Genomic DNA, 527,500 nt, shown 5'->3' with positions numbered 1-527,500 from the left:
CATCTCAGAGACAATTTTATCAAAGAGGTAATTTATGAATATTAGGAATAATAACGGCCCAACACGGAATATTCAATACGTTTGATGATTGTAAAATGTCTCTCCAACATCCCTGCAAGAAAAACATAAAATTTTACTACTTTTTTAAAGAGATATACATTAAGTTGTTATTCTTGCAATAATAATAATAATAATAATAGAGAGGGGAGGTGTGATTATAACCTCCCTTTATCTTTACTTTAGAGTGAAATATTTTCTTTCGCTTTTTCTTTGCTTTCTTGCTACTTATCTCTATTACTCTCGGTTCACATCAATCTGTGCATAATCTTCAAGTTTTTAACAACAACATTACAATTTAAAAAAGAATGAGTTGCCTATGTTATTAGCCACCACCAACAACAGCGGCCAAGATGCAAGATATATACATACATATATATATATATACATACATATATATATATATACATATATATATATATATATATATATATATATATGCACTAATATTGCGCAATATATTTTTATCAGGTTATTGACATAATCTGGCTGTTAGGATTTCTGCGTTGTTTTTCTTTTTGTTTTAATAACTAAAAAAAATCCCCACAATACACGACCATTTTCAATGTATATTGTCTTTTTTTTAGATATCATCTTATAATTGAAACTTGTGAAAGAGCTGCATTTTCTGTCCTTAGCTCTATGTGAATAAATTAATATACAGTGATATGCAAGCGTACATGTAGAAATTTTTTTTTCGAAATACAAGAATTTAAAATTGGTCTTTGGAATCTTTTAGATGATCTTTTATAATTTGCATTATTCGGATTAAGGATTGTACCTTCATTCACCAGAAGATTGTCACTTAAAATTAATTATCAATAAGGCGCACCTGAAGAACATTATGGTTACATTGGCTGAAATGTAAGAATAACATAAGTAGTCCGAAATTGAAATAATACAACTATGTAAACGTTTTGGGGGGGGAGGGGGGTAAATTTTTCTCTTTCTGCAAGTCAGAAAATAAAAAATGAATATTATGTGACGTTTACATATGTAAATATATTTACATATTGTTAGGGTGAGCCAGCTAACCCAATGAAGATGTTGTGCTTAATGGATGCGATAATTGACAGAGTGTAGTTTCTGGCAGAAGTCTAGAACAGTAAAACCCCTGAATGCCAGAGCAGCTGGCATTTGTAGAGTGGCACCTACCCCTCCTGGCATGTTTAGCCAATCAGGCGCCTCAAAATAGAACAATCCACCATCCCTGACTAATTGTAGGCTGGTCCAATGGCAATTAGCATACCACTAATTGCTACTGAATAAATATGTTGAAATTAGTTAAATGGTCCATAATGGTGGAGAGGGAAGGTAAGCACATTCTTGATTCTACAATATATAGATATATATGTGTGTGTGTATATATATATCACTAGTTATTATACTCAGCCAGATGTATTTATTTCACACTCATAGTATTTTATTCATATCTTTATGTAGTATGTCTTATGCACGTTTGGTCAAATAGCGGAAATTCACTGAACAACTCATCAGAGACAGATATATGTTCCTCAGAAAAAAACAGTTGGAGAGTTTTCATACCTTGGAATAAAACAAATATGGTGAAATAAAGTGTTGATAAAGGAAATGGAGATTCTCTTCGACTGTTTTTTTTTTTTGTTTTTTTTTTCTTCTCGAGGAACACATGTCTCTGATGACTTGTTTGAATTTATGCTATTTAATGAAATATGTGTAAGACATAAATAAAATGCCATGCGCATGAAATAAATACATCTTCTGGTTTTGGAATATTAAATAGCGATATATATATATATATATATATATATATATATATATATATATATATATATGCTCTGAAAGTGAAACTTCATTTTTATTGAGCTTGATTAATTATGATAATTTGAAAATCTTACTGAATATATACTTTAAAATTATATTTAAAGAAATCTTAAGTAATATATATATTAAGGGGATTAGAACAACAGTCTGAAGAGCAGAGCATATTTTAATGTATTAGTAAATTCATTAATACAATTAAAATAAAAGAAAGCAGTGTTCGTTGTAATGTAGATATATAATAAGCTCGATAGGCATAGATATCCTAGAGCTATTTTAATATTGAGTAAAATGATTCATAATTTATAATTAAAATTAAAAATCGGTTTCATAAGGAAGAACAAACAAAATTAATAAATTGTACGATCGTTTTGGAAACAATGTTTTTATTGAGATAGACAATAAGTCTTGGACAATAAATTTATCGTTATTTAAGGTTTTACAAAGGAGTCACCACTCATCAAGGCCTGGAGGTCACTCGAGGATGAGGGTTAATGAGTGTACAGTAGTCAATGGGAAAATGTAGTAATCGTTAGTGGTGGGAATTGGGTAAAATGGATTACTTAAGGGGACGGCTCATCAAGTATTTATTTATGTTGGACTTGAAGACAACAACCATATTGTAGTCAGTAGGAAAATAGGAAAACGGAACAAGGCTTGGAGATGATAGGACATATATGAATTATTAATAAATATTTTTAGATTCATGTAATCATGTTTCGTGGTTTTCTTTTACACTCATTAGTATGGAATTATGTAACTATATCATCCATCGCACAATTCAAACCCTTGGATCCAAATATTATCAACTTCGGTTTTGTAACCATTTAGCTAGCGCACTGTTCATGCTCTGATGCATAAACACAAGTAATATGATTCTAAAGAAAGTTCTGATCTCCAAAGAGAGAGAACTTTGCAACATGGCTAATTCATGAATCATCAACTTATCTCTTGAAAGGGTTCAATCTTATAGAAGCTTAATATTACTATATGTGTGTATATATATATATATATATATATATAGAGAGAGAGAGAGAGAGAGGGAGAGAGTATTTATTTTTTGAATGTGAGATGATATATGATTATTTCTACAACCAAACAATGCCGCAACACACATAAAACGTGGAAGCTGCAAACCAGAAGTTCTAAACGTGAGTTTCAGAAGAAGAGAAGTTCTAAACTTGGATTCATCAGTAGAACATATCCAAACTTAAATACAGCTAGAAAATCAGACTCAGTTGTATTCAAGTTAAGTACCCTGACATATGAGCCACATACAAGAAAGTTGATTCTAGGACTTAAGTCTGCAAATTTCATGGTTTTTGTAAGCTGCAGTATTGTTTGGTTGTGGAAATAAATATATATAATATATGTTTAGAGCTTAAAATATGTATATACTGTTTTAACAAAAACCAAGACTTCAAAGAATGGGTTGATAGCAACAAAAAGTGTATTTCATTTAGTTACAATTGTTTCAAGACCATTTGGACACATTCAAACATTATGGTCGTTTGAAAATTTTCACAAGAACAGCCTTTCTTCAGACTTATTGAATAAAAAACACTTTAACAATAAAACATATATATATATACACACACACACAAACCATGGAATTTGCAAACTGGAAGTCCTAGAGTCGACTTTCTTGTATGTGTCTCAGATGTCTGTCTGAGAAATGGTCTCTATCAAACTACAGTCACTTTTTGATCCACATATTTGAAACTTGATATATAGGGGATTTAAACCTGAGGAACAAATTTGATTTGATTTTTAGTCTGTAAAAATGAGTTTTGATTCTAGCTAATAATGCCAAAGTCATATTATGAAAATAATTTTTTTTTAACTTTTGAAATCACTTCAATATAATCAAGCAATAGAATAACAAATATGAAAGCTGCATGAATTAAAATATTATATTTAAGCATGATTTATGACTGGGCCATGCCAGAGGGCCACTTCTATATATTGGGTACAATATAATAATATATAGAGAATTAGCTCTATAATAATGAGTATGAAATCTGCATAAATTAAGCTATATTTAAGCACAATGATTTTTATCCTCGGCCTCTCAAATCGAGATTTGACTATTCCTATAATGATTCGACCCCTGTTGATTTTACAGTGGGAGTTTAGTTTTGTGCAGTTCTAGGAGGGCTATCCTCTCAGGCTTTGCCTTCTCTCCGTGAGAAAGTGTTAGTTTATTGTTAATCGCCTGAGGCAGCCTTACCAGGGAATGCCAACGGGGCTGCCCAGGCACTTTTTGCAAGTCATAGTGTCCCTCCTCGGGGTGGGGAGCTGACTTCTCAATTCCACTTTTTTGCAGTCGGAGAGAACTAAGCAACCCTATTTAAGCATATTTTACAATCCGGCAACTCCAGGCGGCCTGCTAGTATATATATATATATATATATATATATATATATATATATATATATATATATATATAAGCGAGATAAGACACTGATAGAATTCAGATGAAAATCCTGATAGATATTACTTGAAGTAATACTTTCAAGGAGATCCTAGCCAAAAAGGAAAAGCTCAATATTTAAGAATAGAGCAATATATAAATTTAGTGGTTTAGTAAATTAATATAACCCCTTCTATATATTCCTTTATCAAGCAATAAATTTCTGAATCGAATATATGCCTCTATATGTTGTTATTTTAGAATTTAAAATTAAACCACTAAATATATATATATATATATATATATATATATATAGTTTATGTTTTTATCGTTCATTAAATTTGAATCTTTTTAATAGATCATAACATTCTCCCTCTCACTTGTTTATTCTTTGAAACAGTCTAGATATTGAAGGTCAACTGTAAAGTATGCAAAAAAATGCAATGAAATAATAAATTTTAAATTTGTAAATAGGTTATGATATTATCATTCTTTTCTTTTCTATCCCTCATCAAGGATTAATGACTAGCAGTTCGCGTATAATCCCCTAAAAAAAAAGCCCATGTTAAGTGTGACCTCCATCATATAAGTAAAAAACAAAATAGTGTAGGTGTGTGACTCTTCAATCTGCCATTCATTCACAATGCTGCAGGTAATTTCTTTTGTATCTCATGTCTTTTTCTCTGTTTTTGATTTTTTTTCTTCCCCTCCTCCCTATTGTTTTCTTGGGTCGTCTCGTTTATTACCAGAGCATCTTTGAAAAGAGATAAACTGCTCATTTTCGAGCTGAACTCTCTAGATGATCGTCCTCGCTAATGGCGTCTCTTCTCTCTCCTCCCTTTCAGCATAAAGTGTGTTTCCGTGATACCCTGAGCACCTTATATGACTACCCGTCGGAGGAAGTGATGTTGGAGGAGTACTTGGAGGAGCATCCTGAAGAGAGGCAATTGCTGCTGGACAGTCATGGCTTCGCAGAAGGGAATGCTGAATCCACAGATGACGGATCTGAATCCGACGATACCAGTCCTAACCTTAATGACGGAATGATAAATAACATGGCTCTCTCTTCATCGGGTATGGAAGACCTTTTCATTTTTCGGTTTTAAAAAAAATGACTATTTTCGTTTCAGATTTTTTTTAAATTCTTGTTTGTTACTTTTATGATCTCATTTTATTTTGTGTCTTGAAGGTTGATTTTATTTTATTTTTATGTAAAGATTTTATTTGGAAAAAAAATTAATCTAAACTGTTTTTAAATAAAAGATTCTTGTTTTTTTTTTCTTTTTTTTCTGTTGATTTAGCCATTTTTAATACAGATTCTCCAAACGACATGGGGTCCTGGATATGACCTTAAACTATATCTGATGGTGAAGCCCCAGCTTGCAGGCTTTGGGGAGTGTGGAGCCACCCTTTAATTACCATTGCTCCCAGGTCCACTCTGACCCAGACTGGTAGTACCTGTTAGGGTCCCAACTATGGGTTAAATAGAAACCGACTTAAAAAAAAAATATATATATATATATATATACTCTATTAAAAAATTGTTCTTCAAAATCACTGGATTCTGCATTAAATAACCTGAAAAGGGTTGATATGCCGTAAAACAAAAACAACCAACCAAACGACAAGGCTATAAATTTGTAAAACATTTAAATCCTTACTTTTTATATTCTTATTGATTAGTTTTTGCCTATAGTCGGAGGTAAGAAATTGGCTAAAAAAAATGACTCTGGAGTTATTAAAAACCAAAAATAAATTTTTTAAAATCCTACAAAACTGCTGACTCTAAGCTTCGACTTCCTACCTCTAAAATCAACTCCTAATTACTTTCTTTTTCATTTATTTAACCCACCCCTCCAATCTCTGCCTATAATAATTATAAAAATACATTTTTAAAGAAATCTCAATTTTTTTTTTTAATTCATTTTATTTTCATCATTTTCAGGTCCCTATTTACTTGCCTCCCTATGTGAGAAAAAATAGTCGCAAAGTCAGTTTTTAATGTAAGGAAACTCCAGTTCCCTAAAAGGGCGCACTTTTGTTTGGAATGGAGAAAATATGATGAATTGTGTTCTTTCTTCTGAGCAATTATACAATAAGCAGTGCTATTATATATTATAGATGTTAAAAAATTGTTTGGCGTCCCTATTTATAGGACTGTGGGACCTAATGGGCTAAGAAAGTTATTTCACCATTTTCAAAATGGTGGACACTTCTTGTTTACACTTACTGGTGCATTATGGTCAAATAGTTTTTCTTACACAAAAAATATTTTTACTTTTTTTTTTTACTTTTTTAACAAATTTTTTTAATGTTTGAAGGAATTATTTTTGTTCCAATCCAGAGTACCCTTTTCAGAATATCAAAATTGGTAATTTTATTTTAAAAAATCAAAAAAATCTACTAGTTAAGTTAAATCACCTTCTTTATTGGGTATTAGCTAGTACCAAATTAAATTTACCAATATCAGAAACTAAAAAGTTTTACATGAAAAACAAACTGCTTTAATACTGAAAGATATTTATATGGAAAAGAATATTTTTATACTAAAAATTCTGTCTTATTTCATTTTTTATCCAAATAATAAGTTGTTTTGAAATAGTAATATTTTTTAAAGATTCTCCTATCGTTAACCTTTATTTTTATTTATTTTTAAATATTATTAGGCATAACTTATAGTAATTTTTAACAGTAACATTTTTCTTTCTTTCAAGTTAGCGAAGAAATTCATTAATCTAACACAAATTTCCACCATCTTTAATAGTGTGATATTAAATTTGAGAACCTCTGCTTCTTATAAAATATATTCATTGAAAATTTTAAGTTTGGATAAATCTCTGAATTTTGGTGATTTAAAAAAAAAAAATATATATATATATATAAGCAGATCGATTAATCAAGAAAGAGTTTGTACCTGTCAAACCAACTCTTAAATAGAAGACTTAGATCCGATCTGTTGTTAAGGTCTCTGGAAAAATGGTTGGATCATTCTACTGCTCTAGAAAGTACCTGACTGCTGATGCAATCCTCTACATATATAAAATTCAGATATATCTCAAGATAGAGTACTACATCCACATCTTGAAAGATGCCACTCAGAGCATTCTTCGTTATCTAAACAGTTCAAAAGAAGTTAAACAGTGGGAGTGGGGGCGGGCTGACCTCTTCTGTTCTCCACAGCTCCTTTCTCATATAAAAGACGTTGCTAGTCTCTCTACTCTCTTTTTATTTACAAGATGCTCAATTTAGCTCCAGTTTCTGCTTTCTCCATGTAAGACATTCACAACAAGAACTCATTTTCTACAAAAAAAAATTCCTTTTCTTCCTTCGTGTATCTAATGTATTCAAATTTGGTCCATTCCATTATATATTCTCAATCTTCTCATAATATTATTCATCTTTCAACAATCATTTCACCTTATCAACCCTAATTCGTGAATAGCTCTTGGCCTTGATAAGTGGTGATTTATTAGTAAAAAAAAGAAAAAGAAAAAGGGTCTCTTCGTCACATAGATTCTATTCGTAATCGTGTTGCAGGGTTCCCAAAATATGCGAGTGTCCTAATTATTAAACAACCGTTCATTCGCTCTTTTTCTTTTTTTTTTTCTTTTTCCTTTTTTTTTTTTTTTTTTTTTTTTTTAGAGAAAAAAAACAAACTCTTCTTTACAAATGTTTTTCACATTGCTGACATTTTTAATCTACTGTTTGCTTTCATAATATAGTTATTTAATGTTTGTTTTTGTTTTTTTTTTTAATCTTTGCTTCTCCCTACCATGATGTAATGCAAAAGATGTCATTGTATAATGATTTATCATTCTGGTCCGTTATCATTTACAACAGCTTTTAGCTCGTACAAACTCTGTATGTTTTTAGATTTTAATGTCAAAAATACTCTTTATTACATGAAGTGTCTATTTTGAGACAAGTTTTTTGTCTCTATAGTAATATAATTATGAGATTTCACGTGTGTGTATGTGTGTTTGTGTGTTTCTTGTATCACTGTAATTTTGAGTATTATACATTAAATTATAGTTTGTTTGTTTGTGTGTGTGTGTGTTTTTTTTATTATTTACTATTAATCAATTTTTTATTCATTTAAAAAATTCCACATAACATAAAATTAAATTTTCAAATTCCGATCTAAAAAAAATAATTTAATTGCAAAATCAAGTCTATCAGAAGACTTTTTGGTTTCTTTGTAAACAAATCATCCATTTTTATTATTGGAAAAAAAAAAAAGAATGGATTACTTCATGATCCTTCAAAGTTTGAAAACAATTGATAACCTTTAAACTGTCGAATTAGCAAATTCTCCTGCCTTAAAAGAATTAAAATTTTGGAAGATCTTTACATCTGTTAAGGATTTGAACTGAATTACATCATGCGATCTCATTCAAAGTTTCTTTTTTTTTTTTTTTAATTATTTTTGTAATATGTACTTTCCTTATTTGATTGAACTATATAAATATTTGTACAACATCCCGCAGATGACTAAAGTTCCTCGAAAGCTTGAGAAATAAAAAGAAAATAAAGTTCAATCAAAAAAGGATATCAAGGTCGTTATTTACTTTCAATCTCAAAGAAAGAATTTTTTTTCTTTTTTTCTAAATTTTATATATTATTTTTCTAGGGTTAGGCTGATTAAGAAAATACCAAATTTGTAGGCCTTTGTTCTGTGTTTTTGAAAGTTCAACTGAATATACAAACACACAAACAACTTCCCTTTATTTTATTTATTTATTTTTTTTTACATGGGGGCCACCACTTATCAAGGCCCGCAGGCCACTCAGGGATAAGGGTTATTCCGTGTACAGTAATCAATGAGATAGTATTGTAGTAATCATTAGTATTGGAGATTTGATAGAGTGTCTTACTTAAGGGGGCGGTTTGTCAGGAATTTGTTTATGTTGGATTTGAAGACATCCAAGTTGTAGTCAGGTGGGAAACAGGCGAACGGAAGAGAGTTCCACAATGGTGCACTTCTGAGAAAGAAGCTCTGCTCATGGAATCTACGTTTGGATTTCGGCACAGATAAAGAGTGGGGAAAACTATTGACAGTAGTTTCAGCCAGACGGGTGTTTCTCGTGAAAGATTGGCGAGGATGGACGAGAGATTGGAGCTCAGACGAGCACTTGCCATGGAAATAACGATAAAACAAAGACAGGCTCGCAACGTCTCTTCTGTGGGAGAGAGGCTGCAGGGAAGAGAAAAGAGCATCCCCCACCAAACCACGAAGTCTATTTTGTACTCTGTCAAGGCAGGATAGGCTGTTTTTAGCAGCTCCTGCCCAGATGTGGCAGCAGTACTCCATCCTTGGACATACTTGGCTTTTATACAGATAGAGAATTGCATCAGTAGTGAGATATCTTTTGGAGCGGTAGAAGGATCCCACTATTTTCCCAGCAGCCCTGGCAACAGATTTGATGTACGAATTCCATTTCAGATCAGGAGTAAAGGTCAAACCCAGAAGCTTGTCAAAACATGGAGCCTCCCCAAGACGAGAGCCATCCATTTCAATTGATGCCAGATGGGGATCAGAGCGTTGATGATATAAAGATAGAAGCTTGATTTTGGATGCATTAAAAGTGATCAGCCACCTCTTCCCCCATTGTACCACGCGCTCAAGATCAGAGGAGAGAGAATTAGAGAGAACTTTGTCATTTACGGCCTTTGATGTGTTACCATAGATGGTCGTGTCATCAGAATAGATGTCAACGAATGATTTAAGTGTGTTTTTTGAGAGATCATTGATGTAGATTAGGAAGAGAGTTGGGCCCAGGATGGACCACTGAGGGACTCCAGCATTAATACTGTGAGCCTCTGATTTCTGCCCATCAACCACTATTCTTATGAATCTATCAGAGAGAAATGATTTAATGATTGAGAAAACATTTACAGTAATACCGTAGCTGGAAATCTTGTGAAGTAGGCACTTATGCCATACCTTATCGAAGGCCTTCGATATGTCAAGAGCAATTGCCCTGGAAAGGAAACCTTTGTCAAGAGATTCACTAATCCTATATGATATAACCGTTAGCACCTCTGCTGTAGATCATGCAGAGTGGAAACCATATTGCATGTCACTAAGAAGGTTGTTTCTGCTGAGGTGGTTGACTACTTCTTTATTTAATATGGATTCCAACAACTTATTCATGGCACACAGAAGACTTCTTGGTCTGTACTGAGAGGGAGATGACTTTTCACCTGAATTCCTAAATACAGGGCATATTGATGAGGTTTTCCAGGGTGTTGGAAAGCACTTCTCCTTAAGGCAATGCTTAAACAGTTTTGTATGGAGGCAAGTTCTGGTTGGAGCTTTTTCAGCACTATAATTGGAATGCCGTCAGGGCCAGTTGCTTTACTGGAATCAAGGTTCTTGATTAGCTTGGCGACCTCACGCACAGATATTTGTATGTTGCATAGCGTGTTGTCTGTTATAGGAGAAATACAGGGAGTTGATGGCCATTGTCGCATAGCGTAGAATTAGCTGCAAAGTTCTTGGCAAATAGTCTGGCCTTGTCTGATGCTGACGATATGACCTAAGGTCCATTGATGATAGTTGGGATAGAACGCATGCTTCTGTTCAAGATCCTGTTTGCTATTTGCCAGAACTGGTGGGGACCAAGCCGCTGCTCAGCTACTTTGGATTTAGCAGACTGAGCATATAGCTCTCTTGTGATTTTTTATTACTCTTTTACAGTGGTTGCTGGCAGTCCTGAAAGCAGCTTTAGTCTCAGTACATCTATTATGTTGGTAGCTATGGAAAAAGTGATTTCTGTGCGCGATGGCAGCAGCATATTCAGGGGAGAACCTAGGTTTTTGTTGTTTATCTCTCTCTCTCGAAATAAAATGAATGGGGTTGGCATACATCATGCATACAAAATAGTTTATTGTTTAAATATGAGTTAATCTTATTGCTATATAAAAAAAATTTTATTTAAAAAAAAAGATATATATAAAATAAAAATATATATATACATAATATTTCTAATAAAACTATATATAATATTTATAAAATTGACTTTCTCTGAAATTTTTGACAGAATGAGTATTCTAATATTAATTTTTTTTTTTTTTTTTTTAAATCTTATCTGATAGTAAAATGGTAAAATTTCTGAATTTCTACAGAAGTAAAATTGGATATTTTTGATACACATCTGGAGTCTGTGTGAAAAAGGAAAATGATAGTTTTGCTAATCAAAGAAGCTGTCATCTTACCAAACTGATTCAACAAATGGAATGAGATGATTTATTGAGTGAAGAAGATGAGCCAGCATTAGCACCACACTTTCCTGTTTGCAGATCACCCCTCCTTCCCAGTGTTTAAAAAAGATACTATTTTTATTTAAATGAAAGAAAAAGAACAATAAATCTCTCTCATGATGTAAGAGTAGTAGTAGACGAGTTCACTCCCCTGTTTGCTTTGTGAACTTTCTTTACACTGATTAGCAACGCTCTCTCCTCCATCCCATATTTCAATGGCTGTATCATTTTTTTCTAACTCTGCTGATGCTAAGCACCCTCTGGAGAGAGAGAAAAAAATAAATAAATAACAGCAAAAGATTGAAGCAACTCAAGGGGATTAAATGATGTTTTTGTCTTAATGTTAACCTCAATATGATCAGATATGTATTGATAATGTGTCATAGGCTGTTTGAGATTGTCTGCTTAAAACACAACTGATCAGTTGTTGACTGCTTATTTAAACATTAGCTGGAGCCATACAAATATGTAATCTATGTTTGGTGGAATTGGTGCAAATGTGGTAAATATGTTTTTGTCTTGTAATAAACCTAAAAACCTTATAATGAAATGTCAGATGCTGATGCTCTCACTGAATCTCTTTGTGGCTTTGGTGAAAGGCACTGATGAGGAGATGAATTACCATCAAAAAATAGGAAAATAGTGATAATTCCAAGGAGACTGTGAAATAATCGTATGCCAGACCATTGTTGACCGGAATTCTAAGAACACTAACAATAAATGTTGTAAGTCATGTATTTGTGTATCTCTATTCATTCTATACATACGTGTATATATATATATATATTTTTAATCGTTTTTAAATGTAAATAAATTTAATTAGTGTCCCCGTACGTTTGGCACATTTAATAAGTTCCCCATTAGAACTCTTTATTTTCGACACAATATTATTTTGTACACTATCGATTTTCTCCTGACGAGATGATAGCCGAAAGAGCTCTCGAGAAACTTCCGCCTATTACTTTTTTTAAAACTATATATAAATTCTGTACCTCTAAACATTTATTTAAATATATATAAGTGTCGTTCCAAAAGTAATGCATCCTATTTTTTAACTGAAAAAAAAAATGTTGAAGAACTACAAAGATGGGATTGATACTGTTAAAACAAGCGACTTTTGTGCTCCATAATTTATTTTTATACATAGTCACCACCATTCTCAGTGCACTTTTGCCAGCGATGGGATGGTGGCTGTGCATGGGTGTCTGGAGCTTGCTTTATCTCTCTGCCCCCACTCTGAAATAGACAAACCCATCTCCTAACTGTACTGACATTAGCTTTGTAAATTTTCAACCGGCGCCGATGAATCTTCCCATGATGGCTGAACAACAACCATTGAGCACCGTACTATATAACCTACCAGCCGAAACAAGAAAGACCGCTCGGCAAATAGAAAAGATAAAAACTCAGTTACACGACTGAGTTTGGTTTTTTTTACCAATTTTGCTGGTAATCTTTTCTATTTGCCGAGCGGTTTTTCTTGTTTCGACTGGTAAGTTATATAGTATGGCTCCCAATGGTTGTTGTTCAGCCATATTCTCTAGTTCTTTCCTCGGTACTTCCGATCATCCTCAGTTGTCGTTATGGATATATATATATATATATGTATATATATATGTATATATATATATATATATATATATATATATATATATATATATATATATATATATATATCCATCCACAGACATACTGTTTTGCTGTATCACAACTGTTCAATGCAGCCAGACAAGCATCTGCCTCAAATTGGGATCAAAACTCGATTGTCTAGATGACATTTGGCGCTTAATAACTCTTAGATGATTTGGTTGCTGCTAAGGTAGGTGAAACCACAATGATAAACATTGTCCAACCCCAGAAGCTCCATTTGTTTACACATTTATAAGGCAGTGGCAGGTAATTTCACTTACCAGTATGCTCAATCCATGAAAGGGTTTTACACACATTCAAACTCCATGGCATTTCATTATATGACATATCATGTATTTTTATCCTCGTATACAATTAGTAGGAAAACTAGTGCTACCAGATCAAGCCATCTGAAGATATTGACTTCTTGAGGCGAAATGCACCAAACATATTTCCTTTTGCAAAACTTATGTTCTGTAAAACCAAAAGCAAAAACAACAACCCACCTTTTCCCCATTTTCTATCTTCCCCATTTCCTGACTGGTTTCCTAACTAAAAATTTACCAAACATTAATACTGTGACCTTTTTCCTTTCACTTCACTCATATTCTGCAGTACAGGGAACAAAAATGATAAAATCCACTATAAAACAACTAAATCAAACCAAACACTACAAACTAGCAATTGAAGATTCAAAGAGCTTGAAGAATAAAACCCTTCTACAAAATAACTGGATCCAGCATGAATACTATTTCTAAAATAACTGGATTCAGCATTAAATAACCCAAAAAGGGTTGACATGCCGTAAAACAAAACAACCAAACCAAAACCCAACGTTGTATGGGATATAAAGAATGTGCTTAACCAATAACAAATACCATATCAATCTTTTTATTTATTTTTATTTTTTTTTACCTTTTATAATATACACTTTTTGGAGAGGAAATCAATAATGAACTCAACATTAATTGGGAGGGTATGCAACAAAAATGATGTTAATTGAAATAAATTTTGGGACATATATTATAGTCTATAACCCCTTAGAGACACATCCTGCAATTTCTTGAGAATCAAAGATTCAATAAGAAGCCCTGTACAATCTTACCCCTATCGCTGGACTTATTTTTAACAACTGTATCGTTTTGTTTTTCTTCTTTTCTTTTTTTTAATTTCTATAATTTTATAATTAAAAATCAAACAAAGTAAAATAAATTCCGTTTTTAATGCTGTTAAGTTTGAACAAAGATTTCTAGAATAATACTGTATCATCTTTGATTAAAGTGAAATATATTTATCCAACTAGCCTGTGTAATGTAGTTTCAGAATAAATATATATATATATATATATATATATATACACCTAGCCTCAAAAGGAAAAGGAAACAACAACAATTGCTCCTGACAATAATTAGATGCACCGATAGAAAGCGCTTAAGATAAAAATATGGCCGAACAACAACCTTTGAGCACCATTTTATATAATATGCCTGCCAAAATTAAAAAGACCGCTCGGCAAATCGAAAAGATATCCAGAAAGATTAGAAAAAGGAATAACCCTGTCGTGTTCAATCTGACATGTCTAAATAATGACTTGCTGCCAAAGTATTCAAATATGTATATCAGTGATTGGGCGAGTCCAATATTTTTCCTGTTTCTGATACAATTACAGATTCTGTACTAAATTTTTAAATTCCGATACAATTACCGATCCCGATTCTTATAAATCTCTAAATATTTCAGTTTAGAGTTGTTATTTTTTCCCCCAATTACTGTAAAAACACTTGACATTTTCTCAAACATAAATATGCACTTTTGTAGTATGGTCTATAGATATTAGTTTTACTGGTTGTTTAAAATCAATAAATATTTATTATTTTGTCATTACAACCAGCAGTGGGAGAATTTTTTTTAAACAAAATCAAATAAAAAAAAAAAAAATGACAATTAAAGGAATCGTTTTTGGCATTGGAAAAGAGGCACAAATTTTTCCGATTTTGATGCCTCAAAAAAGTTCCAATTTTTCCGATTCCTGATTCCGATTAACCGTCTTAACTCTAATATATATTTTCTTTAAAGATACCACATTAATAGGGATAGCCACACAAGTAGTTACTCATTTTCGGAAAAATTTTTCTTTTATTGGTAACCACATAGTGGTAACCACATTGCATACAATTGTTACAGTCCCTAGTGTTACCATGTTTATCAGATGATAATTTGCACAAACATAATTTGCATGATAATTTGCACATAAAAAAAAGACAATATTTTAAAAGTTTTCCAGCCTATGAGTAGGACCTTTCCAGTTATTACAGTTGGCATTCATTTTTTTTGGTCCCCCGACAAAAGGAAGGTGGACCTGTAAATTCACCCTTGATTGTTCATCCATTCATCTGTCCACACTATTCTAAATAAGTACATTTTTGAATTTTTGGAAATTTTGCACAAACATTAAGCATGATATGAGTAAAAAAGTAACAAAACAGATTTTCTGGGAAAACTCCAGTTGCCCCCCCCCCCTCGGGGTGCTTTTCAGGTTAAAATGGCTAAAATTGACACTTTTGTGCGTATTAAAATAAGATTGATGCCTTGGATTTGTATAAAACTTTCTGAAAAGTTGTAATTAACTGATTTCTATATAATTTTGTTTGTCTATACTTCACGATAACTCTTGGGTGTGCCCCAGGAGCTCTTTTAGGGCTAATAAAAACACTTCATTTTTGGGACTATTTTACCATATTTGTCCAAAGTTTTCTATTTAGCAGTTTTGCATGATGCTGAACTCAAATTTAAATATGTTAAGGCCTTGGGGACTTTTGGGGCTAAATGAGGAGGGGGTTGGGAGACAAATGATGGACTTAGTCGTTTCTTTTTTTGCATGGTGTAGAACTCAAATTTACACATGCTAAGGCCTAAAACCACAATTCGTTCATTTTCATCAGGATTTAACGTCCCCCTGGGGACTTTTGGAGCTAAATGGGGGGAGGGGTCAAATGCTGAACTTAGTCATTTTTTTATGCCTCGTTCATGGTGCATTCACGGGGGACCATGCATGCTTCACTTGTTTATTATCGAACTTGGTCACTAATCATTACTGAATTCAAGTGATTACGGCATTACAAGGTAAATATATTCAATCAAAAATGTAGATGAAGCTTGCTTAAAACTTTATATGTTGTTGATGAAAAAAAATGAATGCTGATTGTAATGACTGGGAAGGTCCTACTCCTGGGTTGGAAAACTTTTGGAATATTGTTTTTTTTTTTTTTTGTTTTTTTTTTTACTAATGCGCTGATGAAGCTCAAGTTTGTGCAAATGATAATTTGATGAACAATTATATTTTTATATATCAACATTGGGGACTGAAACAATTGTACACAATGTTGTAATCGATAAAAGAAAAAACTTTCTGCGTATCTATCCTTATTAACGTGGTATCTTTTAAAGAAAATATGGTACTTGTACAGTTTAATCAAGACATCAAAAAATGAAAATATCGAAAAAAAAAAAAAAATGGTTTTATTGTACATATCCGTTTTGGACTGAAGATCTCCGAAAAAAATTTCATTTAATTTGATCGAGTAGTTTTTATTTTGTTTTTTTTTTTTCACAGCAGAAAAACACATTTTTATGAGAGCATGTTGAAGTCAGCCATTATGGAAATTTTTAATGCGCCACGGGGAGATAACTCCATGTAAAGCGCCAACACTCCCTCCCCATCTTTATTACTAGCTATTCTTCCTAAAAATCGGACCTTTTGCTCAGTATCATAACAAATTATTATTATTTTTTTTTTTTTTTGCTGTAAAAAAAAACTACTTGATGAAATTAAGTGAATTTTTTTTTTTTTTTTTTTTTTTTGGAGAACTTTGTTCCATAACGAGTATGTACAATATAACCTTTTTTTCGATATTTTCATTTTTTAATGTCTTGATTGAACTGTACAAGTACCGAAAATATTTATTATAATAATAGTATTGCACAACTGAGCTATTTAAATGAGAACTTTGTTATTTATACATATGTAATCACTGCCCCATAGTTAAATTACATATTAGCTATATAGGGTTTGTATTACTGTACACATAGATTCGAAAAAGTTCTCAAAAAACAAATATATAACAAATAAATGATATCAAAGGCAAGATAAGTTACTTTTCTACTAAACTGGATATATTTTTTGTGTTTTTATTTAATGTAACATGCTTATTCAGCTCGAAAAACATGCAGTGTTTACCGATGTATTGGAAAATTCAAGATGGCGTCTGACTCTCTCTTTAACACGGTAAGTTTGGGAAAAAGTGTTATAAATAATAAATTAGACAAAATATTATTAAAACCCCACCGAATATATGTCAACTTATGTCACGGTAACATATATTGAGCGAATTTCTAACAGTATTTTGTCTAGTTTATTATTTATAACACCTTTTCCCGAATTTACCGTGTTAAAGAGAGAGTTGGGCGCCATTTTGAATTTTCCAATACATCGGTAAACACTGTATGCTTTTCGAGCTTAATAAACATGTTACATTGAATAGAAACATGAAAATTATATCCAGTTTGGTAGAAAAGTAACTTATCTTGCCTTTGATAACATTTATTTGTTATATATTTGTTTTTTGACAACTTTTTCGAATCTATGTGTACAGTAATACAAACCCTCTCTCTCTCTCTCTCTCTCTCATATATATATATATGTATATATATATATATATATATATATATATATATATATATATATATATAATGTGTGTGTGTTAGTTCCTGCTAGAAACAAGAAAGCTAAAAAAAAAAAAAACTAGAAAGAATCAGAATCAAAACATATAAACAGGAATTATCTACATTATTTATTATTATTTATGGCATACTCGCGTTGACACACCGGTTCCCGTCAGATCACCGAAGTTAAGCAACGTTGACCCTGGTTAGTACCAGATGGGTGACCATTTGGCAATTCTAGGCACTGTATGTGCTCTCTGCTTATCTCGGCATTTGTTTCCAGTCATCCTGTACATACACTTCACTTGCCACTAGTATTTAACAAATGTCGATTCAGGAGAGATGTGGTTGGAGATTGCACACCTTCTGCCACAAAAATTTCACATGCAGCCACCCCTTTGTGGGTATCCATAGTCTGTCAAAGACTGAAGAAGCCCCCTTATATTATTTAATAAAACACGCACACACGCACATATATATAGTCTGTTTATTATACAAAGATTATTACATACATGTTTCATGGGAATCCCAATTCAAGGCAAACACTTCACCAAACCAAAAAAGAATCAATGTTGAAATGGTTCATTTTTGGTTTGATGAAATGTTAGCCTTGTACATGCACATATGTAATAGATGTTTGTATAATAAACGGACTACATACCAACTTTTTTTTTTTTTTTTTACACGGTGGTCAGCACTTATCAAGGCCCGGAAGCCACTCGGGGATAAGGGTTAATTCCAAGTACAGTACGTTAGTGTGGAGATTTGATGAAGTGTTTACTTAAGGGGGCGGTTCATTAGGAATTGAAATAGGAAACGTTGGATTTGAAGACATCCAGGTTATAGTCAGGTGGGAAGCAGGCAGACGGAACAGAGTTCCACAGGCGTGCAGTTCTACGAAAGAAGCTTTGTTCATGGAATCCACATTTAGGCACAGATAAAGAGTGGGGAAAATTTTTCACAGTGGATTCAGCTAGACGGGTGTTTTTCGTGAAAGATTGGCGAGGGGGGACCAGAGATTGGCGTTCAGACGAGCACTTGCCATGGAAATAACGATAAAACAAGGATAGGCTCGCAACGTCTCTTCTGTGGGAGAGAGGTTGCAGGGTAGAGAAAAGGGCATCCCCCACTAAGCCACAAAGTTTATTTTATATTCTGTCAAGGCAGGATAGGCTGTTTTTAGAAGCTCCTGCCCAGATATGGCAGCAGTATTCCATCCTTGGACGTACTTGGCTTTTATATAGATAGAAAATTGCATCAGTAGTGAGATATCTTACATTTGTCTTACATTGAGCACTCTTTAATAATCACGAGAGTTTCATAGGACTTATATCTAAGAAAACAATCGATACAACCATCACACACACACACACACACACACACACACACACACACACTTTGCATCGTTCCAGTGGTTGATGGTCTCATTTCTCGGTCTTTCTATTCTTCTTGACCCTTCACAACCGTTTTGTGTGATACCAGTCAAAGCTGATGCACTACATATGTATGTGTGTTTTCTTGGAAGAGGATATTTGATTTCTGTCAGTTTGTCATTATTCCTATTTACAATGCTCCCCCACAGGACAGAGTTAGACACCAGGGTCGTTTTTTAATGTGGAGAAAAGGAACAAAAATAAAAATTGTCTCAGTCGTGAAGGATTTCTCCTCCACTGACAGGGAACAAGAAATTGAAGTGCAGCATCTGAAGAACAGATACTACACTTTAACCTTGTCCCGAAGGCCAAGTCTTATTTTGTCGTTATTATTGCCTTAATTTTTATCATTGAGCACTTTATTTTCACTATAAAAATATTTTCACTACTTGTGTGTATTAGTTGCTATATTTATAAAGGGAGTGTTCAGTATCTGATAGTGTATGTGTGTAGATTTAAGTTTTGAGACATCCAACTGCAAAAAAAAACAAAAAAAACATGAGTTACACACTATTCTTATTTACTTGTGCCCCTCCCCTGCTTCACAAGAGCAGAGTTGAACACAACATCGTTTTTGACTGTGGAGAAAATCCAGCTTCCCAAAAAGGGAAATTCTGGATTGGAACAAAAATTCAAATTCCCTCCGTTTAGAAGGATTTTTTCTTAAAAAAAGATGAAGTGTAGTATCAGAAAAAGTTATCACACACTGTTGAGTTTCAACAAACTTTATATATTCTTCATCCGGTTTTAGTGTTTAGGATGTTGCAAGGCGAGTATCCCGAACTCATGGATCGGCAACACCAGGCAACATCGTATATATAATATAATATAGTCATTCACATAAAGTTGTTTTGCTGTATTATGACCAGGCAACATCGTATATATAATATAATATAGTCATCCACATAAAGTTGTTTTGCTGTATTATGACCAGGCAACATCGTATATATAATATAATATAGTCATCCACAAAAAGTTGTTTTGCTGTATTATGACCCCTTAGTGTGGCACAATCACGTTGACACACCGGTTCTCGCCAAAGTTAAGCAATGTTGAGCCTGGCCAGTACCAGATGAGTGACCATTTGAGAAGGCAAGACGCTGTATGTACCACAAGGTAAAATACCAGGTTGAGAAACTGGCACGGTCTATTCTTCTCTCAAAGGTAGATGGAACTCTGTTAAGCCATGGTAGGCACCTCATCTAGTGATGGCGTTACGATAAAAAATACCCTTGATAGCCCTGGTGAAACATCAAGTATTCAGCTACCGACAAGATTTAAATTACACTGCAAACTCGTGTAATGAGTTTAATCTTGGCTACGGCCGCGCTGGATGATTGATGGAGTGTGGCTAAACATGATGAATGTTCAAAAACTGACCACTTGTACGTTAGTAAGTAATTTTTCCTTTATGTTTTCTCTCATCATGTTGAAAGTAATGCTTTGTAGTTTTGTTATGAATGGGGTTGTTGGCATATCATATCTGTTAATGTCTTGCAGAAAAAATTATGCTTGAAGATGTGTGCATATGTGTCTAGTTCATGAACGATGGAAAGTAGTGGAAGAAATAAGAATTACTCACAGTTGATTTGCCATAAATATTTTATTTACAACGGGTGCAGCACATAGAATGATACAAATTACATCTATCAGTCTTTGTTCAGTGTCAGTTATAACAGGCAGAAATAATATATCTCCATCTTCATTTATCTGGGTTCAAGGTCATCTCTTCATTGGAGCCTGTCAGCATTTGTCCATGCAAAATCTCACATAACAGAGGAATAAAGAGGCGAGGTAACTCCACCTGAAACAGGCAAGGAGTTAGCTCCCTTTTAATCATAGTTCTATCCTCCCCACAATTCCCATTATTGGTTACCAAGAGAACTCTTTTCTAATCAAGGCAAGTAATGTTTTACGCTAAGTAGAAACCATTATTTCTTTTACTAGTGGGCTCAAACCACAAGTCAAAGAACAAATGCAGTCATCCATAGACAGCTGTGTTGCTGTATTCTGGTTTCTCAGTATACACATAGGTCAATTCTTAACACAAAGAAAAAAGAAAACAATTACTGTCAAATTGAACAAAGAGGTGAATTAGAGATCAAGTGTACTTCTGCCTGGATAATGCATGTCTATTGGTTTCAATAAATGCGTGTGTGAATAACAATGAATCTGATTGACTGACTAGCAAATCTACTACTATGGGAATATATAATGACACAAAATAACATTGATACCATGCAATAGCCTGACAAGTCCTCATGAGGATGATATGCAGAAAATTCTGTGTAGCTTTTCAAATGTATATATATATATATATATATATATGCATGCATGCACAGTTTGGTGGAAAAAAAATTTAATTTTAAACTCAAGTTATAAACTTATTGTTTGAATCACATTCCAAAAAAAGATCATATTGTTGCGGATCTATTGAGAGACTCCAACAAAGTGACATGATTTCAAAATTGTTTTCATGAAAATAAATTGTAGAATGATAAAGAATGAAGCAAATAGTTTTAATAATTACTGTAATCTATAAAAATTGCATTACTCGTACAACTCCTCCTGAACATTAAAACAGCAAATTATCACCAGATCGCTTCTCCGCATACTACAACATGATCATCTTCAAATGCATGTCATAAACTCAGTGGCATAGCTAGACCTTTTGCCGCCTGGGGCGGTAGTAAAATTTGCCCCCCCCCCCCGGCATTTGGGTACCCGGAAAATTCCTCCGTGGAAAATTCGTCCATTTTTTTGCTAGGTAGGAAAACTGGTCCATTATTATTAAGTTAACATTTATTCTGTAGTTGCTTAATTTTCATACCTTGCGAAAATTAGTTCTACGGTATCTAATTTTCCTAAATTCAATTAAATTAAAATTAAAATATGAAAACTGATTTTTAATATTTTTATTCATTTGAGATTTTATGTTTTCCTTTTGTTTTAAGTAGATGGTGGGGGTTGCCTGGAGTGATTTTGTCCGATCCCCCAGCTAGCAATTGTAAAGTTTACAAGGAGTTATAAAAAGTATGCTACAAAAACAAACGTTTGATACTTTCAAAGTCTTAGCCTCATGAATTGGACAGTAATAAAATTAATGAATTCAAACTTTCGCATCTAATGTTATTTCCTCTTTGATGTCGGTGTATATACACCCAAATATCCAACTTTCTTTTCGCCCCTATTCGATAAAAATTTATATGAAAGTTCCCCTTTAAGTATGAATTTGTTAGCATTTTTCTCGATTTTCCCCTTTTACCATCTCAAAATGCCGCCCCCATGCCGCCCCCCCTTGACGCTCAGAAAATAGGGACACATTTTTTCTGATTCCGATACCCCCCCAAAATTCCAATTTTTTACAACCTTTTTGGTATAAAATTTCATATTTTTTGTTAGCTTTTGTTTATTTTTATTTATTTATTCTACTTTCTATTTTTACTCTCTCAAAATGCCGCCCCCTGACATATGCCGCTCGCAAAATAGGGACACCTTTTTGCGATTCCAATAACTACAAATGTTCCCATTTTTTACAACCTTTTCGATATAAAATTTCAGATTTTTTGTTAGCATTTTTTTCGATTTTCCCCTTTTACCATCTCAAAATGCCGCCCCCATGCCCCCCCCTGACGCTCAGAAAATAGGGACACATTTTTTCTGATTCCGATACCCCCCAAAATTCCGATTTTTTACAACCTTTTTGGTATAAAATTTCATATTTTTTGTTAGCTTTTGTTTATTTTTATTTATTTTTTCTACTTTCTATTTTTACCCTCTCAAAATGCCGCCCCTTCAGGTGTGCCGCCCGGGGTGGCCCGCCCCCCCCCTAGCTATGCCAGTGCATAAACTATCCTTATAAGTAATCAAATTTTGTTGGTTCTATTCATCATTTTCAATCCTCTCACAGTATTCGTCAGCATTCAACTAACAACCCACCAATCTAATTATCTTCTAGTGGCTTTTGGCCTTAAATAAAGTTTTTTGAAAAAAACATTTTTTTTTTTTTAATTTTTACACGAAAAATGCTTACCCTTGCATAATTTTCATTAAAATTATTTTATTTTAATGAAATTTTAATGCACAGAATAATTTCTGCATTTTGAACAAAGGGAAACATAGACAAAAAAAAAAGAAGAAAAATCTTGAGAAAATGAGTTTTCAGGCGACTGACGATTACTACACTGTTGTCCTGGTGATCTCCGTATCCTCATTAACCCTTATCCTTCGGGCCTTGATAAGTGGTTACTCCTTTGTGTAAGAAAAAAAAAACAAAAAAAACTTGTAATTATTTTTCTACTCGAATATTTTTCATAATTTTTACTAATTTCAACAGGACGTATAAGTACGTAATAATGTTTTCACCTGAAATGCATTATTTTAATTTTTCAACTTCTCACTTATACTACACAAGCACCAAATGTATCTTTGCAAATGTATGGATTTATCTTTATTGCTTCCAAGTATGGGCAAAATAATAGAGTAGACTACACTATCAAGCATGGTTAGGGCAATTAATTTAGAAAGAAAACTTCTTGTGACTCTGTAGATCTCTAACATGTTGAATACTCTGCACCTGTGCAGTAATCATTTGTCTGGTGAAAGAGTGGGTCATACCTCCACAATGCATAATCTAATATATAAAAGGCAAAATGTGTGTGAAAACAACTCTAAACCTATATACTCAACAAATTTTTGATCTACAGACTTGAAATTTGGTATATAGGGTAATCAGACATGTGGAAACTTTTTAATCAGTTTTCATCCGGAAAAAAGGGCAGTTAAGGGGTCAAAATTAAAAAATTGGTACTTGGGAGCCATCAGATTTTTATCTTTTTGCCAACTGTTTCACGACTGTACATGCGTGACTCGTTTACATGACAACTTTATTATGTTAAGAATAAGTAGGTATGAAAACGCTTCTTAAAAATCTTGGCAAACTGACCCAATGGTTATCATACTTGACTCACTATCAATAAGTTTTGGTTTCGATCTCAGCTCGAGTATTTTTTTTTTTTTTACTTACACTTAGGAAAAACATAATATTAGCAGTTTCTTCTGTTTTTTTTTTTTTTTTTTTTTTTTACTTCATTCAAGAAATTTAATGTTATGTTTAATATGGGCAATGCCAGATACATCTGCTTGTACATTATAATCATATTCATCTACTTCTTATTTCTTATTTGTGCTGGGAACTCATTTTAGTTACCAGTTGTTTTGTACCATTTAGGGATACATCTTTGACACTCGGTCTGACAGCAGCTTTGTTGCTGCCAAGCTGAGATATCATTCAGTTTTAGAAGGTCAACCTTCCCAAGCTTTACCTTCTCTCTGAGAAGGGATTAGCTTATTGCTAATTGCCTGAGGCGTCCCTACTGGGAAATGCTGATGTGGTTGCTTGAGCATTTTTTTGTAAACTTAATCTAGTGCGCTGGCTTTAGAACCCCACCCCTACCTGATATTGTCTCCAACCTCCTGCAGAAGAGCTAAATAATACTTATTTGTTGAGGCAACCAGAGAATAGATGCAAATGTGTTTATGAACGAATACACTAAAGTGGTTGAAGCGATCCTTGACACGATGAGGTGGAATTCATCCACAAGCTGGTGACCTTGATTGCATCCGCTGGCTGGAGGCGGTTAACTAAAAATAGTGATTAAAACTGTAAAGGCAAATATAGCACTTATAGTTGGTCCCCCTATTTTTTGGTATTCAGCGCTGGAACCAGGAATGGTTGAAATGCAGACCCCCTTGACATGGGATGAGGTGAACTCATTTTGAACCGGTTCAACCTACTCCAGATGAATGCCATTACAAGTTATAAGTTGAAGCCTAGATATCTATCTATATATCTATAAAAGTGAAAGTGTCTGTCTGTCTGTGTATCTGTGTATCTACATTTCCCTATGCAATAACTCTGTCAATTTTAAGTCTACAGACTCGAAATTTGATATATAGGGTACTGAGATTTGGGAAAATCGATGTGATCAGTTTTCGGCCAGAAATTTGGTGATTAAGGGGGCAAAGTTCAACAATTTGACCTTTGAGAACTCTACCAAACTCCTCCGACAATTTTCGGTCTAAACACTTGAAATTTTAGATATAGGTTCATTGAACATGGATCTAACTTAATAACTGAATTTGAGCCCAAAACAATAAATTTTAAGGGGGTCATAATAGGGGTCAAAGTTAAAAAAATTGACCACTTTTTTTTTTTTGCTCAGCATACATCTCCAAATACCCGGGCAACGCCAGGCACCCATGCTAGTATATGTATATATATATATATATATATATATATATATATATATATATATATATATATATTCACTTTTCTTATTATTTTATTTGTTTTATTTTTGTTTTAGCTGGGGATGGGGTATCCTACTGGATGCCAGATTAGCCAGCTTTTTCACACATTCCAACCCAATGATCTTTTAAAAATTCTAACCATCCCTTTAAGTGCAATTGTTTGTACCTCTCTTGCGAGTATGTTTGCCAGGTTTCTTTTTCGTGAGTGCGGTGGTTCTTATAATTACTGGAATGATGAAGATCTTAAGATTCCGGTTTCTTTCTATCATCTGTGTATTCTAAGTTGGCAGAATCCCGTTGACACACCGGTTCTCATTAGATCACCAAAGTGAAGTGATGTTGAACTTGGCCAGTGCTAAAATGAGTGAATATTTGGTAAGTTCAAGTGCTGTATGTGCTCTGAGGTGATCTAGTTAAGCAACATTGAGCTTGGACAGTACTAGATGGGTGACCATTTGACAATACCAGGCACTGCATGTAGGAGAATATTAACACTTCTGGCAGTTCCTGCATCCCATTTGGCCTTCAGCTGTCTCAATTCTGTTCTACCACTGGATCAGGCTGGTTGGGCCAAAAGAGTGAGGTTGGTTCTGTGCAAACCAGCTTCACTTTAAACAAACTCATAGTGGGTGTCATTCATCATCATCTTGAGGATGATTAGACGATCTTTGTTGTTCCAACAGACAAATTCTTCATAACCCCTTGACACACAAATGCAAACAGATTTTGGTACTTTACATGCAGGCCAAACCCACTAATTAGTTTAGTATATATAAATATCATATATATATATATATATATATATATTTATATATATATATATATATTAATTTTATTTATACAAACATTAATGGCTACATATGTGCATACATGTTTCTGTAATCACCCACGTCGGGGGATTACGTCTTCAGGCCAAGAACCACCTTCAAAAGCCTTTTTGAAGGTGGTTCTTGGCCTGAAGACGTAATCCCCCGACGTGGGTGATTACAGAAACATGTATGCACATATGTAGCCATTAATGTTTGTATAAATAAAATTAATATACCTGCTCTGTTCACTCATTGAGCACTATTTTGGTAGACACGTGTTGTTTCATTGGATTTACTTCTAGGAAACTAAACTCTACTGGCTATATATATATATATATATATATATATATATATATATATATATATATTTATAAAAGGTGTCCAAAAAGTCACTGAAAGGTTTGGAACTTAAATAGATTCATTTTTGATGATATCTTTCTGTAATTTTAACACAATCTGATTCAGACATAAGGAAATTAAAAAAATAAATAAATGCAAAATTCAAACAATTCTTATTTATGAAAAACAATGTCTTTTAAATCTTGCCCATTTTCAGCTTCGCATATTTGTGCTCTCATTTAATCCCTTATTTTGTTCTGCAAGCTGACCGACCTCGGAATGTCAGACCTCAAACCCTGATAGAATCGAAGGAAAACATCAGGAACGAAATAAGGGAGTTAAATTGCAATCCAGAGATTCTGCAAATAAATATGAATAATGTTTTGGAAAGCGCACAAATATGCGAAGCTGAAAATGAGCAACATTTAAAAGACATTATTTTTCATAAATAAGAATTTGTTTTAATTTTGCATTTATTTATTTTTTTTTTTAATTTCCCAATGTCTTAGTCAGATTGTGTGAAAATTATGGAAAGATTTTATCAAAAATAAAGAATCTATTCAAGTTCAAAACTCTTCAATGACTTTTTGGACACTTTATGCATATATATATAACTACTTAATTTACTCACATAAAATTAATATACGAAAGTATAGATTTATGCGTAAACTTTAAGTATTTACTTCAAAAGTGCTCAATACGTAGGTAGAGCTAGTTAGTAATTTATAAAATATATATGGCGATTAAGCTACACTGAATATTCCGCGTTTCATCCACTCTAGGACTCTAGAATCTAGAAACGCCGAATATTCAGTGTAGCTTAATCGCCATATATATTTTATAAATTACTATATATATATATTTTATAAATTACTATATATATATATATATATATATATATATATATGTGTGTGCTTAAATAAAAAAAACTTTATTATCATAATGTTTTCTTTGCAATGAACTTACAACACAAAAATTATTCAATCAAATATTTAACTGAATATGATCATTTGGATTAATCAGATATCTATTCTCATTTTCTATCTTTATTCTCACAATGTTTTCGATGATTAAATCCCTGACCTTCCTCGGGTGTATCTTGTCAAACTCGGGAATTTATACCAATTTCAAACTGAATCTTTTATTTTACCCATGAGGGTAGACTTTTTTTTTTTTTTTTTTTGTTCCATTAGCCATGACCAGGTAGAAGTCTTAAGTACTTTTTTAAATTTTATTCTTAATTATTATAATCTGTAGTGAGAATTGAACATTCAACCTCCATTGGACTCGCTCATATCTGATTGCACTTAACAACCTTTACCCATTGCATGACGTGTCGATGTGGACGAAACTTTGTGAGAATAACACCCAAGATGAGAATAGTAATCAGAATAATTCAAAACAATGCAATTTATCAATCCTCATCTAAAAAATTCCGAAACAGAATTTTATCTGTTGCAGTAATTTATAAAATCAATTTTTCAAGAAATACACAAAAAGAACATGATGAATAATTGTGTGTGTGTGTGTGTGTGTGTGTGTGTGTGTGTGTGTGTGTGTGTGTGTGTGTGTGTGCGCGCGCGCGCGCGTGTGAAAATGAAATCCAGTCTTTGAAATAAATAAAATATTCATGATGTTTGCTGAAGTCGTCAATATTCTCACTTTGGAAATCTTTATTTTATCACAACGTATTGAATTGTTTTTTCAGAAATTTAACAAAAAAAAAAAAAAAAAATTGAATTCTATAACCAATAAATATTTTTTAACTTAGGTAATACAAGAGGTTCACCAAATTTGATAAAAGTTGATGGTGACTTTATCTATAATTTTGCTCCATTTTGAAAACATGACCGCAGCCCTTCCTCCTTTACCTTCATCTTTTATTATCTCCCTTGGTCAGGTTGCTGTGATCCTGACTGTGATGTAATCCATATTTGTTGGTTTTATTGCAGAGTTGGCTGAGCTAGAAAATCCTTGAAGTTCTCAGTAAGTTTCTACTGTCCCCAGTATCTCCTCATCCTCTTCATAGGTCATGCAAATACAAAGAGGAGTTCCTTCTAGCATGAATGGACAACATACTATATATCAATCAATTCTATTATTATTATTATTATTATTATTATTATTATTATTATTTCGGTTTTCTTTCAAATCTTTTTGAATTTCTTTTATAAATTTTTCAATCATTTTTATTTCTCAAGTTTTGTAAAAAGTAATAAAAAAAAAGTTTTTTGCAATTCTATTTTTTATTATTTTTCTATTTTTTTTTTTTATGCTTATAATCCCAAAATAAAAATGAAGATGGCAACCCTCTAAATCTATTTCCAATAAAAGTTTTAATTTTTAATTAGACCTGTTACGTTTATTTAAAGCCAGTTGTAGGTTGCCATTATTAACATCAGGTTTGTCATTTGAATTTTGCTCAATCTGACTTCAGAATTCTTTCTAAAGAATTCTTTTCAAAAGATAATGTCTCAAAAGACTTTGACATTTTGTGTGAAAAGAAGTTGTGAATATGGCTACATCTATTTTTTTTTCATTTTTTTTTTAAATCTATTTTTTCTTCATCGATGATATTCGTTTTAACTTTTTCTGTCTTTCTCTCTCATGTTGTCACATATCTTAATTTTGTTTGTCTTTTTGTGTGTATCTCTTTCTCTCTCTCTCTTTCTCTTTATATATATATATATATATATATATATATATATATATATATATCCCCGAAACAGTGTTTCATGGCAAACAATTGATGATCCCTTAAAAACTAAATTATTACTGGTACTATAGTGAAATTCGAGAGAGCAAGTTGACGCAGTGATTGCATGATTTACTGACTAAATAGTTTTCTAACGAATGATAAATTTTTTTTTTTTTATAGTTTTAAAGGTTAAAAGCTTCCAATACTATATATATATATATATATATATATATGCAGGATGTCTCAGTAAAATGTATACACTCTTTAAATGACCATAAAACCAACATTTATTATAATAAATAAAAGTTTCATACATCAAAATACTGTGAACAAATATACGAAACCAGCCAATTATCAAAAGTGCTCAAATTAGTGACCATTATGGTCCATGCACAGCTGACATCTACTAATTGAATCCAAAACATTCTTAATCAATTTGTGTGTCGGCACATTCTCTTTCAATGGCCGTTTTCAGCTCCTTGATTGTAGCTGGTTTTGTGGTGTAAACCTTGTGTTTAACATATCCTCATAAAAAAAACTAAAAAAAAAAAAAAAAGAAACTATGGCGGTACAAATCTGGTGAGCATGGAGGGTACTTGATGTTTCCTCTTCATTCTACCCATCCGTTTGGCAGGTGAACATCAAGATAAGCTCTTACGTCGCGATGATAGTTGTGAAGTGATCTATCATACTGGAAGAATCATTATTCCTAAATATATGGCATTAGCATATTGATGTAGCTAGTTGAGGTAATTTGCATTGTTTGCGGTGTCCTCACAAAATAAAGGTCCAATTAAACCAAATGCTGACAAACTACACAACACTGCAATCCCGGGAAGGCTTGCATTGTGTTCCACTGGCAAATGAGGATTGTCGGCTGCCCTGTAGATGCAATTGTGATGATTAGTTGAACCATTTAACTTGAATGTATTCTCATCACTCTAAACAATCTTGTTCGGGAATTGATTGTCTTCTGCTTTGTACTGCTCATAAAATTGAATTCTCCTGTCATAAGCACCTTCATTATGAGTGTGCACTAATTGAATGCGGCTTGAGTGCACTAGTTGAATGCAGCTTCTCCATTGGTTACCCTTCAAAATACGATGGACACTTGATTTCGGAACTGCTATTTTTTTAGCTGCTTGCCAAATAGATTTTCTAGGAGATTGGTGAAATCTGTCAATGACTCCTCTTGCTTTTGTGGGGCTGGTTGATAAAAATAACCTCCTCAGTGACATGCAATATGGTTTCCGTTCTGATAGATCTACAGTAGATGTGCTAACAGTTCTATCTCATAGGATTAGCGAATCTCATGGAGGTTTCCTTTCTAGGGCAATTGCTAATCATTCTTACCCCTACTTCCAACTTTTGAAAAAAAATTTTGTAGGCAACACAATATCTATTCTACATATTTATCTTCTTTTTTTTTTTTAACCATTCACCATTTTTTTCTTTCATAATTCCCCAAACATTTTTGTGCAACTTTTCTTTTCTTTTTTATTTTATACTTTTCTTTTTTATTTTAATTTTCTTTTTGTAAAAATTCAGTTACTTTTCTTTTACTTCCAATATTTCTTTCAGACGCTTTCTCCCCCCCTCTCTCTCTCTCTCTCTCTCTCTCTCTCAAAAAAAAAATAAAAATAAATTCTACCTTTTCATTCATCTAAAGGATAATCTATAAATTCACTTTCGTTCTGGAGTCTCACTAATTGCTCTGCTCTCTCTCCTTCTCTGTCTCTTTTTTCTCTCTCCCAAATTGTCTCCTTTCTTCAACTGTCAAGTCTTAGCCTCTTTCTCTTTGTCTCTTTTCAGCTGTTGGCTCTAAGAGATTCTCGACCAAGGAATGTTTGTTGCAAATGTTTTTGTTGTTTTTGTCATTAATGTTTGCATTGTCATTCAGTTTACCTCTTGACTTCTGATAATTACAATGTAATTTAACTTCATCACCAAACAATATTCTCTATTAAAATTGGCTTTATATATATATATATATATATATATATATATATATATATATATTAGTAATAGCTATTTTCATCTGGCAGGCAACTTAAAACAAAATAAGTCAGAAAAATTTTTAAATAGCAAAACTTTTTTAATTAAAATGAAAACGAAAATGTTTAAATGACATTGAAGAGTTCCACTTGAGGGAAACCACCTGAGAATTGCTTAAACATCAATAATTAAATATTTTTCTTTTGTCTTTGCACAAAGTTTACATCTTAAGGGCTTTTATAATTAAATCACAAATACTAATGTCAAAAAAAGTGTCTGACAATCTAAAACTTTTTCTGTAATTTATCTGATTCATTAAAAATTTATGAAACTAATTTATTTGAATAGAAATGCAATTTACTTATTGTCAGGGGTTTACTGTTCGTTTTGTCTCTGTCTGTCGTCAAGGATGAAACTATTTTTTTGCAATTGTTGTGGCTTTAGATTATCCATACTAATTGTCTTTCTTCAATGGCAAAACCTATTTCTTTTTGTTTGACTTGGCTAAATTAATAAACCTTTTTAATGTCTAACCCATAGAAAATCATTACATTTGTGTCTTTATATATATATTTTTTAATCTTTATTTGATTATTTAGTTTAATTTCTATCATGGTTTTTGTTCAACTGTAGTTAATTTTTATTTATTTTTTATTTTAGTCCATAGTTTTTTGGGTTTTTTTAGTTTTACCTCGAAAAATGTTGTTTTCCCCAGTTTTAAAAAATATATATAGAGAATTTTTATACAGTTTTTATTTTTTTCGTGGATGAGCCATTTTCAATTAATTAAGTTCAATTTAAATTTAATTATTTTTATCAATTTAATTTTACTGTAAATGCCATGAATTATCGGGCTTTTTTTTAACATAAATTTTTTTCCAGACATTTTGAGGAAGTTATTTTTTTTTTTCTATAAACTTATTGTAAGGTTGAAAATTCAAATGCTTCAATTCAAAATATTTATATATATAATATATTAATCTCAACTAAATAAAAAAAAGCTCAATACTGAAACAATAAGGAGTACAGCTTGTCATAAGGGGAAGAAAAGAAATTAAAATTGTAAATTAAAATTTGCAAGTAAATTTATTGTTCAATAGAATACTCCAAAAACAGTTTAAAAAAAAAAAACTCTTTATTTTACAGAGTTTCAAAGAATGTTAACCTTTCTCTTCAGAGGAAAGATAGAAATTAGCAAATTATTAGCATAGGAGAGCTAAACTTTGCTGGTTACAGTCTTAATTTCCTTTCTCTCTCATATATATATATATATATACATACTTCACTGATTGGTTTTAAGTTGTTGTTTTTTGTTTTTTTTTAGTTCAACTTTATGATAAGGACTTTTATCTTCATAATAAACATTTTAACTTTACACATGGTAAACCTATTGTTCAGCAGTTATTTTCCTACTGAACTGGCCTTTACTAAATTTGGCGCAGAGTTCCTTGTGTTTTTTTTTTTCTTTGTTCATTTTTACCAATTTGATAGGAGCCAAGTTCACAACGTTGACTCTTATTGTGTGTTGTTCATCAAAAAATGCTAGAGGAACTTTCTCTCTTGTATCAACCAAAGTAGCATGTAAAATCTTAATATTCATTATTGAATCCTGTATTGAATGGCTCTCGTTCGGAGTCGCCTTGTTTATTCATTTTCGTTTATTTTCTTTATGCATGTTCCTTAAAAGTTTTGGTCCTGTCCGTGATGTAATGCTAAACTACTTGTATCTATTTTTTACCAACGTAATCCGTGTTCAAGTCCTACTCCTTAAAACCGAGAAACCTGCATGGTATGATTACTCCACTGCCCCCCACCCCTGTATAAATCTGCCTTTTTCTTATTTTTAATAATTTTATATATGTTTGTATGGATGCCTTATAAAGTCCGACGTTTTCTATTTTTTATTTTTTTTAAACTTTGGTTCTTGTGAATGAAACTCAGCCATGTTATCACACTTTGTCATTGTCTATAATTCTGTTGCTGGTAGATTTTATGGTGTTTATTCAGATTGGCGCTTATGGCGGTAATTGAAAGTAAAGAAAATACAGAAAAGTTTGTATGATGCACGTACCAGTTATGGAATGAAGATGAAATATTCGAAAAATCACGTAATTTGATCAAGTAGTTTTTTGTTTGTTTTCTTATTCAAGAAAATCAAATTTTACTCTGTGTTAATATGCAAGGGGAAAAAGCAACGGCTAAAAAGGAATCAAAGGGCAGATAACCGACCTTCATTTCATTTTCTTTTCTTTTTTTTTTTTTTTTTTTTTTGAAAATGTCAGAAAGATAGCCAAAACGTAAAAATTAAAGCCAAACAATAATTTATTAACATAACATGTATTCTTTATTTTTTATTTTTGAAACTTGTTTAGTTTAATCAAGACATTAAAAAATGAAAATATTGAGAAAAAAAATTATATTGTACATACCCATTATGGAATTAAATTCTCATTTAAAAAAATTCACTTACTTCGATCAAGTAGGTTTTTTTTTTCTCGGAAGAAAATCAAATTTTAATGAGATCGCGCTCATATCCGTATTTCACGAAGGGGAGGGGGGTGCCAAGAGGGATAACCTCAATCATTAAAGTTTATCAAAATTTGACGAGATTATTTTGAAAAATGTGCAGAAAAAAATACCTAGATAAATATTTTAGTTTTTTTTTTTTTTTTTTCATTTATTTTACAGAGTTTATCTGTCCTTTGTTAATCTATTTTTCGTTTAAAGGCACCCCCCCCCTACTCATTCATGAAATAAGCAAAATGGTGGAATATGATTGATCTCATTAAAATTTGATTTTCCTCTGTAAAAAAGAAAATATACTTGATCAAATTAAGTGAAAATTTTTTATGAGAACTTTATTCCATAACGGGTACGTACAATATAATTTTTTTTTTTTTCAATATTTTCATTTTTTTAATGTCTTGATTAAACAAAACAAGTACCTTATTTATCAGAAAATAAAATTTTTCAAATAATGAAAACATTATTTTAGAAGGGTCATTTTATATAAGTTAAAAACAAAATTTGAAGAATATTAAAATGGCTTCGGCCTTAAATTATCGGTAACAAAAAATTTGTTTTTTCGAAAATAAAACAACCTACTTGATCAATTTTTTGTGACTTTTGAAATTGCCATCCTCATTCCATGACAAGTAGGTCCACGATAAAAGCTTTTCTTCATTTTGTTTACCACCATAAGTGCCAATCTGGATAAGCACCGATTTCTTTTTCTCTTCCTTTTCTCTAACACAAATGCTGGTTGATTCAAACTCACTTGTTTTGTTTACTATTATCCATGTACTATCCGCCATCTTTTTTTTTTTTTTTTTTAATAACTGTGTCTGGTAAGTGAATATAATTTCAATACAGATCTATCTCTGTTCTTTCTTTTCTGCACACACGCATCTGTATGCCTGTCTATCCATCTATCTTTTAACACAAATATTTCTAATAAATATACAATTTAAAAAAAAAATAATAATAATATCCTAATATTTCGTGAATAATTAAAATTCTCTCTTCAAAAATGTGTATTTTTATTTTCTGTTTCTAAATTTTTGAGACGAGGATTGATAATTCGTATTATTTGGATTATTTAGACTAATGTTCCCATCTTGAGTGTTATTCGCACGACGTTTTGGTCGATGTTGCCTTTGATCTGCTTTAGGTATATCTTGTCAAACTCTAGACTCTTCCTGTTGAATTCTGGAATCTGCACAGAATTTTTGAATGGAATCCTTTATTTAATCCGCAAGTGGTAACATGCTCTCATTTTGTCAGCCATGTCCAGGTAGAAATCCTAAGTAATTTAGAAAGGAAAGAACAGATCTCATGAACAAAGCTTGTTTCCTAGAACTACCTGCATCTGGAATGCTCTTCCATTGGCCTGCTTCCCAAACGATTACAATATGATAGCCTTCAAGTCCAATGTAAACAAATTCTTGTTGAAACGTCCTCTTAAATAATCCAAATTCTGCCCAATCTACACCATTAACGATTATTGAACTACAACCTTACATTCATTAACCTTTATCCTTGAGTGATCTTCATGCCTTGGTAAATGGTGACCCCCCTTGCAAAAAAAAGAAAAAAAACACAATCTGTATTTTTAGAGTGTTGCTTGCACTGAAGATTGAACCTTCAACCACTGGAACAAGCACATTTTACCGAACAGTTTATGGGTTTTTGATATGGGTTTCCAACGTCGACAAGATACACTTGAGGAAAGTCAGAGGTTACATCGACCACAATATTGTTTTTTTTTTTTGTTTTCTTTTTTCTTTTCTGTTTTGACATTTTTGCTGCTGGTCGCAAAATCTTATCACCACACTGATGCATATTAATCCTTATGAACACAGTATCAGCATATTAGAAAAATAATAAAAGAATACTTTTTTTTTTTTTTTTTTTTAGAATTTAAAAAGAATAACAATTACACAACGTTAAAAAAAATTATAATTACACAATATTAACAAAATTATAATTACACAATATTAAAAAAAAATTAGAATTACATAATATTAAAAAAATTAGAATTACATGATATTAAAAATTATAATTGCTCTATATTAAAAAATGATAATTGCACAAAAACTTTATCGTGTACCTACCTGTTAGGTTAAAAAAGTTTGTTCCCTAAAAATTACACAAATTGATCAAATATTTTTATTCTTATAAAATAAGATTTGATTAATAAACGATTTCTAGGCAGTATTATGTGATATTTAAGCATTGAATTATCTCCCTTGACTATTGACCTTAATGTAAGCAGAAAATGGCGAACAAGACATTTCGCCGTAAAAATATGTTTATTCTTGTTAAAAAATACTTTATGAATTTGCGTGATTTTTGGTGTACTGTCTTTTTTTAACCTAATGTGTAAGTACATGAACTTTTTTGTGCCATTTTTGTTTATTTTATTTTTACAAACAGTTTTTAAAAATCGAGGGGAAACTGGATAAGCACTGAAAATTGATTTGAAGAGAGAAAAGGATCATCTATGAAGATGTGATTTTATTCCTGAAAATTTAGACTATAATATTTTTTTAAAAAATTGTTATAAAACAAATAAAAATGATTTGGTATCGTAACAGCATTTATTTTCAAATTTAAACATGGCTTCTGAAAAAAAAAAAAAAGCATTCGTCATGAACATACAAATGTTATGTTATAAAAGGACTTTTAATTATTTTAAAGAATTTTGATTACTTCTATAGAAGGGGGCCATATCAACTCAAATGTTTCCGATTGCAATTTATGGAACAAAGCAGTTTACAATTTGAAAGCCCCCCCCCCCTCTCCAAAAAAGAAAAGAAAAATGTTAAAGAGGTAGATGACACTACAAGCATACAAATGCAAAACTAGATCATGTCATGGTTTAAAAAAAAATGATACCCAAAAAAGAATTAATAAAATATAGTTGGGAAAAAATTTCATTCAAAAAAAAAAAAAAAAGGTTGATTAACTTACTGAAATCATTAAACACATTCTTAACCCTTATCCTCGAATGGCCTCCGGGCCTTGATAAGTGGGGAATCCTTTGTAAAAAGAAAAAAAAGTTGATTAACTTACTGAAATCATTAAACACATTCTTAACCCTTATATTCGAGTGGCCTCCGGGCCTTGATAAGTGGGGAATCCTTTGTAAAAAAAAAAAAAAAAAAAAAAAAGAAAAAAAAAACATGAGGAAAGAAGGGTAATTGACTCTAACCTTAATTCAGGGACAAAACGGAAAAGTACTTTCATTTAATCTTAGTACTAACTGATTGTTTGGTGACGATGCAGCCATTTCCTGTCTGTTCCATAAATTGCGACCAAAAATTTTGTCTCCTTCCATAGAAGTACTGAATTCTGATGTGAAATATCACATTATATATTTAATCAACATCTAGACAATTATCGAATGTTACAGTTTAATCTGTCGTTGCCAGTGGTTAGCAAAGATCACAATGGACGGCATAGGACTTGCAAGATTTGGTTTTACGTGCATATGCTTGGTATTCCTAAATGGTCACCCGTCTAATATTGAGCAGGTTCAAAGACATTTAACTTTAGTTATCTTACAGGAACTAGTGTTCCTAACGTGATTGTAGTCACATATTACATCATATATTGAAGAAATACACTAGTACATATTTCTAAGAAACAAAGCCTACCTTGAAAAAATTCTCTTTCCATCACGGGGAAACAAATTTATGACACAAATCTCTCTTGCTGTGTGGTGCAAGCATGTTGGTGGACAGTCAGGGACTTGGACAGTTCACTGGTCGTTGGTCTTCAAAGGCGGACTTGCAATTGGTTATTCATATTACACAAGATTACTATGTAGAAGCCTTTCTGGCTGTGTTTCAAAATAAAACCTTTAGGTCTGTTATCCGAATTACTAACAAAATTGAAAAGGATTATACATTATAATGATTTTGTTGTGAAGTATTATGTTCAATAGACCTGTAAACCTTTATCAAAACCAGTAATGAAAATGAAGTTGAAATATGTTAACTTCAACAAGCTGCAAGACTGTCATCACTAGTGAGTGTAGATCACAACAAATGGTTCAGGACTGTTCACTACAGAACTACAAACATCGAATACATTTTTAGCACCGATTAAATTTATTATACATAAAAACTATCATAAAATTCTTTTTAAAAAATTTCCAAGACTTTATTTTAACATTCAACTTTCGTTTTTGATTTTCTGCCATTCAAGGGAATGTCTTGAGCCTGCTCTTGGCCTACCAAATTAGCACAACATCCGATGAAACTTCTTGATTTACTGAATATTAAAATTTTTCTTTGGAAAATAGTTAAAATAGTACGGCAACAAAGTGAATGTGTGCATGAACTTTTTAACTTTAAATCTAATAATATTCATATGTTGTCGAATGTTGAATTGTGGGCTTTTTGAAGAAATCACATAAAAAAAACGGCAACATTTGTTTGAATATTTATAGACTTTTAAGAAATTACTTTCATAGAAAATATGTTTAATAATTAGAAATCTTTGGGTTTTTTGTTTTGTTTTTTTGCTCCAAATGATGTTGCAAAAATTTTTTTTTTTTTTTATTTGTAGCATTTGAACACTTCTTTTTCTTCCACTTTTAAAAGAACTGTTTTCTGTTTTTGTTATTCGGTTTTCATTTTGTACTTTAGTCAACCGTTTAATTATTTTTCTCAGTTTTTGTTTCACAATGGCGTTCATTGATTAAAAACAAGTTTTCATTTGATATCATGCACACGCGCACATATATATATGTAATAAACCATAGTCCTGTGAATTCAAAACTGATTTTGATCATCTTATTATAAACCTAATTTAAAAATATAAATTGTGGAAATATGTAAGAACCTAAAAAGTAAATTAGAGAATCTTGAAAAAAATGTTTCTCTTACAAAATTTTTTTAAAAACCTTAATGAGCATAAAATATAAAAATAACCTTTCTTTTTCTTTTTAAATTTCTGTTTCATTCAATTTTTACCACAATGACAAAACCATTCTAAGCAAAACATGTTAGTGGATTAAATCTTGAATAATATGTCTTTTTATTCTTAGAACTTGTTAATTAAGCAAGAAGATATTTATATTTTATAAAAAATGAATTTATTAAATTATTAAATTTCTTAAGAGCATGAAATGTGAACAAAAACAAATAAAAATTATTGGAATACAGATTATAGGCCATTCATCAAGTATATTTTGCATACTAATATTATCAACATTAGTAGTTGATAAATATTTGGATACAAAGTAATCTGTTATAGATTTGGCCCAAGGTACTAACAACTTGGGTGGTTGCTTGATGCGCTACACATAAGTGGTGTACCTCTTTCCATGTTTTTTTTTTTTTTGATTAGCTTGTTTGAGGTATGAGTAACCATTGAGATTTATTTGCCTATCAACTTCACTAATTTTTTAGTCGCGTGCAAGCGACTCTATAAGTCACTCTGTCTGTCCATAGCACTTTTGTGCTCGGCCTTTTTGGTTAAGATCAAAGGTCTGTTGTTAATAGATGCTGTTCTTAGCTTTTTAAGCTTTTCTTGGCCTTTGGCCAAATCCCCCCCCTCTTCCCATCCCCCACCTGCCCTCGACACGAATGAATTATTGTATCATTTTTATTGTTATCTTTTTTTGTTTTTACACGTCAATAAAAAATGTTTTAAAAATTGGGAGTTAAGTAGGATGTCCCCCAGTATGAAAGGGTGAATGTGGTATTATGGTGAAAGATACTAGCTGGGAGAAACTTTTGATTTTGTTTAGTTCTGGAGTGACAAGGATGACCAACGACACCCACAATCCCCCCTTTTGAGTTGGCCATGTGTCTAAGATTTTTGTTCATTGTTGATTTTGACTGTATTTTTAACATGAATAAAAGATTTAATATCTCAAAGTGTAGTAGCTGTTCTTACTACATGCTGTACTTATGTTTGTAACTTTGTGATATAAAGTGGGGGATCACGTTTCTCTATTAATTTAATGTAAAATGATCACCCACTTTACAACCAGTCAGTCTCAAAGCCATTCAAGTCATTTTCAAAGGATTCCAGTTATTTTTTTAAGCATTCAAGTCATTCTTAAGGTCATTCAATTCATCCTTAATTTCATTAAAGTCATTCTAAGTCATTTACTTTTTATTTATTTAAGTCATTTCAGCCCATTTTTCAGTCATTTTAGTTTATCTTTAAGAATTTCATGTCAATCCTACATTCACGCATTCATTCATTACATGAGAGCATACGACTAATGGCTATCGGTCTTGTTTTGTTTCTTTTCACTTTTCTTTCTCTTTTTTAAATGACTTATTTATAACAAGAATTTCTTATTGCTCTTTTTATCCCATTTAACTTAAAGAATATATATATATATATATATATATATATAGATGGTTTTACACTATTAGAACAAAATTTCAGAAATCGTAATACTGAATTTCACATAAAAACAATGGTATCTACGTATTCCTCATATTTTTTAGATGATTATATCCAAAAATTATGAAAATCGATAAGGTAGAAAATTATTTATTAAAGAAAATTAAAAAAAGAATTTGAAGAAAACGATCAAAAGACACAAGAGAATTCAAAAGGAAAGTAATTATTTGTTCTGATTTAAACAAGATGGCTGGAATTTTTCACCTGCTAACAATTATTTTTTATTTTTTTATTTTTTAATAATTCAGTAATATTCAGGTAATTTCGACTGCATAATTTGGAAGCTACCATTGTAATTTATTAGAATTGACAAAAAATCAGTTGACACCATTTTTTTTTTTTATCATAAAACTCCATTTATCAACTACAAAATTTCGTCCCAATAGTGTAGAAGTGTCTATATATATATATATATATATATATATATATATATATATATATACACACATGCACACACATTTTATATATAAGCATTAATATGTTGCTACACATTCATGAGCATGTTTCGGTCAGCTAGTTACAAGTAAGTAGAGACCTTTTCAGCCGATATTGCTTATACAAAAGTTTAGTTTGTAATGAAAATTTTACAGAAGTTTACAAGCACAAAAAAGAACTTTTGTATAAGCAATATCTGAAAGCGTAAATCCATTTTTATTGAGCTTAACTAATTATGACAATTTAGAAAAACTTTATTGAATATATATAAGTATATATTTTTACAAACCTGTGTATGTATGTATATATATATATATATATATATATATATATATATATATAAAGAATAAATGACATTTAACTTTATTGAATATATACATTATAAGTATATATTTTTACAAACGTGTATGTATGTATATATATATATATATATATATATAATGAATAAATGACAAAAGTCTATATTCCAAATTTCATTATGTTGACCATCTTACAATTTATTCCTTTAATTCAGTTGACACTTACAATTCTAGACAGCATCTGTTTCGTAGCACAAAACCAATCACTTAATTATTATATCAATGAGTGAATCTATTTTGCCCTTAACTCATCAGAAGAAATAGCAACAATCAATCCATCAAAAGGAAATAAAATGCGTTTGGACATGATTAAAAAACTTCAAAACAGCGTAATGAAAGAAAACTATAAGGTATTTGCAACTTCTCTTCCAATTTTCAGATTTTTTTATGTCCAAATCCATTTTATTTCCTTTTGGTGTATTGATTGTTGAAACAGAAAATAATAATCCTTTGTAATAGTAATGTGAGGCATATCTGTGGGACTTCATCCTGTGACATTTGCAGGTCACATGATTTTTAATAGCTTGATCCCCGGTTTGCATAAGTCATGGATAAATCTGATTGGAGAACAAAAGAGACGATCATTGGTGAATTCTTGCACAGCATACGTCCCCAAAAGCCTTGCTTTTATACAAGGATACAAACTATTTGTAAGATAATGCTCAAGGCTTTTTTTTGTACATTGCTTTTAATGAATCTAGTATGATAGAGTTGTTGCCCTAATATACCTTAATCAAATATTCAATCTCTCTCTTCTCTAACTTTACACGTATAACAATGGAGCTACCCAACATGTTTTATTCTCTCTATCCCTAATTTTACTAAACAAAAAGCTATATAAAGTATGTTGACATTCAGAAACAAAATAATTTTCTGCTTGTATGTTTTTATTTCTTCTTCTTATCAATGATTTCGATAATGAAAGTTTTATTTGTGCATTTGCAAGGGCATTTCAGTTTTTGACAACTGAAGCTTTGCCAATTTTGTGTTGGATTATTTTATTGCATGATTATATTTATTTACACACTTGAATAACTAAACTAAATTACTAACCATACATTTCTGGATTTCTAAAAAAAAAAAAAAAAGAAAAAACGTTTTTTTTTTCTTTTCTATTTCTTTTTTATTTTCATGAAAGCCAGGCTTAACACGGCTGAACGTTTCTAACTCATTTTCACAAATCAATGTTTATTCTTTCAAATGAAGACTGGCAACATTTAGGTTATGAAATTTTACATATTATGTCGTGTGTATGTGAGTGTGTGGATGGTGGGAGGATTTTATGGACATACAATCTCAATCCTTATGAAATGCAAGTCTGCAAAGTGCAGGTGTAAAATGCAATCATTTTGCTGATATAAAAATGTTCAAGTAAAGATGATTAAATGAAAATAATTTTAAATAAATTACCATATTGTTTAAGTCATAATTTGAGGGGATATTTTGTAAGTTGGAACGAATGGTTTTTGCATAGATTGGTCCGCAATGCCAGGTATATTTTTGGTATTAGCTAATGATATCTTAATAATTATAAAACTCTGTAGTCCGTCTGGGCACTATTGCTTGCTTGATTGAATCTTGTTGGTTTTGGTTTTGATTCTAGCTGATGGAACCCAAGTCTTTTTTTTTTTACTTTTGAAATTAAGACTATATATTGCGTACAATATAATATGGAATAATCGATAGAGAATTGACTTGTTAATAATAAATACAAAGTCTGCATGAATTAAAATATATTTAAGCATATTTTACAACTGGGCGACCTGCTAGTTTAATTATAAATTTCAGGATAAATCAGTGGGTTTGATTTTCCAAATTGGAAGATAAATTCAATAAAATTACATAAACATGAATTTCCTTAACACACAGGAGACAATAGCTATATTTATATTAGAAAGAGTAACCAAATGTAACTACTATCGAAATTAAATAAATAAATAAATCGAACTAAGAGCAGATAACTCTAAAAACAATTTTACACCAAAAGATACTTGATCCTTTTACATATATATATATAGAGAGCAAGGGAGATAATTCTTAGCAATCTGACAGTCATTGATAACTTCAGCTAAGTTTTACACCTTTATTTTTTTGTTGAAAATTTACAGGATAATTATTTATTTAGTAAATACTGTGAACTTAATCGTATATTAGTGATAAAAATATACATTATTTTGATTAAGAAAAAATGTTTTTAATTATAAATTCTCATAACAATTAAACCTACTCCTCTTTATTTTATGCTTTGCTTGGTCATTGTTATTGGCGTTTTTTTATATTCGTTACGATGTTTACACATCGTCAGATTAAAAGCATTTATGAATACAAGCAGAATTATATTCTGAGGATAGAATTAATCAATAGGTTTAATAATGGTTATAATTCGATTTACTAGTATTGCAAAGTTTGTATCTCCAAAATGTGTTGTGCATACTGTATATATGCTCTGTGAGGTCAATATTAATAAGATATAGTTAAGTTTGCAAAACAAACAATTAGCAACAAAAATAAATAATAATAATATAAATAATAATAATATATATAATAATAATATAAAAAATAATATAAATAATAATATAAATAATAATAATTATAATATAAATAATAATAATAATATAAATAATAATAATAATATAAATAATAATATAAATAATAATAATAATAATAATATAAATAATAATAATAATATATATAATAATAAAATAAATAATAATAATATAAATAATGATAATATAAATAATAATAATAATATAAATAATAATATAAATAATAATAATATAAATAATAATAATAAAAATAATAATAATATAAATAATAATATAAATAATAATAATAATATAAATAATAATAATATAAATAATAATATAAATAATAATAATATATATAATAATAATATAAATAATAATAATATAAATAATGATAATATAAATAATGATAATATAAATAATAATAATATAAATAATAATAATATAAATAATAATAATATATATAATAATAATATAAATAATAATAATATAAATAATAGTAATATAAATAATAATATAAATAATGATAATATAAATAATAATATATATAATAATAAAATAAATAATAATAATATAATTAATAATAATATATATAATAATATAAATAATAATAATATAAATAATAATAATATAAATAATGATAATATAAATAATAATAATATAAATAATAATAATATAAATAATAATAATATAAATAATAATGGTATAAATAATGATATGAATAATAATAATATAAATAATAATAATATAAATAATAGTAATATAAATAATGATAATATAAATAATAATAATATAAATAATAATATAAATAATGATAATATAAATAAGTTATATAAATAATAATATAAATAATAATAATATAAATAATAATAATATAAATAATAATAATATAAATAATAATAATATAAATAATGATAATATAAATAATAATAATATAAATAATAATAATATAAATAATAATAATATAAATAATAATAATATAAATAATAATGATATAACTAATGATAATATAAATAATAATGATATAAATAATAATAATATAAATAATAATATAAATAATAATAATATGAATAATAATATGAATAATAATATAAATAATAATAATATAAATAATAATATAAATAATAATAATATGAATAATAATATGAATAATAATATAAATAATAATAATATAAATAATAATAATATATATAATAATATAAATAATAACAATATAAATAATAATATATATAATAATATAAATAATAATATGAATAATAATAATAATAATAATAAAAATAATAATAATATAAATAATAATATAAATAATAATAATAATATAAATAATAATAATAATAATATAAATAATAATAATAATATAAATAATAATGATATAAATAATAATAATATAAATAATAATAATATATATAATAATAAAATAAATAACAATAATATACATACTGATAATATAAATAATAGTAATATAAATAATAATAATATAAATAATAATAAAATATATAATAGTAATATAAATAATAATAATATAAATAATAATGATATAAATAATAATAATAATAATATAAATAATAATATATATATAATAATATAAATAATAATAATATATATAATAATATAAATAATAATAATATAAATAATAATATAAATAATAATAATATAAATAATAATATATATATTATAATATAAATAATAATAATATATATAATAATATAAATAATAATAATAATATAAATAATAATATAAATAATAATATATATAATAATATAAATAATAATAATATAAATAATAATATAAATAATAATAATATGAATAATAATAATATAAATAATAATATAAATAATAATAATATATATGATAATAAAATAAATAATAATAATATAAATAATAATAATATAAATAATAATATAAATAATAATATAAATAATAATAATATATATAATAATGATATAAATAATAATATATATAATAATGATATAAATAATAATAATATAAATAATAATATAAATAATAATATAAATAATAATAATATAAATAATAATAATATAATAATAATATAAATTATAATAATATAAATAATAATAATATAAATAATAATAATATAAATAATAGTAATATAAATAATAATAATATAAATAATAATATAAATAATGATAATATAAATAATGATAATATATATAATGATAATATAAATAATTATAATATAAATAATAATATAAATAATGATAATATAAATGATTATATAAATAATGATAATATAAATTATGATAATATATATAATGATTATATTTATAATAATAATAATATAAATAATAATAATATAAATAATGATATAAATAATAATAATATATATAATAATAATAATATAAATAATAATAATATAAATAATAATAATATAAATAATAATAATATAAATAATAATATAAATAATGATAATATAAATAATAGTTATATAAATAATAATATAAATAATAATAATATAAATAATAGTAATATAAATAATAATAATATAAATAATAATAATATAAATAATAGTAATATAAATAATAATAATATAAATAATAATAATAATATATATAATAATAAAATAAATAATAATAATATAAATAATGATAATATAAATAATAATAATATAAATAACAATAAAATATATAATAGTAATATAAATAATAATATAAATAATAATAATATAAATAATAATAATAATATAAATAATAAAATATATAATAGTAATATAAATAATGATAATATAAATAATAATATAAATAATAATAATATAAATAATTGTAATAAAAATCTATATAAATAAAACAGTAGGTGCATGTATGTGCTTGTGTAAATATTTAATCACTAAACTCTTAAATTACTAGTCACATAGAACTGAAGTTAATAGGACATAGTAATCCTACCCTAAGACTGTTTTTATAACTAAGCCTATGACAACAGCATATTCTTTTCCTTGTTTCGATTCTCAAGTATATATTCATTGATATCTTATGTGTTTTTATGTAGAGTGATGTGGTTCTCCGTTGATTAATTGTGTGTAACTGTGTCGGATATATACTCGGGAGTCAAAACAATGAAAAGAATATGCTGTTGTCATAGCCCTACTTATAATGAGTCAAATCTTTGTTTGGATGGATGAATAATGTGTACAGAAATATGCTGGCAAGTTGAAATGCAAAATGTTCATATCAACTTGCCGACATATTTCTGTTACTTTTGCGCATGCACAAATTCATTCATAGTTTGAAGTGGTTTAATTTTAAATCTTTCTTATCTTTCTGTCGATAGCTCAAATGGTAGGAAACGCAGCTGGAGTACTAAATATTTTGGTTTCGATTCTAGCTGATGGCACTGAATTCATTTATTTTGTTTGTTTTATTTTAACTTTTGAAATAAGTATTATCTATTAGGTATAATATAATATTCGAAAGAGAATTGGCTCTGTAATAATAAATGCAAAATCTGCATGAATTAAAATATATTTAAGTCTATTTTATGACCTGGCAAAGCCCCCCCCCCATTAGTAATAATAATAATAATAATAATATCTCTATCTTTTCTAATTTTTATTTCACTGAAGTTTATTTTTCCTTTTTTATTTCAAATACAAATATAATTTGGAATTTAAGCATAATGTCTAAATTATGAATTTTCAAATTTCAAAACTAAATTATAGTAAATTCATTAAGGAGAAATGTATTCTGATTTAAAAAAAAAAAAAAAAATTCATTTTTCTTGATAAAAAAATATTTGTTTCTCCCATGCAACCCCGCATAATGTGATACTTTTCTAATAAAGATCGATAATGTTTTATTTAAAGATTTAAATTTTTAAAATTATTTCCCATGACAGACTGAAAAATATCAATATTTTCACCATAAACTTGTGTGTATATCCAATCAAGGTCCTAAGATTATATACAAAAATATCTGGCCAAAACTCTACTATCTATCTATCTATCTATCTATCTATATATATATATATATATATATATATATATATATATATATATATATATATATATATATAATCAGGTTAAAGTATTCAAGAGTGATAACTAATGAATTTTACAAGGTTATTAAGAGTGCTCAATAAAAGAAGAGCAAGATATATTTTTATTCATATAAAAATGATTTACTTGATCGCGACACTGAACATGCTAATCTTTTGAACAAATGGTCGATTAAAACCAGAAGTCCTCATCAGGCTACTTAATAAATGGCTACTTTCCACAGAAGAAACCAGTCCTCAAATATATATCTGCAATCAATCACCCCTCCCCCCCCAACACACACACAAAAGGTTAAATCAAATTTTGTAGGGTGAAAAGATTTGGGTTTGGAATCTTTTCAACCAAACTCTCCTCCACCAAAAACCTAGATTTTTTTTCATTATTATTTATTTATTTATTTATTTATTTATTTATTTTAATAGATATTTGAAGTTGAATTCATAAATTTGATTTTCACAAATGGAAAAGGTTTTTTTTTTTTAATTTTTTTTCTCTTTTCTTTACGGTCCATTTAATGAAGCAAACATTGTTCTATGTCTTCATACTTTCTTATTCTTAACCATAATTTTTTTGTTGTTGTCTATAATTGTTCAACATACAACTTTCCTTCTATTGAATAACGTCACCCCATCATTTTATACTTATTTATCATTGGCTTCAGTGTCTCTGCTATTTTGTTCTATTGTCTCGTCTAACAAAAGGAATGACTATTCTCCACACTCACAAATATTCATGCCATGCACATTTCACTCTCTTGCATTGGGGCATGTTCGTTTTTTATCCCTTTTCTATTTATTTTTATATATATATATATATATATATATATATATATATATATATATATATATATATATATATATATATATATATATATATATATATTTATTTATTTATTTATTTATTTATTTATTTTTTTTTTTTTTTTTTTTTTTAATACTTCTCCCTGCGTAATTTCGCCATGAAATTCACCATGAAGTATCGTCAAAATTACCTCCCCTGAATTTTCTTTTAGAATTACTTCCCCTGATTTCTAACTCGTATCTAAGGGAGATAACTATGGGAAACTGAAGATGTTACTAAATTTTGACTTTTTGTTCTGAATAATTTATATTTCCACTTGATCTTTGAAAAGAGATTTCAGGATAACTAATGTCGGTTACGTTAAATAAACTTATTTTATGCTGACTTGTGTTTTCTGTTTAGTGGAAGTTTTGCCGGTGTATACCGAGGAAAAGTTCCCTTTTTTATTACCAATGTAATTTCAGTTTTATTTTAAAACTTTACATTAAAAAAAAAACAAAAAAAATAATCTTTACTTTTTCGGAATGATATTATTTTTAATAAAATCTTTTTTTTTTTTTTTTCAGAGTGATTTTATATTATAAAAATTATATATAAATATATTCTTTTGAAGTTTACATAAAAAATAGTTTTTACTTTTAAGTGTATTTTTATACATGTATATTGTAATAAAAATATATTTTTTAACTTAATTTTAAAAATTCTTCTGTATATTTATCAAATCAAAAAAATATTTTTTAATTACAAGATATATATACATATGGATGTTTTGAAGTGCAGGAAAGTTGGCAGCCAAAGAAACTGTAGATATAAGTGATTAGACAAAACAATGCAAAGTAAGATTTGGAGATGGTTCACCTGAAACTTGGAAAGCTAGTTTGTGAAAAAAAGAAATCGATAAATAAACCCTCGACGAGAGAAAATTAACGTTAAATGAGAGAGAGAGAGATAGAGAGAGAGAGAGAGAGAGAGACCTACTGTACCAAAGCAGCATTCACCCTGGGCAGGTTGAAACAGCTTCCCCTGAAGGTGGAAGTGTCAAGGGAATATTAAATCCACAAGCGGTCCCCAGTTGCATTATCTCTCCATTCGTGGAGATGACAATGTTTGGCTTTCGCATTTCTTGCAGGGAGGCGTCAGTATCCTCCTACATACAGCGCCTGGTATTCCCAAATGGTCACCCATCTGATACTGAATAGGCTTGCTTAACTTCAATAATCTAATTGGAACCCGTGTATAAATGTGATTATGCTATATATGATATTAGTAACGAATTTTTTCGACATTATTGTTCATCCTAATACATTATTAATAACTTTAATTTTTATAGGGATTGCAATTCGTTTAATTTATCAATTCTAAGAGTTTTATTTTTGTAAATTAACTCATCAGATATTTGCAAAAATATGCTAACTTCTGTTTACATATAATCAACCATTTAACCCGAACAGGTATATATATATATATATATATATATATATATATATATATATATATATATATATATATATTAGTTATAACCTATTTGGAATTTTAACATCAGGGGTTTCTTGGCGCTGTTTTACAATTTGTCATTGTTCTGAGGGAGACAACTCTCTTTTACTAAGAGATTCGTTCATGTTTTTCATCTCATAATTTTAGGACGCTAATCCTGCTGTCATTAAATTTACATGAGCGGTTTACAAAAACGTGTTTTCATGTTTTTCATTCCTTTTTTTTTTTTTTTTTTTTTTTTTTTGAAGGGGGAGTATTCAATTATAGAACATATAGTTTTTAACGGGTGCTTCTGCAGTTTAATTAACCGTTTTTCCATTAGTAACGTGCCGACATTAACAGCCAACGTAAACAGAATATTTGTGAAATATTAAACAGTTCTTCTGCTCAGTTAATGTCGGCACGTTACTTATGGATTTCATATTCCAAAAATCATATGGGTTTGGCTAGTAACTTTTCTATTTGGCTAGTAAACGAAAATATTTAGTTTTCAAAGGTCAACTAAAAATAAATTTATCTGCATTTCATTAATACTTAATTGAAAGATTGCCGAGGTTTCTTTTACATGCTTCAAATTGTTTCAGAGTAAATTCATAGATAAAAAAAAGTTTTTCTTAATTTTATTTATGTAAAATTCATGCTACAAATGGCTTCAGAATAGATTCATAAAAAGCAACCAAGATGAGAACAGTTGTCCAAGTAATCAGTCCTCGTCTCAAAAATTCAAAATAAATTTGTACAGTTTTTGAACTGATTTCTTCATCTTGGTTGTTGTTACCAGAACATTTCTATTTATTGCCCTCCGGTTTTCTTCAGGTGGGACGAACTCAAGATTTGAACATAATTCTTTACAGGATTCCTGAGGATACATTATTTGCATTCCATTTTTCAGGTCGTGTGAGATTATTTAAATCAACTTATTAAATCGTCTTGCAGCATTTTCTTAGGATTGAACTCGGAACCTAGAGATAACCTATACACTTTAACTGACAAAATACAGAGAAACAGTAAAACTTTTGTCTCTTAAAGTTCTGGAATACATCTTTCCTAAATTTAACTGATCCCAGGATTTATTAAGTTTGAAAATGTCCTTTTTTTCTTTTATTTTTCTTTTTTCTTATTTTTTTTTTTTTTTAAATTTCCATGAACTGAATAACCAATTTAAACTTTGAAATATAACACTTGTGTGAAGGTACAACATTTGGTTTTCAGTTGTGATATTTGGAGAGTGTATAGCAGGGGCAGAAAACTCTATTTTGTGGTATAAGTTTCTTGATTCAATCAACGTGTAACAAAAATTTTCTCAAAAAAAAAAAAAAAAAAAAAAACAGGCATTTAAAAATTTCAGAATTTTGGCTTTGTTACAAAAAACTTTTTAAATCTCTAATTTGTGTTAAAAAATAGTTTGTGTTATTATGATTTTCTTAAATCTTTTTAAAAAAAAAAAACAAAAAAAAAACATGCATTTATCGGGAGATTTTCGATTTGATCCTGAAATTGTATTTGTCTGTACCTGCTATGTACTCTCCAAATGTTCCAACTGAAAACCAAACCTTCGCACTAGTGCACAGTTGCCAAAATATTTCCGTAGAATTTTAAATAAATTGATTTATGATTGGAATAGTCGGTAAAAGTACAGAATAGTTTACAATTGATAATTTATAACCCCTACCCCCCTCTAAAAAAATAACACATAATTTATATCAAACACATTAGAATTAAATTCTCTACCTAAATAATCAAGTAATCAAGTCTTAACATAACATTTCGCACATTTTTCTATAAAATCTGTCTTAACACTCGATTTTTAATGGTTGCCAAGATATGTAAGAATGTTGACTTTGGCCGCCATTAAAAGTCGAGTGTCAAAAAATATAGTTAACGTGTGATAACTCATGGAAAAAGTCATGAAACCAACACATAATTTATATCAAACGCCTTAGAATGAAATTCCTTACCTTAATAGACAAGTTTTCACGTTTGTAACACTTATGTGACATCTTTTCTTCTATAAAATTTATTATCTTAACGTTCAACTTTTACTGACTGCCAAGATGTGTTGGTTGTGTCCGCCATTAAAAACTGAGTGTTGAAAGACAGATCTTATGAAAAAAAAAATGTTATGAACGTTAAAACTTGGAGAATTAGGTAGATAATTTCATTTTAAGGCGTTTGATATAAATCATGCATTTTTATTTGTTTTCTATGAGTTATCAAGTGTTAACTATTCTGTACCTTTACAAAAGAGTCTTTTATGAGAAATATTTAAATATTGAGATAAAAGTGGTAGGGGTGGATGGAGAGGTCTTTCAGTTTTTTTTTTTTGTTTTTTTTTTTTTTTGTTTTGTTTTTTTTGTTGAAACCGATTATTTATTTATTTATTTATTTGTTTTGGCATTTGTTTTTGTTTTTTTGCATTGATTGAAAAAATGTCAAACACATGTGGAATGATCATCAGCATTATTGCTACCGTCCTGTTACTGTTTGCAGCTTCTGTCTTTTTTTTTTACTTGTTTTGGAGATTTCATCTTCATTTATATGTCACTGATTTTTAGCAATTCATTTAAAGTTTTTAGCGTCTGTGCTTCACCACTGTGTTTATTTTATTTCATTAATTTTGTATATTTGTTTTATTTGTAATATTTTTTTTTTTTTAAATATCTTCCTTTATATAAATTGTATAAAAAATGTCCTCAAAGGACAAATTTTCCCGATTCCGATACAATTATCTGTTCTAAAGTTTTGATTCCAATACGGATTCTAAAATCTCTGTCACCTAAAAAGTAGAAATTCATTTTAGGGGCTGGGTGGGGGTAGCGGACACTTCTCATCTACTTTTAAATCTAGATTTCATTTTCGTTTTATTTTGATGTCTTTGTTTTTCATTTATGTATTTATTATATCTAAGATTTTGATAAACTTATGAGATTTTCATCTGTACTTTTTTTCATGTGTCATTTTTAACGTGCCATTTTTTCCTGTACAATTTTTTTCATAAATTCACTATTATGATCTATAGATTTTTATTTTACTAGTTTAAAATCAATAAATATTTACCATTTGATCATTAATACCAACAATAGATACATTTTAAACAACAAAAAAAAAAATTAATGAATTGTTTTTGAAATCTGAAATTAGGTTCAAATTTTTCTCATACATGAAAAAGTTTTGATTTTTTGATTTCCAATTCTGATTAATAATCCCAACATGTACCAAGGCCCTACTGACAAATTTATATTAACTTGACCTTTAAGAACTAAATATTTTCGTTTACTAACCAAATAGAAAAGTCACTAGCCAAACCTACATGAATTTTAGAATATGACATCTTTCTTCTGTGACAAGTATGTACACCATTTTTGTATTTTTTTTTTTTTAAATAATTGTAATTCTAAATGTGCACCGAATTTTATGCTGAAACTTGAAGGTATAAACATCCAAATTTTTTTCAGATGTTTTTTAAATGGTCTTTGTTAAGAAAAAATAAATTTTATTTAAATAATTAAACTTTGCTCGTTTCTAAAAAAAAAAAAAAATTTGAAAAGACATTTTATAACTTGGCAATGAATTTTGGAAGATTGTCGGTGAAAAGAAAAAAAATCACTGAAAGATGAGTGTTTTATTATTTCTAATTGCCACTTGAAATAATCACTCGCAAATGCAAGTGTTTTACTTGCAATGTAAAACTCTGAGCAAGAAAAAACACCTTGAAAATAAGTTCTAACTTTTGATTAGTATATAGATTCTTCAAAATGATAAAATCTGAAAATCTGATGCTTCAGATTTTCAGATTTTATAAAAAGAAAATTTAAGGAAAAGCAACAGGAAAAAAGATTCAATTTTTAGCAAGGATTTTAATTTTATGAGTTTAACATAAAATAGTCTGCTCACTTGATTTTTGTACTTCTGTTTAACCAAAAAATGCTGCCTACACATGTATGTCTGAAATTTTGAGCTGGGGGTTCATTTTAGATTAAAACTAGGCTGGGTGCTCGGCGTTGCCCGGGTTTTTGTTGGTGTATGTTGACCAAAAAAGAAAAAAAAAGTTGTAGTAGACAGGCAGGTTCGAACCCATGACGCGAAGGTGGAAAAGAAGAAAGTGGAGGTGTGTGTAAGGGTGTTGGTTGAGCAAAAAAGAAAAAAACAAGAAAATTGAAAAAAGAAAAAGTGGTAGTAGGTAGGCAGGCTCGAACCCGTACCGTGAAGGAGGAAAAGAATGTGAAAAAAAAAAGTGGCGCATTAGCTGTTGTGCCCATCGCCAAACCGGAAGTAACATAGGTTTAAATTAAAACTAGACAATCGAAAAGAGGCAATGACTTTCGAAAATATTGGCGAAAAAAGTGACCCATCCCTGTAGAAAAGTGCCCAGTTGGGGATGAAAGAATTAATGTTTTTGGCCAATTTTTTTTAATATTTGTCGTCCAAAGGTTCGAGCTTCAAAATGATACCAATCTCGTGAAAATATATGGCCTCTGTCGAAAGTTTTTGTGAGACATACATACATACACACATTTAAACAGATATGTGAGATTTATATTATAGACTAGCGAGGGGTACCTGGCGTTGCCCGGGTGTTTGGAGGTGTGTGTGGAAACTCTGAGGGTGGGGGGGTTAAAAAAAAAAAAGTAAGTATGAGCATCGAACCCGAACTGTTGAGGCAAAATTGTAAATTAAAGTGTGGAAAAAAAAAAAACGTGCGACGTTAACCATTGCCCCACTGCGAGATGCTAATGGAAACACATTTGAATTTATTTAATTACTTGGATTTGGCAGGTGCCTGAGTTAATGAGGTCAAGTTTGACTGCGGGATAGTATTTTCCCAAGATGTTATAGGAAAAAGACTAACCCACATGCGGCGAGCGACAAATGTTGAATATTTATCTTCCCGAAATCGAGCAAATTAAATAGACAGGCGAGCTTCGTTGTTAACTGTGAGATATTACGATTTATATGTGATATAAAAAGTTTTTAAAAGTTGTGAAACGAGCGACCGCTTCTCTGAAAAAAGCCTTTTGTAGACATACAGAAAAAACGAACACGCATACATACATGCATACATTTTCGCTTTTATATTTATAGACTAGCCTGGTTGCTCGGGTGAATGGAGGTGTGTGTTGAGCAAAAAAAACAAAAAAAAAAAAAAAGTGGTAGTAAGCAGGCAGGCTCAAACTCGTGCCGCGAAGGAGGAAAAGAATGTGGAAAAAAAACTCAATGTCTTTGCTGTTGCATCCATCACCAAACTGAAAGTAGCGAAGGTTTAAATTAAGGCTAGTCAATCAAAAAGAGGGGATGACTTTAAAAAAAAAAAAAAAAGCGACCCCTTCTAATAGAAAAGTGTGCAGTTGAGGGTGAAGGTATTAATGTATTCAGCTAATTTTTAGATATTTGTCATCCGAAGGGTCAGCTTCAAAACGATACCGATCTCATGAAAATCCGAAAGTTGTAGGCAGACATATATACAGACATACATTTAAACAGACAGGTGAGATTTATATTATAGATTAGATAGAAAACTGTCTCTAAGATTTGATCAGTAATTAAAGATAACTTTTTTTTTTAATAATTTGAGAATGTCTTGTCAAATCAATATAGCAATTCAAATAGTAAAAATAATCCAAAGAGAGTAATAAAGAAGTCTTCAAAGAAAATTAAACTCCAGGAAGATTGTTTTATATTAACATAAGTTATTGCTTTATAAAGTTTGATACTTAAATACTTGGAACAGTAATTATGAAATAATAAACATTTATTTCATAATTTTGTTGTCGACTCGGAACAAGTTTTTTTCATTTATTCATTTAATTATATGGACATTAATATTTTGGTAATTTTTATTAGTATTGGGACGATTAATCGAAAACGGGAATCGGAAAAATCGGAATTGGTAGTAGTAATAAATATTTATTGATTTTAAACTTTCAGTAAAGCTAAAAATCTATAGATTGCTTCTTCACACGTGTGTTTTCCATTTGGGAAAATATATGCACATTTTAGCATGTGTTTTTATGGTAATCGTGACAAAATAACTATATTTTATAGTTAAATATTTAGAGATTTATAAATAATCGGAATCTGGCGGAAAAATATTGGAATCGTCCCATCATTAGTTTTCATACAAATTTATCTTTCAAATGTGACCATAAAAGAAAATCTAAAAAGAAATCAATTTACCTTTTTTGCTTGCAATTTAAAAATAGATTGTAACTTGTTGAAAGTCAGCTCAGTTTTAATCTAAAGAAAGAAACATTTTGAACACAAATGTTGAACATTTGTTCAGTAAAAAAAAAACGACTTTTTGTTCTATTAAAAATGTTGGGGGCGATTAATCAGAATCGGGAATCGAAAAAATTGATAAATTTGGCAGTCTCGGAATCGGTATCAAAATCAAAAAAAATTGGTGCCTATTTTCTGATGCCAAATTGATTCTTTATTTGATTTTGTTTTAAGCAAAATCTTCCATTGCTAGTAATAATGATAAAATAATAAATATTTATTGATTTTAAAATATCAGTAAAACTAAAATCTATAAATCATCCTCCACAAGTGTAATTTGACGTTTAGGAAAATATCTGGAAAATAACAACTCTATAGTTAAATATTTAGAGATTATTAAAGAATCGGAATCAGTAATTGTATTGGAATCGGGAAAAATATTGGAATCGTCCTATCACTAATTAAAACCAAAACAATCATTAAAATAAAACAATAGTTAATTAATAAGATGTTCTTTTCAAAACCAATATGCAAATTTGTTAACCTTGCATGAATAATATTGCATATACATAATCAGCCTATAAAAATAATGGTGCATTTGTTGTGTAAAGATGAATTTAAAAGTGATATTATAATTTTAATTTTTTTTTTTTTTTTTTTTTTAAGATGTGGATTGGTTATTCATATTATTTGGATTCTTCGGGCTAATGTTCTCATCTTGATTGTTGTTTGCACAATGTTTTGGTCCATGTAACCTCCGACATTCTTTATGTGTATCTGGTCGAACTTGGCAATCTGCACAGAATTTCCAATGGAACGCGTTATTTAACGCACTCAAAATACAATCGAGAATTACTTCGGACTACTACCCGGTCATGGTTGATGGAACAAGAGCATGCTACCCTTCTGTGGATTAAATAAAGTGTTCCATTAAAAATTCTTTACAGATTCCCGAGTTCAACAGAAACATTTCCAAGTTCGACAAGATACACCTGAAGGTTGGAGGTTACTTCCATCGAAACATTGTAAAAATATGACTCAAGATGAGACCAATAGTCTGAAGAATATAAATACTTCAAATAAAATAGGGCGTTTTGACTTTTCTCTTAGTGCAAGAAATGGGCCCAACTTTCACATTTTAGATTCTATAGAAATTCCCTTAAAACTTGAATAAGTTGATTAAAAAAATAAGGGGAGGGGGCAAAATATTTGAAAAATGCCGTTCTTAATCGATAATAATCTAAAGGTTTAAATAAAGGAAATGGCAGAACTTAGTGGGGGTGGAGGGGCATATATATCTAACAGGAAAAGAAAAAAAAAAAAACATATTCAACAAGCAAATAGAATTTCAATTGTTTATTTATGGTTTCATTTTGTTTTTGTTTTTGTCAGGAGGTTTGTCCACCTACCGCTCAAAATATCAGATGGACTATGAATTTGGTATGCAACTTGAAGAGCATCAACCACCTCCACTACTTCCGGTTGAAGAGATAAACGAATCTGACCAGCTGATACCTGCCGATGAGAAAGAATTGAATTCTTGGTCTGAATCTTCGAGTTCAGACATATTATTTTAGCAAGATCCATCACAAAAAAAAAAAGAACATTCACGTTACAACTCCTCCAATAATTATCGATTTATTATTATCTACTCTAATTGTATTAGTACTTGTATTTTTTTTTTAATTCTGAATCGATTATTCATGATTCAAATTTTTTGTTTGTTTGTTTTACTATGCCTTTGATTATTTAAATTTTCAATTGATTTTGGTATCGCATTTTATGACCAATTTTTTGTGTGGTACTTGATCTTTTGATGAACTCCCAAGTCCTCAATGTCTTCTTGCTCTTTCTCTCTCTTTCTACTATCAAATATTGAATTGGGTGCTTGTGCAAAATGGTAGATTTTGAAACAAACGCATTTCAGATGAAAACATTATTACACACATGTCATGTCGTAATTAACTTAAATTATAAAAAATTACGAAAATAATTTTTTTTTTTCTGTAATTTTTGGAATTTATACAAATTATGACATGACGCATAAGTATGTAATGATGTTTCCATTTGAAATGTGTTTGTTTCAAAATTCACTGTTCTGCACAAGCACCTGGAATTGTTCAGCAAATTCGTAAGATTTTTTTTTTAACAATTTCTAATCTTTGACTTTGCTTTGTGCCATACAATTTTTGTGTGTATATTATGAAGTTTGTTTGGCATATATATTCTCTCTCTCTCTCTCTCTCTTTTATTTTTATATTCCCCCCACCGATTCTTCAAAATTGTACAAATCTCAAAGTAAACTAACAAAATTATGAATAGAAATTGAGCAATATATATATATATATATATATATATATATATATATATATTCTCTTTTTCCAACCATTCTGTATAAAAACTGAAAGAACTTATACAAGAGAGACATGTTATAAAGAAAAAAGAAATCTATCTTTTGACCTTATTTCCTTTCATATGGTCCTTCTCCTCCGGTGGTATCCGTTTTTTTTTTTTTCTGCATCCCAAAATTAGTTAAATCCTTTAGTCATCTGTGGAGCAATGGTACTACTGTTGTTGCAAATTTTTCTATTTCTACATCCTGTATAACCCCACAAAGTCGAGTGTATGTATGAATCAAGTATTAAAAAAAACAACAAAAAAACTTGATTATTTAAAAATTACTTTTTTTTTTTCATCAGCTGATTTTTATTGCAGATTCAATATTTCTGACGTAAACTCTACTTCTCAAATTAGCTTTGTATTCAGTTTTATTTTTCGTTTTTTTTGTTTTTTGTTTGTTTTTTTTTCGTGGATTTTGACACTGTTTTTGTTCAAGAACTTTGGGATATATTTCCCGTTGTCTACGGATGTTTCCAAATTTTTAACGTGTCTTATTTTAACCTCATTGCTGTCTATTTTTCTTTTTTTTTTCTCATAGATTAAGACACATAATATCTCCATCTGGCAAAATGAACATCAAATAAAAATTGTATTTTAAATTTTAAATTTGTTTGATTTTAAAATTTTGAAACAAATTGAAGAAGTCATCTTTAAAATTGTTATCGATATTTCTTTTTTACATTGAATGTGTTTTTTTGGGTTTAGAAATTTACAAAACTGTCCATTTTAGTTTACTTGATTAGCAGAGTGTAACCAAGTGAGGTGATCAACTATCACAAGCAACATTTTCCATATCAAAATACATTAATACTCATTCAATTTTGATAGTTAAAAAAAAAAAAAAACTATTTTTATTTTTCAGGTCTTCTGTTTTATTTTCATTTTTGATAAAATTGACCGAAGGCATCCAATGATCACATGACTCGTATTTATGTAAAATTAGAAATTATCCAAACTAACTGAAATGAAATAGATACATTATAATTTTCAGGCATGGTCAAGATTGCTGCAAGATGTTTTAATAATACTTTAAAAAAACAACATAAAATCATTCATATCACAATTTTCGGGCACTGTCAAGATTACCACCAAATGTTTTAATACTTTTTTCATCTTGAAATTTTAACTCGAAATGGTTCCTCATTTAATATTAAAAAAAAAAAAACAATATAAAACCATTCTTATCTGTATTCATTTTATTCAGTTTGGTAGTTGGTTTTTACAGAAACATGAGTCACGTGACCCACCGACGGCCATCGGATACCCTCAGTCAATTTTATCTTATTTTTTATTACTTAATGCATAGCTTTATTTAATGTATAATTTTAGCAATTATTATCATTTTTGTTTTTTCTTTAATTTTTGTTGACTAAATCACACTTATGCATATGGCAAAGACAGAACCAGTTTCAGTAATCCATAATTGAAAAAAAAAAAAATGTATAAAATTCACTAAACTCTTCCAAGAACGGGATTTCTTTGTTTCATTTATTTATTTCATCAACAATTGTAAATTGATTTTACTCTTCTCTACTCTCAATAACAATTTTTCTACCATTTAAACTTGAGTTAAAAAAACAAAAAGAAACAAAACGTTTTTATACATTTTATCTTTTTAAAACCGTAATAAGTCACTTTCTACCATTTTCCTGCACTTTTTTTTCGATATATCTTTAATGTGAAAACGAACTTAGAAAATTAGTTAAGCAACCATCTTTTCTCTGTTGAGCCTAATTCATGGCATATAACCTCCTCTTCCATCTCTTACGCTTTTAAAATTTCACATCCAACGTTGATCTAAGATTTTGTTCCAAATTCTTTACGATCGAATTAACTGTGTTTGACAAATCGATTCATTTTTTTTTTTTTTTAAATTCAAGAAGTATCAGACATTCTAACAGTTGAACTATATTAAGACGATTCTACTTCCAAATTCTGTACAGAAATTGCTGACAAATATTTTAAGGGATCAATTTTTTTTTTTTCCGTCTGACCTCTCTGACCCCAACCAAAAAAGTATTTGACAACTTTTTTTTTTTTTTTTTCTGATTTTGACTCTTGAGGGTTTTTATTTGTTTTTTGTTTTTGTTTTTCACATTTGTCTGTAAAGCTAATTTCCTTGCTTTCACTTGTCATCTGCTGCATCAAAACAAATGCAATTTTCCTCATTGTTGTATTGTCGCTTCACTTGCCCACGTGTACTGTTTCTCTTGAAGGCTTCTTTACAATAATCGTGGAAGAATTTGGTAATGATTATTCTGGTCAGTTTGACTTAACTCCTGCCACCCAACAACAACAAATACTTTTCTGTGAACCTTTGGAGTTTTAACTACAAATGAAACCAGCATTTCTTCTCTTGTGCTAAAATTCAATGTGGATTAAAAAGCTTTTAAGGAAGCAATAATAACAAATCTTTGCTCCCCCTCCCCTTCCTGCTTATTATGGCGATTGGAGTGGATTGTCTTTTTCACCCTGACACATGCTGCATATTTTATTAACATTGTTGAGCTTTTTTCTGTAAAATGCTTAAATTGGAAGAAAAAAAAAAAGACAAAAAGACAAATCATTTAAAAAAAAAATGTTTGGTATTGAATCTTTAAATAAACTTTAACAATTCTTTAGCTTAGACTCGTTTTTTTTTTTTTTTTTAAATCATATTGAACTGCTGAATTTATTTGAGTTCGCTTTTCAGTTATTCATTTCAATGTTGGATTTTTCATTTTATTTTTATTTATTTTTTTGTACGCATATTTATTTATTTCTTCGTATTGATCTGCACAAAAAACAAGTAAAAAAAAAAAGCAACAACTTGAAGCATGTACTTTTGTCGTATTTTTCTGAAATTTCTGAGACAAGAAATTTTAATCTGACAACATTTACTTTTGGACTTTTGTCATATTTTTGAATGCTGCAATGTTTCGGTCAGATCTCTTTTCGAAAATTTTGAAATGATTCAAAATTTCCAGTTATATGATACTTTCATAACTGACATTATGACATGACATTAGTCTGATTGTTAATTATATTTACTATTTCTGTACATATCTTTAAAAAAAAAAAAAGGTAAGAAACAAAATAAAATGCTTTCAACATTTTATTTTCCCATGAAATAACAACTCTTGCAGATCAGCCATTTTTTAAGTACTAAATGAAACCCACTTTTCTTGTACTAATGTTCATTTTATGTGCAAAATTAACTTATGCAAATTGATACGTATGCAGTATAAGAACCGTGCTATCGTCAGAATTGTCAAGACAGTATACAGAAAAGACCAGAAGGTGTCAAATAAAAGTTTATTTGGTGGGGGTGGGGTGGGGGGAGTCCACACAAATGCGGGACAATTTTTTCAGTGAAAAATATATTTCTATCAGTACGAAGCTAATTCAATGAAAAACTCATTGAAAAATGAAAACAATAATCTTGTATAGTTATTGGATAATTTTTACAAACTTTTAGAAAATTAAAATAAAGAGAAAAAAAACATTAATTCTAAAGTAAGTTGCGTGAATAAATATTTATTTTTTGAATAACAAACAACTGATAGCAAACAAAAAAAATTTTAATGATTTTTTTTTTCTTTTATGGTTTTTTATATTTTTGTTTAAATCTGGATAAATATTTAGATTTTTTATAATAAAACAATGATAGACAACAATTTTTTTTTATTATTATTAGGGTTAAGGCACTTAGCATTTAAGCACCTTCCAACATTTTCCATAAACCATCTGGACAATTTTGACAATTGCACAATTCTTAAACTGTATAAGTACCCCCAAATTATTCATTGAATTTAGAAATTCCTAGTGTTCTTTTTGTATTTTCTTTTTTTTCTTTATTATTTAGTATATATACACATATATATGTATATATTATCTGGTTAAATGTTGTACATATGATTTTGTTGATTTAAAAATAAATGGGAAGATTCCCTTATTCATAATAGAACCAAAATAATTTCCTCTTTGTCTTTACAATCAGAAGAGATTCATCCCATCAGATGAACATGGAATTTCCTAAAGAAAATCATGTCTTAAATTTTCCATCATTTCTCAATTCGATATTGTTGCTGTAAAGTTCTATTTTGTTCATTTAGTTTTTGACTCCTCAGCCTTTTTTTTTTTTTTGTCTCCTAATTATTTTTTTTTTTGCTTTCGCTTTTTTTATTGTTGATAAATTTTTAAGACCTTCAAGATTCACTCAATTAAAAAATAAAATTTTACATTTTTTCTTTTTTTTTTGAAAGGTAAAATTGCAAGAGTCTCTTACAACTCTTAAAATATGAAATCAAATTCAAAATAAAAATTTAGTTCATTTGAAAGAATGGATTTAAAATTCGAAAGGCAGAGAGATACTGCCTACTGGGAACCCTTAAAAGACAGTAATAAAAACCCAGAGCAAAAGACAATGTTTTCATAATTTGACAAAATTGTTTTTGTTTGTTTTTGTAAAAACATATATTATCATTAAATCTTACAAAATTGATGAAGAGAAACCAAATGTGTTTAAAATCGAATTTTTATTGACAGTAAAAAAAGCAATAAAAATTGGATTTTTGTTAAATTTTACAAACGAACGTGTTTCACTGCAAAAAAAAAAAAAACTGTCACCCTTAAAATAACTATTGAAATTTGAATCCAATTTCAAACTCATATTAGGAACTAACTTGAACTCCAACATTACCCAGGAACTAATGAGAATCCTGTGTTTCTACTCTCAACCTTGAACGATTATATTATCGTTTTTATCTTTAATTTAGAAATTAAAAATTAATATATCATAATTACTCTTGATGGATAGCCATCGCAAATGTTACCCTCCAATACTCCAAAAAACCATCTGGATGCAGAATTATTGTATTCTTGTATTCTTTATAAAATTTTACTTAAGAAAAGTTTGATCTTAGTACAGGGTGACCCCCAAAAAAACAGAGACATTCAATTGTTTTTCTGAGCATTTTACAGTCAATGGAGAAAAGGCCCAAGACCCTAGTGTTTTGATGTAATAAACTAGTTGTGATCAAAGTTTCATTTCATTCGGACAGAACACTAAGAAACGGGGCCTAATTAGAGTTGGAGCCCGTTTTTTGGGGTCACCCTAAATGTCTTTGTTTTTAATTGCATCCCTGGTATTATAGATTGTAGGAATTAATGATAGAACACTGATGACTCCAGATGGAATCAGAGGGAAATATGAATGCTTTCTTAAAATTCTGGAAAAAATGTAGTCCCTGTTAAAACTAATTTGAATTTTGGTGGAATTCCCCATATCTTTATAATTTACATGCCAGTGATGGAATGAAAAGATCATATTCTAAAAATCGTGTAAATTGATGAAGTAGTTTTATTTTTATATATAAAGAAAATTATTTCTAAACAATTTTAAGTGATTAATGGAAAATCGTAGGCATTACAAGGCTGATCTTGCGAATTTGAATTATTGAGTTATCTGTTTCTTCAAGATGGTAACACAAGACAGTTTCTTCTCGCTTACGCATAAAATTTGAATTTCTTAGTTAAAAACAAACTTTCTGTAACAGACAAACAAACAAAACTTTCTTTATATATATATATATATATATATATATATATATATATATATATATATATATATATATATACATGAGAGAGAGATAAAAAAAAACAAAAAAACAAGTTATATGTCCATCAACATTTCGTCTTCATTTTAAAACTGCTGGATGAATTTTTTTTTTTCTTCAATTTATTCATCCAGAAGAAGTCTTTGAATAAAGATGAAACATTGATGCAACTTGGTTTGTTCCTTTTTCATCTCTCTATCTCATTGAATACTGTTGCCATTATTCTCATCATATATATACTAAAATATAAGATCTATTCTGAATGATTCATTGTAAAGGATCTATTGAAAAGAAAAATGCTGTTTCACCCATCACAGGGCCCGGAAGGATGCGGGGGTTCATACCTTCTCTTACGATTGTTGAGTGAATAGTAAAGGCAAATAAATCTGATAAAATTTTAACTCTATCGTTAATGATATACAATGTAATAACACTGGCACACCAACTCTCGTTAGATCACTGAAGTTAAGCAAAGTTGAGCTTGGTCAGTACCAGCTGAGTGACTATTCAGGGATATGGTGCTGTATGTGAGAGGATGGTAATGCCTCCTTTCAAAAAAATAAATAAATAAAAAAAATAAATAAATAAAGTTACTGTCATCTTGAATATATATGTGACTGAGAACCGCTTCTAGATTTAATATTCGCTAGAGATTTCCTCTGTTGAAGGAAGCCGGCACCCCCACCCCTAATGTCACATGAGGTGCCCACGCACTTTAAAATTTTGGAGAAAAATATATCAGATTTTGCAAGTACCTAAATGTACTTAAAAGGAAAAACAAATTGATCACTCATACCAGCAAGTCTATTGAAGTATGTAATTAGAAAATTTTAACGTTACTAAATTGTAAATTTTTTTTTTTGTCTGACCTTTTTTCTTTGTTTTGTATTAGATGCGTTCGTTACATTTCAATGTTATATCCAAACATGATTGGATCCTTTGAAGAAGGCTGTAGGAAAAATAAAAAAAAGGAAAAAAAAAAAAACGGCCAAACACATACACAAGTTAAGTATAATTTACTACTTAACAACTATTCCCCCAAACAATCTATATATAAAAATCTATATATAAAAAATATAACACATTTCATGTTTGTATGTGTGTTATCACCTTTCACACATATCTTAACAATGAGATCATCCGATCAGCAAAGATGTCGATCTGTGATTAATTTGATGTCGTTAAAGCAAAAAATTCAGAGTTTACCCATTTTAAAATGAATTGTTCCAAAATCAAATTGTCGGCCCCAGTTAAATAAAAACAGTCTAATTTTAACTGCATTTTAAAAAATTAGATTCATGTTATTAGTTTGAAGAACATTAAGTTGACGATTAATTCTTATGGCAAGAAAAAAGAGAATATTTATTGTTTTAAAAAGAATTAAATTGTTACAATTTTGAACAAATTTTCCAAAAATAAACATTTCCATTTAAAAGCGAAATCCATCTTGTTTTGTTTTTTTTTGCTGCTGCTGCTGCAAAAAAACAAAAAACAAAACGCAATAAAATATTCCATTTTAATGTGTCTTTTTCATATCACACAGAATTGCATAATTTTATTTGTTAAAAAAGCAGTTCCATGTATTTGATCATCTTTTTTTTTAAAAAGAGACAAATTCGTTTCATTTCTTTAATGGATACTAGAAGATGTACCAGGCGTTGCCCGGCATCAAACATAATGTTGAATTCCTTTAAAAAACAAAATGAAAACAAAAATGGATGAAACTGAGACATGTGCATGCGAGTATTATGTTTTTTTTTTTTTTTCTAAACTGTTTACTTCTTGTAAGTAAAAAAAAAAATATACTCGAACTGAAATCGAAAACAAAACCTAAAAACAATGAGTCAAGTACGATAACCATTAGACCAGTTTGCCACGATCTTTAAAAAGTGTTTTCAAACCTTGTTAAACAGTTGACAAACATAAAAATCCGATGATCCCACTCAAGTATCAATTTTCCAATTTTTACCCCTTAGCAGCCCTTTTTTTTTTTTTTCAGATGAAAACCGATTAAAGTTTTCCACATGTCTGAATATCCTATATACCAAATTTCAAGTCTTTAGATAAAAAAATTCATTGAATATATAGGTTGAGAAGTGTCCTCACACACAAACATTCTCACTTTTATAGATATACTAGATTTAGCTGACAATCACAGTTGTTTATGGAAGAGAAAAGGTGATTTTCTTAATAGTATCAACCCTACCAGACATTTATTATTTCAAAAGGAATTTTATTAAGAATAAATTATACAGATTGATGTAGAAACTATTGTGGAATTTACACAGAGATTGTTAGTAAATGCTTATTGAAGAAATCTGATTGCATCATATTACTAATTTGCATAGCAGTAGTTATGCCGATAGATCGACCAATCAGAAACGACCTAATGGGAAGACCATATGTAGATGATTTTCAGATTCAAGGTATAAACTATTTGCTTGGCATGGGCTTATATCAGAATGGACTAGGCATTTACTTCTGTTTCACCACAGGAAGATCTGACACAAGATCAGAAAGTAGGGCAAGACAAGCAGCACTCCTAAAGGAGTTCTTTGGCCTTTTAAAAACTGCCTGGGTATTTCCCAGTAGAGGCGCATCAGGCAGTAAGCAATAAACTTATTTCACCCAAAAGACAGAAGGCAACAACCTGGGAGGGTGGACCTTCTAAGACTATCCTGAACCATGCCTCAGCCCAAGAGATGCAAGATTATTCCGTACTTAAAATAGCTGATTCTGTCAGACTGTGTCGAGGACGTATCTTTGACTTGTGTAAATATAACCTACTTGGACTGTGCCAGGTGGTTCTGTTTGGTCTCAGGAAGCCATCCTCACAGGCATTACCTCCTCCCAAAGGAGGAAGGGTTTATTGTTGATTATATGAAGTGTCTTTGCTGAAAAATGCCAATGGGATCGCTCATAGCAAGGTAAATTTCACATCCATACTGTGTTCCCTTTTTGAGGGAGCTGGATTTAAAGTAATATTTTTGTTATTTTCTGAATACAAAAAAAAAAAAAAAATTAAAAAAACTGGAGAAATCAAGGATGGCTATTCGATAAAAATTTATTTCAATTTGAAAATGCTGATTTCCAGAATTTAAAAAAAAAGTATTTATTTCAACATTTAAAAGATGCATTTTTCGATGCAACAATGAAATATTGTGACAATAATGTGATCGAAATGCATTTACAAACCAAAGCGTTGAGGTTTTTGATGAAATCATTAAACAAACATTGAACAACGCTAATCCATAATAAAATCCTGTTTTCTTAGTGATCAAAATTTGTTTAAGAATTTTTTTTTTTTTTTTTAGTTGATAATTTGTATTATTTGCACTACTGTTCTCGTCTCTAGATGTTAATCTTGCATTTCGGTCGATTCTCTTAAGATCACCAAAGTTAAGCAACGTTCAGTCTGGTCAGTACCAGATGAGTGATCAATTTGGGAATTCCAGGTGCTGTATGTAGGAAGACATCGACACTTCTCTGCAAGAAACCTAACATCGTCATCTCCCCTAATGAGGATATACATGCAATTGGGGAATGCTCCCATGGAATTTCCTCCTTTAGAGGAAGCCGATTAAACCTGCATATGGTTAGTGCCGTTTCCATTTTTTTCCATTTTTGTCGATGTAACCTATAACCTTCTTTAGTTGCATCTTGTCGAATTCAGGAATCTGTTCAGAATTTTTATTTATTATTTAGTTGGAGATTTAGTACAGAATTCTAAGTTCAACAAGATTCAGCAAGATGCGCTGAAAGAAGATAGAAAGTTAGATTAGCTGAAACGTTACGAGAATAAAATCCAGGATAAGAAGAGTATTTCGAATAATACTGATTATAACTTGTTACAACGTCAGATGCCGTGGATTATAAATTATTGTTTAATTCACATTTTAACAAATGAACGTCAGGTTAACATTATTAAAAAAAAAATGTATGGAACAGAATTATGCAATTCTATGTGATGTAAAAAAAGGCACATTAAAATGTAATTTTTAATTGCTTCATTGCGAAAAAAAAAAAAAAAGTAGAAACAAGATGGATTTCACTTTTAAATGCAACAATTAAGTTTTGGCAAATTTGTTTGTTTCTCTTGGCTTCATTATTTTTTTTTATTTTTATTTATTTTTTTAACTGTTTTTCCATCCCAAACAATGCACAGTGCTACTTGGACATAAGAAGCTACTATTAAGTCCCAAATCTGCAGGGACACAATGTAGGGAGTTGAGCAGCAAGATGTCTTCTCATATTACATTGCATGTCAATACAGTCAGAGAATCATGAAGGAATTCCAAAGTCTAGCAGTTTTGACAAAAAGAAACTATTAGAATAAAAAGCTTTTTGGAATTTAGGGATCTCTACAGTGTAGAGGTGGAACTTTGCTGTTTGTTGAGTTAGTCGGGTGGGGGGGGTATTTATGTTGAGGGAGTACAAGTGCTTCAGGTTCGATAGAGCACACTTCATTAAAATACTTGTAGAACAGGCATAGGAATATAGCTTTTTGGCGATGGGACAGGAGTTGAAGTTTGGTTATTGTACGGAATCTATTAGGTTGAAAACTTTTTTCTTTTTGTTTTTTTTTGTACCCTGGCTAAGAGTGACAGACTTGTGGCAGATGCATCAGCCCAGACATATGCGAATGGTGGTGTTGTGAAGATATAGGATACTCTCTGGAGTGCGTAATTTCTTTTAGCACAGTTAGATTGCTTGGATTTTCTGTCTCTTATATGTGTGCACATATATAGAGAAATAAAAAGGAACAAACCTAGTTATATGTTCATCAACGATTCGTCTTTATTTCAAGACTTCCAAAGGAAATATTGCTGATCACATAACTTGTTTTGTTCCTTTTATTTTATTTCTCTATTTTGTCGGAATACTATTTCCATTATTCTCATCACATATATGTGTGTGTGTGTGTGTGTGTGTGTTGGGGTGATTAATCAGAATCTGAAAAATTGTAACTTCTTGGGATAACTTTATTGGAAAAAAAAATGTCTAATTTCTGATTCCTAAAACGATTCTAAAATTTTTTTTTTTCAACTTAAGTTTTTATTCTTGGTACTAATTATAAACTGATAAATATTTATTGATTTTTTTTTTTTAACAACAACAAAAAAATTTATAGATCAGAATGACGAATTTAGGTAAAAATGGCACTAATGGATGAATAAGAAAAATGCCACAAGTAAAAAATAAAGATGTAAACCTCAAAATGAGTTTCTAAAATCTTGGATACAATATATCAACAAAAAACATTAAAAAGTTTGTCGAATGAAAAGGAAAATTATTTCTGCATTTAAATGTAGATGATAATTTTCTAAATTATCACCTAAAACATTTTACTTTGTATTTTCCTGGGTAATAACACGATTTTAGAACGGGGAATTTAGCACAGAATCGATAATTGTATTGGAATCTGGGGAAAATATTGCAATCGTCTCATCACTAATATAATTTATGTGTGTGTGTGTGTGTGTGTGTGTATATATATAGTTTTTTTATTTTGTTATTTTTTAGAGGTGGCGAACTTAATTTTAAATAAATCACAGAAAAATATTTTTATATAAAAATTTGTGGTTTATTCCAAAGATTAATTTTTTGCATTTGTAATTTAAATACAAATTTTCGGCATATTGCTCCAACAGCCCACATATATGGCGTTATCTAGAAGTCTAATTTTCACAAACTCTACACATTAAATTTAGCTCTGTTTCGGCAATAAAACGTTCAATGTTGTCTTTCAAGTGGTCTGTTGTGTCTGGTTTATCAACGTAGACATGGAACTTGACATATTCCCCCCCCCCCTCACACACACACAGAAAATAATCTAATGGGGTTAAATCACACAAACAGGGTGTACAATGGATAGGTCCATTTCATAAAATATCAATATCATCTTGATTAGGTCGATCAAGATCCTCTGACAGCAGCTTTAATTTTCATTTTTATGATGATTTATTTATTTTCTTTTTTGTTACTCTTTTTCATCTAAAACAAGGCATGTTGCTACTTGGATGTGAATGGCTACTACTGTGTGGGGAGTTGAGTAGGGAGATGTCTGTTCATATTACATTGAGACTTCTGCAGGTTAGTACAGTCAGGAAAGCAGAAAATAGGGAGGGAATTCCAAAGTCTAGCAGTCCAAGGGGAAAAAACTATTAGAGTAGTTTCCAACATCTAGAGACCTCAACAGTGAAGGGGTGGGATTTTGCTGCTTGTCAGGTTAGTCAAGAGTATGTACGTTGAGGGGACATATGTGCTATGAGTTCATCAGAGCACATTCCATTAAAGTACTTGTAAAAGAGACACAGGGATGCAACATTGCGGCGATGGGACAGAGGTTGGAGTTTGGTTGATAGTGCGGGACCCATTAGGTTGAAGGCTCTTTCCTGGACCGTGTCTAAGAGCGAGAAACTCGTGGTAGATGTATTAGTCCAGACATGGCAACAATACTTCATGCATGGGTGAATAGTGGCTTTGTAGAGATATAGGATACTCTCGGGTGTGAGCAATTTTCTATCACAGTCCAGCTAAAAGTAAAAAAATACAAAACAAAGATCCACAAAGTTGGTATTTTTTTTTTTTTATCAGTGTTACCCAGGATAAATGATATCTAAAATTATGAACAAAATTATTCATTCTCTGATGGTCAACTGGGGTGGGTGGGTGGTGGATTGGGTTTTGTCAAAGGTGGGGGTGGGTTTTCAGTGTTATTATGTACTAATTTGGAAAGAAAATGCAAACAAATTCCATGATGAATTTGTTATATAAAGGAGGGTTGTATGTATGTGTGTATGTCTAGCTAGAATAGAATGGTGTGGTCAAAGAAAAAAAAGAGGATTGGGGAGAGGGAGGGGCAAAACAAGGGAGGGGGTGGAGAAAGATAGAAATGTTACTTTTGCTCTGGGCAATGCTAGATAACCTTGCTAGTAAAATAATAGAAGGCAATTAGTGGTTGAGTCATTCAATGCTGATGATATGTGTGCTATTGACTGTATTGATTTGAAGGTGTGAAAATCATCTTTTCATTCTTTTGGATATATCTTTCAATGAAAACAACAAAACTTAAAACAAAATTGTATTCACTTAATTAAACCGAATTTCAATATCTCATCTAAGAATTTTTTTCTGGACTCTTCATAGAACGAGGAGTCTTTATGACCCCTTATTTCTCAGATCTTGCATGACACATGAATTTATTAAAGTTTTAGTACAAACCGAATTTCTCTAGTGCTAATGCTACTAGATCAGGCTGTCGGAAGATATTGGCTTCCTAACCAAAATAAGCACCAAACTCAGTCATGTTCTGCATAGTCAAAAACGAAAACAACACTTTTCTTTTACTAAGCAATCGAACCAAACATTGTGAATTTGAAGAGATAAAGAATTTGAAATATAAAAACTTTTTTTCAAAATTACTGCATTCAGCATTAAAGAACCCCAAAAAAGAGTTGATATGCCATAAAACAAAAAAGATTGATATGCTGTAAAAAAAAATTATTAATATGCCGTAAAACAAAAATGATATGCTGTAAAAAAAAAAAAAAAAAAAAAAAGATTGATATGGCGTAAAACCAAAACAACCAAACCCAAACTGATTTTCACTTCATTCTTCAAATCTCTCCGATGTTGTGAAGCTATGCTCACCAAATAACTGTTTCTTTTTCATACGGTGTTCTAACTGACCCTAGAGTCATCCTCTTTTAATCATCTTAAATACAAAGTAGTACCAGCAGAACTATTTATATATTTCAATTCAAAAGTGCAAACTGCCAAGGAATATGCAATAAATAAGTTGATAAGAGGGTGATGTAGTTTATGGTATAATCGCATTAATACCGCAAAGTTAAGCAACATTGAACCTGGTCAGTACCAACTGGGTGAACACTTGGAAATACCAGAAGCTAGGAGGACATCAATAACTCCCTGCAAAAATCAACATAGTCATCTCCTCTGACCATGAAATACATGCGACCGATGACGGCTTGTGAATTTGATATTTCCTATGAATGCTATTTCATTGTTTTCATCGATGTAGTTTGCTTGACGCTGTGTTTGTAATATTTTCTGAAAGGCTGTTAACAATGCGGAAAAATTCCTGGTTGTTAGGAGTGATTTAAAAGTAAGTCGGGGGGGGGGGGTTATAATGTAATTTTTTATCATACATTCTTTAGGAATTGTCATAAATGATTGTATTGGATTGATTAATCGAGAATTAAAAAGATCAGAACTCTTTGAGGTGATGATATCAGAACCGGAAAAAAATTTATGCCAAAAATGATTTTAAAATTTTTATTTTTTTTATTTGTGTCTTCCTATTTAAAACTTAATTTTCCATTTATTAATGATGAAATGATAAATATTTATTGATTTTTAAATTATCAGTTAAACTAAAATTCATAGAGATCGAACCCACAAGTGTATTTGTGCATTTGGGAAAATACATGTACATATTTCATACATTTTGCAGTAACAAGACAACCCCTTCTCACATACACACATAAAAGAAAACGACTCTATAATATTTATGTATTTGCGGACTATTATCCTTATCTATATAGTTGTTGTTTCACAACGTTTCAGCCTATCCCTCTGGCCTTCATCAGGTTGTTAATCGCAACAAGATAGAAATGCTGAATTTTCTACTGTATCTTCAGCAATTACTGCCTTCCATAGTTGTTGTCATATCACCACATTTGCCCAACTAATCCTCTGGCCGATTTTGGGTAGGATTGAAACTGCTATCTTCAAACAATACTCACCTTGAACTGTAGGGATTCAATGCCTCTATCCACTGAGCCACCCAAAAAAAATAAAAATAATAAACTCTATAATAATCGAAATATGGAATTTAGATTAGAATCGATAATTGTATCGGAATCTTTATTTTAGGATCTTCTTCCCAGCTCTGAAGGAACGGTTGGCACATTTGTTGTATTCAGAAACAAGGATTGAGAGTTTGTTAAAAAAAAAAGATGTTTTCACTGACTGCTGTAGGTTTAAATTTATCAAAATAATTTATAAATTTGTAGAATTTAATCGAAAAATAAAATTGTGAATTTGAGTTTCGTCTATAAAAATCTAATTGAATTTAATCATATTGAAAAATAATCTACAAATAGTTTTTATATTTTCTTTAAAATCTAACTAAATATTTTGGTGTGATTTTTAGGAACTACTAAACCAGGGGCGACAACTCTCATAATCATAATTATTTTAATTGTACTTATGGATTGTGGTTAGTTATTGGATTTTATGGTATGTCGACCATTATTGGGTCATTTTATGCTTAAACCATACATGTTTTGTGCATAATAGGTGTGTGTATATACAATATATATATATATATATATATATATATATATATATAGTCATTTGTTTTGTAGAAATATAGTTTGTTATAAATAAATAGATAGACCAAATACTCTGTAGACTGACTCAAAAGATGATTGCTCTACTATGATGAGAGAAGGATGATAATGGCTGTCCAAGATCAAGGCTTGATGACCAATACTTTTAAGATGAGTCGTCTCAGCCTTTTGGGTATGTGTAAGTGTAGTATCTGTTCTAATACTACACTTCATCATTTTTGTCCTTGGTCAGTGAAGGAGAAATCCTTCTAGATTAAAGCAATTTATTTTTTTGTTCCAATCCAGAGTTTTCTTTTTTTTAGGGGGTGGCTGGATTTTCTCCACTTTAAAAACCAACATTACGTCTAACTCTGCTTTTTGTGGGGAGGCAAGTAAATAGGAACCCAGAGATGTGATTTTAACTGATCGAACAATGTTGGGTCGGAAGGGACACAAGAGTACTGGTAAAGATGTGATATGACTCTACATTCACTACAAACTCCCAAATTGGAGCTTCACTATACAGTTTTGTATCATACCTAAGTAAGGTTAGGAAATAAAGTAAGCAAACAAAAATAATGTTAGAAAAGTCCGGGAAACGTGAACTCAGAGTGGTGAGGTAGGGTACTTCTTTTCCAAAAGTTTTATGCCCAGAAGATGTTTGATTTAACCGCGACAGGCACGACGACTCTGGATCAGAGTATACCAGAGAGTAATGGCAGCTAAGAAGTAAATCCCACACTTCCCAAAGTCACCAAATTAAGGGCCTCACCGCTGCATGCAATTTACAGTCAAGCAGCAAAATTCCACCTCTTCACTATAGATATGCCGGAAAGCCTTCTACTGTAATAGTTTCTTCCTCCCTGAACTGCTAAACTTTGGAACTCCCTCCATGTCTCCTGCTTTTCTGACTTTATTGACATGTAGAAATTTAAAACGTAATACAAACAAATATCTTCTCACTTCACAACTCCCTACTTAGTGTGCCCCTGTAGATATGGTCCCAAATAGTTGCCCCCTTACACCCAAGTTGCAATATGCCTTGATTGGGTTGAATACGAGTATAAAGAAAAAGATACCCAAGTTTTGTACTCATGGAAATATCACATTGGTAAGATATTACACAAAGTAACAGCGGTAATAGCAATAGTATGTATATATCAAGTCAAATTTGGAGGGAAGGGAAAAGTTCAACAAGTCATATAAAAAAATAGTTAAAAGATGTGTATGTCTATATATCGTCCGAATGTTTGTTCAATTTGACTTCCATCCTAGATATGATTAGATATCATAACTACCTCTAGTAGACTTTTCCACAGATAGGAGATGTCGCTTTTCTTCTAATAAGGCAAAAGCACCCATTTTACATCATATTGTCATTATGATACCTCAAGACCTGTTATTAACTTCTACATCAGAACAAAGCCCATGCAGACATCACAAGAAACTATTTCACCGCCAATTTCGATTGAATCAGGGGAGAGGTGCTTCCTCAATCAGGATCCCTGGACTTCAGAATAAACTTTCAAGAGAGGTAATAAATGCACCAACAACACAAGAATTCAAGGTGAATTTGGACAGGTGCTGAGCTACTATGTTCTCTTAAGTTTCAATTTCTACAATCATATCTACAGGATAATTGAAGTACAGTAGAACCCCCGAGATACGGCATTAAAAATTATTAACCAAAATACAGTACAGTATATAATACACATGTATATAATCAAATAGCATTATAAATAACACCGTAAAGGGTGGGGACAAATACTGTAACCAGTGTCCGTAAAAAAAAATGTGTTCCACATTGTAACCTGAAAAAAACGTATCCTAGGGCCACCGTATCGCACGGTTCTACTGTATGATTGTTTTATTTATTTTTTTTTTTTTCCAAATAAATTGAATACATTTTGCGGAGACCATATTTTGGTGCTAGAGTGAAAAATTCCTCAAAAGGCATATTTAAATTCCGGTTGATTTCTTTTCTGTCAGAATCGCATTCTTTGCTGCTCAAAGTAAGTGCAATGATCCAAAGATCAGTTTCCATGATGATTGTTTAAGATTTTACTTAATAAAATGGACTTATAATGCCTATAATTATAATATAATAATATAAAATTACTTGAGAAAATGGGTTTATAATGCCTATAATTATGTAAAATTGCTTAATAACATGAGCTTATTATGCCTATAAGTGAAGACGTTTATATTTCGTTAAAAATTTACATTTTTTTTTTTTCTTCCACGTTTTGCATGTTTTACACGAATTATCAATCGGAAAAAATGCATACAGCCTTATAGGAAATACAATGAGTTATTTCTTAGTCATTCTTGTTGGAAGTATGGGGAAAGCTTGATAGATGAAATGTCGAAAGTAATGACAGTAGGTTGCCTTCTCTAAGTAAACACTTGTTATACATTTGGGTCTAATGTCAGATCTGTAACGTCTTTCATTTTCGGTAATTCAGCTTATTCAATAGATACAGTTTCCCCTGTTCCCAATCGGGTTTTGAGTCCTCAAACTGTTTTGTAGTTTTTGCACATATACATATTTATCAGTCACCACTGGTCTCGACTTTTCGTAAGCTCCAACTTCTCGTGAGCCATTTTACAGATTAATTTTTAATTACACTATGGTCATTCAATATATATATATATATATATATATATATAAGTGACTGCATGTATGAAACGGTCTCTTTATCAATATTTGGTTTACAGACATAAAACTTGATATATAGGGGGGTTCAGGCGTGTGGAACAAATTCAATTTAGTTTTTAGCCAGTAAAAATAGCTGCTAAGAGGTAAAAATTGAAACTTGCCAGATGTAAGTCCTCTTCTATGCATGCACAAATATACATTTGTACATTAAACTGCATTAATTTTTAATGTCTTCATACGCATGTGGACTTAGCTCAGATGGTAGCAATAAATGTTGGAGAACTAAATATGTTGGTTTCGATTTTAGCTGATGGCACCCAAATTATTATTTTTTTTTTTGTTAACTTTCGAAATCACTATTATATATTGGGTACAATATAATAATCAATAGAGAATTTGACTCTATAAATAAGAAATATGAAATCTGTATAAATTAAAATATCATATTTAAGCATATTTTTATGACTGGGCAACGATGGGTGCATGTTAGTGTGTGTATATATATATATATATATATATATATATATATATATATATATATATCATATTTATTTTTAAACATTATGAATAAAACGACTAAAGAGGTTAGCTAACCAATTTCAAACCTCACTCAACAAAGTTAAATAGATGTATGGTTAAGATGTGTGTGTGTGTGTGTGTGTATATATATATATATACACACACACACACACATTCAAATCAAATATGACAGCATAAGAAGAGGTCTCTACATGTGCTTTGAATTCAATCGTTCCTTTGTTTATTGGGGGTAAAGTATCTATAAACACTGCAGTAGAAAAGTGTATTTTTATTCTTATGCTTTTGCGAATTTAAAGTGTCACCATATCCTTTTTATCAAAATTTTTATTCACCATATTCTTATTCGTTCCGAGATAAAAAAGATTTTTAAAAAGTAATAAATTTCCAACCATTTTCCAAGAAACATACATTCGTCTCTGATAAGTTGTTTGATGGGATTCTGCTAGAAATGTAAGACGTACTTCAAAAAAATATGAACAAATATTATGAAGGATGATTAAATACATCTTTTGGTTTTAGAATGATAGCTAATGATATATATATAAACTTCCTTTAATGTAAACGAATATAATAAAATGACAAAAATCATACTTACGGACAACATTAACTGTTAATGCATATGTATTTTGTTTACTTAAATTTTAACATTTCAAAAAATATTCTAAATCTCTTGTCAAGACAATTTTTTGTTAGGTCCATCTGATGATGCAAAAGCGATAACTCTGTAGAATAAAAACTTTTTTTAAGTATATAAATTTATTATAATCTACAAAGTTTCGTTTAAGAAAACTTTTCCCTTTCAGTATATTGCATATATATATATTACCATCTTCCAGTGTGTAGGTTCTGAGTGCCCTGTTTCTTTGAATCGAGTACTTGAAAGGAGGGCATCAAAGATTAAGCGTTTATTTAGCATTTCTATTCGCATCAGTTTACCTTGGCAGCTAGTTAGAACGCTGGTAATAAAGAGCACTATTGCAAGCTTATAATTTAAAAAAAAAAAAAGATGAATAATAATCATTTGTAAATTATGAGGAATAAATGTCAAGCTTTGTGACGTATTATAAATATTTTTCTATGCTATGACAGTAATAGATGTTTATAAAGTCCTGTAACATTTTTTTTTAATTATATGATACGTTTTTTGTTTGTTTTTTTTACATTTTCTTTTTTCTTCCTCCCTCTTTTTTTAAAATAAAAATTTCAACTATTATCGTCTTCAAGACGAAAATATACTTAAATTGCTGACAGTATTAATATTTACCTTTGAGCAGTATATATTTTCAATTGTTAATGTATATTTTGTTTTTGACTGAGATTTTTAAATGTATTTGGAAAGTAAAATTTCAGACATGTTCGAGATTGACCTGGTAGCGACGCAAGGGAGATAACTCTATTAAATATGGATTTTTATTTTTAGTACAATTCATTGTAATTGACAAAGTTTCAGTTAGAAAAATGAGTCAATATTGTTATTGAAATAAATACAAAAATTTCTGTGCTTCCAAAAATACCTGGATTCTTCAGGTTTTATCTACTCTCCCCACTGGCTTTCATCTTGCCGCTTTTTGGATTCCAAACTATTGTATATAAACTGGTCTCAAGTCTTCCTTCAAATAATTTCCATTGTATCCAGGAAAAAGGGAATTATTTATTTATTATGACTCTTTGGGTATATCTTATTTTAAGCAATAATCACATGACAACTTTTAATTTTTTAAAAATGTGCGCGCACACACACACACACACACACACACACATATTGCAATTTCAAATGTTTCATAAGATAAAGCACATAAAAAAATTGGCCTGGTAAATCCATTATGTTACAATTATTTCTGAATGCATTTGATTTATTAAGAATTTTCTTTTATAAAAATCGCTCCGGACAAGGCATGAAGCTATCTATATAAGCTGATAACAAAAAATAATAATACTTCAAGGTCAAAAACTAGTCAACAGTAAGTGTTAGATGAATTCTGAACTAGAAAGCAATAATTCTTTTTTGTCAAAAACATTGTTCATGGAATGTGAAGACTAAAGAACAAAATAATATTATTTCACTTCACATCAAATAACACTACAGTGTGCAGCTTCTTGCAATTATTTAAACTAATTTGCAAAACTGACAGAGTTCATCTTTGTGGTATTCATCATGAAATATTTACAGTCTCTTTTTTTTTTTTCTTATAAATTCATAAATGATAAAAGTGCAATCTAAAGTTTAGCAACCATAATAAACAACTAAAAGGCCATATGTCTTTATCAGGGTAAACAGTTTACTCACAGGTTTTAACATGTATCTAACCCTAAAATTATTTACTTGTAACTCCCAGGACTGCATGAATCCTAAAATACAAGAGTTAAAGTTCTCTCTATCTCTCTCACTCCCTCTCTCACCACAAAACCTCTCAAATTGGGTCTTCAAGTTGATTTAGAAGTTGTTGATAAAAGTTCTGAATTTTTTAGATGAGGGCTGATTGATTTTATTACTTATATCGATCGGACTATTGTTCTCATCTCGACTGTTATTTATGCAACGTTTTAATAGCATTTGGGAGCCTCTAATGATAGAAAAAAACAAACATTGTACACCCTTAAAATTTTGGTGATAAAAGGGAGATAATCCCCTATCAATCTTTATTAGAGTTGCCTCCCTTTGTCAACCAATTTTTTCACAAATTCGAAACTAAAACCATAAAACAGAGGTTAACTCACAGAATAAGAAAATATCTACTGATTTAGTAACTTTTTTTCTTTTCTTTTCCAAATAACAACCAATATGCCTGAAGATGGTTGAAAGACAATCCAACCGAAACGTTGCACAAATAACACTGAAGATGAGAACAATAGTTCGATCAGTACACGTAATCTAAACAGAAAGCAATAATTCTTTTTGTCATAAAAATTGCTCGTGGAATGTGAAGACTAGAGAACGAAATAAGGAAACGATGGTTATAAGACTGCGTATAATCAATTTTTTAATTTTCCATAAATTGCTAAATTTCAAATTCCAGGAAGCACCGAAAGGATTAATTGCTAATTGCGAATTACTGTACCTGATAACTTAATAAAATTTTGTCCCAACTCAAATACTGTATTAATGAAAAAATTTGAATGGGGTTGTTTTTCATAAAATTTGGTTACTGGTTTTTATCACTATAACAAGTATGTATTCCCGCAAATTAGAATTTTATTTAGTCTATTTAGTGTGGAGTGTAATTTCAAAAACACTGACAATCCATTTTCAGTATCACTTGAATTAACACATCTGGAAAATGGCTGCTTCATACCAGTATGTATGTATGTATGTATGTACATATAATATATATATATATATATATATATATATATATTATCAGACCAAAAATCATTATCAAGACTAAATCCAAGAACATTTTACTTGTGTGTGTATATATATATATATATATATATATATATATACACACACAAGTAAAATGTTCTTGGATTTAGTCTTGATAATGTAGGCTCTCTGAAAAGAGTCCCTGCTGAAACATGTATGCACATATGTAGCCAATAAGGTTTGTGTAAATAAATCTATATATATATAATTAGAAAATTATCCCTTACGATGTCAGATTAGCGTGTTTATAATGCAATGGAAGTAACTCTTCAAAAAATGAAAAACTATATTAAATTGATTGTTAAAAAAATTTTGTATTACAGTATTCTTTTTAACCATAACCAGGTCGAGGGTCACACTCGATCCAATGATGTAAGGTTTGTAAATGTATCTGGTGTGGTTTTCAGCTTTTATGGACACGTATATACACGACTTTCTTTTATATAATATTACATTGCTATTTAAATATTAGGACAAAAAGGGACTCTTTTACATAAAAAGTTGATCAGGAAAAAAAACCCTTGACGAATTTTATTACTGTTGACCTCTAAAGATTGATATTAGTAAAAAAAAAAAAATGTACCCATAATTTGTGCTGAAAAAGAATATATCAAATTGTAGGGTGTATCTTGCGTAGTTTCTGACTTTTATAGCTGTACATACAAGCACATAAACAAACAGACAACTGTCCTGTATTTCAGTGCTTCTCAACTTTTTTTCTGTCGTGACCCATTTTCAGCATCAAAAGAAACCTCAGACCCAAATAACCTCTAATAAAAATTTCGAGTAACATGGAAATATTTTTTATTAACATAAAAACATGTAGTAAAAATGCCAATGGCTAAACAAGTCTTTCTGTTCAAGGTTAATGGAGCTATACTACAGTGATTTCATAAATCTACATCCGTATAAAAAAAAAGACAGAATTTCAACCCTCATATATTTTCCATGGGCCCACTCTAGGTCTGAATGAAAGTTCAGACCTATTTTAAAAATGTTGAGAAATGCTGATTTATATGATAAATTATTCCAAATAAAATTACTTATCCTGCAAAATATGTCTTCACATTTGCATATCTGTATCTTCTGGGTTTTGCTTGCTTTGTTTTTTTTGTTTGTCTTTTTTTTTTTTTTTTTTTCAGTTTGTCCATTTGTTGAATTCAAAGCAGATGTGGAGACCCACTTCTTATGCTGCCATATTTGATTTCTATATCTCAACCAAAATCCACTTAATCGATTTAACTTTGTTGAATGAGATTAACTGATTAACTACAAAAGGTTTTTGCACGACACATATTTATTTGTTTTTGTAATTTTCAATCAAACTTTTACTGACAGTTTTCAGTGGATTCTTGCCAATATTTTCAGTCTGATGCAAAACTTCTTTTTCTATGTGAAATTCTTTGATTAAAAACTTGTTACTGATTTTCTTTTTCGTATTCAAAGAATGAAGACACATTCTCCCTCCTTATCCTTTCCGATGTAAAATTAAACTTGTTATTAATAATTATTGCTTTCCTTAATACCTGATCAGAAAAATTCAAAGAAAAAAAGGAGGTGGAGGAGGATGAGGCGGTTATGCAAGAGAAAATGGTTGCTTTGTCTCTTGTAAAATCTATTTTAGAAATTAGTTTTTATATTATGAACCAAATTAGGAATAAAAAGCCAGTGTCATTGAACTTATTTGAAATCAAATTTGCTTTTCCTTTAAAATAGCCAACTAAAATATGGTTCAGTCATTTTTTTTCTTCCATTTAAAAATGTTACTATTGTATTATAGATTTGTTGAATGATATACCCATTTTGATTCTTGATATGTCTGCACTTTGAATGAAATTCTTTATATTTTGTGATTGTTTGTGCACATATATGCATTATATATAATATATATATATACATACACACATACACACACACACACGTTTTATATATATATATATATATATATATATATATATATATATATATATATTAGTCATAAACTTAACAATTTAACATAATAAAAAAAGAAAACTAAAATTTGTTTGACTGATTTGAGAAAAAACATAGAAATAAAAATTATTTGTGCTAATACATATATGAATTGTATATAATATACGTGCACAAATATATATATATATATATATATATACATGCGCATGCACATTTACATATATATCCACACATATGCATTCATATTTATAGAGAAATAAAAAGGAACAAACTGAGTTATGTGTTCGTCAACGTTTCATCTTTATTTTGAGACTTCCTCTGGATGAAATAAAATAAATAAAGACGAAACGTTGACGAACACATAACTCGGTTTGTTCCTTTTTATTTCTCTATTTTTTTGGAATACTATTTCCATTGTTCTCATCATACATACATACATACATACATACATAGTTATAAAATTGACAATTCAACATAATGAAAAAAGGGAAAATTAAAAACTGTTTCATGACATTTTTTTTTTTTAGAAAAACATAGAAATAAAATTTTTTTTAAATATATGGAAAGAATGTTTTCAATTTTTTTTGCCGAAAACGAGTGATAGATATCAAAATTCAAAATATGTTTTGCGTGTTTGAAAGGAAATGATTGTTGTTTTTTTGTTTGTTTGTTTTTTTTTAATATCAATGTTTTTTGGGTTTTTTTACATTCATTCCCAACAAAACATTGGCAATTGATATTTAAAAAAAATGTATTTCATAGAAGTACTAAAAATTTTGAATTGTAATGATTTGCTTCTTCTTTTTTTTTTCGTAAAAAAATAATTAAAAATATTCTTTCTGAGTCATAGACTTACCACATATTTCAAATTTTAACTTCAATATTTGCTCTGAATTAGTCATCTTGAGAAAGTCTTTAAAAAATAAAGACTAAACGCTGATGAACATGTACACAATTTTCACTTTTTTTTTTTCTTACATATATGTGTGTGTGTGTGTGTATGCTTATATATATGTATATATAAGCATATATAGAATGTGTGTGTGTGTGTATATATATATATATATATATATATATATATGTACATACATACTTGTATAATATATGCATAATGTGTATATAAAAACATGTATAATGTGTGCATATATATACACGTGATGTGTATATATATATAAATATGTATAATGTGTGTGTATATTTATATATACATACATATATATGTATATAATGTGTATACATACATACGTGTGTGTGTGTATATATATATACGTGTGTGTATATATATATATATATATATATATATAGTAGCAAAAGTACCCGTCGTTAACTGGGTTCAAAAACAGCCTACAGAAAATGGATTCTGATTTATGAAAGTATGATAGGTTATGAAAAGGAAGGGTTGCAAAGAGATAGTTTCGAATTTTGGGGTATCAAAACCAAAGCAAAATATGATGAAAGTAAAAATAAAATAGATAAACCCCATAATTTATTATACCATACCTGTTCACACTGAAACACTTATCACAATATTCTGTGGATCTATATTAAAAAACCTTGTTAAACTTTGTGACATATTTCCATTCTATGGAGGTCAGGTGCAAACGAACACCCCATAATTTTATTATGCCATATTTCTTCAAACTGAAACATAATTATCAAAGTATACTTACGCAGATAGATATGAAAAGTTTTTATTAAAGTTTGTGCCTATTTCCATTCTATGGAGGCCAGGCGCGAACGCAGACCCCACAATTTTATTATACCATCCCTATTTAAGTTAAAACATACTTATCAAAGTATTATTATGTACATCTATATTAAAAACACTTGTAAACGTTTTTTTTTTTTTAATTTTTACATTTATTTCCATACTTTGTGGACCAGGCGCGAACGCAGACCCCACAATTTTAATGAACTGCCGTTCTGCCACATCAAACATACCCATTCCTGTGTCTCGATACATCTCCTATCATTATATGTAATCAGGTTTTTAAAATAGTTAACCATATAGGAGCCTATTCGTGACCAGATACACACACACACACACACACACACACACACACACACACACACACATTCAGCTTTATATTATAGATATAAACACGTGTGTATTATATAAAAATGTGTTTAAGGATAATGGGGCAGTTTATTGTGGATTCCACTTGGAGTGGTTGGGAGTTGTTCTATAGCCCTGGCAAAAGAAAAAAAAAAAATTAGGCTTGTATGTGACATTGTTGGTAAATGTGACACAGTTATTTCTTTATAGTCATCATTTCATAATGTATAAATAAAATGACAAGTTGTGAAAACCAGTGTTGCGGCTTTGTTCCTTGGGGAAGGATTAAATATCTCTTTTGTAAAACAATTGTATGTATATATGATATATATATATATTCTATTCCATTTCTATAATTATTTATTCCAGGTAGAGACGGATTTTAACAAAAGTTGAACACCGGCTTGACATTTTTTCTTTTTTTTTTTTTTTTAATTAAAAACAAGAAAAATATGCATTTTATTAAGAATTACATTTTTTTTATCTTTTCTAACAAACTAAAGATTTTTCCTTAAAATAATTGTAAAATTTATTTCATAATAGAATTCAACAAATTTAATAATAAAAAAAATGAAAGTCATAAGAACTATTTCAGTATCCTTGAGAACCCTGATTGGTCAGCAGAGAGATTTCTGAAAGCAACAAGGAAAGACGTCCCTGTCAACTGGACGGCCAAGTATTGACTATCTTCGTCAGAAGATAACTGCTGACAAACTTTCAAATTTTGTAACTTTTCTTTCTTCACTTGGACACTGTGCAGCTTTCTTCAAAATATACCGAAACTGTATTATTTGGAATATTCAGACGACTGTTCTCATCTTAATTGCCATTTTCCCAATGTTTCGGCTGATGTAACGCAAAATCTTCTTCAGCTATGCCTTGTTGATTTGGGAATCTTTTTTTATCGAACTTGAAATTCCATGCAGATTCCCGAGTTCGACAGAAAAAGTACCCGAGTTTGACAGAATACACTTGAAGATTAGAGATTACATCAAACAAAACATTGTGAAAATCATATCGTATGAATCCTAAGATTTGACTGATGGCATTGGTTTCCCCGATATTTTTCTCATCAAAATCTTTTCTAGAAAGACATCGGGGATTAGGGGAGTGACCAAGTGAAGGTTGCCAACATCAATAATGAAAGTAATTTTTGCAGAATGAACTGGATTCGAACTTGGGGTTGTCAGTCAGTGTCGTTAACTGCTAAACAAGCATCACGTCCCATTATGAAAATGATACTCAGGATGAGAACAGTAATCCGAAGAATTTAGATGATACAAATCTAGTTTTAAACTTTTCTTAATGGCTTGGTTTTCTCAAAAAGTAGCAAGACTTTCTTCGTGAGTTCATTCTAAGTATATTTTAAATCTTTTCGGGGAGGTACGTACTTTACAGTTTTTTTTTTTTTTTTTTTTTTTTGGCCGTGTTGTGCATTTCTACATTAACGTTTTCTTTCCAGCTTGTCATATTCTATCATCTCAGAAAAATATTGAATTTTACAGATAAAAATGTTATGTCCTGTGCAAAAAAACAGTGATTGGTATTCATGCTGCTAGGAAGTTTTCCGATGAAATTCACCTTGCCAAAATGCAGTCTTATCTAATAAAAACAGGACATAACCAATGGAGATTGTATTTCAGGCCAGGATGAAAGGAAAGCACCTGTTCAGTGTAGCATAGTGCATGTGATGAGTTACTCTTTTTGAACAAAAGAATGAAGAGTTATTGCCCTTGAGAAGAGCAGAGTCGGCCATGACAGTTTAAGAAATTAAACAAAATACGTCTCCATCACAGATTTTATATCACACATTCGGCGGCTTCTGCGAGGTACGTTCCAAAAGTAATGCCTCCTATTTTTATATTCTGCCCAAATGGATGAGAGGATTGCAAATTACATTGTTATGATGACTGAACATGCATTCGTGACCTGAAAGTTTCATCTCTCTGTTGCAGATATTGATGGTGTGAGACTAAGAAAGTAACCCCCTGTCATGGATAGGCGTCAGAAGCAGAGATGGGTCACTGAATTCCTCCATGCAGAAAAAAAACTTAACTGATCAACATTCACCGGCGCCTGTTGAACGTTTATGAAGCTGATGCAGTTGATGTCAGCACAGGAGATGGGTTCATTGATTTCAGAGTGGCGACAGAGATGTGAGTCACGAAGCACGCTCAGAACTTTTACATCACAAGAGGCTGGCAAAAGTTCATTAAGAATGGTGGTGACTATGTAGAAAAATAAATTCTGGAGCACAAAAGGTCACTCGTTTTAATGGCACAACTCCTGTCTTCATAGCTTTTCAACATTTTTAGTGTTTGAGTTAAAAAAATAGGAGGCCTTACTTTTGGAATGACCCATGTACATTACCATCTAATCTGTAAGTTGTTAAATGTGTTAAAGATTATATTTCGTTGATTATTTTTGAGTGGTTATCAAACTGATAACATGTACGATCAAGCGTAACAGATAGAATCGCAGATCTGCTGGTAACAGGCAAAATCAGCTAAATCAAGATGTGGAAGTGTAGCTGGCATGCTATATGGAAACCTGTTTCAACCACTGCAGCACATATTTCAACTTAACATCTCAGACAATGTATACACATCGCAAACAAAAGAGCAAATGGAAACTATTCATACTGTTAGGAAAATTATTTTAAATAAGAATTTTGTCACCAACTGTGACAATCAGGCTTTAGTAGGGAGTATTCCAATTCCTGCTGAACCTGTACAGGAAACAAATAGAAATTTTCAAAGCCGCAAAATATGGCTGCTGAGTAAGTTTAAGAAACTCTTAGCCAAGTAAATTATAGCACATACTGAAAGCAAGGATATATATATATATATATATATATATATATATATATATATATATATATTATACACACACAGGTTGTTTTTAAGGAAAACAAAATTCTGTGGATAACTAACTAAAACAAAATTTGAATAAAAAATAAATAAATAACAACAAACTAAACATCTTAAGAAGGTTTAAAGACTCCCTTTCTCACTCCCTATACCTTACTCAAGGAGCGTTCTAAAAACATCCGTTTCCCGTGAATCATCCTATATAGATATAGATATAGAGAGAGAGATAGATACTCAAATAAAGTACAATTAAATCGACACTTAATGTTGGTTTTTTGTCTTTTCTTTTGAAAGATAGTTTTTTTGAAGTTAGTTCTTCATTCTCAAAAATGTTGTTAATAGCGACGCCTTTTTAAAGTATTGTCTTTCCTTTAGAAAGAGTTTTGTTGACTTTCTTTGAAAGAAATTTTTTATATATTAACTTTAAAAAAAAAAAATACTTAATACAAGCGCAAAAGAAAGCTTTTAATTTTAACCAATAAAAAACGTCCTTTTAATTCATAAAAATTAACATAAGTGACAAATTGTTATTTTATTTTATTTATATTTGATAGTTTTCTTTTACTTTGCAAGTTATATTGAAGGAATATATTTATCTAAAAATACACAATTAATTGCTGATGCTACAACTACGGACAAAGGCAATCGATCATTGAAGATTGGAACAAGTCAAGAACTGTTACCATTGCCCTCTGCTCTAAGTCAAAAGAAACTAGAATAAAGCTACAGTGGACTTTGGGCTTACTGTATCTTGTAACTTAGGTGCCTCCGACCTCACACAACACAAAAGTTAGATGGTTCAGCATCTTTATAACATTAGTTGTTCCTATTTACTTGCCTCCCCATGAGGGCAGAGTTAGACACCAATGTTGGTTTTTAATGCCGGGGGAGGAACAAAAATAAAAATTGTGTAAGTCGCAAAGAATTTTTCCTTCATGAACTGAGAACAAAAAATTGAAGGGTAGCATCCGAACAGATACTACATTTTGATCTTGGCTCAAAGACTTAGATGCATTGTGAGGAAACATTAAATTGCTCAATTTTTTTTTAATGGAAATCGTTCCAAACAAGACATGAAACCATTTGATGTAAGTAGCTAAAAGGAATGAAAGATAACTATCAAAAAGACAGGAGATACCTATTGACCTTAGACTTGTAAAGACCACGGTTAGAGACAGGAGGAAAACAGTCAGATGGAAGAGAGTTCCACAAGCTTGCAGTTCTTGGAATTAAACTACTGGACTATAAAACTATTATAGTGACATATCAAAACAGTGAATTGATGGTGACCACTAGACCAACAAGTCAAATGAACTGGAACAAAGGAAGCAGAAAATAGATCAGACAATCCTGAACAACACATGCAATAATAGTATTTACAGAAAAGACTGAGACTAAACATGGCAAACTAGTGCATTGTTTCTATTTTTTACATCTGAACAATAACAACGCCTTGTAGTTTTATGATATGCTCCAAGGAACCATCAGTTCATTTACGTATAAAAAGTACATGGTATTTTATTCTTTATGGAAATTGCCCCAGACAAGGCGTGAAGCTACATAATGCAAGGAGCTAACAAGAAAGAAAGATAATCATCACAAAGATAGGAGATGCCTATTGACCTTAGTCTTGAAAAGACCAAGATTAAAATTTAGGAGGAAAACAGTCAGCAGAGTTTCACAGTTTAGAGAAAGAAGCAATTGGAATAGGAAGCTGTATTACAATAAGGTATCAAAATAAGCAATTGATGAAGACTACTAGACCAACGAATCAAATGAGCTGGAACAAAGGCAGCAGGGAGTAGATAAGACAATTCTGAAGAACACATGCCATAATAGTATTTATAGAAAAGACTGAGACTAGCATGGCAAACTGGTGCATCTAATTTTGGTGAATGTGTTTAATGATCGGTATCAGGGCTGTGTATTTCAGAGTTGGAGCAAATTCACTGCTTTAGGACTGCTTGGACTATTGACTCTACAGCAATTAAATGCGTCAGATTTTATTCATTAAAAACAAAACAAAAAAAAGTAATTTGCAGCATTGAAAAAAATTGTCCATCTTTCTTGAAAATTAAATTAGTGTACATATATGATTTCTCTCAGATGGCTAAAACTCGATTCACTGTTCTCTCCAATTCATTCTTTTTAATCGACACTATATCTCCTCATATACCAATTTACTAGCACATGTGCATAAAGAACCCATCTACAAAATTAAGTTTCTCTTTTCTTCATCTATTCCTCCCTGCTTCCATCACTTGACAGACCAAATGGAGGTGCGGTTGCTTACGTGAATAATATCCTTTTATTACAACATAACAAACCAGTAGAAAACAGAACAAAAAGAGGAAGACTAATTAAGATGCCGCTTAGATACAAAGAATAAATAAATGACGTTGCATATGGTCAAACAGAAGTTATCTCCCTTGCCCACTACTCTTCTTTTGAATGGACCGCAACCTACCACTTCCATACTAAACATACTAATATCAATCAGTCAATAAAATGTTCTTGTTCTAGACACACGTGTCCAGTTATTCACTCTGGTGCACATTATTAACATGTATATCTTTCACAAGTGAATACTGTAAAGAATGCAAAAGTACTTAATACGCTGTTTAAAAGGGCTAGTTGTAATGAAATAGAATCATACAGTGGAAAATAGATTTTATTGACGAACTCTTACATACTTTTTGTCCCAGAATTTCCCATCTGTGGAACACTGTTCCGCTGCCCTGCTTCTTGGTTGAATACAACATGTTAGCCTTCAAATCTAATATAAATAAGTTCTTGCTGAGCCGTCCCCATAAATAATCAAAATCTACCCAATTTACACCATTGTTGATTATTACACTATCACCTTACATTCATTAACCCTTATCCTCGAGCGGCCTTCGGGCCTTGATAAGTGGTAACTCCCAAGTAAAAAATAAATAAATAAATAAATAAGAATAAAAAAAAATAATCGTAAAGTAGTGCGTCACTTTTTTGCTTTTATATTTTAAAGAGCTCAGCAAGGGAGGGAACGTTTAACGGTCCAGGGGAGATAATTTAGATTATTCCACGCTTGGTTCAACTGAATATTAAACATTTTTTTTTTTTTTTTTTTTTTTTTACATGCAGGTCACCACTTATCAAGGCCCAAGGGTCACTCGGGGATAAGGGTTGTGTGTTGTGTGCAAGTTGTAATTTACATTGAACTGTATACCTTTAGATAAATTCTGATGGCAGAGAAAGAAATCACGACTGCCCAGCTTACAGTGTGGTGTGTGAGTGACAGTTATAGCAATCAATTGGGGCCAATACATGTACGATTGTACGAGTGCCTTAACAACATATGTTAAAAGTTAAAAAAAAACAAAAAAACATCTTATATTGCCTCTAGCATGAAAACAATTTTTCCTTGACTTTTTTTTTATTAAAGCTATAAAAAAAAAAAGCATCTTATACCGACTCTAGCATGAAAACAACTTTCCTTGACTTTTTTTTTTATTAAAACTATATAAAAAAAGCATATATAAAAAAAAGCATATATATAAAAAAAGCATATGCAAATTTTCCAAAAAGAATGCAGAATGCAAAAAAAAAGAAAAAAAAGAAAAAAAAAAGACAAGAAAACCAAGACCAACAAAAATAGAACTAACTACATTTGTTTCTACTACAATTATAAGTCGCATTCTAACATTTCAAAGATCTTTATTGATCATCTTTGTTAGATAAAAGAGCAATGGAAAGGAAAAGAGCGTTAGTAATAGAACAAACTCATGAGTATTGATGACAAAAGGGTTACAAAATTCTATTTGATGAGAACAGAATTCATGTATGTGCACCGTACACAAGTGTCTAGGTCAGGATCCCAGGATCCAGTGGTAGCCATGCTGGATTATATATCTCCTTGTCAAAGTCAAATCCACAGCCAAAGTCCCAGAGGGTCTGTTGCACCCCAAGTTGGGGGCTGGTTCAAGCCATGTGAAGTTGTTATCAGAGCTGTGTCCAGACCAAGGAAAGAGGAAGTAGCCGTAGTTAATCTCTTTTATGAACTCTGTCACATGCTCAACCCGCCTGGGAGATGGCCTTTGATTGGGTAAGCCAGAAAAGAAGTGGATACTTGCACCACTCAGCACTGAGCTTATAAACCAAAGGCAGGTTCAAACTTGTAAACCGCTCAGTGTCGCTGCTGCTGCTGTTGTGGTTTTCTGTAATCATTGCTGCTTCAATCCCATGTACCAATATGAGTACAAACACACACATGCACACCATAAAACAACAGAAACATTTTATCATCAATCATTTACAATAAATTGAAATGTTTTAAATCAATAGATTCCTACTATTTCCTTTGATTTATTTGCTGTCACAAAAATAAGATCAAACAAGCTGGTCAGATTGATTTAAGATCTCTTCACTACTGCAAGAACCTACGACACTGGACTGGCAATTTCGCACCAGAAAATTTGTTGAAAGCAAAATCACTTTGAAGGTCACCTTTTTAAGGGGTACCAATTTTGGCATAAGATTCTTAGGAAGAGCCGATTTTAGAGAGACATTCTTAGCAAAAACTGTTTTTATATTTTCATAGTCAAATGTTTGAGAACGAGAGAAATGTCCGATGATAAACGCACTTGAAATAAATTCATTAAAGATATATTTTATCAGGTTGTCAAAGTTCTTGGGGATTGTAATTTTTAAATTTAGATGGATATATCTCAGCTCAAACAAAAATTTATTGATCGAAATAAGCACCATCAGAATCAACACACTTTTGCCAATGCAAAATAAGTGTATTTATGCAAATAACACAAAAATCTTGTGTTCTGGTGGTGATGAAGTCGTTGAAGGCGTTTTTGATATCATTTAGGTATTTGAAACATTTTTCATGCAGAAAGTTGTTGAGATGCTTGAAAACGTGGTAGTCGTTTGGTGAGAGATATGGAGAGTATGAGGCAGAGTTTTGTAGCCTAATTCGTTCAATTTCTGCAGGGTTGATTTAGCAACATGTGGTCAGGTGTTGTTGTGGAGGAGAATTGGGCCTTTTCTGTTGACTAAAGCTGGGTGTTGTTGTCGAAGTTTCTGATACATTCCATTCATTTTTTTACAGTACTTTTTTGCCGTAATGATTTCGCCTGCATTAAAAAAAACTATGATGAATGAGACCAGCTGCAGACCACCAAACAGCATGATCTTCTTTTGGTGCAACTCTGGCTTTGGGAAATGTTGTGAGCTTTATTGGCGTCTAACCACTGAGCTGAGCATCGCAAGTTGTCATAAAGAACGCACTTTTCATTGCAAATCACAGCCCGGTTGAGAAACGGGTCATGCTTGTTCTGTAAAAGAAGGAAAGATGACATTCATAATAGCGTTTCTTTTGGTTGTCATTCAGTTTGTAAAACACCCATTTATCAAGTTTTTTTGTTTTTCCAATTTCTCTCAAATGGTTAGAAATCATCATATACATTACATCTAATTCAGAAGCAAGTTCTCAAACAGTTGTGCATGGATTGGCTTTGACTAATGCTCTTAACTGATCGATGTCAACATCCGATGACCGATCATTACGTTCATCATCTTAAAGACTCTCATCACAGCCACAAAATTGCTTAAACCACCATGCGTTCAGTAGTAGTTCCTGGGCCAAATGCTTTGTTGATATTGCATACTGTTTCAGCAGCTTTATGGCCTAGCTTGAATTGAAATAAGAAAATTCTGCGAATTTGCTTTTTTCCATCTTATATTCAACGTTACGTAGAGCGAAAAACGCTTTTTAAAACGATATATAAAGTAATGGTATTATAACAAAAACTTATTTGAAAATACATCATTTGAAATCAAAATTAAAAATTCCACAAGAACTTATTTGTCAACCTAATATAAAACAGACAGGTTATTATTTTTTCGGCTAGCACTGCCTGGCTCCAATAAGACTTCCTGGTTTGGATTGTTTATTTTCCACACATTGCAATAAATAAAACTGCAATAATTGGATTTTTTAAAAGAGATAGCCACTATTGTCCAAGTTGTCCTCTTTATTTTCTTGGCTTTTTAATTTTTGGCAACTCTGCTTTCTTGATGGCCAAATTGTAAACATTTAGGTATCACTGACCAGGTCTTATCATTGTGGTTTTATTTGTTTGATAAAGTTATCCGAAAGAAGATTGGATAAAATTAAGCAAATTTATTTGAATTTTGGTACTTGTCTGGATTGAGGATCTTTTAAAGCAACTCATTTCAGGTGAAAACATTATTACATACTTATGTGTCATGTCAAAATTAGTATAAATTCCAAAAAGTTACGAAAAATGATCCAGTAGAAAAATAAGACGCAATTCGAAATAACAACTTATCGTTTGAAGAGAGGTAACCCTATTTTACTAAAGTACTTGAAAGATTGTCTTTTTTTTAACACTTTGTTGGAATGTTTTGTTTAAGAAAAATTATATCATCGCATTTTTTGTTATTAATGAATTAATAAATTAATTAAATGAAGTAATTGGAAAAAAAAATTTTTTTCTTAGAATTCTTAGTAAAATAGTTTCCTACCCTTAGGATAATGAGTTGTTATTCCACATTTGTCACATATGCATTTATGCAATATGCCAATATAACAGGCTATTTGACCCCCAAAGAATGATCCTCTTTTTTTTACATTTTAGATATTATTTTTCCAGGTTTACACCGATTAAAAAATACTAACTTTATAGGGGTTTGTTGTGTATTTTAAAGTTTTAGCTGGACATGCAAACATACAAACACAGAGAACTGCCCTTTATATAATAGATGGTCTTATTGAAACCGCTTATCCTTATATAGCCAATTACAAGGTTTTCTCAGACACAGGTTCGGTTGACTTCTATTTCCTCCTACTTTGTTCAGCTTTGAAGAGGGGAGATTCATCCTTTTTTGTAAATGTGTTCAATCAAAAGATAACCTTGTTTTAACATGTAACACACACACACACACACACACACACACACACATATATAATCTTTATTTAAGCTGGGTATACATATATATATATGGCACACATTTGTACATAAATATATATATATACATGCAGATATATGTATACACATATATATAAACACACACACATATATGTATATATATATATACACACACATATGCATATATATACACACACATATATATATACACATATACACACCACACACACACACACACACACACACACACACACTTCAAGCCACAAACAACTCTGACCACTCAATATAGAATCAGAAATCCTATGTCCAGTCTTAGTCAAAATGGAAAATGACTCACACTACCCATTCTACTTTCCATATTCAACCTACCGCCTCTGTGAACCTCGGTGAATCATTTTCTCGTGTTGTTTTGTGTAATTTTTTTTTACTTTGAATTTTTTCCATTCTTTTATCAATCACTTCCCAATGTTTTGCAGGGTCCTAGAGCTCTAAGAGTAGCATTAGGGAGGTCCACAGTATCACAGCAATGCTGTTTTTTTTCTTCTTCTTTGAATTAGGAGCAAAAAACATGATGACACTCGACTTTGACTTAGAAACTTTAATTCTTGCATTGAAATTACTTTCGAAAATGCATTTTTTCTGGCAAAATTTTTGACTGGTATGTTTTAACTTCATTTTTGGTTTTAAATTCACTAAATTAGCGTTCTTGTGTGAAATAGAAATTCAGTTTATTTTGTGTGCAAAAAAATGTTTTGTCCAAGAAAAATGAAAAACCAATATGCCGAAATATGGACAAATGCCAAATGAAACAAGCAAGAAAATCCAATGCTCCTTCACCTCCAATTAGTTTTAATGCATCTAATTAAAAATGAAGTAAGAATAATCGTTTTACAAATTAAATGTTTAACGTTTTTTAAGTTATAATTTCTTGGTTCATAACTACATTATCAAACATTGAGATAGTACAAGCATAAACTCACCTGTTGATTTGTAATCTTGTCTGATACAAGAATGTGTGCTTGACTGATATAGAAATAACAGACTGGATAATTGATGCTGTTAGGGCTGGAGTAATTAACCTGTACAGCTCTTCAGAAATGCACACGCTTCATATTAAATGAGCTCCATTCATTTTAAATGTTTTAGGCTCTTTAAATAGCTCTTTGGGGTTTCCGTAGCTTGGATTCATAAGAGATTACATAGAGTACTAATTGTCGGAAATTATCAATGTTGATAGAGATTTTAACTGCTACTATGTTTTAATACTGTTAAAGTTGTCTCCCTTGGACTGTGTGAAAAGTTAGCTCCCTTTGTCTGTATATAAGATATTTTGTATAGGTGTACAATTTAGTCTTAGAATTGTAAATTTGAGTTACATAACTTCCTGTTCAGCTTGTATATAAGATTCTGATTACGTCTCTCTCTCTCTCTCTCTCTCTCTTTGCTTCAGAATTTAAATAAAAGCAGATGTGTCTCTTTGTGTCTGTGTTGAACGAAAACATGCTTACGTGTTAATTTCTTTTTGTTGACATCGATTGCCTTCTACAGTTTGAAACATTCAAAACAAACAAGGTATGTTTTATTAGATTCTTAACTTTCATAATTAACCATGACAAATATCTTTGCCACATGTCAACTTTTTTCATACATTAATCAGTGACATTTCTGAATTTTTTTAGATGAGGATTGGTTATTCGTATTATTTGGACTCATCTTGAATGTGATTTTCATGTTTGGGTCAATGTAACCTCCGAACTCAAGAATGCTTGTCAAAATTTGGCATGTTCTTGTTCCATCAGTCATGACTGGATAGAAGTCCTAAGTAATTTGCAATTGTATTTTTTTGGTCACCCACACTGAGAATTGAACCTTCAACCTTCGGGTGAATATCACTTTTTATAATTGATTTTTCCAAGTACTCTAACCACTGCACTACAGGTCCTTGCAGACAATTCTAGTACGAATTTTAGGAGCCTTAAACCTATTTTTATAATTACCACTAATTATTATTATTATATATTACTTGTATATCTTATCTATTATTTATAATTAGCAGTTCCCATTCATCAGTCATTACTGATTTACATTATTTATATACATTGATTTACATTACTGTTCTATCATTATAGAACAGCAGATTTTGTTAATTTCAAGCATGCACATGTGAAACTTTATATGCTTATATTTTCTACTTAATTTTGTAAGGTGGATCAGGGTAATTCCACTTGCTTTACATATAATGGGATATAACGCCTGTCAGGATTGCAGAATATTCCCTAACTTGAGTTGTCCATTTAATAGAGTTACTCCCCTTGAATAGCACTTCTTTTCCAGAAGGCATACTGGTGGGAAATTTGACTGCTTCCAGCTTGAAAACATCATCCGACTACATCCATCAAGTGAGTACACTTTTCACACATTTTATGATGATATTATAGTGAAGATGTTACTTCCTTAATCTGACACAGATAGTACTCATTATCCTTTTTTACTTCACTTTGAATACTTAATCTATTTGATGCCTGGTCAAGTCAACAGGTGGTCTTTATCATCTATGCCTTTTGGGGGAAATCCATTTCCCTAGTCTTTAAAAACCATCAAGGATTTTTTCATGAAGATATCCCCGATGACAGCAGACAAAAAGAAAAACAGTTGACAGGATGTATAAGAGTCTAACATCTGCTGAATGTAAAGGATGGCAAATGAAAAGCGAACAGCAGTCTAAAAAAAGCAAAACTTGAGCCAGCTAAAAAGGAGGGGAAAGAAAAGAGGACGAAATCGGGAGTGGAAATATCTGATGATGAGACCAAGCCAGAGTTCAATTGCACCAGAGTGATGAAAACTGGCAACCAAAACAGTCAACCTGAATTGGCAACAATGATAAAAATGAAACTTCCTCAGCAAGAAAGCAGAAAGGAAAGAGAAATGAAAAGAAAGCATATATTACCATCTCTGAGAATGATTCACAAATCAAAGACAGTGATGAGGGCGAGTCAAACCAGTCATCCCATATTGATGAAGAAGATGATGCTGAACAAACTCTACCAACCCAGTCAAGAAACTTCTTTGAAAACTTTTCAGTCTAACAATAGGCTAGGTTAGCTGGTTGTGGGATGTAGAGCTGTTCTTTTATCATGTTAGATGCCTTTGAAAAGACATTGTAGGCTAGTTATGTTACTTGTACTGTTGATGCTCAAAAGAGGCAAAGGGAATTGAAGGAACATGGGGGTGGAATTACCACTTTTTTTGTAAATCTTGAAATTGATTTAAAACGCATTTTTCACTGACCATTACATTATTTCAATTTTTTTTTTTAGTGGTTTTGCCCTATAAATGTGTATACTTTAACTTTTCTTTCAGTCAAAATTATTATTTTGCCTTTGGTAATCACTTTTTGTAAAGTAGGGTGTGAAATTAGCTCGGTTCATCTTATTTGCACAATATATCAGTAATGAACAGTTAAACCGAAATAAATTGGTTTGAACAATTCCAAACTATATTTACTTCAAAATAACCTTTAGCTTAGTATCTTTGGTCAAAATCTAAATTGAATACTTTAAGATTTAAATTTGATATTCAATTTAAAAAATATTTTATTGTTTGACTTTGGCATTAAATATTTGTCAAAAAACTTTTACATACTGCATTTGCATAGGAGGAAATGGACTGTCTATTCCTGAGAGACACCATCATCACCAACCAACCATTACTAAATTTTCATAAGACATTCCTTTCATTAAATCTGATTCAGGAACAAAAACACCTTGCTATCACAGCTAAATTGTACTTGATGAAAAAAAAAAAAAAAAATCCCCAACCCACTCTTTGATTTATATATTTCAATTTCAATGATTCCAAAAAAGTTTTTATGAAATCTTATACAATTAATGAAAGTAAATAAAACATTAAATAATTAAAAAAATATTTTTATTTTCAGCCAATTTTTTGTGCACATACAATTTTACAAATGTTCAAAGTTTTAATCCGATTCTAAAACAGAATCCTGCAATAAAGAACTTTCATCTTATTGTTATTTTTAAAATTGAAATCCTCTGAAAATGCAATTCTACAAACTTTATTTCCAATTTTCTTTTCTTTTTGCTGGGAATGAGGCATCCAACCAGATGCCGGACATTCAGCTACTATTAGAAATCTTTTTAGAATTCCAATTATCTCTTTAAATGCAATTGTTTAGATCTCACTTGCACTTAGTTTACCAAGTATATTCAGATAGTTTTAGAAATTCTTTTTCCTTAGCCTGGTGGCTTCTATGATTACTGGAACGATCGAGATCTTTCTAAGATTCCAGTTTATTTTCATGTAGTAGACCTTAATATTTAGTTATCTTCTCCTTGCCAGTTCTATTTAAGCCTGCATCATTAAGGACACTGACTTTAACTAAGGTTGCTACTTTCTTCCTCCTGTCCCATATTTCTGTTAGGTAAATATTTGGATTTTCAAAGTGTAATTCACCAAAAATGAATTTCCGCAAGCATTATAAAAATATGATTTCTTTCATTTTATTTTGGTTTTAGAAATCAAGTATTACTTTGTGCGGTTTTTAGAACTGCTTTTTAAACTTGTTTACCAAATACGTATCTAAGTTCTTTTTTTTTTTAGACTGCTTAAGTAACTCAACTGCCAATACCACAACCAGTTATTCATGGGGATTTTTACCCACTTTACATATAATGGGATATAACGACTGTCAGGATTGCTGCTTCATTCCTAGCTAGAGTTTTCCATTTAATAGAGTTACTCCCCTTGAATAACACTTCTTTTCCAGAAGGCACACTGGTGGGAAATTTGACTGCTTCAAGCTGGAAATGATCATTCAACTCCATCCATCAAGTGAGTACACTTTTCATAGAGTCAAGATTTTACTTTCTTAATCTGACATAGATTTTATTCATTTATTACCCTTTTTTACTTCACTTTGAAATATTTAATTTATTTGAAGCCTAGTCAACAGGTGGTCTTTATCATCTATGCCTTTTGGGGGAAATCCATTCCCTTAGGCCTCAAAAACCATTAAGTGCCCCGGAAGATAAGCAACGGCAGACAAAAAGAAAAAACAGTTGCCAGGATACATGGGGAGAGTTTAACGTCTGCGGAATGCAGAGGATGGCAAATGAAGAGGAAACAAGAGTCTAAAAAAAAGCAAAATTTGAGCCAGTTAAAAAGAGGGAGGTTAATTTCTTTTCACATTTGCAGCTCATTTTTTCTTCTCTGAATGTTCATGCAATTTTTTATAACTGTAATTATCACAGAAACTTTATACAAATATAATTCTCTATTCTGTATGAGTACGCATGTGGATATTGAGCAAGGTGTACTGTGAAAATGCAGATCAACTAACGGCACAAGAATATGATTCCTGGATGCTCATGTAATTTTTCCAAAACTGTAACAAGACTAGAAAGTGGATCTTCAGTTGACTTTTAGCAGCTTCATAACTATTTTTTTTTTATTTAAATCCTTTGAGATGAGGTTTCATAATTTGAGCATTCATTCTTTTTGTGGACTGTTATCATTTGGAGCCTGTGTAACATTGCAGTTACAAACAAACAAACAAAGGAAATAAATAAAACTTGAATCGCCATCTTTTCCTTTTTAACAAAAGCATTTATCACCATTACTCTCCTGCCTCGACACCATTTAAAAAGTTTCTCACTGTGATATGTTCATTTTCATCACGCACGCAATCCTCTTTCTTCCAACTGCATGCTGGTCACAGCCACCCATTTCATTTGACTTACCTCATCCATTTCCTTCCACATCAACTTTGTTTCTCCCTCGAGCATGTGGAGTCCTTTCTTGACCTTTTTCTTCTCACGCACACTTCCTAATTTGCATATGTGCATTTTTGGCTACTGCTGCTAATCTTTAAGCAAGCCAGCCATCCTCGCTGCTGCTGCTATTTTCCCATGCACTCATCTGCACTATGGTACAGTGGACAGATAATTCTCTATTCCACGTGAGTACGTATGTGAATATCAAGCTGAGTGTACTGTGAAAATGCAGATCCACAAACAGCACAAGAATATGGTTTTTCTCCTGTGTGTGTTCTCACATGGTTCTGTAGGGTTGAACTATTTGCGAACGAAGTTCCACAGACTGCACAAGAAAATGGTTTCTCACCAGTGTGTGTGCGCATGTGGATCTTGAGGTGCGCGTGCTGTGAGAAATTACTTCCACACACGTTGCACGAATATGGCTTCTCGCCTGTGTGGACGCGCATGTGCATCTTGAGATGGGCATGCTGGATGAACGCGGCACCGCAGATTGTGCAGGAATATGGCTTCTCCCCAGTGTGCCGCCGCATGTGTGTCGTCAGTGTAGAATTCAATGAGAACGCACTGCCACAGATGCTGCAAGTGTACGGCTTCTCCCCAGTGTGTGTGCGCATGTGTTTCTTCAAGATGCAGTCGTCTGCAAATGCACTTCCACAAACTTTGCAAGAATATGGCTTCTCCCTTGTGTGCACACGCATGTGGATCTTCAGCTGCGCACGCTGCACAAAGGCTGAACTGCAAACTTTACAAGAATATGGTTTCTCGCCGGTATGCGTTCTCATATGCGTTTTGAGATGACCATTCTGTATGAAGGCGGAACCACAGACTTTGCAAGAATATGGTTTCTCACCGCTGTGGATCCGCATGTGTGTCTTCAGGTGACCGTTCTGGCTAAATGCGGCGCCGCAAACTTTGCACGGATACGGTTTTATGCTTTTGTGACTTTTGTGCATGTGTGTTTCCAGTTGAGAGTTCTGAGAAAATGAAGATCCACAAAGTGTGCAAGAATGTAGTTCTTTGTTGTGAATGTCTTTTGTTAAAGAACATTCGTCAGATAATGTAGATTCACAGCCTTCACTGGAAAATGACGTCTCTTCAACAGTCTTCTTTTGCATGTCTTCATAAACAACTCTGAAAAAATAGTGACAAATTTGGTTTACACATCAGCTCAAGAGTTTTTATTCATTGTTTGTGGTACTTGAACATCATATCTTTCTATTAGAATTTGAATCTGTAAATAAAGAGATGATGTTAATAAAATACAAGAACTTCATATTATGAATCCACAATTTATGTTTCAGTAAATTAAATAATACTGTATCATTTACATTAAATCAGAATTACGACTTGTTCAGTCTCTTCAATCCTGCAAAGATTTACTTGCACATAATTGATCATCCTTATCACTGTTGAATTTCAGGATGGATCAAATATATTTCAGGTACACCAAAACAAAGCACTTATAAAAAGAAAAGATTTTAGTTGGCACCAGTTGTTTTCACTGCTGGTAACTCACACACACACATGGAACTTAGCAATTTAAAAGACTGAAAACTTTGTTTTTAATTAAAACTATTGTCTTGTTTTCTTTTTTTTATTTAATAATCAATAATTCCCCCCACTCTTTATCTGTGCCTAAACCTAAACGTAGATTCCATGAACAAAGCTTCTTTCTTAGAACTGCACGCCTGTGGAATTGTCTTCCGTTTTCCTGCTTTCCGGCTGACTACAATATGGTTGTCTTCAAGTCTAACGTAAATAAGTTCTTGATGAGCCGTTCTATATAAGTTATCAAATTTACCAAATTTTCATTACTAATGATTACTATATGGTCCAATGCCTACTGTACACTCTTTAACCCTTATCCTTGAGTGGCCTCTTGGCCTTGATAAGTGGTGATGCCTATGTAAAAAAGAAAAAAATGGTATATCAGAAACATTACATATTTTTTCTGTAAGCAAAATGTATAACAAGGTAATGCTTAACAAATGCATAATTTTATTTATAAAAAGTAGAAAACAAAATCACACATCCTCTGCCGATTTTTTTCTTGTAAAACTTTTTAATGAAAATTATACTGGATCAAATATAAATAGGAACACAATCTCTGCAATGTTTTTAATAGAAAAGTTTCTTTTATAGAAAACTAGCCTGGGAGCCCGGTGTTTGGAGATGTATGTTAAGCAAAAAAAAAAAAAAAAAAAAAAAAAAAATCAGAATTTTTCTAACTTTGACCCCTATTATGACTCCTTAACATTTGTTGTTTTCGATTCAAATCAAGTTATTAAGTTAGATCCATGTCCAAGGAACCTATATCTAAAATTTCAAGTGTTTAGACCCAAAATTGTCGTAGGAATTTGGTAGAGTTCTCAAAGGTCAAATCGTTGAACTTTGACCCCTTAACAGCCAAATTTCTTGCCGAAAACTGATTACGAAGATTTTCCCAAATCTCAATACACTATTTCGAGTCTGTAGACTGAAAAATGTACACAGACAGACACACAGACACTTTCACTTTTATATATATATAGATAAAAGTGTAAAAATTTGCAGTGCAGTACATTTTTGTAAGTGCATGTGAATGGCAGATGTGCACTTGTTAGATATTTTACAGAGGAATAAGTGGCTTAAAGTATCTCTGACTAGTCAGACCACCTAAAAAGATATTCCCTTTGTTTCGAATATAAATACATCATGAAACAAGTGAAAAATCCCATTGGGATCGTCTTTGTGAGAAAAAGATTATTTAGAGGCAGTCTTAGATGTTATCTTAAATAGATGTCTGGAGCAGCTAACCCTGGGCCAAACACAACTTGGGAATTTTTCTGTCAGACTCAGGAATCTGTAGAGAATTTCGAACAAAACCCTTTATTTGATCCACAGGGGTAGCATAATCTTGTTCTACATGATGACTGGGTAGAAGTTTTCAGTAATTTACAATTGTGTTTTGAGTGTCACCGTTCAACCCTCAGAAGAGTGTAACTTTATAGAGGAATTTTATCGTAAGAAAGATTTCAGAGTTCGACAAGATACACCTGAAGAAAGTTGGAGGTTACATCTACCAAAATGTGAAAAAAAAAAACACTCATGATAACAGTAATCTAAAAAATCCAAATAATATGAAAAATCAATTCTCATCTCAAAAAATCAGAAATGTAAAACCAGTTATTTTTATTAATATTTTCTGTTAAGTCTTTAATATCTTCAAATATTTAAAAGGACTTTATAACACTGCTGATCATTCATACTGAATCAAGAGGCCTTCATCAAAATTGCAAAGGTGTCTCTCCAGTTTAACCGTAATGTAATTGTTGTACGAAAATTATATTGTGTTTAAAATGTACAATGAATACTTCTTTCTTTCTTTTCTTGGTGCTTATGCACTTATGTTACCGTGCTATTTTTTAAAAATAGTATTTTCAAGCTAAATTCAAGTTTTGTGATATCTTTTTTGGTGGACGTTTAAGAAATTGACCTCCACCTCTAAATCGCACAATTTACACTTTTTGTTTCTTTTTTCACATTAATCTCATCGATTACAAAATTAACTTTCAGATTAAAAATAACAAATTTTGAAAAAAAAAATCTTATGACTTTTTTTCATCGGGGATCAGTTTTCAGTTATAACATTCTACTAAACTGAACACGTACTTTGTGACCATTACTGAGAAAAATATTGTGACTCTCTCTAAAAAAAAAAGGGGGTTAGGAAGGGAACTTTCTTAACCCCACTTTCACCCCTTCTCATTTAAAATTTATGGGTAAATGTTACCTTATGCTACAACAGAACAGCGACCACTCTAATTTGTTTTTATAGGGGTATTCAAGGTCGCTGACAATGAATCTGATAATCAAACCTGTCGCAAATTTACCGTTTGCATGGTATGAACCCCTGGACCCTGGGACTATTTTGCGCCATTTCACTGCCTTCGGTAGTGTTTTCTTACATGATATGCTCGCGTGCACACGTGCATAGTGAAGTGACTAATCACATTGTGGAGGAATCTTTAGCGTATATTTGAAAACTCAAAGTTAAAAAAAAAAATGTGGTTGCCACCACCATCCCCAATGTAAACAGAATTTTTGTGAAATGTTGAACACGGTATTCTACTCCGTAAATGTTGGCGCGTTACTTACGGAAAAATGGTTAATTAAATCGCAGAAGCACCTGTTAAATTATCCAAGTTCTATAACTGAATACCCCCCTCCAAAAAAGAACGAAAAACATAAAAACGTTTTTGTAAACCGCTCGTGAAAACTTTAGATCAATTAAAAAGCATTAAAAACTACGTAACACACACACACACACACAAAAAAAAAAAATGAACCACATTTTTTAAAACTTTCTTGTTATTTCAAATATCTGCTAAAGATTCCTCTGCGATGTGATAAGTCACTTCACTATGCGCGACGGAATAAGTCGCTTCCCTATAAGAAAACATTACTGAATGTGGTGAAATGGCGCAAAATAGTCCCAAGGTTCAGGAGTTCATGCCATGCAAACAGTAAATTTGCGATGGGTTTGATTGTCAGATTGTTGTCAGCGACGTCGAATACCTCTAAAAAGCCATTTTAGAGTGGTCGGTGTTCTGTTGTAGCGTAAGGTAGTATTTACCAATTTATGACTACAATTATTTAAAATAATTTAAACCAAGTTAATGCAAACTAAATAGAAATATTATTTGTATCAAATGCTAAAAGTTAGACCCATTGAATTGTCAGATCTTTTTACCCATTAAACTTTGGGTGCTAATACAGTACACTTACTGATCCGCGCTATTTTTTTTAATAGTATTTCCAAGTTCAATTAAAGTTTTATGATGTGTTTTTTTATTCAAGTGTAAGGTTAAAGTACAGAATAGGTATAAAACACCCTCCCCTTCCCATGTTAAGAATGGCTTTTTAAATAATAACTTTATTATTTCGGCACGGATCAATAAGTGCATGAGTACCAAACTTTGTATTTAATTTTGTTTGACTTCAATATTTTTGGAATTTTTTTCCGACGCTAAAATACGACATTACTGTGATATTCATTTACAGCATACACGAAAACCTGTAAGAGTCGTCATCAAGATAGAAAGAAAGTAAAAATATACCCTAACCCTTTTTCAAACGGGAATAATCACCGGTCACGTGAAAGTTACAATATTTTTCTCTGTGATATGGTCACAAAGTACGTGTTCAATTTAGCAGAACGTTATAGTTGGAAACTGATCACCGACGATAAAATAATACAAAATACTCTTTTTCAAACATTTTTTTTTTTTTTAATCTGAAAGCTAAATTTGTAATCGATGAGATAAACGTGAAAAAAAGAAAAAAAAATGTAAATTGTGGAATTTAGAGGTGGGGGTCAATTTCCTAAATGTCCGCCTTTTTTTCTTTTTTTACTTAATAGTAAATTGTTAGGTGAAAGTTTAGAATAATTACAAAACACCCTCCTCACGTTAAGAATGATTTTCTAAATAATAACGTTATTATTTTACCACGGTAACATAAGTGCATAAGTACGCTTATTTTATTTAAATCTAATATTTGATTTTCCATTTATTTGAAAAAAAAAAAAAAAGAAAAGAAAAAAAATAATACCGGTGCCTTCTTGTTTAAACGTTTATAATTTAAATACGTACAAGACCTACAAAATGTCAATAAAATTTTCCTAAAAAATATCATCTCTTCCTGAAAAAGAAAGGTATGTAAAGTAATCCAAACATTATACTCACTTTTTCTCTAAAGATAAACACCTGCTTTAAATAAATAATAATAAACAATGAGAAAACCCGACAGGTACAAATCAAAGTTAAAATTCAAGATGGCGTTCGGCAACGCAGCTTCGCAGAAAACTATTTTAATTTTATTTATTGCACTAATTTACTATTTTAATGGAGACCCAGCAAAAGAAAGGATTCTATTTTTAATGAGATGTATCTCAACGAAAAGCAGGTGACAACAAATCATTTTCAAGCACGTTAAGCAACAAAAAATAAAAATAAATAAAAACTATGACATTCTTAAAGTTTATCGATAAAATAAAATATTGAAGAGTTCGTCAAATCTCAGTAGACGATGAAATAAATTTTTGCATAAATATTTGATTTCCATAAGAAACCAAAAAATTAGAATTATCTACTATTTTTTATTTACTATTTTTTCGAGCTGATTTTAATCAGCTTTTTTCTTTTTTTTTTTTAACCCACATAAATAAATATGTTGCTTTACTCTTATTCACTGCGGTGTTTAAATCGGTGCTGCTCAATTATAGTCCCCAATATAAAAATATCCGAGATATTTAACACACACTTGTTTTCGTGCATGAAAACGTGTCATCAAAATCTCGACACATTTTAATAACAACAGGCAGTTTACAGGGTAATTGGGAAAATTTTCTGCTAAATGCAAGTTGAAACAGAAAGACAGTGCAAAGCTGAAAAGGTTCTTTATTTTTTTTTATTTTTATTTTTTTTTTTACAAGGTGGTCACCACTTATCAAGGCCAGAACAGAGTTCAACAGGCATGCAGTTCTAAGAAAGAAGCTTTGTTCATGGAATCTACGTTTTGATTGGGGCATAGATAAAGAGTGGAGAAAGTTTTTGACAGTGGTTTCAGCTAGACGGGTGTTTTTTGTAAAAGATTGGCGAGGGGCGACCAGAGATTGGAATTCAGACGAGCACCTGCCATGGAAATAACGATAAAACAAAGATAGGCTCGCAACGTCTCTTCTGTGGAAAAGAGGTTGCATGGAAGAGAAAAGGGCATCCCCCACTAAGCCATGAAGTCTATTTTGTACTCTGTCAAGGCAGGATAGGCTGTTTTTAGCAGCTCCTGCCCAGATATGGCAGCAGTATTCCATCCTTGGGCGTACTTGGCTTTTATATAGATAGAGAATTGCATCAGTAGTGAGATATCTTCTGGAGCGGTAGAAGGATCCCACCATCTTTCCAGCAACGTTGGCAACAAACTTGATGTATGTGTTCCATTTCAGATCAGGAGTGAAGGTCAAGCCCAGAAGCTTGTCAAAACATGGGGCTTCTCCTAGACGAGAGCCATCTATTTCAATTGATGCCAGATGGGGATCAGAGTGTTGATGATGTAAAGATAGAAGTTTGATTTTAGATGTATTAAAGGTAACCAGCCATGTCTTCCCCCACTGAACCACTCGTTCGAGATCAGAGAAGAGAGAATCAGAGAGAGCTTTGTCATTTACAGCCTTTGATGTGTTGCTGTAGATGGTCTTGGTTTTGGATGCATTAAAAGTAACCAGCCACCTCTTCTCCCACTCTACCACGCACTCAAGATCAGAGGAGAGAGAATTAGAGAGAACTTTGTCATTTACGACCTTTGATGTTTTACCATAGATGGTCGTGTCATCAGCATAGATGTCAACGAATGATTTAAGTATGTGTTTAGGGAGATCATTGATGTAGATCAGGAAGAGAGTTGGGCCCAGGATGCACCCTTGAGGGACTCCAGCATTAATACTGCAGGCCTCTGATTTTTGTCCATCAACCACTATTCTTATGAGTCTATCAGAGAGAAATGATTTAATGATAGAGAGAATATTTCCAGTTATACTGTAGCTAGAGATCTTGTGAAGTAGGCCTTTATGCCATACCTTGTCGAAGGCCTTGAATATGTCAAGAGCAATTGCCCTGGAAAGGAAGCCTTTGTCAAGAGATTCACTAATCCTATGAGATATAACCGTTAGCACATCTGCGGTAGATCTTGCAGAACGGAAACCATATTGCGTGTCACTAAGAAGGTTATTTCTGCTGAGGTGGTTGACTATTTCTCTATTTAATATGGATTCCAGCAACTTACTCATGACACACAGGAGACTTATTGGTCTGCACTGCGAAGGAGATGATATCATCTGAATTCTTATGAGGTTTTCCAGGGTGTTGGAAAGCACTTCTCCTTAAGGCATCATTTAAACAGTTTTGTAAGTATGGGAGCAAGTTCTGGTTGAAGCTTTTTTAACACTATAATTGGGATGCCGTCAGAGCCAGTAGCTTTACTGGAATCAAGGTTCTTGGTTAGCTTGGCGACCTCATGCACAGATATTTGTATGTTACCTAGCGTGTTCTGTGTTATAGGAGGAAGTATGGGGAGTTGATGGCCTTCGTCGCATAGGATAGAATTAGCTGCAAAGTTCTTGGCAAATAGTTTGGCCTTGTCTGAAGCTGAGGAGATGACCTCTGGTCCGTTGATAATCGTTGGGATAGAACGCACACTTCTGTTCAGGATCCTATTTGTTATTTGCCAAAACTGGTGGGTAGAAGTTATGGATAAACGCGTGGATGGTGTAATGTCTGAATAAGATATTAAATTTATTTCTAGTTACTAAAAAAAAAAGTACTTGACAATCTAAATAAAAAAACCTAATAAACAGCATTGATCTTTCTCAAGTTCTGCGTGTTTTTTGTTTTTACTTCCGGTTTATACTAACCGGTGAATGCCCTGTAAAAGGCCTTTTTTAAAAAAAACAAAAAAACAAAACAAACAAATGGCGCTTCTATATTATAATAACGAAAAAAAATATTGAATTTCAAGTGAAACAAATGGTGATTATACGTAACTATCAGGTCTCAAATAGTAACATATCCAAAAATCACGAAAGACAATAAGGTAAAAAAATAACTTCTACAGTTTATCGCTGAGAATGGAGACACCATTTTTTTTTCGGGCACCTGTTATTAGAATCAGAGGGAGAAATTAGTATTTTAAACTCTGACCGAAGTAGGAAATAAATAGCAAAAAAAAATAAACTAGATAGTAATTCCGGAAAGAACTATGAAAAAAAAAAGTAAATAAAGAAAGTGAAAGAGAACATATATCCGTAATTGTTTGATTGGAAATGTTTCGATTTAATTAATGAAAACGGAAAAACTTTTCATGAAACGTGTGTGTGTGTGTGTGTGTGTGTGTGTGTGTGTGTGTGTGTATTATTATTATTATTATTATTATTATTAACAACAGCAACAACAACAGCAGCAGCAGCAACAACAACAACAACAGCAGCAGCAGCAGCAACAACAACAACAACAACAACAACCGAAGAAGAAGAAGAAGAAGAAGAAGAAGAAGAAGAAGAAGAAGAAGAAGAAGAAAATGACATATTCATAATTGTTTAAACTGGGCGAGCGCAATTTGAAAACGAAACATTTATTGTATAAAAATGTAAATACATTTATTGAAAAGTCTGCGTAAAAAAATATAATTTTAATAAAACACTTTTTTTTTTGTTACTTATTTCCTACTTCGGTCATAGTTTAAAATACCGATTTTTCCCTCTGATTTTAATGACAGGTGCCCGAAAAAAACTAGCATCTCCATTTCCGGCAATAAATTGTAGAAGTACCAAAAATAATTATTAATGAAAAAGGAATTTGTAAAATTAAGTAAAATCATTATGTTATGCTTACTTAAAAAAGAGATAAGTTGACAGGGGAGTTAATTAAGTTCTATTACTTACGTCACGTAATGAATGTAATTCAAAATGTCGGACAAATTTTATTTGTCATTTAAATTTTATTAGGTGCCGAAATAATTGGGCCGAAAAAAAAATGTTTACAAGAAAAATCTGAAAAAAGTCTTTATAATGTACGTACCTGTCACTGCATGAAGATGTCATATTCCAAAAATTATGTAAATCAATCAAGTAGGTTTTTTTTAATTTAAAAAAATCAAATATTATCATATGTTTTAGCGAAGAATTGCTTCATGCCATCTTGTTTGAGACTGATACGCTAGTAACGACACCTGTCGGAAATATTGGATCAACCTCATCGTTTTCCGTATTTTTGGACATGTTACTATTTGTGACATGACAATTACATAGGTACCATTTGTTTTACTTGAAATTCAATATTTTTTCCTTATAATATAGAAGCACCAAACAAACAAACAAACTTGTCTGTTTTTAGGAATAGTTTTATTTTTACTAAAAATAATATATACTTAATTTGAAATGTAGGGTCTTCCAAACGATTGTGAAAAATGGAGCGCATGATCCCGTGCCGTCGGACTTGTGTTAGCTATACAAACTATGAAAAAGCAGAAGCGACTTTTTAACACCTTTGTTTATCTTCTTCAAACTGCAATTAATAATTAATCTTTGTTATAATTTTGTTAGGTTTTAAGATTTACTCAGTTTAACGATTAATAATATTATAAACATTTGTATATTAAATATGAAATACGGTTTTACTAAATATGTACGAGTGTTCATTTAGTTACTTACTGGCTTCTATACATTTGTTTGGTAAAAAGAGACAAACAAAATATGAGAGTGGTCTACAAAATGTTTAATATTTGTGCAATAATATTTTAAAATTGGTTTTAATGGCGATAAAATAGCTGACAAGAGCCATGTTTATATTAAAACTTAATATTTAAAAAAAAAATTTAAACACAATTAATTAAAAATCTAATTTTGAAATAATGGAATTTTAATGGTCTTAATCTTTTAAAAATTAATTAATTTTAGGAAGTTTCTTTTTCTTGGCAATTCAACTGATTATAGTTTAGTTAATAATGAAGACAACGAAAGGAAGTCCCATTTTAACATTTAATAAACAATTTTATTTGTCATTTTCATTAGCGGTGTTAGCAGAAGAGAGAAACGGGTTAGTAGATTGAAGTGTTCTTGCGTAAAGATAGATTTAATATCATGCCGGCTGGTTGAAGGAGAGAATAGGTCAGTTCCATTTATTTCCATCGTGAGTGTTATAGTTGCAATGATGATGATGACTACAATGATGATGATGATTATGATGATGATTGCGATGATGATGATAATGATTGCCATGATGATGATAATGATTGCCATGATGATGATGATTATAATGATGATGATGATTATGATGATGATGATTGCCATGATGATGATGATAATGATTGCCATGATGATTATGATGATCATGATGATTGCCATGATGATGATGATAATGATTGCCATGATGATGATCATCATCATGATGATTGCCATGATGATGATTATTATTATTATAATCATGATGATGATGATGACTGCCATGATCATTATGACGATGATAATTACGATGATAATAATTGCTATAATAATGTTGATGACTATGATCATAATTATTATCTTTACACGTGTTTATAGCTAGTAACTATCGGTACAAAGGAAGCTGGTTAAAGGGAGAAAGAAAAGGCAAAGGTATTCAGTGTGTTGACGTGTTGTCATGGGAGCGTGTGTGTGTGTGTGTGTGTGTGTGTGTGTGTGTGTGTGTGTGTGTGTGTGTGTGTGTGTGTCGGTGTATGTTCTTTAGCATGATAAAGAATGTTCGTTTGGGTACCGCATGTGGAAACAAATAGGAGTCTGAAGAGAGCCATTGTTAGCTTGTCGTACTAACTTTCGGCCTGGGGCCGAAGCCCCTTGGTGATGTGTGCTGCCAGCTGGGTTAGAATGAAAGAGAAAGAAAGTTTGTGATTTCGCCTTTTATGTACTCAGTCACATGATTGAGAGCTGTCTTGTGATTGGATAAGCCAGGAGGAAATGGATTTCAAATCTCGAATCCTGAGAATTAGCTCTGCCTGTGATGTAGCAAGTGTTGTCTTCTACGATAGTATATATTAATTAGAAAAAAACCTTATTAAAAAAACAACATAATAATATTCAATTTATCTCAATTTTTTAATTGAAACTTCAAGATAAGTTTTTGTTCAATACGTGTATTTAAATTTTTTAAAAATAAATTTTTTACTTATTTGAACTCTTATGTTCCAATAATAAATAGAAATATTGATAGATTTAAATATATTTTGTTCAAATTTCGAAAAAATTAATGGGGGTGGGGCACGTACCAAAAAAAAAAATTTATGGAAACTGCATTTTATATATAATTTCATTCTAAAATGGATAAGTATCGAAAATTTCATGAAAATCTGACCATTAGTTGATTTTTGCTAGATTTATTAAACACAGGTATGTTTTCACATTCGGAATGTTATTTTAAAGCGTCAATTATGTGAACACGATTTTTGTCTCGCAATTTCATTATTTTCCTACAATGAAAAAAGATTTTTTTAATTATTACTAGTTTATTTTGCCCTTCTTTTTTTAAATGGTACAAAAGTTATATTGATAATATTAATTTATAATAAAGTTACATCGTGTTACATATGGTGGGGGTGCTAATTCTGTGGTGAATTTTGGAGGTGCCTATTGAAGTATATTTTAAATAATGGTTTTGTTAATATAATAACAAAATAAAAATATGTATATTTACGTTGACACGTTTTTAAAAAACGGCTTTAGTTGTAATAAAATGTTATAATCATCATCATCATCATCATCATCATCATCATCATCATTATATTGTATGGATCCAAAGATTCTATTGTTGGCATTGGTTTCCCCGATATTTTTTAAATACAATCAGTATATATCTAAAACTCTTTTGATCGTGATAAGTTCAGTTGGGAATTAATTTTAGTCATTTGTTTGCTTACCGGGAGCATTCCTGTAATGACAACACTCTCCTGGGCCCCCAAAATCAACAGAGATTAGACCATTCCTGCAATGATCCTTGTTGGTTTTGTGGAGAGAGTTTAGTTCTGTGCAGTTCTAGTTCTTTGCCTTCTCTCTTTGAGAAAGGGTTGGTTTATTGCCAATTTCCTGAGATGCCCATATCGCCTCAGGAGCGTCGATTTCTCCAACCCTTGTGTCACAGTTTTTGCAGTGGGAGAGAACTAAACATCATTCCTGTAATGACCTGGTCCGTGTTAATTTTGCTGTAGGAGTTTAGTTCTGAGCAGTTCTAGGCAGTCCACCCTCCCAGGCTTTGACTTCTCTCTTAGTTTATTGCTGATCGCCTGAGGCACCCTTTCTGGGGAATGCCGATGGGGTTGCCCTGGCACTTTTTGTAAGTCAAAGTGCCTCACCTCGGAAAAGCTGACTTTTCAATCCTACTTTTCAACCTTGGTGTCACAGTTCTGGGAGAGAACTGTATACCTTTAACTCGGCTTCAGTGCAGGAAGTGACTTTGATGCACTCAATCAAGTTGTTCGAGCCCAACAGCTGAAGGGTCCCAGCAGCTGTACAGAAGTAGTTCGAATAGCCCTTTTAAGAACTAACAGCCTTTTTCAGGGCTACTTTCCACAAATTACTACCACAAACTACCTGTATGCAAATTACTATTACTACTACTACTGCCTGCCTGCTTTCTGAGACTATCCTCTACAACCAGCGAACTCTGATTTACTCCTGCAGCTTCCACCGCCTTCTGCAGTTACCTGCTTTCAGAGCTACCCACTGACATTTGGCTACCTGTTCAGGGTTCACCGAAGTCTAGCTACCCATTCCAGAACCTACTGATATCCAGCTACCCTGCCCCAGTGCCCTTTGATATCTAGCTACCTGATCCAGAGCCAGTTTCCAGTGAATATCACATGCTGTTTGTTAGAACCCCCACTGTACCTCACAGCAGCGGTTCTTCCAAAGTTCTATCCTCTTTTGACTGTGATTTTCTGAGAAACAAGTACATTTGCTGCTACCTCTGTCTTCAAGACAGCAAGACATGTGCAAGGATTCAAATCTGCAACTGTAGTACAGAAGATAAGGCTCATTATTTCTACAACTCAGCCAAAAAGGACTGTTATAAGTTTTAAGATAATTTCTCTCAAACACCAGACATGTTTTTTTTTTCTTTCTTCTCTTTCTTTTTTGAAATAAAAGCTTTATTAAATTTTTATCTGTGTTGTGCTTCTTTTTTGCTTGCGCAATATCTTTGTTACCACATATAATTGAAAAAATTCCAATAAAATAAAACTATATAGTTTGCTTATTTTAAAACTGGCGTTTTTTACAGAGTTCCCTGATGCCATTTCTATTGGACTCCACCAAGTGCCAAAAATTGATATCTTGACTATGAGAGACCTGATAGGGAGAGTAACGACTGAGGACCAAAGCCAGTGTATGGTCACAGCCATACATCCACCTTGGAATTTCTATGAAAAGCAGTCCTAGAACCGGTCTAATCTGCTACAGATGTGGTGGTAAAGGTCACATAGCGAGACACTGCCAAAGACATGGAACAGATTGCTACCAATGCATCAACTTTGGATACTGTTCTCCTCCATCAAGACGCACATGTAGCACTCTCAAACATTATTGTGATGACTATTGGAGGTGCATCCAATGCATGCTGGAGTGGTCACCATTTCCACAGATGAAAAGAATCCTGTCAGAACCAATGTTCTGATGTTGCATGGTAAACCATTGGAGTGTGATCCGTTGCTGGGGATCAATGCAATAAAGGCATTGGTAGGCATCACTGTTGGGCCTACACTTTCAGATTGGCAACAGGAAAGTCGCTTTGTGTGTGACTGTCTCTCTCAGTGAACTTAATCTTATCATCACATTACGCCATTGGAAGTGTAAAAGAAGTCCTATAACTGCACACAGGGAGAACTGTACAATGGCATATATTGGGTTACTGTGTAAACTTTCCCAGAATATGATCAGGACTTATGCATATGAGTAAACAAGGGTTTGCTCATACCATACCCAGAAGAAAGGTTAGGACCTTCCAAGAGAGTGATTCTGTTAACTGCCGTGATCCAGCATGTGACGGCTCCCTCCTCTCCAAAAATGTTAGGAATTTTTAAAAAAATAGTGAAAAAAGTATAACAAAAGAGGAAAGCAGTTGACCAGCAGAACAAAGGTTATAGGAGTGAGCTTAGTAGAAAGACAATGCAGAAGAAGTTGTTCACAAAGGCACACAAAAGGAAGCTGAAATAGGATTGATAATCAAGGTGGGATCAAGTAAAGATTAGATACCCCGTAGCAGACGACAAAGATAGGCGAACGAACCTTGACATTGCCGTTGGTTGTTTGTAAACACGTCAAATAAAAGCAGACATATTCGAATGTTCGCAAGCAAGATTTTTTTAAAAACATATTTACAAAACTTTTAAAGATTTAAAAGAAAAAATATATATTTACAAAACATTTTAAGGACTTCTAAGGATTAAAAAAAAATGAAACTTTTTTCTATTTACGCAAAACTTTTTAATGTAAGTAATAAAATGAACGTATTTAAACAAAATATATTTGAATAAATGAGTGTCTTTCTGAGTACGTTGTTTTTATATATTTACAGAACTTTTAATAAAACTATTAATAATAATAATAATAATAATAATATAAATAAATGGTAAATATTTAAGACGTGCCCCAGTATATTATAAATCCTCCAACCTCTCTATGTTAAGAACGGCTTTCAGAATAAACACCCCCCAACCTCAAAAGCCGTTCTTAACATGGGAAGGTTGGGAGGTGTTTATTCCGAAAGCCGTTCTTAACATGGGGTGGTTGGAGTGTTTATACTACGCTTGGGTAGGTCGTAAAATAATACCAAATAAATAAATAAACCGAGGTTATAACTGAGAATTTCGGATGATGTCAATTAAAAAATACATAATTTAAAAAAAAATTTAAATAAAATTATTATAATCAAATTTTTTAATGGCAGAAGCAAATATAAAATAACTGACTTGTTTGGATTTTTGCGACCAAGATTAATTTTTATGTACAGTGTGTATGTGTGTGTGTGTGTGTGTGTGTGTGTGTGTGTGTGTGTGTGTGTGTGTGTGTGTTTATCTTTCTTTAATACAATTCAATATTCATTTAAAGTGCGATGTATGTAAGTGATCAGTGGAGGAGAAATCATTCTAGACCGAAGCAATTTTTATACATAATAAAATCACAAGTATAAACAATCGAGATTTTAAAAAATATATTTTATTCACATATCTTTTATAACTTTTATTTTTATAAAGATGAAGTGTAGTATCACAAGATACAAATCTTTTTATAATTTTTATTTTTATTTTAAAAAACCAAAAAAAAAACTTGCTATTTGCTTACTTCTCCATTAAGACAAATTTGTAGTGGACTGGTGTATATATTATATATATTCCCCAGTCGTACAAAATAGGAAAAATGAATTGAATTGAGAAAGGAACGAACAAAGCGTTTATTGAAATAAACGAACTAGAATTTATTTCATGAAGAAACAAATGAAGGAAAAGAGTACAGAACGTGTTTAGTTTGGCGTGCATCTCTCGCTGTTAACTGGTGAGAAGGAAAGTCTATTGTTGTATAGAGAGAGAGAGAGAGAGAGAGAGAGAGAGAGAGAGAGAGAGAGAGAGAGAGAGAGAGAGAGTGAGAGAGAAAGTCAATCCAGTTTGGCGCGCGTCTCTCACTGTTAGCTGATGAGAGGGAAAGTCTATTGTTGTAGAGAGAGAGAGAGAGAGAGAGAGAGAGAGAAAGTGTGTAAGGTGTATATACTGTCTTTTGGCTCTTGCCCCACACATAGTAGCAGGGGATGTGAGGCGCGCGGGCGTGCGCCCCGAAACAAAGTGATTGGTCCGTCAACCGCCCAGGTCAGGAACCGAATCAAAAAGGAGGAAACAGCTCAGGTCTCTTGCTTTTGTAGTTGTTTCCAGTGGTCTTTTGCGCATATGTGGATTTCCTTTAAAGGAAGGTGACGTTGCCTATGTGTGCATATGTGTGCGTACATGTATGTACGTTAGTGTGTGTGTGTATGCACGTGAATGCGAGTGTATGTACGTGAACGTGAATATATGTACGTGTGTGTATGTGCGCACATATGTTTGTGTGCATGTATGTATATGACAAGAAACGTGGTTTGAAATGTGAACGCGTGTTTTGTGTGAGACTAGAAAAGCTTGCACAATACTCACCTTCCCAGGAAAAAAAAATATGCAGTGTATATATTTTTTTATATAAGTAATGTTTTGGGCAATTGACGTTTCATCCTGTTTTTTTGCTGTTGGTGTGGTTGTTTAAAAAAACGGAGTGTGTTCATAAAAAAAGATATTTACTTACGTGTGGAAAAGGCGTTTACTCTTTTTTTTTTAGGCTGACATTTTTTGTTTGTTTTTGTTTGTGCTAACGTGTGCAACGAGTTGCTTTGACAGTGAAGTGAATTGTTCGTTTGGAAGGAAAATTTTTGTTCGTGTTGACGTGGTGTGTGCAGTTGCCAGTGTCTTCGCAAGTGAGTCTGCGGTAGTGTGTACATTGTCTGTACGGGCGCTTGTTGCGCATTCGTTCATGTTGAACGGTGAGTTTCCAGTTGCCGGCTGTCAACGAAACTTCCAGTTGTGAGTTTATCAGTGTGCATCTGAACTCGTATTGTTGATTCAACTTCTTGCTATGTGTGGATAGGGATGTCCTGTTATTGTTACTTTTTTGTTGCCTCTGCTGTGTGGGAGAGAATGTGTATAGGCCCATGATATTTTGCTCCTCACGTTTGTTGCAGGGTAATGTCAGGAAACCGGGAAAAATGTTTGTCGAGCTCAATTTTTTTTTTTTTAATTCATTATGAAGTCGACAGCTCCGTGTTTATTTTTCTTTGCCAAGTCTGACGAGGGGTTTCGTCATTGTTGTTTGTCCGCTGCTGGAGAAATTCTCTTTTTCCTCGCCATCTGTATACCCAACATTGCTTGTGTTTAGTCAAATAACAGGGTGATGTACCGGTTGTCTGAAAAGGAAAAGAATTCTAGAAAAATGAGGTCCGGTAGCACGAAGAGGAAAAGGGGTTTCAATGCCATTGTTGCTTGTTGAGATTCATGACGGTAGTAGTTTACTTGTTGTTTTTCTTTGTTGAAAGGTTTTTTTTTTTTTTGTTTATCAAATAAAACGCGCGTCTCGCTCAAAACAATTCATTTAAAAAAAGTAAGGTCACCATGCGTGTCCGTTTCATGTCGGTCACTCGCCGGCTTGTTGCGGGACTTGTAGCATAGAATGAAATGCATGTTCATCTAACGTTCGGGTGTCACCAGTTTGTAGTGGTCTGGGGTATAGAAGAAAATGCGCGTTCATCTCATGTCCGGGTGTAGCGGACTGGTGTATATATTATATACATCCCCCAGTCATACAAAATAGGAAAAAATGAATTGAATTGAGAAGGGAACGAACAACGGTGGTCTTTTGCGCATGTGTGGATTTCCTTTAAAGGGAAGTGAGGTTGCCCATGTGTGCGTACATGTGTGTACGTTAGCGTGTGTGTGTATGCCCGTGAATGTGAGTGTATGTACGTGAATGTGAGTGTATGTACGTGTGTGTACGTGCGCATGTATGTTTGTGTGTGTGTATGTATATGACAAGAAATGTGGTTTGAAATGTGAACGCGTGTTTTGTGTGAGACTAGAAAAGCTCGTACAAATTAAGTGCAAGTAAGTTTAGCGTCCAAAAATTTCAGTTTCTAATGTTTTGCAATTAATATAGGTCATTCTTTTTCTTTTATTTTTATTATAATTATTATTAGTAGTATTATTAGTTTTATTAAAGTTCTGTAAATATATTTAAAAAACGCAATCAGAAAGACACTCATTTATTTGAATATATTTTGTTTGTTACATTTATGTTCATTTTGCTACTTACACAAAAAGTTTTGTGCAAATAGAAAAAAGTTTTTTTTTAATCCTCAAAAAGTTTTGTAAATATTTAATATTAAAGAAAATGTTTTGTAAATATATACTTTCTTTTAAATCTTTAAAAGTTTTGTAAATATATTTTTAAAAAATCTTGCTCGCGAACATTCGAATATGTCTGCTATTTGACCTGTTTACAAGTTTACAAACAACCAACGGCAATGTCAAGGTCGAACAACCGGGGTACCTTGAGTTGTTCGCCTATCTTTGTCGTCTGCTATCGGGTATCTAATCTTTACTTGATCCTCAAGGTGTAGCAGGCGATTAGGAGAAAAGATCGGACATACACATCAATATATCTAGAGTTTATGGAGTGACAGTGAATTTTTTGACAGTTTGCAACAGTTAGGGATACATTACGGACAGTCTTTAGTTTGTGACAAGTGAGGATAGTTTCCATTTTGTGACAGTTGAACGCAGTTTGTGGCCTGGACCAGATCAAGATAAGATAACATAAACTAACGAACATGACCTCAACAGAAGACGTATATGTGGACGTTACTACTTAGAGGGTTGTTTCTTGCAATGGTGTCACACACGCACTCAGAGCCCAACTGGCATGCATGGAATGTGTTGGAGTCATCTGTTTCTATTGAGTTTATGTTTTGAATTTTCTTTTTTTATAAAAGAGGCATCACTATCAAGGCTTGAAAGCCACTCAAGGATAAGGGTTAATCCGTGTACAGCAGTAACCTGGACAACAGCGTCATAATTGTTAGAGGTGGAAATTTGGTATAATTTTATTATTTAAGGGGGCGGCTCAACAAGAACTTGTTTACATTGGATTTGAAGACAACCATATTGTAGTCAGCTGGAAAGCAGGCCAACAGAACAGAGTTCCCCAGGCAGGCAGCTCTAGGAAAGAAGCTTTGGTTATGGAATTTGTATTAAATTTAGGCATAGATAGGGATTGGGAGAAATAGCTGATAGTGGTTGTAGCTAGATGAGTGTTTATGTGAAAGTTTGGCAAGAGGGGTGGGCCATAGATTGAAGCTCAGACAAGCATTTATCATAAAAATAACGATAGAGCAGTGACAATTGTTTTACTTTTTAAACTTATGAACTAGTTATGGGACGATTTCAATATTTTTGTAGATGCCAATGCAATTACCGGTTCCGTACTAAATTCCGGATTCTGATTTTAATTCTTTATAAATCTCTAAATATTTAACTATAAAGTTGTTATTTTTTATAAATCTCTAAATATTTAACTATAAAGTTGTCATTCTTTATAAATCTCTAAATATTTAACTATAAAGTTGTCATTCTTTATAAATCTCTAAATATTTAACTATAAAGTTGTCATTTTTTTATAAATCTCTAAATATTTAACTATAAAGTTGTTATTTTTTATAAATCTCTAAATATTTAACTATAAAGTTGTTATTTTTTATAAATCTCTAAATATTTAACTATAAAGTTGTCATTTTTTATAAATCTCTAAATATTTAACTATAAAGTTGTCATTTTTTATAAATCTCTAAATATTTAACTATAAAGTTGTCATTTTTTATAAATCTCTAAATATTTAACTATAAAGTTGTCATTTTTTATAAATCTCTAAATATTTAACTATAAAGTTGTTATTTTTTATAAATCTCTAAATATTTAACTATAAAGTTGTCATTTTTTATAAATCTCTAAATATTTAACTATAAAGTTGTTATTTTTTATAAATCTCTAAATATTTAACTATGAAGTTGTCATTTTTTATAAATCTCTAAATATTTAACTATAAAGTTGTTATTTTCTATAAATCTCTAAATATTTAACTATAAAGTTGTCATTTTTTATAAATCTCTAAATATTTAACTATAAAGTTGTCATTTTTTATAAATCTCTAAATATTTAACTATAAAGTTGTTATTTTTTATAAATCTCTAAATATTTAACTATAAAGTTGTCATTCTTTATAAATCTCTAAATATTAACTATAAAGTTGTTATTTTTTTATAAATCTCTAAATATTTAACTATAAAGTTGTCATTCTTTATAAATCTCTAAATATTTAACTATAAAGTTGTTATTTTTATAAATCTCTAAATATTTAACTTTAAAGTTGTCATTTTTTATAAATCTCTAAATATTTAACTATAAAGTTGTCATTTTTTATAAATCTCTAAATATTTAACTATAAAGTTGTCATTTTTTATAAATCTCTAAATATTTAACTATAAAGTTGTCATTTTTTATAAATCTCTAAATATTTAACTATAAAGTTGTCATTTTTTATAAATCTCTAAATATTTAACTATAAAGTTGTCATTTTTTATAAATCTCTAAATATTTAACTATAAAGTTGTCATTTTTTATAAATCTCTAAATATTTAACTATAAAGTTGTCATTTTTTATAAATCTCTAAATATTTAACTATGAAGTTGTCATTTATTATAAATTTCTAAATATTTAACTATAAAGTTGTCATTTTTTATAAATCTCTAAATATTTAACTATAAAGTTGTCATTTTTTATAAATCTCTAAATATTTAACTATAAAGTTGTCATTTTTTATAAATCTCTAAATATTTAACTATAAAGTTGTCATTTTTTATAAATCTCTAAATATTTAACTATAAAGTTGTCATTTTTTATAAATCTCTAAATATTTAACTATGAAGTTGTCATTTTTTATAAATCTCTAAATATTTAACTATAAAGTTGTCATTTTTTATAAATCTCTAAATATTTAACTATAAAGTTGTCATTTTTTATAAATCTCTAAATATTTAACTATAAAGTTGTCATTTTTTATAAATCTCTAAATATTTAACTATAAAGTTGTCATTTTTTATAAATCTCTAAATATTTAACTATGAAGTTGTCATTTATTATAAATTTCTAAATATTTAACTATAAAGTTGTCATTTTTTATAAATCTCTAAATATTTAACTATAAAGTTGTCATTTTTTATAAATCTCTAAATATTTAACTATAAAGTTGTCATTTTTTATAAATCTCTAAATATTTAACTATAAAGTTGTCATTTTTTATAAATCTCTAAATATTTAACTATAAAGTTGTTATTTTTTATAAATCTCTAAATATTTAACTATGAAGTTGTCATTTTTTATAAATCTCTAAATATTTAACTATAAAGTTGTTATTTTCTATAAATCTCTAAATATTTAACTATAAAGTTGTCATTTTTTATAAATCTCTAAATATTTAACTATAAAGTTTTCATTTTTTATAAATCTCTAAATATTTAACTATAAAGTTGTCATTTTTTATAAATCTCTAAATATTTAACTATAAAGTTGTCATTTTTTATAAATCTCTAAATATTTAACTATAAAGTTGTCATTTTTTATAAATCTCTAAATATTTAACTATAAAGTTGTCATTCTTTATAAATCTCTAAATATTTAACTAAACGAAAAAACATGGGAGGGATGATCTATAGATTTTAGTTTTAAATAAAATCAAATTAAAAAAAAAGAAGATAATTAAAGGAATCGGTTTTGGTATCGGAAAAGAGGCACACATTTTTCCAATGCCAATTCTGATATGCCCAAAAGATCCAGTTTTTCCGATTCCCGATTCTGATTCTAATTAATCGTCTCAACACTATTATGAACCATGCTTGCCTCCTTAGCAGTCACCAAGATGGAAGATGACACAACCAGAACTGAAAAAAGAGAAGATAAAACAAACACCACGGAAATTGAGTTGGGATTGGTGATTGTTGGCGAATGTGAGAGCATCTAGCGGCACACATGGGATATAGAAAAAGTGATGAAATGAACTTAACTATCATTGTTACATTGTTGAATGTATATATAACTAACATTTCAGCCCGGCGTTGCCCAGGTGTTTGGAGGTGTATGTTGATCAAAAAAAAAAAAAAAATGTAAAAGCGGTCAATTTTTTTTTAACTTTGACCCCTATTATGACCCTTTAATATTTATTGTTTTAGGCTCAAATCAAGTTATTAAGTTAGATCCATGTCCAAGGAACCTATATCTAAAATTTCAAGGAACCTATATCTAAAATTTCAATATTGTCGGAGGAGTTTGGTAGAGTTCTCCAAGGTCAAATCGTTAAACTTTGACCCCTTAACAGACAAATTTCTGGCCGATAACGGAGTACAAAGATTTTCCCAAATCTCAGTACCCTGTATATCAAATTTCGAGTTTGTAGACTTAAAATTGATAGAGTTATTGCGTAGGAAAACATCAAGTTTTATTTACAATTAAGCTTCGTGCTCATTGAGAAAGAGAGAGAGAGAGAAAGAGAGAGAGAGAGAGAGAGCGAGAGAGACATTAAGTTTGGTTGGTGTGTGGCTCGACAACAGAGAGGTATCGAAATGTCAATCATGCTCGCCACTATGTTTGCTCTCTTCTGTTTTCTGTTGTTCATTTTTCTCTTATATTGTTATAAATCGACATTCCTGGAATTGTAAACATCAAGATTCCATATTCTTCTTTTCTATTTTGCACTACCCAATTCATAACTTCTTACCTTGGAATGTAAACAGTTCTTTGTTTTCATGATAAGTACAATTCCGATCATTTTTATGGGACACAAGAATGTAGATCAAATCCATCTGGAATCTCTGCTTTTAAATGTGCGTCGCCACGTCTCTATATTCAACATCATGTAAACACATTCATGGTAAATGCAGATATTCATGCTTCTAAGATGCATGAATGACACCAAAAAGGGGCTAACATCTCTCTGCTGGAGCTTAGGGAGCATACCTTTAAGTAAGAGTCTATGAGACACTGTAGTCATACCAGACTATGGAGATTAATGGAAAAGGTACCGTTTGATACATCTGAAGTGAACGTGGCTTCCCTTATTATGGAAGCCATCATCAGTATAGTGTTATACTAGAAAGAAAACATTGACTACGCAACATTGACTTACAATAATGATATCCTTGTCAACGAAAATGTCTCATATCAGGAAACATTTGGCTTGATTTGAACTGGAATGTAATGACCTAGCATTGATGGTGTGGTGGGAGTGCAATGTCGTGCAATATTAGCTTGGAAACAGTTCTGCATGTTCCTGATATTATCACACAACAAATTGTATTCTCCTTGTATGGTAGGCTTGTTGAACACCTCCTGGTGAGTGAGTGTATAGCTTCATATGGCATGTGGAGAATTCAAAAGGAGACCTAGTTCGATCATGAAGAGCTGAGATGACAACGTGACAGACCACCTTCTCTGTGTGAGACTGTAAGGCAGACTGATACAGTTAGTGGGAACTGAATGTATGAATCAATGCCAGCTTGCTAGCAACTGGGATAGCATTGGGAATGTAGTAAGTGAAAAAATATTTGAAACGAGAGAAGAGACTGGTATACTGTTGATATAGGTTTTATTAACTAACAAAGAATACATGTGCTGTGGATCTCGTATAATTTTATAATTGCGGAATGGCTTCTTCCGGACAAGGGAAATAACTTATGGCTAGAGGTCTTTGAAAAAGGTAATGCTAGAGGAACAGGGGAACAAGGGTAATTTAAGACTATAACATGGAAGATATGGGATAGTGTTGGAGGAGGCTTGTTGGCTATGACTTGAGAACGATACACACCATATTAATTTAGCCAGACTGTATGTTTGTATCACTGGGTGTCAGACATTCTAATGAGAACAGTGCAAGTTCACATCAAGGCAGTCAGTGAAATGCTCATTAGGAGATGGTTATGAATATCCAAGGAGTTGGTAAAGGAGTATGAGCTCTTGGTGGACAGTATGAGCTCTTGGTTGCATTAATTCATAAAACATAGGCAACCAATTAACATGCATGACACAGCAGTGGTTCAATGCAATGAAGTAGAAAGGGGTTCCCGAGCCCCTGGTCAGTTCTTTATGTGTTACTGATCTGGACATGGCTTGAATCATGACCATTCACAAAAACTGTGGACATCCAGGAGTGAATCCACAAATTATTTAGCCAGAAGAGTTTGTTCAGCGATGGTGAAAGCAATAATTAAGTCTGCTATACGGACTTGCACGAAATGCCAATGAATATATCCAAAGCCAGTCCACAGGTAAAAGGAAAAAACTCAAGGTGAGCATCAACTGGCGGAGATTGGAGATGAAAATTACACATTACAATGCTTACCTTTTTAATACTCATAGATTGTGACTCATCCTAATTTTCTATATGGAGGGAGTTGGTATGGTAAAACTCAGCAAGTGTGATTCATCAATTGGAAGTGGAATTTTTGAGTGTGGCCCAATCTGTGAGCTACTCACACAGCAAAGAGTTCATGAAATTTGCAGATAAGTCTTCGCCAGGAGTGCTGTGAGTTAGTACTTCCTATAATGTAGGATAAACGCGTGTTATTGTTGGCTGGACACAATATTGAATATCCATTTGAGACAAGGGACATAACTAAATATATAGAAAAAAGCCACCAAGTTTGATAACTCCAACTTTAACAAGTGCTAACATACAATAAAACAAATTGTGACCAGGATGTACTGTTCTATATAAGAAGCTGTCTACTGGCACACCATGACCCCAAAAGATGATGATTAACCTTTGACCACATCAACTGATGTGAAACAACTATTATAAAATTCGGGTAAAAGGAGTTCACGTTGTGCCACTATCAACAGATTAATCCTTACCATGTTGAAGACTGAGTGTGGGTGAAGGCGCACTATAAAATTTGGCCAGACTGTGGTAACTGAAATAATCAGTCTACAGTGTGTCCTAGTAGATGGAAGTAGATGAAATAATCAGTGTCCTAGTAGATGGAAGTCCCTGATGTGTGAAAGACCTGCACTGCCCGCTACAGTGTCCTTTCATTGGAGGAAGATTCTGACAGCACAACATCTTCAATGAGCAACTCAGAGAGTATGATATGCAACAACAAAAACAGAAACTGAGTTAGACGATTTACCCAAGACACAAGTGGGAGCCTATGTCTCTAAAGAAGATCTGCTTTTGTAAAGGAATACCAAACACAAATGATCACTAATGGAATGCTGCCTTTGTGACCATGAGATCGTGGGGGAGCGGTGATAGAACGGAGAGACTGAGGAATAAGTGACCATTACTGCTGCAAGGAAACAGTGGTCGCACACAGATGCAAACCTGGAACCGTTTGATTTCAACACAAGGATAATGTTTATACAAAATAGATGCTGTTGGCACCAAAATTGCTGAATAAAAAGAGAGAGAGATTTTTTGTTCAAAGATCAATTTGTTTTTTGATGGCACACTGTCAGCATGTATCTTGAACGTGTAGAGTATAATTTGCATATGAGCAGATATTTTGAACAGTTGTCGGTTTAACTTGCAGTTTATTTTGCACTGTTGTTGGTGAAGGTGTTTAGTTCTCTCCCACTGCAAGAACTGTGACATCTGGGTCAGAAAGTGGGATTGAGAATTCAGTGCCCCCCCCCCGAAGAGCTTCACTCTGACCTGCAAAAAGTGCCTGGGCAGCCCCATCAGCAGTCCCCAATAAGGGCGGCGTCGCAGGCGATTAGCAATAAAATAACGCCTTCTCAAGGCATGGAGCTGATTTTATCAAATTGGTTTGGATTCATCTGCATCTGACTCTTGATTGCATTGACCTGCATGAGTTTGGTGTGCATCTGTTTTTTTGATTATGCAATGAAGGGTAATTAGTTTGAGCTGTTCTAACGATAATAGTCCTAGAACTACTATGTAAAACGTCTGACTTGTTGTATTTGCATCGCATGTTAATGCTCTATGACAAAATAAAGGTGGTTTACCTGGAGAGTTTAACCTTTGTCAAGAAACGTCCTGGGAATGGTAACCAATTTACGTTTGCTGGCAGTGAGTTAGCTGGTTGACAATTTAAGGCCCTGTTAGTGTTAACAAGCAGCATTGTTTTGGAAATCAAAGAGTGAAGGCATACCTGGAATTTGGGTGTGGCTTTTCACGGGGCTGTTTCTCCATTCTCTGAGGATAACGTCACAACACAAAAATGCAGGGGCACCACGAAATAGTGCCACACGACTATAACATTGTATCCAGGTGACATTATAAGCTACCAGTTCCTTGTCACTTGTTTATGAATCTAGGTTTGGAAAACCATCAATGTTTAGCTTCTCTTGGAAGATTCTACAAATATAGAAATTGATAATACATTTTTTTTAGTTCCTGTATGAATTTTTAATCGCAACCGGCGACCTCCAGTTCTATTTGGTAATTTTATGTTTGCATACACAAAAGCTTCATCTCTTCTGATTGATAGAGAATGTTTTGATGCGATTTAATGTTAAGCTTCTGAGTCGTTCCTCTAATCTTCTTTTGTCGTTTATTACATACGAAGGGGTGTTTAATGAGTAATGTCTCTGCCTCACTTCCAGTTATCTGATCTAGCTGAAATTTTGCATGTGTAATGATTGATACTTCTATGGGTTATGTGGTCATTACAACTCTCAACTAATTGCAGTTTCTGGTTTACAGGTGTTTGAACAAATTTAGCCGTGAAATGGAGCCTGATACATATTGTGTAATGATCCACTTTTGTATTTGAAAGGATATACACCAAAGGAGACTTTTGATGATAATAATACCCCGTCATATGATCTGATAAAACGATGACATTGTGAATTCAACATGGCTAGCAATCTATAGAGATAGTCCATAGACCAGGTTACCCCTCTTCTGTCACTGATAAGGTATCTGTCAGTCAAGTTGCCATTTTGGAAGATTGACGCATAATTATTCACAAAATATCTGGAGAGGTCTCGATTAGTATAGGGTTTGTAGAAACTATTATTCATAACTGTTTGCATATGGATAAGGTATCTGCCAGATGAATTCCCAGGTTGCTGACACCTTTTCTGAAGTGAGAACTTGTTGAGTGCTTGAGGATTAATTTGGAGATGTGCCAAGAAGATGAGTTGAAGTTTTTCAAAAGACTAATTACATAGGATGAAACCTGGATCGATCACTATGATCCATAGACTAAGGCCCAGTCAATGCAGTGGAAGCATTTGGACTCACCATCTCCAAAGAAAGCAAGGATGCAGCCTTCTGCTAAGGTCATGTTAACAGTCTTCTGGAACCAGGATGGAGTAGTGATGGCAAATTTCCTGGCAAAAGTTACCACAATTACAGGAGCACATAATTTACATAAGAAAGGGTTTACTTCCTTTTACGACTCTTTCCACATAAAATAACCCTCTTCTTGCACACCCCTACTATTCTAAGAGCCTGTTTGGGCAAGGCAATAGTTCTTAACCCTATTTGGTGGACTGAATGCAAAAAGCCCTTATTCTATCTCTTTCTGAATGCAAAATCGTAAAATCAACAATTAAGAAACCTTTCCTCCTTAATTTAAATGCAATTATCTTATTTTAAACATTCTGAGGGCCAGCTGTTTCTCTGACATAAAAGAACTTAATAGTTGGATTTCTAAAGCAGCAAACATAATCAGTTTTGCAAGGACTTTTCTTTATTATTGTTTAATTTCATAATTCAATACATATATTATCCTTATCTTAATCTTGGGTGTCTTCTGTATATATATTATTTTAATTGGAATTCGTTATTGAGATGAGTATTTGGCACAAACACAAAACTTTAGCCCTTCGGGGCCCGTGGCGCAGTTGATAGAGATGTTGAATCTCTACGGTTCCAGGTGAGAATTGTCTGAAAATAGTGGTTTCAATCCTACCCAAAGCTGGCCAGAGGCTTACTTGGCCAAAATATGGTGAGACGATAACAACTATGGATATCAGTCATTGCTGAGAATGCAGTTAGGAGATTTGGAGTTCCTATTCCGTCGCGGTTACCACCTGACAAAGGCCAGAGGAAATAGTTGGCTGAAACATTGTGAAACAATAACTAAGAAAGATAAGGATAATAGTTCGCAATAAATGAATTAACCCTTTAACTCTAATTTTTAAATGGCTTTTGGCCATGATGAGTAATGACTTATTGTTATATTAAAAAAACTTTTAACTTGTCAACAAAGTTCAGTTTCAGATTTAAGCCTGAGTGACTGAGAAAATACTATTTCGAATGAAAACATGACAGACTAACTGAGATGTTCAGATAGAAAAAATAGCTAAAAATTGAACAGACTTTTATTGAAACATTTGAAACAAAGTAGAAATTGTGTTGAATAATTTATGATGCAAATACTATGGAACAAAATTTGACAAAAATTTCTTGATCATTCCTTTTTGTGCTTTTATATATTGTTTATTAATCTTATTTTTGTTGTTACTTTACTTGGCCAAAAATGTGGTTAGACGACAACAACTATGGATGGCAGTAATTGCTGAGAATGCAGTTATGAGATTCAGAGTTTCTATCCATCGCGGTTACCACCTGACGAAGGCCAGAGGAATAGTTGGCTGAAAAGTCGTGAAACACCATCTAGGAAAGACGAGAATCGTAGTCCGCAATAAATAAATTAATATGTGTCGTCCGTACTTCTTTCTTTCAGCATTTTCCAACTTCAGCAAGTGAGAATTGAAGCACTCCCTTGCCAAAACATTTTGGATGCTTCATTTTTAAGGGAATTAAGAGAAACTATAAAAAGAAAGAAAAAAAGAAAGATTGAAAAAGGAATTCTCCTCCTGCAAATCAATGGTCCAGTCTACAATGTGCATGCTACCAAATCAGAAGCATGGGCGTGTGGCTATAAAATCCCCCTCCATCCTCCTTACTCTCCTGACATTATACCCCCTGCCTTTTGTTGGATATAGAAATGTGGCAATGCGCATTTGAAAGCAGAGGTGTGCACATATGCACATTCCAGATGTTATTTATCTACATTTTTGTGTCCCATAAAAATGGCCGGAATTGTACTTATCATGAAAACAAAGAACTGTTTACATTCCAAGGTCAGAAGTTATGAATTGCGCAATGCAAAATAGAAAAGAAGAATGAAGTATCTTGATGTTTACAATTCCAGGAATGTCGATTTATGACTATATAAAAGAAAAAAACTAACAACAGAAAACAGAACAAAAACAGCAGCAAATGTGATTGACATTTTGATACCTTTTTGTCGTCAAGCCACACGTCAACCAACCTCACACAACTAAAGTCTTTCTCTCTCTCTCTCTCTCTCTCTCTCTCTCTCTCTCTCTCTCTCTCTCTCTCTCTCTCTCTCTCTCTCTCTATTTGTCAATGAACAAAAAGCTTTATTGTAAATAAAACATACTTTGATAAATTCATCTCTGTGTTTATTTTGAGAATAGCGACAAAAAAACTGTCAGTGTGTATATATAATTTTAGCAAGCATTTGAAGTGCAGCTAGAAAATTATATACACATTCATTAACACAACACTTTCACCTTTCTAGTCATGAAGTTGTTTTTAAAAAAAAGAGTTTCCCAGACATACAGGCTTGGTTTCCAAAGTGACATAATGGTTGATTGTTGCAAGGTTATTTTGGGGGATGGCTACTACCTAACGAGACATGATGACGTATGTAAGTACCTCTACTGGTCCATCTATAAAAAATTAAACATCCAGTGTAACAGCAAGTCCTGGGAACATCAAACTAAAAGAACAGTTGGAAATGAATTATACACTATACATTACAACCATGTACTCACTACAGCCATCTACCTTAAAAATGCTGCTGTCAAACGTGACATAGTTATATGGAATAAGTCAGAGAGAGTGGCAACCTTGGTTGAAGTGAGTTTCCTCAATGATGGAGGTCTGAACAGAGCTGAAAGAAAAAAACAGACCAAATATCAAGGTCTCATGTATGATATGAAAAGAAACTGGAATCTTAAGGAGATATCAATCATACCAGTTATTATAGGTGCCACAAGGCTTATAAAGAAGAACCTGAAGTCCTACCTAACTAATATTCCTGGTGAACCAAGTGCAAAAGAGATTCAGACAATTGCACTTAAGTGAACAACGAGGATACTAAAAAGAGCTCTCGGTTGGTTTCAATAAAAAGCAGGGCAATGTTGGCAGCTGGTTTGGCTGCCCCATACACAGCATTACAATCTTCAAAGGAAGAAAATTAAAAAAAAAAAAAAATCGTCCCCAGAGCTGCATTAAACGATGGGAGAAATGGGTAACTCTCTGTAGATTTTATGTACAGAAAGACTAATAACTATATCGAGTTTTGTTGCTCTACTCCTATAAGATGTGAGTCAGGGGCATTACTTATTGAACGCCCCCTCGTACTGTTGTTCAGTGATTAGTTTTACTATTAGTGTTATAGTTTGATCCAAATGCTGGATAAACTTCACCATGAAAAAAATGGCTTTTACCACAATTGAAGGCATGAGCCAAAGAGCCCCATCATCACTATAAATTAGCAGTGCGTAGATGTAGTCCATCAATTCCAATATCTCGGGTCTACAGTTTAAGACAACCTATCTCTCGATGTAGAACTCAACAAGCGCATTGGAAAGGCATTCACCACTTTACAATTCGGGTGTGGGAAAATAAACATCTTACTCCACAAAAGTGAATGTTTACATGGCCTGTGTCATCGACACACTTCTGCACGGTAGCGAAGCATCCTGCCTTGACAGAGTTCAAAACAGACTTCGTAGCCTAGTAGGGGAATCCCTTTTCTCTTCCCTGCAACCTCTTTCTCACAGAAAAGACGTTGCAAGCCTGTCTCTGCTTTATCGTTATTTTCATGGCAAGTGCTCGTCTGAGCTCCAATCTATGGTCCCCCTCACCAAACTTTTACAAGAAACACTTGTCTAGCTGAAAACACTATCAATAATTTCCCTCACTCTTTACCTGTGCCTAAACCTAATTGTAGATTCCATGAACAAAGTTTCTTTCTTAGAACTGCACACCTATGGAACTCTCTTCCTTTCTCCTGCTTTCCAGCTGACTATAATATGGTCATCTTCAAGTTCAATGTAAACAAATTCTTGACGAGCCGTTCCCCTTAAGTAATCCAATTTACCAAATTTCCACTACCAACAATTATTACGACATTGTCCCATTGACCACTGTACGCTTATTAACCCTTATCCTCGAGGTGCCTCCTGGCCTTGATGAGTGGTGACACCTTTGGAAAAAAAAAAAAAAAAAAACTACAGCCACCAAGAAGGAACACTGAATGCATGAATTCTTGGAATTTCTTGGAGGGACAAAGTTACAAATAATGCGGTGTTCGCAAGGGCTGGTATCCCCCCCCCATGTTTATCCTTCTTTTCCAAAGATGTCTACGCTGGATAGACCATGCGCACCACATGGACAATGGGTGAATCCAAAAAGACATTTTCGACGGTGAACTCATTACTAGGAAAATTGGTTATTCTCACCTCTGCTATGTCAACATGTGCAAACACGACATGAACACATTTGATATTAACCCTATCAGCTGGAGGCTCAAAGCTAAAGTCCGCAACATCTGAAAAGAAACGGTAACCAAATGCCTGACCACTGAGAAATGGTCCATCACAGAACAGGCAGAGACCAAAAGACTATTCAAGAAGGTCAACAAAATTCAACAGACCATCAACACAACGCACTGATCTCCATCTGGAACGTCTGCAACCGACAATGTAGATCGAAGATAAGTTTATTCAGCCACAGAAGGCGGTGCTCAACCATTTCTAATGGCACAACCCAATAGTCTTCTACACTGACGGATGTCAACACCACCACAATTGAGACTATTATATGATTTCTTAGACAGTGTTGGTATTCTTATGATTTGAATGCTAGTGTTTCTGTCCTCATTATTGTTGTTCAGCATCAGACGCAGTTGTTTCAAGTGCACATTGGAAGCTTTATACGTTTTGCCAATACTAATATTTTCTTCCAGTGTTAATGTACTGTCTTAGTAACTTAGTAACTTAGTAACTCATTTTTGTAAAGTTGGAAAATATGTCCGTTTAGCTCGTTGCTAAGATCCACATGAAAAGCAAATGCCCCCCCACCCCACCCCATATGCCGTCCAGCTCGTGGCTAAGATCCACATGAAAAGCAAATGCCCCCACCCCCACCCCATATAGAGTTATCAGAGCAGAGGAGATCCTTCCCTGATTACTTCCTTTCTTCAGGGGAGATAACTCCATGGGTATTTCCTGTTATCAGAAGCAGATGATTCTTTCGTTTATACACTTTTAGAAGCGTGCAATGGAAGTGCTAGCAATAAGTTCAATTGTTCGTTATTGTTGGTAATTTTCTGTTAATAAACATCTTCTGCCTTGTTGACAAAATCATCTAGCGACTCCTCTGGTTCCTATCTACATAACTTTTTTCTAAAATTTTCTTTTGGTTCAAGCTTTTATTTACAGAGCAGGGGAAGGGAAAGGCCCAGAATGAATCATTGTGAAAAACGGTTGTTAAAGTGAAATAAATAATGTCCTGACGATGATGCGATAAATGGAAGATGTTTATTTAGAGTGTGAATGCGTGCGACTTGTCTTGAAGGGCAGTATTGAACTACCTATATCCCTTGCGCTTCCTGGCGGCCCTCCTCCAATACAAGGGGAGATCGTCAGTCTGTACTTGGGCAGGGTAAATAGGATGGGACATTAACACTTCCCCACTTTCCTTTCTGGTACTAAGGATGGACTTTTCAGAAGGCAGCATCAAAAAGTTATCTGCAGACAAAAGAAAAAAAAAAGGAATGATTGAACAAAATTGTATGACTCTACATTTTACAATTAGATTGATGATTCCTTGGGTTTAGATATGAATCCAAGAATTTTAAAGGAGGGGACTCCCTTTTTGGTTATCAGTGGGTATCCAAGATATCTCTGCAATTTCTCCCCTGTCAGCCATTTCTCTAAGAATTGCCATTTCAATTTGTAGTCTTTTATCAAGGATTTGTGTGGTAGAATGCACCGCATCATACTAACAGGAATTGTCTGTTTTGCATGTTATCTTGATATCTGTAGTGTTGTCTTCCAGTTGTAACAGGTCTAATATCAATTTTCTGTAATAAAGGCTTCAGTGAGATCAACCATGGCCAAAGTCTCTGCAGCAAGAGTGCTCTTGACTATTCTTTTGATGCGTTTAGATTGCCAGGCTATTGGCATATATTGGTTATTATTATCTACCAAAAGAATTATGTAGCCACCTTGTGATTCACCGTCAGTTAGGTTAGCAAAGAATGCATTGCTGTATGATTTGCAGCAATTTAGGATTTCCCAGATGTGGAATATAAATTTGAGATTTCTCCTTTTTGGCCTTTTTTTATGGGTCGATTAATTGTTTAATACAGTCCACATTTTCTTGTTTTAATATGGAATTTAAGGCACTAACGTCAAAACTGAGGTCAGATCTCGTTTGAGTGGCTAGCCAGTTAAGCTGACCTATTAGCTGCCTGGGCTTAGTGATCTCAATTGATCTTAGCTTATCTTCCGGCCTTCTTCCATTCTGCAGCGGAATGTGTCTGAGTTTCTTTGTACATTCATCTTGTTCAATATTGATGTTACTATTGGATTTTTTAATTTCTAATCCAATATATTGAAACCGAGCAACTTCTTCAGATTTTACTTTGAAAAGTTTCCAAAGCTCATTAACGACTTTGTTCTCAAAATTGTCTGACCCAGCAAAGCAGAAATCATCAACATGAGTGGCAATTATGCCTTGTAGCTTATTTTTAAAATGCCAAGTGAAAATAGTCTGGTCATATTTCGATGGTGTGGCCCCTATCTTTACCAGTTCTTCTCTAAGTGTTAGGTACCAGGATCGAAATGAATCAGTTAGACCATATACACATTTGGATAATTTCCAAATGTAACTAGGAGGTACATTGGCTTCTTTTGGCGGAAGAAGGTAAATGGGTCAATCTAACTGTTTGCTCTGTAAAAAAGCAGTTTTAATGTCCATGGATTTGCATATCCAACCACTTGCTGACACAATTCCTAAGATTGTCCTTAAACTTTCTTTGGAACATGTTGGTGAATCATTTCTAACATTGCAGGCATCTTTATCTTGAAATCCTTTGGCAACAAGTCTGGCCTTAAAGGTTCATTTGCCATCGTATACTTTGTTAGTGTAGACCCATCTTGTGCTTATCTTTGGTTGGCCCTGATCTAGCACTTGTGTGTAGACTTTATGTTCAGCCCAACTTTGGAGTTCTCTCTTCCTGGCTTTGTCATACTCGTCATTAGAGGAGTCAGTAATAAGATTTACTTCTGGAGCTTGTTCAGTGAGGGTTTGATCGTCATTATTGGTTTCCCATTCCAAGACCCCATTCTCAAAATCGAGCCAGAATGGATCACCTTCCTCCACACCAACGTTCATTAAATATTTATTTTTACCAGTGGCTTTACTAGCTCTACTGATCACATTCAATTTCCTCAATTCTTGGTCTTCATCATTGGTGAATTTGCATATTATAGTTTGGCCTGATTTAGGCAGTTGCACAGATTTGGTGATCATTTTTGGTAGTGTGTCACATACATTGGCTCCATTCTGTTCAGGATTATCAGCAGTTTCACTCCTGTCAGGCAGTGGCACAGATATGGTGATCAGTTTTGGTAGTGTATCACATATATTAGATCCATTCTGTTCCGGATTATCAGTAGTTTCACTCCCGTCATCTACTGGCATATAACCATTTGTTGTGTCATTATTTTGGCTCTGAGGTTTTATTTGTCCACTGGTGTCATGGTGCTCAGAGGTATTATGGTGTGTGTCAGGATATGAAATTAAGCGAGAAGGATGCACTCTAACATATGTGGCTTCATGTTTTACCAGTACTTGTTTATGTTCCCATCCTATGACAGCACCAGGACCAAACCATCTATCAGATTCATTTCTTTTAAAAAGGACAAGGTCACCATTTTTGTCTTGATCAGTTATGGTGGTCCTCACTTGATAACGAAGGGCTCGTTTCAATTTTTCAGAGGCTTCACACTCTATGAAACCTTTCCTTGCAGCATGCATTGCATTGAGGTTGTCAGCAACAATTTGACTAGTACTTACACCTTCTAGTGCAGGAAGTTGATCATTCAAAAGGAAAGGCAGGTTAGGAGTTGTACCAAAAACCAGCTGGTTAGGACTATAGCCATATGAATTGTGAAGTGCATTCTTGGCATTGACAGCCCATAATAGTGCAACTTCAAAATTACACTGAACGTCTTCTAATGTTTTCTTGACGATTTCTCCCAGAACACCATTGTGCTTTCCATTTAATCCATTACTCCAAGGAGATTGTGCGGCAGTGGTACGGACTACAATATTTAAGTTTCGAGCCATGTTTTGAGCCATATTCAAATTTGAGCCATGTCTCAGAAGAATTGATTGTCAAATTCTTTGCCATTATCAGTAAGAAACGCTCTTGGGGCACCAAAATATGCAATCCAGTATTTGAAGATAGCAGTAAGGATATCAGAGATTTCCTTATCTGTAAGCTGGACAGCAACGCTATATTTGTATGGTCAACCAAGTGTAGTCCTTTATGTCCATTAATTGCCTTTATGTCCATGGCTACAGTCTGGTTGAAATAAGTTCCTAAGGGAAATCCTACAACAGGTCGAGGTGCAGGATTTTTATACCTGATGCAGGTCTGACAAGTAAGAGGAAGTTTCCTTAAGATGTCCATAAATTCAGCGTCTTTTAAACCAGCACTTCTAACAAGATCACATAGATTTTGTGCACTGGGATAGCCAAATTATCGATGTAATTTGGTGGCAATTTTTAATTTTTCTTTTTTACTTTTTTTATTAATATTGTTTAGAAATAAAATATATCATAACTTACCCCAGTCCGGAAGAGGTCTGGATATAGGGATGGGATAGTGGCCAGAAGTGGTGCACACTTTTGCCAAACATTTCTGCTGTGCCATCGTTAAAATTGAAGTCATGTGCGCCCTTTTCATTACCATTTTGCTAAATAACAGAGGGACATCAGCATCAACAACATCACTTGTTATTTTAATATTCATTTTAGCAATGATACATGTTAGCAATGATACATGTTAGCAATGATACATGTTAGCAATGATACATGGTAGAGTTACCGTTTTTAGTGATTTTATTTTAATGCCATCACTGAATTTAAAAGACTTCGTAGGGAATTTCGTTTTTTGAGTCCTCAGGCAAAGTTTCAAGAAAACACTCCAGCCATTTCTTTCTGCATATGGTTGCACTCGCTCCTGAATCCAAGATGGCAAAATTTATTGTCTGACCAAGAAGCGTATTATCAACTTTCTCTTGGTTAAGCAACACTATATTGGCAATTACTTCACAGCTCTCATTTACATCATGGCGATTGTTTTTATACTCATTCAATAATACCATACTTTCTTGTGTATAGTAATTATTTTTAGAATATGTACCAGGTGAAACCAATGGTATCTACTCAATTGTCATAGATACCATTGGTTTCACCTGAAATTTAATATTTCAATTTTTGAATTTCACTACAATTGTAACGTGAAGAAGAACCCAGTTCTTTTTAAATTTTATTTTTGAAGAATTCTACTCAGAACAAGGGGAGATAAATGACTGTTCAAAACTTATAACTTTTAATGATTATGTAGTGACCAGCTAAATCAAGTTGCTCATCACATAAACAGAAGAATCTATATGGTCGCAATCTATTCATTTCAGGAACAATTTGATTTTGTCACTGGTCACCTATGCAAACCTGTTAGTGCGTAACAGATGTGGCTGTAATGTGTCACTTTTATACACAAATCCATGGAACTATATTTTTATCTCTTTGTGTATGAAGACAGTAAACAGGTTGGAATGTTCTAGAAACTCGATATAAAAGGCCTAGAAGGCCTAGTGCACCAAAATCAAAACAGTCTAGAGAGTGTTTCCGGAAAATACCATTGGTGCCGCCCGTGATTGTTGTTCTATCAGACTCTGTCTGAAGGTCATAAAGCCACACCAAAAACAAACAGTCCCAGCAACGATTCTGTGATCTCCAGACAGCTTTTTGCAGGTTGAATAGCCGCTGCTCGAAATTATCACCATGTGGACCTCATTTACATAAAAATCTGCACGAGTAAAACTGTCATAAAAAACTGTAAATGGACAAAATACTCGATCTTTTACTAACAAAGCTTACGCAAACAACAATGGATGAATATTTTATGCTCACAAACTTTTTTTCCCTTTTGTATTTTGCTTTTGTAAGTTTTTTTTACGTAAAATTATGCTGACTCATACCTTCCTCAATCTCAAAGGATTTCTTCAGTCGCTAAAAGCTTCCAGCAACAACTTCACAATTATGCAACATTCTTTTTTCACTTTGATGATGTTTGTTGGGATTTATTCTTGCTTAATCCTTCTTCCTTTCTTTTTCCTCCTCTTCTTTCTTTTTCTTTATTTCTTATGATGATGATGATTGTTGTATCATGTCACTGAATAGTACTTGCAGGTTGGTTTGGGAAGTTGCTGCTTGTTTTTTTAAGATTGCCGCATTTTCGTCAGTTAGAGATTCGGAGTCAAACGGTACAGACATGTAAACTTTGTCTCCATCAATAAAAACGTAAAAATTGGAACATTCTTAATGGGACTTTAAACCAGTTGATAATCAGGAAGTTGGAGAAACTCACCAAGTGTAGATGATGTTTTTATCCTGATGTTGTTACCCGATTATAAACTCGTTGAAGATGACTTGTCAGTAAAGGCATAAAAATCAGAAATGTCAGAAAAGACATAAAAATCCGAAATCTTCCAAATTGTTTATTATAAAGAAGAATCTCTTTCTGTGCGGATGCCAAAGGAAGATAAACTCCGCTGGACTGTGAAGTGAGATTCTGTTGTTGGAAAGAAGACAAATCTATGTGGAACTTTGAACGAACATTCGTGGTTATTTTTCGCCATCCACACAAACTTTAAGGATATATTTACCATTATGGAAAAAAAAAAAAAGATATGATAGTCAAAGGGAAATAACTGTGGTTGAACTATTTACGTGAACAAGTAAAAAAGATATAAATGGTCCACCTTTAAAAAATGTATCTCAGAAAGTGTGCCCTATCTATCTATCTATCTCTTTCCCCCTATCATGCACTCTCTCGCTTTTAGCAGTTATAGTCACGAGTGAACATTTTACAGCTTCTTTTATTATTATTATTATTATTATTATTATTATTATTATTTTTTGACCTTTTCTTTTTTTTTTTAATAAATTGTTTTGTATCATAAACTGTCGTTTCTTGCTTCCTTCTTGTTCTATTGTTGTATAATTTTAAAGACTTTAGTAACTATAACCCATGGATAACTGTTGTTTGGCATAGCGGCTAGTTATCCATACACTCAGCTAATTTATGCTTCATTGCTAGATTTCTGATATGTTTCCGAACTTTTGTTTTATAAAAATACACATCTCACTACATTATTAATGGATTCCAATCTTTTTAATTTCACGCATATGGGGAGATAGTGCATATTCAAGAAGGACTGTGACTTGCATATATTGCACACAAAAAAAAAAAAAAAATTATCCATTTCTGGTTAAACAAAAATTATTATTTCAAATGTTTGTACTTGTTCCAGAGTGGTTGCTATTTGCTGATGTTGCTAAATATCACCTTACGCTACAACAGAATACTGACCACTCTAATTTGTTTTGTTAGGGGTATTTGAGGTCGCTTACAACGAATCTGATAATCAAACCTGTCGTAAATTTACCGTTTGCATGGTATGAATCCCTGCGCCATTTCACCACCTTCAGTAGAGTTTTCTTACATGATGCGTTCGCGCGCAAACGGGCATAGTAAAGTGACTTATCACATTGCGTAGACATCTTTAAGCAGCCATTTGAAATAAAGTTTTTAAAAAAATATATGTGGTTCATTTTTTTTTTTTTTTGTCTTGCATAGTTTTAATGCATTGAGGAGGTGATGGGGGGGCGGGGGTGGTTTTGGAGTACGCACTGCAACTCCACCAGCATTTCAGCAACACCTATGGAACACTTGTTGGAATGCGCTGGAGCCATCATCAGAGATGAGGAGGACCTAAGGGAACCAGTTTTGCCGGCAATGCAGACAGCCCAGAATAGTACAGGGGAGACTCCTAGTCTAAGCCCCACGATCAAGGGGAGATGTTTCCACTGTCGGTGGGGTCATTTTTTCGAAATGTGGCGGTATTGGACACTTAGCCCCTAACTGTATGGTAAACATATCAGGGGACAGTTTATTAGCACCACTCTGTTCCCTGGACAAGATGTAAACGAAGCACAACCAACAATGGCTATATACATTAACCAAATATATATACATTAATATATTATACATTATATATACATTAACCAAATATATATACATTAATATATTATACATTATATATACATTAACCAAATATATATACATTAATATATTATACATTATATATACATTAATCAAATATATATACATTAATATATTATACATTATATATACATTAACCAAATATATATACATTAATATATTATACATTATATATACATTAACCAAATATATATACATTAATATATTATACATTATATATACATTAACCAAATATATATACATTAATATATTATACATTATATATACATTAACCAAATATACATACATTAATATATTATACATTATATATACATTAACCAAATATATATACATTAATATATTATACATTATATATACATTAACCAAATATATATACATTAATATATTATACATTATATATACATTAACCAAATATATATACATTAATATATTATACATTATATATACATTAACCAAATATATATACATTAATATATTATACATTATATATACATTAACCAAATATATATACATTAATATATTATGCATTATTAACCAAATATATATACATCATATATTATGCATCATTAACCAAATATATATACATTAATATATTATACATTATATATACATTAACCAAATATATATACATTAATATATTATACATTATATATACATTAACCAAATACCCTGCTCAGCTCTCCTGTACTCAAGCTGCTCAAATATCATAGTGAATGTCAGACTGTGTCAAACCTGGAACAAGAAATAACATCAAAATCACCACAATAGGCGGTGAGACACAAGCATGCTGTGGAGCTGGAACCATACAGATCCATACGAACTCTGGCGCTGATGCCAGGGGATCTGCTGGGTTTCGACTTATTGCTAGGATATAATGCTGTCAAGGTGCTGGGGGGAGTTGTCATTGAACAAGACAGAACCATGTGCTTTTTGGAAGCCCCAGTGTGTGCTGCGGTCCACAGTGATCGGCTTGATTTCAAAGTGGACTATGACCATCGACAGAAAGCCTGGACTGCATCATGGGAGTGGACTGAAGGAAGGGCACCAACCGAACAAGAATGGCATCGTGGAGTAGCCCATACCTGACGAGGCTCGTTATGAATACGAACAAGAGCTTGAGGCGTGGGTCTGAGATTGATGGTTGATCCCCTACCCGCACAAGTTTGGACGTCCCAAAGGTCTGATACCCTTAATGGCGGTAATCCAGCATAATAAGTCGAAAGTGAGACTAGTGCTGGACTCTTGTAAACTCAACAAGCATATTGAGGCTTACACTCTTGATACTAACATGTGCGCCAGCAAATTGAGTGAATGGCATCAGAAAGGCTCTAATGTGTCGATATTAGATTTGCGGAAGGCCTATTTGCAGGTGTGAATGGACGAGACGTGGCGATTCCAGACAGTGTTGTTCCGAAGTCAGAGGTATTGCTTGACACAACTTGGCTTTGGTCTGAATGTGGCACTGCAGATCATGAAGACTATTGTGAATGTGGTACTGTCCCAGGAAAAGACAATTGAGAACGCAACATCAGCCTATATTGACGATGTGTACATCAATGAAGATGTACAATCTGCATCACGTGTCAGAGAAAAATGAGCTCAGTTTGGCCTGAATTGCAAGAATCCTGAACATTTAAAAGATGGAGCACGCATATTGGAGTTGGATATCTGTGAGGAAGGAGGCCTCCTATAATGGAGGCATGGCAGTGAAGTTCTAGGCATCCCTGACGTTATTACACGGTGGACCGTTTTTTCCTTGTGTGGGAAACTTGTTGGTCACTTACCAGCCTGTGATTGGCTTGGTGCAGTTGTAGGTGTTATTAAACGCAGAGTGAATTTGGTGACCTCAAGTTGGGATGATCTACCTGATGATGCTCTCCTAACTCTAATGATAGCGGAAACTCTAGAGAGAGTGAATGAAAAGGACCCTGCTTGTGGGGAATGGTGTGTCGATGGTGATGACGTAAATGTGTGCGTTGACGCCAGTTCATTAGCGTTGTGAGTCTCATTAGAGCAAAGAGGAAACATGTTTGAGGACGCATGTTGGTTGCAACCCATAAGTGATGCTCAGCACATCAACCTGGCAGAGTTGGACGCTGTTATAAAAGGCATAAATCTGGCACTGCAATGGCAGTCGAAAAAATTGCACCTGTACACAGATTCTCTCTGTATCTACCACTTTCGGAATGTATCAAACACTTTCGGAATGAGCAAGAATCCGTACTAAGACGGCCAGCAAAATGTTGATCCGCTGAAGACTAGACACACTGAAGAGTCTAGTCTCTGAGTACGAGCTATCGGTGAGTGTAACACTGGTAGTATCACACTGTAATCGTGCTGACCAATTAACCCGTGTGCCTCACAAATGGTATGAAGCTGTGAAGATGGGCATGGAGCACACTGATCCTTTGCAGTTGCAATTGGCATGATGAGCCCATGTCAAATAAAGGAGAGTCATGTACAAAGTGGTATTAAGAGGACTCTGTATTTTGTGAGGTGTATTGACCCGACAGTGACACAAGCAGATGTCAGGCAGATTGTCAAGCACTGTGAGGCATGTCAGTCTGTTGATCCAGCATCAGAGCAGTGACAGAAAGAGCGATTGGTAGTTAAGGATGCACGGCAATGGGTGGCGATTTGCAGTGTGACAACAAATGACCCGGCCAGACTCAGCAAATGTTGTTCGCCAGTTATCGTCCATCTTTTCTAAGTGAGGTGTGCCGGAATAGGTCTTGACGGATAACGATGCCACTTTTTGCAGCCAACAATTCTGACAGTTGTTAGATGAATGGGGCACCTGACTATGATTGCGATGTGCTTATATGCTATCAGAGACTGGCATTGCTGACAGAAGCCATTGCAGCATTAAGAGAATTGCTGCCAGAAAGCAATGTACCATTACAGAGGCCACGTATTGGTATAACATCACGCCAAAGGATGGGAAGTTCCCTGCAACAGCACCTGCCAATGCCATACACAAATACCATGTCAGAGTAAAGGAAATTGAGACTACACAACCAATCGATGAGGAAACACACAACAGATATGGGATAGGGGATCCAGGCTGGGTGAGACCCCCAGGAAACCAGTGCACCACCAAGTTCAAACAAGGACGAATATGCAGATTATGGTGCTGTTGTGGTTGGTGGTCTGCATATAAGGACGGATATTTTTTTCTGGCGGAGGAGTCGAGACCTGCGTACTGTGAACAGTGCTTTGTGTCGTTAAACCTTTTTTTCTTTTTTGTTTTGCTCCAAATGCATCATGTAAGAAAAATACTACTGAAGGTGGTGAAATGGCGCAAAATAGTCCTAAGGTCCAGGGGTTCATACCATGCAAATGGTAAATTTGCGACGGGTTTGATTATCAGATTCGTTGCCAGTGACCTCGAATACCCCTAAACAACCAAATTAGAGTGGTCGGTGTTCTATTGTAGCATAAGGTAATATTTACCTTGATGTCTTTTTTCTCTTGAAAGGAGTTTCGACCTATGCTCTCGCCTTCGCCATGAATTCAGAGACCGGTCGATCTGCTTTCTCCCTACAATTATATTGATTTATCACGAAAATGTAATTATGTAAAACTTTGATTCTTTTTCAAGTCATACATTTTTATATAATTACTACTTTTATTCATTTCAGAATTTTCGGCGCTTTTACACTATTGAGACGAAATTTCAGAAATCATGATACTGAAGTTCACATTAAAACAATGGTATCTACATTTTCAACGTACTTTTAAGATGATTATATCAGAAAATTACGAAAATCGTTAAGGTAGAAAATTATTTATTGAAGAAAATAAAAATAGAATTTAATGAAAACGATGGTAAAACACAGGAGAGTTCACAAAGGAGGTAATTTTCTGTTTTGATTTACACAATATTGCGTGAATTTTCACCTGCTCACACGATTAATGTTGTTTTGTTTAATAAATCAGTAATATTCAGGTAAATTTCGACTGCATAATTTGGGAGCTACCATTGTAACTTATTAGAATTGACAAAAAAACAAAACAAAACAAAAAAAAAAAAACCCCAAAAAACAGAATCAGTTGAAACCATTTTATTTTAAATCTGAAAACCCCATTTATCGACTACAAAACTTCGTCCCAATTCTGTAGAAGCGCCGAATTTTCTTTTCTTAAATGTAGGTTTAAAAAATGTCATACATTTTCAAAATGTTTTAATAGTTATACATTTTCATATAAACACAAAAATGTCTGTTGTAATTTATTTTGAAATTCTAATTATTTTATAAAAGCCTAAAAAAATATTTGGGCACTTGTACAGTTTAATCAAGACATTCAAAAATGAAAATATCGAAAAAAGGTTATATTGTACGTATCCGTTTTGGACTGAAGATCTCCGGAAAAAAAAAATTCATTTAATTTGATCGAGTAGTTTTTTTGTTTTTTTTTACAGTGGAAAAACACGTTCTTATGAGAGCGCGTTGAAGTCAGCCATTATGAAATTTGCTGAACACGCAACGTGGAGATAACTCCATGTAAAGCAACGATGCTCCCTCCCCATCTTTATTTCTAGCTTTTCTTCCTAAAAATTGAACCTTTTGCTCGGTATTATAACAAATTGTTTTTTCGCTGTAAAAAACAAAAACAAAAAAGCAAAAAACTACTTGATGGAATTAAGTGAAATTTTTTTCCGGAGAATTTCGTTCCATAACGGATACGTGCAATATAACCTTTTTTTTTTTTTCAATATTTTCATTTTTTAATGTCTTGATTGAACTGTACAACAAGTACCAAATATTTTAATTCAATGCATGTTCAGATAATGCTTTATTTTGTGTTATTGTGTTAATAGAATGTTTATTTTGCTTTTATCAATAAGTTACGCGAAACTTTAAAAACTCGTTGAATTGTCTCCTCTTGTTCCCAATGGAATTCTTCAAGAATGTAAAAAAAAAAAAAAAAAAAAAAAAAGAATTGTCCTCCAAACCTAAACTGCACAAGTGTCCAATTAACAATTCAACGAACTTTTCACGCACATTTATTTCTAACCCATTAAACTCCAGGAAGTACACGGTACACCTGAGAAGATAAATTTCTTATGTCCCACTTCTACTTTCGAAAAAGCACTTCAATTTTGGTTAAAAAAAAAAAAAGAATTTAAATAACAAAAAGACTATATATATAGAAATAAGTTAAAGTACATGTTTGCTCCATTTCAATTAAAGGTGTCTTTTTTTCTTTCACCATTTATTAATTTAATTTAACTGACAAATCATAGAACCTATGAGTCTAAATACATAATTTGCCGGAGAAGAGACGGATGCAGTAGATCATTAAAAATCAGACGACACACCTATCGACACGTGTTTAACCACAGCGCGCAGTTAGACTCTCCACACGCACATTTTCGGACGCGATGGACACAGACAAAATCTCATTAAAAAAAATGGAAAAGTCAAATTAAAATAATTCAATTGTTTATATAAAAAAAAAAATATCGTTTTCTTGAATTTATGTTAATTTTAATTATTTCTACATTTCTTAGAAATTATTAAGCGATGTCGCGTGCGTGTGTATGTAGGGGGGGGGCGTTGCCATTTGAATTTTGTGGTTATTTTTATTAGTCACAATTTAAATGTTGGAAATGTTTTTTTTTCTTTTAAGGAAGTGCTTTTATTTGTTTATTTGTTTGTTTATTTAAATAATTAAAATTTGTAATAGGAAATGAAATTTAGAAATGCGGAATTTAGAAAAGGAGAAAAATAGCTTTAGCTGTTTAATTTTAATTGTAAATAAGAATTATGATTTTTTTTTAGGTACTTCAGTTTTCTTTAATAGAAAAGAGTTATAATGTTATTATTATTTTCAATAATAATAATAAAAATAATTTTTCTTCCTGTATTCAGTGCGGAGCTAGTGTTTCCTTTCCTAATGCCTTATTCCGTTTTCCGGGCCTGAAAAAGAAGCTAGAGACTATCCAAGATGGCGGGTCAAGAAGACTGGTGTATGTGTGTGCAGTGGCTCGTTCGCTGTCAGGTTTTACCCAAGGATCATAAGGCCAATTCAACACAAGCCCAGATTTTCGATTTGGCACAGGCCCTTCGAGACGGAGTTATAATATGTCACCTGCTGAACCAATTGAGCCCTGGCTGTCTGGACCTGAAGGATTTCAGCCAACGGCCCCAGATGTCACAGGTTAGTAGCAGCGGTAGTGTGTGTGTGTGTTTTTTTTATATCGTGGACACAAACTGGGGGATCGTTTTGCATGTAGAATTTAATTAAAAACAGATCACCCACTTTAAGACTGTCTAGCACCTAAGATTGGAGACAAGAGAGACATGGCTAGCAGTTTTTAACTTTGTCGTCTTTACTTTTATATATTTATGATATAATCTCTCTACTGACGTGACAGACTTTGCATCTGATTACTGGATATTCGAAGTAAAGCCTTTTTTTATTTTTTTTAAATGAAGAATAAATTTGCGCTACTTCATTCTTTTAAGAATGTGATTATGAGAGAGACGTACGTTTTCTTTTGTGAGTTTGTTTTGAGACAATTCAAATCTAATGTACAGACTTTTTTGTGGGTGGGTCTTTTCCTTGTCACCCCCCGGGGGGGGGGGTTCTCTTTTGGTTACAAGTTTTATTTAACAAAAAAAAAAAAAAAAACAAAAAAAAAAAACTATTAAGAGTAAATCTGTTACTCATTTTCTAGCATGAACGATGATTTTTAAAGATAAGTGTTTAATTTCCTTGCAGACCCTATCTTTAAACTAGTCTATCAAGGCGTGAACTAGATTTTTTTTTTTTTTTAGGGATCTTATTTTTGTCCTTCTTGACTTAACATCCAAACTAAAATCTGTAATTATACGATTCTAAATTTGTTTACGAATACTTATGCAGGGAAGTAACATTTTAAGTTTTAATAAAAACAAACTAGATTAAATAAAAATAAAATTGGTTATCTTTAAGTTTCGTCACCCGATGTTTACAAAGGTTTTGCACGAAGCTGTAGCTGTCATCTGCAAAATTGAACTTTTTTTTTAATTGTATTTTTAAAAATAAGCAAACGAACAAACAAAACAAAAAATCGGGTTATCAATTTTTTTTGTTCGTTCGGATATTTAAAAAAATACAAGTTGAAAACAAAATAAAAATCGTTTCATTTTACAGATGACAGCTTCGCGCAAAACCTTCATAAACATCGGGTGACGAAACTTGAAGATAATCTTAAAATTTAAACAAAAGATTTTTATACAGTGCAAAATCCACGACCACAGAAACGACTAAAAAGCGATATTAGGGAAACAAACAATTAAAGCCATGTGAAAGCTTAAAAAATGATAGTGAGTGATCATTTTTTAATATTCACCCCGTTTTTGTTTGTTTTTAATAAATGTAAAAATAATATTTAAAAAAAAAAGGGGGGAGAGAGCGTCCATCGCGATTTTTTTTTTAATTTTATTTTTTATTTTTAGAAATAACTCCCAAAAACTGCCAAAGTAAAGATGATATTTTAAAAAGATGGTCAAGTAAAAACATTTTAAAAGATCGAATGTGAAAGTGCAAAGTAATATTGAACACTTTTTATTCTTAACTAAATAAAAAAATAAAAATAAAATTTATATATATATATATATATATATATATATATATATATATATATATATATATAAAAAAAGATATAAAATGGTATATCCAATATAATTTTCAACTTTCGTATTCAACATTTTAAGATGAATTTAATTGCTCTTTTAATTAAAACATCGTTCTAAAAAAAAAGACTATGGCCATAGATTAATAAAATCGTAGTAATGTTTTGTTTAGATAAAATTAAGAATGCATTTATTATCTTCGATGCAGGAAGTAAAAAAAAAATTGTTGCTTTCTTGAAATTGTAAATTATTTAGAGAGTTTTAAAAAATAAGGAATCTTTCTTTTTTTCTTTTATTTTTTATTAAATTTTAAATCTTGACATTGTTTAAAAGATAAAAAAAAAAAAAAAAAAAAAGAACACCTTAAATATGGATCATCTTTGCTTTTTTAAATGAGCGATGGAGGTAAAAAATTTTTTTTTATTTTTGCGGTATCCTCAATCTGCGATTACAGGAAAATAATAATTTGGCATCTCTTAAAAAGAACTGTTTGATCACGTGACTTGTATTATTGTAAAAGGATCTGTGCTCAAAGCAGGAAAAATAGGTTTTATTTATTAAATTAACTGATAAAAAAAAAAAAAATTCTAAATATAAAATACGATGATATAAGGTTTTATGTGAGCTTTTACCTTTCTATAACACATTTTAATAACCCCCTCCTCATCAAAACCCCGAACTTGTTCCGTACACACCGTTGTTACACCAATGTATGAATGTATGTGTGTCTAATTGTGCGTGTGCATTAATTTTGCAGTCGTGAGCATATATATATATATATATATATATATGCAATGCACACACAGTATGTCGTGTACTTTTATATCTCGGTGATGATCTTTTTATTCGATTTGTAAATTAATTATTGTCATTCATTTCCTGCTTCGTTGCACCATCATCATCATCATCGTCGTTTTCATCATCGGACCAAGTCTTTTCACAGCATTGAATTTTTTTTTTTAATTTTCGGCATCTTATTAAAAATATGTATTTTTCCTCTTCAAAACAGCAGTTGTAGATAATGAGAATTCTTTGCTTTATTATTATTATTATTATTATTATTATTATTATTATTATTATAACTCAACGTTGCCCGGGAATCTATTTTTTTCTTTTAAATAATGGATCGCCGCTTATCAAGGCCAAAAATTACTCGGGGATAAAGAGATAAAATGATTGTCAGTTGACAGAGGGAGAACCTTACGAAAGGACCGGGAATTATTTCGGGGAAGAACCAAGTGTTTTTGTTTTTTCTCGATACTTATGCAGAATACGGGCCGTACTGCCTGCTGTGCCCGTGCTGTGTTTTTTTTTTTTTTTTTTTTTTTTAGTAATTTTTGATAAATTTTTAAGTCAAATTCAATTTTTACAAGATTTGTTTATAAAATTGTTAGGTGAAAGTACAGAATAGTTAAAAAAAAAAAAAAAAAAAAAATGCACTCTCCCATATTAAGAATGGATTTCTAAATGTTATTTCAACACGATTGGTATCCTGCATAAGTACCTTGTTTTTTTTTCTTTCTTTTGTTTTGCTTCAAAAATATTTTTTTTTTTTACCAAATTATTTTTTTTTTAATAGAATTTTAAAGTTACATTTAATTATTACGTTATCGTTATTAGTTGAATAAAAATATAAGTATTGTTAACGTAATGTTTTAATCCTTTTTAAAATGATTGAATAAAGAACATTCCAAAGCGTTAATACACAGAGATTTGCTAAGAATTTTAAATAATAATAATAATATTTTCTTGTCGTCGGAAGTTTAAATGCTTTCAAATTTCGAAGGGTCGCAAAATAATTGCTAATTGGAAAAAAAAAAAAAATGAAAATGTCTGACTTGTTTACGAAAGAAGTCGAAATGCATTGCGGTGAATTTAATTCCGTGATTAAATTATTTTTTAATATGATCTTTTAAAATGTTAATGCTTTACGCTATTATTTTTGCAGTGAATAAGCAGTAAATAATAAAATAAATGTAACCAAACCACGTAGGTAGCGCCAAGAAACACACGCAGAAAAACAAGAGAAAGTGATCACACAATTTTAATATAGAAATGACATTTATTTTGTCTCGAAAAAAAGACAGTTGTAGGGAATTATTTGCATCGTTGTTAAAGTTAATATTGACTAACTAGTCGCTGCTGAGCAGCGACGCTGCTCAAAGGCCACTCGAGGATGAGGGTGTCTTCCCGGCCTTGATGAGCAGTGACTGGACTGACTCGTTAGTCAATAATTATTTCATTGGTATGCAGAGAGAACGCACCGGGCTATTATTTTTAGATAGGAACTTCAAATTAAATCCATCTTACGGGGTCTTTTGTTGGGGCTTATGCATCTATGTTACTGTGCTATTTTTTTTTTTTTTTTTTTTAATAGTATTTCTGTGTCAAATTCAATTTGTATGTTATTTTTGTTTATTAAATTGTGAAGTAAAAGTACAGAATAGTTACTAAACACCCTTCCCATGTTAAGAATGGCTTTCTAAATGTTATTATTTCAGCGTCGAAACCGTTGCGGCGTTGCATAAGTATCCCTTTTTGTTTAAATTGTCAGGTCAAAGTACAGAATTAGTTAACAAAGCCCTCCCCCCTCTCCAGGTTAAAAATAAAATTCCTAACGTTATTATTTCAGCATGGTCCGTATTCTCCATAAGTACTACTAATAATAATGATGCAAATAATTATCAGTGTTGATTTAAAACCAACTTTGAAATTATTCGTTAGTATTAAATATACACTACTTAGTGTATTTAATACTAACCAATAATTTCACTTTCTAGCAAATTGTATGCTTAAAGTCTGGCTTTAGTTTAGACCTAAACAATTGTTTATTCAAAAAAAAAAAAAATATAGTTTGATATCTCGATTCATAACCCCCTCCCCTTTAACTAGATTCAACTGTTCAACAGATTTTTCTGATTGATTTCGTTTTTCCTTTTCCTCTCTTTGTAGGGATCGTTTTTCCTTCGTTGATCTTCGTAATAATATACGCAATTTTGATTGCTCGACGATCCCTTATTTAATAAAACATTTTTGATGCACCTCCTTTTTTTTCTGCACCACTATTTCTCATTCTATCCCCTGGATTCATTTTAGCACAGTAGTCCTTCATATATTGTCATTTCGACTGCATTTGCCTTCTCTACTCCCCTTATTTTCTCTTGACTGCTACTAACAATAGCCCCCCCCCCCAACAACAACAACTGTCGACTAATCTTCCAGGTTTCAAACGGTTTTATTATTGTTTTTTTTTCAGAATAAGTATTTTAAAAGAAATCTTAATATTACCGTTTTTAAAAATAAACATCTCCCAATTTATTAACTAAGATTAACGACGAACAGATTCTTTAAAAAAGTCTTAATTTAAAATGAGACTTCGCAGAGAGTAAAACATAAAATTCATGCACATTAAGGTACTTATGCAGAATACGGGCCGTGCTGAAATAATAAGATTATTGTTTAGAAACTCTTTAACATCGGAAGGAGAGGGTGTGTTTTTCTTTTCCTCCTTATGTTAAACTATCTTGTACTTTTTACTTAAAATTTAATTAATAAAGTATTTCATAAAAATTAAATCAACTTGAAAATCCTATCTAAAAAAAAAAAAAAAAAAAAAAAAAATGGCACGGTTCATATTCTGCATAAAAGTACACCCATTTATTTACAACTTTCTCAACCCGGCGTTAACCTGGAATCTTTTTTTTTTTTTTTTTTTTTACTTTCGTTTTTGTTTTGTTTCTCAAAATCTTATTACTATTTTTTATTTTTATAGTATTTTTAAAGTTAAAATTGGGTATTTTAAGGAATCTGTACTCAGAGGATTTTGGTATGGCATCAGTTCAGTGTATTGATTGACGGAGATTAAAACCTGTTTACCTCCTCAAATAAATAAATAATTAAAAAAAAAAGTGGCTTTCAAATCGTAAACTCTCTCAACAATTTCCAAAACTGACTTAGGAGTTATCCGTCAATACTTGAACTAAGAAAATTAAAATAATTTTTAGCGAGTTTACTACGAAATTGTATTGAACATAAGGCTGATCTTAGTCGTAAAATTGGATTTTCTTAAATAATAATAAAAAACTACTTGATCAAATTACGTGATTTTTGGAATATAACGTCTTCGTTCTGTAATGAGTATAATATATATATATATATATATATATATATATATATATATATTCTTTACTTTTAATTGCTACCATAAAGTGCCAATTTGAATAAACACTCAAAAAATAATCTATTAATAGTAAAAAGGTCAATTTGTAGATTAATATCAATTGCCCTCTTCCCCTCAAATTAGTTTTTACCTTTTGTTGAACACCATGAAAAACTTGGAAAGAAAAAACAAAGAAACAATTATTTTAAAATTAATAATGGGAGATCAGGTTAATATAAAATTATATCCGATTCCCGGTCCGCTCTAGCATTTAAGTGCAGTTAACCATATCTTTTTACCACTAACCCTAAGTTTGGGTGACACATTTGTAAATATACATGTAATCGTCTAAAAAAAGTAGACTACATTTCTGAAAAAAACTTTTTGTTTCCAAAAACGTGCACACCATTTAGCTCCTATAACAAAAATAAATAAATAAAATGTTGAAGAACTGCCATAAACACTAGACTGATATCGAGGGATATTTACGTTAAATTTATGTGACGCTGCTGCGGCTGCGCTGATCTTCCACTAAATTCTAAAATAATTTTTTTACTTTCCGTCAAGTTTTTCAATATTCACATGTAATCACCTAAAAAAAAAAGTAGAATTTTTTATTTACAAAAAAATTTTTTTTAGAATGGAGATAATTTTGCGGAAAGAATTTGTAGATTTGCAGAGATGAGAGACTAACACACAAACGAATAGTGTTCACACGATTTTATTAATATAAGACGAACATGAACAATCTAGCACAATATGTGTTCCATGGAGAAATAACAAATTTTGGGCAAATGTGTATTTCAGCGGCGTAAATTATTTGACAGACAAAAATTTATAAAAATTACTTTTATATAAAACATTATTAGACAAGGTTGAAATAAAACGCGAAAAAATTTAATTTTTATTATTTTTTCAACGTTTTTTATTAAACTAAATGTACAATAATCGAGACCGCCATCTTGTGAAAATTTGGCCTTTCTAAGGCTTCACAGATTTGCCTTTTTGAGGCCAAATTTGGCCTTTTTTACGCTCTTGCGTGAAACCCTGGTCGATGCAAGAGCGTAAAAAGGCCAAATTTGGCCTCAAAAAGGTTAATCTGGCAATCCTTAGAAAGGCCAAATTTTCAAAACAAGTTGGCGGCCTCGATTGTTGTACATTTAGTCTTATAAAAAATGTTGAAAAAATAATAAAAATTAAATTTTTTCGGGTTTTATTTCAGTCTTAGGGTCTAATAATGTGTTTTATATAAAAATAATTTTTTATAAATTTTTGTCTGTCAAATAATTTACACCGCTGAAATGCACATGTGCCTAATTTTGTCTTGTAAATTTTATGCTAAATCTTCGTTTTGTGTTTTTGGTTTTGTGATTTTCTCTCGTGTGTGTGTGTGTCCCCTCCTCAAGGATTGATACAAAAATAAAAATTGCCTCATTTATTTGGAGTCCCCCCCCCACCTTCAATTTCTCCCGAATGAAGACAAAACAGATTCTACGCTTTGATCCTATCCGAACATCAAGCCTGATCCCACATCAAGGTTAGAAACAGAGCTAACTCAGCTAGTCCGTTGGAGATTCAGTTCCTCTTCAAAAAAAAAGGGGGGGGGAGACTCTGGTCTGGCTGTAGAAATAGCCTTGTCCCTCTTCGTCAGCATTTTCTCACAAATGAGAACTCCTTACCCCGCCCCTCTCGCTCGAGAGTAAGCGGTAATGCCTAGGAGGATGTCTCCATTTAGATGCTTTGCTAGCAATGCCGACTATTTGCGTGATAAAATGAAACTGGAATTAAAAAGAAGAAATGAAAGGAACGTCATGACTGCTAAACTAATTGAAAGAATAAGAAATGATCGAATCGATTGTGTGCACTTGAGAGACAAAGACACGAGGAGCTAGAAATTAGTTTTCTCTTTTCTTTTGATTCAGCTATTTAGTTTCAGACAAAAAGCATTTAGTGTATCACTCTCGGAGGCATTTTTAATGTTTTTTGTTTAGCGTAACATTTTTGAAGTCGTCTCGTATTGTTTTCATTTCATCGACCCCACTCGCTACGTGTCGTTCACCTGTCAGCATAATGCAAATGGATGAATGATCACACGATGTATTACTTGCTTTAAGCTTTTTTTTTTTTTAATTTCGTACATTCTAACCGAGAGATCTTAATATTCTAGCCGTCTCTTCAAGTGCAAATGCTTGTATCTCTCTCGCACTTTGTTCACCGGGTATATTTGCCAGATCGTTTTCCCGCTCCAGTAGATATCTCACTGCTGATGAGTGATGCAATTCTCTCTCTATATAAAAGCCAAATCCGTCCAAGGATGGAATATTGTTGCCACATCTGGGCAGGAGATGCTAGAAGCAACTTATCCTGCCTTGAAAGAGTACACAATAGACTTCGTAGCTTAGTGGGGGATGCCCTTTTCACACGGAAGGGACGTTGTGAGCCTCTTTGTTTTATCGTTATTTCCATGGTAAGTGCTCGCCTGAGCTCCAATCTGTAGTCCGCCCCTCGCCAATCTTTCACAAAAAACACCCGTCTAGCTGAAACCACTGTCAATAATTCTCCATTTGCCTGTTTCCCAGCTGACTACAACTTGGTTGTCTTCAAGTCCAACATAAACAAATTCTTGATGAACCACCCCCTTAAGTAATCCAATCTACCAAATTTCCATTACTAATGATTATAATATTATCCAATTGATTACTGTACACTTGATAACCCTTATCCTCGAGTGGCCTCCAGGCCTTGATAACCCTTATCCTCGAGTGGCCTCCAGGCCTTGATAAGTGGTGACTCCTATGTAAAAAAAAAAAAAAAAAAAATGTTTTTGAAATTCTTTTATAGGAATCCGGTTGCTCTTATAATAGAATCCTGGAGAACTTAAGATTCCAGTTCCTTTTCATGTACATAAGACCTTAATATTTTATCTTTTTTCCTGTTCAACTCTTACTTTAATCCAGCATCATTGGGGACATTAGCGTCTACTAAGGTTACTTCTTTATCCTTCTTGTCTTCTATCACTGTCGGGTTTTAAAGCTACGTTTTCTAGGTATGTAGGTGTTGCATAGTCATAATGGTGATGTAAGACATTTCTAACTCTTCTCTTTTGTATATGTTTCTAAGACTTGCTGCATTCGATATTCAACTTTTTATAAATGGTCCATTGGAGATATTTATTTACACACTTTATTGTGTCATATTGTATAGTAGTAGTCCCCCCCCCCCAGCAGAACCTTACAGCTGGATGTCGGGTGGCTCACAATCTGTGTGGCAGAACCTGCATTGGTCATCAAGCCTTGATCTTGGGCTGCCATTATAATCCTCTCCTGATCAATAGAGCGATCCTGATTTTACCCAGTTTATTAAAGCCTTCCTTAGATACAGTACCGCCAAAAAGAAAGTTTGCACTTGTCATTTTTTCAAAAACCGCAAATTTAAGCTAAATTGATCGTAACTTTAAACAACCTATACCTCATTTGATTCTCCTTTTATTCCTCTACTAACGGGGGTACCCGGCATTGCCTGAGTGTGGAGAGGTGGTGTAGTAAGGAACCCCGGGGGAGGGGTGAAAACAACAGTAGGCTGCCCGGGTGGAAACGGGTGTTGAAAAAAAAAAGTATTAGTAGGCAGACAGGGTCGAACTCTTTATGCAAAGGAGGAAAAGGTGAAAAAAAAAAAAAATCTAACGTTGAGACGTCGAGCTTAAAAACGATACTGATTTTGTCATGTTCTAACGCATCTATCAGAAGTTTTTGCGAGACGTACAGACACACATTTTGTCTTTTATATAAGAGACTAGCAGGGCTACCCGGCGTTGCTCGGGACCGTATAAACAATGAAAAAACAAAAGCAGATATTGAACATATGTTTTATTCTTAGGGGAGAGGAATCTTTCATCTCAAGTTTTAGCGTTACAAACAAACATTTGTCTTTTATATATATAGATAATGACAGGTTTTTTGGGGGCCCCCCTCGAAGATAACTGATCAGTTGACCAACTTCTAGTGGTCCGTTTGGCGTGAAATTTCGATATTTGTCATCCGGGTGATGGGGCTTCGATATGATACCAAATTTGTCAAGTTTTGTTCCGTCTTTCAAAATTTTTAGCGTTACAAACAAACATACATACATACATACAGACGTTTGGCTTTTATATATATAGAAGATAATTTTACCTGTTCATATTTGACTTTTAATTCAAGTATCCTAGTGTTCACGTTAATGTAAAAAAATTAACTTCAAATCGAGAAGCTAAAAACAAACTGCAAAAATTATTTAAATGTAACTTTAGAACATTAATGCAACACAAATACAACAGAAACACAACTAGTTAATATTTAGTAGCATTTTGAGGCATTCTCTTTAATTAGTCTGTGACAATACTCCGGTGAAACAGCACCCCACTTTTCTTTAATTTTTGTCCAAAGTTCTTCCAAATTTGAAATTTTATCATTATGTAGCTCTTGCTTGAGATAATGCCATACATTTTTGATAGGATTGAGGTCTAGAGATTGTGGAGGCCAATCTAAACAAGGAATATCATGCTCTTCAAGGGACCTCTTGACCTGACCAGCTGTGTGAATGGGAGCATTATCCTGCATGAAGATGAGATTATCATCCAAATTCCGACCAAAGTAGGGTAGAAAATGCTTAGTCAACATATTAATGTACTTGGTCGAATTAATTTGACCTTGTAAGCGACCTATAGACATTGGCACTAATAATGGCCCACATGAAAGCTTCGTGCACTTAGGATAAAATGTTTTGTCCTTCCTTCGATGGACGTACTGCCTACCATCACTGCCTAGCCTGTTCCCCCCCCCCCCCGATTTATCGGAGAGGGGGGCCTATGTTTTCAGTGGCTTCCATGTGTCCATTAGTCCGGATGATTGCCAGATAACCGTCGATTAGTTTTTCCTGAAATTTTGCCACAAATTGTATTTCATTAAATAGCTGTGCACAGTAAAAAAAAATCTTTTTTGCAAAAATTCCTGTTGCGTCCACAGTGACTCAAGAGGTAAAAAATGACACGTTTTGCCCCATAACTTTTGATCCATCCATTGGATTTTTCTGAAACCTGGCCAAAATGTGGAGCCCAATTGTTTTTAATATAAATCCAGTATGAGTGACCCTGGCAAGATTCTGGTTCACATCCCCAAGGACTTTCGCTGCTAAAAACCCCTCTTTTGGTGGCTCTTTTTTCATATTTCTCGACAAAAACTTGATATGTGTGACTATATAGTGGTTTTTCATGGTGGTCAACTCAAATATACATGTGTTAAGGCTTGAAACTGCACTGTTATCTATTTACACTGAGATTTGGCATCCTCAGAGGCTCAAAAGATGTAAAAAATGACACTCTTTGCCCCATTGCGTTTGATCCATCCATTAGATTTTCCTGAAACTTGGCCAAAATGTGGAGGCCATTGTTCTTAATATAAATTCAGTATGGGTGACACTGGCAAAATTCTAGTTCGCATCCTCTGGGAATTTTAGGGCTAAAAAAACATGCCTTTTTGAAGCTTTTTTTTCATATTACTCAAAAACTTGATATGTATGTCTATATGGTGGTTTTGCATGGTACTGAATTCAAATATACATGTCTTGAGGCGTGAAACTGCACCGTTTGTTCATTTTCACTTGGATTCGGCATTCCCAGGAGCTCAAAAGGTGTTACAAATTCCTCCAAATTGCAAAAAATGACACTTTTTATTCCATAACTTATCCCATAGCCCCATCCATTAGATTTTTCTGAAACTTGGTGAAAATGTGAAGGCAACGTTGGCCCTTCACACTTCTTACATTCATCATTTCTTCAGTATTTTTTGTGGCGTCATCTCATATGCAGCACCATAGGGGGACCACACATGCGTAGCTTGTTGAACTTGCTTTTTGTTGCTAAAAATTACTTTCAACTAATATGAAGAGTAATAATTTTCATTGCATCTGACAAAGTCCAGCCTCGCAAATTAAATTCCTTGAATCTGTTAACTGTAGAAAGAGAGCACTTTTTAACAAGATTACACTGTTGGATTTGGGGAACCATTTCAAATCTGTTTCTGAGGCTATGGATCTTGATAACATTGTCTCCCCTGTAAGAAGTAACTCTAGGATGACCAGATTTAGGGGCATCACGAACACTGCCGGTGTTTTGGTGCTTTTGCACAGTCATTCGTACTGTTTTCTTATCTCATTTCAATTTGCGGTTGATTTCTCGATTAGATAAACCATAAAAGTGGAGATTAATGAGCTCCCGACTAAGAGACACAAAGTATATGGACTAAATGTTACGTTTTCTAACCTAGGAACAACAACAATTACGATTGGAAATGCTAAAAAGTAGATATTTTGTGATTAGAGATGCTAAAAGGGTGGATATTTTAAGCTGGTTTTAAGCTCATTTGTTGCTGCAGAGTTTCTTTTTGCCTTCTCGATTTGAAGGTATTTTTTAAAATTGATGTGAATGCCAGGATACTTCAATTAAAAGTCAAATATGAACTGGTAAACTTATAGAGGAATAAAAGGCAAATCAAATGAGGTATAGGTTGTTTAAACAGTTACATTCAATTTAACTTAAATTTGTGGTTTTGGAAAAAATGACAAGTGCGGACTTTCTTTTTGGCAGCACTGTGTATATATTCCTGAGTGAAGTCATAAAAAAAAAATGTTTGGCCCATTCATCAATTTTTAAAAAAATTTTTGCTATGTATTTTTGGCGACTCTTTCAAACTATTTTCGTGGCAGGCTTGTTCTGTGATTCTGTTCATTTGTAAGACACTTGTCCAAAATGTTTGGCCAGTGTCATGATGGAGGTTATTCTGCTGACTCTTGTTTCTTGATGTTTATGTACTATCATGAGGTTTGGATTCTGGGAGCTCGTCAGATATTGACCAATGCTCACAATAGTGACACGGTGTTAATCAATTTCTGAGAGACGCATACTTCCTGCTCTTCTGAGCAGATACAAAAACCAATGTCTGTCTAGGCTGTATATTATTTTGTACAGTGTCAACATTTTCCTCATTTTAGTGTCTAGTCTGTTTATGTCCTTTTGTGGCCAGTCAACAATGCCAAAACTGTATGTTATTGTAGGCATGGCTAGTTGGTTAATGGCAGTTACCTTGCTAGTGTATGCGTGTGATGGTTGAATTCAAATGTACTGCGTACACATATACACGTGTGTGTTGTAATCTCTCTCTTAAATTATGTAACTATTTCCTGCGTGTTTCTCACTTCTATGTCACTAACACATATATTAATTACTATTAATCTATTTCTTGAAATAATAAAAAAAAATGCAATAGCGTAAAGTATTAAAACAAACTGAAATGAAGTCCACCAGTATTGTAACAGAGCACGTATGGGCGTTTGTGAAAAAATCATCAGCAGCCAAAGGATAGCTGGCTAGCTTAGCAGCAGCCGTTAAAACAAGTATGCAAATTAGCAAGTGTGTGCAAGCTTGCATCACAAGAAAAGGAGAGAAAAATATACCACGTTGTTAAGGAGAGAAGCAAGTTGCGTGCAGGGGAAAATGATCGTGTGAATATGAGGGCGAGAAAGCACTGGCTAGCACCAATGTGAGATGGCAGGGACAGAGACTTATAAAAAAGCACGTGTGTGTGAGAAAGACTTTTGCAAGATAATGAAATGCGTTGTTTTAGAAGAACAATGAATAAATGTATTTCATTTGCATTTTTAAAAAAATGCTGAGTTACATTTTTAGTTGTTTCCTTTTTTATTTGTTTGTTTCTTTGCGACGGTACTAGACAACGTGTGGGTCCAAGAGGTTTGAAGTATGACGACACAGTTGAAAAGTAACGGCCCCGTTTATATAGTATGCATTTGGGTTTCTTTGTAAACAAATCAACCTTTTTTTATTTATTTATTTTAATAATAATAAAAAAAAAAAGAAATGAAAAATTCATGATCTTTTAAAATTTGGAAACCTTTATTTAAAACTTTCAAATAGGAAATAATTTGTGGTTTGAAATTTTTATAGCAAATCCTCATTTAATTTAAGATTGAACATTTTGTGAGAACTGTTTGTTTCCATTAATTTTTAGAAGTAGAGATTATGACAATATTGCTTTAACAACAAATCAGAATTTTAGTTGGTAATTTGCTTCAATGAATCCTCTAATCAAACGATCAATTTAACTTTCAAATTCCTATTAAAAAAATGTAATAATTTGATTAAAAACGTGCATAATAAACAACAAAACATGTTTTGCCTGGAGACCATTCTTCCAGACATTACCTCCTGTTTTGATGGGACTTGTAGTGTAGTATCTGTTTTGCTGTCATGAGACCATCTTTCTAGGCTTTACCTCCTTCATGGAGAGAGGGTAACGAACGTCAACTAGAAATTGTCACAATCAGCTGTTTTTTAAATTTTTTTTTATTTGGGGTCATCGCTTATCAAGGCCAGGAAGCCACTCTAGGATAAGGGTTAATAAGTGTTAGATGGTGAAACACCGTGATGATCAGTAATGGTGGAATTTTGCTAGGGTTTAATTATATGAGGACGGCTCAACAAGAACTTATTTACATTAGACTGTTGGGAATGTTTTACAAGGAGGGGTGAGGGCATGAAGCTCAGTCGAGCATCTACCATGAAATAACAATAGAACAGAAATAGGCTTGCAATGCATCTTCTGTGAGAAAGAGGATGTAAGGTGAAAAAGTCCTCGCTCAATTGATTTTGAAAAAGGTTTTGTACTCTGTCAAGGCAGGAAAGACTATTCTTAACTGCTCCTCCCCAGATGTGTCAATAGTACTATATCTTAGGATGTATTTGGCTCTTGTATAGGTAGAAGATTAGGCGCTTTTACACTATTGGGACGAAATTTCGGAAATCGTAATACTAAATTTCACATGAAAACAATGGTATCTACATATTCCTTGTGTGTTTTAAGATGATTATATTCCAAAATTACGAAAATCGATAAGATAGAAAATTATTTATTAAAGAAAATAAAAAACAGAATTTGATGAAAGGAGAGTTCCAAAGGGGAGGTAATTTTCTGTTTCGATTTAAACAAGATGGCGGCAATTTTCACCTGCTACCACAAAGTTTTATTTCTTTAATAAATCAGTAATATTTAGGTAATTCCGACTGCATAATTTGGAAGCTACTATTGTAACTTATTCGAATTGACCAAAAAATCAGTTGAAACCAGTGTTTTTTTTATCTGAAAACTCCATTTATCAACTACAAAATTTTATCCTAATAGTGTAGAAGCACCTAGGATTGCGTTGTGAGTGAGATACTTTCTGGAGCGGTAGAATATGTTCATTAGCAAACTTGCATTTTATATATATATACTAGCAGATTTACTCGGCTTTGCCCGGTATTAAATGTAACGTTAAATTCCTTTTAAAAAAAGTGAAGTAAAAAAAAAAAAATGGAAAGAAACTGAGACATGTGCATGTGAGTATCATGTTTTTTCTGAACAGTTCACTTCGTGCAAGTAAAAAAAAAAAAATAAATACTTGAGCTGAGATCGAAGACAAAACCTGAAGACAGTGAGTCAAGTACAATAACCATTAGGCCATCTTGTTTTTAAACCTACTTATTCTTCTTAATATAAGGAAGTCTTCATGTGAACAATTTGCGCATGCACAGTCGTGAAACAGTTGACAAATAGATAATAATCCGATGACCCCCCCCCCCCCAAGAAACAATTTTTTTTAATTTTGACCCCTTAGCAGTCACCCCCAAGACATAATTTTTTAATTTTGACCCCTTAGTCCCTTTTTTTCTGGATGATTAAAGTTTTCCGCATGTCTGAATACCCTATATGCCAAATTTCAAGTCTGTAGATCAAAAATTCGTTAACTATATAGGTTGAGAGTTGTCCTCACACACCACCAAGTATTTTTCTAACTTTTGAAATCATTAGATATTGGATACAATGTGATAATCAATGGAGAATCGGCTGTATAATAATAAATACAAAATCTTCATAGAGTAAAATACCATATTTGAGCGTATTTTAGGACCAGGCAACGCCGGGTGGCGTGCAAAAATATGCGACCTTACCACAGACTAGTTTTGCTAGTAAAAAAAAAAAAAAAAAAATGAAAATTTATTAGCATGCACAATTTTTAAACCGAACAAGATGGTTTTGGAATTCTTAATTCTGTTAAATATTGAAATAAAAAGCAATATAAAACGTAATAAAATACACAATAACTCTCATTAAAGTAACACATCAATCTTCTAAAGGAAAGTCGTGTGTGTATTTAACTGTCAGAAACTACACCAGATACATTTACAAACCTTACATTGTCAAAGTCCGTGTAACTCAACCGGTTATGGTAATAGAGTACGCAATACTGTTATATTTATAATCCTAGTAGAGGGGAAGGTTATCAGAAAACAAATTCAAGTTTATAAAAAGAAAATGCGGCTAGTTTAAAAATAACACTGAAACTAGGTCAGTCAGCTTTCTTTCTATTATATTGAACCAGTTGAAAAAGAGGGCAGGCGGGGGTATATACGCTTAAAAAGTCTTTTCGATTATGTATATCCTTTAGGTATGTTTATGTATTCGTATGTACAGGATTAACTCCTAAATTAACCGATCATTATTAATTTGGCAACACAGCTTCCAGCCATAAGGGTGCTTATTAAGATTGGCACTTTATGGGGATAAACAAAAATGAAGAAAAACTTTTATATACCTACTTGTCACAGAATGAAGCCTAAACTCACAAAAATTAAGTAGTTTTGTTTTTTCAAAAAAAAAAAAAAAAAAAAAAATTACCGTTTTTTTTCTCGATAAGTGAAAGCCGAAGCCATTTTAATATTCAAATTTTCTTTTTAATTTACATAAAATGACCCTTCTAAAATGTTTTCATTATTTAAAAATTTTATGTTCTGAAAAAACAAAAAACAAACAAAAAAAAAAACAAGTTATATTAATAAATTATTGTTTGGTTTTAATAAATTATTGTTTGGTTTTAAATCGTGCATTTCGATTGTCTTACCAACATTATATAAGAAAAAAAAGAAAATAATAAATTTGAAAAGAAACAATGTTGTCTTCCCTTGATTCCTTCATGGACGCTGCTTTTTCCCTCGCATTAACACGAATAAAATTTGAGTTTCTTAAAAAAAAAACAAAAACAAAAAAAAAACTTGTTCCAATTTTGTGATTTTTAAAAATATTAAAAAAAAAAAAAAAAAAAAAAAAAAAATTTTTTTATATTTCATTTTCGTTCCGTGACTGGTAGTGGTACGTACATCATACAGACTTTTCTGTATTTTCTTTACTTTTAATTGCCATCATAAGTGTCTCTGTCTTTCTAAATAAGCACCAGGGGTTCAAATACAGACTACGTTAAATTTAATCTAGTTTTATTCAAGGAAGTAAAAGAGTGTATGTGTTATTTCTCCGATTTTTGTGAAATTTTAATAGATAGGTCTATTAGACATGAAAGCCAAACTCTTTGTCAAGAACTTTGCAGCTAATTCTACCCTTTGCGACCAAGACCGCCAACCCCCAATATTTCCTCTTGTATCAGAAAACACGCTATGTGATATACGTATATCTGTACGTGATGTTGCCAAGCTAATCAAAAACCTTGATTCCAGTAAAGCAACTGGCCCTGATGGTATTCCAATTATAGTACTCAAAAAACTTCAACCTGAACTAGCGCCCATACTTACAAAACTGTTTAAACGTTGTCTTAAGGAGAATAGTTTCCCATCTCCCTGGAAAATCTCATCAGTATGCCCTGTATTTAAGAATTCAGGTGATCGCTCATCCCCCTCTCAGTACAGGCCAATAAGTCTCCTGTGCGTCATGAGTAAGTTGCTAGAATCTGTATTAAATACAGAAGTAATCAAACATCTCAACAAAAATAACCTTCTTAGTGACACTCAATATGGTTTCCGTTCTGCTAGATCTACAGCAGATGTCCTTACAGTTATATCGCATAGGATTAGCAAATCTCTCGACGGTGGCAATCTTTCTAGGGCAATTGCTCTTGACATATCTAAAGCCTTTGATAGGGTATGGCATAAAGGTTTACTTCATAAGATCGCTAGCTATGGTATAGCTGGAAAAGTCTTCTCAATTATTAAATCATTTCTTTCTGATAGGTTCATAAGAGTAGTAGTTGAGGGGCAAAAATCAGAAGCTCACAGTATTAATGCCGGTGTCCCTCAGGGATCCATCCTGGGCCCAACTCTTTTCCTGATCTACATTAATGATCTTCCAAATCATATCCTTACATCATTTGTAGACATTTATGCTGACGACACTACCATTTATGGTACCACATCTAAGACAGTAAACGAGCAAGTTCTCTCCAATTCTCTCTCCTCTGATCTTGAGCACGTAGTACAATGGGGAAAGGAGTGGCTGGTTACTTTTAATGCATCTAAAACCAAGCTTCTCTCTTTACATCATCAACATTCTAATCCACATTTGTCATCAATTGAAATGAATGGCTCTCGTCTTCAGGAGGCCTCAAGTTTTGACAAGCTTCTGGGCTTGACCATTACTCCTGATCTTAAATGGAACACGTATATCAAATCTGTTGCCAAGGCCGCTGGAAAAATGGTGGGATCTTTCTATCGATCCAGTAGATATCTCACTGCTGATGCTAAGAGCCAGGTGCGTCCAAGGATGGAATACTGTTGCCACATCTGGGCAGGAGCTGCTAGAAAGGACTTGTCCTGCCTTGATAGAGTTCAAAATAGACTTCGTAGCCTCGTAGGAGATGTCCTTTTCTCCTCCTTGCAACCTCTATCTCACAGAAGAGATGTTGCGAGTTTGTCTCTGATGTATCGTTATTTTCATGGAAAGTGTTCAACTGAGCTTCAATCTATGGTCCCCCCTCGCCAAACTTTCACAAGAAACACTCGTCTGGCTATAAACACTATCAATAATTTCCCCCACTCTTTATCTGTGCCTAAACCTAAACGTAGATTCCATGAACAAAGCTTCTTTCTTAGAACTGCACGCCTGTGGAATTGTCTTCCGTTTTCCTGCTTTCCGGCTGACTACAATATGGTTTTGTTCAAGTCTAAAGTAAATAAGTTCTTGATGAGCCGTTCCATATAAGTTATTAAATTTACCAAATTTTCATTACTAATGATTACTATATTGACCAACTTCTACTGTACACTCTTTAACCCTTATCCTTGAGTGGCCTCTGGGCCTTGATAATGTGGTGATGCCTTTGTAAAAAAAAAAAAAAAAAAAAAACTAACTATTCCGTAAATTTCAGTTCCTTTTGAGTATTTTAGGAAACATGATATGAGTCTCAGTATAACCTCAAATTTGAATATTCCAGTATATCGGATTTACATAGAATATCGTTAAATACTACTTAAGCAAGATTACCGACATTCAAGGTTTTAAGATCCCTTACGTTTATATCAAAATCATGTAATGGGTTTTGGTCAAATCAAAGTTAAAATAAGGATTCTAGACGTAAGGTTTAGTATTGTTATGACTTGATTCTTTTTTCATTTCCTAATGAGACATAAAAGTGGTGCAAAACTGTTTTGTTCGTGGAATGTTACCCGTTCTGGGACGGGTATTCTTTTAGTTTTAATATAAATACATTCTTGTAAAAAAATATAAACAAAAAGAAAGGTATCTCGATTTTTGCACAGGTCACATGTTGCAAATTCTTTTCAATTAATCATGTTCCAGAAACCTGTCTTGACAGAAACACTTTGCTTTTTAGTTAATGTAACTTTATTATTATTATTTTTATTCATTTATGGATTTATTTTTTTTAAAGAATTGTTTAAAAATGATAAATTAAGATGAAAGTTTGTAATATGATTACATAGGATATTAATTAGTCGGCGGTTCTTTTATTGTCATCCGAATAAAAACAGGTTTATTTATTTTCTTTCTTTCTTTCCCAGCAAAAATTTTCTGCTCTCTGAATTGATTTTTTTTTCTCTATTTTGTAGACAAGAGGAAATATGCATGGAATGTGCAACAGAAGTCCCCCCCCCCTCCCTTTCTGTTTGCCATTTGTTTGACACGACTTTCTCTAACTCTAATAAGAAAGTGTGGATAGACAAAAAAGATCTCCAAATATCCTATGCCCCCCCCCAATCCCTTAAGATAAAAAAAAACAAATTATTTAATTTATTCTGTATTTTGTGACCCAATTATTCATCTTCGCATTATGTTAGGATTTACCATCTTTCATTCTTATTCCAGTTTTCTTGGCTTCTACGTTCAAATTCAACTTAGCACGACTAAACAATGATTGCTAAAATTTGTATTAAGGTAGATTATCGCCCTCCGCTAATCCTTTCCTTGGCCTTTTTGATTCAGAGCAAATAAATAATTCAAAGTGTAGTATCTGTTTTGATTTTGCACTCCTAGACTGAGGCAATTTTTTTTTGTTTTTGTTCCAATCTTATACGTAAACTTGATAAATAAACATTGAATTATTTTTATTTATTTATTACTGGCTGTATATATTCAGTGTTATCCGGAAGTCTTTTTACTATTGGTTTTTGTTTTAATTCTGTGTTTTTAACGAAATTATTTTCCAATATGATGATTAAAAAAAAAAAAAAACTTACAAATTTTGGACCAAATTGTAATTCAAAATATAACTAATGTTGTTAAAGTTTTTAATTTCCATTTATAAAAAGATTAGATGTAAATAGGTAGCTTCCAAAACGTGCTGCTTGTTAGGATAAATATGCCGTTTTAAGCAAAAGCAACAGTTACTTATGTCGAAAGTAGTAATATATTTAAAAATTACAAAAATTCATCGAGTAGAAAATTATATTTAAAAGTAATATTTACGGAAAATTGGGGCAAATTGAATTTCCCCTAAACACCTTGAAGATTGCGAATACAGAGGATATACTTATCTTTAAGATAAGTATACCCTCTGTATAAGATATCTTCCTTTTCGCCAGTGTAATAGCAGACGTTTTGTTTTAGTCGATATAGACGTTTTCTTTTTTGCTAAAACACAATAGTTGTTCTACTCTATGAATTTTCGTAATTTTTGGATATATTAATATTTTCGACATGACAATTAAGTACGTACACTGTTGTTTTGGCTTAAAACCACATATTAAAAAAATCGATGTGTCGACTCTGCATTAAATTTTATAAATTATTTAAAAAAATATAATTTAAAAAATTTATATTTAATTTACGTTGTTGCATTTTTAATTTTGATAAATAAATAATCCAATGTGTATTGACATACACATTGGATTGCGGAAACGCGTATAGACAGGAGAAAACGGACAGTCACTATTTTATTAATAGAGAGATTAATCGACTATATATTAAAATCGGAAATAAAATAAGTGGAAACTAAAGCGAAATTAAAAAATATATATCATACACGCCGGGTAAATAGAGCCAGTAATAAAATGATGCATGAAATGGCGGAACTGCTATTCGTAGGGTACGTGTTGCTTGCAAAATGTCATCATGTGATTACGAGTTCTACAACTGTTTTGAATTGGTATAGTTGTTGTTTCGTGTTTATCTTTGGTTTGAATAAATATAGCAAATAAATATATAACCACAATTCCCTTCTAATCGTTTTTTTTCTTTATTGAATGGAAATGCGTTTTACTTTATTTCCTTAAGATTCAACTCTAGCACTAATTCTCATTTATTGATGCGTGCCATATTGCCGACTTTTTTGAGTTTACCTCATTTTCATATCATCGTCAAAAATGAATTATTTTGTGCTTTAAACATTGTGCTCTCTAAAACACATTTTTTCAGAGTTAAGATTTAAAGTCTACAAATAATATTCGTTTGTCAAATTGAAGAATTTTTTTTTTGGGGGGGGGAGTGGTGCTTCTATAGAAGAGGAGGACCCATATCAACTTGGATGTTTCTGGTTATGATTTTACGGAATAAACCGGAAATGACCGCAACAGTTTACGCTTTGAAAATCGCGGGGAAAAATTCGTGCAGTTGACGGAAAACGTCAACAGGTGCCGAAATATTGAGCCCTTTAAACCTAAAAAAAAAAAAAAAAAAAAAAAAAAAAAATCATAAAAAATGTTTGATGTCATTGGTTTATTATATAAAATATCTAAATGTTTATATTGATTTGAACAAAACAAAAAGAAAAAAATATATAAAAATATTTTACTAAAAAATTAGTTTATCAGCGTGGCCGGCGTTTGTGTAAACAAAACAAAGCAACTTTTGTTCGGCACCTTCCGGCGTTTTCCGTAAATCGCCCGGACGATTCAAAAACGATAGCACGGTAAACAGCGTAAGTACCAAAAACTGGGAGGAGCGAAAAAAACAAAAACAAAAAAAGACTACACCAAAGCATACGGATGTAAAAACGTTAGGTTATGGCTAAATAAAATTGTAGCCCCCCCCCAAAAAAAAAAATATTATAAAGTTACTGATTTAAAGAAAATTATTAATTAACTCTAACCTTAAACCAGGGAAAAAATGTAAAGGCAGTTTCTTTTAATGTTGATACTAATTGACTGTTTGGCGATGACTGCCATTTTCGATCTGTTCCGTGAATTACAATCGGAAGCACTCAGGTCGATATGGGTCCTCTTCTATAGAAGTACGTACCGGTTAATTTCTGTTCAGAATGTTAACGTGTGACAATTGTTTTATAATTTAAATTCTTTTTATATTATCCTCATTTTTGTTATATTTACGACGTTTCGGCCGATGTAACCACCGACGTCATTCAGGTGCCTTTTTTTTGTTGTCAATATTGGAATATTCTAGTCCAACTTATGAATCTTTGTTGAAAATAGAACCTTTATTTAAATCCTCGAAGGTAGATTGTTCTCATTCTGTCAGTCATAACCGGGTAGAATCGCCCGTGGTAAGGATTGAACCTTCAGCCCCAGAATTAGAATCGATTCTTAAATCCAAATTATCTATCCTCATCTAAATTCTGAAACCTAGTTTTTTAATTTAATAATATGAACTTGTGTATTAAAAATGTTTTAATATTTATAATTAGAATGAAATCGTGTTTAAGTGCCCCCCCCCTTTTTTTTTACTTGGCAAATATGTCTTTAAATGACAAGATTCACAAAATTTTAAAGTCTATAGGACAAGAATCGAGACTCGGCTATAAATTATAAATTCGCACCAATGAAAATGTTTCTTTAATAAAACAAAAAATTTTTTTTCTTTTTTTACACATATATATATTTTAATAATAATAAAAAAACGATTTAATTTTGGAATCTTAAGTAAGACGACTCCTGGTGTATTTGTGATATTATGGTGACTGAGAACTGTAGCTTGGATTAGCATAGCAAATCAAAGGTAGAGTGAAAAGGATGACCATAGCCCCCCCCCCCCCCCCAACCCGACTTTTTTTTATTGGCCTTGTTCCTAATGTTGTTTAGTAAAATAAAATAAATCAAATTCAATCTATTGGAGATATTTCAAGTAGAACGACCCTTCAAATAAATGTAATATTGTAATATGTCTAGTTACAAGTAGGCTAACAGAAAATGGCAAACGACCCCCCCCTTCATCATACTTTATAATCATTAGGGCTATGACAAGAGAATATTCTTTTCATTATTTTGACTCTCAAGTATATATCTGACAATCAGTTAATCAATTGAGAACCACATAACTCTATCTAAAAACATAAGATATATACTGGAGAGTCAAAATAATGAAAAGAATATTCTCTTGTCATAGCCCTAATAATCATATACTTTTGGGAAATAGATAATCCAAATTGTTTTGTTCTCATTTAGAAGAGAAACATTCCACCTATACAGACCCAATTTTTATTTTTGTTCCTAATATAGTGCCCCCCCCCCATTTTTTTCATATATTTTAATTAATTTCCTTTCGGCTATGAGCAAAGTGTAGTATTTGTTTTGTTACTACACTTACATTTTTTTTTCTGTTCTTGGTCAGTGAAGGAAACATCTTTGGACTGAGATAATTTTCATTTTTGTTTCAATCCATTTTGGGGGAGGTGTATATCCCCCACATTAAAAAGTGACCTTGTGCCTCTATTCTTGTGGCAAGGCAAGTAAATAGGGATTTACCTATTAAATAATATTTTTATTATTAAAACAATTATTTTAAATAGGATGCTTTTTATGATACACACACACACACACACATATATATATATATATATACTAGCATTTCAGCCTGGTGTTGCCCAGGTGGTTGGAGGTGTATGTTGAGCAAAAGAAAAGCAGTCAATTTTTTTTAACTTTGACCCCTATTATGACCCCCTTAACATTTATTGTTTTGGACTTAAATCAAGTTATTAAGTTAGATCCATGTCCAGGGAACCTATAATATCTAAAATTTCAAGTGTTTAGACCCAAAATTGTCCTAGGAGTTTGGTAGAGTTCTCAAAGGTCAAATTGTTGAACTTTGACCCCTTAACAGCCGAATTTCTGGCCGAAAATGGATTACAAAGATTTCCCCAAATCTCAGTACTCTGTATGTCAAATTTCGAGTCTGTAGACTGAGAATTGACAGTTATTGCGTTGGAAAATGTACACACACAGACACGTTCATATATATATATATATATATGTAGATTAGTAGAATAAGCACATACATATAGTCAATCAGTTAGACCAGTGGTTCTCAACCTTTTTTTACTCTTGGACCCCTTTTCCCTTTTTATCTTCGTGGACCCCTACAATCTTCTATTTTTCACTCATATAAATTTTGAGGTTTTAATAATCAAAGAAATATTATATAATTAAGCTTTATTTTTAAATGAAAACTAATTTAGTGCAAATAAAGTATTCTACAACAACTATAATAATTATGATAAGTTTTGTTATGTTTTGCCTGTGGACCCCCTAGGGTCCATGTGGATCCCGGTTGAGAACCTCTGAGTTAGAAAGATTGTGCTTCACCCTTTGAAGGAATTTTTCAGGCTAAACACAAACTTTTATGTGTAGCTTATTGAGAGTATGTATATTTTTATACTAGTAGTACTACTACTACTACTCGGCATTATTGAAGTAAATACTGAACCAAAAATAGAAAAACGGTAATACAGATATGTTTGTCTCTCACTCTCTCGCATTGAATATATTTCTAACTTGCTCCATTCATATTTTGCATGGTATCTGTCACTATCACTATCATTACTTTCTCTCTCTTTATTAATAGTTAAAGCTAATAAAACTAACTATAAAACTCAAGATTGGAATAATTCATTATAAAAAAAAAGGAAATATCATCACAAGTAACAATACTGTTTAACTTCAAGTGAGTGTATGTTACTAATTTGGGGAGTTTTTAAATTTAACCGACTTTGCAAACTCATTTTTCCTGATTCAAACGAAACAATCTTCTAACCCAATCTCAATGAATGACCCAACACATTGTGTTTGTATTATTTAACTTGTCCTGGGTATTCTAGTGTGGATGTATATATATATATATATATATATATATATATATAAAAAGGATGGAACGATTCCAGTATTTTTACCGATTCCGTATTAAATTCCCAATTCCTTCTAAATCTCTACATCTATAAAGTTATTTTTCACGATTACCGTAAAAACACACATTAAATGTGCAGATATTTTCTTAAATGTAAGGATACACTTATGAGGGATGATCCATTGATTTTTAGTTTTACTGAAAGGTTAAAATCAACAAATATTAACTATATTCGTATTACTATCAGCGGTAGAAACTTTTCTTTAAAGAAAATAAAAAAAAAAATGCCAATTAAAAGAATCGTTGTTGGCATTGGAAAATAGGCAAAAATTTTTCCAATACCCCCAAATTTCTGATTTACCCAATTCCTGATTCCGATTCCAATTAATCGACCCAACACTAATATATGTGTATGTATGTTAGAATACCTGTCCTTGTATGGGAAAAAATTGTTCCCCAAACAGAGCAATTTTGCAATATTATGTTCTTTTAAAGATGAAAATCAAGATAACATGACACTGAACCATATGTCTAGGATCTTTATTCTAATTTTAATTGAGATCCATTACATTTTGATTCTATAAGATGTCTAAAATTTAAGGCTTAATCTTAAGAAGTCGTAAGAGGAAATTGAAATTCAATGTGTCTTGCTCAATTGATATCTAACGACTTGGACTATGGAGCAAATTTAATGAAAATTCGATACATTTCAGTTATCAAATGGTAGGTTGCCCCTTGAAAATCCTTTAAAATCCTGCAAAGAAACCGAAATTTGAGACATAATTATTTCACAAAAATTAGAAGTATCTGAATTTTCACAAATGGCATCCAATCTCCATAATTTTTTTTTTTTTTTACTTCTTGCATAAAATTAAATATAATTGACATTACGATTCCTTACACCTAGTAGCTGTATTCCAAAATTCATATTATATGATGATATCTAGCTATATACATATATATATATATATTACAGAATATCAGAAAAGAGTCAGACATAAGCGACTAGATATTGGTCCCCTTTGTTTTGGATTTGAAACAGACAGTACCAATGTTTTTCTGATATTCAATAACACAAATAAATAAATATTACATTCTTTTGATATTTTCTTTATAATCAAGCACTTTGCTGGAGTTCTCTGCCATGAACCTTACACACACACACACACACACACACACACACACACACACACACACACACACACACACACACACACACACACACACACACACACACACACACACACACACACACACACACACACACACACACACACACACACACACACACACACACAGATATGTATATAAATAATGACTAACGGCAATCATCTCTTTGTTTCCTTGTTCCTTTTCTGTTTCTGTTGAGTACTAAATTCAACATAGTCTGGCATACTGGATAGTTTCCATCATCATGCCCTTTACTGATAATATATTGGATTTTCCGGTGGAAGAAACAAAAATCAATGAAATTGTAACGATTATTCAATTAAGAAAGGCTAAAATAGAATGATTTATTTTTATTTTGTACTCTTCTGTATGTTTTCAAAAATAAATCCGAATGCTTTTTATTGGAACGATCTAACCTATTTCAAATCAATTTTCTCTCCTTATAAAGTCCAACCTATAGTGTAACAAAATTGAATCTTGATTTTTTTTTCTTTTTTTTACTGTTTAAAATATGTGGTGAAAAATTAGGAATCTCTTCATTGATAAAATTGTGAAACAACTTCTCGTCTGTCTCCATATGTATTTCTTGATATAGAAAGCTTACGCATTTTTTTTCATCATTTACACTATTAATCGATTTTTATTTTTTCCTTTTTACCCCCCCCCCTTTTTTTTTCCTATTTTTTAAACCAAAGCATTTCAGGTGAAAACATTATGAAATTAGTATTATGAAAAATTATATAGCAGAAAAATGATTAAGAGTAAAAATAGAATTTATCGAATTATCAAGTTTTATTGTATGTTTTAATGTGAAAGAGTTGTGCAACCAATTCAGTGTGACAACAAGGGAGGTAACCCTTGACTTAAGGGTCGAGCATCTTTAAATATGTTGTTTTGGAATGTAATTGTTTTTGCTTTTTTATTTAAAATATTTCTGGCACCTTATCTACTGGATCATTTTTATAAAATTTTTGGAAGTTGTACTAATTTTGTCATGACCTATAAGTACATAATATTTTCACCGGAAATGCATTGGTTTAAAAGATCGCCAATATAAACAAGCATTGTGAAATCAAATGTAATGGCAAACATCCTTAAAAGTAAATTAAATTCATCATAATGCATTTTGGTTTCTTAAAACAAATTTTCCTCTTTTAATAATAAGAAAACCCGGGCAATGCCAGGTTGGTACAGTTTGTATCATAATAATGATTAAATAGATTGAATTATTGAATGTCAGAAAGTACCTCACCCCAGTTGCATTGCTCTACCTGTATATGAGTCAGGTACATTGTTGCAATATTTTTGCTATTATGTCTGGGGGCATAATTCCCCAAGATTGGAAGGTTCTATTTATAGACTCTGTTGATAGGACTTGACAGCTCTGCTCGCAACCAATCAGAAACTGGAATCACTCAATCAAACATGCTGGGTATTTTATAATTACTGCACATGATTTTTTCATATATGTCCAACATGAGAAGGAATTTACTTTCCGTCTGCAGACTTTTCCAATCCAACATTTGTACAGATCGACTACTCAACAGAAAACCCTATTCTTCATCTTCATCTTGCCTTTTACAATTCAAAGCTTCTCTGATTGGTGACTGTCATTTTGTTTGGAACAAAATGTTTTTTTCTTTTCTTCTGAAACCAAAAAATGGCTTTCAATTCAAAATACATAAAAAAAATAAAGTACTGTTGCCACATCCGGGGAGGTCTCACTCTGACCATCTTTTTCTGTCTTAACGTGGTGCAGAATCAACTTCGATAATCTAATAGCGCTCCTCTCTTTCTCATAAGAGAAATTGCTAGTTTCTCTCTCTATCATTATTTTCACACTAGGTGCTTCTTCAATCTCTAGAACATTCACAGCAAGAATTCGTGTAGATGCAACTGTTGTAAAGAATTTTCCTTTTTTTCTGTGTATATATATAAAACTAAAGCGAACTTTCATTAACAAAGTTTCTATCCAAGAACGTCCCTTCTGACTCCAACAGGATTGTTTTCAAGTATAATATTAACAAATTCTTGTCAAGACGGCCATTTAAATCAAATTCTAACCCTTTCACCCATTGTTTCCAATATTCTCAACATGTTGTTCATTGCCAACTGACAGTCTTGTTCTCAAATGGCCTTTGAACCTTGATATGCTGACTCTGTAGTAAAATTATATTTACACTTATGTTAAAGGAACTTTGTGTGTGAGTTCATTTACTATGGACTCTGAAACGGCTGGGCCATTTTTTTTTTTTTTTTTTTTTTTAAATTTTTTTAAAAAATTTCACACGGTACTTGATGTGCCTGAGAGTATTCTTACATAGGTTTTGTATTGGAATACGTCTGATGAGTATTGAAAATCAATAATAAAAAAAAAATCCGATTAAAGAAGGATGTCCGATTTTGACCAAAGTTAACACTTTTCTACAACCTAACATCACAAGTGCATTCGAGAAGTTTTATCACCACACTAGCAGGAATGCCCAGCCTATAAAATCAACTGTAGATTCTTTTATGCGTTTAGAATAAATGTTTCTGTTTAGAGCACAATTGAACCATGATACTTGACTTTTACATTTAAAACATGAAATGAAGCCATTATTTACAGGTAATGTTATAAAATCAACTAGATTCTCTACAATACAATATAGACTACAATGTATTGTGGACTAAGTCACTGCGGGGAAGCATGTGAAGCTTCCTCCCAGTACACTGCAGTGGCTGGGGGGGTGGGTCCTTACCTTGAGCTGTCAATCGGTTGATTTTATTAAAAAAATAAGTGATTATTTCACCAATTTCGATGACAAAAGTGTGGGAGAGTGGAACATTTGTCGATTCTCATTCAATTTCGAATGTCAGGTATCCCTGCTAGTATATATATATATATATATATATATATATATATATATATATATATATATTAGTGGTGGGACGATTAATCGGAATCGTTAATCGTAAGAATCGTGTATTTTGGGAGGTATCGGAATCGCATCGTTAAAAAATACCTTAATTTTCCGATTCCTTCATTACGATTCTTTTAGTCTGATGTTGAAAAAAAGAAAGAAATATCCTGATATTTCTAACCGCAAGAGAGAAATGTAGCATGTTATAAAAAGAAACCAAAGAAATTCATTACTAACAGGGCAATGCTTAGTGCCCCCTCCCTTACAAGATTCATTCATTCAGATCTATTGTAATCAAAACTACAAAAGAGTTAACTTGAAAAGAAGTATGCAGGGCTCTATATTGCGAGTAAAAATTAAAAAAAATACGCTTATCTTTTTGGTGACTGTTTTTTTTTTACTAACAAATCTTCTAATACTGAATGAAAATGCTTTTTCAACTTATATTTTCTTAAAATAAAACGAGCAAAGTCAAATTATTTAAACAGTAAAAGGTTTAATAGAACAATATACTTTTTTTTCTTTTTTTCAAAGAAGGCTTTTGAAAGAAATATCTCTGAAATGAAATTGATCACGTTGTATTATTTCGCAAAATTTTGAAATTTGGACCAAATGAAAATTCGTTGAATTTCTTGAAATCTTTTTTTAACTCTTTAGTCCACGACTTAGCAAAATTACCAACTAGTCACTCAGAGCAGTTTTATTAGTGAGGGTCGAAATCGCAGTGTCTTTTTTTTTTTTTTTGCCTAAGTCACCATCTAGGTGTCACCAATTTTTTTAACCCTCCTACACTTCAAAGAGTAAATACAATATATACAACTAAAAAAAAAATTTTTTAAAATGCTGATTCTATTTCATGAAAAATTCTTTTAATTAGAAATTAAAAGATAGCTGACTGACAGCAACAGGGGCACTGGTTAACTACTGAACCACGTGAAAAGGTGTGGGGGGGGGGAGAGGAAAAAAGGAAATTAAATGATGATAATAAATTATGATAATCGTCTTTGAAAGGCACTAAACTCCTAAAATTTACTTCTTTAAAGTTTAAGGCGGCTTTTCCCGGCGATTTTAAAGAACTCTCTCTCAAAAAAAAAAAAAAAAAAAAAAAAAAAAAAATTAATTTTTAAGGTTTGGGAAAGATATATTTATTATAACCGAATTCCTGTATGAAGACTGGATCTACTTTATTGGACGTTAATTTGTGAGATAAGTAATTTTTCAATGTTTAATATGTTTTTAAAGTTTCAATTATCAATTAAATTTTTTTAATTGCGTTTTATTTTCAATTTATTTTAAAAAAACAGGGTTTAAAATGTATTTTTCAAGGTAACAAGCTTCGAAAGAAGTCTAATAAAAAAAAAATCACTTAAGTTTTAATTTCGACAACCCTGAGAATTTAATTATTAAAATAATATTGAAATGTGACATTTTTTTTTTAACATTTCTATTAGTTCAATTAATTTTCTTTCAATAATTCATTTCACTCAACAAACTTCACCATTTTTTGTTTTGTTTTGTTTTGTTTTTCTTTTATCTTTTTCTGTAATTTTGGTAATTATTTTTGCTCAATTTTATCTAGTATTTCATTTGTTTTTATAGTGGTATCGTTTTTATATGTGTTCCTTTGATATACCCTATTTCAAAATTAGTTTGGCTAAACTTATTCTTCACGTTAGAAACAACGTGTAAAAGCAATGAAAAAGTAAGAAAAAACAATAGGTGTTAACTACATTTTGTGAATTATGCACGTTCATTTATAAATTATTAAATTAAATATTTATCTTTTTTTATATTTAATTAGTATATATTTTCTTTCTCTTCCGCAATATTTTTTTTATTTAATTCATTAAATCTGTTAATTATGAGGACCAAAATAATGAATTGTGTTAATTTATTCTCTAATTTTCTTGTTTTTGTTCTGTTATATAAATTCTATTTTATTTGTTTTTGCTCTGAAGGATTAATTCTATTTTCTTTGTTTTTTTTTCTGTATTCCAATTAAGTAAAATAAATTTTGCTAATTTTTCCGTTTAGTTTACTATATAATAATTTTATTTAAACCAAAACACGACTGTGTAGGCATAAAATATCTCTTCCAAAGTTAGAGAACATATTTGGGAACTACCCGACCATAAGCATAAAACTACCTGGTATATTTCAAAACAATAATTCCCTAGGAATCGGAATCGGACTTGGTATCGGAATCGTTAATCAATATTTTCCTGGAATCGGAATCGTATAAAAATTAGGAATCGTCCCAACACTAATATATATATATATATATATATATATATATATAATGTACTAAAGTGAAATTGCCTGTGTGTGTACATTTCCCTACCTAACTACTCTGTCGATTTTCAGTCTACAGACTCAAGATTTTACATAAGGGGTATTGAGATTTGGGAAAATCTTTTTAATCGGTTTTTGGCCAGAAATTTGGCTGTCAAGGGGTCAAAGTTCAACGTTTAACCTTTGAAAAAACTACTAAACTCCTCCGCCAATTTTAGATGTAGGTTCCTTGGACATGGATCAAACTTTTTAATTTGATTTGAGCCCAAAACAAATGTTAAGAGGTCAAAGTTTTAAAAAATTTGACCTGAAGTCGCTACCAAATTACTCAACCAAGTTTTGGTCTAAACATTTGAAATTTTACATAAAAGGTATTCATGCAGAAAGCTTTTTAATCAGTTTTTGGGCGAAAATTTGGTTGCCAAGAGGTCAAAGTTGAAAGAGTTGACCTTTGCAGACCCTACCAGACTCCTCTGCCAATTTTGGGTGTAAACACTTGAAAGTTTAGATGTATGTTACCTGGACAGGAGTCAAACTTTTTAATATATATACGTATGCACATAGTTATGAACAGTACATAAGGCCCGAGCAACGCCGGGCTGAATTGCTAGTAAACAGAGAGAGGAATGGACTGGAAAGAGGTGAAACAAGGATAGGGAAAAGAGAAGTGGAAAAACTTGGAAGGGAAAGACAGTTTGGGAGCGGTAGAGATATAGAAGTTTTAATATAAAGATGTTATGCACACTTTTTAATCTCTTTTATTTTGCTTCTATGATGTTGGGAAACACCGGGTAGCCATCGTAGTTGACTATAGTCATATATATATATATATATATAGCTGCCCCACCCCCAATATTTACAACCTATACAAGATCCCCATATATGTCTGTTGCTAGACATCACATCCTTATCTTGTTACCTAGCACCTTCCCTCTTCTGATGAGGCTTCAAAATGCCTGGCATAAAGAGCTTTCATAACCTCTACACACTGTATTGTATTCCCTTGTTTCAAATTGATCAATAAATCTATATACACCAGTATATATTTTTCTATTATCAATATATTTCCCTCTTGTATCTAAGCTCCACCTGCGTGTTAAGCTTTTTATTATATCGAAAAGTCTCCATTTAAAGAATCCTTATATATAGGGGGATCAAAGAAATATGTCTGTGTGTGTATACATGTATGCACACACACACACACACATATATATATAATCATTAGAAACTTTTGTTATAAATTTTATATTTTTTATGCATTGCAATTTAAAAGTGGTATTAAGAAATCTTTTGGCATACAGGTACTTATTGAGTTTTATTGATTATCAATAGGACTCCGTTTACCATAATCTATTAGTTTCTAAGAAACTTGGTCAGCACAACTAAGACTTGCCATCTTCCTTGAAATAGTTTGATAAAAACAAAACGAACTAGAGAAAATTCTGTTTTTTATTTATCGTCTGCTACAATTGCATTAACGTCTGCTGAGAAAGCATGTTTTTCAATATCTTTTAAAGTCAATGTTTTCTATGTTTTATCTATAGTGTTACTTTTAGAAGAAGAAAAAAAAAATGGCATATTTTGAGAATATTGTCTCCATTTTGAAAATTCTTGAGTAATCTATTTTGATTTGGTTCTTTAGAGATGAACACTTATTTGTTCTGGCATCTCTTATTTTAATCAATCTCATTTCGATTTTATGTAAACATCCACTTTTGCAGTAAGTGCATAGATTTTAGGTGCATTTCTGAATTTTTGAGATGAAGATTTAGTATTCATATCATTTGGATTCTTTAAACTACTGTTCTCATCTTGATTGTTATTTTCAGAACCTTTCGGTTGATGTTATAGTCAGGTGTGTCTTGTTGAATTCTGGAATCCTTCCGTCAAACTTAGGAATCTACATGGAATTTTGAACGGAAAACCTTAATTTAGTTTGAGCATGCTCTCATTCCATCAGCAATGGCTGGGTAGAAGTTCTAAGTAATTCACAATTTATTTTGAATGTCGCTCACACTAAGGATTGAACCATCAACTTACCGAAGAGTAACTTTTATAACTATGCTACGGGTTCTTACTGACAATTCTAGTATGAATTTTAAGAGCCTTAAGCCTATTTTGTACATGTAGAAAACAAAATTCCTTCCCTGGATTTATTTATCATTGCTCTCTTTGTTCCAGTTCGTTTGCTTCAGTGACCAAGTCATTTCAATCAATTCACTGTTTTATACCCCATTGTAATACAACTTCCTATTTCAGCAGCTTCTTTCCAAGAACTGCAAACTTATGGAACTCTCTTCCTGCTGACTGTTTTCCACTTACCTTGATCAATTCAAAACTAAGGCTAGGGATCTCCTGTCTTTGTGATAATTATATTTTGTTCTTGTTAGCTCCTTACATCATGGCTTCATACCTTGTCTGGAGCGATTTCCATAAAAAAACAAATGTGATACAGGGCTCTATATTGCGAGTGAAACAGTCACATTTGCGAGTGATTTTTCAAAGTGGCGACTAGAAATAATGAAACACTTGTCTTTTGGCGATTGTATTTCTTTCACTGACAATCTTCCAAAGCTCACTACTGAATGAAAAAATATCTTTTCAACTTTTTTTTTTTTTATATAAAACAAAGTTAAATTATTTAAACAATAAAAGTTTAATAGAACAATATACTTTTTTTTTAACGAAGGCTGTTTAAAAAAATATCTGAAGAAATTTGAATGTTTATATTTTCAAGTATCAACATAAAATTTGTTGCATATTCAGAATTACACTTATTAAAAAAAAAGCAGAAAATTTTTTATGATGTACATACTCGTCATAGAACTAAGATGTCATATTCTAAAAATCATGTGGGTTTGGCTAGTAACTTTTCTATTTTGCTAGTAAACGAAAATATTTAGTTGTCAAAGGTAACTAAAGATAAGTTTGTCCGTAGATCCCTGTAATAGCATCTATGGATTGCTATATATTGTTTGTCCGTAGATCCCTGTAATAGCATATATGGATTGCTATATATTGTTTGTCCGTAGATCCCTGTAATAGCATCTATGAATTGCTATATATTGTTTCAGCTGGTTTGATTTGTTAGTCATGTGGTCTCCATCAAATCCCTGTTTTAGTACTCTGTTGTAATACAGCTTCCTATTCCAGTAGCTTCTTTCTCACAGGCTTGTGGAACTCGCTTCCTGCTGTTTTCCTCCTATCTATCACCTTTGTCTTTTCAAGACTAAGCTCAATAGGCATCTCCTGTCTTTGTGATCATTATCTTTTGTTTTTGTTAGCTCTGTAAATCATGGTTTCATGCTTTGTCTGGAGCAAAAGAAAAAATTTAGAAAGAAACTATTTTTGTACTATTTATATAATTCTGATTGTTCCTCTCTTAGTTAGCACTAGCAGAGCTACTCAACATGGCCCAGGGCCATAAATAGATATTAAATAGTACCCCCCCCTCCAAATTCTCTTATTTTTATGTCAGGTATGAAAAAATAAAATGTAGATCTTCCACTCACTATTGGAAATGCCAAATAAAATTAAAGATGCCTCCAGAGCACTACTCCCACTCCCTTTCTTTTGTAGAGAAATAAGAATAGTTAAAAAATGACGAATAAAATCCAAAGTTAGCATTTTTCAATTTAAAAATAAAAATACTGGTTTATATCCTGGGCTGTATTTATACATAACATTAAAAAATCATGTTTAATTCTTGATAACATTAAATGATACAAATGATCGTTTTGTAATGTAGTCATTACATTTTAACATTGACCCACACATTGCATGCAGAGACAATCACAAAGGAACAAAAAAGGCTATTGACTCTGCTTTGTTTTTTAAATAAAAGGTGTTTATTTATGGTACTTTCCAAACACATTGCATCTTGTTTTAAAAGTCTCTTAGTTCACAATGTAGTTAACAAAACCCTGCCATGTCAAACATCTCTGCTTGTCCTGTCACCACGTGGGTTTCAAATCTCTCGCACTGCTCCACCACATGGGTTTTTTAAATCTTTTTTTTTTTCCACTGGCTGTCTGACCATTGTTTTTTTTTTTTTTTTTTTTTTTTTAAATTCAGATTGTATCTTGTCGTAAAAGTTTCTCTTGCACTGACTCATACTTCCAAGTCCTCTGGTCAGTCAGGTGCCACAGTTTAGCTAATGAATCTTTTTCTCATCGCTACTTCTGACCTCAGTAGTTGTGACCAGTTGGTTTATTTGGACCATCATCCTAAAACCTAGGACACTTTGGTTTTCTGGAGAAATCAACAAACCGGATCTTGATATTTATTTAGCCCCTCACTGCACATTTAGCGGTAGGTCTGAGGACAGATCCAAGGTTCATAATTGAGTAACTATTAATATATTATTGATGAAAAGGAAATTGAAACATGTGTCCTAGATCATGGATTTTCCATGTTTTATGGAGAGCATAATTCCATCTGATCCTGTTAATACTGACAAGTTCTAAAATTGAGGAAATCCAGCAGCATCCAAAGCAATTTGGATCCATTCTAATATTCCACCATGATCAGTTTTATTTTTGATATCCAACTTAGCCCCCACTCCCATTTAGAGACTAATCTGATTATTTTCAGATTACTTAAAAAAACAGTGAGTGGTCTATCATTTAGTAGAAGTTTGGGAGTTCCTTACTAACCTATTTTTTCTATCTTTTTGTTAATATTGTAAATGTTGTTTCACTCCCCATGATGGAATTTTCTGTACACTTTTTTGTAAATAAAATTTTCAACAAAAATAATAAATTGGGATCAATTCGGTAGAATCAACCCATAGTTAATGTATTTTGATGAGTGTTGAGCTGACAAATTGTATCCCCTCCTCCAGCAAAAACGATTCAGACTTCCTGCCTTAGACAAACAATAGACTTTTCTGATATTTGTTCTTGTGTAAAATAAAAACAAAGAAAACATTATATATTGTGATTTTTTTTTTTTTTTTTATAAATAAAATCGGTGAGTGGTATGATATGTGATCACTACTCAAGTGATAAGTAATTTGTAAATTATTTTGAAATTTTAATAAAATTTCGTATTAATCAGTAAATATATATAATTTATTTATAAGTTCCTATTCACTTGCATCTCCCACGAGGGAAGTTAGATACATTCCCTCAAAAAGAAATATTCTGAATTGGGAATAAAATTAAAATTGCCTCTGTCCAGAAGGATTTGTAATTCATTGATCAAGGACATGATGCTGACAGGTCGATAATGCCCTAATTACTGTTCTCCGCTAAAGTCGTTATCTAAAATCTGTCATTTATCCTGTTGTAGCGACTTCTCTGGTGGTTTCATCATGCAACTTGTCACTCAGAGAGAGAGAGAGAGCTAATTTTGATATCCTCCCTAACTCTCTGGCTGGGTGGTGCAAGCATATCGATGTACAGCTGAGGATCCAGACAGCAACCATCAAGGAGGACCTAGCTGTTATTTTGAAAAGGAAGAAACCATGCATACGTAGTCATGACTCTGGATGTAGTACAGACCAAAGATGGAATTCATTGCAACCTAACCATGATGAACCATTGCAATAACAGAACTGAGCTCTTTGGCATTTTGGCTAGGAACAAGGTGGGGTATCTGTTCTGATACTGGACTTGGTCATTTTTGCCCAAGGTCAATGATTGTGGAGAAGTGGTTCTTCTTGACTGGTGCAGTTTTTATGTTTATTTCAATCTAAAGTAACTCTTTTGAGGGAAAACTAACCTTGTGTCTAACTTTACACTCTTTTTTTTATTTTTGGTAGGCAGGGGCAAGTAAATAAGAACAGAAATGATACTACACTTTGATCTCGGTTTGAAGTCACTATTTGAAATGACAATTAAAATGTTTTCTTATCCTATAATCACTTGGATAATCAAATTAATTCCTCATCAATCACAGATGATTAAAAGTTTTTTTAAAAATTTATTGTTGAAACTTTCAATTAAAAGAATTGAAATTAAGCGAAAACTTTATAAAATCAGTTTGGTCTCATCTTACTAAAATGCATCATCCGATCTCTTGATACAAATTTTATAAATATCAAATGTGAAACTTTTTGAACAAACAATGCATGAATGACACGAGTAAAAAAAAAAATTGTTGCAAAGCATGTTTTAGTATAATGTAATTTAATCTGTTTAACATTGGATCAAATTCAAAGGATTCACGAGCATTCTTTTCAAATAGATATTTTCTCTAGACATGTTTGCTTCTGGTAGTCTTCTTTTTTCATCCCTTGTGTGGTTGAGCATTATTCATTCATTTCATATGAATCGGACGATTCTTTTTTTATTTATAATGGATTATTCCAATCTTTATTTCATTTCTTGGTCCTTGACTTATAAGCACACGCATATATACACACATGTATATATATAATTCTGATTAATATTTTCCAGAGGTGAAGCAACCAAAGAAGTTTTAACGAGGTTAATACAAGAATGCTCAATACCAAAGTATGGCAAAATATACTTTTTAATTGTTTTACATAAACATATGTCCCTAGACGCAGAGGTCTCTAGTTACTTGTAACTGCCTGACTAGAACATACCTATGAATGTGTAGAGACATATAAATGTTTATGTAAAACAAATAAAAAGTATATCTTTCTATATTTCGGTATTGACCACTTTTGCATTACCCTCGTTATATAATATATATATATATATATATATATATATATATATATATATATATTGTAGGGGAGCAACATGTACAATATTTTGAAACGGATTGAAAGACAGTGTGTCACAAATTGGTTTATTAAAAGTCTTGAGAATTTATTTGCTATCAGAAAATTCACAAAGAAATTTTTTTGTTTAAATTCTATCCGTCTTCCTTCTTAAATAACTGCCTTCACACACTTCCTGAACCTTGCGCAAGCGTTCCTCAAATATTTGAGAGACAACTGCCATTCTTCTTTAATAGTATATCCAATATGTTGTATCAATATATCTGTGTGATATGTTCTATTCGTAGCATGTTCTTAAATGGCCCACATTGCATAATGATTTCTCTGATATCTTTCTACAGTAGAACCCTGAGATATGGTCGCCCTAGGATACGTTTTTTTTTTTTTTTTTTTTTTTTTTTTTTTTTTTTTTTCAAGTTACGATTTGGAATATGATGCTTTTCCAGACCCTCGTTATGATATTTGCTCCACCTTATGGTGTTATTTATAATGCTATTTGATTATATATCTGTATTATATATCTGTATATTTTGTTACTAATTTTTAATATGTACTGTATAAAGTTTTGTTTATGTCCTGCCAGACAGCGATTTCACCTTACTATCCCAACCCTGGAACGGATTAATGCTGTATCCTGGGCTTCTGCTGTATTTATATTTCTGTCTAGAAAAATATTGAATACTTACAAGAGGGACCCTGTGAAAGTTGCCAACATCCTTAAGTAAAAATTTCTGCAGAATGACTTAGATTTGAATGACACATCCAGGTTATCAGTTTGTGTTCCTAATCATTTAGCCTCTGTTATCTCTCTGTTGTTCCTGCTTGAACATTTGTAAAAATCCTTGGTTTCTTTTGTGGTTTTAGTTAACCCAATTCTTGAATTGATCTGGTCGGATGACTCTAATGCAATGTTTTATAACAGTAACAATTTATGAATCTATTTTTGCGTCCTTATTTATTTACCTCCCCACTAGGGCAAATTCAGACACAAGGTTGGCTTTTAATGTGGGGGAAATCCATTTCTCTCCCAAAAGGGGCACTTAGGATTGGAAGGAAAATAAAAAAATCCCAAAAATCTGTTTAGGAAAATCTCTTATTTATTGACAGAGGACAGAACAAATGACTTATAGTATGAGAATGGATACTATAATGTGATTTTAGCCGCACATATGGTATATAATTTTTTTTTTTTGGGGGGGGGGTTACAGAAAAAAATCCATATAATATGTGCACATATTTTCAGACGTAAACATACTCCTGTGAGGATAACCTCTATATTTTACTCGTAGTGTAAAATCATTTAATATATTTTCATCATTAATGCGAACCATGGAAAATTAAGTTTTAAACAAAAAGCAAGACAATAAAAAGAATTGTATTTTGGCTTTGGAAATTGGGTTCAATTTATTTTTTCTGATGCCAATTCCAATAACGAGAAATGTTCTGATTTTTCTCATTCTGATTAATCGTCTCACTACTAATATATAACGATACTATTTTTTTATAAATTAATATTAACAATTATTTTTATACCTACTGACACTAGTGTTTCATGCTTATGTAATCATTAGTGTAGGAAGTGATAATTACTGCTGGTAGGGAGAGTCAAACCTAGTCACAGTCACCCTTGACTCTGTAGCATAGTATCTTTCCTCAAGGCCACCAGTAATTAACACAGATTTAGGGGAATTAAGTGCCTATGAATGCCATGTCAGCAGGTATGCATAGTAAATGTTTTAAGAGCATTCAATGACTTGGAAGTCTGAATATTGTGTTTATGCAAAAGTTAACTGCTTTTTTTTCTTAATTTCCCAAATAATATTTTGTAATATATATTATTCTAGTGGAGAACGTTTTGGTGTACTAAAAACAGTTTTGACCTAAGCTAATATGCGTGATTCTTCTCGGAACAGAATTGAATCTTCATTGCATGTAGAGAAATGATATGAGAATGATAGTATTTAAAAAATGATTTTTTTTATTACATTTTCACCCGAAACAAGGCACATTGCCACTTTGATGTCGGGGGCTACTATGAGGGACATAAGCTAGAGGGGTACTGTGTAGGGAGTTGGGCAGCAAGATGTCAGTTCACGTTACACTTGAACTTCTGCATGTTAGTACAGTGGGAAAGCAGGAACCCGGAAGGGAATTCCAAAGTCTAGCGGTTCTGGGGAAGAAACTACTGGAGTAGAAGGCTCTCTTACATCTAGCGATCTCTACTGTGAAGGGGTGAGATTTTGCTGCTTGTTGGGTTTTATGTTGAGGGGGTACAAGTGCTTGCAGTTCGTCGGAGCATTCACCGTTAAAGTACTTGTAGAACAGGCAGAGGGATGCTACATTTCGTCGATGGGACAGATGCTGAAGCTTGGATGACAGTTCAGGACCTATCAGGTTGGCGACTCTCTTTTAAACCTTGCCTAAGAGTGAGAGATTAGTAGCGGATGCACCAGCCCAAATATGACAGCAATACTCCATACATGGGCGAATGGTGGCCTTATAGAGGTACAGGATACTTTCGGGTGTTAGTAGCTTTCTAGCATGGTGGAGAGAGCCTATCTTTTTCACAGCGGTCCTGGCAATGCTGTCAATGTATGAATGTATAAGGTAAGTTTTAAAGATTGGAGAAGGATTAAATCTGAACATTGTGGAAATATGTGTATCGAACAAACTTTCATAGTAAAGTCACATTAAAAGAATAGGCGACAGTTCTTGGGTTAGTAAATGTAGGACGCTTAAGCTAGCAGGGTCAGTTCATATGGGAAAGCTTAGGAAAACATAGGAAGTGATAAAGATACACTTGAAAGGAAGAGAGGTGAACAAATACCTGGCCAGAGATAGGTTTGTTTGGAAGTCAATTTCTAAAAACAGTTCAACACATGTTGGCATGTAAAACAAACATTAAACCAAACATGATGATGACTGAAACTAATTACTACAACTGCATACTGTATATTTATCAGCTGGCAAGCCAGTCGAGATAGATAGGTTGTTAGACTTCTATAGTCTGCAGTGACTGAAGATCCAGGACTTTAATCTTGTGTTTATGTAGATAAACTTTCAAAAGATATAATACATGTACATTAATGCTATACATTATAATGTTCATGTTTACAGATGTTGCTTTAAATCACATCTCAAATCTGTTGTAGTTAATAAGTTACTTTGATCTGTGACTAATTATGAAATGTCAATTATTTTGATTAACATAAAATCGTTTTCCTTAACAGTTAATAAATCAAAAACTCAAGTCAGTCAAATATTGATCAGTTATATAGTACAAGTGAACTTGGGTGCGTCTGGCTTGAAAGATGCAAACTCTTTCTTAACTATTGCCGTTTCTCTACAAAGAAAGGGTGAGTTGGAGAAACTTACTTTTCCTAGTGCTCTAGAAACATACTTAATTTTATTTGGTGCTCTGACGGCCTCTTAAGATTTAATTTTTTCACTCATCTCATTAAAAAAAATTCTCTTTTGAGGTGTTAATTTTTTTATTTTAATGGTTCCAGGCAATACCGGGTAGCTCTGCTAGTCTATAATATAAAGGAAAAAAAAACAATCTCTTTAACTTTTCATAGACACAAAACAAAAATAATAATCTTTGTATTATTTGAATTCTCTGTAATTACTGCCTTGCATAGTTGTTGTTGTCTTAACACGTTTTGGCCAATTAATCCTCTTGCTTGCTTTGGGTAGGATTGAAACCGCTATCTTCAGAGAATACTCACCTGGAACTGTAGAGACTTAGCCTCACTATCGACTGCGCCACAAGTCCTGAAGGACGATCAAGGTTGCATTTATTTTTACCACATGGTGAAACTACAACAACAACTATGAAGATAACAGTCTACAAAAAATAAATACACAAATTATGAAGCCTCATCTCAAAAGAATCCAAAAAATAAAATGATATATAATATCTTGGACATGTTGCAATTTTGTTTTTCATTTGTGTTTTATGGCTGTAAACAAAGGTTTTGAGTATGACTGAAGTAATGGCCATTGTACACAATTCTTCTCCGATTAATTTGTTTCGGCTACTGAATGAGTTTGTTTCCTTTAGCTTGCATAGTATTACACGGATGTGTTTTGGCATGCTGATAACAAGAGTGATGCAAATGATTGCTGCATCGCCAAGGAATAACAAGCTTCAGTTTAAAAATTTTTTTACATAGTTTTCCTTCTCCTAGACTTGTTATCATTTCTGAGATTTTTATCTAGTCTACCCTACTATTTCACCTGTGGTCAAAAGAATTGGATTCATATCTCATGCAAAATTGAGGTGTCTAATTGAAGTATTTTTTATTTTTTTATTTTATTTTTTTTCAAGCCATAAAAACTTCCATAATGACTTCTAAGACTATTGCAATAATTCACATTCATTACTAGTCCAAACAGTTTAAGATCGCACACACACACACACACATCTTGGCCTTCAGGCCAAGATCACAGTGTAGCATCTGTTCTGATGCTACACTTTACCTTTTCTGTCCTCGATCAGTGGAGGAGAAATCCTTAATGACTGAGGCAATTTTAATTTTTGTTCCTATCCAGAGTGCCCCCTTTTGGGGAGCTGGATTTTCCTCACATTAAAAACCGACCTTGTGTCTAATTCTACCCCTGTGGGGAGGCAAGTAATAGGAATATATAGTATTTGCCTCACTCTCTATCGGTGCCTAAAACTAAATTAAAATTCCATGAGCAAAGTTTCTGTTCTAGAACTGTCAGTAGAACACAATACTGAAGGACTTTTTCCCAGTTGACTATGATTATTCAAGTTTAATGTAAATAAATTCTTATTGAGCCGTCTCTTAAATAATCAAATTCTACCCAAATTCCATCGTTACTGATCATGAGTGTTTTCTCACAGTTTATCCCACACTCATTAACTCTTGTCCTCGAATGGCCCTTGGACCTTGATAAACGATAATTTTTTGGTAAAAAAAAAAAATACTATCTAGACAGCTGGTTCGCCACATCACAGCTCCTCTGTGTGGCTATGCATGGGGAGTGTTTTAAGTTGCGATTTGAAGCCTGGCCGGTTGTACAGTAGTCTGTAATCTTTCCCTGGCACCATCTCATCATCACAAAAGAAACTATGTTTATATGTTTATTTACATGATTTGTTACCAAGACAACTATTCTAATTAAGAAAGAGTAATGCTTTGCGCTAAGTGAAAACTATAACTTCTACTAGAGAGCTCTCTTAGGCACACACACACATACAAAGACTTTGTAATATAACCTATTAATGCTGTTGTAAATGTATAATGAAAACATTAACAGAAAATTGGACACTGACATCATTGCTTCCATTTGTAAAAATATATTAGCTAAGTAACAGCTGATTGCTATAGAAATTAGACACACCCAGTCTAAATATGAAGAATTTGTAGAGCCACTCTGTGTTTATATATAATTATGTTTGCTACTGAATTCAGTATGTCTTAATTACCATGAACCATTTAAAATATAATTTAACACTCGGATTTGCTATGTATATTTATAATTGTTTTCGTTGTAATCAGTATGTCATTAATGTGATTCATTCATGTTGGTTACTGTTTTACTAGAATTATTTATGATAAAAAGAATTGCCGATATTGCATGTAAATATTATCTGCTTTAATGTTTATATGATATACGATAGATTTTCAAAATTCTTATAGTGGACTAGCCTGCGTGCCCAGCGTTGCCCAGGTGTTTGGAGGTGTGTGCTGAGCAAATAAAAAAAGTTGTAGTAGTCAGGCAGGCTCAAACCCGTGAGGCGAAGGCAGAAAAGAAAGTGGAGGTGTGTGTAAGAGTGCCGGTTGATCAAAACAAAAAAAAAAAAAACAAAAAAAAAAAGTAGGAGTAGTAAGCAGGCTCGAACCCGTGACGCGCCAGAGGAAAAAGAGGTGAAAAAAGCAAACTGTCTTACCGATGTGCCTACCGCGGTTGTAACATCACAGGCAGTCAAAGTAACACCTTTTATGCGACGTTGTGGACGCTGGGGTTGAATGACTTGCAAAAAAATGTCAGCGGAAAAACTGACCCTCTCTGTAGAAAAGTGCCCAGTTGAGGGTGAAGGAATTAATGTTTTTGGTCAATTTTTCGATATTTGCTGTCCGAAGGGTGGAGCTTCAAAATGATACCAATCTAGTTAAAATCTGCCACCTCTGTTGAAAGTTTTAGGCAGACATACAAACATACATACATTTAAACAGATAAGTGAGATTTATCTATGATATAAAAGCGAAAATGTGTGTTAGTGTGTGCGTTTTTTGTGTATGCCCAGCAAAGGCTTTTAGAAGGGAGGGGGGTCACTAATTCTTAGAACTTTTTATATACTTCCTAGATTATGATATCTCTGATTTACGAAAGGAGTTTGTGTCTATCTTTTATTTGAGCGACTTTTACATGCTATTTTTGCAGTATTTCCTGGTCTCCTCGTGTTTGTTTGGCTTTTCCATATGAAAAAGTGAAACTGGATCCGTAGCAAACGAGCCTCCTTGACACTCGTGCTGGGGGGTCTAGAAAAACAATAAGCTTTGATCAATGCGAGGGAAACCCCTCATATCAGAAAATTGCTATTCATTTGGACACTCCCCTTTTTTATGGGTTTCCCCAACATCTTGGGGAAACTGTTAAGTGCATGATTTCAATCCCCTACGGCATGATGTTTGACCTCATTAAATTTACGCACCTGTCACTTAATTGTTTAATTTCAACCATTCTCACTTCTACTGCCCTGGTAGCGTTCAGGTAAGTTATCACGCTTTTTTTCGCCTTCGCCTCAAGGATTCGGGTTCGAGCACCTACCTACCAAAACTATTTTTTTTTTTTTTTTTTTACACCTCTAAACACCTAGGCAACGCCAGGCACCAACACTAGTATTTTAGAAGACGAAAATGCATGCCAGATAAAAAAAAAACAAACTTGCAAATGACCCGAAAAATTGACCTCGCCAACAGGACAACCAAACAGAAATGACGTTGGCTGTTTAGCTTCCAACCTACACATTCTCAGATCATAATATCATTCCTTTTTATTAAGGTTTTTTGACTGCTGAAGATTTTTGTCTGTTTAGCATCATTCATGATTTTGTTGGCATTCATTTCCCGATATCTTTCTGTTAAACATTCTTGAAGGATATCGAGTAGCTATGGAAGGGGACTACGTGAAAGTTGCCAACGTCCCTAAGTGAAAGTTTCTGGTGCTTGTTAAAATATAGTCAATAAATCGATTTTTTTTTTAAATATGTCGTTTTAAGCAAAAACAATATTACATACTTTATTGTCATGTCACATATAATAATATATCCAAAAATTACGAAAATTCATCAAGTAGAACAACTGCTATTGTATTTTTTTTTTTAGTAAAAAAAAAAAGTCTATTGCAATAGACAACAAATATTGCAGCCATGACACAAATAATCTAAAATATTCCTTTGAGAGTTATGTCCCCTGCTTTTAGCCTCCTACTTCCTACTTTATAACATCTATGAAAAATGCGATTTTACCCAATTTTTTAGTAATATATATAAAATTTATTTTCTCATAATTTTTTTATATATTACTATTTTCAGCATGACAATTAAGTATGTGATATTGTTTTTACTTAAAACAGTATTTTTAAAAATTTGATCTGTCGACTATAGCTCAACAAGCACCATTTCTATGGAATGAACTGGATTTGATCTGGATTTAAACTTGACACATCCAGGTTGCTAGTCCATGTTGTTAACCACCAAGCCAACGTCACCTCCCTGCTGAAGAGGCTGACTACTTTACATGCGTTTTTGTCTATTGGTTTTGAAATTTGACATTCTCCGGTTTGCCTCTGCATGCAACTATTGTCTCTTTGCAGTGAGTACACACTAACGATGACTGCTTATCTCACTGCCTCTCCACACCTTTTCAACAAAAATTTTATAGTTCTCCAGAAATTAGTTTATGACTGTAGAAAGGTGTGTGTGTGTGTGTGTGTGAAAGAAGGAGGCGGGTGTAATAAAAATGAAAGTATTTTTCTTTCCTTTTTGAAGATGTCGGTCTATTTAAGTGTACTTATCTGGTCCTTTTCACTTCATAAAAATCAGACATGAGGCTGGTTTTCTGTGATCATAATTTTTTGAATTTCTATTTCCGATTGATTATCAACTTTGGTTGCTCTCTCTCTCTGTCTTGTCTTTTAATGAGTTCTTAAAAGTTTCATTTCTTTTATTGAGAACTTTTACCTCAGACAAGTTTTATGAATCCCTGACCGACAATCATAAACCATGCTGCATCATATCTGATGATTAGTTAGGCAATGAGAGCCTTTAAAAAAAAAAAAAAAAAAAAAAAAAAAGTAAACCTTACCCCAAGGCACGATATGTAGGCTTGACCTTATTTCAAAAATAGCACACCATTACTATTCGTGGACAGATAAATATATTTATCAGATATTTTGGATGCATCTTTGACTTTTTATTTTGCTAAAATAATGTGTTTTTCTGAAAATTATTTCCTGGTAATTCAATTGTCCAAACAAATAGTTTTCTCCTGTTGTTGATTCAGTCTGAAACATAACCTTTAAAATTGTAAACACAATTTGGTTTAAACACTTTCTCTTAGCTGCCATCTTAGACATGGTAATACAACCTTTCATAATTTCGATCTTACTATGACTTTTCAACTTTGTTATTTATTATCAAAACCATTGCTTTTGGTTGTCACTCAAATATAAAGAATATGACCTTTGGAATTAATTGTTTGTGAAAGTAAAATTTGGTGGTATTTATTGCTTGAAAAGTATCTTGCCTCACCCATTTATAAAAAAAAAAAAATAGTTGCTCTGCTAATGCAATATTAAATTAATTACAAACATTTTGTTGTCTCACAGATAAATAATTGAAAAGTAAATATATTTAAAAGTGTTGTCTACAACATATATCTACTTAAAGTAAATTATAAATAGGAGTTTGGGCACATTTTTGAAAACCTTGTGCAAGATTAATTTGAAAATATTAGAAAAACTAAAAATATAAAATATTTTATTAAATGATGAAAATCAATTAATTTTATTTATTTTTTTTTTCTGAGACTTTTATTTAATTGGTTTGCGGAAATATCTTTAAAGCTATTTATTGTTATTGCTCTTGATTTCTTGAATGAAAGCCCACTTTTTTTTCCCTGACATCACAGTCACTAATTGGAATTAATTTGGTCCTCGGTGACACCCCAAAATAGATATATATTCTGCCTCTGTAAATATATATATATATACATATATATATAATGTCTTATTTGTATATCTTTAATACAAAGTCCCTTCAATAATTTTCCAGATTTTTTTTTGTATGGGCACTTTTATTGATAGTACACACATGAAACTCTAGTCCCCTTCAAAGTAATCTCCTCTGGCTGCAATACACTTGTTGTACCGTTCTAACAATTTCTGGAATTCCCCATGGAAGTCCTCTTGTGTTATCAGTTCTGTGACCCTCGTCACAGCCTTGTTCATCTCAATTGTCTAATAACGACAGCCTCTAAGGTCTTCCTTGAGATTAGGGAATAACCAAAATTCACAGGGAGCAAGGTCTGAACTATAGGGAGGGTGAGGAACTGTCGATGCCCACCTTCGTCAAATCGTCTGTGACAAGGATGAAGTTATGGACTAGTGCATTGTCCTGGTGAAAATGTCACTGACCCGATTTGAAAAGTGCTGGCATCTTCTGACAGAATTTCTTCCTGAACTCACTTAAAACCTCAACATAGTATTCCTGGTTGACTGTCTATCTAATGGGAACTCAGTACATGTAGATGATGTGCGTGCTGTCAAAAAAGGGATTATCATAAATTTCTAGGTAGATTTGCCCTGTCTAACCTTCTTGGGTCTGGGAGAGCCAGCATGCTTCAACGGGGAACTCTGTCTCTTGGTCTCTGGATCATAGCAGTAGATCCAGCTTTCATCGCAGGTCACCAGAGCATCAAGAACTGCAGGATTTGAATTGATCAGCTCGGCCATCTGCCTGCTGTCATGACAACATCTTTCTTTCTGATCTTCTCTGAACACCCTTTGGACAAACTTTGCGCAAATCTTCCGCATCTTCAGTTCCTGACGAATAATTGGGTGTACAATTCCTATACTGACATTAAACTGTGCACTATAGACGCATGAAATTCATTATTTGGCTAATCAACTCTGGTGTTCTGATTCCTTACTCTTCTCACACCTCTTATTATCCCTCACAAACTTCCTGCCTTTCTTGAATCTCTTATGCCACTCAAAAACTGATGCAAGATGGTCCAAAAGCAGTCTGAAGCATTTCATACATTTCTGGGGCATTTTTTTTCCAAGTTTAAAACAAGATTTTATTGTCCTCACCTCCAGATTGCATTTTTGAAATTCATCAGCTGTGAAAATCAGGCTTTAGTAGGGTGTATTACATTTCCTATTGTAGCTGTTCATTTGAACCTGAAATCATAAAAATCGGTCAATCATCTCATAAGATGTATAGCAATAACATATTGAATTTTCAAGAGTCGATAACAATTTTAAATGATTGTACAAAAGTCTGGAAACTTATTGAAGCCACCTCATTGTACACAGACAACTGCCTTAGTATATAATGATCTTTTTATGTATATTGTTCTTATTAGGTCTCTTAAATCAAAACTGCTGGCATGTTTTTTTTTTTTTTTAATTGTAGATAAATTATACACACACACGCGCGCACACACACACGCACACGCACATGCACACACACACACACACACACACACACACACACATATATATATGCAAGTACTTCCAGCACACATCAAGATAGGATTGTTAATTTGACACCTTAAAAAAAGAAGAGCACATCATCCTATGCTAAACAAAACAATAGAACAGGAAATAGAAGTCGGCCGAATCTTTTCTGGGTCAAGCCCAGCCATTAGCTGCTGAAAGCATAAACCTGTGAGCAGTAATAACAATAAACCTGTGAGCAGTAATAAAAATAAATCTGATTGGTTAGCTAGGTAAACTAAGCAGCAATGTGTATATAGAAATTGAGCGTTTTAGTCTGAGGATTCTCTATGAATACAAAAGATTCTGTGTAGCTTAATTGCTGTATATTTTCATATCTTACTACCTAGCTCTACTCTTACATTGAGCATTATTGAAGTAAATACTGAAAATTGATACAGAAAATATCTCATGACATTTTGTGTAGAAACATGAAATAATATATAGAAGTCTCTGCAAATTTTATAACTGTCTTTTGCTGATAATAGATTTAATTAACTGTCTACTTATTGATCTGAATGAATTTTCATTTTTTGTTATTGACAATTTCAGAAATTCTATCCAAACTTCCTGTTTTGCCCCACTCTATATCAGATTTGCTAACAGAATCAGTTATTGGCTTGTTCCGTGGCTAACAGTATTGCCTGCTGAGTCAGTGCAGACAATCCAATGGCATTGCATAATGGTATTGCTGGATGGAAAGGGGTTTGGGTTTGAGGGTATGTATTTGACTCATCACAATCGGGGATTACAGCATTGATTTACACATTGATATGCGCTTCGAAAGCAAATAGAATCGGCATAGTTTATTTCAACAAAATAAATTCTAGCAGATGTTGGCCAGTAAAAAACTGTTTTTGGCATTGCTCTAAAATGCTTAAGATCAATGCAATGAGAAAGCAATAAAATTACACTTCCCTCCTCGCTTTAAACAAAACGTATTATCACTGGAGTGTAAAGATAGTGGACAGATTTATTAGAACAACTTGGGTGAGGAGTTGGGCAGCAAAGTGCTTGTTTTCATTATATTTAAATTTCTGAATGTTGGTACTATCAAGAAAATGGGGAGTAGGGAAGGAATTCCAAAACTGTTTGAGGCAAGAAGCTATCTATTCTGTTATCTAGGTATATCTATGATGGAGTTGAATTTTGCTGCTAGTTGGGCGGGTTGAGGGTGAACAAGTGCAGTAAGTTCTTTGGAGCACATTCTGTGGAAGTACTTGTAAAACAAGCACACATAGAGGACAACACTGTACTGATGCGACAGGGTTAGAGCTTAGCAGACAATGTAATATCTTAAATGAAACCAAATACGAGCCACTGTGCAAAATTTAGCATATTATTAAAAAAATAATGTAAATAATTTTTTTGTTGTTGTTATTTCATTTGTATTTATGATTTTAATGTTTCCCCATGTCTGTATTCTTCTATTCAGTTTTTTTTCCAAAATCAAACAATGTAGCCACCATTAACCATGGCAGCCATAGACCTAGATTCCAGCTTCACTGGCTTTTTATCCTGGGTTTAAATGTGTTCTACTGAAGAGCCTAAAAAAGGGTAAAACTCGAATCTAGAACTTTCAGTTTGTGACTGCGTTGTTTGCCTGATAAGGAAACCAATATAATTTACCAACATCTTTATTCTGTTTTGTGAACTACTTGTATAGTTTGTCGGATGACATCATGGGTAATACTTAAATGTTATTGAGACATATTTACTTGCCAAAACACCATTAGAAATGACTTTATAATCGACAGTTTAAATGCTTCAGAATTACTTTCAAGTAATTTTAATTGTTCAAAACTAATTCTTTTCATTGGCCTCAATAATTTGGATATATTTGTAATGTAACATTAGGAAATTCCTTCACTACGGACTCCCATAACTATCCATCTACTGGCATTAGTCCTTACAAAATCTAGGAAAGATTCCCTTTGTTGAAACTTTTCTTCTGCCTGATAATGAGGAGGCAGGGCGATCAACGCCTCAAAGGCTGCACACCCCATAGGTAACCTTATAATTAAGAATGGGATATTTTCGTGAGCTTACAATCACACATTGTTGAAGATTCTAATGATATGAAAAGAAACTGGAATCTTAGAGAGATATCAATCATACTAGTTATTATAGATGCTACAGGGCTTATGAAGAAGAACCTGAAGTCCTCCATCCATAGCCCTTAAGCCCCTGGAAGGACATAGGCCATCCACAACTTCTTGTAGATGCGTTTGTAGCAAGGAGTTCTTTTTCAGGGTAAGGGTGCTGGCTCCACGCCCAACCTTCTCAGAAGGTACATACAGTGCCTAGCCTTCCCAAAAGGTCACCCATCTGGTACTGGCCAGGCTCAACGTTGCTTAACTTCAGTGATCTGGCAAGAACCGGTGTGTCAACGTGATTGTGCTGTACAACCTGAAGTCCTACCTAACTAATATTCCTGGTGAACCAAGTGCAAAAGAGATCCAGACAATTCCACTTAAAGAACAACGAGGATACTAAAAAGAGCTCTCGGTTGGTTTCAATAAAAAGCAGGGCAATGTTGGCAACTGGTTTGGCTGCCCCATACCCAGCGTTGCGATCTTCAAAGGAAGAAAATTAAAACCAACAAACAAAAAAAAACAACTGTATGACTGTATCTCTTGAGATGCTAGGTTCCATCCACAATCGACCATTCATCGTAGCTTTTGAATTCTAAAAGAAAACTGTATTTGGCTGGAAGGTTGTAGAAATAAATTGATTGACTGTAGTTATGGATGAGCTGAAGGCTCCTTTTTTGTTGATAGCTACACAGATGTAGGGAAGACTGCCACAACTTTCTCTGTATTGCTCCATTTACTCTTGATCCTTATCTTATAATCTTGGTGTTTAACAAGAAGGTATCAAGTACAATTTTTTCTTATGTTGTACTAGAGATGAAAGAACATTATTTTTGCGACAGTCACTTTGCTTGTTAGAAAAGTTTTTTTTTTTTAAATTTTTAGTTGACACTAAATATTTTTGTTTAATAGTCAAATAGAAAAGTTACTAGCCAAACCCATGTGATTTTTGGAATATGACATTTTTGTTCCGTGAGGAGTACATACATCATGAAGATTTTTCTGTATTTTTTTTTCAATAAATGTAATTCTAAATATGCACCCAATTTTATGTTAAGACTTTAAAATATAAACCTTCAAATTTCTTCAGATGATTTTTAAACTGCCTTCATTAAAAAAAGATTATATTGTTCGATTAAACCTTTTAATGTTTTAATTTTTTTAATACCATTTTCACCCCAAATAAGGCACAGTGCCATTTTGAAGTAGGGGGCTACTATTGGGAACATAAGTTGCAGGGATATTATGAAGGGAAATGAGCAGCAAGATGTCTGTTTACATTACACTTGAACCTGCATTTGGGAAAGCTGAATCCTGGAAGGGAGTTCCAAAGTCTAGCAGTTCTGGGGAAGAAATTATTGGAATAGAAAGTTTTCTTACATCTAGGGATCTCCACTGTGTAAGGGTGGGACTTAGCCGCTTGTCGGGTTTGTTGGGGGTATTTATGTTGAGGACTTTGTTCGTTTTATTAAACAAAAAAATTTAAAAAAAAATAAAGGGCGAAAAGAAATTTTTCACTCGGTAATGAGCTTTGGAAGATTATCGGTGAAAAAAAAAAACAAAAAAAAAAACACAACTGCCGAAAGATGAGCATTTTATTTTTTCTAGTCACCACTTAGATCACTCACAAATACAAGATGCAAATTTTTTTTTTTTTCTATAAATAATGATTTTTAGCATAATTAAAGTTTAATATCTTATATCGTTCGAGCAATAAAAAATTTTCCCACGATTTTTCCATGTAAATTATCTTGCATCCAAATGTTACAGTCTTGTCAATTTTTCCTTCGCTTGACTTGATCGACAATCACAAATAATCTTGTTCTAATCATAATGATCTTAAAATCGGCTACAACAGTTTAGGATTACTTTTTAGTAATCAGAATTCTGATTGATATTTATTACTTTTTCTCAGTCGACCTTCTTAAGATGTATCTTGGTGGTGGTGTTGGGGGGAGCAGAGTCAGATAAAAAAGATCCAATGCCGGTGTCAGTTTTTTTTTTTTTTTTTTTTAGAAACCAGATACCAACTCTGAACCTGTACAAAAATTGCTGACTCTTGCTTCTGACTCCTCTGCAAAAGCTTTGCCTTGCTTTTTGGGAGAGGGGGGGTGGTGAATATTTAAAAAAAAAAAAAAAAAATTGTAGTGTAAGCATCAGCTGGCACCATACCAAGGGTCAAGGAGGATGTAAAGACCGAGGACAGAAAGCATTAACCAAATTTCCACTGGATCAGTACAAAGAGGACTGGGATCATGAGGCAGCTTATTGCCACCTAAATTCCAGTGAAAATCAATGGTTGTTGCCGGCAAGGAATCAATGGTAAATAGCTCTTGTGATAACAAAAATTCTAAGGTTATTGAAAGAGGTGAAGGGTACTGGAAATCTGGGAGACTTGTCACCTAGACTTCAAGGATGTGTACAGAGAACTCTTTGATGGGCTGTGTGAAAACTAGTGAGTACATAGCAAAATGAATAAAAAATAATCTATCTATTCATAAATATATTGATTTTGTACTTGTTAGAACCACCAAAAGTAATGATTTAATAAGAATTTCTAAATTTTTGAGATAAGGATTGATAATTTATATTCGTTGAACCACTGTTCTTATCTTATTATTCATGTTTCGGTCGATGTAACCTTCAACTTTCTTCAGGTGTACTTATTGAACTCTAAAATCTTTCTGTGGGAATCTATATGAGAATTTTGAATGGAACCCTTTATTTAATTAATCCACAGGAGTAGCATGCTTTTGTTCTGTCAATCATAACTGTCCTTAGTAATTCGTAATTGTATTTTAAGGATTTTGACTGCAATGAGGATTGAACTTTTGACCTTCCGAATTTGCCAAGTACTTTATCCACTACACCATGTGTCCTTGTGGACAATTCTAGTATGAATTTTGGGAGCCTATTTAAGACTTCTATCCAATCATGGTTGACGGAAGGAGAATGTTACCCCCATGGACTAAATAAAGGGTTCTGTTTGAAATTCCGTGTTAATTCTTGAGTTTGACAGAAAGATTCCAGAGTTCGGCAAGATACATCTTAAGAGGGTTAGAAGTTACATCAACGAAAACATTGTGCAAATAACACCCAGATTAGAACTGTAATCAGAATAATCCAGAAGTCAATGTGTCTTGATTAGATGAAGAAAATGTTGTTGGTTACCTGACAAAAGGAGGGTGAACCTGTAAAATCACCCTTGTCCGTTTGTCCGTCCTCACTTTTCTCAATTACTACGCCTTGGAAGTTTTTGAAATTTTGGACAAACATTAAACATGATATGAGTAAAAACGTAACAGAACGGATTTTCTGAGAAAACTCCGATTACACCCCTAGGGAAACGTTTCGGGTTAAATTTACACTTTTGTGCTTATTAAAAAACAATTGATGCATTGAATTTTTATAAAACTTTCTGAAAAGTTGTAACTAACTGATTTTTATATAATTTTGTTTGTCTATACTGTGCGATAACTCTTGGGTGTGCTCCAGGGGGTTCTTTTAGGGCTAATAAAAACACTCCATTTTTGGGACTATTTTACCATATTTGTCAAAAAATTTTCTATGTATGTCTATTTAGCAGTTTTGCATGGTGCTGAACTCAAATTTAAATATGTTAAGGCCTTGGGGACTTTTGGAGCTAAATGGGAGGAGGGGACAAATGATAGACTTAGTCATTTCTTTTTTTTGCATGGTGCTGAAGTCAAATTTACATATATTAAGGCCTAAAACTGCACCGTTTGTTCATTTTCATGTCTCCTGGGGACTTTTGATGTCTCCTGGGGACTTTTGGAGCTAAATGAGGGGAGGGGGGGCAAATGCTGAACTTAGTCAAATTTTTTATGCTGCATTCACTGTGCACTCTTGTGGGATCATGCATGTTTCACTTGTTTTCTTTGTATGTGAGTGAGTTTGTGAGACTGTGTATAAATTGTCACTATGTTTAGTAGTTTATGAGTGTTTTGTATTGTCTGACAAGAACCAACCTCCAAGTTTCAGTTTAATTTGCCTATAAAGACTAATCGTGTTGTGGCTTATATGCTTGCTGTGCTGTGATTGTTGCTTAGTCAATACTGGCAGCTGGTTGGTTTCCTGAGCAAATCCTTCTAATTGAAGTTCAGATTCGGTAACCAATTGAGATTGAGCATTTTGATACAATTGCCAGTAAGTATTAAGTATTTCAACTAATAAACATAAAATATTTTACACAGATTGGTTTTCTGTTTGCTGTTGGTACTATTGCTGAAATCGGGTTCTCTTGTTTTGAAAGTGATGTATGTTTGTTGAAAGTTAAACTTCAAAGACAGTTTCCCAATTCTTTTTTTTTTACTTGGCAGTCATCACTTATCAAGGCCTTGAAGGCCACTCGAGGATAAGGGCTAATGAATGTAAGGTAGTAATGTAGTAATTGTTAATGGTGTAAATTGGGTAGAATTTGATTATTTATGGGGACGGTTCAACAAGAACTTGTTTACATTGGATTTGAAGGCTATCATGTTGTATTCAAACGGGAAGCAGGACAGCGGAAGTGTTCCACAGGTGAGCAGTTCATGGAAAGAAGCTTTGTTCATGGAATCTGAGTTTAGATTTAGGCACACATAGAGAATGGGGAAATCGTTTCTAGTGGTTGTAGCTAGTCAAGTTTTTTGTGAACGTTTGCCAAAGAGGAACCATAGATTGGAGTTTTCTTTTTATCTATAACTAGCCTGGGTACCCGATGTTGCCCGGGTGTTTGAAGGTGTCTGTTGAGCAAAAAAAAAAAAAAGTGGTAGTAGGCAGGCAGGCTCGAACCCGTACCGTGAAGAGGAAAAAAAAGTGAAAAAAAAAAAAAAAAGTGACGCGTTAGCTATTGCGCCCATCGCCAAAAGGTTTAAATTAAGGCTAGGCAGTTGAAAAGAGGTGATGATTTTCAAAAATATTGTCGAAAAAGCGACCTTCTCCCTGTAGAAAAGTGCCCAGTTGAGGGTGAAGGAATTAATGTTTTTGGCCAATTTTTCGACATTTGTCGTCCAAAGGGTCGATCTTTAAATGACGCCGATCTCGTGAAAATCCGTCACCTCTGTTAAAAGTTTTTACAAGACATACATACATTCATACATACATTTAAACAGACAGGTGACATTTATATTTAACTAGCGGGGGCACCCGGCGTTGCCCAGGTGTTTGTAGGTGTGTGTGCTGTTAAATAAAAAAGAAACCGGGGGGGGGGGATTAAACCCGAAGCCCTGAGGCGAAGTTTGAAAATAAAATGTGAAAAAAACATGAACCGTTCGGCCAGCCAGAATGAGTTACTGAAAGATGTTCGAATTTATTTAAGTAAGAACCAAATTGACAGGTGCGCGCACGGAAGTCGTAGAGCGTTACAATGACGACGATGTAAGCAATAGCTATTCAGCAAATGAGGTCAATGACCAGGTTTGTTTGTTATAAGTGAAGTAAAAAAAGAAAACGTTAAAAACTTAAGCGGGGGGGGGGGGTAATCAAAACATTGAGAAAAAAAAACTAATGTAAGGCAAACGAACGATGTTAAATGTAAAAATCGAAAACCAAAAAAGAAAACAGAAAAACGAACACGTGAAAAATGGCTTAAATAAGCCTGTTTCGATATTAAAATTAAAAAAAATCTGTGGGTACCCGGGTATTTTTGGGTGTATGGTCGGGGGTGGATCATTGTCGATTTCGGGGTGAAAAAATTAATGTCTTTGGCCAATTTTTCGAGTGAAGGTAGAGCTTCAATATGATACTGAGTTTGTGAATTTTTGCCGTGTCTGTCAAAAGTTTTTAGCGGACACACAAACACACATACAAACATTTTCACTTTTATATTCATAGATTATCTATGGAATTTTGATTTAAAATCTCTTGGAAATGGAAATAAATCAGGTAAATTATAATTTTGTTAGAACTTGAAATTGTCATATAATAAAAGAGCATCAGTACTGCTTCATATTTATCATTTCTTTCCATTTTCAGCTAATTTAGGTTTGGATTATTTTGAGATTTTGTTTAACATGTATAGCATAAGAATCATCTCCAAACTTCATTGTCCTGGATATGACCTTAAACTATATCCGATGGTGAGGCCCCAGCTTGCGGGCTTTGGGGAGTGTGGAGTCGCCCCTTAATTGCCATTGCTTCCAGGTCCACTCTGACCCGGTGTGGTAGTACCTGTTAGGGTCCCAACTATGGGTTAAATAGAAACTGACTGGAAAAAAATATATACATATTCTATTACCTTTTCTTCACAATCACTGGATTCATCAGGTAATCTATATATATAAAAGCGAAAATGTGTATGTATGTTCGCTTTTTGTGTATGTCCACGAAAGGTTTTTTCCGAGAAGTGATTGGTCGGCTCACTCCTTATTAAAACTTTTTATATCACGTCTAAATGATAATATCTAAGAGTTACGAACAGGAGTTGCGTGTGTATTTAATTTGCCCGACTTTTACCAGCTCGCTGCTTTGAAAAGCGAATGATCTGGCTTGCAGCGCAAAACTAAGTCAAACACCACGCCACTTCCTCGCACCTATTTATTTCGCTTCATAAACATTCACTTAACGCCCTTATCAGTTCCTTTCCCTCGTGGCTGAGACGGTTATGTGTTTGGCTTTTTTTCACCTTTGCGTCAAGGCTTCCGGGTTCAATCCTACCTTCCTACTAAAATTTTTTTTTCTTTTACACCTCCAAACACCCGGGCATCTGTTTCATAAGAAGGAACAACAACAAAGGCAATAATTTGCCTTTGTTGTTGTTCCTTCTTATGAAACAGATTTTTCATTTTTAATTCTAATTTGAATTTTAAATTGTCAATCACATGACTAAATATATATATATATATATATATATATATATATATATATATATATATATATATATATATACTAGTTAGCAGCACGGCATTGTCTAGTTGTACAATACGCTTAAACATTATAATTTAATTTATGCAGATTGCATATCAATTATTATAAAATCGATCTTCTATTGATTATTATATATAAAGAGGAATAATTTGCCTGGTGGATATGTTCATAAAAATATTTTACAAAAATAATGTTTGTTCATCAAATTCTGTGTTTGTTTACAATATCATGTCAACTGATATGATGATGATGATGAATGCCCTGGAAAAGTCGCTTTTGATTAATGTTTAGTTTTAAAATATGCAAACGAAGAAATGATTTGCAGTAATTTTAAATGTTACTTCGTTTATCATAAATTGACCTCATTAATAAGAAAAAATTAAAATAAAACAGTGAGGTACACTTGGGCTTGAACGGGGGATCATTCAACCTGTAGTCGAATGATCTACCACTAAGCTATATATCCAGATTATAATAAATCTGTTTTTTTTTTGTTTTTTTTCCATTTAAGAAGAAATGAATTGCTAAGATTTTATTATCTCCCTTGCCAGAGTAATGTAAAATATTCCCATGTAAAAATGATTCTTTCTTATCTACAAGAGAAAAGCTATTTCTAAGATTGGATTTTTTTCGATTTTCGATACATATCAAATGAATTTCTGTACAAAACATCTAAGACTGCCAGGCATAAATTAGTTTTGTGAAATTTGTAAAAGATAGGCTCAGCCGTTTCAGAACCTAAGAGGAAGGAACTCTGACACACAAACGAATGACTTTTCTATAATAGTGGAGATATGTTAATGTGTGTGTGCGTTCTCTATAGAAAGAAAGGTTACAAAATTTATATAAAAACTAAAGTGTATTCGTATGTAAAATTTTTTAGGGGAGACAATAGAAGTAATCTGGAATCTGTAAGTGCACTCTTAAAGAAGCTATATATTTTAATGAAATTTAAATTGTATGGAGAAAATTCTAAAGGTAAGATAATGGAAGTTGTCCCAAATCTTTGTGTTTCCCTGTGTGCCGATGTCTACATCCCTCCTCAAGGAAGCTATGGGGGCAGAACCCCCTTAAAACTTTAAGTATCAGATTTTCATGAGATTTAAATGTGAATGAAACACTAATTCAGTTTTTCAAACTCTGCTAGGGATTTTTATCCTGGGCCTCCAAAATCAAGAGATTAGACCATTCCTGTAATGATTCAGTCTCTGTTGATTTTGTGGTGAGTGTTTAGTTCTAGGAGGTCCACCTTCCCAGGCGTTGCTTTCTGTCTTTGAGAAAGGATTAGTTTGTTGCTGATCGCCTGAGGCGCCCTTACTGGGGAATGCCGACGGAGTTGCCCAGACACATTTTGCAGATCAGAGTGCTCCTCCTCTGGGGTGCCGACTTCTCAATCCCATGTTCTGACCCTGGTGTCAAAGTTCTTGCAGTGGGAGAGAACTAAATTTATCCTTCTGACTATATTACTGACAAAACAGAACCAGAAAAAAAAAAAAAAAAAGTAATGGTGTTATGAGCAGTATTGAAAAAGGATGTAATATTTTTCATTCAATCCTGGACATCGTCAGGTCTTCCTGCTAGTCTTTACTATAATTGTCCATTTTTCTTTTGGTCATTTATTGGCTCTAAAACTATTCAATGAAATTGCAAATAATTTGGCATAAGCATCTTCGAGATGCCAGGTGTGTCATGGAGAGGTTAACTGTTATTACTACTAGTGTGAAAAAAAAAAAAAAATAAATAAATAAAGGTCCAAGACTACTGGATAGAACTGCATTAAATCTAATATTAAGATCTGTATGTCATGTGGGGGTATAAAAATTATACTACTGTTGAAAAAACATTGGTAAAAACTTTACCAAATTTTATGAGACCCTGTTCATACTAATGTCAAAAAAGGGTCAACATTAATACATTACAATTACTACTACTAATAGTAAAGTAGTAAACGTTTGAAAACAATTTTGCCACCTATCAAAATCTTATGACCCTTTTTTTTTTTTTTTTTCAAGCTGTCAAAAAATGGCATGCCAATCTCAGCCTTTATGTAGTAGTCCCCATCTTTTTTTCAGTCTGCTTTATATGATTTCTTTACATAGCTAGAGTCTAGAAACCATGTTAATCCCTTTTTTTTTTTGTTTCCAAATAATAATGTTAATTATTCTGCCAATATTGCACTTTCTGATATTTGCATTTCTTAACCTAGCTTGTGAAGTTACTCTAAGGATAGTTCTTAAATATTTCATTTTAAAGACATTGAGCTTCTTCTTGTGATTTGCTAGTATTATCCATGTTTAACTTGCATATACAGCAGTGGGAACTATCAATGGATTGACTTCAGAGGCATTGGTGTGTCCTTCCTGTTCCATATGTTTTCTTTTAGACATTCAAATGCAGAAGATGCTTTTTCTATTTTTCTGCTAATGTCAGATGAACATCCTGAACAAAACAATGTTGATTTGCACTAAAACAGACCAAAACAAACCTAAAATATTTATCACATGAATTTTTGCAAATTTGATTCCTGGAATCTGTTATAGTAATTTAAATCTCTAAAAACAAAGCTAATCTATGTGCGAGATAAAATGACAAATATTTTTCTGTTTTTATTCAATCTGTTTTATTTCTTTTTTTTTCTGTTTACAATAGTTAAGATTTTAATGCAAACATTGTCTAATGAATCTATTGTGTAAATACAGAGTTCTGTAGTCAAAATACTTCGCCCCAAACCCAGACTCCTGAAATTTTTGAAAGGTTTGATTTCAGAACTGTTAAAATCTTTTTTCTTTGTTAAGTAGTCCTTCACTATATAAAAAAGACCAATGTGTATTTGTATATAAGTAAATATAAATCTATTGAGTAAAACTTTTTTAAAAATGTGCATTTTACGAGACAGAACCATTTTAAGTGTGAAGTTAGAAACCCTTGCAGCCTGAAATGAATGTGCTTTAAATAAAAAGTCAGTAATTGATGTCTTTTTAGATCATCAGAAATGATAATTTACATATGACATAATTCTATGAATATTAATGCAAACACTGGCTAAGCATAATCTTTTTTTCTTTATTTCGATCATTTTTAACGGAGGGTGTTTTTATAGGTAAAAGGAAATACAGGAAATATCGGTGAAGTTATCTGCCCCTTAGGGTTATATAAGAAGAGATGAGAATTGCGATTTTGATTTTTGGGTGGAACCCGGCAATGAACTGTAGCATAACATCTTATTTTACTGGTATATTTATTCATTTGGGTATATTGTATATATTTCACTTTGATTCTAAAGTGGAGAGACATGTTTTTTAAAAGGCTTTATTTAAATTTTTATTTCTTTTTTTTATCAACAAAATTTTCAAAAATGATTAAAAATCACAGCCACAATAGAATAATGACAGAAATGTTATGTATTATTGATTTGGGTGTTTTTTTTTTTTTTTTTTTTTTTAATTATATACCTTTTTTCTAATTCAAGTTTGCCAATTGCCCAAACTCCTCCAAATTTGCTTTAATTCATGTAAATATTAAAATTAGTGTTTTAATTACTTCATAGTTTTTTTTTTATTGTGTCATTGAAAAGAATAAAGCAATTAGTCTTTTGCAGAATGTTGTTGGTAAATTATTCAGTATGTTAGTATTGACTGTTATGTTTGTCAATCTAATTAAATTGTCATGACAACCTGATTGAATAGCAATCTGGTCCCCTCAGTCAGTTCCTTTGTGAATATATTGACTTTGCTTGTGAATGATCGGATATAAAACATCTAGATTACAATTGTTCAAATCGTACACACAGATCAGGTTTTCCTTTTTGTTGTCTTGTAGCAGTTCTTGTAATCAAATATTAGATCACATTGGATATTGTCTTCCCGGCACACACGTTTATACAAATCTATGCATATGTGTGTGTACATATACTTTGTGTATTTAGCAGGACTGTGAAGTTGAAGTCAGTGAAAATTGTCTGACAAAGTTAACTAACATTGAGTCTGGTCAGTACTGGATAGGTGACTATTTGAGAATAGCAGGTGCTGTAAGTAGGAGAATGTCAATACCTTTTTGCAAAAATTGCCAAAACCTAACAACATCTCCCCTGATATAAGCAACTGGGGACCACTTATGAATTTGATATTCCCTAGAAATTTCTTCCAAAGGAAGAAGCCAGTTCAACCCACTTTGGCTGAGTGCCATTTCGGTTAAGTTCAGATTCTGATTCCAATTTCTCAGCCATCAGTTTATGATTCAAGTACTATCTGTTCTGTCTTCGGTTAATAAAGGAGAACCCTTTTGAGATCAATCCAAAATTCTAATGTTTAGGGAAATTAATTTTTGCCCACATTAAAAGAAAACGACCTTGTGTCTAACTCTGCCCTTGTGGGGAGGCAAGTAGATAGAGATTCCATCTCTTTATTTGTTTTCTCACCAAACGAAAATGTTTAACTAAAAGATGAAATAAGTAATCCGGAAAAAAAAAAAAAATGCTTATAAGTGATTTAAAGATAATTCATAGTCATGTGATGTATTTCTAGCTAAGAACTATCAGATAAACATATTGAATCCTGATGATTTCATCATATTTGGTTTACATGCTAACATGTTGGATGGTTTTTAGAAATTGACTTCCAAACTAACCTATCTCTGGCCATATCTTTTTTTGTTTATTTTACCCCTCTTTCTCAAATTCATCTCTATCACTTTCTTGCGTGCTTTCCTTAGTCTTTCCCTTTTCAACTAACCCGGTTACCTTAGTTTTTTTTACATTTACTAAACCCTAGAACTTTTATCCATTTCTTTTTTCACAGTGCCCAACTAAGTTAAGAATACTCTTTATGCTGTTTAAGTAAAACTCTAACGGTCCCTTGCAGAAGCTAGATTAGGTGGCCTTTTAGGTTAGTATTAATAAAAGCAAGTGTGTCATTATTTAATTTGCATGAGTTCGAATACCCTGTATATTAAGTTTCATGTCTGTAGGCCAAAAACTGACAGGAGTTTGATAGGCAAAATTTTTTATCAAATATATATACACATACATAAATATATATAGAAAAGTTTGTGTTTACTATAACCTTTTTACGCAAATATAAATCATGAAGAATATCTGCATGAATATAATTACATGTAATAATTAACTAAAGAGGATCATCCCATAAGAAAACCGAAAAAAATAATAGGGAATTAATTAAAATGAATGTTTAAAAGAATATACAAATTAGCTAAATCTTTTACAGATGAATGCAATTTCATGACCCATATATAACAAAGTTGTATTTTCTCTTAAATAGAAAAAAAGGGGTTTTAATATGAATATTGATACACAAAAATATCCAAATTAATAGGAGTATGTATGTGAGTGTTTGTGTGTGTGTATATATATATATATATATATAAACAAAATACTTATTTTGAACAAAGAATCAAAAAATCAAAATAAATTTGTTTGCTATCAGTTTTGTTATTCAAAAAATAAATTTACCTTCCAATTAATGTTATTTTTTAAAAATTGTTTTGATTTTTCATTGAATTAGTTTTGTAAGAAGAGAAATGTATTTTTCATTGAAAAAATTGGCCATCGTTTGTGCTAAAAAAATCACAAAACTTTTACCTGACTTTTGTTTTCTGTAAACCACTCGGACGATTCTGAGTGTAGCATGGTCTTTGTACTGCATACGTACCAAATATGTATTTCCATTTTTCAAACTATCAGATAGCATTTGAAACAAAAAGAGAAAATAATTTAACATTATTTACCTTAAATATTGATATTAAAGGCTTTGACGGATCGTAATTGTCATCATTCTAATTATATATGTTCTTCAGTTATGCTATCTATACACTGGTTATCTCGCTTTCAATACAACATTTTTTATACAATTATTTTTATTTGAAACATGACAATTATGGTTAGATAAAAAAATAAACCCAAATAATACTTTTTTCTTTTTTTCTTACTTAAATAGAAATTAAATTATAATTTGATACTTATGCAATATAAGAACCAGGCTATCATTGGAGTTGTCCAGGCGATTTACAGTACAGAAAATGTTGGTATATGTGGAATGAAAGTTTGATTTTTTTTTTTCCTTTTGTGTGTGTGCAAACGCTGGCCAATTTTTTTTCAATGAAAAAATATATTGTGAAAAATTAATTGAAAAATGAAAAACAGTATTCTTGAATAATTATTGAACAATTTTTACAAAACTTTTAGAAAAATTAAAATTAATATCAAGGAAAAAAAAACAATGGTAAAGTAAGTTTATTTTTATTTATTTTTTGAACAACAAGCAATAAAAAAAAAATCTAATGATTTTTTTTATTTTTATGACTTTTTTTTTTTTGTTTGTTCAAATCCAGATAAATATTTAGTTTTCTTTTTATATAATAAACCAACAAAAGCAAACAAATGTTTTATTATATTTTTGGATTAGTGTTAAGGCATTTTGTATTTTGGTACATTTTTCTGTAAACTTTCTAGATGATTCCGACAATAGCACGGTCCTAATTCTGAATAAATATCGATTAATTTATTGTTTTTATAGAAGCATAATACGTAATTATGATTTGATAAAAAAAAATATCATCTTGTTATTTTTTTTATCTAGAAATTATTAAATTATAATTTCTGTGAAAAAGGAAATTTTTGAATGATGAATATCTAATCATTAGATATGAGTGAGACCAACACTAGAGTACCTAGTTACACTGTCCATTATAATATTGGAACAATGTTGCCTGACTGATGTTTTCTTCATAAGTAAAATTTTGGCAATTGTCCTGCATGATAATAAACTTCTCCTTTTGTTGAAGCCGTTATAAATAGAATTGTATTAACTATTGTTTGTAGTTGATTTATTTTGATCATTATTATCTGATATCCTTCTATAATTTTTATATTCTTTTGTCAGCATCAGTTATGGAATGTACATTACTTTCCAACAGTGCATTGATTAAAAACTTCTGCCAGATTATTGTGGAATAATTAATTAGTCTTTATACTCAAGAGACCAAATTTGTCCATGAAAGGAGCCAAGAATTTTAACCAATTCAGTGGTGAGATACTGGAGTCATTAGTTTGATAATGTTAACTGACTAGGGTCAAGGATGTTGCTCTAATTAAACCGTACCTCCTTAATTTCACTAAAAGAGTCATGAGTTCTTAATGCATTTGAAAGAGTTAGATTTTAAAAACGTCCTCTGGATTCAGATTTTTTTCTCCTTTCCACCTTTTAGTATGTGGAATTTGGATGAAGTTTTTGATTTTTGCAGCAGTTGAAGTTAGAAAAGAATTCAGTGATTTCCTAATTTGTATTTGGATTCTTCTGACTGCTATTCTCATCTTTTATGTTATTTTCAGTGTTTAGGTTGATGTAACCTCCGACTTTCTTCACGTGTATCTTGTCAAACTCTGGAATCTGCACAGAATTTCGAATGAAACACTTTATTTAATTCATGGTCATAACATGCTCTTGTTCTGTCATTCATAACTGGGTAGAAATGCTAAGTAATTCACAATTGTATTTTGAGTGTGGTATGCACTAAGGATTGAACCTTCAACCTCCAGAAGCGTGTAACTTAAAAATTAATTTTTATCAAGTACTGTATCCACTATGCCATGAGTCCTTGCAGACAATCTAGTTAAAATAACACTTGAAGAGGAGAACAGTAGTCCGAAAAATCCAAGTACAAATGATCAATCCTCATCTCCAAAATTCAGAAACGTAATTTCCTAATTATTTCCAACTTTTTTTTCTTTATACCATTTTTCTGAATATTATCGTGTTATTTAGCAGTAAGGATTTTTGTGGCAGTTAAACCGTTTTTTATTTTATTTGATTTTTTTATTTTTATTTAACTCTATTCTAAATTAAAAGTTAAAAAAAAATACAATTTTTTTTAAATAGCTTATTCTCCACCTCTGAATACCAATGAAGAGAAAGTTAAAAAAGTTTGAGCTAATTTTGTCTTTGCTCTCTCTCTCTCTCTCTCTCTCTCTCTCTCTCTCTCTCTCTCTCTCTCAAACCGCACAAATTTGCTCATATTAAACCCAGGTCTTTAGTCTGTAAATCCAACTTCTATTCTGACATAACAAATCTTTCGTGAATAATAAAAAAAATATATATATACAACTATCTGTTCATGTCTAGTTTTGTTTGAGTGGAGACATAATGCCGGATGTAGGATTTCAAAGAAGAATGATTAAAAATATATTGAATCACATTGTGTATAAAACAATATTTTCCCTTACTCTCTATCAGTGTCTAAAACTAAATGAAAATTCCATGAGCAAAGTTTTTTTCCTAGAACTGTTCTGTGGAACACAATACCACGGGTTGCTTCCCAGCTGACTATAACATGGTTGTTCCCAATTCAAATGTAATAAGTTCTTGTTAAGCCGTCTTCTTAAATAACCAAACTCATTACCGATCATCATGCCAGTGTCTCATAGCCTACCCAACACTCATTAACACTTACCATTGAGTGGTCCCTTGGCCTTAATAAGCGGTGACCCCCGCTGCCCAGCAAAAATAAAATAAAAGTAAAAGTACTGTTTCTCTCTGGACAAACAGAAACAATATCCATGTTTGATTCGTCTGAAGATATTAATATATGAAAGAAAAGCTATTTTGTGCTGCAGCACTACGAATTTCTGAGACCATGTGATGAGTCATCAAAATGCAAAAGAATCCAGTAATTTCCTAATTTTTTAATAATTTAAAAGAATATTATCTTGAATGTTATTTAGCAGCAAAATACAAGGGTAGTTCCAAAATTAAAGCTTCCTTTTATTTAAAAAATTTTTTTTTTCAACTTAAAAAGTTGAAGAGCTATGGAGACAGGCGTGGTACTATTAAAACGGGCAAGCTCAATTTTTTTTTCTGCATAATCACCAGCATTCTTAATGCACCTTTGCCAGGGATTCAATGATGCATCTCTGTATGCCTATGACTAGTCTCACACCATCAATATCTACAACAGAGATATAAAACTTTCAGGTCATGAATGCATGAGTTCATTCATCATAACAATGCAATTTGCAATCCCCTCTGATCTATTCAGGCAGAATTAAAAAAAAAATTGAAGGCATTACTTTTGGAACGCCCCTTGTATTTGTTTATAGATTTATCAATAAATCAACTTGCTGCCGATTACAGAAATGGCATTCATCTGAAAAATATTCCTTTTCAAAAGAAACTAAATTGGGGGGGGGGACATTTGCTGCAAAAATAAAAAGAAACTTTGGCACTTTTGGAGGGCATTTTTTTTTTCATTTTTGAAGAATTCCAAGGGAAGATGATTCAAATAGTTCCTATTTATTTGCTTCCCCATGAGGGTAGTTAGGTTAGTTTTTAATGTAGGGAAAATCCAGCTTCCCAAAAAGGATACTCTGGATAGGAACAAAAATAAAAATTGTCTCAGTCGTGAAGGATTTCTCCTCCACTGACCAAGGACAGAAAAGGTGAAGTGTAGTATCAGAACAGATACTACACTTCACCTTACTTAAGACCCCCCCCCTCTGATATATTCTAAGTAAACATCAAATTTTACTTAAAAAGTCGTTTATTTATTTCATTAGCGTGGTTTGAGGGGAAAAAGTCCAAAAAATACTACAGTTTGTTCCTAACCAAAATCCCAAGTACGAGTTTGACGAATATTAGTCTACCGGTGTTTTTGATGTAATTTTGCCATATTTTGCAGTTCGCCCACTTTCCCCATTTATTTTTATATACATTTTGTTAGATTTTATCCTTATAGCAATCTTTTCGATGTACGGCACAATCACGTTTACACGCCAGTTCTCGTCAGATCACCGAAGTTAAGCAACGTTTAGCCTAGTCAGTGCATGATTTGGATTTACCAGGCATTGTGTGTAGGAGGATGTTGACACCTCCTTGCAAGAACGACCTTATGTTATCATCTCCCCGCAACGGGATATACAAGCGACTGAAAACTGCTTATAAATTTTATGTTCCCATAACACTTCTTCCTTTGGAGGAAGCTGGTTTAACCCACCTAAATTAATAAGTGTAAAAGAAGAAAATAAATAATGAAAAGAAATTGTATACCCCCCCCCAAGTTTTACAGCTGATTTATAGTGTCCCAAAAGAAGCTGACGGATTTTAGATTTGATTAATTTCCTCAATATTTAAGTTATGCTTACCAATTTTCATATGTACGTAGATAAGCCTCTCCATGATTTTTTTTTAGATATAGTAAGATATCATAGTTTACTTATTCTAAGTTTATTTACACAACTTAATCTAGGGTATATTTTTCACAAGGTCTAATTTTAGTTATGAAAAATGATGTTACTCAGATGTCCACCATTTTCATTTTCACACTCTTGTTCTCTCTGTAGGGCATTGTCCAGCACATCACTTAATGTTTCAGGGCTTATGGCCCCAATTTCTTCCTCTATATTGTTTTTAAGGGCATTTATTGTGGCTGGTTTGTTTGTGTATTCTCGCTCTTTGAGATAATCCCAAAGGAAGAAATCTGCACATGTGAGATCTGGCTAGTGGGGTGGACAATTTATCTTACAGCCATGAGAAATTATTCGGTTGCCGAATATGTCCTGGAGCAGATTTAATGTTTCTCGCACTGTTGCCCCATTCTGCTGGAACCACATTGATCGAGAGACCTCAATTTGATCTGATCTTCTTCTTACTGATGTGGATGGATCCTCGGCCACACTCTCTGCTAATCTCTGACGATTCTCATCACTTCTTGCCAGATTTAGGGAGGTCACATACAGACACTTGCTCATGAAATCGAGCCACCATAGCTTTTATTGCATTGGGAGTAGGGGAATTTCTTGTGTCGAAGTTTCGTCGAAATTCTCTTGGAATTTCTGATATTGACTCATTCAACCGAAAATACGACTCTACGATAAATATCCGCTCCTCAGTAGTGTAACGACTCCTGATGACCTTGGAAGGGTTACTCTAGATGATCTGAAAAAAAAAAAAAGAAAAATATAAAACTATTAAGAAACTTATGAATTTGAAAATTTTTTGTGCCATCAGCTTCTTTTGGAACACCCTGTATTAAGACATTTGTTTGAATTGTGAGAAATAACTGATTACATTTTATTCTCCTTCATATATATCCAGGTTTACTTTCTAAATAAGCATAGAATGATGCGGATAAATTTCATGCTGTTCTGAGGAATTATTTATGAAATTAATTAATCTTTCCCATCTTAGATTTCATACAAAACAATAAAATGTAAATGTTTGTTTTTATAAAACATTTTGATTTAAAGCAGCACTTTATGCATATTATTGTTTGAGTATGGAATATAAGTAGCTGTACTTATTTGCTATTGCTTGGTGTCTTTTTACTTTTTTTCTTTCTGCTTTATTTCTAACTTTCTTTAATATTTTTTTATTAAGATTTTGAAAATTAAATCTAATTATTACAGTAATGTTTGGAAATTAAATTAATTGAACCAAATTCGTGTGTGTGTGTAAACATTGAAATATATATTTTGGCATTCATCATTATATGCTCTGTAATTACATTGAGCTAAGAAGCTCAATGTAATTACAGAGCATACAGATAAGGATTGGTATATATAAAAAGAAAATATAAGTGAATAAAGAATATTTCCACAGATATATATTGTTCTATAGTTACCTATACTTAGTGGGTTTGTAATACTGCTTGAATGTGACTGGTTGTTTGAGTTTCAAATCACGTGCGTGGGCACACTTGCTTTGCCTAGCCACATTGATGAGTTGCAGATGATGAAACAGCTGTCTATGGGTTATTTTATTCTCTCTCTCTCTCTCTCATATATATATATATACTTTTGTTTTTATAAGCGATAGTAGCAGCATGGGAATGCACCGTTTGTATTCAAATTTACATACTTAAGTAGTAGAGTTTCCTCCCTTGCAAGCAAATGCCTGTATCACGTCGCTCCTTTTGATGAGATGCATTTTTATTTTCATATTTTTATTTATTTTTTTATTTTTTTTACGTAAAGCATATATAAATGCATTTACCAAAGACATTAATATAGTTTTGTTTTTTTCACTGAATGCACCAATCTTCAATTGCATTATCTCCATGTTTATGCCGTATATCAAAAGGAACAGGTGTCTCTTAGTCAAAGGAAATCAGTCTTCAGATTTTTTTTACCCTATTTTTGTCTTTCTATTTAGAGTATATTATTTTTACACACAGACTTCCACTGAGGAATTTTCATGAATACATCCTTATTTAATATTGTTTCTATTAACATTCTGTGATAGTAAATGATTTATCAGCTTGGCCACTTGTAGGTATGTTGTCTACTTACCAATAAACCGAATTACCCTCTCTTTCCATTGGCTGCCTATGAAAGCAGTCATTCATAACAGAAAAAAAAAAAAAAAAAAAAAAAAAAATTATTTTCCCATGTCTCTCTTGCTTTGCCTCACATCAATCCAGTGCCCTCTCTTTTACTCTGCTAGACTCTGTCATGTTTGCTCGTTCTCTCTCTCTCTCTCTCTCTCTCAAAGAAGAAAACAAGAAGTAACTGTACAATCATATGGTTAATGTTTTTTTAAATAGGTGACATCATAGAAAAAATTTCAACTCTATAATTAATGTGTGTGTGTCTATTTATATAAAGTTAGGCATGTGTATGTGTTGATATACTTTTATGTACAGGATTCTTCCCTAAATTAACTAATCATTATGAATTTTGTAATACAGCTGCTCGGCATAAGGATGTGTAATGTGGGCTATATTTAGTTTAATTTAGTTTCCTGTAAAGGGCTCAAAGAATATAGGGAGCCTGTCATGAAAAGTCAGATAACTTTGACTTTTGTGAAATTTTACCATTGGTTATTACTAGGTCTATGACAACAGCATATTATTTTCCTTGTTTTGATTCTCAGGTATATACCCATTGATATCTTATGTTTTTATGTAGAGTGATGTGATCCTCGGTTGATTAATTATGTCTGTTTGATATATACTCGAAAGTAAAAACAATGAAAAGAATATGCTGTTGTCATAGCCCTAGTTATTATACAGAATATAGTAACTGGATATTAATTAATAAATCTCCAAATTACAGTTTCTGGTGCTACCAAATCAGGATATCTGAAGATACTGACTTCTGGACCTAAAATGCTGTCATTGTGTTTTTTGCCTTTCCCCTGGCAAAACTCAATCATGTTCTGCAGAGCTAAAAACGAAAACAATTTTACTCTTCAAAACAACCAAATTAAACTTCATGGATAAATATTTGAAGATATAAAGAATTTAAAGCATAAAAACTTTTACTAAAAATTACTGGATTTGGCATTAAATAACCTGAAAAACATAAAAAAAACAAACAAATCAAATTTCAGTTTCTTTCGAGTATTTTATATAAATTTTAGGAAACAAAATGGGTACAATTACCTGTTTATGAATGAAAATATTTTTGGATTGGCATTAAAATTGATCCATTGTCAGGTAGTTTTCTAATCACAATAGAACCTCAGGATACGGTGGCTCTAGATACATTTTTTTTTTTTTTTTTTTTTTTTTTTTTTCAGGCTATGATGTGGAATATGTTTTTCCAATCCCTGATTACAGTATTTTCTTACGGTGTTATTTATAATGTTATTTGATTATGTACATGTGTATTAAATACTGTACTGTCTTTTGTTAGTAATTAGTAATTTTTAATGCCGTATCCCGGAGTTCTACTAGTGTTGGGACAATTAATCAAAATCAGAAATTTGTTCTATTTTCCGATGCCAAAAATGATTCCTTTAATTATCTTTTTGTTATTTGCTTTTGTTTAAAAAAGAATCTTCTACTGCTAATAGTAATAATAAGATAATACTTATTTATTCATTTTAAATTATCAGTAAAACTAAAATCCATACATTATCCCCCCCCCCACCCCCAAACCTTTTCCACAAGTATGTTTTTATGTTTGAGAAAATATATGCACATTTAACATGTGTTTTTATGGTAATCGGGAGAAAATAACTCTTCAGTTAAATATTTAGAGATTTATGTGAAATCAGAATCGATAATTGTATCAGAGTAAGGGAAAAATATTGGAATAGTCCCATCACTATAATATATATATAATAATATTGTTTGAATAGATTTTTTTTTTTTTTTTTTTTTTTTTTCGAGGTAATCACTATTTATCAAGGCCCGAAGGCCACTTGAGGATAAGTTATGTATGTTTGTGTATGCATCTATGTATGCGTGTTTGTATTCTCCTTTAAGGTTTACAGACTATGGAATCAGGTATGCCAGGCAAATTGTGTTTAATTACACTCAAATACCATTAGAAAAGGCATTGCAGCTACAAGTCCTCCTCAGCAATGGGTCAAATATTGATTTATATTCAGCTAACCAGATACAATCAATCACTTACTGGACATATTGTATTTTGGCATTAAAAGACCAAAAGGGATTGATAATTTTAATCAAGTTATAAAGCTTGCAGGTATTATACTTATTTCTTTTCTTTATTTTATTGCATGCTAGTGGGGGTGGGGCACCCGGCATTTCCTGGTCATAAAATACGGTTAAATATATTTTAATTTATGAAAATTTTATATTTAAAAAAAAACAAACCCAAAAAACTGTATAAAGGGGATCATTTGTAAAACTAGGAAAATAAATGACTATGATTAAAACATTTTATGGTTGTAAAAATATACCAAAAATAGGCTCTGGATGATAGATGATTCCCTTAATTTACCACTTTAAGGACAAATGTTCCATAGCCTTCATTTGTTAAATTCTGATCAATAGTCGCCAAGATTTGGAACTTATGAAATTGATAAAAAAATGGTGTGTGTGTGTATGTATGTATATATATATATATATATATATATATATATATACTGGGAGCCAAATTGAATATTGAAAAGCGCATATCTTTGTTGGTTCTATGGGACAAAACTACATGAAAATTTTCAGGCTTTTTGAAGGTCATAATACTATTCTATGGTTAAAATTTTATGACAATTGGTAAAAAAAGAACCTATATTTTCCAAATCATAAAATATGCCCAAATTTGCCTACATTTGTATATATAGCTTTAGTTTTGCTACTTTGGTATGAAATTTGCTTATTTTTTGCTTGGTTGTCCCTTCTGTGGACTTGTTAGGCAACTAATATACGTATATATCCAGGGTGTCCAAAAAGTTACTGAAAAGTTTTGAACTTAATTAAGGTTCTTTATTTTTGAAGATATCTTTCTGTAGTTTTACCACAATCCAAGACATTTGGGGGAGAAAAAAAAAAAAAATTCTTCAAACAATCTTTATTTATGAAAAATAATGTCTTTTAAATGTTTCAGCTTCACTTATTTGTGCTCTTTCCGAAACATTATTCATGTCAGATTACAAAATCTCTGGATTGTTATCTAACTCCCTTATTTCATTCCTGATGTTTTCCTTCAATTCTTGCAAGGTTTGGGGTTTGTTAACGTAGACTCTTTTTTTAAGATATCCCCACAAGAAAAAGTTGGAACATAGTGAAGTCCGGGGAACGTGGTGCCCATTTGACATTGCCATAGCGAGAGATAATGTTGTTGCCAAAGCATTGCTTGATTTTGGTAAAACAATTTCACCACTTGCGTACATTGTTCAATGCTATACTTATCCATAATTAATTTCCAAAATATTATCCGTAAAATGTCAGAAATAGAGAAAAAAAATAATCATTAATGGTGAAATGGCAGAGATTTTCAACCCTTCAGTTACTTTTTGGACACCCTGTTTATATATATATATATATATATATATATATATATATATAAATTCCAGGGTAATATTTTCCAGAGGTAACACAACTAATGAAGTTTAACGACGTTAATACAAGAGTGCTCAATACCAATATGGGGCAAGATATACTTTTTGGTTGTTTCACATAAGCATTAACATGTTTAGTTATGGACTAAACCTTTGTATAAACAATATCGCCTGAAGAGGTCTCTAATTACTTGTAACTGGCTGACCATTACATGCTCATTATGTGTAATGGCATTTTAATGTTTATGTAAAACAAATAAGTGTGTGTGAAATATGATAATGTATATATGGACAGTTATTGGTTATAATTTTGTCTTTGATGACATATTTAATTCTTTTTAATCCTTCTTCTAAAGATACAAGAAGAAAGAAATCCATGTTACTAGTAACTGTAATAATATTCTATTTACATATTGAAAGTATTTTTAATCTTGGTGGTGTCCCAGTTGTTAAAAATAAACTGGAAGTTACATGACCACTATTTCCTGAGAGCGAGCTCAGTTTTATCAGGAAGCTTTTTACACCCAGTTTTGTTGTATCCCCCACACAGGTGACCCTGTAGACAGCACAGCATTTATTTTTCTGCTATAACTGATGTGGGAATTAACATAGTGCGAGTTGATGGCTACTTAAAGTATAAAGCTCTTTTTCATCTTTGGCACTTTATAATAGCAAGTGTCTTGTTATGCTGTGTGAGGATTCTTTAGCAGAAATATACAACATTACCCCTATCTGAAATAAATTTAATTAACAAAACAAACGAACGAAAAAAAAAAACAAAGGTACTTTTTACAGTAGCAAGCGAAACAAAATACCGGCAGAAACACAACTGATAAATATCACCAATTGTGTAAGATTATATTTAAATATTCAACCATATATCATTTATTTTTTTGTTAAATAAGTTTTAAGCACAAAATATTTTATTTTAATATTCAATGCATATATATAACAATATTAACCGAATTTATATTTAACAATTTTTTTTGTATATTTCTTTCACCTAATCTGGTATTACTAAATCAAGCTGTCTGAACATGCTGACTTCCTGACTTAAAATGCATTACGTATTAATGTTGTTTTTCTTTTTTTTTTTTCTACCCTTCCCTTTGCAAAACTCAAATCATAATCTGCTAAGTTGAAAACAAAAACAACACAATCAACAAACCAAATGCCATGAATAAATTTGAATATATGACGCATTCAGTGGAAGAACAACATCAGCACCAAAAGTTGCAATTTCGAAATTTGTCACAAAACACATAAAATATCAAAGAGAATCTAATCACACACAAAGAAAATCGTTGTTGAATTCAAAGTATTTATGTGAAAACAAGTGTTTTAATATTTGATATACGTCTATTGAAATGTGGATACTTAAGACCATAGATCTTTAAATTCTCTACCTAATTATCTTCTATTTGTTTTAATTTTTCCAAACTTGAAAATCTACGAGCACTAACATTGTTAATTAAAGTCAAACATCTAACAAATTTAATTTTGTAAGCCCCTTCAAATATGACTGGAAGTAAAGAGAACAAGGAATATTGACCCATGGGAAAGAGAAACAACAAAACGGAAGCGAAATAGTGTAGAAGAATATGTCAGTAGTTCTTTAAAATGCATTGTAGCAAAGTGCAGGCTTGGAGAAGCATGTTTTTGCAAGAAAAAAAGGTTTCGTAAAAATAGGTGGCCCAGAAAAAGTTGCTTATTCAAATTTTTCTGGAAAATAAATTACAATGAGCAAAAATCATTATTCTTCAAACATTTAACTTTTCTTTTTTTGTGAAAAGTATCAAGTGGCGCTTATGTTGTCCTTCCATCAAACGCGTTATATATAAAGAACTTGAAGCATAACAATATTTCCCAAAATTACTCAATTCAGCATTAAATAACCTGGTTCTGTATATGACCTTAAACTATATTCGATAGTGAGGCCCCGGCTTGCGGGCTTTGGGGAGTGTGGAACCACCCTTTAATTGCCATTGCTCCCAGGCCCACTCTGACCCGGAGTGGTAGTACCTGTTAGGGTCCCAACTATGGCTTAAATAGAAACCGACTAAAAAAAACCAAAAAAAAACCAAACAAATATATCCTATTAAAAAAATTTTTCTTGAAAATAACTGGATTTGGCATTAAATAACCTGAAAAGGGTTGATATGCCGTAAGACAAAAACAACTAAACCAAACATCATAAATATTTGGAGATATAAAGAACTTGAAACAAAACTGTTTCCCAAATTACTGAATCCAACATTAAATAACCTCAAAATGTGTTAATATGTCATTAAACAAAAACGACCAAATATTTCGCTTGATACCGGTCCGGAAAAAATAAATATCTTAAGGGTTAGTTTAAAAAAAAAAAAAGTGTTTGGCAGCCTTCAACGTTTCTCACATAAGAAATCAAAGCATAAAAATACCACCTGCTGTAGATAAGAACCGTAATTCGGTTTACTCAACCTAATCTACTATTCAGCTGCATATACTACTCAAATGAAAAGTACGCTAGTAAAAACTTCGGCTCGATCTTAAATGTTGCGGTTGTTAACTTTAATGTGAAACAACAAGTTGACAAAATGGTGATCTCTCTTATCAGGTAAAGAGATAGGAAATGAAATTCGGTCAGAGCATGAATTCTCTTCTACATTGTACAACGTCTCTGACGGTTGATCCTTTCAGAGGTTGTCTTGCTGGATCATTGTTAATCTGTAAAATATTCTGCTTGTTCCTTCTTTAGTTAGTTTGTACGTTACACTTTGAAGAAGGCCAAACTCCTTTAAAAAATAGGGGGGGGTAAATTTTGCAAATTTGGCATAAAAAGACCCTGGGCAAGAAAATGAATGTGACCTCCTTTCGTAGTCTTGTTTTTAAATATCATTATCTTAGAATGTAATTTTATTATTTGTATTGAACTATGTAGCACAATATCACTTTCTGAGTATTTATTAGTATTTATGAATTTATCCCATGTGGTCGGTCCTATATTTAAAATACAATGGACATTATTTTCATAATAATACTAATAAACTCATATTTTCTGATTGTTATTGGTTTTTCTATCCAAGAACTAATTTTTCGTGCTATCCAGAAAAATATCAGTTTCATCAAAACATTTGTTGATTAAATATATTTCTCATTCCGTGGAATTTTCATGGGTCTTGTTAGTTATAATTAATTAAACAACTAGAAGACGAATTTTACATACACTATCTTGCTTTTTATTAAAATTTCTTGTCCATATAAAAACCCATTTTTATTGTTCTAATCAACCATGCTTTGAAATTTAGTCACCAAATCACAAATCTTTGACCAAATTTCTGTTACATTTCCAATCCAGGATGGAGTGTTAGGGTTATCTTTAATCCAAGCATGAAGATTGGTATGTAGATCTGCTCTGTTCCAGCTTAGTCAAGGGTAGGGGAGTCCACCATTGAAAATGTACTATCCAGCTCTATCCTGCCAAAAGAAGACCCCTTGGGAAAATATTCAAATGATACTGAGCCGAGTATGGGTTAATATACTTATATCCCTCTGGAGCCTCTATACTTACATTTTCCTATCCCTCAAATAAAGAAGGAAACGAGATTGGCAGGTTATTTTGGGCAGGTGAGTCTAAAGCATAAGTGTTCAACAAAGGCAAAAATAGAAAGGAGGACACAAATATTGAAAATTAAATTTTATAATTTCTTTGGTGTATTTTTATTTTTCATAAAATCAACAACTCAACAGAATTGAAAAATGAGCAAGTACAGAAAATAAAAGTCTCTTAAAATGCTCAATCATATGATAGCAAGACGTGGCTAAAATTCTTAGGACATTGAAAGTTGACAGTCAAATAATTTCCTCGGTCAGGAGGATTACTTATTGAGCCAGAGTATAAAGGTGAAAGTCAAGCGAAATTCAAATCGTCCAAATGCATGTGAACGTGCCAGTTCCATCTGCTTATGCGACTGTGAAATAGGACGATGGCGGCATCTGATTGTAAGGTAATCTGGTGTTGCCCGGTAATAGGAACATAACTTTTTATTACTCTCACCCTCTCATTGTATGTTTTTTGACACTCCCAATTAATTTATATACTCTGTTAGTCTCTCCTACTGTTTGCAACATGATAGGAAACCTGAAAACAACGCAGAGATAATCAGAGAGCACATACATCACCTGGAGTTTCCAAAACGGTTATTCATTTTAGTTCGGATCAGGTTCAACGCGGTTTAATTTTGGTGATATAATGGCAACCAGTGTGTCAGCGTCATTATGCTAATGTTATTATTACTGCTCTATTTTAACAAACTATTTAGTTGACTCTCTTCAAGAGCAGAGTTAGATACAGTTGGTTTTTAATGTGGAGACAATCCAGCTTTCCAAAAGGAGATACTTTGGATTGAAGCAACAGAAAAGTGAAGTGTAGTATTAGAACAGAAACCTAGAGTATTCCCTCGGCACCAAAATCAAGCCATTTCTGAAATAGTCCTTTCTCTATTGATTGTGATATATTACTCATCCTGTGAGATTCTAGGAGGTCCACCATTCCCGACTTTGCCTTCTCTTTTTGAGAATGGGTTAGTTTATTGCTAATAGTTTGAGACACGTCTTACCAGGGAATGCTGACAGGGCTGGCTAGGTATTGTTTACTGGTCAGACTCTTCAATCACATTTTCCAACCCTTGTGTCACATTCTTCACCATAAGAGAGAAATACCATTAGAAAAAATGCTATGCTTTACTTCTAGCTAAGGAGTCTTGTATTTTCACTACAAAAAAAAAAATTGTAACCTAGTTTATAGGCAGTTTTACTACACATTTTTTTTTTGTTTTGTTTTGATTCTATGTTGTGAAGGCAGGGTTGGGGGTGAGTGTTAGCCAGCCTGCTGACATTCTCTGGTACCAAACACTTATCAAATTGGCCGGATGTTAACATTACTGCATTACAGTTGTCATAACTTGTTTTAGTGTTTCAAAAGCCAAGCTATTACATCTCTATACTAATATGAGATGGATTTCAAGCCTTTTTCTTTTATGTAACTGAACACGTTTGAATAATCAAAAACTTTTTTTTTTCTCAATATTCACTTCTGTTAAAAAGCATATCTGTATCTTTTGCCTTACTTAAAACTCAATTATTTCTTGGAAAATGTTTGATTTTATTGTCCTTGATGAAAGGACACAAGTAGAATGGACGAATGGAAAGAACAACCAACAAATTAATACACTGTAATTGGAAAGAAACACCTATTATTAATTGCTTGCAATTTATTATCGAAATTTATCACAAGAAATCTATATATCTATAAAAGTGAACGTGTCTGTGTATGTCTGTGTACATTTCCCTACGCAATAACTCTGTCAATTTTAAGCCTGCAGACTCGAAATTTGATATACAGTGTACTGAGATTTGGGAAAATCTTTCGAATCCGTTTTCGGCCAGAGATTTGGCTGTTAAGGGGTCAAAGTTCAACGATTTGACCTTTGAGAACTCTACCAAATTCCTCTGCCAATTTTGAGTATAAACAATTGAAATTTTAGATATAGGTTCCATGGACATGGATCTAACTTAATAACTTGATTTGAGCCCAAAACAAATGTTCAGGGGGTTATAATAGGGGTCAAAGTTAAAAAAAATTTGACCGCCTCGGTCTCTACCAAATTACTCGGACAATTTTTGGTCTAAATATTTGAAATTTTACATAAAGGGTATTCAGAGATAGGGCAAGCTTTTTAATTGGTTTGCGTCGAAAATCTTTCGTTACCAATATATAAATTCATGTATGTATGTATGTTTGCACATCTGCCTAAAACTTTTGACAGAGGCGACGGATTTTACCAAGATCAGTATCGTTTTGAAGTTCGACTTTTCAGACGACAACTATCAAATTGGCTAAAAACATTAATATCTTCACCTTTAACTGGGCACTTTTCTACAGGGGGGGGGGTCACTTTTTTCGCCAATATTTTCGAAAGTCATCATCTCCTTTTGATTGTCTAGCCTTAATTAAAACCTACGTCACATCCGGTTTGGCGGTGGTCGTAACAGCAAAGACATCACTTTTTTCCCCGTTCTTTTCATCCTTTGCAGTACGGGTTCGAGCCTGCCTTCCTTCTTACTACCACTTTTTTTTTTTTTTTTTTTTTTTTTGCGCTGAACACACACCTCCAAACATCCGGGCAACGCCGGGCTGAAATGTTAGTTAATATTATTACAAAGTGTATAGCATAAGGTTTTATTTAGAATTCAGTGTGAGTGCCAGCATTCAACACCAGCTTTTAAAGATGCCTGGTAACCACATCAGTTGATTTCAAAAGGAACTTTTTTCTTTTTTTTCACTACTGATCCAACACTTATTGAGGCTAAAAAACATTCATAGATTAAGGTTAACTAGATGGATAGATTGATAGATGAAAGGTTAAAAAAAAAAAAAAAAAAAAAAAAAAATGAATACTAGATTAAGATCTCCCCATCATATCACCAACTCGGAACAGCTGATACAGAAAACAGCATTTTTTTCCCATCATAAAAATAATAGTTGTTTAGGTTTCACAGTTAGATCTCCCTCGCATATTACAATTTATTACAAAAATATAATTTTTTTCAAGAAATGAATATAAGGATGTGTATAGCACAATGTTTTATTTAGAATTCAATATGGGTCTCAGCATTCGACACTAGCTTTTTAAGACGCTTGAGAATTGCATCAGCTGATTTCACAAGGAACTTTTTTTTTTTCTACAAATGAGTCGACATTTATCGAGGCTAAAACCCATTCGAAGATTAGGTTTAACAAGATGGATAGATTGCAGATAAACGGTGATGAATACTGTGAAGGGATTTAAAATCTCCACATATCACTAACTTAAAACAACAGCTGACACAGAAAATAGCATTCTTTTCCCAAAAAATAATTGCTTTTGGAATGCAAGGACTAAAAAAAAAAAAAAAAAAAATATAAAGGAGCCGCCTCACATATTTGCTTTCCCCCTCCCTCATTTCTTGTAAGGATTATATTTCAGTAATAAATTTCAAGTATGGGGGGTTACTTTCCCCAATTACCCTGTATAATGAAGAAAGAAATGCTTATTGAAATATAGAATACAATAATAGGATAGACATTAGAAAGATATTGTTAATGTTCAAAAGAAGACATTATATAGTTCAGCAAATGCGAATACGACCTTGTACTGATGGAGGGCAAGATCCACTCCCTCCAAAAAATCTCTCCTTATCAGATGCCTTGGCTGGTTCAGACAGCTCTTTGTCAACACCTTTGTGATTTCATCTGTGAAGTCATCAATCCAGCTCCACCACTAGGCTGGAAAAAAAACATTGTGGTGATCAACTCAAAGCCTGGCTTGGGAAGACTGAAACAAAATGCTGAACTGATTCTGAACTCCCACCTTTATAAGGTCCATTGTTGGAACCACGAATGACGTGCACTTATAATGGAAGCAGCCTTTATTTGCCGTGCCTGGCCAGCTAGTATTTGGGACATGGTGAGCTTGTTGGAAAGAGCCAGCCCAACTGACCCAGGGTGAATGCCACAACTATGATCATAATGACGTGAGCAAGTGTTTCTAAATTCTTTTTTTAGAACTGCACGCCTGTGGAACTCTCTTCCGATTGCCTGCTTTCCAGCTGACTCCAATCTGATTGTCTTCAAGTCCAATGTAAACAAGTTCTTGATGACCCCCCCCCAAGTAATCCAATTTACAAAATTCCCACTATTTATGTTTACTACGCTATAATCACATTGACTAATGCATACCCGTTAACCCTTATCCTCGAGTGGCCTCCAGACCTTGATAAGTGGTGATTCCTGTGGAAAAAAAAAAAAAAAAAAAAAATTTTTCATTTGCATAACAAAATACTCATTATTTTTTCAAAGTATCAGGCATCTTCACAAAATTGCGTTCAATTCTGTACTTTTAATTTCCAAATTTGCGCATCTAACATATTCTGTATCGGTGTGTGGTGTTTGTCTCTCTCGATATTTTACAATTCGTATGTGTTAGTAGTATAAGAATGTAATTTCTGTAACTCCCTGTTTCATCATCATTTTAGCAAATTGGGTTTAACATCCGTTTTACATGCTGTCATTTGTTTGTAATAGATATTTGTCAATTAAAACGTGTTAATGTGTTTGGCTCATCTAAAAGGGAAGAAAGAATAATTATGTAGAATGTAAAGCATGCAGAAATAATTCCTACTCGTAAGATATAAATAACGCAAAAATAATTGTCATTACTTTGTAATTTATCTTTTCGTTCTCTGTATTTTTTAAATCAAAAGTTTAAACACTGAACCACTTTTCACTCTCTTTGCCCCGTTTGCATAAAATTAAATTAAACTCGTCCATATTAGTCTTCCATCCGTATACATAGCAGCTATGTTTCAAAATTCATTATGATCATGCTCTTGTTCTGTCAGTCGTGACTGGGTAAAAGTAATTTGCAATTGTATTTCGAGTATCACCTACATTGAGGATTGAACCTTCAATCTTCAGAAAAGTAACTTAACTGAATTTTACCAAATATTTTATCCGCTATGCCACAAAACATGCAAATAATGCTCAAGGTGAGAACAGTAGTCTTAAAAGTCCAAATAGTACGAATAATCAATCCTCATTGCAAAATTCAGTATTTTTTAATCTTATTTTTATATTTGTGCCAAAGAATTTTTTCAGTAATTGATTTTTATTTACAAAAGCAATAATTATTTACAAAAAAAATTGTTTTTGAAATAGTATATTCAGAGAATTTTTACATTAATTTAGGTGGGGTAGGGAGCTACCCCCCCCCCCAAAAAAAACATACCCACGTTATAACTTAATATATATATTATTTATTTTTTCTTTCTTGTATATCTGAGTATTTGCTCTTTCGTGATAATTTAATTCGTTTTTTGTATTTCTGTGTTATACCAACGATTAACTGATAATTTTGTTGGTGAAAGAGGTGCCTAGCGTTTTTCCGTGTATTATTTTTAAAGCGCTATATAAGTTTTGTACCGTTGAAAAGTTATATAAACTATAAACAAGGCATCATTATTAATGGAAAACAACCTTTTCAATTTAAAATAAAGGTTTGTGAGGACACAGAACAAAGAAAATATGGAAACTCTTAGGAACCAGACATTTCATTCCATTACATTTGGTCAAATTTATGTGGCAGCAATGAGAAAAGGCGTATTTCCGCATGTTTTTGAGAAAAATATTTCTTAACATTTTTTCAGGTTATTGTTTATTACTATTGAGTTTCATAACATTTCTTATTTTATGTTTCATTGTTTCTTAATATGAACCGATTGCGAGCCTGTCTCTGCTCTATCATTATTTTTTATGGCATCTGCTTGTCTGAGCTTCAATCTGTGGTTCTCCCCTTGCCAAACGGTCACAAAAAAAAACACTTGTCTAGCTTCAACAACCATCAACAGTTCTCCCACTCTCTTGCTGTATCTAAATTAAATGCAAATTCCATGAACAAAGTTTCTCTCAGAGAACTGCCCGCCTGTGGAACTCTATTTTGCTGGCCTGCTTTCCAGCTGACTACAAAATGGTCGTCTTCAAGTCCAATGTAAACGAGTCCTTGTTAAGCCACCTTTCTAAATAATCCATATCCACCACTAACTATTAATGTTATCTTGGTGACCACCATACACTCATTAACCCTTATCCTTGAGTGGCCTTCGGGCCTTGGTAAGTGGTGACTTCCATGTAAAAAAACAAAAAACAAAAAAAAAACAAATAAAGCAAGGGAATTACCAAGAGCTTATATTTGGTTATGGCTGACAGAACAAGAGCATGCTACTCCTATGAATTAAATAAAGGATTTCGTTTAAAATTCTGTACAGATTCTCTAGTTTTACAGAAAGATTCTAGAGTTTGACAAGATACACCTGAAGAAAATTAGATTACATCTGCCTAAACATTGTGAAAATAGCACTGAAGATGAGAACATTAGTTTGAATCCAAGTAATATGCATTATCAATCTTCAGCTAAAAAATTCAGAAACATAAAAAAAAATCCTTGTTAAAATTGTTAAAAAAATCTAAAAATGCCTTGAGATGACTTATCTCCCTTATTTTGTCATCCTCAAGTAAAAAAGTGCCTAAGCATCATGTGCACATGCATAACTGTACAGAGATAAAGATTACCTCCCAAAGACACAACACATTATTATATTCAAGATTAGTGGTTTTGCTTCATAATGTGACTTTCATTAGAACTGCTGTTTTGGGTCTAACCCCACTTTTTCCCCTTTTAAGCAATTTATGGCGTAAATTTTAATAGAAAAGTGTTTGATATCCAACTGTTGACATTTGGAGAACTAATCCACATTGTTATGACTTGTGAGATTTTCTTGGAGAATAACAGTACAGAGTGATTGTATTATGGAATCAGGTTACTGCTACTTTAACTATTGTACATAATGCCTAATTTTGTATAAAGAGAAAATAAAGTCAGAATTAAAAGTAAAGATAACCTTTTACCCCCACTCGTTTTTATTTATTTATTTTTTTGTTAGTTTAAATCTATTGCAGACTACTTTAATACACAAAGAAAGGTCAGTAGACATTGGTGGTATTTTCGTTATTCCTTTTTTTTTTTTTTCAACTAATCATATACAAACTATTTTGCTGAACCGTGCAGTTTATATTGTGCAGTACTTTGATCTAACAAAATACCTACGAGTTGACAAATCTCTCTCTCTCTATTAGTATATAAAAAGAACCTTGTGTGTGAGCTCGTTCCTTATGGACTCCTAAATGGTTAGGCCGATTTTTTTTTTTTTTTTTTTTTGTTGAAACTTCACACAAATGTACTTCATATACTTGGGTTTTATATAGGAATGTATCGATAATCAAAAAAATCCAATGAAAGGAGCAACACATGATTTTGACTAAAGTTAATGCCTTATGCAACCTAACATCCCAAGTGCATTTGAGAAGTTTTATTACCATACAAGCAGAAAGGCTGGGCATATAAAAAAAAAACAGTAGATTCTTTGATATGACAGTCGTGTTTGAAATGAATGTTTCTGTTTAGAGTACAATTGAACCATGATACTTAACTTTTGCGTTTTAAATTTTAATTCAAGCCATTATATATAAAATAATTTTATAAAATCAATAGTAGATTCTCTACAGTGCAATTTAAACTACTTCCATTTTGCTTTTTAATGACTTCAAACACACTCGCAAACACTTGCTGTTTATATAATAGATAGACCAGTCATCTTTTTAACTTGTTTATACTTACGTAACTTTACTAATAGTAATGGTCCTGGATATGACCTTAAACTATATCCAGTGGTGAGGCCCCAGCTTACGGGCTTTGGAGAGTGTGGAACCACCCTTTAATTACCATTGCTCCCAGGTCCACTCTGATCCGGAATGGTAGTACCTGTTAGGGTCCTAACTATGGGTTAAATAGAAACCGACGTGAAAACAAGAAATATATTCTATTAAAAAATTTTTCTTCAAAATCTTTGGATTCAGCATTAAATAACCCGAAAAGGATTGATATGCTGTAAAAGAAAAACAACCAACCAACCAACTAATAGTAAATAATATTTTCTTTGCATAGCTGTTCATCTATATCAGATATTTTTGTGTTGTCTTGAGGAAGTAAAGAATTAGCGGAATTTGAATGTTCTCACTTTTTTTTAAAATCCTCCTTTGCTTCTGTTCATTCACTAACCTTTTAACTAATTAATTAGCTCATGATATTTTGCCCATCTGAAGGAGACAGTGGGTGTAATAGAAACGTGATTGAAAGCGCTTGATGAAAAGATCTTATGAAAAATGTATTGACTCATAAAGTGCTCAAAATTCCAATTCTTATTGCATCTATTTAATGGATAAGAGTTGTTGTTAATTATAATTTTTATTCAGATTCAGAGAAAAAAAATATGATATTATGAATCATAAAAGTTCATTTCACTCCCATAATTTTAGGTGGGTGGATGTCTTGTGGCACCACACATCCGTTTTGTTTCTCTAAGTATTTTGACGTTTATTTTGTACACAGAACGTATCTCATATAAAGTAAAGTCAATTTTCTCTGCCTACATGAGTGCTTCAGTAACAAGATGTGGAGTGATTTCTACTGCATGGTGTTGCAAAGTTTTACTATTTATTTATGATAAATTAAGGCACTATAAATGATGCTAATTCTTTGTTCATGATATATTTAGGTACATCATTCGAGCAACCTGGGATCCTTAACAACAGAAAGCAACCGATTTTAATTTAGACGGACGGGCATACTGTTTTTTTTTTTTGTTTTTTTTTTTTTTTATCTCTATCATTTTGATAAGCCAGAATTTGGGAGAATTAAATAATTTGTTGACATATTTACTTTTCATTATAATTTTTTTGGTAAGCATTTACTATTAAAAAAAAAAACAACAAAAAATATTTATGATTTAAATTCAACAAATTTTCTTTCTTGTATCTTGAGGGAACATTTTTTTTTTCTTTATGTTACTGTTGTTTAAAATATTCAAACCTGAAAAAAATTTTTTTTTTTTTTTTTTTTTCAAAGATTTTTCCTGAAGGAAAAAAAAAAAAAGATCAAACAAAATAATCATGCCATAATTTGTTGTACATAAATAGTAAACTCGGTGTTGCAACACCATTTACTCTGGTCAGGTTCGACTAGTTTGTTCCCTAGCTTGCACTGCATCTTGAACCATGGCAGCCCAGGCATGGTGGTCCTGAAGTAAGGTCGCATGAGATGGCTAACAATTGAGATTCTGACTTTGAAGAATAACCACTTGTGCACCAGAGAGTTCAGCCAAATCTTTCTTGTTGGTTATTGCCCAGGTTCTCAACTGTGCACTGATATGCTTACATCACCCAGGCAGAGAAGTAAAGGAGATTACATTGTAAATTATTTCTTCTTTGGTGTGACGAGCTACATGCAAAATCATCGAATGCAACAAGACAGATGGCAGAAATTCTTTAAATCTCACAAGATAACTTTATATGGATGCTAGTTTGGCTTGATATCTACAAGGGGAAAAATATCTACATAATATGCTTATATCTCTGTTTTCTTTAAAAAAAAAAAAAAAACAAGAAAAGAAAATTTTTTTCCTAATATATGAAAGTCATGATCTTTCAATTCCTTGTGTATGTGCTCTGATGATTTACGGAAAAATAACAAAAATTGAGTTGCTTTAAATTAACGTAAGCTCTTCATTCATTGAAATAGATTACTCACCGATTTCTCACTAATTGATTTTCTGAAGCTTTACACAGTCTCTTCTTTGAAGGTTAGGGTTCCAGGCTCAATAATTACACGTTCTTTTGAACCCGATCAAGTGTTGTTTTTTACTCTGATAGTATTTTGCTTGCAATATGAGGTGTAGATCGCATAACAGAATGTAAACACTACCAATGTAGATACATGATATGTAGATTACAAGCCAAAGCCATGCTCTTTGTATATTAGTTTCTTTCATCTTCTAGGCTAGGATTTCATTTCATGTTTTGCTCTATTTTTCAATCTTTGAGTAGTTGTAGCAAAACAATAGATAGACCCCTTCCCCCTTTCCCGCATTTTTTTTTTTTTTTTTGTAACAGACTATGGCTACATATGATGGGGATAGAGAGCCAGGACCCTTTCACCAAAGTCTAATGTCTAATCTTGGTTGGCCTCTGTCATGGCTAGCATTCCACTTCCAGTAATAAGAATGTTTATACTATTATTCACCTCTTCCTGCCTGTTATATAAACAAGTTGACGGGGCTCTTTTTATCCTTTTCATATTTTAATCAATTCCTCATTGTCTCCAGCTTTTTATTTTTATTAAAATTTGTCCTCTATTAATAGAGGAGGTACCCAGTCTGCAACCTATGCTAGATTATTTGAGGACACAACACATTTTTTTTTCTTTTAATAAATAAATTGGAAATAGCCTCATGTCAGGTTGTCTGATAAACCCCTGTTCAGAGAGATCGAAGATACTCGAGGGTGGTAGGTAATGGGTATTCAAGTTTCCTGTTAGATGTATATGAGAGGAAGAGATGCTCATGTGTACATGTCCTAAATAACTGAGACCAAGTAGAAAAGGATGCAGTAAATTTTATCTGCATCTCATAGACACACCTTAATATTATCATGGATTGGTTGCATTCTATTTTGTCTAAAAAAAGAAAAAGAAAAAAGGTGTATGTGAAGGGGTTTGCTTTTAAAACTAAGCAATTTGCTAATCTTTAATGATTGACATAACTTCCTGGTAATGCAAATATATCTCTTACCTCTCTTTCTGCTTAGGAACATTTTGATGGGAATTGACAAGTTGCTGTAAAGATCAAGAGAGCTTCACCCAACTTGTCAAGTGCTAATTTCCTTAGTGCTTATAGCAAGAGATAGCAAGGCAGCTGTGGTGGATACCAAGATGAAAGAAAACATTTCATTTAAAAAATTTTTTTTTTTACTTTACATTTGTCTTAGTTAAATACTTTTGCTTTCCATTTTAAATTGGTGCTACCAGATCAGGCCAGACTGAAGATACTCTTTCTGACCTAAAATTACCAATACTTTGTCTAGCTGTCAACTGCGAACGCCTGCCAAAATGTCATTCATAGGTAATTAATTTCCTTCAATTCATGTGTTAATTGCCGATAACCCGGAGGAAAGCTGCTAGCTTACAAAATTGAGAGTAGCTTTGCAACTGGGTTCAAATCTCCTGCCCAGTATTAATTGTCACTTCCTGCACTGATGATTGCATAAACATGAAACAATAATAACTGTTGGTATAACATTTTCTTATGTTAGTGATGGGACGATTCCAATATTTTTTCTGAATCCATACTAAATTCACAATTCCGATTTCTTATAAATCTCTAATTAGTTAGTTGTTATTTGTCTCGATTACCATAAAAAAATATGTTAAAGATATATTCTCATGCATAAAAATACAGTTATGGGTGACTGTCTATTGATTTTAGTTTTACTTTTCTTCTTTTTTTTTTTTTTTACATAGGCATCACTTTATCTTATCAAGGCCAAGAGACTACTCGAGGATGAGAGTTAAAGAGTGTACAGTAGAAATTGGACAATTTACTGGTAGTTTAAAATCAATAAATATTTATAATTTCATCATTACTACCAGCAGTAGAAGATTTTTGCTTTAAACAAAATCAAATTAAAAAAAGATAAATCGTTTTTTTTTTTTTTTTTTTTTTTTTGCATTGGAAAATAGGCACAAATTTTCTTTTGATACCGATACACCCCAAAGTGCCGATTTTCCAATTCCGATTAATCGTCTCAACACATATATATACTAGTAGGCTGCCCGGCATTATTTGGTCATAAAATACACTTAAATATGATATTTTGATTAATGCAGATTTTGTATTATTATATTGGACTCCATATATAATAATGATTTTAAAAAGTAAAAAAAAAAAAAAAAAAAAAAAAAAAAAAAAAAAAAAAAAAAAATCACTCGTGCATTACCACCGAGAATCGAAGCTAAAACGTTTACCTTACAATTTACTTTTTCCTTTGACGTTAATGCCTGAGCTACGAAGCCATGTTAGCTGCAAGACTAAAAATTAAAACATGAACCAATAGCTATTACATTACACATGCATATTCGTAATGCCGTCGTTCGATCTTCACCTGCCAAATTCCATTTCGTTTCTTAAATTTTCACACTTTTGCAGCAATTTTTCTCTGGCTAAAACCCAAATATGAAGTTTTGCATGGGTTCGAATACCTTATATATTGTTTCATGTCTGTAGACCAAAAACTGACAAAGGAGTTTGGTAGGCAAATTTTGTAAACAAATACATACATAAATATATATAGAAAGAGGTTTGTGTTTATTATAACCTTTTTACACAAATATTACACAAGTATAAATGTAAAATATCTGCAGTAATATAATTACATGTAATAGTTAACTAAAGATGATTATCCAAAAAAAAAAAACTAATAGGGAATTAATTAAAATGAATGTTTAAAAGAATATGCAAATTAGCTAGATCTTTTGCAGATGAATACAGTTCCACGATCCATATATAACAAAGTTGTATTTTCTTTTTAAATAAGTAGAAAAAAGGGTTTTTAATATAAATATCAAAACACAAACAAAAAACATTTGTAGGAGTAATATATATATATATATATATATATATACTAGCAAAAGTACCCGTCGTTTACGGGGTTCACAAACAGCCTACAGAAAATGGACTCTGATTTATGAAAGTATGATAGGTTATGAAAAGGAAGGGTTGTAAATTTGGGTTGAATTTGGGGGTATCAAAACTAAAGCAAAATATGATGAAAATAAAATAGATAAACCCCATAATTTATTATGCCATACCTGTTCACACTGAAACACTTATTACAATATTCTGTTGATCTATATTAAAAAACCTTGTTAAACTTTGTGATATATTTCCATTCTATGGAAGTCAGGTGCGAACAAACACCCCATAATTTTATTATACCATATTTCTTCAAACAGAAACATAATTATCAAGGTATACTTACACAGATATGAAAAGTCTTTATTAAAGTTTATGCCTATTTCCATTCTATAGAGGCCAGGCACAAACGCAGACCCCACAATTTTATTATATCATCCCTATTTAAGTTAAAGCATACTTATCAAAGTATTCTTATGTACATCTATATCAAAAACACTTGTAAACGTTTTCTTTTAATTTTTAAATTTTTTATTTCCATACTTTGTGGACCAGGCGCGAACGCAGACCCCCACAATTTTCATGAACCACCGTTCTGCCAGATCAAACATACCCATTCCTGTGTCTCGATACATCTTCTATCATTATATGTAATCAGTTTTTTTAAAATAGTTAACGATATAGGAGCCTATTCGTGACCAGACACATACACACACATTCAGCTTTATATATATATATATATATATATATATATATATATTAGTATTAGTTAATGAAGCAAAAAATGTTACACTACTATGAGCTTTTATATATTAAATGGTTAATATTTAATATATTCAATTTATGAAAATAATTCAAATTATAAAAATAAATAATCCACACATGTCCTTTTCCTGTACATATGTTTCCAAGAAATCCAACCTTTTTTATTTAATTTCTAATAATTAAAATTTATTTCTTTATTTTTTGTCTTTCGATCAGTAACAACTTTGTTCTCTAGATATTGTTATTTATACCAACAAATTTTGCGAAGTACATAATTCTGATGCGATTGGGACACGTCATCAGTGATGTTTCCCCATTCGGTCATTCGAATCATACCATTTTATTAAGCCAAGGTTGATCAGGCCTGTGTCTCAATCTCTTATGAATTTGTAAAAGTATGTTCTTTTCTGGTTGCATATAAAATAGCGTGAGGTAAAAAAGAAAATGATCCCAAAGTTGCATGGGAAAAAATATAGCCTCCGACCATTTTAAGGTGTATTCACACTCTGTGAATACACTGAAGATGGTTGGAGGTTACATCGGCCAAAATGTTGTTTAAAAAAAAAAAAACCCAAAACAAAACCACCAAGATGAGAATAATAGTCTAAATAATACAAAAAATAATTATTAATCCTCATCTCCAAAATATACATTCATTTTATATATATATATATATATATATATATATATAAAAGACAAATGCGCACATTTTGTGTATGTTTCGAAAAGGCTTTTTTCGACAACAGTCCCGGGGGGAGGGGGGTTACTATCGCTTAGAACTGTTTATATAGCCCCTAGATCATAATATGTACAATTTGCGAACGCGCATTGCGTCTAGATTTATTTACGTCGATTTTTACAAAATTATTGCTATTTCAGCCCGTCTCGTGTTCGTTCAGTTTTTTTGTATAAAACCGAAACTAATTCAAAGCTAAGGCGCTGTTCCCGGCAATTGCACCGGGGAACGTCCAGAAGCAATCAGCTTTGATCAATGTGGGGCCAAACTCCTTATATCAGACAATTGCTATTCAATCTGGACAATGGGGAGCTCCCCCCCCCCCACATCTTGGGAAAACAACCAGCCAAAGTTGGGTAAACAAACCCAAAAGCTGCCCCGCAGCAAAAGTTAAGTCTGCTATTTGACCTCATTAATGAGGTCAAATAGAAGCAGCAGAGTTAACTTTTAAGTCGGGCACGTGTCAATTCTGTTTTTAATACTTAAATAAATAAATTCAAATGTGTTTCAGTTGCTCTTTGTTGGCCGAGCTGGTAATGTGTCAGGTTTTTTGCACACTTTCTTTTCCACCTTCGCCTCAAGGCTTCGGGTCCGATCCTAACTACTTACCAAAAGTGTTCTTTTTTTTAAGTGTGTGATCATTTTATGTATGTCTCGCAAAGGCTTTTTTCGCTGCGATTCTCAGGGAATTACTATTGCTTAGAAATATTCATATACCCCATAGATAATAATATCTAGGATTTGGGAACGCGTGTCTGGTCTAGATTTATTTACATTGACTTTTATAAAAATCGCGCTATTTCGCTGTGTCGCCTGTTTGTCCTGCTTTTTAGCATAAATAAAGTGAAACTAAATTCAAGCGGTGTGTTCTCGGCATCGCGCCAGAACGTCCAGAAAGCAATCAGCTTTTGATCAATGCGGTGGAAACCTTATATCAGACAATTGCTTCCATATGGACACCCCTATTTTTTATGGGGACCGACATGTTGGGAAACTAAACCAAAACAAACTTGATATTTGACCTAATTCACTTTTTGGTTTATTCAGAACCTTTTTTTTTTTTTCGCTTTCGCCTCAAGTATTCGAGTTCGAACTCCCCTCCCTAAAACTTTTTTTGGTTGTTCAAACACTCGGGCACCGCCGGACTGTTCGTTGTTTTTTGCTTAAGAAGTTTTAACATTGTTTGTTTTTATAATATTTGGTAAATTTTTAGATTATGTCCACCTCCACAATTTTCTTGTAAATAACGACTTTTATAAGTTTTCGACTATGCTGAATACGGAAACCGCATTGAAATTTTGCAGAAATAAGTAGTTATCGAGATATAAAATGTTGTATTATGCATTGTATTCTTTGGCGGCTGTCTGTATTACGTGCGTGCTATAAACAAATCTATGCGCGTAACAAAGATGTCCGCCAAAGAATACAATGCATAAAACAACTTTATATATCTCGATAACTACTTCTTTCTGCAAAATTTCAATGCGATTTCCATATTCAACATAGTCGAAAACCTATAAAAGTCATCATTTAAAAGAAAATTGTGGAGGTGGACCTAATCTAAAAAAAAAAAAAAAGTATGTAATATTTAAACGGGGTTATTACTTCGCTTTGTAATCATTTTACCCCCACGCCTCTAAAAAAACAGTTAGTGTTTCTTAAAACTTTTTATATGCTGCGTAAATTATAATATCTAAGATTCACAAAACAAGCTTTTGCGATATTTCTTGGTCTACGCATGTTTGTTTGGCTTTTCAGTATATAAGCGAAACTGAATCCGTAGCATCAGCTCTCTGGCACTCGTGACAGGGACGTCCAGAAAAGCAATGAGGTTTGATCAATGTGGGGAAACCCCTTATATCAGACAATTGCTATCATTTGGACACCCCCATTTTTTATGGGGAGCTGGTTTTCCCCTCAACCCAACCTCTTGGAGACAAAACCAAAAAAACTGCCTCGCAGCCAAACTTAACTGTGGGATTGATGTTTGACCTCATTAAATTTACGCACTTGACAATTCACTTTTTAATTATTAAATTTCATCCATTCCCTTCCCTTCTTAGCGCCGAGGTAAGTCATCATGTTTTTTTTTCTCTTTTGCCTCAAGGATTCAGGTTCGAGCCTACCTCCTTCCTCAAAACTTTTTTTTTTTTTTTTTTTCAAACACCCGATCAACGCCGTTTTAACATCGTTTGTTTTGCATCATGTTCGTTTTTTTAATCATTGGTTCGCTTGTTTTGTTTTTTTTTCCGATTTTTTTTTTAAGAAGTTTTAACATTTTTTTTTTTTTTTTTAATATTTAAGCAGGGTTATTACTTCATTTTGTTTTGACCCCCCCCCCCACCTCTAAACACCCGAGCAACGCCGGGCATCCCCATTAGTACATATATGAAGCATGTTTCATTAGATAACATAGACAATTCTTAACTCCATATTGTAGTTCTAATCCTTTCTAGTTTCTTTATTAGTCTTGTTCCTGCCAAGAATTGGCTGATGTAACTGCCATAATCGCTTTGTTTTATATTATTTAAATAAAAAAGAAATATTGAATACAATTTTTTCACAAGTTTTATAATAGCTTAATAGTGTAGGACTAGAGCCATAATATATATATATATATATATATATATGTCCGTGCGCGCGCCTGTGTATTTTTATGGCTTATTTATTCATTATGGGAAAGCAAGCTATTGAATTTATAAATTTGAAAATATCTTCATAATAGGGTGCAAAAAGTAAACAAACAAACAAACATGTAAAAAAGAAAGAAAAGGCAAAAAGATTGTGATAAAAATTGCTACAAAGTTTGAAGGTATTTCCATGCAACAGTGGGTTTCTTTGACAGTTTTTAATAACATGAAACCTTTTGTTATCTTGCTGGTTCGGGTTTCTGTCTGGCTTGCAAAGCCAAACAAGTTTGATACAAGTTTTCACTCAAACTGCTGTTTTCTTCTTGTAAACTAACTTGAATTGATGACAATGTGTTAGAGAATTATCCTAAAACTAAGGGAGTGGGGGTGGGGGGATGGATGATTAATTAAGTTAACATTTTACTAGAAACAACTAATAAGCACTAGGAAGAAAATATAGTATCTGTTCTGATGCTACACTTAGTCTATTCTGTCCTCAGTCAGTGAAGGATAAACGTTAGATTGAGGCAATTAAAATTTTTGTTTCGGTCCAGAGTGCCCCCCTTTTATTCCCGATATTAAAAACCGATCTTCTAACTTTGTCTTTGTGGAGAGAGAAGTAAATGGGAACTAATATAGTAGCTAAATATTGTTTTCAAAAAATGGCAGTCATGAGGGACATGTAATTATTATGAAAATTTATTACAAGGGCTATAACAACAGCATATTCTTTTCCTTGTTTTGATTCTTAGATATATATCTATTGATATCTTATGTTTTTATATAGTGATGTGATCCTCGGTTGATTAATTGTATCTGTCAGATATATACTCTAGAGTAAAAACAATGAAAAGAATATGCTGTTGTCATAGCCCTAGTTATTACTAACAAATGTATGCTCTCTTTTGGTCATGTATTTTTTGCTAGTCTGAAAGGATGATCTCATGACAACAGAACAGATAGTACTCCCGCCCCCCTCCCCAAATAGTAATAAGTAATGGCTGAGAATATGGTATGATCACAGGAAAGAAATACCCCTCCAAAAGTGGGAGTGACTATTCCCTGAAAGGGTGATATGATTAATAAGCATATACTACATTACTTCACTCCCCATCCCCCTCCGCACGGCATAATCATGTTGATTCATCTGTTTTCGCTAATCACCGAAATTAAGCAATGTTGAGCCTGGTCAGTATCAGATTGGTGAACAATTTGGGAATACCAGGTGCTGTATGTAGGAAAACATTGACATCACCCTGTAAGATTTTCAAAAACATAACATTGTCATCTTTCCTAATGGTGATATACATGCGACTGGGGACCACTTGTGAATTTCATACTCCCACGAAACTTTCTCCTTTGGAGGAAGCCGGTTAAATCCGTATTTGGGTTAGTCTCACAGTTCTATTTTTTTACCTCACTCTCCTACACATACACACCAAGAAGATGATGCCTAGGAGGATGGTTTCATGACAACAGAAATGATACTACATTATGCCCACCCTCATTGGACATCAAGAGATGGCACATTATTAATAGAAGTATAGTTTCACCTTCAGAAAAACAGATAGCAAAATCTCCATTAATAGATATATCTGCTAAGGAAATTCATAAAGAATTTTATTTGGATTAAATAGACTCTTAAAATTCATGCTAGAATTGCCCGCAAGGACCTGTGTTGTAAGACATAAAGTACTTGGTAAAATTCAATCTGGTTCAATCCTCAATGTGGGCGATACTCAAAACAAGATACAATTTCTATTTGCTTAGGATTTCTGATGGAATGAGAGCATGCTAACTCCATGGATTAAATAATGGATCTCGTTCATACTTCCATGCAGATAAGAGTTCAACAAGATGCACCTGAAGTATGTGGCTAGTTTAAACATCAACTGAAACGTGAAAATAATATGCAAGATGTAAACAGTAGTCTGAATTATCGAGTAGAAATTGCTTTGGCTTGTCAAAAATTTATTAATACATTTGTTATTTTTGTTCTCAAGAAAAAAAACATTAAACATGTTGATTGTTTACTATGCACAAACATTAAGAACCTATATATATATATATATATATATATATATATTTATTTGTTATTTTTTTTATTTATACAAATTTATAAGGTTTCGGACAGATGGTTGGTTAAAACCACTAGTCCCCGTCCCCGTCAAGCGACTTAAAAAAAAAAAAAAAAAAAAAAGAAAAGAAAACCAGTTCTTATTTTTTGAGAATTGGTTTTCTTCTGTTGAAGACAAATTTTTTTTTAAGTTGCCTGCTGAGGACTAGTTGTTTTAACCAACTATCTGTCCAAAACATTAGCATGTCCAGTGTCATGACCTTATAAATTTGTCTATATCAATAAAAATATATCTTGCTTTTTTATTGAGCACTCTTAATGACGTCGTTAAATTCACGAGTGTTCTCTCTTGAATACCTACATTTTGGTGTGTGTGTGTATATATATATATATATATATATTGTATAATCATTTAAGTGATTAAATCAATTTCTATGCTTTCCTTTTTTCTTTATTCAGTTGAATGTTGTTTGTATCTAAAAAAACTGAAATAACAACAAAAAAGTGAGCTGCTTTGCATATTTGTTTGATGACTCAGTTGATGAATTACTGATATTCAACACTTTAGGATGGTCAGTATGACAACCTCCTATCATTTTAACAATAGTGCTTTTTTTGACCTAAATCAAAACTAGATACTGATATATGCTCGATTTCTTAAATAGTCTATTGTATGCATTTAGCATTTTTTTTTTTTTTAAATAATAACCTTTTCTATATCATAACAAACTAAGGCAAGTTTGACATTGATGAACAAAAAGCCGATTTGAATGGAATTTTTTTTATAGAGTTTATAGAAAATAAAAGTATTTTATATAAAAATTATAACAAGTTACGTTTCTAAATTTTTGAGATGAAGATTGATTATTCATATTATTTGGAGTAGGTATGTAATATATATATATATATATATATATATATATATAATTTCCCCAAAACCTTTGGTCTTGGTGGAGGGGAGGCTAAAACTTGCTGCTATAGTTTCAAATGATCTGTAATAACAGCAAGAGGGGACTTGATTCCAACTATTTCTCACATGTTATATATCCCTTTTGGAAATAGAGTACGATTATGAATATCTCAAGTATTAAATAATACTTGTACACTGTGAAACTTACTTTATGTATGAAAACCAAAGAGGGGAGAAATAACATGAGAAATATCGAGTCTCTCCTTACTGTTATTTCAGATCATTTGAAATCTTAGAAAGTTTTAGTCTTTCCTCCATCAAGGCCAGAGGTTTTTGGGAAATATCAGACATTTTGTAATTCATATGCAAAACTAGGAAAACAAATGACTGATTGAAACATTTTATGGCTGTAAAAAAAGTGCCAAAAATAGGCTCTGGATGGTCTCCTTAATGTGTGATCTTAAGGGCAAATGTCACATAGCCCACTCCACAATTCAGGTCATTAGCTTTCCAACGAGCCCTCATTTGTTAAATTCTGGTTAGTAGTCGCTGAGATTTTGGACTTATAAAATTGCTAAAAAAAAGGTGGTGTGTGTGTATTTATGTGTGCGTGTGTGTATATATATATATATATACATACACACACACACTCGTAGCCAAGAATATTGAAATGCTCGTATCTTTGGTTTTACGGGATGAACTACATGAAAATTTGCAGGCTTTATGAAGATCATAATCATAATGGTTAAAATTTTATGATAATTGGTAAAAAAGAACATATATTTTCAAACCAATAAAATATACCCAAATTTGCCTATGTAGTGTCCTGGCAGGTTAACTTTAGTTTTACTGCTTTTGGAATGAATTTTGTTTAGGTGTTTTTATTTTATTTTTTTTGCTTGGTTGTCTCCCCTGTGATCTTGCCAGGTCACTAGTATCAGCAGGGAGACCCGACGTGACCTGGGATTGTATAAGGATCAACAAATGTACCACATTTCCAATACTTTCATTGTCAAAGAAATTCGTGAAATCACCCATTTTTCAATGCTTTATAGTCTACATTGCACTGTAGAAAACCTGTTGATTTTATAAAATTATTAGCAGGCTGTCCAGCATTGCCAGATTAAAAATATGCTTTATTTCCAAAAGGGATATATAACATATGGGAAATAGTTGGAATCAAGTCCCCTCTAGAAGTGTAAGCCATTTTGAATTTCAATTGGTTCGCTGTTACACACAAGTCCTGGTAGGTGACTTGTTTGTAGTAGACAGTTCCACAGAACAAAATATTCTTACAGTGTCGAAACCCGGGAAAGAACATGTGAAATTGCTCCAGAAAAGGTTTAATATTTATGAAGCAATTCTGGTTTCTGATTGGTAGGTAGCAGAACGTGAATTAATTTGATTCGTCAGTTCTTAGCAGCATCGTTTATAAATAGAATCGTCCGACTGTGTGGGATCATACCCTCATTATCAACCCAAAATATTGCAACATATAATATTTTAATTCATGCAGATTTTGTATCTATTATAGCCAATTTTCTATTGATTATTATATTGTACTTAGTATATAGTACTGATTTCAAAAGTAAAAAAATAAATAACTTGGGTGCTATCAGCTAGAATCGAAACTAAAACATACAGTTTTCCAGCCTTATCTGTTACCATCTGACCTAAATCCATACATATACAAAAACTGCAAAAAATAGCGTTTAACCTATAACTGTATATTTGCACTTGTGGAGAAATAAAATTAAGTCTACTTACTCCTGCTTATTTTTTTTTCAACTTTGACCCCATAGCAAGTATTTTTACTATCTAAAAATCAAATCAAATTTTTTCTGCAGGTCCAAATCCCCACATATTAAGTTTCAAGCCTGTAGACCAAAAATTGACAGGATTTTTGTAGAGACATTCTGCACACACACACACACGGACAAGGTTACTTATATATATATATATATATAGAGAGAGAGAGAGAGATATGTGTGTATGTGCTAGAATGTTTTTCATCCTAAATTGTACGCAATCATGCACAATGTAGAAAATATGCATAAATAGAACTAAGCATAATAGTTAAATGAAGCTAATCATTTAGTAAGAAACTAAAAAAAAAAAAAAAAAAAAAAAAAAAGGGAATAAGTCCATTTTTCAAAGAATATGCAAATTAGTTAACCGTTATTTGGATGGATGGATGAGTCCCTTAATTAATACTCTGAGGTCGTGGGGAGGGATACACTGCATTATTTCATACAACATGTCTGGGGCAAGAATAGCCTGGTGGCACCCATTTTCCTCCTGACTCTGAGCACGTACAACACTCGGTATTACCAAATGGTCACCCATTTTAGTATTGACTAGGCTCAAAGTTGCTTAACTTCAGTGATCTGACAGGAACTGGTGTGTCAACATGATTATGCTATACTTTATTTTAGTCGCTCGCAATCCATGACTGAGTATATTAAGTTAATTTTAATAATTTTTAAATAGAAAAAGTAGGCTTTAATATCAATGTGTATTATTTTATCACTTCCTTCCATGTTTTACTTGACCTTCTTCTACCAACTGACTCTGCTAGTTCAACTGTTCTACTAACAGAGGAACTCCCATCCATTCGTTCAACATGGTCATGCTATAGCTATCTCATACTGTCCACATCTAAATGATAATGAACTATTTCTTCTTTCAGTGTGTCAGTATTTAAAAAAAAATTTTTTTTTTTTTTTCAGATTTTTATAAAACTGAATTCATTGAATCAGTAAATAGGATACTCTGAGAATAGAATCAGATACTTATGGGTGGGACCATATATAAGTTCCTGGTATCATTAATGAAATCGGTTTTATGGATGACTAAATTGTCAGTCCATGTGATCTATCTTCACAGATATCTGTTTGTTGACTGGTCCAATCTTAAATTCACTAGAATATAAATAAATACTCAGAAGTGTCCTCATAATTAACTTGTATTAAATGCCTGGGTAGAATTAGAATGATGGAAAAACATTAAATATAATAATATCCTACACGCTTTGTGTTAAGTTTCATTATGATTCGTACTATGATATAACTTCTGGGTGAAATCTTAATATGTGCTATTCATTTAGTTTATGCGTTTTAATCTTGTATCAACCTTTCAAGGGTCGTTTAATGCTGAAGCACAATACTAATTGTATATCTCTTTTAGGAGAGTAGAAAGTGGACCTCGAGTTTACTTTCAGCGTCTTTGTAACCTTTGCTTCCTTTTTTTTTGTCTTGTAGTCCTGACCAATTCTTTTGACAAAGAGGGAAGAATTGCTGTTTTCCGAGTTGGAATATGTTCATCTAACACTTTTGTTCACTAGTTTTTAACCTTGAAGTAGTATATATTTTTTTAACTCCTTACATCAAGTGGCTTCATGTCTTGTCTGGAGCAATTTCTATTAAAAAAAAAAAAGCAAAAAGAAAAAAAATACTAGTTGCTAATTAGATTCATAGGTGGGAAGGGAGGGTATTACAAATGGCATAGTTTGAGTTCAGTCAGTAATTTTGCAGTTTTTTTATCCTATTACATCTAGTGGCTTCATGCCTTGTCTGGAGCGATTTCTATTGAAAGAATAACACTAGTTGTTATTGGACTCATAGATGGGGAAGGAAGGAGTGTTACAAACGGTAGAGATCAAGTTAAGTCAACAATTCTTGCATTTTATTTTTTAAATCATTCAGGGACAAGTTTTATTTTCAATAGACCCTTCACCTTTGAAATAGGGTTTAATATCAACAATTTTTGTAAGCGTCAAGAGTCTGAGTTGCTTGGCGGGTATGTTAATAATTAAAAACTATTATAAAATTAAATACTGACTGTGGGTTGAAACAATTGTACACAAGTTTTTGCAATTAAAATCCAAAATGCATCTATTTCTGACTAAGTGTTAAAAAAATGAAATATATTAGGTTGGTGCAAAAACAATATTTTCTCACATGTTACTTTTATATATGATTTCTGAATTAATTCATTTATATATATATATATAGCCACCTTATATATAATTTTGAAGAGCGTTTTTCGCTCTATTGAATCACATTATTTGTTACCGTTCTCAATCTCTTCATTCATATTTTTGCAGACTTTTCGACAGCATGGACAAAATTCAAATCTGCACGATTTTCTTGTTCCAGTTCAAACTAGGCTGAAAAGCTGCTGAGACAGCTTGAGATATCAAGGATGCGTTTGGCCCAGGAACCACTAATAAACATATGGCACAATGGTGGTTCAAGAAATTTCGTAATGGTGACAGGAGCCTCGAAAATGAAAACTGTTGCAGCTGACCGACTGTGGTTAATAACGAACATTTGAAAGCCTTAATTGAAGCCGATCCTTGCAAAACCACATGCGAAGTTGCTGTTGAACTCTAGGTTGACCAATCAACGGTCGTTTATCATTCGAAGCAAATAGGGAAGTCAAAAAAGTTGGATGAATGGGTGCTGCATGAATTTAACGATAACCAAAAACATTGCCGTTTGGAAGGGTCTTCTATGCTCCTTCTGCGTAACAAAAAATGACTCATTTCTTGAGCGGATTGTGACGTGTGATGAGAAGTGGATCCTCTATGACAGCTGGCAATGTTTGGTACTGGTTAGATGCTGAAGCTCCACAACACTTCTGATGCCAAAATTGCACAAAAAAAAAGTTATGGTGACTATTTGATTGTCTGTGTCCGGTCTCATCCATCACAGGTGCTTGAATCCAGACAAAACGATTATGGCGGAGAAATACTGCCCACAAATTGATGAAATGCACCAGAAGCTCCAACATAGGTGCTTGAGATTGGTCAATATGTACGGACCAATTCTCCTCCATGACAACGCTCACTTGCATGTTCCTCAACTGACCCTGCAGAAGCTGAACGAATTGGGCTATGAGATTCTGCCTCATCCACCATATTCACCGGACGTCTCTCCCACCAATTATCACTTTTTCAAGCATCTTGACAACTTTCTGCACAAAAAATGCTTCAAAAGCCAAGATAATGCCAAATCGGTCTTCAATGACTTCATCGCTTCCAGAATTCCGGATTTCTATTCTAATAGAATAAATAAACTTGTTTCTCGTTGGCAAAAATGTGTCGATTCTAATGGTTGTTATTTTGATTAATAAAGTTTATTATGAAAGGAGTTATGATCTTTTGAAGTGGAACGTCAAAAAACATTATTTTTGCACCAACCTAATATATTTTTTCTTTTTTTCTTTTGATAAAAAAGGAAAATATTATTCCAATGTGTGTCAGACATATTACAAAGGCCACATTTCATCCAATGAGACAAAAAAAACAAGCAAACAATATTTTTACATTGCATACACATCACATATTTCCAAGTAATGGACTTGTATTTTGAATTTACTTTTTTTTTCTTCAAATCAATCGTCTTGAAAGTTTTTTAAATGGAAATGAAACATTGAACTCTGAAATAATTTAGGTTTGCATTTTTATTTCCACAATTTTTTTTTTGAGTAAGCTAGTATTCAAAACAAAACAAAAAATAATTCTTAAATGGTTAGAAGTTGTACGTAGTAGTGATGAAACGATTCCAATATTTTTACAGATTCTGATTTTTTAGAGATCTCTTAATATTTAACTATAAAGTTGTTTTTTTTCTTGATTACCATAAAACCAAATGTTAAATGTGCAGATATTTTCTCGAATGTAAAAATACACTTGTGCATGTGGAGGGTAATTTATAGATTTTAGTTTTATTAGTAGTTTAAAATCAATAAATATTTATTAATTTATCACAAGCAGCAGAAGGCTTTGCTTTAAATAAAATCAAATAAAAAGATAATTAAAAGAATCGTTTTTGGTATCAGAAAATAGGCACAAATTTTTCTGATATTGATTCCCATACCCACAAAAGTTCTGATTCCAATTAATCGTCCCAACACTAGTAGGTAGGCTAGACCTTTTTTTATTCCAGCATTCAAAATTATCAATCCATAGTATTTCTAGCTAATGTTAAGTGTGTAAATAAAACAGTTTCTAAGTGGTTAGATCCTCGTTTATATTTTCCTATTAGCACATTGAAATATTTATTGTTTTATTTATTTATTTTTCAAGTGTTTATGATGTGAAAAGTAGAAACCTTTGCTTTAATGAGGGGTGTTACTTCTATACAAATATTTAGTTTTTGTAATAATTTGACATGGTCTCATTGTTTCTGATAAGCAAGTGAGATGAGAGGAAGGACTGAAATATATGGACTACCAAATTTTACTTCTCTTGATTGCAGGATATTTCCTGAGAGAGGAAATCCGAAACATTCAGTTTTCAATTTATTTTTTTTAATTCTTTCATAATGCTCTTTCACTATTCAACTGATGATCCATCTCATTAACTCTTAACCTTGTGTGGTTTTTAATCTTTATAAAAAGTTGTGACTCATTAAAAAAAAAAAAATTTGCTGTCCCAGTTTACGGCATACTTTTGGTGTGTGTGTGTTTAAAAAAAATTTTTTTTTTTTATTTATTTATTTATTTTTTTTTTTAAAGAAAATTCTCCTCTCAAAATTTTCAAAGACATTATACCATCTCAGTTATATTAAACAGTGATTCTATATTTACTGATTTGTATGTGAAAAATCCTTTGTGAAATAGATATATGAAGATTTGTAATTTTAATGCTACCTTGGTTTGTCTGTTTTTGTTCATGTTACATTATCTCACCATCCTGGTATCCTACAATAGTCTCATATATTCCATACTAGCCTGGGTGCCCGGCGTTGCCTGGGTATTTGGAGGTGTGTGTTGAGCAAAAAAAGAGAAAAAAAAACAAGTGGTAGTAGGCAGGCTTGAACCCGTACCGCGAAGGAGGAAAAGAATGTGAAAAAAATGTGACGTCTTTGCTGTTGTGTCCATCGCCAGATCAGAAGTGACGTAGGTTTAAATTAAGACTAGTCAATCGAAAAAAAGGGGAGGACTTTCGAAAATATTGGTGAAAAAAGCGATCCCTACCTGTAGAAAAGCGCCCAGTTGAGGGTGAACTAAATGTTTTTAGCTAATTTTTCGATATTTGTCGTCCGAAAGGTCGAGCTTCAAAACGATACCGATCTCGTAAAAGTCCATTGCCTCTGTCGAAAGTTTTAGACATACATACATACATACATACATACATACATACATTTAAACAGACAGGTGAAATTTATGTTATAGATTATTTGGATTCTTTGAACTACTCTTCTCATCTCTAGCGTTATTTTCACAACGTTTCATTCAATGTAACCTCTGACTTTCTTTCAAGTGTATCTTGTCAAACTCAGAGGAATCTGTACAGTATTTCGAATGGAACCCTTTAGCATGCTCATTTCATCATGAATGGGTAGAAGTCCTGATTCGTATTTGTATTTTGAGTGTCATCTGCACTGAAGATGGAACCTTCAACCTCAGAAAGAGTGTCACTTACAACTGAATTTTACCAACTTCTTTATCCACTATGCCACGGATCCTTCAGGACAATTCTAGTATGAATTCTAGAAGCCTTAACAGGGTTCTACATTGTGAGTGAAGCAGTCATGTTTGTGAGTGATTTTTCAAAGTAGCGACTAGAAATAATGAAACACTTATTTTTTTGCGATTGTTTTTCTTTCACTGACAATTTTCCAAAACTCACTACTGAATGAAAAAATATCTTTTCAACTTTTTTTTTATATAAAACAAAGTTAAATTATTTAAACAATAAAAGTTTAATAGAACAATATACTTTTTTTTTTTTTTAACGCAGGCTATTTAAAAAATATCTGAAGAAATTAGAATGTTTACATATAAGCATCAACATAAAATTTTTTGTATATTTAAAATTACACTTATTAAAGTTACTAAAGTTATAGAAAAATCTTTATGATGTACATACTCATCTCAGAACTGAGATGTCGTATTCTAAAAATCATGTGGATTTTGCTAGTAACTTTTCTATTTGGCTAGTAAACGAAAATATTTAGTTGTCAAAGGTCAACTAAAGATAAATTTGTCCATATAGTCCTGCTTAAATTTATTTTTAGATATACGTTCTTACTACTTCACTATTTATTATTACATATTATTACTATATATATATATATATATATATATATATATATATAAGTGATGGGACGATTCCAATATTTTTCCCTGTTCTGATACAATTACCAATTCCGATTCCTTATAAATCTCTAAATATTTAACTATAAAGTTGCTATTTTTCCTGATTATTGTAAAACACATGCTAAATGTGCATTGATTTTCTTGAACGTAAGAATACACTTGTTGGAGTGGGAAGGTGATCTATAGATTCTATATTTACTGGTAGTTTGAAATCAATAAATATTTGTTATTACTATCAACCGTGGATATTTTGTTGTAAGCAAAATCAAATTAAAAAAAAAAATAATTAAAGGAATCATTTTTGGTATTGTAATAGAGATACAAATTTTTCTGATTCGGATACCAAGAAAAAAATTTTTTTTGATCTTTTTCTGATTCCGATTAATCGTCCCAACACTAATTATATACTACGTATTACAGTTTGATAGGAAATTAGAGACTCTACCGACCGAAACGTGAAAATAACACTCCAGATAAGACCACTAGTTCGAAGAATCCAAATAATACGAATAAACAATCCTCATGTCCAAATTTCCGAAATTTGCATATTTGTTTACCAGCAATACTTAAAGCAAACTCTCCTTAAAAAAAAAATTTAATAAAAATAACATCTAAGACAGTAAACGACCAAGTTCTCTCCGATTCTCTCTCCTCTGATCTTGATCACGTTGTACAATGGGGAAAGGAGTGGCTGGTTACTTTTAATGCATCTAAAACCAAGCTTCTATCTTTACATCATCAACGTTCTGATCCCCATCTGGCATCAATTGAAATGAATGGCTCTCGTCTTGGGGAGGCCTCAAGTTTTGACAGGCTTCTGGGCTTGACCTTTACTCCTGATATTAAATGGAATACGTACATCAAATCTGTTGCCAAGGCCGCTGGAAAAATGGTCGGATCCTTCTATCGATCCAGTAGATATCTCACTGCTGATGCTATTCTCTATCTATATAAGAGCCAGATATGTCCAAGGATGGAATACTGTTGCCACATATGGGCAGGAGCTGCTAGAAAAGACTTGTCCTGCCTTGATAGAATTCAAAATAGACTTCGTGGCCTAGTGGGAGATGTCCTTTTCTCTTCGCTGCAACCTCTATCTCACAGAAGAGATGTTCTGAGTTTGTCTCTGCTTTATCGTTATTTTCATGGAAAGTGTTCAACTGAGCTTCAATCTATGGTCCCCCTTCGCCAAACTTTCACAAGAAACACTAGACTAGCTGAAAACATTATCAATAATTTTCCCCACTCTTTATCTGTACCTAAACCTAAACATAGATTCCATGATCAAAGCTTCTTTCTTAGAACTGCACGCCTGTGGAATTGTCTTCCGTTTTCCTGCTTTCCAGCTTTCTATAATATGGTTGTCTTCAAGTCCAACGTGAACAAGTTTCTGATGAGCCGTTCCACTTAAGTTAACAAATTTACCGAACTTCCATTACTATCGATTACTATATTGTCCTTTCGACTACTCTACACTCTTTAACCCTTATCCTTGAGTGGCCTATCGGCCTTGATAAGTGGTGACGTCTAGGAAAAAAAAAAAAAAAAAAAAAAAAAAAAAACAGAATCTGGCTCCAAACTTCTCATCTTCAAACTTTTTTTAAAGTGTTATATAAATTGAATCGATTGAGTCTGTACATGTTTTTGTCAATTGATCCTACTATAGTTGCTTAAAATCATTGATACTGTTTGATCTGTCTAACGTTTTACTGTTTTTTTTTCTTCCCTTTTTATTTTATAATGCACACACAGTATGAATACTGACTCAACATATCACAGATTGCCTCATAACTTTTAACGAGTATTGAAATTATTTACACCATACCAAGTCCTAATATCATTTCACATTCACCTGATATTGTTCTGCAAAATAGTCATGCTAACTGGTCTAGAAAAAAAGCTTATGTTTTTACAGAGAGGGTTGCCACTTAACAAGCCTCAATCCACCCAAGGATAAGGGTTAATGGTGACTCCTCATAATAAATGGTAATGGTGAAAATTAGGTAGAAATTAATTATTTACGAGGACGGCTCAACAAGACTGCTATGTTATAGTCAACTGGGAAGTAGCCCAATGGTATTGTGCTCCACAGATGGGCAGTTCTAGAAAAAAAAACAAACTTTGTTCATAGAATTTTTGTTTAGTTTTAAGTACAGATAAACAGTAAGGAAAATTGCTGGCAGTAGTTGTAGTTAGGCGAATGTTTGCTGAGAATGTTCGGGGGGTGGGCGGGTGTAGATTGAGGCTCATCCGAGCACTTGCCCTGAAAATAACGGTAGAGCAGAGATACACTCGCTACGTCTCTTCTGTGAGAAAGAGGCAGCATGAATTAGTATACAAAATTCTTCCCTTAAATGGTCAAGAAGCAATATGGCCATGCAAGCATTTATATCTAATATTGCAAGAATTGTAATGCAGTTCCCATAATTAGTTTAAATAGAAAAACTTAATTTCAAAATACAACATCCAATCAGAGATTCTCATTTATTGTTTACCCAACTGATAACACATGATGTTCTCTGTTGATAGAAATGAAATATTGCAATACAGTAGAACTCCGGAATACAGTGGCCCTAGGATACGTTTTTTTTTTTTTTTTTTCTCAGGTTACAATGTGGAATACAATGTTTTTTCAGACCCTGGTTACGGTATTTTCCCTGCCTTACGGAGTTATTTATGTTATTTGATTATATACATGTCTATTATATATTGAATTGTATTTTGTTACTAATTTTTAATATGTACTGTATACAATTTTGCTTAGGCTCCACCATACAGCGATTTCACCTTATGATCCCAACCCCAGAACGATTAATGCCGTATCCCGGGGTTTTACTGTACATAGAAGTTGACACTTATATGGTCTATGAAGTTGACATTTAATACCAATAATTCTCTTATAAATTAGTTATGGTTCTTTTTTTTTTTTTGTTGTTTTTACTGAATGAAAACACCCTGTTCTCAAAATCAAAATGAGCCAAAGTTATTGAATAGGACAAAATAAGGAAATATTTAGAGCAAGTTAAAAAAAAAAAAAAATCATTGTATGTAAATTTTTATCAAAAAATATTTTTTGATGAAAACACGTAATGAAACAACTGTTATATTTTTTCATGAGAAAGTTAACATTTTTGTTTAATTACATCTATCTTTAGTCTCGTCCTAAGAGTCTTCAATCCAATAGGCTCCGCAATATGAACGAAGCTCCAACCCTTTTCCATCATCAGACTGTCGCATCCTTGTGCCTTTTTTAAAAGTACTTTAATTGAATGGTTTTTGATGATCTTGTAGCACTTGTCCTTTTGGCACAAATACTCCAGATTAACCCAACACGTCATAAAATCCCACCCCTCCACTGTTGAGGTCTGTAGATGTTGGAAAACCTTCTCTAATAGTTTGATTCCTCAGACTGTTAAACTCTGGAATTTCTTGTTTCCTGCTTATTTGACTCTACTAACATACAGAAGTTTAAATGTAATGTGAACAGACATCTTGCTGTTCAACTTTCTATATAGTACTGCTACAAATAGTAACTTTTCACGCCCAAGTGTCAATATGCCTTGCTTGAACTTGGAGTAAATATGAGTAAAAATAAAAATTATACAGCAAAAAAAAAAAAAAAAAAAAAAAAAATAGAATAGGCTGCTTGTCTTATTGAAAGATTTAACCCTGCAGCATGTTGGCTTGGGGGAGGTGGGGATTAAAATTGGAATGAAAACAGATTGCAGTAGTGAGGTCAACAGCTAGGTCAAAAAATCAGGTCAGGAGTGAGGGAGTGGGCTGTTAACCTGCTGGGTGGATAACTGGTAGAGGCAGATACAAAACACTAACAAAAGGAGAGAAAAAAACAAACTATCTTTATTTATATAAAGTTAAGTATGGGTATATGTTTATATATTTGTATGTACGTGATTTACTCCTAAACTAATTAACCGATCATTATAAATTTTGAAACCCAGCTTAATATTTTTAATTTTTAAATAAATATTTATTTATTGAAAATTTATAATTTTCAGCCTTCATCAAGATGTCTTAGACCAGGTGTCTCCAAACTTTTAAAACAGGGGGCCATATTGCTGAATTGTTAGAGCTACACAGGTCAAAATAAATAAAATGATTTGGACGCGTTTTATACTGTTTTTGCTCATTAGCTTTGATTTTTAGTGAAAATTGTCCTCCGAAACCTCATTCTTTTTAATCATTTCCTGGAAAAAAAAAAAAAAAAAAAAAAAAAAATCCAAAATATTTTTGTTTTCCAAAAGAGCTCAGTGGACCAAATTAAACTTTGGCAGGTCGAATCTGGCCCGCAGGCTGTAGTTTAGAGACCCCTTGTTTAGACAATACTTTTTTTTTCTTACTTAGCGCTCTGGGGTTTGAATTACTGTACACATAGATTCGAAAAAGTTGTCAAAAAACAAATATAGAACAAATAAATGTTATCAAAGGCAAGATAAGTTACTTTTCTGCCAAACTGGATATATTTTTTGTGTTTTTATTCAATGTAACATATTTATTCAGCTCGAAAAACACAGTGTTTACCGATGTATTGGAAAATTCAAGATGGCGTCTCACATCCTCTTTAACACCATAAGTATGGAAAAAGGTGTTATAAATAAAAAACTATACAAAATACTATTAAAAACCCGCCGAATATATGTCAACCTATGTCACGGTAACATATATTGAGCGAGTTTTTAACAGTATTTTATTTATAACATCTTTTCCCACACTTACCATGTTAAAGAGAGAATAAGACGCCATCTTGAATGTTCCAATACATCGGTAAACACTGTATGGTTTTCGAGCTGAATAAACATGTTACATTGAATAAAAACACGAAAAATATATCCAGTTTGGTAGAAAAAGTAACTTATCTTGCCTTTGATAACATTTATTTGTTATATATTTGTTTTTTGACAACTTTTTCGAATCTATGTGTACAGTAATACAAACCCGCGCTCTGTTAAAGGTTTTGGTAAAAGCTGAATATAAAAAATTAAAATAAATATTTATTTAAAAATAAAAATACTGCATGAGAGTGATCGTTAAAAGATCACACTTGTGCAGTATTTTTATTTTTAAATATTTGTTTTGAATTTCATTTTCAACGTGCTTATAAACAGTAGGTTTCTATTCATTTTTTAACATTTATTTGTTTATAATCAAATTTTCGGTGATATAACTCCTTCTTTAGGAGTAGAATCCATTTGAGCTTTATTAATTTTAATACGTGCGCATGGTCGAGTGATACAACCTCTATCTTTGAGAACTAGAGACTGCTCCAAAACATCATTATGGCTAGTCAGAAAAAAAATTGTTTAAACCATCCTGATGAAGGCATTGGTATAAATCGAACATTATAAATTTGAAATAAATATTTACTTAAAAATAAAAATACTCAGTCTGATCTTTTAACCATGTTTTAAATGTTAAAAAAAAAAAAAAAAAAAAAAAAAAAAAAATTCCTGCGTTTTACTGACTTTCTAAAGTTACAGATTTTAATCAAATCCAAACAACGCTTACATAAAGTAAATAATAAAAAAATGTACTTATATATGTGTGTCTTTTTTTTTTTTTTTGTAGTAACTTAATTTAAACTAGCAGAAAAGAACCATTGTGATGAGTATGATATAAATAGTTTGTTGCTTAAATGTAACTCTATTTGATTGGTGTGTGAAATTAACTCCCACTTGATTTGGGTCCTGGATATGACCTTAAACTATATATGATGGTGAGGCTTCAGCTTGTGTGCTTTGGGGAGTTTGAAGCCACCCCTTAATTGCCATTGCTCACAGGTCCACTCTGACCTGGAGTGGTAGTGGCTGTTAGGGTCCCAACTATGGGTTAAATAGAAACCGACTTGAAAAAAACAAAAAAAAACAGATTCTATTAAGAAATTTTTCTTTAAAATCACTGGATTCGGCATTAAATAACCTGAAAAGGTTGATATGCTGTAAAACAAAAACAACCAAACAACCAACCCACTCTATTTGATTTGTAACATTTCTCTAGGTTACATTTTATGTACTCTAGTGTAATAAGTATATCACTTCTATTAGTGTTTTAAAGCTTGTCTTACTTTCTTAGTAGATGCTAAGGAACAAGTTAAAAATATATCGCTCTGCTCATGTCATATACAGATGCTGTTGGCATCATGTGGGACAGAGCAGAATCTCTATCATTCATTTGTCTTTTTGTTGTATTGTTCTACTTAATGTAAAGCTTGAAGTTCTGCATTTCTTATGTAGTCGTTGAACGATGGGAAATCTGCCAAGAACAGTGTTAATGAAATATGTTTAAATTAACTTGTGATGGAATTCACCCGGGATGGGTTGAGCTGGCTCCAAGTTTGCTGCATTGTTACTCAAGGCAGTCCATCCGGGTCTATTCACTGCCGACTCCTCAGCATATTTCAGCCATGCGCAATTTCATCATCACACACTAAAGATGCAAGGACCGGTCATCGCTTCCAAGTCAGCTTGGAGCATTGCGATCCACATCAACAATAGTTGTGTTGGTGCTGTTGCCCTGTGAATCGGGTTAGTTAGTGGATTATGAAAGGTGTGTGCCCAAACCATTGGACCCTCTTCATAAGTACTTCCTCAAGTCAAGTCTACATCGTGCGTGGATTGTGGCGTTTGAGACGTGGTCAGTGATACAAATGCTGAGAATGTACTAAAGACACCACTGATTGAAGACTTCCAGTTTTTTAATATCATTACTCTCAAAGGCCAGGTTTTGCATTCATAGAGAAGAATCATCCCAACAAAGGCCTGGTAGATGCAGCATTTAATTATTAGCTGGATTTTTTTTATGACCAAAGGCAATTATCAAGCTGACAGAAAGCAAAACTAGCCTTGTTGATTCTAATTAAGATTTCATATTTTTCCTCCCTCGTGGCTGTAAAGTAGTTTAAATTAATGAAGGTTATGCATGTAATCCAGTGAGATAGTTAAGTGCATGGATTTAAAAGTGCTCCTAATCTTCAGGTTGGGATCAAGCTGAAGTGTCTGTTCTATTCTTGATTAGTGGAGGAGATATTCTTCTAGACTATATTGTTTTATTTATGTCCTAACCAAAATACTCCTGTTGGGGCTTATTGTATATTCCCCATATAAAAAAAATGACCTTGTTGGGGAAGCAAATAAAAATAAACTTAAAATAGTTGGGTTTTTATTTAAAAAATGTTTGATAAAAAAAAAAAAAAATGTTTGTAAATTAAAGATTTGCGAGATAGCAGGAAGCTATACTTTCTCACTTGTTTGCCTTCAGTGTAAGATCAAATTGTATCTGTTGGGTACTTATAGGAGAAATCATTATAGATTGAGGCAGTTTTTTTTTTTTTGTCCTGATTGAAAGTGTCCGCTTTTGGGGAACTAGATGTTCCCTATATCAAAAATTAACTTAGATGCAATGTCCACATTTAAAAATGACACCAGTAACATTTGCATTTGTATAAAATAATTTCTTGCCTCTGTGAATCGGTTTAAATCAAAATCCCAAACTGCACCATTTGTGTAAGATGCAACAATATCGGCATGAACAGAAGACTTTGCTAATGTAGATATTATTTGGTAGGCTTAGGTTAGTGGCATTGCATTCAAAGCTGCTGGGTGTAGGAAGCGCCAAGGTGATCAATTGAAGACATAGATTAAAACCCATCTTCTGAAACTTAAATTAAATATTCCTATTTACTTGAGTTAATCTTTTTTTTTTTTTTTTTTTTTTTTTTTTTTGTATGCCTAACTATCTTTGACGTTTTTTATAAAGCCAATTTCTTGTTTTTGTTTTGCAGTTCTTATGCTTGAAAAATATAAGGACATTTTTGCAGACATGTAAGAAAATATTTGGATTGAGAGATCAAGATCTCTTTGATCCACCTGATCTTTTTGATGTGAAAGATTTTCGAAAGGTAAGTTTTTTTTTTTTTTTTTTCATTAATTTCTCAAATACTGAAAATAAAATCTTTCGAAAATTATTTTTGTTATAATTCTTATTTTGAGAAAAAGTCAATCGAACATAACTGGCTTTCTTCATATTCATTCATGCTCTCACTCGTAAGACAAAAAAAGCCTAGTTTTAATCTTGATAGATAAAGGTGTTTGCAAAGAGAATCTATAGTGGAGCACAGGTTGTACAATAATCAACTGCATCTCTTATTGTGTGAATTGAGTGGCAAGAAGTTCAGTTCAACTGAAAACAATGCAATGATAAGCAGAAAAGACATATGATATTGGACCTTTCCTTTTTCTAAATTAGTTGCACCACCAAAGCTTTAGTCTAGTCTACTCTACTATTTTTAATCTGTAGCATGTGGACTTGATCTAATCCCGGCTGTGCTATTAAAAAAGTGCTCCGTCGAAGTAGCTCCAGTTCTCTCCAAACTTTACAACAAATGCCTTAAGGAATCTTGCTTTCCTACCTGCTGGAAAACTGCTTTTGTGGTACCAGTTTTCAAGAATTCTGGTGAAAGAACTGACTCAGTAAATTATCGCTCCATTAGCCTCCCATTTTTCACCAAAATATTTGAGTCCATAATTAACCAATCTGTAGTCTATCACCTTACAGATGCTAAACTTCTGACCGACCAACAATATGGATTTAGGCAAGCCCGTTCCACAGCAGACCTAACTGTAATCTCTGAACATATATACCATTCACTGGACAAAGCAGAGGAGGGTAGAGCGATAGCTCTAGATATATCTAAGGCTTTTGACAGGGTATGGCATGAAGGTCTTCTCAGGAAAATCAGATCATACGGTATCACTGGAAGGATACTTAACATAATTAGATCCTTCTTAGATAAGAGAAAAATCCAGGTTGTCCTTGATGGTTGTACATCTAAACAATATGATATAAATGCGGGAGTGCCTCAAGGGTCTATCCTTGGACCTCTATTATTCCTAATATTCATAAATAACCTCCCTGACAAAATTGTCTGTGAGATGGGTATATATGCTGATGCCACCACGCTCTATAACAGACACAACAGGAAAACAAATGAACACATATCTAAAGAAATGGCAGAAACACTAGAGATTGACCTCCAATCTGTAGTGGAATCGGGACAAAAATTGATGGTCTCATTCAATGCTGCCAAGACTAAACTTGTTTCCTTCAATAATTATAAGAAACCTTCTCTACCACCAATAGCAATGGCCAAAGATTCTTTATCTTAAAGTAGATCTTTTAAACTTTTCGGCCTAACGTTCACAGGAAACATAAGTTGGAACAATTACATTGAGAGCATTGCCAGGACCGCTGCAAAGAAGGCAGGTTCTTTCTACCATGCTAGAAAGCTACTAACGCCCGAAAGTATCCTGTACCTCTATAAGGCCACCATTTGCCCATGTATGGAGTATTGTTGTCATATTTGGGCTGGTGCATCTGCCACTAGTCTCTCGCTCCTAGACAAGGTCCAAAAGAGTCGCCAACTGTTATCTAAACTTCATCTAAACTTCTGTCATCTAAACTTCAGCCTCTGTCCCATCGACGAAATGTTGCATCCCTCTGCCTGTTCTACAAGTATTTTAACGATGAATGCTCCGATGAACTGCAAGCACTTGTACCCCCTCAACGTAAATACCCCCGACAAACCCGACAAGCAGCTAAATCCTACCCCTTCACTGTACAGATCCCTAGATGTAAGAAAGCCTTTTACTCCAATAGTTTCTTCCCCAGAACCGCTAGACTTTGGAATTCCCTGCCGGGTTCCTGCTTCTCCAACTGTACTGACATGCAGAAGTTCAAGTGTAATGTGAACCGACACCTTGCTGCCCAACTCCCCACATAGTACCCCTGTAGCTTATGTCCCTGATAGTAGCCCCCTACATCAAAGTGGCAATGTGCCTTGTTTGGAGTGAAAATGTAATTTAAAAAAAAAAAAAAAGAAAAGTTTTTATCCACTTGTTGTGATCTGTTCTGACCAGACACTGGTTAGTGATGATATATTGATTTCAGATATTATTAAAACATGTAAATAATATTCCTTAAAAAAAATGATAACATTGGGATCTAATTTTATGCTTTATAAAAATGTAATCAATAATAGAATATTTGTTTTAAAACAAAACATTTGCATTTGTATTCATGGCCTGTAAATGAGGGATCATTTTACGACAGATTAATGTTGGAAATAAATCCCTCTCTAAAAGTTAAAAAAGGTGAAACCAAGAATCAAAGCATCACTAACTTTAATGCTTAATCATTCGTAAACTGAAGAAATATTTTGACAGTAACATCTTGCCCAACTTTTCACAGATTACTAAATCAACAAAAATTGAAGTGGGGCTTGCCCTAGCCTAGGCAAGTTGAAATTAAGTTAAATTCACAAGCCGTCCCCAGTCACATGTATTTCCTGGTCAGGAGATGACGACGTTAAGTTTTGGCAGCTCATACAGGGCAATGTTGATGCCTCCCTGCATACAGTGCCTTATATTCCCAAATTGGTTACCCATCTGATATTGACCAGGCTCAACATTACTTAATTTTGGTGATCTAGCAAAAACCGATGTATCAACGTGATTATGCCGTGTGGAGAGGGTGAGGAGTGAAGTAATGTAGTATCTGCTTATTAATCATAATATCACCCTTCCAGGGAATAGCCACTCCCACTTTAGGAGGGGTATTTCTTTTCTGTAATCATACCATTTTCTCAGCCATTACTTAGTACACTACCCCCGCACCCCCTAGTAATACCTGTTCTGTTGTCATGAAATATCCTTTCAGACTAGCAGAAATAAATGACCAGAAGAGAGCATATATTTGTTAGTAATAAGATTTCATAATAACTGCATGTCACTCATGACACTGACATCATTTTTGGAAACAATATCTAACCACTATATTAGTTCCTATTTACTTCTCTCCTCAAAAGGGTAAAGTTAGGTGTTGATGTCCTCCTACAGTGCCTGGTATTCTCAAATGATCACTCATGTAGTATTGACCAGACTCAACATAGCTTAACTTCAGTGATCTAATGGTAACCGGTGTGTCAACATGATTGTGCTGTATCTAATTATTCCCAGATTACACCTATTTGACACACGCATATTTGCATAAAGTAGAAGATCCTCCTTTCTGTGTTGGCTGTTGTTCTTCATTTACAGTAGAACATATTTTGGTGAAATGTATTGATTTCAGTCAAGCACATTTTAGAGATCTAGATGACATGTTTGGATTCCTGAAAAAAAGTAAGGTTGTTAAAAAAAAAAAAAAAAAAAAATATTCCATTCCTTTCATGCAAACCATTCTTTACAAATAATTCTAACAAAATCAGATATCATATTATTTGGACTTTTTCGACTACTGTTCTCCTCTTACATGTTATTTTTACAATGTTTCGGATGATGTAACCTTTGCCTTCCTTCAAGAAGACATAGTGGAGAAGTACTTTCTAAATTAGTTATAAAGTTACATTCTTCTGGAGGTTGAAAGATCAATCCTCAGTGTGGAGAACACTCAAAATACAATTGTGAATTATTTAGGACTTTTACCCAGTCATGGCTGATGGAACAAGAACATGTTACCCTGTGGATTAAATAAAGAGTTCTGTTTGAAATTCCGTGCAGATTTAAGAGTTCTACAGAAAGATTCCTCAAGCTTGACAAAATACACCTGAAGAAAGTTGTAAGTTACATCGACTGAAACGTGAAAATAACATTCAAGATGAGAACAGTAGTCTCGAGAATTCAAATAATACGAATAATCAATTCTCATCTTGAAAATTCAGAAATGTAAAATCAGATTTTTTTTACCAAACAGAATGTGATCCTCTATAAGTGAGTCTATAAAAGCTGATGTGAACCTAGATTATGGTAATAAAAAAAAAATACAACAAATAAGATCAAAGAAACAGTTTCTCATAGAAGTTGACCTCCCATCAAAGTTTCATAAATATACAGTGACCCTAAAAATGGAGAGCCGAGTCTTATCAGAATTGACTTTGATTTTCTGATATTTATGTGTGATGTGCATTTGCGTTAAATACTATAACTCAGCAGAGGCAAGATGTAAAAATAAAAAGCCTGTATGATTTCTTGTAAATAGCTAAGTGGGTTGTATTTACTTTTTATGCAAGAGAGGGATGGTGTGGAAATCTGCAGTGAAAATTCCGACACAACTGATATTGACAAAGTTTTAACCATATTTGTTGGACATCAATGAATATTTCTGATTTGCATCACATTTTATACTGTTATTATACACTGATTAAGATTCCATGAATTTCTATTCTTTGTACTCTTAAGCTTAAGATGCAAATTTTTGATATTTTTCTTAAAATCTTAATCATTTAATGAATTTTGATTGGAATAAAGATTCTAGACAGAAGGTTTTATAGCACATATATTTAAAATATTTATTACGAGGACATAAGTGATGCAGAATTGTACTGTTGGTGAATTTTATTAAGACACACACTCTTGAGATGAGCATATTGGGAGGTGATATACAAATTACCATTAGCATATGAAGCGATGCTGTTTGTGTAAACAAATTGAGCTTAGGTATTTGGACAATGTCAAAATATTGTTAATTCACTGCCCATATAGCAGCAGCCGTATAGTGCAATGGTTAGAAGCTCTACCTGTTGTTTGGCCGATCGGGTTTCGATCCTGGCTTGAGGTAGTTACTTGTCTAGCCGCACTGATGAACTGTGAAACAGTAAAACAGTACTGTATGTGGATGACTATATATGTGTGTGTATATATATATATATATATATATATATATATATATATTTATAGACAATAATTGTGGTTTGCCTTATGTTAAGATAAGCAACATTTACCTATTTCTTCTAAAAATTCTACCTCTATCTTTTTATCTTATTCTCTTTAATTCCTCTTTCTCCTCAACCAAGCCATTTCCTCTCTAGGTTGACACACGCACAACTTTATTTCTCAAGTAATGAGTCATCATTTTCTTTGCAAATAAGAACATAACACTGACCCCACCCTCCCAAATAAAATAAATAAAAAAAAAAAAATAAAACCTGGCCCAGGTTACCTGCAGAGAATAAATATTTTTCTTTTCTGAATTTTAGATATTGTTCATCCAGGGTAATGCTGATCAAGAGCCTACCAACTTTGTGGGTGTTTGTTTTGTAGTTTTTGATTTTTAGCTGGACACACACACACACACACACACACACACACACTGCGTTTATAGACTAGCGTGGATGCTTGGCATTACCCGGTTGTTTGTAGGTGCGTGAAAAAAGAAAAAAAAAGAAAGGGTTATTAGGCAGGCAGGCTTGAACCGGTGACATGAAGGCGGAGGTGTTTAAAAAAAAAAAAAAAAAAAAAAAAAAAAAAAAAAAGTAATAGTAGCGAAGGGGGGGGGGTGATCAAAACAACAGTCGGCAGCCCATGTGGAGAGATGTGTTAAAAAAAATGGTAGTAGCAGGGGGTGGGGCAAGATGGAGAGCAGTGTTTTTAACAAAAAAAAAAAAAAAAAGTGATAGTAGGCAGGCAGGCTCGAACCCGTGATGCGAAGGCGGAAAATAAAGTGAAAGAAAATCTGACGCGTTACTGATGCTCCATCGTCTGACCGGAAGTTCGCAACGTTGAAAGTATATAAATAAATTATGACGATATGGTGATTTGCAAAAATGGTGACGCAAAAAAAAAAAAAAAAAAGAACCCCAAAAAAACGCCGAATTGAGGGTGAAGGAATTAATGTTTTTGGCCAATTTTTCGATATTTGTTGTCTGTAGGGTCAAGATTAAAAACCATACCGGTTTGGTCAGGTACCATCGCCTCTGTTGAAAGTTTTTGCGAGACATACAAAGACACAAACACATTTTGTGTTTTATATATATACTAGCGGGGGTTACCCTGCATTGTCCGGGTGTTTGGAGGTGTGTGTTAAAAAAAACGTTGGCCGGGCGTTTGGAGGTGTAAAAGAAGAAGAAAAAAAAATTTAGTAGGAAGGTAGGATTGAACCCCAAAGCCTAGACATGAAGGTGGAAAGGAAAGAGAAAAAAAGCCAGACACCTAACCACCTCGGCCACGAGGGAAAAGGAATTGGTGTGTTAAAATAAGGTTCATAAAGTAAAACATACAGGTGCGAGGAAGTGGTGTCATGTTTGACCTAGTTTTGCGCTACAAGCCAGTTACTGTTTCCCCCGCTTTTCGCTTTTCGAAGACGCAGCGAGCTGGTAAAAGTCAGGCAAATTAAATAGAAAGGCGACCCCTGTTGTTAAATCGTAGATATTATCATTTAGACATGATATAAAAAGTTTTAAGAATGAGCAGGCTTTGGAAAAAAGCCTTTTGCAGACATGCACAAAAAGCGAACATACATACACACATTTTCGATTTTTATATATACACTAGCGGGGGTACCCGGCGTTGCCCAGGTGTTTGTAGGTGTGTGTGGTGTTAAATAAAAAAGAAACTGGGGGGGGGGGGAGATCGAACCCGAAGCCCTGAGGCGAAGTTTGAAAATAAAATCGGCCAGCCAGAATGAGTTAGTGAAAGATGTTTGAATTTATTTAAGTAAGAACCAAATTAACAGGTGTGCGCCCGGAAGTCGTCGATCGTTACGACGATGACGTCAATGACCAGGTTTGTTTGTTATAAGCGAAGTAAAAAAAGAAAACAACGTTAAAACTTAAGCGGGGGGGGGGGGATGAAGACATCGAAAAAAACACAAAAAAAACTAACGATGTTGAAAACAGAAAAACGAACATGTGAAAAATGGCTTAAATAAGCCTGTTTCGATATTAAAATTAAAAAAATTGGTGGGTACACGGGTGTTTTTGGGTGTGTGTTCGGGGGTGGATAAGCGAAGTAAAAAAAACAAAAACAAAAAAAAAACAGAAAAATGATCGTTACGTGAAAAATGGCTTAAATAACACTGGTTCAATATTTAAATTCAAAAAATCGAAAAAAAAAAAAAAGACATCTCACACCGCGATTCGAACCCAAAACGTTTAGATAATGCACCAATGCGTTAATCAACTGACCTAACGCGACGTACATGAAATTTAATCAGTTTTTCAACTATTTAAAGTAAATCAGGTCATGACGTCATCTGACGTATGCGTAGAATCGGTCGAGAGGGCGGTTTTTGCTGAACCCCCCCCCCCTGTCGAAAATTGTCAATTTCGGGGTGAAAAAATGAACGCTTTTAGCCAATTTTTCGATATTTTTTGAGCGAAGGATGGAGTCAATATGATACCGAGTTTGTGAATTTTTGTTGTGTCTGTCGAAAGTTTTTAGCAGACATCCAAACGCACACACATACATACATACATTTTCGCTTTTATATATATAGAAGATAGATATATATATATATATATATATATATATATATATATATATATATATCTATCATTGTAGAGCTCTGTCTAAAAGGATAAAGGACCGTGTGCATGCAAAGTCTGTTGTTTTGATTTGGATCTGTTTTAATTTGGAGAAGTTGATTTTTATGTTGTGTGTGTGTCTATGCATTTCCTGTTTGTTTTATAGGAGAGCAAACTCTTTAAATTCTAAACTTTAAAATAACTTTGCATCATCACCCTGAAAAGTTATTACTTCCTGTCAGCAGTGTTTTCATGAAATGACAAAAGTAAGAGACTCATTGAATAGCTTTTTTCCTATTTAAAAGCCAAGACAAAAATAAACAGAATCTTTTAATGCCTTGACAAGCATAATGATATAATGTAACAGTTGTTTTGATAGAAGACTAGTGGTCAGTACCAAAGTAGTGTTTATTGGTCAAGAGATGATGGGCAGCTGTCATAAAGCCAGTGAGAAAATAAATTATTCGAGGTTAAGTGGGCACTTGAAAAGGTTAAGAACAAAACGTTAAGGAAGAACAAGGAAGTTGTCTGTTTTGTGTATTTTCTTGTGTTAATTGAATTACAAAAAGAACTTTTTTATACAGACGAATTACCACTTATCAAGGTCTAAAGGCCACTTGAGGATAAGGGACAATGAGTTTGTCAGGTGAATGGTGAGGATTGGTAACAATGGTTAAAACTGAGCAGAAGCTCAAAAAGAATTTAACATTAGAAACGATTGTGTTGTAGTCAGTTGAGAAGCAGCCCGCATGATGTGGTTTTCCATGCATTAGATTTTTAGATTTGCTTAGTATGGTCAAGACAGGAAAGGGTGATCTAAGTGGCACATATCCAGATGTGGTAACAGTACTCTAAGAATGTATTTATCTCTTATACTGAAAGAGGTTTGTGTCAGGTGTAGTATACTTTCTGGAGTGGTAGAATGATTCAATGATTTTCAAACAGATTTAATGTAAATCATTAATTTTATTTCCGAAGTGAAGGTCAATATTAGCAACTTATCAAAGTCGGGTGTTTCCTCAAGGAGAGAGCCATTGGGGTAAAAGTTTGTGGTGACAGGAAAGAAGCTTGGTTTTACACTTATGAAAAGTACCACCCCCCATTGTATAACATGCTTAAAGTGTAAAGAGAGAGAATCGAAAAGATCTTGATCATTAATGCTCTTCAAAGTGTTGTCATAGGTGGTTGTGTCCTCTACGTAAATATCAATGAATGATCTTAGAATGTGATTTGAGATATCATTGATGTAGATCAAGAAGAGAGTAGGGCTCAGAATTGATCTCTGGCACATACCACTATTGATACTATATGCTTAAGACTTTTGCCTGTCAACAACTACTAAACCTATCGAAAAGGATTTAATGGTTGAGAAGACATTTTTATGTATATATCATAGCTAGCAAGCTTGTAAAGTAAGTCTTTGCGTTAAACTTTATTAAAAGCCTTTGATATATTGCTCTAAAAATGAAGCCACTCTGTGAAGAGATTCACTGATTATGTATGATATCACAATCAGTACATCAGCTGTTGATTTTTCAGGATGAAATATATATTGTTTGTCACTGAGTTGGTTGACAACTTCTTTACTCATCACAGATTTAACTTACTCATGGACACTGATTGATCTGCACTAAGATGCAAACGATCGATCTCCAGTATTTTTTAATACCGAACAAACTGACAGTTTTTCAATGTGATGGGAAGCATTTTGTGTTATTTAAATTTTTCAGACCATTGTTCTCATCTTGAGTGTGATTTTCATAGTTTCGGTTGATATAGCCTCCAACCTTCTTCAGGTGTAGCTTGTTGAACTTGAGGAATCTGCACAGAATTTCGAATAGAATGGGCTGCTGCATCTGCTACTGGTCTCTCCCTCTTAGACAAGGTTCAAAAGAGAATTGCCAACCTAATAGGTCCCACATTTTCAGTTAGACTTCAACCATTATACTATCAATGAAATGTTCCATCCCTCTGCCTGTTTTACAAGTATTTTAATGGTAGATGCTCTGACGAACTATAAGCCCTTGTACTCCCTCTATGTAACCCCCTCCCCCTGACAAACCCGATGTTAGCAAAATCCCATCCCTATAAAGTAAAAATCCCTAGATGTAAGAAAGCCTTCTGCTCTAATAGTTTCTTCTCTAGGACTGCTGGACTTTTGGAATCCCCTTCCAAGTTCCTGCTTCCCTGACTGTACTGACATGCAGAAGTTCAAGTGTAATGTAAACAGACATCTTGCTGCTCATCTCTCTACATAGTAACCCTACAAATTATGTCCCAGATAGTAGTCCATTAAAGGTGAAAATGCAATTAAAAAAAAAAAATCTGAATGGAACTGTTATTCAATTCATGCGGGTAGCATGCTCTTGTTTCATCAGTCATGAGTAGGTAGAAGTCCTAAGTAATTCAGATTCAATCCTGAGTGTTGGCAATCCAAAAATACAACTTATGACTTCTACCTAGTCATGATGATGAAATGAGAACATGCTAACTCTGTGGATTAAATAAATGGTTTCATTCAAAATTCCGTGCAGATTTTAGAATTTAAGAAAATAGACCTAAAGAAGGTCGGAGGTTATATTGGTTGAAACTTTGTGCAAATAACACTCAAGATGAGAATAGCAGTCCGAATAATCAATTCTCATCTGAAAAAATAAGAACCAGGAAGCGTTTCCTTTTAAACAATGACTGAACAACTTTGTAAGATTAGGAGCTAGTTCCAGTTGCAGCTTTCTAAACATAATTAGCTTGATCTTTTTGCTATGGATCATTAAGAAAATTCAATGTGTTAGCTGTTGAAATGAATCTTATATGAACAAAGAAAGTTGTACTTTTATGTCATTTTTGTACATTTTTTTTCAAGAGGTAATGGGATTTTGATCAACGTCTAGTCTGGCTAGATCTAAGAATTTTTGCTTCCATCATGATTAATTTTCATTTTCCACAAGATGACGTTAAATTTAAAAAATTTTTTTTACTTGTTCCAGACTTTCATTTTTTTTAGTTAAAGACTGAAATTTGGCTTTTGGACCAGTGGTACACAAGATGGCAACTTTTTCTAATTTCCAACAAACTTTGAACATTACGATTTTGAATTTGATTATATTATTTGGATTCTGCAGACTACTGTTCTCATTTTCACAATATTTTGATCGAGGTAACCTACAATCTTTTTCTGGTCGATGATGCATCGCACAGTGGATAAAGTATTTGATAAAATTCAATTGTAAAGTTGCTTTCTTTTGGAGGTAGAAGATTCATTCTTCAGTATGGGCGACACTCAAAATATAATTGCAAATTACTTAGGACTTCTACCAAATCATGGCTGATGGAACGACAGCATAATAACACCCATGGATTTATTAATGGGTTCTGTTCTGATTCCCGAAGGCAAAAAGGTTTGATAAAATATACCTGAAAAAGATCGGAGGTTACATCGACAGAAACGTCAAAATAGCACTAAAGATGTAAACAGTAGTCAAAAGATTCCAAATAATACAAATAAATTTTTAAGTCAGAATTTGATGATTAATTGTGCTATCAAAATAAATTTATCATTGTTTTGTAAAAGTCTGCTCACATGAAAGGTTTTTAGATGTAATGAAAGTAAAATTTAGTAACTCCTAAACTATCTTCAATAGTTTTAGAGAAAAAGAAAACTATCTTCAGAGGAGTTCTCGTATAATACGTTTTATTTTTTAAAGTCTAGGCTGCAACTGAAAGTTCAAATTTTTGTCTAGGCCACATGATCATACTAACCAATTAGATATCTTATATAAATGGGTCTTAGTTGCTATTATTTACCAATCCCACTCCTATCTAGTTTGGTGGTGGTGGTGGTAATAGTACTTCGTTTTAAATAGAATGTATATGATCTGAAACTGCATCTGATGATATGCACATAAATTTACTCCATAAATAGCTGTGCTAAATTCAAACAATATGAATACATATTTGAAGATGTTTTGAATGTGAAGCATGAACACTTTTACTAAAATAATCTGATCTGACATGATCCACAAAAGGTTGCTATTCCAGAAAACAAACTCATAAAGTGCCATCGCTGACCTCAAAGGTTATATAAGTTTTGGGGAATAATGCCTAACAACTTGCTATACATGGCAAATCATAACTACATCTAATCTTAAAAGTATATTAGATCGAAATGATAGTCAAAAGTTTGGCTTTTAAAGTTGAAATTGGGCCTGGGTTTCCTAGGCTGGTTGATGTTTATGAAACTTGCCTGTTTTCCTGTTTTCTTGTTAATTAGACTAGGCGATAATATATCACCTACATATACCCTAGTGCTACCAGATAAGGCTCTCTGAAGATGCTGGCTTCTTGACCGAAAATGTACCAAACATTGATGCTATTTTCTTTTTATTTACGAGGTGCCTTCAATAAGTTTCCAGACTTTTTTGTACAGGTATTTAAAATTCTTGAAAATTCAGTATGTTATTGCTATACATCTTATGAGATGACTGACCAATTTTTATTTCAAGTTCAAATGGACAGCTACAGCGGGAATTGGAATACACCCTACTAAAACCTGATTGTCACAACTGGTAAATTTCAAAAATGCAATCTAGACATGAGGACACTTTAGAAGAACGATATGTAATAAAATTCTGTTTTAAACTTGGAAAAAAATGCCACAGAAATGTATGAAATGCTTCAGACTGCTTTTGGACCATCTTGCATGAATCAAACATCAGTTTTTGAGTGGCATAAGAAACTCAAGGAAAGTAAGGAGTCTGTTAGAGATGAGAGGTGTGCTAAGAGTTAGGAAGTCAAAATACTAGAGTTGATTGGCCAAATACAGAATTTCATGGATAAGGACAGTCATGTATCTATAGAGACAATAAGTGCACAGTTTGATGTCGGTGTGGGAACTGTGCACACAATTATTTGCAAGGAACTGAAGATGTGGAAGAATTGTGCAAAATCCATCCCAAGGGTGCTCAGAGATCAGAAAGAAAGATGTCAAGACAGCAGGGAGATGGTTGAGCTGATCAATTAAGATCCCGCAGTTCTTGATGCTCTGGTGACTTGCAATGAAAACTGAATCTACTACTATGACCCAGAGACCAAGAAACAAAGTTCCCAGTATAAGCATGCTGGCTCTCCAATACCCAAGAAGACCAGACAAGGTAAATCTACCCAGAAACTTATGATAATCCCCCTTTTTTTTTGACAGCATGGGTGTGATCTACATGTACTGGGTTCCCACTGAACAGACAGTCAACAAGGAATACTATCTTGAGGTTTTAAGTGTCCGTCAGAAGAGGCCAGCACTTTTCAAATCATGTCCGGTGCATTTCCAACAAGACAATGCACCAGTCCACAACTCCATCTTTATCACAGACTATATGACTAAGATGGGCATCAGGGCAATTCCCTGGTGCGACCAGATCTGTCTGGAGATATTGACTTCCTGAGATGAAATGCACCTAACATTGATGCTTTTTGTTTTTCTACTTCCTTTTGCAAAACTTAATTGCTTTGCACTCCCCCCTCCTCCTTCCCACTTCCCTTCTCTTTCTATCTCCCCCACTTACTGACTGGTTTCCTAACTTAAAATGTACAAAACATTAATACTGTAACCCTTTTCCCTCTCCCATTGCAAAAGTCATTCATGTTCTGCAGAGCAGGGAACAAAAACGATAAACTCCACTATAAAACAACCAAACCAAAACAAACACTACAAACTAGCGACTGAATATACAAAGAGCTTGAAGAATAAAGACCTTCTACAAAATAACTGGATGCAACATGAATACTATTTCCAAAATAACTCGATTCTGCATTAAATGAACCCGCAAAGGGTTGATAAGCTGTAAAACAAAACAACCAAATCAAGACAGTTCCTCACCCTCTCTATAGTCCAAACCTTGCTCCCTCTGACTTTTGGTTATTCTCTAAGCTCAAGGAAAACCTTAAAGGTTGTCGTTATGAGACAGTTGAGGAGATAAAAGAGGCTTTAACGAGGGTCATTGACATGCTTACACAAGAGGACTTCGATGGGGCCTTCCAGAAGTTGTTAGAATGGTGCAAGTGCATTGCAGCCGGAAGAGATTACTTCAAAGAGGACTAGAGTTTCATGTGTGTACTATCAATAAATGTGCCCATACATAAAAAAAGTCTGGAAACTTATTTAAGGCACTTCATATTTCCTTTCACTTTGTAAAACTCGGTCATGTTCTGCAAAGTAAAAAAATAAAAACAATTTTCTTCTACAAAACAAATCAAACATTAATAAATATTTGAAAATATTAAAAACTTTGAGCCAAAACGTTTTTCTCTTTTTAAAATTACTGGATTTGGTATTAAATAACTCGAAAAGGGTTGATATGCCATAAAACAATCACACCAAATCTACATATACACAGACATAACAGAAGAGACATCCATAGAAACAGTTTATTTCAATAAACATATAATTTGTAGAACAAAATCAAAACTAAATGGTCAACACTTGATTGACATTCCTTTTACTGTTTTTAATACTAGGACCTTTCTAGGCATGCCATTGATCAGTTGATGAATATCATCTTGAGGAATTTCTTGCCATGTCTGATGCAATAATGCTAAGAGTTCGGGCTTAGAAGATGGCTTCCTTTTCTTTTTGCGAAGGTTCCAGTTTAATATACCTCAGAGGTTTTCAATTAGGTTCATGTCTGGAGACTGACTTGGCCATGGAAGTTTATTAATCCCATTTTGGCTCAACCAATGTTGTGCCCTCCTAGCAGAGTGACAAGGAGCTTCATCTTCCATAAGTAGGGAATTAAATTAGTTCTTTTTACCACTTGAGAATACTGGTAGGATTCCTTCATGTAATATTGAAACATTTTTAGCAGAATTGATGTTTCCTTCGCACTCCACTAGATCTGAGCAACCATCACTCTAAATTGCATCTCATAAAACCCCATGTTTCAGCTTTGGCAGCATTTTTTTTTTTTTTTTTTAAGTTAAACTCATTGTCAGGAAATAATGTAAATCGTGACTCATCATAGAAAATAACATTGATCCAAAAGGTCATAGATCTCTCCATCTCACAAATCCAATCTTTTCTGCACTTGATAATGGCAGGACGAAGAAGAGGTTTCTTTCTTGCAGCTCTACCATAGTAGCCCAGTTTGTGAAGATACCTGACAGCTATTCTGGGACTGACACCAGCTTGTGTTGCTAAGTCAGAGGCTTTGCACCGAGAATCCTCTTCAACATTTCTTTTCACAAGATGCAAGGGTTTTTCTTTCAGAGGGCCTGGGGGCGACCTGGATGAGGTTTTGTGCATTCTTTGCTCTTTCTTGTGAATTGTAGGATCACTCTATTAACAGTAGAAAGGGTTATTGAAAGATTTCCTACTATTTTGTGTTAACTAAGACCACCTTCATGTTGACCTACAATTTGTCCTCGCAGAAATTCTGATAGGTCTGATGCTTCTTTGGTTCGTGGCATGCTTTAATGTTGTTAGATGCAATTTTAATTAGATACTAGTTATTTCAGCATTATTCTTATCTTTAAATATAAATAAGCATTTATTAATCTTTGGAAAAATATTTATCTTTGTGTCTATTCTTTTCTGTCATGTCTGTGTACACTTGATGGTGGAGGGGGTTGTCAAAAAAGAGTTGAATGAAATCTGTGAAATCTTTTCATGATCTAATTTCGTAGCTTAATCAACAGCTGAAAGCGATATTTAATTGGTGCAGGAAACGAGATTTATCTCATGGGTTGCTGAAAGATGGATAATAGTTACAACTTTGTCTATGAAACACACTAGGTCTTTTTTTTTTTTTTTTTCTGAGATGCCATATGATGCAGGAAGGTGGGATTCCTATTGGCCCCCTACCCCGTATTAGGTTAGAAAGGGAAGGAGGACAGTATTTGAGGGTGGGACAGATATTTTATGATTTTTGTAAACATCCACACTTGTTTTATTTATAAGCATATCATATTTATAACCATATCTTTTTTTTTCATTTTACTTCAGTTAAAGTTCTCAAAAAATCAAGATAACACTGAATTTCTATATGAAATAGAAATTTGAATATTCTATTAAAATTTTCTTTTACCTCTCAAGCACTAAATTGGTAAAGAAGTTAAGAACATTAATTTTCCTTGATCTAATTAATCAGTTAATTATGTTATAGCATATCTTTTTAGTGATCTCTTGGTTTTACTGGATTCCTGGACAAGAATTTATCTAGTCTGGTGGAGTATCCTATTTGGTGTTGTTATTAGAAAAAAAAAATTCATTTAGTTCATGTGACAATATGTTAAAAAAAATGAAATCTAAAAGAGAGAGAAAAAAAAGATGTTATTACAATAATTACAAATGATTATGGTTGATTTTGAGATTTTAAAGAAAAAATATCTTGAATTAAATAAAGCAAATTTTGCAGAATTTTACAGGCATTATTTGTATCATACTGTCAGGTGTTCTCTTTCTTTTTTTTTTAATGTGTGTATTATGTGTTGCATATGAAATAGGTATCAGCTTATAAGTTTTTAAATAACAAGAACCCAGTTGGGCAAACTTGGGTCCTTTGTACCGGAAAAATATCCAGTAAATAAAACGTTTAGTAAATCGTTATTATTTTTTGCATTTTAATACACCAAACATTGATATAAATATCACTAAAACATCCGCTGAGTCATAAGCTTCATTTCAATACCTAACTTGCCTGGGTGGGTTGCTTGTAGGCTGAGATAAACCGCGTCTCTCACACACACACAGATAGTAAATCGAACTTACTAAGGGAGATAATAACTTCCGGTGAATGGAAACTCAGTCATGTTCAACCCGACGTCTAGATAACAACTTGCTGCCAAATTATATAAAAGGCAAAACGACCGTGCACATTTTTGTATGTCCAGGAAAGGCTTTTGGAGGGGGGGGGATTCTCGAGAGGGTTCCTATTTTCGACAACTTTTTATATACTCTCTAGATTATAATATGTATGATTTGCAAACGAATGTTGTCTCTACATTTATTTTGATCGACTTTTATAAAATTCCCTCTCCTCCATCCTTTCGTGTATTTGTTGGCCTTTTTCATATAAATGAAGCAAAACTCATTGAAGCAAAGCCGTCAGCAGCCTTTCGTGCCGGGATGTCTTGAAAGCAATTAGCTTTGATCAATGTTGGAAAACTCTTCATATCAGACAATTGCTATTCATTTGAGAGTTCCCTTTTTTGAGGGAGCTTGGTTTCTCCAACATGGGGGGGGGGGGGGAGAACAAATAAATGAAACTGCGGAAAGCTGAACTGGCCTTCAGCCAACGTTCATTTCTACACCTGCATGGACTCATTCACTTAGCAAGTCGACATTTTGATTAACATCTATAAATTTGAACTTTTTTCAGTTCCTCTCACGTTGTAACATAGCCGTAACATCTTAGCTTTTCTTTCACTTTCTATTCTGCCTTCACGTCACGGGTTCGAGCCTGTCTGCCTACTAACACCTTTTTCTTTTACACCTCCAAACACCTGGGCAACGCCGGGCACCCCTGCTAGCAAATATATATATATATATAATGAATGCTAATAGTATTTGACTGGCCTTAGGCAGCTGTCAAATGTAATGGTTAGAATATGTCAACAGGAAGTATGATTTTAGTGGGATGAACATCTTTTAAATATTTACTTTTGTTTGCAATAATTGTTAGAATCTGATTTCTTGCAAAATAAAGGAGCGTCGAGTAAGTTGAAAGGAGAACACATTTTTCTAATGCATTTTAAACAATTGTCTAACAGGGTTTTAAAAATATTCCGGCTTTTGAATGAGAGATTTGTAAGTGATTTTGAGTGCCTCAACAACCTCCCAAAATAGTGTAGGCGTCAAGTATGCAAGCTCTTGTAATGCGATGCAGAAGTGCTTTTCTCAATGGCAGTTCTTTCAACCATGCAACGCTTATGTTTATTACCAACTAGAAGAGGCACTCTGTTTTAATCCTTATTTTAGAAATGAAAAGAAAACACAGTTTAGAAAGTTATCTTAAATTATTGAAAACAGATTTGCAAAGGTGCAGGCTTTAGGAGGAGTCAGACTGGTAAGAATGCTAGGAGTCTAACATATTTTTTAATCTCTAAAGAATCGAATCTGAATATTGGAAGACTTTAAAATAAGGAGTTAGAGTTGAAAATTACACCAAAGAGTATCCTATATCTTTACAAAGCCACAGTTCACCCATGCATGGAGTATTGTTGCTACATCTGGACTAGTGCATCTATCACTAGTCTGTCAATCTTAGACAGGGTTAAAAAAAAATGTCTCAAATCTAATAGGTTTCACACTGTCAGCCAACCTCTAGCCTCTGTCTCATCACTACAATGTTGCATCCCTATGCCTGTTTTACAAGTACTTTAATGAAATGTGTTCTGATGAACTCTTAGCAGTTGTGCTTCTGAACATATACTCCTGATGAACCTGGTAAGTAACAAAATCCCACCCTTCACTCTCACAATTCTTAAATGCTAATAGTTTCTTTCCTTAGACTGTTACGCTTGGGAATTTCCTTCCTTTTTCCTGCTTCTCTGACTACTAACCTGCTTAAGTTTAAATGTGATGTGAACAAACATTTTGTTGCTCAACACTTCCCTGTTAGACATGATCCAAAATTGGTAGCCCCTTATTTTTCAAGTGTCAGTATGCTTTGCTTGGATTGCAAAAGATTTAAAAAATAAAAATAAATAAATAAAATTTTGTTTAAAATATCCAATGACTTTCGGCCTGACCTTATACCTTCTTCCAGTTCCACAACCCTGGTTAAAAATGCAAAAATTAAAAACTTTTTATTAACATTTAAACAATCCTTTATTTTTATTGTAGATTTTGTCGCAAACTTATAAAAACTAAGAACGCGGATTCCTTATAAAATCTTTCCTGATAAAATGTTGAATTTTGTTACAGGGCTTTGTTATGAAAAATAAATAAATAAAATCGCTGTGTTGCTTATGAATGCTGACATCAGAATATCGTAAAACAACTCGATACAAATTGATGCCACCATTGGATTCTTTATAAAAATTTTACTTGAGAAAAGTTGCTTGATTTTACAGGGCTTTGGCTTCAATTGCATAGCTGGATAGACAGACACCATGTTTATAATGTGCACTTTAGAAACTATGCTAATGACTGTAATTTTTAATGTGATGGAAATTAGTGTTTTTTTTTTTTGTGTGGTATATACGAGTCTTATGAAGTGGCTGGACACTTTTAATATGGATTAAAAATGGATTTATTATATTAGCAATCATGATTCTGGTAGAGTTTGGTGTCTAAAACAGTTTCAATTTTATTCTTTCTAATAAGGGAAATTTTTCAAGCATGGGTAATGGAGAAAGGTCATGGATTTCTGGAATCTTGTATGCTTAAAAACCCAAGCTGATTTCAAATTTTATTTCATTTGATTGTGATTTATTTTTATGTGATAGAAAAATTAGATTTATTAATAATAATAATAATAATAATAATAATAATATATTAATAATTAATTAGATTTATAGTAATAGATTTATTTTTGTGATAGAAAAACAAAATTAACTGCTAAATCAATGATTGACTTATTTCCTTTTTTATGGAGTGGTGTATGTTATCAATGTATCTGATTGGTTGGACTCTCAGTGATATCAGTATCAAAGGACTGTTAACCGTCGACTCCCCCCCCCCACCTTCCCTCTCCTCCTTATGAACTAATAAATTCTAGAACACAAAAGCTTGTTCATTTTGATGGTACCCCTCTTGTCTTATAGCTCTTCAACTTTTTGAAATAAAAAAAGATAGGAGGCTTTACTTTTGGAACGCCCCCCCCCCCGCCCGTATAATGTAATTATTATGTATTCTTTTTATTTTCTTATATAATGAGATTCTGTAGTTATAGTAAAGGATTTAACCCACGTGATTTGGTCAAAATTAGCACAATGTCTGTTAGATGGAAGTATTTTACTATAATCCATTTCCACAATATAATTATAAAAAGGAAAAGTTGTTTTGGTCTAAATATACTTTTTGGCATTATATTTTAGAAAGTTTTAGTAATGTATGTCTTTAAAATAAAACAACACATATATTGTATATTTTAATGATATTTTGAGATAGCATCTCTTTCCTTTTTTGTCATCTTATTTTCTCCATGTCTATTGTTACTGGATATCCAGTCTGGTATGTGGTATCAATTCCACATTGAAGAAAGTTTGATTCTTTATTTTTTTTTCTGATTTTGTTCTATGTTAAAATAGTTGCTACTAAAAAACAGAATATTTTATTAGTTATATCTTTTTAGAAGATTGTTTTTCTCATGGATATATTGTTCCTTTGATTTGAACATTAAATGGGCATTTTCTTTTTATTTGTTTATAATGTCCATCCGTCTCGGAGAAAAAAAATAAACGGAAATTGTTCAGACAAATGAATTTTATGTATATGGTGGAAGTGAATTGTTTATATACCAAACACTCATTTGTAATAGATATATGTTTATCTTTTTAAAACTGTTTTCCTTTTTCTATCAAAAATATTTCTAATGTAAATTTGTCACAATTCTATTGAATGAATTAAGCTAACCTTGTTTAAGAACTATATTTTAAATTTATATCTTAAATTATTTCTCTCAGCAGTTTATAAGATATTTTAACTCAATTTATCTTATATATATATATATAGGCAAATTATTTATTTAAAAACTATTACATATTTCAGCTGTGTACCATAGTTTCATTGACATGAATTAACCATTTAAAAAAGGGCATTAGAGTTCATTCAAATCATCAGTGGCTTACAAAATGAAAACAAATTGAAGAATGGAGTTCAACAATTACTGGTAACAGCTTTAAGTGAATTCACTCAAGTATTCCTTTTGGAAGAAATATTGAGTTAATAGGGATGAATTGTATGTTTATGTGGGTTTTAATTCTATTATTTGAATAATTTATTATTTGGATTCTTTAAACTATGGTTCTCAACTTGATTGTTATTTTTATGTTTTGGTCGATGTAACCTCCAGCCTTCTTCAGGTGTATCTTGTCGAAGTTGAGAATTTTTCTGTCAAACTATGGAATCTGCACATAATTTTGAATGGAACCTTTTATTTAATCCATGGAGTAGTATGCTCTTGTTTCATCAGCCGTGATTGAAATTCTGTGAAGATTTCCGAGTTCGACAAAGAATCTTCAGTCTAGCAAGATACACTGAAGAAAATAACACTGAAGATGAGAACAGTAGTTTGAAGAATCATATGAGTATTCAGTCCTCGTCTCAAAAAATCTGAAATAGAATAATTGAATTGTTGATAACAGATGCTGTGTGTTTTCTTACTTCAATAATGCATTCATATTTAGAGGTAATGTGTTATGATGTAGTTTCTGTGTCTAAAATTACAAGTAATTTTATCCAGATAATCTTTTTATAATATTATTGATTTTTTTTTAAAGCATCTGCAAGACTTTCAGACAAGATAGAAAAAGAAAAATACCCAGACTTTAAAGTTATGAGTGTACATTTTTTTTTATTTACATTTTTCATCCCTTATCAAGGCCTAGAGGCCACTCGAGGATAAAGGTTAATGAGTGTACAGCAGTCAATGGGATAATATCTTAGTAATCGTTAGTAGTGGAAATTTGATGAATTGGATTACTTAGGGGAACGGCTCATCAAGAACTTGTTTTTGTAGTCAGCTGGATAACAGGGAAAAAGTAGAGAGTTCCACAGGCATGAAGGAAGCTTTTTTTCATGGAATTTATGTTTAGGTCTAGGCACGGATAGTGGGGTAAATTATTGACAGTGGTTTCAGCTAGGCAAATATTTTTGAAAGTTTGGCAAGGGGATACCATAGATTGAGCTCAGATGAGCACTTGCCATGAAATAATAAGCAGAGACAGGCTTTCTGTCAAAAATGATTTAAAGAAAAAATTATGCTTTGCTAGTGTTCACATTAATATTCACATAAAATGTTTCCATCAGTGAAGTTAAAAAAGAAATAAGAAAGTAAACATCGCAAACAAAAGTTATCTATTCTATAAAGGGCAAAATGGCTGTGAGCGTTTGTGTATATCCACAAACGGCTTCTTGCGTCGGTTAAATTCTGCAAGAAGTTTTCACATAATTCCCAGATCCTAATATCTCGCATTCACAAGCAGACATTGTCTCTATCATTTTTTTGACCGAGTTAAACAAAATTCCCATCATGCCGTCGTCTCCAGTATTTGTTTGTCTTTTTCATATAAATAAAGCGAAACCATTGGAACACAATCGCCTGGCATTAGTATCTGTTCTGTAATTGGTCCTGGGTTAATGTTGGGAAAACCATTGATACTGAGATAATTACTATTTATTTAGATACTGTCAGAGTGCCCTCTTTTTGGGGGAGCTGCCCCCCCCCCCCCCCCATTAAAAACGACCTTGTGTCTAATTTTCTTTTGTGGGAGGTTTAAAAGCAACGCCATTTCTGCAAGTCATTTTTTGTTTTTGATTGACTACGTCAAATTTGAATGCTTTAGACTTCCGATTGTGTCATAGAGTAGCGGTAGAACATCAGATATTCTTTCAATTTCTTTTTCGCTTTTATGTCATGGGTTCGAGCCTGCCCCTCTACTACCACTTTTTTTTTTCTTTTGTTCAACACACACCTCCAAAGACCTAGGCAGTGCCGGCCCCCAGGCTAGTAAAAAAGAAAGGAAAAAAGGACTTCTCATGGAAATAGTGAACGATTTATGAATTCATTTCTGAGAGGAGTTGGGCTTACCATTTGCTTTCTCTGTTCTAAGCATTTTAAAAGGGTTTCATCAAGCAGTGTTTTTACTAGCCCCCCCCCTTTCTTCTTTGCCCAGCTTATTTCTCTTTAGCTGGACACACACATACAACTTTCCAAATTAGTACATAATAGTACTAAAAAACCTCCTCTCTCTGACAAAATCTGGCCCAGCTGACCTCAAAGGAATAACTTTTTCTAAATTTTAGATCTCTATCTTCCAGTGCAACAGTTATCAAGAATACATATACCAGATTTGTAGGTATCTGTTTTGTAGTTTTTTTTTTACTTTTATCTGAATATACAAAATCACACACAGACAACTGCCTTTTATATATACTAGATTACTATTCAAATTGATATTATATTTTGTGACAAAATCAAGTCGTAATTTATTCACTTCAGTGAAATTTGTGATCATCTTTGGTTTAGTGTCTGTTTTACATGCTGGCATGGGTTGAAATGGACTTAATTAATCTACTCTGGCCAGGTCTTTATTTGTCCTTCTTTCTCTCAAATCCATTCTTATGACTTCCTATCATGTTTCCTTTGATCTTCCCAGGCCAACTGACCCTGCTATCTCAACTGTTTTACGTCTACTAATCCAAGAAGTCTAATCTGTACTTTCAATATGGCCATACCATCAAAGTATTCTCTTCTGAACACTTCTCCCTATACTGCCCAGATTTGATTTTCCTCTGAGGTCATCAACGACGAGAATTGCATTAAATTAGCAAACTTGATGTATTTTCTGCCATGACCTTTTGTAGTTTTGTTAATTATACCTGGTCATTACTCTTGGATTATTTTTGTTGGTCTGTACTAGTTGAAGTGTTCAGACTACTGTTTTCATCTAGAGTGTTATTTTTGCAACATTTCGGACAATGTAACTTCCGATCTTCTTCAGATGTATCTTGTCGAATTCAGAAATCTTTGTCACACTCTGGAATCTGCACAGAATTTTGAACGGAACCCTTTTATTATTCTACAAGGGGGTAACATGCTCTCCTGATATCAGCCATGACAGATAGAAGTCTTTAAGTGATTCACAATTCTGAGTATTGCCCGCACTGAGGATTGAACCTTCAACCTCCAGAAGAATGTCACTTGCAACTGAATTCTACTTAAGTACTTTATCCAAAGAATACTAATTATCGATCCTCCTTTAAAAAATTCAGAAATATGTCGTATCTCTATGGAAACATAACTAAATATATTTATATTAAGTATCCCAAACCAAAGTTTTATTTTCATTGTATCTAAAAACTTTTAATGCAGCTATATAGATCTTTATAAACCATAAACAATGGTGCAGAATTTATTTTGAAAGCTCCGTTTAGTTGGCCACTGTATTGTGATTGTTCAAAGTTTGTTGGGAATTTTTTTTTAATTGCCATTTTGTGCTCTACACAATTTTTAAAGTGAATAGCTAAACGTGCAGGCTTAAAACAAGTGAAAACCCTTTACAGATGTAATGTCATGTGATATAGGAAAATAAAATCATAATGGAAGCAATAATTATTAAATCAGCAAAATCCTATGACTTGCCACTTGATAAAAACATGAAATTCTTTATTTGACCAATCAACTCTGTTTTTTTTTTTACTTCCTTGCTCCTCCCACACCTCTTATCATCCCTCACAGACTCCCTGCCTTCCTTGAGTGTCTTTTTCCACTCAAAAACTGATGCTTGATTCATGCAAGATGGTCCAAAAGCAGTCTGAAGCATTCCATACGTTTCTGTAGCATTTTTTCCAAGTTCAAAACAGAATTTTATTGCATATTGTTCTTCTAAAGTGTCCTCACATCCAGATTACATTTTTGAAATTCACCAGCTGTGGCAATGAGGCATTAGTAGAGCCTATTCTAATTCTTGCTGTAGCTATTTATTTGAACCTGAAATCATAACAATTGGTCAGTCATCTGATAAGATGTATAGTAATAACATACTGAATTTTCAAAAATCTACAACAATTTTAAATGCCTGTTTAAGGCAACTCGTACCTCTTGAAAAAACAAAATGTACAAAAATATCGCGGAAGCTTCATATAAAATTTATTTCAGCATCTAACACATCCAGTTTTCATAGTACAAATCAAGTTAGATTTTTTTGTTTAGTAAATTGAAGAAAACAAAAAACCTGCACAGGTTGGAACTATGTAAAAACAAACAAAAAAACAATTTCTGCAGTTACGAATCCAGATTTCTGTGATCTTGGCTTGGGCTTGCCCAGCAGCTGATGTAAACCGACAGAATATGACAAGCGTTGATCAAATTTAAAAACGTTAAAAAAAAATATTGAATACTAATTACATTTTTGTTTTTATATATATATATATATATATATATATATATATGCTTTTTAATGTAATAATAGTTAAAAAAAACTTTGGAAATTTTCTTTTTTTCTTTGTGCAAATGTTTTCTTTTATTTTTTTGTGGAGGAGGAAACTGTTAGTGGGCAGAATATTTCTTTAAGAATATTTTAGGTAGAGCCTTCGTTGTAGGGTCTCTGAAATTCACTGTTAGGTAGTGGAACCCTCCAACTTTGCTGTAGGCTTTCCAACAGTCGGATACAATCGTGGTCTCCAGTAGCAGAATTTATTTATTATAGGAAGGTTTCGCCATTACAGTTTCGTACAGTCACCAAGAAACCCTCCTTCTTGGTAGGGTCATATCCTCCAAAGACCCAGAGTGGTTTGAGGAGCCTTCCAGCTATTAAACAGAAACTCGTCAATTTCCACTGTGTGCCCCCGGCCTCTGATCTCTTGGAGATATCTTAAGGAAATAATCCTGACAAATGTCTCTTGTAATGTTTCTCCAGATGTTAAGTGGGTGTTTCAACCTATACTCCAGATATTGTCGTTGCTATATTATGACCACAAGTATATTATTTTAATAATTTTAGAGATGCTCATTTTATGTAATATTTTATCTGAAGTTGATTAATTCATGTTTCTCTTCCATTTTTTTTCTTTCCATTACGTCGTCTGCTTAGACTTTCATTGGCTAAGTGTGTTTGTTATTGATTTTTCATTGGCAATTTGATCAATACTCAGCATATTCCAGCAGTTTACATCAGTTGCTAGGTGAGTCCAAGCCAACGTTTATGAAAATCCAGGTCGGTAACTATGGAAGTTACAACAATTTGATAATAGGGAATATTTAAATAACCTAGTTTTCAACTTTGATTTTTTTTTTTTTTTTTGTGAAACGCAGTTTTAAAGCCTTATATTAACCCAAGTATATTAACAGATGCCTCGGTTTTTTAAAGATGGGACTGTTTTATATGCATAGAAACAAACAATATTGTGTGCGTTTAATTGAAAAGCATTAAAAAATAAATCATACATGACTAAAAAGAAATATATATTTATAAAATTAAAATATAAATAAACATAAAATGAAAATTATAAAATGAAATTAAATCTTGTTCACAGCCAAATTTTATCAAAATATCCAAAAATAAATGAGTTGCCACAAGTTGAAAGTAAAGAGAATTTTACACACACAGACACACGCTATAGAAATTTCCACGTTGGTATCTGGGGGTGCATTTAATTCACTGGGGGAATGCTTTCTTTTGTTCTTGACGTAACTAAATCAAATAAGAATTACCTAACGCAATTACGATGAATATGTGTCACTGGTGGTAGGTAAGCAAATCATTTTTTTTTTTTTTCTTTTTTTTTCTTTAAATATTGACTAGAAATAAATGTGACATTTACTACCCTACGCTGTTATCAAGATAATTATATTCATTGTATTGTAATATACAGTAATTTCTTTTAAGGTTAAAACTGCACTTCTGTGTACAGACTTTGTATGATAGTACAACTTTTATATAGTATGAACTGAAATTTAGCCTGCATCTGCTTTTTGACCTTAGGAGTGCGATAACCATGTTAGAATCTTACTAAATTACTTCTGGAAAAGTTAACATATATCTTTCAAATAGAACAATTTCTGACATTAGAAATTATTAGTGTGCATCACTCTATTCAGTTGAGTATCCTCATCTTTGTTAAAGATGGAGAGTAAGCTGAAAAGAATGTCTATCTCTCTTGACTCCGGTTCATTCAAAAATTGCTAACTCCTGATTCTATTACTCCCACCTCAATTTTCACGAGCTGTTGATAGAAATCTGACCCGGGAGTTTTAAAAAATCTCAACAGATTCTAAACTTTATCATACCACAAAATTACTGACTTAAATGTCATAAAGATGAGGAATTAGCTGGATGGATGGGGGTGATCTTATACTGAATTTTCCGATTCCGACTCCGTATTAAGCATATTATTAAAACTGCTTTTCTCACCTTGGATGCTGTTCTCAAAATGTTTCAAATGATGTAGCCTCTGACTTTCTTCAACTGCATATTGTTGAATTTTGGTATATATATATATATATATATATATATATATATATATATATATATATAGCCAGTAGAGTTTAGTTTCCTAGAAGTAAATCCAATGAAACAACACGTGTCTACCAAAATAGTATCAGAAAAACTTGAGATAACTAGGTTTAAAGACCGAGAAAAATTATTGAATATTAAACAAGAAACTGCTATATCCTGCAAACATTTCAGAATACATGCACTTAAGGAACTCTAAATTAGGATAATGGAACTGCTATAAGTACAACTAACCCCCATCAAATAACCCCCCCACAAAGAGGATAAGTGAGGTCGCAACTATAATCATACCCATATGGGTTACGTAAGTCACTTAATATTCTACTTCATCGAGCAGTTATGGTATTACTAGCCGAAATAAGTACCTGTATGAAGGTATATTTTAACTAAATGAGTAATAGATCGTTTTGAGTGAAGCTCGTAATAATGTATGCATATGGATATTTTTGGGTGTGTGCATGTATGGATATATGATCTTTATATACCCGGGTAGGAAAAATAATTTATTAATATAAAAAAAAAAAAAAAAAAAAAATAGAAGAAATAAATAGATGAAAGAAAGTAAGGAATGAAGGGTGAATGGAAGAGAAAGGAATAAGGGTATTAGAGTGAATAAGCAAAGATGAAGGTAAGTACTACAATATATAAGCTTATATACTAGGTTTGTATAACCTAAATACTCTGATTTCTGTCATATGTTATTATATATTATTATTGTGTCGTGATACATCTTATGTATACCTGCCTTACCATCGAAAGAATCTTTGTTAAATATGAGGATAACCCTATGAACTTCATGCTGAATTCAATATAAATTTTTACGTAGTGTCAATTTTTACGGTAAAAGCCTACAACTTAGCAAAGTGTAACAAGCGGATGGGGCCATGAAACATAACTAGACGTGTGGAATTTGATAGAAAAAGTGAATTTATATAGTAGGTGTATTCATGTCTGTTTCTACTTTAGATGTATCATTTGGTGGCACGGTACATGTATGCATGTATATATATATATGTCTATATTTGTGTGACTTTGGATATATAAGTGTATTTTACGTATGCATGTATGTTTGTATGTTTATATATATATATATCTGTATCTATGTATCTGTGTGTATGTTTGTATGTGGATGTGTCTCTGTGTCTATTGTATGTAGATATATGTATACACACGTATATTTCTGAACTATTAGAATAGGCTGCCTCGTATAGAATTGTTGTAACAATATAGATTACAAAAATGTATGGATGTCCGAATGTTGTTTATATATATATGTTATATATGTATGTATGTGTGGATATGTATGTCTGTTGTGTGTGTGTTTATATGTATGTATGTGTATATGTATATATATATGTATATGTATGTATGTATGTATGTGTGTGTTTGTGTATATATGTGTATGTATGTATATATATATATATATATATATATATATATATATATATATATATATATATATATACACCCGTCTGTAGTCGGGTAGCATAATATTGCATATACGAAGATGTTACCACGCTACATAAGTAAAGAAAAATACTATTATTTGTCTCTGTATGTCTGAAATGTGTGTGTGTGTATATATGCGCGGGTGTAGATAAATGTTAGACATTTATAAGTGTATTGATACACGCATATAGGTACATGTGGGGTTTAGATAACTTTCGGGTTTATATTTATTCACATTTTGTTGGTTTATTTGTTTTAATTTAATTTAATTTTTATTCTTATTTATCTTATTTTTTTATTTTTTTTATTTTTTATTGTATTTTTTGTATATATTTTTATTTTTTATTTCTATTTATTTATTTATTTATTTATCTATGTATTTTATTTTTATTTATTTATATTTTTTTATTTACCTAAATGTAACTTTTACTTTATCTTCTACGTAGTTTCAGAATCATTGTCTAGTTTCAGTAAATAAAACAAAAAGTGTCTAGCATGGATTCGCTTTTGAATATATGGATTAATGTGTGTATACTGTGTGTGTTGGCAGTGTCTGTGTATGGATGTGTTATGTGTGTGTTGCGTGTATGTGTGGGTGGAGGTAGATTAAAAAGGCACCGGTCAGTACTTGGTTGACCATAGCTTAGGTTATTAACTTACAGACTCTAAGACAAGAAAACGAAACTCTCAAGTACCCTATTCCATAAAAAGCCAAAAGTTAAGTTAGATGGGGGAGGGGGAAAAGAAAAAAGATGTTTATCATCTTCATAGACCTCACTCATCCTTTTACCGTTTTTGTTTTTTTTTTTTTTTTGACTCCCACCCAGGTTGTATTTTTAACTTGATAAACGAAATAGAAAAATGTATTTGGTGGAAATGTCACTTTTGAAGGTAGTTCTTGGCCTGAAGACGTAATCCCCCGACGTGGGTGATTACAGAAACATGTATGCACATATGTAGCCATTAATGTTTGTATAAATAAAATTAATATATATATATATATATATATATATATATATATAATTTAGAATGGAACCATTTATTGAATCCACAGAAGTAGTTTACTATCATTTGAACTTCTGCAGATTGAAGTCATTTTTTTTTTTTTGTTTTTTACATTTTTAATTTTAATAGTAAATCATAATCATTACAAGGCTAATTTTGATCTCAGTAGTTCGAATTGAGTTGTTTCCCTTTATTTATTAAATATGACAAATCATCAGACAATGTATCACTTCCTCATAAAATTTGATTGTCTTAGTTAAAAGAAATATGCAATCAATTTGGATAATTTTTGGGACATGATATTTTTGTTTTCCTGATGAGTACATACATCATAAATATTTATCTGAATTTTTTTTTTTTTTTAATTGGGTTGTTCTCTGAACTTGCACTGATATAATATATGTATAATATAAATTTATTGTAATTTAAAAGATTAATAGTTTGCATTTAAATTATCTCCCTTGAAAATGTATGAAAATTATATTTTTAAAGTTTTAGTAATTTATCCATTTTTTATTGACGTTTTATCCCAAACAAAGCACAGGGCCACTTAGTCGTGAGTGGCTACTATTTAGAACTAGATTTGAGATACTATTTATGGAATTGGGCAGTGAGATGTCTGTTCACATTACACTTGAATTTCTGCATGTCACTACAGTCAGGGAAGCAGGGAGCCAGGAGGGAATTTCAAAGTGCAGCAGTCCGAGGGAAAAAGCTATGAGTAGAAGGCTTTACGGCATCTAGGGATATCTACAGTGTAGGGGTGGGATTTTGCTGCTTGTCAGTTTTGAGCTCAGGACTGTTTATTCAGTTGGACACAATTACAGTGTATGTGTGGCTTGGAGCAGATAGAAATGAACTAACAACTGATGAACACAGCCTCAGCAGACAACTATGTAGCTGTGGGCCATAACATGTAGATGATCGATGGTGTCACACACACACACACACACCCAGAGTGCAACTGACATTTTCATAATGTGTTGGAGTTTGTTTTCTCTTGTGTTATTTCATTTTTATACTCATGAGTCACTGCACTCCCCTCAAGAGTTGCCAATCTGTGAGAGATGACAACACAACCAGAACAAGAAAAGAAGATAAAGTAGAAGACTGTTGGGGGTCATCGATTCTTGTCAAGTGAGGTAGCATGTGGTTGCACAGTATAAGGAGGTGGTCCAACCAGTGCCAACCCAGCATGAATGTGGATGTAACCAAATTCTTCCAACTTTCACAATCTTTAGATCTAAACAAAGAATAGCACCTGTTCTAATGTAATCAATATGAAGCACATTGATTAGCAGAGGCAGTTGGATGACATCAGTGAAGCTAGTCATTTCTCTTTTGTCCCCTCACCTGGAGAGGATTGTGTGTGTGTGTGTATGTGTGTGTGTAATATATATATATATATATATAAAATGTTGAATGATATGATTTCATCCATTGTTGGACTTCCTTGTGTAAGCAGGAGTTTCTAATCTACTGGAGGATTGGTTGGTTGGTGGTTTTGTTTTATGGCATATCAACTCTTTTCGGGTTATTTAATACCGAATCCAAAGATTTTGAAGAAAAATTTTTTAATAGACTATATTTGTTGTTTTCAAATCGGTTTCTATTCAACCCATAGTTGGGACCCTAACAGGTTCTACCACTCCGGGTCAGAGTGGACTTGGGGGCAATGGCAATTAAAGCGTGGCTCCACACTCCCCAAAGCCCGCAGGTTGGGGCCTCACCACTGGATATAGTTTAAGGTCATATCCAGGACCAAATCTACTGATGTAGCATTGTTCGAAGCCTTGTTCAATGTCGGACCTATTATAACTATAATAACTGGAATGATGGAGATCTTCAAAAGATTCCAGTTTCTTTTCATGTCACATATAAGACTTTGATATTTTGTTGTCTTTTCCCTCTCAGCTCTGTTTCATCCAGCATTATTGGGCACATGTAACTTCTACTAAGGTTGCTTCTGATTAATGTTTACTTTTAAAATATGCAAACAAAGAAATGATTTGTGCTAATTTTAAATAATACTTCTTTTATCGTAAATTGAATTTATTAATAAGAAAAAATTCAAATAAAATGGTGAGGTATACTCGGGCTTGAACACGGTATAATTTGATTTGTAGTTGAGTGCTCTACCACTGAACTATATTTCCAGATGTCAGCTGTTTTTTTTTTGCGGAGGGGGGGGGGGTAGAAGAAATTATTTGAGATTTTATTATCTCCCTTGCAGGTGCCACCTAAATTTTTCCCTGTAAAAATTATTTTTTATTTATTAGAAGGATAGACTATTTTTAGGATCAGATTTTTTTGATTTTCGATACTTATCAAACAAATTTCTGTACAAACCATTTCTAAGAACACTACCAGACATATAAATTACCTTTGTGTGAAACTTACAAAAGATAGGCTCAACCGTTTTGGAACCTATAAAGGAACTAACTCACACACACACACACACACAAAGTGACTTCTATATAATAGTAGAGATGTGTGTGTGTGTGTATGTATATATATATATATATATATATATATATATATATATATATATATATATTACTAGCAGTTAAGGCTAGCTTTTCTCGGGCCCTACTTACTGTTTATAACTTTATATGCATATATGTATTAAAAAGTTTGACTCATATCTAGGTAACCTACATCTAAAATTTCAAGTATTTAGACCCAAAATTGGTGGAGGAGTTTGGTAGAGTCTGCTAAGGTCAACTCTTTTAACTTTGACCTCTTGGCAGCCAAATTTTCACCCCAAAACTGATTAAAACACTTGCCCTATGTCTGAAACTCTTTATGTAAAATTTCAAATGTGTAGACCAAAAATTGGCTGAGTAATTTTGTAGAGACTGCAGAGGTAAAATTATTTTAACTTTGACCCCAATTTTGACTCCTTAACATTTATTGTTTTGGGCTGAAATCAAATTAAAAAGTTTGATCCATGTTCAAGTAGCCTACATCTAAAATTTCAATTGTTTAGACCCAAAATTGCCGGAGGAGTTGGGTAGAGTTTTCAATGGTCAAATCGTTGAACTTTGACCCCTTGAGAACCAAATTTCTGGCCAAAAACCAATTAAAGAGATTTTCCTAAATCTCAATACCCCTAATGTTGAATCTCGAGTCTTCTAAGCTTAAAATTGGCAGTTTTGTCGTGAAATGTACACACACACACAATTTCACTTTATATATATACACACACACACACACACACACACACACACACACACACACACACATTTATTTCACATAGTCATTTTTATTACTTGTTTTATCTGTTACATTTATCTGTTGAAACCGGTTTTGTCAGTTCTCTTTTATTGTGTATCTTTTCTAAAAAAAACATTGTAGAAGCAATGACCTTTGTTAGTGGTGTATTGCTGACGATGGCTTCTCTATTTTCACATCAAGTTGTCTGAAGATATTTGCTTCCTGATCTAAAATGCACCAATTATTGGTGTTATTTTTGCTTTTCCTTAAAAAAAAAAACGGTCATATTCTACAAAGTAAAAAACAGAAACAAGTTTCCTTCCACAAAACAACAAAACTAAACATGATTTATAAATATATGGAGATGAAAAGAATTAAACCTTTTTCAAAAATTACTGCATTCGGCAGTAAATAATCTGGAAAGAGTTGTCATGCCATAAAACATCCCTCCCTTCTCAATTTTCATAATCATCGTTGTATTTTTGGGTGGAAGAATGAAGGTGTTTTATTTTTATTTTGACAATACGGTTTAATAATTTGATTTTCATTATTTGAAAATGTTTTTTCAATTTTATCAAATATGATATTTTTGAATGTGTATCGCATGAATGAACTGGGATTATGCAAATTCTACTGTTAATTTATCAGGTTGACTAAATTTTTTGTCATTTTTAACGTTTAAGTTCAGATGAACATAACTTTGTTCAAACAAAAAATTATGAATCGAAATAAGCACTACCAGAATTAACACACTTTTGCCAACGCAAAACAAGCGTATTTATGTCTGTAACGTAAAAATGCTGCGTATTGGAGGCGATGAAGTCGCTGAAGGTGTTTTTGATATCACTTGGGTTTTTGAAGCATTTCTAACGCAGAAAGTTGTTGAGATGCTTAAAAAAGTGGTAATCAGTAGGTGAGTGGACTGGAGAGTATGGCTGATGAGGCAGTTTCGCATCCCAATTTGTTTAACTTCTGCAGGGTCTATTTAGCAATGTGTGGTGGTTGGGCATTGTCGTGAAGAAGAATTGGATCTTTTCTGTTGTTCTATTGCTAGGTGTTGTGGAAGTTTCTGATGCATTTCATCCATTTGTTGACAGTACTTTTCTGCCATAATGGTTTCACCTGCATTAAAAAAACTAATGGATGAGACCGGTCGCAGACCATCAAGCAGTCAGCCTATTCTTCTTTTGGTTATAACTGTTGCTTCAGGAAGTGTTGTTGAGCTTCGTTGGTGTCTAACTTTTCTTTTGGTTGTCATTCAATTCATGAGGCACCCATTTATCAAGTTTTTTTGTCTTTCCAATCCCTCCCAAGTGGTTGAAAGTCGTTGTATACGTTACATCTAATTTAGAAGCAAGTTCTTGAACAGTTGTACATGGATTGGCTTCAACTAAGGCTCTTTATTGATCGTTGTCAACATCTAATGGCCGACCATTATGTTCATCATCTTTAAGATTCTCATCATCGCCACTAAATTTCTAAGACCATCATTGTGCTGTTTGTTCAGTAGTGGTTCTTGGGTCAAACGCTTCATTGATATCACAAGCTGTTTCATCAGCTTTTTGGCCTAGCTTGAATTAAATAAGAAAATTGTGCAAATATGTTTTTTTTTTTCCATCTTGTCAACTTTCTAAAAAGAAGACATAATTGTTTTAAAACTATTGTAATTAAAATGATTAGGTAGAGCAAAAAACGCTCTTTAAAATGATATATAAAATAAAGGTATTATAACAAAATCTTATTTGAGAATAAATCATTTGAAATCAAAATTAAAAATTCTGCAAGAACTTTCTTCTCAATCTAATAATTCTGCATTTTGTATAATTTTATTACTTTTAATTCTTAAAAAGTATTAACAAAAATGCAATATAACATAAATTTAGTCAATAAAGGACAGTACATTTTCCAAACGTACAAATATTGTTACCCCTCTCAATCCGAGTACATTTTCCAAACGTACAAATATTGTTATCCCTCTCAATCCGAGTACATTTTCCAAACGTACAAATATTGTTATCCCTCTCAATTCCAGTACATTTTCCAAACGTACAAATATTGTTATCCCTCTCAATCTGAGTACATTTTCCAAACGTACAAATATTGTTATCCCTCTCAATCCCAGTACATTTTCCAAACGTACAAATATTGTTATCCCTCTCAATCTGAGTACATTTTCCAAACGTACAAATATTGTTATCCCTCTCAATCCCAGTACATTTTCCAAACGTACAAATATTGTTATCCCTTTCAATCCCAGTACATTTTCCAAACGTACAAATATTGTTATCCCTCTCAATCCCAGTACATTTTCCAAACGTACGAATATTGTTATCCCTCTCAATCGCTGTATATTTTTCTCTTTCTATCAACTCATGAATGAAACCTTTCATTTCTTCTTTTACATTAATGCTTACTGCGTATCTAATGGAAGTTACCTTTAACAGTGACATCTAGGTTGTAATTACCTACAACTACATCTTCGTCCTAATTTTAAGTTATTTACCACTAATGTAACCACTAGCATAATATACAGTTCAAGGGTGAGAGCAGGAGGCTCTTCTTTTTCTTATTGGTCTTATTGTTATTATTTCATGTTATTACATAATGTTATTACTAGGGCTGTGACAAGAGAATATTCTTATCATTGTTTTGACTCTCAAGTATATATCCGACATGGTTACGTAATCAAGAACCACATCACTGTCTATATAAAAACGTAAGATATTAACTGATATATACATGAGTCAAAATTATGAAAAGAATATTCTCTTGTCAAAGCCCTAGTTATTACATATTGTTATTACTTAATGAATGATCATTGAGAAATTTTAGGTGCTGTATATACTCTCCACTTATCTCTGCATTGTTTTCAGTCACAGTCTTCGGCCTCTTCTTGCCACTCGACCAAAACAGTGCCGATTCAGGAGAGATGTGGGTGGATATTGTGCAACCCTTGCCTCTCAATTACATGTGCAGCTACCCTTACCTTCCATTGTCTCCTGAGACTGAACATTGGTCGATTTACCTACAGCATTGGGAATCCATCCCCTCTTCAACTTGTTTTCGCTCACATTGTTTTGTCATTTTTTGTTTTCATTCTAAACATTTAAATTCATTTTTATACTTTAATAACTGATAGTTTTTGTTTAAATATTTTATGAACAAGTTTTGCATGCATTTATTGTGCCAGCCGCGATTGTTAGGTCATTATGCCGGTTAGTTTTTGTTCATCATTCAATCCTGGGTAATGCAGCCAGTTTGTGAAATCTCTCTCTAGCTTTTATCAGTCTAGTTTTTGACTTTGGAGTGCTTTTTTTTAAGCTCCTTATATCAAGTGGTTTCATGTCTTGTCTTGAGTGATTTTCATTTTAAAAAATGTTTTTTTAAAACTTACTACATAATCGTATAAGATGACTATCCTTTGAAAATAGTCTTTAGAATGCTGAAAACATAATTGGGTAAGATAGTGCATTAGTCTGAAATAGTATCGTAAACTGAATGAGCCTTGAAATATAGTACATTAATAGAAGTGGCTTCATTGCTGATGGCTTCAGATAAATACAAAATCTTTCTTGGTAATATTTATATATTTCCTTTAGTCTGTCTGTTTGTCCATTCCACCTTTTCTCTGAAACTACTGGATAGATCTGGCTGAAAACTTTTGTATGGACGTTTATGATAAGGTGCAGCAAACTAAGTATTATGATATCCGTTTGATGCACAGTTAAAGGTTAATGAGTACTAGTATTTAATGCAAAAAAAAAAAAAAAAATAGAGCTCATATATAACCGTATTCAATTGTCAACTTGGCATAGAGCACTCATTCTAAGTCAACTGGCTATAACTTTATGGACAAAAAAGTCTAGCCTATTATATTGATAGACTAGCGGCATTGCCCGGGTGTTTGTAATTGTTAAACAAAAAAAAGGGGTGAGAACCCGTACCGCAAAGGAGGAAAAGAAGGTGAAAAAAAAGAGTTGGTAATTAACTTTTGCCCAGGTGACTAAAAAAAAAAAGCTAGAGAGAGATGGGATTGAACTCGAACTTTCTTGCTAGCCATTATGCCATAGCAGGTAGTGAGATTAGTGAGTTGGGAATTAAGTTAAGAATCATGCAGGAGCAGAAATGAACGTTGCTTTTATAGCTGGCCAGAGGCCAGTTAAGTTTCCCCGCTTTCTGCTGATTTATTTATGTTTCCCCATGATGTTGGGGAAAACCAGCCCACCTCTAAAAAAAGAGCAACTCTGGCAGTGTCCAAATGAATAGCAATTGTCTGATATGAAGGGTTTCCCTCACATTGATCAAACCTAATTGACTTGACCCTGTAGGCCAGTTGGATGCCTTTGCTTCGATTAGTTTCGCTTTATTTATACGAGAAAAACAAACACTCAAAATGGGGGACTTTTTTAAAACTCAATCAAAATAAAGATAGAGACAATGTCCGTTTGCAAATTGGAGATATTACAATGTAGGAAGTATAAGGAAACTTCTCCCAGAATGTAACCGACACGAGAAGCCTTGGCGAAAAAAAGCCTTTCGCAGACATACACAGACGCGCGTTTGGCCTTTTATATAATAGACTAGCGGGGGTACTTGGCATTGCCCGGGTGTTTGGGTGAGCACAAAAAGAAAAAAAAAAGTGTTAGTAGGCAGGCAGGCTCGAACCCATGATGCGAAGGCGGAAAAGAAAGTGAAAGAAAACGCGACATCTTACTGCTATGCTATAACGCCACAGGAAGTGAAAAGCGTTCAAATTAAGCGATGTCAATACAAAAGTTGACTTGCACAAATAAATTAAGAATCACGCAGGCGCAGAAATGAACATTGGCTGGAGGCCAGTTAAGCATTATGCTTTCTGCCGTTTTATTTATTTGTTTCCCACCAATGTTGGGGAAAACCAGCCCCCTCCCCGGCAGAAGGGGGGAGCTTTCCAAATGAACAGCACTCGTCTGATATAAAGGATTTTCCCCACATTGATCAAAGCTAATTGCTTTAAAGACTTCTCTGCATGAAAGGCTGCTGATGGCTTTGCTTTGATGAGTTTTACTTTATTTTTATGAAAAAGACCAACAAACATGCGAAAGGACGGAATAGCTTGAATTTTATAAAAGTTGATCAAAATAAATGTAAAGACAACATCCGTTCACAAATCATAGATATTATGATCTAGGCAGCATATAAAAATTTTCCAAAATAGTAACCTGCTAGAGACCCCCTCCAAAAGCCTTTCTTGGGCATACAAAAACGCGTGGCCCACTTTTGCCTTTTTTATATATATATATATATATATATATAAATAAAGCTGAATGTATGTATGTGTGTGTGTGTGTGTGTGTCTGGTCACGAATAGGCTCCTATATGGTTGACTATTTTAAAAAAACTGATTACATATAATGATAGAAGATGTATCGAGACACAGGAATGGGTATGTTTGATCTGGCAGAACGGTGGTTCATTAAAATTGTGGGGTCTGCGCTCGTGCCTGGTCCACAAAGTATGGAAATAAAAAATTTAAAAATTAAAAAAAAAAAACGTTTACAAGTGTTTTTAATATAGATGTACATAAAAATACTTTGATAAGTATGCTTTAACTTAAATAGGGATGGTATAATAAAATTGTGGGCTCTGCGTTTGCGCCTGGCCTCCATAGAATGGAAATATATCACAAAGTTTAACAAGGTTTTTTAATATAGATCCACAGAATACTGTAATAAGTGTTTCAGTGTGAACAGGTATGGTATAATAAATGATGGGGTTGATCTATTTTATTTTCATCATATTTTGCTTTGGTTTTGATACCCCCAAATTCAACCCAAATTTACAACCCTTCCTTTTCATAACCTATCATACTTTCATAAATCAGAGTCCATTTTCTGTAGGCTGTTTTTGAACCCAATCAACGACGGGTACTTTTGCTAGTGTGTGTGTGTGTATATATATATATATATATATATATATATATGACTCTAAAACCGTTATAAAATCCATGATATTTCATGTTTGTGTTTAATTGTTGATCATTTGATTTTGAGTGATTTTCTGTTAGAAAACAAGAACATCTGAATTGCAAATGTTATGTTAATGATCTGCTTCATTTTGAATTAAATGTGTTCATTCTTTCTTTGTAGGTACTCTACACATTGTCAAAACTCTCCAAGACAGACCTCGCTCAAAAGACAGCCAGGTAAGCTTTAACAACATTAACATGCATTTCATCTAATTTCATTACAAGTAAAAACATGTTGAAGTATTTTCCGAAAATACATAATATCTCAGTTTTGTTACTCAGTTGTTAGAATTAACTTGTTTTTTTTTTTTTTTTTTTTTTTTTTTTTTTTAACTTGCAATGATTTCAGTTTCATGACTCTTTGAGTTTATAACTTATTTTTACTAAAGCCCATTTTTTATTAGAGGATCACTGCTTATAAAGGCTGAAGGGCTATTGGAGGTCAAGAGTTAATGTGTGTGTCAGCTAGACTGAGACAACACTGATTAGTAATGGTGGAACTTGTGTAAGATTTGATTATTTAAGAGGATAGCTCAACAAGAATTTATTTACATTAGATTTAGAAACAACCATATTATAGTCAGCCTGGTGGTATTGTGTTCCACAATACTAGGAAAGAAATTTTGTTCATGGAATTTTCATTTAGTTTTCCATATTGATAGAAAGTAAGGGAAATTATTGACAGCTTCTGTAGCTAGACGAGTATTTGTTGTTGCAGGTGGGGAGGGGACCATAGATTGACGCTCAGTAGAGCACCTCCCATGAAAATAATGAAGGAGCAGAGATAGACTCACAACGTCCCTCAGGGGGTCCACAAGCAAAATAATGTTGGGAATCCGGATTTAGTTTATAAATGTTAATAAATTAGTTTGGTATTGTCTATTTTACTGACCACCAATTCTAGTTAATTCTGTTAGGGAATCCACTTAGTAAGTATTCAAATTCTGTACTTGCACCAGTCATTTGGATTTTGTCAGTCAAAAGAATAAATATTGTACATTAATTTTTAAAGTTGTGTATAGAAAATTTTATGTAAAACAATAAATATTTTAGCATTGTTTTTTCTTTTTCAAGGATTTCGGGCGTTTGATGATAGGATTGTAGAGTCAGGGGGAAGTGAATGTTTTGGAAGGAGTTAGGCTTATAACATTGCTCTGGGTTAAATTTTTTAGTCTCCCAATATACAGTATAATCGGAGTTTGATTTAAAAAATCTGACTCTGATTTTTTTAATCCTTCCCGACTTCAAAATCCTGTTTTGAACGAGGTCTATTATTTTAGGCAAAAACTTAAAACATGGGTCAGAATTAAATGTTTCAAGTTTCTGAAAATCTTCTTCTCAGCCATCACCTTTTCTTTTGCACTAAAATTGGAGGTTTAAGTCGATCATTGATGCCAAAAACATACAAATATATACCATCATCTCGCAGGAATATCATTGAATGTATACATGTAGTTTACTTCAGGCTGGCAGTCTTTCAAAGTAGACATTCTACATTGAATTGTCAGTCAAAGCTTTTCTAATTTAAAGGCGAACAAATTCTCGATTCTCAATTGAGGGGTGTTTCTAAGAGAATACAAGTTTCTGTTTTTTCTGCTTCTTGTTTGGTCTGTGGTCAAGTACACCTTTCAAAATTTTTCCTGGTCAGCCATACAAGGAATTCAGCTCATCAAGACATAATTCATTAAATATGTGGTGAAAGGCTTTCAAATCAACTGGTTGCCTCAAAAAGCATATCAAACATCTTCATCCCAATAAGGGCAGAGAAGAATAATCTAGTGTTTTTCTTCTACAGATTACTTACAAATGTCAATCCATTAAAAAATAAAAAAAAACAGCAGCAGTGACAATAAGTAGTCATGCTCATTGGATGAGTTGATACTCTGCCATTTATCTTTGTGTATGCTGTATGCACACATATCTTGGCATTATTAAACAATGAGAAAAAAATAATATTTCACATTATCATATCAGTGTTAAGTTATGTTTCTGAATTTTTGAGATGAGGATTGATAGTTCATATTATTTTGATTATTCGGACTACTGTTCTCATCTTGAGTTTTACTTTCATAATGTTTGGTCAATGTAATCTCTGTCCGTCTTCAGGTGTATCTTGTCAAACTCTGGAATCTGCATGTAATTTTGAAGAGGACTCTTTATTTAATCCATGGAGAGTTAACATGCTCTCATTCACAAGGACCCATAGTGTAACAATTAAACTACCTGGTGAAATTCAGTTGTATTTTACATTCCTCTGGCGGTTGATAGTTCAATCCTCGGTGCAGGTAATAATCAAAATACAATTATGAATTGTTTAGAACTTCTACCCGGTCATAGCTAAAGGAATGAGAGCATACTACATCTGCTGTTGATTTGGGAAAGCGTCCCATTCAAATTTACAGTGTAATTTCCTGAGTTTGATAGAAAGATTCCGGAGTTTGACATCTGAAGAAGGTTGGAGGATACATCGACTGAAACGTTGTGAAAATAACATTCAAGATAAAAACAGTTGTCCAAATAATACAAACTATCAGTGTTGGACTTTATTCATTTTGTACATCTTTGATATAAATCTCACCGGTCTGTTTAAATGTATGTATACATTTGTATATCTGCCTAAAACTTTCAACAAAGGCGATGGATTTTCACAAAATGGGTATCATTTTGAAGCTTGACGTCTCAGACGACGAATATTGGAAAATTGACCAAAAACATTAATTCCTTCTGGCAGTTTTCTACAAGGAGGGGTCGATTTTTTGCAAGCCCTTTTTGCAAGTCATTGGATTGACTTAGTCTAATTTTAACGTTCCGAACTTACAGTCGTGTCATGGAGTAGTGGTAAGACATCAGGTTTTCTTAACTTTCTTTTCCCCATTTGCATCACGGGTTTGAGCCTGCCTGTCTGGCTACTACCTCTTTTTTTTTTTTTTTTTTTTTTTTTTTGCTCAACACACACCTCTAAACACCCGGGCAATGCTGGGTACCCAGGCTAGTTTATTATAAACATGAAAAATCACTACGTTTTTTTTTTTTTTTTTTTTTTTTAAAATTAAAACTATAACTAAAGCACATGTATATGTTATGAAAATACAATGTTCCTATTTACTTACTTTCCCACGAGGGCAGAGTTAGACACAAGGTCGGTTTTTAATGTGGGAGAAAATCTAGCTCCCCCAAAAAGAGGCACTCTAGATAGGAATAAAGATAAAAATTGTTTCAGTCATGAAGGATTTCTCTTCCACTAACCGAGGACAGAAAAGGTGAAGTAATCCATCAAACATTGACAGCCAGAACTAAATGATTTTATATTATTTAATTGGAATGCTTATTGAGATAAGTATTATCTATTCATTTATTTATTGCGGATTATTATCCTCATCTTCGGGGCCCATGGCGCAGTGGATAGAGACGTTGAATCTCTACTGTTCCAGGTGAGCATTGTCTGAAGATAGCGGTTTCAATCCTACCCGAAGCCGGCCAGAGGCTTAGTTGGCCCAAATGTGGTGAGATGACAACAACTACGGAAGGCAGTAATTGCTGAGGATACAGTTAGGAGATTCGGAGTTCCTATCCTTATGAAGGCCAAAGAAATAGTTGGCCGAAACATTGTAAAACAGCTAAAAAATGAGCATAATAGTCTTTAATAAATAAATGAATAAATGATTTTAAATGTAAAATATTCCAACCTTATAAGAATTAAGAAAAAAGTATTAAAGGAGTAGAAAATATGACTTCTAGTTTTTAGTGCTTAATCTGCATCATTTATAGGAATGACTATGAAATGTAATTACATGTGAATATATGAGGTTCGAAAATGATGAAATAGTTCTCAGGAGGTTTACAAGAAAAATGAGTTTGGAAACTCCTGATTTATAAGGGACTGTAAAAATTTGTACACCTTCGTCTGTTATTAGATTTTATATACAGCTGCTGTAGAACCCTCATCATATTTAAGTTGTTAAAATACATAACTGTCTAAATACTTTATCGTATTTTGGTGTTTGTGCATCTATGTTACTGTGCTATTTTAAAAAAATTTTTTTTATAGCATTTTCAAGTTAAATTCAACTTTTTATAATATTTTTGTTTATCAAATTGTTAGGTGAAAGTACAGAATAGTTACAAAACATCCTCCCCTCCACATGTAAAGAATGGACTTCTATACAATAACATTATTATTTTATTATTGGAATCCTTTGAGATTAGTAATTTGTATATTCATTTATTTATATGTAGATTGGTATCTTTCATAGTTGTTTTACAACATTTCGGCTAACTATTCCTCTGGCCTCTGTCAGGTGGTTGATTGCGGCAGGATAGGAATGCTGTCTCTTAACTGTATCCTCAGTAATTACTGCCTTCCAGTTAACCACCTGACAAAGGCCAGAGGAATAGTTGGCCGAAATGTTGTAAAATAACAACTATAAAGATGAGGATAACAGTCCACAAATAAATAAATAACATTATTTCAGTGTGGTAACATAGATGCAGAAGTACTCTTATTTTTGCTGTTAAATGTATTTGTTATTATAGATTTCTTTTATTAAAACTAAGTAGGTTTTCACTATGGAGTCTCAGGTTTTTACTAGTGTATATCCTACATTGGTAGATAATGTTTGTTAAACAATTATTTTGTAATGGGCATTTCTCACTTTTTACAGTTACAATTCCTTTAATTTTTTTCTTTGACTATTTACATCATTATGAAAATGATGGTGAACGTTAATTTCAAAAGATAAATACTTTTGAAGTTAATTTGATTCACTTGTAATTTTCTCATATTTTTTTAGTTTACTTTAGTTTTTAGGGTTGGTTTACTTGACTTTTAGTCTGATAATAGTGTAGTTTCTGTTTTTTCCTCAGTTGTTAAGAAATTCTCCTGAGGTAATTGTCATTTACATCCAAATTCAGAGTGCCCCTTTTGAGGAGAAGCTGGGTTTTACTCACATTAAAAATAGAATTTGTTTGCCTTCATGGGAAGGGAATTAAATCATGATAGAACCAAGCACCATTGCAACTTACCTGGCCCACTATTTCATAAGTGAATTGTCTTTGTCTGAATCTTCCACATGTTTTACTTGTTGAACCGAGTCACTTAGCTGATATTATGCAATACTTCAAACATGTTTTTACCTTTTCACCAACCTTTTTTATCTTTTAAACATTTTTAGTTATCATTTAAATTTTTTTTATATGCAAGTATATTTTTCAGTTGATATTTTTGTATGTAGAACCTTGTAACCTTTTTTTGTCATAACAAATTACTTATTTATTATTAAATTATTATTGGAGTTTGTTTTTGTCCTTGTTGTTGTACTTTTGATATATCTGTAGTTTTTGGAAAATAAGAGAAAATTTGGCACAAACTTTTCTTTTTTCCAGTTATTATTGAAGGAAAACACTTACATTTTTGTAACTGAAAAAAAGGTAAACATTTGTTTCAGAATGTCAATAATTAAACACAATTTATCAGATTATTATTTAAAAAAAAAAAATTCCCCCAAACAAACCTGTTATCGTTTTATAGCTGGCAAGGGTTAATCATAGAGAAACTTTCTTTGGGAAAGGCAGCGTCCAAAAGCTTACATGAACAAATGTCCTGTTTATTGCAGATTATCTAGAAATGCAAGGAGAGAACTGCACAAAGTTACTGATTGGCAGAACATATATCTGAATTTTCACCAGAGGCCCGTATTAGGCTCTAATATCACTGAATGCCAAACCATTATTTACGACCATATTTCAAGACAGCCAAAGTGGGTTCTATCTACTTTCCTAAGATGGAGTATTACTGAGAAGCTACTGTTTGGAGTATTGTTTCTTGCCTTGACAGTACAAAACTGGATGATTTCCTTTCTTCCTTACAAACCTTTTCTCACAGAAGAGATGTTGCTAACCTCTATAATTATTTTCATGGTAGGTACTTGACTCTAGTTTCCTCAGTAAAACATTAATAGCAAGCACTTGTCTAGCTCCCACCACAGCAAAGAACTTTTCTTCTTTCTCTCTATGTAAAAGGAAATGAAACTCCCACAAATAAAGTTTCTTTTCAAGAACTTTAAATATGCAGTACAAACTACCACAGAACAGCTTCATAATTAACATGGTCATCTTTAAGTCCGATATTATCAATTATTAATAATTGAATTTTACCTATTTCATCCATCGTTTCTAATCTTTTGAACCAATGATCTTTTTAACCCTTATCCTTAAGTAGCCTCAAGGCCTTGGTAAGAGGTGACTCATAAGTAAAAAAAAAATTAAAACAAAGAAATTAATGAATGAAACTGATCACCACCGCTCATCCATCCATACTATAAAAGCTCAATTGGTTTGTTTTAGAAATTAAAAAAAAAAAATGTAATAATAATCAAATAAATTGGTGTTTAATTCATAGTATTGAAGAAATTTAAAAAAAAACAAAAGTTGTGTGTTGATGGGGGGGGGGCATGTTATCATTCAAGCAAGATCTATTTTTAATATTCATGAACCTTTTTATTATTATGACTTGAATGCTTAGATTTCCTTATCTTTTCAACAATACTGTATTTATAAATCACAAAATCTGGATAAGTTGAAATCCTATTAAAACTTTCATTAGAAATTGTTTTAAAATAAATTTTTAGTATCTTTGAATGCCATCAGCAAAATGCAGTGAATATTATTTAGATTTTGTTTCCACAGATATATTAAATGAGGTTGGTGGGGGGGGGGCGAACAGCTAAAAGCAAAAGGGTGAAAAAGAAGAAAAACAAGCAGTTGTATTTCTGTAAAAGAGCACATTTTTATTGTTTTATTTGCCTCCTGTTCTATTAGTACTTGATGGCTTTGTGTTTTATGTAGATTATCAAATAGTTTGATGTAATCAATAGGTTTTATTTTCATTTATTTAAATTATTTAATTTCTGAAATTGCTGAAAGCATTCCTAACACTTCGTTGTTTGCTGAAGAATATGCTGGTTGAATGTTAACCAAAAATTGCTTTAAAAAAATAAGAATGAAAAAATGTAAAAACCTGATTAAAAAATTATTTTTTTATTTTCAATATTCTTTTCTTGTTTAGAAGAGAAATTTAACAATTGGTAATGCTAGACGATTTATAACTTTTAAACATTTCTTATTTGATACCTTTTAAATGTATGAAATGCTTTTTTTTTTCTATTTCATGGTTTACGTCATATTTAACAATTTTTTTTTTTTTCAAATTTTTTTTTTCTTTTTATGAAAATCATCTTATCACTCCTCATTATGTCTTTGTCTTTCATATCGACCAATGTTTTTGTCTCCCATTTCATGTTAAATTTTGAAACCTTTAAGAAATGTTGTAATTTCCTCTGAACATAATTTGAAAGCAAACAGAATCATTCCGTAGTTTTTGTGTATTACATGATTAAATTGGGTACAATCAAATATAAACTTTATCGCTGACATGTACAGGTTGGTCCAAAAGTTTTGATATTCCTATCAAAAAGTAACAGTAGACGAACACCTAAGACAGCACGGAAACAATTCTTGATGCAGTTTCTTCACTGAACAGTAAAAGCAAACGAGAAGAACAAGTAACACAGTAAATAAATTCTATTTTATAATTGCTGCTAATTTGATTCGCTTCTAGATCTCATAACTTTGATAATTTTATAGGGACTGAAAGTAACTAGCCTAATGCCTATAAAAATGTAAAAATCAACTGGAAAATGGCCAGCCCTATAACAGGCTGAGAGTTAACATTTGAAGTCTCTGACTTGAAGCCAAGTTTTATTCATGTAAATGAAATCCATTTTTTTTTTCTTTCTTTTTTTTATTTGTCAAAAAATAAGAATATAATTTAAAAAATTCAATCATATTTAATTGTTTTTGGTTTAAAATTATTTTTTAATCTGATAAATTTGCTAGAATAAAGTATGTTTTGTGCTTGTGCAGAATGGTGGATTTTGAAACAAACACATTTCAGGTGAAAACATTATTACATGCATATTATGTTGAAATTAGTATAAATTCCAAAAATTACCAAGTAGATGTGTTTGATTTGGTTTTTGCAAAAAATCATCCACAATAACGGTCTAGCATTTTGTATTTTGAAATGATTGTCAGATTGCAGTTACCTCCTCTTGAATTTTAGAACCTGTCCACATTGAAACATATGATAAAACTCTATAAATCGATAAACTCGATAAATTTTATTTTTACTTGTAATAACTTTTCTACTAGATCATTTCTGTAATTTTTTAAATTTATTGTAATTTCGACATGACCCATAAGTGTGTAATGCTTTCACATGAAAATGTATTGGTTTCAAAATTCACTATTTTGCACAAATACTTTTTTTTTAAAATCCAAATTCTGCTTTCACCTGCTAAAGCAGTATGTCCATTTCTCTGTAGATGAAGGAAAAGCTGAAATAGTATAAGATATCAATTTATTGTGTCAAAATAAAATAATGCGCAGTCTTACAATCGTAATAATAATAAAGTTTGAATGCCGCATTTAAAAAAAAAAAACAGTAACTAAAAATATCATTTGGGAATTATACAAATGATTTAGTTCGAAAAGGAAAAAAAAAATAGTGGTATTACACTGGGGTTTACTATTTATGTATGACAAATTAAAGCATGGAGGACATATCTGCTATGTTTAAAAGAATTAAAACACTGATATATGAAAATATAATATCTTTGTGACAATTATGGATAGTTGGTTGTTAGGAGCGAGATGCAGGGAATTTGACTAGTTGATTCTTCTCTGGCCCAAATTATCAACCAACCATGATATCCTTCTCAGTATATAACCATTTGTGACCACCTAAAACATCCCTTTGGAACAGTATTGTTGATCTAACTACACCTCAAGTGAGTTTTATTCGGCCACTGTTGTTTCACTGGATTGACCTGACTTTGAAAAGGGTTTGTATTACTATACACATAGATTTGAAAAAGTTGTCAAAAAACAAATATATAGCAAATAAATGTTATCAAAGGCAAGATAAGTTACTTTTCTACCTAACTGGATAATTTTTTAGTGTTTTTATTTAATGTAACATGTTTATTCAACTCGAAAAACATAGTGTTTACCAATATATTGGAAAATACAAAATAGCGCCCGACTCTGTTGGGAAAAGGGATTAGAAATAAAAAACTATACAAAATACTGTTAGAAACCCACCGAATATATGTCAGCCTATATCACGGTAACATATTGAGTGATTAGATTATACCTGTGTAACTTTTTTGGCGAAAACGATCTTTCAAACATCATACTTTTAACTTAACTTTTTGAGAATTGATCATGTTTGTTTCTTCACATTAGGTGCCTGCATCAGGTTCATATTCCTTATTCAAGTAACCTTTTAGTACATTGGATGATTTTTTGTCAAAATGATTTCTCTATACACATAGCCTGAATATCCAAGAGATAATCGTTACCATTCTACAAAGTTGTTCTTAAAAATATGACATTTCTCCTCGTATTTAAAAACTATGAAAGGAAAATGGCTAAAGTTCTATTTTGTTTAAATTAAAATGACAAATAGATTCCCCAGAGTTTAAGAAAAATGTTTATAATCAAAAAACTTTTAACAGATGAAAGTGAGCATCGTCTGCCAATTAATTTAATATAACAAAATGAGTTTTACTATTTATGTATGACAAAGTAAGACACAACCAACGGCTCCTGCTGATTTTCTTTATGTGATATTAAGGCACGTCATTCGAGCAACCTGGGATTCTTAGGTCAAGAAGCAACCGATTTTAATTTAGGTGTTTTTTTTTTGTTTTTTTTTGCTAAATTCTTTAAAAGAAAAAAAGTATTTTTTTTGTCTTCCCAGACTGAGGTGCAATGCCTTAAAAAAAAAATACAGGTCAAACATTGAAAGAAAAAATGTTTCCTTAAGTTAAAAAATATTTGGTAAACATTTATAATTTAAAACATTTTAAAAAATCATTAAAAAACACTATGAAAAACGAATTACGATTTTAAAAAAGTAAATAAATATTTTCTTATAATTTAAGGCAATATTTGTTCTTAAGTTTGACTCGTATGTATATATTAAAATATTCCCCCAAACCTTGGTGAAGGGGGGGGGGATTAGTGAAAAAATAAAAATGAAAAAGCATGCTAGTCCATCTAAATAAATAGATTGCTTCTTGTTCTTGGCATAAGAATACTAGGTTGCTCAAATGACGTGCCTTAATATCACAAAAAAAGAAAATAAGTAAGCAGGAGCCATTTACTATGTCTTAAGAATTTGTCATACATAAATATACACAAATAGTATTACACTGATTTCAAGTGTGTCTTTGAACAAGTGTATAAAAGAAACACAATCTCTGGTCCCTTTGACTTGTAACCAGATATTTTGGACTCCATCTTGTGTAGATATATTTACATCAGGATGACTGTGGGATTAGGTTGGTCTCTGTTAGAGTAAAAACTGGTTTCAGAGGTTGGAGTGCTAGCTTAAAATATTGATCAGTTACGGTTTGATGAAGTATTGGGTTTCTTACTGACAAGGAAATGGAGTCCTTTCCTCTTAAGTAGGCTATGGTAAATTTTTGTCACCTGTGGCTCAAAGAAACAAAACTGTTTATCAAAAGAAGGTTAAAAGTGCTGGGTTTACAAGAATCGTTCTGAAAGTAAGCCCTCCTATTTTTTTAACTAAAAAAACTAAAATGTTGAAGATCTATGAAGACTAGAGTGGTACCATTAAAACAAGCAACCTTTTTTGTGCTCCAGAATTATTTCTATTTGGTCAGCACCATTCTCAATATACTTTTGCCAGTAATGAATGATGCTTCAGTTGTAAAAGCCTAAAGCTTACTTTGTCACTCATATCTGTTGTCACTCTGAAATCAACTAACCCATCACCTAACTGTGCTGACATCAACTGCACAAACTTCGTAAACTTTCGTGTCTGGAGGAATTCAACGATGCATCTCTATGACAGATGTTGCTTTCTTAGAGTCTCACACTGTCAATATCCGTAACAGAGAGATGAAACTTACATATCATGAATGCATAAGTTTAGTTTCAATCCTCTCTGATCCATTTGGACAGAATAAAAAACTAGGAGGCATTACTTCAGACCCCCCCCCCTCGTATTAACAGAAATTAATAGAGAAATTATGAAGTTTCAGTAAGGCGTGATATCAGCAGAGAAAATAGTCGTGATTTAGAACAAAATTTTAGGTGCTTCTGTAGATTGGTGATCCTTTAAACTATCACATTTCAGGTGAAAGCATTATTTTGTACTTACATGTTATATTGAAATTTGTATAAATTAAAAAATTTTTTTGAAAAATGATCCAGTAGATGATGTGCTAGAAATATTTTTAACGAAAAAAATCCTCCACAATTATATTCTGACATTTTGTATTTAAAAATGTTAGAATTACAATTATTTAGTAAAAATTATTGATTGCATTTACCTCCCCCTGGATCTTGAGACTTCTCGAACATTAAAATGTATGATAAATCACTAAACTTGATATTTTACTTGTAATTTTTACCGGATCATTTTTATTTTTTTTTCAATATGGTACGTAAGTATGTAATGTTTTCATCTGGAATGCGTTAGTTGATCGCCAATATACACAAGCACCACATTTTATATTCTCAACTTTATTTAGAAAATTGATTGATTTTGAGGCTGGCAAGAATTGTAGATGTGTATCAATAAGACCCTTTAAATATGTCAACTTCCTTTCTGCACTCGGATCCTTTTTCTAGCATTTGTTTTTCAACATTTGTTATGAGATTTTCTATCTACTCTTTTTTTCCCCACACAGTATTTTTGTGATTGACACTTTTTCTAATATTTCAAATGAAACAGAATTTCTTTTGCTTTTGAGTTTATTCATAATTGACTTGTATCTTCTCTCAAAACCGTTATATTCAAAATACAGTTTCAGACATCTATCCAGCAGGGGTCAAACCAGGTTACCTCAATCAATTTAGACAATACACATTTTTTCACTTGCAAATTAAAAAATATTTTAAAATCAAAATAGGTTCAAATTTTAGAATTTTCATGGGAAAATAAATCTTAAAGTACTTTTAAAACTTTTTTTCTTTAAACTGTTTTTCTGTGAACTAAAAAAATACATTTCTACACTTTAATCAGCAAGGCAGTCATCTTGTTACAAGCGGATGTATGTGTACATTAGTATATTTGTAACCTGCTTACTTATTTTTAAACAATATAAGTAACGCACTTATAACTTATTGGTATTTATTTGCTTCCCCACAGAAGCAAAGTGTGACATAAGGTCATTTTAAAAATTGCCTTCCCTACATTGACTAAGGATGAATTAAGTGTAGCATGAGAACAGATACTACACTGTATTCCACTCATTTCCGTTTTACTATTTATGCACGACAAATGGCTCCTCCTCTTTTTTTTTCTTTTTTGTTACACTAAAAATCTTTATAAAATAAAAATAAACAAGATTTTTTTTCTCCAGACTTAGGGGGAATATTTAAAAAAATACTAGTCAAACATAACATTTCACTTTTTCAAATCCTAAATGTTTTTTTTTTTTTTCATAACGTTTTTTGTCTTTAATAGCAAATGTTTACGCCAAAGAAATAACCGTGAAAAGTAAATATTTCAAATTATTTAATTCACCCTAAATCTCAACTCATATCAATCCGGGGGTTGTGGGTGCATACACAAAAAAATTGTTGATTTTTTTTACAAAGATATTTAGCAAAAAATAAAAAGATAATAAAAAAATATAATATGCCGGTTTGTTTAAATTAAAATCGGTTGCTTCTTGTCCTTCACATAAGAATCCTAGGTTGCTTGAATGACGTTCCTAAATATCACATGAATAGTGAATCAGTAGGAGCCTATTGTCATGTTTTAATTTGTCCTACATAAATAGTAAAGCTCTGCGCATGTTTTTTTCTCTGAAATATAATGGTTATATCATAGTATATTACTTTGATCATCGTTTTTGTGGTTTAATGTCATTCAAGTATCAGATTTGATAATTTTTTTTTTTTTTTATTCTTTCAGGGGGGGAGTTTGAATTGAAGAAAAAAGAGAATAAATGAATTTCTGATAACAAAAAGTGATAAACTGATATTTATTATAGAAAACGCATAAAAACCAAATAAGAAATTTATTCTAAAGATTCAGGATAAAACAATGCAGCTATATAATAATAATAATAATAATATTTTTTTTTAATTTCTTATTTAATCCTTATAACATGGTGAATATACCCTGATAAAAATTTTGAAAATATAAATAGAAAGAATTTCTTTAAAAGGGAAAGATATTAGTAAGTTAACATTTTAAAAGAAAAGACAACTTGGATTCATTGATTTTACAAGTATATAAGTATATTTTGGTCTTTCAATTTGGTGTAGTTAAGCAGCATTTTTCATTTAAACAAATATTGTTAAAAATAACAAAGCTTCTGCTTAATTATACCTTTTTTATTTTATTGATTTTTCTTATGATCTTTTTTGTGTGAAAATAAAAAATAAAATTAATATAATCGATATATGTATTATGAAGGTTTTAGATTCTTTGTCGAACCACAAGAAAATGTAAATGAACAAAAAGGCTGGAGAAAAGAATTTCAAAAGGTAACTGTGAGACGGACATGTAAAATCAGTCACCAGGTGAACGTTTTCACAATGTTCCAGGAAAAATTGCAATGATTTATATTTCGTAATGTAAAAATTAGCACCACAGGATAAAATTGCATCATGTTGAGCTTTTGAAAATATTACTGGTTTCATAGACAATATTATTAATTGTAGGTTGGTGAGTTTTGATATAGATAACTTCAGGTATTTAAGTTTTTTCTTTTTTTTCTTTTTTTTTCCCCCAAACGGTTTCATAATGTATTACATATTAGTATTATTTACTAGGAGTTTTCTTGATTTCTTTTGGTATTTCAAGTAAATATTTGCCAGTTGTTATTGATTTAAAATCGCAGACTTATTGTAAAGCGATTTGGACATAAGTTAGTCCATGTTGAATTACTGTAAGAATATTAGACTGTAATGATATTCTAATCATTTTATTATAAAGTCAATGGCCTTTCCTCCCTTCTTTGCAGGCTGAAGTGTAGATAATTAGAATTTTTTCTTGAGAAGCATGTTTTTTTAGGGGAAGGGGGTACTTTGAAGAAAATACATTTAAATCATGATATAAACAAATACTGAATCTATTTATTGTAACAGCTTCTGAGAGCAGCGGTTCCAGCATGGGTGGAGAGGCAAGAGGGTGATGTGTTGAGTAGTGTGTGTGTGTGTGTGTGTGTGTGTGTGTATATATATATATATATATATATATATATATATATATATATATATATAATTATTATCAATGTATTTGCATGAAAGTTTATAAAATTTCTTTACAATTTCCACTCTGACACATATAAAAATAACATATGAGCAGAAGTATATAATAGTTAACATCCAAGAACTTGTAAACCAGGAAGAAAAAAAACACACAATTTATATAAAATACATTAGAATGTAATTCTCTACTGGACCGAATTAGTTTTTTTATGTGTGGAAATTGATTTAAGATTTGTATTAACTGTTAAAATCTTTTTTACAAAAATAGTTTTCACACTTGAAAATTACTGGTTTCAGTGATTTTTATTTTTTTAATTTTTTTTCATAGCCCTTGAGTGTTAACTTTCTATAATTTTACTGTTTAAAAAATAAATGAATAACAATTCCCCACATCAAAATAAGTTGGGTTCAATAGAGAATTTCATTTTAATGTATTTTACATTTTTTAAGTAAACCCTGACTAAATATTCAAAATCACATAGTATTTGTGGTCGAAATAAGATCTCCTCAGTATGGATAACCCACACTAGCTTTTAGGAGCAATAGTGCATCTTCTCCAAGTGATGTTATCTCAAGTAACAGCATGAAGCTGGATACTCCACCAGACTAGATGAATTCTTGTCTTGAAATCCAGTAAGACCAAGAGTACATTCTCAACTTTATTAACTCCTTGTTTGAGAGGTAAAGGAGAACTTTAATGGAAGATTCAAATATCTATATATCTGAAATATAGAGATCAAGTGTTAGTCCCAGGAAGTGGACCCTTCCCCCCTCTGGATTTTTAAGAACTTTGACTGAAGTAAAATGAAACCAAAAGCTTATTCTCACACCTGGAATACACCTGTAGAATTTTTTTAAGCAACCGGTGTTACTCACTTGTAAATGTTAAATTAAATTCATTTAATCCTCCTGATTGAGACTTAAATATCAGAATCTCATCAGATGTGGCACCATCAACAATCGATATAATCAATTTATTTTAGATTTATTTATTTATTTTTTATTTTTATTTTTTAAAGATTATACAAAGTATGAGATGTAACAATTTCTGTTAAAATTTCTGTAAAACTGTGTTTGTCTAATGGTACACCTTTTTAGAGTATCTAAAAAGAAAGGTATTCATTGCATCAAACAATGAGGTTATTTTTTTTTCTTTCCCTTTCGAAACACTCAATCATATTCTGCAAAGTAAAAGATGAAAACAACAATTTTTACAAAACAACTAAACCAAACAACATGAATAAAGTTCTGAACATATAAAGAACTTGAAGCATAAACCTTTTTCCAAAATGACTGAATTCGGCATTAAATAATCCGAAAAGGATTGATATGCTGTAAAAGAACCAATCATGCCTTGTAGGAAATATGTTTTTTGAAACATCAAAGTTTACCTTGTTTCTTTTGTTTCAAAAACTTGTAATGAATGATCTGTTGATTCCCAGGTAAAAGATTCTTAAACTTTGTTCATTACTAAAGTATATATGGCAAAGGTCATTGTTTGATTGAACATCCAACTAGTTCTCATAAAATTCAGTTTAAAGTTGATTTTTATTTTGCATGCTTTTATTTTATACAGAAGAAAAATCTTTAATTTTTGAGATGACGACTAATTATTTGTATTATTTGGACTACTGTTCCCACTGTGAGTTATTTCACAACGTTTCAATCGATGTAACCTCTGATTTTCAGGTGTATCTTGTCAAACTCTGAATCCTTTTGTCAAACTTGAGAATCTGCATGGAATTTCAGAAGGAACCCTTTATTTAATACATGGGGAATGCATGCTATTGTTCTGTCAACCCATGATTGGGTAGGAGTCCTAAGTAATTTACAATTGTATTTTGAGTGTTACCTTCAACCACAAGAAGAGTGTAACTTACAACTGGATTTTTCCAAGTATTTTATCCTTGGGTTCTTGCAGAAAATGCAGCTGTAAGTTTCATTCTTCTGGAGGTTGACGGTTCACTCCTTAATTCATGGGATACCCAAAAATATAATTGAAAATTAAGATTTCTACCTGGTTATGGATGTCGAAATGAAAACATGCTACCCCAGTGGATAAAGTAAAGAGCTCCATTCAAAATTCCGCGCAAATTCCTGAGTTCGACGAGATACAGCTGAAAAGGGGTCAAGGTTACATTGGCTGAAAAGTTGTGAGAATAACAGTCAAGATGAGAACCATAATCGGAAAAATCCAAATAATAATAAGATTATTTTACATGTTCATTTTTTGTTTTCTATTTGTTTTATTTACATGTTTTTATGGCCAAATAATCTTAATGATGTGGGCTTCTATCATTTGTTTTATTTGTTCTTTCTCCGTTGGGGGTCCACCACTTGAATCACAGACATTTTGTGAAATAAAGAAAATATGACACCGGTGTTAGACAATTTCTTAAAAAAAAAAAAAAATAGAATCAGATTTTAGATAATTACATGTATAAATATAAAATTACATAAAGTACAATTACATATAACATATCTCTAGTCAGTGGGAATAAAAATGTATCGAATGAAAGCCACTTAGGAAATCTATACTGAGAAATTGGTAAAAGATAATCATAGAGTATAAAACGTTTGTGTGTATATATTAGTGGTTTGTTGGATTAATTGGAATGAGGGGGGGGGATCAAAACTTATTTTTTCTTTTTCCTTGGGTATCAGAATTGGACAAATTTTCTGATGCTTTTTCTTTTTAAACAATTTTCAATTGCTCGTATTAATGATGGAATGATAAATATATATTGATTTTAAACTATGAATAAAAAGTATAGATCACATCCCCACGAGTGTATTTCTTAGTTTTCTGAAAATATAAGCACATATTACATATGGTTTCATGGTAATACGAAAATAAAAAATAACAACTCTATGGCTAAATGTTTAGAGATTTTAAAAAAAGAATCGGAATCAGCAGTTGTATCAAAATTGGAATTTTAGAACAGAAGTGGTGATTGTATTGGAGTTGGGAAAATTATTGGAATCGTCTTGTCAATTATATATATGTGAATGATCATATAAGAAACGGTTGTTCAGATATCAATTTTGAAATGAAACTGTCAAGACATAAGTTTTTTTTGTACGTATAAAAGGTTTAATATCTTTCTAAATAGAGATATTAAATCATTTTATTTAACACTTTAATGCAGTTTCAGCAAAAAAGCTTTTGGCCTTCCTCTATGATGCAATATTTGAATCAATAAATTCAGTATATTTATAAACTAAGTCAAATTATTATTGTTATATAAATTTAAACGATAACCTAAAACAACAAAATATGTGGGTGCATATATATCTGCAATGATTATGTATTTGTTTCTTATTAAATTTATACCTGATAGTTTTTGCTTGTGGTGTTAATTCATTTTCTGTTCAAGTCATGTTGAGTGACAGAACTAATCTTGGAGGTATTTCTTGTTTTTAAATAATAATAATAATAGTTTTTGAGTTTAGTAATAATTTGAAATTGTGTAAACGTTGGTACTGTTAAAGTCTTTTCATTATCAGTTCTTTCATTCAGAATTTTCTTTTTATCCATGAAAATGTTTTTAATAATTATTCTACAATTAGTTTTATAAACTGGATAATGTTTCTATTTACATTTGTGAAACAGTTTTTCTTTTATTCGATTTTAGTGTAATAACGACGTGCTACCTGCTTGACAACTTCTGAACCCAACGTTCTGTGCTATGGTCTTCTCTTTCATCTCCTCTTGTCGTCATTGTCCCTTGCATTGGCAGTTGACTAGGAGTGTGCAGTGGCTAACAAGTATAAAAATAAAACAAAACTAAAAAAATACAAACTCTGACACATTTTGCAAATATCAGTTGCACTCTGTGTGTGTGTGTGTGTGTGTGTGTGTGTGTGTGACATTATCAACTCTCTAAGGGTTAAAGTCTATATCTTAATCGTTTGCCAAGGCTGTGTTCATCAGTCGGTTGACCAGTTCATTTCCCCATCTGCTCCGAGCCACAGCTTGTGTTCCACCGTGCCCAACTTGCAACCCTCCTTAACTGTAGCTTTAATCAAACGTCACAAACTTTAGACTGTCTGCAACTGTTCCCAACCATCGTTAATGGCCTCTGTTTTGTCTTGGGAGACAATGGATACCCCTTTTAAGAATGCCTGCACATGTAATCGTGCAGCAAGGGTTGCGCAATCCCAAACCTGAGTTAGCATTGTCTGATTCCAGTGGCAAGGAGAAGTCCAGGACGACTGGAAGCAATGCACATACAGCACCTGGTATTCCCAAATGGTCACCCATTTAGTACTGACCAGGCTCAACACTATTTAACTGGTGTGTCAGCATGATTATGCTGTTATAAACTGTTGCAAAACCTACCACTATACCTAAAACTAACTCTAAAATATATTGACCGATCTTTTGTTCCTGTTTACTGCCACACCTTGATTAACAATCTTTTTTAGTTTCCTTTATGTATGTTGAACAACTTACTATATCTTTATTCTACTGATAAACTTATTTCTTTAATTTTTTTTATACACTTCCTAACATTTTTTTTTTTGGGGGGGGTCAATAATATCATATTAGCGTTTGATATCTAATTTAATTTTTGGTTTTGATGTTACTTTAGTGACGGAGGATACCCCTGATTTTAAATAGAAAATATACCTGTGTAGATGGGTGATCTTTTAAACCAACACATTTTAGGTGTAAACATTATTGCGTACTTATGTGTCATGTCACGTAAATACCTAATGTTTCCACTTGAAATACTTTTGTTTAAAAAATCACCAATTTACACAGACACTGAAAATGTATGTCTTGAATGGGCTTGTAATTCTTGATTTGGGAACCAAGAAATGATTCAAATCGGATGGTGTACAAAAACTAACCCCCCCCCAAAAAAAACCCCAAAAAAAAACCAAAGATAACTCAACAATTCATACTTAACTTAATTATTGTAATGTCTACCAGTCCCGATTAATTGTTTAGAAATGATTTTCTTTATAAAACTAAAACTACTTGATCAATTTACATGATTGTTGGAATATATTTTCATTTTGTCATAAGTATATACATCATACAGAGTTTTCTTTATTTTTTGTTTTCTTTTTAGTATAGGGAAGTTCTGGACAAAACCAGAATTTTTGTTTTTAAAAAACCTATTTGGGATTAATTTGCAAAAATAAATAACTACTGACTCATGTCTATGCATATTACCAAAATATATCTTACACCAAAACAACTGCGTCAGGTGGAGAATAAATAAATATCAAGAACATTTTATAGCTGTATCATACGTAGATAACTTGTTGATTTTCTTCACTTAACCTCACATAGTTTTCAATCCGACACTGTTCACCAGTTTTGTCCAATTTCCATTGTTACTTTGCATGCAGATGATTTGACTTGGCATGTCATTTCATTTTATATGTAGGGAAAGGTTGGCCATAGATATATTTTCCTTTTTCCATAATGTGCATGTAACTCTGTTCTCTGAATATGATGAACCAAAAATGTTTTTTTTTAGAAAAGAACAAATGTTTGTTTATTTTCACAAATAAGGTAGGAGAAAAACTGAAAATCCAAATATTAGGGATTACATATGCTTTTTTTTTTATAGCGAGAGATCTAGAATTGAACAATATAAAATGTTGAATATATATTTTTTGTAGTAGTTATTGCCTGTGTGTGTGTGTGTGTGTATGTATATATATATATATATATATATATATATATATATATATATATATATATATATAGTTTTGTGTGCGATTTTACTAATTAAGATAGTAATTGCATATAAGTAAATAACACCGGTTTCAACTGAGTTTAATAGTGCAGTACTAGAGCTAAATACTTGAATGTTACCACTTCATAAGGGACAGACTCTCTTAATGTTCATTTATCAAAGTATATATTTTTTAATTTATATATATATATATATATATATATATATATATATATTAGTGTAAGATGTTGATGCACTCACTTAATATCTCTTTGTAACCTTGGTGAAAGGCACTGAGGAGACAAACTGAAATGCACATATACATAAAATAAGAAAATAATAATTTCGACTAGTTTCTAAAACATTCGTATGTCAGATCATTGTTGACCAGAATGCCAGGACCACTACGAATAAGTAATGTTGTAAAAACAATTTATTTGCGCTCTTCGATTTTTTATATTTGTGTGTATGCGTATTATTCCATGTTCAAAATATCCAAAAGTAAAAACCATTGAATTTCAACAAGGTTGTTGATCGTGCTCAATGTAAAAAAAAAAAAAAATATTTTATTCAACTTAGGTAAACAGAATTACCATAAGTCGCTACAATAAATTTACTGTTTCAGTCTTAAGACATCATAAGGCGACAAGATAGTCATAATAGAGGTCGATCATTTAAATGAGTGGCCTTGAATAAGACCAGAAGTCTCTTGTCTTTTAAGACTGAAACAATAAATTTATTGTAGTGCCTTAACGTCATTTTGTTTACTTAAATTGAACTATACACACACACACACGATTCTATCTAGAGTTAACTATACAAATCAATTTCAAATAGTTATCAAAAAGTTCAATATTTCAGTTAATAATTTTCTGAGACTTTTCATTTTGAAACTTGATTTAAATACTAAGGATGTGTGTGTGTGTGTGTATATATATATATATATATATATATATATATTGTATCGGTTAACCCTTTGTATTTTTTAAATTTAGTGTATTTATTGTGATAGCTATTTGACTGCTTCAGGCAGCATTACTTTTTAGTTATTTTATGTGCGTATTGCTAATTAATCATTAATAATCAGGAGCTTTAATTTGTGCTTTTACATATTCAAATAATTACATTTTCAAACAGTAGTTTGTATCTTTTTAAAAATTGCTTTATAAAACGTTAAGTTTATTTCTTTTTTGAACTAATTAAGAGGAAATTATATACATTCTCTTTTATCACAAAAAAAATATTTGTCTTTTTCGAAACACGTGTTCATCTCCACATTTTCTTTTTTTTTCTTTTTATTCAAAACAAATGCATTTTTTTTGTACTTTGAACTGCTTTTTAATTAATAGTTTTATTCATTCCTGATAAAATATATCCTACATGTCCGGTATTATTCGTATCCATATGTATACTTATTTGTATTATCTCCTGCCATGGTGTTCTATATAAAAGGACGTCACGTTTTGTGCGGAACAGTTTAGATTGGAGGTCAATCTTCAAAGTTATGAGGTGTGAATTTTGAGACTAATTCCCAACTTATTTTAACGCATTACTTTTTGTTTAACTGTTAAAAAATGGGGCGAAAAATTTATTCGGGTTATATTTAATTTTATGAATTAAGTTTTTATAGAGTTATTAAATTAATTTTAAGTATAGCTTTTGAAACTTCCAAGATTGTTAAATCTTTTTTTTTTTTTTTTGTTAAAATAAACATTAAAGGATATAACATATCTGAATAAAATAAAATAATTAAATCTTAATTCATTAGTTCCATTAAGTAAGTTAAAGTTATTCCAATTATAAAACTAAAAAAAATAAAAAGAAAAGTTCTTTGACTTTTTGAAATGGATAGCAGAAAACAAACATCACTCGTAGGTTTTGAATAGAGCTCCAGTCCCAACACTCCTTCGCACGTTCAGAAAAACTTTAATATAGAACACCATGTCTCATGTGCATACACATTCCATTATTTTGTTTTGATATTCTTATGCTATTGTTCTCAGATAATTTTGTCATAATGGTTCATCAAAATAGATAAAGTCATTTTTTGTGTTTACGCATTCTGATTAAATAAACATGAAAAGTTTGTAGGCTTATTAAGACCATGCGTTATATGCTAAAGTACTATTTCATAGTTATGCTTGCTTGGTTCAGTTTTTAAATGTTGGAATTTGTTTAAGCGTAAATTGAAGACAAGTGTTTACAATTTTTAACCATAATGGTATTACTAATATAATAAAGTAATTTTTAAATTTTATCACATAAAATTCTTTCAGCTTCAATGTAATATTCATGAAGTATATTGAAGTGTACTATGACTAATAATTGGAGATTTATTAAATATGTATATTTTTATGTATTTGAATATTTCTATACTTGATCCATCATCACTAACCAGTGTTTGGATAAATGACCCAGGATCATCTGTCCCGAGATATCCCCCATTCCAATTCTGTCCTGAGGTAGCCCCCCCCCCTTCTGATTCTGTCCTAGACCCCCCCCCCCCCTTCTGCCTTGGATTTCATTTCAGCAAATGATGTAATCTTATTGCTGGTTGGCTGAGTGGTAACTTACATAGATCGGCAAATACTCAGCCATCATACATATCCATTGTCAACCGTACATCGGCAAGGTAGTTGACACATTTCTTCTCTGACTGATCAGACGAATTGACCATGTCCATCAACCTGGTTGATACTCACAGTTGTCTATCTAGCCAGTCCCCTAACTGCCAGTCATGTGATGCTTGATTGCTAGCTGAGTGATATCTTTCTTCATATATATATATATATATATATATATATATATATATAAATTCTAAATACCTCGGTAACAGTTTACTATGCAATACTCAACACTGTCGTATTTAAATAGATGAGTTTTTATAATCAAATATTTAGCCTACATTTTATCAATTTAAATACAATTCAAATACTATAGTAAATAGATACACTAACATAATTAGAATAATGGACCCAATTTTTCATAATTTAATAACTACTTGTTATAAATGTGTATATTGATATTCAATTTATGCATATCTATCGCAATAAGAAATATTTCTGTGTGAAAAAGGTTTTATTCATTCTATGACATTTCAGTCTATTATATACCTTTTTCAGATAGCAAAAAACTCAGTAAAAAAAAAAAAAAAAAAATTTTCTTATGAAAGATACAATTTTAAATGAATCACAAAATTGTGAAAATATCTTCATTTTTTATTTTGGCTTTTGCATATTTGTAAAAGGGATATCATATTCTGAAATGTGTTATAGAATGAAGAAATTCTTACACACACACATAAAATGATTGATTCCTGTCTATAACTTGCTGTCAAATATCTTAATCCCTCTTTTTTCTGTATATGTATATAACTATATCCTCTTCCCCTAAAAAAAAAAAAAATGCATTTTTTTTTTTTTTTAAATAAAATAAAATTGTCTTACCTGGTTTCAAAATAGTTTCTGTTAATTCAAAATTTTTATTTATTAAAAATGCTTCTAGGAGGTTTTTGACAATTCTCTCTCTCTCTCTCACACACACACACAGGATTTAAGAATTTCAATTTGATAAATATGACTAGGTTTTGTAATACTAAAAAAAAATTATTTCACATTAACTCGCTTATACTAACCTACTGTTAACAAATTGGATAGCTATTTAACTTAGTATGACACCTAAAAAATGACTGTCAAAGTTGTTATTGAAACCATTGTGACAAAGGAGAAACAAGTTTGTTTTTAAAACGAATTGTGTAAGATTATCAATCTATCATCCTCTTTTAATATTTCAATTTCAACACTGTTTATCATTCATCATTAGTTAATTTCATTTTTCCACTTTGGTACACCATCATATTTACCTGGATCCCTAATATCACACATGTGTCCCTATTTTCAATTGTAGAGGGTTTTCTCCTCCAGATACTAGGCCCTTGACTACTGAGCATGATTACTACAACACATTGGAGGATCTGGCCACGTAAGTGCAATAGGGAATCTTCTGTGGAGCTGCTGTTGTCTTCATCACGGTCTTGCTCTCAAAGGTCCAAGGGTCAAAAACTTTCCCTGCTTGTCCCCCTTGCTATTATCCCACCTGTAGAAAATCCGCTGCTTGTATGCCTTGGTATCAGTTTGATGGTGTTGTGATGTGTTCAACAGTAGTACTAGTGATTAGTGTTTCTTTTTAGTTAAACGTCTGTGAGATTTTTTGTTCATATTTTTTTTCTTCAAAAGTGAGTTTCACAAATATAACAAAAAAAAATATCTCGTCTGTTCATTTTTTTTTTTCTAGTTACCTGTTTAACTAACACTAATCCGATTTCTTACTAATCAAAGATTGTTTTCAACAGCATCAATGTCCAAAAACTTATTTGCGTTTATTTTTAAAATTAACATTTTATAGTTTTATTTTATAAAAAAATTGTTGCTGTATTGTTTCAAGTTTATAAAATCTGAGTTTGAATATAAAAAAAAAAAATTATCTTTTGAGATTCGTACCTATGTATGATAAGAAAAAGTACCAAGTAGGAACACTTTCACTAATGTGCATGCTTCGTGCTTTTCAGAATTTCACTGAAAGGCTTGAAAAAAAAAAAAAAACTTCTGAAAAGAACGAAACTTGTAAGGCAGTAAAAGTTTTCCTATTTTCTCTTTGTTGTTTTACCAATTATTTGCCTTTCAGATATATTTACTTATATATCTTACTTTCTCATGCATCTACAGAAATTTGAAAGTTTAAAAAAAAAAAAAAACAAAAAACAAAAAAAAAAAAAATTCCACATCATTGTTCTTCAAAAATTAGAAATGTTACATGAAACATTTTGTTGAAATTTCACATTTAAAATATCGTTTCTTTTACTTGAAATATTTAAATTTATGGCCATAAGATAAGCATTGGGTAAGAACGATCCTAGAGGTATGGACTATTTATTAAAAAGGAGGATAGAAAATGATAACGTACTACGAACATTCAATTAGCATATCTTTTTAATGTTTATAGGAAATTATCTTCTATCCTCTTTTTTTAATAAATAGGGTCTCCCGATTCAATAATTTATAATCTGGAAAGCATGATGTATGTATGTATGTGCGCTAAAGGTACTACTCTATTAATATACATAGATTGTTTCATGTGCATTATGTATGTCAAAACAATGATTTAATATATGCAACTATTGTGTGACAAAATGGCTGGTTGTAGAGTATGGTTTAAATAGCTGTGAAAGATTTTGAGTTTATCTGGAACTAATACTTGAGTTAAAGATAAAATATAGAGTGGACAAATTGAAAAAAAAAAAATTAGTCTTGTAAAAAAAAAAAAAAAAAAAAAAAAAACCTTTGATACTTGTGATTGAACCGAATGGGGAAAAGATAAAATATCAGCACCTCAAGAGTGATTTAAAAGATTACGTGGTCTCTGAAAAAAATAAACATGATACCGGTTGTAATAGGAGCAACTGGCCTAATGAAAAAGAAAAATTCTTAAATACTTGGAAACAGTCCCTGGAAGAGAAAGCTGTAGCAAAATACAGGTGACAACAATAAAGGAACAGCATCTAAGAGCCCTTGGATATGAATTTGAATCGTAATGAAATTTTGTAATCATCAGTAATCTTCTGTGCAGTTTAAAATCAAACCATTTATTTAACTCTTAAAAAAAAAAGAAAAAAAAAAAAAAGATAAACATTGGTCAAGAAGGATTCTAGAGTATGGAAATGACTGTGGGCTCAGCTTGCCAGGTATGAATTTTCAGTGACTATTGCATCACTGCTTCAATTCAATTAAAAAGTTATTTTTAAGGGGGAAAAGCAAATTTTTTAAGTAATGGCAAATTAGCTTTATGGTAGTAAGTTATTTACTGTCTGAGAGAATGTTGACCAATCTCTCGTGTCATGTTTTGCATTAGCCTAAAACCTGCTGGTCCACTTGATATATTCACATGAAAGGTTTCAAAAAAGAAACAAAGAGAGGCTTCACAGTTTAACTAAATAAGTTTTTATTCCTTTTAATAGACAGTGGGAATTAGTCAAGTTTAACTTTGGGTCAAAAGCCAAAAAAAGAATAAATTTATTTTCTAAATTATTTTTTTTTCTATAACAGTAATTCTTGTACTAAAGAATAGTTTAAAAAAATTATTTTTCTGCTATTAAATAATAGTTTTTATAGTTTTGTAATATGCCAACCCTTTTTGGGTTATTTAATGCTGAAAAAGATACATATAGGAAATGTTTGTACATCCCGTTTGAATGTGAATGCTGATCATTTTCTTTCTGGATGGGAAGGCTGTGCGTATATGTATGTGTATATATATATGTATATATATATATATATATATATATATATGTGTGTGTGTATATATACTTTTGAAATAAAATTTTCCAATTTTGTATTCAAATATAAATATTAATAACATAAAGGTCATGTAAATAGCTCGATAGTGCAACAATAGAGCTATAAATACTTTTATAATATACTGTTTCACTGGGAGCAGATAATTTTATGCTCATCTAAAAAAAAAAAAAAGATCAAATTTCATTTACTATACAAACGTACAATTGTTTAAGCCCTTTACTGATATTTTTATATGTATAGTTCTCTGCATATATGTTGTTTATTAATCTTATATCAGTGAGGCATAAAAATGAGTCTGTTTTCAGTGAAGAGGTATATTATAAAAGTATATATGTGTGTGTTTGTTTCTAGAACGTGGACAACTGACTCTACTCCTCTCTTGTTCTTTCTTTGAAAAAGGTGTCTCGCATCAAAAGCCTCGGAAAACAAGAAATTATTTTATTCATTTAATAAAAAAAATTATATAACATTATTAGGTGGTAGGAAAATTTCAAATTATCACAAAACATTGGTTGCTATTTACTCATTAACTATGGAATAGTATTCATGTTTCCAAAGGTGTTAAAGTGTAAGTGAATTCAATGAACTTAGTTTTGCTGATTCCAGAGTCTTTGTTGCTATCCAATATACCACTTATTTCTCATTTTACTTCTTTACCATGCCTCACATTGGAAATAGATGCTGTTCATTCAAAGGAGGAAAAAAAGCTATTTACTTTGCAAGGGTATCGTTTGCTGCAAGTTTGGTTTTTAATGTGGCTAAAATTTATTTGGAACAAAAATAAAAATATTGCCTCAGTCTAGAAAGATTTCTCCATCACTAACTCAACAGACTTTACACTACATTTGCTTTAAGGTAAATAAATGGTTTAAAATAAGTTAAAAGACAGAAATGAGTAACTTATCTTGACTTTGGCAGCATTTATTTGTTGCATATTTATTTTTTTCACCATGTTCTTGTTTTGTTGACTATTATAAAAAAAAAATCCATAAAATCCTTCCTTAAACGTTGAAAAAAAAAAGAAAAAAAGAAAACAGCTATTCTTTTGCCAATGTCGACTCTTTATAGATGAAATGCATTTTGTAGATTAATTACATCTGTGCTTCCCAAACATTTCCCAGTGTTTTAACTTCACCATATATTTGTATGATTTAGGAGTTGATGAAATCAAAAATTTATTTAAGGTATATATGCAGCAATACTACAAATAACTACAGCAACGTTTTATTGAAACATTAGAGGTTGGCGCCCGGCCTTGCTCACTCATAAAATATGCTTAAATATATTTTAATTAATGCAGATTTTGTATTTGTTATTACAGAGCCAGTTCTGTTGAATATTATATATATGATACTGATTTCAAAAGTTAAAAAGGAGAAAAAAAAGAAAGAACTTGAATGCCATCAGCTAGAATCAAAACCAAAACATTTAGCATTTCAGCTGCATTGCTACCCTCGACTTCTCAGAAATATAAGAACATTATAAAATTAAACCACTTTAGCTATGATTAGTTTTATGCACTCGCACCTAATGCAAATATGTCGGCAAGTTGAAATGAACATTTTGCATTTTAACTTGTCGACTTCTGTACACATTATTCATCCATCCAAACAAAGATTTTAGTCGTTACAAACCATTGGTATATGATTACTATTTTCTGTTAATTTCAGTGTTATGTGATCAATAGTTTAAGAGTTTATCGGTTAAATATTTAATATTAAAGTGAAAGATAAGGAAGAAAATTTTTTATATAACTTTATATTAGCAGAACAGTAAGGAAAAGTTAAGGAGGAAAAATAAGAAAAAAAAAATCTTTTTTGGCCATGGCATTTCAACACTAAATGCTTCTTATCGGGAGAGAAGGGCCAAAATTATGCAAATTAAGAAAAAACTGGTTTAATGACATTTAGATATGAAATGAAAATGAAGGAATAGGATAAAATGGTAAAGAATAATTAAAAGTAGGTACACCATGTAAGGATAAATAGGAAGGGTAGTATATATGTAGGTAATATTTATTTTTAAAAAAAAATTATCGGTCACTGAAGTAATGGGGGGCCATCAATAAAAGAAGGAAGGAAAAAATGGGAAAGATAGAAAAGAAAGTGGAGAAAAAAAGAGAGGAGACAGAATTAGCAAACAGAGGATACGGAAAAAAACATGGACATACATATATACATCTACTGTTTTATTTATATAGAAAAACAAAATTATGGTTTTATATACATCCTTATGACATTCTCAATGCATGCAGTGAATGTAACATTTCAGTAATAAACATTAAACAAACCGTTTGTACATAGTTTTTTTCACTTCAATGTGTACATGTACACTTGTGAGGTTTTGTCAATGGTTGATCAAGGAACAAATTGACCAATAAAATTTGTTTTCACAACGGCTTCATTCTTTTTATTGTCACTTTTCCATGTGTGGGTCATGATCCTCTCGTGGTTGTGATTTTCTGTTTAACTCAAGATAAATCAACTCGTGCATGGAACACAATGGAAACTTGTTGCCATTCAAAGGTTTTATTTAGAGAATGATTGTTCACGGGAGGAAAGACCCATCTAATTTCGATTATGTTTTAGCTTGTTTTTTTTTCTACTTGGGAGATCGAGTCGCAAATGGCATCGGAATGACATTCGTTCAGTTTCTATGTACATTTCAGAACGCATCTCTTTTGCTTCCCAAGCCTAACTACCCTGAAATTCTGTGCTGTCCTTCGAACAGATGGTGTCATTTCTCTGCAATATCATTAGACACCTGCATTTCTAGTGCATTTTGTCTAAGGAACTAACCTTTGAATCCTGACCCTGATAACTGCACTGGGTTTATTTCTATTTGTCGCAAGGTTATCCTGACCTGTACTGATATAACCCTTGCCAAAATCCATACTAGTTAACATAATCTCTACCTACTGCTGTAATTCCCAATATATAACTTATACTTCTGCTGCCATTCACCTGATGAGTTGAGCCGGCTCCAGCCAAATTTACCACATCTTGCATCAGTATGAGACCCATCCATCTTTACTGAAACAGTACCACAGGGCTCCTTCTCAGCTGACTGTATCATGACAGTTTCCATGTCTAATGTAAACCAGTTCTTGTTGAGCCATCTTAATCATATTTACAAGTTTTCTAGATCTCTAACAACATGCCCTGAACTGTGCTCATCCTCAGTTCTGTCTTCGCGAGGATCTTCAAATCACTTGGTCTCAATAAAGATAAAAGCAAAGTACAACAAAATCCCAAATATTCCTCTTTAGCGAACAATTTATCTGTACTTGATGACTGACTGGGACAGTATTGCAACTGCCTCTATACTCTATGTTCATAAAGGATACATCCACTATAGTGTCTGACTTAACTAACTGGATAACTACATGCCCTCCAAAATATTTGTACTAAAATCGAATGACCAGCCATGGTACACCTCTGAGTGTGCTGCTGCAATTGCTCATAGAAACCACTACCTCAACTACTTTAAATGTAATAGATGTTCTGCAGCCAATTCGCCTTTAGGACTGCCAGCAATTAATGCAAAACAATTATAGAAAATGTGACAGTCATATGCTCAATCCATCAAGTCCAAAGTAGAGCAGAGACTCGCATGAGTTTTGCTATATAATGAACAAGATCCTGAATAGATGTGCTTCCTCAATCCCAATCATCAGCAGTGGGCCTGAGGTGATCTTGTCAGCATCTGGCAAAGCCAAGAAATTTGTAGCAGACTCAACCCATGTGATTAGGGCCACCCTAAATGACCGTAAATCATTTGAGCAACATCCACATATCTTTTCATGATGTTGCCACACTCATCAAAACCTTGATGCTAACAAAGCAACTGGTTCTGACGATGTTCCAGCCATTGTGCTAAAAAAGCTACATACATTCTTGCAAAACTGTTCAATCGATGCCTAAAGGAGAAATGCTTCTCAACATCTTGGAAAACCTTGTTAGTTTGTCCAGTATTTAAAAACACTGGAGACCTGTCTTTAGCATCTCAATACTGACCAATTAGTCTTCTGTGCATCATGAGTAAATTGCTTGAATTCGTACTAAACAGATATTGTTAACCACCTCAGTGACAAGCAATATGGTTTCCATCCTGAGAAATCTACAGCTGATGTACTGACTGTAATTTCACACAGGATCTCTGGATCGATAGAGGATTCCTCTCCAAAGCAATAGTTCTTGACAAATCAAATGTATTTGACAAAGTTTGGCATAAAAGTTTATTTCACAAGATCTCCAGCTATGGAATGTCTGGAAATATCTTCTCAACCATCGAATCCTTCATCTCCGACAGGTTTATACAAGTAATCATCGATGGACAGAAGTCTAAAGCTCAAAATCTTAATGCTGGTGTTCTCCAAGGATCTATCGTAGGCCCAACTCTCTATGTTTATCAGTGGTCTTCCAGATCACATTCTAAAGTCATTTGTCAACATATATGCAAACAATACCACTATCTATGATAACACTTCAAAAGCCAGCAATTGCCAAGATCTCTGAGTCTCTTTCCTCCAACCTTGAGCATGCTGTGCAGTGAGTATTAAAGTAGTTGGTAGATTTCAATGCATTCAAAACGAAGCTACTACCTTTGGATCACAAATCCTCTAACCCTCCCCCCCCCACACACACACATATGACCACACTTGATGTGAATGGTTCTCATCTCAATAAGTTTTTAGAACTGACCTTCGTCTCTGACCTGAAATAGAAGACCTGCATAAACTCTGTTGCCAAGGTTAGCAGAGAATAATGATTCTCTTCTATCGCTCCAGAAGGTATCTCATTTCCGATGCAATCTTCTACGTGTATAAAAGCCAAATATGCCCTAAAATGGAGTACTGTTGCCACATTTGAGTAGTTGCCCGAAGTACCTTATTCTGACTTAATTGTTCAAAACCAGCTTCAAAACCTGGTGAGCAATGCCCCTTTTCTCCTCTCTGCAATCTCTTTCTCACAGAAGAGACATTGCAACCCTGTCTCTGCTTTACCATTATTTTCATAGAAAGTGCTTGCCTGAGCTTCATTCAATGGCCCCCTACACTGCTAAACTTTCACAAAAAGCACTTGCCAAGCTATGACTGCTGTCAACAAGTTCCCCTACTCTCTATTAGTGTCCAAATCTAAATGCAAATTCCATGAACAAAGCTTCTTTCCTAGAATTCTCCACTTGTGGAACTTTGTTCCATTGACCTGCTTCCAAGCTGACTACAGTATTTCCATCTTCAAGTCCACTGTGAATAAGTTCTTACTATCCTATTCTTTTAAATAGTCCAATTCCCACCAAAATCTATCACTGAGCTGTTGTTGCACCAAACACCTTACACTCATTAACCTTAAGTGGCCTCCAGGCCTTGATAAGTGGTGACTCCTCTGTAAAAAAAAAAAAAATCCTACACAAGTTCCATCATTATCAATCACCACAATGTTGTTTTATCAGCCATCTTACTATCATTAACCCATATCCTTAAGTGGTCTTTGGGCCTTGATAAGTGGTGACCCCATTAAATAAAAAAAATATTAAATCGGAATTGAACAGATGGTACATTTCACATTTAAAAAGAAGTGTTTTTATATAGAAATCCGTAGGGAGAAAAGAGAAAAGAAAAACTTACTGTTTCCATTGCAACATGTTTTACCTGTCTGGTGGGAATGCCTACTGTATATTGTGTGGAAATGATGTGGCTTTTTCGGCATTTCTTAATCATTGATGATATATGAATTAGCAGGTTTAGTGTTGAGAGCTGTGGGAAAACCAACATCTTTTCTCTTAGGGTTTCAGCTTTCACTTTTTGATTAAGTAAAATGCTTTATTGTGCCATTCTTATCCTTGAGAAGATTAAAAAAAAAAAACCCCCAAAAAACAAAAAAAACAAAAAAACAAACAAACCATAACACATTAAGAGAGATCTGTATTTTATTCATTTCAATTAGTTTTAGTGTCACTTTGCGTCGGTATATAGCTTTGTGCATGTGTACACTCATTCACATGCATTATTAACTTTAAACTCCTACACCGTAATGTGGTTCACATGAATGATAGAAAAATGAAAGTTTTGGAATTTTGAGATAACGATTAATTATTTGTATTTGACCATTTGGACCACTGTTCTCGTTTTGGATGTTATTCCCACAATATTTTTTTCAATGTAACCTCCAACCTTCTTCAGGCACGTCTCGCCAAACACTCGAATCTGTATTGAATTTAGAACTGAATCCATTATTTAATCCATTGGGGGTAGATTGCTCTTGTTTCATTAGCCAGGACAGAGTAGAAGTCTGAAGTCATTCAATCCTCAGTACAAACAATATAATAATATAATTTTAAATTACTTAAGCCTTCTACCTGATCATGGTTGATGGAATAAGAGCAATCTACCCTTGTGAATTAAATAAAGGATTCAGTTTAAAATTTCATACAGAATTCAGTATAAAGATTCTTGAGTTTGACAAGACCCCTAAAGAAGGTCAGAGGTTATATCGACCAAAACTTGAGAATAACATTCAAACTGTAGTTTAGATAATACAAGTCAAAAAAGTTAGACATGACTGCTGTTTTTTAAGTTTTATCTTGCGTAGGTCATATTTTAAATGGAGACTTTTTGGAAAATATAACGAAGATATTTGGTGTTTCCTACTTAGAAATTTCCTTATATTATTTTAAAAAGTGCCTAGAAAATCGCTTTCACTTATGATATTAAGCAAGGTATAAATCCATTTCTCCTCCTCTGGATGATATGACTCTTGGTAGAGTAACTTAAAACTCCTTTTAGACTAAGCCATTTTTAATTTGTGTTTCAATCCAAAGTGGGCCCCCTCCCCCACCCCACCCACCCGGCTGGATTTTCCTCACATTGATGTTTATTTCAATATTGCTCGGATATTTTCTGTTCATTTGACTTGAGAAATGCCGAAAAAGTGCAGCTGAGGATTGTGCAATCTTCACTATAAACACTTCATTGCACAGGAGCCTATTTTAGAGAATATCTATGATGAGACTGAAGGAGACCCAAACCGTTTTTTGCTCCCTGTGATCAAAAAGGATGATCCAGTGATCAACAAAAATCTACATCTACCAATCCTTAGTATTTACCTTTCAGCCGCAAGAAGGTGTGATACAAGGTCGGGATTAAAAAGCCAGTGCACAAAAGAAAAGGCACTGTGACCTGTAAAAAATTTCCTGAATAGTTCCATCATGACCCGATGATTACCTTCGTGATCATGCCATGATAAAACAATGCAACATGAGTACTTGATGTAATTCAGTTAAGCTGTGTGTGTGTGGTATCACCATGCAGCATAGAAAAAGAAACCCATCAACATTGTATATCACTATCTGTCTAGTTGTGTTGGTTCCCAGCCATCTTCTTTTTGCCCTGATCTTGCTCGGGTTTCGACCAATCTGTCTCAGATGGGAGGGATCCTCCTAGCTGGCAACTGTTTTCAACTGTTGAAAACTCAAGATTGTCTGTAAACTCTAAATATATTGACCTCTATTGTCTGATCTTTTGTTCCACCATTACTGCCACCCCTTGATTAACAATACTATTTTAGCTGTTTTGTGTTCCTTGGTTACCAACTTCCCACTCCATTTTCTTTCTGCCAAACATACTTCCTATACCTTTATTCTGCTTTATTCTGATAAACTTCTTTTTTTTTTCTTTTTTTTTTTTTTAATAGTTTTTTTTACTCTTTTTTTTTTTTTTTTTTTTTTTTTTTTTTTTAAAAACTTCCTAACACTTTTGAGGGGGAACGTTGATAGTATCACACCATCATTCCTGGCAGGAGTGCCTCTGGTGATTAATAATAAACAAATCTCTTCTCGAAAAGCCTCAGAGAGCATATAATTAAACCTCAGTTCAACTGAAGCAAGGCTACTATCTTGAAATTGATTATCGAGGATGTATCATCTACAAATTTTTTATCAGGTTAATCTAACTCAAACATATGCAAAATTAAAGTAGTTAAATATTTGATTTTTCAAGAGTAGTTGGTTTTTTTTTTTGTGTGTGTGTGTGTGTGTGTGTGTGTGTGTGTGTTTTCTAACATTAACGGGTGTTTACAAACTTTTTAAATTTGGTCATTTAATCAAGTTAGAAACACGCTTGTTCACCAGAGGAGAAAATCATCATCAGAAGATAACTTCATTTGTTTGATTAAATAAATGAATTTTGCCATCAACTTGTACAACTTAATACCAACCCATCAACTGAAGATGTCTCTCCAGAATCATAGGTAGACTTTTAAATCGCATCGGATCCTTACATTTATGGTCTTTCCCAGTGGAATCGAAAGTGGATCACAGAATCACCAGGCTTAATATGCCATAAAACAAGCATCTGAAGTTCTGCTCGGGTGTTAACATAATATAAATCTGATATCTTATCAGTTATTTAGAATTTATTTATCTATATAATAAAGTAAAGCCGGCTTATTTCTTGATTATTTTTTTATCAATAGCTTTGGTTTTTGACAAATAAATATTTGATTTTGACAAATCATTTACTTTTGTTAAACGTTAGTTCTTGTTAAAAACAATAAAATGTAATTCGACTTATTTATTGTATTTTTTACAAATATACTTTATTCTGATCAGAGTATTTCTCACAAGAAGCCATCTTTGTTATCAGAAGCAAATGTAAATTAAAATGGTTACCATTTTTGCTCTCAGCAACAAATTAAACTAGTAATAGTAAATGCTAGTAATAAGACATTCTTGCATTTATTACAAACAAATAATAGTTAAATCATCATATTTGGTTTAGCATCTATTTTACATACTGAGATATGTTGGACAGCTCTTACGTTCGTTTGGAAATCAATCTCTATCTCTGGCGAGATCATTATTTAAATTACATATAGTAAAAAGTGACAGAATTTCTTTGGAAGTCATTTCCTTAATTGAAACAAGATTTTTATAGATGGATGTTCAGTATGGTGATGGGGGCCAGTGCTTTTATGGAATCACCATCTCTATGTAATTACCTACTAGGGTTAAAGAGTACTTCACCTGTCTTTTAATAATATTATTTTTTAATTAGTCCCCTGACAAATGATGGAATTGGACATAGTAATTCACTCTCGTTCGTTTGTTAGTACGTTTCTCAATAACTACACCTTGGATTAAAAAAAAAAAAAGAAAAAAAAAAGAAATTGCACAAACATTAGTCATGATGAAAATAAATTTTTGTCAAGAATGGAGTTATTCACTTGTGAAGGGGGACCCCGCATGCTCGGCTTGTTTAATATAAAAAAAATAGGTGAAAAGTATATATATATCTTTGGGCACTTTGAAATTTGTTATGTTTTTCATAACCAGTGCCTTAAAAAATGACATATCGTGATAGCACCTCATCTCCCACCTTGCTTGACAACATCACCAACTCATAACCTAGTTTCCATGGTTTAATCTTTTTTCTTCTGTCTGTATCAGCATTTATCACATTAGCAGCTACCGAAGGGTGGAGCACATGGGTTTACAAATATAAAGAAATATAACAAAATAGAAACTCCAACACATTCTGTAAATATCAGTGGCACTCTGTGTGACACCATCGACCTTCTACACGCTAAGGTTCACCTCTTGATGTCCTAAAGCTCTCTCAACCTGGTCCAAGTCACAACTTGCCTTCAACTGAGTCTAACTCTGAACTGTCTGCAACCATTGCAAACCCAAGACTGTCTGCAACTATTCTTGTCACAAAACTCACCTTTATTCCTCAAAATGCTCTTAAACTAATTCTAAATATATCAGCATTTATATCCGATCTTTTATCTAACACACCTTAATTAACAATACCACTTCAGCTGCTCTTTGTGTATGTTGGTGAACAACTTCTTCGCCATTGTTCTGCTGATAAACTGATTTCTTATTTTTTGTTATATTTTTCCCTTTTTTAAAAAAATACTTCCTAACATTTAGGGGAACACCTCGATGCTTTTTGATGGTTAAACAAAAAGCTATTGTTTTTACAACTGCTGTATGGTATACCTTCATTATTGCTTCATTCATCACCTCTCCTATACTTAGTCTATTGCAATTTACTGCATAAGAATTGAAACAACAAAAAAATGTGTGCTTAAATAAATGACAATGTGAAACAAATACATTAACTCCTTGATTTGTGTGAGAACTAACAGCTGAATGATTTGTATTTAAAGGAGAAAGTATTTTCAGTGCACATATTCAGCTATGAAAACTCATTGGCACTTATAGGGGCTAAAAAAAAACAACAAAACTGACTAAAAACTACTATTAACCATATGTGGGCTGGTTCATCTACCACAGCCCCCTCTTTCTCTTAGAGCCCGAAAAGGAGTCTTAAATCTAATAGGTCCCACACTATTGGCCAAACTCCAACCCCAATTCTATTGCTGCAATGTTACATCTCTGTACCTGTTTTACAAGTACTTTAATGGAATGTGCTTTAATGAACGAATTTGTGCCCCCTTGGCGTACATACTCCTGATGAACCCAAGAAGTAGCAAAATCCCACCACTTCATTGAGGACCATAGATGTTGGAAAGTCTTCTATTCTCATAGAATTCTCTTTCTGTATTATCATGCAGAAGTTTAAATGTAATGTGAACAAACATCTAGCTAATCAACTTCCCACAATCACTTTTCTATATTAGTTTAATGTAAAATGAACACCCACTTTATGGCCACCTCGACTAAAAAGTGGGTGTTTATTTTACGTTAAATTTATATAGAAAAGTGATCCCCCACTTTTTAAAACAATAATTTATTAATATCATTGAAATTACTCGTTTCCTGGGATTTTAACTTTGCGTTTTCAGCACTCTCCAAAACCTATAATAGTGGTAATTTTAAAGGATTTTTGTAGCTGGACAGATACTGCACCTTTACGAATATTTCAATCATAGTCACTTGTTTTCCTAGTTTTGCATATGAATTACAAAATATCTGATATTTTCCCCCAAACTTATGGCTTTGGTGGAGGTGAGACTAAAACTTGCTGCTATCGTTTCAAATGATCTGAAATAGCAGCAAGGGGAGACTTGATTCCAAATATTTCTCATATGTTATATCTCCCTTCTTTGGTTTTCATACATAAAGTAAATTTCACAGTGTATAAAGATTATTTGATTCTGGAGATATTCATAACATACCCTATTTCCAAAAGAGGGGATATATAACATGAGAAATATTTGAAATCAAATCTCCCCTTGCTGTTATTTCAGATCATTTGAAACCATGGCAGCAAGTTTTAGTCTCCCCTTCATAAAGACCAGAGGTTTTGGGGAAATATATATAAAATCCTAATAATTCTTATGTCTCTGCTCCATCAGAATACCCCATTATTATATCAAAATTTGTTTGGTCTTTTTTAATTTGTCATGATACATACAACATGGATTTTCTACAATGTTTTATTTTGATTCGATCATTTTCAGGAATATTTCTATTCTAATTTATTGTTTATAGTAAATTCTTTAATAGGTCCATTTCTAAAGTTATCTCTGATCATTCAGCATAGTGAACGGTTTTATCTTTACTGTATATTTTATTCTGTTATCTAATTTGTATTGTTTTTGGCTTATGGTTGATTCATTTTAATGTGATTGTTGATTAATTTGTCATGCATTTTCATATTGATTTTCTAAATTTATTGGCTTTACAATTATGTAATTTAAATTGGTACTGATTTAGAACCTGACCAAAGGTCATGTCAGCCTTTTCTAGCAGTTTACAGTAAAGTTGTTGGAAAAAATGCTGACATGAAAACTGCCAGACGATAAATTCAGAACATTGGAAACAAAACTTTTGCACAAAAAGATAGGACTTAATATAAGTTTAATTTTATGAAAGGAGAAATATATATATACAGGGGGACCCCACAAAAAATAGGACATTCAATTGTTTTTCTGAGCATTTTACATTCAATGGAGAAAAAAAGATCAAAGACCCTAGTGTTTTGATGTGATGTTTTGAATATACTAAACTAGTTATGACCAAAGTTTCATTTCATTCGGACAAAACACTAAGAAACAGGGTCTAATTAGAGTTGGGGCTCGTTTTTTTTTTTTTTTTTTTTTTTTTTTTTTGTCACCCTGTATATATGATTTTTTTTTTTTTGAGAAAAGTATATTAAATTTTTAAAAAGTCAGTTTTTTCTTTTTTACTGCACAGAGACCAACACACGGACTCTTTACTGTTTTTTTTTTTCCTCTTCAATTTAACATCATGGCAAGAAAAAGAAAAATGTATAATATTCTGAAGATGGTTTATAATGCCGAAATATTAATTTAAACAAATAAATGTTTGTTTATTTCCATAATATTGCGTTGTAATTTGGTTTTCAAACGTATTTCACATGTATTTTATATTAAATTTTGACTTTTATCATCAACAATTTCATTTTTTTTTTAAAGACAAAAGCATAGAAACAATTATGATTGAACACATTTTTTTTGTTTTTAAATAAAAGTACCAGAAAATTATCTCCCCCCCCCCAATAAAAATAATTGTGTTGTCTTCTGACAGCTGATAACTGATTGGCTAATTACATAGGCTTTTTCTAGAAGCTTATTGTAAACTGTCGGAAAATATACTGATCTTGGGTCAGGTTCGTGATCAGTACCTTTAAGTTAAATAGATGCTTTTTAATATAATTTCAAATTTGGTAGGAAGGCATAATTGAAAGAATTGCTCGTAGGGATTGATAAGTGTTGAATTGATAACTTGTGGATCTAAATATCAGACCGGCAGTAAATAGTTTTTTTTTTTTATTTATTGGAAATTTTATTTTTTAACTTTAACATGTAGCATAATTATCCGCTAAGGCATGGATAAAAAGCTGTGACTAACTGTATGATAATATTGTATACCTTCGTTTGTACATACATTATCACCTTTCATACTCATTGAATTAAATGAAATAATCCAATCACCAAAGCTGAAATGCAAAAAATTAATTGCCAAAAATTTAGATTTTATCTAAAAATGAATTGTTCTCTAAGGTATAAAGATTGCGATCATGGAGTAACATGATAAATCTATTCATAAAAATAGTTTTATATTGTTTTGTTATATATATTAATAAATGAGGAATCATTTCTATTGAAAATCCAGTTTGTATTATGCATCTAAAATTGAAAAAAAAAAGAAAAAAAAGCACTCTTGAAAAGTGTTAACATTATGTGAAGAAGCTGAATCAAAACAAAATAGTAACTGAATTTGACCTAATGTCATCTATCTATCTATCTATCTATATATATATATATATATATATATATATATACGAAAGGCGAATGGGGTGCACGCATTTTTATATGTCCAGCAACGGCTTTTTTTGCCGGGGTTCTGTGTGTGTGTGTGGGGGGGGGTTTACTATTTCTTAGAACTGTTTATATACCCCCAGATCATAATATGTATTATTTGCGAAGAGATGTTGTGTCTAGATTTATTTTGATTGACTTCTATAAAATTTGCGCTATTTCATTGTCGCATGTTTTTCCGGCTTTTTAGTATAAATGAAGTGAAACTAAATTGAAACGATTTGTGTTCCTCGGCTTTCGCACCGGGGATGTCCAGAAAGCAAATCAGCTTTGATCAATGCAGTGAAAACTGTCATATCAAACAATTGCTATTCATTTGGACACTCCCCTTTTTATGGGTAGCCCCCCCCCCCAACATCTTAAGGAAACAAAACCAAAACAACTGCCTCGCAGCCAAACTTAACTGTGGGATTTCAATCCCACTATTGCATGATGTCTAACCTCATTAAATTCACACATCTGTCATTTAACTTTTTAATTGTTGAATTAAAATGTCATTACCCCCCCCTCTTTTCCACCTTCGTGTCAAGGCTTCAGATTTGAGCCTACTTACCAAAACTTGCTTTTTTCTTTTACACCAACAAACACATGGGCAACGCCGGCCACCCCCGCTAGTCTATTATATAAATCTCACCTGTCTTTATGTCTGCCCAAAACTTTCCACAGAGGCGACGGATTTTCACAAGATCAGTATCATTTTGAAGTTCGACCCTTCGGATGACAAATATTGAAAAATTGACCAAAAACATTAATTCCTTCACCCTCAATTGGGCACTTTTCTACAAGGAGAAGTTGCTTTTTTCACCAATATTTTCGAATGTCATCCCCTCTTTTTGATTGACGAGCTTTAATCTAAACCTTTGCCACTTCTGCTTTGATGATGAATGCAACAGCAAAGACGGCATATTTTTTTCTTTCTTTTTTTTTCCGTGGTACGGGTTCGAGCCTGCCTGCCCACTACCACTTTTTTTTCTCTCAACACACACCTCCAAACACCCGGGCAACGCTGGGCACCCGCGCTAGTGTTTATGTAAAAAAGAAAACACTTTTTGAACATGCTTTTCTCACTTTTAAATGCATAATACTAACTAGATTTTTAATGGAAATGATTTACCATTTAATAATATGTAACAAGAACAAAATAAAACTATTTTTAATGCCAGAATTAATTTTTTTCTCACGTTCTTCCATAGTAGCGGCCTTTTACATATTACCTTATTCTATAATCAAGTAAGATGTTATAGATTAGATTCTGTTGTCTTTGCTGACAATTAGGATAAGAAAGTCTTTTTAGATTTAAATTTTTATCTTAAATAAAGAAGTTATAATGTTTAAAAAAAAGAAAATTACAATACTGAAATATACTTTTATAAGAAGGAAGAGAAGACGGCGAGAAAGCACCTATGGAGTTTCCACAAATCCTGCTAGTAATTTGAAAACTTCAAAAACACTGAGTGGAAACTCTGAACAATGGTTTTTCTTTTTTAAACATCATTGTAAAACCCTTTGTCAAATAATTTCACATTTAATTCACAACAGCTTTGTGCAATGTGTTGTGGTTGGAGAAGAGAAAGAGGCTTAGCTGTACAAAGAAAATTGATACACGTTATGTCCGTATGCTTTTGTTATTGATAGGAGCTCACTTCTAAGTTATTTAAAAACTCATTCAGATAATCTGTTTGAGAATAGGTTTTTGCCATGATCAGGTGCCTGCATTAAACCTAACTATGGTTAGTTGTAAGTGAGCTTACACTTATATATAAATTTTTATTACCGTTTTATCTGCTTAGTTACACATGTTTTAGTTACCGAATCGTATCAACGATCCAGTAACTTCATCAGATTTTACAGAAATGGTTATTCGGTAACTGAAACATGTGTAATTAAGCAGATAAAATAGTAATAAAAAAAAATATATTTGCTCTGCAATAGTATTGAGCACTCTCTTCAGGTTTTTATTAATTACCATTTTTTCTATATATATAAGTGTGTGTGTGTGTGTGTATATATATATATATATATATATATATAACTACTTCATTTACTCACATAAAATTAATATATGAAAATATAAATTTATGCGTAAACTTTAAGTATTTACTTCAAAAGTGCTCAATATGTAGGTAGAGCTAGTTAGTAAGTTATAAAATGTATATGGCGATTAAGCTACACTGAATATTCCGCATTTCATCCACTTTAGGATTCTTCAGGCTTATATATATATATATACACACACACACACACACACACACACACACACACACACACACACACACATGTAGCCATTTTCTTTGTACAGGTAAGTCACACCCAAATGTTTTGTATATTTGGACAGCAAGTATTCATTTTAACAAAATTTGTTGAAAGAATTCAACAACTAATTGTTACTGTTTTTTTATTTATTTATTTATCAATGTATTATTTATCGATCGTTTTAGATCTTTCAATATTTTTTCAAACGTATACATGTGATTATATGTATATGCTGTAAAGGTGTAACCACTTTGTGTGTGTGCATAATATATATATATATATATATATAAGCAGGTTGTCCAATCTTGCTCGGTCATAAAAACACTTAAATATGAGTTTAATTTATGCAGATTCTGAATTATTATTATAAAGCCAATTCTTTATTGATTATTATATTGTATCCACTACATAGAAATGATTTAAAAAGTAAAAAAAGAATGACTTGGATCTATCAGTTAGAATTGAAGCCAAAACATTTAGTACTCTAGCTTAATTTTTTACCGTCTGAGCTAACAGATGAATAAGAAAACTTAGAAAATCAACCGACTTTACTGTATAAATGTATATTTGTGCATGCGTAGAAATAACGTATTTAGTTGACTTACACCTGCCAAGTTGCGATTTTTTTTTTTTTTTTTCATTTTGACCCCATAGCAGCTATTTTTACTAGCTAAAAACCAAATTGAATTAGTTCCACAGGTTCAAATCTCTACTATTATATGAATAAACAGTATGTTCTCTACAATGTATTGTGGACAAGTCACTGCAGGGAAGCATATGAAGCTTCCTTTTGGTGCACCGCGTTGAATCCCCATCTAGAGCAGGTAATCAATCGATTTGATCGAAAAAATAAGTTATTTTACCGATTTTGATAACAAGAAAAATATGGGAGTATGAAACATTCATTGATCATCATTCAATCCTGGGCAACGCCGAGTTTCCCCTGCTAGTTCCCTATATATTAAGTTTAAAGTTGGTAGAGCAAAATTTTTTTAGAGTAGTTTGGAGAGACCATACTACATACAGACAAGGTTTTATATATATATATATATATATATATATTTATATATATATATATATATATATATATATATATATATATTTATATATATATATATATATATATAAATATATATATATATATATATATAAATATATATATATATATATATATATATTTATATATATATATATATATATATTTATATATATATATATATATATATATATATATATATATATATATACACTGGCATTGCCCGGGTATTTGTATTTGGAGATGTATGTTGAGCAAAAAAAAAAAAGTGGTCAATTTTTTTAACTTTGACCTCTATTATGACCCCTTAACATTTATTGTTTTGGGCTTAAGTTAAGTTAGATCCATGTCCAATGAACCTATATCTAAAATGTCAAGTGTTTAGACTCCAAATTGTCGGAGGGGTTTGGTAGAGTTCTCAAAGGTCAAATCGTTGAACTTTGACCCCTTAATCGCCAAATTTCTGGCCGAAAACCGATCACATCGCTTTTCCCAAATCTCAGTACCCTGTATGTCAAATTTCGAGTCTGTAGACTTAAAATTGACAGAGTTATTGCGTAGGGAAATGTAGACCCACAGATACACAGACAGACACTTTAACTTTTATAGATATATAGATAATGGTTGTATATTTTTAGTTTCCTTGATGTACATCTATTGAAACTCTTGTGATTATCAAAATTATCAAAAAATGAATAGAGTGTATTTATAGTATGTTTATTTATGCAAACATTGTTGGCTACATGTGTGCATACATGCTTCTGTAGTGTTTTTTTTTCTTTCTTTTTTATAGAGAAACTACATCAGGCTAAATATACTTAATATCAAAATCAAGACACTTAAGTCTTAAATTTGATCTTGAAGTATGTTTGGCCTGATGATGTGATCTCTCTGAAATGAGATACTACAGAAACATGTATGCACATATGTAGCCAATATTTGTATAAATAAACATAGTAAGGCAATGAAGTAATAGATTTTTTTTTTTACTATGAAAAACAAATTGCTTCAGCAATAATGGGTTTTGTGAACCAGTATTTTTTATTTGGATTTTTGATTTAGTAATAATGAATTGTAATAAAATATAAAATACTGCCAAATCTTTAAAATAAAGTATCCTCCCTCTACTGGACTAGAAGACTTATCACATCTGCCAATATCCTATATTTCTACAAAGCAATCATTTGCCATGCATTGAGCATTGTTGTTACATCTCGGTTAGTGCAACCATCATCAACTGCTCCTTCTTGGACAGCTTGAAAAAAAGTCTCTAATAAAATGTCCACTGTCTACCAAATTCCAGTCACTGTTATATCATTGCAGTGTTGCATTCCTGTTGTTTTATACATACTTTCACTGAATGGGCTCCAATGAACTTGCCCTTAAAGAAAATACCTCTAACCCATATGACCAGCTGCAAAATCTCACCCCTTTACTGTAGAACTCTTTAAATACCAGTAGATATTTTACTATTATAGCTTCTTTCCTCTGACTATTTGCATTTGGAATCCCCTTCCTGCTCATCCGATCATCCAACATGCAGAAATTTAAATTTAATGGCAACAAATATATTGCTACTGCACTTCCACACTTAGGTTATTTCCCTTATAAATTTGGTCCCTATCACAGTAGCCTCTTACATCTCGGTGATGATATGCATCTTTATTTTGTAAATAAGTTTGTCCAATGGTGGATATCTTCATTCAGTTTTGTTTTTTAGGATACCACAAATGTTTCAGACTCGTGGGTAAGCAAACCAGACTAGGTCTCATGCCTGTTTTCTATGTGGTTTGATCCAAAGGGTTGACATACATAGTGTAGCCTTCAGTCAAATTGTTTCTTACAGTCTCCAACCACGTCTTTCTCATACCTGGGATATCAATATGCATTATGGAGTGTATACAAATAGGTTGGTAATTAATCTTTTGTGCTGCACACAATCCTGAGGACATGGTCATTCATAATTGGTATATTTCTAAAAGCTATGCAACCCATGTCTGTATATAAATGGATGTTTAATTGAAAAGGATAGTAGGAAGTGGATCTTAGATTTACTTTTGGCAGCTTTGTAATTCAGTTCCTTTATTTTGTCCTATAGTCCTTGAGTGGTGTTTCTGACAAAGGGGGAAGACTGCTGTTTTCTGGCTCAGTCTATTCTATCTAACACTTATCATTGCCTAGGTTTTCACCTTGAAGTTGTACTTTTTTTTTTTTTTTTTTTTAATAACTCCTAACATCATGGAGCTTCTTACCTTGTCTGGGGCGATTTCCATAAAAAAAAACAAAAAACAAAACAAAAAAAAAAAAATTTGAAAATATAAAGAAATATTATCAAGTATTAAATATACAAATTGTTGAATGCATAAGTAAACAATCTTTAACAAGTTTATATACGCTGTTTACTTATGATGTTTTATAATTTGAAAGAATTTCTTATCTGTTATTGTCGATGAATATATTTCAAAAAGTTATTTGGTGCAACTACACTATAAAAGCAGAATTCAAAATGTTAATATTGAATTTCAAAGCAAATCAATGGTCTCTACTTGTCATGTTGCATTAATGAACATATCCAAAAATTAGGAAAAATGATAGGTAGAAAAAAAAAATTATTAAAGAAAACATTTTTGATGAAAATTGACAAAAATATTTGGCTAAGAAACACTGCAGAGTTCCAAAGGGAGGTAAATAGCATGTAATTGTGGCTAATTTTTTAAATAAATTTTGCGTTTTACTTTGTTTTTAATATAACTGAGTTACTTCCCTTGTTATACCTTAAAGAAATTTGGCAACAATTTTTTATGATAAAGATTGAAAACTTTTTTTCTTTTTAATAATCTGGCAATATTTAAGTACTTCTGACATACCAATTAAGTAGTATCATTGCTTTTAGTTAAAATTGATGCAAAAACTCAGTTGGTACCAATGTTTCTTTTTTAATCATTTTTTTTTTTTTCATTTTCTGAATTTCGCTGTTATAGGGGATTGTACCAAATATTTTTACATTGAGGAGGGAACTGCAATTCAATTATTTCAATCTTTGTTTTTTTTTTCTCCAGTGTTTTCATTTGATTTCTCTTTTTTTCTTGTATTTTATAACTTTAAAATTTCTCTAGCTTCTCTATATCTTTTTCTTTTACTATTTTTAAATAACTTTCTCCAATGCTGCTTTTTTGGTCTTACAATATCCACACATTTTTACTTTTAACTTTATATATATATATAATCTCATGAGGGCTTAATTTACCTTCTCTAAATACAAACGGGTCTTATCTGTCATTTCAGAAAGAATATCTTTCATGAAAATCTACAATAATGAAGAAAAAGAAATAGAAAGATTTAAAAAAAAAAAAAAAAAAAAATCCAGAAGGTCCCAGAACTTTCCAGAAAGATCAAGAGGGTTCTAGAATATTCTAATAATAAATAGCACTCTTTATAAAAATCACAGCAGTTATGGGTTTATTAACATGAGTTTAACCTTAGCTCAGGTGTGATTTCAGGGTTATAAATCGAGTTAAAAGAATTCCCTTTTAAAAACCTTCTGAAGGTAACTTTTAAAATATTTCTTGGCAATATGGGCTTTTGTAGGTTGATTAGCCAAGATGGGCAACTGATGCTGACATTACATGGAAATTTAAAATTGTGAAATGTGAATGTAGGAACGAAATGCGTCTTAATAGTTTTTGACGCAAAAAAAAAAAAAAAACTTTGCTGTCATCTATAATAAAAACAATTTGATTTTTGTTTAATGTTAAATGTTTGTCTCTGTTAAACAAAAATTATATTTAAATTTATTTTGTTTCTTTTCATATATATATATATATATATATATATATATATATATATATTTTGTTATTTTAATCCAAACCAGGCATAGTGCTACTAAGTCATAATTTGGGGCCAGATTTGTAGAGATACTATGTAGAGAGTTAGGCACTGATATATGTTTACATTACAGCTGAACTTCTGCATGTTAGTACAGTTAGGGAAGCAGGGGGGCTGGAAGGGAATTCCAAAGTCTAACAGTTTGAGAGAAGAAGCTATTTGAGTAGAAGACTTTATGGCATTTAAGTATCTCTACAGTGTAGGAGTGGGATTTTGCTGTTGGTTTAATTTTTTTTTTGTTTTGTTATACTTTTAACCATATAACAAGATCTTATTTTCGCTTTTGTAAAATTATTCTTATCTATTATTTATAATTATTCTTATCGATTCAGACTACAGTTCTCATCTTGGATTTTATGCTCATGTCGTTTTGGCTGATGTAACCTTGTCAAACCTGGGAATCAATACAAAATTTTGAATTATTAAATTATTTAAATAAAATCCATGGGATAGCTTTTTTTTTTCTTTAAATTCTATTCACCCCCACAATAAGGCATATTGTCACTTGAACATAAGCAGTTTCTATTTGAAATCATGTCTACAGAGGACTATGTGAGGAGTTAAACAGCGACATTACACATGAATTTCTGTATACTAGTACAGTCAGAGAAACAGAAAATGGGGGAGGGGGGATTCCAAAATTATGCAGTCTGATGGAAGAGACTATTAGAACAGAAGATTTTCCAGCATCTAGGGACCTCAACAATGAAGGGGTGGGATTTTGCTGCTTTACTAAGATGTGAAATTGGCTGATATGAAGAACCTTAATAAACATGATGGATTTTATGAAATAATTTGTTTTTCTTTAAGTTTTAGGTTGGTCCCACTTAACCATAATGTCTTTAACCATGACTATTATCAGTTAGGCTTCTATGACTGCTACTTTTTATTATTATTTTATAATTACAAATGAGTACAATTGGATTTGAAAACCATAGTAGTATTGCTTTTGAAAGATGGCCTTTGCTTTTATCAATTTTCTATAAAAAAACATAACTATACGGAAATAATATTTTGGCACAATATAAAAACTAAATTAATTGTGTGATTTAAAATAAGATGGTTTACTCTTGAAACTAAAAGGATAGATTTTTAATTACAAACAACCATCTGCTCCACCATTTTAATGAGTTATTTTTTTCCATGAAAAAAAATTATGTGTAAGATGAAATTTAATATTTACATGTAATAATTATATTTAATAATTATATGTAATATTTTTATGTAGACTTTTAAAATCAGATTTTACATTCAACTGTTTAACTGAACACATCTTTGTTACTGCTTTATTTATGGGAAAACATCTCCGAATTTTGCAAAATTTGTAAATTTGATTTGAAAGAAATTCATTTCTCAAATGTAAGTTAATGTTAAAGCAATTTCAAAACTTTTCATGTGACAAAATGAACCAAATTGTATTTGTTTTTCGTATAAAATTATTCTCATTGTACGTTATTTTGTGACCTGTTTTTAGTGTGCGTCAACTTTAGAAATTTGAACTTTGATTTAAAAAAAAAAAAAAAATTTTTTTTTTTTTTTTTTAAATAATAGATAGATCCTAGATGCAAAGGAAGTATTGAAAGCATTTTGTTATATCCATGTTATTTTGCATGCTTTAATTTACAAATTTAATAGGCACTATTTCATCAATACATTTTTGTTTCAAAATAAATCTGTAATGAAATATCTACATCTATTGAACATTATGTTGAGCCCCCACACACCATTTTTTTCCTCCACTTTTTTTTCATATTTTTTTCTTTACCTCTCACTTTTGGCTTAACCCTTGGAGATTTCTCTTTGTGCTGGATTTGTTGTTGCTGTTGTAAATACTGTCTGTAAAGTCTGTTCATTGTAGTCTTTTGTTCGCTTCTATCTTTTTGGTTCTCTATTTCCTTCCAGACAATCTGCTATTCTTAGATTGTGCCTCTACTAGCACAAACCATTCTTCTGGTGTCAAAATTGTGATGATGATGGTGGTGGTATCCCTTGCTTTTAGACCGTTCTCAGATTCTTGTGCTATTTTGGCTTGCCTAGCTTAGCTTTTGTGTTCCTTCGTTTGCTTTTAGCGAATTTCCACCATTCCTAGAAACCAAAGAATCCAGCGATGATGAAGACATCTATGGTAACCTTAAAGATATGGCTTTGTAAGTATCTGCCTCCTTGTTGCCTCTTTTATCTTAAAAAATAAATGAAATAAATTTGAAGAGGAAGAACAAAAAAAAAAAAAAAAAAATGTGAGAAAACAAATGTTGATCCTGGCCAACAACAAGATGGCATTTGATACAGTTTTATGGAAAGAGATTGAACCTTGAACCTTGACTCTTGTTCCTGCTTTCATGATTTGAATTTGCTTGGTTTGTTGTTTTTTGTTTTATTTTTTGTTTTATTTTGTTCATAAATGTTTAGCAATACTCATTCCAGGAAGGTTTATATTTAAAGAAAACAATCTTAACCTCTTTTGATGATTGTATACATAATTATTGTGAGAGAGAGAGAAAATGGGAGCAATATTTTCAAAGGCTATACTTCATATTGCAAAAGGTAATTATAGATATTTGCTCAAAAGTAGTTTTACTACTGAACTTTTTTCCCACATATCTTTCCTATGTGAAACTCAAATAGTTAAAAGCAATGATTTTATAGAAGATACGTCTGACTTCTGTGCAGCTATACAGTACTGATGCATTTGAATAGTCCCAAATTTGTAGCTTCAGAAAATTTAGATCACATGATATTTTTGTAGATAGCTTTATCGAAAAAAAAAAAAAAGAAACATAATTTCATTTGAATTACCAGGCACTATTTTACCAATAGATTTTTAAAAGAATATAAATAAATAAAAATATAATATAAATAAAGATGCCTATGTAAAAAAAAAAAAAATATAAAAAACAAATCCAAATTATATTGAATAAGCAAAACAATATTAGTAAATCAGAATTAAAATGTAATATATATATATATATATATATATATAAATAAATTTTAAATCTAATTGATAACATGTAATATGTATATATATTAAATCAAATTGATAACAATTGAATTTAATTTTTCAGTGCTATGGCGAAAACTTTAAAAAAAGCATATACATCTGAAGTTAGTGGTTTAGAAAAGTTTCAGTTATTTTATGTGCGAATTTGCATTATATGGTACCATTTACACATTTAAAAGATCTTTTGGTAAAGGGGGTTATGTATATTCAGCCATCGCTTTATAAGGATAGACAAAAAAAATATAATTAGAATACTCTGTCTAGTTTGAGGAATCTTTTTACCAACATCACAGTCTTAGCTCTAATAGTCGAAACAAAGCAGACATAGTGTTCTCCTTGGCCATTTGGCAAACTGTAGTATCTATTCTGATATATCATTTTCACTGTTTTGTCAGTAAAGGGGAACTCCTTCTAGACTGAGACAGTTTCTTAATCATTTCTTAGCCATTTTGTACCCTATATCCATTTTAATGATATCAGTTTGTGATCCAATATAATAAAACAACCCATGCAAATAATGAAATGGTTGTAATAAAAAAACAAAAAATTTGTTTAAAAAAAAAAAAAATAATTATCGATTTTGAAATGTGGAACTGTTCCGTTTTCCTGCTTTCAAACTGACTGCAATATGGTCGTCTTCAAGTCCAACGTGAACAAGTTTTTGATGAGCCATCCCCTTAAGTAATCCAATTTACCAAATTTCCACTACTAATCATTTTCCCGTACACTCGTTAACCCTTATCCTTGACTGGCCTCCAGGCTTTGATAAGTGGTAACTCCTTTGTAATATATATATATATATATTTCATTAACATATCCCTATTGATAACAAGTTAAGTAAACAAGAAGTTGTAGTGGCAGTGACATATTGTACAGGCAGAGATGTTAGTCTTGCAAACTCGTGACATCATGTCTGAGCTGACAAAAGCTATAACAAATAAACGTAGATTATTTTATACTTGTTTAAGTTCATCATAAAAATTTAGCAAAACAAGAAATAAAAAATCACTACAACAATTTAGGCTTCGATGCATAGATTTAAAACTACTTGGTGTTAAGAGATAATTTTATAAAAAAACAAACAAAAAAACTGAGTTTTGCGATAAACTGAAAGTTTCAGTCAAACTTTTTTTTTATATATACATCTTCTTGGAATCGGTTTTGTCTTCAATATTTCTTATGTATAAGTTGTATGTTTCTTCTCTTTTTATAATTTTGCTTGCATTGATGTGTATTGCATTATGTGTATTCTTATCAGATAATATGAAATATTTGTATTTCTGTGTAAAATATATAATTTTTTGAATACTTTATATATGTTATTTTATGTGCTTTTATATGTCTGTCTATTATGTATTCCAATGTTATGATTAATGTCATTTAAGTTATTTTGCAGGTTTTGACATATGAATATGTTTAAAGAAAATCATTGCCAGAATTTTTATTTTCAAAATGTGTACATGTTATAATGTTTTTTTTTTCTAATTCAAATGAAAATTGGTACGAGTGTGAAACATTGTCAGTTAAAGTGTTGTTTTTTTTTTTTTTTTTTTTTTTTTTTTTTTAATTTTAACTATTTGGAATACTCATCCCAGAACGGGTTTGTAAGACACACTTGGAAACATTTAAGTGAAGGAGATCTGAATCCCAACACATTTAATGGTTATCGAAGACATGGTAAAAGAGTGTGAAAATAGAGATTACACAACTGAAGTTATATCTGCAGAAAAAAGTGTTAATTTTTTTTCAGGGAGGGGTCAGCCATCATTCAGATATTTTAGCATGAGCAAAATTTGTTTTAAAAAATTATATATATATATAATCGTTAAAAAGTATATGCTGTTTCACCAGAGTGATTCGTGTTTGCTCAAGGATCTCTCTAGTAAGTTCAACACCTGTTTAATTTTGATTTAAAAAAACAAAACAAAACAAAAAAAAAAACTGTAATATGGATCTCCCTTGAGGTAATCAAGAACTAAATTAGTGCATAGTGAAGAGTAAATTTTTGTATTTTTATTGGTAAATTGTTTAAAAAACAGTCAGCTGTCTTTGTTGTTTCTTGCTTAGAGAGACGGTCGGTGGGGGCAGTTGGAGGAAGGAAAGAGAGGATTTTTTTTTTTTTTTTGATATATAACTCTTTTTTGAAAGTTCTATTGAAGGAAAGAATTGGATCTTAGTAAAATATAGTTTAAACATATCCGGTTCTCCTAAAATTAAAGTCACAATCAATATGCATATTTCTTGAATTTAACTGTAAGATTTGTGTTTTTATTTATTTATTTTTTTTAAAGAAAAAGTCTGTGGAATAGTTATAAGGTGGAAAATATAAGGAAATTCCAACTCCTAAAGGATTTCAAAAATATTTAATAATATATTAACAAATAGTGTCATAGGTGGTCTAATGTTTTAAATATTTTATATACATTTCTTGATTTCAATGTGTTGTACACATGATCAAAGAGAAGATGATGGAACATATATATAATTGCAGTCGTCCTTAACTCTATAAATATGATTTTATAAATATCTTGTACAACTTATCTCCCTTGCATATCTCTTATTAACCTATATTCATTTTTTTTTAAATACATTTTGAGAGGAAGATCTAAAAGATGGTAGATTCTACAGAATGAATAACACACAACTATCTTTTACCAATCATTGTGATAACTACTCTTCATCTTTCAATGTTTAGTTTTGAATGAGATCAAAAGTAATCTGTCTTCAAATGTGGTATATTTAGAAAGATTAATAGGATAATTATCCGTCCGAGGAATGGCACCAATTATTTGACTTTACTAATCATTGGCAGCCACACTGGTAGTGATTAATATACCATGCCATAAATAGAATGAGGGGGGAAAAGAAAACCCTTTTCTAATATAAAAATAAATGTTGTTTCTATTTCAATATCTACATGTATAAGTAGCTATTCATTGGAACACCAAGGGAGATAATTCAGTATATATTCAACCTAATGAAAACAGCAGTTACTTGTCTTGGTTGTCTGTCCACTGCTCCTTCGCCATACTGACTGGCAGATGGTGTTCCTTATTCCAAACGGAATCAAGATACTCAAGAAGACACTCAAGCTTAAAAACATCTTTGAAAAAACAAACAAAAAAAAACATCATCAGCGACAGCCTTTGAGTTCTGTAATGCTTTCAGTCCTAACACCTGTCAAATTCATTCTGCAACAATGATGAGCAGAAAATCCTTCGATTCTTCTATGACCTTTAAGTACAAGAGCACCAATTAACATTCACTTGGTGTCCAAGCTAAAGGAGGGGTGTCCGCTATAAACCAGGCTGAGATCGACTACCATTATTGATTGGTCCTGGATATGACCTTAAACTATATCTGATGGTGTGGCCCCAGCTTGCGAGCTTTGGGGAGTGTGGAGCTATACTTTAATTGCTATTGCTCCCAGGTCCACTCTGACCTGGAGTGGTAGTACCTGTTAGGGTCCCAACTATGGGTTGAATAAAAACTGACTTGAAAAAAAAAAAAAAAAAAAGGAAACAAATACATCCTATTAAAATATTTTTCTTCATAATCACTGGATTTGGCATTAAATAACCTGAAAAGAGTTGATATGCCGTAAAACAAAACAACCAACCATTATTGATCAGCCAAAGTGGCCATAAAACAAACAACTAGAAGCGACCCAGCACCTCACAATGGAATCAAACACATCTACTGTGACCGAGGGGAGAAGTTTCACTGTCTGACAGAGCTAAGTAGAAAAGAACAAATGCTACTGAGCCATCTGCAAAACGGTCAACACTTGAAATCGAAGTATTGACTCGCTAAAATCAATCGGGCGGTTGACACATCTGTAGGAAGTGTCGCATGGAGAAGGAGATTGCGAAGCATGCCATCTACGATTGTCCCTCTCATTACATGGCCTCCAGCTGAACCACTACCTCCAGACACCCTCCTGTTAGACTCCATCCTCGTCCTGATCATGTGGGAAAAGTGTACCTCCACATTAGATCTTCCTAATGTGTCCGAACCAACTACAAACTGTCTTGTTGCATAACAGCAGCAGTCATGTTATACGCAAGTAAATGCTGGGCTTCCATTAATTCAGTCTTTCTAAAACTTGAGTGGATTCTCATTCAGCAGACTTGTGGTGTGCATCTTGATGAATTAGCTCTGACTCTGTTATTAAGAGTAAAAGTGCCCAGACTGAAGTCGGTTTTGTGTTGCAATCATCTACACTGAAATGAATATGTTAAACAAAGCTTTTATTGAATAAATTGATGGGCACGCAACCGAGGAAATGGCAGGCTGAAGGAAACTTGGAATGACTCTGTCAAAGATGATCTCGGACAATGGCATGTCAAAATAAAAATCACTCGCTATTACCATGACCAATCTGCAACCCACATCTTATATGGAGAAAAAAAAATGCATTGAACAAAGAAGTGTTAATTCCTAATTTGTATATGACTTATAGTAATTTAAATACATGGGAAATTAAATTGTAAAGAATTTATTCGAAAATGACTTATCCTAATTTTAATGTAGGGGAAATATAAGTTTTTGCTGATTTTAAAATTTAATCTTGAAAATTAAAAACTGTATTTGAAAATCTTTATTCATAAAAATAACAGCTTTTACTCTATAACTTGATTCCATCTGTCAACAAGATTATATATACCTCGCTTTCAAAAATTCTCTAGGTTCTAATGTGACATATGAATCTAACTCGTGTTTAATCTCATTTTTTAATTTTTTTATTTTTCTTCCTTTGAAGATTGTAATACTGGGTCTGGGGCAGCCAAACCAGCTGTCAGCATTGCCCCGCTTTTTTATTGAAACCAACCGAGAGCTCTTTTTAGTATCCTCGCTATTCCCTTAAGTGCAATTGTCTGAATCTCTTTTGCACTTGGTTCACCAGGAATATTAGTTAGATCATAATGTTGATCTAAATGTCCATCTAAATGGTTTTTAAAATAAATGATAATCTGGGAAAGGGAGGTTAGGAGAATATGTCGGATGGAGCAAGATTACCCAACCAAATCTTCCTAGATCTTTTGTCAGTAATGTTGTCTGAGGACGAGCATGAACATGATGGAAGATGAATCTTTCTGTTACCTAAAGGATGTTTTTGGATTAACATGGGTGAGAATGTTACGGAAAAATATGAATGATTTAATAATCTTTAATAATCTGAAAGAAAAAGTTATAAATTAATCATGGTGATATGTTTAAGTAATAACAATACATAAAATACAATCCAGCTATGAAAAAAATTTCTAAGAAAAATTAAAATAATGACATGATTTTATATAAATCTTAGTGCGAACATTGGCAGAGCATAATCCTCTCACCCCATACCACTACTGTCATTTTTGACAGTGTATGCTAGTGTTAAAAATAAAAAAAGAATAACCTCTCTTCATGTGGTAGGTTCAATTGTTTCACACAACATATATACTGTAGACAGTTTCTAAATAGGATGCTGCACATGATTGAGTTGAGATGAAACAAAATTAGAACAATATGTAATATTCACCAATTCCTTAAGGAGTAGACATTTGTATCTTCTATGCACAACACTTTTCCTAGTGTGTCATGATTTTCTTTGAGTTTTAATCATGAACCTTACATGATTTGTTGATTCTGGTCAAAGATCTACATATTGCTGGGTCTTCCACCATTGCAAATATGCATTTTTTTTTTTTTATCTTTTGAAATTTAAAATGACTCTTCCCATTGCATTTATTTTGAATTTCAACACAAAATAATAAAATGAAATTATATTGCCAAAAAAAAAAAAAAACCTTTAAAATGTTTCTAAAATTTGTTGGACTGATTTTTATGTTTTCTTGAAATTTTTTTTTCTTTCATTAATTTGAAATTTTTTTTTATTATTAATTTGACATTTTTTTTTTTCTTTTTTTAGAATCTTCTGTTTGTGTTGGCAGGTTTTAACAGTAATTTTTTTTGTTCTTTTTGTCATTTTAATTTGTTTCCTTTTCACAGCAATGTTTTCCTAATTTCAACCAAAATTATAAGTATTTTAGTTATATTTTCCTTCATTTGTATATAAAAAATACTTTTTTTTAACATTTTTCTTGATCAACTATACTGATCTGATAATTTTTTTTATCCTGTAAAAAAAAAGTTTCTTTGAAAGAAAATATTTATTTCCTTCTCTCAGAATAGTGATATGAAGATTAAATTATATAAATTAAGAAAATAAAATTGTTAAATAGTCATATTAAAATGTTTTTCTCCCTAAATCTAACTTCTGGTCCACATCATGGGAGGTGGTAACAGGGTTATGTCCTGAAATAGGATATGACATAATAAATTTTGTGTTGTTCTATAAGTTCATCACCTGGCAATATGTCTTCATTTTGACAATACAGAGTAAATACAGCTTGTTTTATATAAATTCATTGTATAAGTTCACATATTATTCATTTTTTTTTTTTTTTTGTGAAAAAAAGATCCTATACAGCCTAAATACCTTGGAAATCTCATCTATAAATATTGTACTCTGAGATGATTTTTAAATTTACGTACTTATGCAGTATAAGGACAGTACTATTCAGAATTTCCCGGACGGTGTATGAAAAATGCCAGTAGGTGCTGAACAAAAGTTTAATGATTATTTTTTTTTTTTTTAATGCAAAATAACGTCCAGTTTTTTAGTGGACAATATATTATTTCTATTAGTATAAAACAAATTTAATGAAAAATAAAAACAATATTCTTCAACAATAGGACAATTTTTACGAAACTTTATTGACTTCTTTTTCTTAAATATTTTGTATGATTTTTATTTAAAATCTATGAGCATTTTCCATAAATTGCCTGGCTGATTCCGACGATATCACAGAAGTTATACTGTATGAGTACCTAAATTTATTAAGGATGTGAAGGCTTCCAGGAAACCAGATATATTTACAAATTAATTTTTTCATCTTTGAATAAAGTTACATTAAAAATAAACAAAACTGTAAAATACATTTTGTCTCATACTTGTTAAGAATTCATTCATTGCTTTTAATATGGACATATGCTGCACTATTTAGAAGAGGAAACAACCTATGAAAAAATTTGGAAGAAAAACATAATTTTCTTAAGAATTAAAAAATTTTTTTTATAGCATTAAAAAAAAAAATAGCTTATTGGAATTTGGAACTGTTAAATCTGATGTTAAAATATTGTTTGTTGAACACTAAATCACTTGGAGACGCAGACATGTATTGATTAATGCAAGTATAAGGTGTTAACTTTTGAATTGCTATAACGAAATGAAAAATGTTATGTCGACACCACATTTGGTGATATTTCCCAAAAATTTCTTTGCAGTATGTTTCTGAAATTTTGAGATGAGCATTGATTATTCATATTGTTTGGATTCTTTAGATTACTGTTCTCAACTTGAATGTTATTTTCACAATGTTTTGTCTTCCAATATAACCTCCGACCTTCCTTGAGTGTATCTTGTTTAACTCTGATAATCTGCACCGAATTTCAAATGGAACCCTTCATTTAATCCAGGGGGGGGGGCATGCTCTTGTTCGTCGACCTTGACCGAGTAGAAGTCCTAAGTAATTCACAATTGTATTTTGAGTGTCAGCCACACTGAGGATTGAACCTCCAATCTTCAGAGGAGTTTAACTTTACAATTGAAATTTTTTTTTATCAAGTACTTTATCTACTACGCCACAGGTGCTTGTGGACGGAATGCTAGCATGCTACCTTCATTCATTAAAAAAGTGAGTTATGAGCAAAACTAGCAGGCTTACTTGGCGTTGTCTGGGGCAAAAGTGTAATATATTTCTGTTAAAACTTTTACCTCTCTACTTCTATTTTCCTCTCCATGCTCCCTTTTTCTCATATGTCCAGTCTCATCATCTCTAGTTGGACAGACGGACACACACACACACACACACACACACACACACACCAATTTCCTTTATATAATTGATTCCTCATGGAATGTGTCTATTTTTTTTCTTCTTTTTTCCAAATTAGTACATAATAACACTGAACCACACACACACACACGCGCACACACACACACACGAAAACAGGCCAAATTGATCCTCAGGAATGCATACTTTTTTTTTTTCTAAATTTTAGATCTTGTTCTTCCAGGACAACTCTGATCAAGAATATACCAACTTAGTGGGTTCCATTTGAAATTATATGTAGATTCCCGAGTTTGACAGAAAGATTCCCAAGTTTCACAAGATACACTTGAAGAAGATCGAAGATTACATTGACCGAAACGTGAAAATGACATTCAAGATGATAATGATAGTCCGAATAATCCAAATAAATGAATTTCTTTGTAGTTCGATGAAATAATCTACATCTGAAAAGCAACTGTTGACTCAACTTGCTAGTCGAATGATTTTCCAATGCTCAATGTTTTCCTTTTTGCAGGACAGTAACTATACTGTTTGTGTCGATTGCTTTCTAAGCCTTCTGATGTATTGTGAAAATGCCTTTTGCCTTTTTCCAGTGATTTGCCTGATGATGATGTCTATAGCAAAGGAACACAAGATGATAATCAACAAATATATGAAGATCTCTGCTCTCTTAAACGAAAATCCAATTCCCAGGTAACCAGGAACAAAAAAAAACCCAAACAAAATGCTGTTGTCACAAGTATCAATATCTTCTGTATAAAAAGAAGAAAAAAAAAAGCATGGCTATTTATATTTTGAAGTTTTTTTTTAATTCACAATTTTTATCGTTTTTCTTTTGTTGTTTTGTAAAAACTTTTTCTTATTCACTTTTCATATGCAGACTGGTAATTTTTTTAATGGCATAATTTTTACTTTGGTAATTTATTTCATTACTCATGGAGAATATATATATTTTTTATGATTGTATGAAAACGTACGTAATTATGTCCTAATTTGATGGAAATTAGATAATGCGCAACTCGTTTAGAGGAAATGTTGGTACGTTGTACACGAATCTAATCATTTATTTTTTCCTGAATCGATCGTGGAAATTGATTTATAAAAAATAAATTTATTAGTATTTTATTGGGCATTTATTAGATTTTAAGAAAATTTAACTATTTACGAAACATTTTTATTTACAATATTTTTACATGTTTTCCGCTGCATTTGCCCCAGCTCAACTCTATATAATACGAAATGTTATTTTTTTTTTTTTTAAATGTTATTGAATATCAAATGAAAATGTACTTTTTGTAGAGTGATTGAACACACAACCTTCAGTTTATGAGACTATTATGTTTTAATATATTGCACGTGCCCATATTCCTCTACTCCCACCAATTTTTGCCTCATTTGCATCTCTTATTTTGGCAATAATTGCACTTTTTTCACAAATATCTGAAAGTACATTTAATAGGTATTCCTTAAATTCCAGCAAAAGTTATGATTAATGATTGTTTATATTATTCAAGTCATAGGATCACAGGGGAGACAACCCATGCTTTACTTAATTGCAAATGTAATTACTAGGGCTATGACAACAGCATATTCTTTTCATTGTTTTGACTTTTGAGTCTGTATCCCTTGATATCTTATATGCTTTTATATAGAGTGATGCAGTTCTCAGTTGATTAACTGTGTCGGATATATACTCGAGAGTCAAAACAATGAAAAGAATATGTGGTTGTCATAGCCTTAGTAATTACCGTTTGTGTTAAGTCACAATGACTGACAGCTTACCTTGTTCTTTGCAGCAGATCGCTATATTCTAGTCTTTAAGTAATTAAACCATATTTCTATTTTTAGTTTATATGCACTTCAATGTAATTTTACATTTTAGTATAATATATATATATCTATAATATAAAACTGAACGTCTGTGTGTGTCTAGTCACGAATATGCTCCTATATGGTTGACTGTTATAGAAAACTGATCACATATAATGATAGAAGATGTATCGAGACACAGGAATGGGTATGTTCGATCTGGCATAATGATAATTCATTAAAATGATTGGGTCTGCGTTCGCGCCTGGTCCACAAAGTATGGAAATAAAAAATTAAAAAATTAAAAAAAAAACGTTTACAAGTGTTTTTGATATAGATGTACATAATAATACTTTAAATATGTTTTAACTTAAATAGGGATGGTATAATAAAATTGTGAGGTCTGTGTTCGCACCTGGCCTCCATAGAATGGAAATAGGCACAAACTTTAATAAAGACTTTTCATATCTATCTGCATAAGTATACTTTGATAATTATGTTTCAGTTTGAAGAAATATGGTATAATAAAATTATTGGGTGTTCGTTCACGCCTGACCTCCATAGAATGGAAATATGTCACAAGGTTTAACAAGGTTTTTTTAATATAGATCCACAGAATATTGTGATAATTGTTTCAGTGTGAACAGGTATGGTATAATAAATTATGGGGTTTATCTATTTTATTTTTACTTTCATCATATTTTGCTTTGGTTTTAACCCCCCCCCCCCCACACACACACACACAAATTCGAAGCTATCTCTTTACAACCCTTTCTTTTCATAACCTATCATACTTTCATAAATCAGAGTCTATTTTCTGTAGGCTTTTGAACCCAGTCAACGACGGGTACTTTTGCATATATATATATATATATATATATGACTACATTTAATCACATTAATATAAGAAAGTATTATTTTATGCGTAAACTAAGTATTTACTTCAACAATGCTCAATACATAGGTAGAGCTAGGTAGTAAGTTATAAAAATATATATGGCAATTAAGTTACACAGAATATTCTGCGTTTCATTTCATCAGCCTGATGAATCCTAGTGTGGATGAAACGCAGAATATTTTGTGTAGCTTAATTGCCATAGATATTTTTATAACTTATATATATTTTATTTTTTGGAATCCTTTGAGATGAGGCTTCATAATTTGTGCATTTATTCTTTTTATGGACTGTTATCCTCATCTTCATAGTTGTTTCACCACATTTCAGCCAACTCATCCTCTGGCCTTCTGCCATGGGTGAAGAGTGCGGAAGGCTTGTAACTTATCCTCAGTAATTACTGCCTTCCATAGCTGTCTCACCACATTTTGTCCAACTAATTCTCTGTAATTCAATTTTATTATTACTAGTTATACAAAAGATATTTTGTTAATATACGTTTTATTTTTTGGTCTATCATTAGCGGTTATATACAGCATTATCATGTTGACAACGTTTCTTGTTAGATCACCAAAGTTAAACAACATTAAATCTGGTCAGTAGTATGTGACTGATCAATTGGGAATATATCAGATATTGTATATGGAAGGACGACAACGCCTCCCTTAAAATATGCAAAAATGAATGTAAAAATATTGGTTGAGAGTAATACACAGGCAGCTGAGAACCGTTTTTAAATTTGATATTCCCTAGAAGCTTCCTCATTTAGTGGAAGCCAGCCTAACTCATCTAATGTGTGCCATATCAGGACAAGACAGTGCTTAGTATCCTCTTTATTTTAAGAAATTTATTCAAGCGTCTAACACTTTCCTTGATTACTTCCATTGCTAAAATGTTTCATTTACTTCATGGATGTCAGCCAATGAGATGAGAATGAGGGGAGAGGTACACATTGTTTCTGTTCCTGGGAATGCACATATGCAGTGATGGTGTTACTTCTACTTTCACTCCTTCCAAAAAAAAAAAAATAGCTACCTATCTGGCAACAATAGTGTCAAATAAACCAGAATTGTGATGGAAATAAAATTATAAAAACATTTTACTATCATTTATTGACTGGCAATTGCTAAAACTTATTTTGGTGTAAAATTTAAAGTTGCAGAGAAAATCAATTTTTGATTTTATTTGTATCACACACACACACACACACACACAGATATATTACTATTAATGTAATAATGTCCTTGTTCTTATGAGGATTGTGGATTTTATTAATGATTCCATAGTTGATATCTTGTCTTTAGGGGATGATCATCCTACATATTTTAAATGTTTTTTTTTTATTATTATTAGTTCTAGTTTTTACTTCAAATCAATAGTGAAGTATTTGGATTAAAAGAATAATAGAATCGGCTTCCACTCTAGAAATTATATATTTAATATGGAAATCAATTTTTTTCTGATAACTTCTCAATTTTCTTATATAACGAAAATTTACATTTATGTAAATATATGCAAATTATCTGTTCATGGCAAAGATAGGCTTATGAGGGTTGTTCTAAAGGTAAAACCTATCTTTTTTAACTAAAAAAATTGAAGAGCTATGAAGACAGGAATAGTACCATCAAAATGAGCAACCATTTCTGCTTCAGAATATATTTTTCTCCGTAGTCACCACCAATCTACTTTTGTCAGGAATTCAATGATACATATCTGTTACTGACGCACACCCATGACAAAGGATGCTCTTTGAGAGCCTCACACTGTCAATATCTGCAACAGAGTGATGAAACTTTCAAGTCATGAATCCATAATTACGTCATCATAACAGCGCAATTTGTAATCCCTTCTGATCCATTCGGGTAGAATGAAAAATGGGAGGCATTATTTTTGGAATGCCTTTGTATATAGAAACATACTCTTATTAATCAAAACAGATGTTGATGAAGATGAAATCTTTTTATCAACTTTAATAAAAACTATTAAATTTGTAATAAGTTTAAATTCTTACTATTCATGAGAAACTTTCTACCGAATAAAAAAAAAAAATACTACCCAGCAAATATACCTGATGAACCAAGTGCAAAAGATGTTCAAACAATGACACTTAGAGGAACAGTTAGAATCCTAAAACAGTTTCTTGGTTGGAGTCTCTGAAATAGCGGATGAGTGTCTAGCATCTCCAGCAAAAACAAAGAGGATGGTGTGCAAGGTGAAAATAGAACTAAAAGCATTTTCATGTCAATTCATAATACTAGTCCTGATGTAGGTGATTTGCTGATTTATGGAATTGTTATGAAATGGTATTTTATTAAATAAGTTTTTAGTTGAAAGAATCTATTCACCTGTAAACCATTCAATACAAAACTGACTGCATTGTAAAATATATTTGAAACAGAGCCAAGCATGTTCAAAACAATAATGCTGATTCAGGAATTCTTGCTTTTAACCTAAGATCCTTGTGACCCATATCTGAATTTAGTAGATATTTATACATTTTCTGTGGCAGATGGTACAAATACTTATTGGAAAGTTGAAGATTTGCCCAACATGCAAATAATTTTCGAATACAAGACAACTGTTTTATATAATTCACAAACACATAATATAGTAAAAAAAAAAAAAAAAAAAAAAAAAAAAATAGCACTTAAGGATTCTATTTTCTTATTTCATGTCTTTTAATTTCTGCAAAAAAAAAAAAAAAAAAAAAAAAAAAAAATGCATCTATAAATGTGATCTCAAAAAAACCTCAGATTTCAATCAATGTTTCTGAAATTGAGTCCGCCATCTTTAAACACAATATTTGGGAACGTAAGTGTGGCTGATGGCACCGGGGGATCACCACACTCTTCAGCACATCCAGGTACACTTTGGTGTTGACTTTCAAGCCGACTTCGAAGATGTGAGGTGGCATGATGTAGTCCTCACTTGAAACCATATGAAAGACCATAACTGTGGTTGGAAACTTTGTTTTCATCACCCCGGGAAAGTCCCTGTTATTTGTGTCAATCTAGCGATGCGTTTTGAGGATACTGGCAAAGATACTGTTGTCATAACTTGGATCGGTAGAGAGCATGCGTTGTACAGCTGCACATCTCCAATCTTGCTCGTTAAACACTGTGTTACTTTCAGACATGATAGAAGGCTCTTATCGCTCTTGGGATTTGTACACAACTGGCCAACTAGTAGATGATCTGCAACAAAAAAAGAAAACCGTTTTTCGTCAAACAGAAATGGAATCATGTCATCTTTTCTATGGCGACACTTTATCGTTCTACACTGTATATAATAGATTATAAATTGTCAGACATTGAAAGTATCTTTATATCTTAAGTGATCAACTCATGTGCACTCATTTTTGTAAGCTTTAAGATTTTTTGTTTGGTTCAGTGTTTTTACTTTATGAATGATCGATTGTATCACAAGTCTGTATGTTAATAGTGAATAAGACTGTTTTTAAAGATTTCTGTTGTTTTAGCTTTTATGGATGATCAAGAAAATAAATGAGAAATGAAATAACAGAATTTTTCATATCTAATTCATCTTTACATGTAATGTTTAAGATTTGTTCTTGTATTTAATTTTGGCCATTAAACAAATTTGTAAATCCTCTTTTGCACACAACATTGTAAAATAAAAAAGATCAGATCTTTTAAGATGTGTCTTTTCAATCTTGTCATGAATATGATATTTCAAACTTGAGCGTAACATTCAGCTTGACACACTTACAAATTTGAGACTTTAGCCTGATGAACTGACAAATTTGAGACTTTAGCCTGATGAACTGACAAATTTGAGACTTTAGCCTGATGAACTGACAAATTTGAGACTTTAGCCTGATGAACTGACAAATTTGAGACTTTAGCCTGATGAACTGACAAATTTGAAACTTTAGCCTGAATGACCACCACTGCAAAAAATCTTTCCTTTTTACTTTGTATACCTAAAGCCAAATGGAACCATGAACAGTTTATTTCCAGGAATTTTCTATCCGTGAAACAATGCCTGAGGTGGTGGAGTTGCTTCCTTTCAGAACATAACATGCATATCTTCAAGTTTAATGTCAGGTAGTCCTCTAAAATAATCAAACTCTGCTCTCACCATTTATCTTTTTCAATCGTCTCATAGTACTGTTTCATCATCCAACTAACAACCCCATTAACTCTATATTATTTAATTGGAATTCATAATTGAGATGAGTATTATTTATTAATTTACTTATTGCGGACTATTATCCTCATCGTTCTTAGTTGTTGTTTCACAACGTTTCGACCAACTATTCCTCTAGCCTTCGTCAGGTAGTAACCACGACAGGATAGGAACTCCGAATCTCCTAACTGCATTCTCAGCAATTACTGCCATTCATAGTTGTTCTCATCTTACTACCTTTGAGGCCCGTGGCACAGTGGATAGAGATGTTGAATCTCTACGGTTCCAGGTGAGAATTGTCTGAAAATAGTGGTTTCAATCCTACCCAAAGCTGGCCAGAGGCTTACTTGGCCAAAATATGGTGAGACGATAACAACTATGGATATCAGTCATTGCTGAGAATGCAGTTAGGAGATTTGGAGTTCCTATTCCGTCGCAGTTACCACCTGACAAAGGCCAGAGGAAATAGTTGGCTGAAACATTGTGAAACAATAACTAAGAAAGATAAGGATAATAGTTTGCAATAAATAAATTAACCCATTAACTCTAATTTTTAAATGGCTTTTGGCCATGATGAGTAATGACTTATTGTTATATTAATAAAAAAAAACTTAACTGGTCAACAAAGTTCAGTTTCAGATTTAAGCCTGAGAAAATACTATTTCGAATGAAAACATGACAGACTAACTGAGATGTTCAGATAGAAAAAATAGCTGAAAATTGAACAGACTTTTAGTGAAACATTTGAAACAAAGTAGAAATTGTGTTGAATAATTTATAATGCAAATACTATGGAACAAAATTTGACAAAAATTTCTTGATCATTCCTTTTTGTGCTTTTATATATTGTTTATTAATCTTATTTTTGTTGTTACTTTTGTTTTTATTTTGTAAATTATTTATTTTATTTTTATTTGTGCATGCATAATCTCACTTTCAATTTTGCCCTTGGTTGATGTTGTCTTTTCACATTGGCTTAAACATTTGCCTTAGGTAACCTGGATCCAGTTCTTCCAGATTAGGGAATTTACACCATTTTTTTCTCCCTGTCTCCTCCTCCTCCTCCTCCTCTCGTTTTCCAGTATTCCTGTTGCACTTGAATATCCTTAACCGTTTTCTTTGTTTCTTTTTTGTTTTATTTTTGTTCTTCTAAAATTTTTCTATTTTGTTTTTGAGTGTTTCTTTTTATTTAATTTTATTTTTTTATCTGTTGCACCTATTGTATTGATGGCAATTTGTATTGTTGTATAGTGAGAATGACTTGGATGATAACCAGGAATTATATGATGTTGTGTACGAAGAGGAAGATGATGAAATCTATGAACACTTATGTACACGTCAACACAGGTTTTCCACAGTAAGTCGTTACACCATGTGCATTTCGCCCATAAAAAAAAAAAAATTGAATGAAAGAAAATATATATTTCAAACAAAATTAAAAAAAATGAAAAAAAAAAAAAAATCTTTTTCTCATCGAGTCATTTCCACATCTCAGAATTAAATGTATCTATAAGTTTGGTGATGCTCAATATGGGGCCATGGCAAATTTAGGAAATGCAACGAAAGATTGGGATTATGGGGGTCAACAGAGTTAATGTCTTTTCAATACCATCGTTTCTTGTTTTAGCACATTGTCTCAGCTGTTATAAAAAGCTAGCATGCGCTAAGGAAACTTAAAGCGCCCTAGGTGGTTGGGAGAGGCATGATTTAAAAGTTTGGGAACCACTGTATTGGAAAATTATAATAACATGTTTACCAGTTGTGTGTATGTATGCATATATATATATATATATATATATATATTACATTACTACTAAGCTTCACTCACTGTTGAAGTAAGTAATAAAAAAAGAATATATATATATATATATATATATATATATATATATAGCAAGCAAGCTGCACAGAAACATCTGTTTCATTCTAGGGGAAAATTGACATGCTAATTTCAATTAATTGTGGGAATAAAACAAATGTTTCTACATAGCTTACTTGCCATAAATATATTTTTGTATTAGTATAGACACACGCATAAATAGATGTTTTTTTGTTGTTTTTTTTTAAATGACTAATTGCTAAAAGATAGAAAATGACAAATACTTGCATATATTTCTCAGGAGTATGGTGTAATAGTAAGATGCAGTCAGTGGGCTCAGCACATCAGATTAGTTCTGTCAAAGTTGCTGTATCATTTTCACCAATATGGTTACGGATTAAATAGTATCGTAGACTGGACTCTAAAGCCTTGGTTGTCTAACTCGACGTACTCCAGCATTGTTTCCAATCATCATGAACTTTCTCTTGCCACAGAACTTGCGCAATGTCATTCGAATAAGTGGTTGGAATTGTGCAATCTTTGCTTCAATATAAACTCTTCAAGGAGTCACCCTTGCAGGAGTTATTCATTGCCTATCAAGACCGGTAGGAGGCCTTTAAATTATCTAGCTTGCATGAATTTATTAACTTGAAATTAAGATTCATGTGGTAAAAAACAAGCCTTGAATTTAAAAATCACTTTGGAGGAAGTGATTAAGAGAGAAAGAGAGAGGGGTAAATAAAGATCTAACTAAAGATAGGTTAGTTTGGAAGGCAATTTGTAAAAGCTGTAAAACACATGTGAGCATGTAAAATGGATGTTAAACTGATGATGTGATGTTGAAAACAGTATCTAATTTGCCTCTTAAGAAAGCTCCATTGAGTCATTCGTTTTTAGTATTTATGCTAGAATGTTCCCATCTCATCAACTATTAAAGCACCTGCCAAACTTTCACAAAACCACTCATCCAGCTACAACCAGTCAACAATTTCCCCTCACTCTCTAGCTGTGCCTAAATCTAAATGTAAATTCCATGAACAGAGCTTCTTCCATAGAATTACCAGCCAGTGGAACTTTGTTCTGTTGGCCGATTCCCAGCTGACTACAGTAAGTCGTTTTCAAGTCCAATGTAAACAAGTTCTTTTTGAACTGTCCCTTTAAAGAACCAAATTCTACCCAAATTCCACCTCTAATGATCCACCATATGTATCGCCTTCTTTTGATGAATCCTTGTGTATGATATAAAGACTAGCAGGACACTTGTATCAGTTTTATGACAGACTACGGGTCAGCAGCCTGACAGAATATTTATATGACAATGCACATGGATTAGGTAAATCTTCAAACTATTGATGCCTTATCGCTACTTACATTGGTGATCTTTTAAACCAACACGTTTGAAGTGAAAACATTATGCGCTTATGTGTCATGGTATGACACATAATTGATCCAGTAGAAAAATAATTACAAGTAAAATAGAATTATGAAGTTTTATTGTATGTTATAATGTGGAAGAGTTGTGCGACCAATTCAGTATGACAAACAAAGGAGATAACCCTTCACTTAAATTGATAAATTAAGGGTCCACTATTTTTAAACTAATGCATTGCAGAATGTCATTGTGTCTGATTTTTTTTTGTTTAAAAAATACATCTGGCACATCTACTGGATATGTTTTCATAATTTTAGGAATTTATATTGATTTCGCCATGACACATAAGTATGTAATGTAATTCACCTGAAATGCAATGGTTTAAAAGATCACCAACAAGCACCGCCTTTTGTAATGCATATTTGCAGAAAAGTCTACATGATTGGCGATAGCATTACTAGACATTTGAGTACTTATGCAGAATAGGGACCGTGTTATCATCAGCATATTCTGAGTAGATTATGTAAACTTCTGGAAGATGCTGAAGCACTTAGAGAAACTGCAGCAGCCAACAAATGGCAAGCAGTATCTTTTGTTGATTACATTTTTTAACAGTGCCTCTTGCTGAATTGCTAGGTAAAAATACAGAATAGTTTTAAAAAAACCCACCCCGACACCATGTTAAGAATTGCTTTCTAAACGTTTTTATTTCAACATGATCTATAAACTGCACAAGTACTGTTTTTGTTTATGTAAAGTACCATACAATAATTGTTTTCGATTATAATTACTTTTTTCCCTTAATTTTTAACTGTTTGCTAGCATTTTGAAAATTGTCCATCAGTTAAAAAAAAAACAAAAAAAAACTTACAAAGTTTTTGTTCAGCACTTTCTAGCAGTTTACATAACCTGCCCAGAATATGCCGGTGATATGGTAGTCCCTACTCTGTATAAGTACCCACATTTGTATGCTAATTGACACATTGAGGAAGTTGAAAGCTACATCTACTTGGGAAAGAAAATCACGAAAGATGGAGATCTCTCTGAGATAAAGTAGAAGAATAGTATTGGGATGGGCAGCTTTTGGGAAAGTGGATAATATCATGAGAAGCCGAAAAGCAAGTATGGTAATCAAAAAGAAGATCTTCAATGAATATATACTGTGATGATGTACGGTACTGAAACATGGGCCCTGACGTCTTGCCAAAGTGAAACTTTGACAGTGGCACAAAGAAAGATGGAGAGGATAATGTTGGGCATCACTCTACAAGACAGAAAGACAAACATCTGGATCAACCAACAAACGAGTTATTAACATCAATACTGCCACCAAGACATCCAAACACAAATGAGCAGGGCACGTAGCCAGACAACATGACAACAGATGGTCCATCAGGCCAATGAAATGGACACCTCGTAAACATAAGAGGCCAACGGGAAGATCAAGAATGAGGTGGAGGGATGACCTGATACAATATGGCAGTGGATAGCTCGGGACAGAAATAGATGGCTGAAGTTTGGGGGGTGAGGGTCTCCTCCTCGAGTGATAAAAACCTTATTAATATTTAGACACATTACTGATGAGATGAGTCATCACATAAAATGTATATTTGGGCAGCACTTATTTTTTCTCAAGACATTTTGTTGAATAGTACAGGCAACTTGTGCGTCTACATATTTTCTCGTTGCTCCCTTCTAGATGATTAATGTTCAGTGGTAGATGAACTTGCCATATTGGTGAAGTACCCTAGTACTTTCAGTATCATACTATACAAAGAAGGAGGTAAAACCTAGGAGGAAAATAAATGGTGATAATACCTGGCAGGATAGTATCATAAATAAAGATATGCTGCCCCCCCCCCTCAAAGTGGAGATAATGCCTGATAGTATAAAATCATGACAACAGAACGGATACTTCAGTATCCCCCCCCCCCCAATAAATAAGGAGGTAATACCTGTGATGATCCTTTCATAAAAGGAGAAAATAATGCCTGCGCATAGTTTCATGACAAAGGGAAACTTTTGCTTTCTGAGGAGTCCATAGATGAAATATCCAGGAGTGTCATACTAATGTCAAATGTTCTTTTATAAACGAAATGGTTAATAAAAATATACTGAAGTCTTTTATTGGGGGGGGAAAAAATGAACAGTAAAATTAATAAAATTTTGAAATGTAGCCTAATATTGTCTATTTATATATGCTCTGTTATATTAACAATCAAGGAACTAAAAACAAATTATAATTAAACTATAACATTAAAAAAAAAAAATTTATATATGGTATATTGGATGTAAATTAAAGTTTAATATATATACATGTTAGATTTTTTTTTATTATCTCTGTTAAAAAAGTAACTACACAATAACACCAATGATTTCCTTGGTATAATATGAGGATTATCAATGTTATCTATTCTTCAATAAAAATAATGATCCCCAACTTTACATACATATTAAAATGTAGCTTATATCCAGTATACCATGTATATAATATTTGGTTGGTGCAAAAGTTTTTGCTGATTTTAATATTTCATCTTGATAATGATAAACTGAGCTTTTGAAAACCTTTATTAACAACAACAATAACAACCTTTTCTCTCTATAACTTGATGTTATCTGTCAACAAGTTTATAAATGAGTTACTTGTAAAATTATTTAGGTTTTGAAGTGAAAAATGAATCTAATTCATGTTCAACTTCCTCGTGATCTTAAACTAAGGTCATCTAAATGGTTTTGTAATCCTCAAAATACGTTTAAAAGTTTAACCCGAGGGAGCTAGGCCAGGAAAATATGCAGGATGAGACAAGATTTCTCAACAAAATTCTTCTAGATCTTTGAATCTTTGGTCAGCAGTACTGTGTGGAGACGAACATAATCATGATGAAAAATGACTCTCTTTCTGTTAAAAAAAAAAAAAAAAAGCCATTTTGGGGTCAACATGGGTGAGAATATTGCAAAAAAAAAAAAAAAATGAATGATACTTTAATAATCTGAAAGAAAATGAATCCTGGTGATATGTTTAATATGCATAAAATAAATTAAAACAGTTTAAAATGATCTTTCTATGAACTGGTAAAAACTTTTGTGCAAACCTTATATTTGAGGATTATTTGTATTATGTAGCTACTAGTGTTGGGACGATTAATCGGAATCAGAAAAATCAGCTTTTTGAGGTATTGGAATTGGTATTGGCATCAGAAAAATTTTAGCCTATTTTCCGATGCCAAATTATCTCTTTTATTTGATTTTGGTTTAATAAACATCTTCCACTGCTTGTAGTAATACTAAAATAATAAATATTTCTTGATTTAGACTTCCAGTAAGATTAAAATCTCTAGATCACCCCCATCAAAAGTGTGTTTTTATGTTTTAGAAAATATAGGCACATTTAAGATGTGTTTTTACGATAATCCGTACAAAATAACAGTTTTATGGTTAAATATTTAGAGATTTATAAAGAATCGAAATCGGTAATTGTATCAGAATCGGGAATTTAGTACTGAATCGGTAATTGTATCGAAACCGAGGAAAAAATATTTGAATCGTCCCATCACTAGTAGTTATTTTATGAAAATTATATTTAGGATTCCTTTTTCTATTGATTTGAGTTTATTAGAAAGATTAGAAAGAAAGTGCAGTTTATTACAAACTTATGTTTTTACATAACGTTTTGCTAATCTAAAATACAGTTCAAGAAACTATTAACTTTGTTTTTTAAGGCAATTTTATTTATCCGAAATTATGTTTTGTTATCATTTTGTCCTTATCACAGACTGGAATGCCCCCTCCTACAACAAAAAGGGACCACTGCCTCAAAGAGTTAGTGGATACTGAAAAGAATTACGTCGAAGCCCTACAAATGATGATAAATGTAAGTGTCTTCATTCCAGTCAACACCAGTGTGCATTTTACTTTTTATGTAAGCTTAAATAAGAAAAATATTGGCACGTTGAAAACATTGTTTCATATTGAAATCATATAGAAATTAGAAAGCCAAATAATGATATGGTTCTTTTTTTTTTTTGTCTTAAAGAGTGAACAAGCTTTCGACTTTATTAGGTTCTGACATTAAAAAAAAAAATTTTTTTTTTTTGTAAATGATTTTTCTCATCGGAAATATAACATCCCTTTTACTCTTTTTCTGAATAGCAAATCTTGGTGCTTGATAAGATAGAGACGACAGATCAATTTAAAAAAAAAAAAGTAATTTTAAGCAAAAGCAACAGTATTGAATTTAACAACAAATATTCAACAGTGTTTGTCATGTCAAAAATAGTAATATATCAAAAAAAAAATTATGAAAATTCATTGAGTAGAAAATTATTTATAGTTAAAATTAATTTTTACAGAAAATTGAGGGAAATTGCATTTTGCCTAGATGTAAACACCTTGAAGATTGCGAATACAGGGGACATACTTATCTTCCTTTTTGACGCTTTAATGGAAGACTTTTTAAGACCATAGCGATGGGCTTTTTCTTTATTACTAAAAACTTAATAGTTGTTCTACTTGATGAATTTTTATCTATATTACTATTTTCAACATGACAAGTAAGTACTGTTTTTTTTGCTAAAAAAAAAAGACATATTAAAAAAAAATCGATCTGTTGACTATCTTTACAAGCATCCAAATCTCTTTCAATTCAAATATTTATCATTTTTTTTTTTACATTTCTCTAAAAAAAAAAAAAATAATATTTCTAAGATTAATTTTGGATATGTAAAAGAATTGTAAGATTTGAATTTTTAAATGGTGATATGTTGTTTAAGAATGTTTTTATCTTTCCTATGTTTGTAGCATTTCAGTAAACCCTTAAGAAATGTCCTGGCTCCTCAAGAAAGAGAAGTAATATTTGCACACATAGAAGTAAGTATATATTGTTATGTAGTTAAATGTGAACAAAATAAGAAATTAAATGAGAACAACAAGGCGATAAATTTAAATAACATCAATTTATTTAATACAGGCAAAAACATCTATGTATATGAAAGGCAAAATGTGTGTGTGTTTGTATGTCTCACAAAAACTTTCAACACATGTGACGGATCCTGACCACATTGGTATCGTTTTGAAGCTCTTGGATTACAAATATCGAAAAATTGTCCAAAAACATTACTTCCTTCACCCTCAATTGGGCAGTTTTTTGTACAAGGAGGGGTCACTTTTTCGTCAACATTTTTGCAAAGTCATCATATAAGCAGTTTGCTTTTTTTTTTTTTTTTTTTTTTTTTTTTTTTACCTTCTTTTCCACCTCCATGTTACAGGTTCGAGCCTGCCTGCCTACTCCTTATTTTGAGGATTATGTAATGGGGTTCCTTTTAAAACAAAAACTGAATTATTTTACCGTTCGCTTAAACTTTTTTTTTTCACACCTCTCTCCTACCAGGCAGCATCTATTTTTTTCCTTGCTACACCACCTCTCCACACCTGGGCAACGCTGGGTACCCCCCACTAGTCTATTATATAAAAGGCAAAACGGGTGCGCGTTTGTGTATGTCCGCAAAAGGCTTTTTTCGTCGGGCTTCTCGCGTCGGTTACATTCTGGGAGAAGTTTCCTTTTTTTCCTTACATGGAAGTCACCACTTATCAAGGCCCAGAAGCCACTCGGGGATAAGGGTTATACTTCCTAGATTGTAATATCTCTGATTTGCAAATGGACATCATTTCTATCATTATTTTGATTGAGTTTTTAAAAAATTCCCTCGTTTCCAGTGTTTGTTTGTGTTTCTCGTATAAATAAAGTGAAACTGATCGAAGCAAAGGCATCCACCTGGCCTTCCTGGCCAGAATGTTTTTAAGGCAATTAGGTTTGATCAATGGGGGGGAAACCCTACATATCATTAAATTGCTATTGATTTGGACACTGCCAGAGTTTGCCCCTTTTTTGGGAGGGGGGGCTGGTTTCCCCCAACATCGTGTGGAAACAAATAAAACTGTTGAAAGCAGGAAGCTTAATTGGTCTCCAGACAGATTTTTCTGTGCCTGCATGATTCTTTAATTAATTACCAACTCATTCATTTCGCTATCCACTATGGCATAATGGTTAGCGAGAAAGACCTCTCTTTCTTGCTTTTTTTTTTTTCTAACCCCAGGCAAAAGTTAATTACCAACTCTTTTTTTCACCTTCTTTTCTTCCTTCATGGTACGGCTTCCACTCCTTTTTTTAAAAATACCTACAAACACCCAGGCAATGCCAAGCACCCCTGCTAGTCTATAATATAAAATCGCAAATATCTGTGTGTTTGTTTATTTATTTGTTTGCATGCCCACCTAAAACTTTTGACAGATGCGTAGGAAACTGATCAAACCGGTATCGCTTTAAACTTCCAACCTTTGGATGACAAATATTGAAAAATTGGTAAAAAATATTAATTCCTTCACCCTCAACTTGCCACTTTTCTACAGGGAGGGGTCGCTTTTTTTGCCGATATTTTCAAAAGTCATCCCCTCTTTTCGATTGACTGCCCTTAATTTAAACATTCGTTACTTCCAGTTTGGCGATGGATGCAATGTCAAAGATGTCACTTTTTTTTTTTTCCAAATGTTCTTTTCCTCCTTTGCGATACAAGTTCGAGCCTGCCCACTTTCACCTTTTTATTATTTTGCTCAACACACACCTCCAGACATCTGGGCAATACCGGGCACCCCAGGCTAGTCATATATATATATATATATATATATATATATATATAGTGTGTGTGTATGTCTCGAAAAAACTTTCGACAGCGGCGACAGAACCTGACCAAACTGGTACCATTTTAAACCTCGAATCTTCACATGACAAATATAAAAAAATTAAATTGGCCCAAAACATTAATTCCTTCACCCTAAACTTGGTCATTTTGTACAAGGAGGGGTCAATTTTTGTGTCGCTATTTTAGCAAGTCATCGTTCCCTTTTTGATTGACTACGCTTAATTCTGATGTTCGTGACTTCCGATCGCACCATGGAGACATCGACTAAGATGTCAGGGTTTTTTTTTTTTCTTCCTCCTTCGCATTACGGGTTTGAGCCTGCCTGTCTACTACTTTCTTTCTTTCTTTTTCTTTTTTAAACACCTCTGCCTACTGTTGTTTTGATCTTTCCATTTCTAAATAGTTACACTGATATACAAATTCAACCTGAACAATGTTGACCAAGTTTCAGTAAAAGTTTGCGTTCAAAATTTTATGATTGTTCCAAAGTCAGTCAGAAAGCTTCCTGAATTTGACAAGATACACTTGGAGAAAGATTAACTGAAATGTGAAAAAAACACTCAAGATGAGAACAGTAGTCCAAAGAATCCAAATACTATAATCAATTCTCATATAAAAAATCCAAACGTTTTTAAGACTAATTTTATTTTATCTCAAAACGAGATCATCCATTTCTCAATGTTTTTTATTTTAAACGAAACAAGGTGTTTAAAGTCTACGTCTTGTATTATAACTGACTTCTAATTTATTTGTAGGCAAACTATCTTAAAAGGTTTGTGTACAGCATAATCACATTGACACACTGGTTCTCATTAGATCACCAAAGTTAAGCATGGTGAGCCTGATCAATACCAGATGGGTGATCATTTGGGAATACCAGGCATTGAATTGAATGGAGAAGAACCTTAACACCTTTTACAAGAACTGCAAAAACCTAACCTCTTCTCAACTGACCATGATATGCATGCGATTGAAAACCACTTGTGAATTTAATATTCCCTTGAAACTTCCTATTTTTGGAAGTGGCCAGTTCAACCCACCTGGGGTGAATGCTGTTTCTCTCTCTCTCTCTCTCTCTCTCTCTCTCTCTCTCTCTCTCTCTCTCTCTCACACACACACACGTGCGTTAGATGTAAATCTTTTATAGGATTATCAAAGTGTTTTCTTTTTTTGTGTATGTTCATGTTGGAAAAAAAAAAATGAAACATTTGAATGTTTACTAAATCAGTTTTTGTCTATTTTCTGTATAGCCCTTATATGAGGTTCATCGTGAGTTTCACTCTGAGTTACTGAAAGCCTGTTCGACCGGAGTTCCTCGGATCAGTGAAGTGTTTATCAAGTACAAATCCAAGCTGCTTATTTATGGAGATTTTTGCTCGAATTTACCTCAGGCTCAAGAGCTAATAGATGAAGCTTGTAAACGAAGTGACCTCGTACGGAATTCCATAGAAGTAAGCACATCTTTTTTTTTTTCTTTAATTATCTGTGCATGTTTTATATATATATTACTTAATATTATTGTCCAAGGATGAAGAAATCCCTGAAGATCCTTTCCTGAGAAAGAGATGATAATGATGATTCTAACATTAATCATGTTCCACTTAATCAACAAAGCTCTACCATCACACCTATGTAATAAATAAGTCTATTTATCAGGGACATTCTTTAACTTCATTAAGATTCTGACAGCAGCTGACTCCAAATTTGTCCCAAATCAAGTATTCACGGCAAACAGCTATCTGCTTCTAATCTGAGTCTTCAGCTAACCCCATCAATCATACCATATAACCTATTACATCTGAATAACTGTCTTCATACCTCAGCTAAATGCAGACCACCACCAAAGAAGACATAACGCATGAATAGACTAGAAAACTTCTCACACCTACCTGTATCCTATATGTCTATAAATCCACCATTTACACATAAATGGAGTATTGTCGTCACATCTGAGCTATTTCACCAACCACTAGTCTCTCCTTCTTAAACACGATGCAAAAAAGAATTTTTAACCTAACAGATCGTGCGGTGTCTGCTAAGCTCTATCCTCTGTCACATCATATCACTTTGCTGGGTTGTGCTTTCAACCTAAATACACCCAACGCACTGATTAACAATAAAATCACATTCCTTCAATGTAAGGCTTCCTAGATTCCCTTTCCTCTGACTGTGAGTCTTTGCAATTCCGTTCATGCTCCTTGTTTTCCTAAGATATCAACATGCAGAAATTTAAATGTAATGTGAACAAACATCTTGCTGGGTTAGCTCTTTATAAATCTGATCCTTATCACAGTAATCCCTTACATTTCAGTGAGAATATGGTTTGTTTAGGACTTGAAAAAATGAACTAGATCTATTATAATGTTTAATTCGATTGCATTTCTGAAATCATTAGTTTTCAAACTTTCACTAACTGCTGCCACCTTATAGATAATGTAGGACTAAGACAAAAAGCAGGCATTTGCTGTTTGATCTGGTTGGTTTGTTGTGTGGTATGGTCCCTGGCTTTGGCAGAGGCCATCTTGCAACATCTTTGTGTATAACCAAGAACCACACTGACGTTTAATATATGCAGGTTATTGCTTCAGCAAAGGAAGAAAATGAAGGATTTATATATGGGTACGAGCATGCGTGCATATAAAGATGGAAATAAATGAAATATTGAAAGAATAGAAAATTCAACAGGTATTAATAGAAAGTTCTACTTAAAACATAAACAGTTTTGTAAATGAAAAATTGGAGAAATATGAAATTTTATAACAAAATAGTTTTATACAAAAGAAAAGAATATGAAAATCATTTTTCAGTCATTTATACAAACACGTGTTTGGTGAAAAAAGTTGGGTTAGTAGTCACAAGTCAGGATCTTCATAGTGTAAAATATATACGTATGTGAGTATTTGGCAGCATGGCATTGCATGTGTTTGTTTACATTATTCTTGTTAGTTTGTGTATAAATGTGTACAAGTTTAGGGCTAGATATGTGAGAACATTGAATTCTTTCAGCATAAGGTGGTTTGTAGAGAATGTTTTTCAATCTTTTGTGCAGATGCGGCTGATAAAGCCTTTCTTGATCAGGTCTTATAGAAATTTCTAAGTTGATACTAGCTTATTTCTTTCACATGTATGTGTTACTTTATTGAGCTTGAAAAAAAAAAAAAAACTCTTAAAGTTAACACCTTCCTGTCAAAACCTGCCAGCTTTAGGAAATGGCAAAGAGCGTAACTTTTACAACTGAATTTTATTAAGTACTGTAACATTCCTCTGAAGGTTGAAGGTTCAGTCCTCAGTGCGGGCAGTACAAAATACAATTATGAATTACTTAAGACTTCTACCCATTTATGGTTGAAGAAAAACAGGAGCATGCTACACCCATGGATTTAATAAAGGTTTCTGTTTAAAATTCTGTGCAGATTCCAGAGTTTGACAATATACACTTGTAGAAGGTTGGAGATTACATCGACCTAAACGTGAAAATAACACTTAAAATAAGTATAGTAGCTGAAGAATTCAAATCATACAAATTTTTGTATAACCTTATTTTTTGTTTTATTCTTAGAAAAATACAGATTCAATAAGTTGAAACTTAAATGTTACCGTTAGACAGTATCACACATTTTGGGAATTTTTTTGTTAGATTAAGACAATTTTTTTTTTTTTTTTTTTTACATGTAAAATTTTGAAACATTTTTGTCCCATACCTTCCACTACATCATTTGTCCACAAATTAAAAATATCTCACTATGATCAAAGTTATATTACACAACTAGTGGGACCCATGTCTAATTGTTGCTACGATGATAAATCTTGCACTGTCTGCCAAACGCCAAACCCTGTCACATTGTCATTTTTACATCCCTGTTCTTGTTTAAAAATAGAACTAAAAAAAAAAAAAACTTTCACAAATATACTATACTTGTTAGCGTTTAACATAAATTCTTTGTATCATCACTAGCAGCAAATACCCTCATCCCCTCTTACGACACCAGAAGATTTCATACACCAATAACTTTTTTCCTTGACTCATTCACTTTTGGAATTTCCTCTTTGCTCCCCTTTTCCTCCACATTGTACCAACATGCAGAAATTTAAATGTAATGTGAACAACTCTTCATTTAGTTTTCAGATTTATAGACGACTTACAGTAACTCCTTGTGCTTTAGTGGCAGTTTATCTTGATTTGGATGGGGGGGGGGAGATAAATCAAGGAAACTAATAAACTCTTGTGATGAGCAGAATTCATTTACCTATTTGCTTGGTGTGCGTGTTTGCATGCATATGTGAGGGGGGTTTAGATCTGATAACTGAGGAAGATTAAATCAGTATAGAGAGATATGTGCAGAACGGGAGGCTGTTTGTTTAGGAATATTGAAAGAATGGGTGAGAGTTCTTGGATTAGTAAATGTAGAACAGTTTGGAGGAGATACAGTTTGAAAAAAATTAAGAGACAGACATAGTGAGTTTTATAAAGGAGATTTAAAAAACTGTAAACTAAAATGAGCCAACACTATCTTTGGCGTTTTCACTATTGGAGACATTTATCGATTATTTAAAAGTGTACAATTCCATTTATGGATGAACTATGTGGCAATACAATGAACACAACACTTTCTCATGAAAGCGCTTGTGTAAATCCTAACAAAACTTTTAGTTTATAAGGGCGGGTGAAGCACTTGTTTAGCTCTGGTAGAGATGATGTTTTGATAAAACCACTAATCCCTATCGCTTTACTGGGTTGACATCAAGAATAGCATCTGACGTATTAAAATTTTGTCTTAAGTAAGAAAATGACTACCAGAGAAACCGGAATGGAAATAAGTTTTGAAGTCAATTTCTAAAAGCCGTCCAATACATGTCAGCATGTAAAACAAATGTTAGATCAAGTATAATAACATGGTAGTGTTAAATTTTGTTTTCAGTACATTTTTAAAAATTTATTTTTTTACTAAGTTTAAAACTCAACTCAATGTCTCTAATTGTGTTCATCTCAAACTTGAGATGTACAAAGTTCTTGTATTATTATTATTATTATTTTTTACATTAGTGTTACCACTTACTAAGGCTTGAAGGCCACTTGAGGATAAGGGTTAATGAGTGTCAGTCAGTGAGACAACATAATGATCTATAATTTAAAAAATTAGTTAGAATTTGATTGTTCAAGACGACGACTCAACAAGAACTTGTTTACATTAGACTAGAAAATGACCATGTGTAGTCAGCTGGAAAGCAGTCCCATGATATAGTTACACAGGTGGGCACATTTAGAAAAGACACTTTGTTCATGGAATTTGTATTTAGTTTTAGGTATAGATAGACCAGGGAAATTGTTGACAGTGGTTGTATTAACAAATGAACTATTCTTGTTTGCTAAAAATTTATTCACGTTTATAATTTTGTGATATTTATAGTATTGTTTACCTATAGATTTATTGAAATTTCATTGCTTTTAAACATTTTATAAGAGGAGATTATCAAGTGAAAAATTATTTAATTTCAGGAATGTCAAACAAAAGCTAATGATGGGAAATTTCGTCTTCGAGATTTGCTCTCGGTACCAATGCAGCGTGTCCTCAAATATCATCTTTTACTTAAGGTAAGTGAAACTCAATTGGCAAATAATTATGTGCAATGAGCTGTGTTTGAAGACTGACAGTGCAACAAAGATTTTCTCTGTAGATGCATAACTAAGGAAAATATAAGCACATATATAGTGAACACATATATATATATATATATATATATATATATATATATATATACTAGCAGGCTACCTGACATTGCCTGGTCGTAAAATACTTAAATGTATTTTAATTCATGCAGTTTCGTATTTATTATTATAGAGCCAATTCTCTTGATGATTATATTGTATCTAATATATAATAGTGATTTCAAAAGTTTAAAAGAACAAAAAACTAAATCACTTGGGTACCGTCAAAATGAAAACATTTAGTTCTCTGGCATTATTCGATACCATCTGAGCTAAGACCATGTGTATATCGAACCTTATCAAATTAACTGACTTTGTATATTTGTCCATGCATAGAAAATACAATTTTAGTCAAATTATGCATGCCAAATTTCAATTTTTTAAAATTTTGACTCCATAGCAACTACTTTTACTGACTAAAAACAAATCAAATTCGTTTCACAGGTTTGAATATCCTATATATCAAGTTTCAAGTCTATAGACTAAAAATTGGCAGTAGTTTGGTAGAGACCATTCTGTACACACACACACACACACAGATGGACAGGCAAAATCACAAATGACAAAAAAAAGTCTATTTTCCAAATTTTAAGATGCTGCCCACCTTACTGTTTATTTCTTTCAGTGTGTTGAAATGTTCAGTTCTTGACAGCACTTTTTACTGTTCATTGTGATCAACTTCATCCCTGGGATGATTCTTTCTTAAATTAAATTTTTTTTTTTAACTCAGCATAGAAAAGAGTTTTTTTTTATATTTTTGCCATTTATCAACTTCATCCCAGGGATAATTCTCTTTTTTGTTTTTCTTTTTTAACTCAGCATAGAGATATACATTACATTTTAACATACTTAAGGAAATAAACAGTAAGATGGACAACATCTTGAAATTAAGAATATAGACTTATCTATTTGTATATGCTTTATAGTTACATCAAACTTCATAAATTAAAGGATTGATATAAATAAAAGATGAAATATAATTGAATAAGTATATTTTTCCATAAACACACACACACACATATGGGTCCAAACAATTGTTTGCTCTAATAAACAAAGAATTTTTCAATGAATTCATAATGAATTTTGTTTTCTGTATTAAAAGTGGTTAAAAAATGTTTAAAGGTATATATGTGTGAGAGAAAAAACAAAGACACTTTATTATCATATTGGAGATCATGAATCGAATAAGATTTATTGGGTTGTAATTGGATCATTTAAAATTACCAGTGTGCGAGTGAGTGATATCTACTGTTTCCATAGTGTTGGTTGTGGTTGACATGTGGTAAATTAAAAATAACAGATTTGTTTGTCAACTGAAATTTATTGTCACCTCTAAACTTTTTCCTTGTAAAGACACTTTAATTTGTCTTTGTGTTTGTTTATCAAAAACATAATGACATTTTTCTTACATTAATCCACAGGAATTAATCAAACAAACAGAGAAAACAGATGAGGATCGGAAAAATTTAGAAATCGCCCTTGAAGCTATGCAGGTATATATTCTATTATTTCAATTATTTCGCCGTCAATGGGATTGTACACTGCCCCCCCCTCCCCCCAAGCAGAGAGTGAAAATCTCAATGGAGCTGTTGCCTGTGGATGGCGACCCATGATGTCTTAGGATGAAATCCTGGTAGTTGAAGGACTTGAAGGTATGGTTTAAGCACCTCAACTTCTCTAACACACCAATTTGGCCCTTTGGCTAGATGGGAGGTCAGAGAGGCCCGATCTGATCAATCGGCTGGTCATGTAAAGTCCCATTATGTATAATCCACTCCAGACTTAACAAAATACTTATCCCCCACCAACTTAACACTATCCCCAAATATATAAAGGCAAGTGATGGCTAAGGGTCAATTATGTGGTAAGATAAAAACTCTTCACATCTGCTTTTGGCTAAACAAATTAATTTTAAATAATTTAGTCAACAGAAAGTGCTTGAGATTTTACTGACCAAAAGAGTATATCTTTCATGTAGCCCCGACACAAACGAAGCGAATGGGTTTCCATTTTGCCATTTCCCAATTATAGACTACGAGGTGGGTAGAGAGCATGATAGATGAAAATGAATAAATTATTTATGGAAAACCAAAATAAAAACTACTGCCTTTTAGGTGCTGAATAATGGAAAAGAAACCATTCAGATGTCTCTGATCTTTCCAGCTCATCAGATGAGAAAATAAATAATAAAAAAGCCTTACCATCCACAAAAGAAAGAAATTTTCCAAGATTTTTGATTATTGAATTACTAAAAAAAAAAAATTGGTGGGTTATCACCATTCCTAATAGAGAAAATACTAAACAACTGAAGCACTATTGAATGCAAACTCCAACAATGCCTAAAGAAACTGGATAAATGGGCAATGTAAAATGGATATAGATTTTTCTTATGACAGAAATGTACTCAGTTTTTAATGCGAGAAAACTTCACAATGACCTTACATTGAAACTTTAAATAACTTTAATCCCCACTGTAGACGAACACAAATTTCTGGGATTAATATTTAATAAAAAAACAACATTCATTCCCTGCCTTAAGAACCTAAGTAGTTGCAATAAAAGACTACAACTACTACGTGTGATAGCTCACACAGAGTGAGGAGCCAACCAAGGAACTTTAATGAAACTATATAGGACATTCATTAGATTTAAACTCGATTACGATAACTTTATATACCAATCAGCTAGAAACTCTTACCTAAAGATTTTAAATCCAATCTGCCATGGAGGTCTAATATTAGTACTCGGTGCTTTTAGAATGTTCCCAGTTGAAAGTCTTCATGTAGAGCTAACGAGATTCGTTTAAATATGAGGAGTCACAAACTGGGTGCCCAATATTACGCTAAATTAAAAGCGCACTCAAATAATCCAGCATATGAAATTGCATTCAATCCGAGATATAAGAAGTCATTTGAAGTATAAAAATTATAAAACCCTTTAGTTATTTAATGGAATCAATGCTACAGGAATCAGAAATGCCTGTTGAAAGTATCCAGGAACACCTCCTACCTGAAACTCCACCTTGGATTTTCCAAAGACCCAAAGTAATTCTAAAATTAAACAAACTTCCAAAAATGAAAACTCACCCTAATACCTACTGTGACAAAAACAGTGATATTCTTCTGAAATACCCTGACCATCTACTAATTTTTACTAATTTTTACTGATGGCTCCAAAGACCACAGTAGAGTGGCATGCGCTGATATTTCAAATAGAACAATTCTAAAAAAGGCCCTTCCAGCAGAAAGTTCTATTTTTACTGCTGAAGTATGCAGCATCATTCTCAATACTCAATCTTAGAAAAAATAAACATAAGAAATTCCTAATATCTTCGGATTCATTTTCCATTCTAACATCACTAAATAATGAAAAACTCGAAAACTATCTAATCATCAATCTACTGAACATAATCAACTCATTATCTAAACACAAAGAAATAATTATATGCTGGATCCCAAGCCACATCAAAATAAGAGGAAATGAAAGAGCTGAATTAGCAGCCAAATCAGCTCTAAACTTGAACCCTGATACAATTAAAATTCCCTGTACTGACTTGAAATAAAATCAAGGAACTATTTTATGCAAAATGGTAACAACAATGGAATAGCAACACAAATAACAAACTATATCAAATCAAAATACTGGAAGAATGGAGATCAACTCCAAGAAAATCAAGAAAGGAACAAGCAATTATATCTAGAATACATAATGAGTATACAAAACTCACGCATTCCTTCATACTTGAACAAAAGCAGCAATCACAATGTCCATTCTGTCAGAAAACTTGTACAGTCAGACATCTTTTTATAGAATGTACAGCTCTTGATACTGCTAGAAATCATCTAAAATCTAACAATATGAAGATCTTTGAAAACAACTGCTTGGACGAAATTTTCTCCTTTTTGAGAGTAACAAGATCATTCTCAAAAATATAAAAAAGAGAAAAGTTTTTTTTTTCTTTTCCTTTTCACCAGTATTAAATAAATTAATGAGGTTTTATATTCTGGGTAAACATCTTTCAAGCAAACAAACAAAACAAAAATAACAACACTACAAAATAACCCCACTAAACCCTATGAATAAATATTTAAAGATATAAATATCTTGAAGTTTTTTATGGTTAAATTCAACATAACATAACCCAAAAAGACTTTGAAAAATAAAACAAACAAGATAACTAAACAGAACACTATGAATAGGTACTTGAAGATATTAAAAAATCTAGAACATAAAAAATTATTTTCGAAATCACTGGATTCAGGATTAAATAACTTGAAAAGGGTTGATATGCCGTTAAACAACCAATCAAATATTTCAATTTTTTTTTTTTTTATGCTGGTAACTTTGACTTGGTTTGTCTTATTACAACATATCAACCATTTTTGAATTATTTAATGCTGAAATGACAGGTTCTTGTTCAGAATTTTCCCCATATTAAAAAATATATCTGTATAATATATGTACTAGTGGTATATTGGAGATATCATATTCCAAAACCCACATAAATTGATTAAATAGCTTAATTTTTTGATTAAGAACATTTTATTTTATGAGTAAGTGAAAAAGGACTTTCTCGCATTGCCATCTTGAAGGAACAAGGGCAGATAACTCCACAATAAGTTAAACATGTGAGATGCATCCTTAACAATTTTGAAACAATGAAAAAAATGGCTAAGCATGAATCCACTAAACTTGTACTGTAAATTATTTTTTTAAAAGCTGTTTTTTATCTATGATTCACTCTATTAAAAAAACATAACAAAAAGAAAAATCTGTATGATATGATGCATGTATCTGTGACAAAACCAAATATTATATTTCAAATTTTAATTAAGAAAATCAAATTTTATGGGTATCTGAAAAGTCACTTTCTCGCCTGCTATTTTGAAAAATATCTCGAAACAAAGTAAGATAACTCAACAATAATTCAAACTTGATTTATGTTGCAATGCCTATGGATTTGCATTGATTGCTTAAAAATGATTTTCTTTGTATCAATTTACGTGATTTTTGGAATATGATATTTTCGTTTCATCATAGGTTTGTACATCATATAGACGTTTCTTTATTTTTGTTTTTTAATATATCAGAATTTTGGACAAGAACCAAAAGGCTTTTACAGTAATGAAAGTTCAGGTTTTCATTAGTTACAAAAAAAAAGTGCTGGAGGAAGTAAACTAAATTGATATGAAGAACTTTATTTTGCACTGATAAAAAGTGGAACATAACAGTTATAATGATTAAATCATTCATAGAAAAATGATTACCCATCAAAGGCCAGATTTTTGCTGAGTCAGCATGTACATAGAAATAAAATTGAAAAAAGGTCTAAGTAAATGAATAATTCTCAGTTTTTTATTTGATTGCTAATGCATGATAATTATAGGTTAATAGCAATCGGTTTGCATTGTGTGGTTGACTGTATTTACACCACTTTTGTAATCATAGGGTTGTTCTGAGAAACTAAAACAAGAAAAATCTTTTAACGCTATTTCCAAAACACGATAAAAACTTAACTGCTGTCTAATGCAAGGATTATTAAATATAAGCTGTTAATATTCATTCAATAAAGTCTAATTTTGCTTTCTATTTTCTAATTTATTTATTTATTTTTTTTCAGGATTTATCGCTCTATGTAAATGAAGTAAAAAGAGATAATGAAGCCGTTGAATTAATTGAAGAAATCCAAAACAGGTATGAAATGTTTGAAAAAAAAAAAAAAAAAAAAAATCATTCAGATTACAATTGAAATGAGTAAAATCAGTTCCTGTTTATTTAATTTTTTCTTTTTCGTTATGCTGGGTCTGTCATTGAGCAACATGTTATTAAAAATCACAATTGTGCCATTGTTGACTGATTTCTCCAGCAAATCCCACTTTTTATACCATCTTAAAATCCTTAAGACTATTTGTATTAAATCTAGGCAACACAATCTCTCTGTAAACAGAAGTAATTTTTTTTTTTTCTTAATACTTGGGAGTCACCACTTATCAAGGCCCGAAAGCCACTCAAGGATAAGTGTTAATGAATGTAAGGTGTAGTAATTGTTAAGTGTGTAGATTGGGTATAATTTGGATTATTTAAGGAGACGATTCAACAAGAACTTGTTTACATTCGATGTGAAGGCTACTATGTTGTATTAAGGCTACTATGTTGTATTCAACCAGGATGCAGACCAGCGGAACAGTGTTCCACAGGTGGGAAGTTCTGGGAAAGAAGCTTTATTCATGGAATCTGTGTTTCGATTTAGGCCCAAATAGTGGAGGAAATTGTTGATAGTGGTTGTAGTAGCTGGTACTTGATGAAATCTATATTATATTTCTCTTAGTCTGACTGTCTGTCCATTTCATTTTTTTCTCTGAAACTTCTGGGCTAATCTGGTTGAAATTTTGTCTACATCTTTGCTATGATAAGTTGTAGCGAACTAAGTATGATGGCATTTGTTTGATGCACAGCTAAGAATTAATAGATTTTTTTTTTTACATGGAAGTCACCACTTATCAACACCTGGAAGCCACTCGGGATAAGGGTTACTGCATGTACAGTAATCAGTGGGATAGTATTGTAGTAATCGTTAGTATTGGAGATCTAATAAAGTGTCTTATTAGATATTAGTATTTAATGCAAAAATGATCATAAATTTAATCATACTCAACAATCAATTTGGTATAAAGCACTCGTTTTTCATTCTAAGTCAACAGGCTATAACTTTTTCCTACTTTTGATGAGCTAAAAAGTCTAGTTTCTCTATCCTCTATCTTATACTCTCCCTCTAAATATTTGGAGGAGGAGGATGGGGGTGTTCTTAATCAATTGTCTCTTTTACACACTATGAATATAAGATTTTTTTTTTTCCCCCTCAAATTTGTTTATTTTCTAGTCATAATCAATTTACTGATCTTCAAATCTGAAAAGTAAGAACTTTTTTTTTTATTCCTAGGTATCCTACCTTTCTTTCTTTCATATTTGCCCCTTATTTGGTAAAATTAATTTTATTTGGAACTAGCTGTGTGTTACTATTGTTTGCCGTGGAATGTGACTGGGTGTATCCATGTTGTGGGGACATTTCTAGAATGACTGTTATGCCTCTGGGTATTGCAGCCAGTTTCCCGGCCATTATATACAGTAGGAACGATAAGTAACATCCACTTTAGATCAAGGAGTTGGTATGACATCAGCTATGCTTGACTTGTCTTCTCTTTGAGTTCTTGATGCCATTAGTGGCAGTTTCCATGAGCTGAAAAGTGCACGCTGTACAAAATTACATTTTATAAAATTAGAGATTTATTTTGATATTGGAGAAGGAACATTTGTTTTCTTTAACTCGGAGAGTTCAGACATGCAGCCTGTTGTGTTCAAGATCCCGATTTCATTTGATTATCTCTTTCTCTTGTGATGATGAGAACCTGTTCGACGACTTATATGGAATAAGGAACATTAAAAAAAAAAACAAGATTATTCATATTTACAACCATGTAATTTATTTAAGCACAAAGAAACATTTATACATTTTTTTATATAACAATACTTAGTTGGATCATAAAAATAGTATGCAGTGTTTATATGGGCATGTGTGTTCATGTGATGGAAATCAAATGTTTTGTATGTACCAAGGTAATTCTTGTTTACAATTTGTTGATCAGTGTTTGTGTTTATGATTAAACAAACAGTAGCTTACCTTAATAAGGTTTGGACTTCACATATAAGAAGGATAGTTTCGATCGAGTCATGTCGCATATATATTTTTGAGGGAGCAACATGTGTTGCATGCTGTCCGTTGTCGTGTCGAGGAGAAAGAAAAAGAAAGAAAAAAAAAAACGGAAAATAGAAGTGAATAAATATTTGAAGATATAAACAACTTGAAGCATAAAAGTTTTTTCCCAAATTTACTGGATTAAGTATTAAATAAACCGAAAAGGGTTGATATGCCATAAAACAAAACAACCAAACCACATTTCTGCATATAGAAACTGAGTATGATAAATTCAGTTAAAAGTCCAGAGTTCAACTTAATTTAAAAAAAAAAAATCTGAAAAATCTTGATAAAGTTCACACTTGTCACAGAATGAAAATATATTTGAAAAATCACATTGATCAAGTAATCATAGGATTTCAAGTGTTCTGCTAGTATATATATATATATATATATATATATATATATATATATATTTGTATAGGATGCAAGTTCAATATTCAACCCAGTTTAAAAAAATAAATAAAAAAAAACAATCTGAAATTTTATCACATTGAAGAATACATCTGTCCTCTTCTAAAAAAAAAAAAAATGAAACCGTTTTAAATTATTTGTGGAAGAATTTTTCTTTTCAATTCAATTTATTTGACATGTTAAAACATTACATGTTACGTTGCCATTAAGAAGGGTGTGAAAAGAGAAAAAAAAAGGAAAGCTAACAAAGAGGGAAGTAGGGGTGCTGTTAATTTAGACAATTGTGAATATAGTTGACCAGCACCTGTTCAACTCTGCGTCTTGAACTGGTACGTTGTTGGTGCAGTGACAATCTCAAGTAGCAGTCTATTCCAGGGAGCTGATATGTGGCTGGAAAATGTGTTTTTGTGTCAGTTTAGCCAAAATCTCTGATGAAAGAGCTTCAGGTCATGTCCTTTCAGTCTATGTTTGGGTGTCGGGATGAAAAGAAGATCCCGAGGGAGATCGTAATGGCCATGAAGGAGGTTATAGGCCAAAATTAGGTCGCCCTCTGAGAGTCAAACCAAACCTTTGGTCTACCAACTCCACAGTTTTGTTAATGAGAATCTAATCTTAACATTTAATACATTTTACTATTTTTTTTTTTTTTTTTTCCTAAATTATAAATATCTGAGGGTTCTAAGTCTATGTTCTCTTTTTAGAATGTTTAATAACTTTACTTTTGCAAACAATTCATTATAACATCAATAGCTTTTGCTCTTCAAAATCTAATATCTTTTTTTTTTTTTTTTTCAGTATTGTTGACTTACAGATGGTAAGTATTTCTATATTCATCATTATATCGTTGCATATATATTTTTTTTTACTCTTGTTCAACCCACAGAAGACATATTGCCACTTGCATGTAAGAGGCTACTATTTCCTCCCATCTTCACAAGGGATTATGTAAGGAGATGAATGAGATGTCTGTTTACATTACATTTAAACTTCTGCATGTCAGTACAGTAAGGGAAGCAGGAATGGAATTCTGAAGTCTAGCAGTCCTAGGAAAGAAGCTATTAGAATAGAAAACTTTCCAGCGTCTAAGGAACATCAACAGTGGAGCGGTAGGATCTTGCTGCTAAACGAGTTTGTTGAGGGTGGGGGTATTAATGTTTGTAGAGGAGGTACAAGTGCAATTAGTTAATTAGAGCACATTTCATTAAAATACTTGTAAAAGAGGTACAGGGATACATTGTGGTGATGGGGCAGAGGTTGGAGCTTGGTTGATAGTGTGGGACCTATTAGATTAGACACGTTTTTGAACTCAGAGTGAGACTAGTGGTATATAGACAAGTTCAAATGTGACAACAATACTTCATGCATGGGCAAATGGTGGCTTTATAGAGATACAGAATACTCGAGAGGGTGTGAGTAATTTTCTGTTTATCATAATTATGTTAAGTTGACAATATTAAATAATTATATTTTGATTTGTCTTTGTTTTTATGTTTTGGTTTCAATAAGTATTAATTTTTATGCTTTTAAACATTTTTATCTATACCTTACAAAAGTTCATCCCATGTAGAGTAGAATAAATGGTCTTGGTCAATTCCTAATATTTTGTGCTCCCATCTACATTTTGAACATGAAGTAAATGATGTTGATAAAGACAATAGTCCAAAGAGATTTAATATATACCATTTACCAATAGTAATACTGTAATATTACAATTATTGGAGGTCATTTTCTAATGTTTCACACATTAGATATTTGCACATTTGTTTTCCCCACATGGTATAGAGCATAGTGGCATCAGCAAATAAACCCATCTTGTATACAATTTTAGCAGTGAAACCATTTCGTCAGTGCTTTATGTAATTAACTGCATTAAGATTTTGTATTTGATGCCATATGTCACTTAGCGCGTCACACATAGAGACAGACATTCTTAGTTCAAACCGCACATGTGGCATAATTATTTTGACTAAAATTTTGTTGTAAAGACAACTTAAACATTTAAAATTACAATAATAGGCAGAGTATTTTTACTTTTGTTTATTTTTTTTCTGAAATCTCCATAACTTATGGAAATAGGACCGTAAAAACTAGTGAATTTATCATTTGATATTTCGTATCGTTCAACATATTTCACTGTATGTATGTGCTACCAAATCAGACCATCTGAAGATACTGGCTTCTTGACCTGAAATACACCAAACATTTTTTTCCTTTCTCTTTGCAAAGAGATTTAGTCTTGCAAAGTCAAGAATAAAAATCAACTTCCTATATAAAACAACTAAACCAAGCCTCATAAATAAATATTTGAAGATATAAAGAACTTGAAGCATTTTCCAAAATTATTGGATACGTCATTAAATAATCTGAAAACGGTTGATATGCCATAAAACAAACCAACGGTCTTCATTCCATTAACATATGTAACTGTAACCAGGTACATAATAACTTTAAACTTGACGAAAAAGTACTTAAAAAGCATATATAGGTATGCATCAGCTTCATTATTTATTATAAAAAATAAAACTTCTAACCTTATAATCGATAACACCTCTACGGCCAAAAACTAAGTAAAAAACAAAAAACAAACTAATTTATCAATTCAAATGCCCCTTAGAAGAATGTCTCTTCAACAATACAAATACTAACAATTACATTGAACACTCTACTAGTACAATGCCTTGAAGACTTACACTGCATTGTTCAGACTCTAGTTTGATATATCATCACCTGAATGAACATGGCTGCCCACATTTCCGGTTTAGACAAATCATGGTGGATAATACAAAAATTATATAGCAATTCTAACATTTTGAGTCTAGACAATCTAAAATAAATAAAATTAATTTGTAACAATATGTTAAAGCACCTAGGTTTGTAATTAACTAAAAAAAAAAAAAAATTAAGCAATTTTGAATATTGTAAATTTTACATTTAACCTTTTTAAATACTGTACATTTTATTTAGCCACATGTTCCTGCATTCGTTATCCACATGTATTAAACAAAAATTATAAATTGCCTCTCAGCTTAAACTTGACAGATATATATAAAAAAAATGCCTAATGACGACCAAAAGAATTCAGTTGAAAGTACCCATGAAAAGAAAAAATAAAGCAAAAAGATACTTACAGACCCTAAATAAAAAGAATAATTAAATAAAGACCCTCTCTATTCTATAATAATGTTTGTTTGAATGAAAACATGCTACTTAAATACACACACATACACACACACATATATATATATAATTGTATATTATTTAATCCATTGTTACAGCCTCAGAATACCTCCTTAAAGGATTATGGCCGACTACAGAAAGATGGAGACTTGAAGGTCCGTTGCCATTCTGATACTAGGGTACGCCCAAGGTAAGAAACAAATCTCTGATTGTCTTTTTTTGTTTCTAATATTAAGAATGTGATCACAAGAAATGTAATGAAAACATTATTTTAAAAAAAAAAAAAAAAAATAGAATTATTACAAATATCCTGCATATTTGTATATTTCAAACAAATGATATTTTGTATTTAAGTTGATGTAAATGATCGAGAGTTGTATTATGCAGAATATTAGGGAAATCTTAAAAGTGTTTGTAAAATTCACACAATCTCATTATCGCTTGTATATCTATAGCAAATCTATCTAAAGAAATGTATGCTTTGTCTCTATTCATCTGGTGCTATCAAACCAGGTTGTCTGAAGATATCGGCTTCTTGACTTAACCATTGATGTTATTGATTTTTACTCCTGTTCCTTTTCAAAGACAAAAACAAATTTTTCTTTACAAGACAACCAAACTAAACACTATAAATATTCAGAGATATAAATACCCTCAAGTATAAAAATGTTTGCCAAAATGATTGAACATGAAAAGGGTTGATATGCCGTAAAACAAAACAACCAAACTAAACACGATGTATAAATAATTGAAGATATAAAAAACTTGAAGCATAAATCCTTTTTCCAAAATCATCGGATTCTGCATTAAATAATCCGAAAAGGTTTTTTTTTTTTTTTTTTTTTTTACAAGGTGGTCACCAGTTATCAAGGCCCGGAAGCCACACGGGGAGAAAAGTTATTGCGTGTACAGTACGTTAGTGTTGAGATTTGATAAAGTGTCTTACTTAAGGGGGCGGTACATCAGGAATTTGTTTATGTTGGACTTGAAGACATCCAGGTGGGGAACAGGCAGACGGAACAGAGTTCCACAGGCGTGCAGTTCTAAGAAAGAAGCTTTGTTCATGGAATCTACATTTTGGTTTTGGCACAGATAAAGAGTGGGGAAAATTTTGACAGTGGTTTCAGCTAGAAGGGTGCTCCTTGTGAAAGATTGGTGGGGGGGGGCAAAGATTGGAGCTCAGACGAGCACTTGCCATAGAAGTAACGATAAAACAAAGACAGGCTCGTAACGTCTCTCTTGTGGCAGAGAGGTTGCAGGGAAGAGAAAAGGGCATCCCCCCCACTAAGCTACAAAGCCTATTTTGTACTCTGTCCATGCAGGATAGGCTGTTTTTAGCAGCTCCTGCCCAAATGTGGCAACAGTACTCCATCCTTGGACATACTTGGCTTTTATATAGATAGAGAATTGCATCAGCAGTGAAATATCTTCTGGAGTGGTAGAAAGATCCTACCATTTTTCCAGTGACCTTGGCAATAAACTTGATGTATGTTCCATTTCAGGTCAGGAGTAAAGGTCAATCCCAGAAGCTTATCAAAACATGGAGCTTCCTCTAGTTGAGAGCCATCCATTTTAATTGATGCCAGATGGGGATCAGAGCGTTGATGATGTAAAGATAGGAGCTTGGTTTTAGATGCATTAAAAGTAACCAGCCACCTCTTCCCCCACTGTACCACGCGCTCGAGATCAGAGGAGAGAGAATCAGAGAGAACTTTGGGTTGATATGTTGTAAAAGAAAACAACCAAATCATTTGTCTCTACTCAGAACCAAAGATCTTAACCTCTTCATGGATATTCCCCAAATATCTAGTATTTTGTTTTTCGACAGATGCACAAGATATCTCAAGAAAATGATTGTTACAAAATGGACTTATGATGTGCCATGAATTTCCTAGCTTGTTGCATCAATCCGATACACACAAGCTGACTCTAGAATTTTATATTTTTGTTAGTGAAAAGATACTGAAAATGTTTTTCCTTTTTTAGTTTCCATTCAGAGCTTTAGTTTTAACAAAAATAAATTAATTGAAGATTGTTACTATATTTTTGATATAAGAGTAGGGTATGATCACCGAAATTTGGAATCTTCTACTTATAGACACTGGCGATTGGAACTAACCAATCAGAAACTAGAATTGCTCCATAAAAATATTGAATCTTTTAGCATTCTGGCACATAATTTTTCATGTCAGCACAAGAACTTTTGCTCTTTGCCTGCAAAATTATAAAGTCTAAAACTTGTACAGAACAGCTACCCATCAAAAACTCTTCATCTCCAGGACTTGTATAGAATAGCTATCCGTCGTAAACTCTTCTGAAATCAAACATGGCTTTCAATTTAAGAAAAATTATACATTTTCCCAAGAATAATCTTAATCACTGCGAAAACTACCATTGTTTGAGATGATATTGGCAACATCACTAGCAATAATCTCCACCATCACCTGAACATAACTGAAGTGACATTCATGTCAACTAAAATGAAATCCATTCATATAAAATAAAGACTCTATTTCAAGTTTGAATTGGATGGATACAATGAGTTATATTCTGTAGTTTTTATTGTAAAATTTCAGCCAAGGTATATTGTTACCACCCAGTTTTTTTTGTTTTTTTTTCCCATTTATTGTTATTTTTAATTTTTTGGACTGGCATCCCAAGCTTTTTATTATCACTGAGCAAAGGGAGCAAGGCTATTTAAAAAGTTAATTGAAATAATGCTACAAAGGCTGGGGAATGCATGCAAAGAGTGCACCTTCGTACTTCCAGTAAAGAGTTGCATTCCAAGTTCCATGACAGTTCTAAAATCCAACAGAGTAACAACAAATAAGATGAGGAAGCCAGTCTGGAAATTATAAATAAAAATTTCTCTACACAAATAAAGAGAAATATATACAAATTAGTGCAAAAGTATTAATATTTCTGCTAAAAAGAGTAGTCCAAAAGTATTAATCCTAACAGAAAGTAATGTTATTTCTACCACGAATGGTGATCCGATGTTCTTGTTGTCCTTACCAAGAGTGGTGGTCCAATGTTCTTGTTGGCCTACCAAAAAGGGTAGTCCGATGTTCTTGTTGGTCTACGAAAACAGATAGTTTAGTATTTTTGTTGTCCTACTAAAAAGGATAGTTTGGTATTTTTGTTGTCCTACCAAAAAGGATAGTTTGGTATTTTTGTTGTCCTACCAAAAAGGATAGTTTGGTATTTTTGTTGTCCTACCAAAAAGGATAGTTTGGTATTTTTGTTGTCCTACCAAAAAGGATAGTTTGGTATTTTTGTTGTCCTACCAAAAAGGATAGTTTGGTATTTTTGTTGTCCTACCAAAAAGGATAGTTTGGTATTTTTGTTGTCCTACCAAAAAGGATAGTTTGGTATTTTTGTTGTCCTACCAAAAAGGATAGTTTGGTATTTTTGTTGTCCTACCAAAAAGGATAGTTTGGTATTTTTGTTGTCCTACCAAAAAGGATAGTTTGGTATTTTTGTTGTCCTACCAAAAAGGATAGTTTGGTATTTTTGTTGTCCTACCAAAAAGGATAGTTTGGTATTTTTGTTGTCCTACCAAAAAGGATAGTTTGGTATTTTTGTTGTCCTACCAAAAAGGATAGTTTGGTATTTTTGTTGTCCTACCAAAAAGGATAGTTTGGTATTTTTGTTGTCCTACCAAAAAGGATAGTTTGGTATTTTTGTTGTCCTACCAAAAAGGATAGTTTGGTATTTTTGTTGTCCTACCAAAAAGGATAGTTTGGTATTTTTGTTGTCCTACCAAAAAGGATAGTTTGGTATTTTTGTTGTCCTACCAAAAAGGATAGTTTGGTATTTTTGTTGTCCTACCAAAAAGGATAGTTTGGTATTTTTGTTGTCCTACCAAAAAGGATAGTTTGGTATTTTTGTTGTCCTACCAAAAAGGATAGTTTGGTATTTTTGTTGTCCTACCAAAAAGGATAGTTTGGTATTTTTGTTGTCCTACCAAAAAGGATAGTTTGGTATTTTTGTTGTCCTACCAAAAAGGATAGTTTGGTATTTTTGTTGTCCTACCAAAAAGGATAGTTTGGTATTTTTGTTGTCCTACCAAAAAGGATAGTTTGGTATTTTTGTTGTCCTACCAAAAAGGATAGTTTGGTATTTTTGTTGTCCTACCAAAAAGGATAGTTTGGTATTTTTGTTGTCCTACCAAAAAGGATAGTTTGGTATTTTTTTTGTCCTACCAAAAAGGATAGTTTGGCATTTTTGTTGTCCTACTAAAAAGGATAGTTTAGTATTTTTGTTGTCCTATCAAAAAAGATAGTTTGGTATTTTTGTTGTCCTACCAAAAAGGATAGTTTTGCCATATTTGTTGGCCTACTAAAAAGGATAGTTTTTGCAATTTTTGTTGCCCTACCAAAAAGAGTGGTTTGATAATGTTGACCTAGAGCAAGAGCAAAACGTGTTGCAATATTTTTGGCATTCTACGAGGGTATGACCACAAAAATATGGGCGATTATATTTATAACCAGGGGGTGGTAAGAAATGAACCAATCAGATGCCAGAATCGCTTTCTATTGAATCTTTTTGAATTCTTAAGTGATACAAATACACTATGTTCTGCTGATCCTGACTGGATTAATTCTTTACCTGGAAAAGCTTCTTTGATTGGATTGATGCTGCCACCCCTTTTTTTTTTTTTACAAGTACATTTTTGCATTACAAGAATGGCACTATAGTATAAATAAATGATGATACATTATAACAACCAAGATGAGGAAAAACATGTGAAATTTGTAAATAATATAAAATTCTGCATCCCTAAAATACAGGTAAATATAAACTTTTTTTTATTCTCCAGGTACATTTTTCTGTTTGACAAAGTGATGCTTATGTGCAAATCACGGGTAAGTGAATATATTTCTCAATTCTTAAACATTTAATTTTTCATTTAACCAAATAAGCAGATTCTTCACAGAACTAATTTTACCTATGTGACAATTTCAGTTTTAATAGCAGTGAACATATTTTTTATGTTTTTTTTTTTTTAATTTTTTTATACATAATTTTGATCCCCCACCAAAAATTGTATAAATTGTCAGGTTATACCAAAGTAGTTGGCTTCAAATGACATTCTTCAGAGTTCTGTTTTTTTTTTTTTTTTCTTGAATTGATTTCTAGAATGACATCCTAATGAGTACAAAAAAAAAAAAAATTTGAGTACAAACAACATAGAACAATAATGCAATCTACTCTACACAAAACAAACTGATTCAAATCTTTCGGGTCAAGTACTTCCTCTTTTCTTTGAACAGCGTCAAAATAGAACTTTGGGGTATTTTTTTTTTTTTATTGCTATAGACAACAAACCGAAAAAGTAGTCAAGAAACAATTATCTTTTTGTTTTTAACAATTAAATGTTACCAAAGGCAAGATAAGTTATTCTTCTCGTCACCCGGATAAGTTTTAACTTATCTTAAAGTGTCTATTAATTTTGAAATGTAGGTAATACTGAGCATTTAAGTTAAACTAACAACAACATGGCCGACATGAGGCTGTCATATTTAAAATCTTGACAATCACTCAAAATTTAAAAATAAAATACTGATATAAATCTATCCAATGAATGTCATTGGTTTAAAATAAGTTAAAACACCAAAAACTTATTGAAGTAGGTAGAAGCGGAAGTTGCCTTTGGTAACAGTTGTTTGTTACATATTTGTTTTTTAAACACTGTTTTGGTTTGCTGTCTATAGTAATGACCAACCTTTTTAGTTTTAGCATTTGGAATGACGTTACTTAAACTTGTTACTTTTTATGTTGTTGCAATTATCCACTTTTTTAAGAGAAGCAATTTCATGTTGACTGGCACCAACATTTTAGTTGTGTGATACTGTTATCTCTTTTATAATATCCACATAATAAACACATTGATGCTTGTGCATTATAATGTGATATAAAAAAATATATATTTTAAGTAAAAACACTATTATATATTGACATGGCATGTTGAAATTAGTGAAAAATAAAGAAATTACGAAAATTGGTTGAAAATATATGCCAGAATTATTTTTTGCAAAAATAAAGCATCACTATTATTGTATATTCTCAACCTGCCATTTTCTAGTTTGAATTACAAAAGTTCACTATAAACAAGGGAAATAAGTCAGTTTGTCATTGAATTTGCTACATTAGAAGAAACGAATTCCGAATAATTCAAGAAAAACTAACATTCATTGAATAATGCAATTTTAGAGATGGCGGGATGAAGGAGAATAACAAATACAAGATGAATGATGAGAGAAACGGAACAAAGTAAATAATTGATGCAAAGAATTGATTATGGTATGACAAAAGAGTTTCATAAATATTTGTAATTTCGAAATATTTATGAAACTATTTTGAATTCATAATTCATACTATGAACCCCTTCCCCGAACTAAAAGAAATGAATTTGTCATTGAATTAACTACATTAAAAGAAATGAATTTTAGTTTTTCTTGGAATTATTTTTCTACTCAATTATTTCTCAGAATTTTTCGGAATTTTTACTGATTTCAACATGACATAATTACATGTTGTTTTGACTTCAAAATGCATTTTTTTTATATCCTATTATTATTATGTAAAAGCACCAACGCATCCATAAGCAATAAGTTATGTTCATTTTACGTCAGCTATTTTTATTTTAATTTATAATTGTTGACTTATTTTTCATTCAACTATTTACAATTAATGGTAAAAAGGCAAAATGGAAAATCAATTTTAACATAATTTAGTGAGCTTATAAAAAAATCTTATAATTTTGAATCTAACGCTTTACTGAATACCTTCTAAAATTTGTATTTCTGTTTTGTACTTTTTATCATAATTTTTTTTTTGTCTTGAGGATATAATTTATATACCGTATACATTTTAAGACATAAAAATAATAATTAAAAAGGCCTTATCTTAGTGTTAAAATAAGCTGCTTTCAATTATTATTGTTATAAATTTTTCTCTGAATGGATATAGAGACCTTTGTGCAAGATCTGCTCACTTGGTTCAGCTCTATTCTGATTCTGAGAGGTTTTAAAAATTTTTTATGTTATATATATATATTAAGAGGCTGTTATCTTGCTTGTCACCATGCACACATTTCACCTGTATATGAATGTTTTAGTCGGTGGAAAGAAGACGTTTTTCTGTCTCAAGAGTTCAAAAAGGTCTCGCAGATCCCCATTACTGTTTTACTAATCTTACTTTTCCTCTGCTAATGAATCCTTTCCTCTCACTGTTGGTGCTCCTGGCTCTGGCCGTGGCATCTATAGTGTCACTATTTTCACATCAGAAGAGTTTCATAAATATTTGGAAATTTAATAATGTAAAGGGTGGATGATAAAAAGAAATAGTGAGAGGAGGTAAATGACGTGAATAATTAAAGGAGAGAAAGGATGATGGAGAGGGGGGGGTCTATTGTAGAAGAACCATGTCATCACTCTCAACAACTGCCTACCCCAATGCTGTTTGACGTGGTTTTTTATTCATCTTGATTTCTTCTTTTGACCATGTCATTGTCTCTCACATTGGCAATTGTCTAGAGTGCAAGCACTGGCTTACAAGTTTAAAAAAAAAAAAGATCATGCCAAATCACCAGAGAAAGCAACTCTGTACATTGTGTATAAATAAGTTGTGCTCTAAGGATGTGTGATAAGGACTCACAAACATTGATGATAATCGTTTGTCAAGCCATATTGGTCAGTTCATCTTCTCATCTACTAAAGCTCTATCTGCTCTGATTAATAGAAACTGACTACTTTTGCGTTTTTCTTGTTAGATGGGGGTGGTTGGTTATCCAAAAACTGACCACAAGGCATCTCTCTGAAGAGTTCAAAGACCCCCTCCCCTTCCCCTATCTATTTACTAATCTCACTTCCTACACTTTTATTCTGTGAATGAATCATTTTCTCCTATTGTTCGTGGTCTTGGCTCCGGTGGGAGATGGATGGGGGGGGGTTCATAGTATGAATTATGTATTCAAAATAGTTTCATAAATATTTTGAAATTACAAATATTCATGAAACTCTTTTGTCATGACATAATCAATTTTATCTCTACCAATTTTTTACTTTATTCCGTTTCTCGTATCATTCATCTTGTATTTGTTATTCTCCTTTGTCCTACCATCTCTAAACCATTCTTGTACATGTGAAAGTAGGCACAGTGACAAGCAAGTAGTACTATTTAATAATATATATCACAAATACTGACCCAGCAGGTCTAATTAAAAAAAAAATTAAAGAAATCTATAGAAAATGTAACTTAAAATAAATTTCCAGTATTATATTTTTCATTTTCAGTAATTTTACATAATTTACGTATCTTGTTTTTATTATAAAATAAAATGAATATTCAAATTAATAGATATACATGAACAAAGAAATATATTTTTAAAATTAAAACCTTTGAAAAAAATATTTCGAGATAAGTTTTCCTTTCTTAAATCTTGTTCATTAAGATAGAATTTGTTAAATATTTGCAATTAGATTGTTTCTTCATTACAAAAGTTTTGTAGTAATATAATAATAGAATTATTTTCAGTGGCTTTCATATTGTTTCCTACCAAAAAAAAAAAAATGTGATTATTGTAGATAAAAATTATTTTAATACTATTTTTTCCAAAGGTTAATTATTATTTGAAAAAATAGTTAAATTTTTTTTTTATTTTTTTAAATATTAAGAAAAGAATTTGGGACTTTAACAGTTGATTGCAAGTTTTATGCTCTTTAAATCTGTAAGAAATCAATTCAACTTAAAATCACCTATGAAAAATATTTAAACGTTTTAAAGTGATTTTATGAATATGTCTGCATATCTTTGCACTCGTGTTATAAATGAAAAAATGAAAATGAGATTCTATTTTTGTTGAATTGCACATTAGCACTATAGAAATACCTAGAAAATTAGACTTTAGAGTGCTGCTTTACCATATAAATATAACGTAAAATGATCACTCACTTTCAGGCCAGAAAGCTTTTTGACCACACATAATAGGAGAGTGAATAACTTTTTTTAAGAAAAAAAAAAAATGTATTTAAAGCAAGTTTCAAAAGTAAAAGTCTGTCCTTTGATCCTCGTTTATGCATGTTTTTAAGCATGCCATGATCTTTAGTTGATGGGTGTATGCTAACTATATATACTGCTATGAAATAAAAAGGGTTTGATGTTTCATACTGTTAGCAATTTTATTCAACAAACACTGTGAAAACCACAAAGAAAGAAATAGATAACATTTAAAAACAAGACATACGAAAAGTAGGGGATATATGGACAAATTCAAAAGAATGGATTAGTATAATAACCATGTGCTTCTTTGTTAGCAGCAGTAAGAATAAGGGGGGTGTTATCTGTCCTTTGATCCTATCCCTATTTTATGTTAGAGTTGAAAACCTGCAGTAAATAAAAGGTAGCAAAAATTCATAAAATAGGGTTATTTCCTCCAACAATTTGATTTGAAAATCATAGGTTGGAAGAACCCTGGTGTGTTTGTGGTATTATTGTGAATGAGAAATCTATCTAGGATTGGCGTAGACAAATCAAAGGTACAGTGATGATGACAATGGCCATAACCTTCTCCTCTCAATTTTTGATTGGCCTTGTCTAATTTTGTTTTGTTGATTTTCTTTGGCAAAATAAAATATATAAATTAAGTTATTGAAACTATTCCAATAACTAGCTAATTATGTGGAATGCACAAATATATATATATATATATATATATATATATATATATATAAAATGTATAACTTGCTAAAAAGTTAGTTTAGTGACTGGTACATTCATGAAGGCAGTTTATGCAGGTTTTGAAGCCCCCATGCATAAGTATGTATAGATTTAAATGGCAAAGTACAAAACAAAATAGTTAGTTGTTTTGTTCTATCTGTGGTCAGGAAGGGGTTGATCATTTTACGTTAAATTTATATAGTAAATCACCCCCAATATAAAATATTTTTTCACTTTTCCAGATATTTTTGGGGTGTTGATATGTAATCATAAAGAAAAAAAGATAGACTCTCATTTTTATTTTTCCATTGACAGTGTAGGGTTTGGGGGTTAAAAAAAAAAATGTCGCGTTTCTGTTATACTGTATAAGCGAACAAGTCTGTATGGTTGTTTGTTACTTGTTCACATCTGATAGATTTTCAGTGATTTTTTTTCTTCTCTTCACCCACCCCCCTTCCTTTTTATTTTTTTATTTTTAGCATTACATTGTAAGATGGTCATACTGTATTTGCAGGATGTTGTCACAAAGATGTCGTCCTACTGTTTGTCCTTGAGGTATCAGATGTCTCCCCTCGATATCTTCCTCTTTTGCAAATCCAAATAGTTGCAATCAGTATTTTGCAGTTTGTAGACTTCTTTGAACCCAAACCTCTTCGAAACATCACATTCTCTGTATATTTTACTGGATATAGACTAGACTTTACAGTGCTTGTGTAAAATGGTGATCTTCTAAACTAACACATTTCAGGTCAAAACGTTATTACATACTTGGGTACCATGTCGAAGTTAGTATAAATTTAAGTTTTGAAAAATGATCCAGTAGAAAATCTGCTAACTGTATTTTTAACCAAAAATCATCCATAATTACATTCTAAGATTTTCTGTAGAAAAATTGCTAACCTTTAAGTCGAGGGTTGTCTCCCTTGATTTTTTTCATGATGAAAACTCTTCCACATTAAAACCTGCTATAAAGCACAATAATTTGATAGCTTTTATTTTTACTTGTAATTATGTTTTTATATTGGATCATTTCTCATAATGTTCTGTATTTGTACTCATTTTGACATGACACGTAAGTACATAATCTTTTCACCTGAAATGCGTTGTTCTAAAAGATAACCAATCTACATAAGCACCGAATTTAGCACTGCAATTTACATCTATCCTTTTTTTTTTTTAAAACCACAATAATTTAAGATGAAGAATAAAACCAGGAGGACCCTCCCCCTCTCAGTAATATTTTCTTTATTCACTTCTCACCAATATCATTGTAGTGTTGCCTTTTTAGAGGTTTAGACCCTCTTCACCTTCACGAGCCTGAAGGAAGCCAAACTTGATTAATTATCTATATTATGCAAAAACTGATAATTTTGTTTGCACTTTGGATATTTTAGGTAGTAGTGATGAAATAGATGTAATGAGATTAGAAGTGGTGGGAGGAGGGTGTAAAAGAGGAGGAAGGAATGGAAAAAGGAATAAAAGTATTAGGTTGGTGCAAAAATAACGCCGCTTTTTGACGTTCAACTTCATGTCAAAAAAACATTATTTTTGCACCGACCTAATAGTTGTAGTAGCAGCATCATAAAAGGGTGATGTGAATAAATAAATGACATAAATAAAGAAGAAATAAAACTTAAAAAATTTCTGAATATTATAAAGTGGTAATATAGGGCTACAAACTAGGATCCTCATTCATTACCAGGTGTCTCTTTGAGTTTGTTATGAATTTTTAGAAGAAAAAAAGATAAAGTTCTGAATAGATAAGCTTTGTTTTTTTCAGGAACTAAAATTAATGCTTGATGGGTCTTGGCCATATTAAAGTTTTTTTTGTTTTTTTTCTTTTTGAAGATGTTTGAAGATAACTGCCTCTTCACATATGTCGTTTCAGTTAGATACAAAGCCACTCTATACAACATTGGCTAACTAAGATGGCATCTTTGACTTTTTTTAAAAAGAATTTTAGACCATTTTTTAACATTAAGATATGACAATGGTTCTCAACTCACACTGTTCAGATTTACAAATATAGCAGAGCGCAACTTTTAAGATAACTAGATGTAAGTCTACTTAAACTTCCACAATTTATGGCCACTATTTTTAAGTCTATTTACTTCAAATTTTAATCGAGCCTTTAAAGATATGTTTTTTACTCTCTGGTAACATTAGAAAATGAGCATTCTTGAATAAGATTTTTTAAAATATATATTTTGATAGTGAAATAATTGTGAACCACAAGGTTATATCAAATTGACTTTTTTTAGTTCCTTTCTCACACCATTACAACAATATATATTAGGATATTTGAAAACGAGGCTACATTAAAGGGAGGTCACTTTCATATTTTTGTCCAGGGTTGTCAGATTGGCATTTTTGAAGCCAAATTTTGTGAATTTAGCCTTTTTTGAAGCAGTTTCGCCTTCAAAAATTGTATTTACACTTTTTCAAAGTATAACATATAGACTAACTGAAGAAGCAACAAGCAGAATATTATATAGATTGAATCATTGAATTTTGTGTTCAATGTGATCTGGCCATTTTTATGATCTTTGATTGATTCAGAATACAAGTTGGAACTCACAGGGCTACCTGGCATTGCTCTTGGCCATAAAAAAAACTGAATAGAAGATGTTAAATAGTTTCTCCAACTTTTCTAAGTTTCTACCATCACACACTAGAAGAGAAATTCCTTTTTTTTTTTTTATGTGAGGAGTAAAAGAAATAAAAACTTAGAAAGCCTTCAGAGCACTACTGAAAGAACCAAATAAAATTAATGATGTTTCTCCTCTCCCATTCTTTGTAGAGAAATGATAATAGTTAAGAAATGATAAATTAAATCCGTAATTAACATTTTTAAATTTAAAAAAATACTGACTCATTTCATGGTCTGTATTAATATATAACATCATGTTTATTTCTTGATAACATTGAATGATACATAGGGCCATTTGACGCCCAAAGAATGAATTTTTTTCCCCCTGATTTTTAGATATTTTTCCGGGGTTACTGATCTAAAAAAAAAAAAAAAAAATGACTAATTTAAAAATTTTAGCTTGCCATACAGATAATTGCTTTTTACATGATAAATTATGTTGAGAATCTTTGATTTATTTGATTGACTTTGTTGTAAAAAGACTAGTATCCTGATTCAACAGATTGGTCTCATTCAATTATAATTAGTTATTTTTGTGCTCTTCACAATGCTTGAAAACAATTTGCTGTTATTATTAATGTAGTAGTGGTCGTAGTAATAATTTATTGAGGCTTCTACTAAAAAAACATTAATCAATTATCGCTTAATGCTTTGGTCATTCATTTATAAAATTATAGCAAGATGACCAGATTATCGTGAACCCCTTGTTTTTAAATTAGTCAGTATTATCAAAGCAAATTCAGTTATTTATAAATGAAGTTATTTCTTCCCTACTTCTGTGGAACCCTACTATCCATTCTACAAGTAGAATGCTCACATTCCTAGATGTCATTGCAAAGGATGCCAATGTTGAGAGGCGGGATCTGGAAGTAGTAATGGGGGGACTGAGATATCTGATGTGAGCGTGTGAACTCCATCTTAACTACGGTTTAAAGATAACGATGAAACTAGTATTTCCCAACCATTTTTTTTTTATGGGTATTGTATAGTGTTTTTTTTTTTTATTTTATTTTAAATTCTTGACTTCTGGTAAAATTATTTTGGGGAAAGTTTTAATATTTATTCAAATATTAGCACTGTGCGACTATTTCTTACACACTAATATATGTATGTAATGACAATAAAGACGATTGCTTGGCACATCATTGTCCTATGACATGGCAATTGAAAAAAACTGATCATATTGTAATGTTACTCACGTTTCCATATGGGACCCAACATGTTGTATGCAATCTACTTTACAAAGGATTAAGACAAGGAATAACTCCAACTCTTTTTTTTTTTTTTTAATTTTTTTTTTTTTATTGTAACATTTAATTCTGGGTACTTTTCTGAATAAACTGATTGTGCACCTTCTCTGACTTATGTCCTCTTGAACGTCATCTATATATCTAACATGCTCCTCTGTTATACACATTCTTCTTATAGTTGTTTTCTTTATCCTTATGGTAACGTCGTTTCACATTTTGTATGCATTTGCATATGTGTGTGCACGCGCTTTTACAATATGAGAACATTGTTGCACATATTTCAGTTTTAGTTTCTAATTGGATTATTCAGATTACGATTCTCATTGTGATTATTGGAAGTTTTGTCTGATATAACATCCCACCTTCTTCAGGTGCATATCTTTTTCAACATTAACATATGACTGCCACATTTTCATCATTACATGGATCATATGTGTATATATTTTCATAAAGAGCAGAGCACATTTTCTTTCTCGCTCATGACCAATCAACACCCTAAATCAAATAGTCTTTCTATACATACGTATTCTTTGTACCATCACCTCTTTCATTGTTGCCGCCACATTTGATCCATGACTGTGATCGTTTAGTATTGTTGATTTTCTTGTCCTTCAAACTTAGATGAAATAAACTATTCATGTATGGAAATGCAAGGACATTTTGCTGAGTTTTCAAGGTTTTATTGGAGAGAGAATTCATGTAGAGGGAGATAGACTAATATGACCAATTATTTACTTAATTTTCTAACTTGAGAATTGAGAGACACAACAGGCAAACATTGAGGTGACATTCACTCGAGGTTATTCACATTATCAGACATCATCCACGCAGCTTGGCTTCCCAGAGGGAATGGATTTGAAATGTTTGTTTCTTACGCTCAAAAATGCGACGTCATCCATTTTGTAACTGTTTGACAATATGCTTTGTCTAGGGAGTCGTCCTGACATGCACTAAAGGTGACCCTTGTCAAAATTCACACTAGATTACTTAATTGCTACTTACTGGCAATAGTCCCAATAAATATCAATTCATTGGTTAAAAGTGTGAGTCAAATATCAGTTGTAAATTCCAGTCTTTTAGAGGTTGAAAATTCAACCTTTATTACAAGCGATAATAACTGAGAATGATTTAAAAAAGAAGAAAAAAAAGAACTTTAAAGAATACCACCTGGTCATGGTTAATTGATAAAGAACAATTTATCTCTGTAGATTAAATAAACGATTCTGTTGAAAAATTCTGTACAAGTTCCTGAGTTTGACGAAGCTTTATCAAATGTGCACTTGAAGAAGGTCGGGAGGGTTCATCAGTTGAAACTTACTGAGTATAGCAAATAAGAAGAGACTAGTTGTTCAAATCTAAATCATACAAATTAGCGACCATTATCTCAAAATTCTGAAACCTCATTTGTAATCAATGACAATGTTTTTATATTTGATAGCATTTTGGAGGAAGTAATTGGATGTTTAAAAATGAAGTAATTCCTGGGGGGAAAAATCCTTTTTTCTTCAAGTTAAAATGTAAATGACAAATCAAGGAAGTTAATACAATTTTGTTCAATGCTTCTTTGTATTTTTAGATATTATTATTAAATATTATAAAGGGGTTTAAGATCTTTTTAAAGCAATAGTTACTGACTGTATAAGTAATCTTGGAAAATAATGCATATGGTTTTAATGGGGTACTTATATGAACATAGCTTCCAAATTTTCATTTGTTCTCAGATAAATAATCTCTCGTTCAAGTTTAAAGAAATTTATTCATTCTCAACACAAATATATTTATATTCCAAATCGCTGCATTTTTTCGGCTGCTGTTATCATATCAGGCTGTCTGAAGATTCTGGCTTCCTGACCTAAAATACACTAATGTTATTGATTTTTTTCTTTGTAAAACTCAATCCGTTTCTGCAAAGCCAAAAAACAAACACAATTTTCCTGTACAAACCAAACCAAAACACCATAAATAAATATTTGAAAATTTGAAGAACTTGAAGCATAAAACATTTTTTTGAAAATTATTAGATTCAGCAATAATCAAAAAAAAAAAGTTGATATGCTAGAAAACAAAGCAACCAAATAATTAGTGGATTTAGCATTTAATAACTGGAAAATTGTTATGTTTAAAAAAAAAAAAAAGATTAAAAAGTAAAATAAATAAATATTTGCATCTATAAATAAATATATGAAAATATAAACAATTTGAAACACAAATTAAAAAAAAATTACTGGATTTAGCATTTAATAACCCAAAAAGTGTTGATATGTTTAAAAAAATAAAATCATAAATAAATATTTGCATCTATAAAGAACTTGAAACAAAAACCTTTTCCAGAATTACTGGATTCAACATTAAATAACTCAAAAAAGGGTTCATATGCCATAAAATCAAACCTTTGCATTTTTACACAAATGAAAGAATGTTCTTCAGAGAATTGTATATAATTACTTTGAATTATAAATAAGAATTAACTGATTTGGCAAGTTATAAATTAGCATTCAAATTCACAATACTGTAATATTTTGTGAACTAAAAAGACAGTAGTATGCAGGGTTTTACTCATTATGTATGACAAATGACTCCTGCTGAGTCTCTATTCATGTAATAATTAGGCATATCACTGAAGCAACCTGGAATTTTTATGTCAAAAACCACAAAAAGCAACCAATTTTAATTTAGACAGGCTGGTATGCCATTCTTTTTTCATTAAAAATCATTGTAAAAAAAAAAAAAAAAATTGTATTTTTAAATAATTTGTTGATATATTTACTTTTCATTGTCATTGCTTTTGGTAAATATTTATTAAAAAGGCACTTAATTATAAAAGAAAACGAGGACATTTACAATTAAACAAAAAACAATGTCTTTTTCTTATGTTTTATTCATATTTTAAAATATATATATTCTCCCTAAGAATATTTTACTTGCTTTTTACAAAGATTTTTACTGTAGGGGAAAAAAAGTCCCCCCCACCCCCCTTCTCCCCTAAAAGAAAAAAACACACCCAGCAAAACCATTTATCACACAAAATATCAGCAATAGCAGTTATTGTGCTGAGACATGAATTTGTTGTGCCTTAATTTCTCATACATAGTAAAACCAGTTGTATACCTTGTATATCAGTGCAGACCATGTACAAGAGTCATTCCAAAAGTAAGGCTACCTATTTTATAATTCAAAAACTAAAACGTTGAAAATCTATGAAAACAGGAGTGGTACCATTAAAACGAGCAACCTGTTGTGCTCCAGAATTTATTTATCTACATAGTCGCCACTATTCTCAATGCACTTTTGCCAGTGATGAACGATGGCTCAGCCATAAAGGTCTGGAGCATGCTTTGTCACTGACATCACTATCATCACTCTGAGATCAAAAAACACCTCTCCTAACTGTGCTTGCATCAACGTTCAACAGACACTGGTGAATGTTGATTGGTTCAATTTTTTGTGCATGGTGAAATTCAATGATGCATATGTGCTTCTGCTGTACGTCCATGACGGGTTGCTTTCTTAGAGTCTCACACAGTCAGTGTCTGTAACGGAGAGGTGAAACAAATTCAGTCCATTATCACAATGCAATTTTCAATCTCCCTGATCTACTTGAGCGGAATTAAAAAATAGGAGGCATTACTTTTGGAACACCCCTTGTATAAAAACACACATGATTTTTGTACAAAAGACGATCATTAGACCATAACACAGTGATCATATTCTACATTGAATCAACAACCTATATTGTGTGAGCATTACCTCTGGAATTAACCACTCTGACAGTATAAACAAAGCAATTTATTTACTTATAGCAACTTATATGTATTTATTTATTTTTCTATATTTTAGTATTTCATTTATCCAATGAAAAATATTTTGGCTTCTTTCTTTAATTTCTTTCTACCAAAAACAAAAATCCATTTTTATTTTCTCCACTATTTGATATTGTGGGGAGAGCATTTATATCTTGAAAGCCTTAGCTTCATGGTATATAGTCTTTCTTCACATACTTTTAAAACTAGTCAATACACTGTATATATTCCTACTCTCCAACACTCCTTATATATATATCTTGTAGAACCTTCAGCATAATACCCTGCTTTATTGTAAGTTTTTTTTCTTCAACTCTAAAATTTTTAATTTCTCTTTATTTATTATTATTAACTAATTTTCATGATAACAATGAAAACTAAAGGTTGGAATTTATTTTATTTTTATGTTGTTTTTTAACTATATTTTCTTTATTTACAATATTTTTCATTAAGAAAATAAATGTACACGGTTTTAATTGAGTTTCCTTCTGATTCTGTTTGTTTTTAATAATGTGTAAGTATTTCTTTAGATTCTTGCAAAGTCTCATTTATGAAATGAGTTTTTATATGATAACTTATTTTAAGTTTTTTTTATTTGATATATTATTTTTTGTAAGAAATAAAATGACTTTTTTTCTTTTTTTTTTTTTTTAAATATCTATGAAATGAAATATTAAAATTTTAAATTTAAGAAAGCCAGAACGATATGTGTGTGTGTGTGTGTTTTAATATTTACCTTTAACGACATGAAGCCAGCTTTTCTTTTTATTGTTTTTTCTATAACTCAGAACAGAATGAGTAAAAACACTGAATTGCAAAATTTAGTACAAAAAAATAGATTTAAATAATAAAAAAAAAATGAATTAAAATCTTTTTTTGTTTGTTGCATGAAAAAGTTACAGTGATCCTTTGTTTTACTTTTCTTTTAATGTGTTTTATTTTTGTGGTAACATGGTGTTTGATCCTATATTTATTTATTTATTTTTTAATTCTGCTGTCAACGCCACCCAATTAATTACTTGGATACACCAACTAAACATAGTATTTAAATAGCAGTTAAAAACAAACACTTTGAGTGCAAGCAGCCAGTTTTGAGGACCACTAATGTTTGTGGGTGAAACTTGAGCAGCTTAGCTGACTGTATGAAATGGCTCCATGGATACTATCACAGACTCTGACAAAAGCTGTGTCAGGTTCAAATCCGATTATATCTATACTGTTCAATTATACACTAATACTATTGGGGAAGGTATGAACCCACAATTTCTCCCCTTAATGTTTCTCCAATAATACATTGCATTCACTAATCATATGCAGTTTAATATAAGTATTGTTTCAGCATTATGTGATCTATGAAGGGGTTGATGTACCATCAAACAAACCAAATCATTATTGTAATTTGAACCACCTGTTTAGAAATCTAGTTGTCTGATTACAAAGCCTAAGAACTCATTTCAACGGGTCTTTATTTTTTTTTATATATTTTTATTTATCTTACAAATCTGTTGGTATTTTTTTCTTTTTCTAATTAAAAAATGATGCCCAGGAGCTTGTTGTTCAAAGAAATGTATAAATATTTTCTATATTTTGTGCATGGCTACTATTTTATCCTTTTTTATCCAAGGAATTTTTTCAAAGTGAAGAATAAAATTTCAATCACAAATAACACATGAACAAAATCAATGATCTGAATATCATACTTAATCAATTGTTTTTATTTTTAATTTATTTTTCCAAGTAAATTTCCTAAGAATATTATTCCTGGTGCTTCAAGATCAGTATGTCTGAAGATATTGGCTTCCTGACTAAATGCACCAAACATTGATATTATTGTTTTTTTTTTTTCCCTTTTCAACCATATTCTGCAAAGTAACTAGTAGCTAATTTCCATACTTGAACCAGTGTTGTAAATCTTTGGTTATTTTTGTTATTTCTCCAAAATAACCAGAAGATACTGGAGTCGGCTGTAGAAATTAATCTATACCAGTATTTTTTTTTTTTTTATGTCAACTATTACATCAACTAAATATGCTATATATTATTAGTTACATATATTCATAGCAAACAATAGTTTCAATTTTCTCTCTTGTAATTATTTTTTTTTATTTATTTTTTTACTATATACTTTTTAAACTGGTTAGATTTTGCCAAAACTTTGCAGTTGCTTTAAGATATGCTCAGGAATGAGATTTCACATGAACTTAAGAAACAAACATATAGTGAGTTATGAAAAAAAAATATACATATAGTAAGTTATGAAAATATACATACACATATAGTAAGTTATGAAAATATACATACACATATAGTAAGTTATGAAAATATACATACACATATAGTAAGTTATGAAAATATGCATACACATATAGTAAGTTATGAAAATATGCATACACATATAGTAAGTTATGAAAATATGCATACACATATAGTAAGTTATGAAAATATACATACACATATAGTAAGTTATGAAAATATGCATACACATATAGTAAGTTATGAAAATATACATACACATATAGTAAGTTATGAAAATATGCATACACATATAGTAAGTTATGAAAATATACATACACATATAGTAAGTTATGAAAATATGCATACACATATAGTAAGTTATGAAAATATGCATACACATATAGTAAGTTATGAAAATATGCATACACATATAGTAAGTTATGAAAATATGCATACACATATAGTAAGTTATGAATATCTATCTATCTCTATATATATATCTATATATATATATATATATATATATATTAGTAAGTCATGAAAATATATACATATATATAGTACGCCATGAATATGTATACATATATATAGTACGTTATGAAAATATATATGGCAATTTAAGCTACACAGAATATTCTGCATTTCATCCTCATGATAATTCGTCAGGTTTATATATATATAAGAATCTTTGAATCAGCAGCAGATCTTAGTAACTTTAGAGTTAAGTGGGTGATATGTTACCTAAAAAAAAGATTTGTTATTACTTGGATGGTTTTAAATATTTTTGTTCACATATGAGAAGTCTATATAGTTCACCAAATCCTACTAATGGTATGAAATTGGAAGCGGCAAAAAACAGATCCTATCAAAGGAAATATATATGTATAGTCAGAAGACTGCATGAAACATAAAATATATTACAGTCAAACACAATAGCTCATATCCAATAACAATTTAGTTGTTTTAGCACATTTGTGTTTCAAAACTCATTTTTTTAATCAAGTTTTTTACTTTTTTTTTTTTTTTAAATAAAATCATAACATGTGTTTGTTCAGTCTCTCTCTCTCAAAAAAAAAATATTCTCAATAATTTTAGGTAGAAAAAAAAAACGTTTAGATTAATTCCTAATTAAAAAAAAAAAGAAAAAAAAACAATATGCATGTTTGTAAATGATATCCGATTTTTCACACATTTATACCTTTTTTTTTAATACAATTTAAACTCAGCTTTTCTTACTATATATTTGATTACTTAGTCATTAGAAATAAATATATATTTTCCACACGATTATTTTTAGTCTGTTATTTTTATCATTTAGTTATAAATTCTCCAAAAAAAAAAAAAAAAATGCTATCATTTTAAAGCAAACGCTAACCACTTAATTTTTTTTTTTTTTTTAGTTTTTCCTAATACAAATTATTTCAATTTTGTTTTTGTATTTTTTTGTTTTGTTTAACTTCTTTATCAGAAGCTAATTTTTTTTTTTAGAATTTCTTTTTGTGATGACATTTTTAATTTTATTTTATCTTTCTCACCTCCTGTCACTAGATTGTGGATAAACTTTTGTGGGTAAGAAAGAGTTATAATGTCTGAGACGATTTTTTAAAATTATTCCATGGATGTGTTAGTTGCTCTCCCCACCCCGGCCTATCCTCAATGGCCCCTCCCCCTCTGCTCCCATCATTCAAAATCCCCACCCCCCACCAAAACAAATGAGTGCCCTATCCCACCCCCAATTCACATTGCCTGGTACTCAACTGATGACCATACTGCTTGTCTTAGCCAGACAGAAAAACTAATTGGCTCTCCTTACCTGACATGATTTGCTTCTCATATCTGCTTGTCTCTCTCTCTCTCATTTACTCTATTTCTCTCTCTGTCTCTTCTGATGGGTTTTTTTTCATTCAGGAACAAAGAGTGCTGCTATGTTGTTCAGAATGTCTATGGCATGTCAAAGCCCATATTTTTTTTCCATTTTATTTATTTATTTTTGTTTTAACATTCAACATTTTTTTTAAATAACCCTATATATTTTACTAATTAACATTCTATATATTAAGTTTTTTTTTTTTTTTTTTTTTTTTTTTAATTTTATTTTTCTAAACTGCATCATTTTGGCAATTTACTTACATAACATTAAAGGATGACCAACGTTCTACCATCCTAATCCACCCCCAACGCATTATCAACTATTTACTTATTTTCTTTGAATTTCATTTTGCTTTTATTTTTGTAGAATACCTATTCCATATATAGCAGATGAAACTGTTAAGCATATTAATTTTTATTTTAAATTCATATAACTCTATTTAGTATATTTATTTAAAGGAATGAAAATGTACAGCAATGAGTCCTTATTTAATTACTTACCCATGAGGGCAGAGTATTGATTTTTATGAAAGATATTGCATATCAATTGTTTATCAAGTTATGCATCCTAAATAATCCTTTACTTTTTTTTTTTTTTTTTTTTTTTTTTTAATAAGTCTTAATGTTATGTGAGGAACCAATGAACCAAAAAAGTATTTTTATACAAATGTGCTCTTTTCTAATTCTTTGGATCATTGCTTCTTTTCATCTTTGCCGCATTTCATGTGCGGCCATGATTGTCTCGTCTAATGGTTCCCGATTTTTTTTTTTTCTGTTTAATTAAAATGAATAAAACTTTTCATGTGGGGAAAAGACTGACACAAAGGAGATGTTTGCTGAGTTTCTTCAAGGTTTTATTGGATAGAATTTACTCATGGGGAGAGAGACAAAAGTTGTCTTATTTCTTAAAATTATTTTCAATCAAATGAAATGGGTGACACGCAGACAGACAGGCATCGAAGTAACATTTGTAGAGATCATTGTTTCTACATCATTTAGCCGTGTTGCTTTTGTATGATTTCCCAAGAGAGACTGAACTGAAAAGCTAAGTTTTCTCTGGCTCGACACCGTGACTCATTCGTCATATTCTGATATTGCTTGACTATGTTTTGTCTATAGGTTTTGATCTCTTGTCCCTACTTTGTCACCTATCCTTCATTCAAACTTGAGAACAGTTATGTTGTAAAGATCTGAGTTACCCTAACATGCACTAAGAGTGACCCTCATCAAAATTCACACTAGTTAATTTAATCACTACTTACTGATGTAGAGTCTCTATGTGACATTAATTCTCAATCTTATTAGATAAAAGCAACAACTTGTTCAAGTTCTGACTGCTACTGAATGCCACAGGTACATGAGGACTACCCTAGTGGTGTTCAGTAATAGCCAAAGTTGCATATTCCTAAGAAGGGACTTTCATTCGCAAGTGATCCCCAAGGTTGACAAAGTTCACTAGGGAAGCCATCTGAGGTTGTGGTTGCATACCATCAAAGCAGATGTTGAACTTAGCTCTGGTCCACAGGTCTACTGTATCTTCTACTGGTCCTTGGACTGGCTGCCTATCACTATCTTGGCTGCTATAGACCATTGTACATGGTCTGAGTGCATCCAAGAATCCAAGATGCTGTGTGGTTTATGAGAGGAGCCAGCTGAACCTATTCTAGGTAAATGTTACCTCAAGTAGGTAGTTGGCAAATTACTTAGGACTTTTACTTAGTTATGGCTGATGGAATGAGCCCCCCCCCTCCGGGGGGAGGGGTTTGAATAATGGGTTCTATTTTAAATTCTGTGCAGATTCCTGAGTTCATCGATAAAATTCTAGAGTTCAACAAGATACATTTGAAGAAGGTTGGAGATTACATTGACTGAAACATTGTGAAAATAACACTCTAGGTGTGAAAAGTAGTTCAAAGAATCCAAATTATATGAATAATCAATCCTCATCTTGAAAATTTCAGAAATGAAAAAGAAAGACTTTCTCTCTTGAGTACACCCACCCCACGGGTATTCTGGAGAGGATTCATTTCTTCAGTTGCTATTTTTGTCAATGTAAATTAAAACCATATTTGGTGTTTTATGACACACTTGGCATTCTGACATGTCAAAAATGCATATTTGACTTCTTTTTTTCTACTACTGGGTTTTCAAAAAAATTAAAAATAAACCCCCAAAAAGCTTAATTTTAAAATATGTGACAAAACTTTCATATTATTTTATATAGAAAGATTATGTGAAGTAAATTACTTGTTTAGTGCATTAAGCTTTTATATATATATATATATATATATATATATATATATATATATATATATATATAAAGAGCAACTAGTTAATAAAACATGTTAAAAAACACTTTAAAAAAGTTAAAAACATATTTAATCTGAAAAGGAAACACTTAATAAGTGGATAGTTCTTAATCTGCGGAGTTTCGAAGAAATACTTTCCTTCTCATCAGAGGGTAGGAATTAGCAAGATGCGAGATCGGATTTTGCATACAAAAGTATTTGATGAAACTGCAAGTAAGTCAAAGATCTTACTTGATAATAAAAAGTGAAGCAGAGGGAATATGGTGAAGAAAAAGGTGATTTCACGTGAATGGATAATCTGGTGAAAGGTAAATTATCCAATGACGGTAAAATCCAAGAAAGTTAATTGAATTTCCATTCGCACAAGGAAAATTCAAGGAAATCGTGTAATTGGAGGATGGTTCAAAACAATCCAAAAGGTCGAAATCCATGGAATGATTCACAAATATGTACAAGGAAAAGGGGGAAAAATTCCAATAATATTAATAAAAGAAAAATAAGATAACGGAGATGGTGATTTTATTGATGGAAAAGGATATGAAAAATGTGACTTTCCAGAGCAGGTTTTTTTTTTTTCTTTAATTTTTTTTTTTTTTAATATCTTATTTTATGTTCTAAAAATCAAAAGTTTACGGATTTTTTAAAAAAACCTTTTGATTAAAAGTAAATTTGGCAAGCCTTCTTTCTCCGATCAGTACATATTCAATTTATCGAAATTTAAATTGTCTGATATTGACATATTTATGTTCTCTAGGGGTCTTGAATTTTGCATCCCCCCTTGCAAGATTGATGTTACTTAAACTCTCAGTGAATTTGAGATTTTATTTTCTCAAATAAAAAGTCACGGGTCCGGTGATAATTTAAATCAAGTTAGTTCTCGTGTGACTGAACTTGCCAATAAATTCAGTCACTGTAATATTTCCTCTCGCCATTTTTATTTGGCAAAGAAATGATTTTATTGCTGCAAAGCAATTAAAATGTAATCCTGACATTTACATTTCTTGCTCAAAGGTGTAAGAGTGATTATTCTCGATCACCAGGAATATTTTGCAAAAATGCTTTCTATTTTAAACAACAATAGCAAATTTGTTTGTTTGGGTTCCCTGTACGACACTCCTTCCACTGTGATCAAACTCCAAAACAAGCTCCTCCATTGGCATAAATGTAAGTTTTTGTCCAAAGAGGTATATCACACTACTCGACCGGTAGGCTCACAGCATCCCAGAACTTATGGATTGCCTCAAGTACACAAGATTGATACTCCATTGAGACCAATCTTGTCAATGGTAGGCTCGGCTCAACACAATGTGACTAAAATGGTTGGTGGTAATTCTTTTTATTCAACATATTGTACTCCTGACTCTTTTCATTTTGCTTCAACAATTAAGGAGTTTCCTCTAACTACTAATTCATGTTATCTTGTCTCTTTCAACATTAATAATTTATTTACAAATGTTTCCCTTGACGAGATTATCAGTATTTGTGCCGATTTTCTGTATAGAGGCCCCAGCCTCCTCTCCTCTTTTCGTGAGGCAGTGTTTGTTGAACTTATGGAAGTTGCTACTAAATCCGTTTCCTTCAGTTTCAACAACGTTATGTATCGCCAGGTTGACAGTATATCGATGAGCTCCTGACTTGGACCAAATCTAGCCAATATTTTTATTGGCTTCTTGAAACAGTTGTTGTTTAATAAGTACCCAAGTTACATATGTATATCTATATATATGTTGTAATGTAAAGTTATAAATTATTAATAAATTTTTCTATAAAAACTGTAAATTCTATGCCATTTTGTAAATTACACCGTTAAACCAGTGTATGTTTATTTTAGCCACGTTCTTAACATGTTAAAAAACGTATATATATATATATATATATATATATATATATATATATATATATATATATATATTTTTTTTTTTTTACACATAAGATGCTTCACTAGTTTAAGAAATTAAAATGTAATATTAACTGAAGCCTATAAAAGCATCCAGATTTTAAATAAACAGTAATAAAAAAACTGCCTGAAGACAACTGATGAAACTTAGTTGAAAGTACTTGCAAAAAAAGCCAAAAAAAAAAAAAAAAAAACGAGAAATAAGAACAGCAATTCAAAAAATTGAAAAATTAACAAAAAAAAAAATCTTGTTAAGCAAAAACACTGTGTTGCTTAATAATACTTGCCTGTTGCCTGAATATATATATATATATATATATATATATATATATATATATATATATATACACACACACACACACACACACACCAGATTAAAGGTATTCAAAAGTGATAATTAATGAATTTTACAAGGTTAAGAGTGCTCAATAAAAGTGCAGATATATTTTTTATTAATATAAACAAATTTACATGGTCATGAGACTGGAAATGTTAATGTTTCAGACAGTGATTGGGTAAAATCAGAAGTCCTTGTCAGGTGACTTACTAAATGATTGCTTTCCACATACGGAGGATGTGAGGATTGGTTTCTTCAGCAGAAAGCAGCCATTTATTAAGTTGCCTGACGAGGACTTCTGGTTTTAACCAACCATTTGTTCCAAACATTAGCAAATATATAGAACAGACCCATTAAATTATCGCCCCATTAGCCTCTTTCCTTTTTTTTTTTTTTTTCGACAAATAAGTTGCATCTGCTCAGCATTACTCAGAATACTTTTAACTTTCATTTTAATTTTTCTTTTTTTTTATTTATTTTAAACAACTCTTTTTTTTTTTTCTTTCTCTAATATCGTTTTTACAGTTGACTTATCTAATAGTTTGGTCCTGAAATTATATTATATATGTATGTACATACATACAGGCTCCTTTAGTCTTTGGCAGACTATGGATACCCACAAAGGGATGCTTGCACGTGAAATTTTTTGTGGCAGGTGGTGCGCAATCTCTAACTCCACACATCTCCTGAGTCAACATTGTTAAATACCAGTAGCAAGTAAAATGTATGTACAGGACAATTGGAAACAAATATTGAGATAAGTGTAGAGCACATACAGCATCTAGAATTCCCAAATGGTCACCCATCTTGTATTAACCAGGCTCAACGTTTCTTAACTTCGGTGATCTGATGAGAGCCGGTGTGTCAACGTGATTATACCGTGTGTGTGTGTGTGTATATATATATATATATTAATTATAAAAAGTTTTATTTATACAAACATAGCATGTCTACACATTCAGAACCTGTTTCAATCATAGCTTTCAAGTTTGTATAAGTAAAACTTTTCAGTAAATAGCTCTATTTATTATTGAGCAATGTTATAGAAAGACAGTAAAGATTGTCCTGACTTTTACCCTGAGGATATAAATCTTATCTGGATTACTATATATATATATATATATATAGAGAGAGAGAGAGAGAGGCTATTTTGACTAACAGTGTGTAAAAAAAAAAAAATAATAATAGCAAAATATGAAACAGAACACGTAAATTTATTGAAGTGAAGCATTTAACATGAAAATTTTTTTTTGTTATCTAGCCGCAATGTTTGTTTTATTCAACTTCTTGTTATGTGTGTGTGTACAATTATGTTATAGAAGAAAAACACCGTACTCAATTACGTGTACCAGTGCAAATATATTTTTTATTTCCACGTGAAACTATACATTAGTTTGGTCTTCCATCAATACTTTTGATTTCACAGACACACTGGAAACTCGACCCATAGGCCTATGTACATTGAATATAAGCCACTATAGATAATATATTGGCTTACATTATTAAAAAAATTAACCAAAGAATCTAAGGCTGAGTTTCAAGTATTTTTATGAAACTGAAAGTATCGATGGAAGATCAAACCAATGCATAGTGTTAATTGAAGTAATATCCCTATATATATATATATATGTGTGTGTGTGGGTATAATTATAGTAATAATTATGTCAGCCCCTTTTAAGAACTCTGTTCTTATTGTTGAGCTCTTTAAGTTAAAATAAATCGATCACATGTGCTGATCACGATGTTAGAACCATAAGATCATTCTAGCCATCAGATGACATTTATGCTTTATGTAAATGTTAATTTCAACTGTATTTCTCGCAGTTAATGTTGGAAGTGTGGTTTTTTTTTTGCTAATAGTCAGAGATGGCTTCGTGGCCAGGCTCAAATCTGCTTACCAGCTGTAATCGTAACTCTCTACACACGATTCCCAAAAAGATGAAACACTTGTGTCTGTAGGCATTAAAATAATTATAGTAATAAGTATATATATTATTGAGGCTATATTATATTGTCAGTTTTTGACTAATCAAATCGATAACAATATTAAGTACTTTCTTTTAAATAAACGATGCATAGTGTTCAAAGATTTGATGTTGGTGTTTGTGCGCAACACAAAATGATGATTTGTTGTATCTTTAAAGATGATTGCCATCTCATGACATTTATAGGACCATGCTTCTTTCCTTATTAGTGACTTTGTAGATTGCAAGATGACCAGTAATCAATCATTTTAAGCATAGATTTTTTTATCAGTTTTTTTATTTTATTTATTTTTATTTATTTATTTATTTCTTTTAGATGGGTTGCTATAGATCTGGTTGAGGCGACCCATCTATAGGATATATAAAATTATGTACAAGCTTACACATCTCTCAAAACGGAAATTAGCATTTTTCTCTCAGAAAATGTTCATACTATTGAAAATTGTTTTATTTCTTTGCTTTGTGAACCTGTATTTTAAATTTATAAAAGCGTTTACATTAATTATATTTCACGTCCCACCATTAATTGATGGATGACTTAAGAGGATATTTATTGTTGGCATGAGGAGACTAAAAGAATCACAAATCAGATTGTAAAACATGATGAAACAAAATGATGTTTTTTTTTGTTTGTTTTTTATTATATATATATATATATATATTTAAAAACTATACATACATATTTCAAAGAAAAACCAGCGATTTTATTGTATTAAATTGGCCATCTGTGGCTGATATGACAATTCATCAGTGTCGATGGAAAGGCAAAACAAATGGTGGATAAACAGAGAAAAACAATTGTTAACGGACGGTATCTTTGCAATTTCAGCTCTCACATTTGCAATCAAGCACTTTATTTGATTTCTTTTCATCGCTTCCTAATATGCTATATATATATATATATATATATATATATATATATATATATATATATATATATATATATATATATATATACATATACTACACTAATGAAGACTGAAGGATTGGTTGAAATTATGTACTTGTAAAAAAAAGTTTTTAAATTTTTTTTATAATATTATTTTGTATTCCTGCACGTCACCTATTGAAAACGAATAAAGAAAAGTTATAAGCTTTTATACTTTTCTTTATTCGTTTTAATACATTTCCATTCATATATATATATATATATATATATATATATATATAGGTACATCCCTTTCCATTTTGTATTTTAGTCCTCACATTCTATGGGCAATGTTTCCGATCTGACAAAGGGACAAGAATTGTTGTTTTCTGGGTTGGTTATTGTTTTGAATGGATTGTATGTGGCAGGGACATGCAGAGGGGAGGTGCTAGGGGTGCCCAAGCACTTGCCCCTTATACTCCTGTTTTAAAAGTGCCTTTTTCACAGGAATGCTGAGATACCATTTTTTTTTTTCACTTGAGCACCTGCCCTTAAAAAATTCTCTACACGTCACTGGTATGTGGATATTTTTACTCCCGTCATTGTATCAATCATCTTTCAACTGTCAACCTATTCATCTCATTAATCCATATCCTTTTGTATTTTTCTTTTATCTTAGTAAATGGTGAGCTGTTAGTTTAAAAAAATAAATAAATAAATAAATAAAAATAATAATTAAATCCCTTGTGAAATCAGTATATGCAGTTCCCAGGTGGCTTGAGATGCTGGTTATCATATTCAATTCAAAATAAACATAACAATATACACTTTGTTTTTCATATGTCAAGTTATTGCAAAAAGTTTTTCAAAGGTCAAATTTCATCCTGAAAATGTAAAAAAAAAAAAAAAATTCTACATTTATAACAGTACCTTTACTCTCTTAAACTTGATTCCATCGGTCAACAAGCTTACAAATATCCTGCTTGTAATATTCTTTAGGATTTGATGTGAAATACGAACTGAACCCGTGTTCCATCTCCTCTCGTAATGTTAACCTAAAAACCATGTAAATAGTTTTGTAATCCTCCAAATAATTGAGAATTCGAAGGAGCTAGGTCAGGAGAATATGTAGGATGCAGCAAGATTTCATAACCAAATTCTCATAGGCGATCTCTGGTGATCAGTAGTTGTGAGAACGAGCATTATCATGATGGCAGATGACTCCCTTTCTGTTGACTAAAGAGGGCCGTTTTCGGATCAACATGGATGATAATATCGCAGAAAAATATGAATGATGCTTTAATAATCTGAAAGAAAATGTTACAAATTAATCATGGTGATATGTTCAACTAATAACAATATGAATACAATAATTTAAAATACCCCTTCTACGAAATGCTACAAACTTTTGCACTGACCTGATACATTTCTTGTAATAATTATATTTTAGTAATAAATAAGGAACACTTAATTAAGAGTTACTTCCCAATAATTTTTGTTTAAAGTTTAATTTGTGGTTCCAGTTGTGACCTTTTAAAAATCTTCTTTTGCTGCTTGTTTTCATTGGTGATCCTTTAAACCAACTCATTTCAGCTGAAAACATCATTATGTACTTATGTTAAGGAGAGGTGTGGGCAAACTGTGTCCAGGCAAGCAGGAAAATAAACAAGGGAAATTCCAGCCGATCAAAGAATGGTTGGTCCCAGGAAAAGGTGACCGTAGCTACATCTTGGCAAATGAAAATAAACAATGGAATCCCGGGACTTATAGCGACCTGGATCCATGACGTCAGTCGGTCATGGGTCAGACTGAAAACCAGCAAAAGTGCAATAACAAGCTGGCAAGGAAATAGGTTAACAGGTCGAAGAGATATCAATAAAAGGAGGAAAAAAACAAAGTAACAAGCAGGCAGTCAGAGAGACGGACAGATGCGGGACACAAATTGACACAGTTTTTACCACTTCTACCATGAACTCCCCACCTCCGTCATTATGTTGAAGCGTATATATTAAATATATCGTAAAATAAACAGTCTTTTTTATAAACAAAGTGTCTCGTATTCATTGATAAATGAAATAACTGTCCATTTTAATAGCTAGATGATCAGCAGCCAGACATATATGTAACACTTATGTGTTATAGCAAAATTAGTATAAATTGCAAAAATTTTGGGAAATGATTCAATAGACGATTTTCTACAAGTATTTTAAATAAAAATTCAACCACCATTACATTCCCAGATAGTTTGTTTAAAGATGACTGAATCTTAATTTAAGTCGAGAGTTATCTCCCTTATTTGTCATACTAAATTGGTTATACAACTCTTCCACGTTACTTGATAATTCAATAAATTCTATTTTTACTTGTAATTATTTTTCTACTGGATCAATTTTTTATTTCTTTTTTTGTACTTTTAAAAAATTTATACTAATTTCATCATGACAGGTAAGTATGTAATAATGTTTTCACCTGAAGTGTGTTGATTTAAACGATCACCAATTTAAACAAGCACCATTTTTTTTTTATTGTATTCTTCTGGTTTTTTCTTTTTCTTTCTTTTTTTTTTTTTTTTTAATTTTTTTTTTTTTACATAGAAGTCACCACTTATCAAGGCCCGGAGGTCACTCGAGGATAAGGGTTATTGAGTGTACAGTAATCAATGGGATAATGTGCTGTTAACACTTTGGAATTATTTTCAGATTATTAAAGCATCGTTCATATTTTTCTGCAACATTCTCATACATGTTAACCTAAAGGGTGTCATTTTCTATCATGATGATGCACATCCTTATGCAGTACTACTGACCTATGAGAATTAACAAGTTTTCATTTTTTTTTTCTTTAGATGTACGAAGTAAAATTTCGCTAATTGGCCTAATCTAACATACATGCTACGTGCCAAACATATAATTATATGAATTTTCTGTATTTTTTTACGACCTGCCTCACTGTAGTGTAAACACCCCAAACCACCCCCATGTTAAGAACGGTTTTTGGAATAAACACACCTCAGCCTTCCCATATTAAGAATGGCTTTCGAGGTTTGGGAGGGGGAGGGTGTTTATTCCGAAATCCATTTTTAACATGGGGAGGTTGGGGTGTTTATAATATGCTGGCGCACATGGTAAAAATTTACCAAATTCTTTTTTAAGAAAAAAAAAAATAAAAATGTAAATTAAATTCCACTTAATTTTTAATAATAAAATATGCTTGATTCTCTTGTTTCTTTAATTTAGCATCTTTAAAATCTTTTCAAGTTTTAAGCGTGTGCCGTTAATACTTTTGAATTATTTTCAGATTATTAAAGCATCGTTCATATTTTTCTGCGACCTTCTCACCTATGTTAACCTAAAGGGTGTCATTTTCTATCATGATAATCCGCATCCTCATGCAGCACTACTGACCTATGAGAATTTGTTGGGGAAATCCTTCCCTGTCGTATATATTCTCCTGACGTAACTCTCTCAGATAATCACTTATTTCAAGGAATACAAAACCATTTAGATGGCCTTAGGTTAACATGACATTAGGAGGTTTAAAATGAGTTAGATTAATATTTAATGTTTTAAGCATGTGTCGTTAACACTTTTGAATCACTATAGCATGTGTTATAGTTATTTAGCCATTAAATGCACTCGCCTTTCAGATGTTCATTTCAATAATTTAATGTAGTTAGTTATAATAATTAAAAAAATATTGTGTAGTGGACGTGTTCAACAATTTGTAGAAACTGTTATGTTGGCTCCGACATCGAAATAATACAACCAAAATAACGAAGTACAATATGTACAAAGAATAAATTTATTTAACGAACAAGATAAAACAATAAGAGAGCGTGTTTTGTGTACACATGTGTATGGGTGTACACGTGTAAACATGCTTTTTAACTTGTAATGTTTGTTTTGTATGTATGTATGTATGTATGCACAGTAAAAGTTTTGATGAGTTCATCGTATATAGTGTTCACACAATGTCATTAATGTATACATGTCGTCTTACCTTAAAACGAAAGTTGCGCCTGTAGGAGTGCACGGAAATATACATTTGTCTACATTGAATATTCGAGTGAAAAGAGAATGATAGATAGAGAAGGCAAAACAGGAAGTAGACGCCATCTGTGGGATCAATCAGAAACCACAACAAGGGCAAATAACCGATGCGTATTGAGCAACGTTTGTGTGTGCATGTGTATGCGATATACCTATTTGCATATCAGTCTGAGAAGCATCTGCCTATAATTGTCTAATGTGTTTTAAGATTAGAATTAAAAGATGATCTCAAGAGAAGATTAAATTTGGAGAGCCATGTTTTACAACCGTTTTACTGTTATGGAATCCTTCTAATAATAGTGATGTCCCAAGGAATCCCTACGTAAGGAAATATTTTACAACTTATTTATTTCTCCTTCATAATGTAACTGGTTTAGTTTTTTTTTTTCTTTTAAGTTTTTTTTTTTTTTTTTTTTATAATGTCTTTAAAATTTATTGACAATTTTTAGAAGAAAAAAATAGCAACATATTTTTCTGACAACTAGTTCAAACACATAACGGGATCTTTGTTCCAGTTTTTTTCACAATTCCGTACATATAGAAGAAAATTTGCACTTATATGCAGAGGCAAAATAATCTCTGCTTATTTAATCAGTATCTCTTGAAGGAACCCTTGGCAAGTGTCATACCCTGGTGGGGAAACCTTGGTATATGGAGATGTGTGCAAAACTGAAGACTTTAATGGCATTAAAGAATGAGAGTTCTTGGGTCGTTAGATATATAAAAGTTAAAATAGCAGCTTCAGTTTACAGGGTAAGAGCGAAGAAGTGATAAAAATGGACTTCAGGGAACAAGAGATGTATAAATGTAACAGAGCGCATATGATCACGTATGAAAATATCAGCAGCAGTCAAAGGATGGATCGCATGCGATTGTATTAGCAGCAGGAGCAGCGTTTGAACGTGTATGCAAATTGGCAAGTGTGCTGGGGCTTGCGTCTGAAGTAAAAAAAAAAAAAAAAAAAAATTTTTTAAAGATACCACATGCTCGAGGGAGGAACAAAGTCGATGCTGAGAAAGATGGGTGTGTAAAGTGAAAGCTAGAATCTGTGTCCAGCATGCAGTCAGAAGAAAGAGTGCGGTCGAAAAATATTGACATATAAGAAATGGCTGTCTATGGTCATTGTGCAGAAGCAAGATACTTTTAAGGTTGTGTCGATATGGGAGAGTAACGTTAATGAATGCTTTCGTTGAAAAGGAAAGAAAAATGCCGACCCGGATTTTTATTCCTATTCCTATTTTGTTTGTTTGTTCCTGCGATGTTACATAAACACCTGGCCAAAAATAGGTTAGAGGTCAATTTTTTAAAGCCATCATGTAAAACGGCCTTTAAACTAATGATAATTCAAGTAATCAAACGATCTTGAATCAAAATGCATTTGATTCAGATTCATTTTGATTATAGTTCGATTAAAATGTAACTTTAAACTGAATTGGCTTAATTTGATAAAACCCTTACTTTATCTAAACAAAGTTTTTTTTTGGCTTATTAAATTCAATAAGGTTGTATCAGTTATAAAGTGTATATCAACTTGGTCTTATGAACATGTTCCTATTTACAGTGCCTCCCCACAGGACAGAGTTAGACACCAGGGTCGTTTTTTAACGTGGAGAAAAGGAACAAAAATTAAAAATTGTCTCAGTCATGAAGGACTTCTCCTCCACTGAGAGAGAACAAGAAATTGAAGTGCATCATCTGAAGAACAGATACTACACTATCTTATGAATATGCTGAACTAAGCATCTAAGTTAGTTATTATAACTTGTATGTGATCAGAATGACTTATCATTCAAACACGGTAGTGTTTGAAAATATGATTAAGTGGCTGTTTTAGTCATGTAGAACTGTTTTAAAGCTTCACTGCTCATTCATTTTTGGACCAAATTTCAAACAATTATTACACCTCAGCTATATTGTGGAAAAAAAAATTTCAATTTTCATTCAGTAAAACAAAAGTTATAATGAATTTACTGGTGTTCAAAATCATAAAAAAAATGTAAGGTGAGCAACGTTTTTCATGACTGGTTTCCATAGCAATCACGTTGCTTCAGTGACTAGTGTTGCTACTAATTCACTGCTCTTGCGAAAAGAGAAGTAACAAGTGAAACAAAGAATGAAAGCAGACAAGTGCCGTACATTGTTATGGGGGACAAAAAAATAAGACTAAAATTAAACAAAGAACAAGTGAATTTCCTGGAAGCCTGGAAAAATCATGGATTACAATAGAAAAATGCGAGCATGAAAAGTAATATGGTTAAGCTTAAACATGAAAAAGAAAAGGACTTGTTGTTAAAACTGGAAAAGAAAAGGACGAGCTATTCTAGTAAAAAATATAATAAATTTATAACTTAAAATATTGCAGCATTAGGAATTTAAAAAAAAAATTCAATTTATGACATTATATAATCAATTCTTAATGCTGCAATATTTTAAGTTATAAATTTATTATATTTTTTTTGCTAGAATATCTTGTCCTTTTCTTTTCTAGTTTCAACAACTAGTCTTTTACTTTTCCATGTTTAAACTTAACCATATTACTTTTCATGCTCGAATTTTTCTATTGTAATTTACACTTTATTTTAGTATACTAAATAAGCTTAATTTTGTCAATTACTTGTTAGTCTTATATCAGATTAGTGCAAAAATTTTATTGGTTTGTAGAAGGGTTAGTATTTTAAACCATTGAATGCACCTTGTTATTACATATGACTGATTAATTTATAACTTTTTCTTTCAGATTATTAAAGCATCGTTCATATTTTTCTGCAACATTCTCATCCATGTTAACCTAAAGGGTGTCACTTTCTATCATGATGATGCACATCCTTATGCAGCACTACTGACCTATGAGAATTTGTTGGGAAAATCTTTCCCCATTGTACATGTTCTCCTGATGTAACTCTCAGATCATCATTTATTTCCAGCATTACAAAACCATTTAGATGGCCTTAGGTTAACATGACATCAGGTTTAACATAAGTTAGATTAATATTTAATATTAAATCATAAAGAATTTTACAAGCGAGGCTTTTATAAGCTTGTTGCCAGATGGAATCAAGTTATAGAGATCAAAAGTTGTTATTGTCATTTTATTTTCAAAAACAGTTTTTCACTTTCAAGATGATTTTTAAATTTGCAAAATCTTTTGCATCAACTTAATATGATTATAAGCAAAATCAAAATTTTTGATGGATAATTTTGTTTTTCACCTAGTCTTAACCAAATTTTAAAAAATTTTATTTTTAAAGCCTAGATATTAAAAAGAAAGAAAAAAAAAAAACCTGTACTAGTTTTAATTTGGTTGAATTTTTATTTTATTTAACTGAGTGAATAGAGGGGTTAAGTTGAGTTGGTTATCAGATTATTTTTAGCCGACTTCTCCTACAAAGGATTCTGGTGAACTAACTAAAAAAAATATTTTTTATATTAGTTAAATCTGATTCTTTTCTAATTTTACTCATATTTACAAATATAGTATTTGTTGATGACATGATATATTCATTTTATAATTCTTAAATATAAACTATTATTGTTATGCTACATCAGGGTTTCCAAACCAGAATTCTGTGGAGCCCTGAACTTCCTTAAGAGCTTGCAAAGGGTTCCTTCAAAAGATATTGATAAATGGGGAGAGATTATTATGCCTCTGCATATATGCGCAAAGACATTTTTCAGGGATTTTTTTTTTTTACCTATATACCTGTGTGTAAATTATTATTTCAGTTATTTTTTAATCTATATATCTATAAAAGTGAACGTGTCTGTCTGTCTGTGTGTCTGTGTACATTTCCCTACGCAATAACTCTGTCAATTTTTAGTCTATAGACTCGAAATTTGAAATACCGGGTACTGAGATTTGGGAAAATCGATGTGACGGGTGTCAGCCAGAAATTTGGCTGTTAAGGGGTCAAATTTCAACGATTTGACCTTTAAGAACTCTACCAAACTCCTCCGACAATTTTGGGTCTAGACACTTGAAATTTTAGATATAGGTTCCTTGAACCTGGATCTAACTTAATAAAGTGATTTGAGCTCGAAACTATAAATTTTAAGGGGTCATAATAGGGGTAAAAGTTAAAGAAAATTGATCGCTATTTGTTTTTTTTGCTCAACATACACCTCCAAACACCCGGGCAACGCCGGGCTGAAATGCTAGTTGTTAATAAACTCGAAAAGAGGAAGGATCCAGTTATGTATTTGAACTAGTTGTCAGAAAAATATAATAATATAGAAATATATATATATACTTTTTTTTTTCCAAATTGTCAAATGTGAGAAAGATAATTTCTTTTTCTTTTTTTTACCTAAATTTTTTATGAAAAGAAAAAAATATTGCTTGCAATTTGAAGGAAAACTAAATAAGATGGTAAAATATTTTCTTATGTAGGAGTTCCGTGGGACATTACTATTATTTGAAGGATTTCATGAGTGTAAAAAGGTTGGGAATATTGTTAGCATTTTTTTTTTTTTTTTTTTTACAATATTTAAAACGGAAAGATATTTGGATTTAAATCATGAAAAATCGTTTCTATTAATGTTTTGTTTATTAAATTTGTTAAACTACTAGCAGTTCCTCTTAGTTTCCGTTCCCATCACACGCTGTCACATGCTGCTGTTGCTGTTGCTTTATTTAGAAAAATAATGATTCTTGTCAGTCTTTTATTCTATTGCTGAAAGTTTAAACAGATTTTTCTGTACTCATGTACAGAATTACCAGGTATCACAATCTATCGAAGATAATTTTGGGGCGTGATTAAGTATTCAAATGTAACACTTTTTTTAATAGTAAAAGCTTTGTAATTTTGAAAATGGCGCCTATCCTATTTTGCATTTAAGATTTTTATATATGTATAACTAGCAGGGAAACCTGGTGCTACTCGGGATTGAATGAAGATCAACAAATGTTTCACTTTACTCGCCCATATTTTGTCAACAAAATTGGTGAAACAGCCCATTTTTCAGTTAAATCGATAATTGCCTCACATGCCTCGCTGTAGTGACTTAGTCTACGATACATTGTAGTTTACATTGCACTGTAGAGAACTTGCTGTTGATTTTATAAAATTATTTTTATATATAACTGCTTGAATTAAAGTTTAAAATGCGAAAATCAAATATTATGGTTCAATTATGCTTTAAACAAAAACATTCATTTCGAACGCATCTCTGTCATATCAAAGAACGTACTATTGATTTTATATGCCAGGCCTTTCTGCTTGTGTTGTAATAAAACTTCTCAAATGCAGTTGTGATGTTAGGCTGTATAAGGTGTTAATTTTAGTCAAAATCGTCTGTTCCTTCTTTCATCGGAATTTTCTGATTATCAATTATTGGTACTTATCGAAGCTATTTCAATACAAAACCTATCTAAGAACACTGCCAGGCACGTAAAGTGCATTTGTGTGAAATTTCATAAAAATTGGCCCAGCCGTTTAGGAATCCATAGGGAACCAACTCACATGCACACAAAGTTCCTTTTATCTAACAGTAAAGAAGTTACTTTTCCATGACCATATATATATGCACATAAATATATAAAAGAAAAAGTTAATGAAATACCAAGGTATAGCATGAAACAACACTAGAATCTTATAAAGATCTTCTTCATGCCTGTAATTATAGAAGCAACTCGACTCATGAAAAAAAAAAGAAGAAAACTACCTACCTGGCAAATTATACCCGGTGAACCAAGTGCCAGAGAGATTCAAACAGTAGTACTTAAAGGGACGGTTAGAATCATAAATAGATCTCTTGGTTGGAATGTCTGAGATAGCAGGTGAATGTCTAGCGTCCAGTAGGATGCCCCATTCTCAATAATAAGAAAATTGAAAAAAAAAAAAAAAAAAAAAAAAAAAAAATTTTTTTTTTTTTTTTTTTAAATATAAAGGCTTTCATTTTTTATTTATGTACTTACAACCTTAGGTAAAGTCCTATCTTTATTGCTGCTCTGGTTAAAAATAAATGTTTTTGGTCACTGAATTATATAGAAAATGTCTTTTTTCAGCATTAAATAACCTGAAGGGTTTATATGCTGTACAAAATAAGACTTTAAAAAAACCTATGAAATGAAAAAAAAAACAATTTTTTTAAAAAATATATTTTTAGACTTGATTTTTGTTCATAATTCAATCAACTAAAAAGAAAAAAAAAATAGGTTTGTGGGGCTGACATAATTCCTGTATTTTTCTTTCAAGGAGTCAGAATTTATCTGTCCTCAACATTTTGCTTTTTATGATTTTTCGGGTTTGTATTACTATACATATAGATTTGAAAACGTTGTCAAAAAACAAATAAATATACAACAAATGTTATCAAAAACAAAATAAGTTACTTTTCTACTTAACTAGGTAATTTTTTAGTGTTTTTATTTAATGAAACATGTTTATTCAGCTCTAAAAACATAGTGTTTACAGATGTATTGGAAAATTTAAAATGGCATCGGACTCTCTGCTGAACACGGTAAGTTTGAGAAAATGAGTTAAAAATAAAAAAAATATATACAAAATACTGTTAGAAACTCGCTCAATATATGTTACTGTGACATAGGCTGACATATATTCGGTGGGTTATTAACAGTATTTTGTATAGCTTTTTAATTTTTTACTCATTTTCCAAAACTTACCATGTTCAACAGAGAGTCCGGCGCCATTTTAAAATTTCAAATACATTGGTAAACACTTTGTTTTTTGAGCTCAATAAACATGTTACATTAAATAAAAACACTAAAAATTATCCAGTTATGTAGTAAAATAACTTATCTTGCCTTTGATAAAATTTATTGTTATGTATTTGTTTTTCGACAACTTTTTCGAATCTGTGTATAGTAATACAAACCCGATTAAACAAAGCAACATAGCACTTTTATTGAATTGTAACTGACCATGAAGATGTTGGCATGAACTTTTAAAAATACAATATTTTACAAACTTGAGACTTTGGAAAGGCATGAAGAGCAAGCACTGCTTTTTCACACTCTTGCTTACGTCCTTTGTTTTTTTTTTCTGTTTTTTTTATTTTTATTTTTTTTTATTTTGTTTCTGTTTTACTCCTCTCTCCCAACCCCAAACCTATTTACCTTTCTTTGTCTCGTTCTGCATGTTGCATTTGTTGCATGGACCTTAAGTGTGCTATCTTTACCACTTATCCTCGCTAAGTGGTTGATTTTGTTTGTATTATTTTTGTTTAGTCATTTTCTTTTTCTTAAACATTTTTTGCTGTGTTTGATTTTGTTAATTATATCTTGTTTTTATTTTTTGTTTTTGTTTTTCTTGTCTTAAATATAATTTGTGCATTTTGTCTGTATTTTTATTTTTAAAATTTTTTTATTTTTAAATGATTTATTTTTAATAGTATGACCGTTTGTATGCCATTATCTAATGTGATGAATGATTGTGGTTTATGTAGCCCCCTTTCTGACCATATTTATTGATAACTAGTGTTAGTTGTTACCATCTTGGCTTAGTCCATATACATATCAAAACTTTCAAGATGAATACAGTTAAACATAAATGTATATTTGCACATGCTTAGAAGATGCATGTTGAGTCAACTTATGCCTGTCAAGTTTAAATTTTTCAATCTTGAACCTTTAGCAGGTATTTTTTCTGGCTAAAAACCAAATCGAATTTGTTCCACAGGCCCAAATCTGCTATATATTAAGTTTTGAGCCTGTAGACCAAAAATGGACAGTTTGGTAGCGACCATTCCACATATAGATAGCCAAGGTCATATATATATATAATATATATATATATATATATATATATATATATATATATATATATATATAAGAGATATGTACATTGTAACTATAATAAATAGTTTTTGTCATAATTAATGGTATCATCTCTTCGAACGATAGTGGCCATCGATTTACCATGAAATTTTCAATTTAATCTTAACTATCTATTAGGTTGTTGCATAAGTTTCGAACATTTTTTTTTTTTTTTTTTTTTAAAGAAAATCAAAGAATTTTAACAACAAAAGTAAGTTTGTGTGGAGACCCAAGCTCCAAGTTTTTGTGAATCCCATCAGTTGAAGGTGGCATGAAATTGTCGCAAAATCACACTTTTCACCCAATCTAATCGGCATCTTCCTTTGAAAGAACCCTGATTTGGTCTTCGTCTATCTTGATTAGTCTTCTGGAACGAGGAGCATCATGGAGGTCATAATTACTGTGTTTGAATCTGGTAAACCAATCTCGAACAGTTCTCTCAGCTATAGTGTTTTCTCCAAATACGGCACAAATATCCTTGGTCACTTCACTTGCTTTTTGATCTTGATTAAAGAAAAGAAGGAAGTGTTGAAAATGTGATTTTTTTTTTTTTATAAACTACTTGACAATCCATTTGACGGTTCTGAAAAACAAGAAAAATTATATGAGCAAAAAATGATGACCAATATCTTGTAGAACAGAATACATGCTTTCTAACTTTGTAACTTACACTTTGCCAAATATCAAAACCTGTTTTAGAACAAAAAATTTTTATGAAACGGCAGAAACTTATGCAACAATCTGATATTTAAGTTACAGCGATTTACATTAACTCTATTGAATGAAATGCCAAAAAGTTTCTTGGGATTAGGAAGGGTCAATGCTCTTAAAAATATTTATTCATTTTAGAAAATTTTACAATAATTATAAAGTAATCATAAGACTATTTAAAAGTGTGGAACAGGGGTGTCTATGGTCATCCTTTTTCACTCTACCTTATAATTGTCTAAGCTATTTCTAGCTAGAATCCTCAATCACCCTAATACCACATTCACTTCAGGGACTGTTCAACTTAAAATTTCTAAATCGATTTTGTAGTTTTGTATTATAAATGTTTACATGTCTAAGATCGTTTTAAGCCATTCCAAAAATACAACTTCATTGATTTTTGGTTTGTTAAAACTGGAAACAAGTAGGTCGATTTCTAAATGGGAGTGGGTTTATATGAAAAAGAAAGAAGTACAGCTAGCGTTTAGATTGAATGGTGTCCTACCAAGATAAATATCCTTGTTAACTATAAGTTAATTTTTCAGTTCTATATGACTTGAGTAATTTTTTTTTTTAGATAGTTTACAAACACTCCATTCAAAAATGTAGACTGTAGAATTGGCTAAGCCAAATTCAGTTCTAGTTAGCATTTAATACTAATACGAAATAATACCTATTCCTAGCTGTCAGTAAAATAGAAACTTGTGTGCAATAAACTGTCTACAATATATATTGTTTCAGCTTTAATTAACTTCAAAAGCAATAAATATGCTAGAAAACAAACCCCAACAAAATTACTTCTAAAACGCAATCTTTAACAGTGTAATAAGTACATAGTAATAATTAAGTATCCCAGTCGTTTTATTACAGTTATTTGGAGTTAGTCGTTTTTTGTGTAGCCATTTGGAACCAGTGATTTAGCGTGGCTGCTTGGAACCAGTCGCTTTAGCGTGGCTGCTTGCACCCAGTCGCTTTAGCGTGGCTGCTTGCACCCAGTCGCTTTAGCGTGGCTGCTTGCACCCAGTCGCTTTAGCGTGGCTGCTTGCACCCAGTCGCTTTAGCGTGGCTGCTTGCACCCAGTCGTTTTAGCGTGGCTGCTTGCACCTAGCCATTTTAGTGTTGCCATTTACACCCGGCTGTTTTACCATTGACATTTGGAATGGGTTTAGTATGATATAAAAATTTAGTGTTTCTGATTTTCATGTTTTGTCAAAGTGAAATCTTGTTCTCTTCCTTAACAAGAAAATCAGTTGAACTTGTGTTAAAGCTTAAATTGCTTAGAAATCTTAAACTTAAAATGTTTTCTCAACTTAGCAATAATTAAAATTATTAGACTACCTATGAAAATAATTTCTACCAATACTTAATTCTGAAAATACTTAATTCTGAAAATAGTTGATAGGCGATAAGTTTAATATTATATGGTAAATATGGTCAGTTATTGTTTTATATGAAAATAGTTGTATTTTAGTTGTTTGAGATTAAATGTTGCAAAAATGATAGACTGAAATGTTTCCCCTGTAGTTTTTATTATTTAAAATGTATGAAAATTTGTTCCACTTGTTTTTATGAAATGTTGCCACTCCAAAGATGTTTTGTCTATTAGATTTGTGCACCTGAACTTTTTAGTTACCCTTCGTTTTTCCTGCATGTTTATCGAATGTTTTTGGTTAAGTTGAAACAAAAAATAAAGTCTCATTTAATTAGACTTTTAAGAGCTGATATATTTTTCTGTTAGCCTTCCTATCTTTATTTGATTTTCCGTTAGCCCTCCTAGTTTTATTCTATTTTTGACTAGCCCTCCTAATTTTATACTATTTTTGACTAGCCTTCCTAGTTTTATTCTATTTTTGACTAGCCTTCCTAGTTTTATTCTATTTTTGACTGGCCTGCCTAGTTTTCTTCTATTTTCGACTGGCCTTCCTAGTTTTCTTCTATTTTTGACTGTCCTTCCTAGTTTTCTTCTATTTTCGACTGGCCTTCCTAGTTTTCTTCTATTTTTGACTGGCCTGCCTAGTTTTCTTCTATTTTCGACTGGCCTGCCTAGTTTTCTTCTATTTTCGACTGGCCTTCCTAGTTTTCTTCTATTTTTGACTGGCCTTCCTAGTTTTCTTCTATTTTTGACTGTCCTCCCTAGTTTTCTTCTATTTTTGACTGTCCTCCCTAGTTTTCTTCTATTTTGGACTGGCCTTCCTAGTTTTCTTCTATTTTTGACTGTCCTCCCTAGTTTTCTTCTATTTTTGACTGGCCTTCCTAGTTTTCTTCTATTTTTGACTGTCCTCCCTAGTTTTCTTCTATTTTTGACTGTCCTCCCTAGTTTTCTTCTATTTTTGACTGTCCCCCTAGTTTTCTTCTATTTTTGACTGTCCTCCCTAGTTTTCTTCTATTTTTGACTGTCCTCCCTAGTTTTCTTCTATTTTTGACTGTCCTCCCTAGTTTTCTTCTATTTTTGACTGTCCTTCCTAGTTTTCTTCTATTTTTGACTGTCCTGTCTAGTTTTCTTCTATTTTTGACTGTCCTCCCTAGTTTTCTTCTATTTTTGACTGTCCTCCCTAGTTTTCTTCTATTTTTGACTGGCCTTCCTAGTTTTCTTCTATTTTTGACTGTCCTCCCTAGTTTTCTTCTATTTTTGACTGTCCTCCCTAGTTTTCTTCTATTTTTGACTGTCCTCCCTAGTTTTCTTCTATTTTTGACTGTCCTCCCTAGTTTTCTTCTATTTTTGACTGTCCTCCCTAATTTTCTTCTATTTTTGACTGTCCTCCCTAGTTTTCTTCTATTTTTGACTGTCCTCCCTAGTTTTCTTCTATTTTTGACTGTCCTCCCTAGTTTTCTTCTATTTTTGACTGGCCTTCCTAGTTTTATTCTATTTTCGACAGACCTTCCTAGCTTTGTTCTGTTTTTTGGTAAGCATTTTTGGCTGAATTTTTTATTAAGCATTCTTGGCTGAATTTTTTGGTAAGCTATTTTAGCTGAATATTTTGGTAAGCATTCTTAGTTTTATTCTGTTTTTTTAATAAGCATTAAGATCTTTATTCAGTTTATTTATGAGCATTACTAGCTTATTCTATTTTTTACTTATAATCCTCTGCTTTATTTTTAAGTTGGAATTCCTAACTTTAGTCTTTTATTATTTTTTATTAGTTTTCCTGGCTTCATTAAATTTGTCCTCGCTAACATTTTTAGCTTTATTTTTTTTATGATTTAACTTTTATAATTTTCATCCTAGCCGTCTTTCAATCTTATGTTCAATACGTAAAATTTTCTATTTCTTACTGCTACAGCCATTGTAGATAAAATGGCAAGGTAAAACAAGACACTTAACCCGACCAAACCACTCAGAAAACATTCATAATTTTCGGTTATTTCAGTAATTTCTAACCACTTTAATGTAAATCATATCAGTAGGTGTTAATTCTCTGCTGCCGTAATTTTTGAATGTGGGTTTTTATGACAACTTTGGGTTTTCCAGCTTGATGAGACAACCAAAATGGCAGTGTTTTCAGGCACTGTAATCATTTTTGCAGTTTTCATTGCAATCTAGATTTTATATAGAATTAATAAGCAGGAATTTAATTTTGAAGATTTTGATAAAAGATAAGGAAGGGAAGTATTATTATAATACTATCTGTATTGAGCACTATTAAAATACTGGGACATCTCCACAAAATATATTTTAGTTTATTATTATTAGCTACATATATATATATATATAATATTACTACTTGCTAATACTTATTTAATAGATAAAAAATGTTAAATATCTATAATACAGTAGGCTCTTCAAATATTTAAGTTAATTTATTTTCAAAATGTGGATGCAAATTCTATTATCCTAACAAAAATGTAACTTTTTTTGTGTTACTTGCAAGATATCTTAACGTAATATACCCAAATGCACAGGCTTAAGTTTCTAGAATATAAAAAAAATATATTTATATAAATCTTACATTCTAAAAAAAAAAAAAAATTTGATTTTTTTTTTCCCCTCTTCAAAACAAAGGAAAATTATAAGCACTCTTATTTTTTGAAAAATGTTTTCATAATTTTATTGTTTTTATTTTTTTCAGCTATTTTGATTTTGATTTCTATATGAAAACTTTAAATTACCACGTTGCCATTATACATTCTCATTTATCGAATCTCAGCCTTTTTCTAATTTTGATTTTGTTCATGTTGATTCTTAGGGAGAGACATACAGTTACAAGGAGGCTATAGCTCTGGCTGAGTACAGAATTGATGAGCAAGTACCCAGTCGGGATCAACAGAGGAAACCAGACAAGGTAAACCTATGTGAAGATTTAAAAAACTTTTTTTTATTTTTCCTTTATATGTTTTTTCATTAATGAAAACATTGCATTAAGGATCAAATAAATAAACAAAATCTTGTATATTCTGTAAGAATCACAAAAAAATTAAAGAAAAAAAGTCAATGTCACAAAGGCTAAAAAATATTTTAAGTAATTTGCTCCCCACATTTTTATGAATGGATGATTTGTTTGACTGCTTTTTGTGAGATTTTTCTTACATTACTTCCCTGACTGATAATTTTATAGCTATGAAGAAATATGCAATATAAAGGATAGTTGTATGTGCGAATGTCCAGCTGAAAGTAAAAAAACTACAAAACAAATTACCAAAAGGTTGATATATATATATATATTGTTTTTTAATCCGTATTGCCTCAAATAAATGATACCTAAAATTAGAAGAAAATATTCAATCTTTGGTTGTCAAGTGACTCAAGTTTCATTTGGAAGGAGTTGGGGATGGTGGTGGTGGTGGGGGTCATTTTTTTTTTTTTTTTTTTTTTTCCTCAACCATTTTATTTGTCAAACTTTGATATTTATTGAGTTATTTCTGTTAGGCTCATTCCTCAAGAAATCTATACAAAAGAGTTGTATGCGTATGTCCAGCTAGATAAGAATAAACTGGGCAGAGGAGAAAAGAGGAGGTTAAGAAGTGGGAGAGAAAAACAGCCGAGGGTGAGAAACAAAGAGACATATAGAGAGAGGTAGAGATATTTCTTTTTATAGAAATAGGGTACATGCTTACTGCAGACAACAGAGGTGAAAGAGTCTTTTTAAAGTCTTGGCCCCCACGCCTGGGGAAATATAAATAAATGAGGGGGAAAAAATGTAAAATATAAAAAAATAAATATTAAAGTATCACCTCTGAAATATATAATTGTTAAAAGAATTAGTCTGTCCCTCAAGAAATAAATTTTAGTTTCAAGTAACCTAGTCATAAATAATAGCTTGCAAATTTTAGTGATTAGTTTAGTCTGATTTTAATAGGGCACAATAATCCACTTTAATAATTTGTTGTAATGGTAGTTTGCCACTCAGACATAGTAATTGGTTTAGGGGAGAATGTATTTTGTAATCCCTACCCCACAAAAAGTATCAAACGGTGCTTTTAAAAGGCTCATAACTTCTAGTAAATATTGCTTTCACACAAACAGGTCACAAATGAATAAAGCAGTTAGTACTGAGTTTAAAAGACTGTTTGGCAGTGGCTTTGTTGTTATCAGCCTGAGGTATGTTTCTTTTCAATCCTAGAGGGTCTAGTCTTCCAAGCGCTACCTTCTTTGAGTTAAATGCTAATCACATAAGCCCCCTCCCCACTTAACCAGGAAATGCAAACTTGACCTTGTGTCAAACATTCTGCAGAGGAAGTATATAAATATACTAAAATGTAAACATCATAAAAATGCGCTATCAAATATAGTAGGTTGCAAAAAATAAATTCTATATGACAGAATATATGCATGCAGTTTAGAATTCTGACAACACATAACAAAGGTGGATGTATTTTAATAATAATAATAATAATCATTCAAACACGGTAGTGTTTAGATATATGGTTAAGTGTCAATTTTAGTCATTTAGAACTGCTTTAAAGCTTCAGTGCTCACTCATTTTTTGATCAAATTTCAAACAATTATTACAGTTTATAGATCACCTTCTCAGCTATATTGTGAAAAAAAAAGAAAAGATTTTTCAATTTTTGTTCAGTAAAAGAAGTTATGATGGTGTTCAAAATCATTAAAAAAAAACGTAAGGAGGTGAGCGACGTTTTTTTATGACTAGTTTCCATAGCAACCACATTGCTTCAGCGACTACTGTTGCTACCAATTCACCACGCTTATGAAAAGAGAAGTAACAAGTGAAACAGAAAGAACAAAAAGAAGATAATTGGGGGTATTTTATTGAAAGCAGACGAGTTCTGTACATTGTTATTACATATGTGTATGTTATGTTTATAGGGGCAAAAAAAAAAAATGACTAAAATTAAACAAATAACTGAATGTACTGGAAGCCTGTAAAAATCATGGATTACAATAGAAAAATGTGAGCATGAAAAGTAATATGGTTAAGTTAAACATGGAAAAATAAAGGACTAGTTGTTAAAACTGGAAAAGAAAATGACAAGGACAAGATATTCTAGTAAAAAATATAATAAATTTATAATTTAATGGCAGCATCCAGAATTTTTTTTTTTTTTTTTTTTAATTCAATTTATAACATTATATAATCAATTCTTAATACTGCAATATTTGAAGTTATAAATTTATTATATTTTTGTACTAGAATATCTTCTCCTAAACTTAACATGAATAATTTTTTTCTAAATTTTAGTTATAATTCTTCCAGGGCAACACTGCTAAAGAAATTACCAACTTTGTAGGTATTTGTGTTGTCATTTTTTAGTATTAGCCATACATACATACATACACACAGACAACTGTCGTTCATATTATCGACTAGCATGGGTACCCGGCATTGTCTGGGTGTGGGGTGGATGTGTGTGTGTGTGTGTGTGGGGGGGGTTAAATCAAAACAAAAGGGAAAATAAAGGATAAGCGAATGTAATAATCCTGTTTAAATATGATTAAAAAAAAAAAAAAAAAAAAAATGGTGAACGTGATGCAAAATAAACAATAAGTAAATGATGTTAAAACTTAAAAAAAAAAAAAAAAAAAAAAAAGCGAATGCGATGGGGGGGGGGGCAAACGAAAAAAAAAAAAAAAATGGCATAAATAACCTGCTTCTAAATTCTGTTATTAAAACTTGAAGAATTGAAAAAAAAAATATATATATATATTTGATATCTCAACTCCAACATGCAATCTTAAAATAACGATGCTGCTACTATACCGTCTGGCCTATGACCGCGTGAGTGAAATTGGGTCGTATTTTTTTTTTTATATACAGGGTGACCACAAAGTCATGCACCAATGTTAATTAAAAAAGTTAAAAAATTCAAAAAGTTATAGTAGTAACATTTATTCAAATTTAGTTCATTGGTGCGTGACTTTGTGGTCACCCTGTATATTTAAACTAATTCAAGGAAGAACGTTTTTTGTGCATGTGTGTTTGGCTAAATTGTCACGAAGGAACAATTTTTTGTTACCTCTCCCTGTAGAAAAGTGCCTAGTTGAGGGGTTTTTAGCCAATTTTTCGATATTTGTCGTCCGAAGGGTCGAGCTTCAAGATGATACTGATCTCATGAAAATACGTAGTCTCTGTCGAAAGTTTTTGCGAAACATACAAACATACATACATTTAAACAGACAGCTGAGATTTATATTTCTATTTCTGACCTGCTATGTTTTAATTTTAATAGTTGTTTAGTTATCATCAATACTCGGTAAACCGAATAGAATTATAGTCAATCAAAACCCTGTAAAACAGAAAGTGTATGTTATAAGGAGCAACTCTTTAGTTAGTAAAAGTATAATAGGTAATACCAAGAGATGAAGAAATGATGACTGTATAAAGAAAAGGATCCTATGAAAATTATTTCTGTACGGTGATGGTGACAATGGTGGTAGAGTGTTGCATGCGAGTAAAAGTTACTTTGACTCCCTGTATGTAATCTAAATTTCTGTTAATTGGAAATATTTTCTGAGTGTTTTTTAATTTACTTTTTTTAAAAATTTTTTTCAGTGGAATTATTCTTTTACCATGGTACAAAAGAATCAAATGTTAGCCTATACGTTTTTTGCTAAGACTGAGGAAATGCGCAGAAAATGGATAGAAGCAATCGTATTGTCTCTGTAAGTAATTGTTTGGGAAAAACATGCTTTTTCTTTTCTTAATTGCTACTTGGAGTTTTGGCTCTGTCATCTTTGCAGTGCATTTTTAGTTTAAAAAGTGTATGGTGTATGCCATTTTCACACTGTTCAAATCTTTAAAAGTAATATTAAATGATAACATCATCAGTTTTCTATTTCAAAAAAACAAAAAACAACTTGTCTATAGAAAAGAAATCAACCATTTATTGTAGTGTGATACTATCGACATGCCTCTCCCCTCCTTTTAGGAATTAAAAAAAAAAGGGGAAAAACATATTAAAAAAAGAAGGAAAGAGGAAATAAGTTTATCAGCAGAACAAAGGTATAAGAAGTTGTTCACCAAAGTACACAAAATGAAGCTAAAATAGAATTGTTAATCAGAGTGTGACAGTACCGGGAATAAAAAGACCAAACAATGAATGTAGATATGTTTAGAGCTAGGTTACGGCCACTTTTGGGAGTTTTGTGACAGTCTTGGGTTTGCGATGGTTGAGGACAATGTCCAGTATAAAACAACTGGTAGCTTGGAGGTCCCTGGAGATATTTGCATCGATACTGGGTGAAAGTAGATTGTGCCGAGAAGAAAGTCGCTGGGGACTTATGTGACCAGTTAGCTAGCAATGAACAACTTTTGGGATTCCTCTTTCTACACTACATGGCAATATCACACACACACACACACGCACACACACCTTAACTGATTTACATAAAGTACTCGTCTTGTTGTTTTATCGTAGCATGATCACAAAAGTGATCGGTTCAATACTATGTGTAGAAAGAATAGCAAAAAATAAGTCCATTTGTTCTTGCAGCATTTAACCCTTTATGACCTGAATTATGATGTAGATGATTAAAAAAATATTTATTGTTAATTTTAGTTTGTTTAAAGGATAATGATACTATGATTGCCTTTAAACTGGAAAAATTATGAAGTTCAATAGTTAAACTACCATTGAGAACTTTTGCATTTCATAAACTTACCTTCATTATTATCCATAGTGCTTGAAAAAATGTGTGTTTACGACAACAAACAAAATTCTCCACTTTGAGACAGATGGCGGCATACTGAATGTAAGCAATGGACAGTTGCAATTTGCAGTTATGTGGCATCTACCCAGATACTGAACTAATATGTACAAGGCGTGTTTGAATCAATTCCCACTTTATTTATGCCATTATATTAATTTATTTACGACTGAATCAATTGGTTCAACCAGGTCATAAAGGGTTAAATATAATGGTGTCAAACCATTTTCATTGAAAGACATTGATTTCAAATAAATTTGAACAAAAACTCGCATTAGCAAATATTTACACCTTCTATAATTCTCAAATCTATGCACTGATACTACCAGATCAGGTTGTCTGAAAATACTGGCTTTCTGACTGAAAATGCATTAAGCATTGTTTTTTTCCTTTTCTCCTTTTCCTTTGTAAAACTCAATCATGTTCTATGAAGCCAAAAACAGTTTTCCTTTATAAAACAACCAAGCCAAACATGATTAAATATTTGAATATATAAAGAAATCAAGACATGAAAAATTTTTTTTCAAAATTAATGGATTTGACTTCAGATAACTTGAAAAGGGTCGATATGTCATAAAACAACCACTTGTGGAAGAGTTGGAGTTAAAAGCTGTACTGTTGTTGTTTTTTTTTTTTAAATTGTGAAGGTATAATTTGTTTTCATTAGCTATTAATCATCTCTAATCACAAACAAAAATGCTATCAAAATTATGATTTTTTTTTTTTTTTGAAAATTTCAGAGGTAATGTTCAGCCTGCTGGAGGTTCGAGCTATTTAATGTACACATTTAATAAACCAAAAGAATGTGACGTTTGTGGTAAACTGCTGAGGTGAGTAGACTTGATCATCATCGTCATGAATCCAAAGATTCTGTTGTTGGCACTGGTTTCCTTGATATTTTTCTAGGTGGGATTCTATATAGAAAAACATTGTATAGTTATGAGAGAGACCGTATGAAGGTTGTCAATATCCTAAGTGTTGTGGTTTAAATGTTGAAAGAAGAATGAGAAGGCTTGGAAACTTTAAGTTATTATTACGTGGTGCTACCAGATGAGGCTGTGTAAAGATATCGACTTCCTGACCTAAAATGTACCAAACATTGATGTTATCTTTCCCTCATTTCCTTTTGCAAAACTCAATCATGTTCTATAAAGATAAAAATAAAAGCAATTTTCCTCTACAAAATAAATAAACCAAACACCATGAATAAATATTTGAATATATAAAGAATTTGAAGTATAAAAACTTTTTCTTAAATTTCTGGCCTAACTTGAAGAGAGTTGATATGCCGCAAAACAAAACAACCAAACCTTCAATTTATTAAATCTTATATAAATCTCTACATGCATTTATTAGATTAGACTTCCATTTTTTTTTTTTTTGTCATAGAAGATTTTAATGAACTATAATCCTGTGTTTCTCCAGCTCTCTTGAATACTAACCCAGTTTAACAATATTAAATCAGCAGTGTCAATGCCATATATTTATTTACCCGCTCTACTGACATAATGTAAAGTAAGGTTTTGAAAAGCCAGTGCACTAGATAAATCGCATTCAGACCAAGTAAAAATATGTGAGCAATCCTATTGAAATTTCCTAGTAAGAGCACCTTGAGCAATTAGCTATAAACTAATCTCTTCTGAGAGAAGGTGATTCCTGAGAGGATGAACCTTTTGAGACTGAACAGAATGATACCTCAATTTGACAGCCACAATTGACTGATTGTTGAAGATGTATCCTCAAGTGTGCCAGGTAAATAACGATAGCATGTATATATCTCAAATATAAATTTTTACAGCACAAAGTTCTCCAATAGTTCAATAGCATACAACTAAAACTGTGATAAAAATATTTTAATATTATAGAAACCACATCAAATTAACCCTCCAAAATTGCTTTTTATTTGCATATCAACATACCACCAAAATATGTGTAAGGTTTAAAACATATGAAGCATTTATTTTAATTGATGAGTTCATTGTCAAAGAAGGTAACCTTCCAGATAGAAAAATCTGTATTGCATTTCGCATTCATCTATTTTTTAATATTTTGTTTCATTATATATTAGTTCATAAAAATGTTTTTTTTTTTTTAAATTTATTTTCTTTCTTTAATGGGATTGTATACACTTGTACTCACAAATCCTTGCATCTTCATATCATGTGACTTAATTGTCCACAATTATAGCTTTTATCGTTTGCCATCGATATACAATTTTTTGTTTAACTACAGACAAATATAAATTTATAACTAACTGCTATTATGTTGGTCTATGCCCCTTTTTCCTTTTCTGTTTCAATCTACCCTTTTTGAGTCATTTTCCATACTTTTTCAAAATTCATAATTATATTGTTTAATAGTAGTTCCGTACACACTTCGGTGTAGTTTTTTTATCCGTAAAGAAACATTACTCTGAATAATTCTAACTATAAGTCAAAGTTTAATTAAAGTAATGCATATTATAATAGTACAGCATGTACATTTTATGTCTTCCTTGTATTTTATTGTGTTTTTATATTGTATTTTTTATTAAAAATATTTTTTAAAATATAGATCTATTAGTCCTATTTATTATCTATTGTCTACATCATTACTACACATCCAACCAACTTGAGTTACAATATCTTCTTTGAGTTAAATAAAATATAATACTTTTTCCTTATTGAAAATGTATTTTAATTTAAATTATTTATTACTCATTCTAAATATGTTTAATGTTGAGATTATAATTATTTTATTTTCACAAACTGGCAGGTTTCGATTGGATTTCCTGTTTGTGATATGTAAACAAACTTCAATGTCAGTATGATCAAACCACGATTTTCATTCTGGGTGCTACATTATGTCAACTGAAATATATTACAAAAAATAAAATAAACTACATTATTGGTTCTTGCCCAGAAATTCCCCTATATTACAATTGTAATATTGTATAGGATTACAAAATCATTTAGATGGTTTTAGGACGCATTACGAAAGGAGATTGAATGCGAGTTATTCATATTTCTCATCAAAACCTAAAGAATTTTACAAGCGAATCATTTATAAACTTGTTGACTGATGGAATCAAGTTATAGAGAGAAAAGGTTGTTATTGTTATGAATAAAGATTTTCAAAAGCAGTTTTTCATTTTCAAAACAAAATTTTAAATCAGCAAAAACCTTTGTACTGACTTTCTATCTACAATTAGTATCAGTTTAATTAACACTTGTTTTTGATTTCTTATTTACAGAGGTGTGTTTTTCCAAGGTTATCAATGTCAAGGTAAGTGCATCTTTAATGCCATCTTTTTGTTTGTCTTGATGTTTTGTTCCATTTCAATTAAAGCAAACTCTAAAAGAACATAAAACATGGAAACAATCATTTATTACTTTTATCAAGTGAAAATAATGTTTTTTTTTTTTTTTTTTTTTTTTAATGATTATGAGTAAATTCAGTATGTAATCATGAGAAAATTAAAAATCAGTTACGCACTGTCTACCAACCACCAGCCACTGTCACATCGTCACAATTTTGCAGCCTATGCTTGTTTGACGAGTACTTTCATGGAATGTGCTCCGACAAACCTAGTGCATTCCTCAACGTAAATACCCCCCCCCCCCAATCCCTGACAAACTCGACTAGCAGCAAAATCCCACACTTTCACTAAAGAGGTCCCTCACTTGCTGGAAAATAATTTCTATTCCAATGACTTTCCTCGTGCAGCTGGCATTTGGAATTCCCTCTCTGTTTGTTTGATTGTACTAATATGCAGAAATTGAAATGTAATGTGAAGAAACGTCTTGCTGCCTAACTCTCCCTTACAAATCTGGCCCCTAATTATAATAACATCTTGGTGGCAGTGGTGCCTCATTTGGGTTGAATAAAGGTTTTTAAAATGTTTTAACTGCAAATAAAACAACAAACAACTAAATCTACGGTTGTTTTATTCCATTTCATGTTAATATATTTACAACCTTTTTTTTTTTACAGAAACAAAGAAAGCAGTTCACAAAGAATGCATAGGCAAAGAAAGAAATGGTAAGGTATTTTTTTTTTTTTTGAGAAAAATACAATGATTTTTTTTTTATTACAATAATATTTTTAAATAACAAATTTAAGAAAAAAAAAAAAACTTAAAAGCATAAAAACTTTTTTCAAAATGACTTGAATCGACATTAAATAACTCAAAAGGGTTGATATGCCGTAAAACAAAACAACCAAAAATAAACATCAGCAAAAAACAAAATAAAAACATTATTCTACTATTCCATAAAAGTCCACTCACCATCATATTCATTAATCATTCAATAAAGTATCGGTCCTGGATATGACATGAAACTATATCCGATGGTGAGGCCCCACCTTGCGGGCCTTGGGGAGTGTGGAGCCACCTTTTAATTGCCATTGCTCCCAGGCCCACTCTGACCCGGAGTGGTAGTACCTGTTAGGGTCCCAACTATGGGTTAAATAGAATCCGACTTAAAAAAAATATATATATACTCCATTAAAAATCGTTCCTCAAAATAACTAGATTCGACATTAAATAACCTGAAAAAGGTTGATATGCCGTAAAACAAAAACAACCAACTAATAAAGTATCCAGAATCCTAGCCAGGATGATGTTAGGGATTAGCTGGGCTCAATCGGATAAGACATCTGTCATGAAGGCTGAAAACTTTCAACAATCCCATGACACAACCCTGAGGAAACATTCTGGGAAGTGTTTATCACATATTGCTCTAATGAATAATATTTTATTTTAAATTCAAATATTTGAATTGAATTCCACATATTTAAATACATTTTTAGATTGAATCATATATTGGAAGTTTCTTCTTATAACTAATTTCTTTGAATTATTTAAACTACTGTCCTCATCTGAGACTTTATCTCATAAAATAGTTGTCCCTAGATGCCTGTCTTCTATTCTAATATCTTCTTCCCTCAAACTGCTAGACTTTGGAATTCTCTCCCTGCTTCCTGCTACCCTGACTGGCCTAACATGGAGAAGTTTAAATGTGATATATCCTTGGGGGAATATAATTAGTATAAATTAATCAGATGAAATGAGACTCAACACACAGTAAGTTATAACAAGGTTATTGTACAAAGGTACAATGTAAGAAATAAGAGATTGACACTCAAATGTATCTTGAATGTCAAAATATCAAGATTAGGTTACTCTCTTTCATTGGTTACTTTCATCTTTTATAGACTGAGTAATCTATTCTGAGTGAGTGCCAGGGTCTTCCACTATATCAGAATGTAATGTAAACAGACATTTCACACATCTCCTTACATAGTCTCCTGTAAATATGGTCCCAAATCGTAGCTGCCTGATGTCCAAGTGGCAGTATGCCTTTAAGGTGAAATTGAGTAAAAAGAGATGGGAGGGGGGGGGGAGTTTCGACTGATGTAACCTCCAATTTTCTACCAAACTCTGGAATCCGTATGGAATTTCAACCGGAACCATTTATTCAATCCATGAAAATAGATTTTTGTTGTTTCATAAGCCATGATTGGGTAGAAATCTGGACCTTTACTGCAGCATATAAAATGCTGAATAATAATCAGTTCTTAAGTGACAGTTTTCTGGAAATTGATGGTTCAATTCTCAGTACAGGTGGTATAAAGAATTTAGATTTTTACACAGTAATGCTTGACAGAAAGCAAGAATAATTTATCTCCGTTGATTGAATAAATGGTTCAGTTAGAAATTCCATACAGATTCCAGAGTTTGGCAAAACATACCTTAAGAGTTAGATCGGCTAAAATGTTGTGAGATGATGCAAACGGTGATCCAAATGATAACTTATTAATCTTTATCTAAAAAATTTTTTATTCATATCATTAAAATTATTTAGATTACTGTCCTCATGCTGAGTATTATTTTCACAACATTTCAGTTGATATAACCTCTAACATTGGCAAGGGTAGTAGATAAAGTACTTGGTAAAATCTTAGTTGTAATTTAGTCTTCTGTAGGTGGAAGGTTCAATCCTCAGTGTGGGCGACTCTCAAAAATACAATTGCGAATTACTTATGACTTCTATCCAGTCATATCTGACATGCTACGTCTGTGGATTGAAAAAAGGGTTCTGTTCAAAATTTCATGTAGATTCCGGAGTTTGATAGAAAAATTCCCTGAGTTCAATAAGATGCACCTAATGGAGATTGGAGGTTACATCAACCGAAATATTGTGAAAATAATTCAAGATGAGAACAATAGTTTGAATAATTTAAATAATAGGAATTCTCAATCCTCATTTCAAAATTCAGAAATTTCTTTATTTGAATAAAAATTGTAGAAGTTTAACAAAAAGAAAAAAAAATATATGATTAATAGGTTTTCATTGTTAAATAATATGCAAACAAATTCTTTTCTTCATTTTTTTTTTTATTTTGAGATCAGTAATAAAATTACCTGTTGTATATCCTTCACAATATTGTATATATATTCAATATCCTGCTTCTTCTTTCAGTTCCTCCAATACCTCCCAGAATTGTGGAATATGCACTTTGTAAGTAATTTCACCTTTTATTAAAAGACTAACAGAACTACCTGGTGTTGCCCAGGAAAAAAATGTCACATATTTCTATTAAAACTTTTATCTCTTTCTATGTCTTTCTATCCTTTGCCATCTCTTGTTTTCGATTCACACTTCCTACACCTTTTTTCTCCTCTTCCAAGCCCTTTTCCCTCTCTAGACATGCACACAAACACAGACAACACTGTTTTATAGATTCATTGAGGAACAAATAAGTATAAGAGAATTAACTCTGTGATTTAAAAAAAAGGAGTTACTTCCCTTTAGTTTGTGCATAATCTGCACCAGTTTATATATAAATTGTTTTGTTTTTTTTAATTTAAAGATATTATTTATCCAGGGCAAGACTGATCAAGAATATATCAACCTTGTGGGTATTTTTTTTTTTTTTTAGTTTTAACTGGACATATAAACATACACACATACAACTACCTTTTATATTATAGATAAAACAAAAAGATATTTTGTATGTGTGTTTGTATATGTATGAATATGTATTAGAAAAGTTTCTATATTTTAGTACATAGATGAAAAAGAAGTATGCGTACATGTTCAGAGGCAAAAAATTATTTAAATTTTTATTGAACTAAGATTTTTTTTTATTACAAATTTTTCTTCAATAAAATTTCTGAACAATTTTTCTTCTGAATAATAAAAAAATATATATTTTGCTTCTGAAGTTTTTATATTTTTCACCTTACTATAATTTTGTCTTTTCGCTATTCATTTATATTTCTCATATTTTTTGCACATATATATTAGTTAGTCAGCCAAAAAATTACATTGTCTTTATTTCCAATTCTTTTTAACATTTTCGATGTGAAATGTAAATATGGATTAAAAATGAGATATCCTTTTTAATAAAATCTTTGAAAAGCATATATTTTTTCTTTGCTTTTCATAATTTTTAATGATTTAGGTCATTTCTTTATTATTATAAACTATAAATACTGTATATATCTTCAAATGTCCGATAAGAGAATGCTTCTTCAAACAATATATGTACTGACATGAGTACAACTAGTATTTCTCACCAGCTTTCATGTACTTGTCTTCCCCTAACAGCTCCATTTACCAACATCTAGTTGCTCATGACATTCAGAAACATTAATACTTGTTATCTCCAATTGCAACCTGGGAATCCCCATCATTGAAGATTCATTCATTCGAGCAAACAAACTCACTATCAACTAAACTTATACAAAAGAATATAATTTGACCCCCCCCCCAAAAAAAAAAAAAAAAAAAAAACTTCTTACATCAATTAATGATCCAAAAGGCTGACCTGATTTACTGAATAAGTCTAAATGTCTAACCTACATGACAAAAAAAAAAAACAAATCCAAATTGCAGAACTCAGCATTAGATTAAAAAAAAAAGTTGATATGCTATAAACCCAAACCTAACAAAATTTTGGAGATCAAACAAAGTGTGAATAACAAAACAATTTTCTTTTCTTGTCTGAAAGTTTTCAACATTTTTCTAAGGATTGTAAAGTTGACGTGAATTACAATCAACCATGCAAAAATATGTATAAACTTGCTTCTGGTTCTTCCTTTCTAATAGGTAAGGTTCGTTCATTAGAAGATTACAGAGGGATCCCGCCACCACCAAATGATCGGATACCTTTAAAATTTGAAACTGAACAAGTTATTGAATTGTTACAGAAATTAGATGATTGGTGTAGGGTAAGTTTCATCATTTTTATTTGAAATTCTATGAATAATTTTTATTTGAAATTCTATGAATAGGGAACTACCAAAAAAAAATAAAAAGGGAATACATATCTTTTTTTAAGATTTTGAAAATTTAATTCAGAAACAACTAATTTATTGTGAACTTTTATAACAAGATTACTTTAACTTTTTAATTTTTTTCCATAAAAGATGAGATAAAAAATTTGTTACTAATTTAATGTGTGGCATTATCATTTTTTCATCATTTATATTACCTCATGCTGAGGTTAAACATTTTGTGAATGAATTTTAACGTCTCCTGTTTTTTGCCGTTTCGCTTTTGCTAACCGTTTTGATCAAGTTGCCGTCAACTGATTGTACAAGTTGAGATGTCATTCTGTGAGGCAATTTCTTATGGAAGATTTTTGCAATAAAACCAGAATTTTCTCCATTCAGTGCAGTATACTCAGGATCATGACATTTTCATCGACCACGTCTCACAGCCATATAAGAGTACAGATCGTATATGGGTGTTGCATGCTGTCTCCTTGACATATGATAGGATCCCTGTGTTTTGTAAAATTTTCAACACCTATCTTAAGACTGTGTGCGGCGGATATACTTATAGTTATATCAGTTCACTATATTATAAAAAAATAAAATTATGTGATGAGTGTTTCATTTTTCTTTTAATTATGTGATGAATGTTTTGTTTTTCTTTTAATTCCATGTTTTCGGATTTACTATTTATGAATGATCAATTTAGGCATGGCAAAGTATGGCTGCTATCTAATTCTCTGTTCAAAGAACCTCACCTTGTTCAAACAAACTCTGATTTCTATCATCGTTCAGGTGATCTGGGCCTGTCAGTGCAAATTATAAATATTTCTTGCAGTATTATTGAAATAATCAATAATACAAATTTAGTCACAACTTTCAGCGGAGTGTTTATTTTTTTATTTTTAGGTGTATACCTAAAAATAGAATTAACAAACATGTTTTTCCTTTTCATCACCTGAATGATGACAAATACAAATTTGCTCAGGGTTTGTTTGAATAGAGAATCAACATCAGTCAGTAGTTGTGCCTCTGTTATGTCTAAATTTCTTGTACATAAATAGTAATAAACTCCAACCTAAAAAATCTTTTAATTTTTTTACTTTTTTCTTTTCACCCTTTTCTTTGGTATTTTCTTTTATCTGGCCGTCACTATTTCTGCCTTACTCATTTGTGATCTCTCTGATTTTAACACTTTTTTCTCTCTTAGCATTTATACATATGTGAGAAGGTATATAAATTGTACCAAAGCATCATATAAACTGAATAAACTTTTGCATAAGATTTAAAAGTTATCTCAAGAAGATAATTGAATCTTTTAGCTTATCTTTTGATTTCTGTAATAATTCCTGCAATTCCACAAATCTCATATTGATGAACTTTTTTTTTATTCATATAGGGTCGGTTACATACTGATGAAGGATGGTTTCCGTCGCGTTTAGTTCGAGATATTCCAACTCCAGTGAGTATTAATTGCCAGGAATTAGTATTTATTGTTACCAGGAAAACATCTTAAATATATAGTCAAGTTTTAAAATATCCATTTAAATTTCAGGCTCTTTTGGTCCTGATGTTAATAATCAGAAAATGTTAGTTTTTTTTTGTGTTGTTTGTTTGATATTGTTTTCTTAAAATTATTTCTTTTTTTTCACAAAATTTGACATGATGTTACGATTAGAAAATTAAGTCTTGATTTCTTTTTGGAAAACACTGGATTGTCTATTCATAGGAAGCTAAATTGTCCTAAAAAAGGGGGCAATTTTCGGTGCTTGTGTAGATTGGTGATCCTTTAAACCAACGCATTTCAGATGAAAACATTACCTACTCATGTGTCATGTTGAAATTTGTATAAATTCAAAAATTTATGAAAAATGATCCGGTAAAAAAATATTTACAAATAAGAATAGAATTTATTGAATTATCAAGTTTTTCTATATGTTTCAATGTGGAAGAGTTATGCAACCAATTCAGTCTGACAAACTGGCTTATCTCCCTTGATTTAAATTGACTTGCCAGAATGTTATTGTTTGATTCTTTTTTTTACTAAAAATACATTTAGCACAGCTTCTACTTTGATCATCTTTCAGAATTTTGGGAATTTATACTAATTTCGACATGATGCGGAAGTAATGTTTTCACCTGAAATGCATTGGTTTAAGAGATCACTAATGTACACATGTACTCAAGTTTTTGAAATATATGTAAAACAAGACAGAAAAAGTTTTCTTAAATTTTTTTTCAAGATCCAGCAAAAGCTAAATGCTTATTTATATGAATCCTGTATTGTTGATTCCAGAAAATTCCTGTTGGCCAATAGCATTGAAGTTTATTACTTAAGTTAGCCAAAATAAAATTTATTTTCTTTATAAAAAAATATCTTTAAAAAACAAAAAAATAAGTACACGAAAATCTTTTATCCTGTAATCCACAAAAAGTAGTAGTCAATGATTATTTTATTAATTACTTTTTTTTCTCCACTTTTACAGGATTCAGGTATTGCTAACTCCAGATAAACACTGGTTTGTTCTCTGATAATACCTGCAACCCTTCAATTGATAAAAATGAAAATTTTGGAATCAGAGTTAAAAATCCATTCATTTATATTTTCGATGATTGTACCTATATTTAAAAAAAAAAAATAAAAAAAAAATATTGTGTATGTACTCATGACAATGTAAAGATAATATTCTGAAATTCACATAAATTAAGTAGTTATATTTTTATAAAGAAAATCATTTTTAAATGATTTTAAGCAATTAAGGAGAAATCATAGACATTATGAGGATTTTCATGAACATCGCAAGTTTCAATTATTTTGGAGTTATCTGTCCTTGTTTCATGATGATGATGATGCATGACAGTCCCTTTTGCTTGGTTATAAAATTTAATTTTCTTAAAAATGAAACTACTTGATAGATTTACATGATTTATGATTTTCGTTCCATGACAGCTACGTACATCATAAAGATTTTTTATTATTTTTTTGTTTTTAATATAAAATGAGAACTATATTTTCTTCTAAATCTATCAAAATTTGTGATCAATAATCACATCATTCAACTCCTGATTATCACAAATATAGTCTGGTCATCATACATATTGATTCAAATGATTGAAATTAAGTTATTATTTAAATTGATTAAATTATTGAATAAATTGATTAAAATTAAGTTATTGTATAAATTGATTAAAATTAAGTTATTGTATAAATTGATTAAAATTAAATTATTGTATAAATTGATTAAAATTAAATTATTGTATAAATTGATTAAAATTAAATTATTTGAGTAAAATGATTAAAATGTACAAAAGTCTTAAAATGTCATTTCAAGCAAATATTTAAAAGCTCATTGATCGTTGTACTGTATTTTTTTTAGGGGGGGGGGTATTTTTAATTTTGTGTGGACTCCTCCATAATTCGATCTATACTTTTAGTATGAAACTAGGTTTGACCAAGACAAAAAAAAAAAATCTAAAATTCAGTTCTTGTCCAGAATTACTCATTATTTAAAAAAAACAGGATTAAAGCAAAATTTGTATGATGTATGTACCCATGATGAAACGAAAATATCATTTTCCAAAAATTACATAAATTAATAAAGTAGTTTTATTTTCATAAACAAAATCATTTTTAAGTGATTAATAGGAGTTCACAAGCATTAAAACATAAATCTTAGAAGTTTGAATTAAGTTATTTCCCTTTGTTTTTATTTTGGATTGATTTCAAAATAGCGGACAAGATAGCCATTCTTCTGTTATCTATAAAATTTGATGTCCTTATTTAGAAATAAAACTACTTGATCAATTTACATGATTTTTGGAGTATACTTTTCATTTAGTCATGGGTACATACATCATAAAGATTTTGCTTTAATTTTGTTTTTTAAAATATGAAAGAATTCTGAACCAGAACCTAAAATTCTACATCATTAGATTCTCTAAAAATTTATAGAATATTTTTAGGCAACATCAAAAATTTTTCAAGCACCACATGCCTCTAGGATTGAAAAGAATACCTTGAACTGTATGTTTTCTTCTTGATTGTTGTTTCAAAAATAGCTAATCAGTAACGATTGGGAAATGAATCATATACCAGTTATAAACAAATAATATTTAATATTCAACTAGTAATGATTGCAACAGGATCAAACATGTTTTTTGTCTTTTTGTAATACATTTGATTTATTTGATTGTAAGCTTTTATCTTTCTACTTTGTATAAATTATTACAAACATTTAATTGACTGTTTAGTATTACGAATATTTAATTGACTGTTTAGTATTACGAATATTTAATTGACTGTTTAGTAGTACGAATATTTAATTGACTGTTTAGTATTACGAATATTTAATTGACTGTGTAGTATTATGGATATTTAATTGACTGTTTAGTATTACGGATATTTAATTGACTGTTTAGTATTATGGATATTTAATTGACTGTTTAGTATTACGGATATTTAATTGACTGTTTAGTATTACGGATATTTAATTGACTGTTTAGTATTACGAATATTTAATTGACTGTTTAGTATTACGAATATTTAATTGACTGTTTAGTAGTACGAATATCTAATTGACTGTTTCATATTACGAATATCTAATTGACTGTTTCATATTACGAATATCTAATTGACTGTTTCATATTACGAATATCTAATTGACTGTTTCATATTACGAATATCTAATTGACTGTTTCATATTACAAATATCTAATTGACTGTTTCATATTACAAATATCTAATTGACTGTTTCATATTACAAATATCTAATTGACTGTTTCATATGACAAATATTTAATTGACTGTTTCATATGACAAATATTTAATTGACTGTTTCATATGACAAATATCTAATTGACTGTTTCATATGACAAATATTTAATTGACTGTTTCATATGACAAATATCTAATTGACTGTTTCATATGACAAATATTTAATTGACTGTTTCATATGACAAATATTTAATTGACTGTTTCATATGACAAATATTTAATTGACTGTTTCATATGACAAATATTTAATTGACTGTTTCATATGACAAATATTTAATTGACTGTTTCATATGACAAATATTTAATTGACTGTTTCATATGACAAATATCTAATTGACTGTTTCATATTACAAATATTTAATTGACTGTTTCATATGACAAATATTTAATTGACTGTTTCATATGACAAATATTTAATTGACTGTTTCATATGACAAATATTTAATTGACTGTTTCATATGACAAATATTTAATTGACTGTTTCATATGACAAATATCTAATTGACTGTTTCATATGACAAATATTTAATTGACTGTTTCATATGACAAATATTTAATTGACTGTTTCATACGACAAATATCTAATTGACTGTTTCATATTACGAATATCTAATTGACTGTTTCATATTACGAATATCTAATTGACTGTTTCATATTACGAATATCTAATTGACTGTTTCATATTACGAATATCTAATTGACTGTTTCATATTACGAATATCTAATTGACTGTTTCATATTACGAATATCTAATTGACTGTTTCATATTACAAATATTTAATTGACTGTTTCATATGACAAATATTTAATTGACTGTTTCATATGACAAATATTTAATTGACTGTTTCATATGACAAATATTTAATTGACTGTTTCATATGACAAATATCTAATTGACTGTTTCATATGACAAATATCTAATTGACTGTTTAGTATTAAATATATTTTACTGTTTTGTGTTACAAATCTTTAATTCATTGTCATATATATTTTTCTGATAACTTGTATTTTATTTTTGTTTACACTGATAAAAATGTGAATATTTATTTTTACTTTAGATTGAACTTGTCCATTGCTGCTAAACACGCACGACCCTTTTGTATTATCAGTGGATTATTATTTATTTATTTTTTTGTGTCTCCATTTAGAGAATCAGGTTTTGTGTGCAATTCATTTAGCCTTTTCCCCATAAAGATTTGGTATTTCCTAAGAAAGTGGCATCCAAAGCATGATTATTAACAACTACTGACTGCTAACTTAACATATCAGATACTTATAGCCTTATACAATGAAAGATATTTATTAAACGTAACAGTCTCAAAACCAAAATACTAAAATATGAGTAGTGTGAATAAATTATTTGAATATGAATGTAAATGATAATTGAAGATCTCTAAAGAAAATCAAATGATATGCAAAAATAAAAGATTTCAGTGTAGAGGATTAGAACAAGAGTCTAAAGAGCAGAGTATATTTTAATGTATTAGTAAATTCATTGATACAATTAAAATAAAAGAAAGCAGTGCTGGTTGTAATGTAGATATATAAAAGGCCCGATAGGCATATATGTCCTAGAGCTATTTTAATATTGAGTAAGATGATTGATAATTTATAATTAAAATTAAAAATTAAAAATCTGTTTCATATGGAAGAACAAACAAAATTAATATATATATATATATGTATGTATGTTTAATAGTGTATTTATGTTGTTCCGGTTTACAATGCATTCCCATGGGACAGTTAGACACCAAACCGTTTTTTAATGTGGAGAAAAGAAACAAAAATAAAACTTGTCTCAGTTATGAAGGATTGCTCCTCCACTGAGAGAGAACAAGAAATTGAAGTGGAGCATCTGAAGAACAGATACTACACTTTGAGAGATTAAATTCTTTATTCAGGCTAAAATTACAATGTAAGTTCCAACTGAACAAAAAAACTTAGGCCCAAGGCCAACTCAAAAGGGGGGAAAAATGGGGGTCGTTGGTCATCCTTGTCACTCCAGAACTAAACAAAAGTTTCTCTTAGCTAGTATCTTCTTTCACCATAATACTGCATTCACCCTTTCGTACTGGGTGACGCCCTACTTAGAACCCAATTGTTTAAAACATTTCTTATTTATGTGTAAAAGCAAAAAGATAACAATAATGATGATACAATAATTCATTTGTGTCGAGAGCTGGGGAAGAAAAAAAAATACAAAAGTGGTTAGTAGGACCCTCCCAACCCCGTCTAGTTGATAGACCGTCTGTTCCACTTCAGTTTGTAAAGGAACCTGAGCTCCTGCACTTTGATCTTGGCCAAAAGTGTGTTTATCTTGTTGAAACATAAGCTAGCTTGTATCTGACATATATTAAAAGAATACTGTGACTCCTGGAGTTAAATAACGAAGAAAAATAGCCTTGTAATACGAATGGTAAATTTGAAAGGGCGAAATGCAACAAAGTTGTTCCCTGTAGAGGTTACCGTTTGTTTTGTCGATATATGAGCACTGATAATGACCAATAGAAAACATGGTGAACTTTTTATATATATATATATATATATATATATATATATCAGAGAGGCGGTAGCACTCTCTATATAGGGATGGCCCGTACACGCCTATATACGCCTACAAAACAAAACTATCCAAATCTCAACTAAAAATCAACTTATAAGTTTCAAAAAGCACATATTCTTACAGAGAAGTGTCTTACGAATCCAGCGAGTGTCAGAACGTCGGTTAAAATGTCAAAAGAGAGCAAAAAAAAAAAGGGTACAAAAATGGCCAATTGTTCTTCTTTCTTCTTTCTTCTTCCTTTTGAGACGATGTATCTCGGTGTACGAACGGTCTCTGACAACAGTTCAAGCATCAATCGACTGCTCTTTACACGGAGAAGTGCAGTGACCCATCGCTTTTTAGCTAACTCCATAATTAAATAAGATTACGTGTAATAACAAGTTTTAAACACTATATACCCAATGTAGACAGACCACTTCGAACACGGAACTTCTCTCAAAAGGAACAGCTCCAAATAATACACCGGATACTCACAGACGTTCCAGTTTGCCAGTGGCCTATATTTCTTCGACGCTGAATATTTGAGGTGAACGTTAAGGTTTTTTCTTTAAACAGTAACCCACCAGCGTTAATGAAACCACAAAATCTTTATCTCAGTTGATCAAAATTGTTATAAGAGTAACCTATCAGCAAGTACGATGTCAAAAAACAATGTTATAAAAACAAATAATTCTTCAGATTTTGGACTGTAAAATATGTACAAAATGTCAATGCTGTGACCAGGATTCGAACCTAAGTTAGCACGGCCACAACGTGGGGTCCTAACCTAACGATCATGGCTAACACTGACATCTGTCGCTCTTGGCAGAAAGACACATGACTACTGTCAAACTATTGAAAAATAAGGAGGAAACTTGAAATTCTCACGCATGCGCAAAAATACACTATAGCAACCCTTGTTAAATGCAGCTGAATCTCTTCGCATGCTAAGAAAAGTAGATCAGACCAGTTCTTCTAAGAACTCACCAAACGCCAAAGGAAATAAGTTAAATTAACCGCAAAAGAAACTGCAAGAAAGTCAAGAAAAATTTAATAGTGAAGGTATGAACATTTTAGAACTTTATAATACTCTAACTGTTTTATCAGAGAGGCGGTACCACTCTCTATGTAATATAGAACCGATGGAGGACCAAGAGGCAACTCCTAAGGCCCAAAACCCAAAGACCTAAAACCCAGCAGGAAGCGACCTGCTACTAATGGAGGCGGCAATGAGCCGCCTCCTAAAAAAGACAATACTATCATGAATGTAAGTTTAAAAATAAGACTGTAAGTAAAAATACTAATTAACAAGAATAAAAAAGCATTGGAAATGCAAAAGGATATAGGGATGGTATGCCAAAAAGTATACAAACAAGATAGCTATGAATGGCTAGGCACATGGAAATAGAATTGCATCCAAAGTATAGCCCTATAGCTTTTTACAACTATAATGATGGCACGGAATGAAGATTGGAGAAAAGCTATAGAGCTATACTTTGGATGCAATTCTATTTCCATGTGCCTAGCCATTCATAGCTATCTTGTTTGTATACTTTTTGGCATACCATCCCTATATCCTTTTGCATTTCCAATGCTTTTTTATTCTTGTATATATATATGGGCTGAAACAATTGTTTGCTCTAATGAATAATAAAGATTTTTGATGGATTCTTAATGAGTTTTCTTTGATATATTAAAAGCAGTCAGTAAAATTGTGTATATGTATGTATGTATGTATGTATGTGTGTGTGTGTGTGTGTGTGTATATATATATATATATATATATATATATTAAAATACTGAATATGCATGGGAAGAGTTACATGGTATATGCGGACAGATACACCGGCTGGATTGAAGTTGTCTCGCTACCATCAGAGAAGTCTGTAGCAGTATGCGATGCATTGAGGGGTTGTTTCTGCATGTATGATGCACCAGAAGAGATATCATCCAACTCACTGCAGTATAAATCATTCGTGGGAGACTGGGGGCGTAAAGAGACGTATATTGTGTGCACATGATTTCTAAAGCATTGGTCGGGCTGAACTGGCCATAAAAGCAACTAAAAGAATGCTCATAGACTGCATTGATGGCTACATCCACCTATGCCACAATCAGGCAGCACAAACAATGACTCATAACACTCCCCAGACATTAAGTCCATTTTACATTCACGAGGAGAAAATTTATATTGTCGAAATGTATGTAGATTAATCTGCATTAGGTTTTTCTGGTGTTTATACAATTTCATTTTTTTTTTTAGTTCAATACATTTGAACTTATTTAATTCATATATATATATATATATATATATATATATATATATATATATGGTAAAACTGATAATTAGTAAAAACCTGAAGAGAGTGCTCAATACTATTGCAGAGCAAATATGTGTTTTATTTTTTTATTACCGTTTTATCTGTTTGGTTACATATTTTTTGGATGTTGGACCATGTTTACGATCCAACAGCCTCATCAGACCTTAAAGAACAACCATTTCTACAAGGTCTGACGAGGTTGTTGGATCGTAAACATGGTCCGACATCCGAAACATATAACTAAACAAATAAAACGGTAATAAAAAAAAATAAAAAACATATATATACATATAACTAGGTTAACTCTGTTTAGAATGGTGTTAGAATCTCATTACTTGTGTTTACATTTAAAATACAAGGTATATTTTGATCGCATTTCAAAGCACAATTCACACAGCAACCTGATGATTACAAGCCAGTGTTCATTTCACAATACTTGGACCCAGAGTTCAAATGGTATAGTTATGTAATTCCATACTGACGAATGTTGGAGCACAAAAACGTTTGTGGATTTAAAAAAATATTTATTAAATAATATATGAAATGATATTGAACACGCTATAAAATTTAAGTAAAAAAGCATTACAAAGACTTTTAAAAATGATTGAACAGATATTGATATTTTAATATAAACATTTTTAGTAATAATATAAATAATAAATATATTAATGAAATTAATGTATCATAAAATTGGGTCTATACCAATAATTATAATGCCTCATATTCTTTTAAGAACAAGTGCTTTTGAATATGCTGATTGTTGGTTGAATCAACACCAAATATCCCTGATGATACCAGATCAGGCTTCCTGACTTAATAATATCAACGTTTGGTGCATTTTTTTAAATTTTTTTTAAAAACACAATCATGTTCTGCAAAGCCAAAAACATAAGCAACTATATTTCTCTATTAAACAACCAATTTGAAGATCTAAAACACTTGAAGCATAAAAGCTTTCTTCCAAAATTATTGGATTCAGTATTAAATAACCTGAATAAAAACAAAACAACCAAACTAAACACAATGAATAAATATTTTAGCAGATAAACACTTTTCGAAAATTAAAGGGTTGATATGCCGTAAAATTAAGCAATGAAATCTTTTTAGTACACTTGAACTTCTGCATGTATCTTGACACGTTTCCTTTAAGATTTATAGTAATCTTTCTAACCTGTGTTCCCTCTTCCATGTTGCACCGCAGTGAGATTTTTGGTTCCAAACACTTCTGATATGCAATGACTTTGGCATAGTGTTACTGTTATGATGAGGTGAATGTGCTGTTACAAACAGGAAGTAAAGATCCCATAATTTTGCTTCATCAAAAGAATGGTATTGGTGACATTATAGATGCCTTACACGCCCATCATTTCACGTGGTTCAACTATCTATAGTGTCTATAGTATTTATTTCTCATCTAAAAGAAACAAGCTCTGAAATGTCACATTTTTTTCCTTTTTCTGTTCCTATAATTAAAAATTTAGATAATATTCTAATTTTGGTAAAAACAAAAAAACAAAAAACAAAACAAAAAAAAAAAAACTCTGAAATATCAAGTTTTTCTTTTTATTCGTATAATAAAAAAAACAAAAAACAATATTCTAATTTTGTTTAAAAAGAAAAAAAAAAGAATAAAATAGGAATTATTTTTTTTATTAAATTGGTCTGTTCTTTTGCCATCTTTACTGACCTGTTCTAGTACTTACATGTGTTGTGCTAATGTTTCTGTTTCCAGTCAAAGGTAGTGTGTTATGAAAAAGCATTTCCGCAGAGACCTGAGGAGAAAGGTCATCCACCGAAATATGTGAATGGCATAAACACCTCAGACCAAATGAAGACTTTAACGTCATACCCTTGGTATGTATGCATATGATATTCGAAATGTGCATCTGCTTATTTCTTTTTCAGGACCATCTTCGGAAGAGTTCGTATACAGAGAATAGACTGAATGGTCATCATCCTACTACCACCACCCTTACTAATACGACAGAGCATGGCAATGACCCACCTGCGCATGTGTCCTCCTCTATTTTAGCTAAATATCCGTGGTATGTACAGCGTTTGTTGGGTAGAATGGTGCAAGCAGAGCAGGTTCTGAAGGACACTCACATCATACGAGATCGATCGTATTGACCAATTTTTTAAAACCCAAATCTCTAGATTTTTTTATTGACTACGGCCATTTTATCAAATATGAGATACAAATTACTCATGCCAAAAGTTGTGTTTTAGTCTTTGACCTTTACTGTGTGTGTGTGTGTGTATATATATATATATATATATATATATTCTGGTTATGTTTAAATTTCATTTAAAAGGATCAAATAAAATTCAAAATTTATTGCTTGAATCAAAGAATAAAATTTAAATTAATGTCCTTAACCCATGGGTTTTCAATGTAAGCACATCTCCCCAGAGGAAATTTTCTAGCACTAGAAACAATTAGATTCACCAACCTGTAGTCTAATTCACTTCAATACTTCGAAGTATATATATATATATATATATATATTATTTCAAAATACTATTATATTATTAAGCTATTTTGATGGCAATATATGTATTATAATTGTTTGATCTTATTAAAAATATTAGATATATTTCTGCTAAATGATACTTTTACAGATCAATTTACTGCATCCTCTGATAAAGAGCAATGTGTGTTTATTTGTATGTGTGCATGTGTGTGAAGATATATGCATGTATGTATGTATGTGTGTGTATATATATATATATATATATATATATATATATATATATATATATATATATATATATATATATATAATGGGACGATTCCATTTATTTTCCTGATTCCAATACAATTACTGATTCCGATTCTATGTAAATTTCTAAATATAGAGTTGTTTTTTGTTGGAAGAGGTGGGAGGTTGGATTACCACAAAAAATCATGTAATATGTACATATATTTTTGCAAATGTAAAAAATATATTTGTGTGTGTGATTTATATATTTTAGTTTTTCTGGTAGTTAAAATCAATAAATAGTTATCATTTCATCATTAAATACGAGCTGTGGAAAATTTAGTTTTAGACTAGAATAAAAAAATAAAAATGATAAAAAGAATTGTTTTCCGATCCTGATACCCCAAAAAGTTCCGATTATTTCTTTATTCTGATTAATTGTCCCAACACTAATATTTATCTCTCTCTGTGTCTGTTTCTCTCTCTCTCTCTCTCTCTCTCTATATATATATATATATATATATATATATATATATATATATGTATGTATGTATGTATGTATATATAATCACACAAAAGTCTGCTCAACAAAGAAGGAAAGGGAAGACGTAAATCAATTTCTGTAATCAGATGTTTTCTTTTTTTTCCTTTCTGCTTTTTATACTGATTTGATTTTTTTAATTTAAAAAAAAATTTTTTTTTTAACTTTCCAGTTTAGGACGTTTTCTTATTTCATTTGCGAACCACATTGCTCAATTTCATTTTGAACTTTGATATCATCCAGCGTAATTTTTTCATGTTAATTCAGCTTCCAATAACGAAAGGAAGATTAATCTATTAAATCCCACTGTCTTCTAAATAAGATTATAAATAATCTCTTTTTAAAATCTGTATAATATATAATAGTAATGTTTACTGCATAACTAGCAGACTGCCTAGTGTTATCCAGTATTAAAATATGCTTAAAAATGATATTTTAATTTATGCAAATTTTGTGAATGGCTTTGCTCCTTACCATAATGTGAAAATTTGTTTTGTCTCTGAATTTCTAAAATATATCACATCTACGCTGTGTTCTAATTATAGGAGAGTCGAAATTTTGATTTCTAAATAAAATAACGTTTTCCTTTCGATTTGTTTATTCTAATTCATTATTGTTTTTAATTTATTCTTTATAATTTTAATTGTCGGTACACAAAATTTCAACTTGATAATAAAACAGTTGCATACCCTTAATAGGTTAAAACAAAGTGTTTTTGTTTTTTTTTCTTTAGTTCAGCAAAAATGATTTTGCATTTTTTTCTATAGTTCAGTCTTTAATTCTATTGAAATTATAAAAAGAAAAAGCATTAGATAGCAAAAATCCAGTTTAAAATAAATAACAGTAGCTCTTTTATTTTTTCTTTAAATCACCAGAAATGATAATTTATATACGAAAAATTAAATTACTGGCATAATTCTATGATTTTATATCAATATTAATGCTGGTGAAAATTTTTTTTAAAAAATATTTTTAACTAAGGCTGTACACTAGTAATTATATAGTTCCCTATAATCTTGTGAAATGTTTTAACATCTCTACTAAAAACGAAGTAGTATTCATTTTAAATATTTTAAGTAATTCGAGATGTACTCACAGTATTAAGAAAATTGAATTTGATGTAATTTTTTGTAGTTTTATCTATATAAATAAAGCAGTAGATGTACGTACATATGTATGTGTGTGTTTTCTAAGTCTTAAACTACTGGTCACATAACACTGAAAAGAACAGGAAATAGTAATCATACACCAAGGAGTGTTTTATAACGAGTAAAATCTTTGTTTGGATTGATGAATAACATGTACAGACATATATCGGCAAGTTGAAATGCAAAATGTTCATGCCAACCTATTTTTATTAGTTTAATGCATTCATAAATTCAATCATAGTCATTAAAAAAAGATTTGATTGATTCTTGAATTTGTCTAATAACCTAATTGTGTTTGCTTATTTGAATTAGTTTGATTTTGGAAACTAAAATACATTTTTCGTTGGTCATCTATGCTCTGTTTATTTGGGAAGGGGGCAGTTAAAATTTCTTGGATACATGAGAATACAGAAATTGCATGAAAGTATTTGTTGCACATTTTAAAATTAATTTAGATTAGAAGTAAGACTAAAAAATAACTGTAAAATAAAGTAAAATAAAAAAAACAATTATGCATAAATTTTGTATAGGTGAGAAACATTCATGCAAAGCGATCGTCTATATATGAATACTGTAGTACCTTTAACGTACGTACGTGTGTCATGGGTTCCAGATTATAAATTATTCAGTTGAGAGACCCTTTTTATTAAAAAGGAGGTTATAAGGTCGTACTATACTATGAACATTAAATTAGTATACAGATACACTAAGTTTATAGTATGTTATCACCTTTTATCCTCTGTTTTAATAAATAGGATCTCCTGATCACCTTAAGATGCAATAGAAAAAAGATGTTACTTTTGAGCCGTATATGAAACTAAAATATACCTTCTTAATCTTCTAGCTAGGATCTAAGGTATAATGATATTGTGAGGTTTCTGTTTGTATCGGGTGTCCATACAATTGAAAAGATGTCACTGACTTCTATAAGGTTATTGAAGACAAACCATAATAACCAGATATATTCTGACACTACATTAACCAAATTACTTGGATAATTACCTTTACAGCTTTAACAAAAGGACTACAATAATATCGTGGGGGTCTCCATTCACGCTGAATGCTTACAGAATGCCCAGCAGCAATATATTGCATATGAAAGATACTGCTGTGGAATTTCCACCGGTCCCACTAGTAAGATATTAATATAGATAAGAAGTGGGAAAAATAACTCAACTAATGTAAGGGAGAGAAGTTAAGCTGCAAAGATTTATTTTCTTTAAAATATTTGATTTATTTGAAATTTTAATTGTTGTAAAAATCTTCCTAACCGGATTTTTTTATTTATTTTTTGTTAATCTATTTAAAATTTTTATTTTATTAATTATTTTTATTTTTTATTTTTTCACAAACAAACTGAAGCCAATGACATTTTGATGTTCTTAAAAGAGTATGCTGGAAATGGGGAGGGGGGCAAAATTATTAGTCAGAATCAAGTATCAATGTTTTTTTTTTGTTTTTTTTTGTTTTTTTTTCGATGCTATTTGGATCTTTAAAATTGTTTATATATGAGGAATTCTGGACAAGAATATAAACTTTGCTAATTAAAACCGATGTACAGATGTTCAGTCATAAGATTATGATATAAAAAAATAGCACAAATTTCTACTCATTAATTATAATCATTTGAATCAGAAATTATAATGTAAAATATTTTTGTTATTCTGATCTGATCCGCATTGATTGTTTGTAGCCAACTGATCCTGCTTTGCTTGTGAAATTGCCCATCTTTTATTTTTTTAAATTTTATTTTGTTATTGTTAAACAATTGCTACGTTTATTACTTATGTATGTTCATTACATTGTTTATTATTGCTGCTTTTCTTATCATTTGCAACATTTATAACAAAGGCGCTTTTCTTCATTTGAAAAAGCAATTAAATACCACTAACTTTCTGTAATTTTTATTTTCTATACAAAAATAATATTGCAATTTTTTCCTACAAATATATAATTACTGTGTGTGTGTGTATATAAATATAAATAAAAGTAGAGTTTATTTATTCAAATTTCATTTAAAAATAATTACTTTTCAAAATAAAAATTTATTGTTTGAACCAAAGAATACAATGTTTAAATTAATTTCCTCAATCCATGGATTTTCAATGTAAGTACATCTCCTCAGTTGAAAAATTATCTTATATAAATATTTCCTTCCAATATTTTGTAAGACTTGAAACCACTAGATTCACTAACCTGTAATCTAATTCCTTTCAATATCTTTAAGTGTGTATATATATATATATATATATATATATATATATATATATATATATATATATATATAAGGTCTAACAAAAGAAATTCCAACTTAATCAACAGAAAACAATGTGAGGCTAAAATAGATTCCAGATGTAAAATACTTTATTTCCAGTTTTGGTTACAATTGCTTTTTTTTGTGAATAGCTTGATTTTTATTTATTTATTTATTTTTTTCTTCTTCACTGAAAAATTATTTTAAATATATATTTTAAAAATGTTTTTCTATTAATTATGAAAACGATTTTAATTAAAAATATTTAATGAAATCGATTTTAATTTGGAAATAGTAAAATAAATTTTGAATATATGTGTGATAAGCAAGTATTAGGATTGTTAAAGAAATTATTTTTATGTAATTTTTAACATAATTAATAAAGTAATTTGCTTATAAAATCTTATTTTTTTAGAATAAATTCAATTTTATTAAATATTAATTTAAATCGATTTTATTAAGTATTTTTTTTTTAAAAAAAGAAGGAAAAACATTTAATATCAGTTCTTCCTAAATAATAAAAAATAATCATAGAAACTGTTTGAATATTTTGGTTTTGTATTGTATTATAAACTTTTATTTTTAACCCAAACTGGAAGTAATAGGAAGTATTTTAGATTCAGAACCTATTTTGTCCTAACACTATTTTCTGCTGACTTGGATTCCTTCCAGTTATGTCAATAAATTTTTCAAGAACTCTTCTGAGAAAAGGGATGTCAACAGGGTATAAATTATAAAGGATCTATTGTTGATTTACCTAGGTAAACAAAATAATGAAAGAATTTGTAAGACTTATAATTTATTTTTATTTTATATATCTTATGTCTAACGATTCAACATATTTTATTTCATGTTATGAAAGTAGATATATTAAATATTTTTTGAGGTGGTACAAAATTATGTCTAAATAAAAGATCAAATTTATTTTTAAACACGATAAATAATAAAATGACTGAAAGGACTAGCTAACCAGTTTAATAACAGAATTAAATTGAAGTTAGGAATTATGATACAATATGGAGAATATAGTGGGGTGGGGAGACAGGTAAAGGAGAATCAAACAGAAACTACATTAAGTCCAAGGTGATTTTCTTTTTGTTTACAAAGAGGTCTCCAAGACTTCCAATATATATTTCACTTGAACATTCTAGAAACTATTTACATTGTAAATAATTTCTAGAATGTTCAAGTGACAGGACAAGTGTGTCTTAGTCAGAATGTTTAATAAATCTACACTGGACAAGAACAGCTATTTATAAAATGTTCACCAATGGCTGAAACATAGGTATTATTCCAAACATCAGATGGTAAATAATTTGCATGTCAAATTTTTTGTTGGAATGTGTTTGATCCGGATGTCCAATCTTCGTGACATTCTACCAACGTAGTGCGAACCATAACTGCATATAGATAAATAATAGAATTGTTATGGTGTGTGTTTAGGAGTGAGGCATCTTTTCGAATTGAAGATAGAATGGGCTTGATGAAAAAAAAAAAAAGCAATCGCGTGCATTCGATGCAGAATAACATTGTTGTATAAAAAGATTTGTATGTCAAATCTACCACTTATGTTACCTAGTCAAGCTAGGTGAAGGTAAATAAGCTATTTTTCAACAAATTCTTTTTTTTTTTATTATTGTTATTATATTCTCAGACCATCTGTCTTGAGGCAAGGATAAAAATATGAAGGTAGTTTATTCTCTGCTAACCTTGATATACATAGCTTTGTATTAATTTTTTAGTATTGAATTTGCTTGCTTTTTGTTTTAACATGTCGGAGATATAAAATTTGATCAAAAAATAATTATTATTAATTAGAGATTCTGTATTTTCAACTTTTAAAACTGTCCTTATTATGTAAATTTCAAATGTATCATGTGAACATTTTCAATTTTCATATTATTTGGATCCTTCGGATTACTGTTCTCATCTTAAGTGTTATTTTCACAACGTTCCAGTCAATGTAACCTTTTACCTTCTTTAGATGTATCTTGTGGAACTCTGGAATCTGCACAGAATTTTGAACAGAATCTTTTATTTAACCCATGGAAGCATGCTTTCATTTTGTCGGTAATAACTGGATAGAAATCTTTTGTAATTCACTACCGTAATTTGAGTATTACTATACTGAGCATTGAACCTTCAACTTTCATAAAAATGTAACTTTACAACTGAATTTTGCAAAGTGCTTTATCCACTATGCCACAGATCCTTGCAAGTAATTCTCAAAATGCATTTGTGAATTCTTTGAAATTTGGAGGTTACATTGACCAAAACATTGTGAAAATAAGACTCCAAATGAGAACAATAGTCTGGAGGATCAAAATAATATAAATAATTAATCCTCATTTAAAAAATTCAGAAACATATTTAATATTGTATTTTTAGTTGTATTTTTATCCTCCTTATTTTTCTGTTATTTATCAAATTTATCTAAATTATAATAAGTTAATTTTATTTCAACATCATTTTAATTAGAAAATGTATTATTAAATAAGACTTTAATTCTAGTGAAGCTTTTTTTTCTTCTAACAATATAATATTTAACAACAACATAAATTTAATGAATTATGTTACATTAATAATACTTCCCTTTTTTTTTCTTTTTTTTTACTAAAAAATATATGATCGGTCTAAATCTAAAACAAAATGTATAATACATTCAAATTTTATCTATGGAAAAGAAAAACAAGACACTTAAATGTTTTTTGATGTCCAGTTATTCATAAAGTTTTCAAAGTTGTTCATTTTTTTGCATTATTCCAAAATACTGAAGACTACCAGAATTCTTAAAAACTAAATTAACACCAATAATTTCAATACTTTTATCTTCCATGAGGCTATATATATTTTTTTTCAAATGTGAAGAAATTCATTATTTTTAACCACCACACATCCATCTATATTTATGTATGTATCTCTACATATATAAAAATTCTATTCATATATATTCCCATAATATAGTATGTATATATTTTTGTTTCAATATTTACTTACATAAGTAGAGCTTAGTTGTAGTATAAAATATACTTATGACCAGTAAGCGATTGTTTCATTTCTTAAGGAACTCATCAGGGTAAATATATGGATTTACATTTTAGCTCTTGTTCATAATCAAGAAATGTCTGCTCTAACATCATCAACTGATAAATTTTTCTCCTTTTGTTTTTAAAAGTAGTTTTGATTTTCATTATTTATAATTGCATCAAACAATACATTTGATTTATCAATGTAATCACAAGATCTCTTTAACAATAGCTTTATCTTGTTTTTGTGCCGGCTTTTCGCAGATTGAAGATCTATATTACAACTCTGATTGAAGCTTATATATATATTATTCAAACACAGTAGTGTTTGAATATATGGTTAAGTGGCAGTTTTAGTTGTTTAGAACTACTTTATTAAAGCTTCACTGCTCACTCACTTTTTGACCAAATTTCAAACAATTATTACAGTCATAGATCACCTTTTCAGCTATATTGGGAAAATAAGATTTTCAATTTTCGGTCAATAAAACAAAAGTTATGATGAATTTACTAGTGATCAAAATAAAAAATAAAAAACGTAAGGAGGTGAACGTGTTTTATGACTGGTTTCCATAGCACCTAAGTCACTTCAGCGACTATTGTTGCTACCAATTCACCTCCCGTGAAAAGAGAACTAACGAGTGAAATACAGAGAATGAAAGAATGAAAGGGAGATAATTGGGAGGATTTTATTGAAAGCAGACGAGTGCCATACATTGTTATTACATATATGTATGTTATGTTTATGGGGGGAAAATATAAGACTGAAATTAAACAATGAACAAGTGAATTTACTGGAAGCCAGGAAAAATCATGAATTACAATGGAACAATGCAAGCATGAAAAATAATATGGTTAAGCTTAAACATGGAAAAGTAAAGGACTAGTTGTTAAAACTGGAAAAGAAAAGGACAAGATATTCTAGTAAAACATATAATAAATCTATAACTTAAAATATTGCAGCATTAAGAATTTTTAAATTCAATTTATAACATTATATAATCAGTTCTTAATGCTTCAATATTTTAAGTTATAAATTTATTTTTACTAGAATATCTTGTCTTTTTCATTTCCAGTTTTAACAACTATTCCTTAACTTTTCCATGTTTAAGCTTAACCATATTACTTGTCACGCTCACATTTTTCTATTGTAATACACATAGGGTGACCCCCCCCCCCCAAAAAAAAAAACGGGCACCAACTCTAATTAGGCCCTGTTTCTTAATGTTTTGTCTGAATGGAATGAAACTTTGGTCATAACTAGTTTATTATATTCAAAACATCACATCAAAACACTAGGGTCTTTGGCTCTTTTTATCTCCGTTCTACAGCATATGTTCTAGATGGCCTCCATTTAGCTTTTGTTTTTTTGTTTTTTTTTTGGGTCACCCTGTATATATATATATATATATATATATATATATATATATTTTTTTTTTTTTTAAATTTTGATCACATTTTTTTATTTTTAAATAAAATTATATATAAGTAAATTTCCACTTTTGTGTACAAATCCCTTGCCTGCTTCATATCTTTTTGCTACTCCAACAATTACACGTTTTACAGCAGGACTGCCTTCTAATATCCCAACCATACTTATGTGACATAATTTCTCAAAATTAACATATTGTTTTAAATACGACACTTAGTAAATCTGGTGCACAATGTCCACTGTTTTCATTACTAAAAAATAATAGCCATCATTCCTTGTTTATCTGTGTCGCATAAACCCATTTACTGGTGCTTGTCTAGATTGTTAATCTTTTAAACAAACACATTTCTAATGAAAACATAACATACTGACATGCCATATCAAAATTAGCATAAATTCCAAGAATTAAGAAAAATGATCCAAAAGAAGATGTACTAGAAGTATTTTTAACAAAAAAATCAGCCACAATTATATTCTCTTTAAAAATGGTTGACCCTTAATTTAAGTCAAGGGGAGATAATTCAATTTGTCATATAGAATTAGTCCTTTACATTAAAATAGACAATAAAACTCGATGATTCTATAAATTTTATTTTACTTGAAATTGGGTTGGCAACAAAGTTCTTGCCATCTAAGTTTAACATTGATGCAGAACTGACAGCTTGGTTTTATGAATTTTTTGAGTGAAAATCGAATGATTTCTATCAAAAATATATTGAGAATCTTGTTGAATGTTGGGAAAAAGTTGTGAATATGAGTGGAGAATCATACATCTATTAAGTAGTTGTTCTTATTTTATTTTTCAAAATGTAGATTTAAAAACCGGCAAGAATTTAGTTGTCAACCTAATATTTTTCTACTGAATCATTTTTTTCTGTAAAGTTTTTAATTTATACTAATTTCAGTATGACCTTTAAGTATTTAATGTTTTCACCCGAAATGCATTGATTTCAAAGTTCACTAATCTAAACAAGCACCCATTTACTTACTAGCATTGATGTTCGAGCTTGTAAGATATCACAAGCTTGCATTTCTTATTGTACTTTTTAATCAGACAAAACTTGATAAATATATTTATCATTACATGTTATTCCTTCTTTATAAAATTGTATAATTATCAGTTTTATGTGCACAACAAATGGCTCTTGTTTTTTTTTTGTTGTTGTTTGATAAGTCTTTGTAAAAAATGAACAAGTTTTTTTTTTTTTATAGACTTGGGAAAATATTTTTAAAAAATGAGTTCAACATAAAAAGAAAAAGTTAAAAAAATAAAAAAATTTCATTTTTTATAATTTTAAATCTTTTTTTTTTTTAATGTTTTATTTTATAGATGTTTACTAAAAAAGGATGACAATGAAAAGTAAATATATCAACAAATTATTTAATTACCCCAAATCTCAGCCCATAATATGGGGAGAAAAAAGCTTGTTTATTTTTTACAAAGATTTTTAGTGTTAAAAAAAAAAGACAGGAGCATGTCAGTCCATCTAAATTAAAATCTGTTGATTCTTATTCTTGACATAAGAATCCCAGATTGCTCGAATTAAATATATCATGATATCACATGAATAGAAAATCAGCAGGAGCCATTTGTCATACATAAATAGTAAAATCTTATAACAAAATGGGTTTTGACTTTTCTACTTGACTATTGATTTAAACTACCTATATTTTATATAGCTCAACAATCTTTCTACAAAAGTTTATAAACTGAATCTCACCTATCGTAATTATAAGACCATTATATAATGTATACTTTATAATTTTAAATACATTGTTTCAGTAAAGCGATATGTTTGGAGTATGACTAAGAAAAAAAAAAGGGGGAAAAAAAAAAGAACTATTCTGATTTTTTTTTTTTTTTTTTTTTCACAAATGAGTATATCAAAAACCTTCATTAGAATGTAGCTGTATCTGCTTGGGAGTTTTTTTTTTTAAGTAGGAATTTGAAATTTAAATTTAATTATTACAGTATAGTTTGATTATGAAATTATTAATTGAACCCAATTGCTATAAAATTATAACTTTTGATAAGGTAATATTGTTTTAATCTATAAAATTATTGAATGTAAGTAACTTCCAAATCTTTAAATCTTTTAATGTATGAGAATTTCTTTAAAAAAAAAAAAAAAAAAAATCAAGCTAGAAATTACTTTTAATTCAACAGTTTAAATGCTTCTAAATTCCCTTGACATTCAAAAGGGTTACAATTTAAAAACAAATTTTCTTGTTAAAAAATAGAATTTATAAATAGTTATTTTTGATTCTTTACACTATTACATATTTTATTTCAATAAATAATTAATAAATTGTAAATAATAAAAATGTAAGTTATATCAAGGCAAGGGACATATACAGGCACACAAGAAATTGATCACACAATTTGGTGCTTGTCAAAAATTCCCCCATGTTAAAAAAAAAGAACTGTATGTATGCATGATGGAAAGAAAATATATTTACAAAAACCATGTAAATTGATCAAGTAGTTTTATTTTTGTCAAGAAAATCAGTTTTAAGTGAACTGAAGTTTTTCCAATGCCCCCATGTTAAGAATGGCTTTCTAAAATTTAACAGATTTGAGTTATTTAGAGTCATTTCTCTTGTTTTCAAGATATCGTCGTGATAAAGTTGCTGTTTGTTTGGGCACAAAATTTGATTTTAGTTTTTAAAAATAAAACTACCTGATCAAATTATGATTTTTAGTATACAATATTTTCTTTATGTCGCCAACACATAGATCATGCAGATTTTTCTTGTGTTTTATTTTTTTTTTTTTTAATCTGGGGAAATTCTGAACAGGTACCCACAGTTTTATTAATAGATTAACTTTTAGAGAATTAAAATTCAATTATGAAGTATTTAATTCTTTACAAAGAAACCTATCAAGAAACTGAATTTTTATTATTTTTAATTGAATTACAGCATAGTTTGAATTCATTTTGATTTTATAATTATAAGAATTTTAGAATAATTTTAAAATCATTCTGCTATTTTGCTTTCTAAAAAGTTTTACAAAATAATTCTCTTTTTTATTAAGCATTTAATTTCAAACAAACACGCATTCAAAGGTTCGAATCGAGCTTGACAAAAATGTTTTCTATCTCTTGCTTTTGTTTATCGATTTTTAATTTATAAATTTTAGTTCTTTGCTTTTTATGTTGATATAAACATTGTTCTTTGGATTCTCCAGGTATGTCGGGCCAATGGAGAGAGATACAGCGACCAGAAAATTAGAAGGCATGAACAGCGGAACTTATCTCATCCGAGAAAGCAAAAACCCTACACGGGCAGGAGAGTTGTCACTTAGTATATGGTAAAATATTTTTGTATTTTCAAATTTAAAAAAAAAACAAAACAAACAAATTTGTCGTTTTTTTTAAAAAGCCATAACAAAAAAATGCTCAAACATAAGTAAAATTATATATATAATTATTTCATCTATACACATAAAATGTGATAACATGTTATAAGATATGATATATTTTATTTATTGATTTTCAGTATTTACTTCAGTAGTGTTCAATACATGAGTAGAGCCAATGTGATGCACTTAAACTATACAGAATCTTCTGCATTTCATACCTGTAGGGAATCCTCAGGCTAAAATGCATTTTGGCCTGATGATTCCCTGGGGGGGGGGGTGAAACACAGAAGATTCTTAAGTATAGTAGAAGTAGCTTAATTACCATATATTTTCATCACTTATTGATAAAAATATGTGGTGATCAAGCTATAGTCATGAATTGAGCACTATTGAAGAAAATATGAAGATTGTTCAAGGCCTAATTTTAAACTAAAAAAACTAAAATGTTGAAGAACTTCAAAGATGGAAATGGTACCATCAAAACAAGCAGCATTTCTGTGTGGTATGCAAGTCAGTGTGTAATAGTGCTTTTATTTTTATTTATTTTTTGACTTCAAATTAATTTTTTGACTTCAAATTAATTTTTTTGATATCCAATTATAAGACACAGGCACCATAATTTTTTTTTTGTAGTCAAATATGTACAAATTAATTTCATTTTATAATTAAAGTGAATTATTTTTAAATAAATAAAAAGAAAAGCAATTCAATCTAATGATGTTTGAACATTATTTTCTGACTTACTATTTTATTATCTTTGCAGTTTTGATAGTACTGTGCGGCATATAAAAGTCAACAAAACAGTGGAGGGAGATTTTTACTTGGCTGACATTAAATTCTTCCATTCACTTCCAGTAAGTTGGTTTTCTATCCCAAATCTTTCAAAGAATCATTTCAATGTGTCCTCATTTATTGGCAATCTTTCACGGGTATGTGAGAAAAAATTATATCGTAGATGGATATACTTTTTTTGGTATTTGCACAGTTTAATCAAGACATTAAAAAAAATGAAAATAACGGGGAAAAAAGTTATATTGTGCATATTCGTTTTTTACTGAAGATCTCTGAAAAAAAAAAAAAAATTTGATCGAGTAGTTTTTGTTTTACAGTGGAAAAACACGTTTTTATGACAGCGTGTTGAAGGTAGCCATCTTTGAATTTTTTGAACACGCCATGGGGAGATAACTCAGTTTAAAGCACCGACACTCCCTCTCCATCTTAAATACTAGCTTTTCTTCCTAAAAATCGAAACATTACTACCTTTTGCTCGGTATCATAACAAATTGTTTTTTTGCTGTGTAAAAAAAACAAAAAAAAAAAACAAAAACTACTTGAATTCTTTTTTTTTTTTTTTTGAGAACTTCATTCCATGACAGATATGTACAATATAAATCCCCCCCCCCACGATATTTTCATTTTTTAATGTCTTGATTAAACTGTAGAAGTACCCTTTTTATTTCTTAAATAGAGAATTCTATGATTCATTGTGTGTGTGTCGCTTTCTCCTCAACTCTTCCACCTCTTCTCTTTCCGTGTGTATGTACACACACACACACACACACACACACACATTCAAAGGTTCGAATCTTATCATAGTCAGCTACACTTATGAGCTGCAGTAACAGCAAAGCATGTTTCCATGGATAACTATTTTATCTATTAAAAAAATAGATATTATATGCAAAAGTTTTTCTCTCTATTCTATGTTAACATCAAAACTGACTAGGCTTATTTAATTCTAATGATAACATAGTTTCAAATGCCATATATATATATATGTATATATATATATATATATATTTATATATATATATTTATTATTATTATTATTATTTTTAAAATATAATTATCCATTGACACGTGTTTCGTCATCTACGACTCATCAGAGTGGCTGAATCTAGCGAGATTCAAAATTGGAACCTCATGGTAAGAAGTGTGACCCCCTACCACTAGGCTATCTCGCACGACTGAATGTATCACATGTTTTATGTAGATGTTATTTGTTCTTTTTTGTTTTTTTTTGCATTACATTTTGAATGAATTCAGTCATATATATATATATATATATATATATATATATATATATATATATATGAAAGTGCATTTTTACCTACATGCGAGTTGGGAGTAATTTTCCCTTTAACAAAATCTTAAATATAAAAAAAAAAAAAAAAAAATGAGTGAAACAATTCGACTTTTTGTAAATGAACTGAGTAATAATTAAAAATAAAAAAATGTATATGATGTTTGTATATTTTTGAGATGAGGATTGATAATTATTTTGTATTATTTGGATTATTATTCTCATCTTGGTTGTTTTTCTGCAACATTTGGCCAATGGATGTTATTAGTGAATGGTGGAAAAAATTTTTTTTTACTAATAACATCAAGTGTGAATGCACTTGTGGACAGTCTGAGGTTACATTAACCAAAATGTTGTGGAAAACAAACAACCAAGATGAGAATAATAATGCAAAAATAAAAAAAACAAAAAAAAAACGTTTACTTGAATAAAATGAATACACTAAACAATTGCTTCCATATAAAAATACAGTGGATACTTTTACTATCTCCAGCCTGACTAGTTAGTTGAATCTTAATTAAAAATCCTTGGTTCAGTTTTGTTTTGGGATCAATTTTTTTTTTTTTTTATTATTGGTGTGAGGAGGGGGAGTCAGGCATTTTAATACATACATATATATATATATATATATATATATGGGCATGAGTTTGTAATTTAAACAGTTTTTTTCTTACAAATAATTTTTTTTTAATTAAAAATGCAATAGCTTGTAATAAAATTAAATATTACAAAATTAAATCTACCAGAATATATTTTGACTTTTTTGTAAGCAAGTCAGTCATTTTAATCTTTGCATAGTAGTTAACAAAAATAATGATTTATTTTCTGACACATGGTCATTTGAAAGTAGCAATACACATGAAAAAATTGAAATGGCTTAAAATGTTTCAATATTGGTATATATATATATATATATATATATATATATATATATATATATATATATATATATATATATATATATATATATATGTATATATATATATATATGTGTATATATATAAAGAGCTTGATAAGCTAAGAAAGAATCTTTTTAAATTTTTAAGATCCAATTAAAATTAAGGAAGTTATTACTATTTTTATGCCTCACACATTTGGATAATTTTTCCTTTTTAAGACCATATGCGTTTTGTCACATTTTTTATTCTACTTTTTCAGTAAAAATGTTATATCTTTGTTAAAACAGAAGATTAAGCAATGAAATGTACCATGTGTGTATTTTTGTGCTAGGAATTAGAATATGCCACTGAAAATCTCCAGAAATTAATGGTTTCCAAATAATCTGCAGTAAATGCACATAAATATGCTGCAATTCCTTATAAATGCCATGTATCCATTAAAAGAAAAGAAGTTTAAGAACTCAAAGCTAAATTTTAATGCATTTTATGTACAAATAACTGAAATCAAAATCTAGGACTGTTTAAAAATGATTATATTGCAATATTTCTTTGGTATTACTGTAGATTTAATACCTTACATTAACCCCACCCCCACCCTACTCTATCTGACCATCTCTCCAAAATATGTGATTTTACCTTTATAGGCAATTATGTGTGAACACCTTGAAAAAATGTAATGAAAGATAAACAAGTATTATTTTAGAATTTAATGTAAAATGATTCCCCATTTTGAGCTATTTTAGCATTTTATGGCAGTTAACCATTTTTTTCTATAGGAGATAAATCCTGTGCACCCATTTTTTCTAAAGACAATTATGTGTGGTTTTAAGAGGGTCTGTGCAATTATGAGAGGGTGGGGAGGTTGCCACTCTGACTTTTGGTTAATGATAGGAATTTATATGTGAACATCCTGAATACTTGATAGAAACAAAACAAAAACAATTTTAGAATTTAGAGTTGGAGTTGGTTTCACATAAATTTGATGTAAAATAATTCACTATATCGAGACCATTCTAGCGTTTTAGGACAGGTGACCAATTTATTTTTTTCATGGGAGATAAATCGTGCAGTTTTCTTTAAGGCAGGATCTGTTTTTTTTTTTTTTTTTTTTTTTTAGACACTTATATGCAGCTTACCAAGGAATTTTGTTTGGTGAGGAGCTTGTCACTTGGACTTAGCATTATTGTTAGGGCCAAAGAAGGTTTTGGAAGGAGGAGACTTGCCACTTGTACCTAGGGTTAGGGTAGGATTATAGGGAGCCCCCTTTTTTTTATTTATTAATTCATTTGAAAGAATATTTTTTTCCGAACAAAACGGTCATATTTTGAGGACTTAAGGTGCTTTGGTTTTTAAAATATGATGATTTTAGCAGAACCCCTTTGAAATCTGATCTGATAGCTTATATGAAAGAGAGATAAATAGACTCCAGAGGAGCTAATTAACACCAGTAAAGTTATGTGTGCTTATTAGTTTCCTAAAATAAATATATAGTCATAGAGCTTTTACATTTTAGAAGCATATATGGCTTTCAAAGATATTAGCAGCAGTAGCAGAAGAGGTACATATGCAAATTAGAAAGTGCGCGCGGGCTTACATGAGAAGAAAAAGTAAAAAAAAAAAAGGTTGCCAGGTGGTTGAAAGAGGCAAAGTGCGTGCCGGAAAAGATGGACATGCAAAGTTGAAGGCGAAAAATGGCTGACTATGGTCGGTGTGTAGTGAAGTAGAGAAAGAAAAACATATGACGGGTGAGATGGACGAATGGCCCCCGCAGTGGTAGCGAGAAACTTTTAAGCTGATGTAGAGATGGCGAGGTTTTGTTAGAAAAATAAGAGGCAGATATTGATTTTTTTTTACATAGGCACCACCACTTATCAAGTTCCAGAAGCCACTCGAGGATAAGGGTTAAAGAGTGTACAGTAAGTAGTCAATTGGACAATATAGTAATCGTTAGTAATGGAGATTCAATAAATTTGTTAACTTAAGTGTAACGGCTCATCAAGAACTTCTTTACGTTGGACTTGAAGACAAACAAATTATAGTCAGCTGGAAAGCAGGAAAACGGAAGACAGTTGCACAGACGTGCTGTTCTAAGAAAGAAGCTTTGTTCATGGAATCTTAGGTTTAGGCACAGCTAAAGAGTTAGGGGGTGTTTGGAAAGTAATGCTAATAAATGCTTTGCTGAAACAGAAAGAAAAGCCGAGTTGGATTTATTTATCTTTGTTTCTTCGTTTTTGATAGTACCAGATGGCGTGGGGGTCCAAGAGATGTTTGAACTGTAACGAACACCGTTAGAATGTAATAGCCACGTTACAAAAACATGAAGCCACTTGATGTAAAGAGCTGAAGAAAAAAAATACTGCTTCAAGGTCAAAAATTTGCCAACAATAAGTGTTAGATAAAATAGATTCTGATCCAGAAAACAGCAATTCTTCCCACTTTGTCAGAAACATTGCTAATGGAATGTGAGGACTAAAGGACAAAATAAACAGATGTAGCAGAGTATATGGCTACTGCTGCACAGCAATATAAATCACATTACCATTTCTATATTTTTTTTAATTGAATCAAAGAAAATGTAATATTCTGTTTTCATTTTATTTTCAGAATACAGTTTTACTATTTATGTGTGACAAAGTATGACAACTTCTTTTATTTTTTATGCATATAATATTTAAGCATGAAAAATTAAGACATGACAAATGGCTTCTATTTTTTTATATTAAAAATCTTTGTAAAAAAACAAGTTTTCCTTCAGTTAAAAGAAAAAAAAATGTTTTTTTTTTTTAAAATCAAATCTTTTTTTATTTTATAATAATGTTTTTTTTTTTTAATCATAATTAGCAGAGGTGGCACCCGGCATTGCCTGGTCATAAAATGCGGTTAAATGATTAAAAAAAAAAAACAGGACTTGGGGGTGTCATTTTATCATGTTATTAAAAGAAAAAAAAATGCAGCGTAGTGGGTGCATTTAAGAAAGTTGAGAATTTTAAAAGATAGGAAATATAAAACGTTATCAAAAGAAGAAAATGGTGTGTGCTGGCTAACCGAACATGTTATCGATTGAACCAAGACAACACAGATGTTATGACATTGTAAATGTAGCTTTTTAAAATGAAACAACAAAACAATTGTTTGCACATGTGCAATCGACAAACAATGTCGAAACCAAGATTAAAAAAAAACAAAAAAAACTCACGCACACACACAAAAAACAAAAGGACATTGATTTTCTTCTAATTTTTGGATATTATGTGTCAAGAGAAATTGCTTTTCTGACGATACCAGGTTCATGCTTGTTCGATTCGGATGACAAAAGTTTTTAGTGGACATAGAAACACACACAGACGGCCGAGAGTTACATAAAATTCCCCCCCCCCACGATAATGAAAAGTAAATATATTAACAAATTATTTAATTCCTGTGGGGGGGGGGGTGTATTAATTTTACAAAGGTTTTTAGCGTTAAAAAAAAATGTCAGTCCCCCAAAATTAAAATCAGTTGGTTTTTGTTATTCTTTACATAACAATTCCGGGTTATTCGAATGACGTGAATCAGCAGGGGCAGTTGTTGTGCTTTGTCATACATTTGTTGTGCCTTAATTTGTCATATATAATTAGTAAAACTCTTTCAGAAAATGTTTTATATACAATTTATTGATAGATATAAATATGGGAAAAAGTATAACTGATTTTTTTTTTTTATTTTTTTTTTTTTTTAAGGAACTTGTTGAATGGTATCAAGAAAATTCATTGGTTCACAGTTTTCCTGAGTTAAAGACTCAACTAAAATATCCTTTCAAAGAAAGCATGCCAGGTAAATGAAATGTTTTATGTTTAATGTATTTTATATACAATGATAAAATCTTTTTATATTCCATTCAAAACAACTGATTTTAAAATGTTTTGTTCAAAACAATTGATTTTAAAATGTTTTGTTCAAAACAATTGATTTTAAAATGTTTTGTTCAAAACAATTGATTTTAAAATGTTTTGTTCAAAACAATTGATTTTAAAATGTTTTGTTCAAAACAATTGATTTTAAAATGTTTTGTTCAAAACAATTGATTTTAAAATGTTTTGTTCAAAACAATTGATTTTAAAATGTTTTGTTCAAAACAATTGATTTTAAAATGTTTTGTTCAAAACAATTGATTTTAAAATGTTTTGTTCAAAACAATTGATTTTAAAATGTTTTGTTCAAAACAATTGATTTTAAAATGTTTTGTTCAAAACAATTGATTTTAAAATGTTTTGTTCAAAACAATTGATTTTAAAATGTTTTGTTCAAAACAATTGATTTTAAAATGTTTTGTTCAAAACAATTGATTTTAAAATGTTTTGTTCAAAACAATTGATTTTAAAATGTTTTGTTCAAAACAATTGATTTTAAAATGTTTTGTTCAAAACAATTGATTTTAAAATGTTTTGTTCAAAACAATTGATTTTAAAATGTTTTGTTCAAAACAATTGATTTTAAAATGTTTTGTTCAAAACAATTGATTTTAAAATGTTTTGTTCAAAACAATTGATTTTAAAATGTTTTGTTCAAAACAATTGATTTTAAAATGTTTTGTTCAAAACAATTGATTTTAAAATGTTTTGTTCAAAACAATTGATTTTAAAATGTTTTGTTCAAAACAATTGATTTTAAAATGTTTTGTTCAAAACAATTGATTTTAAAATGTTTTGTTCAAAACAATTGATTTTAAAATGTTTTGTTCAAAACAATTGATTTTAAAATGTTTTGTTCAAAACAATTGATTTTAAAATGTTTTGTTCAAAACAATTGATTTTAAAATGTTTTGTTCAAAACAATTGATTTTAAAATGTTTTGTTCAAAACAATTGATTTTAAAATGTTTTTGTTTTTTTCAAAACAATCGATTTTAAAATGTTTTTTTTTTTTTTCAAAACAATTGATTTTAAAATATTTAATTTGGAACAATTGATTTTAAAATATTTAATTTGGAACAATTGATTTTAAAATATTTAATTTGGAACAATTGATTTTAAAATATTTTATTTGGAGCAATTGATTTTAAAATATTTTATTTGGAGCAATTGATTTTAAAATATTTTATTTGGAACAATTGATTTTAAAATATTTTATTTGGAACAATTGATTTTAAAATATTTTATTTGGAACAATTGATTTTAAAATAGGTAAAATGCTACTTTTTTTTGCTGTCAGCGATACCAGGCAATCATTTAGAAATTTTCTTTTTTAATTTTATGATCAAACAAACTTAGATTTGGTGAAAGTAGTAGTAGACTTAGAAGAATTAACAATGTTATGACCAATGTTAATAAACAAATAGTAGAAATAAAGGTCAAGTTCTGTGTGTTTTTGTTTACTTTCTTTGTCAGCTGATCGTTCTACTGCACAATGAATGCCCTGGAAAAATCCCTTCTAATTAATGTTTACCAGTTTTAAAATAAGCAAATGAACTTGGCTGGTTTTCAGAATAACAGAATATTTTTTAACTGGTAAACATTAATCAGAAAGGACCTTTCCAGGGCATTCATTGTGAAAACAAAACAATCAGCTGACAAAGAAAGTAAATAAAAATATGCGGAACTTGATTTTTTTTTTATTTTCCTGAAATAAATGTTTACATAATGTGATATCTGAGTTGGAGTAATTCTCCAGAAAGTAAAACTTTGAACATGTCTGATGCAATTATCTAATAGAATTTATGATTGGCTGGCCATGTTAACACAGATATTAAACAGCAAACTACTCGATCATATCAACTTACAGAAGGTGCACTGTATTAGAAGACCAAAAGTATGATACAAGGAAATAATAATACAGAACTGGCTTGAGCTGCAAAGGATATGTAACCTGAAGAAAGTTAAAATAACACTAATAATCATAGGAGCTCTAGGAACAATTCCAAGAAACTTTGAAAAAAGAATATGAAAAATTGTGATTGAGGGAAGGCTTAGAAAATACAACGGATAGAAATAATGAAAACGGTTGAAATCTTGAGCAAAATCCTATAGTGCAGAAACCAATCCACATAAACTGCAAACACAAACCAGTAATTTGAATACCGTAATGGAAATAGGGGGGGAGGGGAGAAAGAATATGACCACAGAGAATTAAAAGCCAAACCGAAAAACGACGCAATGTTAAAGTGCACCCTCTCCACCTAAAAAAGGCGGGGGGTGGCATCTACATCGGATGGCATTACAACTTTGTAGATGCTTTTATTGCGAGGAATTCTTTTTTCGGGGTGAAAGTGCTGGCCCCACGCACAACCTTCCCAGAAGGTACATATAACGTATAGCCTTCCCAAATGGTCACCCATTTGGTACTGGCCAGACTCAACATTGCTTAACTTCGATGATCTGGCAAGAACCGGTGTGTCAGTGTGATTGTGCCATACTTGTGAAGGGTTCAGGGAGAACTAATGAAAGAGAGCACTAAACAAACTTCCACTGTAAAAATTGCAGAGAACACTGGAGCATAGGATGTCTTTTTGCTCCCAAACCCCAAGAAATACCAATAGTCATTGCCAGTGAGAAATCAAAAGTAAGTGGCTGTTGTGATGATGCAATGTCATCTGCAATGGCAGTGATTATCGAGAGAGGTGGATAGCTCTGAAAATCTATTACTCAGACTCCAGGGAACACCATGGTGCTACCAGATCAGGCTGTCTATTGGCTTCCCAAGACGAAATGCACCTACATTGATTTCTGTTTTTGTTTTCTATTCTCTTTTGTAAAACTTCTACAAAAACAAAAATAAAAACAACAAACCTTCCCCCTCCCCCCTCCTTTCTTTTTCCTTCCCTACTTCCCGGTTGGCCCTGTCGGTGGGGCATTAGAATATGCCAACTGCCCCCCTGCAGAGGGTAAAAGTCCCTCAATGGGGCTATCTGTTCGCTGTGGGTGGCAAGCCGTGATGTCTAGGAAAAGGATCTTGGTGATTGAGCAACTGATGCCTAGGGAAAATAAAGGTATCAGTTGCAACACTCCACTTTGGCCTTGTACTAGGCTAGACGGGCAGTCGGAGAGGCCTGATCCGATCAATCGGCTAGTCATGTCAAGCCCTAACACTTACACTGAAAATGTCGATTATAACATTTAAAAAAAAAAAAAAATAAACAAATTTAACCTAAAGATAATACAATATCTTATTACTACAAACATAGATAAACCAGGTAAGTGTTAAAAGGCGATGGCAAGGGTCAATCAATTGATGAGACAAAACCACACAACTGCTCCCTAACCAATGTTTCTATCAAACTATGAAAGAAGAAACTAAAGGAAGAAACAGGAAATGATGGAACAAACTCAACCAATTGAGTATACCTTTTTTGTATCCCTGGGATGAAAGGACGAATCGGTTTCCCCCCTAACATCTCCCAGTTTCGGGCTCTGAGGAGGGTGGGGAGCGAAAGAGATGAAAATCGAAACAAACTTCCATCGATATAATAAACCCAAACAAAAAAACCCAGAAACCAAAAAAATAAAACAAAATCGAAATGAACCCACTCTGACGAAACAAGTTCAGACAGTGAGCAAGAATATAACTATGAAATAATTGATAAAGAAAAATACCCAAGATTCATAGTAATCGAAACCTTAGAAGGAAAAAAGATCAGTGATCTGTCTCCATTCTTAATCGAAAAAATTCTGTCTCAAAACAGCAAAAAAAATGAAAAATGGCAATCTACTCGTCACAGTAGATAACTATAAAGACGCAAAAAACATCTTAAAGATGGAAAAATTCCATATCTATAAATGCAAAAGTTTTGCCCATGAAAGATTAAACACATCAAAAGATGTTATAAAAAGCCATGAATTAACCTTGGCTACAGCAGAAGAAATAGAAAATGCCCTAAGAAAACAGGGAGTAATCGATCATGTTCGAATAAACATAAAAAGTAATGGTCAAACCATACCTACAAAAACCTACATACTAACATTCAATACACCAAAAATTCCCAAAGAAATAAAAATCGGATATACAATAGAAAAAGTAGAACAATATATATACCAGTCCCTCTGAAAGGTTTCAAGTGTCATAAATATGGACATAACAGAAACATGCAAAGGACAGAAAATATGTGGAAAATGTGGCTTAAAAGAACCTAACCATACTGAAAGTGAATGCCCCAACGAAACAAAATGCCCAAATTACCAAAAACACCCATCATACTCTAAAATATGCAAAATCTTCAAAAAAGAAATAGCTGAAATAACATACAAACAAAACGTATCCTTTCCTGAAGCAAGGAAAATAGCAAGCTCTCGAGAAAAAAATAAACACTTACGCAGACATCACAAAAATTTCAAACCAAACAAACCAAACATACTACCAAGACCTACCTAAACTAATCTCTGAACTCAAAAATCTAATTGAAACTTTAAAAACTAACCAAAACGAAAACAAGAAACAAATATCAGTATCTTCTAAAACTCAGTCAAATGATCTAAAACAAGTTCCAAAGAACAAAAAAGAACCCGAACAACAAAAACCACAAATAAATCGTGAAAGATCCAAATCACGAACAAGGACAAAAGCAGAAGATAAACACAATATCTGGAAAGATGGAAACAGAATGGGAAAACGCAAATCCTCTTTCCAAAAACCAAAACAAACAGAAAACAGAAATAATATTAAGCGAAAATAAATATGAATTGATTGAAATCGAGAGTCACAGAAATAAATCTAGCTCCCAAAACAGAACTGATCAGGAGGAGAAAATGGAGACTGAGGGACTAAGCAGTTCAAGTAAACACAAAACAAAAACCACTCAAAACACAACAAATCAATAGAATACTAGATATAAAACCTAAACGAAAACCAAACAGATAAAAAAAAACAAAACTTATGCAAATGGATAAAAACATCATACAGTGGAACTGCAGAGGCATAAAACCAAACTACAAAGAAATCAAACATCCCAGTATAATTGGCCTATAGGAAACTCTTCTAAAAGAAACGGACACCATCAACTTCAAAGGATACCACATTTACAACCAAACAAATAGATCATAAACAGATAATCGACTAATAGGTGGCACCTCAATTATAATAAAAAAAAACAGCTACCACATATAAAATTACAACTCCAAACAAACCTTCAAACAATAGCAATTAAAGCTACACTCCACCGACCAACAACTATTTGTTTAATCTACATTCCACCTAAACATAAACTAAATAAAACCGAAATTGAAGATCTGATAACACAACTCCCCACACCTTTTATATTAATGGGGGACTTTAACACTCATAACAAAATGTGGGGAAGTGAAAATATTAACCAAACTGGGAAAATCATTGAATCATTACTGCAATCACCCGAAATAGCTATATTTAACGACAAAACACATACCTTCACCCAGGCACAGGAACGACATCAGCTATTGACTTAACACTATGCCCCCCCCCCCCCCCACACACACAATATTTATGGACTTCCAATGGGAGGTACATAATGACCAGTGCGGCAGCGATCACTTCTCAATTTTTCTCAAAACCCAAGAACCTGCAACAGAAGAAACAAAATCAAAATGGCAAATCTATAAAGCTAACTGGACTGAATTTAGCAAACTTTGTACAAACTTAATTAACCAAGAAATAGTTAGCAAACCAGATCCTATGTTAGCTTTCACCAATATGCTAAACGAAATAACAATCAAGACAATCCCAAAATCTTCCATTAAACCACACCCAAAATCAACGCCATGGTTCACAATAGAATGTAAGCAAGCAATAGCCAACAGAAAAAAATGCTAAAATACTTCAAACAACATCCTACAAAACCCAACCTTCAAAAATACCTACAAGCACGAGCAAAAGCACGCTATATTATAAAAAAAAAGCAAAAAAGAAACCTGGCAAAACTACATTTCCAAATTGAACAACAACACTCCATCAAAAAAAACATGGGAAATAATAAGAAAAATAATTGGAAAAAAACTTGGAACACCAATAAATAGTATAAGTACACCAAATGGTAGACAAACTATAGACAAAAAAGAAACAGCAAACATAATCGCAAATGAATTCAGCCAAAACTCATTATCCAACCACTACTCATCCAAATTCCAAAAATATAAAGACAACGCAGAAAAAGAAAAACTCAACTTCACATCCTATTCACAAGAATACTATAACATCTCTTTCATTATAACAGAACTAAAAAATGCAATTCATAAAAGTAAAGATACAGCTACCGGTCCAGACGACATCCACTATCAATTTCTAAAACACGTCAAACACATCTCTCAACATCCTTTTACAGATAATTAACAAAATATGGTGGACTAACAATTTCCCAAAACACTGGCTCGAATCCAATATCATCCCAATTCCTAAAACAGGAAAAGATCATTCCAACCCTACCAATTATCGTCCCATCGGCCTAACAAGCTGTATATGCAAAACAACAGAAAGGATGGTCGATACAAGACTAATGTGGCATTTAGAAAAATATAACCTCATCTCTACACACCAAAGCGGATTTAGGCAAAATCAAGGTACTAACGACCAACATTTGACTAGAAACATATATCCATAACAGTCTAATAAGAAACCATCATGTGGTCTCAATCTATTTTGATATCGAAAAAGCGTATGACACCACGTGGAGGTACGGAATCTTGAAAGATATTCATAATATGGGAATTAGAGGAAACCTAGCAAAATTTATCCAAGAATTCCTATCCCACAGAACATTTAAAGTATGCTTAGGAAATACAACATCAGATCAATACACACAAGAAACAGAGGTACCACAGGTTAGTGTACTATCTGCCACCCTTTTTTTAATTAAAATCAATGGTATAATCAAAAATGTTAACATGGGATTCGATAAAACATTATTTGTTGATGACTTTTCAATAACTTGCTCATCACCAAATATGCCAACTATCGAAAGACAAATGCAATATTGCCTTAACAAAATAGATCTTTGGGTTAACCAAAATGGATTCAAAATGTCCAAAAGCAAAACCACATGTATCCACTTTTGTAGGAAACGAAAATATTACCTTGACCCACAGCTCAAACTAGATGGACAACTAATACCAGTAGTACAACATACCAAATTTCTAGGGATCATTTTTGATAATAAACTAAACTACAAGGAGCACATTAACAAATTAAAACAAAAATGCTTAAAAGCAATAAATATCTTAAAAATAGTATCAAAACTAAACTGGGGAGCAGATCAAGCTACAATGCTCAAAATATACCACTCACATATCAGATCCAAACTGGGCTATGGTTGTGCCATATACAGCTCTATTTACAAATCCTACAAAAACAAACTACGAACAATACAGAATCAAAGTTTTAGACTTAGCCTGGGAGCCAAACTACCTTCAACCCACAATTACAATACGCAACAAAACTACAAACCAACCCCGGAGAACTAAGAGAAAAATATGCAGAATACATAGAAATATACACCGATGGGTCTAAAACTATAAATGGAACAAGTGCAGCATGCACAGATGGACAAAATCAATATCAAATATGACTGCCCAACAAGGCTTCATATATACAGCCGAGCTGCAGGCTATCAAAATAGCTCTCAAACACATCAAAGACATCAAAAATTCATGATATATACAGACTCCCTATCCTGCATCATGACCCTTGAAGATAAATCTAAACACCCTTTTATCACAGAAATTATACAAGAATACAACGAAATAACCGAATAAAACAATAAAAAATTATAATAGTCATGTCGGTATCCCAGGAAATGAAAAGGCAGACAAACTGGCTAAAAAAGCCACAAACCACCAAATGAAAAAAAATTAAAATACCACAGACCTAAAAAGAAAAATCAACGAATATATAGAAAACAAGTGGCAAGAGGAATGGAACAAATGCACTGCAAACAAATTGCAAAAACGCCAACCAATAATTAAAAACGAAAAACAAAAAATTTTAAGGGAAGAAGAGAAGAAATTGTACTAAACCGAATACGAATTGGACAATCAAAATTAACTCATTCCTACCTAATCAAAGTGGAGGAAACACGAAATTGCACACTCTGCAACCAACGACTAACAATTAAACATCTACTGACGGAATGTAGAAAACACAAACACACTCGGAAGAAATATTTTAAAACAACAAACATTAGAAAAGTGTTCCAAGAAGTGGAACCCCAACAAATCATAAACTATTTAAAAGAAACAAATGTATTCAAACTCCTATAAAGTAAACAAGTAAAATTCATTTTAGAAAAACAAACTTCTTATAACAAAAAACAATTTTTTGGAAAACCTAAATCATCTTGCTTCAAAAGATAAACTTTTCAAGAAACTTAAAAGGTTTTCAGTTTCTTGTAAAAATATATTATATCAATAAAACTTTTTTGGCATTAAATGACCCTTAGATGTTGAAATGCAGTTAAACAAACACACTCACTCACTCACGCACTCATTCCAGGGAACACCACAGGTTATTGCCAGTAATTACTGATTATTAGTTATGGCCTGCATGAGAACACTTAGTGAGTGAATGATAATATAAATAAGTGTAAACAGTAAAATAAAATAATAAAAACTAAAGGTCTCAGCTGATACCACACAAAATAGTTGTGAAGGGTCAAGAAGGAGGGAGAGCACTAAGCAGACTTCCACTGAAAGAGTGTAAAGAGGACTGGGACCTTGGAGAGGCTTATTGTCAACCAAATCCAATAAAGACCAATGGTTTTTTGCCAGCAAGAAACCAATGTTGTGATAATGCAAAGTCATTTACAAAGGTTATTGAAAGAGGTGAAGAGTACTGGAAATCTGGGGAGACTAGTTGTCACCCACATTCCAGGGGACATCACCGGTTATTATCTGAGTAATCTGTGATGATGACTTGTGTGAGAACTTCTAGTGAGTACAAATAATGATAAAAAGAAACTACAGGGTAGATTCTCATATTTGCAAAAAAGGCCGAATAGTAAATGCATTAAAAGCATGTAAAAATAACAGCAATCAAAATAAGTTGAACTGTTCAAAACACAAATTATGTAAATAACACTGCCATATTTCAGAAATGATGCCGGATAGAATCGTATGAAAATTAAATATATATATATATATATATATATATATATTCCTCTGCTTCACTATTTTTTTACCAAGTAAGAGCTATGACTTACTTGTAGTTTCATTAAATACTTTTGCAAGCAAAATCCAATCCCGCATTTTGCTAATCCCTACTCTCTGATGAGAAGGAAAGTATTTCTTTGAAACTCCGCGGATTAAGGACTATCCACTTATTTTGTGCTTCCTTTTTAAAATTAAATATGTTTTTAACTCTTTTCCAAGTGTTTTTTTAACATGTTTTATTAACTAGTCGTTCTTATATATGTATATATATATCACGTTAAAGGTATTCAAGATTGATAACTAATGAATTTAACGAGATTATTAAGAGTGCTTAATAAAAGAAGAAAAAGATATATTTTTATTAATAGATACAAATTTATATGATCATGATACTGGAAATGCTAATGTTTCAGACAAATCAGAAGTTCTCGGCAGGTAACTTAATAAATGGTTGCTTTCCGCAAAAGAGACCTGTCCTCAAATGAAGAAAAAAAGAAACCTATGTATTCATTTATGAGATTTTTTATTTGTTTTGTTTGTAGGCTTTTTCTCTATGAATCCAACCAATGTTGTAAGTTATGCTGTAGCAATTTATGACTATTCAGCAACGGCCACCAACCAACTATCATTGCGTGTCGGTGAACGAGTGGCCATTTTGAGCAAAGCAGGCGGTGATAAAGGATGGTGGAAGGGAAAAATTGTACAATATGGAAAGGTGAGTACAAAGCCTTCAATCTCCTTTTGTTTCTCTTGTCTTCATATCAATATCGTGCATAGTTTTTAGAAATTGAAGAATGATATATATTAGTGCTGCGATGATTTCTATAATTTTCTCAACTCTGATACAATAACGGATTTTGTGTTAAATTCTTGGTTCAATATGATTTTTAATTCTGTTAGAATCTCTGAATATTTAGCTATATAGTTGTTGTCTTTTGTTATTTTTCAAATTACCTTAAAAACTCATGTAATACATATATTTTCATTAATGTAAAAATGCACGGTGGGGTTACTTAATTTAAATTTTATTGGTAGCTTAAAATCAATTATTTATCATTTATATCATCAATGAAAAATAATGTTTTAAACAAAACTAAACAAAAAAATAAACAATAGAATCGTTTTTGATATTGGAGAAAAGGCGTAACTTTTTCCAATTCTGATTCATCATCCCAGCACTAGTATATATATATATATTTCTAATTTTAAGGTATACATTTTTAAAAAAAAATATCCAAATTGTTTTAAAAAAAAAAAAAAAAAGCTCATGAAGTTATGTTTTTGACTTTCTCTTTTTTTTATTCTTTTTTTAATTTTTTTAAAATTATTTTTCTTTTTCTTTTTTCTTCTTTTTAACAAAGAAGTCACCACTTATCAAGGCACAGAGGCCACTCGGGGATAAGAGTTAAAGAGTGTACAGTAGTTAATGGAACAATATAGTAATCGTTAGTAGTGTAAATTTGGTAAATTGGATTACTTAAGGGGAACAGCTCAAAAAGAACTTGTTTATGTTGGACTTCAAGACGGCCATATAGTAATCAGTTGGAAAATAGGAAAACGGAAGGGAGTTCCACAGGTGTGCAGTGCCAAGCAAGAAGCTTTGTTCATAGAATCTATGTTTAGGCACAGATAAAGAGTGGGAGAAATTATTGATAGTGTTTTCAGCTAGTATCTTGTTAATGTTTGGCGAAGGTGGACCATAGATTGGAGCTCAGAAGAGCACCTGACATGAAAATAACGATAAAACAGGGACAGGCTCGCAGGCTCTCTTCTGTGAGAAGGAGATTGCAAGGGAGAAAAGGGCATCCCCTACGAGGCTACAAAGTCTATTTTGAACTTTGTCAAGGCAAGCTAAGTACTTTCTCGCCGCCCCTGCCTAGATGTGGCAACAATACTCCATCCTTGGACATACCTGACTCTTATATAGATAAAGAATTGCATCAGCAGGTAGATATCTACTGGATCGATAGAAGGATCCCACCATTTTTCCAGTGACGTTGGCGACTGATTTAATGTACGTGTTCCTTTTTTGATCAGGAGTAAAAGTCAAGCCCAGAAGCTTATCAAAACATGGAGCCTCCCCAAGATGAGAACCATTTATTTCAATTGATGTCAGATGGGAATCAGAACGTTGATGATGTAAAGATATAAGTTTGGTTTTAGATGCATTAAAAGTAACCAGCCACTTTTTTCCCCATTGTACCACATGTTCAAGATCAGAGGAGAGAGAATTAGAGAGAACTTGGTCATTTATGGCCTTTGATGTGCTGCCATAGATGGTAGTCTCGTCACCATAAATATCTATGAATGATCTAAGGATGTGATTTGGAAGATCATTGATGTAGATCAGGAAGAGAGTTGGAGCCAGGATGGACCCCTAGGAACTCCAGCATTAATACTATGAGCTTCTGATTTCTGCCCATCAACTACTACTCTTATAAACCTATCAGAGAGAAATGATTTAATAATTGAAAAGACATTTCCAGCTATACCATAGCTGGAGATCTTGTGAAGTAGACCTTTATGCCATACCCTATCAAATGCCGGAGATATGTCAAGAGCAATTGCTCTAGAAAAGAAGCCTCTGTCAAGAGATTCGCTAATTCTATGAGATAAAACCGTAAGCATATCTGCTGTAGATCTAGCAGAACAGAAACCATATTGCATGTCATTAAGAAGGTTATTTCTGCTGAGGTTGTTGACTACTCTATTTAAAACAGATTCAAATAACTTACTCATGACGCACATGAGACTTATTGGCCTGTACTGAGACGGAGATGACCGATCACCTGAATTCTTAAATACAGAGCATACAGGGTGTTGGGGAAACAATTTTCCTTAAGACAACCCTTAAACAGCTTTGTAAGTATGGGAGCTAGTTCTGGTTGAAGCTTTTTCAGCACTATAATTGGAATGCTGTCAGGGCCAGTTGCTTTACTGGAATCAAGGTTTTTGATTAGCTTGGAAACATCACGCACAGATATTTGTATGTTGTATAGCATGTTTTCTGATACAGAAGCAAATATGGGTGGGGGTTTGCAGCCTTGGTTGCATAGGGTAGAAATAGCTGCAAAGTTCTTGGCAGAGTTTGGCTTTATCTGACAAGATTACCTCAGGTCCATTGATGATAGTTGGGATAGAGTACACGCTTCTGTTCAGGATCCTGTTTGCTATTTGCCAAAACTGCTGGGAACCAAGCCGCTGCTCAGCCACTTGTGACTTGACGAACTGAGCATACAACTCTCTAATGTTCTTTATTACTGTTATTTTTTAGTTAAATTCAAGTTTTACAATATAGTTTTTATATTATGTTGTTAGGTGAAAGTACGGAAACATTACAAAACATCCTCCCCATGTTAAGAATAGGTTTCTAAATAATAATGTTAGTACAATATAATTATAATTTTTTTATTAAACTGTTTGGTGAAAGTACAAAAAGGTGAAAAAAAGCGAAAGTTACAAAACAACTTCTCTTCATGCTACGAATGGGTTTCGAAATAAAGTGGTTCAAAAGTTTTGGGAAGTCTTTTTTAGAGTTGCAACCTTCCCCATCACCACCACCACTTAAAAATTCATCAAAATTTAGGAAATCAACCAATTTAATGAAATTTTCAGAATTTATTAATTAACAGTAACAGAATATAATTTTTATACATATTAATATAACATTTTTGGACGTCTTATTTGTTGTATTAAACATTCCTATTCAGTTTAAACATATTTTTCATTTATTTTCATACAAACAAACTTTCGATACTTATGCACTTAAGTTACCGTGCTGAAATAATGTTATTATTTAGAAATCCATTCATAGAATTAGAGGGGAGAGGGTGTTTTGTAATTATTCTGTATTTTCACCTCACAATTTTTTGAATAATAAAAAAAGATATTGTCAAATTTGAATTTAACTCTCTACAGAAAACATGGGGTAAAGTTCAGAATAGTTAACAGTCAAGAACTCGTAAAACAAAAAAATGTTTTCGAAATAACAAAATTTTTTTAAAATGAATACTTTATGTTTCTAAGTCAGTTGACAAATGTTATGTTATGTTTAGAGGAGATTTTTTTGTGCGCGTTATGACACAAAAATATTCTCATGTTACATGCGTTTGTCACTACTTCTATCGATGTTTTTTTACATAGGTATCATCACTTATCAAGGCCCAGAGGCCACTCGAGGATAAGGGTTATGTGGGCTTACTTTTTATTCAATTCTTTTCAAATTTTAAGACAAAAGAAATTAATATATTTGCTATTAAATAGTGTTTGAACACAGTTTCTATCTTTACTTAGTTTTGTACTACAAAGTTTCAACTTTTGACTAGAAAGACGCAAGTGCTGTGTTCAAATTCCATAGCAAAGACAATTCTTTTCCCTGATTAGCTAAAACAACTAGAAACGTTGTTGATGGGTACAACATATTTATGTGAACACACCCCGACCGCTTATTTGCAAAAAGTGATCTACTGCCAGCAGACATGCTCTGCTGGCATGTTTTGTTGTTAATAGTCGGATTTGAATAGTGATTTCTTTGAATATACAAACCACAACAAAAATATTAAAATACCATTTTAAAGTAAATTTTATAGTGAATCCAGTTATATAAATTTTATGTTGATGGAGGTAGGAGAAATGTACTTATTACTGTTTTAAAAACTATGAGTGCCAAATTAAGTAGCAGTGTGCGTCTTGTCCAGCGCTGAACGTTATAGTGTCTAGTATTGCTACATAAATACTTTTACCAAAATGACTTGGTTTGATATTAACTTAGCCAAGAAAGGATTAATAAGTTGGAAAACAAATCCATTGATTAATATCAAAATGATACCATTTCTCTTTTTTTTTTCTTTATCCAGATTGGCTATTTTCCGCTAACATATGTGCGTGAAGAAGATGACTAATGATGGAGACGAGACAAGTAACCAATACAATGTGACATTGTATTTGTTTTGGTGAAGAGCAGTTTGAAAAGGGACTGTGAATTTATATTATCAAACTGTGTGTGTGTGTGTGTATGAGAATGAGTGCGTGAGTGCATATATCTACTGGTTGCCTATATGCGTGCATGTATGTGAATGAATATGTTTACATTTATATCTATATATATATATGTGCGTGCGTGTATATATGTCTCTTTTTGTGTGAGTGCGTGTATGCAAGGTCACATTCTTCATTCACTCACTCTGTGAAACTGGCAGACGACTATGCAGTAAAACGTGTCAAGTGAGTTGCTTCTCTTCCCCTCTCCCATCCCCACATACCGCCACGCCCATCTTCTTCCTCTCCTCCTCCTCCTCCCGATTCGAGCACTTTCAGCTCTCCAGACTTGGAATCTGTGAGACCATTAATTCCCAACTTTGGATAAACACTAAATAAAAATTATTTCTTCTATAATATTACCATCACTCGTACCACCACCACCACCACCACCACCACTAATTTTAGCATCTAATTACAAAAGATCACATTGATCACTTGTACAATTTCTAATGTTTGACAAGCTCAAATAATATACACATGCAGAGACACACACATATTGAAATATATATAATTTTTATAGCGTGAGAGATGATATAATTATTTCTACAGTCAAGCAATGCCGCAGCTCACAAGAGCCATGAAAGCCAACAGACCGGAAGTCCAAGACTTGAGTTTAACTCTCATTTGGTCTCTTCAGTCAGACACATCACAACTCTGGATTTGAAACCCAAAACTCTTGCAAGTTCTGAGTACAAATGTATCTAACTGATGAGCCCAAATGAGGGCGAAACTCAAGTCTTAGACTTCCGGTTTCTTGGTTTTCATGGCTCTAGTGAGATGCCATGTTGCTTGACTGTGAATATATATATATATATATATATATATATATATATATATATATGCACACACACATATATACACACAATTATAAGAAAATATATACTTTTGAGATATGTTCTATAAATAATATTTCAAATTGTAACAAATATTAAGCTCAATGAAAGTGAATTTTCCCATTCCGAGCATAGATATCATTAGTTATCAATCCAAAACCAAACAATGTAGTTAATTCACACTCATAAGTTTTATTTATTTTTTTATAGTATGTCTTATATGTATTTCGTTGAATAGTGCTATTTAGCAAAACATGTGTAAGATGTACTATAAAAAAACAAAATAAAACTTATGAGTGTGAATTAACTACATCTTTTGGTTTGAAAATGATGAGTAATGATATATAGTATACGTTTCCGTTCATACAAATTCATCTTGCTACATTTATGCATGTATCATCTCTAGATAAAATGGCCAAAGAACATCAGAATTAAGAGAGAATCGTACAAAATGAATTTTTATTCCCAAGAAAAAGGACATCACTTAACCAGATTTATTTGAACAAACATCGGAATCCTTTTTTTTTCTGCATCCAGTTATGAGGTGACGGGGGGGGTTGATAAGGTTAGATATTCTACCAAATCAAGTCATGTGATCTCCTTGTTTTGGGAATATTCTATCTTGCCTGATGAGATTCAGTCAATTTTGGTTCTAGTTGTAATATGTATGCATATGTGTAACCAGATATGCTTGGATCAATAAAAAAAAAAGATTATATTAAATAAGCAGCTCTACTACTTACTAAGCACTATTATATAAACACAATAAGATTAATTGGATTGCTTATGCTACTTCTATGAACAAAACTACATCTGGAATGAAATGTTAATATATATATATATATATATATATATATATATATATATATATATATATATCAAGAATGTGGACAATTGACAAAAAATTGAAATGGTAAAAATATTACATCTTTTTTGTGCAGTCTACCCAGGCCATTTGTGAGAAGCAAAAAAAATTTTTTTTTCTTCGTTTTTTTTTTTTTCTTCGTTTTTTTTTTTTTTTTTGTAATATTTTGATCTACTCTTGTGAAAATTATTAGCAAAAACATTTCAATCCATTCATAATACAAAAAAAAGAAAAAAATTTTCATCACTTCTTCATTTTGAGCAAACTGAGTAGATTGTGTAAAAGATGTAATATTTGTTACTATTTCTATATTTTTTTTTTTTTTTTGACTTGGCCATATTCATTAGAAATTAGTGTACATGGACAACAGTGTGTGTGTGTGTGTGTGTGTGTATATATATATATATATATATATATATATATAATGGAATCATGCTGCAATTTCATCTGAAATAGACTGAAGTATGGTGACATGTTAAAGAAAAAATATTTTTATATTAATTTTTAATATTCATCATTCATATTTATTTTCTAATACATGAAAATAAAGATACATAAAGGATTAATATTAAAAATAAACATAATATATTCTTTCTTTTATATGCTACCTTACTTTAATCCATTACAAATGTAAATGTATATTATCTATATCTATATATATCTATATATATCTATATATATATATATATATATATATATATATATATATATATATATATATATATATATATGTGTGTGTGTGTGGAATGATCCTGTAGGTACATTTGTAATAGATTTAAGTATATATATATATATATATATATATATATATATATATATATATATATATATATATATATATATATATATATATAGAGAGAGAGAGAGAGAGACAAAAGAAAAGATATATTTCAACAATCTTTATTTTCCAGCAACAGCTGTTTCCTCAATTGTCCATACAATCAAGGTATTCAAACATGTCTTGAATCTTCCAGGACAATGATTCATTATAAAAATATCAAAAGCAAAAAAATTGAAAACTTACATTAGAAGACATTCTTTTAGGCCAATTAAGTTATTATTGTTGAAATCTGCTTTTTTTTTGTCTATAAATTCTCTGGGATTATAAATTCATATCTATTGAGCTTCACAACACTGAAGATTTTACTATAAAAAGTATATACACACACACACACACACTACCAAAATAAAAGTGATCATTCTGTTTATGTCCTTTAAAAAAAAAACAAAAAGCAATGTTTTTCTATGAATATTTACTCAATTCCATACTTCTACGACATTGCATAAGAGAGTGTATTATAATTTCTGTTGACCTTAATTCTACTAATGTGATGTATTATAACTAAAAGAAATGATATCATGATTTATTATGATATTCTTAAAGCTGGGTTTTCTTCTTTTTTTTGTTTTTTTGTTTTCTATATATAACTTTACTAATTCATCCTGAGTCCTAAATCTTCAAAGATAAACAAAAAAAACAAAAAAAAAACTGTTCGGGTCTCTCACTGTATGCTTAATTTGCCAATCAATTTGTGGTTGTTTTTGGGATGAAGGTACATGACTTGCCAGTCTTATTCCTTTTGTTTGGTCATGCACTTAAATTATAAATAACGATACTGTTCCCACTGTCGAACGGCCATTAGAATAACCAGCACATATGCCAGTTGTGCACGTATACACACATCTATTGCTTCTCCATCACCCCTTCATCTATAATACATTCATATCTATTTGCTCCCTTTTATATACACTCTCTTGAATGATTACTGTCACCTTGTATTTGAACCAGGTATTTCAAATTCAGACTAGTGTTGGGACGATTAATCAGGAATCAGAAACATCAAAACTTTTTGGGATATCTGAAACAGAAAAATTCTAGCCTTATTTCTGATTCCATTTTTTTTTTTCTTGATAATAAAAAATGAAACAAACACATTGTGCTTATTTATAAGATTTTTTTTTTTTTTTTTTTACAACATCATAGGGGAGTCGTCCACTTTTTTTTAAAAAATGATTATGCATATTTTATGTTCTTATCAGTTGGACTAGGGTTAATGGGGAGGGGGGGAAATTTAGTGAACACCCTTAAAAAAGTTAGAATGACTGTTTTATATAAAATTTATATCCTATTCTAAATTCTAAAATTTTTTTTTTTTTCTTTCAAATTCCAAAAGGAGTTCTCATGTAGTCATCTAAGAACAAAGTCGAATCTCATTAGTCGAGGCTGTTAATCTACAAATTTATTATGTGTTACGTGTTCTTTTTACAGTAAAACAAATCAATCTAATGACCGACCAAATCTTTATAATTAGGGTAAAAAGTATAGGGAAGACACAGAATAGTTAATAAAGCCGCCCTCCCTATATTAAGACTGGCTTTCTAAAGAGTAACATTATTATTTAGAAACTCATTCTTAACATGGGCAGAGACTGTTCTTACATTGTCTTATTTTGCCTACCAATCATTGACTATTTTCGTTTATGAAAAAAAAAATCCAAAATTATTTTGTACACTTAAGACAGACTGATACAAGTCAGCTTTATTTTAAAAGAAAAATTGAACCATGTCTCCCAGTTTTCAATTAATTACAAGGAAAAACATTTGAGAAAGGTTTAAAAAGATCCCCCCCCCCCAAAGTGTATATGCAGATAATATACTGGGGTTTTACAGTAATTCGTAAATTAAATAAAAAAAGAAAACAAAACAAATCTAATTAAATATTCAGAAATTTAAAAAGAATCAGAATTGTGAATTAAGTACAGAATTGGTAATTGCATCGGTATCAAGGAATTTTGGAATCGTCCCATCACTAATACCAACATTTAAAGATTCCAAATTTACGCACACACGCACGCACAACCTCATATATTTGTCTATTTTGTAAATAAAAGCTTAAACAATAACAATTTATATGACAAAGAATACTTGATATTATACAGAAACAGTAAATCAATATGAACATAATTTGGAATGTGTATATATATTTCGAGGTATAAAACTTTAATATAATCATTTGGAGAGGGAGTCTACACATTTGTAGGCATGTTTTGGTTAAAGCTGTAATTCAGCTAGAGCTCTTCAAGCTTCTTAGAACAGAGACCCAAGGAAGACTAACTAAGTTACTGTTTTGCTCAAAATATGCCTGCGAATGTGTAGTTAAAAAAAAAGGATATTTGCATGAATTAAAAAAAAAAAAATGTTACACCTGATAAACGGCTCTATTTATTATTGCACCCGTTTAGGTAAGGATTCACTAAAGTTTACCTGTGGACATAAAGTTACCTAGACTATATATATATATATATATATATATATCTAGTATATGAATATTTGACAAGTGAAAAAAACTTTTATGCCATTTGTTTTAGTCCAAATGTTTTTCTAATGGAGTTTACGTAAAGCAAAATGTCTTTCTGTTTTTGTCACTTTCGCCAACTTTTCTGTCAAATATTTTCATCCAATCATAATTTGCACACACACACACACACATTCGCACTGATAATGTTATTGTGTATGTGTTTCTTCTTTAGTGGTGGTTTGGTAGTTCTTTGACAAAAACAAAAAAAGCTAAATTAAATTCTGAAAACGCCCACTGCTGAGCATTTCTTTGTCAATTTCCTTTAGCCTTCAAAATTGATCGACAAAAATCAGAAAGTTTTAAAAAAAAAAGAAGCTTTTTGTATCTCTTCCACATTTCTATTTGGGCTTTCATTACCTGTCACTCGAGTCTGTTCTATCATCGGTCAGTGATAGAATTGGTCAACTGTGTGAATATTTGTTTCAATTTTTTGCCGACCTGTTGGCTGTTTATTTGATGTTTTTGGAGTTTTTTTTTTTTCTTTTTTTGTTTTTATTTTAACAACCAGCATTGCTCTGTCAATTCCTGTGCTGCTCTAGATTCAATCAATTACTGCTTTTCTCTTTAAAAATGAACATTAAAAAGGAAAATGTCACAAACTCTGAGAAAATGACCAAGTACTCAAGATGCTGCTGTTTTCAGATTTGGGAGGGGGGGGTTCTTATTTGGAAAGTTACCCATAATCAAATGAATGTTTATTTTGAACACATTTTAAATTTAAAGAATAATTAAAAAAAAAAAAAAAAAAAAAAAAAATCTTTTTTTAAAGAATGTGACAACTTCACCAGGTTCTCGTTTTTCTATGCAAAGTTGGGATTTCTACAGAGCACACACAGAAACACTGACATTTTAGGATCCTTTTTTTTATAATTGAAAACTTCTTTTTCATTTTGTCCATAAATTTAACTCCTAATTTAATCTCCAATCTAAAAATAAAAGCATTTTTTTTTCGCTAAGATTATTGGTGTTTGAGTGCAAAACTACCTGCTGATTTTTGTTTTGTTTAAAACATTAAATTTAGCATCTTTTCTCTTGATCTCCCCATATGTATCTCTTCCTTTATCTCATTCTCTCTCATATATAGAGAGTATCGTTGAATTATTTAAATGACTTCCAGTGCTTAAACAAAAAAGAATGATTGAAGAAATCAGGATCGATCAAAATCTTAATGCCATTTTCATCTAATTTCTCATTTTAATTTTTACCGCCAGTTATACATAAAACACAGTCACATCAAAATGTTTATTTTTTTCGTATTTGGATTTTTCAGGCTACTATTCTCATTTTGAGTGTTATTTTCATAACGTTTCAGTTGATGTAACCTCTGACCTTCTTCAGACGTATCTCGTTGAACACTGAGAATCTTTCTATCAAGCTTAAGAATCTGCACAGAACTTCGCACAGAATCTTTATTCAACTCACAGAGGTAGCATGCTCTTGTTCCATCAGCCATAACTGGGTAAAAGGCCTCAGTAATTTGCAATTGTATTTTGAGTATTGCCCTGAGGATTAAATCTTACACCCCTATAAGTGTAACTTTTACAACTGAATTTTACCAAGTAGTTTATTCACTATGCCTTGGATCCTTGCAGAACAAGAGCATGCTACCCCCATGAGTTAAATAAAGGGTTCTGTTTGAAACTCTGTGCAGATACATCGACTGAAACATGGAGATTAGAACAGTAGTCAGAAGAATCCAAATAATATGAATAAATATGAATAATCAATCTTCATTTCAAAAATTCAAAATTTTTTTTTTTTTTTTTTTGTAATTCAGTTTGTTCTTGAAATAAATAGGAGATTAATTGCTAGTGATGAATAAGAACCTTAGAACATTATTTAAATACCAATGTTAATGAAAGCAGCAACAACTTATTTCTTACTACATAGGGTTTTTTGGTTTGAACAACTTGAATGACCGGTTTCCCCTCAATCACTGATGTTAAAATAACATTTAAACATTGACTATTTGAGAATTCCCGGTGCTTAAGATCTAGAAGGAAAATGAACTCCTCATTTCGACTGGAGACATTGCAAAAAGGAAAATGAACTCTGTGTTTTGACTGGAGACATTGACAAATATTTGTTGTAAACATTGCTTTTCACAGTTATCAGTTATATTAATTTAGACGACGAGCAGACGAAAAACTATTTAAAAAAAAACTGATTATGACTGGTCATGGTAAAAAAGATTGTTTTTTTCTGACAACCTTATGAAACTGTTTTTATTCATTTTGTATTATTTATACAAACTTAAAAAAATCTGTGTATTTGTAGTGACTCACACAATTACTTTAAATTTTTATTTTTAATCGCTGCATTGTGTAAATCCGTTTTATGGCTATTGCAAACAAAAATCTCCACAATAAACTCTGAATTTTTTGTTTTTAGAGATTGTTTCCCATTTAAAAACAAAAAAACGTCTATTTTTAACTGCCATTAAAGAAACAAATATATAAATATTTAGATGAAATCAGCAAAAATTAGGTTGGTGCGAAAATATCGTTTTTTGACATTTTAACTTCATGTAAAAAAAAACACATTATTTTTGCACCAACCTACTAAAAATAAAATTTTACAGAAATTTAAATAATCCTGCACAATTTAACTGCCTTAAAGTTTAGTTAATGTGACTACATTTGATTTGTTGGTTGTTGAAAAATCAAGAAATTATATATAAAAAAAAGTTTAAACTTCTTCCTATTATTTCTAAGCAAATTTAGGATATTTATAACTATATACAATCGGTTTTATTAAAAACATTGGATCATTATAATACGATTAAACAAATAGTGACTCACCTATCAAGATTTTAATGCATTGGTCATAGTGAGATTCCAGAAATAGTGATTTAACCCATTAAAAAATTTTTTATGGGTTATTTATAAGATTAAATGAGTAATCCATTAAAATTTTGAAATAAGAGCAGGATTAATGCTTATTTTTATAGTCATTCAATCCTATTAACAGCAATAACAATAGGTTTTGTTATTCAATCCTATGAAAAGGTAGCAATGTAATAAGAATTCTTTAGTTTCCTTATTAAATAAGCAGACAACATAATTCATTACTGACAGATTCTGATATTTATTTGTCGTATTTATAAATCTGAACCATTGTTTCTTTTTCTGAGATTAAGCTTTAAATGTTTTCCTCTTTTTTTTTTTTTGTCTTTTTTAAGGTTTTTGTTTTCACAATAATATCTGTATTATTTTCTTTGTTTAAATATTTTTTAATTTAAAGGAAAAAAAAAGTCTCCAAAATTTCATACAACAAAATTTTATATGATAAAAACAAAACTAGAAATTAGATAATTTCAATATTTTTCTCTTTTTTGTTTTGATAATTTTAAAAAGCTATTTTTGGTTAATTTTTACGATGTGCCCCAGCGTATTATAAGCGCCCCAACCTCCCCATGTTAAGAACTTGGAATAAATACCCCCCAACCTTTACAGCCGTTTTTAACATGGAGAGGTTGGGAGGGGGTTATTCCAAAAGCTGTTCTTAACATGGGGAGGTTGTGGTGTTTATAATATGCTGGGGCACGTCATGAAAATTAACCCTATATTTTTTATCTCAAGAATCCATTTTTAATTTGAAATCCTAAAAGAATTCCTTTGAACTTTGATTAATTATTCGTATTGTTTGGAAGTAACGTACTCATTCCAAAATCTTTATATATTGCTGTGTCCTGCCAGTAACATTGTGTTTGATGTACATTCCCTCCAATAAAGAAGTTGGGGTGGAGGAGAATTATTGCTGCAATTAGATGTGCGATTAATCCATCAAGTGGATCCAATTTCTAGAAGAGTGGTAGATAATTTCTCCAGCAGTACTGCACAAATAATATTGGGTTCTCTTGCTTGTACATATACACACTCACCCATTTGTAATAAACTGGAGAGAGAATAAAAAAAAATGTGCATGTTGTTTACTGCTGTTAATGACGAGTTATCTCCCTTGTTACTCCTGCTAGTTTTTTTTTTTTTTTTTTTTTTTACTAACTGGTAACATGAAGAATTTAATCTGCCTATAAAGTTATTTGACATAAAAATGCATGGAAAAAAGCTGCATTTTAAATATTCTGTGTAAAGAATAACACATTCATCTTCAGTGATTTAAAAAAAAAAAAAAAAAAAAAATTATTCCTTATTTAATTAGCAGGGCTACCTAGTATTGCCTGGGACCATAAAAAAAACTAAATAGATGTTGTTTAATAGTGTTAAGCTTCTCAACTCTCCCTTCCCTAGAAGAGAAACTCCTTTTTTTATGTGAAGAGTGAAAAAAACAAAACTGCTGAAAGCACCAAATAAAACTGTGGATGCCTCCAGAGCACTACTAATGCTAAGTTTCTCCCACTTCCCTTCTTTATAGAGAAATAAAAATAGTTAACAAATGATAAATTGAATCAATTTGTAAAAATGCTGATTCATCTCTTGGGCTGTATTAATAGATGATAAGATAAAAAATTGTGTGTAATTCTTTATAACATTCAATGATACATAGATACAAACGACTATTTGACCCCTGGAGAATGATTTTTTTTTTTTTTTAATTGTTTTACTTTTTATTTTTTTCTAAATTTGAGATATTATTTTTCCTGAGTTCCACTTATTAAAACAAATATACCAACTTTGTGTAAGGGTTTGTTGTGTATTTTTTTTAATTTTTAGCTGGACAAACATACAGACAACTGCTTTTTATATAATAGATGTAAGATAATTTGAGAACAGCAGATTCATATGAGTTAATAATTCTATAAATTTAGTATTGTGCTAATAAATCAACCAGAAAAGAGAGAAAAAATGCCTGCAAATCGAACTTGAAAAATGGAGATGGAGAAAATGGAAGAAAAAGTATTGGGAGTTGAACTCATCTGCAACTTGCTTAGCTCTTGAAAGAAAAATCTGATGTAATTTATGACTTGCTTTTCTGTATCTTTAATTAAGATCGAAGGCCTAATCGAGAAGGGATACATTATGAAAATTGATGGTGATTGCCTTTGTTTTGAAAGGCGACCAATACTAATTAATGGCACAAAAATTTTGATTGAAAAGGAGGGGTTCATCATGTATGACTTTTGTTTTTTAAAAAAAGAAACAATATAAATTATTTATACTTTATATTTTGTTCATAAAAAGAAAATGAAATTTGAAAAAATCTTCAGTGTCTATTTTAAAATCAAAATACTATAATTAATATAATTTTCAATTAAAATTATTTTTTAATAATTTTATATTCATTACCAATGTTGGTGACATACAGAATTTATACAACCTTTTACTGTAATTAGCTCCATTTTCACCAAGGAAACGAGCTATAATTATTATATTTGTTATCTCAGAAAAAAAAAAATTCAATATTTAACAAAAAACAAGTTCCAAACAATATTATTTATTACAATTATGCTGGCTATAATCGCTTCAGAAATATTATTTGTTCAGTTATGCTTGAAGCCAGCACACCCAACGATATGACTGGAGTATAGTAATTTTTTTATTTTTTTCATTCTCACTTTTGAACATTACTGGGCAATTAATATTTCTGAAACAATCGCAGCCAACTGGTAACTGTGGTAACTAATATAATAAAATAGATTAGTAGTGGAAGAATATTTCTTAGCTCAAATCAGCGCTTTTATTTTAATTCTATGAGTAAACCTTTTGTGTTACTGATTCCATGGCTCTAGTCTCAAAAAGTTGTCCACGTCCTTATTTTCTCCATTCAATTCCATTCTAAAAAAAAAAAAAAAAAAAAAATTCTTTTCCGCCATGACCATCATCACTATGATTTGAAAGATTAAAAAAAAATTTCATATACAAACTGCTCATTTACTTTTGACTGCTTTTGATAAGCTCTTAAGATTCAATTTCTCATACCACTACTTCAGACAATAACGTCAGAAAAATCAAATACTATTCAAGTCAAACAAATATTATTTCCTTCAATTGAAATTTTAATATATATATATATATATATATATATATATTATCCCCCCCACTTCCTTTCTCACAGATTATTTTATAGATTTTTATTTATTCAAATGAAAACAAAAATTTATTTTTTACCTTTTTTAAAATTTTCTTTGAATAACTCTTTTATATCCCCCCCCCCACTCTCTGTGAATTTCTTTTCAAATTTACTCTTTAAAAACAAATTTAAAAAATGGCACAAACTGTTTTATTCTGTCAACAATTTTTATTATTTACATTGAGATAAATTTCTGGATATTTTATAATAACTTGAGTGATGATGAAAAAAAAAATTCCTATAAATAAAAGCTTGTAAATATGGAATGGTATTTTATTTTGGGTTCTTTATCTTGAATAAAGTGCTGACCTCATCACCACCCCACCACACACACACACACTTTTAAATAAATATGGATACTGATTATATCCACCTCCTCAAACATTGTATAACCAGAAGATAATTAGCTTTTTGAAATCGATTCAGTTGATATGTCTTCGACTTTTTTTGTTTTTTTAATGAAGACTTGACTTCGATAACATACACATGATCACTGCATTAGAAAGCTGTTCTACTATTACAAATAAGAATTTTGCATTTTAATCCAAATGGCTCAGCGTATATATAGAAATGCATTGCCATGACAACTTGACGTTCTTTAGGTATGACTTAGAGGCCACCATTACAAACAGAAACACAGAATGGCGGATCGGCTCTGACTCTTAAGTTTCAAGGCCTCTAAACTCTGGAAAAAGCCTCTGAAGTTTTTAACAAATTTATTTTCAAGTTAACGTTTTCTTTTTCTTTTCTTACTGTTTCTTTATCTCTCAGATCTGTGAAAAGAAAATTTAGTGTACGACCCATTTTCAAGAATTCAACCCATAACCCCCCACCCCACCAATTCTGTTCTCCACTATTTTAGGTCTTGAGATCTTTACGAGGGCTTCAAGACTCTCGGGACCTTGTTAGATGTTGGACAGTTGTTGCTGGGTGCAAAGTGACTCTGTCACAGTTCAAACTCGAATCGCCCAAAATGGATATATGTCACTGCATATGCACCTCAATCGTATGCAAATTTCCCTCTGTCTGTCTCTCTCTCTGCAGGTTAATGATTCTGTTAATTTCTTACTCTTGTCTAATTTTTTAAGAATAATCAAACAAAAACACTTGGCAATTTATGCAGATTGGTTATGGTGGAAATTTGGCTTGGAGGTAATTTATTTTAGAAGACAAATCAAGAACTTGTTTACATTGGACTTGAAAACGACCATGTTATAATCAGCTGGGAAATAACTCTGCTGTATGGTGTTCCACATATGAGCAGTTCTGTGAAAAAATTTTTACTCACTAAATTTTTTAGTTTTAGGCACAGATGGAGAGTAAGAGATATTGCTATTGTAGCTAGGCGAGTGTTTGCTGTGAATACCTTATTTGAGGGGTTGACATAGAGTGAAGCTTAGTCAAGCACCTACCATGAAAATAATGATAGAATAGAGATAGGCTCGCAACGTCTCCTGCTGATAAAATTGACTTGGAATATAACTTCTTTGAACGTGAGAAAAGCATCATCATAACCATAATCTAATTGACATAAACCATTGATTTATGATTACAATATATAACACATTCTTTTGCTGATTTTCTCAGTGCTTCTATATTATACAAACGAAAAAAAAAAAATAAATTTCAAGTGAAACAAATGGTGCCTACACAATTGTCAAGTTTACAATAGTAAGATATTCAAAAATTGTGAAAAACGATAAGGTAAGAAATAATTATTAATGAAAAACGAAATTTGTGAAAGGAAGCAAAATCACTTATAAAAAAAGAGACAAGTTGACAGGGGAGATAATTAAGTTCTGTTGCTTACGTCACATGACGAACGTAATTCAAAATGTCAGCCAAAATTTATTTCCCCATATAAACGTTATCGAAAACAGTTTTTCATTAATAATTATTTTTCTACCTTATCGTTTTCTGTGATTTCTGGATATGTTACTATTTGTGGCATCACAATTATGTGGGTACCATTTGTTTTACTTGAAAGTCAAATTTTTATTTTTTTGTATAATATAGAAGCTGATTTTCTTTCTTTTCAATTAAAAAGCGAATTTGTCAAAGGCGTTTAATCTATGAGAGTTGAAATTCAAAATCTGCGTTCAGATTTAGCCTGAAAGTTGTCACACTTGTATTTACCAATGATAATTCACTAGTAATACAGGTCATGTTCTTTGGAATCTGAATGACAAGTAGTCTCACCAGATTTCTGGCACTCCCCACTTATTTCAATCAGAAGAGCAGTGTGTATTGGCAGTTTTGCTGATAACAACCAAGGAGTATTTTAGGCTTACTTTCGGCAATTGCATAAATCTCGCATCCCTTATTTTGTTCTTTAGTCCTCATATTCCATGAGCAATGTTTCTGACAAAGAGGGAAGAATTGCTGTTTTCTGGGCCAGAGTCTATTACATCTAACACTTATCATTGGCAAGTTTTTGACCATGAAGTAGGATTTTATTTTTTATTTATTTTTTTTTAGCTCTCTTTACATCCAAGTGGCTTCATGCCTTGTTTGGAGCGATTTCCATAAAAGAAAATAATAACTCATGACTTTCTCTGGAATCTGAGTGACAATAAGTCTCCTTGCGATTCTAGTACTCTTAAGTGGAAGTCTTGATGGTGCTTTCTCTCCTTGATCTTTCCATCTTCTCAGACCCTCCAGAATCGCTTTTTGTTTAGTATCAACTGATGATGGTACCTCTGAGATTTGGATGCATAGTGATTAGATCATAGTATTTTTCTTTACTTACTGAGGTAGCCTCGATTCCCTTGGGTTTGTTTTAGTATTTTTCATCTGTATTTTTGTGTTGACGAGGTGCCAGTTTATTTTAACTTTCCTGTGGTTGGTAAGTATCACTTAGCTATGTTGGTTGATTTCTGCACTCAATGATTTTTTTCTTAATATTTCGGCTATTTTTATGAGTGCCATGGTTTGTATGATGTCAATTCTCCCATTAAATGTTCCAGTTTCTCTTGAAACTCCTCCTACAATTATTGGTTTGATTTTTATCAGCAGAACAGAGTTCCACATGTGGGCAGTTCTAGGAAAGAAACTTTGTTCATGGAATCTGCATTTAGCTTTAGGCACAACTCGAGAATGGGGGAAATTGTTGATAGTGGTTGTAACTAGTCGAGTATTCTTTGTGAAAGTTTGGCAAGGGGTAACCATAAATTGGAGCTCAGACGAGCACTTGCCATGAAAATAACAATAGAGCAGAGATAGGCTCGCAATGTATCTTGTGTGGGAAAGAGGTTGCAGGGAAGAGAAAAGGGCATCACCTACTACGTTTTGAAGCCGGTTTTGAACTCTATCAAGACAGGATAGGGCATTATTTTACTTTTGTGTCTAGATAGTGATGATGATCTTCTCCTCCTCCCTCTCTCCCTCTCATATATCCACCTCAGCCCAACATCCTTCTTGCAATCTTTTCTTTATGGAAATTGATATAAGCAAAGTATGAAGCCACTTAATGTAAGGAGCTAACAAAAACAAATGATAATCATCATTTTTAGTTACATCCAGTGGCTTTATGTCTTGGCTGGAGTGATTTCTATTAGAAAGAAAAAAATCTATTTCTGTGTTTCTCTTTCTTATATATATATATATTTCTTTCTATCTTTCTCTCTCTCTCTCTCTCTCTCTCTCTCTCTCTCTATATATATATATATATATATATATATATATATATCTTTTTATTTCTGTCCTTATATCCTTTATTTATCCTTCTATCCCTCTCTACTAACATGCTTATTTTCAACTCGGATTCACTTGTTATTTGTATCAATTCAATAATTACAAATATCAGAAGAAACGATGCTGCGTTTCTTAAATATAACAATCTTTTATCAATTATTTTTAAGGTGTAAATAGTATCATGGACAAATTGGTCAGTTTTTTTTTTAATTCTTTGTTTTTTTTTTGTTTCTGTTTTTTACTGTTTTTTTTTTTTTTTCCTAACTTCCCAGCTGTCTTAATTTGGTTGTGATTGCGTCTTGTGATTTCTAAGAGAAAAAAACAAAGAAGAAGAAGAAAAAAAAAGAAAAACTGACCGAATATGTTTTTTTTTTTTTTTTGTAAATTTTTTATTCAATTTATTATTATGATTATTATTATATCTGTTTTTTTAATTATTATTCTGTCTGTGGCTTGTATGAAAACATCAGAGTGCCACACCTACTTTGGCATGGCTCCCGGACCAAAGATGATAACCATCCAATTTTTAAACCCTCCTCCCATCCCCATCCTTCCCAAATCAAACAAGGTTTTTTTTCTTCTGTATATATGTGTGCATGATTATTAATGAATATGTGTGTGCATGTATGTATTTTTGTTTGACGAATGTATGTGCACATTTTTTTTTTTTTTAAATTCCCCATCTATTTTTTGTTATAAACATACATAATTTGGTGTGCCTGTTTTCATATATATATATATATATATGACATCAGGAGCTGTCATCACTATTAACATCTATGTATAACTATCTGTAATGCAGTCTGTTTTTAAAGTCCTCATGTACTTCGGTTCAACGTTTCAAAATTTAGGTACAATTTTTTAGAAAGCTTAATTTTATTTTGAATGCTTACTAAAAGCCTGTTCCTTTCATTGGAGCACTTGAAGACTCTGGAGAAGCTGGACGTGATTGCCTTCCAAATCAAAGTAGAAACACAGGCTTTGGTCAGCTGCTTTTTACTCATCGGTCCACATCACAACTTGCTTGACATTGCTAGTCTAATAATTTACATAATTGAGGGGTTTAGAGATCCGTATAATAATTGTGGAAAGAAAAGGGCATTGCTTTAATAATGTCTTGCGCAAAAAAAAAGAAAAAGACAAAAAAAAAAAAAAGTTCCGTAATACAAGTTCAAGCCTGTCCAGTGATGATGAAGTTTCTAAGAATAGTAATCGAACGGCCTCAAAAAGAATTCATCATTTAAACGAATGCCTTCTATTGTGAATTTGATTCGACCTGTTTTTTAAAGCATTTATGCTGGAGCAGATGGGGACTTTATAAGCATCCTGTGTACATATATAATTTTTTTTTTTTATAAAAAGAAAAACAAAAAAATTAATTTTTTTTTTTTTTTTTCAAAAAGCAACTTACATGTCTCTGTTGATTCGTGAGTGAATTTACTACATCAATTTATAAAAAAGAAAAAGCTAAAAAAACAAAAACAAAACTTTGAAGTTTTTAAGTGAATGACTGCCTACAAAAAAGCCGTGTTCAGCTGAATTGTAGAAATCTGAAAGTTGTTTCATGATGTAATTCCCATGCAATATGTAGTGTAAAATAAAGCTCTTGTACAGTCTCCATGTTTCAAAGCTTTTCGCCTTTTTTCTTGTTTTTTTTTTATATTTATTTTGTTGCATGAAGATATTCTTTCTATTTGTTTGACGCACTACAAAACCTTTATCTGTTCAAAAAATAGTTTGTATGTATGTGTATATATATATATATATATATATACACACACACACGCACACACAGTCTTCAGAATAATGTAATGCAATAAATCTACTGGTATGCAAATCCAGTGATTAACAGTCTTACAAAATATTATCGGCTGTAATATTTTATAAAGACAATCCCAGCTAAATGAAAATTGCTCAATATACCAGATAGAGCAAATAAATCATAATTTAGTAATTTAAATTTTATGACGTGAAATGTTTAAATTTCAAATCTAGAATTTTTATTACATGCAAGACAATACATTTCAATAAGTATATATCCTTAACCTATAGGTGTTCGATGTCTACCCATCTCCTCAGAGGAGAAAATATTAGCAAATATTATAATGGTGTATACCTAAGTTGCTAAATACAATAAACATAGAAAATCATAAAAGTTTTTAAACTTTTAAAAACTTTTAATTATTTAAAACTTTTAAAAACTATTAATTATTTAAAACCTTTAAAAACTTTTAATTATGATTTTCTATGTTTATTGTATTGAGCTAATTAGGTATAAACCGTTATATTTGCTAATATTTTCTCCTCTGAGGAGATGAGTAGACATCAAAAACCTATAGGTTAAGGAGATATACTTATTGAAATATCTTCTTTGCTTGCATACCATAAAAATTCTAGATTTGAAATTTAATCATTTAATGTCATAAAATTTAGATTACTAAATTATGATATATAAAAATTTGTCATACGTTGGAACATTATTTTGTCAGCGTGTCAATTAATCTCTCGTATCACTGAATAGTTTTACTTCGATGAATAAACAATAGTACCAATGTTCTTAACGGGATTATCAGTTGTTTACCTTGAAACATTGTTTTGGAGATTTAAACATATATATATATACCAGCATTTCAGCCCGGCGTTGCCCGGGTGTTTGGAGGTGTATGTTGAGCAAAAAAACAAAAAAAAAAGTGGTAGTAGGAAGGCAGGTTCGAACCTGTACCGCGAAGGAGGAAAAGAACGGGGAAAAAACCTGACGTCTATGCTATTACCACCACCGCCAAACTGGAAGTGACATTTTTTAAAATTAAGGCTAGACAATCGAAAGGAGAGGATGTCTTAAAAAAATATAAGCGAAAAAAGCGAAAAAATTGACAGTTATTGCATAGGGAAATGTACACACACACACACACACACACACACACGTTCACTTTTATATATACTAGTAATGGGTGCCCGTGTGTTTGGAAGTGTATGCTGAGCAAAAAAAAACAAAACAAAAAAAAAACAGTAATTTTTTTAACTTTGACCTCTATTATGACCCCTTAATATTTATTGTTTTGGGCTCAAATCAAGTTATTAAGTTAGATCCATGTCCAAGGAACCTATATCTAAAATTTCAAGTGTTTAGATCCAAAATTGTCGGAGGAGTTTGGTAGAGTTCTCAAAGGTGAAATCATTGAACTTTGACCCCTTAACAGTGAAATTTCTAGCCAAAACCTGATCACATCGATTTTCCCAAATCTCAGTACCTTATATATCAAATTTCGAGTCTGTAGACTAAAAATTGACAAAATTATACCAAGAACTAGAGACCTCTTCGAACGATACAGCTTATATGAAAGCAAAGTTTGCACTTAAAATATCAGGTCTTCCTTGTCACAGGAAGTTAATATCAGAAGTTTTTGTCAAATGTTATGGAAAATAAGATTTGGTTGTATGTAAATAAGACCCAATAACGGTGTGGATTTGAGTCTGTATTAAAATATAGGAATGAATGAGAAAGGGTGAGGAGTTATGAAGCGAGATAAAGGTAATGGAAAACTATAAAGAAAGGTATTCATATGCTTGTGTTGGCGGCCCGAAACATGCTAGTGTAAATAGGTTCAAACAGTAAGGCAATGTGGATTTGACATATCTATGCCAAAAGGAGTTTCATATTTTATGGAGTTATTCAGTTATTAGTTGGTTGATTGGTTGTTTTTGTTTTACGGCATATCAACCCTTTCCAGGTTATTTAATGCCGAATCCGGTGATTTTGAAGAAAATTTTTTTAATAGAATATATATATATATATATATATATATATTTTTTTTTTTTTTTGCAAGTCGGTTTCTATTTAACCCATAGTTGGGACCCTAACAGGTACTACCACTCCCGGTCAGAGTAGACCTGGGAGCAATGGCAATTAAAGGGTGATTCCACACTCCCCAAAGCCAGCAAGCTGGGGCCTCACCATCGGATATAGTTTAAGGTCATATCCAGGTTGGTTGGTTGGTTGGTTGTTTTTGTTTTACGGCATATCAACCCTTTTCGGGTTATTTAATGCCGAAAGATTTGGAAGAAAATTTTTTTTAATAGAATATATTTGTTGTTTTCATATCGATTTCTATTTAACCCATAGTTGGGACCCTAACAGGTACTACCACTCCGGGTCAGAGTGGACCTGGGTGCAATGGTAATTAAAGGGTGGCTCCACACTCCCCAAAGCCCACAAGCTGGATATAGTTTAAGGTCATATCCAGGACCCCCATTGAGGGACTTTTACCCTCTTCAGGGGGTGGGGGGCAGTCGGCGTATTCTAATGCCCCATCGACAGGGCAGTCATATCCAAGACCATATTCAGTTATAAAAACACTTTTAATTTGACTATAATTTTTATGCTCATCTGGAACCATAGAAATTCAACGCCTCTATCCACTTGGTTTCACTTTGGGGCCTGTGATGCACTGGATAAAGGCATTGAATATGTACGGTTTTAGGTGAGCATTGTCTGAAGATAACGGTTTCAATCCTACCCAAAGACGGCCAGAGGATTATTTGGCTAAAACATAGTGAGACGACAACTATGGAAGACAGTAATTAAACGTCATGCATTAACATGTCAAATAAAAAAAGTTAATGTAGAAACTATTTTTTAGAGGGGAGCCTCCGTGTTCCCCCACCCAAATAGTTTCTACACTAACTTTTTTTTTTATTGTATGCTAAAACATTAAATGTTTCTGCACTTTATTTTATTGTAAAAAAAAAAAAAAAAAAATGTTCCTCCTCTAAATATAAACTTAGTTAATCTACATCTGCTTTTATTGTGCAAACATTTTGTTTTCTCTCCAAAATATTGAAAAATAAAATAAAATAAAATGCCTTTATTTAACCGTTAACTAGCACAGAAGTGAGTTATCATTTTGCATGGAATTAATTCACGAAAGTGACCCTCACGCTAAAATCTAAAATATTTGATTAAAACATCCTTATTTGAAGATATTGTTTCAAGTGGTTTACATGTAATCGCTAAAAAAAAAAGTTTTTTTTTAGGAAGGTATGGTTGTGGTCGTAAAAATTTACCAGAGTCCGTTTAATAATTTTTTTCAAATCAGTGAAATGAACCAATTATTTGATTTCTTTTCTTTTTAATTAGGAATTTTTTTCAACCTTTTTCTTTCTTTTTTTTTTTTTTGATGGACTGACTTTTTTTAAAACCTTGTCTAACTTTAACATTATTCATTTTGCTTTTTATTTTTTCTCGTATGCGTCATGTCGTGAGTCTTTTGATATTTTGCCGGCTTCCAAATCATAAACTACTTTGACTATTTCTGGTCGCTTCCGTAAATCACAATCAGAAACATTTGTGTCGTTATCGACCCTGTTCTCTAGAGACGACAAAATCAGAAAAAGTATGGATAACGTCAATCAGATAGCATCTTTTTTTAAATATCAAAAATAAGACAACGAATGTCTGATGTAAGGGAGATAACTATAGTAATTGTCTGTATTTTTGAGATGAGGTGTTTTCATTGATTGAGATTGTTGGCCGAAACGTTGTGACGATAACAACCAAGATGAGGAAGTCAGTCCGACAATCTCAATCGGAGATAACTATATTGAATTAAAACTTCCCTTTTAAACAGCAACGCTTTTCTACAAATTTAAATGAAATGGTTAAGCTGTCGCAGTAGCAGTTCGACCGCTTTCATTTGTTTACAAAACACTGCAGTAGTGCAGTACTGCACACCAGTCATTAAGCCTAGCGGCAAACCATTGACCTTTCAAACACCTAGTCAAACAGCATCATCTATAATGTTGACTAAAAATAATGTAAATTAAATCAACATCTCAGATAGTTTTGAACGCAACAAATGCGGTCGTTAATTAATTATAATCAATTAACTGTGATCCACCTGCTACTGCTGTAGTAAGCTTTCTTCTAAATGAGTAAAGTCTATTTCGATCAGAAAAAAAATCCAATATCCCACCCCACCCTCCATAAACTTCGCTGGGGAGTTCAGGAGACTCCCAAATCTGACAGACGTGCTTTTATCTAGTCATCAAAACCAGGGAGTGGAAGAACCAGTAACACACCTGTAGCCTCTTCATCAGCCCCAGTTCATGCAGCTTCCAGCTCTCTTCTAGTGCTCCAACTCCCCCTCCCCCGGCAGCAATTGTTGCAGTGGCTCCAGCCCCTCCTGTACCAGCGGGTTCTACAAATACTCCCCGGCTCTCTGTTTTAGTGCCTGCACTTTCCCGGCTCTCTGTTCCAGTAACTATTGATGTCCGGCTCCAAGATCCAGCTCATTCCTGCAACGACTGTTTCTGTCGATCCAGCCCTTGACCATATTCACATGGATCAAACCTTCCCTAGGCATCTCATCACACCTTAAGGCTGCCTATATCAACCCCCGTGTGACATCATTTCATTCTGTTCAGAATCCAGTTTCCACATCTCCAGCTATCCACTGTTTCACATTTCTGTCAATCCATTATTCGCTGCTGTTCAGAAACAACCTTTTCTGTTTCCAGAGTCTTCATCAATCGATTTTCTACAGTTCCTCTATATTTTCATCGTGTATTTATTTCACCATAAATGTATTTATTTCCGACTGTCCACCCGCGTTTGTCCTCTCTTCTTTGTCATCCTATCTGTTCGTTGCAGGAAGCCGATATAGAATTTTTTTGCATTTGATAACATTTATTTGTTATATATTTGTTTTTATTTTTTTGACAACTTTTTCGAATCTATGTGGATAGACTGCATCAGGTTTGTATTACTATTTGTAACACCTCCGTGCAGCTCATCCGCATCATGTCACATATTTATTGTACGGCTATAAATTCATAAATTCAGGATAGAGGCGTATGAGCACGAAAATTCAGTATCGCCAATGATTATAATCTTCGTCATTTGCGAATATCAGTGTTTCCTATGAAATAACACTGTATTTTAAAAAAATCTTTAATGTCTCTGTGATTATAAAAAAATAAACTTTTCAAAATGACTGCCCTAAAAAGGGAAAAATCAGTATAAACGTTGAAAAGACAACAACTAAAAACATATTTGTTTGTTATATTTTTAAACATCAATACGTGTATTAATGATCTAAGGGAAATAACTCTATTTGTTTGAAAGTTTTTTTTTTTTTTTTTTTTTTAGTTTGAATCAGCAAAGCTTTTTTTCTTACAACTTTTGTAAGGAATGATTATATATAGGTACGTGCAAAACGTTTAAACATTTTGACCCCTCCTTTTACTTAAAAATTCGCCAAAAAATCAGGAAATTAAACAATTTTAATGATTTTTTTTTAGTATTTATCAAATAATGATCATGGAAAATAATGAACCCAATATTTTTATTTGAATCTTAGTGAAAATGTATTATTTTGTTAAAAAAAAAACAAAAAAAAAAAAAACGCCTCTACTAATGGTTTTCAGTAGTAAAAAAAAAAAATTAAAAAAAAAAAATGAATGAATTTATTTTTGCTTTTTTTATGAAAATAAAGTATCGTAAATTGTAACAATGAAAAAAAAAAGAAACGTTAATTTTTTTCAGGAACATTACGAAAAAAGACCCTAAAATCCTATTAATGAAATTGATATAACTCGAAAAAAATTAATTTCTTGAGCTACCGATATTATCATTGAATTAAGCATTATTTATTTAATATTTTTACACACAAAAAAATTATAATTGCAAAAAGTATTTCATAGGAATACAACCTTGACGAATTGAATGTTAAAACACCCTAACAAATAGGTTTAAAAATAACAGATCGAAAACGTGATTCAAAGTCACATGTGAAAAGATGCAACTTAAATTACGCAATAGGAAGCGAATAGTAACCTATATATAGAGTTAGTCAGGGGTTAGACATATATATATATATGAGAGAGAGCCATATGGCCCTGTACGCAGGGAAAGCAGAATCTAACACTTTGCAATCTTCCGATGGGAAAGCATTTTGAATAAAAATGATCTGAAAATACAACCGAAGCTTGTTGGTCATTCCTTGGGATGGATGTTCATTTCAGCTTTAGCAGGTCCGTCAATCAAGACCCCCAGATGAATGAAGGTAATATTTACCTGTTTGGCAAGATGTAAAACTTCAAGAAAGATGTTCCGTCGCTTTGTTGAAATGAACTGTTTGTTTATAAAATCTTATATGAAATGTTGAATGTGTAATGTATATATATAAACAGTTATACACACATTTACAAGGAATATTAAGACACACTAGACGACACAAAGAAATTCATTATATATCAAACATATGGTTAACCTCGTACAACAACATAACAATGTTAGGTTGTATAAAATATTAACTTTGGCCAAAATCTGACTCCCTTATTTAATCGATTATCGATTTTCAATACTTATCAGACGCATTTCGATACAAAACGTACGTAAGAATCCTCCCAAACACATCAAGTACATTCGTGTGAAAAAAAAGAAGAAAAAACCCGGCCCAGCCTTTTCCTAAGAAACGAATACACAGACACACACAGACAAAGCTCATTATATATAATATATATATATATATAGTCTTTGAAGTTTTTAACCTTTAAAACTATACAAAAAATTAAAATTTATCATTCGTTAGAAAACCATCTAGTCAGTAAGTTATTTAACCACCTGCAATCACTGCATCTACTCACTCTCGAATTTACTATAGTACCAATAATTTATCAAGGGATCATCAGTTGTTTACCATGAAACACTGTTTCGGGGATTTAAAAACAAAACAGTATATTACATCATGGCTCCCCAGCATTGTTGATCAAACACCACCACCCTTAATCTTAGGAAGAAGACATGTTTCAAACATTTGATCCAATTTCCTATTCTTATTCATCAATTTCCACATTTAAAATGGATATATTTTAAAATTTTTCAGTCTTGTATTTATAAGATTACGGATTAATCCATTTAACTACTTATCACCCCCACTATGATTAGTATTTAGTATATTTACATTCTTATTTATTTAAAACTAGATATATAAAGGTTAAAAATATTTTTACATATATACATTTTTTTTATAATATAAATTTATTATATGTAATTATAAATACATTTTATACATTGCTAATATAGTTTTGGATTTCCTTTATTAATATAGTCCGGTCAATCTTAAACGATTCAAAAACATCAGGATAACGAACAAATGCTTTATTCAACTGTTTAAATATTTTACTTTTATCCTCACCTTGTTTTATCATCCTAATGTTAGAAACTGGTGGTATAAAATCTGTTAATTTTAAAGTAACGCGAGCTATTCTCAAAAACTCTGACATAATGATTCCATAAAACATAAAAACAGGGCAGGTGCTATCTTTATGCGGCATACGTACTATTTTAAAGGGGAAAGCGTTTCTTTTATCAAATATTTTATAAAGAAAAATCCCATCCTCAATTTTTATATCTAAATCCAGAAATGTAGCCTGTTGTCCTCTATGTTCACAATTCAATTTTAATTCGTTTATTTTTTTTTCGAATTCATCATTATCGTTTATACATATAAGGTCATCTATAAATCTCCTACACCCATGAAAGTTATATGTTTTAGATATATCTGTTTTTAATAGTGATGACATATATATATATATATATATATATATATATATATATATATATATATATATATATATATATATATATATATATATACTCGAGTCTATGTAAATACAAATTTGTCCAAAATGGTGCAGGATCCAATCCCATTGGGATACCTATCGTTTGGAGTAATATTTTATTTCCTATTTGAAAATAGCATTCTTTAATAAGATGACTTACAAGTATTTTTAAAATACCTTTAGAAACACTCATTTTGATATTTTTATTTTTACACCAGAAAGCTTTAGAGTTTGAAAAGTCTATATATTTACCTTTTCCACCTTCAAAAGCTAAATCTACAGTATCATCTAATTCTTTTATAAGTTTTTCGTGCGGAATTTTAGTATATAGCGTACTAAAATCATAAGTCGCTATAGATTTTGCTTTTATTCTGGAATTTATTTTATCTAATTTTTCTTTCACTGGTTGTGAATTATTTACTACCCAAAATAGATTTATATTACTACAGAATTTTCTTTTCAGGTGAAAATTATTTATTTGATTTATAATTAATTTAAATATTTTAGATATAGCTTTACTTAAAGGTTTAGTGATGCACGTCTTTGAACCTACAATAAATCTAGCACCAACTGGATTTTTATGCATTTTAGGTATCCAATACACACATGGAAGATTTTTGTGTTTGTCTTCTAACTTTAATCCTACTTTTTCACTAATAATACTATTATTCAAAATAATGCTATCTAAATTACTATTACTTACTTTCGGTATCTGAAACGTTACCTATAAGTCCTACTTCTATCAATAAACGTTGTATGTAATATTTTTAAATATTTTTTACATATAAAAGCTATATTGTTTGCCGCTTTATCAATCGGAACTATTACAAACTTGTCTTGAAGTAGTTCCTCCAGTATTTCTGAATTTTTTAAAAGAGGATTGGTTTTTCTAGGGTGTTTAAATTTTTATTTATATGTTTAACCTTTTCATTTACGCATTCAAGTATACTATTTTTCCATGCATCAAACGTAGACTGTGCTAATTTATATTTCTTTACCATGGACATAATAAAACCTTCTAGTGCTTTAGTTACTTCTTTAAGCATTTAGTGTAATTTAGGCATTTAGGCTCTCTATAATTCGGACCCTTACTAAGTAGTTTTCTTAATTTAGGATTATTTACTATCTTTAAATCTCCTGTAATTACATGTTTTATTTCATTATTACAGAAAGGAGAGGAATTGCATTCACATTATGGAATATTTATAATATTATCATTTATATTTATATGTTCTACCGTTTTTTTTTTTATAATTGAAAATCTCATTGCGTATTGTTGGCCCTAGTTTATATGTAACTATTGGTTTTTGATCTTTTGTCTGTAACTCATTTGGTAGTAATTGTATAGTTTTTTGTTTATTAAATATTTTAGGTAAATTTACATCATCAAATATAGTATATATATAATATATATATATATATAGTATATATAATATATATATAGTATATGTAATATATAGTATATACACTATATATAATATATATAGTATATATAATATATATAGTGTATATATATAATATATATATATAGTATATATATGTATATATATAGTATATATATGTATATATATATATAGTATATATATGGTATATATATAGTATATATATGTATATATATAGTATATATATGTATATATATAGTATATATATATATAGTATATATATATATATCTATATATACTATATATATACTATATATATACTATATGTATATCTATATATACTATATATATACTATATATATACTATATGTATATATATATATAGTATATATATATATATATATATATATATATATATAGAGAGAGAGAGAGAGAGAGAGATAGGTAGATAGATAGATAGATAGAGATTTGTATTAATGTCCTTTTTTATTATCCGTGATTCGAATTGAAAGGTGTTTAAAACTGATTCATAATAATTTTTTGACAAATTGGTGTCGCTTAAAAGTCACTAAACAAATCATCAACTTCGCTTAACAATTGGTCGATTAAATCCCCGTTTAGTCCTTCGATGTATTCTTGATCTGGGTAATAAACTTGTTTTTCAAAGAGTCCGATGACGTCACTTTTCTCTCTCTGGTGCAGGAGGAAAGTTTTGTATGTGCATTTCACCATCAAATTGATCCGATAGAGCTAGACACGTTCATAAAAGAAAGAAAAAGCATTGCGTAAAAATGTGTTCCTGTCGCATAAAGGAGAAATATAGGCGCTTATCCAGAATTCCTTTTATATTAAAAAAACAAAACAAAACAAAAATAAAATTCAAAAAATCTGTATGATGTATGTACCCGCTACATAAACAAAATATCCTATTCCAAAAATTACATGGCAAACTCTTATTACTAGAACACGGTAATTAAATATTTCAATCCAACATTCACAGGCAATATGAATTGAAATAAATACATAGACCACTATTCTCTCTCTTAAACAGGACACAGAAAGAGCTTCTACTTTAATAGGTCCCACACTGTCTACCAAACTACAGCTTCTGTCCTATTCTATTTTTGCAGTTTTTATAGGTATTTTTTATGGAATGTACTCTGATGAACTTACTGCACTTGTGTCCCCTTCAATGCTAATATTTCCAATCAACTAAACTTGAAGCAAAATTATCAACCCATTCTCATAAGTGTTCCCCTTTATGCCGAAAAATGTTCTACTTTTTTTTTTCATCGGACTGACGGACTGCTTAACATCGGGATCCCTTCCCTGCTCCCCGTTTCCCCGACTATATTGACGTACATAAATTTATGTAATGTGAACAAGCATTTTGCTGTACAACTTCCCCACTTGGGATGCCCCTAATCTCGGTGGCAGTTCATGTCTCAATTGCAATATGCTTTTGTTGGAGTGTATAAACGTTGAAAATAATGTAAAAAAATAATGTAAAAAATAATGTAAAAAAATAATGTCAAAAAAATAATGTCAAAAAATAATGTCAAAAAATCTAGTGGTCAGAACGTGTGTTTAAACAAGAATACAAAAAATATTTTCACATAATTAAAAGAGAGGCGGAAAAAATGTTCTCTTCATTTTGGTTTCATACCGTAAAGAATGGTTGGCTGATATCCGGGAAGCGTAGAATACCCAAGTCCATCAGCGTCGTCTTCTTGAATTTGTGCGTCCAGAGATTGTTGATCATATCGACGCTAATTTTAGACACCATATTGATAAGACTGTCCAAATCGATATCTGTATCTTTAAGGATATCCACGTTACCAACTAATCGGGCGAACCACGTGCGGATTGACATCTTCTGCAAAATAAACGAATAGTTTGACAACTTGTGTACATGAAATTGTTAAAGTGTGTCAATAAAAAAAAATCTATTTATGGTGGTGAGCACCCCCAATATATTTGACTCCGAATGGAAGATGTCTAAAGGTCTACAGATATGGAGCGAGTAAGAGAGAGAGAGAGAGAGAGAGAGAGAGAGAGAGAGAGAGAGAGAGAGAGAGAGGGAGAGAAGGGGGAGAGAAAGAGAGAGGGGGAGATAATGTTATACATAGAGTGAAAAGAAAGAAGAGGGGGAAGATAGATAAAGAGAGAGAGAGATAGAAGGGGCGGATAGGGGAATGTACATAAGATATCGAAATTTAAATCGATTACAGTTTATTCGATTATAGTTGGTTCGATTTTATTAATCCGTTTAACGACAAAGATAAGAAAGATTTTATTATACCAAAAAAGTAAAAACAAAACAAAACAAAACAAACAAACAAAAAAAAAAACGAAAAACATATTACAACATTACCCCTGACGAAATTTTGGTTCGTCACCAAAATCCGTTTTTCATGGTAACAAAAAGGAAAGAAAAAAAGGGGGGGGGGGAGCATTTATGGAAAATTTCTCGGAAAAGAGTAACTAGAGGAAATGAGCAAAAGAAATACAGACCCGAATATGTTTAAAATGATCCAAGTTTATCAAAACAAAAAGTTATCGATTGCCTTTATTTCCCAAGAAATAGAAGGGGCGGATAGGGGAATGTACATAAGATATCGAAATTTAAATCGATTACAGTTTATTCGATTATAGTTGGTTCGATTTTATTAATCCGTTTCTAAAATCCGGTTCGATTTTATTAATCCGTTTCTAAAAAAAACCCTTAAGGAAACAGTTAAAAATACATAAAAAATACAAAAAAGACATCAATCCTTACTTTCAATAAAGGCTGAAAGAAAGAACATATAAAAAACGGAAAACAGTCCTTGTTTAGAATTCAGTCCTTTTAACAAAATGTTCAGTCTTTCTTTGACAAAATGTTCTTTTTTTTCTTTTCCGAAAAGACAAACAAAAGTTTCTTTGACCTAAAATAGGAGAAAGAAGTAATTTCCTTTGTGAAGGCTCTTGTGCCTTTTAATTCAAAGGGGAGAGAAGACCATAAAGCCACTTTGGTAGGCTTTATGTGTACAAATGCGGGGTAAATTCCTGAATTAGGGTAGATTTCCTTTCTGGAGGAAACTTCGGTTGAAAAATCTTTCAAAGAGGGGATTTCCTTTCTAGGGGCGATATTCTGCTCGTCTCGTCGGCGAAATTAAATTTTTGTTCTTCTTAGAAAAGAACTCCTCAACACACGGTAGTTTCCTTCGTCAGTCCTTTGAGAATAATAATTTACCAGTTGTAAGACTCGATTGTCTTTTAATAACCGGTATTAATCTTCCAGTCGTAAGACCTTGTAGTCTTATAATGACTGAGAATAAAATAACGTTAATAGTTTAGTACCAATCTATGGAGTTCTAAACAAACGTTTTTCTCTAAAGGAGAGAAATTAGGAAAATTAATTTTAACGTCAAGAACCTTTGACGGAGAATGAAAATAGCCTCCTTCTTCTTGGCCGGCTAGGTTCAAACTGACGGACACGGGCAAAACCCATCTCCTCCTCCTCCTCCTCCTCCTCCTCCTCCAGAGGGTAGGAGTGGGGCCGACTGCTAGAAAGCAAACTACACCTATGCTGCTGATGATGATAATAGAAGTGACCTGCCGGTCAAGGAATGCGTTCCTTGACCCAAATGTGGAGATGTTGAATGGGTATGAATAAAAAAATAAATAAAAATTATTTCTCTATTAAAAATTTCAACACTCCTTCTCTCTCTCTCTCTCTCTCTCTCTCTCTCTCTCTTTCTCTCTGTGTGAGGATACTTCTCAACGTATATACTCACTGGATTTTGGATATACAGACTTGAAATTTGGTATATATATAGGATATTCGGAGTTGTGGAAAACGTTTTAATCGGTTGTGAAAAAGTGTTTAAAACGATAGAAAGAACAGGTTTTACGAGAAGCAGAAAGAACAATGGCTTTAATATTTGAACTTAAAGAAATATTTGTTAAGAAAGAAAGATTGAACATTTTACCTTAATGATTCTTTTTACTTACTTTGATATTTTCTTTTGTTTGTTCTATTATTTCACGTTGCTTAGCCTTGTGTTTCCCTTTGTTATTTTTAACAGGAGAGTCACCACTTATTAAGACCCGAAAGCCACTCGAGGGTAAGGGTTAATGAGTGTAAGGTGGTCGCTGAGACAATAGCGTTGTGATCGTTACTGGTGGAAATTGGATATAATTTGATTATTTAAGGGTACGTGTTTAAATTGGACTTGAAGACGACCATGTTGTAGTTAACTGGAAAGCAGGTTAGCAGAACCGAGTTCCACGGGCGGGCAGTTCTAGGAAAGAAATTTGTTCATGGAATTTGCGTTTAGATTTAGGCACAGATGGAGAGTGGGGGAAATTTTTGTAACTAGACGAATGTTTTTTTTTTTTCTAAAAGTTTGGCAGAAATGGAACCATATATTAACACTCAGATGAAAACTTACTCTGAAAATAACGATTTTGTTTCCATTTGCTTACCCGAATGTTTTTTGTTTGCTACCCTTTTTGACAAGCCTTGTGTTTCCTTTACCTTATCCTATTATTTTACTTTGTTTAGCCTTTGCTTGCCCGGATGTTTTTTCTCTTATTGGTTATCAGGAGCTTTCTTTTTGATAAAGCAACATTTCGCTTTGTTTGGTTGTTTACATTAGCTTTTCCCTTTGTTTCACTGTGTTTTCCCTTTGTTTCACTGTGTTTTCTCTTTTGTTTCATTGTGCTTTCCCTTTTGTTTCATTGTGTTTTTCCTTTTGTTGCATTGTGTTTTCCCTTTTGTTTCATTATGTTTTCCCTTTTGTTTCATTGTGTTTTCCCTTTTGTTTCACTGTGCTTTCCCTTTGTTTCACCGTGTTTTCCCTTTTGTTTCATTGTGTTTTCCCTTTTGTTTCATTGTGTTTTCCCTTTTGTTTCACTATGTTTTCCCTTTTGTTTCATTGTGTTTTCCCTTTTGTTTCATTATGTTTTCCCTTTTGTTTCACTATGTTTTCCCTTTTGTTTCATTGTGTTTTCCCTTTTGTTTCATTATGTTTTCCCTTTTGTTTCATTATGTTTTCCCTTTTGTTTCATTGTGTTTTCCCTTTTGTTTCATTGTGTTTTCCCTTTTGTTTCATTGTGTTTTCCCTTTTGTTTCATTGTGTTTTCCCTTTTGTTTCATTGTGTTTTCCCTTTTGTTTCATTGTGTTTTCCCTTTTGTTTCATTATGTTTTCCCTTTTGTTTCATTGTGTTTTCCCTTTTGTTTCATTATGTTTTCCCTTTTGTTTCATTGTGTTTTCCCTTTTGTTTCATTATGTTTTCCCTTTTGTTTCATTGTGTTTTCCCTTTTGTTTCATTGTGTTTTCCCTTTTGTTTCATTATGTTTTCCCTTTTGTTTCATTGTGTTTTCCCTTTTGTTTCATTATGTTTTCCCTTTTGTTTCATTGTGTTTTTCCTTTTTTTTTCATTATGTTTTCCCTTTTGTTTGTCTGTGCTTACCCTGAGTTTTTTCTGACTTCCCAAACCAAAAAGTCGAACAGAATTGAATGAAAGTCGTTCCAGTTTAGAAACATAATTATACGGTTGTCGAATCATCAGCGGATTTGTATCCAAAGCCAATTTAAAATCCTTCCAAGTCAACCCGTCATACATGTCCATTTCCAGTATTGCACCCATCACCACCTGAAAAATATATTAAAAAAAAAAAATCATTAAAATATGAAAAATTAAAACCAAAATCACAGAACTGCACTTTTCCTAAAACGATGGATTAAAATTTAATCAAGAGCAACAGTCACGAGAAGACAAGATAAAATGGCCGGATGTGTTCAAGATAAATGAATAAAAATTCTAAAAAAAAATAAATAAATTTTTTTTTTCATACAAATGGATGAAACAACAATTCATAATCAAGCACTGTTGGGTTTATATATCAGATTTATATATCAGAATGACATCAGAGAATAAATGCTATTTTTTAAAAAAGTTTGCCAGAGAGAACTAGTGGAGAAAATATCTTCTAAGAAGTAAATAATTATTTGAATAATAACAATATTCCATTAACTAATTTGATTGACAAACACGAGAGCCATTTCAAAAGTAAAGTCTCCTATTTTTTTACCCAGAAAGTTGAAGAGCTAGGAAGACTGAGTAGTACCATTAAAACGAGCCACTTCTTTTGCTCCCCAAAATTTTTTCTACGTAATCACTACCATTCTCAATGCACTTTTTCCAGGAATTAAATGACGCATCTCTGCTTCTGACGCACGTCCATGTAAGGAGTTGCTTTCTTAGAGTCTCATACTGTCAATATCTGCAACAAAGCGATGAAACTTTCAGGTCATAAATTCATAAGTTCAGTCATCATAAAAATGTGATTTGTAATCCTGAATAAAAAAGAAGAAAAAATATTTGTTCGAACTCCTGCTTTCTCACGACCAAATTCAACTGTAATTTTCACGGCTCGTTCTCTCTAAAAAATCAAAAATCTAACTACCCGTCCTTTAGTTTCTGTCCTCTTATGCAAATTAATGCGATATGTATACTACTGAGTCTTCTACAAAGAAGATCTTTTCTCTCTCTTTATTTCCCTCATTCCGTCACTCAACAGGAAAGACAGAGGCCAACTCGTTTGTGTGAGTCACTTTCTTTATTATTTTCATCACGTCATCAATTTCCCTAATGTTGTTCAACTCCGCTATCTTTGATCGATTTGGGCGGAATAAAAAATAGGAGGCATTACTTTTGGAACGCCGTTCGTATGTTGAACATGAGAGGATTATTGATTACTTACTTTCAAAGATTCTTCGAGCTGCTGAAGAGTGTCCGAATTGAGAGTACCGTAACTCGGAGCGAGGTTAAATCTCACATGACTCTTGGCATCTTCGAAAACGGTTCTCGCTTCTCTCACGATTGGAGGCTCTCGGTGTCTAGGGACCCACCTTTGCTTACCAAATATTTTACCAGCATTTACTCTTCCCACTCGAAGAAAAAGAAGAAAGCAAACAACAGAAAAATAACAACAAAAACAAGAACAAAACAAAACAAAACAAAACAAGCATATATTAATTTGCTTGTATAAACACGGTGATTCAAAACATGGAACATTGTTCGAATAGAGAAATTTGTGGGGAAGTTGTTTGTTGGCTCTAAGCTTGTGTTGTGTTTTTTTTTCTTTTTAGGAGTGAACGTGAGTAATATATATATATATATATATATATATATATATATATATATATATATATATATATATATATAGTAGAAATGGTAATTCATAAAAACTGAAGAAAGTGCTCAATACTGTTGTAGAGCAAATATGCGTTTATTTTTTATTACCGTATCTTTCTGTTAAGTTACATTATTGGCCGGGTAGCTGAAACAATAATGTAACTTAACAGAAAGATACGGTAATAAAAAATAAAACGTATATATATATATATATATATATATATATATATATATATATATATATATGGCTACAAATATTTTAAGCCCTCCTCCTCTTTGGGTTGAGCACTGTCGTAAATAATCTCACCCGCTACTTAATTAGCTGAAAAATGCGAGGCTCGCTGTTTGTTTATAAACAAGCGGTTAGAGCACTGTAAAAGTGGTGGACAAATGTTTGTTTAAATAGACATTTGGCGAGATAGTTTACGGGCGCCGCTCCCGTGGGTTGATCGGCAGAACTGCTGACTGTCAACGCGATAGTTCTAGGTTCAATCATCGGCTTGGGAGAGGTGCTAGTCTAGCGGCACTGATGGGTTCTGATACAACGAAACAGGATTGTATGTCGACATATATATATATATATATATATATATATATATATATATATATATATATATATATATATATACACAAACTATATGGATCCGAAGCCATTAACAAAATAAAAATATTAAATTATTATAGCGCTAACAGTACCCGTAGGAATTCCACATGGTGATAAATACAGTTTTAATTATATGTTTTGATGAAGCTGATATTTTTCTGGATAGTTCAAAAGGTTAATTTTTCGGACGAAAAAAAAAAACAAAACAAAAAACAATAACACGCAGCAAATATGTGTTTTTTTTAATAACATTTCTATGAAAATAATGCCCATTGTATTTCACATATAGAACTGACCCAAATGAGATAAGTTTTTAAGTACATAAATATTCAGTAATAGTGATTACAAAAATAAAAATAAATTACAAAATTATATACATAGTAGTGATTTCAAAAATATAAACAAATTACAAAATTATATACATAGTAGTGACTACAAAAATTATAATAAATTACAAAGTTATATATATAGTAGTGATTACAAAAATAAAAATAAATTACAAAGTTATATGCATAGTAGTGACTAAAAAATTAAAATAAATTACAAAATTATATATATAGTAGTGTTTACAAAAATAAAAATAAATTACAAAATTATATACCTAGTAGTGACTACAAAAATAAAAACAAATTTCAAAATTATATACATAGTAGTGATTTAAAAAATAAAAATAAATTACCAAATTATATATATAGTAGTGATTACAAAAATAAATTACAAAATTATATACATAGTAGTGATTACAAAAATTATAATAAATTACAAAGTTATATATATAGTAGTTATTACAAAAATAAAAATAAATTACAACATTATATACATAGTAGTGATTACAAAAATTAAAACAAATTACAAAATTATATATATAGTAGTGATTACAAAAATAAATAAAAAAATATATACATAGTAGTGACTACAACAATAAAAATAAATTACAAAATTATATATATAGTAGTGATTACAAAAATAAAAATAAATTACAAAGTTATATATATAGTAGTGATTACAAAAATAAATTACAAAATTATATATATAGTAGTGATTACAAAAATAAATTACAAAATTATATACATAGTAGTGACTACAAAAATAGAAATAAATTACAAAATTATATATATAGTAGTGATTACAAAAATAAAAATAAATTACAAAATTATATACATAGTAGTGACTACAAAAATTATAATAAATTACAAAGTTATATATATAGTAGTTATTACAAAAATAAAAATAAATTACAAAATTATATACATAGTAGTGATTTCAAAAATAAAAATAAATTATAAAATTATATACATAATTGTGACTACAAAAATTATGATAAATTACAAAGTTATATATAGTAGTTATTACAAAAATAAAAATAAATTACAAAATTATATACATAATAGTGATTACAAAAATAAAAATAAATTACAAAATTATATACATAGTAGTGATTTCAAAAATAAAAACAAATTACAAAATTATATACATAGTAGTGACTACAAAAATTATAATAAATTACAAAGTTATATATATAGTAGTTATTACAAAAATAAAAATAAATTACAAAATTATATATATAGTAGTGACTAAAAAATTAAAATAAATTATAAAAGTATATATATAGTAGTGATTTAAAAAATAAAAATAAATTACAAAGTTATATATATAGTAGAGATTACAAAAATAAAAATAAATTACAAAGTTATATATATAGTAGTGATTACAAAAATAAAAATAAAT

At 31.6% G+C, this 527,500-nt stretch overlaps 4 protein-coding genes and 1 long non-coding RNA gene across 22 annotated transcripts in view; 3 read left to right on the top strand and 2 right to left on the bottom strand.

The window, feature by feature from the left end:
* Window positions 1–84,254, top strand: part of LOC145241384 (uncharacterized) — a 366,249-nt gene extending 281,995 nt beyond the window's left edge. For 2 of the 4 annotated variants that reach the window (XM_080104301.1, XM_080104303.1), the window contains 3 exons: window positions 5,116–5,344; window positions 28,730–28,763; window positions 57,636–84,254. In XM_080104301.1, coding sequence (XP_079960427.1) covers window positions 5,116–5,344; window positions 28,730–28,755 — 255 coding nt within the window. In that variant the 3' untranslated portion in view covers window positions 28,756–28,763; window positions 57,636–84,254. The remainder of the gene's footprint in view (window positions 1–5,115; window positions 5,345–28,729; window positions 28,764–57,635) is intronic. The other 2 variants (XM_080104300.1, XM_080104302.1) reach the window with 1 other exon arrangement.
* On the top strand, window positions 32,452–37,174 carry LOC145241385 (uncharacterized). The gene is made up of 2 exons (XR_013862545.1): window positions 32,452–36,928; window positions 37,032–37,174. It is a non-coding gene; the product is annotated as an uncharacterized LOC145241385 (long non-coding RNA).
* Window positions 84,255–97,871: 13,617 nt separating the features above from the next.
* On the bottom strand, window positions 97,872–105,788 carry LOC145241383 (uncharacterized). Of its 2 annotated transcripts, none has more exons than XM_080104298.1 (2): window positions 105,483–105,788; window positions 97,872–100,887 (listed from the first exon to the last, which is right to left on the bottom strand). In XM_080104298.1, exon 2 carries the CDS (start codon window positions 100,869–100,871, stop codon window positions 99,930–99,932), a length of 942 nt encoding a protein of 313 aa, XP_079960424.1. In that variant the 5' UTR covers window positions 100,872–100,887; window positions 105,483–105,788; the 3' UTR covers window positions 97,872–99,929. The 2 variants fall into 2 exon arrangements, with proteins under 2 accessions (XP_079960424.1, XP_079960425.1); XM_080104299.1 differs by having other exon boundaries at window positions 98,047–100,987; window positions 105,483–105,573.
* A 39,437-nt stretch (window positions 105,789–145,225) lies between these two features.
* Window positions 145,226–492,510, top strand: LOC145241382 (proto-oncogene vav-like). 14 transcript variants are annotated; one of them, XM_080104285.1, is made up of 30 exons: window positions 145,226–145,533; window positions 258,265–258,381; window positions 296,748–296,803; window positions 320,545–320,619; window positions 345,551–345,628; window positions 354,974–355,073; window positions 368,194–368,292; window positions 369,219–369,287; window positions 372,367–372,567; window positions 376,614–376,709; window positions 378,245–378,316; window positions 382,444–382,517; window positions 385,786–385,804; window positions 388,266–388,357; window positions 392,990–393,035; window positions 409,374–409,394; window positions 433,806–433,901; window positions 437,571–437,680; window positions 439,465–439,554; window positions 441,957–441,988; window positions 442,697–442,744; window positions 445,189–445,227; window positions 446,821–446,942; window positions 448,387–448,449; window positions 458,530–458,669; window positions 470,918–471,040; window positions 471,855–471,945; window positions 477,793–477,886; window positions 487,697–487,869; window positions 492,011–492,510. In XM_080104285.1, exons 1-30 carry the CDS (start codon window positions 145,321–145,323, stop codon window positions 492,053–492,055), a joined length of 2,694 nt encoding a protein of 897 aa, XP_079960411.1. In that variant the 5' UTR covers window positions 145,226–145,320; the 3' UTR covers window positions 492,056–492,510. The 14 variants fall into 14 exon arrangements, with proteins under 14 accessions (XP_079960411.1, XP_079960418.1, XP_079960416.1 ...); XM_080104284.1 differs by lacking the exon at window positions 354,974–355,073 and adding an exon at window positions 362,485–362,590 and having other exon boundaries at window positions 145,227–145,533; XM_080104292.1 differs by lacking the exons at window positions 320,545–320,619; window positions 354,974–355,073; window positions 458,530–458,669 and adding exons at window positions 362,485–362,590; window positions 458,357–458,478.
* Window positions 492,511–518,446: 25,936 nt separating this feature from the next.
* Window positions 518,447–527,500, bottom strand: part of LOC145241653 (uncharacterized) — a 14,468-nt gene continuing 5,414 nt past the window's right edge. The window contains exons 3-6 of the mRNA XM_080104787.1: window positions 524,735–524,922; window positions 523,441–523,623; window positions 519,646–519,855; window positions 518,447–518,729 (exon numbers count right to left, since the gene is read on the bottom strand). Of these exons, the coding sequence (XP_079960913.1) occupies window positions 518,538–518,729; window positions 519,646–519,855; window positions 523,441–523,623; window positions 524,735–524,922 (773 nt within the window). The 3' untranslated portion in view covers window positions 518,447–518,537. The remainder of the gene's footprint in view (window positions 518,730–519,645; window positions 519,856–523,440; window positions 523,624–524,734; window positions 524,923–527,500) is intronic.

Source organism: Euprymna scolopes, chromosome 20, assembly GCF_053919585.1.
Source record: "Euprymna scolopes isolate OS-2025 chromosome 20, ASM5391958v1, whole genome shotgun sequence".
Taxonomy (NCBI): domain Eukaryota; kingdom Metazoa; phylum Mollusca; class Cephalopoda; order Sepiida; family Sepiolidae; genus Euprymna; species Euprymna scolopes.
This window is presented reverse-complemented; position numbering and strand designations above follow the sequence as displayed.

Bases quoted from the DNA above. Each gene is read 5' to 3' on its own strand.
- LOC145241383 (XM_080104298.1), bottom strand. From the start codon at position 100,871: ATGCAAAAGAAGACTGTTGAAGAGACGTCATTTTCCAGTGAAGGCTGT.
- LOC145241382 (XM_080104284.1), top strand. From the start codon at position 145,321: ATGGCGGGTCAAGAAGACTGGTGTATGTGTGTGCAGTGGCTCGTTCGC. The intron at 258,382-296,747 runs GTAAGTTTTTTT...CTTTCTTTGTAG, and splicing joins ATGTGAAAGATTTTCGAAAG to GTACTCTACACATTGTCAAA. The intron at 446,943-448,386 runs GTAAGTTTCATC...TTATTCATATAG, and splicing joins AATTAGATGATTGGTGTAGG to GGTCGGTTACATACTGATGA.